This window comes from Heterocephalus glaber, unplaced genomic scaffold (genome assembly GCF_053883595.1).
Source record: "Heterocephalus glaber isolate CG9 unplaced genomic scaffold, H.glaber_assembly_v1.0 deba00001444, whole genome shotgun sequence".
NCBI lineage: Eukaryota > Metazoa > Chordata > Mammalia > Rodentia > Bathyergidae > Heterocephalus > Heterocephalus glaber.
The window spans coordinates 22,848,849-23,425,564 of record NW_028258297.1 but is presented as its reverse complement, the minus strand read 5'-3'; the positions used below and the strand labels follow the sequence as shown (position 1 = coordinate 23,425,564).

The 576,716-nt window shown below is 38.1% G+C and overlaps 10 protein-coding genes, 2 long non-coding RNA genes and 2 pseudogenes across 25 annotated transcripts; 4 read left to right on the top strand and 10 right to left on the bottom strand.

Annotated features, from left to right (window-relative positions):
* Positions 1-90,953: 90,953 nt before the first annotated feature.
* On the bottom strand, positions 90,954-138,877 carry LOC147827507 (uncharacterized). The gene is made up of 4 exons (XR_015452339.1): positions 138,799-138,877; positions 135,731-135,795; positions 94,210-94,287; positions 90,954-91,236 (listed from the first exon to the last, which is right to left on the bottom strand). It is a non-coding gene; the product is annotated as an uncharacterized LOC147827507 (long non-coding RNA).
* On the bottom strand, positions 113,232-113,301 carry LOC147827508 (U2 spliceosomal RNA; annotated as a pseudogene).
* Positions 138,878-139,025: 148 nt separating the features above from the next.
* Atf7ip (activating transcription factor 7 interacting protein) lies at positions 139,026-275,561 on the top strand. Of its 13 annotated transcripts, none has more exons than XM_087214064.1 (15): positions 139,026-139,213; positions 208,639-210,176; positions 213,737-213,820; positions 215,533-215,681; positions 217,247-217,384; positions 226,862-226,927; positions 233,849-233,922; positions 234,582-234,670; positions 237,583-238,221; positions 243,366-243,430; positions 252,251-252,329; positions 254,484-254,639; positions 257,210-257,392; positions 259,300-259,418; positions 270,950-275,561. In XM_087214064.1, exons 2-15 carry the CDS (start codon positions 208,646-208,648, stop codon positions 271,367-271,369), a joined length of 3,792 nt encoding a protein of 1,263 aa, XP_087070190.1. In that variant the 5' UTR covers positions 139,026-139,213; positions 208,639-208,645; the 3' UTR covers positions 271,370-275,561. The 13 variants fall into 13 exon arrangements, with proteins under 13 accessions (XP_087070190.1, XP_012927989.1, XP_087070193.1 ...); XM_013072535.3 differs by having other exon boundaries at positions 213,734-213,820; XM_087214065.1 differs by having other exon boundaries at positions 139,027-139,213; positions 213,734-213,820; positions 259,300-259,412.
* On the bottom strand, positions 273,053-336,479 carry Plbd1 (phospholipase B domain containing 1). The gene is made up of 11 exons (XM_004845836.4): positions 335,445-336,479; positions 320,061-320,280; positions 307,059-307,142; positions 305,599-305,737; positions 301,331-301,471; positions 300,751-300,895; positions 283,935-284,135; positions 283,693-283,833; positions 279,213-279,398; positions 278,477-278,583; positions 273,053-276,537 (listed from the first exon to the last, which is right to left on the bottom strand). The coding sequence occupies exons 1-11, from the start codon at positions 335,548-335,550 to the stop codon at positions 276,355-276,357; spliced, it is 1,653 nt and encodes a 550-aa protein (XP_004845893.1). The 5' UTR covers positions 335,551-336,479; the 3' UTR covers positions 273,053-276,354.
* Positions 336,480-338,595: 2,116 nt separating this feature from the next.
* LOC110349312 (uncharacterized) lies at positions 338,596-347,439 on the top strand. Its single transcript, XR_002395175.2, has 3 exons — positions 338,596-338,776; positions 342,710-342,792; positions 345,759-347,439. It is a non-coding gene; the product is annotated as an uncharacterized LOC110349312 (long non-coding RNA).
* Positions 347,440-385,141: 37,702 nt separating this feature from the next.
* On the bottom strand, positions 385,142-456,881 carry Gucy2c (guanylate cyclase 2C). The gene is made up of 27 exons (XM_004845835.3): positions 456,522-456,881; positions 446,866-446,978; positions 445,428-445,492; positions 441,923-442,138; positions 440,724-440,845; positions 439,015-439,105; positions 436,843-436,960; positions 434,145-434,280; positions 432,373-432,458; positions 431,896-432,007; positions 425,179-425,260; positions 422,264-422,369; positions 417,938-418,000; positions 417,271-417,342; positions 416,717-416,821; positions 407,295-407,381; positions 406,010-406,142; positions 403,135-403,272; positions 402,311-402,399; positions 400,817-400,908; positions 397,539-397,697; positions 395,554-395,746; positions 394,621-394,795; positions 391,437-391,535; positions 389,760-389,854; positions 387,330-387,406; positions 385,142-385,756 (listed from the first exon to the last, which is right to left on the bottom strand). The coding sequence occupies exons 1-27, from the start codon at positions 456,745-456,747 to the stop codon at positions 385,582-385,584; spliced, it is 3,225 nt and encodes a 1,074-aa protein (XP_004845892.2). The 5' UTR covers positions 456,748-456,881; the 3' UTR covers positions 385,142-385,581.
* Positions 456,882-492,822: 35,941 nt separating this feature from the next.
* Positions 492,823-493,502, bottom strand: H4c16 (H4 histone 16). Its single transcript, XM_021259151.2, has one exon. It carries the CDS (start codon positions 493,444-493,446, stop codon positions 493,135-493,137), a length of 312 nt encoding a protein of 103 aa, XP_021114810.1. The 5' UTR covers positions 493,447-493,502; the 3' UTR covers positions 492,823-493,134.
* A 2,558-nt stretch (positions 493,503-496,060) lies between these two features.
* H2aj (H2A.J histone) lies at positions 496,061-496,709 on the top strand. Its single transcript, XM_004845834.4, has one exon. It carries the CDS (start codon positions 496,195-496,197, stop codon positions 496,582-496,584), a length of 390 nt encoding a protein of 129 aa, XP_004845891.1. The 5' UTR covers positions 496,061-496,194; the 3' UTR covers positions 496,585-496,709.
* A 10,509-nt stretch (positions 496,710-507,218) lies between these two features.
* On the bottom strand, positions 507,219-522,921 carry Wbp11 (WW domain binding protein 11). Of its 2 annotated transcripts, none has more exons than XM_087214062.1 (12): positions 522,597-522,921; positions 520,343-520,447; positions 519,795-519,826; positions 518,854-518,947; positions 516,155-516,351; positions 514,732-514,865; positions 514,181-514,380; positions 513,324-513,515; positions 511,335-511,436; positions 510,646-510,936; positions 509,379-509,561; positions 507,219-508,222 (listed from the first exon to the last, which is right to left on the bottom strand). In XM_087214062.1, the coding sequence occupies exons 2-12, from the start codon at positions 520,404-520,406 to the stop codon at positions 507,789-507,791; spliced, it is 1,923 nt and encodes a 640-aa protein (XP_087070188.1). In that variant the 5' UTR covers positions 520,407-520,447; positions 522,597-522,921; the 3' UTR covers positions 507,219-507,788. The 2 variants fall into 2 exon arrangements, with proteins under 2 accessions (XP_087070188.1, XP_004845887.1); XM_004845830.4 differs by having other exon boundaries at positions 522,773-522,918.
* Positions 522,922-525,321: 2,400 nt separating this feature from the next.
* Positions 525,322-533,909, bottom strand: Smco3 (single-pass membrane protein with coiled-coil domains 3). The gene is made up of 2 exons (XM_004845831.3): positions 533,781-533,909; positions 525,322-526,212 (listed from the first exon to the last, which is right to left on the bottom strand). Exon 2 carries the CDS (start codon positions 526,194-526,196, stop codon positions 525,519-525,521), a length of 678 nt encoding a protein of 225 aa, XP_004845888.1. The 5' UTR covers positions 526,197-526,212; positions 533,781-533,909; the 3' UTR covers positions 525,322-525,518.
* A 4,595-nt stretch (positions 533,910-538,504) lies between these two features.
* LOC101703574 (dnaJ homolog subfamily C member 14-like) lies at positions 538,505-539,585 on the bottom strand. Its single transcript, XM_087214063.1, has one exon. The coding sequence runs from the start codon at positions 539,482-539,484 to the stop codon at positions 538,675-538,677; it is 810 nt and encodes a 269-aa protein (XP_087070189.1). The 5' UTR covers positions 539,485-539,585; the 3' UTR covers positions 538,505-538,674.
* A 332-nt stretch (positions 539,586-539,917) lies between these two features.
* Positions 539,918-540,784, bottom strand: LOC147827506 (dnaJ homolog subfamily C member 14 pseudogene; annotated as a pseudogene).
* A 2,712-nt stretch (positions 540,785-543,496) lies between these two features.
* CUNH12orf60 (chromosome unknown C12orf60 homolog) lies at positions 543,497-544,225 on the top strand. The gene is given in 3 exon segments (XM_004921088.1): positions 543,497-543,544; positions 543,546-543,606; positions 543,609-544,225. Coding segments are annotated over 3 exon segments (726 nt in total).
* A 5,477-nt stretch (positions 544,226-549,702) lies between these two features.
* Positions 549,703-564,453, bottom strand: Art4 (ADP-ribosyltransferase 4 (inactive) (Dombrock blood group)). Its single transcript, XM_004845829.3, has 3 exons — positions 563,919-564,453; positions 561,218-561,926; positions 549,703-550,452 (listed from the first exon to the last, which is right to left on the bottom strand). Exons 1-3 carry the CDS (start codon positions 564,216-564,218, stop codon positions 550,361-550,363), a joined length of 1,101 nt encoding a protein of 366 aa, XP_004845886.2. The 5' UTR covers positions 564,219-564,453; the 3' UTR covers positions 549,703-550,360.
* Positions 564,454-576,716: the final 12,263 nt, after the last annotated feature.

The window sequence follows — 576,716 nt, the reverse complement described above, 5'->3', positions numbered from 1 at the left end:
TGGCTGCCATCTGGAGAGCAACCAGAAAAAAGGTAGGGTCAGACTATCCATCCTTACCAATTTATCTACCTACCTTCCTTGGAAACTCACATCCATAACTCTAGCATGTGTTTCCAAAAGCACAAGCTATAAATGATTTCAGCTATAATAGTCATATTTAAAGAAGGAAGTATTACTAGCAAAATTAAAGCAATAATCAAGAGACCTGAACCACTGTTTTACAATTCTTTGAGAGAGTGAGGAAAAAGAGATCAAAGGACAAATTGGGAGTGGTTGGAGCACGTTTCAGCCTGCAGAAGAGATCACCTCTACAGATAGTCAGGTAACGGCCTGGGGCAAAAGAAAACATTGGTGCTATCTACCTAATAACCTAGGCAATCTTTCCTAGCAGAAAGACATGACTAATCCCGCCCCCTCCCCCCCCCCCCCCGTACTGGGGATCAAATTCAGGACCTTGCACTTGTGAGGCAGGCATGGCGCCACTCAGCTAAATCCCCAGCTGGACAAGGCTAATTTTTACTCAAAATCCACCCTAAAATTCCTATGTCTCTATATCTGCAACACACTTATGAAGCTTACAGGTTAAAACTTATACCTATCATCCAGCAACCACAATTTACATCTTAGTAAAGGCACATTTATTGTTTTTTTACACACACATGAAAGAAGAGAAAGGCTGACTAAAACCCCCTTTCCTACTCCTAGTTAGGATATGTAAGGCTAGCTAGCCAAGGAGTTCTAAAGTTAAATCCCAGTGAGTTGGAATGAAAAAAAAACTTGGGGGGACTCTTAATTTAGACCTTTCTCCTAGCAAAGATTTGTCAGGGTATCTAGTTATTGTTTTTGTCTGTTCCTGGCCCCATAAATGTATCAAGACATATCTGAAGAAAGGGGTCTACATTTTTGGCAGAGAGAAAAGTCCAGACCTGTAGCTCCACTCTCTCTCTCTCTTTTTTTGTACTAGGGATCAAACTCAGGACCTTATACATGTGAGGCAGGTGTGGGCGGCACTGAGCTAAATCCCCAGCTCCTGTAGCTCCACTCTTAATAGAGAAGAGAGGGCTTTAACAGTTTGTCTCAGGTCACTCTGAGACAGAGGATACCAGGAGATCACTGACAGAGTTACTTCTTACCTCACTGAAGAGTGCAGGTAGTGATGATAGATAAGTGGAGATTTTTCTTCCAGTTTTTCAGTGAGTCTGTTGGGACCCAGCTTCCACAAAGGAACCTTTGGGTATCTGACAGAGAATTTCCCTGCCCCTGACCCCTCAGTCATCCTCTCAGATTTTATTGGTTCCATGCAACCAGAAATTTGTCTTCAGAAAGGAATCCAGCTATCTGTCTAGCCAACATTCCCACTGGATTCAGTGAGACATTAACCAAAAGGTACTGAGGAAACTTGTCCTCTGTTTTAAGAGTGGCAGCTGCTTTAAAAGCATTTTAACTAGCTGGCAGAGTAACCACTGCTTGTTAGATTTCTATAAGGGATAAATTAAAGGCTAAGCTTTCTTTTAAAAACCCAAAAATCATTACATAGCATTCTGCAAGTTTAAATGGAGACGTTCTTAGTTGTTGGATAGAAGGAAAAGGTTAAAATAGTTCGAGATTCCTCCCTCTCTAATCTAATATGCCTCTGAAAAGGTAAAGTACAAGGTGACAGGAAAAGATTGGGAATGATATCAAAAAAAGGAAGTCTTTTTTTCTCATGCTGAAGGTGAGTTATTGAGACAACCTGCCCATGAATAATCACCCTCAGCCTGGAAAGGTGAGGGTGGAGAATCTCAAGAGCTAAGATTGCCACCTCACCAGCAAAAGATCAGACCAGAAAGGAAACTGAGGCAGAGTAGACTCTCCATTCCCTCCAGTGTGTAGAGGAGTGATTGGGCCAGACTGACCCAATGAAACTGTGAGACCAAAGCGACTCCATTTTGCTAAATTCCACTATTCCCCTAGTCACTCACAAATTAATGGTTAAAATGTGCTTGCTCTGGGACAAAAGATACAATCTGTACCGAAGCAAAGTTCCTGAGTTAATTACTCAGCCATCTGTTTGCCCAGGAAATGAATGTTCCAGGCCCACTATCCATAGAACAATCTGTAGATGTGCTGACCATCAATACGTGACAGTTGACCACTAACCTTTGTCCCCCTTTTCCCTGGTAAAACCTACATGTAGCCACCCCTCAACCCCTGATGTACCTAGCCAATCAGAAATGTACACTTCATGCTTGCTAATTGTCAACCAATCATGTAACTGCTAAGTGAAAAATCTCCAAACCTTGCTGTAACCTCTATAAAATCCCCGCTAATTTGAAATTCGGGGCTCTCAATCTCGACCCGCTGTGTCAGTGACAGTTGAGAGTCCCTGCTCGAGCTTGAATAAATGACCCTCGTGTGTTTACATCGGGATTGGCTTCCTGGTGGTCTTTGGGACTACGCAATCTGGGCACAACAAAACCAATCCCCCAAGTCTTAACAATGGCTGCCGATCTACTGTCTTCTACTGGCAGTTGGGATCCCATGATTTATTAATAAGAAGGTATATAAACTAGATTTCATAAAAAGATCCATTTTATAGCATTTCATAAATTCACATTTTAGTTAGTATCAAAGTCCATTAAGGGACACTCTCACATAACAGCCACAATAGTCAAACAAGTCAAACAGGTCAAGCAAGAAGCACCAATGAATTCAGCTTACTATTTGCTACATTTAAGTCCAAATGCAGCATATACAAAACAAGAATACAAGACCTTGCTTGCAAAAGTAAAATGTCCAAATGAAACATAATCTTCCCACGTTCTCAACTTCAGTTTACCATCATTTTAACAAAAAATGCATAAAAAATATAAGAATGACAATCTCTGATTACCTAAACAAGTCGTGATCAGGAATCCATGAGAAAAAAAAAAGCAAACTCTTACCTCCTTCCAATTATCTTGATGATACCTCCAAGAATGATATAGGACCTCCAAATGATATAGGGGAAATAATATGACTCCCAACCTGCTAGATGTCCAAAACAGTGAGTTTGTGCTCCCCAAAATCAAAGAATGAATTCTGAGGAACAACAGAGGTTAAGAGGAGGAAATTTATTGAGGGAGAGATAGCTTCTGAGAGGGAGGAGGGGACCTGAAAAGTGGGTTGCCAATGAGCCCACTTCTGAAAGGAAATTTTATACAGCAAAATCAAGAGGTGGGTACAACATGGGTCAAAATTATGACCAATCAGTAAGATTACAAGTATAGTCACTTAAATAATATTGATCCAATAGTAGCAAGCACACATAGATGGCATCATTAACCTTGGTTGATAATCTTTGGCCTTAGTCTTCTTTTTCTGGTACTGGGGATTGAATTCGGGACCTTATGCTTGGAATGCAGGCAGCAGAAGCACAGAGCTAAATCCCAGGCCCAGTCTTCTTAGTCAGTCAGTCTTTCTTGGTCTTAGTTTTAGTCTTAGTGGGTGAGAGAGGATGGCCCACCCCTAATTAGATAATGGTTTATTTATACAGGAAATCTCAAAAGGGTGGTACCACTAATCTCAAACTTCTGTTTACCCCCTAGGGAAATATGCAAATCTGGCCATTGTGACTTTAATCTTCAGATGCACCTCCAACCACAGTTTTGATGTGTTCTCATCTTCTGCATTGACTTCCTTGAGGCCTAGCCTTATCTGGCTACAATATTTCTACCTCTTAGCTGTCTATAATAATTGTATACAAAAGCCTGGACTATTATTGGCCTGTTCCAAGAGAATAGGAAGACTACACAAAGAGAGGAAACAGACATCAGAACATTGCAATGGTCCTCGATCTCATGCAGCTAATATTAAAACAGGCATACAGTGCTACTTTTCTCAAGATAAACCTCACAGCAATTTACATGCTTTGTATTAATACTAAAGAATAAGTAGGGGTATTACAGAGGTCATCAGATGTTCTGGTTTCTGTAAACAGAAAGAAAGATTTAGCAATTAACACCTTAATCTTCTAGGCGGGGCTTCTCTTTTAGGGAGGGGTAGGAGGGAAAAGGCAGGAGGAAGAGAACTCCAGAAGAGGTCTGATTATTGTATCACTGAGAAATGGGACAAGCCTGTAAAGGTTGATAAAAAGGGATATATGCCTTCAAACATATGGCTTAGTTACAAATTTTAATCATTTTACCATGGATTCTCTAAAACATATATAATTTGTTCAATAAATTAGCTTTTCCAGGATTAGTGGCCCATGCCTTCCAGCACTCAGGAGAATCACTGTGAGTTCAAGGCCAGCCTGGACTACATAATGAGTTCAGGGGCAGCCTGATGTGCATAGTGAGACCTTACTCAAAAGAACAACAATAATAATAATGTTTTACTAGTATAGTAAAATGGTTGTGTGAGACCTGAGTAACTCCATTTTAAAATTTGGCCCCATCTTAGAGTAAGGTGGCCTGGACATAAATTCTAGTTCCAAGAAAAACCACAAGATGTACTTTGGCCACCTGCCTGTGATAATGTTCGGCAGTCCCCTAGCAACTAGCCTGGCAACAGCTAATCAGTAGTTACCCCAATACCCCAGTATCCCAGATGTTCTTTTTGATGACTTGAGCAGCCGTTTGCAGTTCAGCGCGCAAGGCCCAACCAATTAGGTTTAAACTTTCAAAACTTGCTAAATGGGGAGTCATGCGGAAGATGCCCAATCAGCCCGCTGCAGACAGGCAGGTCTGTGCATGCCCTACCGGGATCCTGAGTCACACAGAAGACGCTGAATCACCCCGCTGCAGACAGGCAGGTCTGCCCACACCCTACCGAGGTCCCCAGTCATGCAGAATATGCCGAATCAACCCGTTGCACACAGGAAGGTCTGTGCACGCCCTACCGAGGTCCTGAGTCACGCGGAAGACTCCGAATCACCCCACTGCAGACAGGCAGGCACCTGATTCCACATTACCAAGGCGCAGAGGACACCAGACCACCAGACCAAGGTACTGAGTCCCATTGTTCCCGGCCCAGAGGTAGGGGCTTCTGAGCCATCGTCCCACTGCTCCTAGTCCAGAGGAAGGGGCTTCCCAGTCACCATCCCTCCTGCTGCTCCCAGCCCAGAGGAAAGGGCTTTTGGGCCACCTTCTGTACCGCTGCTCCTGGCCCAGAGGAAGGGGCTTCCAGGCCACCATCCCTCCCACTGCTCCCAGCCCAGAAGGAGGGACTTCTGAGCCACCATTCCACTGCTCCTGGTCCAGAGGAAGGGGTTTCCCAGCCACCATCCCTCCGGCTGCTCCCAGCCCACAGGAAAGGGCTTTTGGGTCATCATCCCTACCGTTGCTCCCGGCCCCTGGCCCACCTCACCCAGCTCAGAGGAGGTAATCCGTGCAGGCGCTAACAGCCCCCCGCCCCAGTCGAAATGAGAAAACACGTAAATAGGTCTCAAAACCAGACTCCCACATCACCTACAGCAACCCCAAAGGGAAATGAGATGGAACCCTCTGATACTCAACCACCTGGACCCACAGAACTGGCAACAAAAGGGGATCTGGAAAAAATGAAATCAGAAATAATTTCTCAGATAAGAGGATAAATTGTGCCCTTAGTGCAAGACATGATTAATAAATCTAGAGAGGAGCTGAGGAACATGATGGAATCCCAACATAAGAAACAAATGGAATCCATAAAACAAATGCAAATAGATTTCCAGGACATGAAAAACTGCATTGAAAGTCTACACAGCAGAATGAGCCAGTGTGAGGACAGAATTTCAGATATAGAAGAAAAAATTGCAATTAGTGACCAGGAAAAGAAAAATTGCTTCAAAATTATAAGGGAACATGAGAAATCAATCCAGCAGCTGCTAGATGATGCAAAAAAGAATAACATAAGACTGACTGGGCTCAATGAAGAAACAGGAGAGAGTGGAGATGACATAAAAAATCTCTTCACAGAAGTAATGGCAGAAAACTTCCCAAGCAGGGGAAAAGAGCTTGACATACAGATAACTGAGGCATATAGGATCCAAATAGCCTTGATCAAAAAAAATCTACACATAGGCATATAATTGTTAAGATTCCAGAAACACAACAGAAGAACAAAGTTCTCCAAGCAGTCAGAGAAAAGAAAGAAATCACATACAAAGGAAAGCCCATCAGAATCACAGCAGACTTCTCAACACAAACCATCAAGGCAAGAAGAGCTTGGAGTGACATATTCCAAGCCCTAAAAGAAAACAGCCTCCAACCCAGATTGATGTACCCTGCAAAACTAGCTTTCAAAATGGATGGAGAAATAAGATACTTTCATGACAAAGAGCACCTTAGGAACTTCATGAATACCAAACCAGCACTCCAAAGAATTTTACACAATAGCCTAGGAACAAACATTGAGGATCACAACCCCAGGAAGCAAAGCAGAATGAACCCATCTGGCATGACAAGAAATTAAATGTAAAGGGGGAGAATCCAACAACAAAAAAAGTCATGGTAATGACAAGTCAACACGTTTCAGTTATAACCATCAATGTTAATGGTCTCAATTCACCAATCAAAAGAAAGAGACTGGCAGAATGGGTCAAGAAGCAAAATCCAACAACATGCTGCATACAAGAAATGCACTTAATTCAAAATGAAACTCATAGACTGAAAGTTAAAGGGTGGAAAACAATACTGCATGTGACAGGAACCCGAAAAAAAGCAGGAGTAGCTATCCTCTTGGCAGATCAAGTAGAGTTCAAACCAACACTAATTAAGAGAGACAAAGAAGGACACTACATCCTTGTAAAGGGAATAATCCAAGAGGAAGAGATGACAATCATAAATATCTATGCACCAAACACTAGTGCACCCAATTATATAAAACAAATATGGACATGAAAAGTCATATATGCACTAATACAATTGTAGTGGGGCACCTCAACACCTCACTGTCACAAATAGATAGATCAACTAGACTAAAAATAAGTAATGAAATACTAGAACTCAATCAAACTCTTGAACAAATGAACTTAACAGATGTTTCCAGAGTCTTCCACCCCACAAAATCAGACTACACATTCTTTTCAGCTGCACATGGGTCATTCTCAAAAATAGACCACATACTCACACATCGAACATGCTTAACTAAGTGCAAAGGAATTGAAGTTATCCCCTGTATATTATCAGACCACAGTGTGATGAAATTGGAGATCCACAGCAAAAGAAACTCAAAAAATTTCATAAACACGTGGAAATTGAACAACACACTTCTGAATAACCAATGGGTCACAGAGGAAATTAAAGAAGAAATCAGACAGTTCCTTTAATTAAATGACAATGACAATACAACATATCCGAATCTATGGGACACAATGAAAGCAGCCTTACGAGGGAAATTCATAGCAGTGAATATGCATATTAGGAAAACAGAATGAGCCCAATTAAACAACCTCATGCTGAACCTCAAGCTTCTAGAAAAAGAAGAGCAAGACAACCCCAAAGCTCATACAAGGGAAGAAATTATAAAGATCAGAGGAGAAATCAATGCAATGGAGACTAAGAGAATGATATAAAAAATCAATGAAGCCAAGAGTTGGTTCTTTGGAAGAATCAACAAAATTGATAAACCTTTAGTCAACCTTGTCAGAAAAGGGAAAGAAAAGGCCCAAATCCATGCAATTAGGAATGAAAAGGGTGAAACTACAACAGACCCAGCAGAAATCCAGATGATCATCAATACCTACTTCCAGAACCTATACACCAATAAAATGGAAAACACAGAAGAAATGGACAGATTCCTAGATACATATGAATTACCAAAGTTGAATGAAGAAGACCTAAAAATTCTGAACAACCCAATATCAACCAATGAAATTGAAAACATAATTAAAAACTTATCAACTAAGAAAAGCCCAGGCCCTGATGGCTTCACTGCTGAATTCTACAAGACATTTAGAGAGGAACTGCTGCCACTACTGTTTAAACTCTTCAATGAAATTGAAAGGGAAGCAATACTCCCAAATTCATTCCTGGAAGTAAGCATCACCTTGATCCCCAAAGCAGAGAAAGACCCAACTGAAAAAGAGAACTATAGGCCAATCTCACTAATGAACATAGATGCAAAAATTCTTACTAAGATACTGGCAAACAGAATGCAGAAGATCATCAAGAAGATCATACACCCTGATCAAGTTGGATTCATCCCAGGGATGCAGGGATGGTTCAATATACGAAAATCAATTAATGTAATACACTATATCAATAGAGCCAAGGACAAAAATCATATGATTATCTCCATAGATGCAGAAAAAGCATTTGACAAAATCCAACATGCATTTATGATAAAAACCCTACAAAAAAATGGAATAGATGGTCTCTACCTCAAACTGATAAAAGCCATCTATGAAAAACCAACAGCCAAAATCATACTAAATGGTCAAAAACTGAAATCCTTCACACTCAAATCAGGAACAAGACAAGGATGTCCACTATCACCACTCTTGTTCAATATAGTTCTGGAAACATTAGCCACGGCAATTAGACAAGAGAAAGAAATAAAAGGAATAAAGATAGGTAATGAAGAAGTCAAATTGTCATTATTTGCAGATGACATGATACTCTATATAGAAGACCCCAAGAACTCCACCAAAAGTCTTCTAGACTTAATAAACAAATTCAGTCAAGTAGCTGGTTACAAGGTCAACACACAAAAATCAATAGCTTTCCTCTACACCAATGACAGACTCACTGAGAGAGAAATAGGGCAAATAATTCCTTTCACAATAGCATCCAAAAAACTGAAATACCTAGGAATCATCCTAACAAAAGAAATCAAAGACCTCTTCTCTGAAAACTATGGCACTCTGAAAAGAGAGATTGAAGATAATATCAGAAAATGGACAGACATCCCCTGCTCTTGGGTAGGAAGGATTAATAGAGTGAAAATGGCCATACTTCCAAAACTGCTATATAGATTTAATGCAATTCCAATTGAGATCCCAGCAGCATACTTCATAGACCTCGAGAAAACAATCCAAAAATTCCTTTGGAACAAGAAGAGACCCAGAATAGCAAAAGCAATTCTAGGTAACAGAGACATGGCAGGGGGTATCACAATCCCCAACCTGCAACTCTACTAACAAAGTTACTGTGATAAAAACAGCATGGTACTGGCAAAGAAACAGGCTTGAGGACCAGTGGAACAGATTAGAAGATGCAGAAACAACGCCAGACACACTCAGCCATCTCATCTTCGACAAAGGAGCCAAACATCCTCACTGGAGGAAAGATAGCCTCTTTAATAAATGGTGCTGGAAAAATTGGGCTTCAACTTGCCAAAGATTAAAACTAGACCTATATCTCTCACCATGCACTAAACTAAAATCAAAATGGATTAAAGATCTAAATATTAAAATAGAAACTCTGAACCAGTTGGAACAGAGGTTAGGTAGAACCCTTGAAGACATCGGTGTAGGAAAAGATTTTATAAATAAAACCTCAGTTGCCCGTGAACTAGCACAAACAATCAACAAGTGGGATCTCTTCTTATTAAAAAGCTTCTGCACAGCAAGGGAAACCACCAGCAGTGTGAAGAGACAACCCACAATGTGGGAAAAAATCTTCACCTGCTCTTCCTCAGACAAAGGTCTACTATCTCGAATCTATAAAGAACTTAAAAAGATCAGACCTCCCACATTTAAAGAACCAATCCAAAAGTGGGCATCTGAAATGAACAGACATTTCTCACACAAAGAAGTAGAAATAGCAAATAAATACATGAAAAAATGTTCAACGTCGCTGGTCATTCGAGAGATGCAAATGAAAACAACGCTGAGATTCCACTTCACTCCAGAAAGAATGGCTGCTATCATGAAATCAACCAATAACAAATGCTGGCGGGGCTGTGGGGAAAGAGGAACCCTGCTCCACTGCTGGTGGGAGTGTAGACTGGCGCAAGCACTGTGGAAATCAGTATGGAGATACCTCAAAGAACTAGGACTGGAAATCCCATTTGACCCCGCTATTCCACTGCTGGGGATCTTCCCCAAAGAATTAAAAGAATCATACCACAGTGATATATGTGCACCCATGTTCATAGCAGCACAGTTTGTAATAGCTAAAACTTGGAAACAGCCCAAATGTCCATCAACTGGAGACTGGATAAAGAAAATGTGGTTTTTTTATAAAATGGAGTACTACTCAGCCATAAAAAATGAGAAATTAGAGACATTTATAGCTAAGTGGATGCACACTGAGGCAATACTCTTAAGTGAAATAAATAGGACACAGATGTGTAAATACTGAATAGTTTCTCTAGTGTGAGAAACTGAAAGTGTAAATAAAGACTAAATGTATAATAGGTAATGTGAAATAGGAAGAAAAGGGGCAAAGGGGAAGGAAGTGGGAGGGCTAGGGGAAAGGATAGAAGGGAATGGGATTAATATGAGAAAATGGAAAAATAGGAACAAAATTTTTGTAAATAGGGAGGGCTGGAGGGGTTGAAGGGAGGGCTGGGCAAGGGTGAAAAACAAGAACCAAGAGAAACTATGTAAAGGTGCAAATTTCCAATGATGAATGTCATTATATTGTATACCTAAAATGTACCAATGATTAGAATGAATAATCAATAATGTAAAATAGTAAGAAAAGGTCCAAAGGGGTAGGGGTAGTGGGAGGGGCAGGGGAAAGGAAAGAAGGGAAAGGAAAAAATGATGAGAAATGGAAAAAATGGAAATAAAGTCTTTGTAAATAGGGAAGGGTGGAGGGCGTGAAGGGAGGGCTAGGAATCGGGAAAAAATAAGAACCAAGATGCATTATATAAAGGTACAATTCCCAATGAGAAATGTAATTGTGTTGTATACCTACAATGTACCAATAAAAGAATTTAATACAACCCCCCCCAAAAAAAAACCAAAAAAAACTTGCTAAATGCTAGCCAATTGTGTGATTTGCGTGTGATTTGAAACCCCGTGCCTTTTTGAAACCCCGCGCCTTGCTGTAACCTCTATAAAAACTCCTCGTGTTTTAGAGTCGCGGCTCTCAATCCTGACCCGCTGCTGAATAAACGACCCTCGTGTGTTTGCTTCGGAATCGGCTCCTTGGTGGTCTTTGGGGGACCTCGCGATCTGAGCACAAAGTTGTTGGTGCTCAAGATTGGTCAAAGATTAGTAAAATTCCTTTGGGGTTGACTATTGTGAAATATAATATTCTAGGGGTGTTTTGTTTTGTTTTTGAGACAGGGTCTTGCTATATAGTTCAGCCTGGCCTTGAACTCACTATGTAGCCCAGGCTGGCCTTGAACTCACAGCGATGTTCCTCCCTCAGCGTCCTGAGTGCTGGGATTACAGGCATGCACCACCATGCCCAGCTATTTTAAAATCAAGAAATTTTTTAAAACAAGGAATTTCAGAGCCATGTATTACATTCCTTTTAGAAGTTTTGATGAAAAAATGTAAACTTCTTTGATTGTTACAGTGCTTAATAGCATCCAGGAGATGGCAGCATTGCTAAGGTATACCTTAGAAATGAGACATTTGGAATATTTTTCACAATTATCACTGATAGTAAGCTTCCTAAGCAGAAATAACTTTTTGAAGCATGGGTAGCCCTAATATAACTCACGGAAATACAGAAGTACTAAATTATTGTCAAAAAATAATATGACTATATGAAAATTGTTATTCAAGAGTACATATACACCAGTATGTACCTGATAACATCCTTAAATCCAAAGCAGACATTTGTCTATAAATGTGCATAGTATTGTGTAGTGTCTACTAAAATTTGCATAAATCATAATGTTTTAAAATCTTCCCTTTTAGACATTCAAGACACAATCTATAGATTATACTCAAACGCAAAGTGAATGACGGAAAGAAAGTATTTATAAGTCACCTATAAAGGATCATGATTCAGATGCAGTGACTAATGAAAATGTGGGGACAGCACAGACATCTCATCACTTATTGTAACCGACAGTGCAAAATGGAATTTTAAAAGATAGATTTTGAGGGCAGGGGATTTAGCTCAGTGGTTCCACCACCTGCCTCGCCAGCACAAGGTCCCGAGTTCCATCTCTGGTACCAAAAAAAAGAGATAGATTTTGTTTGTTTGTTTTTTATGTTTTATTTTTTGAGGCAGGGTCTTACTATGTAGTCCAGGCTGGCCTTGAACTCACAGCAATCCTGCTGCCTCAGCCTCCCAATTGCTGAGATTACAGGTATGCACCACCATGCTTGGCTAAAATAGATTTTTTTAATTAGATTTTTTATTTTAGGGATAAATAACATCTCCAACATGTTCCCGCTGAGCACATAACGAACACTCCCTCCTCTCCTCAGCCCAAAAGCAGTGACATATGCAAATGCCAATCCTAGGATGCTGGAACCCAGTTTCCCTTCCACTTGAAAGAGGAGGATGAGCTGAAGTAATAAAGCAAGTGTGGAGATCTGCATTATCTCTCTGATCCCCCTCAGCTGTGTCCCATACTATAAAAGACCTTTGCCCATCTGCACACAGGAGATGGGGATTTGAGGCAAATGGGCCCCTCCATCTCTTCAGAACTAGTTTTGAATAATGGCAAACAAATGAACCTGTGAACAGGAACCTAGCAATATAGGTAGTACAACTGGGGTTGATTCACCCGAACCTGGGTAATGCCCCAGGGCCAATTCCCCCACCCTTTGTCCTAAGGCCTACTACGCAGAGACAGAGATAAGACAAAGACCCCTGGAATCACATTGCAAAATTCTTTGGTCCCACACCAAGACACATGCCAGATTCTCCAGTATGACCTACAGCAACCTTTCTTCACTTGGAGCTCACTGCAGGTTCATATATGTGCACTGCATCTCATACATCCAATTATTATAAAGTGAATTGTGGGAAAGCACATGCATGATTGATATAGTTGAAATGACTCACATCCTGTCAATCACACTGTCATTCATGTTCTGGAAGACTAAATGGGAGGTCCCAAGACCTGGTGCCACATTTTATTTTGTTTTATTTTATTTATTTATGTATTTTTGGTACCGGGGATCAAACTTGGGTCCTTCTGCTTGCAATGCAGGGGGCAGAACCACTGAGCTAAATCCCCGGCCCCTCGTGCCACATTTTAAATTCTTAACTCTAACACTTTCAATGCTCATGCCATTTTCCTTTCCACTAGCATGAGCCCGCTCACTCTCAGCATACTGTCATAGGATTAAAACATTGCTGTTTTTTCCTTACCCTCACATGCCACATCTGCTTCTTGTTCATGTGGACAAGGACCTAGAAACTCATGTGAGACCACAGCACCCACAGTAACGGCCAAGTGCCTGGTAACAGTTTTGCCATAGCCAGCCAGAAGATAAGTCCTGGCTCCTGAGAGCCATGCATTCCAGCAGGCACTTGGAAGATTGCTTGTGGCTAACTGTGCCCATGGTCAGGATTCCAGGGACATTTCAGCAGCTTCCAGGGACACTTTTATACCTGGGACTCTCCTTCCTTTCCTGTTCATGGCATCAGTTGCTTATAAGTATTTTTGTTGGTATTGGGACATTTGGGATGAGGTAAGGACCTTTGCCATTTGGGGCCTTTTGTACCTATTGCAGGTCATTTTATTATAGATGGCTAAGTTAGATACAAATATTATAGGCAGGCAGACAAGGCTGAGCCCTCAGAAATTCAGGACACAAGGTAAAAATCCACTATAACTGTGGCTACAGGCACATAAGCTGGAAGCCAGGCCTCAAAATAACAACAAGAGAACAGGTCCTACATACTTCCCCAAGAGATGAGATAAGTGATAGTGCCTGGTCTAATAAAGTGTAGCTAGGCATCTGTTGCCTCAGTGGGGGACTAAGACTCCCAGATCCATCACCTTCCTGAGAAGTTGTTTGCTCTTTCCATGTACTCTTGCTACATAACTTGGTTCCCCATTGAATCACTATTACCTAAGCAACTATACTTATAACCTTATTGGTTAATCATAGCTGTAACCCACATTGTACCCTCGTGGGGTTTTGCTCTATAAAACTTCCCCGTAAAGTGCAGTCCCTGGCTATCCATTCAGGTCCCCTCTTGCCTTCCAGGAGCTATCCTCTCAATAAATATTTACTACTCTTTTTTTTGGAACCGGGGATCGAACTCAGGTCCTTGCTCTTGCGAGGCAGGCGGTAGAACCACTGAGCTAAATCTCTGGCCCTATTTTCCTACTCTTAACCTCCATTGTTCCTAGAGTTTATTCTTCAATTTTAGAACACAGGAACTCGGCATTTCAGACATCTAACATGTCTACAGCTGTAATATTTACCTTATATCATTTGGAGGTCCTATTTCTTCTCTTATATGACTCCTGCTCTCCTACCTTACCCTCCCAGAGTGCTGGGGTTACAGGTGTGCACAACCACTAAACCACTTGTATCTCCAACATTTAAACTTGTAAAGTTTTAAAGATGGACATAAATACTGTCAATATTCCAGTCCAAGTATTGGGTAGGTACAGAAGGTAAAATACCTTTAAAAAGTCGGACATGGAAAACCTGTCAGGCTGACATGAGAACAGGCAAACTCAGTGCATTGGAATGTGATTGAATCATGCACAATAAATCAAGGTGCTATGTAACTGGGAGGCCCAGCTTGCCTAACTCCACCTGGGGTGTCCAGAAGACTTCTCCCAGGAAGGAAGACTGAGCAGAGACTTTAAGAGGTAAGGAGGCATCTGTGAGGACAAGCATAGACAGAAAGTCACCCTGTCTAGAAAGAGCAACAGGCAGAATGGAAGAGCAGACAAGAAACAGCACATTCTATCGCAGGGGTTAACCAGAGGCAATCTGACACCCCTACACACACACACACACACACACACACACACACACGGAGACTTTGCAGTGTCTGTCACAACTGGAGGAGTGATACTGGCAGGTAGCAGGTAGAGATCAGGGAAGCAGCTGATCACCCTGCAACACACAGTCCTCCTCCCACAACAAATAAATCATCTGACCCAAAATAATGCTACCATGAGAAAAGGCTCTAACCGAAAATTGCATCTCTGAGAATGACAGGATTACAGAGAGAGACAGAAAAGAGACAAGAGATGAAGCCACATAGATAAAGACAGGACAAAATTAGGGAAGCCTCATGAACCCAAAAATGGGGGGGTGGGTAGATTTTGTTTTAAATGTAAAAGAAAGGTGAATGTGATCAGATTTACACAGTACAAAAATCTCTGTGGCTGCAGGAAGAGAATGAATTGGAGATAGCTAGACTGAGAAATGACAAAGAAAATGGTGGTTTGATAATTTCACTTCTGTTGTCTTTATCAGGGAGACAATCTTCAGGTGAAAAAATAGAAATAAGATCCATAAAAGGAAACTGAAACCCGAGATTGATGGCAAGATTGTTAAGAGGAGAAATATGGGAGCTGCTCTAATGTGATTTCAAGATCTCTGGCAAAGATAAACTGAAATGCCACATCTACACCTCATCTCCTGAATCCCCCTCCTCCCCAATGGGCAGCATTGCAGCAACTCCCCCTTACCTGGCCTGGAGTCTCATCTGGCTCCATACCCTGGGTGCCATTCTTTGTGCAGTACAGGGGGGCGACGGGGGTAGGGGCTTATTGAACCCAAGGCCTTCATACTGAACTACATCCCCACCCCTTTCTTTTAATGTGTGTGTGTGTGTGTGTGTGTGTGTGTGTGTGTGAGACAGTCTTACTAAGTTCCCAAAACAAAACACAAACTTGTGATCCTCCTGCATTAGCCTCCCAAGTGCTGGGATCACTGCACCAGGCATTTTGGCCCCTGTTCTTTAGCTACCCTACTTGACTAGCAAGCAACCCAGATTTAACTTGTTCTTCCAGTTCTGTTTTATTTTTTCCTTTTTTTTTTCTTCTTTCTTTCTTTTTTCCTTCAGTTCTGTTTTGGAAAGTCTCATCAGTCTTTCATGCCAGGAAGAAGGTTGCAGATGTCTCACCCTTGGCCTGAAGCATGGAGACATTAAGTGCCTCAGAGTGCTGATTAGAGGACAGGAAAGGGTTTGACAAATTATGTTCTAGATTCTTCCATAGAGACAAGACATATCTTCTATCCAGGTTTGGCTCTCCTTCCTTCTTTCCTTCTTTTTCACCCATATCAGCACCTTCACCCCATACTCACACTTACCACAACTCATGTCAACAATCTAAAACATATCTGTCTTATTTTCTCCATGCTTATCTCCATGCCAGATACTGTGGCATACACATCAGGCTGAGGAAGGAGGATCTCAAGTTCAAGTCCCGTCTGGGCAACTGATGCAAGATCCTGTCTCAAAATTAAAAAAAAAAAAAGGGGACTAGGGATGTAACTTAGTGCTAAGACCCTGGGTTCAGCCCCAATACAGCAGAAGAGGAAGGGAGGGAGGGAGGGAGGGAGGGAAGGAACGAGGGAGGGAGGAAAATATTAAACAGAAACATAAAGATAAAGCAAGCCACAAAAGAGGACCTTGAATCTAGAGAGAAAAAAAGAAAGAGAGAAAGAAATATTCAGCACAGTTTGGTTTGTTTGGTTTTTTTCCATCCAATATACCTGTGCTCCACCATACAACTTAAGAATAAAGCAGGCTGGGATACAGCTCCATGGTAAAGGACTTTTCTAGCAAATATAGGGTGGGAGGGAGGGAAGGAGGGAAAGAAGGGGAGGAATGGAGCGAGGGAGGGAGGGACCATTATCAACATTAATGAAGCTCCCAACAAACTCCTCAGATCTCCTTTCCATTCTCTCTCTAAAGCCAACTATCTTCAAGTATGCACTTTGCCTTCCTCAAAATATTTTATATTTCTACTTCAAATGAGCATATCTAGACATTACATGATGTTGTCTTTTAAAATTTGATATAAATGGTTGTATGCGATATGAATTTTTTGCTACTTCCATTTTTGCTCCACTGTTTTTGAGGCATACCTGTGTTATACCTGTAGCTCCAAGTCCTTCATTTACAGCACAGTAGACTGCTTCTTTGTAAATACCACCACAGTAATATCTAATTGTTTACAAATTTTCACTGCTATAAAGAAGGTTGTAATGAACATTGTTACCAACACCTCCTTATACATATGTGAAAGAGGCTCTCTATAGTTTGGAAGGAGGAGTAGAGTTGTAAGTATTTTATTTGAGTCCTTAAGAAAAGAGTTTGAGGCAAGTGTTAAGGTGCTGACACTGTGTTTAGGAGGCACAAACCCAGAGCACCAAGCAAAGGAAATAGGGAATTGAGGCAAGGAAAGACATTAAGCAACGTAATGCATACATTATCATGTTAGCAACTGCCATCACAACAAACCGCAAAAGTGCATCACTTGGGAGATAGGCCCACACACCATGTGTTTTTTTCCAAGAATGTTTAAAGAAGGAAGCATACCAGAGCATGACCCATAGAAAGTATCTCCCTATCCTTTACCTCCTCTCTCTCCTCACACAGGTCAAGGTTCACCCACAAGAACATGTATTCTTTTCCTACACCTCCATTTCAGGGTTGCATCATTTGGCTTCTTGGAAGCCACTCAAGAAGCCAAATGCCACCACCTGTGTGTAACATTATATCCAAGTTTAGAACTAAAGAGACCATTCACTGTGATTAGGGCTTGAAAGTGTATGCTTTCAAAACAAACTCCAGCTAGCCCAAGGAGTTTAGCAAGATCACCAGCAAAGACAGCTATGTCAGTGCAAACTGGGAAGTAGACAGTACTCTTAGGAAGGAGGAAGTGGTCACGGGAATCTGAGGAACTGGTTTGACCCCAATTCAGTGTAGGTTTACCTGATGTTGCAAAATTACTCTCCAAAGTAGTTTTATTCCCACCGAGTTAGAATTCCAGTTGTTCCATATTCTTGTCAACACTTAGTATTATCACGTGTTTGCTTTTTGTCACTGTGACAAAATACTTGAGAAAATCAACTTAAAGGAGAGAAAATTTATTTTCACTCATAGTTTCAGAGCATTCAGTCCATGGTCTTCTGGCTCCATTGTGTCTAGGCCCACAGTGAGGCATATCATCACAGCAGAAGAGTATCAGGGAGCAAAGATGCTCACCTCATGGCAGTCAAAAGCAGAGAGAGAACCAGAGAAGAAGGGGCTGAGAACAACATACAGTCTCCAAGATCATGCCACCATGACCATTCATTTGCACCTCACGCCCAATACCACTGAATTATAAATCCATCAGTGAATTAATCTACTGGTGAAATAAGACTTTGAGTGATCCAATCACCTCTTTGCTCTCTATCAACTCTGAACATTGCTCAAATTAGTGATCAAATTTTCCATACATGAGCCTTTTGGGGAATATGTAAGATTCAAGTGATAACATTATTTGTCAGAAATTTAGCTACTATATAATGTTATTTCTTATTATTTTAATTTCCATTTATTATTAGTGAGACTGAATATCTTTTCTTTCAGTGAATTATCTGTTGCAATATTTTCCCAATTTTTCTTTAAGATTCTTTGACTTTGCATCCCACGCTCCTAGGGCAGATCAGGTTGTGGTTGTGGGGTCCTCATGAGGGCATTACTGCCCCTATTAAAGGAGACGGGAGATCTTGTTCTCTTTCTCTCCATACCATGTGAGGCTACAACAAGAAAGCAGGTGGCTGAAGTCCAGGTGGAGGGGCCTCACCAGAACCACTGTTGGCTTCGTGACCTCAGAACTCCTAGCCTTCAGAACTGTGAGACATAAATGTCTGTGTGTAAGCCAATCAGTGTATGCTATTTTGTTTTAGAAGACAGAGCTGCAGCAGCCTTCACATACCACATACTGACTAACTGAACACTAACCCTGGGATAAACAATAGTTTCTTCTCTGTGAGAGTCTGTCTGTACCTACTGCCATAATGACAAACTACTGCTAGAGTGATTCTCCTTTTATTACCCCCAAAATCAGTGGCTTAAAACAATGATCATTCACTTAATGAGCCTGCAGGTCAGAGATTGTCAGGCAGTTTCACTCACACATCTGCTCACCTGACTGTTCATTGAGGCACCTTGGCCACCAGATCATGTGTAGGCCACATGCTCCAGCTGCTAAGTCAGTCATTCTCTCAAAGCAACAGTTGAAGTGCAAGAGCAGGAGGACTTTTTCAACTTACCGTGGACTTCACATCTCATTAGTTAAAACAAGTCACATGGCCCAAGCTGGAGAAGAGAAGTTACCTGGCAAAGCAGCAAAGCACAGAGGAAGTAAGGAATTGAGACAATCAAGGGCATTTATCTGCTGAACTCCTCTCAGTCATCCTCACATCTCTTTCATTGAAAAAAACAAAACAAAACAAAAACAAAAGAACCAAACCAATCAGTCAGGACACTGGCTGGATTTTACTGTGGAGGTTTGGGGATCATTTTCTTAGGTCCCTTAAGAAATCCTGTGCAGCTCAGGACCCAGAAGGAAGCTCCCCTGCTGCCATCCCACACTCCTAGGGCAGAGAAGCTGAGCCACTCAGGCACCAGAAGCAGCCCCCCCCCCACTGTGGAAATGAGAAGACACATAAATAAGCCTCAAAAACAGACTTCTGGATCACCTACAGCAACCCCAAAGGGAAACGAGATGGAGCAACCTGATACTCAACCACCTGGACTCTCTGAACTGGCAACAAAAGAGGATCTGGGAAAAATGAACTCAGAAATAATCACTCAGATAACAGCAAAGATTGTGCTCATGGTGCAAGACATGATTAATAAATCTAGAGAGGGCACAGATTAAAAAAATAGAGGATCTGAGGAACATGATGGAATCCCAACATACAAAACAAATGGAATCCATAAAACAGATGCAAATAGATTTCCAGGAAATTAAAAACTCCATCAAAAGTCTGTGCAGCAGAATGAACCAATGTGAGGATAGAATTTCAGATATAGAAGATAAGATTGCAATTAGTGACCAGGAAAAGAAAAATTGCTTTAAAATTGTAAGGGAATATGATAAATCAATCCAGCAGCTGCTAGACCATGCAAAAAAGAATAACATAAGACTGACAGGAGTCAATGAAGAAAGAGAAGAGAGTACAGATGACATAAAAAAGCTGTTCACAGAAGTGATGGCAGAAAACTTCCCAAGCAGGGGGAAAGAACTTGACATTCAGATAAGTGAGGCATATAGGTCTCCAGCTAGCCTTGATCAAAAAAAACTACACATAGGCATACAATGGTTAGGATTCCAGAAATCCAACAGAAGAACAAAATTCTAAAAGCAGCGAGAGAAAAGAAACAAATCGCATACAAAGGAAAGCCCATCAGAATCACAGCAGACTTCTCAATGCAAACCCTCAAGGCAAGAAGAGCTTGGAGTGATGTATTTCAAGCCCTAAAGGAAAATAGCCTCCAACCCAGATTGATGTACCCTGCAAAACTCTCTTTCAAAATGGATGGAGAAATAAGATACTTTCATGATAAAGAGCACCTCAGGAACTTCATGAATACCAAACCAGCACTCCAAAAAATTTTAGACAATACCCTAGGAAAAGACAATGAGGATCACAACCCCAGGAAACCCAGCAGAATGAATTCATTGGGTGTGACCAATTAAATGCAAAGGGGGAGAATTCAACAAAAAGAAAATGTCATGACAAGGCTTTTAAAACTTTTAACTTCATCTCCCTAATGAGTGTATAAGTCAGTCTTGTTATTGTACTGATTAGTATTTTTCCTGATTCTAGAGTTGCACACCTTTCCTTGTGCTGTACTGCCTATTTATCATCTTCTTATGTCTACTTGTTCATTGGGTTGTCTATTAATGAGACATATGAGTTCTTTATATATTCTGGTCATAGGTTATATGCATTGTAAATGTGGTCTGTTTAAGGACTACTTTTCATTTGAATGATGTCATTTAAAGTTCTAAATTTTGATGGAATCTCATTTATCAATTTTTTTCTCTTATATATCATGTTTTTTGTATGCTAGGTAGTTCTTGCCTACCCTAAATTCATAAACATTTTCCCTTATAATTTCTTCTTAAAGTTTTACACTTTTAGGCTTTCATATTTAGGTTCATAGATCCCTTCCAGTTATCTTCATGTGTGGAAATAAAGGGTTGAGGTTAATTTTTTATATACGGATACCAGGTGTTCTAGTGCCGTTTGCTGAAAACACTATCTCTTCCTCGGCTCTTGAATTGAGTATATATTCTATAAAATGCTAATGTTAAATAATATTTCAAAACTCAGTGGACCATATATGTGTGGTTCTATTTCTAGATTCTCTGTTTTATTCAAATAATCTACATGTCTTTCCTTACACCAACACTGGCTTGATTACTGTAGCTTTAGAAAAAGTCTTAAAATTAAGTACTAAATGTCTTCCAACACTGTTTTTTGTCCTTTTTTTTTTTTCTAACTTTTCTAGGTCCTTTGAACTCCTACATAACTTTTAAATTTCAATATCCAATTCTTCATTTATAGCAAGTATACACAGACCTGAATTTTTATATATACCTTGTGTTTTCTAATCCTGCTAAATTCAAATACAAGTTCTAGGGGCTCCTAGAGATTTCTTAGTATTTTCTCTGTAGATGATCATCTCATCTACATATAAAGATTTTACTTCTACCTTGCCAATCCTATCATAATTGTGTCATTTTATTGCCAGATTATTTTGGTTGGGCCTAGATTTCAAAGTTGAATAGACAGATAAAGAGTAAGCATATCTGTCCTTTTTCCTCACCTTAAGGAGAAAGTATTGTATCTTCTCCATTCATATAAGGCATTCTCACTGGAAGTATGGAGTACATGTCTTTAATCTGTTGAGAAGGTTCTGTTCTATTTCTAGTCTCCTGATAGCTTTTACCATGAACAGCTGTAGAGTTTAGTCCAATACTTTTTCTCCAACTAGTGACAGGATCATATGGCTTTTTCCTTTCCTCTGTTAAAATGATGACTTTTTGGGGTGGATCTTCCAATGCTGAACCAACACTACCATCCCTATAACAAAACCACTTTCTACATCCTGCCAAATCTGACTTCTAATACTTTGTTTTGTTAAACAAATTTCTATCTATGTTCATACTTTTTTCTTCTATTCTCTTTATCCAGTTTTAGGATTAGCACAATGTTGATTTCCTAAAATGAGGGGAGAAGTGTTCCTTTTTTTTTCTCCTTTGTTTGATATAATTTATCAGTTAAAATGTATATGAGCCTGCTGTTGTCATATAGGTAGGTTTTCAAGCTAGGAATATACTTTTTTCAATAGGTGATATTCAAATTTTATATTTCCTCCAGAGTTAGTTTCATTAATTTGTCTTCCAAGGTACTTCTCAGAAGTTCTCAAATTTATTTTAAAAAAGATTTTTGTAATGTGCTTTCTATATCCCTTTAAATTCTGTAAAATCTGTGGTAATGTCTCCTAGATCTTGATATTGCAATTTAAAAAATGTGTAATTGATATTGTGTAACAGGAAGAAAAGGTCTAAAGGAGCAGCAGAAGTGGGAGGGATAGGGGACAGGAAAGAAGGAAAAAGAAAATGTATGATAAAAGGAAAAAAATGGAAACAAAGTCTTTGCAAATAGGGAAGGGTGGAGGGGGTAAAGGGAGGGCAGGGGAATGGAGAAAACAATAAGAACCAAGATACTCATGTAATGGTACAAGATCGCAATGATGAATGTAACTCTGTTTTATACCTAAAATGTACCAATAAACTTAATGGGAAAAAAAATGATTCTTTGACTTTTATATACTAATTTGTGGATGCTCTTTAAATCTCTAAATAGTAAAATATGGCTTTTTCATATGCATACTTTTTCTCTGCCTACAGATTATATTTTCATTTGCATATGGTATCTTGAAGAAGAGAAGTTAATATAAGTGTGTCAATTATTTCCTTTACTTGAGAGTTAGGGTTTTTTTGGTAATGGGGCTTGGACTTGGGTCCTTGCACTTGCAAGACTTGAGAGTTTTATTAGGAATGATTTACTGAGCCAGGCCTAGTGGCTTCAACCTATAATCTTACCACTCAGAAGTCTGAGGTAAGAAAATCACCTTGAATTCAAGCTCAATCTAAGATGCATAGTGAGTTCAAGACCAGCCTGACTAACATAGTGAGATCTTGTTTCAAAAAAAAGAAGAAAAGAAAAGGAAATGACTATGAGTGACTACTGAAATTTATCAGTTATCCCTTTAAAATCTGCTGAAACTTTTTAAAATTTGTTAATATTGGGCCGGGGATTTGGCTCGGTGATTTTGCCACCTGCTGCGCAAGCGCAAGGACCTGAGTTTGATCTCTGGTACAAAAAAAAAAAAAAAAAAAAAAAAAAAATTGTTAATATAGTTATACTGATAGTTTTCCTGATACTGAACTATCCTTGAATTCCTATAATAAATCCTAATTGATACTCAATTATTAATGACTAGATTATATTTATTAATATTTTACTTAATTTTTACACCTAAATTAATAAATGATCATGTTCCTTGGGGTTAAGTGTCTCTATTAGGTGTTTGTATTAAAATAATTTGGATTCAAAAAATAATTAGAGATTTCCACTTTTCTCCTGTTTCCTGTTGCCTGATGTCAACAGCCTTATTTAAAGAAAACTACTTAATGGGGGGGGGGACTACTTTCCTATAATTCTGTCCCTTTCCTGTGAATTTTGCCCCTCCCCCTTCATCTTCCTAAGCTCCAAAAAACAATGTCCAGGACACACTTTGAAGACTCCTCTTTGTGGTGGCACTAGTAAACACATCTCTCATTTTAGTAAGACAACATTCCTTCAAGAGTAATTTATGCAGTGATATATGGCTACATGTTCAACTCACTCTCAAAAAACAAAAACTTAACATGATTTGTAGCATTTGCCAGTAAGACATCATGGTGAATTTCAAGCTATCATCTTGTGCATCACTGAACAAGCACTTGGGAGGAAATGCCCACACTTGGCTCTTGGGAACCAGTGAGAGCTGGCTTCACTAAGCCACTTTATGAGGGTCCTTTGTCCACACTTGTTAAAGAGTTGTGCCAGATTGGGGAGGATTTAAAGTTCTAAAGAAGGGTGCACTTTACACTGAAGGTCATAGGAAGATGAGTGTTTCCCTGAGATTGCACCAAGGAGGGCTCTTTCCTGGGCCCTGACCTGCAGGGCCTTCCCTTTCCTCTCCCTCATGCTTTTCAGCACCTTTCTCAAATTTTTCCAAGTCCCCATTCAGTGCTTGAGTCTAGCCAAGGTGACAGTACCATCAGTCCATTTCTTTTCTTCAGGGCACTCTTCAACCTATTACCTTCATTTCTTCCCTTTCCTACCCTCCTCCAAGTCAGATTGCTCAGGTGTGATATGATGATGCATATTTTGGGGGTTCTATGGTTCTTGGCTCAAAAATCCTTCCATGAGGCAGACCAGAAAAACTAGAATTTTTCTTTCTCAATGCAAGCCAAAGAAACTCTAATCTTCCCCTGTCTTTGTCTTGGAGTTGGCCACAAAGAAATTCTTTGAACTACCCTTGTCTGATAGGTCATGCATAAGACTCTCCTAATTCCAGAAGAGTCCTGTCTCATATTCTAGAGGAAGGAATGCTACAAACAGAGGCCAAGAATGTCTGACAGGCCTTGTTGGGTTTCCCCACCTAGTTTATTAGCATTAGATTATGTCTTTTTTGTCTAATCACATTTTGCCACATCTGATGACAGTGCTAACTGTGGTGTGAAAGTAAAACAAAACACTTTATTTTCCTGACTGATACAGATATCCAGAGGAGTTCCTGAAATCAGGTCTATAGGATTACTCATGGCCACACTGTTACCATCTGGGGTCTGTCAGGCCCTCTTTTCCAGGTTCTTGATGTTCCCAACAAAGAAGTGGAAGTGAGCACTCCAGTTAGATTTCAATAGCAGAAGTGTATTGAAAAGTGAAAGTACACTCAGGGAGGCTGAGTAAGAGGTGCCAGCAAAAGAGGAAAATTGGGTACCAAGGCTGTCCAGGTGGTAGTTTCCAGTGATTTCTCATTTTGACACTCTCAGTTGGGGGCAAGGTGGGGAGGTCCTGGGGCCTATGACAAGTACGATGAACAGCTCTTTCTTATATAGCATCTGGAGTTCTGTGCATGTTACTTCTCATGATTCCTCACTGTTTAATTAGATTTATGAGATCAGTTCCTATGCATGAGGGCTTAACAGCCACTGGAGTCTACTTGAGGGGACTCTAGTGCTCAACTGCATCTGTGTACATCTGGGGACTTTTCTTGCTCTGGGTATCATGGTTTAGTCCTGGCTCTTCAGCATATATATATAATATACATATATATTTTATATATATATCACCCTATATATAATATACATATATATTATACATATATCACCCTATATATAGTATATATATCACACTTCAGCATATATATATTACACTATATATATTATATATATACCACACTTCAGCATGTATATATATATATATATATATATATATATATCACACTATGATGACATACTGGCCCTGGGATCATTGACAGTGAAAAAATAAATTGTGATTATAATACAAAACTACACAGCAATGAGAATATAAGTACATGCAATATTATACACTATTTTCACAAATATAATGTTGAGTGAAAAAAGCCATACACAGGAAAAAAATTCATATAAAGTTCCAAAACAGACCAAATTAATTCTACTGTTAGTATACAGGATGGTTGGTTACTTTGGGGGAACAGAGATTGGCAGAGGGGTAAGTGGAGCTTTAAGTATTAATGTCATATTTCCTGATGAAGGGTGGTCAGGAAAATATGGTCTCTTGTGAGAATTCATGAAGTAATTGCTTTATTTATTTATAATTTTTGAACTTTTTAAAATACAAATTACACTTTGAACATTTATTTTTTATTTTATTTTCTTTCATTTTTAGTGTTGAGAATCAAATCCATGCCCTTATGCAGGTTTAGCATGCACTCTACCACTAAGCTATACCCCAGTCCCCAAAAGTTTGTTTGTTTATGTTTATGGTACTGCGAATTAAACTCAGGGCCTTCACATTGGGCTACATCACCAGCTGGCTTTTTAGTTTTGTTTTTAATGGTAACAAGGTTTTATATTTATTAAAGGTAGGAAGAAGCAGGCTCTGCTGAGCAAGTGGGCCAAGTAAAAGTAGGAAAATAACTACACCCTACAGGACAAGAGCAGGCTACTGTGAGAGAACACAATAGCCAGTGTTTTAGTTTTTATTCAGAAAAGGCCTTGGCAGGTCACTAAGTTGCCCAAGTTGGGCTCGATCTTGGGCTCCTTCTGCCTCACCCTTGCAGAGTGTTGGAATCACAGCCATGAAGCATCACACCTGGCTAAAACATTGTTTTTAATGTAAAAGATTCCATCATTGTGTCCAGACTGCCTGAGCCTCTAGCTTACATTCCCAGAGGTAAACAGTACATTAACTGTATATTGTCCACCATCTCTATTTAAATTATTTACACTAAGTATTTTTAAAAATACTATGCCAAATTTTATATCTGGCCAGCAGAAGTTAACCATCTTGTTAGTCAGTGGAGACAGGGAAAGGAAATAGGAAAAAATAATTCCCAACATGATATTAGTTCCCTAAAATTTACTCAGCAATGCACCCCTTAAAGTGGTACATTTTGCACAAGACATTTTGCTCTTGATCACAGAGGGAAGAGAAAGGCAATGACTACACATAAATAAATTACAATTTTAGAATTTAATTTGCAACTAGGGAAAAGGAGACGTTACATGAGATGAACAGCTCACACCAAATGACAGGAAGTAGGGCATCCTACATCTTATAAACCTTTGCCAAATGTAGCCCTTCTCTACAACTTACAGTGTTCAGAACCATTTCACCTCTATCTCATTGCTTACCTCAATGACAACACAAGTGGTGAAAAAAATAGCTATATTCTAAAGCCTGGATTTTAATGAACATTGATGATACTGCCATGAACAGCAGGAAAATGGAAATATCATGCAATAGGGAATGGTTTTACAAAACAAAGAAAAAGAGCAGAAAATTTCTACAGAATCTGTAGCTAGAAGCTGGAACTGGGGTAAAAAATAGAACATTTATATATAAAATATATATATTATATATTATATATATTATATATATATACTTATACAAATGAGCACAGATTTTTCAGAAAAACAGAAATAATTATAATAGACATCTCTGAATACAGAAGATGTGTTCTAATTAATAAATAGTGCATTGTTTTTCCCTGTGTGAAGATTAGTGTTCTATTTAGGTGGGCACTTGTATGTTTATAGAATTCTATTTTTATGGCTGAAAACAGAGAACCATCTTAGAAAACAATCCTCTCAGAAGGCAGATCCTTTAGCGAGAAGTCCAACTTTGTACATCTTAATGTGGCAGCTAGTGCATGCCTCCTGTGAGAGTCCAATTTAGCATTTTCACTAGAGGAAGGTACTACAATGTATTTCTGTGCTTCAAATGTAATTACATGTTTCCTTTATTTTTCCAAGGATTAGGGGAAAAAACTCTGAATTTATAAACAATAGTGACACTGTCCTATAAAACAGTGGATCAGTATGGTTCAATATACACAGTAACTCATGATTAAATCATAGCCCATTGATATTAGAAGAAAATTTAAATATTGGAGAATAGTACTTGTTAGATTCTGCCTGCCATCATATATTCTGCATCTTCTTAATAATAACACATTAATGTTCTTTTGGAGAAACATCCCTATTGAGTTCTTGTGGTACAAGGAGGGATACTTCACCCTCATCCTAGGTCCAGAGTTGGGCACTTTACCCAGGATTGGACAATCAACATATCCAATTTTTCTGGATCTAGTGAGTGTTCCAAAGATATACATATTCCAGGCCAATAATTGAAGGCAACTGCAGAATTTTTTTGCTAGAGTCATTGAGAAAAAGTGGTATTAAATCATAAGAACATAAAGTTGTGAAGAGAAACCATATGAGGCTTGCTTGAACTTGAATCTAGCAGAGAAGTAAAGAGCCAGATAGACAGCTTGATGATCTCATTTTGGTCCTGCATCCAAATGCACTGAAAACAGTGTTATGATAGAGCAAATTGTGCCTCCTGAAACTCATATGCTAAAGCTGTAACTTCCAATGTATTTTAAAAAGACAGTTAAAGGTAAATGAGATCATAAAGGTGGACCCCTAATCCAATGACTGGTGTCCTAGAAGGACAAAGGACACTAGGATTACATGTGTAAAGAGAAAAGGCCATGTGAAGATACAGAAAGATGGCCATCTACAAGCCAAGAACAGAGCCCTCAGGAGAAACCGACCCTACTGATTCCTTGACCTTGAATTTCCAGCCTCTAGAATTATGAGAAATAAATCTCTGTTGTTTATGCCATCCAGTTGGTGGCTATTTTGTTATGTAAGCCTTAGTAGAGTAAGAAAAGTACTTTCCATGAACATTTCAGTCATAAGCATTAATGTATTACTTTTGCATAATATAATTTGGCTCTTCTATAATGCAGAAATAAATGTTGGATATGATATTGTTACTGGCTTTGGGGTTCCAAAGAGGCCCTTTCTAGGTTCTTGGTGTTCTGAACAAAGAATTGAGCAAGACACAAGAGGAAAAGTAGTAAGGATTAACATTTATTGAGAGTGGAAAAGAAAGAGGCTCTGCAGAGTGAGTGGACTGTGGAGAAGGTTCACAGCGGCTACAAGGATAATTGCGGGGATTTTGTTTATCTCCAGATATGCGACCCCCCCCCTCCCGCCCGTGAACAAGGCATTTGGGACAGCTGTCCTATCAGAAACTCATTTGGCCTGATGTCAGATCTAAACTGTCCTGTCAAAGGGTTGCTTGATTTTGTGCTAGATGTAAATGAAGAACTGAAGATAGCACTTTCTGATTGGTCCCAGTTCAGAGCTGCAGGGTCATTCTGGATTTTGTGTTCTGTACATGTGCCCTGATACAGGTCATGTCCACTGGCTCAACCAATATCCCCTGCCCTAATCTCCTATCTCAATATCAGGAATATGATATTAAAAATAACAGACACTAAAATGTGAATTTTAATATACCGGGAATTGAGCTCAGGACCTTGTGCTTGCCAGGCAGGTGCTGTGCCACTGAGCTACATTCCTGGCTCTACATTGTGGAGTTGACTATAATGTGAGGTCCAAAGTAGTAAGAATTTCTCCACTCCCCAACAGGAATAATTATCAACTCCTGCTCTTTTTTTTTTTTTTTTTTTTGAGACATGGTTTCACCATGTAGTTCAGGCTGGCTTGAACTCACTATGTAGCCCAGGATGGCCTCAAACTCTCAGAGATCCTCCTGCCTCAGCCTCCCATGTGCTAGGATTACAGGCAAGCACCATTATGCCTAGAGATCCCTGCTCCCCTCTCTCCCCCCTGGGGATTGTACCCAGGGCCTTGGCACTGAGTTATATCCCGGAGCTCTTTTAATTTTTTATTTGGAAACAATGCCCCACTAAGATGCTGAGTTCCCTGGGCTAGGCTCAAAGTTGTGCTTCTTCTGCCTCAGCTTCCCAAAGATTACAGGCATGCATCACTGCTCCCTCCATCCCCCACCCCCCGCTAATTCCTGCTTCTTGTTACAAAAATACCTCGTTAAATTGCTGCATATTTCATCCTAGAACTCATCACACATGAAACAAAACAAAGGGCAAAAGGTGTAACTCAGGTGGTAAAGCACATGCTTAGCATGCACATAGCCTTGGATTTAATCCCTAGAAAAAGGGGGAAAAATTCTTATGCTAGAACGTTTACTTTATTTTGTTTTTTCTGGCAAGGTCCAACAGGAAGTATGCAAACGTTGAAGCTGGTTTATTTAATAACAGAAAAGAGAAAAACAGGTTTACCAGTGATTCAAAAGGTCTAAGGGTCAGTCTTGGCTTTCTAGGATTATAACGCTCAAATTCTGTACCCCTAGCCACAGGGAATGCCAGCAAAGTCAGGATACTGATAACCACAGATGACTCCCAGTCACTTCCTGTTACTCATTCCCCCATAACAAAGGACAATTGTTCTAATTACAAAGAGCCAGTAACTCGAATGTAGTCAGAAAAAAAGTTGATTTACTCTGGCTCCCCACCTCTGAAGGGGCATGGGATCAACAAGCTACCAGGTGATGGGTGATCCAAGGTTTGGTTCAAAGAGAAGAAAAAAAAATTCTGATTTTGGTCACAATCTCAAGGGAAAAAAAAGTACTCATATAAGTGAGTTGTGTTGTCTTAAAAACCCTAGGCCGGAGGTCTGCGAACACGGCCCCGAGGTTGCCAGTCAGGCTGAAAACACCCAATCAGCCCACTTCAGACAGCCACCTGGTTCCACACTGCAAAGACGCAGAGGACACCAGACCACCAGACCACTGTACTGGAGCTAATCAAGTTCTAAACATTTAAAGAATTCCTGCCCAGAGGTAGGAGCTTCTGAGCCCCAACCCACTGCTCCTGGTCCAGAGGAAGGGGCTGCCTGGCTACCATTCCTCCCACCGTTCCCAGCCCAGAGGAAAGGGCTTTTGGGCTGCCACCTGTCCTGCCACTCCCGGCCCAGAGGTAGGGTCTTCTGAGCCGCCATCCCACTCCTCCTGGTCCAGAAGAACAGGCTTCTGGACCGCCAAACGTCCCCCTGCTCCCGGCCCAGAGGAAGGGGCTTTCGGGCCACCATCCCTACCACCGCTCCAGCCCCTGGCCCACCTCTCTCAGCTAAAAGGAGATGAGCCGCGCAGACACCAACAGCACCCACCCTGCTCCCCCAGTCAAAATGAGAAAACACGTAAATAAGTCTCAAAACCAGACTTCCAGATCACCTACAGCAACCTCAAAGGGAAATGAGATGGAACACTCTGATACTCAACCACCTGGACCCACTGAACTGGCAACAAAAGGGGATCTGGAAAAAAAGAAATCAGAAATAATTTCTCAGATAACAGGAGAAATTGTGCCCCTAGTGCAAGACATGATTAATAAATCTAGAGAGGAGCTCAGGAACATGATGGAATCCCAACATAGGAAACAAATGAAATCCATAAAAAAGATGCAAATAGATTTCTAGGACATTAAAAAACTCCATTGAAAGTCTACACAGCAGAATGAGCCAATGTGAGGACAGAATTTCAGATATAGAAGATAAGAATCCAATTAATGACCAGGAAAAGAAAAATTGTTTCAAAATTATAAGGGAACAGGAGAAATCAATCTAGCAGCTGTTAGACAATGCAAAGAAGAATAACATAAGACTGATTGGGCTCAATGAAGAAACAGGAGAGAGTGGAGATGACATAAAAAATCTCTTCACAGAAGTAATGGCAGAAAACTTCCCAAGCAGGGGAAAAGAGCTTGACATACAGATAAGTGAGGCATATAGGATCCAAATAGCCTTGATCAAAAAAAATCTACACATAGGCATATAATTGTTAAGATTCCAGAAACACAACAGAAGAACAAAGTTCTCCAAGCAGTCAGAGAAAAGAAACAAATCACACACAAAGGAAAGCCCATCAGAATCACAGCAGACTTCTCAACACAAACCATCAAGGCAAGAAGAGCTTGGAGTGACATATTCCAAGCCCTAAAAGAAAACAGCCTCCAACCCAGATTGATGTACCCTGCAAAACTATCTTTCAAAATGGATGGAGAAATAAGATACTTTCATGACAAAGAGCACCTTAGGAACTTCATGAATACCAAACCAGCACTCCAAAGAATTTTACACAATAGCCTAGGAACAGACATTGAGGATCACAACCCCAGGAAGCAAAGCAGAATGAACCCATCTGGCACGACAAGAAATTAAAATGCAAAGGGGGAGAACCTAAAAAAAGAAAAAGTCATGGCAATGGCAAGTCAATACATTTCAGTTATAATCATCGATATTAATGGTCTCAATTCACCGATCAAAAGAAACAGACTGGCAGAATGGGTCAAGAAGCAAAATCCAACAATATGTTGCATACAAGAAACACACTTAATTCAAAAGGAAACTCATAGACTGAAAGTTAAAGGGTGGAAAACAATACTCCATGCGATGGGAACCCAAAAAAAGCAGGAGTAACTATCCTCTTGGCAGATCAAGTAGATTTCAAACCAACACTGATTAAGAGAGACAAAAAAGGACACTACATCCTTGTAAAGGGAATAATCCAAGAGGAAGAGATGACAATCATAAATATCTATGCACCAAACACTAGTGCACCCAACTATATAAAACAAATACTAACAGACATGAAAAGTCATATAGGCATTAATACATTGTAGTGGGGGACCTCAACACCCCACTGTCACAAATAGATAGATCAACTAGACTAAAAATAAGTAATGAAATACTAGAACTCAATCGAACTCTTGAACAAATGAACTTAACAGATGTTTCCAGAGTCTTCCACCCCACAAAATCAGAATACACATTCTTCTTAGCTGCACATGGGTCATTCTCCAAAATAGACCATATACTCACACATACAACATGTTTAAGTAAGTGCAAAGGAATTGAAATTATCCCCTGTATATTATCAGACCACAGTGTGATGAAATTGGAGATCCACAGCAAAAGAAACTCAAAAAATTTCATAAACACGTGGAAATTGAACAACACACTTCTGAATAACCAATAGGTCACAAAGGAAATTAAAGAAGAAATCAGACAGTTCCTTCAATTAAATGACAATGACAATACAACATATCCGAATCTATGGGACACAATGAAAGCAGTCTTACGAGGGAAATTCATAGCAGTGAATATGCATATTAGGAAAACAGAACGAGCCCAATTAAACAACCTGATGCTGAACCTCAAGCTTCTAGAAAAAGAAGAGCAGGACAAACCCAAAGCTCATACAAGGGAGGAAAGTATAAAGATCAGAGGAGAAATCAATGCAATGGAGACTAAGAGAATGATACAAAAAATCAATGAAGCCATGAGTTGGTTCTTTGAAAGAATCAACAAAATTGACAAACCCTTAGGCAACCTTATCAGAAAAAAGAAAGAAAAGGCCCAAATCCATGCAATTAAGAATGAAAAGGGTGAAATGACAACAGACCCAGCAGAAATCCAGAGAATCATCAATGCCCACTTCAAGAACCTATATGCCAATAAGATGGACAACACAGGAGAAATGGACAGATTCCTAGATACATATGAATTACCAAAGTTGAATGAAGAAGACCTAAAAATTCTAAACAACCCAATATCAACCAATGAAATTGAAAATGTAATTAAAAACTTATCAACTAAGAAAAGCCTGGGCCCTGATGGCTTCACTGCTGAATTCTACAAGACATTTAGAGAGGAACTATTGCCACTACTCTTTAAACTCTTCAATAAAATTGAAAGGGAAGCAATACTCCTGAATTCATTCCTGGACGTAAGCATCACCTTGATCCCCAAAGCAGAGAAAGACCCAACCAAAAAGGAGAACTATAAGCCAATCTCACTAATGAACATAGATGCAAAAATCCTTACTAAGATACTGGCAAATAGAATGCAGAAGATCATCAAGAAGATCATACACCCTGATCAAGTGGAATTCATCCCAGGGTTGCAGGGATGGTTCAACATATGAAAATCAATCAATATAATACACTATATCAATAGAGCCAAGGACAAAAACCATATGATTATCTCCATAGATGCAGAAAAAGCATTTGACAAAATCCAACATGCATTTATGATAAAAACCCTACAAAAAAATGGAATAGATGGTCTCTACCTCAAACTGATAAAAGCCATCTATGAAAAACCAACAGCCAAAATCATACTAAATGGTCAAAAACTGAAATCCTTCACACTAAAATTAGGAACAAGACAAGGATGTCCACTATCACCACTCTTGTTCAATATAGTTTTGGAAACATTAGCCATGGCAATTAGACAAGAGAAAGAAATAAAAGGAATAAAGATAGGAAATGAAGAAGTCAAACTGTCATTATTTGCAGATGTCATGATACTCTATATAGAAGACCCCAAGAACTCCACCAAAAGTCTTCTAGACTTAATAAACAAATTCAGTCAAGTAGCTGGTTACAAGGTCAACACACAAAAATCAATAGCTTTCCTCTACACCAATGACAGACTCACTGAGAGAGAAATAGGGCAAACAGTTCCTTTCACAATAGCATTCAAAAAACTGAAATACCTAGGAATCAACCTAACGAAAGAAATCAAAGACCTCTTCTCTGAAAACTATGGCACTCTGAAAAGAGAGATTGAAGATGATACCAGTAAATGGACAGACATCCTCCTGGGTAGGAAGGATAAATATAGTGAAAATGGCCATACTTCCAAAACTGCTATACAGATTCAATGCAATTCCAATTGAGATCCTAGCACCATAATTCACGGACCTTGAGAGAACAATCCAAAAAGTCATTTGGAGCCAGAAGAGACCCAGAATAGCAAAAGCAATTCTAGGTAACAGAGACATGGCAGGGGGTATCACAATCCCCAACCTGCAACTCTACTACAAAGCTACTGTGATGAAAACAGCATGGTACTGGCAAAGAAACAGACCTGAGGACCAGTGGAACAGATTAGAAGATGCAGAAACAACGCCAGACACACTCAGCCATCTCATCTTTGACAAAGGAGCCAAACACCCTCACTGGAGGAAAGATAGCCTGTTTAAGAAATGATGCTGGAAAAACTGGGCTTCAACTTGCCAAAGATTAAAACTAGACCTGTATCTCTCACCATGCACTAAACTAAAATCAAAATGGATTAAAGATCTAAATATTAAAATAGAAACTCTGAACCAGTTGGAACAGAGGTTAGGTAGAACCCTTGAAGACATCGGTGTAGGAAAAGATTTTATGAACAAAACCTCAGTTGCCTATGAACTAGCACAAACAATCAACAAGTGGGATCTCTTCTTATTAAAAAGCTTCTGCACAGCAAGAGAAACCACCAGCAGTGTGAAGAGACAACCCACAATGTGGGAAAAAATCTTCACCTGCTCTTCCTCAGACAAAGGTCTACTATCTCGAATCTATAAAGAACTTAAAAAGATCAGACCTCCCACATTTAAAGACCCAGTCAAAAAATAGGCATCTGAAATGAACAGACATTTCTCACACAAAGAAGTAGAAATAGCAAATAAATACATGAAAAAATGTTCAACGTCGCTGGTCATTCGAGAGATGCAAATGAAAACAATGCTGAGATTCCACTTCACTCCAGAAAGAATGGCTGCTATCATGAAATCAACCAATAACAAATGCTGGCGGGGCTGTGGGGAAAGAGGAACCCTGCTCCACTGCTGCGGGGAATGTAGACTGGTGCAAGCACTGTGGAAATCAGTATAGAGATACCTCAAAGAACTAGGACTGGAAATCCCATTTGACCCTGCTATTCCACTGCTGGGGATCTTCCCCAAAGAATTAAAAGTATCATACCACAGTGATATATGTGCACCCATGTTCATAGCAGCACAGTTTGTAATAGCTAAAACTTGGAAACAGCCCAAGTGCCCATCAACTGGAGACTGGATAAAGAAAATGTGGTTTTTTTATAAAATGGAGTACTACTCAGCCATAAAAAATGAGAAATTAGAGACATTTATAGCTAAGTGGATGCACATTGAGGCAATACTCTTAAGTGAAATAAATAGGACACAGATGTGTAAATACCGAATAGTTTCTCTGGTGTGAGAAACTGAAAGTGTAAATAAGGACTAAAATGTATAATAGGTCATGTGAAATAGGAAGAAAAGGGGCAAAGGGGAAGGAAGTGGGAGGGCTAAGGGAAAGGATAGAAGGGAATGGGATTAATATGAGAAAATGGAAAAATAGGAACAAAATCTTTGTAAATAGGGAGGGCTGGAGGGGTTGAAGGGAGGGCTGGGCAAAGGTGAAAAACAAGAACCAAGAGAGACTATGTAAAGGTGCAAATTTCCAATGATGAATGTCATTATATTGTATACCTAAAATATACCAATGTTTAGAATGAATAATCGATAATGCAAAATAGGAATAAAAGGTCCAAAGGGGTAGGGGTAGTGGGAGGGGCAGGGGAAAGGAAAGAAGGGAAAGGAAAAATGATGAGAAATGGGAAAAATGGAAATAAAGTCTTTGTAAATAGGGAAGGGTGGAGGGGGTGAAGGGAGGGCAAGGAATGGGGAAAAAATAAGAACCAAGATGCATCATGTAAAGGTACAATTCCCAATGAGAAATGTAATTGTGTTGTATACCTACAAGGTACCAATAAAAGAATTTAAGAAAAACAAAAAAACAAAACACCCTAGACCTAGTAAACAAAGCCTTATTGTTACTGGGGATGATGGGGCTCTGGATGGTTCCTGGGTCCTTGTGCACAACAAACAAAGAATTGGACATCCACTCCATGGTAGGGAAAAAGAAACAGTTTTAGCCAGGAGACGGTGCTAGCACGAAAGGCAAATGGCATGAGTGCTGAAAGTTGCATTTAGGGATTCAAAATGGTGCACTAGGTTTTGGGTGCCTCCCGTTGGGTCTTCCAGAGCATGACTGACAATGTGATTAACAGGGTGCTGAGTCATCATGCACATTTTTTCTCATAATTCACTCTGTTGTAATTGGATGTACGAGACGCAGTCCATATGCATGAACCTTCAGGGAGCTCCAAACAAAGAAAGGTTACTGCCGGTCATCCTGCCAGGTCTGGCTCGTATCTGAACTAGTTTGGACTTTAAAAATTTTCCATACCAGGCTCAAGAGTCTTTGTTTTTCTTATCTCTGCCTCTGTATTGTAGGCCTTAGGACAAAGGTCAGGGGGCTGGCCCTGCCACCCTGCGCAGGTGCAGGTGAGTGGAGTGGTCCATCAGCCCTAATTATAACCTATATTACTATGATTATTCAGTATCCAAGGCAAAGAATGATTAAGTCCCCCAAATAGTCCAAAAGTAACTTGAATACTTAAGCAAAAAAAGAGAACTGTTCCCTAGTGACCAACTCAGATATGGCAAACAGGACAATGACAATAGAGAAGGGAAGACTTTTTAGACAGAAGGGCCCATGGTAATCAGACTAGTTGACCAAGGAACTCATTCCTGTCCTTCAGGGTGGTATATGTGCCATGGAGCAGCAGTCATTATATACCATCTTCCTTTCACTTACTTTGAAAATGGTAGTTTTAATTGTAGCAATCCTCTTTTTCTCACACAATTTTATCAAGAGATATGTTAGAATAGGCAATGCATTATTTAGCTATAAAATCCAGATTCATGAAGCAATACCTACAAGTCCAAACAAGAGGAATTCATGACACTTAGATATCCTGAACTTTGAGCTGAATAAGGTTTCTGAGTGGCAATTTGGGAGATCATAATCTGGGAAATCATAATCTGTTTTCTATTTGTATGAATAATGTATTAACTGGGAAAAGTAGGATATGCATAATGTTGAGAAGCCAGGTGGTTAACTGGTGTGAGCATGTATTTTTTTTTGCCTGTGGGAAATGCATTCCTCAAATCTACTCTTGGGACATAAACTGCAACTCCAAATGAGGCTCTCAAGTGTCCCAGCTCTACAGAGGGCACCTGACCTAAGTCTGGTGTATACTCTATCCTCCCAGTTGCAATCAATTCAAGTCTGGAAATATACCCCAACTGGACTTCTGCTGGAGCAACATGGAAAGTGACCTTTCCTGCTGCTGCACTGTGTAGCTATTAGAATGCATGCTTAGGGCCACACGGTGCCAGCACATGAAATAACCTGCTTCAGAATAAAGTCACAAGCAGGAAAGCAACGACAGAGCTGGAAGGAGACATTGATTCCTAGTGAATCCATCACAGCTGAAAACATCTAGCTGTGCTTGAAGCAATTTTACTCCTGAACTTTTTAGTCCTGTTAAACAACATATTCTCTGAGTCAGTTTGAGCTGTTTTTTATATTTGTAACTACTGAAGAGTTTTGATTAATACATCCCTTCAGATAAAGTTCTCACTCAAGGTAAGAAACCTTGTAAACATCTCCAACATAGGGACATGCAATGCTGCTTACGCATGTAAGTACTCAGATTCAGCATCTACATGCCCAAAATCAAGATGGTATTCTTAGCTGGGGCAAGTGGTACACACCTCTAATCCCAGCACTGGGGGAGGCTAAGGCAGGAGGATCACAAGTTCAAGTTCTGTCTGGGCTACTTAGTGAGAAAATAAAAAGGACCAGGGCCAGGGATTTAGCTCAGTGGCACCTTGCCTGCCTTGAAAGTGCAAGGTCCTAAGTAAAGGTCTAAAGGAGCAGGGGAAGTGGGAGGGGTAGGGGAAAGGAAAGAAGGGAAAAGAAAAAATATGAGAAAAGGAAAAAAATGGAAACTAAATCTTTGCAAATAGGGAAGGGTGGAGGGGGTGGAGGGCAGGGGAAGGGGGAAAAAAAAGAACCAAGATACTCATGTAATGGTACAAGATCCAAATGATGTATGTAAATGTATTTTATACCTAAAATGTACCAATAAACTTAATGGGGAAAAAAAAGAAAGTGCAAGGTCCTGAGCTTGATTCCCAGTACCAAAAAAAGAAAAGAAAAAGGACCAGGAGAGTTGAGGATGTAACTTAGAAGTACAGTACTCCTGTGTTTGATCCATAGTACAACACCAACAAAAGATGGAACACTCTAAGTTGAGAGTCAAGGGACTAGCTAAGGAGAGTTGAACACCTAAGGAAAACCATAAGGGGAAGATCTAGATGAAAACATTACGGATGAGTGGTCATTATTTCTGCCACTCATTATTGGTCTATGAATTTCCCAGGAGTCATGCATACCAACAGTTTCTGAGCTTCTGCAAAAATTGCAAACCCATATATGTTCCAATAAGGGTACTGATTGGTCAATCCTTGTGATAATTCTCAAGGATTCCTATAATTGTGCTAACAGGAAGTAAGCTTCAAGATAGCACCGACCTTGAAGAAAACTCCTTCTTTATACATCTTTCTTAGATGTACTCATAGAGGGCACAGGAGGCAGAACACGAAGTAGCTAGGTTTGAAGACCAAGAATAGCAAGAAACAGAAAATTCTTACTACTCATGTCCAGCAGAGTATGTTACATGCTTTAAATATGTAAACACTATGTGTCCTCCCACACCTTTGCTTACCATTTCTGACAGAATTTTTACTGTTAATATTCTATTTTTTGTTCTTCTTCATTGTATACAATATTTGATATCTTTTATTCCTCCCCCAGGGGATAGAACCCAGAGCCTTCACACTGTTCCACATACATAGCCCTTTTTTACATTTTTGAGACAGGGTCTTTACAAGTTACTAAACTGCCTAGACTGGTCTCAAATCTGCAGTCCTCCTGCCTCAGCTTCCCAGAGTGCTGAGATTACAATTTGCCCAGCTATACCTGCTATCTTGAGGAAAGTTAAACACATTTAGCTAAAGATTTTCAGACTAGATGAACTGGCCTAGACTCTTGCAGCTCACTCAGAAATCCTATTTTGTAGCTGTCTGTGCTAACTGCATACAGAGAACGACAAAAAGTGCTGGACACCAAGAGTGGTAACACCATAATCAAGAAACTAAATAATAACAAATGCTGGTGAGGATTGGGAGCCAGAGGTTCTACACTGTTGCTGAGAATGTAAAATAGTACAACTGTGGAAATCAGTACAGAGATTCCTCAAAAAACTAAAACTAGAAAAAAAAAACCTAGAAATTCCAGTTGATTCAGCCATTTCCCTTCTATTAAGTCTTCCCCAAAAAGTTAAAGGCATCATATTACAGTGATACACTTATACCTATATTTATAGCACCACAATTCATAATAGATAAATCTTGGAAGCAGCCTATGTATATCAATAGATGAATGGATAGAGAAAATGTGTTACTTACACATAATGGAGCACTACTCTGCCTTAAAGAAAGATAACCTTGAGTCATTTGTAGGAAAATGGATGCACCTTGAGACCACAATGTTAAGTGAAATAAATCAGACACTTGAGTTTAAATATTATATGGTTTCTCTATATGAGAAACCCAAATTATAAATAGAGAGCAAAATAAAAATAGGTAATAGAAAGTAGGGAAATAGATCTTTCTCAAATGGGAAGGGGATCAGGAGATGAAGGGAGGAAGAGGACGGGAAGGGAAAGGGGATCAGGAAAGGAATTAAGATATTTCGTACAGGTACCAACTGCCCACAAGGAACCTAAATATTACGTACTATAAACATGTACTGGTAAAAAAAAAAGTGGTAACAGCAGAAAGTTGTCAGCACTATTTGTTCCAGCCTATTCTTCTGTATTTTTCTCCTGGAAATAGCACTCCTCTGTGGAGAGTCCTCTCTCACTCCATGGGTTCCAGGTGAGACTGTCAATCATAGCTAGTGAGGTGCTGCTAGACTCAGACTACAACAAACAAGTCACCTTTTTTCCTGGAGTGTGACGGACCAGTGGTCACCAGTCGAAAGGTTCCTGAATGGGGGAAAGGAGGACTGAGAAAATAAGACAAAGAGACAGAGTCGGGAGGGCTCCCAAGACGGAGCAAGCAAGTTTATTTACACCTCGCTTTTATACACTCAGTGAGTTAGGTCATTAATCATGACCTTTATACAAAAAACACCTGCTTCCTTGTTTACTAGTTTTCTGAACATTCCCCGCCCTCAAGGGCTACTTTGTTTCTTGAGGTTACAGAACATTCATCTTGTTTCTAAGGCAACCTCTGAAGGTAAGCATCGGAGTTGGCAAGGGCACGGTTCCCCATAACTTAATCTCCTAACTATTTACAATGGAGGGTAAACTTAAAATGGAACTTTTTGGCTGACACCGCTCCCCACACTGGAGTAGTGCTTAGTCTGTGGGTAGATTCAAGACTCCCTGGGGTTGACAGATATTGTAAGATATCTCTCTGTCTCTGTCTCTCTCTCTCTCTCTCTCTCCTTTTTTTTTTTTTTACCCCAATACTGACAGTCAGACCTTCACAAAAATGCCAGGCAAGGGCTCTACCACTGAGCTATGTCCCCCAGACCCTCATTTCTACTTTTTAAATCAGTAAAATGTAGATCTTAGGTAGCACATAATGAGAAAGATCAAGTGCAATTACAGAAGGGCTAGTAAACCCAGGGAGTATATTGCAGCAAGAGATGAGAGAGATAGCAACTGAGAATGAGAAACAAAGAGAAAAAGACACACAGAGAGGAACAGAAAGAAAGTTGGGGGGGGGGGGGGGACAAGTACTCAAACCCTTGGATACATCTGTATCTGAAACAAACCCCATCCCTAGATTTCTGTAATAATCAGGCCTTGGTTGTGACAATCCTGTGTACAAACAACCTGAAAACTAAGTGCTTTACAAAACCAAACCCTTATTCATTCACAAATCTGCTCGCCAGCTGTTGGTCCGCAGGACTCTGCTACACTGGGCTCTCTGCCAAACTTTAGGTAATAGTTTGTGTGTTCCTTGCAGAGCCCATGCTGAAGAAGTCACAGATCCCTGAGACAAGCCATTCTTACCATAGAGGTCAGAAACGCAAGGGGTGACCAGCAAAATAGAAACCACTTTTTTCTATTTTTCTTCCTTTTTCGGTATGAGGGATTGAATTGAACTGAAATCCTTCACACTGAGCTACATCCCCGATCCTTCTTTTTTTTTTTTTTAATTTTGAGTCAGGGTCTCACAAAGTCACTAAATTGCTCAGGCTCAGCTCAAACTTTTGGTCCTCTGCCCCAGCCTCCCAGAGAGCTGGGATTACAGGTGTGTACCACCATACCCAGGGCAACCACTCTTAAAAGTGCCACATATAACTGGCACAGTAACATTTCCACCCACATTCCTCTGCTCAACCAGCCACGTCCCAAGTCAGTGGGTAGGAAAGTACACTCTGTCTCAGACAAGCCATACTAAGGATGGAGAGGGAAGAAACAATAGTAAACAAGTGATACTTTCTAACACAACTTTCTAGTAAGAAGAGTGATTTTTTTTTTTGCTTAAGCAATTTAAAATTAGTTTAATACTAGCTAATCAATGAACTAGTACAATCCACCCCCATGGTCACAATGATTGATCTAGCTAAGGCTAAAAGAACCAAGATTGTCAGCAAAACTCTTTGCTAAGATTTATAAAAGAAAGCAAGAGGGGAAGAACCCTATCTTTCTGGTCATGAAGCTATGAAGGTGTGATGGGTGGCTTCAGCCTCATCAAAAGCCTAATTATATAGATATTGTTGGAGACATGTCAAGAAATAGAGATTTTTAGGGCCGGGGATTTAGCTCAGTGGTTTCGCCGCCTGATGCACAGGCACAAGGACCCATGTTTAGTCCTCAGTGCCAAAAACAAAAAAAGAAAGAAATAGAGATTTTTTTAAAAAGAAAGTTTTAGCTGGGCACAGTGGCACAGGTCTATAATCCCAGAACTCTGGGAATCTGAGGCAGGAGGATCAAAAATTCAAGCCCAGTTGGGCAACTTAATGACTTAGCGAGACCCTGCCTGAAAATAAAAAGTTTTCAGTGAAAGAAAAGAAAGCTGTATGTGGCAGTGCATGCCTCTAATCTCAAAATTCTGGGAGGCTAAAGCAGGAAAATTTCAACTTTCAGCCAGTCTGGGCAACTCAGCGACTTAGTGAGAACTATCGGAAAGTTTAAAAAAGAGCTAGGGGTGTTTGTAGCTCAATGTGAAAGACCTGGGTTCAATCCCGAGCATGGGGGGGGGGGGGGAGTATCGCAGTTCATGACCATGGCATGGCACAAAGGATGAGCTATTACTCAGAGTCAATGTTCAATTCAAACTCCAAGAAGGCCCAGAGGGACTGCCCTTAACCAAGAACTCTCAGTGCAAGAGAGTCTTATAAAGACGGATCCAAACTGAAGCTTCTGTGGCTTTTTATTGATAGAACCAGGAAGCAAGGATAAGGGACAAAAGAAGGACATGGGTGCAAGAATTCATGTAGGGCAAAGGAAGACAGGAAAAGGACAGAGTAAGGTCAGAGTAAGGTCATGACTGGCTTTAGGGCCAATCTAAGTAATTAATCAGAGTGAGGAGAGGATGAAGGCCAGAGCAGTCATTCCTTTAGGCAATATGTTTTGATCCTACTTGAACTTGTGGCCCTATGGGCTATCTTTTAATCTCTAACCATGTTTTGACATGTTTAACCACGTTTTGGGTTTCAAAAGTCTCTGATCTCTGCATATCTATCTCATACAGACCTCTAGCCAATGCCTAGGGGGGAGGAAAGAAGGCAGGAAGAGGGTAAGGAAGACTGGCTGTTGTTTCGTCTTGGCCATCAAAATCTCCTATGTTGTTATATCACAGCCTATATGTGATGGCTAATCCTTTTTTTTTTTTTTTTTTTTTTTTGGTACCGGGGATTGAACCCCGGTCCTTGCTCTTGCACAGCAGGCGGCGAAACCACTGAGGTAAATCCCTGGCCCTGTGATGGCTAATCTTAATTGTCAACTTGGTTAGCTGAGAGACACCTAGGAGATTAGTCAAACACACTTGTGAGTGTGTTTGTGTGGGCCACAGAGTCATGAACTTGGGGACTATATCTGGTCCCTGACCCCTTCCCCTTTCCCTGTCACTATGCTTCTTGGTTCCCATGGGGTAGGCAGCTTCCTCCACCACGTCCTTCCACCATGATGTTTGTGCCTTGGAACAGCTGATGATGGACAGAAACCCCTGAAACTGTGAGCCAAAGTAAACCTTTTCTCCTTTTAATTGTATATATCAGGTATTTTGTCTCCACAATGAAAAGGTTACTGAAACACTAATACATGAAAACATATAGGGAAAGAAATTATGAGAAACACAGTTCAGCCCAGGTAGGTTGACATTATAAGTCCTTCTTACTCCTTCAATCCAAAGTGGCTTCAGCCTAGAACAATGTATTGATAACTTCCCAATGCCAATCTCAGTAATCTTTTCACAGCCAATACTGTCCTCAGCTTCTACCATATTGGATATACGGAACCATTCTTTCCCCTTTGTTTGTCTGGTTGGTTGGTTGGTTTTGTTCTTTTGGGTTTTTTTGGGGGGGAGGGGGGTTGTTTTTTTGAGACAGGGTCTCACTATGTAGTCCAGGCTGGCCTTGAACTTGTGGCAATCCTCCTGCCTCGGCCTCCTGAGTGCTAGGATTCCAGGCATGTGCCACCATGCCTGACTTGTTTTTTGAGACCTAGTCTTGGCAACTACTGCAGGCAACCTGGCCTCAAACTCATATGACTCCACATACAACCACACTCAGCTTTATCCTCACCTTCTTGAAATCATCTTTCTCCATTTTCTTTAATGAAAGTACTCTCCTGTCTCCTTCACCCCATCCCTGCTTCTTTCCTTTTGTCATATAAGATCTGGTTCCTTTTTGTTCCCATCCCTAAATGTAGATATTCACCCATATTCTGTTTTTCCACTCCGTCCTCTAAACTATTGTTCACCCTATTGTTTTGGCAAAGTTCTAAGCACTGGTGTCTGGTAGCCTGCAGAGACTGCCCCCTGGCTGGATATAATGAGTGGGGTTGAGGGTCCTGGTCTCAAACTAACCTGGATCCCAATCATAGTGGTACCACTTACTGCTTCATGGTCTTCGACAAATTATTTGAGTTTCAGTTTTGCCATTGGTAAAGTAAGATAGATACTGCCTGGCTGTACTGCCTGGAAGGCTGGGAGCACCCTCAGAACAGCATCACCACGTAACTTTTAGGTCCTTCATGTCCCTTCCCTTTAGTTCGCTGTTCCATCCCCCAAACTGGTGAATCATCAACAGACAATGTCACTTTCCCACCTAAAGGTATGTAAGTCTAGAGCGACCAGCCCATCCAACTTTGTTTTTTTAAATGAGGGATTGAACCCAGGACCTTTGCACTGAGCTACATTCCCCAGCCCTTTTAATTTTTTTTTTTTTTTTTTTTTTTTTTTTTGAGAATGGGTTCTCACTAAGTTGCTAAGTTGCCTGGACTGTGCAAAAACTTGCAATCTTCCTGTCTCGGCCTCCCAAGTGCTGGGATCACAGGCATGTACCACCATGCCTTTCTAAAATCTCCACTTTTTAAAAAGGACTCAGTCCAAAACTGCAGACCTAGAGGAATGCATTCCCACAGCATGCCATGGGCCCAAGTCACTTCATGATCAGGCTCACATGTCTCTCTGGCTTCATTTCCTCTGCTTGCCCCTTCATACTCCACACTCCACTCACATAGCTTCAAGTGTTTCCCAGTTACAACACTATTTCAGTCTCCTTGCCTTCAACACCCCATTCCTTCTACCAACATACTCTCTGCCACGGCATCATTAGGGGCCTCCAATGTGTAGTCCTAGCAACACTTCTGTAAATGCTCCCCCCGCCTTCCCTGCACCCCTCAGTTCCTTCCCTGAGATCATTGTTATTTGCAGTGCAACACACCAGTCTGCACTTATCTCAGTTACACTTTTTACACTCTCTCTCTTTGCAGACTACAAATCCCCAGAAAAGAACTGTTTCTCTGTGAGCACTCACACAAGTGGCCTAAGCCTCAGTTTCCCATCTGTTAAACTGTATATGATGATTATATTAACTGTATATGATGATGTATATGATTACATTATATAGCTGTATATGAGGTATGCTGTATATGATGATTATATTGTGTATAAAATGGATATGGTGACTATAGTATGTATATGATGTGTATGTATATACTGCGTAGGATGATATTATTATGTAGCTCATGCAAAAGCAAACAAAACCTGGCACGTTGCACACTGAACAAGGTGTGATCAAAATACATGGTGAATGTTTCAATTTTTAAAAACTAATACTGCTGGGTGTGGTGATGCACACCTGCAATTCCAGCACTTGGGAGGCTAAGGCAGGAGGATCATCACGAGTCCAAGACCAGCCTGGACTACATAGTGAGATCCTGTCTCAAAAAACAAAAAACAAGGGGCCGGGGATTTAGCTCAGTGGTTTTGCCGCCTGCCTTGCAAGCACAAGGACCCCAGTTCCATCCCCGGTACCAAAAAATAAAAATAAAAATAAAGTGACTGAACAAAAAACAAAGAACAAAACAAAAAAAATGACCTAATACAGGAAAGAACACTTTCTAAAGCAGTTCTGGAACTCCTTTTACAAAAGTGTCTAAATGAAGTTTGATCAAAATTCAGTGAATGTTGCTGCTGAGTCCCCTCCAGCAGAAAAGCAGGCGTGTAAAACATCACAATGTGTCCTCACCCACCTTATTCATCGCTCTGGCACCATGTGACTTCTGGCTCTTCCAAAAAGTCCAAATGACCATGAAAGGTAAATGCCTTGAATTGATTTAGTACATTAAGGCATCCAGGACAGTGCAACTAAAGACACAAAAGAAGACTTCCAGAACTGCTTCAGAGAGTGGCAGGAATGAGCATAAGTGTGTTCGAAGTGTGTGTGTGTGGAAGGAGTATTTTAGGAGGATTAATGGCAATGTCTTTTACTGTAATAAATTTTAAAAAATATAAACATTCAGTGTATTTTTTAAGCACACCTCATAGACATTCAATGTTTTGTTTTGTTTTATTTTGAGACAGGTTCTCACTATCAAAAATTCAACGTTTTTAAAAGGACATTTCAAATCAGCAACTTCCATAGCCAGGGAGAGTAGCACACAGCTATAATCCTAGGACTCAGGAGGCTGAGGCAGGAGGATTGAGAGTTCAAAGCCAGACTATGCTACATAGCAAGTCTCTGTGTAAAAAAATGACACAAACGAAAAAGAGAATTTCCACTATCTGAACCTAACCTGTTGTGTCAGTCAGTTCCTCATCACTGTGACCAGACATTTGAGAAGAACAACTTGAAGGAGGAGAGATTTGTTTTAGCTCACAGTTTCAGAGGTCTCAGTCCATGGTTGGCTGGCTCCATTGCCTCAGGCCTGTGGTGAGGCAGAAACATCATGGCAGCAGGGTGTTCCAGAGAAAGCTGCTCACCACATGACGGCCAGGAAGCAGAGAGAGGGAAGGAGCCAGAGGAAGGGGCAGGGACCAGACACACCCTTCAAAGGCACTTGACCTCCCACACACACATATTTCCATTAACTAGGCCCCACCTCACAGCCCACTCAGCTATGAACTCATCCATTAATCAGCTGATGCGGTTATCATCCTTGAGGCCCCATCACCTCTCCAGGCCCCAGCTCTGCACAATCCTGCACTGGGCATATCAAGCCCTCAATGCACCAGTCTTTGGGAGACCCTTCATATTTAAACCACAACATTTGCATCAAGCAGTCTAGGCAGAAGCTCCTCTTACTGCTCCCTTTATTTCTTCAAGGTCCATTTCATATAAAACTGCTAAGGGGAAGGCTTAAAAAAAAAAACCTCTTCTGTGATAATAAAATATAAATTTTTTTTAAGCTTATGTTCTGTTTACAGCCTAACACTCCATATGGTGACCTTTTAGAACCATGCTGTTCAAAGATCCTAATGCTACACTGCACTTCTACAACAGCAGACATGTATATGATGCTTCTCAGGATTTTTATTTTAAGCCAAACAAAGATAAAGCAAAACATCATGGTTTGTTTTGTGCTTTGTCACAGTACTTTTTCATGGCCAGGTCAAAATTCTTTGAGAGAAGATAGTAAGAAAGATAATATTTCATATGAGGTATGAAAATTATGTCTAACGTGGGTTAGCTAAATTGTGCAAAGGTATATATTGAGATAATGGCACAATGTGGACAGAAGTTGTTTTCATACTGGGAGAAACAAAGATTATTAGCTAACCACTGACAACCTAGCTTACTTCTCTTGTCTCCATGCTGGGTTGAATTTTTACTAGGTTGACACCCACAGTGGCCCTGCAGTCCTAATCCACAAAAGAGAGTTGAAACCAGGAACAAATATGGAAAGGATCATGGTGAAGAAAGAGGGACCAGAGACCTAGCTCTCAGTAGAACAACACTTGCCCCGCATGTGTGAGGCCCTAGGTTGAAGCCTCACTGAAGGAAAAGCAGAAGAAGAAAGAAAAGAGTAGGGGAAAAGCAAGTGAAAACTCAGTGCTAATTTTCCCCCATGCTACTTGGCAGTGGCAGACCCTTGCTCCCTCCCTTTGCATGCTGGGGCAGAGAAGCAGCCCCTGCACCTGGTCAAGTCTCTGGTACAGCAGCGCGTGCTGGTTAACTGCAAAAAACAAGTGGGGATAGAAGTGAGATTCAGAAAAGAAAATCTTCCCCATTATTTCAAAAATGGCAAAGAAAAAAAAAAACACTCAAGGAAGGAAATAGATGAACACACTAACAGAAAACCATCTCTCCCTCCCAGATTACTTGGCAGAGTTAGGATCCGGTCCTGTACAGCTACCAGAACACAGCATAAAATGCTTCAAGCTCTTTGGACTTCCATTTCCTCATCTGAAAAAACAAAGTTGTTTCTATATTTCTATGGTTTTGTACCAAGACCTCTTGAGGAATTAATGACCCTTTTTCAGGGAAATAAGAGAGGAAATAAAAAGAAACTAATATTTAACACTCATCTTGTGCCAGGTAAATGGCACAAGGGTTTTAAAAGCATGCACTCCAATAGCCTGGGTTTGTGACTGTCCTGCTACCTAGTAACTGCGTGACCTTGGGCAAGTTACCTAACTCTGTGTCCCTGTGTCCTCATCTGTGTATCAATGGTATTTTCCCTAAAGCGGAAGCATTAGGTGAGGATTAGGTATATAGACAATGTTTATACATGCAGAACAATAACTGGTACAAAGTAATTACTCTGTAAGTGCTATTACAAAGATTAACACAACTTGGTAAAACAGACATCTCGTTTTCAAAAATGAAAAAAACCAAAGCTTCAGAGTTTTGAGCTTTTCTGAACACCACATTCAGTCTTAATATCTTACACAGTTACAGAAGCAAAAGTCACACCATTTTGTAGGCAATTAGGTAAATTCTACCAGTTACACATGAGTCAATCAAAACCATCCCACGAATACATAAGAAAGCCTCATCTCCAAGTCCTTGGCCCCTGGCACAGCCTTTGGAACTGTAGTAGTAACTAATCTGCCTAGGTAAAGAAATGTCCCGAAGGGAACACTCTGGTGTGCTGTGCCCTCTCTGTATTCGAAGAGATGCAAATGCCTGCTTGAAATTCTAGACATTTAAATCTTCACAAGGACAAGTCTGTCTCTGGCCAGCAGGAGGCGACACTTTAGTAGAAGGCATTGGTAAGCCCTTTCTCTTAGCTGATCAGGAAAGTTTTAGTAAGGGTGGGAGAGGAAGCACCATGCAGACAGCTCCACATTCACAAATCCAAAACCCAGGTCAAATCCCATCTGAGCACAATCAATAATTACAGACCATGGGCCGGGGATATAGCTCAGTGGTTCCGTCACCTGCCTCACAAGCACAAGGTCCCAAGTTCCATCCCCGGTACCAAAAAAAAAAAATTACAGATAAAAAAACAGACTGCAGGAATTACTGAATTCGCATTTTTTAGGGGATAAAATACAAAAATCCATTATCCATTCCACTCATCAGATCTCAAATTTGGGGAAGAAGAACCCTAAAATAAACCAGTAGATACTGTGACAGAGAAAAAGAAAATAGGCTGAGTCCTCAAAGACCTACAAGGTACAAAAGGAGAATCGAAAAGTAGTGCAGTGGTCCAGAAAAATGGTATTTGAATTTAACTCATCTGCTCAACGAATACTTATTCCTTGGCTTTTTTTTTTTTTTTTTTTTTTTTGCCAGCTACCCTGTCAAGAGCTGGTTATACATTTTGATCAGACAGACATGGCCTTTGGGGAGTTAGAAAGCTAATGGGAGGAGACAGAGAATACACACAAAATAACTACATATAACCATACAGTGGTGTACTATAACAGATTAAAAGAGGGTGTATGTAAGACGACAGCGTAGAAGGCATCTACTACTTAAATTAAATCATATGTCCAGGAAGGCTTCTCAGAGGAGGTGACATATAAGACAAGGTCTGACCCCAGAGAAGGAGAGGCTGGGGGAAGGGGTGGCAGAGTTGAAACATGTGAAACAGAAAGCCTGAAGGTCCTGAAGTAAGATCTGATTTAACAATCAGAAAGCCGGCTGGGATTTTGACCTTCACTCCTGAATTCCTTTGCTACTCAATATTTTGGAAAACTCTATATAGCAAAGACTATGTGCTTTCATGCAAAATTATTTATGATTCTTAATCTCAAATCTCAAAAACAAACTCAACAGATGGATTCACCTCTTTCTAATACAGATTTCAAAGATTACCCTAAATCTACAAAGGAATCTTTCTCGGGGTACTGATTCACCAGACAAAGCAAAGTCCTCCCTCTTGCGTGTAAAAATAGCTTTCCTAGATCTATTGCTGTAATTGGCTTTTTTCCAAGACTTTATGCTTCACCGAAATTAAACACTTCAATGAGCATGTTTCACACTAGTTTTTAACGTATGAGAAAGGGCAATGTGTTTGTCTCAGTTTTAAGATTTAAGGGTGAATTTTAAATCGTTAAATTTATAGTTAATCCCACATAACATTACAAAACATCTCCTTTCGGTGCTACACATATAAGTAAAACAAATAAAATGCACGTGCAACACAGTAGGAAGAATAACACTTAGCAAAGCCACATGGTACTGTATTTGTGCTTCGACAGATCATTGAGACTGCTCCGAAGGCCTTCTCACATTTTGACGCGTTGCCTAATTTGGCCAGCAGAGGGCGACGAGTGAGTCGTCAGGAACCACATGTAGCCACACCCAGATCATGGTTGCTTATTATCCAAGTGCCTCTTCTCTGAATTTTCAAAAAAACTCCAAATGAGAAATTCTTGTCCCAAAAAAGGCTGAAATTATTTTATTGAGGGGTAAAAGTCACATAAACATAAAATTAACCATTTTAGGTGGACAATGAAGTGGCCCTTACCATATTTACCATGTTATGCAACTGCCCCCTCAGTCTAGCTCCTAAGAAATGCCTACATTTTATAGAAAGAGATCTTACAAAATCGCAGGCTGTCCTATCCTCCTTGCTCCGTCACATTCCCAGTTCTGTCTCCACCTGCATGATGTTAGCAGTGTCCCCACACATTCCCCAGCCAGTCCTCTTCACCACACAATTCCAAGAATCTGATCCAGGGTTAAAATTACATGTTCGAAAACCAGAAACATCTCAATTCTCTAGTTCTTCCTGTAGGCACTGCACAGTTGCAGTTGACAGCCAGGATGGGGGTCTGTTTTTAAAATTCCATACGTTATTATGTTTGTCATTTCTCAGCAAAGAAGTTAATGAATTAGTTTAAATTGTCACAAAACGGAAATGAACAATGTGCTCCATCAAAACTCTCTACTCTTTGATGAGAAAGTTAAGGGTATTTCTAGGTTAGCACGAGAGCCAAGATTTTAAGGGCACCATGTCAATTAGTAAGATAACTTTCAGCAGAACTAAACAGTTAATAAAAGCATAAGGTTTACAGCCTAAAGCCACTTTCTTAAAGAATTTAATCTACTTCATGGGGTCTTGGCCCAGGGAAGGGTAAAAAAATGCCAAACTGGTGAGGCGGGAGTGGGGGTGGGTTGCTGCTGGTAACTCGGAAATCAGGGGGAGGGAAACAGTGAATGAGGCCGGTTCCGCCCTAACAAAGAGGCAGAAACTGTGTCTCAACAGCCACCAAATCCAGTTCAGGGCGGTTTGAGCCAGTTCTGAGCTGGATTGAGAACAACAGCCTGGGCTGAGACTTCACAGGGGTGAAACAGAAAATATAAAATGGATTTCGCAGAAAGAACTGGATTCGTCCTGGACTTGCTGGAGCCTAAAGCTGTTTCATGGAGTAGCAAAGTCAGATGAAATACAAGGCCTGGAGCCGGAACCGTGCCCTGTTGCAGGAGGGAAAAGGACAGAGCATGGCCTTTGTGCCAGAATCCAGCCCGCATTTTCTCTCTCGCTGGTCCTAATTGTGGCTGGTGAGGGAAAGGGGCCTCAGGGTATCAGTTTTCAGAGAAAGCTGGCTGCGGCGTTGGGGGAGGGGAGGGGAGGGGGGAGGGGAGGGCTGCGTGTGGGTGGTGTAATGTGTGCGCCTGGGGGAGCGCGGGAGGGGCTGAAGGAGAGGAACCGCACTTCACACCCTGCAGTTCACACCGCCTCTGCACACCTTTGCTGCCTTATTGCACAACCTGAAACCACACTGCACAGAGGTGTCGGGGAGCGCCCTACATACAATCAGCCCTTGCACAACCTTGACCAGACCTCCCTCGGCCCTGTGCATTCACTGGCAGTACATGTGCTCGATACTGTCCACATGTTCTTAACATCTGTGTCCAAAACACGTCTATTCTCAACGAAGTGACGCAGCAGTATTGGGTGCCACTGGAATGGCGAGCCTGTCCTCCCCTCCCCTCCCCCAGGTGCCAGAACCCCACCGCCGCCGCCTATATGTCCCACCATGAAGGGCTTTTCTCCTACTCCGACAGTGGTCGCAGCTGTCTAGGGTGTGCACATCCTGCGGCCAAGTTAGGCCCAGTCTTCCAGGACCAGCTGCATCCCTACCCCCTACACAACCCCGAAAGCTTCCTAGCAGTTCTGGACACAGCCAGGGTTGCCCTGGGCGTTGTGGGGCGGGGATAGGGGCTCGAAAAAGAGAATGTTCTCTCCTGAGTGTCCAAAACGTCCAGAAGCTTCCAGACTCACCAGGTGAGTACCTCCCGATCCGAGTTTCTGAGGCTTGGAAGCCAGCCCTGGTGGGGGAAGAGGGGAGGCGCCGTGGTGTCACAAGTCTCACCCTCCACGACCGCGGGGTGTGGGTGTCAGCCTGGCGCGGGGGAGAGGAGCAGGTCAGGCTGAAAGATGTCAAAATGCCATTTGTTTGCCATAGATAATATGGATAGGCAGTCAGCACGACCCACTTTGCATTATTCATGTGCGACGTTCTATCGTACAGGAAACATTACTGGTATGTTCTATTTGAGGCTTATTACACAAATAACCAATTCATGAAGCACATATATATTAATCTCATTAACGCATTAGACTTGAGCTGCTACGCACAGCGCTAGGTTTGTGGTTATTTGGGGATTTTTTAAAAAGTAAACGGCAGTGTTTCTTCCCACTTGAAGACGTGGTGAGCTAGAGATAATAACAGCAGTAATCAATACTGAGCTCACTAGAAGCAAGATGCAGTACCACGTGTTTTGTATCTTACACGATTAGCACTCACGGTGAATCTGAGTTTCTTACTATCGCCCCCATTTTAAAGGTGAGGAAAATGAGATTTTGCTAACATACACCTATAATATAGCAGGCGAAGGCTGTGACTCCCAATCCTTGCTTTTCCAAAGTCACAAACCCTATTTCAGATCCTACTGCGTGCCGGCCTACATCGGGCTGCGGGGGCGGTGGGGGTCAGAGCCACAGGGAAGGAATTGGTTCCGCGCTGAGGCGGTTCCTGCCTTCAACAAGCTTTCGATCTAATGGCTTTTTTCTTTTTTTCTCTCCAAGGATAATTAAGCAATGTCTGGCAAGGGGTTGCTGTTTTTCCTCCTCTGGGCCTCAGAGGCCACGTGAGAGGGGCACTTTGGCATTTCCTTGCCTTCCCGGAGCTGCGGGGAGGAGCCCGTGAAGGCAGCTGAGCTGGGAACCGCGGACTGCGCGGGCTGCACGGGAAGGGGCGGGGCGGGCCTCCGGAGAGCGTCGCCACGGCAACCAGACCGCACTCGGGAACGAGGTCTCCAACCCGGAAAACAGCTCGAGGGAGCTTTCCCTGGATAATCCCCGCAGCCTGTCGGGGGAGGCACAAAGGGGATTCTTTGTCTGTAGAGAACTGGCTCCGTTTGAGGCCCAGAACAAAGGGAAACAGTTGTTGGATAGGACCTGCCTTTGTGTTGGGCTGGAATAAAATCAACAAAAGCACAGTTGCTTAGTTCTTTTCCACTGTTCCAGGAAAACAATCTGCTGTGTTCCTCAGGCTCCCTTCCCTCTTTTTTTTTTTGGATAATATTTCTTTTATATCCCCATTTTACAGATGGACCTGTAAAATTATAATCGAACACCAGAGTGACCTGAAGCTTGTGAAGGTGACCCCGTGTCTGGCTGTTTAGTGACACTTCTCCCAGATCGTGTGGAGAGCCCAGTGGGCCCGGCCCGGTCCTCCTGCGCTCTGCCCGCTGCCTCTCGCCCCTCCCCCGCACCGCATGGGCCGCGGCCACCGGAGGAGGAGGAATGCGGAAGGCACTCCAGCAGCGTCCACTCCAGCCAGTTTAGACCCTCCTGCGAAGCGGGCTGACAGGAGCTACCTGGCGACTGTGCTCCTCCAGGCTTAGTGATCTGATCTACAGCTGGACTGCGCCTTGCACTCGCACGGTTCTCCCTGCCTCAGATGAGCCAGGTTGTGACCCCTGTCAAGAGGAGCCCTGGGCCCCGATGGCCAGTCGCCACCCGCAAGACCAGGACCGACCAGGCACTGTAAGCTCAGTTGCAAAGGATGGTCCCTAAGTGTCCACACTTACGCTTAATGTAATTTTCTAGCAGTTTTGTGGACCAGAAAGGGTAAGGGGTCAACCACCTCGTGATAATGAAAGTGCTGCTTCCTGTGGAGGAGCTCAGTTCATCATAAAAGCCCCAAGATCAAAATAAAATTGACCTGCACCTCAACAATAGTACTTTTGTGCTGTGGAGAAGGGAGGGAAATGGGTCACATGCTACCAGGGGTAACTGTATAGATGCTGGAGGAGCTTCAGACAACACTTGCACTCCATCCCTAGACACTTTTATGCCCTAAAGTTACTTACTGATAGGAAGTGTCACCCCACCCAACCCCAAAGGAACAAGTTGAAAACCACTCCCAGAAAACCTTCATAAAGCGTTAATTGGATCGGCTGTTCCTAGTAAACGTCCTGAATTGTCTTTTCCAGTTACTTACGTTTCAAAGGATATTGCAAGATTGTCCTGCTTTAAGAAGTCAAAGCAATGGATCTGTTTTTTGTTTTTGGTCACGCTGGGGTTTGAACCCAGGGTTTCACACATGGTAGGTAAGTGCTCTACCACTGGCCAAATCCCGAGCCCACAACAGATTTTTATAGTGCATTTTGTTTTTATTTATTTATGTTTTTTGTACCGGGGATTGAACTTGGGTCCTTGCGCTTACACAGCAGGCGGCGAAACCACTGAGCTAAATCCCCGGCCCTACAGTGCATTTTAAAAGACTTGCCTTATTGAAAGTTCCTAGAAAACAGTGACTTAGAACCCTCCCTCCCAAAGTTATATTCAATATATATTAGTTATATTCAGAGTAATATTCAATTTTCATTCAACAGTCGTGAATACTTCAACAACCAGGCACCATGGTACTATTTACTATGCTAGATTTGTGAATTGAAAAAAATGCAAACAGCATGGAAACTACTTTCAAAGCACTTACAGACTCAGAAGGAAGATACACAGGAAATCACAGAAGGAAGATACAGAGTGAAATGACATGCTTTATAAAAACAGGCAGGAGGATGTACTGTTGGAGAACAGAGGGACCAAAAAAGCAAATGGAGCTTGGGTAGACCAGAGGCAGCCAGAGAGCTCCCCCGAGAGAGGTGGAAAATGAGATTAGTTAGCCAAAATTATATTAGAGCTGGAAATCAGAAAAACTGAGCTTTCCAGATTTATCAACAGGTCAGCTCTCAGGCAGTAACAAGATTGCAAATAATAATGCAAAGTAGGGAACCTCAAGACCTGAAGTTCTGGAACTCTTTAAGGAGTCTTTCAGGACCTGAAACAGAGTAGGCACCACAGTTAGAATTTATGTGTTTCTTTAGCCAGGAATTTGTCAAGTTTTGTATTAGAATAATAACCACTCCACAAGATGAATACTGAGAGAAAGTGAGCTCTTGATGTGTAGATTTCAACATTCAAAGCACTGTAAAATGTCAACATAATTATAAATTTAGGATTATTAGCAAAATCACATTGAGACCTACATAACAGCTGGAGTTAGACACATGGTGCTGAGTCAGTATTAATGTTTTCACTGAACAGACTAGTTTCCTGTCCACACATGCTAAGCTCTAGTACCAGCAGTTATGCTAGGGCCTGCCCTTGTGCCATGTACCCTAAATCCAACTTACTTAACTACTTCTGGTTTTAAAGGAAAAAAACAAGAGAAAGATATTCCTTAAGAGATATGGGAAAATGTAGGAAGTGGAATGTGGAAAGGCACTGTTACACTGTTAGTTTGGGGTCTCTGTGCAAACTTTTTGCTTTTCTCCTTGTGTTAGTCTGTTTTGTGTTGCTATGAATATCGGAGGCCAGGTAACTTCTAGAGAAGTTTATTTGGCTCATGATTCTGGCGGCTGTCGGGTCCAAACAGCATGAATCTAGTGACCTGGCAAGGGTACTTAAGTGGCATCATGACATGGTCCAAAATCAGGAAAGGAATCAGCCACAGGCAGGAGGAAGCAAGCATGTAGGGCAAACACCCTTTATAACCAACCAACCACTCTTGAGAACTAATTTACCCAAGCAAGACCTGCATTAGTACATTCATGAGGGTGGAGCTCATCAGGCACCATTGCAATGGTTAATCTTGAATGTTGACTTGATTGAATTGAGCAATACCTAGGAAATTAGTAAAGCACAATTCTGGATGTGTCTTTGAAGGTGTTTCCAGAAACAACAGGCATGTGAGACAGCAAGCCTGTAAGAGAGAGACTTCCCCTGAAAATAGGTGGCACCACCCAATAGGATGGGATGGAACAAAATTGGAAGGAAGAAGCCCACCAGCACATGCTATTTTCTCTCCCTCTCCTTTCTTCCTTTCCTCCCTTCCTCTCTCCTCTCTCCTGTCCCCTTGCTTTCTCTCTAGTTGCCAAGACCTAAGACAGCGTTCCTCCACTATGCTCTTCCACCAGGGGATGCCTTGTCTCAGACCTCAAAGCAATGGAGCCAACGCTCCATGGACTGAACACTGAAACTGTGAGCCAAAAATAATGTTTCCCACTTTAAGATGATTTTTCTGAAATATTTTGGCACAGTGATGGAAAGCTGACACACCCATGTCCCGAAAGTACTGCAACAACACAACCACACTGTGGACCAAGCTTCCAGCTCATGAACTTCAGAGCATATCCAAACCATAGCCCTCCTGATGGCTAGGTCATCATCAGTGATGTTCACCAAATATTTCTGGGTCTGCAGCTTTTGGTCATGACATTGTATTACCTTCCCTCTTCAAAATTAGGCATTTTTGGGCCGGGGACTTAGCTCAGTGGTTTCGCTGCCTGCTGTGCAAGCACAAGGACCAGAGTTCGATCCCCGGCACCAAAAATAAAAAATTAGGCATTTTCTTTGGTCAATAAAATGAGAGGTAGCTGGGTGTAGTGGCATGTGCCTATAATCCGAACACACTGAGGGGCTGAGACAGTACGTATAATTGCAAGTTTGAACCTACTCTGGAAAATTTAGTAACTGATACCCTATCTCAAAATAAAGCTCAGTGTGAAGGCCCTGGGTTCATTCTTCAGTACCAATCAATAAATAAATAAATAAATAAATAAGAGGTGATATGTGTCACTTCCAGGAAAAAGATTTAGGACTCAAGAAACAATTGGATGCTTTCCCACTCCACTATTATAGAAAGTAAATAAACAAGCATTCAGTTGACACTGCTTTCAGCTAGAATCTCCATGGCAAGGCAAATTGGACATTAGTATGAGAGAAACAGACTTTTCGTGAGCTAAGTCATTGAGAATTTGTAGATTTTTGTTATGCAGTATAACCTATGCTCTCTTGATTAAGTCACCTTTTAATATTCATTCCCTATCCTAATTCTTTCTTTGTGTGTTTGTGTTTGTTTTGAGTATTAGAGATTGACCCCAAGGCCTTCACACTGAGCTAATTCCTAGCTGTTTTGTATTTTTTTGAGACAGATTCTTACTAAGTCGCTCAATTGTCCATGCTGGGCTCAAACTTTCGATCATCTCAGACTGTTGGGATTACAGGCTTGTGCACCATGCCCGGCTCCCTGTGCTAATTTTTAGCAGATGCCACGTTCCCTACACAGTCCTCTGCTTCAGAAGAAGCAGACTCCATCTCCAGCCCCCGGGTGGATCTTGTTCAGCACAAATCAATTGTGGTAACACTATTCCCTTATTGCAATTGACTTAGTAATTGGAATATGATCCAAGTCTGCCTGACAAAGTGGGGCAGGGGTGGGGTTTGCCAGGAAGTCTCAGAATATTTGAGAGAAAGACAGAGACAGGAACACTTACTTTATTTTATGGAATGAAGAATTGCTCACTTCTATAATGGAAATAAAGCTATGCCTTTTCTCCTCTGAATGTTGTTATATATAGGTATTGCATTAATTATTTATTGCTAGGCAATGATTTAAAACAAATAATTTATGTAAGTTTTATCTTACACTTTCTTTGAGTCAGGATTTTTTTTGGTACCAGGGATCGAACTTGGGTCCTTGCACTTGCAAGGCAGGCGGCGGAACCACTGAGCTAAATCCCTGGCAAGTCAGGATCTTTTTTTGTATGTGTGTTAGGAATTGAACCTGAGGCCTCACACATGCTAGGCAAAACTCTACCACTGAACTACATCCCCAGCCCTTTTATATTTTTCATTTTGAGACGAGGTCTTGCTAAATTGCCCAGACTAGGGTCAGACTTGGGATCCTCCTGCCTCAGCCTCTCAGAGTGCTAGGATTCCAGACGTGCACACCATGTACAGCTTGAAAGATATGCCTCCAAGGTGGCTTACCCACATGGCTGTGGACACAACAGTTCATTGCAGGCTGGTGGCAGAGGACCTCAATCTCTTGCTGTGTAGGTCTCTGTGTAGGGTTACTGGTATGTCCTCATGATATTTTAGGCTTTTGCTAGAGAGTGAATAATCCAAGAGAAAAAACAAGAAGGAAACCACAATGCCCTTATGTCTAATTTTAGAGCAAGACACTAGGCTTTCTTGCACATTCTTTTCATTAAAAGTGAATCACTAAGAACAGCCCACATTTAAGGGGAGACAAATTGGGGAGGGAAGACTTAGAGAACTTGTGGACGTATTTTAAGGCACTACAGGAGGAAGTGCTGTGGCCATACTGATATAATGAGAGGGTCCAGCCTAAAGGTAAATTCTCACACTGAGAAAGCAGGGCAGATACAGAAAGAACATTAATGACATTATTGAGTCACTGATCTTACCATGCCTGGAACATACCCACCAATATTAGTTATTTGGGAAAAAGTACATTTCTTTCCTTACCATTTCAGCCTATTTGAGTTGGAATTTGCTGATATTTGTAGCCAACAGTGATAGTCTACATACCTAATTATAATATATATTGCAAATTTGCCTATAAATATATAAGTACAAATTATAATATATTCACTTCTAAATTATAAAAATTATGTATGTATAAAACTTCATTCAATTACATATGCATATATACATATAAGTATATAAAATTCCTTTCCATATGATAAAAGTTGGTGCAAGTTTTTCTTCAAATTATTATATAATCTCAAATTAATGTGATAATTTTTAGAAATCTCTTCAGTTATTTTGTAACAAGATCTTGCTATGGGGCTGCGGATTTAGTTCAGTGGTTCCATCACCTGCCTTGCCAGTGCAAGGTCCTGAGTTCGATCCCTGGTACCCCACCCCCTCCCAAAAAAAGATCTTGCTATGTAGTCTAGGCTGGCCTCGAACTCATGATGTAGTGCATACTGGCCTTGAGCTCTAAATGATCCTTCTGCCTCAGCCTCTCAAGTGCTGTGATTACAGATGTATACCACCCAGCCCAGCACTTCTCTTTTTTGTTTTCTTTTGTTACCTTTTTTTTGGTGGTGGTGTTACCATTTAATGCAGCTCTCACTGGCTAAATGGTAGGCCAATTTGAGCTATGATCTCATAGAACTGCAGAAAACTCTTCTGACATTTCAATTAAATTGATAGTCATCAAGGGATTTATACTAAGTTTTCAATTTGTCTTAATAACACAATTGTTATTCATGAGGCTAATTTCTCAATTTCTATTGAGCTAAAAGCAATTCTACTAAAAATGCTCTAGTTAGCTTTTACAATAGATTTTAGCCATGCGCAGTGGTTCATACCTGTAATCCTAGCTACTCAGGAAGCTGAGGCAGGAGGATTGAAATTTAGAGCTCAACCTGGGCAACTTAGTGAGATCTTGTTTCAGAACAAAAATTTTTAAAAGGCTAGGGATATAACCCAGACCAAAAACCCTGGGCTCAATCCCTAGTACAAAAAAAAAAACAACAAAAAAACCCAAAGCAAAAACTGGAAGATTGTCTCAAATTCGAGGCCAGCCTGGGCTACGTGATGAGTTCAGTTGACTATATTTTTTGTTTTGTTTTTTGTACGGGGGATTGAACTCAGGCCCTTGCACTTGCTGAGGCCGGCGGCAGACCCACGGAGCTAAATCCTGGGCCCATCATGAGCCCAAACTATATAGCAAGACTGTCCCCAAACAAGAAAGGAGAGACAGGGAGAGAGGGGGGAGAGGATATGTATGCATTAGCTCTCATTTTTATTAATAAAGTCAAACTTTTTTTTTTTTTTGTACTTGGGATCAAACTCAGGACCTTGTGCTTTCGAGGCCAGTGCGGTGCCACTGAGCTAAATCCCCAGCCCAATCTTATATCAAGGGATCAATGGGTATTCCATGACTTTTAATGAACTCATCACATTAAATAGGGCTGAAATTCATCAATGATCCATTTACACTTCTAATCCCTTGGCTTCACATTGTCCCCACAATCCCTTTTATCCTGATTTCCCCCTCCATTTGGGGAGTGTCTGCAGTGCTGGTAGAGAATACAGAATTCTAGCCACAGCTGCATTTATCCCTGATACTATTTGACTAATCCTAGTTTTCCTCCTTGTTTTGCTGAGAGACAGAATCCTATACAAAAATTGTAGTTCCCACAAGCAGTTGCTTGAGTATGAGCCAATGGGGCCGAAAGCAGAGGGAGGGTGACCCTAGCCCCAGAAGGCCAGATGAACCCTAGGCCTTTGATGATGATGGGGCACAACAGCACTGCATCAGAGGGCCCCTCTTCCACACTTGGGGTCAGGCAGGTCTACTCTCAGCAAGGCTGGGGATGTGGGATACTGAGAGCCAAAGCCCCAGTCCTGTAGTGACTGGCATGGACATAAACCAATCAGAAAGGACTCTGCTTACAGTCTTAGAGCAGGGTTATTAACCCTTTACTTGCTGGACTTTAGGAAAGTCTGGGAGGTGATGGGTAGGGAGCTGGATAGCAGGAGTGACAATGAGGAAGACAGGAGAGAAACTCATAGGTTTAGGGCAGTTGGTCTTTTTGCCAAAGAAGTATTTTTAAAACAAAAATAACTAGTGCTCCACATGAGAGCATAACGGTGCTTGAAACAAAAGTAAATTTATGTTTGAGCATAATAGATGTTAATTCATTTTCACAAACCTTTTTGCCACACCTGACTGCTTCTTGGATAAACCCTACACTATGTAAATTATTCTGGAGGATCTCCACAAGGGGCTGGGTCCTGGCCATGTGATTTTTATTTTGTTATTTATTTGTTAAAATTTATAAATAAAGAGTACTAAAATATCACACTCATTCTCTAGTAGCTCAAGGTCACAGAGCCCTTTCTTGGAATATATCTGCATAGCACTAGGGAGAAGGAATAGTCTATGTAAATCCATGCCAGAGGTTCTTTCTCTCAGGCAGATGTCTTCAGGAGTAAGAGAGAAATGTGTCCATTTGTCTTCCAAACAGAATAAAAGAATTATGCCCTGAGATTTCACTATGGGTAGAGTTTTAATTAGATTTCTCTATGACAATATCCAGTTGGAAAACCAAAAACTACTCTAGGTATTTCAACCAGAAGAGATTTAAGTAAAGGGATTAGTAATCAGGAAGTCTGAGGAAGGGCATGTTACTCCATGAGTAACACCCACTACTATCCCTAGGTTGGGGAGCAAATTCACGGAGCAGAGGTCAAGGATGTGCCCAGCTGAGGCTTTTGTTACCGCAGCCCTGTTATGCTTTGGGTCTGGATGTCCCCCCAAAGCCTGTGCAGTCATAGGTGGGTGAATCTAGAGTGTGTGATGCTGGGATTAAGGGCGTGTGATTCCTAAACCACTACACGGAGTGACTGGTTTGGCACTGCCCTAGTCCTGGCAGTCTGGATGAGATAAAAGGAGCAGAAAGACACCCTTAAACTCTCTTGTTGCTTTTGCTGGTTTTGCCACCATGAACTGTTGCCCCTCTGCCACCCTGCCTTGGAGCCAGCCAATTATGGACTGAAACCTCCATCAACTGTGAGCCAAATAAACCTCTTCCCCCTTTAACTTTGAGTGTCGGGTATTTTGTCTCAGCAATGAGAGAAAAGTAACTAGCACAAGCCCAGAAGCCTGCAAGGGCCGGCTGCCACCAAGCCATGGTGCCCCAGACCTGTCACTGCTACTGTTTCCTATTCTACCGCTGCTATTGCCATCTTGGCTTTTATTTCTGCTTCACGATCTTCATAGCTGCTGGAAACAGCTGCTGTTTCAACTGCCCAAAACTAAGAAGGAAGTCACATCTCCCCACCTCTTGGCCTTCAATCACCCTCTTCTGACAGAATCTGACTAAAAACAGCCATTAAATGTAGTTTACATAATCCAATCACCTTACAACACATAGCAGAGTATAGCAGTTTAAGGATGAAAGTTAAGAATAAATCAAATGAGCAATGTGAGCCTGGCATGGTGGCATGTGGCTATAACTCCGCACTCTGGAAGGCTGAGGGAGGAGGATCGCAAGTTTCACCACAGCCTGGGAAACTTAGCGACTTAGTGACACTGTCTGAAAATAAAAAATGTTTCACTGTTACTGGTTAAGGATATGTGTTTAGCTTTCTCTGGTAGGTCCTAAGTTGAAAATGAGAAAAAAAAATGAGGGAAGCTGTAAGTTACTAATCAAATCCTAGCTATGTTGGCTTTGTCACAGGGACAACTGTTATTGTTTGGTTTCCTGGACTATCTGTAGCAATAATAGTCTAACTTCCTAAAAGTTTTATATCAGGCTGCCTTCCTGGGATAGCTATTGTAGAAGAAATTATTAGTTTCCTGGACAGGTTGTTGCATGTTTTCGGAGAAAGGGGAGAATAACTTTTCTTTACCCTTTTATGTTCTGTATCTGGGGCCTGCAAATTAAACTGGCAAATGATAAATTAACAGGAGAAAAGTTCACAATTTTATTTGATGTTAATATTTTTACAGATGGAGGGGTTCATAGAGAAGCAGAAACTTCAAAAATGCTGTTAAACTCAGGGGCTTATTTTCTGTTTTTGAAAAGGCCGATAAATGATGGACATGTGACTAGACAAAAGAAAAGGAATTTTGGCTTCTAGGGGTGATTAATTGTTGAAAAGTGACTAGGAAATATATAGGAGAAACTAATGGAATATCCGGTTTGTATTAGTAATGTTTGTGCAGACTCATCTCACATCAACTTCCTGTTTCCAGTGGTAAGAGTGTTCTCTTTCCTGGTAGTAGAAAGGCACCTTTCTCATGGAAAATGTATGCTCTGCTTTTAGACAGAGAGGTTGGAGAGAGAACATTTGCTATTTCTCAGATACCTTCAGTTCAAAACAATCAGTAGAATGCAGCAGTATACGTTGGGGTAACACATCTGATCTCAATGGGTTCTGTTTTTACATATGATCTGGTCACTGTCCATTTGATGTAGACTTGAGATCATACTCCTCCCACAGATAGCTCTAGTAGGCCTGTTCCAGAATGAGGTAGTGGGAATTTACTTACTTTATGGTGATTAACGATTCTTTTGAGCGATATGAAGGCCAAATTAAATAATGAAAAGAGTAAAGCAAAAAAACTAAATTAATTTTCCCTAAGATATGGAAAAAGAAAAAATGGCCACTTTATGATCCTGCAAGGGGTATTTGAACTTCCCTGAGTTAATACCCGACATTTCATATGTGCGTCTCTAATAGGCAGAATTTCTTTTTTCTTTTTCTTGTAACTTCTTTTTTTTTTTTGTACCAGGGATCGAACTTGGGCCCTTGCATTTGCAAGGCAGGCGGCGGAACCACTGAGCTAAATCCCCAGCCCTCTTTTTCTTTTGATACAGGAAATCACTATGCATTCTAAACTGGCCTTGAATTCACTATGTAACCCCAGCTGGCCTTGAACTCACAGTGATCCTCCTGCCTCAGCCTCCCAAGTACTGGGATTACAGACAAGCACCACCATGTCTGGCAAATTTCAAACAATAAAATGGTGTTTAGCCAATTATTTGAGACAGAAGTACTTTCTCAATAACTGGACTGTCTTAGGGTAAATCATTTCAGAAGCAGATCTTAAGCAAAAGATGTGAATGTATGTATTTTGTGAGGCAATCCTAAGAAACATTCATTGATAGGGAGAAGGAAAGGAAAGCAGGGAAGTAAACGAAGCATAGATTAGTTACATTAATTAGCAAGTTACCACTGGGTGCAACTGAAGCTCAGTCATGATGAAAACCTCTGAGAGTTGTCACACCTGAAGGGGAAAGGAAGCTGGGGTACTTATCCTCTAACTCCTACCTGGCAGTAGTTCACCATTGCTCTCTGGAGCATTACCTCTTCATCACTCTGGATTTGCTCTGCCCTTGGGCTGAGAGAAAGCCCTCAGGTGAGTCATGTGCTAGCAGTAAGGACACTGTCTCACCCTCAGAAAGTCAGTGTTGTGGGCATGTGAGTATGGTTCTGATGGTATCTTCAACACAGACTTAATCCAGGGGAAATTAGAACCTTCTTCATATAGAAGAAAGAAGGGTCGTAGACATTTTAGAGGAAGAGTAAATAATTTTCAGGAGGGATGAATGGGCTGAAGGAATTGACAAGACTAGGACAAAATTTATCTGGGCTGTGGGTGGGGTCAACTCTTGTCTTCTTGACAGTTACTCCTTCTCTGTTAGGTAAGATAATGGGAAGGGGGCTTGAGACAACAGAACACCTCTGGGAGGAACTTCCTTTATTCAAATAAGGGAAGTTCAGAGAAAGCCTGTTCCTGTACTTCAGGGGAGAAAAATGGGTAGGAAACAGGAGCTAGGTGGAGAGGAGAGACATCTTGGTTAGGAGACTGCTTTTTTCTAAAGTCAAAGGACTCAGTATGTCAAAGGACCATGCTTTGGGCTATGTTTTTCTGAGCCCCAACAATAGGAATAGGAGCTTACACAACCAGGGGAGCAGTTAAGGAAGTAAAGATCCCAAAGAGGAAGAGGAAGTTGGAGAAATAGTCACTAAGCAGTTGTGAGCCCTGAGATGAGTGGACAAGTTGAAATTTGTAAGGAAATCTGAGAAGCCAACCATATCCACCACCTAAAGTAGGACTCCAAATGGGGGGCTCGCTGAGCACTTTAGGGGGAGCTATGTCTCTTAGAGAATCTCTTTGTCTGGCATCTGGCGGTGAGCCTGTTTTACTAGATATCCTGCTTCCAGAACTGGCTTGCCAACTAAATCTTACCAGGTTCTGGGTTGCTCACCTCTCCCTCTGGAGTTAGATTCCAGGTTCTTATCTTGAACAAAGAACTGAACAAAATGAGCAAAAAACAGTGGCCAAGTTTATTTCAGAAAGTCAAAGTGAAAAGTGAGGGAGAAAGTGGCTCTGCAGCATAGGCTTGGGTGAGTAAAAAGGAAAAAGCAAGATAAAAGAACACCCTGGAGAAAGCAGGGTAGTCTATCATGAGGAAAATCCATGATAGAAAGCTCTTCATGGCTTTGGTGTGTCCTTTATTCTGTGCAAATCTTGAGGAAATCTGTGAGAACTTCTACATCCGGGTTCTGAGAGGTGGTGCTGGGATTCCACCTTTCAGGCTAATGTCAAGTCTAGGCATCTTACTGAAAACCTGCTCATGGTTCTTGTGAGAAGTCCACATGCAAGGCACTGGGAACTGTTCTGTGCATGTGTCATGGGATCGTATAATTAACAGGTCGTGCCTACTTTCCCAGCCAGCTTTGCTACATCCTAATTTCCTAACTCACCTGAACTTGCTATTAACCAGCAGAGCTGGCACTTGGGAAGAAAAGGGGATTTAGCTCAGTGGTTCTGGCGCCTGCCTCACAAGTGCAAGGTCCCGAGTTCGATCCCCGGTACCAAAAAAAAAAAAGAAAAGAAAAGAAAAGAAAAGTCTGGTGAAGAACAAAAAAGAGCATATAAGCTGGACTTGCTGGGCACCTTAACATCTGCCTATCACCATGTGGCATTATGAAGATATGCAGAGGCAGGGCTATGTGATTCACTTCTGTTTTGTACATCATGAGCAAGCTCTTCATGTGGTCAACTCTAACCTGGAGATGTGTTGGGATGGGGATTCTGGGAAATATATTGCCCTGGTTAGCCATGTTGACAAAAGAATAATCCAACATACCTTTTTAGATACTGGCTTTTATTTATGGATTTACCTATTTTATTGTAGTATGGGGGACTGAACCCAGGGTCTTTGCACTGAGCTACATCTCCAGCCCTTTTTTATTTTTTATTTTGAGACAAAGTCTCAGTCACTAAATTGCCTGGGCTGAGCTCAAACTCATCATCCTCCTGCTTTGGCCTGCCAGAGCTCTGATTTTAGGCATGTGCCACCTCACTTGCTTATGATATTGGCTTTTAAAGTATGGTTTGTTTATTTTCGCTCATGTTATAGAAGGCTACAAGTATTTATTTCACAGTAATAGGGGCCCATATCTTTAAATACTTTTGCACTATCATCCTCAACAAGCATTGTCAAAGACGGCTAAAGAAACTCCAAAATAGTCATTCCAGGAAGCACAAAGGAGAAGAGTAAAGTAGGTTTGTCTGTTCCTTTTAAAACTATTTTCTGGAAAACTCACATAGCTGCAAGGGATGCTAGGAAATGTAGTTTTTATTTCAGGCAGTCTTATGCCAAGATAAACTTGAAAAAGAGAGAAAAAACAAGTCAGAAGACAAGTAGCAGTCTTTGCCACAGTTCTCTCATCCACATGTTCCTGCTTTTCACACAGAACCTTCACTGGGAGAGCGAACTCCAAAGTGTCATCTGGCTACTGCCCTAAGATCAGAATCCAGAATCTCTGGTTTCTTGTCCAGATACAGTGGAATATGGTCTAGAAATTCATAAACTAAAAGTTACTTGTTTTACTCCCTCACTCATACTCATATATAATGGTGAAACAGGATTAGGATTAAAGCTCTAGTTGTAAGCACAATGTAGTGGTCCATCCCTATAATCCCGGCATTCTGGGAGGATGAGGCAGAATTGCAGGTTCACTTCCAGCCTAGGCAACTTGGTGACTTAGGGAATCCATGCCTCAAAATAAAAAATTTTAAAAGGGCTGGGGATATAACTCAGTGTGAAGGTCCTGAGTTCAACCCCCAGTATCAAAAAACAAACAAAACACCACCAAAACCAAACAAACCTCCACTTTAGTTGGTAAAAGGAAGATAGAAAACACACAACTCTTATACTGGTCCACTGAAATCATCAAACCCTTCTGTGCAGGAGTTCATAGTCTTTCTGAAGGCCTAGGAATATACAGTATTTCTTTGATTAGCCTACAAGGCTGCCCTTGGTTCTTTTTGTGATAAATTATTTCATTTATTGTCCTTGTTAATGACTGAATTATGTACCACTTAAAAGTCATACTTTGAAGCCCCAACCTCTGATGTGACTATTTTTGGAAATGAGGCCTTGAAGGAAGTGATTAAGGTTAAATGAGGTGGGTCTGTAGTCCAATGATTAGTGTCTTTACGAGAAAATGAAGAGATATTAATCAGGGAAGTGAACATACAATGGAAGAGCCTTGTGAAGATACAGCAAGGTGTCTTTGAGAACAAAGGAGAAAGTCCTCAGGAAAAACCAAACCCACTAGGATTTTAAAATTGAACCTCCACCCTACAGAACTCCAAGCAAAAATGTTTCCATGACTGAAGCCATCCAATCAGTGGTATTTTGTTATGCAAAGCATGGAAGATGAATGATACATTTACTCAAGGCCCTATATTATCTATTTTAGAAGTTCCTTCTTGCAGCCTGCCTTGCAAGTGCAAGGTCCCAAGTTTGAGTCTGTACCCCCCCAAAAAAGAGGGCCGGGGATTTAGTTCAGTGGTGCCACAAAAAAAAAAAAAGAAGTTCCTTCTTGAGCAACAACCTCTATGACCCTATCTGAGATTGGTACTGGAGAATTAGGCATTTTTTTGAGAGGGGCATTGTTTCTTGAACGTATTTGCTATTTGTATGAGTTTGAGGATTACTTTAAGGGTTGTACAGATACAGATTTGTGTAGGCAATGTAATTATTTTAAATAGGAATCCCTTTTACTCCCCCTGCCTTCATTTTTAATTAATTCCTTCTCCTTGTAATCAGAACCCCTGCCCTTTTTTTAGCACCAGGGATTGAACCCAGGGCCTTCGCATTGAGCTACATCCCAGCTTTTTTTTACTTTTTGCTCTTTTTTTTCTTTTCTTTTCTTTTTAGACAGGGTCTCACAATGTAGTTCAGTCTTCCTTTTTTTTTTTTGTATTAAACTCTTTTATTGGTACATTGTAGGTATACAACACAATTACATTTCTCATTGGGAAAGAAATTTTTTTTTTTTTTTGGTACCAGGGATCGATCTCTGGTCCTTGCACTTGCGCAGCAGGCAGCGAAACCGCTGAGCTAAATCCCCAGCAGTTCAGTCTTCCTTTGAACTCACCATGTAGCCCAGGCTGTCTTGAACTCAAAGTGATCCTTCTCCCTCAGTCTCCCAAGTGCTGGGGTTATCAGAGTGTACCACCATGCCTGGCTCTTTTATATTTTGAGCCACTAAATTGCCCAGACTGGGCTCAAATTTCCAATCCTCTTGCCTCAATTTCCCAGAGAAGTGGGATTATAGGTATGCACCACCACACTCAGCTTGCAGCCAAGTTGTTTTTTTTTTTAATCTAAAAAGTTTTTTGTTTTTTTTTTTGGTACCAGGGAAAGAACTCGGGTCCTTGTGCTTGTGAGGCAGGCGCTGGAGCCACTGAGCTAAATCCTTGGCCCCTAAAAATAGTTTTTTGAAAAACAATTGAAAACTGGTCATTCACTTATTTGTTACATACAGCATTCTGTCTATCAATTTCTTTTAACTTAATGGAGGACACCTTGTTTTTCAGACATGGTCTTGCTTTGTAGTTCAGGCTGGCCCTGAACTCACTATGTAGCCCACACTGACCTTGAACTTATGGTGATCCTCCTGCCTCAGCATCCTCAGTTCTGGGATTATAGGTGTGCACTGCCATGCACAGCAAGGCTACCTTGAAGTCATTTAAAACAGACCTGAGTGGGAGAAAATTGCCCTTAATGTACTCTTTGCCATCAGATTAATGCTTCTGTATGATGAGGCACTGGTTTTATCTTGCCAATGTTACAAGTTTTCAGCCACTGATAATAAAATAGTTCAGTTTTAGGTACAAACACAGTTGGGCTTTCATCCCTGAAAAGATCCAAATTATCAGCTTCAACTGTAGGCCTCAAATAGCAGCTCTCTTGGTAAAGTTATAGTCCCTTCCATCTCTACTTCTTTACTGCCTTTGTTCACCTTGTAAGGGCTTTCTGAAAGTCATGAAGAAGCCAATACACACAAAAATCATTAATCTTTTCTGTCATTTTCCCTAAAGCTACAACCTCGATCAGCATGTAGTCTCCTTTTCAAGTTCAGGCAGGGAAACGTTTACCACCAAATTACCAGTCTTGTGATATTGAGTCTATACTACTGGCTGCCCAACTTCTAAACTCAGTAGCGTAGCATAGTCTTTGTTTCTGTTAGGTATAATATCACACTTTCAAGTTCTTAATCCTATTATTATAGACAGATAAATTAGATACAAATTATATGCAGTCAGAGAGGGGTTGGGTCCTCGAAGAAGTCAGTAGAAAATCAATCAATCAATCAATACATAAATAAATAAATAAATAAAACAAAGACATCAGAATTGTGTCTAGAGGCAAATCTGAAGAGAGCCAGACCTCAGGATAGAGAAGCAATAGCCAGGCCTGCAAGGCAAAGAGCAGCTTGAGATTGCACTGTAATTAGCACCACCTGGACCAGTGGGCCCAGCAAGGCGTCAGACACATAGGTGAGTGGCCAAGACATCTGGACCCACACACCCCTCCCTTTCCAAGAATTCTTTTGATGTTTCTGACAGGTCCCCCAAGTCGGACCCCCACCCAGGCAGACTCCCTACCCACATCCACGGGAGCACAGAGATAACAAGCCAGCAGCCGCCCTGCTGCTCTTACTACCGGCCTGTTTATCAGCCAGCCCCAGGCCCGTCACCCAGGGGACGCTAAAATGTCCCACCCTCTGTAGCCCTCCTTCCCTACCTAAAATGCCCTATATTAACCACAGGCACCCTCCCTCCTCTCAGTGTCAACAGCCTTCTCACCCTTGGCCCATCTGTACCCAAATGGCAATAAACTCATCGCATGTTGCTTAGACTTTGCCTGCCTTGGTGGTCTCAATCCTGCCTTGGTCTGACCTTACAGTTTCCATATAGCCTTGCTACATGACTTGTTTCCCTATTAGATTAATATTACCTTAGCAACTAAACTTGTAATCCTGTAGGTTGACTGTACTGTAGTTTGAACCAGATTGTACTCACATTGTGATTTTTTGGTATAAATTACCCTGACAAAGAGCTTCAGTGGCCATCCACTTGGGACCCCTCCTGGAAATCCAGGAGCCATTCTTCTCCTTATTTCCAATAAAATTCTCTTAACTTCCTTCTTTGGTTTGTGACTTCATTCCTTAATGTCGTGAGACTATGAAATCAGCACATTCAACATCTAATAAATTGGGAATTATATTTTTCTATATCACCATGTCCATTAGGAATCCATTCAAGGGCTCAGGGTGTGGCTCAATGGTAGAATGTATGCTTAGCATGCCCAAGGCCCAGAGTTCAATCCCCAGCACCATGCAAACACACACAATGTCAGCATAAAACACAGAAATCTAAAACAAGATATTTCAATAAGATGAATTTTTTCTTTTTTCATGTAAAGTTGGAAGTAAATAGAGCAGGGCCTGAAAGCAGCTCCACATCCTCAAGGACTCAGTCTTCTTCTATCTTATTGTTTTTCCATGCTCAAAAGCTCCTGACTCCTCTGCTGAAGTTTCTAGCTAGTTGTAGAGAGGTAGGAGATTAGGGCATGGCAGGCTGGGTAGAAGATAGGATGTGACCTGTCAGTTAAAAATATCCAAAGTAGAGGCTGAACAACAGGATATGATCTGTTGATCATGGCCAGGATGTTTAGGCAAAGCAATTTCTGACAGACTGTATCTGAAAGAATATAGAAGATGGGGCCGGGGATTTAGCTCAGTGGTTCCACCACCTGTCCCAAAAGTGCAAGGACCAAGTTCGATCCGCGGTACCAAAAAAAAGAATATAAAAGATGATCACCATTGACTCCACCACCACTGCAATTTTCCTGCTGTCCTGATTCTGCAGTGTCCCATCCTGCTTGCATCCTGCTTCTCTTTTTTTTCTTCTCTTTTCTTCACTCTTTCCTTTTCTTCTTTTACTTAAAATGAAAGTTTCATTTGTCTCTTTATCAAGTGTCCAGCCAGTTCTTTAGGTGAGACAGAAAGAGCCTGGAATCATCAGACACTGCACCATCCAGCAATAGTAAGAAGGAAGGTATGAAGATGATGCAACTTTCTTTCTTTCTTTTTTTTTTTTTGAGACAGGGTCTACCTGTGTAGTTCAGACTGGCCTTGAACTCTTTGTAGCCCAGGTTGGCCTCAAACTTGCAGCAATCCCCCTGCCTCAGGTTCTGAAATGCTGGTATTATAGATGCACACTACCAAGCCCAGGTGCAACCTTCTTTAAAGACTATATATATATATATATATTTTTTTTTTTTGGTGATACCGGAGATCAAACCCAGGGGTGCTCTACCTCTGAGCTATATCCCCATTCCTTTTGAAGTGCTACTTTTATTATGTGTATTTTGATCAATCAATTAAATAATTAGTTTGTTTATTTTATGAAACCAGAGACTGAACTCAGGGCTTTTGCACTGAGCTACATCCCTAGCCCTTTTTTATTTTGAGACAAGGTCTTGCTAAATTGTCAGACTGGGGCTTTGAATTTGTCATCCTCCTGCCTCAGTCTCATGACTCACTAGGACTACAGGCATGCCATATATATATATATATATATATATATATATATATATATATATATTTATATATATGATATATATGCTTTTGGTGGTGGTGGTGGTGGTGGTACTGGGAATCTAGGGGTCTTCTGCAGCATCCTCAATCTGTTTTTATTTTGAGACAGGGTGTCACTAAGTTGCTATGTTGCCCAGGCTGAGCTCAAACCTGTGATCCTCTTGCCTCAGCCTCTCAGAGCTCTGGGATTACAGGCCTGTGCACCACACCAGATATAAAGACAATTTTGGAGACATGCACACAATGCTATGAGTTAAAACTTTGCTTTATGGCCACACCTGAATGAAAGAGATGCTTTCAGCCAGTTTTGGGAATAGAGCTTAATTGCAGAGCTACTAGGAAGAAGAGGATTGGGAAAAAGAAAGAGAGAGAGAAGAAAGGAAGGAAGGAAGGGAGGGAGGGAGGGAGGGAGAGAGAGAGAGGAAACAGAAAAAATATTCTCTCTTCCTATGTTGCCCAGAAAAAGTGCTCAGTGATTTGAGTTGTGTCCTATTTCTGTGCCAGAAATTTAGTCACTCGGCACACCTACCTGCAAGTGTAACTAGAACATAAAGCATTTGTACTAGGGAGCCAAATGACCAACTACAAATTGAGGGCTTTACTATTAAGGGGAAGACAAAGACAGGTAATATTTGCTAACAAATAGTCTTGACTCTAGCAGATCAATAACATGGCAAGGAACCTATTATACTAACAACTCAATAAATGTTTATTATTTATGTCAAAATGTGGCCTAGGAAGACCCTACACAGTCAGTTCTTTGTTGATTCATTCTATCTGGAATAAACTTTTTTTAAAATAAACTTTGGTTTGTATTTTATTTTATTTTATTTTATTTTATTTTATTTATTTATTTATTAAACTTTGGTTTTTAAAGAACTGTTTGAAGTTTGTACCAAAGTTGAGCGGAAAGTACAGAGAGATCCTGTGTACTGCCTGCCTGTCCCCATAGCCTCCCCCACCTTCAATGGATAACTTTTTATATTTACCACATAGAAGTGAAACATAACCTCCTACTTCGTAATAGTCCTCCACTCTCATCACTAGCACAAAAAACTGAAAAACTCATCTGATTTTGGAGTATGAAGTGACTTCACTATGACTTAAAGCTTAGGTTATAAACTATAAAGGAATAGAAACAATGTTCCATACACTTTGGTAAGTTTATATTGTTAACATATTTCCTGAAAGTTAAACAATAAAAGAAGAGCACAGATCAGGGTGTATTTGTTTTATCCCAAGGCTCTGTGCAGTGTGAATAAGGACCATTGCTCCTCCATATCTGTGTGTCCCATGTCTGTGGGTTCAGCCACCCCTACATCAAAAATATAACAAGAAAATCTAAACGCTTATGTATTTTTTTCTTGTCATTGTTCCCTAAACAATAAAGTACAGTAACTATTTACATAGTTTATGTTGTATTAGGTACTGTGAGAAATGTATGATTTAAAATGTAAGGAGGATACACATAGGTTATGTGCAAATACTATGCTAATTTATTTACTTATTTTTGTTGTTGTTGGTTTTGTTTTTTGAGATAAGGTCTCACTATGTAGTTTAGACTGGCCTTGAACTCACCGTGTAGTCCAAGCTGGCCTCCATGCCATAGGATCCTCCTGTCTCAGCCTCCTGAGTGCTGGGACTATAGGTGTGTACCACCACACCCAGCATCCTTAACTTTTGGATACCAGTTTGATTTTTTTTTTTTTTGGTACCGGGGATCAAACTCAGGACCTTGCACTTGCCAGGCAGGCCACACTGGGCCACTGAGCTAAATCCCTGGCCACCAGTTTGAATTTTGGAGCCCAATTTTGCGTATCCTGGAACCAATTCCCTGAGGTTATCAAGGTACACTTGTATATTCTCTATGCTGATTTTTCTATTTGTGGAACAAATAAAAATTACTATTGCTTTAATAACACAAAGAACAGTGTGTTAAAGTTGATCAATTATTTGCTAATGTGATTCTTGACAGATTGAGGCAGGAGATTAGGATGTGGCCAACTGATTTAGCAAGTGAACAAGACTTGTCAATCATAGAGATCCTGGACACACACACACAAGTTTCTAAGCCCTGCACTGGGGCCAATCAGAAAGGGCTATCTTCAAATTTACTGGCATGAAATCCAGTAAGTTTTTGATGGGATAGCCCAGCTCTGAGGTCAGCCTGAAGAATGAGGGATACAAAAGACTTCTGCCATTAACTGAACTCTTGCAGTGGCCTGCTCTCATGCTGCAGAGCAGACTTCTTTTCCTACCTTTAATAACTGTAGAACTTTGTTACCTTTTTCATGTGTCTTGTCCAATTCTTCATTGAGGAAACCGAGGACCTGGAAAGAGTCTACAGAACCACTGAAACTGGTAACAGGATTAGTTCCAGGGATCAGACAAGTTGTATTTCAGGGGCCATGGGTAGGTAATCCTACTCCCTATTCCACCTTTGATTCCTCAGAAAAGAGATTAAGCCTTTTACTTCACAAAGATGTCAAAGAAAAACATAAAGCCTATAGACACCAAGCATTGAAAGCTCAGTGAAAAAGTGTTACTTGTCAAGTGCAAAGCACAATTAAGCACTCCAAGAAGTCTCGGGAATAAGACATGGGGGAGAGAAAAATAAATTCAAAATATAGTAAAATATATCTGTCTCCTGGTAGGAAATCTTCTACCCTCATCTCCTGCCTCAATCCATCAAGAATCACACTAGCAGCCAGGGATTTAGCTCAGTGGTTCTGTCGCCTGCCTCAAGAATCACACTAGCAAATAATTGGTCAACTTTAACATACTGTTCTTTGTGTTATGAAAGCAATAGTAATTTTTAGTTGAATTACAAAAGCTGAGTCTCTCAATTCGTGCCATTGGCTGCTAAGTTCTGGGTTTATCAAGTGTGTAGGCGCTGAGCTTTTTGGAAGTGGACACCTGTGCATTTTGTTCCCATCTCAGGATGATGGCACCCAGGTGCTTCCACTGAGTATGTGAGGACCCTCTTGGGATTACCATCACTCTTTTATTTGATATAAATCAGGGTTATTTTGTTTGGTTAAGTCTGAATCAGAGATAGCAGGTTAAATGTAGGTGTCTATTAGGTGAAGCTTTATCAAAAATACAAGACAAAGGGAATTAAGTGTGGGAATGGTAGAATAATATGAGTAAGTTTCAGTCAAGATATAAATAACTGGCTGCGTGTGCTGGTGCCTGCCTGTAATCCTAGCATTTCAAAGGCTGAGATAGGAAATCACAAATTCAAGGTAAAGGCCAGCTGGGCAGCTGGGCAACTTACTGGGACCCTGTCTCCCTATAGGAAAAAGAAAGAGAGAGAGAGAGAGAGAGAGAGAGAGAAAAGAAAAAAGAAAGAAAAGAAAAGAAAAGGTCTGGAAATGTAGCTACTGGTGGATTACTCTGCATTCAACTGCAAGTGCTGAAATATATATATATATGGAAAGAGAAGGAAAACAAATATCAACAGACTTTCTATATTATAAAATGAGTCAATAGCAATTGACCTCAATTTGTGAAAAATTTCTTATACTAAATTCTCATTACTGAACAAAATGTTCAAGTCAACATTTTTTTGGGGGGGGCGGTTAGGACAGGGTCTCATTGTGTAGTTCAAGCTGGCTGGCTTTGAATTCACTCTATAGCCCAAGGTCCCCTTGAATTCTTGGGAATCCTCCTGCCTCAGCCTTCTGAGTGCTGGGTTTACAAGCAAGTGCCACCATGCTCTGCTAGTTTTTCTTAATTTTAAACATTTTAAATTATTTCTCAAACTCAATTTTTAAAAATTGCAAATTTCCCTATAATCTTATTTCTTTAGGAGGCCAGGCCTTTACGTATAGACTTCTAATAACAAAATTTGGCACTCCATGGGTCTTTACGTGGAGACTTGAAAAGTTTGCCTTTCCAAATTTCACTTAAAACTGAGGTTCTTCCACTCTTTCCAAAAGGAGGTAACTAACTCACTGTAGATTATATTGGTCTCCTTTTGTACAACAGATTCTGCCTGGTCAAGGAAAAGTCCTATGAGTTCCAAAAGATGTAACTTGCCAAAGTACCCAAGAGATACTTATTGCTGCACCAGGATGTTATCCACCGGCCTTGGCCTTATTTGCATCTGAATGTGGAGTAAAAAGGCAGAATCAGGAAGACAACTGCACCTTTCCCCCCATGGAGACATAAAAATTGAGGGAAAGAATTCTAAAATTGTTTTCCACTTGTCATTTACTAAGCTGGAAACTAGGCTACCGTGAAAACATTACAGCTTCCCGTTTTTTCTGTCATAGGCTTTCATACTGACTCAGTTCTTGGTGGTGATTAACAACAGAACTGGAAGGAGGAAAAACCCCCCACTGTCATCGGTTTGTCTTTAGAACCTGAAAGAAAAGTAAGGAATGGGAACACAAGGGAAGAAAGACAATTTCTCCTTAACCCTCATTAGTGTTTAGTTGGAACAAACCCCTGTAACAAAAGACAGATTATCAAGAGAAAAAGAGTTTATTAATACACGCAGGGCATCTCAGGGAAACTTCAGTGAAAAGCAACTCAAAATGGCAGCTTGGAATTCGATTTAAAAGCATCTTCAACAAAGGACGAATTTGTAGAGAAATGATAGGACAGAAGGAAGCAGTTTGGGTTTCCAGGGCAGGAACTGTGGGAAGATAAATATGTGGGGGAAACTGATAGAGTAAGGTCTATTTGCCGATTCTGTTGCACTCTCTCTAGGCTGACAGGAGTCTGGAGTTGTTTCCAATCAAGGAGAATTTATATCCTGTCTTAGGGTGGAAAGCAAAAGAATAGAGAGAGCTCCCTGCCTCTTCTAAATGATAGAAATTTGTTTTCTTACAGTTCCCTATGGGTCACGTCAGAGCACTAATAAGTTGAGGCTTCTGTTTAAGATCCCATTAGGTAGAAACCCAAAGCTATCACCCAGACTATGAACAAACTTATCTGAGGCTCTGGTCTTCACCTTAGCTTCCTCGTTGTTGGCAGGGTTCAGTTCCTTATTGAATTAGTCCATTTTTGCTGTGTGACAAAATACTTGAGAGTTCGGAGGTTCAAGGTCTTGCATCTGGTGACGACCTTTCTGCTGGTAGAGTCTCAGGGCTGTGCGAGGTATCACATGGCAAGAGACAGGGAGTATGTGCCTACATCTGCTGCTACTTAATTGCCTTCAGCTCCAAAATAGTTTCTGTATCAGAAGTATATTTTGGTTTATATATTCTTATTTCTTTCAGCAAGACTGTGCTTTCACACCAGAAAAGAAAACTAAAAGCAGGTGTGTATTTAGTGACAACTGAAGGTGAGAAACAGCGTTCATTTTGCAAAGGAAGGAAGGAAGGAAAACAGAGGGCTGGCACTGAGACACTACACTTGACTGAGAAATGGGTTAAAGTCCACTGTGTTTACTCAACTAGTCATAACATTCTGAAGTGATTATCTATGGCCATCAGTCTTACATATATCTCCTCCTGTATGTCTAAGAATTCATGCAGCTGAAAATGGGGGAACCATATTCAGTGTTTGACCTTCTCTCTCAAGGTTTCCTGATACCAACAGCTCCTAGAACTTTTCCCTCATTTTTCAAGCCCTCTTTAGTAAGCTATATGTGGTTGGGTCCTTAGCAGCTTAATACAGCTAAAAATGAGGCCTTGAAAAATAGCATTGTGAAGCTGGACATGGTGGTGCAGGCCAGTAATCCCCACACTTGGGAGGCTGAGGCAAGAGGACCTTTGTGAGTTGGAGGTCAACCTGTGCTATGTAGGGAGTTCAAGGCCAGCCTGAACTACATAGTGAGACCTTGTCTCAAAAAAAAAAAAGAAAAAGAAATGGCATTGTGTTAGTCAGCTTTCTGCTGCTGTGACAAAATACCCGAGAAAATCATTTTAAAGGAGCAGATTTATTTTGGTTCACAGTTTCAGTCCCAGCTGGCTTCCTTGCTTTTAGGCCCATGGTAAGGCACAACATCATGGTGGAGAGCATATGGGGAAGCCCCTAATGGTTGCCCACAAGCTAAGGGAGAGAGCTCATTTTTGTAGCAGAGCCCCTCCTCCAAATTCAGTAAGTATGAATCCGTGAATGAACCAATCCATTCATGAGGTCAGACCCCTCATCATCCAATAATCATCTCCTGAAGGTCTCACCTCTGAACACTGCTACATGGGGGACCAATCCTTCAGGACATGAGAAGGGGGGTGGGCATTTATGATGCAAACCATAAGAGACACTATCAGATCACTTTTACCCATTCATGTTAATAGTAGCTTCCTGGGGCTATTAGGAGAAAGATTAGAAACCAAAAAAATGATACATACAGTCCATTTTCCACCTAGAATTTTGCAAATTCCTACTTTTTAAAGATGTTTTACAGGTATCTTTCATATATGTGGTTTTGTGTGTGTGTGTGTGTGTGTGTGTGTGTGTGTATGTATTAATACCACCGTTCACAAATGCTTCTTTTTGCAAACAATTTGGTTCACAATGTCTTAGTTGTGTCTTAGTTTTCTCATTGCTGAGACAAAATACCCACACCCAAAATTAAAGGAGGAAAGGTTTATTTGGCTCATAGTTTATAGAGATTTCAATCCATAAGTAGCTGGCTCCAAGGCAGGGTGGCATCGCAGACAGGCATCACAGAGGAGAAACAGTTCATGGTGGGCAGAAAGTAGCAAAGGAAGCAGTGGCCCTTACCTGGATCTTTCTGCCCATTTTATATTCTATCTAGGCTACCTAGATTATGGCAAGTACTTAAGCAATCAGTGGACTGATTTAGTAATCACTCATCCTTAATCCTAGCACCCTTCATCCTGTGTGAATTAATCACACACTCTAGATCCAGCCACCCCTAAAAAAGCCCCACCTATGACCACCTGAGGCTTTGGGGAGACATCTAAACACAAGCCATAACAACAAACAAAAGAGTTTAGCAAAATTTTGCTTCCATTCACAAGCTCTGCATCTGAAGATAAACACAACTACGGCCATCTTCCCCACACAAACACAAATGAGGCCATATTCCCCAAAATTGTACAACAAATTAAGTTCGTAAACCATAAATTGAGGTATCACTGTGTGTGTATGTGTGCGTGTGCGCAGGCGATGTTTATTGTATAGCTGGTCGTATGTTTTATAGAGACTACTATTCCTGAAATATGACTATGGGAAAGTCTCTAAGATTTGATAATGAATGCATTGGCATTCATTTATTAGATTACAAAATCTGCATCTTCTGATGATTTCTCACTGTAGGATAGGAAGAGTACTTGTTTTTAGTTTGTTTGTTATTTTTGACATTGTTGTAAATTATTAAACGGGATCACACATTTGTTCTTTAATTTACTAATTTTAAGCACTCAATTTCTCTAACCCCACTTCTTGTAGCATGCTTTGTGAAGATAACCTAGGAATAAGACAAGTTTCCAGTACTGTGGTGCTTTACAATTTGGTTAGGGAGATTGAATTGAAGGCATTTTATTATGCTTTGGTTGCTAGGGCTGATTCAGTCTCTGTAGCAGCAGTTCTTTCCTTCATTTCTCTTTGTACTATTCGTATCTTTCACAAAAGTAATTTTCTCAGATAGAATGTTATGATTTGGTTAAGTATCCCCTAAAGGCCTATGTGTTAAAAGCTTGGTCCCTGGCCTGTGGCACAGTGGGAAGTGGTAGAACCTTTAGGAAAATGGGCCTAGTAGAAAGAAACTAGGTGATTAGACTGTGCCTTAGCAGGGAATATAGGGACCCTGTCTCTTTCTCTCTTGTCTCTTTGCTTCTGAGCTGCCATGAGATGAGCAGCTTCCTCTGCCATGTGCGTGACTGGTAACCCATGATGTGCTACTGCCTTGCCATAGGCCCAAAAGCAAGAGACCAACTGACCATGGACTAAAACTCCCCAAACTGTGAACCAAATAGACCTTTTTTCCTTTAAATCGATTTTTTTTTCAAGCATGTTGTCACAATAACAAAAAGCTAACAAACAGACATTGAAGAAATAGTGTGCTCTATTTTTTATTTTTTGCAATACTGAGGATTGAACCCAGGGGCTCCTGTATGCCCGGAAACTACTCTACCACTGAAATTTGGGTTTTTGCTTTTTGGTGTTTTTTATTTGTTTTTGGTATTTTTCCTTCCTTTTCTTTTTCAGTCTTTGGTGCAACATGCAATTTAACACAACAAATGTAACTTTATGTGACTTTACCTCTTTTTTATTACTATATGTTTTATAATACGTAATGAATAAATTGTGGGGAACTGGTACATATATTGTTTGTTTACTGGTATGAGAGAAAAATTTAAGACATTATTAATAAATGAATGAGATTAGCTGGGCCTGGGGGTGCATGTCTGTAATCCCAGCACTTGGGAGGCATAGGCAGGAAGGTCATTGTGAACTTGAGACCATCCTGGGCTACATAGTGAGACCTCACCTCAAAATAAATAGACAATCAAATGAGATTACTGAATATACTTTCAATGTACTTCTATAACGCTGGGATTATCTGATTATGTAAGGATCTTCAATTTGTCTTTCACTAGACGTTTTATAATTCATTAGAGACTAAAATTCATATATAGACCTGTAATCCCAGCACTTGGGAGACTGAGGCAGGAGGATCACTGTGCGTTCAAGGCCAGCCTGGACTGCATAGCAAGACCCCATCTCAAAAAAAAAAGATAAATAAAATTCATATGTAGAAAAACGCAGCTATGCAAATAATTCTTGTCCATAGCCATACAAATGAATTCTGTCCAATGAAGGGAAATCCCTCCCTTTCTTCCAAAAGCCAGTTTTGCATCTATTTGGAAATATATTTCAACATTTGTAATTAATTAACATGTCTGTTGTTTGGAGTCTTTGAATCTGTTTGTTGTAACATCTTACTGGTTTTCTTATTTAACTAAAGAGTTAGTAAAACATCTCACAAATTGTATATTTGTATGAAAGTCATTAAAATTATTGTTTAACACTAGTAATAGAAATAATTACTAGGGTGTATTAGGATTCACTAGAAGAACACATATACATGATTATGCAATGGGTTTACTAGGTAGCCTTCCAATGGCCACCTGTATAATGAGAGATAGAAAAATGCAAAATAGCCATCCATGCACTGGAGAGCCAGGTGATCTAGTCAAAGGTCAAATGCCTGGGGCTCACTGCAGAGCCCAGTGAAAGTTCATGTCAGAAGCCAAAGGGTCTACTTTGAAAGACTGAAGAGTCTGTGCTGGAAGCCTGAAGGAACTGGAGAGAAATATCCAAAGGTGGCTGGGCATGGTGGCACACACCTATAATTCTAGCACTTAGGAGGCTGAGGCAGGAGGATTGCTGTGGGTTTGAGGCCAGCCTGGGCTATATAGTGAGTTCAAGGCCAGCCTGAACTACATAGGAAAACCCTGTCTCAAAAACCAAAATAAAACAAAACACCAAACTGAACAAAACAAAAAGCATCCAAAGGCAATGGTAAAGACTGGAGTTCTGAAGAAGAAAAAAGGGAAGACTTCTTTTTTCCCTTTTGATTCTGTCCAGGCACAAGCCTATTGATTATTGCCACTCACATACATGGTGAGTGTTCCCTCCTCAGTTTGAGCCCTAATATCAGTCACCCACGGTACCAGAGCTTTACTAATCTGCTAGGTTGTTCTTACTCAAGACAAGTTGACGCATCACAATTAATGACTACATAGGGCAGTTGGAAAATGTAATGAGAATACACAGACCCATTTCAAGGAAAACTAAAATAGGGTGCATCAAGCTTCATTAGATTTGGAATAGGACATTCTTTTTTTTTTTTTTTTTGGTACCGGGGAATTGAACTTGGGTCCTTGTGCTTGCACAGCAGGTGGCAGAACCACTGAGCTAAATCCCCGGCCCAGAATAGGACATTCTTTAGGAACACAAAGTGGTTATCTCATTATCTTTCCAAAGTCATGTGATTATTTTGTCACTGATTCATACTTTATGTCTACTTTGTCACTTATTTTGGGCTAGTATAACATAATTCCTTATTCTGGGTAATTTATAAACTGAAGAAACTTACTGCTTACAGTTCTGTATGCTGAGAAGTTTAAGATGGAGCCAATCCAGTGCCCAGTGAGGGCTCTCTTTTCATAGATGGCTCCTTCTGTGTGTCCTTATACGGCAGAATGGGTGAATACATTTTCTTGAGCCTTTTTTGAAAGGACACTAATCATCTCCTAAAGGCCTCACTTCTTAATACTATTGCTATGTTATCAGCTTCCTGTCACTCTGACAAAATATCTGAGGTGATTTTCTTAACATGAGCAAAAGTTTATTTTGGCTCACAGTTTCAGAGGTTTCAGTCCCTAGTCACTTGGCCCCATTGCCTTTGGACCTGTGTGAGACAGTGTGTCAAGAACAGCTGGTGATTAGGATTCAACATATTAAACTTTGAGAGTGAGAGACACAAACATTCATACTGTAACATGTTTCATTATCCTATCCTGTCTTTCACCAGATTGACGTTTTCTGCTTTGCCATGTATATGGGAAAATGGCCATCATAGCCCAAAAGTTATAGAGACTTCTCACATTTATTCATTCCACAAAAACCTACTGGGCATGGTGGTGCATGCTTATAATCCCAGCACTTTGGGAGGCTGATGCAGGAGAATCACAAAATCAAGACCACTCAGGGAAATTTAGTGGCTTAGCAAGACCCTGTCTAAAATTAAAAAGAGGGTGGGGCTAGGGAGGTAATTTAGTGTGAAGGTTCTGAGTTCAATTCCCAGTATTGAAAAAAATCCATTGGGTACTTATTACCAGATAGATACCTCTTGTTGCAGCATTATCAACCCACATACATGTTCTGTGAAGCAGACTCTTACTAGCTCACTTGGATCATGTATCCATTCTGATCAGCTATGCCTAGGGAATAAAACTCAAAACAGCCCACTCCTGTGGAAGAGAATTTCTGAGAAAATGCCTGGATAAAGCAAACAAGTGGACTACCATGTTTTCTCAGCCCATGAAGTATAAACTACTAACATAATACTGTTAGATATGTACTCTGTTTTAACCCCAACTGAGGTATACTCAAATACAATTCTGACACTAACCACCTGGAGATAACAGTATACTATAGTTTAAAGGCTCAGCTCTCCACAAGACTACCTTTACTTCAGATACTAGCCACAAATTTCAGAGGCTTCCTGGGCAATGCTATAGCTGGCCAACTTAGCTACAAATTTAGGGTTCTCCCAATCTCTTCAGGCTTGATAAATCACTGGAATAATTAAAAAAATAAAGCGGCATCCTTATGGCTGGGTTCTGGCTCAAAATCCCAACCATCTAATCCTCTAATCACAGGGTTGGGCCTTCTGGTGACCAGCCCCTTCCTGAGCCTCTCTAAGGACGCAGAATGAGTCACTCAATTAGCACAACAAACACACTCCTCACTCAGGAAGTTCAAAAGGATTTTCAGGCTCTGTGCCAGGACAGCAGACAAGATCAGATATATTCTTTATTATGGCAATTATACCATAATATATCTTCATGTGTTAAATGCCAGGAGTTCAGACATTCACTTCCTACTAGCTATTGCTGGCTGAGATAAATTGAGTTGGGTTGAGGGAAAAGGACAGAGAAAGCAATTCAGATGAGAGTTTTTTTGTTGTTTTAATATGATAACTTGCTAACAATAAAATAAATACAGTGTTTCTGTTTGGCTGAAATGAGTTTTTGTGTGGAAGATAAGATGCTAAGGTCACTAGGAGTTCAATGGCACCGCATCATGAATGCCAGAGTAGTAACTTTTGGAAACATATCTTCTTGATAGGAGGTTACCACGAGAGAGAGTGATATCAGTGGTATTTTATGAAGATAAGACTGATAGCAGTATGTAAACTGAATTAGAATAGGAAAATCAGACATGTTATTAAGGAATATCACTGAATTACTTTAGAATGTATAATTTTCAAAAGCATAACTTTCACACAAATCTACAACAAACATGCGTCAATTATTATTATTATTATTATTATTATTTTGGTACCGGGGATCGAACTCGGGACCTTCCACTTTCGAGGCAGGTGGCAGAACCACTGACCTAAATCCCCGGCCCAATGATTATTATTATTTAACTCAGTAGTGAAGTAAATTTAAAGAAGAATTACAGGAATAGGAGATATATAATAGGTCATTTGGAACTGTATAGAGAAATACAGTGATATGGTTTCAGATAAAACTTTGAAGGTATTTTTTTATACAGGTAAAAATCGTATCTCTCTCTGCACAAAATTTTTAATTTGATCTTCACCAAATCTAGGCCAATCAATAGTAAATATTAAGATATACAAGAGTAGAGCAGAGCGTGGTGGCACATGCCTGTAACCCCAGAACTCAGGAGGCTGAGGTAGGAGGATTGCTCGGAGTTTGAGGCCAGCCCGGATCACACAGTGAGTTCAAGACAGACTGTGTCTCAAAACACAAACAAAAAATCCCCCCAAAACATCCTCTAGAATATGAAATAATCCTTGTAAATATTTGTTAGACAACAGAGGGACATGCAGGGGTTTTTTGTTTTGTTTTTGAATTTGGATAATTTTCTTAACAGTTTCCCTTATAATCATAAAAGATTTTAGAGATTATTCTTAATTACATATATTTCTACATGCTGGACTCGTGGTATTTTGACCGATTTCATTTATGTGTAATGGTTCCATATATTAAGAATCATATAAGCTCACTATGGTGGCCCACACTGGTAACCCCAGCTATTTGGGAGGCTGAGGCAAGAATATTGCGAATTTCAGGCTAACATGAGCAAATTAGGGAGATCTTGTCTCAAACTAAATAAATAAATGTAAAAGACTGGGGATGTAGCTCCGTGGTAGAGCATTCGTAGGTTCAATCCCCAGTATTGTGTGTGTGTGTGGGTGGGTGGTGGATAAGAACCACATGTGCTGGGTACAGTGAGGTTGAGGCAGGGGGATCACAAGTTCAAGCCCAGCCTGGGTAACTTAGTGACTTAATAAGACCCTGTTTCAAAATTTAAAACTACAATTCAAAAAATAAAAATAAAAAGCTGTGTAGCAAACAAACAAGCAAAAGTGTCATATGTATTTCTTTGCATGCAAGACCCATAGACATCCCATAAAATGAGACTTTTCTCTAATATAACACTCCAATATGGCTGTCATAAAACAACTGATTTGTTTAATTGTATCCAAGAAAATGGAAGATATATTTTTACTGAATATATGCAAAATGTTATATTGATCTGAAAAATAGACTCAGCAGTAGTAGTTGTTCTTTTTTTTTGGTACAGTGGATCGAACTCAGGTCCTTGAGCTTGCGCAGCAGGCGGCGAAACCACTGAGCTAAATCCCCGGCCCTGTAGTAGTTGTTCTTGACAGATGATTAGTGAGGAAAAGACATCATTTAAAAATAAATCTTTCAGGGCTGGGGATTTGGCTTAATGGTTCCACCACCTGCCTTGCAAGCCTAAGGACCAGAGTTCAATCACCAGGACCAAAAAAAAAAAATTTTGAAGACTCAAGTTCGATCCCTGGTACCAAAAAACAAACAAACAAAAATATATGTTTCATTTCAATTTGCAAAAACACAGCCTCCTACATTCAGAGTTGGAGTACAATTACAATCTGAATAAAAATAGTTTCCTTATATACCAATTAGAAAATCAAACATTAGGAATAATACAAAAATATTCCTCATTTTAAAGATGGCCACCATAAGTTCAGTTCTACACTAATCTTGTTCCATAGGATCTCAGGTTGGTAGGCTACAAGAAAGTCATCTGCTTCTGATCTAAAAATGTGGAAATCACAATTTAGTTCCTGGGAACAGTGACATGAGGGGTAAGCAATGCCTCTAAGGACCCTATTACCATAAGTCCATTAATGAAGTCTTAATAACTGGAGTAGCTGGTACATTTCTTCTCTAAGGCTCTGAGGCTGTCTTTTTTTGAAGATCCAATTTTTACTTATAACATGAATCAGAGCACTTAGGCAAGCCTGAGAGGAAAGCCAAAGCTGTGAGCTGGTGATAAGACAGAATGGCCCTGATTAATTACTAATAATAAATCAGATCAGGGAATAAAATTCTGTACAGGTTAAAGTTTGTAACAATTTCATTAAATTTTTTTTTTGTACCAGAGATCGAACTTGGGACTTTGCACTTTCAAGGCAGGCTCTGGAACCACTAAGCTAAATCCCCATCCCTTCATTAAATATTGATTAATTTTTTCTTGGATATAAGAATCAATGAGAACATTGACAAATCTCCTTCAAAATAAAGTAAACACAGCATCTGAAACATAGTCATGTTAGTGATATTTTACCTGTTCAAAATTAAGCAAGGGAAAGTTATAATTCTATTTTGACTTGACAGCTCTTAAAACAGTGTTGAAATTATTACAAAATATGGAGCATACCATATTTCAGTTTTAGCTTTTTCTTTAGTATGGCAAAAGAACAAATCTTTGTCAAGAGAAAAAGGAAACTTATGACACTGTTAAAATATATGACATCTTGATTATTGTTTTTCTGAATTTAAATTCTGATTAGGAGAAGGAAAAATAAAAAATTAACAGAGATTTGGCCACTTGATTAAGACAGGATCATTTGTGCCTTAGGACATGAATGCAACTGAATTGCATCCAGCAGGTAAGTCCAGTTTGGCATGTTAGGAGGACAATTTCTATAACTGCAAAAGTATAATTTTATTTTTAAAAAGCTAAAAATGACCCAAACACATATTTATTTTGTCAATGAGGGAAATAGGATTGTAAAAGTGATTTAAAGAAGTACAGAATACTGATAACTTTCCTGTTGCTTGGAAAAAATACCCAACACCTACAATTTAAAGGAGCTTTAATTTGGTTCATGGTTTCAGAGGGTTAGTCCATGGTTGGCTGGAACATAGTGAAAGGACACCATGGAGCAAAGTTTCTCACTTCACAGCAGGTGGAAAGCAGAGCACAGATGAGGAGCCCACTTGAGAGACATATCCCCCAGTGACCTCCTCCAACTGGGGCCTACGTCCTAGCATCATAGTTATGAACATCAATGGATTAATCCACTGAATAGTGCCTCCGTGATCCAGTAATCTCTCCAAGACTCTCTCAATCCAGTCAGATTTATAATTAAGCTTAACTGCCACACAGAGCAACTGAAGGTTAAATAATAAACCATCAGAAAAGATATTGAAATAAATTTGTTAAGTTTTAGACAAAAGTGATTAATATCCTACTGGTCATTATGCTTTTCTATAAAAAATTTTTAAAATAAAATAATAAAAAATATATGATTTGCTAGATGACAATAAAAGATGCTTTGGAGAAAAATTTTTAAAAATCCTACTGGTCAATAGTACTATAATCTTTCTTTCCTTTTGCCTTGTCCTTTCTTTTTTTCCAGTGATGGGGATCAAGTCTAGGGCCTCATACATGCTTGGCAAATGCTCTACCATTGAGCGATATTTTCAGCTCTATACCACAATCTTTACTGTTATCTTTTCTACTGAATATTATTTGCAACTTGTCCAGAAAAAAATCTCCAAGATGATATGTAGTGTCAGTGTGTTAAATAATGGTAATTAAATAATCCTAAAAAGAGAGATAACCAATTAATAGGCTGAAACATATATATAATTTTTGTTTGTGTTCAGTTTTGTTTTTATGAGACAGGCTCTCACTATGCAATCCAGATTGGCTTTGAACTTGATATTTAGCCCAGGCTGGCCTCAAGCTTGTACTGATCCTCCTACCTCAGCCTCCAGGTGCTAGGATTACAGGGATGCACCTCCATGCCCGATTAACAGGCTGAAATACGACCTTGAAAGGGCACATAACCATCCTTTTGCCTTTGTTTCAAGTTCTGAGTAACTTTTCTTAATATGGAAAGAATCAGACTAAAATGTGAAAAAAATTAGTTCAAACTGATTTCTTCCCTAGTCTTTCATTTATTCCTTAGATCCTTCTGCTACATTTTTGCAGACTGCCTGGATTGCAAGCCAGGTAGCGTCCTGGCCCTGGCCCTGTCCTTTGATACTCTGAATTTATAGAACTTAGATTGAATTAGGACTCAGTATTTCTACCCAGAACTCCCAGGAATTCTTAAGCATGTGATATTGGGAACACATTTTGAGAACAGAGATTGAAAGCTAGTTCTCCATACCAACTGGTATAGAGGCAGAAACCAAAATGGAGTTATTGTTAACTATAGTATTGGGAGGACTTGGCATTGACTTGGTGTTGGGGTAACGATTAAATTAAGTCAATAAAATGGGTTTAGTGATCCAAGCATAACAGTTGTAGAGGATAAAAGCAGCAGATAATTAGACACAGTAATCCAAGTGGCCTTACTCTAGATATCAATGGTTTTAGCTTCCAAACAACAGGATTTGCAAGAAAAAACTGACAACCAGCTTACTAAAATGATGTTTAGTGTATATTTAAAAGGAAACACACATAACAAAGAGCAGTCTAAATAAGTTCTTAGCCATTTCTCTGACATAAATGAGTATATAAATGTAGAATAATTAGCTGGGCATGGTGGCACGTGGTTGTAATCCCAGTACTCTGAGGAGATGAGGCAGGAAGTCTACAAATTCAATCCCAGCTTGGGTAATTTAGTGACTTAGCAAGACCCTATCTCAAAAAAAAAAAAAAATTAAAAAAAATTAAAAAGGGATGGGGATATTACAGTGTGAAAGCCCTAGGTTTGGTCGCAAGTACTATTTGAAAAAAAAAAAAAAAAAAAGAGGGCTGGGGATTTAACTCAGTGGTTCTGTCACCTGCCTTGCAAGCCCAAGGTCCTGAGTTCGATTCCTGGTACCAAAAGAAAAAAAGAATATTTTAATGAATGGGAGATGGGAAACTCTATAGAATTAATATATATTTTTACAGTGAGGGAAGGCAGACAGCAAAATATTTTGTGAACTATTTGATCCTCACTGGGAACTACTTATTCTTAAATTCCTTAGTAACTAGAATGCCACTAAATCCACTAGTCAGACTAGGATCTTACACCTTTACAGGTTGAATCCAGGCTTTCCCTACCACTTCAGAAAAGGCTATAAAGATGCTCAAGATGTTTCTCAAAGAAATCATCCCCCAGTTTGGACTACCATAGTCCCTTCAGAGTGACAATGAGGCTTCTTTTGTCTCTCAAATAACAGAGGGGGTGGCAAAGTCTTTATCATCTAGGAGACCTCAGTCCTCTGGAAAGGTAAAAAGAGGCAACCAGATCCTAAAGCTAACTCTGGAAGAACTTTGCCAAGAAACTCCCGAGTCTTGGCTCCAATTATTGCCAATAACCTTCATGAGGATTTGAAACACCCCGTCCCCAAACCAGGCTAAATATGAGTCCATTTGAGATGCTCTATTTTCTGTCTTGTAATATGGTAGTGGATGCAGAGGCTACAAGACTCTTATGGTATCTTATTAATCTGGGCCAAGCACAAAAAGCTATCCAACTATAAGGGAATAAAGTCCTACTGGCTCCTGGCCCACCTAATGCTTATTAACACTTGGAAAAAAGGAACTCTGCAGACCAATTAAAACCAAAATGGAAAGGGCCTTTTTCAGTGATCCTTGCACACCCACTACAGTAAAGGTGGTAGAGATAGATAGCTGGATTCACCTTTCTATCAGGCCCACCCTAAGTGGTCTGAGGCAAAGGACTACCCCAAAGACAAAAGCTACTCCTGCGAACCTCTAGAAGATCTGAGGCTCCTCTTCAAAAGGTAAGACTCAAGCACTGCTCTGAGTAAGAAGATAAGTAATAAGTCATAAGTAGAGTCACCAATGACCCCTGATCCACCACAGCTTAAATGGGCACTTGTTTTGGATCTCTTGCTTTTAACTGCATCCATATTATTGTGGGTAATTCTGCTAGGGCTCCGACTCTCAGTCTCTTGGTAGTTTATTTAATATCCTTCTACACCATGCTTTCCTCTCCATGGGGAACATGGAAATAAAACTCCTTGGAACATTTCTCCCAAATAATAGCAAGGAAATAATAATGTCTCTATTTGTTGAATCTGTGATAGTTCACTTTTTAAAACAGACTAGGAAATATTCTGACCTGCTCTTTCTCATGTTTGGTTCCTATCTTCTCCAACTAATAATAAAATTTGTCTAGTCAAGGGTTCAAAAGACTCACCTTCAGATGATGATCCAGACTACAGACCATAACTCTCCTGACAAATTCACCAAGCTTTCTCTCATTGAATGAGTAACTCAACAATTTTTCACAAATAGGCAGTGATTCTTTTCTCATAGTCTTCTAATAGTTCATTGTGTATGGGGAGAGGTTGTTGGGACAGGGTCTTGCTGTGTAGTTCAGGCTGGCCTTGAACTCACTATGTAGCCCAGGCTGGCCTCAATCTTATGGTGATCTTCCTACCTCAGCCTCTGAAGTGCTGGCATTACAGGTGTATGCCACCACACCTGGCTTCTGATAGGTTTGCTCTACCCTAGCTGGTGAGACCCAATATCCCAAGGTAGTCAGAGAGCACATGATTCCCAGTAGGTAGGCCCTACCCCACCTTTCAGCAGGAAGCAGCTATAAGAAGAAAAATAGCTCCAATCACTCAGCATCCCATAAAGAATTATTTGGTTTAGCCAGGCATGGTGGCACATGCCTGTGATCCCAGCACTCGGGAGTCTGAGGCAGGAGGATCACCTCGAGTTGGAGGCCAGCTTGGTGAACATTTGAGTTCAGGGCCAGCCTGAACTACAAAGGGAGACCCTGCCTCAAAAAACAAAAATACGGGGCTAGGGATTTAGCTCAGTGGTTCTGCTTCCTGCCTCAAAAGCACAAGGTCCCGAGTTGAATCCCTGGTACAAAAAGACCCCCAAACAAACCAAAAAACCAAAACAACAACAAGAATTATTGGGATTATGTCCCTCAGTGGAAAATGAGATAGATCAGGACTGGGGCAAAACCAGCCAAACAACTGTGCATAATCTGTTAAAGTCATGAAGACCCAGGGAACATGTTCAGAACATAGGATCCAGGATAACTGCAGCTCCTGAGCGCAGTAGGTGGAACTGATTAGAAAAGTGCTATTTTCAATACTTCATTTACATTAAGGTGCAAAGCCAAGCAAGTTTCCCACAGGGCAGTTTAAATCTGGCTCCAGGCTAAGTGAGTTTTTGATAGAACAACAATCCCAATGCCTTATTTCCATGCAGAAGAAGCTAATCTAGATACAAAAAACAACATACCTTATCCTCATGGCTGCTGTGAGTCTATTTACTGGCCCACTCTCCCTCTGAAGAGCATATGTTATTTTCACCTTCAGTAAATGTGCATCCCCACTGAAAAAAACAAAAATAAGATTTTAGAAATGGGCCTGGTAGCAAACCCCTGTAAGCCCAGAATCTGGTTGGCTAAGGTAGCAGAATTGCTATGAGCTCGAGACCAGTCTGGTCTATACAGTGAGTTCAAGGCCAATGTGGACCACATAGTAAGACCCTGACTCAGAAAACAGAAAGCAAAAAAAGAATAGTGTCTTAGAGATCTCACATCCCAGTTGGAACTCTAAGATAAATTTGTTGCACAGTTGCTCCAATCAGATTCTGAACTCAACCTGAGATTTCACATAGTCCTTGTTTATTATTTGTTTTAAAATTTTTTTGTTTTTTGTTTTTTTGAGACAGGGTCTCAATATGCAGTTTAGGCTGGCCTTAAACTCACTATGTAGCCCGGGCTGACTTTGAACTCAAAGCAATCCAAAAAAAAAAAAAAAAAGCAGTCCTTCTGCCTCAGCCACCTGAGAGCTGGGATTACAGGCGTGCACCATCATGCCTGGCTACATAGTTCTTGTTTAAAACAGAATGGCTGACTTGTTGGGTAGTATGATCTACCTTGTGGTTTTTAATCATCCTTGGCTTGGTTCATGTTCAACAGGCCAATTAACAAAGCAGCAATGCGGCAGTGAAGGAGGTTATTATGATTTTATCACCCAGATTTCACTTCACCAAGGCTAACTTTCCACATTGCTCGAGTTTTAAATGGCAAGGCATTGTGATCAGTGAATCATAAGTACAATCATACTTTGAAATGAAACCATCTAGCCAGGTGTGTCACATGCCTCTAATTCCAGCATTTGGGAGGCTGAGGCAAGTGGATTGCTGCACATTTAAGACAAGCCTGGAGTTCATAGCTAGACCCTGTCTCAAAAACAAAACAAAACAACCCATCCATCAGATCATATGTCAACTTCATTGGGCTCTTCCTGCCATAGGGAGGACAAGGTTTGTCCTCACTTTAATTCCATGTGGTTGTGTATTCTCCTTCATGGTTATAGAGCTGTCATCTATAAGCTTAATAAAAGCATTATAAACCCCTCTGACATTCCATTGACCATTGACATTGTCTCAAACCATTCTTCATAGAAAAAGAAACAAGCCTAAAGCCCATAATATTTATCATTAGTATACTATCTTGTGCCCACAAGTAAGCCATGTGAGAATAGAAACTTAATTAAAAATTGAGCCAATGTATCAGATTTTTAAGATCATTTATAAAAGTTATAGTCTTGTCTTGCAGAATCTGATATACATTCTGAATCAGCGACCGGCAATGACCCTTTCTCTTCCAAACTAAATAAGATTTTAGGAAACTAGCCAGTGTATTTGAGAGTGGTACTTCTCATGACCACACCTAGTAATCTGCTTTCAGAATTATTTCTCCTGAACTTGTAACCATAGACTTTTAATCTCTAAATTCTCAGTTTCCAAGAGAAATCATATGTAGTAACAGAAATAAATTTGAAGTAGAAACTGCCACCTGGCTATTTGAGGCTCCTTATGCCATCAAAGCAAAAGGCAGAAAGGATATGATGACTTTAGTTATATTATGGACCTTGATTATGTAGGAGAAATGAAGAGTATAGCAAGAATCCAATGGAACTCCTAGGGCCACTGCCTTTACTATTATCTAATGATGTCAGAGTAACGGAGACCTGTAAGGGAAGTGTTGCCAATGAATTATCAACCACAGAATTAAAGGTTTAAGTCATTCCATGGGGGATGGGGTGAATAAGCCTAAGCGCCAGCAGAAGGCAAAGAGGAAAGTCTAGGTAAAGGGAAATGTAAATCATAAATCCTAAATACTAGCTACCACCTCATGATCAGCTATAGATATGAGGGCTTTAGCTATAGTATCTACTTCAAAATTATTATTATTGTTAATTTGGTTCCTTAACTAATTACAAAAGAAATTACTAATTGTCCTCTACCATCTCTTTCTGACCTTCCCTTATAACAGAACATCAAATTTTTACCTAGGGACATGACCACCCAAAATAAAGATTGATTTTCCATATCTCTCTTCAAACTAGATATGGCCATGTGATTAAGTTCTGACCAGTGAAATATTAGTACAAGTCTTATAATTTTGGGGGGCCAGTACCAGGGATCGAACTTGGGACCTTGTGCTTGTGAGGCAGGCGCTGGAACCACTGAGTTAAATCCCTCACCCCTACAAGTCTTATTTTTGAAAGTCCTTAAAGAGTAGGGGAAGTAGAAGAGAAACATGGCATTTTCACTTCCTTTTCTTTGCTGATTGACATAATATAATGTTTGTTGTATTATTTGAGAATATTCAATTCTTCCATACAAATAAGATAGGTTTTTTTGGGGGGGCTTGGGGTACTGGGGATTGAACTCAGGACCTTGCGCTTTCGAAGCAGGTGGCAGAACCACTGACCTAAATCCCTGACCCAAAGAAAATAGTTTTAACTCAAAACAAGTGGTAAACCTATATACCAGGTAAGGTAATAGCTCATAAGATAAAGATGAAACTCAAAGAATGTGTTAAATGTAGATAACATGTAAGCAAGCAGCTTATGAGACATGGGCAGGATGTATAAAAATGTGCTAATTATAGACTGTAAGTTAGTAATTTATAAGGCATGTTGAAGTTAGATGTAATAATCAGAGTACCTGATAGGACAATGTGTTAGCTTTCTGTTGCTGTGACAAAATACTAGAGATAATATGTAAGGAGGAAAGATTTATTTTGGCTTATGATTTCAGAAGTTTCAGTTCATGGTCACTTGGCTCTGTTGCTTTGGAACTGTACTGTGGTAGCATAGTACAGTAAAACCTTGGATTGTATCTTGTTCTGTGAGTATTCTACAAGATGAGCAAACATTTCTAATAAGTTTTATATTGATAAATGAGTATATATTGATAATATGAGTGGTAGGTGACACCTAATGTCACATGATCACAACTGAGACAATGCTCTCCCCCCTTCTCTCTCTCCCTCTCTCTATCTCTCACCTCTCATCTCTCTCTCTCTGGCTGCAGGATTGTGGGTGATCATCTCCCAACAGCAAGAGATTATGGAGGAGATCTTATCTGCAAAGAAGGAGAAAAAGGTGGAGGAATCCTTCACTTCAAATGAGATTCCATAGATATGTGAAATGTGAAAAGCAGTGCAAAATTTTGTAGAAAATCACTATCGTAATCAGGCTGTAGCCGTGAAAGCGATGAACCTGTTTAATGACAGTGCAATCTCACATCTCTGCAAGATCCTCAAAAGATGGCAAAAGCAAAGGCATGAAAAGACAAAAGATCCCACTGAGCCAATAAATAGCAGTGAGTCTACTAGTGATAGTGAAAGTCATACTACACGATAACCCTTCCTTCTCTTGTCTCCCTCATACCAGCCATGAAGGTTTTCAAAAGTAAGTGTAGATTAATTTGTTTAGTTTTCTTTATATTTTGTATTTTCTTTATTATTTTGTATTATATTACAGCATTGTAATCATTTTTATATGAACATTTTTGGTTGTATGTGCGTGGTCTCTCTAGAGGGAGACTGGAGACCCCGGAGAGCACCAACCTTTAAAGAAAGAAAAGGAGACAGCCTGGGGGATGAACAGTAATTTATTCTCCTGACACTGTTTGATAATCACAAAGGAAAGAGGTAAGGCTTTCATACATGTAGGAAAACAGCTTAGTTATTCTGGTTGTTGTCTTTTTGGTTTTAACATCTGGTGATAACAAGTGACTCTAAGTGACTCATAAAAGCTACAGGAGAATTTACAAGTCCCTTGTTTCCCTTCACCGATCCATACATCTAAGAGCGCACTGCAGCCCTCTTATTATCAGATGGTATCAAGAAAGCAGGGCGACTTCAGCAGAAGTCAAGCCCACCGGCCTACCGCAAACATCACAGATGTACATAGTGAACCGTATCTCTCTCACCACCCGTAGAGTCATTGGGTCACAGTTCTCTGATCCCAGACGATGGTTACTAGGAAAACCTGTTTTTCTCCCGTATAACTTTTACAACATCTCTTAAAGTTTCCTGGAGTTCTTTTAACAAACAGACTTGTGGAAATTCCCAGAAATGACTTCTTAATTTTCTCAGTTAACAAACTTCTTGTGATCATATTCTTACAACTAGATAACTAAATTCTACAATTTCCCACAGTTGTAGAATGAATCATCTGAGCTTCCATTATTTCTTATGGGGAAATTTGTTTGGTACACAAATGCTTCAGATTATAAGCCTGTTTCCATGATGAAATATGCTCACAAGCCAAGGTTTTACTGGATATCAAAGAAGGGAGCACATTAGGGACGAGCTGCTCACCTCATGGCAGCCAGGAAGCAAAGAAAGAGGGAGATAGGAAGGGATTAGGGACCCTGTACCCTTTGTGTGTCCAATGACCAAAGTTCTTTCCACTAGCCTCTACCACCCCCTCCCAATAGTTCCATGAGTTGTTGCCAAGCATTTAAAACATAGCATTTTGTGGGATATTTCAGATTGAACTATTATTAGACAAAGAATTGTATTTATATATGGAAAGATCAAATCACAAAGTAAGCTTAACCACAAGAGCCCTTTAAGTCTAAATCTTGAAATTAGAAATAGTCAGAAATCCAAAGCAAGAGAAGAATTGCTATCTTGAAAATATAGGAGGCCACAGCTGGGCATGGTAGCACATGCCTGTAATCCCAGCACTCTGGAGGCTGAGGAAGGAGGATTGTTTCAGAGTTCAAGGCCAATTTGGGCTACATACTGAGTTCAAGGCCAGTCTGAACTACACAGAGAGACCCTGTCTCAAAACAACAACAACACAAACAAAAACAAAAACAAACCAGAGGAGGCCATATGGCAGGGCAGGTGAGCACTCTTTAGAAGATGAGAGCAGTCCTTAGCTGACAGCCAGCAAGGAAATGGGACCTGAGTCCTGCAGTTTCAGGGAACTAAATTCAGCTAAGAATGAGCTTGGAAGTGGAGTGGAAGTGGATTTTTCCAGAGTTTCAGACAAGAACTCAGCCTAGTTGAACCTTGATTTCAGCTTGTGATACCATAAGCAGAGGACCTGCTCATGCAATGCCAGATCTGTAGCCTACATAATTATGACTAGTAAATAGGTATTGCTTTGTGCTGCTAAGAAAGATTGTGGTAATTTGTTATGCAATTATAGGCAACTAATATAGCTGCTTATTAGTGATACTCATCGTGGTTCCATTTTGGCCTTGCATGTGCTCTTAGAGAGCTGTTCAGCAAGCTAATTAGGGAGCTCTAATAGTAGCCAGGCATACTTGCCTTTGCCTCTTGTTAAGGGAGCAAATTTATTCTAAATACTTCCTATCTGCAAAGCTATCCTGAGGCCTATGATGAGGCCCAAGGATTTATACTAGTGATGAATCTTCATGAGTATTCTTACACCAATAATATTTGTAAACCACTATGATCAATAGTGTACTGTAGTTGGTGGTGTTCACATTTAGTATTTAGTCCCAAAATGAAAAAGCAAGGATTAAAACATGGACATAGTTCCCTGAAGAAACTAGAGGACTTGATATAAAATAGCTGGAGAGAAAAAAACAACTTTGAAAAGTATCCCTTTGGATTAGTAAAGTGTGGCTCCAAAACAAATTACCAAAACCTCGGTAGTTTAAAACCACATGTATCTATTTTCTCACAGTTCTGGAAACCAAAACTATAAAAATCACTGCGCTGGCAGGGCCATGCTCCCTTCAGAGGCAATGTGAGAACTGATTCCCTGTCACTTTAGTTTCTTCTGGGAGCTTCCTGGCATTTCTTAGTATCCTAAGAAAGGTGGCCACATCACTCCTACTGTTACAATGGCAATGAAATTTCAACATGAGTTTTAGAGGGGACATTTAAACCATGGCAAGTGTAAATGCATAAAACGGTTCCTTATGATTCCAAAAAATGATTTAATATCACATGAAAAACGGTCAATCTGTTTACAACATATTTAACAGTCATGAACAGTTATTCTATCCAGAAGTGACATGAAGAGGTATGGTAGGAGAGGGAAAATGTGCCCCCACATATATTCTCTCCCTAATCCCCAGAACCCACAAATACCCCCGATATGGCCACATCACTGTGATCTCCGCCTCTAGCTTCACATTCCTTTCTCCTCTGGAGAGGATGCTGTGTTCTCACATGGGGGAAGGCAGAATGGCAACAGAACTGAAGGCTGCGTGAAGCTTCTTTGCTAAGGGGTTTAGTCCCATTAATACAGGAGAAGTTCTTGTGACCTAATCATCTCTTCAAGGATTTACTTCCCAATGTATCACATTAGTAACATCTGGATTTGCAAAAGACACAGTGAAACCATAGCAATGTCATCTTACAAAATCATATCAGAAATCTATTGGGTTTCAATATGCTCTCCAGATTCAGTCTAGTTTTATACATGTAGTTCTTGTTAAAAATTCTCTTCCTACCACACTGTGATTATATTATAACAATAAAGAATAACTAACTTTTGCTGAGGATCTTCTCCACCTCTGGTTAGTGGATTGCGTATCTGATTCTCAGTAGATTGTAGGTCTTATGTTATTTACTATGCTCTGCTCCCATTGGGGCATTTCTTGGTAACATATGATAATCAGCACTAATTAATATTAACAAAACTGTTTTAATGCAGTGGGAAAGTGTATTTGAGTTTAGCATCATAGAATTCTAGAAAGGCAGATTACAGTGGGAAGCTCTGGATTAGCCCTTACTGCCTCACTAACTACTATACTTGGATTATAATATAACTAGATACATGCATGCCCAAAAAACTCATTTTGCAGAATTTTACACTAAAATTATTCACTTGAACATTATGTAACATTTTAATAAAAGCAGTCACAAAAATGATAATAATAATAGCACAGTTTTGAAAGATACGTTAAATTCCTAGTAAACACTATGGAAAGTAGTTTAAAAGTACTCAAAAAGGAAGTATGAAGGAAGAAGCTAAAAGGTAAGGTTTTAAAGACTGAAGGTATGGAGATGAGGGTAGTACTACTCTGCCACCAGAATTTGTAAGTGGAGAAACTAGTACAGACTTTGCATAAAATAAAATGATGCCAGAAACTCTGGCTCATTTTACTGCATTTATTTGGTGTATTTGCAAAAAGCCTGGGAAGAATTTCACATAAAGCACTTTCAGATAGAGTCTGTGGTCAAATACAGCTAAAGAAGAATTTGACATGTGTGAACATCTCACATTTTATGCTGTCCCTGCCAAGCACTGCATTCCATTAAGTCAGTATAGTCGGGGTTAGGATCAACTTCTACTCATGAAAATTGAGAGCTTACCCAGAGCAACTGCTTCCCTCAGCTCCACATACAAGTACTAATTGAAGTGAAATACTACAAATAGAAAATAATTTAAATAAAAGTACACTAAGATATACTGAGAAGTCATTTAAAAAACTTTCTTGCATTAAGCCTGCAGAACTTCATTCCATTTCCTTGAAACATAACATTTTAAGTATAGTCTACATAATTTCTCTTTTATGAAACTCTTTAGCTATCTCTTCATTTTGTTCTCAGAGTTCTTTTCCTTAAGTAATCTCTCATCCTATTTCTCTGTATCTATTAATAGAATATTCTTTTTTTACACAGTGATATACATTTGATACAGGTAAAGTTTAAGAAAATGAGTGCTCACATACATAAAACTTTATGTGTGTTATGGCCTAACTGTATTAAAATATCACATATTTTCTCATCATTTTAAACTTGAAGCCTGGAGGTGGTCTTAGTGTTAATGATTTCATGCCAGCTAAGAACTTTTCTTTATGTCATTTTACTTTCCTTCTCTCTAGATAAATGATATGAGATTACATTTGAAGGGATTATCTGCTAGCACCAATTCTTTAACTACAGTTGTCCTTTGGTGTGCTGGGGGATTGGTTCTAGGACCCACTGTGGACCCCCAAACCCAAGGATCCTCAAGTTCTATAAAACAGTGCAATGTTTGCATATAACCTACATACTTCCTCTTGTATACTTTAAATCACTGTGGATTGCTTTACCTAATCCAATGTAAATTCTATGTAAATAGTTGTTATACTATATTGCTGAGGGAATAATGACATGGAAAAAAACGTGTGCACATGTTCAGAATATTTTTTCCATATCTATGGCCATACCACCCTGAATGTGCCTAATCTTGTCTGATCTCAGAAGCTAAGCAGGGTCGGGCCTGGTTAGTACTTGGATGGGAGAATATTTTTCCCATTTTCTATTGGCAGTTAATTGAAAGTGCGGATGTGAAGCCTGTAGATAAACAGAGCTGACTATCTAGTTAGGTACAAGAAAAACAAAAATGTAATTACATGTGCTTGGAAAAATATTTTTATAAGAAAAAGTAAAAGATATGATCTTTAAATTGAAACAATTGTATCCTTTTTATCATAGCAAGACACTTTACTCTGATTTTTTTTTTTTTTTTTTTTTTGGTACCAGGCATCATACTCAGGACTTTGCGCTTTGTGAGGCAGGCACCAGAACCACTGAGCTAAATCCCCAGCAGCAAGACACTTTAAAAAGCTTTATAGAAATAAGTAAAAAATATCATTTACCAAAATTATAAGTACTGTTAATGTTGGTCAAGTAAGCCTCCACATAATTAGGCTACAATCACTGTATTATTTTCCCTTTTCTCTATTACTGGAATATTTGAAGAAAAGTTTTTAACCAAACTTCCAAGGAGATGTATACATATGATTTATATGAGAGATTTTTATATTTTTTTCAATAAGCATGGAATCTCTATTTAGACTCCAGTTGACATTGTAACTTGCTTCTTTATCTGAGTTTTTCTTTGAAGTTAATTGAATTTTCTCAGTTTTTATTTCATTTAACACACACACATAGAAACAGACACAACTACAAAAACATGTAAGTTCTGGAAAATAAAGTCAGAATACTCTGCGAGCAGGAAAATCAATGCTTGTATCAAGTTTCTTTTAGAAGAAGACCAAAGACTTTGGTTAAGAATTGCAAATGTTTTTCAAAAGCAATAGTTCCTTTATATTTGTGTTATTTTACTCATCACTGCGTTTATATATTTATTAAAGTGAGGTTTTAAGAAAGCACAATATTTATTGTCTTAACAATTTTTTTGTTTGTTTTTTGAGACAAGGTCTCGTTATATAACCCAACCTTAAGTGCTAAACTCACAGTGATCCTCCTGCCACAGCTCCCAAATGGTGACATTGCAGGTGTGTGCCACCACACTCAGCCAATTTTTAAGTATAAAGGTTAGCAGTGTTAAGTGTATTCATATTGTTGGGCAACAGATCTCTAGAATTTTTTTCACCTGGTAAAATAAACTTTGTACACATTGAACAATTGTTCATTTATCTCTCCTCCAGATCCTAGCAACTATTATCTACTTTCTGTTTCCCTGAACGTGGCCACTTAGATACCTCATATAAATGAAATCATACTGTATGTGTCTTCTTGGAACTAGGCTATTTCTCTTAGCACATTAGTCTTAAGGTTTATCTATATTGTGACATGTGATAGGATATTCATTTTTAAGGCCAAATAATATGTGTGTATATACCACATTTTCTCAATTCATTCATCCATTAATGGATATTTTGAGTTGCTTCCACCTTTGGCTATTGTGAAAAATGTTGTAATGAACATGAATGTACACAGATAGATCTTCAAGGTCCTGACTTCAATTTTTTGGAATATATGCCCAGAATGGGATTGCTAGCTCAACTAGTAATACCATTTCTTATTTTTTCAATGAATCTTCACAGTGTTTTGAACAGTGGCTGCATCGTTTTACATTCTACTAACAGTGCCTAATTGCTCCAGTTTCTCCAAATTCTGACCAACTCTTGCTATTTTTTTGATAGTGGTTGTCTCAGTTACTTTGTTGTTGTTGGGACAAAATACTCAACATCCACAGTTAAAAGAGGAAAGATTTATTTTAGTGTATGGTGTGTAGAGGTTTCAGTTAATAATCAGCTGGCTCAAGGCAGGGCAATATGGCAGAGGAGAAACAGTTCATGTTGTGGCAGGCAGGAAGCAGTGAGGCTTTTCTTTTTTCCCTTTTTAGTCTAGCCAGGCTGCAAAGCTATTGGCTGGTGACCACCCACACCCAGGGTGGATCTTCTCTCTTCTGTAAGTCCATCACCCATACCCAGAACAATGCTAACTCAATCATCGGACTAATATAGTATCACTCAGCCCGATCCTGTATCATACATCCATGATTCAATATCACATATCCATGATCCAGTCACTCCCAAAAACCCTACCTATGAGCACATGAGGCTTTGGGGGGATATCTAGACATAAACCATAATAGTAGTCATTGTAATGGGTGTGAAGTGATAGTTCATTATGGTTTTGATTGGCATTCCCTAATGACTAGTGATCTTGAGCATTTTTCAAATGCTTATTAGCTATTCATAATTTTATTTTAAAAATCAGTGAAACATGTGTAAGTCTAAAAGTGTATGTACCCCAAGTTTTTTTGTCCTCTATGCTCCTGTGAACTTGCTTGACAAGAATCTTCAAGAATACCCTATCTCATTCTCTGTGTTTGGGCAGCTGGTTGCTGGAGAAAAAGCATTTATTCAAGCAGATTATACTGTGCCACATGAATAGTTATCTGCTTCAGCTGTGTCTTTAACAAGTGTTCAACAATCCTACTGTATTTTTCTGGTTAGCTTCTTTCTCTATTAGTCAGATTTCCATTGAAGTGACAAAATATCTAAGAAAGTCAATGTAAAAGGGAGAAGCTTTATTCTGGGATCATAGTTTCAAAGGTTTTTTTAGTCCTAGTTGCTTGATCTTGTAGCTTTGGGCCTGTGGTAAGGTAGAACATCACAGCAGGTAGTACAGGGTAGAGCAAAGCTGCTCACCTCATGGTGGCCAGGAAGGAGAGATTAAAAGAGAGAGACAGAGACCAGAGGGCCAGCTGCAGCCGTAGCCAGGCCCCACCTAATAAAGGTTCCACCAGCTCCCAATAGTGCCATCAGCCAACATGTAAGACCTAAACCATAACAGTGTCCTCATCCTTCATTATTACCATGCTTCCATAATTTGAGGCTCTCATTAATGCCTTTTCAATAATAAAATACTTGGGGGAGCTGATAACATAACCAAACATATATAGTTGTAGGAAACATCCTGATTTTAGTAATATTAGATTTTTTAAAATTACCTCTAGTAGGCTGGGATGTAGCTCAGCGGCACAGTGCCTGCTGGGCAAGCACAAGGCCTGAGTTCAATTTCCAATATATAAAAAAAAATTACTTTAAGCTGGGCTTGGTGGCACAGGCCTGTAATCCAGCACTCTGAGAGGCAGAAGGACTGAAAGTTTGAGCACAGCCTGAACAACCTACTGAGACCTTGTCTCAAACAATTACAATTAAATTTAAAATGCCTCAGATTTGAAGAAACATATTCCTGTCCTTCTGCTATGTCTTCAAACTTAACACTCCACCACCTCCCTCTCTAAGCCAGCCGAAACTCTCATTTCCTACTCTGAGAGGCCCAAAGGAACCTACAATACCCCTGTCCATGGATATCACCATTTCCTGTGAGGAACCCTGGGTAATTGTGGATGTCATGCATGAGCCAATTCAATTATTTCATTCTGTTTTAACTTACTTCTCTGGAAAACTCTCCTCTACAGCCATAGTTCAGTTTGAGGGGGGCCCTAGTTGGAGATTCTTTATTCCTACTCTGACATGTTACTTTGCAGGCCAAATGTTTAACCATGGAGTTTTAAATTATCCCACAGTGTCCTGGTCCCTTGCTAGGAAGAGATTTACTAGCAAAGTTGGGGGCAATTTTCAAATTCTAGCAAAGGCCAAAACAGATTTTACCTGTCAGCACTATGCCAGGTCTCCCTGACCTAATTAGCCAACAGGTGGATCTTGCTGTATGGTGTAATGGAATACCTGACTTAAAGAAACCTTTCTTCCTCTACACATCAGAAAAGACAGGAATTGTTTTGGGTGTTGCCTTAGTTATTATTGTCATTGCTGAAACAAAATACCTCACAAAGGTAAAGGAGGACGGTTTATTTAGCTCAGAGTTTGTAAAGGTTGCAGTCTATAATCGGCTGGCTCCAAGGCAGGGTGGCATGGCAAAGGGGCATCGCAGAGAAGAAAAAGTTCATGATGGGCAGAAGGTAGCAAAGCAAAAGCAAGCAAGGGATAAGCACAGCTTTTTCTATCTCTTATATTTTATCCAGGCTACTTCGGGTGGGTAGCACTCATACCCTTAATCTTAGTCCCCTTGATCTTAGCACCATGAATCAATCCCAGCATCACACACTCTAGATCCAGTCATCTCTGAAAAGCCCCACCTATGACTAGATGAAACTTTGGGGGGATATCTAGACACAAGCCATAACATTCCACCCCTGGCCTCCCAAAGACTCATGTACATTTCTTTATGCAAAAGGCATTTAGTCTATCTCTAAATGTTGCCAAAGTCTTAACAGTTTTAGCACTGCTGAAAAGTCTAGTTTTTTCTGAGACTTAAAGCAAGCTCTTAGCTACAAGCCCCTGTATAAATGAAGAGAAAGGCAAACACTTCTAATATTCAATGGCACAAGATAGACATTTTTATTTTAAAAATTACAAACAGGAGGATAGCAAGGAATGGGAACAAAGCAAGACCAAAATCTATGACGGCAAACATTAAATCTCACAGTTTTACTTTTAGCATCTCTGGCAATCTGTGACAAGATGTGAACTCTAAAGAGCTTAGGTGGCTCCGCCCCTATGGTGCTGCTAGTGGTTGTAGCTCTCACAGCTTTTTTCTTGGGCCAGTTCTGCTCCCTCTTTGTAGTTTTCTTTAGATAATCTATATTTTTGGATTTTCTAAACTTTTGGAGTCTCTACTGCACCTTTGGCTCTACACTTGTAGTTTTACTTACTCCTCTCTCAGGAGCACACTGCCTGGCCTCCCAGGACTTCTTTTGAAATTGGAATGGAAGTCTTTTTGACCTCACAACTTTTGCATTTTGCTGGAACCTAAAACCAGTGCCATGTGGATGATGCCAAGGTCTATCACCAGCTGGAGCAGTAGCCAGGCTTTTTTTTTTTCCTTTTGGCTATAGGGGTTGAAGACCTGCATTGCTTAGCACTCTGAACTCAATCTTGAGGAACATATTTTTTAGGCTGTCACCATTCTGGAACATGGTGCTTTGGGATTCTCTTTACAAAGCAAATTTTTTCACCTTTGCAACTCTAAGGGTGCAGAGGGAAGAGTCTTGCTGGGTTTTGTGGTGTCTTTTGTTGTCTTTTTTTGAAATACTTGGCTTTTATTTACTAGTCTTTTCAGCGACCAATTTATCCTCTGTTCTATCTTTGCAGGCCACAACTTTACTGGAGTTTTCTTTCTGGCCAAACTCACAATGTTTTCAATCATTCTGGTAGGCTCTTTGCTCTTGATTCTCAACATGGATCTAGCTAAAAGCCCCCAACAGTAGCCATGCCACTGCCCCAACATTAGACTGCCTTGAAATTTCTTTTGCAAGATCAATTAGTCCATTGTCCTTAATCTCAGTCTCAGGCAAAGTCTCTGGACATGAGCAAAATGAGATAAACTTTCTGCCAAGGTATAATACACATCATCTGGAATCTACAGCCAATGCAGTCCTTCCCAGAACAAACCTCCCAACCCTGGTCTTTATCAGCAGGATTTTTTGGTTTTTTGAGCTCTGACCAGAATCTCCCATCAAGAACAGCCTAAGGTATTTTAGCTTTACTTTTCTTAGCCAGCATCCCTAAATTTTTAAAAACTCTTTTTCTTTTTATAAGCCAATTTAAAGGGTCTTAAGACACATGCTCAGGTATAGTCACAGCAATGACCCCACTCTCAGGGCAAGATGTCTTGACCCAAAGACCAGGACAAGAACTCTACCCAGTGGCATACTTTTCAAAAAAGTTAGATTGAGTGGCTGCTGGATGGCCACCCTGCCTGAGAGCAGTAGCAGCTACAGCTATGGAAACAGAGGAAGATTTTAGGACAGAAACTATAAGTCTTAACTCCCCATCAGGTCAGAATGATTCTTGAGACCAAAGGTTACTTGTGGCTAACAGGGAAATGGCTTGCCAAGTATCAGACCATTCTCTTAGACTTCCCTGAGGTTATTATGAAATGCGCACTACTCCTAATCCTATTTCTCTCATGCCTACAGGCTCAGAAGTTAGCCACTCTTGTGAACAAGTGACCTTATGCAAGCAGGCAGGACTTCAGTGACCTACCCCTCCATGACCCTGAAGAGATGTGGTTCACTGATGAAAGTAGCTTTGTCTAAGAAGGATATTAAAAGGCAAGTTATATAGTTGTCAGTTCACAACAGGCCATTGAGGCCAACTTCTCCCAGGGACCTTTGCTGAAAGAGAAGTGCTCATAATTCTTATTTGGGCATTAATATTAAGAAAAGGCAAAAAGCTAAATACACACACACACACACACACACACACACACACACACACACACACTCCAAATATGCTTTTCTGATACTACATGCTCATTCAGCAATCTGGATAGAAAGAGGCTTGCTAATAAGCAATCATCTATAAAACACAAGCAGGACATTACAGCACTGCATGTAAGAGTTATGCAAATAAAAGCAAAGTCATAAAAAAAAAAAACCACAAGCAGGAAATTCTACAACTCTTACAGGTAGTCTATCTTTCCAAGCAGGTCACTGTTGTTCATTGCAAGGGATTCAAGAGAAACATGGCTGAAGTCTCCTCATAGAAAAGCAAGAGCAGCCCTACAGTCCCTCAAGACTCTAGCCTTATTCCCAGTTCCTGAGGAATCATTCTGGTCTTTCCTCAAGAGACTCAGTGACAAACTATAAAAATCCTACATAGGAAATGGTCACTTGAATTTTTATAGGACTAAGAAGAAAGCTATTCCTTAGAACCTCTGGAAGACCCGAGGCTCTTCTTCAGAAAGTAAGACTCCAGAATTGCTCTGGGTACAGATAAGTAGAGACACTAATGGTCCAAATTCACCATAGCTTAAATAGGCACCTGTTTTGAGGCTCCTGTTTTTAATTTGATGTATTATGTGGGTAATCTTGCTAAGGCTATGACCCTCTGGCTCCCACTAATTCATCTAACCTTTCTCTTTGCCATACTGTCCTCCACAAGAAGTAGGGAAGTCTGATCTGTTCTTCTTATTTGGGCTCTACATTACCTTCATAATAGTAAAGTTACTTTTTTTCTCCAATTCGACAGATCAAAAGTCACTAATTCTTTTCTCATTGTCTTCTGACAGGTGTTTTTTTTTTTCTTCAACCCAGCCAGTGAGCCACAACACCCCAGGATAGTTGGAGAGCACATAATACCCAGTAGGTAGGGTCTATATCCCCTTCCAGCTTGAAAAAGCTACAGAAGACAGAGATCTCCATTCCCTCAGCCCTGCATAAAGAATTATTGGGTTATGTGTCTCTCAGGGGGAAATGAGGAAGGAGATTAGGGTGTGGCAAATCTGACTGGCAAGTAGGTGTGACCTGTTAATTACAAAATCCCAGAACACATGTGCATAGCAGTTCATAAAGCTCTGCATACAGACTTTTAATGAGAACTTGAGCAAATTTTCAATAGGAAGGCCTAGACCTGATGTCAGCCTGAAGAGGGGGTGATACAAAAAAAGACAGTACACAGTGAGTTTTTCCACTGTGTTCTCTCTTGCATGGTGACCCACCCTCATGCTGAAGGGTATATTTTTTTTCTACTTTTATTTTGCCCAAACTCACTCTGCAGAGCCTGTTTTATTCCTACCTTTAATAAAACTATGCTGCCATTTGTGCTTGTCTTGGCCAATTCTTTGCTCAGGACAGAAATAACCTAGAAACCACCTCCAGAAGCAGACTTCAGCACCCCAAAACCCAATAACACTGGCAGAGGAAATTTCAAAGCCGCCAAACGTTCAGGCTGTAGCTGGCTTGGGTCCTGTTGGGGCTTTTAGCCAAGTTTATCTTGAGAATTGAGAGCAAAAGCCACAGCTTAATGATTGGCCAAAAAGGAAGATCCAGTAAAACTGGAGCCTAGAAAGACAGAGTAGAGGACAGCTTTGTTGCTTAAAAGGTTAGCATTAAAAAAAAAATTAAGCACTTTGGATAAGATAAAATGAAGGATACCCTGAGGGTATGGGAGGAGTCCTTCACAGACTCAAAGATGGAAAAGTGAAAGACTGTGGAGGGCACTATTCTCCAGAATGGCAGTAGCTAGGGAACGGGAACTGATTCCCCAGGGTTCAGTTCATCATGCTCAGCCATCCAGGCACTCAAAGGCCTCTGCAACCACCAGCAAGATGCAAGTGGGCTGGGCTACTGCTCAAACTGGTGGCAGATCTTGACATAATGCACATGGTGTTGGTTTTATGTCTGCACAGAATGCAAAGGGTCACTGAGGCTTCCACTCAGATTTTAGAAGAAGGTTTGGGGGGCTAGGTATTGTATCTCCAAGACAGCAGTGTGTGCAGCTGTGTATGTGAAGCCAAAAGTGCAGTGGAAACCTTAGAAATTTGGAGAAGTCAGGAACATGGTGTTACCATGTGTATTGAGGTCATGGGTTCACAACATTGAGGAATGGAATAATAAATCAAAGGATGTTAGGAGAATTTTATTGAAAATAAGAAAAAGACTAGCTCCTGGATTTCAAGGAGGGGTCCAAATAGGTGGCTACATGGCCCTTTAATTCAGAGCTAACTATAGATAATCAGAGCATAGGAATTTCTCACCTGTTTAGTGGCCACCTATCACAGGTGACTTTGTGGATTTTAAATGACCAATTGGAACTCAGGGCCTCTCTAATCTAGTTTTTCAACATGTAGGGTTTAAAAGAAACTGGAATTTTAGAGAAACTGGTTATTTTGCATTTTAATTTCCTCAGAACCCAGGAGCTTAGTAGGGAGAGGTTGTAACTCCCTTTAGTAGGGAGTAGCTCCCCTTAGTAGGGAGGGGGCTGTACTCCATGTTGCCTGAGGAAGTTCATTCTTGTTCCAAAGTCCTATCTTACTGTCTATTCTTTTCTTAATAATTATCAATATGGTGGATCACCCAATTCTATCTCAGGCCCTCTCCTTGCTGGGTGCCTTAGCCTTAGGCTAATTAAATACAGTAAACTATTTTCTACAGTGGAATATCTCAAGAGAGCTGCAGGCAGTGAGCAAAGCTAGCTCAACAGAGGGACAATGAGAGCCAAAACCAATGAGAACTACAATCAGTCCTATAGGAGTGGGGCTACCCAAGACCTTTGGAGTTTAGATCTTGCCACAATGTGCCCAGGGTGCTGGACATGGAGTTACAGTATTTAATGTTTGCCCTGGAGGGTTTCAGTCTTGGTTTGGTCCAATTCCTTTCTATTTCTGATTTCTCCCTTTTACAATGGGAATATTTATCCTGTGCCATTGTATGTTGGAAGTGTTTAACTAGCTTTTGATTTGTCTAGCTTTATTTAAGGTTAAGAGTTTTCCTTAAGTCTAAGAGGAGACTTTTTTTTTCATTATGTCAAGGAAAATTTAATATTTTTGGAGATGCCAAAAATCTTTTATTTTCACTTTTTTTCTTGTCCCTTCCGTCCTTTCTCCATCCCCCTTTCCCCGTCCCCATTCCCATCTGAACATTTTCTTTCCATTTCCCAATATCTATTATACATTTTACTCTAAGAGGAGACTTTGAACTTGAACTTTTCAGCAGTGTTGAAACTATTAGGACTTTGGCAACTCTTAGAGATGGACATGAGTCTTTGGGTGCCAAGGGTGGAATATTATGGTTCATATCTATATCTATTATATGCTTCATATTCTTTATCCATTTTTCTATTGCAATTTTTATCATTCTCTTATTGATTACTAACAGTTTCTTGTGTACTCTACATACTGATTCCTTACTAGTTTTAATCATTGATAAATTGCTTATCAGCTCTGTACCTGTTAACTTTTTTATGGCATCATTTATTGATGAAGTTTGATATAAAACACTCAAATTTCCCCCTATAAAATGTATACTTTTAGGGTCTTAAGAATTTCCCCCTCCTCCATGTCATGAATTCATCAACATTTTCTTTAATTATCTTAACAGTTTTGTTTCATACATGTAACTAATTATTTTGATTTTATTTTTAAAGACACAGGTACTGATTCAAGTATTTTTCTTTGTATAATGAGTCATTTTCATAAAAGTAGTTTTTCAAATGGCTGATGCAACATTTATTATATATCAAGTTCTCTTTTATGGAAGCATTCTATGCATATTGGCATTATTTTGAGCTGTGTATCTATCAGTCTATTCTTGTGCTAGAATAGCACATCTTTTATTGCTGTAACTTTGAAGTATACTTAATATCTGAGGAAGCTGTCTCTATTCTCTGCCATTCTTGTTCAAAATTGACTTAGTTCTTCCTAAATATTGTTTATTTTCCTATATTTATTTTATAACTATTCAAATTTATTGTCATCTTGATTACTGTTTTTTCTATTATCACAGAAATATTTTTAAAATATCAAAATAGGAAGAATTAGTAAGAACAGAATAATGAACTCTCATGGATTTCATTATGAAATCTCAAAAATTATCAATACTTGGATATACTTAACTCACATATTGGTCTTTCCCTTTTTTTTTTTTTTTTTTTAGTCCACCAGGTCATTTTATTTATTTATTTATTTATTTATTCATTCATTCATTCATGTATGTATGTTTTTTGAGACAGAGTCTCACCATGTAGTTCAGGGTGGCCTGAACTCACTATGTAGTTTTTGTTTTATTTTGGAACCAGGGATTGAACTTGGGACGACCTTGCGCTTGCGAGGCAGGTGTTGGAACTACTGAGCTAAATCCCCAGCCCGATATAATTTCTTTACATGAACAAATTTAAATCATTATTCAAATTTTCTTGTGTAACTTTATTTACTTATTTATTTTTCTTGTGAACTTTAAAAAATGTTTTAGAGTTGGTTTGTTTAAAGTAGGATCCAAACAGAGTCCACATGTTTCTCTTGATTTATTATGTCTGTAATTTTTAAAAACCTATAAGCCCTTCTTTTTTCCCCTTCTTGTCATTTATTTGTTTAAAAAAGCAATTGGTTGGTTTGTCATGTAAAATTTCCCATATTATAGATTTTGTTATTTATAAACATTCTCCTATCTCTTGAATTTCCTTTAAATGTGTTTAATCTCCAAATTTTATTAGGTTGAGGTAAAGATGCCAGAACTCAATTATGAGGGCTCTACCCAAGAGCTGATCTAAACAATCACTTTCCAGAGGTTCCTATCTCTAAAAACAAGAGTCAGATTAAGTCACTACCCTCTTAATGTCATTAACATGACCTTGGGGATTAAACTCCTGGCCCAGTTGGGATGGAGGTGATGACAAGCCATGTGCCAAACCACAGCAGGTAGGGAGTGACAGTGAAAATCTTGTAATATCCAGAGAATTCAAGGAACAGTTTATGTTTGAGGTAAATTATACACTTTTATTTTACAATAAGACAAGAGTTTCAGATTTGCTGAACTTTTCTATAATAAATAGCTGATAGAATGCTTTCTGGTTAGACGTTTTAAAAGATTATACTTCATATATATTATATATATATATATACACACATGCACACACATAATATATATATGTATATATATATATTTGTTGTTCTTTTATGATGTTGGATCCTTGTGCATGATGCACTCTATTATCATGTTTCTCTATCATTGAGTTCTACTCTCAGGCCAGAAATTTAATTTAATCTGTCCTTTAGAGTAAGAAGAAATTTTAAAATATATATAAGATGTACGAGTATTTGGAAAGAAATGTGTTGTGGAAAGAATACATTGAAAATGAACTTTTGGCCATTTTCCCCCATTTTGTGTGATTTTACTGCCAAAGACAATGGTCATAATCTTTAAAATGCTCTTTTCTTCTTTCTGACTTTTTTCCTTTTTGTTTTTTGAGACAAGGTCTTGCTATGCAGTCCAAACTGGCCTTGAACTCATGACAATATTCCTTCCTGAGCTTTCTGGGTGCTGGGATTACAGGTGTGTACCTGGTCTAAATGCTCATTTTGTACACAAAAAATTCCAAGCATAATTACTTAGCCTATTTTAAATATTAAAAATAAGGAATTTCAATGGGTCTAGCATGTGTTAAAATAATAAAAATGTAACAATTTGAATTAGTTTGCATTAGCTTCTGATTAATACCTAGGAAAGGCAGAAATAAGTGGCCAAATCTGGCAGATGGTATTGAAAATAAGTATTATGAATTACTAAACAGCCAATAATGTGCTGCTTCTATTAGGATCAACATATCTTTGTAAAGTGTCCTCTTCAGCTATGACAGCTACTAAAACTACAAAAAACCTAAACTTCTAATTGCAATGTCTCTGTGTGTTAACATTCAGCATATAGGATCACAGCATTCACGCATGCGTGCACACACACACACACATACTTCATATAAAACTAAATACAGTACATGTACAGTATATATACAAACTTTTAAATGCTTTTGAACATATAAATATAATTTTACATAAGTATCAAAAGGCATAATAGATACTGTGAAATAGGAAGAAAAGAGGCAAAGGGGAAGGGGAAGTGGGAGGGGAAAGGAAAGAAGGGAATGGAATTAATATGAAAAAATGAAAAAGAGGGATGGAGGGGTTGAAGGGAGGGCAGGGGAATGGGGAAAAAATAAGAACCAAGATAGATTATGTAAAGGTACAAATTTCCAATTATGAATGTCATTATATTGTATACCTAAAATGTGCCAATAAAATTAATTTAAAAATTAGATAAACAAGCTTAAATATCATATGATTTCTCTTATATGAGAAACCAAAAACATAAAGTTCAAAACAAAAGACAGACAATAGGAAAAAAAAAGAGAGAAAAAAATACAATTTTATAAACTATTTGGAAATATGATGTCATTTTTATCTAGGCTTTTAAGAATATATTTTCTCCACAGGCTGGTGTATATCTCAGTGGTAAAATACTTGCCTGACATGAGTTAGGCTCTGAGTTCTATCCCTAGCACTGAACATATATATATATATATGCTTTTCCTCTGAATCTTAATAAATTGTTAACAGATTGCCTACAGTCAGCCTCTATAACTTCTTTAGCTTTGTTGTGCTGAAAATATTTAGATCATCCAGTAGCAATTTCTTTATTTTGTCACTTTTCTCTCTTACAATAGCTTTCTTCTTTATATCTACACACTTAATTGAAAAGGTCATGGGCTTTGAAAATGATAATCTCTTTGGTTGCAAAGAACAGAAAGGCATCTTAGTTTCTTCAAGCAGAGTGATTTCTTTTGAGGCCACCCACAGCTGGAAAAGCTGCTGTTGCTCTGAGGGCCAGGAATTTCTATTGCTTTCTCCTGTGCCACATTCTCTCCTTTCATTGTTTTTCTTTTTAGCCAGTGAATTAACTTTATTCTAGTCTTAACTCTTAATATGTTCTTTCATTTTACTGTGTACATCTTTTATGTATCTCCTACTGCTTTTTCATAACTTGTATATAGTCACTAGTAACTTTTTTCCTTCCAATTTTACTACTCACTATGGATAACTTAGGTATTTCTTAGTTTAAAACCAGAGCGACAAATATGCTTGGCTCATCTATTTGTTCTAGATCTTATCTAGAGCAGAATCATTGGTCATTCACATGGATTAAATTCCTATTGCTGGTCTAATATGTGTGAGTGTAGGGCTGGAATGTGGACATGGTCCCTATACAGCAGTCTTTCTAGCAGGAGAATGAATAAGGTAATATATTAATTTTTGTATAGAAGAAGTGGGCATTTGATTTAAAGTTACTAAACAAAAATAAATGAAAAAAATTTATAGCAGCTCATCCATTCATCAAATGCTATACTAACTACTATATTACAGGCATTCTTTGCACATATTGAAAAATTCAGGGACAGAAAAGATTTCACTTGAATCAAGTTGTTAAAATAATACCATAAGGGTTTGTTGTTATCCATTTTCAACTTTTTCTGTTTTTATTTCCAGGCACTAAAGATAGTCAAAAGTAACATTAATCATACATTCTACACTTGATCTTAGCCAAAAGGCCAAGAAGCAATATATTAATCATACACTTTATCAATTTGTTAATGCCATGGAGAGAAAATTATCTAGCAGATTCAAGAAAAGTTGGAGGGCTGAGATGAATGTCATGTCCATTGCAGAACCAATCAATATGACTGTGGATAGACAGGTCTCCTTCACGTGTTACAAATTAGGCCTAAAGTCAGGGTAGTGAGATTGGGCCAGTTTGAGTCACTCAGGCTAAGAAGAAGAATGAGTGGTACCCTTAAAAGAAACAGAGGTACTTGTGGTTGGACTATCTTCCATTTGTTTAATCTGGAGTTAATTTATTATTTCTCTCCCTGTACTTTGCTGTGCTCATTTTGGACAAAAAAGGATCTCATGTAACTTGGCAGCAAGAAGTGAACCTCCAGCATTACTCTCTGAAGGTCATTCTAATTAGACATGGTAACAGAGAGGTTGGTAAATTCCAGATTGTTCTTACTTTCCTTCACTTCATCTCTAGCTTGTCTTCCTCTCTGCCAAATCTGCTGACAAAAGTGACATAAGACTCACCAACTGACGCTTGGTTGTGGATCCAGCGAGATGACAACTAAATGGAGGTAGTTCCACTTGGTGTTTGAACTTGATCTTTCAGAGTAGTTAGCAACTACTCTGTTCCTCCAACTAGCCCTCCTGAATTGTTATTTTATTAGCTCAAATTGTAGGGTAAAAAGGTTTAAATCCAATAGCAAATCTCTTATTCCATAGGACTCATTAGGGTTTCTATTTTTTTCATCAAATCCCAACTGACCATTATTAAATAGGAAGTGGGTCCAGAGAAACAAAAACATGAGCATGGGACTTTAGAATCTTTTAATCTGCCTAAATTTAAAGTTAATTAATTAAATTAATTTAATCTGCCTAAATTTTAGTGACACTGTCACCAGTAGTTACATTGCATGAAGGGGCAAAATAGTTACTTAAAAATTATACCCCATGGAAAGCAAAAGAATAAAATCTGTCCCTTATCTGAAACCATATACACATAAAATGAACTCAAAATGGATTAATGACTTAAACATTAGACCTGAAGCTGTAAAATAACTAGAAGAAAATAGAGGGGAAACCCTTCACAACATTGTTCCTGATAATAAATTCATAGATAGGACACAATAAGTACAGGCAATGTTATGGCTTATATCTAGATGTCCCTCCAAAGCCTCATGTGCTCATAGGTGGGGCTTTTCAGAGGTGGCTGGACCTAGGGTATGTGATGCTGGGATTAAGGGTGTGTGGTCTTGGATTAGTCCACTAGTTGGTTTAGCATAGTTCTGGGTGTGGATAAGGAGAAGGTCTACCCTGGGTGTGGGTGGCATCATCCTATAGGCTTGTAGCTGGGATGGGATAAAAGTCCAGAAGGACTGCTGCTTGCTATTTTTCTGCATGCCTGACCCTGCCTTGGAGCCAGCTAACTATGAACTGAAACTTTTACAAACTGTGAGTTAAAAAACCTTTCCTCCTTTAACTTGTGGGTGTTAGGTAATGCATCTCAGTGATAAGAGAAATAATTAAGTCTGACAACAAAAACAAAAATAAATTAATTGGTCTACATTAAACTGAAAGGTTTCTGCACAGCAAAGGAAAGAGTGCACAGACTGTCTATAGAATGGAAGAAAATATTTGCAAACCATGCATCTGATAAAAAGTTAACATCCAAAATATATAGGGAAAAATATACCTACTCAACAATTCAGTAGCAAGAAAATAAATAAGCTGATTTTTCAAAATGCACAACGGACCTGAATAGACATTTCTCAAGAGAGGACCACAAATGAACAACTGGTGACTATCCATCTAATAACTGCAAATTAAAACAAAAATGAGGACCACCTTATACTGTTATTACGTTATTATGACCGTTATTTAAAAAAATTTATTTTACTTGGGAGTGGTGGGGCAAGCCAGTAATCCTAGCACTCAGGGAGGCTGAGTCAGGAGGATCACAAGTTTTAGCCCAGCCTGGGCAACTTAGTGACTTTGTTAATGACTTTATCTTAAAATAAAAATTGTTCTGGAGATAAAGCTCAGTGTGAAGGCCTTGAGTTAAGTCCTCAGTACCACTAAGAAAAAGAAAGAAAGAAAGGGAAGGGAAGGGAAGGGAAAGGAAGGGAAGGGAAGGGAAGGGAAGGGAAAGGAAGGGAAGAAAGAAAGAACAGAACAAGTGCCAGCCAGGATATGGGAAAGGGAACCCTTATGTATTGTAGTACAAATATAAATTAGTACACCCCTTTTTTGAAACAATATTGTGATATCTCAAAAACTGAAAAACAGAATTATCATATAATCTGGTAATCTCACTACTGTGTATAAATTCAAACAAAATGAAATCAATAAGTCAAAGAGACATGTGCACTTCTATGTTCACTGCAACATTATTTCCAATAGCCAAGAAAGCTGGCTGTAAACCCAATATTTGGGAGACTGAGGAGGAGGATCACCAACAGTTCAAGGACAGCATGGGTTACATAGTGAGTGGAAGACTAGCCTACACTACATAGTGAGAACCTACCTCAAAAATAAAACAAAGAAAAACAAAACAATAGCCAAGGTGTAGAATCTACCTACTGTCCATCCACAGATGAAAAGATAAGGAAAATTAGTATATACACACAACCAAATACTGACTCCTGGCATATGATGGTTTGACATGATTTTTCCACTCTGTGATGGTATGAAATTAATATATAGGTATTCAGTAGATGTCATACTTTAGATTTTGAACTTTGATCTTTTCCCAGGATAGCAATATGTGGTATGATGCGGTGTTGTGCTGATGGGCAGTGACAGGAATGTAAGTGTGAAGTTAAACAATCCATACACTGTAATAGGCATATCTAACCACTTGCCTTGGCCATTTGCCTTGGATGCATTACTATCCATCTGAGAAGATCATAAACTTTAAACATTAGGTAATCTTTTTTTTGGTACTGGGGATCGAACTCGGGACCTTGTGCTTGCAAGGCAGGCGGCAGAACCACTGAGCTAAATCCCCACCCCAACATTAGGTAATTTTTATTGACACTTTTCATGGTTCACTTGGAAGGTGCTCAAGCATTGAGGTCATGAGTGACAATGGAAAAGAGCTAACTCCACCTCCTGAGGGTGCCATACTCAATCAAATCAAAATCTTTGCTTAACTGGGCAAGATGGCACATACCTATAATCCCAGCACTGGGGAGGCTGAGGCTGGAGGATTACTGGGAGTTCAAGGCCCACCTAAACTACATAGTGAGACCTTGCTTCAAAAAACCAAAACCTGGGCAGGGGAGTTAGCTCAGTGGCACTGCACCTTCTTTGGAAGTGCAAGGTCCTGAGTTCGATCTCTGGTACAAAAAACAAAAACAAAAAAAACCCAAAACCCTTGATTATCTGATTTGACATGTGTTTGTGCAACTTGGTGAGGAAAACACAGAGATTATCACTGATAATAGGATTTCAAACTATCTACGTATGTGCCTGTAAAGAGGCACTTAGTGTTATTTATTACACATTTAACTTTTCTTATTTAATAATTGAACTTGGGCTAATAGTATTATTTTGTAAAATACTTTAATAAGTTAAAAGTTTTATTACTTATATATATCAACCATATTATATATTTTATATGTGGCTCAAGACAATTTCTCTTCACTCAGTGCAGCCCAGGCAAGCCAAAGGTTTGGATACATCACGCTTTACAGTGTACTAATTAATGTGTTGCTAAGTTATGATGTTTAGTGTATGTGTTAAATGTTTTTTATTTATATTTTCAATGTATGATGAGTTTATCCAGATAAAATCTCACTGTAAATTTTAAGCTGATGAGTCTCTATACTATTTAGACTTTAAAAAAAAAGGAAGTCCAGCCATTTTTGATGACATACATGAACCTAGACGACATTAAGGAAAATCAGTGAACCTAGAGGACATTCAATGATGTTGGGAGACTGCCCTACTGATTATGCCCAAAGCAGATTATAAGTGGTGCAGGCTGTAAAGAGTTAATCTTGCAACTGGCTTATTTTAAGAAGTGAGTCTGACCAAAGCCTACATGACTCATAGGAGCACTGCAGGTGGTGTACAGGTTAGCACAACCTCTCTGCCAACGGCCACAGCAGAGACCAGAGAGATGACCCATGAAGCTGTGGGGCTCAGTGTGAGGTAATGTAGCAGCTGAGGTTGGGGTGACTTGTACTCAAATTTCGTTTTCAAAGTTAAAACCTTCTTTACTAAAAAGACAAAGTTAATTATTAACCACAACCTGTATTTCGTCTGTTCTGTTCCTAATTCAAGAATGTTTGTCTCTTTATAAGTCTTGCCTGCATCAGCAAGGTATCCCTAGAAACTACATGTAGCCCTACATGTAGCCCCCTCACCCCAATTTAACAATAATTGTGTCACCAATAAATATCAATGGTTTTGGGTGACCAGGACATATGCTTGTTCAACCTTTGCTTATTCAAGCAATGGTCATCCTGGCTTCCCATATTTCTCCCTCTTTAATTATATCTCAGTGTTTTTCTTCTCACCATGCATTGTAGCACTGAGCAGGAGATTGGGATTCTTTGAAGAAATCTCTGATAAAGTGAAGTAAGCCAGGTTCAGGAAGACAAATATCACATGATCTCACTTTTATGTAAAAATCTAAAAAAATTAAACTCATGAAAGGAGAAAGCAGAATTTCACTTATCAGAATGGGGAAGAAAGACATAGGGAGATGTTTATCAAAGTATATGAAACTAAAATCAGGGAAGAGGAATGAGTTCAAAAGCTCTCTCATACAACACAAGTACTACAACTTATTTATTTATCTATTTTTTAGACAAGGTCTCACTAGGTAGTTCAGGTTGACCTTGAACTTACTATGTAGCCCAGGTTACCCTCAAACTCATGGCTATCCTCCTGCCTCAGTCTTCCAAGTGTTGTGATTGAGGTGTACCACCATGAGTGGCTTACATGACACATATTAATTTTTTTTCATCCCCTTTCCTTCCCTCCCAAAATCTCTTGATCCCTATTCCATTTGAAAAAGATTGACCTTCCTACTTCCCATTATCTGTCTTTTATTTTGCTCTAATTTATAATTTGAGTTTCTCATATAGATAAACCATGAGAAATTTAACCTTCTGTGTTTCATTTATTTCTCTTAACATTATGGTCTGAAGGTGCTTTGATTTGCATGCAAATGGCTCAAATTTATCTTTATTTATATATTTATTTTTGAGACACAGTCCCCCTGTATAGTTCAGAGTAGTCTTGAACTCGCTATGCAGCCCAGGCTACCCTTGAACTCATGGTGATTGCCCTGCCCTCAAACTCTCAAGTGCTGGGAGTGCACCACACACCTAGATAAGTTTCTTTAGGACTGAGTAGTATTCTGTCATGAGTAAATAACACATTTTAGAAATCATTCACTTGCTGATGAACATACAGGCCACTTCAAAATTTAGTTATCATGACTTGTGCTACTATAAACTTGGTTACGCATATATCACTGTAATATGATGTATTTAACTCTTTTGGGAAAATATTTAGAAAGGGAATAGCTGAGTCAAAGGGAATTTTAAGTTTTAGGGGTTTTTTAGGAATGTCCAAATCAGTTAGTTATATTAGTTAACATTCCCACTAAAAATGTAGAATAGTTCCGTTGCCATTTGCAGCCTCACCAGCATTTGTTACAATCTGATTTCTTGATGATGGCCATTTTTTATGGGGTAAGATGGAATATCCATATGGTTTTAATTTGTATTTTTCTAATGGCTAGCAATGTTGAGCATTTCTGCATGTATTTATTGGCCATTTGTAGTGCTTCTTCTGTGAAGAGTCTATTTAATTCAATTGCCCATTTTTTATTGGGTGTATTATTTTGGAGGGTTCTAATTTTTTGAATTCTTTAATATTAATCTTCTAAGAAATAGCTTGTAAATTTTTTTCTCATTCTGTACATTTTCTTTTCACTTTGTTTCTTTTGCTGTGCAGAAGCTTTTAAATTTGATAAAATCCCATGTGTTGATTCTTCATACTATAGCCCATGCAACTGGGTTTTCTTCAGAAAGTCCTTGCATATGCCCATGACATCAAGAGTTTTACCTATTTTAACTGCCAGCAGGTTAAGTGTTTCTGTTTTAACTCTTAAGTCATTGATGCATTTTCATTTTAGTTTAGTATATGGGAACAGATATGGGTCTGGATTCTATCTTCCTTATGGGCATAGCCAGTTTTCCCAATCCCATTTATGAAAGAGGCTATCTTTCCTCCAGTGTATGTTTTTGGTGCCTTTGTCAAAGATCAAATAGTTGAATGTGCTTGGGGTTATTTCTGTATCCTCTATTCTGTTCTATTGGTCCTCATGTCTGCTTTTGTTCCAATACCATGCTCTTTTATGTATGATAGTCTCCATGTCATTTAAATTTCAAGATGAGGATTATTTTTCTTGCTGCTTTGTTCTTGTTATCCAAGGTTAGTTTTGGTATTCTCGGTCTCTTTTGATTCCATATGATTATTAGAATTATTTTATCCAGTTTGTTAGAATGCTGCTGGAATTTAGATTGGCACTGCACTAAATATGAATATCAATTTTGTAAGTATGGCCATTTTGATATAGTAGTTCTGTCTACCCAAGAACAAGGACTATCTTTACATTTTCTGATATCCTCTTCAACTTCCCTTTTCAGAATGCTGTAGTTTTTGTCGTAGTTTGTTTTACTTACTTAGAACATTTCCTAAGTATTTAGCTTTCTGTGTGTTCCCTTGGGAATGGTATATTCTCCTAATTTCTTTCTCTGTGGGTTCATTATTAGTGTTCAGGAATAGTATTGATTTGTGTGTGTTGATTTTGTCTCCTGCTACATGATTTAATTTAGTTATTAATTCTAAGAGTCTTTTGGTGGATCTCTTGGATCTTCTAAGTAGAGAATCATATCATCTGCACATAATAATTTGACTTTTTCTTCTCCTATGCATATCCCTTTTATTTCTTTTTCTTGCCTAATTGCTTTTGCTACTGTTTTGATGATTGTGTTGAACAGGAGTGGTGTGATGGGACATCGTTTTCTCCTTCCTGATTTTAGAGGGAAAGCTAATAGGTTTGTCATAAATGGCTTTATGAGATTGAGATAAGGTCCTTCTATTCTATTGTTCTTAGTGATTTTACCATGAAAGGATGTTGGATTTTGTCAAAGGCTGTCTCTGTGTCTATTGAGATGATCATATGATTTTTGACTTTGATGATGTTTGTGTGATTATTACGTTTATTTTTTTTACATATGTTGAACCATCCTCGTATCTCTGAGATGGAGCCTACTTTAACTGGGATGGAGTCTTTATATCTGGGATGGAGTCATGATATTTGAACTTTTTTGCATTTTGTTTGATAGGATCTTGTTGAAAATTATTTCATCTATATTTATTAGACAGATTGGCATACACTTCTTTTTTTTTTTTTGGTACCGGAGATCAAACTCGGGTCCTTGTGCTTGTGAGGCAGGTGGCAGAACCACTGAGCTAAATCCCTGGCCTGACACATCTATTTTTTAAAATGTATCTCTCATTAATCGGTCATCAGAAATAGTCCTGTCTTCTAGTTCTGACACTCTGTCCTCATACTAGTTACTTGTACTATGGATATTTTCAATAGAATTTTTAATCTCCTGAACTTGTATTTGGGGATTTTATATAGATTATGATTCTTTTCTATGCTGAAAATTCATGTTTTGCCTCATTGGGTTTAACTCTGCTTGCTTATTAGTAGTGTCTTCTGTAGACTGAATGATCATTTTGTTTATTTTGCCCAATATTTGTTTCCTAGTATCATCTGTGAGCTTTTGAAATACTTTATTGATCTCTTTTCTTATCTCCCATGACATCATTTCAAACGATTTGGATGTGTGGCCTTTGGTTTCCATCTCTGTGATGTCTGGTGGATCAGCTTTGGGGCAGTTGGGAATTTTCGGAGGCATTTTGTAGACTTGTTTTCTCATGTTTCTATTTTTATTTTTGTTTTTGTTTTTGTTTTTGTGTTGAGGCTTGTGGGTTGGATGTAGAGGAAAGGTTTTTATTGTTCTAATATGGAGAACTCCGTAGTTAAATTCCACTTTTCAGTGTTGTCCTCTGGGCATGACTAACCTGTGCCCTCTGCCTTTGTCCTAGATTCCAATCTCCTTCTGTTTACTTGGGATGGGACATTTCAGTGTATTTTGTCCTGTTCCCAGTTCTCTAAGAATGGACAATAATATTGTTGACTCCAAGGCAATCTAGATATTGGCATTACAAGAAAATAATTAATAGCAATACTATTTCACTTTGACTACCATTATAAAACCAGCATCAATTTTAGTGTCAAACACAAATTGAGTACTAACAAACCCCAAACTCCAATAATATACCACCCTTAACCATAGAAAAGAGATCTGTAAGGTAGCATGAACACTAAGACAAGCCAAATATTGACCTACTGTTGACCTACAGTAAGTATGTGCTAAATGGAACAACCTCTACTAACAATACAACAGTATTCAACAGCAAATGCATAAAGTTAACTAGCTATCTAGAGATTCATAAAGCTTAGTAGTTATATTAGTAAAGGTTGGTCGGTGGAGACCAGAGAATGAAAAAAGGAAAATTTCAAAAATTAATCAATGGTATGTGGGAAATCAAGAAAAGTGAGCTGGGGCCAGTCCTATACAGGAGTAAAATGGAATTAATAGTGTTAGACAACAGTTGCAGAAAACAATGGACAAGAAGAAGAACTAGAAAAAATATAAAAAGGGTACAAAATACAGGAATAAAGGTGAACAAAAAAGAGAGAAAAGAAAGGCTGAAAACTTCTTAAACTCTCCAAACTCCCCAAAAAAGGAAATAAAAGATAACGAAAAAGAGGGGGGAAAAAAGTGAAAGGGGAAGTGAGAAAGAGAAAAAAAAGTAAAAGGGCAAAACTCCCCAAACTCCAAAAACATGTGATGAAAAAAAGATAAAAATAGGGCCGGGGATTTAGCTCAGTGGTTTCACTGCCTGATGCACAAGCGCAAGGACCTGAGTTCGATCTCCGGTACCAAAAACAAAACAAAAAACCCCCCATAAAAATAATTTTAAAAATAGCAAAACAGATTATGTTAATGCAAAAATTTCTGTGTGTATTTTCTTTTTGATACTGGGGATTGAACTCAGGACCTTGCACTTGCGAGGCAGGCAGCAGAACCACTGAGCTAAATCCGGCTCTCTGTGTTTTTCAATGAGTGGTTTCTTCTCAAAATCTGCAGTATTGGAATCCATAAGTCAGTCATGATTGTCTCTGCTTAGCTTTACGGTCTGAGTTTTTTTGTTGTTTTTTTTAATACCGGGGATCGAACTCAGGACCTTGTGCTTGCAAGGCAGGTGGCAGAATCACTGAGCTAAATCCCCGGCCGGGCCTGTGAGTTTTTGAGGTGTCTTCCCTGTCTGCACCAGAAGCTCCTCTGTCTGTTCACCCCAGACTGAGGTTACCATCCAAGGCAAGTACTGTTCTTACTCCTACTGCCAGATGGGAAACATGGTTAGTGCTCCAGTCTCTGTTGGATGTAGGCTGCAGGTTGGGGATTCAAGTGAACTGTTAGACTTAATGGCAACAGCCACAGGGTCTGGTTGCACCTTTCTCTCCCTGGGCATTGTCTCTCTCCAGGATCAAGTCAGTTGGTTTGTCCTTGGTTTTGTTGCCCCATGCCAATGGAATGCAAAATGGGGAGTCAGCTTGGAGTTGGTGGATGGTCTTTCCTTAATGTTGGGGTTGTGGGGGCAGACCAGCTGTATCTGTTACAGGCCAGCTTGTCTATGCTGGGGCAGGGGGTCATTGTCTTGTGCAGGCCTGCTTGTTCATGCCATGGGGGTGCTGCACATTCAGCTTGAGTCTCCTTGCTTGTGTCTGTATATACATATTTTAAAACGTCCTGTTATATACGACAATTTGTTTATTCATTTGAAAATTAATTTTTAACATTTAAAAATATTTTTATTAGATCATGTTTGCAGTACAGAATGATTACATTCATCATTGGGAGTTAGTACGTGTACATAATATGTCTTAATTCTTTTTCCTTCCCCTTCCCCCTCCTCTCCCAGCACTCTTTCTCTTGATCTCTTTCCTATTTGCAAAACAGCTATCTCCTTGTTTCGTATTATCTATCTTGTACCTTGCTCTGTTATTTATATTTTGGGTTTCTCATACAAGTTTATGTGCCTCATTTAATTCATTTAATATTACTGTCTCAAGATGCACCCATTGCCATACAAATGACTCAAATTTATCCGTCTTTGTGGCATTGTAGTACTCCACTGTGTATAAATGTCCCACTTTGTTTTTCCATTCATCTGTTGACGGATATATAGGCCACTTCCAAGATTTGGCTATTATGAGTTGTGCAGCTATAAACATGGGTATGTAGGGGATGTATGCCGGGGATTTAGCTCAGTGGTTCTGCTGCCTGCCTTGCAAGCCCAAGGTCCTGAGTTCGATCCCTGGTACCAAAAAAACCATGGGTATGTATATATCACTGCAATATGATGCCTTTAACTGTTTCAGAAAGACACCTAGAAGTAGAGTAGCTAAATGGAATTTCTATTTTTATTTTTTTGAGGAATCTCCTTACTGATTTCTATAGTGGTTGTACCAGTTTTCCTTTACCAATAAGGAGATTTACATTTACCAGATTTCCTTTTTCCCTGCAGTCTCCACCACATTTATTTTTACTCAATTTTTTGTTCATTTGTTTCTTGAAACAGGATTTTGCTGTATAGCTCATGTTGTCCTTGAACTCTCTATGTAGCCAAGGCTGTTCTTGAACTCATTTTGGAGCAGGGTGTATTCAAATTTGATGTGATCCTCCTGCCTTAGCTTCCTCTTCTGGGATTATAGGTGGGCACCACCATGTCTAGTTCTTGATTTCTTCATCATAGCTGTTCTTTCTGGAGTAAGAGATAATCTCAGGGCCGGGGATTTAGCTCAGTGATTTTGTCCCCTGCCTTGCAAGCACAAGGTCCCGAGTTCGATCCGTGGTCCAAAAAAAGAAAGTGATAATCTCAGTATTGTTTTAATTTGCATTTTTCCAATGGCCAGAGATGTTGACCATTTTTTCATATATTTATTGGCCAGCAATTTTTCTTGTGAGAAATGTCTATTCATTTCAGTTGCCCATTTTTTGATTGTCTTTTTTTTTGAAGTCTATTTTTTTTTAGTTCTTTTTATATTCTAGATATTAGTCTTCTGTCTAAGGAATATGTGGCAAACATTTTTCTCCCCATTTTGTAAGTTGTAACATTCTCTTTTGGTTGTTTCCTTTGTTATGCACACATTAAAAATCAATTAATTAATAATTCTGACCATGCACTCAGAAATTAAGTGTGTATAGAAATAGCTGTTGCTATAGCTTATTTTAGAGGATATATGAAAAAGGATAAAGTTGCTTGTTTCTACTTGTATTGTAGAACATGGAGAAATAAATTAAGGAGTTCATATCTTTAAGTTCATAGCCTCTAGATCCAGATGGCTTCTGGGACTTGGCTGAAATATACCTTTATTTCTTTTAACTGCATGGTGTCAATATTTTTGACCTACTCCAAGGTCTACCCATAGATAATTTACAAGGTATAATTGAATTAGTGACATCATGTGGACTCTTGTATTAATATCAGGGAACTGACTTAGAAAAGGGGTGACAGAATTGGGTAGAACATAGGCAAGATTCCAGGCTAAGGACTATGAACTCTCACCACCATCTTTTCCACTAAAAGTAGTCTTTTTTTTTTTTTTTTTTTTTTTTTTGAGACAGGTCTTGCTATGTAGTTCAGGCTGTCCTTGAACTCACTATGAAGTCCAGCCTGGCCTTGAACTCATGGTGATCCTTGTGGCTCAGCCTTCCAAGTGAAAACAGCCTTTTGTGTTCTGTCTGCATAAATTAGCCTTCTTTTGTCCCAAGCACCATTAATGAATGCTCTCTTCTGGCTAGTTACTTTGTAGGATCCAGTGATTCAGGATGTGTACTTGAAAGGTATCCCTTGGAAAGTACCACACAAATTTCACATAATCCCTCTTATCAGTAAGTGGGAAATACAATGCCTAATGTGACTCTTTGCATTTTAGTGGCTACATATACTATAATTGGTGTTTATCCAAAGGAAGAGCTATCTCAGCATCAGATCAGGCTGGTGCACAAAATGCTCTGCCACTTGGGCCAAGTAACACAGCATATTATTATGTGTGTATTATCCTTGGTATATATGGATACTGTAGAGAGGGTTTTGAAGCAAAGCTATGCTATCTACTGCAAATTACATATTTTTTTCACCATGCACTAAACTAAAATTGAAATGGATTACATTTGGTATTAAATATTAAAACAGAAACGCTGAACCGGCTGGAACAGAGGTTAGGTAGAACTCTTGAAGACATTGGTGTAGGAAAAGATTTTATGAACAAAACCTCATTTGCCCATGAACTAGCACAAACAATCAACAAGTGGGATCTCTTCTTATTAAAAAGCTTCTGCACAGCAAGAGAAACCACCAGCAGTGTGAAGAGACAACCCATAATGAGGAAAATATTTTCACCTGCTGATCCTCAGACAAAGGTCTACTATCTGGAATCTATAAAGAACTTAAAAAGATCAGACCTCCCAAATTTAAAGATCCAATCCAAAAATGGACATCTGAAATGAACAGACATTTCTCACACAAAGAAGTAGAAATAGCAAAGAAACAGATGAAAAAATGTTCAACATCACTGGTCATTCGAGAGATGCAAATGAAAACAATGCTGAGATTCTGCCTCACCCCAGAAAGAATGGCTGCTGTCATGAAATCAACCAATAACAAATGCTGGCAGGGCTTTGGGGAAAGAGGAACCCTGCTCCACTGCTGGTGGGAGTGTAGACTGGTGCAACCACTGTGGAAATCAGTATGGAGATACTTCAAAGAACTAGGACTGGAAGTCCCATTTGACCCCGCTATTCCCTTGCTGGGTATCTTCCCCAAAGAATTAAAAGAATCATACCACAGTGATATACGTGCACCCATGCTCATAGCAGCACAATTTTTGATAGCTAAAACTTGGAAGCAGCCCAATTCCCCATCAATTGGAGACTGGATAAAGAAAATGTGAGTTTTTAAAATAAAATGGAGTACTACTCAGTGATAAAAAATGAGAAATTAGAGACATTTATAGCTAAATGGATGCACATTGAGGCCATACTCTTAAGTGAAATAAATAGGACACACATGGGTATATACTGAATAGTTTCTCTAGTGTGAAAAACTGAAAGTGTAAATAAGAACTAAAAGGTATAACAGATAATGTGAAATAGGAAGAAAAGGGGCAAAGGGGAAGGGGAAGTGGGAGGGGGAGGGGAAAGGAAAGAAGGGAATGGAATTAATATGAGAAAATGAAAAAATGGAAACAAAATCTTTGTAAATAGGGAGGGATGGAGGGGTTGAAGGGAGGGCAGGGGAATGGGTAAAAAATAAGAACCAAGAGAGATTATGTAAAGGTGCAAATTTCCAATGATGAATATCATTATATTGTATAACTAAAATGTATCAATAAAATTGATTTTAAAAAAAAGAAATAGCTTCTCTCCTTTTTTCCCTAATGCTGATAATATGATCATTGGCCACCAAGTTATCCTGTGACCTAAGCTGCCAATCATGAACTGAGCACAGTATGATTTATCAAAGCATAAGTGCGCACAGTAACACTCTATCATTAATCTAGATTAGTCTTAAGAATTCCTGTAAGAAGAAGTAAATTTCATGACTGGCTTTAGCTCTTGCTCTGCCTTTTTTCTCTGCTTGTACCAAGAGAATTTTGCATTTTATGCCAGAATAACCTGAAATTAGATGGTTAAAGTACTACTACAGCCCCATTCTGAGTTGGACATCAAGAATATGAGTGAAGGGAATTCCTACCCATTGAGCAGAATTTCAAGTGACATATTTAGCTATACCCTGCATCTGGAGCAGAGAGTTGTCAGAAGCATGGATTTCTATAGATTCATGGGCATTTGATGACATTTGGCTAAATAGGAACATGGAAAGAATAGAATTAGAAGACAAGTGAAATCATGGCCTGGGGTACAGATATTGGATTAGACCTTTCTGAATGGGCACAGTGTATGGAGATATTTGTGTCCTATGTGAAGTCACCAAAGAGCAATTCAGCCAAGAAGAGTATTTTAATAAAATGGATAAAATAATGAGATAATAAGTTCTGTGAAGTGAGATGTCATCCCCAGACATCTCTAGTCTTGCCCAATGGACTTTTCTGCAAAATAGACATGTGGAAAGGAATGAAGGTTGTGCATGGACTTAGTAACATGGATTTTACTGACCAAAACTACTGCAATAAACCCAAATTACCAAGAGCAGAGATTAACAAATAAGCCCTCATTTACCATCATTCTGATTATGAGTTGATTATATTAGATCACTGCATTAGTCAAAGGGTATGTTCTCAATGGAACAGATTATTACTTTAGAAGAATATTTGCAGACTATTACTTTGGAAGTACATTTGCTTTCCCTGCCTGCCAGGCTTCTGCCCAAACTACTACAACCTATGGATTTACAAAATGCCTCAATTAAAACAGTCCAAAGAATATTGCTACCAACCAAAGAACTAGTTTCATAGTAAGCGAAGTGTGCTGATACAGTCATGCTCATAGAATTAACTGGTTTTACCACATTCCCCTTACCTGAAATACTGACCTGATGGAATGGCAGAATGACCTTTTGCTTTATATACTAATTTATCTTTTAAAAGCAATTAAAATATTTTTCCATTTATTGTCTTTGGGGAGGGGAGTTTGAGACAGGGTCTCTCTGTGTAGTTCAGGCTACTGTCCTTGAACTATGTAGCCCAGGCTGGCCTCAAACTTGAAGCGATCCACCATGCCTGGCTCCATTTATTGCATTTCTGACACTTCATGTCTTTCCATAGGTCCAAGTTTCTAGCCTATATAATATTCTCTATTCTTTAAGAACTGCTTTTTTTTAACCCCTCCCCCACCTGACTCCAGTTCTAAATTCTTACTCTTGGTTCCCTAAGATCTCAGATCAGGTCCTGAGACCTAACTCTTAACACATCGATCAATCTGGACAAATGTTCTCCCATCCACCTCGACTGGGAGACTGAGGGTCTCTAGTGCATTCCAGGTCTGGCTCCAAGACCCAAACACTGAACTCTCCTCGGTACCCTCTCTCTCCCTTCGCATCTTGGAGTCTGGTTCTTTTTGTTTCTCTAAGTATTTGGGACCTACAACACTATAGAGCTCTGAATTCACGCTGCTGGGAAGACCCAAATTGTTCTAATCTTCAGATTCCCTGACCTAAAAGTTCCTTCCGCTGCTTCTATCTCTTCTCCAAACACCCCATGTTGCAGCTTCAAACTCCTTCCATTTGATTACCTTGGCTCTTCTCCCATTCAGGACCTTGGCCGCAGGTCCTCAGACTCCAAACCATTTATCCTCACCTTTACTCTCCACTCCCTTCCAGACCCTGCCTCCTCGTGAAGAGCTTTTTAAAAAAGTATTTGTAGTAGAGTAGTAGAGTAATTCTCCGGGCAATAAATCCCCTCAGTTTTTATTTGTCTGAGAAAAGTATTTCTTTTTTATTTTAAAAGGATGCTTTTACTGGGTATTGCATTGGAGCGACTATTACTATTGTCGTCACTGCACCATTTCTGATGAGATATTTATTAAAATCCTAATCTTTTCCTACCGTCTGCTTTTTTTTTTTTTTTTTTTTCTCCTCTGAGTGCCTTTGAGATTTTTGTCTTTGGATTGCAGCTTTTTAAAAGTGGTATGTCGTAAGTTGTGGGATTTTGATAATCACCATGCTTGGTATTCTCTGAACTTCTTGGATCTGTGATTTAGTATCTGTCACACATTTTGGAAAGTTTTGGCCCAGTATTTATTGAGATCTTTATTCTGTCAGAATTATTTTTTGTATTTTCTGGGATTCAAATTATGTTGATGTTAGAACATTTGATGTTTCCTCATCTCTTTTTTTTTCCATTCATTCTTTTTTTCTCTTTGTATTTTATTTTGGGTAATTTATATTGACTTAACTTCAAGTTCAGTAATTCCTGCTTACTTGTGTTTAGAACACTGATAAACTCATCGAAGGGATTTTTTTCGACTCCGTCGTTTTTAAAATTTTGATCATATAAGTCTTCCTTTTACTCTGCCCCCAGGAAGAGTCTGGCTCTTCCAATTGTATTATAGTGTTATTTGTAGATTCAACTCTTTTTATCATGAAAATGGTGGGTAAGAAAGTGCTACATTCTGTAGTGTTCAGATTAACTCAGCTTTAGTCAGGCACTGTAAATTTAAAGTATTCAAAGATGATGTTCTTTTCCCCTTTTTCCCACAGATATACTACAAGGCTTAGCATATCTCTTGCTCCTTTTCCAGGAGTAAAACGTTCTTTTGTCCTACAGCTTTTCTTGTTTTTCCCACTGCAAATTAAGGCTTTTGATTTGCAGGGGAGACAGGAGAGATGTGTTTCACAGTGGCTGGCATTCCTTTTTTCTCCCCACCACTGTGAGGGAGTCATTCTCAGGATTTTCCTAATCTTCCTTGTGAGTGCAGGGTTGTATTCCTGGAGGATAAACCTGTAAGAGTGTAAAATCCCTTACATATGTGTGTTTTGGGGGAGTTTCTCATGGTTACTATGGCTCATATTTGGTCTTTAGCAATTTGGTAAATAATTACCAGCTGAATTTTCTACTGGTTATATGGCATCTAGACATATCTGCCCAAGGTAAGAAGTCATTAGCTTAGATGTTTTCTTCTGTCTTCAGATTTCAAATTTGTACCCTCCCAAAATAGTAAGGAAATAACCAGTTGAGAGTTTTGACAATTATTAGATTGTGAGTAGAAGAAGGAAGTTTTAAACACCATTTAAAATTATGTGACTAATTACAGAATCAAGGACCACGGTAAGGAATATTTCTTCCTTACTTTGATATACATTATTTTTTTCCACTTTTCACATTTAACTAATATCTAACATAAAACATAGTGTGAACTGGAATGAATAGACACTCCTCACAAAGAAATACAGCTGGCCAATAAATATATTCTCAGAGTAGCATGTGGCTACTTCACTAATCCTCATGGTACTTTACTTTTGAAGTTCCTCCTACAGTTTAATCAGGCCTGATTCCTACAACAAACCCCTTATCCTATAACACTTTTTAGTCATTCTTCCACCATGACTGAACACAGAATGGTATGCCTCTTTTATCAGAAAAAGGAATGACTGTGAACAGATCAAAGTAATTACTGTGAATTTATAAAATTTTCATTAGAAGGTATATAAACTGGTTGCCCCTTATATGTACATGGTTATTTTAAATCAAAAAACTGAGTATTCCTTAATTTAAATCACGGATAACAGTATCTACCATGTATTTTTTTTGAAAGCACCCAATATAGGGCCTAGCACATAGTATACTTGTTTTCTTTGTTCCTTCCCCTTTCTAAAACTACCAAATGTGCATTTTTAGTAGTATACAATATATAGACTACATTATATATATTTCCTTTATATTTCATATTATATAATATAAAATTCTGATATTATATGATATAATATATAGTATCCTTTGGCATCCCAAAGAACCTTGTTCTTTTTCTTTAATTAATTCCTTTCTTCCCCTACAAACAAATACAGGTCTTCCTTTTCTTAGAAAAAAGTATTAATTTAGGTCTTATAGATTAAGGCTTCCTGACTGATATGCCAAAGTACAATGACATGTTAAGATTCACTGATGTGCTATGTATAGGTTTCAGGTATGCAGATACACTGACTAGCTCAGCTATCAATGCAATCATCTGGGGTCTGGGGCAGCGGGGTCCCAAGTTATCTTTGTTCTCCCTAGGCCATCAGCAGCCTTTTCCATTTACTACTGTATTCCACACAAAAGCAATATTGTCAATTTTTAATTTGCATAATGATGGAAAATGCTATAATATTACAAAGAGGAACTAAGGAGATTGATTTTTATATTCAACTTTCCAAAGTGACTTTATTAAAACATATTCAATAAGAGCTATGTTGTGAAATTATATAGGCTGCTTTGATGCCATTTTGATATAGCTCTTTTACTGACACCATTTGTTGTGGCAGATATTTGGACTCTGCAATTTTATTGCAGATATTTTATATCCTATCCAGTTATTCTGCATTCTTCAGCTCAATACACAGCAGTTAAAAAGAGTATTGTTTGACATACACAAAAAAGGAAAGAACCATAAGGCTCTATTGTAAGATATTCGTCCAACCAAGGAGCATTTACTGTATACATTATCTTATTGAGGTATTATCATTTCACTAGTGCTGCAGAAGCTCTATAATTCTTGATAGATGAACATTTAATACTTCATTTTTATCCTTATTTATCATATCTATTATTTGTTCAAATTATTTATTGAAATTATTCATTTTCATTTTATTAAACAAATAGATATACATAGTTAAAAAATATAATAGTGCTAAAAGTCTTATAAAAAAATAGCAATCTTGTGTCCCCTCTCTGTCTATCCAAAAGCAATCATGGTACTGTTTTGCTTTTGTTTTTGAAGAACTGGCAATTGAGCCCAGGGCCTTCACACTGAGCTACATTCCTAGTCCTCTTTACCTATTTATTTATTTAGAGACAGGGTCTTGCTAAGTTGCTAAATTGACCAGGCTGGACTTGACCTTCAATCCTATCTCAGCCTCCCAAAGTGCTGGGATTACAGGCATACAACAACATGTCTAGCTTGCAAAAGTTTATTTGTGGATCTGATGTGTTATTTTTATGCCAGTAATATACTGTATCATATAGCTTTTGAAGTTATAGAATTAAAAAATGTGAGTCCTTCAATTTTGTTCTTTAACAAGATTGTTTTAACTTTCCAGAGTACACACTGAGATTGTATATGAATTTTCAGGTGAGTTTTTCTATTTCTTCAGTTTAATTCAATTGGGATTTTGGTAGAGATTTCTGTGAATATGCAGATCCTTTTGAGTAGCACTGCCAACTTTATAATATTAAGTCTTCTCATATATGAACAAGTGTTGACTTTTCATTTATTTATTAATTTATTTCACCAACATTTTGTAATTTTTAATGTATAAGTCTTCTATCTCTTAGGTTAAATTTATTCCTTAGTATTTTATTGTCTTTGATGCCCTTGTAAATCATTCTTCTTTAAGTAGTGTATTTTGTTCTTTTTTCCTCTGTGGGTAGAAAGAATAAACTTTCAATTTTATTCTCTTTATTCCACTTTGTTTATTGATATCTGATGAGCATATTGTCTATAACTATAGTTGTATCATTATTAAAAATAGTATAGGAAAAGCCAGGGGCAGTAGAGCATGCCTGTAGGAGGATCACTTGAGCCTAGGAATTGGGGGCCATCCTGGCTGACAGAGCAAGACTGTCTCAAAAAAAAAAAAAAAAAGTACAGCAAACTTAGGCAACTATTCAGTAGATCATAGTTCCTAGAATCCTCTCCTTCATAATGTTCAATTTTGATTAACTTCATTGCACTATATCAGTTTGAATTATTAATACAATTCTTTTTTTTTGGTACGAGGGATCGAACTCAGGACCTTGCAAGGCAGGTGGTGGAACCACTGAGCTAAATCCCCAGCCCAACAATACAATTCTTAAGGCATATTTAGATCTTTAAAAAAAGAAACAATATATTCATATACCACTGTTGACACTGTAAAAGGTCTATATGATAAATAAATTACTCTCTGAAAATATAAAATACTTTCACTAATCACCATCACATTGAAATTTATTTTTTCTTTTTGTTTTTTGGACTTTAGATGGAACCCAGGACTTTTGCATTGAGCTACATTGCCAGCCTTTTTTTGTTCTGAGACAAGAGACAAACTGTTGCTAAGCTGCCCAAGCTGGGCTTGAATTTGTGATCCTCCTGCCTTAGCCTCCCAAAGTGCAAGGATTATAGGTGTGGAGTACCATGCCTGGTTGAGATTTTCATAATTTCTAATATAATATTTAGATACAAATAGTATCTCTTAAATTCTTTTCAAATGTTCATGTTTTGTTTTGTTTTGTTTTGCTTTTTGAGACAGGGTCTTACTTTGTAGTTCAGGCTGACCCTGAACTCACTATGTAGCCCGGCTTAACTCCCAGCGATCCTCCTGCCTCTGCCTCCCAAGTGCTGGGATTACAGATGTGTGCTACCATGCTCGACCCTTTGTTTTGTTATTTTAAAAAAGAGGTGTCATGTGCACTGTTGTAATAATTGCCTATATGCTTTTGTGTGTCCAAACGATGTTTGTTAATCAATTAACTCACCAATATAAGGCTGTGTAGATTTAAACTGATTTGTTGTAATAAAGATTTGATGGGGTTACTGTTTCTCATTTCCTGTTTTGATTAGTGAAAAATTTTCAACTAAATAAAAAATTAAACAGGGCTGGAGGTACAGCTCTGTGCTAGAGAATTTACCTAGTATGTAAAAGGCCCTGGGTTCCATCCCCAGCCCTGCTCTTCCCCTGGAATTATTTAATTTCCTTTTCACAGATTTTATGTGGTTCATGATTGACAGAATTCTCACTTTCATTATTTCCCATTTTTGAAAAATTTAAGCCAGGCATGGTGGTGCATGACTGTACTGTCAGCACTCTGGAAGGGACCCTCTAACCCCCTGCATGTCCCTTCTCCCTTAAGGTACTTTTATTCTTTTCTTAGGTCTATATGTATTTGCTTTATTGCTCTCTCAAATCCAACTTGTACATTTTGTTAATAGTCAAAAGGATTAGGAAAAAATGCAATTGTTTTCAAAGCAGGAGGTAATAATTTTTAAAAATTATTAAAGCAAATTACCCTCAAAATACTCCCCTTTGACTCAAGCATACTTATTCCATTGTTCTTGCTACTTTTTTGTTGTTGTTACTATTTTGAGACGGGGTCTCACTATGTAGTCCAGACTGGTCTTGAACTCACTATGTAACCCATGTTGGCCTCATACTTTTTTTTTTTTTTTTGGTACCAGGGATCGGGATCGAACTCGGGTCCTTGCGCTTGCACAGCAGGCAGCGAAACCACTGAGCTAAATCCCCGGCCCTAAGCCTCATACTTTTTGAGTGCAGGGATTACAGGCATGTACCACCATGCTTGGCTTTTTTTTGAAACAGGGTCTTCCTATATAGTTTAGGCTGCTCTTGAACTCACCACATAGTCCAGGCTGGTATTGACCTCATGGCAATCCTCCTGCATCAGTCTTCTGAGTGCTGGGATTACAGGCATACATCACCAAGCTCTCCTTTCTTGTCACTTTCTGAAGCAGTTCTGGAAGTGCTGTTTCATAAGTGTCTTCAGTTGCACTGTCATTGCTGCCTCACTGTCCTGACTTCATTTAAAACATTTACCTTTCATGGTCATTTTGACTTTGGGACAAGCCAGAAGTCACATGGTCCTTGGTGAATACAATGGATGAGGACATACCATAATGTTTTTATAAACTTGCCTTTCTATTGGATGCCACTCTGCAGCAGTAGTCACTATATTTGTGTGATCACACCTTCTGAAGTCACTTAATGAAAGAGGACATCTAGAACTGTTTCAGAAAGTGGCAAGGACAATGGGATATGTTTGAAGTGGGGCATTGCTTTGAGGGAGATTGTTTTAGTTACTTTTCTCTCATTGCTGAGACAAAATACTAGACACCCAAAGTTAAAGGAGGAAAGGTTTATTTGGCTCACAGTTTGTAGAAGTTTCAGTCCATAATAGGCTGGCTCCAAGGCTGGGTGGCACATGGAAGAGGGGCAACAGTTCATGGTGGTAGAAGATAGCAAAACTATTATTATTATTATTATTATTTTGGTACCGGGGATCGAACTCAGGACCTTGTGCTTGCAAGGCAGGTGGTGGAACCACTGAGCTAAATCCCCAGTGCTGTAATACATTTTTAAAATTTAAACATTCACTGTATATTTGGATCACATATCAAGTACTGGATCATATTTAAATATTTTTAATCAGAAAAGAAATTTTGCATAAAGATATTAATTTAAATTATGTTTAAGTTTTTAAAAACTTATTTTCTTGTCAATTATTCAAAATATATCTTAATGGGAAAATGTAAAGTTGAATTAACCTTTTAAATCAATATTATTTAAATATAGCTGAATTTAAATGACTATATTTAAATAATTTAAATTTAAAGTTATATTTAAGTCTTATGAAATATTTTCATTAAAATAAAATTACATTTCTACAATTCATTATCATTTAGTTGCCAATTTGAAAACTGAATATTACATGTCTCATCAACATTTACACATTTGATATACAAATATGGGGAATAGAAATTATTTAATGTTTAAAAATTATGTCATTCTGCTGCTCAAATTTTTATATTCTCTGACCTATGTGCGTCGCATTCCACTAACCTTCACAGCATTCTGATAGTTGCCTTTTGTTTTGAGGACACAGAGCAGGAAACATGAAGCATTCCCTGGGGGAATTAGATAGGAGAATAATGTTAGGGGAGCAGATGTTTAAGGTCTCAATTCCCATTATGGTAAGGCTGAGCGATTCTGAGCAATAAAAGAATCCATATGTTCTTTTTTTTTTTTTTTTTGAGACAGGGTCTCACTTTGTAGTTCAGGCTGGCCTTGAACTCACTATGTAGCCCACGCTAGCTTCGAACTTGAAGTGATCCTCCTGCCTCTGCTTCCCGAGTGGTGGGATTACAGGTGTGTGCCACCATGCCCGGTTCCATTTGTTCTTTTAAATGTGTGTCTATTTAAGAATTGTATTGGAGTATGTTAATATTATATGAGGTTATCTATGTTTATAATATGTAGGGGCCCTCTAAAATGTCTATATTTATGGTATGGAAGGGACCAGGGCAGAGGTCCCACTTGCCCAGGTATAACTGCAATACTGAATTCTTCCTTTTCAGTGCTAATGAAATATTTTGTAATAGGAACCATTTCATCTGTGAATGTGACCTATTAATGTTGGAAGATAATAATAATGGCTTTTCTTTTCTCTGGTGATTTCCTATATTTGTTTTCTATTGCTAAGTAACACATTACTACAAGTTTAGTAACAAAGTAATCCTCCTCATAGTTTTTAAAAACTACTTTATGGCTTTTGTGGGTCAACAGAGTGGGCCTGATTTAGATAGATCCTTGGCTCAGGGTCTCACAAGGCTTCAATCAAGGTGTTGGCTGATGTCCCAGTCTGTTATGTGCTGCTGTAACAGAATACTCAAGACTGAGTAGTTAGTAAATAGATTTATTTTTTATGTAAGTCCTTGGAGGCTGGGAAGTCCAAGATTGAGGGGCTACCATTTGGTGATGTCCTTCTTGGTGTTGAACATTGTAGAAGATACCACATGGCTATAGCATGTCAGACAAGAGCAAGAGGGGGCTGAGCTCTGAACTCACTTTTATAACAAATCCACTCTTATTATAGTAAATCCAATGCTGAGACAATGGCATTAATCCATACATGAGTTGCATTTTCTTTTTCTTTTTTTTAATAATCTGCATTTTCATCTAACGTCTTGATAGGTAAAGCATCTGCTTCCAAGTTCATTTAGTTTGTTGACAGAATTTATTTTCTCATTACTGTTGACTACGGTCCTGGTGTTTTAGCTGGCTACTGGCTACAGCCTGTTCTCAGTTCTCAGAGGTTCCTTGAAGTCAATAGGCCACCTATTCAAACTCATGATGATCCTCCTGCCGCAGCCTCTCCAGTTGGGGGATCACAGGCATGCGCCACCACACCCAGAAGTAAATCATTAAATTGCTCAAGCTGAGCTCAAATTTATAATTCCTTCTGCCTCACCATTTCAGAATGTTGGGATTAACAAGTGTGGGCTACCATGTCTACCTAACATGGTTGCTCTCTTAATCAAGGCACCAAGTAAAATCTTGCTTCTCAAGGAAGGTCCAGTTCTTTTGTAAAGAGATTTTAGCTGATTAAGTCCAGTTTACCCAAGATAATCTCTTTTTTTGGTTAATTCAAAATTATTTAGGATTATAATTACATCCACAAAATCATTTTGCTATATTCTACTGGCTAGAAGCAAATCATAGGTTTTATTGAGCAACTATTTACAATTTATTAATAATTTATTATTATATGCCATGTTCTTTACTAAGTACTTTATGAAGTTTAACAATTAAGCAATGCAAATCTAATTCTATTATTTTCAGACTTAAAGTCGTCCCTCCACCCCTCTTCCGGGATCAAACTCAGGACCTTGCACTTGCAAGGCAGGTGCGGCCCCACTGAGCTAAATCCCTGGCCCCAGACTTAAAGTTTTTTGTATCTTCATTGCTGGCAAGACAAAGTCCAGCTCTTAGAGAAGAAATTCATTACATCAGTTCTCATTTCTTAGAGAACTCTTCTCTTAGAGATGACTCCAAGTCTGGATTGGGTGCTATCCCTTTATTTCAAGTCAGTTGGAAAGCCTAAATTATAAACAGACATATTAACCATCTTATGCAAACTTCTTACAAATATTTTGTTTACTTTTGTTTCTTTCACCAGGAGTACACGTATTTTTTATTATCATTATTTGTGTGTATGTTTGTGAGATAGGGTTTTCCTATGTTGCCCTTGTTTGTTGGCCTGCCTCAACTTCCCAAGTAGCTCAGATAATAGGGACACACTACCACTTTTGGCTTGAGATCATATATTTCTTTCTTCTGGTACCAGGGATCGAACTCGGGACCTTGCGCTTGCGAGGTAAGCAGTGGAGCTCATATATTTCTTGAAGGCATGTACCTAACATAGTTTTGGAACTCAGTGATTGCTTAAAAAAAAAAAAGTTGGAGGGCGGGTGGGGTGGTTGATCCCAGCACTTGGGATGCTGAGGCAAGAGGATTGCTGTGAGTTCAAGACCAGCCTGGGCTATATCGAGTTTAAAGCCAGCCTAAACTACACAGAGAGACCTTGTCTCCAAAAAAAAAAAAAAAAAAAGAATTGAACAAATAAATTTGACAGAAATTACATTAAAGGATTAAACTTTAGAACCTAATTTTTTTTGTCCCTTTTAGGTTTGCAAAACACATTTATATTTATTCTACCCTTTAGGTCTCTGAAGTGACTTGAACTACTGTTATTATCATCATTTTCGAGATGAGAAAACTGAGTAACAGTTATTCCAAGGAACAGGCAAGTAAGCGCACTAGTTGGACTTCAGCCTAGGTCTCCCAACCAATAATGGAGTGACTTCTCTACCACCTCCAAAGGACTTCAATCAAGAGTGACCTCACAAACCCATAAATGGAAGGGGTTGGATATAACTTCTGGGGCGTGCGCATGACTTAAAGTACTTCTGTGACAGAACACTCTAAAAAAAAAGATGTTTGTGAATTTAAAAACAAAGATGAATAAGTTAACATACTTCAGCCTTTTTTGAAAATCTCCGCTCTTTCACTCTCACCTATTTTCTTCTTTTCTCAAGCCTCACAGAAAACGCTCACGAAGTGCTACTCACTGATTGAGGAAGAGCCACGCAAAAAACACCTCAGAACGCAACCACACCGTGCAGCGCCAACGCCTCAGCCGGCTTTCTCTTTTCTATGGCAGGGGCGGGGCCAAAGTGCTTCATTCAAATAAAAGACTATGAGATTTGCATGGAGAATGGCTAGTCTGTACGCTCATTGGCTTAAAGGGCAGTGGGCGTGACACATACTACGCCCACGGGGCTCCGCCTACATAATTTGCATAACGGCCTCGCGCGTGCAAGGGAGAAGCGGGTTTGTTTTTGAATCTGCGGAGGCGGCGGCAGTGGCGGCGGCAGCACGGCAACTGAAGCGCGTTAGACTGAGGCGGCAGCGTTGGAGACGGCTGCGCAGGACGGCTCTGTAGGAAGGGACTTGGTTCCCCCTCCCTCCTCTCCCGCCCCAAAGGTATATGTGAATCCCAGGGGCTATTCTAACCACATTTTCTGAAATTATTATTGTATTTCTAAAGAGTCAAGACCGCATTATGGCGGCTGCGGGAGTTGTGTCTGCGCCTGCGCGGCTGCGGATCTGCGGGCGGGCGCTGCATGGGAGCACGTGATCTTGCGGGGTCGGGCTCTGGCTGCAGTTGTGCAGCTGGCGGGGCGGTGGCTGCGCAAGCGCAATATTCATTTTCAAGATCTAATGTTCTTGTTGGACGCCATTTGGGTTCTAGGTTTAATTTTCCTGTCTTGAGGGGTTTCGTTTTGTTACCCTCCACTTCTCATATTTTTCAGTGGAAAATGTTTATCTTGTACTCATGTAGCGACCTTAAACTCTTTATCTTTTTCTCTGATTCTCCGAGAAGTTGTAGACAATTTTCTGTAAAAGTTGCCACTTGTGGTTCTCGGTTATAATTTCACTTTTACAGTATAGCTGAATTCATGTTTATATTTAGGGAGGTAAAGGTCGGCACCTAGTGGTGTTTTCACGGGAAGTGCATTTGAGTTGCATGTTTGCAAATGCAATTTTAACCCTATTTTCACCAGTTTTGTCGTGTGTAATATTAGATATCTGGAATAATTACAGTATAGAAAAATTTTAGTTTTGGAAATATTGGGGGATAGTGGAAAAATAATAAGGTAGTTTAAAGTGGAAGCTCAATTTTCTTAAGTATTTTAAAAATATTTGATCCGTAGTCTACTTAGTTATAATTTTAATCAATGCTGAGTATTTGAATTTTTGTTTTCATGTCTTTGATTACTTGTCCATTATTGCTTTAGGTAATTATCGTTATTTCAAAAACAAAATCAGCCTATTTTCTTACCATTTTGTTTTGCAATGATAATGTAAGTTGTTGTATGTAATAGGTGTTTTTTTGACAATTCCCATTTACACTGAGGCCTTTATGAAGAAGTGGAATGAACCATCAATTAAAAAATTGTTGATTTTTTTAAAAAATGCAGACACTGTACTATATGTGTGTGTGTGATATACAATTGTTTGATTTAAAAAAATTGTAAGTGTACTCCTGGTTTTAGTTTAAGACAATTATGGTACTCATTATTTTAGTTAAAATAGTAGTGTCACTATATTTAAGCCTTACGTAACACACTTGGAGGAAGTTATGTAAGATTTGATATGATTCTTCCATTGTGCAGATTGTCTCGTACTGGCCTAAAAACTTGTAAAAGGTTTTATAACTTCATCAGTGGTTCATGTGTACAACAGTTGGTTGGTTAATAACTGAAGTTTGATAAGGTCTGTTGTAAAGTGAAGTGACTGTTGCTGTATAATTTTGCTTTGTTTGGGTTATCTTTTATTGTCTAAAACAAATACCAGTAGTATTAATTAGATGTGATTGAAAGGAATACTTTTGGTTGGTGCATTTTTAAATGGTGTCACAATGAGATACAGTGTAGTGATGGGAAAGATTCTTCTTTTTTAAGAGAGTCTTAATTTGTTCTGTTGTAATTTCTGGACTTCTCTTGTCTTCTACACAGAGTGAAAGTGGTTGTGCACTTTTGTCCCCTTTATGCTTCTGAAGTAGTTTAAAAAAACTATCATACCTTAGAATTCTCAAGCTATTTCAGCTGATTTAGAGTTTAAAATATGCTGTATTTTGTATATCTTTGTGTATGTACACAAAATAACATTGACCTTAGAGCAAGGTATGCTTTTCACTTCCAAAGGGGGAAAATACTTTGGTCTGTATATTTAAGCTTATGTTTTCATTTGAATATATAGATGATTGTGTCTTGGGTAGTATTCAAGGTCTTAAGTGCTACTTGAGTATAATTCATAATGTAAAAATCGATAGGACAATTTTGCTGTCATGAAGGTAAATATAACTGTATAATGACTTGATTCAACATCATTTAGTTATTTTTTAGTACTGTCAATAACAAGCATGTTTTGAAATTTTTTGAGAGTATGCTGCAATATTTTGACACATGCACTATATGTAAATAGTAAGACTAGCTTACTCAAGAATGAGCAAATTACTGAAATTCCTTAAAATTTTAAGAGTTCTTGTAATTTATACATAAAACTTAGTTTTCAAAAAAACCCTGGCATGAATAAGCCATAACACATTAAAACCTTCATGATTTGAATATAAGTGTGTATATATATATAAAACCATTTATTTATTTATTTTGATCTGTTTGTTTTGGGACGGATCTTACAGTGTAGTCCAGACTAGCCTCAAAATCAGTCCTCCTGTCTCAGCCTCCCAAGAGGTGAGATTACAATGTGCACCACCATACCTGGCTATTTAAATATTTTAAAACTTTTTCATTATAGAAAATGTTAAACATTATCCACATTTGGAAATGCTAAGTATTCTGGTGATTTTTGTGACTTTTTTATTGTTGGTTAATCTATAAATGCTTATTTATTGCTTAATTTTTCACTGGGGCCAGAATTTAATTTCTGCTTTTCCGCTCAATACTAGGATCAGACCCAGGCATACACACATGCTAAACACATATTGTACAACTGTGCCACAACCCTAGCCTCAATTGTTGCTCTTTAAGCTTTATGTTATATTGTGAATATATGTATTCCCATTTTGTTATTCCTTAAAAATGTTTTCAATGTTACTTTGCTGTGAAAATACCACAAATTATCAAGTATTTTTTTCAAAGATGTTTTTGAATGGCCGTATATTATTTCTTTATTATAAACAGTGCTATAGTGAACATCCTTCTACTTGATCACAATCTATAACTCAGGCTATTTCTTTGAAATTAGTGTTTCAAAGGGCTTAATTTACACATTGATTTCTCATACCACCATCACTTAGGTGGTTGAAAGGTACAGTAGCTCATTAACTTTTTGTTGAGTAATAAAGTTGATTTTTTCCAGTATTTTATATATATGTGTATTTTATTTCCTATCTTTTCTGCAGAGAAAATATTACGTGATGAACTAAATACTCCTTCATTTCATCAATTTTCTTCTAGAAATATATTTTTTCAGGAAGTTTTAATGAACTTAACTTTTATTTACATGGACATATAGATATATTTTCTTAGGGCTAAGAATGTATGTAGCTCAGTGGCACAGCACCTGCCTGGTAGGTGTGAGGCCCTGAGTTCAATCCCAGGTACAAAAAAAAAGATATATTTTCATCTATTGTGTATGAAGATGGGTTGTTAGCATTTATTTTTTCTAAGCATCTAATTTTCTTAGAATTTTATGCCACTGATCCATTTCTATCCATTTCTTATTGTTTTGGTTGCTTCTCTTGATCATAACTTAATGAGCTTGAGCAAACAATCGTTCATTCACTAGGGATATTTAACGTGGCATTTATTGGCCTTTAGAAGTTCATACTCATAAGCTTAAAGAGTTCCACAGATCTCCTGATATATGCAATTTTATGTGAGTGTGCGAAAGTGCATTTTTTTCTGGGGAAAAAGTTATATCTTTTATTAGCTTCTCAAAGCAATATATAACAGGTTAATACTATCTCAGGACCTTCTTATAGTAGTATTGCATTGTTTTATTTGCTGTAGGACTACATATAGAGTATATATGTTTGTAATGCTGTGTACTGTATAAATGCAGTACAACTCCTTTTCATAATTTTCTCAGCTAGTCTTGATTTGCAAATGTATATTAAATTAATTTACTTAATTTTTTTCTTAAAAAGCCAATTAATGGTTTTGCTTAAAATTGCACTGAATCTAAATTGGGGTGAATTTTTATTATACTCTTTTTCTGTATTCACAAATATGGTACACGTCCTTTTTACTCTTTAAATGTAATGTACTGTTTTTAAGAATACTGGGAAAATTTGTGAGACCTTTGACTCAGTAAGGTGTCATTTTACTGTTTTCCTGGTGCTGATAATGTTAATAAAAATGAGTTATGAAAGAATATAGGACAATATTTCGTTTTTTTAACTTTTAGGACATGTTGACATGAAGCTAATGCTGTTATAAAGGTAAACATTGAAAAAATAGGTTGCAAAATAAAGTATTTTACAAAATACGAAACAACAATCTTTTTAACATAGACATCTTTTTATGGAGAACTTTTGACAAATTATTTAATTTCTTTTTTGTCTAGGATGAAGCCTAATCTAATAAAAATAAAAATCATTTTGTTTGATAGCATAAATTTGAAATATTTATTTATTAAAGGCATTCCTTAATATAAATTCATTTTCCATTAAAGTTTCTTTTATGTTGGTTGAAATGATTATTCCTGATTAATAGTGATATATCTTAATTATAATTCTACTTTTTGTCTTTTTCAAAATGGAAATAGGTTAGTGAGTTGGAGACATTACTCATTGGTAGTATGCTTCATTTATGAAGCCCTGGGTTCAGTCTCAGGGGAGGGCTAAAAAAAGGGAAGGTTAAACAGAGAGAGATTATTGCTAAAATACAATTTTTATCAGACTGTTTAAACTTGAAGATTAATGGAAGCTTGAAGAAATCCAGGAAATAAAGACAGAATTTAGTAAAATTTTGGCTTTACAGATATCAAGTGTTAAGATATTGACTTCTCTTAAGCATTTTATCCTTTGTAATGAAAAATTCCTACTTTAGATGTTTTTGAAGCAAATCTGCTTACAAAAATTTGTATATTTTGCTTGTGTGACTTTTGACCATAGTAGAGAACTTTTCCAGATTTTGGTGAATTGTGATTATTTGGTTTCTCAAACCTATGACAGACAAGAAGCAGCAAATTAGGGATAAGAAAAGTGCTACTAGAGAAATGCATATAGGTAGATACGAATGAGAATGATGGCAGTCATTTTGATATTTAGGAGGATCATATTTCAAGTGTTTGAAGCAAGAGTTTATAAACTTAGTTATTAGGCTACGTAGGATTTGGTATTTTCAGAGCTGAATGTAGAATATTCACTGTAGCAATTAATGGTCTGAATGATTATGAACCATAGAGAATATTTAATCTTTGAGAAGGCAGGGTAGGGTATGGTTTAGTTTAGAGATATTTCTATTTTTTATTTTGAGGTCCATGGAAAATTCATACCTTGCAAACCTAGTTTTTCAAGGAAGTCACATGTAGAAAGAAGTTCAAGGCCTTTGAATTCCTAACAGTTGACATATCACAGATAAAAGTTAGGTGATTTTTTTTTTGGAACCTGGGATTGAATTTGGGATTGTGCTTGCGAGGCAGGCGGCGGAACCACTGAGCTAAATCCCCAGCCCATAGGTGATGTTTTAACGTTATTTAAATACTAAAGCACCCAAATATCATTCATTAACTTCAGGAAGCCAGTCCTTTTCTCTTCCCTAGGTTACTGAGAAATTACCTAACCATCAGTGGAGTTTCTCTTTTAATATACGTGACGTTTCATCATCTTAAGTTTTTGTGGTTCTTCTTTGGTTTTTGGTACCGGGGATTGAACTCGGGACCTTGCACTTGGGAGGCAGGCAGTGGAACCACTGAGCTAAATCTCTGGGCCTCATCATCTTAAGTTTTGTTAGCAAGCTGAAGACTGTTTAAAAATTACGTTGTAGTGCCTTTTTTAGATTATCCTGCATCCCACAGACTAGGAGTTTGTCCTGGGATTTAGTTTGTTCAAAATAGAGCAGTGAATTTCACCAAATTAAATTTGTTTATATAAGCTTCAAGTTGCATTGTGCAAACCATTTTGTATTGAAGACAGTGTGAGTGCCGAAAAACATTTTTATTTTTCAATGAATAAGTGGAACACGGCTATTAGTGTTAGCAGTACTTTGAAATATCTTCAGTTTTGAATTTTGATCGGTTGGCCTTTTGTCTTCAGGAGAATGACTTGTGTGGCTCTTTGGCCACCTCTCAAAAAAAAAAAGGTGGGGGGAGGTCTAAGAGTGCAAGTAGTATTTTCCTGAGTCTTTATAATTGGGCCTATATAAACATGAAAGTCTGCAAAATGAAGATGACTTATTCACTTTGCCATCGGAGATATTCATTCATCTATGCCTGCAGTTTTTCATTGCTCAGAATATAAGAAATGTTTTGTGTTTTGTGTCTAGTAACTGGAAATAGATCTAGACTCATTAGTTTGAGACAGAAGGCGCCTCTTTAATGGAGTGAGATAGTGTCATAATATTGTACCATACCATCCTTTAATGTTTGTGTATGTGCTATGTTGGAACACCTTTGTCTTATTGCATATCTAGGAATTATATGTCCACCACTGTGTGGCATTTTTTCCTTCCTTCCCTTCTTTCCTTCCTTTCTTCCTCCTTTCCTCTTCCTCCTTCTCCCCCCCTCCTCCCTTCCTCCTCTTCCCTTCTCTTCTCATTCCCTCTCCTCATTCTCCTCTCCCTCACCCCCGCCCCCTTCATTTTGAGACTGGGACTCACTGTAATTTAGGCTGGCCTTGAACTTGAACTCACTATGTAGCCCAGGCTGGCCTTAACTCAAGGCAATCCTCCTGTCTCAGCCCCACCCCACACACACACCCTGGGTGCTGGAATTACACCAGGCCTGACTTACATTTTAATAAGAAATTTCAGTTGTATCTCAGAGTAGTACTTTTCAAAACTGTTAAAACCATAAAAGGATCTCTCCTTGGGTCAGCAATTCTCAACATTAAAACTTCCAGTTTTTTTTCTTTTATTCATTGTTTATTGGCACATTTTAGGTATACATTATGATCACATTCATCATTGGGAATTCATACCTGTACATGGTATATCTTGATTCTTGTTTTTTTTTCCTCCTTTCCCCTTCCCTCCCTTCCACCCCTCCACCCAATGCCTTCCAGTTTGTAGAAGTATAATTATAGGTGGGAAGAGGTCTGTTTTGCTGACTAGTTTGAAGGAACAATAATGAGTAATTTAATTTGAGTGTTGCAACTCATTACCAAGTAAGATTTGGAATCTTAGAGAAGAGTTTATCTGTCCTGTTAGCCTTATTAGATGAATAACCCTAAGAAAAGGAGAAGGTCCACTTTTGAACTTTATTTTTATCTTTTAATGGTGGTAGATGTTGTTGTGGAGAATTGGATTAAAAGCCAACTTGCTATAAGAGACCCTGTTACTACTGTTTAAAAATGATGACTGTCTCTTGAAACATTTCACAGTAAGACTTTTTAGGGTTTATAGGTGTCTTTGCCTTAACATATGGCTTTCATCTCTAGGTCTAACATACCTACTGCACAGCTGCATTAGTTAGTGGCAAATTGGAAAGGGCAATAGGACTATACAGTCACTCTTTTGAAAGGATGATATGAAAGTGATAGTTTCCTTTTGACTCAGATTTTATGTATGATTATTTGGTCATTGGGATATATCTAGCTGGGAAAGAAGGCTGGGGAATGTAATGTTTAGCTGGATAATCAGCCATGCTCAGCTAAATGAGAAGATTTTATAAAAGAATGAGAAATGAGTATTAGTGAACTACTACTGGTAGCCTTTTCTGCTACATATGGATGCTGGATAAGTAGTCTATTAAAATAATTCATAATGTGATACTGGAAACTGATTCTCTGTTTTAAGAGTTCGATCTGTTACAGTATGCTATTTTATATTATGTGTATCCAAAGGTTTGGCTGGCCTGGGCCACATTGATGAAGAAGAAATAAATTGAGGCACATATAAAATATATGATATAGTTAATGTATATAAATAACAAAACTTCCTCTAGTTATTATTTAATATTTTGCAAAATTGCATAAGTCCAAATTTAATAATTAAGAGAATTTACATTTCTTTTTTGGGGGTGGGTACTGGAGATCGAACTCAGAACCTTGTGCTTGCGAGACAGGCACGGTGCCACTGAAATAAATCCCTGGCCCTACATTTCTGATTAATAGCAATAAATGCCTGTCTTCAAAGGCACACACGTCTGTGGGTAGGTGAACATACTATTATTGATAATCTCTGCCTTGTACTTATCAAATCACAAGCACGTGTAATGGTTGATACACAGTTAAAATTGAAACCTGTATATCAGGCTCAGGAGTATAGCAGGTTCAGGAGACAAGTTAGCCCTGCTGTGTGTCCTTCCCTAAACAGCATTCCATTTTTGCCTGTGTAGTCTGCACTGGAGTACCAGGCAGTCAAGTCATGAAAACTATAGCTAAAACTCCCACATAATAATGTTATAGGGCCTCATTGCCAGCTGTCCAGGGTTACATGTGGCCATGGGCCATGGTTGGACATGCTTCGTTTTTTTAGTACCGGGGATTGAACTTGAGATCTTGTGCTTGCAAAACCACTGAGCTAAATCCCCAGCCCTGGACATGCTTCTTTATTGGCCTTTGAAAGGCTGCTTTTGGAGCTTTGTGTTTGTGATTTGTGGCTGAAGTCCCATGTATTACAAATCTTTACCTTCTTTGATAGAGTTCTTCTCTCTGCCTGCCTTTATAAATATTAAATCATGATCAGTTGGTTTTGTAAGAATTTTTTTTTTTTGGGGGGTACTAGGGATTGAACCTAGGGTCTGTATGCTAAGCACACAGTCTGCTAATGTGCAATACCTCCATTCCAAGTATTGGAATTTTAAAATTTTAATACTCAGTGTAGCATTTAAAATTTTTTAAATTAATATGCTTGTAGTACATAATGTTTGCATTCTTTGTGTGGAGTTGGTTCTTGTACAAAACATATCTTCATTCCTTTTTTCATTTCCTTTCTCTCCTCTCTCCACCCTCCCTCATCTCTTGATCCCCTTCCCCTTTGAATATCTCCCCACTTCCTATTACCTGTCTTTTATTTTGCTCTTTATTTATATCTTGGGTTTCTCGTATAAGAGAAACCATGTGATATTTAAATTTGTGTCCAATGTATTTCACATAATATGGTTTTAAGGTCCTTCCATTTTCCTAGAAATTACTCCAGTTCTTCTTTATGGCAGAGTACTATTCCATTGTGTATAAATGCCACATTTTCTTTATCCATTCATCTGTTGATGGACATATAGACTGCTTCTAAGATTTAGCTATTATGGATTGTGTGCCTATAAGCATGGATATGCATGTATCTCTGTAATAGATGTTTTTAATTCTTTTGGGGAGATACCAAGATGAAAAGTAGCTGGGTTGAATGGAATTTCTAGTTTTAGTTTTTTGAGGAATTGCCACACTGATTTCCATAATGGTTGTATGCGTTCCCGACAACATTGTAGAAGGATTCCTTTTTCTCTACAGCCTTACCAGCATTTGATTTCTTGATAATGGCCATTCTTTCTGGGTAAGATGAAATCTCAGTTTTTTAATTTACATTTCTTTAAAGGGTAGCGATATTAAGCATTTCTTCATGTATTTATTAGTCATTTGTACTTCTGTGACCTGTCCATTTCACTTGCCCATTTTTTTTATTGGCTTTTTTTTTTTTTTTTTGGTTACTGAGGACTGAACTCAGAACCTTGAGCTTACCAGACAGGGGTGGTGCCACTGAGCTATATCACCGGCCCTGTTTTTATTGGATTTTTTATCTTGAGGAGTCTGATTTTGTGAGTTTTTATATATTCTAGATATTAGTTCTTTGAGGAAATAGTTGATAAAATTTTTCCCATTCTGTAGGTTGTCTTTTTCACTTTGTTGGTTGGTTCTTTTGCTGTGCAGAAGCCTTTTAATTGGGTATAATCACATTTGTTGATTCTTGGAACTATTTCCTGTGCAACTGGAGTTCTATTTAGAAAGTCGTTACCTTCGCCTATGACTTCAAAGTTTTACCTGTCTTGTCTTTCATCAGGTTAAATGTTTCTGTTTTAACATTTAGTTCTTTGATTCATTTCGCTTTTAGTTTACTACATAGCATGAGATAGTGGTCTAGAGTCAATCTTCTGAGTGTGGGTAGCCAGTTTTCCCAACACCATTTATTAAAGAGGCTATCTTTCCAGTAGTGTATGTTTTAGTTTTAGGCCCCTTTGTCAAAAATCAAATAATTCAGTGTTCTTGGTAGTGATTTTTGTGCCAGTACCATGCTGTTTCTATTACTATAGCTTTGTAAAAAATTTTAGGTCCAGGATCATGATAACTCTTGCTTTGCTCTTTTTACCTAGGGTTGTCTTTGCTATTCTGGGTCTGGTTCTATATGAATTTTAAGATTGTTTTTCACAGTTCTGTGAAGAATGCTGTTGGTATTTTGATTGAGATTGTATTTAATCTGTATATCAATTTTGTAATTATGGCCATTTTGACTATATTGGTTCTGCCTAGTCAGGCACAAGAGATATTTTTACATTTTTGATATTCTCTTCAATTTCCTTTTTTCAGAGTACTGTAGGTTTCATTGTAGAGTTCTTTCACTTTCTTAGTTAGGTTAATTCCTAAGTAATTTTTCTTGTTGTTAACATGATTGGTAATTTTTTCTTAATTTCTTTCTCAGTGGTTCATTGTTAGTGTACATGGTATTGATGTTTGAGTGCTGATTTTGTGTCCTACATTACTGATGTGAGTTATTAATTCTGAGTCTTTTGGTGGATATTTTTGGATCTTTTATGTAAGGATCATGTCATCTGCAAGTAACAATAATTTGACTTATTCCTTTCCTGTGTATATCCCTTTTATTTCTTTTTCTTGCCTAATTGCACTTAAGTGTTTGTTTCTTTGATTGTTTGTTTGAGACAGGGTCTCACTATGTAGTTCAAACTGGCCTTGAATATACTATGAAGCTAGGGCCAGGGATTTAGCTCAGTGGTTCCGTCGCTTCCCTAGCAAGCGCAAGGACCCAAGTTCGATCCCTGGTACCAAAAGAAACCCGAAACAAACAAAAATATACTATGAAGCTTAGGCTGTCTCAAACTCGCAGCAAAACTCCTGCCTCAGACTCTCAAGTGTTGGGACTACAGGCGTGCACGACCGTGCGTGCCTGGTGCATGAGATTAAGTTAAGATCCTTCTGTAACTGTTGTCTTCAGTGTTTTTGTCATGAAAGAATATTGGATTTTGTCATAGGCTTTCTCTACATCTATTGAGATGATAGGATTTTTGTCTTTGCTTATGTTTGTGTGATTATTACATTTATTGATTTACATATGTTGAGCCATTCTCGTATCTCTGGGATGGAGTCTACTTGGACATGTTTGATTTTTTTGTTATTGTTGTTACCGGGGATCGAACTGGGGCCCTTGCGCTTGCGAAGCAGGCGGTGGAACCACTGAGCTAAATCCCCGGCCCCAGTGTTTGATCTTTTTTGATGATTTGTTGCATTTTGTTTGCCAGTATCTTGTTGAGGTATCTGTATTCACTAAAGAGATTGGTCTATAGTTCTCATTTTTGTTTGGATTGTCTTGGAATCAGGGTAATGCTAGCTTTTAGGAATGACCTTGGTACTGCTTCTCTTTCAGTTTCATTAAAAAGCTGTGGAGTATTGGTATTCAGAACTATGTTAAAGATTCCCTGAAACTACAGAATTTAGCAGTAAACTCATCTGGACACAGGATTTTCTTATTTGGTAGGTTTCTTTTTTCTTTCTTTCTTTTTTTTGACAGGGTCTTGTCAAATTGCTAAATTTCTCAAACGACTTGAACTCTTAGTCCTCCTGCCTCAGCCTCCCCTAGTGTTGGCATTACATGCATGCAGCAGCCACGCTGCCTGTTGAAGTGTGACTTCAGGTTCCTTGAGATGGTGGGAAGTTCAGGTATAGAGCATAGTGACAATGGGAAACAAAACAGGACAGCTGGTTGGGGCTCTGTATTCAGCCCTTCCCCCACCTCATCCTGCAGCCTGGCTACTTACAGCTCTTTCTCCTCCAAGATCTCCACTCTGCTCAAAGGTGCTTGCTTCTTGAGGGGCTCCAAAGCTTTTTCCCCCGGGTGAAGACTGGAAGCTGGAAACCTCTTGGATTTCCAGGGACCGGGTGGGCGTCTCTGCTTCCATTGGCTTCCTGCTCCTAGTTCTAGTTGCCACGGAGGCTGTGGGTGAAACTGCAGTGAGGCACTTGATACTTTGGCGTCCTGGAAGTGCAACTCCTCCTCCAGCGAGAGGCACTGCTGGCAGCCTGTGTAGCGCTCTCATAGCCTAGCCAGATTCGAAGCAGCGCGTGTTCCAGCTGTAGAGGGTCCAGTTGAGGCACAGGGCCAGCCCCACAGGCTGGGGTTTCCATCCTGTGATGCAACTACCAGAGGTGCCCGCGCGCCCGTGTGCCCACTCTCAAGCTCCCACACCTGGATCGCAGGGCTACCTTGGGCCGCGCACTTCTGGTAGGTTTTTTAAATTACTGCTTCGATTGTATTGCCTGTTATTGGATTATTCAAGGCTTTTAAATCACCTTGCTTCAATTTTGGAAATTCATACGTATCTAGGAATCTATCCATTTCTTCTGAATTTTTAAATTTATTCACATACAGTTTTGCAGAGTAGTTACTAACAGTCTTTTTGATTTTTCCAGTGTCTTTTGTGAGCATGTTTTTCATGTTTTGTTTTTTCTTTTTGAAACAGGGTCTCCCTGTGTGGTTTAGGCTGCTCTTAAATTCACTACGTAGCACAGGCTGACCTAAGACTTATGTAGCGATCCTCTTGTCTCAGTGCCCCAAGTGCTAGGAGTACATGTATGCACCAACATACCCCGCTACCTTTTTCATTTCTAATTGCATTGATTGGGGTCTTTTCTCTCCTTTTTCTGGTTAGATTGGCTAAGAGTTTGTCAGTTTTTTTCGAAGAACTAGCTCTGATTCTTATTCTCTTTTTTTTTGGTCTCAATTTCATTGATTTCTGCTTTGATCTGTATAATAGTCTTCCTTGTACTAGCTTTGCATGTGGATTGTTCTTGTTTTTCTAGGGCTTTGAGATGCATCCTTAGGTTATTTATTGGAGCTCACTGTTTTTGTGATGTGGACATTCCCAGCTAAAAACTTCTCTCTTAAGACTTCTTTCACTGTGTTCTGTAAGTTCTGGTATGTTTTACTAGCATTATCGTTTAGAGTAGAAATTGTCTTATTTCTTCCTTGATTTTTTTTTTTCTGTACCTCTTTATTTCAGAATGTATTTTTTTTTTTTTTATAGTGGGTGGCATGGCTTAGTGGTCTAAGGAGCTGGATTAATAGTGTATTTTTTAGTTTTAATACATGTGCATAATTTCTGTGTTTTCTTTTGTGGTTGATTTCTAACTCCATTGTCTGATCTGATAATATGCGTGGTATAATTTAAATTCTTTTATATTTTTTTAAGCTTAATTTATTGGCTAGTATTTGATCTGTTTTGGAGAAAGTTCCATGTGCTTCTCAGAAGAATGTATATTCTGTTGTTGGATAAAACACTACAGATATCTATTAAGTCCATTATTTTGAAGGTTTGGTTCAACTCTGGTATTTCCTTGTTGGTTTTTTACATAGTTGATCTATTTGTGATAGGGTATTAAAGTCCTTACTATAATTATGCTTATGTTTATCTGGTTTTTTATGGCCAGTAGTACATGTTTTATGAAGTTGGATGTGCTGTTGTTTGGTGCATATATGTTAATAATTGTTACCTTTTCTTGTTGGATTGTTCCCTTAACCAATATGTAGTGATCTTCTTTGTGTCTCTTTTGATCAGTTTTGAAGTCCACTTTGTATGATTATAGGATAGCTACACCTGCTGTTTTTACAAGTTCCTATTAAATTGAATATTGATTGTTTTCTACACTTTGATTTTTAGACTGAGTTTTGTGTGTTTGTATTTGTGTTTCTGTGTTATCTGTGTTTCTTGTATACAGCATTCCTTTGGATTTTGTTTCTCAATCCATTCTGCTAGTCTGTGTCTTATGATAGGGAATTGAGACATTGAGAATTATTCCTGATAGCTATTGACTTATTCCTGCCATTGCCTTATTTTCCTTTATTTATCCCGTCTCTCACTTCTACTTAACTGTTTACTGTACCTTGTGCATTCGTTCTGCTAGACCTTTTGTCATTGGTAGTTTCATTGTCTTTCTCTAGGATATCCTTCAGAAGTTTTTGAATTGATGGGTTAGTGGGTATGAATTTCTTTAGGTGCTGTTTATCATGAAAATATCTTATTTCCCCATCAATTTTTACAATATTTTTCTAGGATATATCAGACTAGATTGGAAATTATTTTCTTTTGTGGCTTGTAACACATCACTCCAAGCTCTTCTGGCCTTTATTGTGTGTTTTTAAAAAAACAATTAATTTTATTATGCCCAGCACTCAAGAAGTGATCTCTTAGGTATGTTTGATTTTGGTTATTACATTGTTTTTTCTTTTTTTAATTTGCCACAGTGTCTTTATAATTTTTCTGATACCAGTGATAATTCTCAGCTTTCAATCTGTTTCTAGTGCATATACCTATGTTGGTTTTCCTTATAGTAATTATTGCATTTCAGGTTTTCAGGAGCATTGTCTTTAATATTTTTATTTTTTGGGGGGGGTACTAGGGATTGAACTCAGGACCTTGGACTTGCCAGGCAGGCATGGCACCACTGTGCTACATCCTTGACCCCTAAATATTGTGTTTTGAAGTCATCTGTAATTCTGTCAAGTTCACCTTTTAGGGTTTTTTGTTTTGTTTTTTGAGACAGGGTCTCACTATGTAGTTCAGGCTGGCCTCAAACTCATTATATACCCCAGGCTGGCCTTAAACTCATGGCGATCCTCCTGCCTCAGCCTCCCGAATAGTGGAATTACAAACATGTGCCACCATGCCCAGCTAGGGTTGACCTTTTTAAGTGATTTGTTGCTTTTCTCTAACAACTTTTAAGATTCTGTGGTTGTGTGTTGGACATCTGGGATTTTGACTATGGTTTTATTAATTTATTTTTTGTTCTTTGAGACAGGATCTTAATATGTAGTTCAGGCTGACCTTGAATTGACTATGTAGCCCAAGCTGCCCTGAAACTCGTGCCGATTTTCCTGCCTCAGCCTCCCAAGTGCTAGGATTACAGGCATGTGCCACCGTGCCAGCCGACTATGTTTTGAGATGTCTGATTGTGGCTATTTGGGGGGTTCTATGTATGCTAACTTTCTTTCTCTTACTTGGAAAAGTTTTCTGCTATTATTTCAGTCTGCAAGGTTTTTTTTTTATGCCATTTGTGCCGTATTCTGATTTTTCACTAATTTTAATTAATCTTAGATTAGTCTTTGTGCCATCTAGGAGTGCTTGGTTTCAGTTTTCATTTTATCTTTTTATTTTTAAGGTATCATTCACTAATTGATCAGTGACAAAAGCCCTGTCTTCTAGTTCTTGCAGTTTCTCAGTTTGTCCTTTCATTGGTCACTTCTGCTGCCCATACTTTTGATAGTTTTTAATCTCCTGAATTTCTGTTGGATCCCTTTTTTATGGACCCTCATTCTTTTCTATGCTGGTTATTTTTATATTGCCATCATTTCTTTAGCTCTGCTGACTTTTCATGGTTGTGTTTTATAGGCTGGCTGATAGTTTTGTTTATTTGGTCTATTTGGCCTAGTGTCTGTTTACTTACATCTTCTGTGAGCTTGCCAAATGCCTTATTGATCTGTTTTTCTTCCCCGATATCATTTTGAATAATTTGCGTGTATGGCTTTTGGTATCTTCTCCTTCAGTGGCTCATGGAGTTTTTGGGAGGCAGATTGGTGGTTTGTCTTCTCATGTTTCTAGTTTTTTGTTTGTTTTTATTTTGTGTGTGTGTTTTGAGGATTGTGGGTTGAATGTAGAGGAAAACTTTTTTCTAAGTATGGAGAACTCTTTTGTTAATGTCTGATTTTTGGTGGTGTCCTCTGAATGTGTCCAATTTGGCCTTTGCCCAGGGTCCAGTCTTCTCCATTTCTCCATTTATTTGAGATGGGAGGTTTCAGTGTATTTAGACCAGTTTTCAGTTTTCTAGCAATGAGCCACAATAATGTTAATGACCCCAAGGCAGTCCCAGTATTGGCATCACAGGAAAACCAATCAATAGCAACAGATAAGTCACCTTGGCTATATAAAATCAGCATCAATTATACTGTCAAATACAAATTTGAATATTCACACACCCTGGAGACCAAAAAAGTACCACACTTAAAAAAAGAGATCTATAATTATGGTATGAGCACTAAGGCAACTATTGACTTACCATTAACCCATAGTAAATATGCTTTAAATTTTAGGAGCACCTTTATCTCTGCTTATAATAGAAGAGTATTCAACAACATTATTGTAAAGTTAACTAGCTATCTAGAGATTTATGAAGCTTGGTAGTTAGATTCATAAAGGTAGAGGAGGTGGGAACCAGAGAATGAAAAAAGCAAAATTTGAGAAATTAATTAATGGAATATGAGAAGAGAAAAGTAAGATAGGGAGTCCTATTGAGAAGTAGAGGGAAATTAACAATGATAGAGAACAGTCACAGGTAAGAACAAATGAGAAAAAGAAGAAAAAAAGAGCAAAAACAGGAAATAAAAGAAAAATAAGAAAAAGGAATTGAAATGAAATGGAAAAAGAGAAAAGTAAAGCAAAGAAACTGAAGAGGAGAAAAAAAAGGGAGAACCCCCCTGAAAACCCAATGAAGGAAAGATAAAAATAATATAAAACAGGAAACTAGAAAGATTGATTCAGATATAAAATTCTTCTGCTTCTGGGCAAGTGGTTTCTTTCCATGATCTGCATTCTTGGGATTTAACCAGTGACACTTTTCTCCACCTACCTTAAGGGCCTATGGGTTTTTGAGATGTGCTCCTTGCACAGATGCCCCTCTGTTCCCAGATTGTGGCTACCCTTAATACCAGGGGAGATTCTTGATCCCATTTGTAGAGGGGGAACATGATCAGCCCTCTGGGCTCTGCTGGATGTAGGTTACGGGTGTTCCAGTGGGTGTTGGACTTAATGTCAGCAGTAGTGAGTGCTTGCTGCTTTCTTTCCCTGGGTATTCTTGTCCAGGATCAAGTTAGTTAGTCCTTGCCTCTGCTGTTTCCTGCCATGGGGAAGCAAAATGTAGAGCTAGCTACCTTGGAGTTGGCAGGTGGTTGTGCTCTTTGTGAGTACTGTGTTTCTGCGAGGACCTGCTTGCTTACACAAGACGGACAACTGCTCGTCTGGCATGGGTCTACTTTATGTAGTCCTGTTGATCTTTGAAGTTAACTTGTTTAATTTAAAAGGAAAGCCTGAGAATAAATTGAGTGACAGTTGCTAAAATGTGTATTTTAAAATTAAGTTTCTGTTTGCATTATTTTATTCAGATTATATTTCTTTGTAACTGTTTGTATAAAATACATGTTTTTGTGAAAGTAATGGCTTGTATTTGTAATCCCAGCTGCTGGAGAGGCTGAGGTAGGAGGATTGCAAGTTTGAGGTCAAGTTGGGCAACTTAGTGAGACCTTGTCTTAGCTCTTGTCTAGTGTGTATAAGCCTTGGTTCAGTACTGAAAAATGTGATTTAAAATTTTTTTTTGAAAAATGTGATTTATAAAAATGGCATTGATATGTACATGGGTCAAAAAAAAGTTATGGTTGTAAATTATATATAGGCAAAACTTTCCTGGTTAATGAGTAATAAATAAAACTAGCTTTCTTTGGAAAATGATAAGTCAGTAGATTTTTGTATAGGGCACAAAAAGTGGGACTCTGATGGGGGAGGAATAAAGGAAATCTTAGAGGAATTGTATTTTCAGGGATAAATTGGAAGGATATTACATGTAAAGGAAATAAAGAGCATGTTCCAAATCTCAGAGGTAGGAAAGAAGATAGTACATTTGTTAGAAGAACTCTAAATAGCTTTCACTGATACACATCCCTGTTTTTTATCATAAGAATCAATCTTCCTATGGTACCTATAGTATATGCCTTATAAAGTATGATACTGTCATATAGAAAGTTTTTTTAATTTTATTTTTTTAATCTCTTTTAAAAGCAATTATTCCTCTCTACTTTTAGATTTATAGTTATTTGTGTAGTGCTGTATCTGCCTCCTAGGGTTAGGAATAATATTTTATTGATTCATCTGACAAATGTTACATTTTAAAGATAAATTTATTTGAATTCAGTGTAAGACCACTATTGGTCTTTTCCATTGTGCCTACATTAATATTCTGCAAATACTGCTTATTGTGATCATAAAATTTCTTTGTTTTAGGTTGGAGTGCACAATAAAGAACTACAATATTCTAATGCCTTTCTTTCATGTAACTCATTATTCACAGATGTCAGAACTTCTAAAAAAAGTAATCAGATATGTAATGTACTTAAGTGGCAACCACTCCCTGGATAAAGTACTAAAAGATTTGAATGCCAGCTTACATGTAAAAATTATAATAGTAAATCAACTTTTGTAAAAAACCTGTATCTTGAGAAATAGAAGAAAATAAAGAACATAAAGGATCATTTTTGTCTTACCTAGGTTACTATAGTATGACTCTGAATAACATGTTTGCAAATTAATAAGGACTTGAGGAAAAGTTGGAAAGATGTATTTTGTGTCATAAGTTTTATAATTTTCCTTCCTCCACCAGATTTAAGTGATAGAAAAATTGTAAGAAAGCTGGTGAGAGGGCACACACCTGTAATCCCAGCATTTGGGAAGCCGAGGGCAGGAAGATTGCTGTGAGAGTTTGAGGCCAGCCTGGGCTACATAGTGAGTTCAAGGCCAGCGTGGACTACATGGTGGGACCCTGTATCAAAAAAAAAAAAAAAAAAAGGTTTGAAGAAAAGGCAAAGGATTTAGATAAAATAAGTTAGTGATACAGTGAATTGGAAGGAATGATGGTGTGCTCTTGCATTGGAATGTGGGTAATTAGTGTCTCCCAGTAATACTGTATTCCTTATCTTTAAAATGGGGTGTTGTTATGAGGGTTAAATAAGGTTACATATGTAACATGCTTAGCATTTGTGCTCGACACATTCTTCTCTAGCTTCAGTCAGTTGGTGGATCAGTTAGTCATTCATGAGTATTTATTAAGGGACAACTATTTACAGGGAGCCATGGATGCAGGCAGATTTATAGAAAATAATATTCTTGATTTCTAGAGTTGGAATTTAAAGACATTTAAAAAGTAATTTAGGAAAATAGATTTTATAGTACCCCCCCCCCCCGTAGTAAAGAATATAAGCATTTAGAACAGTATTTTATTTGCAGAATTTTGTGAAGGAGTCCAGTTTTAGGACTGACTCATTAAATAAAAAAGGAGACAAAGGAGTATTTAAATGGAAAAACACTCCACAGGATTACTAAAATCATTGTATTTGCAATAAACCTCTTCATGGTGAAAAAAACAGCTGTGTGGTCCCCCTCAACATACACATTGATAATACCTGAAAGATTTGTCATATTTTTTAAGCAGTCTTGGCTTCCAAAGTTAGGAATGAATTCATTTATTTTGAGCATTAGATCCACACAGGATTACCCCTTTCACCCTATTTAAAAGTTAGGGAGCAATATATTCCCTACCTCCATTCACTCCTGTAACTGAATTTGCTAAACTTGCTCAATCAAAATTGAGGCATGTCAGGCATAGTAGTAGCACTTGCCCTGCAATCCAGTCTATTTAGGAGGCTGAGGCAAGAGGATATGAAGGCTGAGCCCAGAAGTGTGAGGCAAGCCTAGTCAACATAGTGACCACCCCTTGTAAAAAAATGAAAATTGAACCAAAACAAAATACTGGGTTTTTTTCCATATTCTTTACTTGTGATGAAGATCCTCCCCTTAAGGTACAGATTTGGCTGTATAAGTTTTTTGAGTGATTTTTCTGATTCTGTATCTATATTTTGATGTTTGATTTGATCATTAAGTAATTTACATAGGTCTAAAATATGAGCTACAGAGTTAACTTCTTTCTGGCTATTTTAAAAAGTGTTATCATTTATCAGCTTACCTATATAACCAAGAACCAGGAACCAAGAACCATCTGATTTTATGTTAATACATTTTCATCAGCAGTACCTATAATGGTATAATATCATAATTTGTGTGATCCTAACATTTATTAATGTTCTTGACCTGTCAAGCTTCTCTTCAAAGCTTGGAATCCACTAGCTATAGAAGACTTCTTAAGTTGATTTCCTGTGAAGATTTAGTAAGCATTCTTCCACAACTGGGGTGGAGTCCTCATTCCTTGTCCTATCTCATTAAAAGAGATTTCTTTTTAAATGTCGCATTTCTTGTGTAGTCATGCTTACGAATTGGATTTATACAATTTTATATTCATAGGCGGGAAAGCAGATTTTTACTGAAACTATGTAAACTGATCCATAAAAAGTAAAAAATGAATTATGGTACTTTATATAATATTTGTACATTAATATGGTACATTTATACAGTAATATGGTACTTTATACAGTATTTAACCATTGTTCTAAGCAGTTGCTTCACAAGGCCAATTACTATATTCAGCATTTTTCTGTAGAACTATTCTATTTTTTTTTTTCTATTAAATTCTTTTATTGGTACCTTGTAGGTATACAACACAATTACATTTCTCATTGGGAATTGTACCTTTACATGATGCATCTTGGTTCTTATTTTTTCCCCATTCCTAGCCCTCCCTTCACCCCCTCCACCCTTCCCTATTTACAAAGACTTTATTTCCATTTTTTCCATTTCTCATCATTTTTCCTTTCCCTTCTTTCCTTGCCCCTGCCCCTCCCACTATCCCTACCCCTTTGGACCTTTTCTTCCTATTTTACATTATCGATTATTCATTCTAATCATTGGTACATTTTAGGTATACAATATAATGACATTCATCATTGGAAATTTGCACCTTTACATAGTCTCTCTTTGGTTCTTATTTTTCACCCCTGCCCAGCCCTCCCTTCAACCCCTCCAGTCCTCCCTATTTACAAAGATTTTGTTCCTATTTTTCCATTTTCTCATATTAATCCCATTCCCTTCTATCCTTTCCCCTAGCCCTCCCACTTCCTTCCCCTTTGCCCCTTTTCTTCCTATATCACATTACCTATTATACATTTAGTCCTTATTTACACTTTCAGTTTCTCACACCAGAGAAACTATTCGGAATTTATTCATGTGTGTCCTGTTTATTTCACTTAAGAGTATCACCTCAATGTGCATCCACTTAGCTATAAATGTCTCTAATTTCTCATTTTTTATGGCTGAGTAGTACTCCATTTTATAAAAAACCCACATTTTCTTGATCCAGTCTCCAGTTGATGGACATTTGGGCTGTTTCCAAGTTTTACCTATTACAAACTGTGCTGCTATGAACATGGGTGCACATATATCACTGTGGTATGATTCTTTTAATTCTTTGGGGAAGATCCCCAGCAGTGGAATAGCAGGGTCAAATGGGACTTCCAGTCCTAGTTTTGTGAGGTGTCTCCATACTGATTTCCACAGTGGTTACATCAGTCTACACTCCCCCCAGCAGTGGAGCAGGGTTCCTCTTTCCCTACAGCCCCGCCAGCATTTGTTAATGGTTGATTTCATGATAGCAGCCATTCTTTCTTGAGTGAAGTGGAATTTCAGCATTGTTTTCATTTGCATCTCTCGAATGACCAGTGATGTTGAACATTTTTTCATGTATTTATCTACTATTTCGACTTCTTTGTGTGAGAAATGTCTGTTCATTTCAGATGCCCATTTTTCAATTGGGTCTTTAAATGTGGGAGGTCTGATCTTTTCAAGTTCTTTATAGATTTGAGATAGTAGACCTTTGTCTGAGGAACAGCAGGTGAAGATTTTTTCCCACATTGTGGGTTGTCTCTTCACACTGCTGGTGGTTTCTCTTGCTGTGCAGAAGCCTTTTAATAAGAAGAGATCCCACTTGTTGATTGTTTGTGCTAGTTCATGGGCAACTGAGGTTTTGTTCATAAAATCTTTTCCTACACCAATGTCTTCAAGGGTTCTTCCTAACCTCTGTTCCAACTGGTTGAGAGTTTCTATTTTAATATTTAGATCTTTAATCCATTTTGATTTTAGTTTAGTGCATGGTGAGAGATACAGGTCTAGTTTTAATCTTTGGCAAGTTGAAACCCAGTTTTTCCAGCACCATTTCTTAAAGAGGCTATCTTTCCTCCAGTGAGAGTGTTTGGCTCCTTTGTCTAAGATAAGATGGCTGAGTGTGTCTGGCATTGTTTCTGCATCTTCTAATCTGTTCCACTGGTCCTCAAGTCTATTTCTTTGCCAGTACCATGCTATTTTTACCACAGTAACTTTGTTAGTAGAGTTGCAGGTTGGGGATTGTGATACCCCCTGCCATGTCTCTGTTACCTAGAATTGCTTTTGCTATTCTAGGTCTCTTTTTGTTCCAAATGAATTTTTGGATTGTTTTGTCAAGGTCTGTGAAGTATGCTGCTGGGATCTCAATTGGAATTGCATTAAATCTATATAGCAGTTTTGGAAGTATGGCCATTTTCACTATATTTATCCTTCCTACCCAGGAGGATGTCTGTCCATTTACTGGTATCATCTTCAATCTCTCTTTTCAGAGTGCCATAGTTTTCAGAGAAGAGGTCTTTGATTTCTTTCGTTAGGTTGATTCCTAGGTATTTCAGTGTTTTGAATGCTATTGTGAAAGGAACTGTTTGCCCTATTTCTCTCTCAGTGGGTCTGTCATTGGTGTAGAGGAAAGCTATTGATTTTTGTGTGTTGACCTTGTAACCAGCTACTTGACTGAATTTGGTTATTAAGTCTAGAAGACTTTTGGTGGAGTTTTTGGGGTCTTCTATATAGAGTATCATGTCATCTGCAAATAATGACAGTTTGACTTCTTCATTACCTATCTTTATTCCCTTTGTTTCTTTCTCTTGTCTAATTGCCATGGCTAATGTTTCCAGAACTATATTGAACAAGAGTGGTGATAATGGACATCCTTGTCTTGTTCCTGATTTGAGTGTGAAGGATTTCAGTTTTTGACCATTTAGTATGATATTGGCTGTTGGTTTTTCATAGATGGCTTCTATCAGTTTGAGGTAGAGACCATCTATTCCAATTTTTTGTAGGGTTTTTATCATAAATGCATGTTGGATTTTGTCAAATGCTTTTTCTGCATCTATGGAGATAATCATGGTTTTTGTCCTTGGCTCTATTGATACAGTGTATTACATTGATTGATTTTCATATATTGAACCATCCCTGCATCCCTGGGATGAATCCCACTTGGTCAGGGTGTATGATCTTCTTGATGATCTTCTGCATTCTATTTGCCATTATCTTATTAAGGATTTTTGCATCTATGTTCATTAGTGAGATTGGCCTATAGTTCTCCTTTTCAGTTGGGTCTTTCTCTGCTTTGGGGATCAAGGTGATGCTTGCTTCCAGGAATGAATTTGGGAGTATTGCTTCCCTTTCAATTTCATTGAAGAGTTTAAAGAGTAGTGGTAGTCGTTCCTCTCTATATGTCTTGTAGAATTCAGCAGTGAAACCATCAGGGCCCGGGCTTTTCTTAGTTGATAAGTTTTTAATTACATTTTCAACTTCATTGCTTGATATTGGGTTGTTCAGAATTTTTAGGTCTTCTTCATTCAACTTTGGTAATTCATACATATCTAGGAATCTGTCCATTTCTTCTGTATTGTCCATCTTATTGGCATATAGGTTCTGGAAGTAGGTATTGATGATCCTGTGGATTTCTGCTGGGTCTTTTGTAATTTCACCCTTTTCATTCTTAATTGCATGGATTTGAGCCTTTTCTTTCCTTTTTCTGACAAGGTTGGCTAAAGGTTTGTCAATTTTGTTGATTCTTTCAAAGAACCAACTCTTGGCTTCATTGATTTTTTTTGTATCATTCTCTTAGTCTCCATTGCATTGATTTCTCCTCTGATCTTTATAATTTCCTCCCTTGTATGAGCTTTGGGGTTGTCCTGCTCTTCTTTTTCTAGAAGCTTGAGGTTCAGCATCAGGTTGTTTAATTGTGCTCATTCTGTTTTCCTAATATGCATATTCACTGCTATGAATTTCCCCCATAAGACTGCTTTCATTGTGTCCCATAGATTCCAATATGTTGTATTGTCATTGTCATTTAATTGAAGGAACTGTCTGATTTCTTCTTTAATTTCCTCTGTGACCCATTGGTTATTCAGAAGTGTGTTGTTCAATTTCCACGTGTTTATCAAATTTTTCCAGTTTCTTTTGCTATGAATCTGCAATTTCATCGCACTATGGGCTGATAATATACAGGGGATAACTTCGATTCCTTTGCACTTACTTGAACATGTTCTATGTGTGAGTATGTGGTCTATTTTGGAGAATGACCCATGTGCAGCTTAGAAGAATGTGTATTCTGATTTTGTGGGGTGGAAGACTCTGTAAACATCTGTTAAGTTCATTTGTTCAAGAGTTCGATTGAGTTCTAGTATTTCATTATTTATTTTTAGTCTAGTTGATCTTTCTATTTGTGACAGTGGGGTGTTGAGGTCCCCCACTACAATTGTATTAGTGCATATATGACTTTTCATGTCTGTTAGTATTTGTTTTATATAGTTGGGTGCACTAGTGTTTGGTGCATAGATATTTATGATTGTCATCTCTTCCTCTTGGATTCTTCCCTTTACCAAGGATGTAGTGTCCTTCTTCGTCTCTCTTAATCAGTGTTGGTTTGAAATCTGCTTGGTCTGCAAAGAGGATAACTACTCCTGCCTTTTTTTGGGTTCCTGTCCCATGGAGTATTGTTTTCCACCCTTTAACTTTCAATCTGTGAGTTTCCTTTTGAATGAAGTGTGTTTCTTGTATGCAGCATATTGTTGGATTTTGCTTCTTGACCCATTCTGCCAGTCTATTTCTTTTGATTGGTGAGTTGAGACCATTAACATTGATGGTTATAACTGAAACGTATTGACTTGTCATTGCAATGACTCTTTCTTTTTGTTGGGTTCTCCCCCTTTACATTTAATTTCTTGTCGTGTCAGATGGGTTCATTCTGCTTTGCTTCCTGGGGTTGTGATCCTCAATGTCTGTTCCTAGGATATTGTGCAAAATTTTTTGGAGTGTTGGTTTGGTGTTCACGAAGTTCCTAAGGTGCTCTTTGTCATGAAAGTATCTTATTTCTCCATCCATTTTGAAAGATAGTTTTGCAGGATACATCAATCTGGGTTGGAGGCTGTTTTCTTTTAGGGCTTGGAATATGTCACTCCAAGTTCTTCTTGCCTTGATGGTTTGTGTTGAGAAGTCTGCTGTGATTCTGATGGGCTTTCCTTTGTGTGTGATTTGTTTCTTTTCTCTGACTGCTTGGAGAACTTTGTTCTTCTGTTGTGTTTCTGGAATCTTAACAATTATATGCCTATGTGTAGATTTTTTTTGATCAAGGCTATTTGGAGTCCTATATGCCTCACTTATCTGTATGTCAAGCTCTTTTCCCCTGCTTGGGAAGTTTTCTGCCATTATTTCTGTGAAGAGATTTTTTATGTCATCTCCACTCTCTCCTGTTTCTTCATTGAGCCCAATCAGTCTTATGTTATTCTTCTTTGCATCATCTAGCAGCTGCTAGATTGATTTCTCATGTTCCCTTATAATTTTGAAGCAGTTTTTCTTTTCCTTGTCACTAATTGCAATCTTGTTTTCTCTATCTGAAATTCTGTCCTCACATTGGCTCATTCTGCTGTGTAGACTTTCAATGGAGTTTTTCATCTCCTGGAAATCTATTTGCATCTGTTTTATGGATTTCATTTGTTTCCTATGTTGGGATTCCATCATGTTTCTGAGCTCCTCTCTAGATTTATGAATCATGTCTTGCACTAGGGGCACAATTTCTCCTGTTACCTGCAAAATTATTTCTGATTTCATTTTTTCCAGATCCCCTTTTGTTGCCAGTTCAGTGGGCCCAGGTGGTTGAGTATCTGAGTGTTCCATCTCATTTCCCTTTGGAGTTGCTGTAGGTGATCTGGAAGTCTGGTTTTGAGACTTATTTACGTGTTTTCTCATTTCGACTGCGGCGGGGGGCTGTTAGTGCCTGCACGGATTACCTCCTCTGAGCTGGTCGAGGTGGGACAGGGGCCGGGAGCAGCGGTAGGGATGGTGACCCAAAAGCCCTTTCCTGTGGGCTGGGAACAGCGGGAGGGTTGGTGGCCGGGAAGCTCCTTCCTCTGGACCAGGAGCAGTGGGATGGTGGCTCAGAAGCCCCTGACTCTGGGCCAGGAGCATTGGGAGGGATGGTGGCCCGGAAGCCCCTTTCTCTGGGCCAGGAGCAGCGGGACTCAGTACTTTGGTCTGGTGGTCTGGTGTCCTCTGCGTCTTTGTAGTGTGGAACCAGGTGGCTGCCTTTCTGCAGTGGGGTATATTCGGCGTCTTCCGCATGACTCAGGACCTCAGGACCTCAGGACCTCGGAAGCGTGTGGGCAGACCTGCCTGTGTGCAGTGGGGTGATTCGGCGTGTTCTATCTGACTCAGGACCTCAGTAGGGCGTCAGCCTAATGTCTTTCAACTTTCTCCTCTCTTACTATCTTATTGATAAAATATGGACAATAAGAGTTCAGGATCAACTAAGATAATGAATGAGCTAATTAATGTGAAAATTCTCTTAGGCAGTAACAGGCCATACATGCATTAGTTGCTGAAGGGTTGCTTGGGCCAAGGCGAGGGTAGCTTGTTTGCAGGTGGCACACTGTACCCGGAACTTTCCTGGCTACACTCTTTGACAACGGACTTTGCAGTAAACATAGAAGCTGTTGTAGTTTGCTACACAGTTCGTAGAGTTTTCAGTCCTTAATCAGGTGGCTCCATGGCAGAGTGGCATGTGGCAGAGCTGTAGAACTATTCTTTTTTTGGTGTTTTTTTGGTACCAGGGATCAAACTCAGGTCTTTGCCCTTGCACAGCAGGCGGCAAAACCACTGAGCTAAATCCCTGGCCCCTGTAGAACTATTCTTTTTAAAAAGTTCCTGTATTATTTTTATTAGTACATGTTTGCAGTACAGTACATAATGATTACATTCACTGTGGAAGTTGGTACATGTACATGACACATCTTAAGCCTTTTTTCATCCCATTTCCCACCTCTCTTATCCTCGTTTCTCCATCTCCTAGTACTTTTCCCTTTGGCAAAAAATCTATCTCCCTGTTTCCTGTTATCTGTCTTGTTTCACTCTTTATTTGTACTTTGGGTTTCTTGAATAAGAGAAACCATGTGATCTTTAAGCTTGTATATCTGATTGATTTCTCTTAACATTATGATCTCAGGGTGCATCTATTCTTGTATTTATTTATTTTTGGTGCCGAGGATTGAACTTGGGACCTTGTACTTGCAAGGCAGAAACACTGAGCTAAATCCCCAGCCCTGGGTACATCTATTCTTAAAATATTTCTGGTACTTTATTAACTTACTGCTTATATTAACATCTTTCAAAATAAAAGTTATGTGACCTTTAAAGAAAATATCTGGTGCCATGCTGGCGCATGCTTGTAATCCCAGGATTTAGGAGGCTGAGGCAAGAGGAGTGCTTTGAGTTCGAGGCTCTGCCTCAAAAAAATCTTTTATAGGCTCTTTTTTAGCCTGAATTTTCAGGGTATTGGATCAGTATGTTACTTAATTACTATTTATACAAAGAATATTTTAAATTTGTGGATGAGTGATAAAGAAGAAAGTGTTTTTCTTTTATGACCATTAAATATAAAATATTAACCACAATTAAATCAGTTCATTTAGTACTTTGGTGAATACTTGTTTTGCTAATCTTGGGTTACGTAAACTACTTACACAGAGTTGTCTGGTCTGCACTAAAAGAGTCATGAATATCCTGACCCATTCCCTTGATACAGTCATAACAGATGCTGATTCATGAGGGTTTTGCCAGCATCCATTATTAGTTATGATGATTTGGTATAATTTTCTTTTTTCTTTTTTTTTTTTCCCTTCCCTTCTGGGGACTTGCATATCCTAAGTAAGTACTCTTATCACTGAGATACATCCCAAGCCCTTTTGTTATAGTTCTTTAGTAAGGATATTTTGTTATTTATTTAGAAGGTTTCCCCTTTCCCCTGTAACAGCAAGGATCTTATTTCTTTTGTCTGCTTGGTCCAGGCTTGCTTATTTGTTCTCTGCATGTTGCATGCAAATATCATTCTTAAAATTTTATTCCAGTTGTAAAGAAGCATGGGAATTTCCTTCACCACTTGATAGGATCTTTTTTGCCTATATGCACTGTGTTTTTGTTGTTTTATTCTCTGTGGTGAGTGGACCATTCTGTGGTAGCTTTCTGAGAAAGACTATATGGAATATATATATATTTAAATACAATGTTTGTTTGAAATGTTTCTCTCTATATTTTTTTGCTTGATTGATAGTTGGGCTGGGTATAGAACATTAGCTTGAAATGATTTTCTTTTAGAATTTTAAAGGCTCCTTAAAAATCAAGGCACATTTTTTCTTTTATTATTTCTGCTGATAAAGCTATTATTATTATTTTATTTCTGCCCCTCAGTGGAAGCTTGTAGAATCTTAATAGTCTCCCATGTTCTAAATTTTCACTGTTGCAGGTCTTGGTCTGGATCTGTTTATTATTGTTTGCTGGCATTTGTAGGGCTCCTTTGTCTACAATAATCCTTTTTTTTTTCTTTTTTTGGTACCGGGGATTGAACTCGGGACCTTGGGTTTGCAAGGCAGGCAGTGTCACTACTGAACTAAATCCCCAGCCCCTCAGAGAAATTAGAGACATTTCTTTTTTTTTTGGTACTAGGGATCGAACTCAGGACCTTGTGCTTGTGAGGCAGGCCGTGGCACCACTGAGCTAAATCTCCTCCTTTGTCTGACAATTCCTGCTCATACATTTTGAGAATATTTCTTTTTCTTTTCTTCTCTTCTTCCCTTCATTTTCTTATATTTATATTTTTTTTGGTACTGGGGATCGAACTCAGGTCTTTGCGCTTGCAAGGCAGATAGCAGAACCCCAGAGCTAAATCCCCAGCCCTCATATTCTTATTTTGTGTGCAGTGCTGGGGATCATCAAACTGAGGGCCTTGTACGTGCTAAGTAGTTGGTCTACTACTGAGCCACACTCCCAGCCCTGGAAATTTTTCTGAAATGATCTCATTGATAATGTTTCTCCATTTTGTCATTCCAGTTTTCTTCTGCTTTCAACTTTGTCTTTTTGCTCATGTATATTTTTCAACTTTATCATCTAGTTCTGTTGTTTTTTATTTCTTTTATCATATTCTATCAATTTCTGGTTTTCATTTCTTGACTGTACAGTATTCTAGAACTCAAGTAGTTGTAGTAGTAGAGTCAAGGGTGCATTTTTCTGTTTATATATTTTTTGGTAGTTTTTTTCTTTTTTGTACAATCTGTTGCTTTATGTGTATTTTTTGGTGGTAGTTGTTTTGGTGTCTGCCTTTCATGTTGGAAACGTTTCTCAGTTGGCCTCTTTTTCCTTGGCTGACTACATAATGTGATGTGGAAGATTAAAAAGTTGATTGGGATATTTAAATTCACCAATTTTGAACTTTCTTATAGGATAATCTGGGTGGGTCATTTTTGGGAAACTGCGCAAGTTTTGTGCCTCATGGTGCTCAGATACCTCCAGAAAACAGTCAAATAGTCTCTCATTTTCCTACATGGAGAATAAAAGTCTGATTGGCAGTATTGTGGGAGATTTGTGGAAGAAGGATTAGAGATCTCTGCAGTCATTTACCTTTCTTTTTGTATGGTACTCATTTATGTTTTTGTTTTTTGGTACTGGGAATCGAACTCAGGACCTTGTGCTTCCGAGGCAGGCATGGTGGCACTGAGCTAAATCCCTGGCCCTCATTCATTTTTTTGCTGGGGGTTGAACCAGGGCTCACACATATTAAGCAAGTGCTCTACCACTAAACTATGTCCCTAGCCTTGGTGCTTCCATTTTTAATTACAAATCTTGGCTTCAAATTTTTGCTAGGTTTGGGCAGAGCAAGTATTCACTGAAATGTTCACTTATGTTCTACAGTTTTGAGATCAGAGATCATCTGTTCTCTATACATAATATCTCCTGTGCAGTACCTATAAAAACACTCTAAAAACTGGAAAATACGTATAAAAGGTATTTTTACAACCTCTGATTTTCTAGTGCAGAGACTTTTAGCCAACACTAAACTTAGTTAACTTCTTCCTAGTAGATAAGAATATGTAGAGATCCTAAAAATAAAGGTTCTTAGGGGTTAGAAATTTTTGTGGTAGAAAGAAAACACTGGCTGTGACTTTCAATTAAATGTGTATTGAGCAATGATAGTTACCTGCTGTGGAAGAGAATGAAAAATTAATTGTGAATTTTGTCCTTATAAAAGATTACTAATATAAAGTGATAAGTAATGAAATGTGGTGAGTACAATGGTGACATGAATAAAAGATTTTGTGAGAACAACTATACCTGGTTTGGGAGGTGAAAGAAGAGTAAGGAGAAGTTAGTTGTCAGTGTTAAAATAGTTTAGGTGGAGTCATAAATAGTATTTATCAGGTTCTGATAGTTTCTTTGGGACCGGAGTGAAAGGTTTGCCATTTAGTCGTACCAGATGTCTGAAGAATAGCCTACCATTTTCCTTTCCCAACTATTTCAGTCAGACAAGGAAACAATGACTGTCTGAACTGGGGGTAAAGGTCTGTGGGCTGGGTCTGAGTATAGTCTGGGTTTATGTTTCAGATTTCATCAATTTTGTGAAGTTACTCTCTGAACCATTTGTACTATCACAAATTGGTAATAAAACTTGCTGTTATGGCTGGTGTGCAAATTAATTGATAGTCTAGTGAAATAGACTTACCTGCCTCATCAGGTAGCTCTAAATATTTGTAAATCCCCTCCACAATAAACTTATACTCCAGTGGTGTAGTAGTTTTTATCTGTCCTTGTCTTTCCCAGTTCACCACTATTTTGTTTTTAATGGAGAGATTTTCCTTGAGCTACCCTCAGAATTTCAGTTATGTTTTTGAAGAATTATTATGGCTTGCATCAAGTATAATATTTTGTTTTCTGATATAATACAATTAGTTTGCCTCATGGAAAATGAATTAATGACCTTTTTAATGCTCAGAAATTAAAAGCATTACAGAAAAATTCAAACATTAAACAGAAGTAGAATAAAATATGAACTCTTGTACCCATCCTTCAATTTAAAGGTTTATCATCTCATGGGGTCAGTTTCCATTTAATTACTATATTTCTACCCATATCACCACAACACCCTTCATGAATTTTAATAAATGCTTACATTTAGTGATGGATAGAAATAACAAAAAATTGCTAAATTTTAGGAAGGTAGACCAAGGAAGAAGAAAACATGGATTCCAAAGCTGATGTGAATTGCAACCAAACAGGTTCTTTTCTGTGGCTTTTTTTGATGGCTTTTTACTACCATGAAGGGGATACTCTCAAACTTTTCTTGATAATATGTACACTTTCAGACTTGTTTTTTACCTTTTTGTCCTTCTTACTTTTTTTTTCCCCCAGAGGCGCCTACATTCTTTATTTGATTTTCACTAGCAGTCAAATGTTGCAGGTTGGGGGGATGTCCCTGGCAAGGCATGAAATGTAATGTGCTCTGGGACCACTGACTCACCTGGGGATGTATTTATGACCATCTGCATTATGATAGAGAAGAAATTTTTATATTTAGGATAAATTACTTACAGTAAGATTTGTTATCATCTTAGTTCTAGAGATATTGTCACGATTCAAAAATTTGATTGTAAACTTTAACCATTCTCCTAGAGTTGAGCTCTTTAAGGTTTAGATTCATTCTGTGGGTAAAATTTTAATTAGCATGATATGAATTGAAATTAATTTGATCAAATTATTATCAGGGTTTAAGTAACTTAATTTTCTAGAATTTATGAAATCAAAGTTGTCTTCATGATAAAAATAGTATAAAAGGTTAAAAAAAAGACCTTGAGCAGGGTTTGGCCTTTTTTTTTTTCCTTTCTGGACTGAAATGGAGGCTTGCTTTCAGGCGAATTCCCTGATGTTTGCTCTGTGTGATTTGGCTCTATCTCTGTAACTGCTAATATATGGCGTGGACTACAAATTGGGATCTGGATGTGCTCAAAGTCTGTATTGCAAGTCGGGATTCACAGGCATTATGTCACAAAACTGGCTTGCTGCCTTCTGTGTTCTTTTATTGTGTCCTGAGTAGCTGCATTGTTTGTTGCAGTATATGCATTAGCTGTTGTCTGTGTTCAGTTTCCTGCAGGCTGACAAAGTGGGAGGGGCTTTGTTTGATACATAGCTGAGTTTTCACTGTGTGAGTTCTTGAGTGCACATTGCAGCCATCTTAATTACACTTTTGTGCAACTGAGACTGTGCAGCTGTCTCAAAATGGCTGCTAGCCTAGTCTTTGTAGCTGCTTAGGCAGCAAGTATGCCAGTGAGACTTGTCACATGCATCAGGATCAGAGGTAAGAACCAATTACTTTTTATCTTTTAGTATTTTAATTAAAATATTTGAACATAACTGCTTTTATATAGGAAAGCAGACTTAGAGCTTGCTTGGTAAAAAAGTTGAAATGTTTGCTAGAACCTGCAATCCTATATTGTGGAAACAGTACACTGGATGGTGAGGTCAAAGGTTAAATTTCTGTAATTTCTCACCATTTTATGTTCTGTCATTGCCAGAACATTTGATCACCCTGATAGTGCTTTTCTAGCCCAAATTAACTTAATCTTCCTTTTGTGTTTAATATTTTTGTTTGATATTTATTTGTAGAAATTTAAACATTAAAGTATCTGAATAGATTTCTTTTAAAAGCCATAAATAAGCCATGTTTTATACAAAAAGTATGATTTCTCTTATGTTTTGTGGGGAATTTTGTGGTTTTCTAGAAAGAATGGTAGCACTCTGTATAACTTTTAGAAGAAATTTTAATGCTGTCTTGTCTTTTTTTCCTTTTGGGTTATTTGGGTTCCAATTTTTTCTCATCATACAGACTTCTGTATCCAACTGTCACATTTTTAATGATGCTTCATTTTTTTCTTCAAATCACTTAAACTGACATTCAGATTCAGATTTTGAATTTAGAAATAAGTCCATATCTAGGCCTGGATACCCCCCTTTTTTTAATATCCAGTGTATTCTGATGCCAGAAGAGCTGGACTAAATATTCAATTATTTTATTTAACTAAGTGGAATTATTATGTAAATTTAAAAGTAATATAACTCAATGATTTTGTAAATTTAGCTTCAAAATTTTCAAAAATCTTCCTTAGCATTATGAAGTAGTAACGTTTATTGAGATAGTACAAGTTCATGGTTACCCAGAAAGTTGGGAGAACAAAGTTCTTATTCACATAGTATTTCAGAAGGCAGAGCAGTGTTTTCTTTAAGCAATATTTAAATTGCAGTACTTATTAAATGTTTTTCTAAATGGTATAGTAAATACCTCTGATATTGTCATTAGGTAAAATATTATGACTATATCCCTGACCAATATGACATAGAACAGTAAGTTCTGAACATTGTGAATAGAGTGACTTTCTAGAAAGAGCAACTTTTTGTGTTAAATTTTTATGGAGAACCTCCTAAAAAGGGTATATGGTGTTTTACTGTTGTATAGTTACTTTATAGTGTAAATTTATAGCATTTATTTTTCATAAGTATATTTAATAAAATGAAAACAATTAGATTATGATTAAGAAAACCTTAAAATGAGGTCATATATAATTATGTTAGTGTATAGATTTATTTCATTTACTTAAGTAACTCCAACCTTTAAGGTACTGTAGAATTCAGTTTGAAAATTATTCTAAACTATATCTTCTTTATGTTCCTTTTTTATTTTGATGAGGGTAAACTATATGATTTGTAATTTATAAGATTTAGTAGTTTAAAATTGCTGCTTTGTTATAATCTTGTGTTTTTACTTGTTCTTAGATTTTTAAAAAAATAAAATAGTTTTTCCTTGCTTAATCTTATGGAACATGGAGAATTTTCATAATTTTAATATTAATTTATGTAAATCATCCCGAAGCATGTGAACTTGGCCTTGAAAGAGAAAAAAGAACAAAGAAAAAACACTAAGTGTGGGGGATTTTGTCCATCATTCCTTTCAATGAAGTTTTGTTCCATAGTGTGACATAGAGAAGTGAATGTGCTGTGACCTGAAATCAGTTTCTTTTTCATACTTTTCTTGTGAATAGCTCACTTTCTTACAGGCAGGAGTGGAGGGAGAAGAGATTCTAATTCTAGTATTTAAAGTATATATATTTAAAAATACATATATTTTGTGAGCTATTGATTTTGTTCAAAATTCTTTAATGTTAAGGAAAAACTTACTAGCAATTGTATTGATTTTCAGATTGGGATCAAGGGAAATTTTAGTGATATAATGCCTTTGCCTTCAGTTGTTAACTAAAATTTACATTCACCTTTTATTAGATTATTACTTGTACATGGGGAAACAATAAGCAGTCTGGATATTCCTTCATTGCTGTGTTGCATTTTTGCAACTGTAAACATAAACTAGACTAGAATTATTACTTTGGAGTTGGTAACAGTTTTCAAATTTTCTCTCCCAATTACAGGTTCCCTTATTCTGGGTAATAGAGGGCAATCTGGAAGTTGAAAAAAACTAGGCCTTGAATTCAGATCAGGGTTTTGTATTGTTACTTCTTTTTTTTTTTTTTTTTTTGCCCTCCTCATCTGTTTACTCTTTTCATAAACTGTTTTATTAGCATAAATCACTAAGGGAAATGTTGGAGTGATGGAAGTGGAGTAACTGAGGGTCTAAACCTGAATTTGCATAATGTTGTGGCCACCTTGTTCTGATGCTGACCAGCTCATTCCATTTTCTGATTCTTGTTTCCTCATCTATGAAATGGGGAAAAAAATTTTTTGCATGTGTATGCTGATAATTCACATAATGTTTCCTGATAGTACCATGAAGCATCCTACAAATATAGGTCATTCTAATTTTTCCAGTAATATTTAAATGCTTTTCATTTTATTACTTCTCAGTTGTCGTATACTTTGTCATGTGTGTCTAGATCAATAGAAAAAATACTGTAATTCCTCATAATTCATGCTCAGAAGCAAGAAATTCTAAGTAGCATAAGTATATCCACTTGGTAATGTTATATATTCATGTCAGTGGTAATGGGTGCTAATCAATTCCTATGTATAGGTAATTGCATGTATTTATTAGGTAAAGACTATAGAATGTTGGCCTTAATATAATTAGAGATATAGGAGAAATGTTCTGGTTCTAAATCTGGCTGATTTCCAAATACACTGTGAGAAAATAACTTCTCTAAATTGTTTGAATCAGGGGTTTTTTCTTTTCAGTACAAATGAGAGTCTTAAGATAGTGAAATTTCTTTCAGTGGCCACAGACCTGCAGCCACAAGACATATTTGTATCTTTTAGCCATTGCCCCATTTCTCTAGCTGTGTACATTTTAAAGTTGTCAGATTTCATACAAAAATCTAGATGTTTTACCTCTTGAAAAATAGAAGATTGGGTAATGGTAGGCCTGCATTTCTCCTTGAGAACAATAGTCTACATTGAATAATACATGCTGTCTCTTTCAGACAGGGCTTACTCTTGGCTCACATTTGGTCCTCTTCACTGATTTACATTACTTGCTGGTCCCTGTGGGCAGTTCCTTTAAAAAATCCCCATCCTACTTATTTAATGAAGTGTTAGCAGATTTAAATGTTTAAAACATAGCTTCTAATCCAGAACAAAGTAAACGTAAGTAAAATCTATCATATTTTGCTTGATAGGAGAGACTTAGCATATGTAAATTCAGTTTATTCCTGGAAGGAATGTCACCTTTGGTAACCTTTGACTCTATCTTAATTTCTTTCTTTTTTTTTTGGTATGGGGGTTTGAACTCGGGACCTTTAGCTTGTGAGGCAGGCACAGTGCCACGGAGCTAAATCCCTGGCCAGACTATCTTAATTTTCATATTAGAGTACCAAAGGGGGCTGATTGACATCAGGCAAAAAGAGATTCAAAGAGAAGAGATTTTTTAAATGTTCATTAGAAACATAAGTGCCTTGAGGTCTTTAATATGATAATCATTCTTCTGTAAATATTGCTATTTTGTTAAAGATAGCACTGCTTACCAACTAGATATTTTTAATAGTGAAGTGAAATTATATTTCAGGTATTCAATTTAAAGAACAGATGAATGAAATAACATTTTATAAAAGATTTTTGCTCAAATTGATTGAGCATGTTTTAGTATTTAAAATAATGAGGACACTTACTAAAGTTTTTTTAACTGTAGATATTTTCCAACAGAAATTTTTCTTAACTAGATAATGTAAGAGGACATTAAACTTATTGAGAATTCACATTTATTTAAATTTATTAATTTAACCATATCAGATTTTGATACATGAAAGACTACTTTGATAGATGAAAGATGATAGTTTATAATCTTAGTCTAACCTGAATTTGAATTCTGCCTTTTCCAGTGCAAAAGCCCGTGGGGGGGGGGGCTTGTAATGGGCGTTTGAACTCTGGACCTTCACACTGAGCTCTACCCCAAGCCCCCACCTCCCACCCTCTTTTTAAAAATTTAAGACAGGGCTTCGTTAAGTTGCTAAGGTACCCAGTCTGACTTCAAGCTTGTCCTTCTGTTCTTCGGTTAGCCAGAGTGCTGGGATTATTAAAAGCCAGCTTCTTAACGTATAACACCCTGACCTGAGGTTGGTAACTCCCAAGAAGTGTTAAAGGAATTCCTTTTTGGAAAATAGCTTTCAAATAAAACTTTAACGAGCGTTTGAAAAAGCGATTAACTTGCACAGGAAACACGGACACCCTTGCTCTACTATTACAGTTCCAAAAGAAAGAGTTGGGAGAAAGGATAACATTTATTCAAGTAAGTGATTGTTTAAAAAAACCATTTAAAAAATCCTTCAGGTAAGCTTTCACAAGTTTTCTTTGTTGGTGATTTGTAACATTTTGTTACTGGTCATTAATGTGTGAATATGGAAATAGACAAAACAGCTTTACATGACTGGTGAATGAACCTATCTGGCTGTACTGAAAGAGGGAGGCTAACACTAGAGAGCCATCTGAGGCTTTTGCATCTGCCTGAGGGTGTTTGCCTTTCCTTCTGAAGTAAGTCAGATTCAGCTACCATTAAAAGTATGTGAGTGGTTCTCTCCTTTGCTGGAAATAGAAGTACCATAGAGTGAATAGTGGAAAGCATTAGTATAGAAATCAGAAGAGATTATTGCTGCTCTTCTACTGCTATTAATTGTATAGTTTTGGGTAAATTAAGAAACCTTTTTGTGCCATTCCTTGAATGAAAGGTGGTTGGACTAGATAGAGTCAGAAAGTAACACCAGCTTTGCATTTAGACAGGGTGAATCGATACTCTTCCACTCAGTCATGGCTATATGAGAAATTTTTATGTAGTGACTTGAGTATGATATCTATTTATATAGTAAGTGCTCAGTAAATACCAGTATTATTTTTATGGGATGAGGCAAGTTACTTGTTTACAGAACTTTAGTTTTTCTTATTTTTAAAATGAGGATAATATCCATCATAGTCTCAATATTCCAATTTAAATGAGGATAACATACAGCACCTAGTGCGGTGTTTAGCACAAGATAAATGTGAAGCAAATAGTGGTTGCTTATTTCTCACAAGGTTCCCTTTAGACTTTTTTTTTCCATTTTATATCACTTTTGGGAAGAATGGAATTGGGAAGAAATCTAGACTACTGGGTACTTTAGAAAAGGGTCTTTCTTGGGGTGTTGGCAGTCCGGCTGATTTACAATAAAAATGCTAGCGAGCAAGGTGTTTAGAATCTCAAAGTGAAGACCTTAAAGAACCTAAAAGGGACAAAAGAAGAATTTTCACTTGTGCTGAGATTCCGTGGCAGAGTAGAAAAAAAGTGGATTATGAATTGATCAAGTGATTCAATAAATATAACAAATGCTTGTTACAAATCTGTTATTTGCCAGACACTGTTTTGAAGCTTGCTTGGTGTGTAAGATCTCTGCCCTCATGGAGTTTATATTTGTGGGAGGAGTAGAGAGACACAGGCAATGTGTGGTGGTATAATGAGAGATTATAAATAATGAGGGATTGTGAATGCCGGTGGGTAGCTGCATGAATATTATTAAAGTGTAGTCTGTGGTCAGTCCAAGAACTCTTTGTTCCTTGTCTTCCATGACATAAAAGCTGGAATTTTGAGTGTCCAGAAATTTTTATATCAGATAAACTAATTTTGTCAGTTGAATAAAAAAATAAAAATAATTGCGGCTCATACTTTGCTTTTTTATTTCATTTTTCATGTAATTCATTTTCATTGTATTTTATGAAAATATTGATCTCTGTTGGATGAGCTAGATTCACAACTTCCAGTTTTGGCATTTTTTGGTTTTTTTTGGTACTGGGGATCAAACTCAGGACCTTGTACTTGCAAGACATGCGGCAGCGCCACTGAGCTACATCCCCAGTCCAGTTTTGGCACTTTTAAAAAAAACTGTGATACTGGCAAATGAACCCAGGACCTTTGCACTGAGCTATGCACCTAACCCTTTTTATTTTTTGAGACAAGGTCTTGAGCTAACTTGCCCAGGCTGGAATTTAACTTTCCATCTTCCGGCCACAGCCTCATATGTTGAGCTTCTTTTCATTGATAATTTACTTTCAGGTGATTATTTGACTTTGAAAATAATACTTAAATGGTTGTTATTTATATAGTATTGTATTCTGGACTAAATGCTGGACTAAAGTATTTTACCTCCTTTGGTTTTTCAAGTGCTTTTATTCAAATTTGGATACACATACAAGTAAGAAGAGAGGAAGCATCTAAAATAATTAAAACCAGGAAGGAATACAATATCTGATAATTTTAAGGGCTCTTTCCCAACTCTGAGATTTTATAATCTATATATGATACTTAGAAATCTCTTTGACCTAAGACACTTTCTCCCAACAGTATTAATTGTATGATTTTCTATCATTGATTACCTAGGTAACATTTATGTTTATCTATGTATTAGAAATCTGACATATGATATGATAACAATTCTTCTTACTATTTAGAGCCTCATCTTTACTATGCAATAGGGGTTTCTTAAGTATGTTTTAAGATAGCTAAAAATAAGATTTAAAAAGTATAACTACTTTGGATAACCGTTGATTGTCATTTTAAGTATGTTGTCATTTTATTATGGTTTTAGATGTAGCACTAAACAAGTTTCTGTATTACTTGAAAGTGAAATTTAACATATCTATACTTTTTAATCAAATAAGTGGAAAAAATAGTGGAGATGGAGAAATATCTATTAGTAGGTAATAAAGTTAAAAAGAAGAAAAGAAAAAGAAAAATTTAAATAAATGAGCCATAGGTAATGACTCAACTCTTGCCCAGTCAGATCTGGCCAATAAAAACAGCATCAATGATGTAGTTTCAGAAGGAATGTGGCATTAACAAAATATGTTCTTGTGAAGATATTTATAATTTAACATGTCTGAGTTTTTACACTAAAAACAGGATTTAGTCATATTAATTAATGATAAATGTCTTTAGGGGTACCTAAAGATCCACTAGTCTTATTTGGTAAAGACCATATAGTTCTAAGAGCAAGTCTATTTAATGATATTTACTGTTTAATTCATTAGTTAATGATATTTGTGAAGTAGCTGTAGAGTAAAATGAGTATAGCTTTTAGGTAATGTGAATTATAATTTATAATTTAATGATTAGTAAAAATAGTAGCCATTGAATTTCATGTAATTAGTCTATGCCACAAGTAAGCTAAGGCTTTTTAATATCTCTGGGTGTTAAAATATTTCTTGTGTAGTGGGAGTAGGATTGCAATTATGTAAGAATTGTAAGTTAGTTTTCTTTTACTATCTGGATTTGAACTATATTAGTGAATAGATAGCTAGATATATTCTAGAACCAGTCAGTGCCTGTTGGGGGAACAAATGGGGAGGGTTTTCTCAGCAGTACTGCCCTATAGTTTGGTCTTGAAATGAGGACTGCTTTATGTAAATTGTTCTTACTGGCGCCAGCTAGCTGTAACTGCAGTCTGGCTGTACTAGGGTGGCAAATAATACGTGTCATGGATTTTCTGTTTGGAATGTATAAGAATTCAGCCTTTTGGACTGAAATAACTGAGTTGATGTATTAGAATAACAGTAGTAAGACCTGTACAGTTGACAGTGAACATGTGGAATAATGAGAAGGCATAAGCCTTTTAAGGTTTTAGATCTGCTTTCATGGATTTATGCTTGTTGATACTATTGGGTAATATGGGGGAGGTACTTAACTGCACACAGTTGCTGCAGACCCAATAGTTGACAGCATAGAAAGCAGTACAAAGAATTCTGATTCTAGGCATTTTCACTTGAAACAGTCATTTTGAAGATACACTTTGTGTATTCTGTGAGCTTCATTGACATATTGAATGACGTTTTTTGGCTTTTGTGGTTAATGGAATGTTTGCTGCACAAACTACACAACAGATGTGAACCACTGTTTGAAAGGAATTTTGATATGTAGCCAACCTACTATATTCCTGTTTTTTTATGAATATGAATCAAACAAGAAATTCAGTCTCCAGAAGGCTGACCTAGAAGTCTGCATTAGCTTTTAATGTTCATACAGATGAACTAAATAGCAGTGGTTTACAGAAGAGGAAGTCCTTTTCACAGTATCAAGCTTCCCACAGGTAAGATATTCAGGTCCTTTTTGTAACACCTCCTCACCCCCTCAGGCTTTATATCTTTCACAGTGGAAAAGGGTTTTTTGGGCTTGTTTTTAGTTCTTGTAATAACAAGATTAGTAGAGCATTTAATGTTAATATTCAAGAGATTTTGAGTGCCATATTTGGATTTGGTGTTTTAAGAGATGTCATTTTTCACCTTTTTACAATTTCCTCATATTTGAATTGAAATGAGTTAACAGTGGGCTTCATATATGAATATTACTCATGTACAATATGTTCATATTTCATAAAAATCAGTTTTAGATCTTTTTATTATAGTCTTTTACTATAATTTTACTTACACTGACACCATTTGGTACATGGAGACAGATGACATTTTGTAACCTTACTTAACTTTGAAGTTTTAGTTTAAATTTACCACTTTGAATTCACCATTACACATTAGATTGTTTATGGAGTACATTTGGCTCATTGACATACATTAGATAGTATATATTTATACAAATATACTGAAGTTTTCTAGTTCCACCCTTATCTGTTTCTTTTCCCTATATTTAAATTTTTCACACTTTTAACAAAGTAAATTAAGAGTCTACAATTAAAATGAATGTATTAATTAGAAATTCTGTTGAATCTTAATATTTTACTTCTTAAGCTGAATGAAGGGTGCACTGGCATTCTTTTTTGTGTGCCTAGAATACTGTAAACAGAAAAATAAAATCCCATTAAATTAAAACTATATAAAATAAATAATATCATAACTGTAAAGATATGAAGGTGTATGTTTATAAAGAAATGTAAATAGGAGTGTTCAATAATATCATTGTGGCCGGAGAGAAAATATAAAGATTTTCAGGGAATGGGCATATGTAGGACAAAGTGAAAAGTGATAGGTTAGTTAAGTGGGAGAAAGGGTTTATGTTAGGCAGATCTCTGCTCTTTGCTTTCCTCTCTAGGAATTAAACAACAGAGTTTTTGTGTTTTGCAACTTTTAAGCGTTAGTTTTAGCTTCTGGAAGGTAACTGGTCACTCATTTACTACGTGGTTGTGTACTTAAAAATTGGAAGCCTCCTCTGACAGACGGCACACTCATATTTCAGGGATATGAACTACTTTTTGACAGTTTTGCCTAGATTTTTAAATTATTTTAATCTATAGTCTTTTAAATATAATGATTTATATGTTTCTGTTGGTTTCATCTCAGTAAACAATTTCACTAGGATTGACAAAATAATTGGTAGTAGAAAGATATCAGTTCTGATTAATGTTTTTGAGGGCAGAAGGCCGTGATTTCTCTTGGTATGGAGGACATCATACATCTGAAAATGTTGATAAATTTTTTTCCAATTTCTGTAGAGCCATTTATTTGGGACAGTGTTGGGCAGGGTACATTGAGATGGACTGGTTTTTGTATAGAACAGATATTAGATCAAGGAGAAGAGTTTATTAAATGTTTTTAGAGTTGGTGGGGAGTTGTAGCAAAAAATGACAAGGGAAGTAAGGGGAGAGGAGTATTCTATGCATAGAAAAATTTAAGAGGAAACGTGTAAGACAAAAATAAAAATCAAGAAGATAAAAGTATAATCCTTTTTTGTTGTTGTTGTGGTATTGCGGATTAAATCCATGGCCTTCACACGGAACTGTCTCCCCCCCTTTTTTTCTTTGAAACAAAAGTCTTCTAAGTTGCTAAATTACCCAGGATGGGCTTGAACTTGGGATCCTCCTGCCTCAGCCTTCCTGTGTTGGGATTACAGATGTGCACTGCCATGCCTGGCTAAAGTGTATATTCTTTGATATTATTGAAGTTGAGTATAAGTGATCCAAAAACTGGGCATGAAAGTTTAAGTTTTTAGTTCCTAATGATTTTCTTAGGTAATAAAAATTTATTTAGTAACCAATGCAGAGTCATAAATCTTTGAAATGAAGTGAAACGGATAAGTTGTTCTAACAGTGCACTTTGAACAGAAATCTACTGTTTAATATTCCTGATATAGGTTTAGTTTCTGCTTTAGCATTTTTAACAACGAAAGAAAGCATCTTTGATTTCATAAGACAGTTCCTTCTTTTTGTTGGATCCTGACAAACTAACATTTTCTGAGACAAAAGTTACCTTTTGCCTTCCAGTCCCTTCTGCCCTACATGTCTGTCTGAAGTCATTTTTCCTTGTGTTTTCTAGGTAAATATCCTTCATTTTTCAAACTATTCCCAGTACAACATGTTGTTTCAGATCATTCTTTAGCATGATCATCCTTTTGTTTATTTTGAAGTTATTAAAGTCTCTATCTCTGATATTCAGAGCGAAACATAATACTTTTGAGAATATCCCCCCATTCTCCCTTGTATACTTCTATTCTGCAATTTAACTTTGTAATAACATTTTTTTGGCAGCTACTTTGCACTATTGAATTTGCATTTAAAATTCTTTAGCCTTTTCCTACATTTCATTGGTAATTTAATACTTGAATGTTTGAGCCAAGTAGATTTCCTTATATTTATGTCTTTTATAATTTCTAATATTACTTATTATGTTCCTCTGGATCTTCTTTGCTATATTTTTCCTATTTTAATAGATTTTTTTCAAAGAACTGGCTTTGGTTTCTTTGGTTGCTGGCTATTTTTTGAGTTCTCTCATAATTTTCTGCTTTATATTGTAAATTCCTTGCTTTGATATACCCTTTGACTTTTACTAGTGTTTTTGAGCTTCTGTTTTTGAAATTAACACTATATGCAATTGAGATTTTGTTTCATCTTAATATAATTTTTCATTTTAGTTGATTTTCCTGGATGGTATACTGTTGGTGCCTTGTTATTTTTCCAAGAAATCCACCTTGATTTTTGGATTTGTTTCTTCATCTTTTTTTTTTTTTTTTGTCTTGGTACCAGGAATTGAACTCGGGACCTTGTGCTTGTGAGGCAGGTGGCGGAACCACTGAGCTAAATCCCCAGCCCCGGATTTGTTTCTTGATCCAAGTTGTTTTTTTCAAATTTCTACAAAAATTTTCGTTTCATCCTATTGATGTATTTAACTTCATTAATTTACAGTCAAAGAATATGGCTTTTGTGGTTTATTTTCTTTTTGGTCTTTGAATTTATTACGATTTCTTTGTCTCCACATGAAAGGTCAATATTAATGTTTCTTTTGGATATGCACAATTGTGAAAAATTTATGTGTTGGGTATACAACTCTTTCTATTGTAGCATATTAATTGGAGGATACATTCATTATTTTTTTCTTTGTAGATTTCAGAAAAGGAGTATATATCTCTGTAGATTTATTATCTTCCTGACCTCTTTTAGAACTGATTTTGCTATATGTGATTAAAAGTGATATTATTTGAACACCTTAAAGAGAGATATTTTTAATGGCAGAACATGTCTTTTTTGTACCATTACTTGACTTTAACTGAACTTTTTTTTATACATAGAAAAACTTGTTATATATAGGTTTTATATGATTACCTACCTTTTTTTAGAGGTTAGCATTTGCATAATAATGGTATTTTCATCCCTTTTTCAGCTTTGCTGTGCTGCTTTATTATAATATATGTCTCTTGTTTATAGTACCTCCCTAATTTTTTGTGTACGTGTGTTTTAATTGGCTTGAAATCCAAGTAGTTTTTATTTGATTGATAGTTTTCTCCCCCTGTCCCATACATATTCTGCAACTCTGAAACCTGCTAGCTTCTCTTGTAGTTATCTGGGATTTTATTTCAGATTTATTTTAAAGATTATGAATCTTAAATTATTTCAGTCTACCCATGAGTTTACTTTTGTTTTGTTTTGGTAGCACAGCTGGTTCCCTTATTCGAGTTCCTTCTTAGTATCTTTTACTGTTTTATACCTGCAGTATATCTTCTTATAGTTGGTCTGTTTTCTTACTCTTTGCTTAGATATAGTAGACACAGTATCTATTTCTCCATCTTTGCGGAATACTAGTTTGGCTGGTAGTAGATCGAACTCCAGGATAAAAATAACTTTTCCTTTTAACTTTGAGGATACCGTTCTTCTAGTATTCAGTATTGCTGATGACAAGTCTGATGTCAGTTTAATTCATATTTCTTTGTAAATTTTTCTTTTACCCTAAGTTATTAGTATTCGTTTTCTGAAATTATCACTATATGTTTAGGTATCAAAATTTTTTATTTTGCTTTAGTTTAGTCTGTTTTGTTATTTAGTAGGTTTTAATGATTGGAAAACTTGTATAGTTTTTCAGCTCTGAATTCATTCTTTCTTTCTTTTCTGGTGTCCCCAATTCTCTTCAGTTAAAATTGATACTTCTGGATATATCCCCCTTATCTGAGCTTTAATTTTTTGTTTGTAAAATGTTACCAGAGAATATATGGTCTTGATTAAGTAGGTCATTTCAGCATTGTTTATGAAGCTTATTTTTCGAAAAGAGATTTCATATTGATTTCCTATTGCTATATCTGTATGTTCTTATTGATAAATAACATCTCATGCACACTTGAGAATTTTTTGATGTACTATTTTAAAGTGTATTGTGTTATTTCTGCTAATTAGCTTAATGTTTTAGTTTGTTGATTTGTTTTGTAAAATCTGGCACCTACTCTTGTTTTGCATTGGTAGGGATTGGGCCCCACAGACTAGTGCATGCTTGGCAAATGTTCTACCACAGAGTTACATTGCCAGCCCTTTTTTATCTTTTAATTTAGAGACAGGATTCTCCTAAATTGCTAAGCAGCCCGTTGTGGGTCAAATTGGTGATCTTCCTCATCCTCTCAGAGGGCTGAGATTAGGCATGCTGCACCACCACACCCAGCTTTATTTATTTTTTGTGGTTCTGGGCATTGAACCCAGGGTACAATTATGTACATCTCCAGCGGTCCCCCTGCTCCCCTTTTTAAACTTTTTTTATGTTGGGAAAAGATATTGCTAAGTTGCTCAGGCTGGCCTGGAAGTTGTGATCCTCCTGCCTCAGCCTCCTGAGTAGCTGGGATTACAGGTGTGCACTACCACTCCCAGTTTGATTATACTTTTTATATTTGAGCTTTTCTCTTTAACTTCGGGTACCTGCTGACAACTCAGGTGATTGTAGGGATGTGGAAGCATACCTTTTGCACATGGGACATAATGGTAATTTGTCTTTTGGACTTCCTTTATCTTCTGGGGCTCAGTGTCTGAATAAGTCACTGTTTTAACCGCAGTCATTAATGTCATTGCTGCCCTTTCTAAGTACTAACACAGAAGACAGAGAGTCAGAGAAGCCTTCTTAACTGATCACATATACACTACATGAATGTGTTTTCCACGTGAAGATTCAAACTGGTATATGAGATGTGTAGAAGTCTATATTTATGTTCCCATCTTTCCCCAAGTGAGCTACTTTTACTAGCTTGACTGATATCCTTACAGACTTCTAAAATATCACTTGCATGCCTACATACATGTTTAATTTGTGTGTTTAAAGAATGTAATAGCATAAAAATAGAAAACATTGCTTGCTTATATCAGACTTTCTGTTTATTTAATTTCCATAACGTTTCTGTTATAACAGACACTATTATAGTTTCAGTTTAATAGATGAGGATACTGAGGCAAGGAAAGGCTATGTATCTTGGACAGGTGACTTAACTAGGAAAGGATATTGCCAGTATTTAAAATACTATGTCCCACAACCAGTGTTTTCCTTATTAATACTAAAAGTTCTGCATTGCATTTTTTTACACTTAATAATATTTCTTAGAGAGCTTTTCATGCCTGTGAGAGATCTGTCACATTCTTTTAAACTCCTTATAGTGCTTTAGTGGGGAATCCAAGTATTTTTTGAAGATATTTTCTTACTTTGTTCTGCTATTACAGGGCAAGCAGTAGGCATCCTGATACGTTCCCTTTTTAAAATGTTAGTTTATCTTAGGATACGTGTCTCAAAGTATGTTTAGTGTGTCACAGTTATTTGACCCTCTTCTTAGAAATGGTTTTGACAGTTAATTGTTCCAGCAGTGTATGAGACTACTCACTTTTCTACATTAATGTTTGCCATAAATTGTTGCCAGTCAGTTGGATAAAAATGTATTTTTTGTTGTTGTTTTCTCTGATTATTATTGAAATTGAACATCTTGTACTTGTTTTAAATTGATGTTTATTTTTTCTTGTTTGTTCTTTTTATTTACTAATAGGTATTTTTTATTTTGGATACTAGTCCTGTATCACTATGCTTTTTTTCACAAGTGATTTTAAAAAACTATTGTTAAATATAACACTACATGTACTTTAAAATTTTTCTATTTTGTATCTAGTATGTTTGCTAGTGCACTTACATCTGAACTATTTTGATCCATTTTCAGCCAGTCATTTAAAAATCTCTCTTCCCACTTAATTTGTGATGGTTTCTCTGTCATATAGTACATTCTTTTATTGTTTATGTTTGTCTTTTGGATAATTACTCTATTGTACTATTTTTCTAACTGTGAGAGCAATTGTATTGATCACCTTTCCATTGCTGAGACAAAATACCTGACTTAACTTAAAGGAAAAGATAGTTTATTTTGGCTTACGGTTTGAGAGGTTTCAGTCCCTGATTAGCTGGCCCTAAGGAATAATCATCATGGCCGAAGGGTACAGAGGAGGAATGCTGCTCAACTCATTGCATCCAGAAAGAGCAGCAGAAAGGAAGGGACCAGGGACCAGATACAGTCCCCAGGGTCATGCTTTCATGACCCCTTCAGACACACTCAAAAATGTGCTTTACTGATGTAGGTGTGCCTCAAGCCAATACAGTTGACAATGAAGATTAACTGCTATAGTAATTATTACTTTGGATTTTTAATATTTTCTCCATATACATTCCCATATGTATTTTCCCCGTGTGTGTGTGTGTGTGTGTGTGTGTGTGTGTGTGTGTGTGTGTGAAATACTGATGATTGAACCCAGGAGTGCACTACCACTGAGCTAAACCCCAGTCCTTTATATTTCTAATGTTGAGATAGGGTCTTGCTCAGTTGACCAGATAGCTCTCAAAATTGTGATCTTTTTGCCTCAGCCTCCTAAGTAGCAGGGATTATAGGCGTGTGTGTGTGTGTATGTGTGTGTGTGTGTGTGTGTGTGTGTGTTGAAAAGAATGTCAGGTTTTCTCAAATGCTTATTCTGCATCTTTTGAAATAATGTGATTTCAATTCTTTCAATGTGGGGTATCACATTGAATCTCATATATTGAACCATCCTCACACTTCAGAGATAAATAATTTGGTCATGATACATGATTCTTTTAATGTGCTACTGAACAAGAAACGACTGAAATTTCTTGTTGTTTGGAAGTGATTTTTACGAGTTTAAGGGATGTTCTTTATGTTCTTGTTTATTTTTATTAGTTGTTATTTTTTATTTTCATTAGTGAATGAATGTTGAAACATAGTGGTTTTTTGATTTCTATTGAGAAATAAGTTAATTTTAGTAATCCTTTTGGATTTTTAATAAATTTCCTAACATGCCTATATTTTAAATTACTAGAGAAATTTTAAATTGAGAAATAGTGCATTCTGTATAAAAGTTATCTCATCTTTTAGTAGTTAAACAGGCAGTTAGAGATAAACATATTTGAGGAAAATGCAGTTTCATGTTTTATGGCTTTAAAGATCTGATTTTGTAGTAGTCAGTTCCCACAGACTGCTTGCTGCCTATTCTTTCCAAAGACTGTTTTTGCACAGTATTGAATTGATTTTCTGTTAATTGTGATGTGGCTGATCAAAAAAATTTTTGTTATCTGGAAAATAGCTTTAGAATATTTATCTTAAGAAAGACAAGATGTTAAAAATTTTGAAGATAAATATAAGTATTTGAAAATACTGAATTTGTGAACCTTGAAAAGAAATTCTTTGTACTTATTTCACTTATAACTGCAGGAACTTGGGTTTGTTTTTCTTCCCCCCTTCTTATTTTTTAATTTCTGGAGGCTCTAGGCTCAGTTTAACTATTTTCATGTGGCAGAGTGCCAGATTTCCAATAACCCTGAACTGAGCATGCTGCTGTTGCTTAGCAACTACTTGTGAAGTCTTGTGGCCATAACTGAATTATAAATAGTGTTATGAGCAGAAGTATGATTGAAATTGAGATCGGAAAGAAAGGCATACCCTTGTCTAGCAGAGTCACTTTTCAGCATGAAATTGGGAGTATAAACCCTATGAGGAATAATAATAGGGCCTCTGAAGAGGTCTTTCTTAATTAACATTTGAAAGTTTCTTTTATATTATTAGGATTAAACAGTCTGAAGTGAAGACTAGAGAACTAGTCATGGAAACTGGAGAATGACTAATTTTGATGGTCATATATATAGAATACCCATACATGTTATTTTACTGCCTGTATTTCTTTTCATGTATATATGTCTGTCTATCTTATATATAATATATATGGCTATATACAATGTTTTCTGTTAGAGTATTTTTTTTTTTTTACTTTTAATTACATCATTTCTTTACAGTGTCTTAAAAATCGTACTTCAGTAATGGTCCTGATGAATATTGGATACATGAACAAAGCCAATCTATCTTCATCATTGCTTTTAAAGAGCAGTACATTTTAGAGTAGGATTTATTAAAATGTTATTAGAGAATCAAAACTTGAAGGATCTTTTAGGGTTTTATTTTAATTTCCTTGTATTTCATATGCAAAATTTCAGACCTAAAGATGGTAAATGATTTGCCCAAGATCTCCACCCTTATCTCTTTTTTCTGTATTGCATCACTTTCTCTTGTTGATGCATATAGAGTAGCTTTTTTTCTTACATTCGTATTTCATAAGTTTACACAAAATTTAATTGCGTTCCATAATATATAATAAAAATACACAACTCTATTCAGTAATAAGCATAGCTCATGGGCAGATTTAGGTGGCAGCAGACCGCATCAGTTAATGTGTTTGAAGAGTGGATAGAGAATATTGGCTCATTGATAACGATAATTTAGAAGAGAAAGACTAAGAGTTTCTGAAATGTATTTTTTTAGGGAGGGAGAGGAGGAAGGGAACATAAAAAGAATTAAGTTGTGTTGTGTATGTAGCAACTTCCCATGATGAATGTAATTGTTATGAACTGCAAATATGTACTAGTAAACATTAAAAATCAAAGTATGGTATTTTATGGTCCATATCTATACTTTTTTTAAAGATTTTATAAAATAAAATTATGTGGTAATTCTTGGTTTTGGATTACAGGAGCTCTGTACTATTTTCTTTCTTTTCTTTTCTTTTCTTTTTTCTTTTTTTTTCAGTAGTACAAATCAGTGCTAAACCCAAGGATGCTCTGCCAATGAGTTACATTCCCAGTCCTTTTCTTTCTGCAGTACTGGGGATTGAATCAAGGCCTATCCACCCAGCTATATTCCAGCCCTTTTTCTCTTTTTTAAAGTTTTTGAGACAGGGTATCATTAAGTTGCTCCTTTCTTTGCTATTTACATAGTAGAGATACTGCTATCAAAAAACTTACATTTAAGGACCCGAGTTCAATCCTCAGTACCAGAAAAAAAAAAAAAAGGTTAACATTTTTTGAAAGATATAAGTGAATAAAGATGTAGAATTATAAATAGAATTGGCTAGAAAAGTTGGGGTAAAAATAATTTGCATCTATAGGGAGGGAAAATCAGGAATATTGCTTTGTTATTGAAGAGAAAAATAGTTGATACAAAGAGGAGTTGAATTTCTTCCACAATATGGGAGAGAAGCAAGGTTCTTCCTTTAGTTATGTTTGTTATTGAAGTGAGTACATGAGGCTGGGACCACCAAGCAATCTGGCTCTCAGCTGCCAGTTTAATTCCTGTGGGTTTTTAGCAGAGAGAGAAGCAGGAGAAAAGAGGTTATTGGTCCATAGTAGCTATCTGTACATATATAAACTTCTTCAGTACATTTTAATGTTGCTGAACTAATTGTTCTAAAGAGCTTTGATTGTTCAGTTTCCTGCAGGTTCTGATTGATATGTGTTTTGTGGCTACTTTGAATAATGTTCTGCAAACTTGATACTTGCTTGGCTTTCTTGAAATAAAACAGGCCAGTATAAGTAGAAATTTGGAAAAAAGTTTTACAAATGCTTTAAATGCCACTTAGGAAAATATGAAATACTGAGACTTGTATTTAGAGTGATATGTGACAATCTGGGTTTATCAAAGAATTTCTTACAGTTGTACTACACTATTAACAAAATTTGATCATAGGTGACATGTTCTCTCACTAATTATAACTAATAGGTTAATTCATATTGCTTTCATTTGTAATGAGAATAATAGATTATTTATTCAGATAAGTAAACAAATCTATACACATACAAGATTGAAGATATTTTAATTTTATTTTTTGCAGTCCTGGGAATCAAACCCAGAGCCCGAGGCATTCTAGGCAAGAGGTCTACCACTAAGCTACACCCCCAGCCCTAAGATATTTTAAAAACATAAATACAGTTACAGTTAAACTTGGGATATCCATCACATTTGAATTAACATTAAGAAAAATAAATTAAAAATGCCAGGCTACTTCTCATGTAAACTTGTTTAAAATGACAGTATTTATGGTTTTAAAACCTTAGCGTACCTTCATTTTAAAATCCAGCCATTGTTAAATGTTTAAAGAGTGTTAGCTAGTGGATTGCTTAATTTTTATCCATCCTTTAGTAGAAATTTTGTTACTTAAAACCATTCTGTGTTCTTATGTTTTAAAGGCATTGTTTACAGGATTTATTCATGATCAAAATAAGTCCGTCACGTAATAATTTTCATATAAAGTATTTAGATTTTCAGTGTCAAATGTGAGAATTTATTTTACATTTTAGGTAACAGTGCCAAAGAAAACATTTTTAAATTAATTTACCATTTCACCAAAAAATTCTTTGGGAATGGCGAGTGGAAGAGGTTTGGTCATTTCTTAAATAGCCCATAATCTAATTTTCCTCATTGTGACATTAGATTGCAAATTGTTATCTTTAGGAATTAAAATACACTCCAGAGTAAAATTGTCATATACAAAGAAAAATGCAAATTAGTATGCTGAACAGTTTTTTTTACCAATGAGATGTTCAAATAATTTCAGAAAAAAGTGATAGAATGCAGTGCTTTTCCAGTTGAGAATTTAGAGCTTCGAATTCATTAGAACTGTGATTCAAGTGCCTCATTCTGAAAAAAGATAAAACAAGTAGGTACATATTTATGAGCATGTATACATACATGTGCACCCAAATAAGTAAAATAATATTGACATGCATGTTACTTAGAAGTGGTCCATTTATTTGACTTATCATTTATTTTTCTTTAATTGGCATCTAATAAGAAAAGGTGTTAGATTAGTATTTTAAGTGGTAAAATGTATGACACCTATTTTTCTCCAAGAAAGTGAAATGTTTTAGCTGGTAGTTTTACTCTTGTGTTCATATCTATTCTAAGATTCATACTAGTATATTGTTTCTATATTTAGGCTGTTGCCAGGCAGCTTTAAACTTTCTCCTTTTATGGTTACCCAAGTTTTAGCTTCCTGATTGGTTATATGACCTTGCTTTCATTAGCCAACCACTGTGACTATGCAAATTGTATTTCAGTTTTTGTGAAAGAACTGATAAGATGGCTGCAAGAGGCTCCTTTTGGCATATGTTTATTATTTCAGAGAGGATTTTCATCATTATGTAATAATAAATGTAGATTTCTTTTAAAGGAGTGTTTTATTTTTGAAATAGGAAATCAAACTAAGCAAGCTTTGAAAGGCTGAAATGCCTCTTTAGTGTCAGATTTGATTGATTTTAATGATGTTATGTTTTACCTCTGTTAGGCAATGTATAAGTGAATATATTTTATTTTTTATATGAAACATGCCAGCATGTTAGTGTACTAGTTTGTCAAAATGTTCTAGATCACTAACTTTGCCTTCGAAAAGAATAGCTTTTCTCATTTAAGAATTATTTCAGTTATCCATTATATGTATGTAGCCCATCATTCTTTTACTCAATATTGAATATGCCCTGGGTTTCCAAAATTATGTAGTTTATTACTATAATAGCAGACTGTCTTATTTTGTGAAATTGCCTCAGAAGCACAACATGATGATACCACTATGTTTAAGATGTTTTTTGACATTAAAGCTTTGGATGCACAAACTTTAGTAGTTTTATAGAAGATACAGATGAGAAATACCAAAATATTTCATTAAAAATATATAAGTCTAGGTATTAGAGTTCATTTATAATGATTATTTTTAAATGGATCCCCCTAAAATACTGGCAAATACAGTAAATGAAGGCAAGACACATTATATGAATAAAGAAAATATTGATAAGATGTGACAGCCGTATGAAAGACATTTTTCGTATTGATTATGTGTAATCCTTTTTGGTATTTTTGTATGTATATATGTGTGTAGTTATGTTTGTTATGCATTGGTTGTACTGGGGATTGAGCCTGAGGGCTCAGGCATATTAGGGAAGCAGCATACCACTGAGCTACATCCCCAGCCCAAGGATTTTGGTTAGACCAGCCTGTAATAGAAGAGAATGTATTTGTTTCACTTAGACTTGCTGATAAAAGATAGTTAATTGTATTTTCCATGTGCAGGAGACTATTAATAATTCTACTTAAGAGTGTTCATCTGTATCATGCTTGGAAGGAACTTTTTCTATTTTGCTTATTTTGTTCTTTCATATTGTGTGTTATGCACATTACTGTCATCCTGCAAGATAAAGCATACTATAGAATTATGTTCCATTTTGGACAAGGAAAATGGTAACTGGCTTATCTAAGATGAGGACATAGAGAACAATGCTGGAGCTATTTTACTTATAGTCACTTTTATTACTGGTGTAATTACAGATGCACTTATTGACCTAGAAATGTGAATCCTCTAAGGTACGAATCAACATTCAGTTTTCTTAATACCCCCCCCCCCCGCCCCAAGTGTTACCAGTGTGACCCAGTAGAAGGTTAGGTTAAAAAACAAAACACCCCACTGTAGTTCTGCTATTTCTATTTCTTTGTTAAAAAATAAAAAGTTTATTGAGATGCTGTTCATCCATCATGCAAAACACCTGTTAAAGTATAGGTTTGAGTGGTTTATAGCATATTCAGAGTTGTGTAGTCATCACCACAATCAATGTTAAAGCAGTTTTACTATCCCACAGAGAAGTCCTGTACCATTTACTAGCTACCTCTTATTTCTTCCCAGAGCCTCTAGCCCTCAACAATCACTAAATCTTCCCATCTCTATAGATTTCTCTATTTTGAATAGTATCATATAAATGGAATCATTCAGTGTGTGACCTTTTGTGACTGGCTTCTTTCCTCCAGTGTATCTTCAAGGTTCACCCATGTTGTAGCATATATCAGTACTCATTTCCTTTTATGAATGAATAGTTCCATTGTATGGATATACTACAGTTTGTCTATTCATTATTTGCTGGATGTTTGGGTTTTAATTTTTTGGCTGAGTGATGTTACTGTGAACATTTGTAGACATGCTTTTGCATGGATATATATTTTTGCTTCTTTTAGGTGTGTTCCTAAGAGTAGAATTCTAAGTTGTATGGCAACTCTATGCTTAACATGTTCAGGAACTGCCTGCCTGTTTTCCAAAGCAGCTGCATTTTACAGTCTCACCAGCATTATATGAAGAGTCTAAATTCTCCACATCCTTGCCAGAACTCATTCTCTTTGATTATAATTATCCTCATGAGTGTGAAGGGTTCTCTCATTGTAATTTGGATTTACATGTCCCTGATGAGTATCTTTTCATATTTATTGCTTCTGGACTATTGTCTTTTTGGTTTTTTTGTAGAAATGTCTATTCAAGTATTTTGTCCATTTTTAAAGTAGGTTATTTCATTTTCTATTACTGAAATGTAAAAGTTTTTATATATTTTAGATTCCAGCCTCTTATCAGCTGTATCATTTATAAATTTTTTTCCCGTTGTCTAAATTGTCATTTCACTTTCTTGATGGTCTAGACTAGTGATGGTGAACCTTTTAGACCTTTCAGTCATGACAAACAGCCAGCAACGGCATGCATGCCATAGGTTTGCCACCACTGGAGACCTTTGCAGCACAAAACTAATTTTGATGAAGTTCAGTTAATCCCCCACCTTTTGGTTATTTGTTCTCTTTGGGTCATCTTAAAACATTTGCCTGTTCCAAAGTCAAGAAAACTTATCCTTGTGCTTTCTTCTAAGATTATAAATTTTTAGTTTTTAAGTTTAGATCTTTGATCCATTAAGAGATAACTTTTGTATACCATAAAAGATAGAGATCCAACTTCATTCTTTTCTTGGGGCTATCTAGTTGTCCAAGCAGTTTTGTTGAAAATAGTGTTCTTTCCCCATCAAATAGTCTGATAACCCTAACCTAAACTCAACGAACTGGAAATGTGAGGGATTAATGCTGTTCCATTAAATATCTGTCCTGTCTCTAATTGTACCACACTGGATCACTATAGCTTTGTTGTACTAAGTTTTGAAAATATGAAGTGTGAATTTTCCAGGTTTATTTTATTTATTTATTTATTTTCTGCAGTCCCGGGGATTGAACTCAGGACCTTGCTCTTGCAGGGCAGGCACGGTGCCACTGAGCTATATCCCCGGCCCCAGGTTTATTTTATATTTTGGATTGTTTTGGTTATGGTAGGTCCCTTGCATTTCCCTGGTGTTTTAGGATAAGCTTGTCAGTTACTTCACAGAAGATACACTGGGATCTTGAATCTGTAGCTCGGTTTTCAAAGACTGACATCTTAACAATATTAATCTTTTGATTAGTGAGCATGGGATATTTTCCCACTTAAGTCTTTAATTTCTTCAGTGATGTTTCTGTAGGTTTTATAGTATAAAGTTTTGTACTTCTCTTGCTAAATTTTTGATTTTTGAAGCTATTGGAAAAGGAGGTCAGTCACCCCTACCCCCACCCCCGCCACCCCAAACTAGTCTCGACCTTCTGGGCTGAACCTGAGGGCTCCTGAGTAGAGTAGCTGGGATATGCAGCTTGCCAGACTAGAACTGTTTTAATTTCATTTTCAGATTGTTTGTTGGAAGAGTATAGAAACACTAGATTTTTGTATATTGATCTTATATCCTGTAACCTTGTTGAGCTCATTTACAGTTATAATGATTTTTATTTAATTCTTCATTTTTATATATAAGATTCAGTCATCTGCAAATAGAGATCATTTTATTTATATTCAAGTTGAATGGCTTTTATTTTTTTGCTATTTTATTATCTTGGCTATAATCTCCAATTTAGTGCAAAATAAAAGCGATGAGAGCAAACATCTTTTCAGCATAACCAAACAATAATAAAAAAAATATGAAATTTGACCTAGAATGGACCCTTCCCAGTTAACTGATCTAACCTCTCCATTTTTGGGGTTGAGAAAATGTTTCTTGTTCCTGATATTAATGTGAAAGATTTCAGTCTTTTGCCATTATATATGATGTCAGTTGTAGGCTTTTCTTGGATGATGTTAGGTTGGGATCCTGTATGTCCCTCAAAAGGCTCGTTGTACTGAAGGCTTGGTTGGTGATGAGCGTTTGGAAAATGATAGACTCATGAGAGCTCTGAGTTAATCAGTGGATTAACCTAATGATGAGGTCATAATTTGATGACACTATTGGGTAATGATGGAAACTGGAGATGGGTCCTGGTTGAAGGGAGTGGATCATGGAGACATGACCTTGGAGGCTATATCTGGTTCCTGGCCACTTTTCTTTCCAGGTCTTCCTTTCTCTCTCTGCTTCCTGGCTGCCATGAAGTGAGCAACTTTCCTCCACCATGTCCTTTTGCCATGATATTCCTACTTTGGAGCCAGTTGACCTGAACTAAAACCTCTGAAATCATGAGCCAAAATAAATATAAAGGTGAACAGGATATATGGTGAATGTTTAAATTTTTTAAAAAAATACTATAGTAAAAGGTATATTGCCATTAGACCCCCCCCCCCTCAATACTCCCCCTCACTTTGAACACACTTATCCCATCAGTCCTGCCACTTTGTGAAGCAGTTCTGGAAGTCCTCTTTTGTGAATATCTTTAGGAGATATGCTCGAAATTACAGGTATCTTAGATACTTTCTTCATTGCTTGGACAAAATACCCAACACCCAGTGTTAAAGGAGGAAAAGTTTATTTCACCTCAGTTTGTGGAGGTTTCAGTCCATAGATGGATGGCTCCAAGTCAGTGCGGCATGGCAGAAGGGCATCACAGGCAAAAGGCAGCAGCAGCAATCTTGCCTCTCCCTTTTATCCCAGCCACGCCCAGGGTGGGCCTTCCCTTATCCACATCATTAATTCCAGTAGCACACCCTAACCCACCCACCTTGGAAACTCCCCATCTGTGAGCACATAAGACTTTGGGGGGACATCTAGATACAAGCCATAACAACAAGGAGTGCTGCTGTTGAGTGCTATCCAGTGGAGAAGCAGGTTCATGTAAACATCCACCTCATCCACGTGCTTCATTCACTGCATCTGACACGTGCAACTTGTGGCAGCTCTCTTCCCCATGGTCAAAATGACCATGAAAGGTAAATGTTTTGAATCAATTCAGGACATCCAGGAAGGCGTGAAAGCACAATTAAAGACATGAAAAAGCCTAAACAAGAACTTTAAAAGCTACTGTATGATGTGTAATCAAAATATAGAGTTGTTTAAATTTTTAAAGTTTATTACAATAAAATGCACATTGCCATTAATCTCCCTCAAAATACTCCCCTTTGACTCAAGCACATTTATTCTGTTCTTGGCACTTTCTGAAGCATTTCATGATTATCTTTGGTTATGCTGTTGTGGCTTCCTCCATGTCCTGAATCCATTTGAAATGTTTACCTTTCAAATAGTCACTTTGACTTTGGGGAAGAGCCACATCCGCTGAATGAGGAATATTATTATGTAATAATGGTTTTAGGAACCTGCCCTTCCATTGGCTGATGCTTGGCAGCGTCATTCAATGCATTTAAAAAATCATACCTCATGAAAGCTCTCATGAAAAGAGGATTCCAGAACTTTTTCAGAAAGTGGCAAGAATGATGGGATAGGTCTGCTCAAAGTAGGGGAGAATGTTTTGAGGAGGATTAATGGCAATTTATCTTTTATTGTGATACATTTAAAAAAAATTTAGGCACACAATTTTTGACCAGCCCTTGTATGATTATCACTCATCTCATTCTTGTCTTTTTTCCTCTGTCACAAGACCTAGTGGGTGGGTAGGAAATGCCCTCCTTCAGCATTTGTCCCAGAATGACAATGTTGTTTACTAGCCAATGAATTTTGGTGTTTACAGTGTTGTTTCTGCATTACTACCTAATAAAACTCAATGATTTAGGAAAATAAACTCTCGACTTTACTCCTGAGGTTGAATAAGAATTGTTTCTGGACGTTTGAAATATTTACATCTTTCAGCTTCCCATAAAGCATTTTGGGTATTTTAATTCACCCAAGCAAATGTGAAACATATATTTGGAAAAATGATTTCTTACAGTCCCAAGGAAATAACTACTCCTTATCTACCTGGTGATAGAGTTTGGTAAGTTAATGGGTAGCTGGTCAGCTTTCTAATGGGGTGTAATTTGATCAATGTATTCTAAAGTGGCATTTATTTTTGCATCAAATCTTTTAATTTGCCCATATAATGGAACGATCCCCAAAATACACTTGTAGAAATGATTTTAAGGTATCGTGCTTTTTTTTTTCAGGTAGTAGACTATCCTGCAATTTCTCAACACATAGCAGTGAATGCAACAAGAAGTTAGACTATTGTGACTATTATGGTTTTGATGTAACCATAATTTCAGCAGCAGGATTTGTTATTTTGTTTAAGGAATTGCTGGTAGAGACAAATATTTTCTTTGTTTATGGTTACTTTTTGAAATTTAGTTTGAGGGTATTCTATTACACATTGTAATGCCTGAGCTAATATCAATCAGTTAATGCTAAGCAGAGAGGTTGTTGGGTTAAATATTATGTTCACTCTATAATTTATTGAGTTGGTGACTAATCAATACATAAGAAACATCTTTCAGGGTTTTTTTTTAACTGAAATAAAAACAATTTTATTTCCAGTGCTGAATATCAGAATATTTGAGTTATATTTGGATCCCTGTTTTTTGTAATGAAGCAGATTTTTTAGTGCCAAAAAACTTCAGCATTAATGAGGATTTAATTTTTGATCCTACAACACATAAGATAAAGATGATGGAAGACATTTTGATACATGTCATGTCAGGCTTAATAGAGACCAGGGGGCTTGCCCGCATATTGTCCTTAAGGTCCCTCATTTCTCTTCCTCTCCTATCCCTTACTTTGTTGTGTTTTTTTGTTAAGATGTCATGAAGTCACTGACAGTGCTGTTAATGCCAGTAGAGAGAAGAATCATAGCCTAGTACAGTGGTGGCGAACCTGTGGCACACGTGTTTTTCTTTTAAGACCAAAGATGCTAATGTATGAATCGTGTTTTCTAAACTAAAACCTCAGTATTCAAGTTTTTTTTTTATTCTTAAGTTCTTTTATTGGTACATTTTAGGTATACAATATGTTTACATTTATCATTGGGTATTTCTACCTGTACATGATGTATCTTGATTCTTATTTTTTCCCCATTACCTGTGTGCCCTTCCCTATTTATACAGACATCATTTCCGTTTTTTTTTCTTTTCTCATAATTTTTCCTTTCCTTTCTTTCCTTTCCCCTTCCCCTCCCTTCACCCCTACCTCTTTGGACCTTTTTTCCTATTTCAAATGATCAGTTATTCATTTTAATCATTTTAACCCTTATTTACACTTTCAGTTTCTCACACTAGAGAAACTGTTTGGTATTTACACGTTTGTCCTGTTTATTTCACTTAAGAGTATGACCTCGATATGCATCCATTTAGCTATAAATGACTAGTTTTTCATTCTTTATGGCTGAGTAGTACTCCAGTTTAGAATTAAAAGAATCATACCACAGCGATATATGTCCACCCATGTTTATAGCGGCACAGTTTGTAATAGCTAAAGCTTGGAAACAGCCCAAGTGCCCATCAACTGGAGACTGGATAAAGAAGATGTGATGTTTTTTCTTCTTTTTTCAGTATTCAAGTTTAATTGCAGTGTTGGCACTTTGCGATAAATAAGTGAGTTTTGGGTTGCGTTTTGGGCACTTGTCTCTAAAAGGTTCACAGTCACTGGCCTGGTAGAATTGAAGACTTGTGAACTACAGGAAGCTCTGGATCCATAAGTAATAAATATTACCAGGTGCTTTGAGTGACTGGGAAACAAAGAACATGTGAACACAGTGAAAGTCATTGTGGAATTTTTAACAGAACTGGTGAAAGTAGTGATGTTTTACTAAAGCTGTAGCAAAAGAATGAATTTTAAATAAAAATAACAAGATATGTAGTATTTAAGATATTTAAAGGTCTGTATACTAAATATATGTGAGGTCAAAGTAGGTGAACCATGGAACTGTCAAGTTGAGTAGTCCAATTTATGGGCAGTAAACAGTATAGCAAATTACCATTTGTTGTAGAACAGATTGATTTTATTTTCAGTAGTATTGTAAATTTTCAAGCAAACTTTAGCAAAATAAAAGTGTTGAGTTCTTAACCAAGAATTGAAGTTCTTAAAGAATCCAACAGCAGTTGAATTTGTAAAAAGGAAGAATCATCAGTGATGATTTCTAGAGTTGTATTTCTAAAGAGGTTAGGAATCATCAGTGATTATTTTAAGAGTCATTATTAGTCAGGCCTATTGAGTCATGTTTAGCTAAGCCAGATAAACAAATTTGAGTAAAAATTATTTTCAGGATTCCATTCGAAAATTACGCTATTTTCACAGCATGAATATAATTGGAGTGCCTGTGTCAAAGATGGAAGTGTACATTCACTTAAATGGTTTTGCTTAATGTTTTCCAAGATTTTGCTTGAGTATTAGTTTTTAGTATACTTCATCAGACTACATTACTTTGAATAATGCAGTATTTTTGTGTGCATGCATTTTGACAGAATAACCTTGGTGTAGTACTTAGTTTTAAGGTTGTTTGGAAAGCCTTAGAACAGAACCTATTTTTATTTAAGTAAGAAAAAAACTTAAACCATAAACCTGGCGTTCAAACAAAGCTCCTTAATTTATAGAACTAATGTTTCATTTTCATTATTCACCTTTATTTTCACACTCTTAGATTCTTGGTAGAGCACTTGCCCTCATCTTCTTCCCTTGTTGCTGGGCAAGGTTTGTGGTGCCGATGTCTGATTGGTTTTAGACAAGAACAGCTTTGAGCCAATCAGACAGTGAATTTCAGTTCTTTCACAGGACTGAAGCATTGAAGCAGCTGTTGATTTATTTTTCCTGTGGGGAAAGTATATAAACTAAGAGTATGGCTGCAGCAAGCTCCCTCTTGGGTATGTTTGAAAAATTACCAAGTCCATCTGTAATCAAAGGGGGGTGGGGGATGCGGTTTGTTTAAAAAAAACTTGTTTACTAAGAAAATCTAATACACAGTGATTTTGAGAAAGTTTTTTCTATTTTTATTTTATAATATTGCGTTAAAAATTTGTAGGATGATGTAATATAATAAGTTTCCCTTCAATTTTACATGGATATGTACTTTATAATCCACACTTCTTTAATTTCTTCAGAAGGAAAGCTCATACCACCTTTTGTAATCTGGTATGAAAGGCAGTTAAGGAAAGGATGTAGTAATTATATTTACACCACTTAAAATAGACAAGAATGAGACATTTTAATCTCATTATATGAATTAAACTGAATCAGTTCAGTGCAGTAGACAACACAGCACTTTACCATGCTATTCACAGAAGTTCTTTGGGTTTAGAATACTGTTAATTTTTGGACTTTGAAATCTATAATACTAATGCTAGTTAAGTATGAAAATTATGTTAGTTACATCAATTTAGGGTTTGTCGGAATTTCTAGTTGTAAATATTTTATAAATTAAAAACTAGGGATTTTAAAAAATTACATTTGCATTTTGCAGATTGTAACTCATTGTTCTTAGGTATTGTCCATGTTTGACTCATTCCTCAGGAAATTTACATTTCTAGAAACATTCCTGGACATGTATTAAAGCAAGGTAAAAGCATAAAAGATGTAAATTATATTCATTTAATTTATTTGTGTTGTATAATTAGTGTATATCATATGGGTTAGAATTTTATGCAAACTATGTTCTAGATTACTTACTTCTGACAAAGAACCACATTGAAGTATTTCAGATCCAGGTCTCTAACTATGTTTCTCTGACCTTATTGTCCGCCTCCTGTTGCTGGGCAGGATTCAGAATGCTGGTATCTTATTGGCTGAGTTTGTGAGCAGCTCTTGAACAGCCACTTAAATTCTTGAGCTCTTTGAGCAGGCAGATTGTAGGCTAAAACAAAACAGCTTCCCATTGTTGTTTCATAGCTATGATTTTTTTTTTTTCCTAGAAGAGTGAAAGGAGTGGATGGAGGGGGATGAAGCAGAGAAGAAAATGTTTTCACTTTAAGAAGTGGCTCATTGGGCTTTCTTTAGAAATAATTTACCAAAAATTTGAAAAAAATTTACAAGCCAAACACATATTTGCAAGTAACACACCCTTCTCTGGTTATTCAAATATGAAGCCTTGTTGAAAAGATTTAATTAATGATAATATTTTCCCAAAGCTCTAGAATCTGACTATATAGAGTAGGGACTTGACAACATTTTTTTTAAACTCTCTTTCTCATGAAAAAGTACTAGCTCATCACATTTGCAGTTGCTTCTAAATATGGTGTATATTTTCTGTGAAATATGCTTTTTCTGTGAAAACAAGTTACAGCCATATGAAAGCTTCATGATTCTAGTATTGCCACCTTAAAAAATGGCATTTATTTTGCAGAAATTTTATGACTGGCATTTTAGATCTAGGTGACAGTATTTAAAATGATCTTCAGAAATGCCTTATTCTGGTAACATAGCCAGAGACTTGTTTTCAAGTAACATATTCTTCTCTAATGTGTATCTTTTTTAAATGGGCTTTGCTTATGCAAAATAGACTTCTGAAAGCAGACTGCTGATTGGTTTGCACAAATATGGCTTAACTAGTTTGAACTGGTTCCTCATGCCACTTCCTTATTATGTCAGTTTTTCATTATGCTTAGAACCCATAAAAGATTTGGTAAATGGCTGTAGTGTGCTCCCTTGTGGGTATGGGTGGTAGTTATTCTGTTACTCTTTTTTGCAGTGTTTTTATTATTACTGAACTCAATGATTTGTTGTTAAAACCAGCTTAGCTTGGATATTTATTTTTATTAAGTGTATTTTGTTATTGCAGTATTAAATGTGAGGTTTACAAGTTGGATATTCTAATATGTTAAATACCTAAAGTATTTAAGAGAAATTTGTCTAAGACTCATTTATGCCTAAAAACATTATCCTGAATATACACAGACAGTGATGATAGATAGCATTTATTGAGTGCTTACTACATTCTGAATGCTTAATGTTAATGTTAATTAATTAAATCTCATTTAATCTTTGCCCTAACCTCTGTAGCAGGTACTGGTATTATTTTCTTTTAACTTATTTATTTATTATTATTTACTTTTTAAAGGAACTAAAACTAAAAAATTGAAATATTATGGCCGGGGATTTAGCTCAGTGGTTCTGCCGCCTGCCTCGCAAGCACAAGATCCCAAGTTCAATCCCCGGTACCAAAAATAAAAAAAATTGAAATATTAGGTGACTTACTCAGTGTCACACAGTAAATGCCTGAAAGAACTGGAATTCAAATCTATGAATTTATGTAGCATTCATATTCTCGTGTTATGGAACTTTGTTTCAAGGAATACACTTTCAGTGCAACATTTGGTAACTGTTAACTATTCATATAACATCTGAGAAGTGTGGATATTTTGAGGTCAGAGTCTAAAATAATTTCAGTTCAGTATTTGAAAATATTTAAAGGTTAACTATTAATAATATAAATAAGTATTTTGTATGTTTGGAGTCACCAAGGAAAATGATTAGAAAATTTTCATTGTATTTCTTGGCAAAAAAATTTTTCAGTTAATGTGATTTTGGAATGGGGAAGGAAAAACTTTGAAGTTGACATTCTAGACTGTAATTAACCCTTAAAATAGTGTCCATGATAATTTTGCATTGAAGTTTCTGTTTAATTGAAAGGTAGTTTTTCTAAATAATTTTATTCAGTTCTATAATTTAAAAGACTAGGAAGACGAATAAATATGTTATAAGTTATTGACTTAAATTGAGAGAATGTAGGATCACAGTGTAGAAACTGACAAAGAGGTAGATTCTTAAGCTGTTTGACCGTTAGCAAATAGGCCAGGCTTGTTGTTTTATGCCTATCAGCCAAAGGCCACCGTAAACATACTTGCTATTGAATAAGTTGAATTTACTATTTATTGCAGGGAGAGAGGAATGCTCACTATAGAGAAACTATAAGATACATCAGTGAGGATATTAAAACAAAACCTAGTACAGGATTTGTTTATTATATGGTATAGATTGGGTTATTTGGAGAATTTAAGGGAATGGACCCTCATTCTGGATTGGGTGATAAGGAAGGATGAATCTTAATACATTTTATCTATATAGGTAAGTCACACAGTGGCAAGGAAGAGCTATAATTGATAAAGGAGTAGCTATCTCATTTAGGAATATAGAGATGTTTGCTATTTTTTGGATTGCATTGACCTTGTCTGAGTTGAATGTTTTGTGACATGGTGTTGTATGTCCTTTAGCAGCCTTGATAAAGAGTTTTTGCCACAGCACGTTCTGTTCAAGCACTGTAACTTTTTGTACTGCACTGTGTTCCTGCCCAATGTATCAAAATGTTTTGTTCAAGCAATATGTTTGAACTGTTTGTGCTGCAAAGCAGTGTAACTGTGCTGCAGGATGTTTGTTTTTAAGGTTTCAAGAATATTCCATTAACTCCTCTATCGGCCTCAATGAGCAAGCTTGGGTAGGTAGGCCCACTCCCCTACCCCAGAAGATCTCTAGTAAGGCTGCTTGCATTGAAATTTGGTGCTCAGACTTTGGAGTGCAAACTCCTCTGAGTCCACTGGGATGATAAAGGATCCCTCCATCTCTCCAAGTGCTGCTTGACTTCTTCACTGCAAAGACCTTCAGACAGCTGTAACACTGGGCTATAAGCTGAGCTGTCCCGTTTGCTGTAACAGTGTGGCTTTGCTACAAGCATCAGATTAGTTTTTTTTTTTTTAATTAAGTTGATCAGCACATTTTAGGTATAAATTATGATCACTTTCATTATTGGGAATTTGTACTTGTACATGGTATATCTTGGTTCTTAATTTTTCTCCCATTCCCCTTCCCTCCTTTCAACTCCTCTACCCGTCCACGACTCCTTATTTACAAAACTTTTGTTTCTATTTTTTCCTTCTTTTCTCATTTTTTCTTTCTCTTCTTTTCTTTGCCCCTCCCATGCCTATCAACTGGTGATTGGATAAAGAAGATACGGGGTTTTTTCCTAAAATGGAATACTATTCAGCCATAAAGATAAACTAGAGTCATTTATAGCTAAATGTACCTTGAGATTCTACTCTTAACTAAGTAGGGACACACATGTGTAAATGCTGAATTGTTTCTTTGGTGTGAGAAACTGAAAGCATAAATGAGGACTACAATGTATAATATTATGAAATAGGAAGATGTTGTTCAGAGAGGAAGCAGATCAGTTTTTAAAGACACTGAGGCCTATGAGCAGCATCATATCAGAAGCTGCTTTTCTCCCCATTTAGACCAGAACAAGTGTATCCTGCCATCATTCCAATGGGTAATGGTGATGGGAAGTGGGTAGTCAGTGTAAAAGCAGTATTCTTACCTTCTATACATCTTAGTTCTTAAAAGACTTTTGTTTTATTCCACTGTTGACTGGTGTGGCATTTTCTTTCTCCAGGAGCACCGGATTTGTCTTCTTTTACTTTCTTCATTGCATTGGCCATATGTTAACATAAAAATGGTGCTACAGACACCTTATCTTGGCCTAAGCTTATTTCAACATTAATGACAACTTTTCTGTGTAGATATACTTCATTAGATTTGAATTTGTTCTTAGTTTCTTGAAAATTTTAATTAAGAATCAGTGTTGAATTTTGTCAAATGGATATTCTGTATCTATTGAGAGGATTATTTTCTTCCATTCTGTTTAGTGGAGAATTAAATGTACACACATAAATGTATAAACGACAAATTTACTGTCTCACAATTTCTGCAGGCCAAAAGTCTAAAATTAAGGTATTGTTAGGGCCATGTTCCTTTTGAAGTTACTAAAGAATTTGTTCTAGATTTCTCTTCCAGCTTCTAGTATTTCTTGGCTTGTGGAAGCATAACTCCAACCTCCACATGGCATTCTCCTTGTGTGCATGTCTGTGTCCAAATTTTCCCCTTATCTATTTATATGCCTATCTCTCTTGATCGATCTAGTCATTTACTTACTTATTTTTTGAGACAGTGTTTTGGTATGTGTTTAAGGCTGGCCTTGAAGTCATTATGTAGCCCAGGTTGTCTTTCAACTCATGGTGATCCTCCTGCCGCAGCCTCACCAGTGCTAGGATTACAGTCATGCTCCATCCTGCTCAGCTAAGCTTTTCCCTTTTTAAAAGAATGCCAGCTGGGTGCAATTGCAAATGCTTGTAATCCCAGCATTTGGGAAGGTGAGGCAGGAGGATTATGAGTTCAAGCCAGTGTGGGCTTCATAGTGGGTTTGAGGCCAACCTGGGTGAGTGAGACCCTATCAAAAAAACAAACCAGGGCTGGGGATTTAGCTCAGTGGCTCCGTGCCTGCCTTGCAAGTACAAGGTCCTGAGTTCGATACCCGGTACCAGAAATAAAAAACAAAAAACAACCCCCCCCCACATACCAGTCATATTAGATTAGGGCCCACCCTAATACCTTTATTTTAACTTAATTACATCTGTTGTGATGAGGTCACATTATGAGGTACTGGAATTTAGAACTTATTTTGGGGGTTGAGTATTTGCATGATTCAATCAGTAATCTGGAATGAAACATTTGTTTAGATTAGGCAAACAGAATTCATCAGTTGGTTAGTTACCTTGGTGGGCATGAAATAAATCTCAAATGCTTCATGACTTGCTCATGATCAATATTGCTTTATTTCTGGACATGCGCAAGTAACACTGCATTTAAAAAAATTCATTTCGATTGATTATAATGTGTTAACTTTTAAATCAACACATTGCTAACTAACTCACATGAAAGATACCACAGTGTACTTATTCAATAGAATAATGGAATTATGAGGCATCAAAATATGAGATGCAACTCAAGAAGCTCTTAGAAATTTATAGCATTTTGTTCATGTATTACAAAAGAGGAAAGATTCAAAACTAATGATTAAACTTGAACCTCAAGGAAAAATATGGTAAATTAAACCCATTTAAGAAAGTGAGAGAAAAAAATAATAAATATTAGCAGAGAAACCAGTGAAACTGGAAAGTAGATGTAAAACAGAAATAGCAGCCAAGATAAAAATACATTCTTTTTTTTTGAGGCAGGATCTTACTCTGTAATTCAAGTTGGCCCTCAACTCACTATGTAATGTTATGCCAAGCGAGCCAGGAAAACACCAAACACAGGGACAAAGAGTTAAAACTAAAAGGAGTTTATTCACGCTTGTGGACTCCACTCTTTAGGACAAGTGAAGCCCGGAAGCAGGGGACAGTACAGGTTTATAGGTAACTCAAACAAAGAAGTTCAGGGAGAGGCCACTGTGTCCTTCAGCCAGCTGTGAAATATCTTTCACAACGCAGTTCTTTTTCATCCCACCTATCTTACCAAGATAGGGGCTTCTGTGGCTACAGGGTTCGGTGGTTACAGGGAGGCACCGTCTGTTCCCGGGGAGCGATAAAGCATGTTTACATAAGCAGAGCAAGCGACTATCTTGTGGGGAATTCCAACACTCTATAAGGGGAGGGGTATGGGGGGAGTTCATTTCTTAGGTTCACTTTGGTCTCACATGTAACGCGCTGGCTGGTCTCGAACTCGTGGCAATCCTCCTTCATCACCCTCCTGAGTGCTGGGATTACAGGCATGTGCCACTATGCCTGGCAAAAGTTCATTCTTTGAAAAATAGAATTGTCGAGGTATCTAGCAAAATTTACCAAGAGAACACATTATATGTTATATATATGTATATAATAGATGCATTTATTTTTTAACCTTTTTGTTTTGTTTGTTTTTTTGAGACACAATCTTGCTGTAAAGTTCAGGCTGGCTTTGAACTACTAGGTAGCCTAGGCTGACCTTGAACTCCTGAGTCCTCCTGCTTCAGCCTCCCGAGTGCTGGAATTACAGGCATGCACTTAGCAGCCATCGCTATTTCATCCCAAACCCTCCAACATTAAATAATCACTAATTTACTTTCTATTTCTATAGATTAACCTATTCTGGACATTATCGTACAAATGATATCATTCTGTGTGTGGTCTTTTATGACTAGCTTCTTTCCTCCCAAGGTTCATTTATGTTATATATCACTACTCTATTCCTTTTTATGGCTGAATAAGAGTCTAGTGTATGGATATACCACATTTTATTAGTCTGTTTATTGGTTACTGGATGTTTGTATTGTTTTCAATTTTGGCTATTATGAGTAATGTTATTGTGAGTGTTTGTGGTCATGTTTTTTGTTTGTTTTTTGCTGTGGTACCAGGGATCAAACTTGGGACCTTTCGCTTGCAAGGGAGGCGGCGGAACCACTGAGCTAATCCCTGGCCCTGGACATGTTTTTATATGCACATATTTTGTTTTGTTTTGTTTTGTTTTGTTTTGTTTTGAGTGGATTTCCAGAAGTGGAATTGCTGAGTCATATGGCAACTCTGTTTAATATATTGAGGAACTGCCTGTTTTCCAAAGCAACTTGCACCATTTTACAGAACACCAGCATGGTATGAAGATCCAATTGCTCTACATCCTTGGTGGCACTTACTTTTCACTTTGATTATATCTGTAATGTTAAATGTGAAGTGTTTTCTCATTGTGGTTTTAGTTTTCATTTTCCTAATGTTATGATACTGAGCATGCTTTCATGTTGCCTTTTCTGTAGAAATGTCTACTCCAGTCCTTTACTTCGTTTTAAATTGGATTATGTACTTGAGTTTTTAAGAATGATTGTGTTGTAAGCTTATTTTCTATGTGTATGTATATATAAACAGTTTTCATATATATTTTATGTATTCTAAATACAAGTCTCTTATCAGATATGTAATATGCAAATATTTTCTCCCACTGTGTGAGTTGTCTTCATTTTTTTAAAAAAAAATAAATTTATGTGTGCGTGTGTGTGTGTGTGTGTGTGTGTGTTTGTATGAGAGAGAGAGAGAGAGTGTGTTTCTGCAGCTTGAACCCAGGGCCTTGCACATGGTACGCAAGCACTCCAGGGCTGAGCTACCTTCGCAGGCCTTTATTCATGTATTTTGAGAGAGCATCTCCCTGAATCACCCAGGTTGGCCTTCAACTTGCCATCCTTGCTCTCAGGCTGGTTTAAAAAATTGACAAGTAATGTTTTCATTCTTTTGATGGTAATCTCTTATTAAAGCTGTGTTAATATACTAGGTCTGGTTATAAATATAATCCTCACTTGCATGTACCTTGATTCTTCTTTTGTGCCTCTTTTCTAGGTCCTTACTGTTTTTATTTTTGTTTTGTTTGTTTGTTTGTTTGTTTTTGGTACCAGGGATTGAACCTGGGACCTTGCACTTGCGAGGCAGGTGGCGGAACCACTGAGCTAAATCCCTGGCCCCACTGTTTTGATTCTTACATTTTAATTTTTCTTTCTTTTTTTCATTTACTCCTTTATGCTCTTCTTTTACTCTGGACTGAATCCTCTGAGAATGAAAACTGGTCATTTTTGCCTGGATTTTCATAGTAATTGTTTTTCTAATATGGATTATTCCCATTATTGTGTTCATATTATATAAATAATTAAATACACAAGAATTATTCAGTTCTTTTATGTCATTGTTTCAAATTGACATGATGTGCACTATGTGCTTCTCTTGTAAGAGCAAGTCTGTAATTAGGTGACTCCTATTTTAATTATTAAACTTTCTCTCTTTTGAAAGATTCAATATGGATAGTGTAGAAGAACCTCAGAAAAAAGTCTTTAAGGCTCGAAAAACAATGAGAGTGAGTGATCGGCAACAGCTTGAAGCCGTATACAAAGTCAAAGAAGAACTATTGAAAACTGATGTCAAGATTTTAAATGGCAGCCATGAAAATGGAGATTTGGACCCCACCTCACCTTTGGAAAATATAGATTATATTAAAGATAAGGAAATAAATGGTATTGAAGATACTTGTTTTGGTTCTGAAGAATGTAAAACGGAATGGAAAGAAAAGCCCTGTATCCTAAATGTTAGTGTAAAAAACAAGCAAGATGATGATTTAAATGAACCTTTGTCTCCTAATAAAATAATTTCTGAACCAGCCTTTAAACTGACCACTGAGCCAGCTTCTGGTGATCCAGCCTCTGGTGAGCTGACCACTGGAGATTCAGCCTCTGGTGACTCTACTTCTAGTGATCTCACCTCTGGAGATGCATCCTCTGGTGATCCTGCCTCTGGAGAATGTACCTCTGGTGATCCTGCCACTGGTGATTCTGCCCCTGTTGAACTGGTTTCTAGTGAACCTGTTTCTGAGGAACAAGTTCCTAGTGAAAGAGCTGATGAACCCTCTTCTGGTGATTGTGGCTCTGATAATCTATCCTCTGCTGATCCAGCTTCCGGCGATCCACCCTCTGATGATCCGGCCTGTAGTGAATTGGCCTCTGATGATCTGGCCTCTGGTGATCTGGCCTCTGGTGATCTGGCCTCTGATGATCTGGTCTCTGGTGGTCTGGCCTCTGGTGATCTGGCCTCTGATGATCTGGCCTCTGGTGAACTGACTTCTGAATCAGCCTTTGAGCCCACTTTTGAACCAAGTTCTGTACCAGTTTGTGAACCAGTTCTTGAAACTGACCGTACAGAACAAAGTAGCAATAAGGATAACGATTTTCTTGAAAAAAATGAGGATGATGAACATTCAGGGCAAATTGAGAATAAGGACACATTTGATGAGAAAAAGAAAGCTGATAGTAACATTGACAGCAATGAAGAAAGTCTAGAAACAGATGATACAATGATTTGTTCAGGTCTACCTCCTGAAAATGAAAAGAAGGGAGAAGATCCTATCACAGAGCTTGCTCTTGGAGAAGAGGCTATATCTAGCAGTATGGAAATAGACCAAGGTGAAAAGAATGAAGATGAAAATTCTTCAGACCTTGTGGAAACCATTAGTGAAAATGTTATACAAAGTGACAAAAATGAGACTGTCTTAGAAAATACAGATTCTATGGAGACAGATGAAATTATTCCTATTTTGGAAAAACTTGCACCTGCTGAGGATGAACTTACTTGCTTTTCTAAAACTTCTCTCCTTCCAATTGATGAGACCAGTCCAGATTTGGAAGAGAAAATGGAAGTTTCTTTTGGTTCACCATCTAAACAAGAAAGTAGCGAGAGTTTACCTAAAGAAGCCTTTTTGGTCCTTTCTGATGAAGAGGATATTTCTTGTGAAAAAGATGAGTCTGAAGTTATATCACAAAATGAGACATGCTCTCCAGGTTAGTAGGTTACTTAAATTTTAAAGAATTTTTTTTTATCAGCTTTAATGAACTGTTTGATAAATGTGTTCTGAAAAAATTTTAGGGTTTTTTGGGGGGTGGGGGTTAAGTTGCAGAAGGAATTGAGAATGTTGTGACTCTGTAGAAGGATGTCTTAACTGCGTTGATTCTTTTGAGGCAGGCGGTGGAACCACTGAGCTAAATCCCTGGCCCAACTGCGTTGATTCTTAATAGGTAGAATTCAGAGTTATAAAATAACCTCTCCTTGAGCAACATTTTGCTAAGTGCTAAGGGAGATAAGTAGAAAATACAGCCCTTGTGCATTAAGGTCTTTTAGTCTAGAAAAGATGAACTTGTATAACACTGTGATAATTTAAATCAATACATAATTGTTTGAAATTCCAGCAATATTTCTTTCTTGCCATTATGCAACAAAATTATTTTTCCAATAATCTTTACAATCAAATCTCATTTAAAAAATTTTGAGGGCCCTCTGGGGAGTGACACTACCATTGTTGGAAGCCAGAAATGTTGAACCCTGATTATCTATTCAGTAAAAGCTTTACCTATTTGTTTCTTCAGTCCTCTTGATTCTATCCAATCTACTGTCTTGCTCTCATCTCTTGGATGACCTCCGTCTTTTTCATGAGGTTCCTGTCACTTTTAGGTTAATTCTGAACTCCTTATATAAATATAAACAACATGATTTGATCAGCACCTTCCTCTCCCATCTCTTACATTGTTTTCTAGAGAAAAAGGAGAATGATATTCTAACTGCTTTCTTGGTCAAACCAAAGCATAATTACTGACACTTTCTTAGGTCCCCTTCAGATTAGCATGGATACCTTTCTACTCTTTATGACATGTTATTAGACTTAAAATCAGTAAGGAGGAGGGAATTGCTCCTATAAACAGAACGTCAACTACAAAACCTAGGTTGTTGAAAGTGAAAATAAAGAGGCAGGCCTAGTAGAAAAGGGGAAAAAAAATTTTCCCCCCAATATATCGTACTAGATTTTAGAGCTAAAGCTTTTTTTTCTTACTAAAAGATGGCTCTTCATTTCTAAAGAACATTGAGAGATAGACCAAGCCCTTTTTCGTTCTAGGGATTCGATGCAGGCAAAAATTAAATCAGTCTTTTTTTTTTTTGAGACAGTCTCATTATGTAGGTCAATTGGACTTGAACTCACCTTGAACTCATGGCAATCCTCCTGTCTCAGCCTCCTGTGTGCTGGGATTACAAGGGTGTGCCATGACACCCAGCTAAATCACAGACTTAAATAAAAGGCCATGAATACAGTAGGAGTGGTATTCGTGTTCTGGAAGTATAGAGAAAGATAACTATGAGAGCACAAGGTATATTCAGGGAAGCCTTTTTCAATATTTATATATCAGGGTTTTAATGAGTTTTATTCCTTGTATTGGCGGTGCCATCTCACCTAGTCAGATCACTCACCTAGTCAGATCAGAAACCTTGGAACAATATTTTCTATTAAGATCTTGAAGGAAATCTCATTGGCACTACCTTCAGAATAGATGTAGAATCCAATTCATAATTGCTGTTACCCCTGGTCTGAGATGCTATTATCAAGCTAAAGTGGTGACTGATTCACAGAAAGTGCTCAGTAAATATTTGTAGAGTAAATGCATAATTGATACTGTAAGAGAAGCATATCATATCATGAAGGACTATTGTTAACAGTATTGAAGTTTTATGAGGGAAGTAGGGACCTATTGAAGGATTTTAAGTGAGAAGAAAGATAGGAAATTTGTATTGTGGGAAGATAATAGGGAACAGTATTCAAGATGAACTTTACTCATTTATCCAGTAGGTATTTATACAGAATGTAGCAGTGGGGCAGGTCCTTAAAAAAAAGCATTATAAGTAAAAAAAAAAAAATTGTATCACAGCAAATTGCAGCTTGTGATTTAATGAATTTATGCATTTTATCTTTGTCAGAATTTTTTTTGTCAGAATTTTGATAGTAGAGCAAATTGCTGTATATCTTGTGGTTTCTTATTTAATATTATTTGTAAAAGATGACAAAACATTTTGTGCTTAATTGAAGCCGCCAAGGAGCCAGCTATTTTGGGCCAAAAATAGAAGTCTAAACCTTTAAGTGATTTGTTGTAGTCCTGTTATCCATCATGTAATGATTTAGTTAGGAGCTGGGTTAATTGACCAAAAGGCCATTTCTGATACCTCTGTGATTTTATTTTTTGTAATATAAACCCATGATTTTTTTTTAAGCAATATTTTTGGTAGCACTCTTTTTTTCATGTTTTATATGCCACTTATGAAAATTGCTTAACTTTCCTGAACATTATTTTTTTCATCTATATGATAGCAAAAATACAGTATAGGATTACCGTCATACTGAAGCTGTGTGGTAATATATGTCAAACACCAAACTCAGTTGTTGACACTGTTATCAAAATAGGTGTTATTTTTAAGTAAAGCGGTTATTATATTTAGGATAAGCTCTCCATTTCTCATGAGCTATCCTATAACTATTAAAATAACTTCATTTCACCTTCTAGACAAAATACTAGTTTTGAATTTAGCAGTAGTTTGTAATATTTTAGTAGTTGTCACAGCTACTTACTTTAGTTTTAATAATTGAATGTAAAGGAACCTGTGCTTTATAATACTGTTTTTGCACTTTACTTATTTATTTTTTTCCCCCATTAAGTTTATTGGTACATTTTAGGTATAAAATAGTTACATTCATCATTGGGATCTTGTACCATTACATGAGTATCTTGGTTCTTATATTTTTCCCCTTCCCCTGCCCTCCCTTCACCCCTTCACCCTTCCCTATTTGCAAAGACTTTGTTTCCATTTTCTTCCTTTTCTCATATTTTTTCTTTTCCCTTCTTTCCTATCCCCTACCCCTCCCACTTCCCCTGCTCCTTTAGATCTTTACTTCCTGTTACACAATATCAATTATACATTTTTTAAATTATAATCTTACGGTCTAGGAGACATTACCACAGATTTTACAGAATTTAAAAGGACATAGAAAGCATATTACAAAAATCTGTTTTGAAATAAATTTGACAACTTCTAAGAAGTGCCTTGGAAGACAAATTAATGAAACTAACTCTGGAGGAAATATAAAATTTGAATAGTATCTATTAAAGAAAGTATATTCCTAGCTTGAAAACACGTATATGACAACAACAGGCTCATATATATTTTAACTGATGAATTATATCAAACATTTAAAGCAGAAAAAAGAAGGAACACTTCTCCCCTCATTTTAGGAAATCAACATTGTTTCACATTTTATTAATCTTATTAATGATAGAAAATTACTATGAAGATTGCTTGTTTTAAAATCTGTAATATTACTTTTCAATATTGAGTTTACTATAAATTGCAGAACAGTTGAATGTGGCCTTGGTTCTTTAATTCTATCAGTTGATGCTCTGACATTTTGAGACTCTGGTTTTATTAAAGGTTATTTTGGTAACAGTATTTACCAAACCTGTAAATTAATGAGCTGTTGTGAATTCCAGTAGAAATAAAATTTCTTTTTTTATTTTTATTCCAGCAGAAGTAGAGAGGAATGAAAAGGACACCAAACCTGAAGAAGAGGAGCAAGTGATAGATGAAGAAGACAAAAGACCTTCTGAGAAAAGTATGCATGCACAAGCAAACTTGAAGTAGTTTGAAAAATAATTCATTGTTTCTAGTTTTAAGATCATTGAGTATCGATTTCCACCTATGAGGTGATTGTAAAAATTTGCAGTTTAAGCCACAATTAACTCATTTCCAAAGATAACTGACTCAAGTCCCTTGAATATATTGTATATATTTCAGTGATTTAAAAAATTTTTAAGTATTTTTTGTTGTCTCACAAAAATTGATTTAGGCTTAAAATTTAAGATAGCTGACTTGGGAAGAATTGTTTTAGATTTTTTTAATGAATGGGACTTAGAATTTTGTCTGGGCTGATATACATGAATGATAGTTATGTTTCAGTTACTTAAGGCTCTTCCCAAGAAGAGAAAGGATAGGACTGAGTGTTGTTAGGTTGATAGGAAGATCACTGGATTAGCTGTCCAGAAACCTGAGTTCTGTAATTCTGCCTGTCATCTTGCTCTCCAAGTATGACCGTAGGTAAGTTATTATAAGAGAGTTACAGATTAGAACTGGAATTTAAAAATTAGCCACAAACATATGATTATAGTCATATAAGGGAATTTGCTTTCAAAAGTATGGAGATTTTAGTGCTTGAAGTTTTTATATATTGAATAAAACCAGAAAAAATTTGCTTATGATCCTATGAATGTTAATATTATTTGAAATAGCAGTTTTGTAAGTGAAGATCTTTGAATGTTCACTTTTAACCAGTTGTATTTTTATAATGCCATTAATTACTTTCATATATTTGAAATTTTTTAGGATATGTTAAGAATTGTTACAATATTATTTTCTTTTTTTTTTTGGTACCAGGGATCGAACTCGGGTCCTTGTGCTTGCGCAGCAGGCAGTGAAACCACTGGGCAAATCTCCGGCCCAGTATTGTTATTTTCTTAAGGTTCATGATAAAGAATTTTTCCTATATTTACTGAGGAGGTGTAATTAATTCAGATTATGTGTAGTTGATAGAAATCTGTGACATGAGAATGATTATTGTATTTTGTTGGAAGATTCATTTGCACTATGAAATTTAGCAAAGGCAAAGAATATGAGATGATTTCTACATTCTGTAAGACACATTCTGTAAGTCGTTAGGCAGTCTCCCCTTCCCCCTCCCCTCCCTTCCCCTCCAGATATAGCTCAGTACTTCCTTGGTTTAGTCCTTACTACTGTCAAAAGACAAGAGAGCTCGCCCCCAGCCCACCTTTTTCCTTAAATTTTTAGACAGTGCCTTGCTACATTGGCCAGGCTGGCTTTGAACTTGGGCTCTTCCTGCCTCAGCCTCCTGAGAAATTGGGCTTGTAGATGTGCACCACTGCACCTGACCAATTTTCCATTTTAATATGAAAATTGCAAGGAAAGAATGTTCTGTATTTACAGTGTATGTTGTTTAGCCACTAAAAAGTTCTTATATGGGGCCAGGGATTGGCTCAGTGGTGCCGATGCCTGCACCGCCTGCCTCACAAGCTCAAGGTCCTGAGTTTGATCCCCGGCACCTCCCCAAATGTTCTTATTCAGCATACTGAAAATCATTTCAAATTTAGTACTAAAAGCTATGTACTTCTTTTTCTAGCCCCAAAAACAATAAAATAATTGGTTAAGAATGCTATTATGATAGATAAAACCAATATTTTGCTCAATATGGAGAATAGGGATGAAGGCCTTTAATGAAAACACCTGTCTAGTCATTGTGGTTTTTGTTTTCAGATGAATTTTCTGGAAGAAAACGTTCTAAATCAGAAGACATGGACAATGTACAGTCCAAACGTCGTCGTCGATATCTTGAAGAGGAATATGAGGCAGAATTTCAAGTAAAGATTACAGCCAAAGGAGACATTAACGAGAAGCTTCAAAAGGTGTTGGAAATAAGTTAAAAGCTATATTGAATAAAAAGTAACACTTCTTATTCTTCTAGGTTTTTGACATTAGAGTATCCTATGTTTTACTGACATACCCAGTTTATCACCAAAAGAGAACGTGAAGAAAGTATCTGAGCTTAAAAAAATCTGTAATTATCATTGATAATTAAACTTTAAAATTTCTTGTAATCTGTATTTGACCACATGATTTATTTTGGAGATAGTAATTGATTATCAAAATGGAAGGGAAGCATAATGATACATCTTTACTTTGTTTTGTAACAAAACCGAATCTTTTTTAGCTTTTTATTCTTTTCTTCCCATACTGAACTTTGTTTCATAGTGAAAAGCATCAGGGTTTTATATGTTAATATTTTAATCTTCATAATCTCATTTCATGGTGCAAGTCTACTTGTTCTAAAATCATTGTTATGTATTCATGGTTAGTATTAAAATTGGTAGGAGCAGGGCTTTAGAAGGACTAGCAACAGGGAGTATATTTTGGAAACCTTTTCATATGTCTGTTAGGATAGAGATAGAAATAAGTATTTAGTATCCAGAATGTGCACACACATCTCTATAGCAAGTGCCTTTTGTAGAAAGGCATGTGAAACTAGACTTGTTTTTTCAAGGTCATGTGTGTATATTGGTGAAATTGTATTATGAAGGTTCTTGTTTTGTTTTTTTATGACACTAGGGACTGAACCCAGAAGCTTTCCACTGAGCTATCCTTGGCTCTTTTAAAATTTTTCTATTTTGAGACAGGGTCTGACTAAATTGCTAAGTTTCCCAGGCTGGATTGGAACTTAGGATCCTCCTGCCTCAGCCTCTGAGTGCTGGCATTACAGGCATGTACGACCATGCTTGGACTATCATCAAGGTTCTTCCACCAAGATACAGTACAAATACCTACACTTTCTAGAAATAAGAGTGAAGCAATAAAAAACTGCCCTTAACCCCGCACATTTCCTTTTTTTTGGTATATAGAAATAATATAACTTCTTTAGTTTTAGACTTGTATAGATATATGAAAGAATTTTGAAAACTTTGATGTGCATTGTGAGTTTTCTTCTTTAGATCATTGTTAACCATTGTAATGGTTCTTGGATATATGCCAGTGTCCTTTATGTTGTGGGTCCACAATGAGATTTTGTTCACTTGGAAATTTTTACAGAGTGTGATAATTAGTAACATTCTTAGTGTATTTCCCCAAATTTCAGTCTATAACAGATTAGAAATTTTAAAAGCTGGTTCTTTAACCAGTTTCCTTTAAGTGGTTTGAATGTGATAAAACGGCATGGAAAGAAAACACTAAAACTTGAAATTCTTTTCTAATTTTCACCTTCTGGAAATTTTGTTTTTCATATATATTACCCTCTTGAGGTATATATTATATATACATGGAAGTCGGGAATTTCAGTAGATACTATTGATCTATGAATTTTATTTATTAAATTTGGCATGTTTTATTCATTAAATTAATGCGCTGCTATCAGTATTAGTACTTACTGATTTTTACTTGCTGAATTGCCCTTGCATAACCAAGGAACATGTATTTCTAGGTTATGCATTGGTTGCTGGAAGAAAAATTGTGTGCACTACAGTGTGCTGTCTTCGATAAGACTTTAGCAGAATTGAAAACACGAGTGGAAAAGATTGAATGTAACAAGAGGCATAAGACAGTTCTTACTGAACTACAGGTTTGTATGTTGACTTTGATCATATACCCATGTATCATTTTTACAACTTGTTTTTTTGGTTTTTATTTAAAGTTAATTATACTCATTTAAATTCTAAATACTAAAAGTAAAAGGAGTCTGTGTAGTTTCTTGGGGCTGCTGTAAAAATAGTACCATGAACAGGGTGATTGCATCAAAAGAAACATATTATCTCTTAGTTTCTTAGACTCAAAGTGTTAAGAATAAGGAGTTAGGAAGATTGGTTCTTTTGAGGGCTGATGGTATGAGGAGGAGTCTTTTCCATGCCTCTCTTACAGCTTCTGTTGGTTTGCTGACAGTCTTTGATGTCCCTTGCTGCCCCTTTCTTTGCTTTATGGAAGCATTACCTCAATCTCTTGTATTGTCCTCATGGGGCATTGTCTTTATATGTGAGCTTGTGTTCAAATTTCCCTCTTCTTAAGGACACCATTTGTATTAGGTGAATACCTTGAATAACTTCATCTAAACTAAGTTCTTTGTAATGACCCTGAGGTACTGGTTGCTCTGAGTTCCTTATATGAACTTGTAAGTGACATAGTTCAATAGATAATAAAAATCAAAAATTATCTAACTTGGTGCTTCTTAATTTTTTTTTTTCCATCAATGAAAGCTTGGCATCTAGCATGCCATAATTAGTACTAAATAACATTTTTAAGGGATGCTTTTTCTATTAATCTACTTATTCCATATCATTTAAAATATTGTTACTTTACTAATCCATATTTGTTAATAGTTACTGCTTTTCATTTTTATTAAACATAGCTATATATTAATCTATAGTACCAGAGCTTCTGGACAGCCAAAATGAGTACGTATATTCCAGAGCTTAAGAAAGTTTTTATCAGTTTATTCATTCTGTCATAAGTAAATGTAGTTTCCTATTAGGCTGTTGTAAATATGAGCATAGTTTCAAGAATTTTGAGTTGTAAACCACTTGCAGGACCTACTTTTTCCAAAGGAAGGATAAGTGTTTCTTTAATCAGTTTTTCACAATTAAAAAACAAATAGTCAAATCTAAGTAGAATCTACATGTAGTATGTCTTCCAGGCTAAAAGTTATTTTCTCTTTCATACTGTTACTTTTTTTGATGTGAAACTTTTTAGTAATAATGTTTTTGTAGTATAATTTTGTAATTGATCATTTAGGAAAACATTAGTCTTGATTCTCAACTTATGCAGGTCTTTCTGTAGTGATACTGTTATCTAATTATTAAGTTTCATTTTACTAGTACTAATGAAAATTTTGAATTAAAACTGAAGATGAGTGAAGATTGAAGAGAATAATTCATTATTTTTCAGTAGTCTTCTGCCTCTGGCTGTTTGTGTGTGGGCATGCATTTGAGAGTGTTTGAGACAGAAGCTCACTGTATAGTTCAGCCTCTCCTTGACCTGTGCAGCGCACCCATGCTGGCCTTGAACTTGCGGTGATCTTCCTGCCTCAGCCTTCTGAGTGCTGGGATATAAGCATGTGCCACCATGCCCAGCTTACTATTTAGTATTTTTAAAGCCAGAACTTTTGACTCTAGTTTTTAGTTAAGGTCTCATAACATTTAATGTTTATTTGTGCTTAGATGTTTCTTTGTAGCTTCTGACACTGAATCTTTCCAAAGCTAAACCTGTGATCCCCCAAAATAAATAACTCATTGGTCTTATTACGGACAGTTTTTGAGCCTTTGGAAAATTTTAGAAGGAGCATCTTCCCATTGTTCTTGTTGACAGTTCTTGAGTTCCTAGAAACTAATTCCTCTCACTCATTGTACACAAACAGTGAGTTGCCATTTTACAACTTTTTTATTTTCTGAAAGATCTATCTTTTGATTACTCTTTTTCCTGGACTTGGGTCCATCCACCTGTTGCTGGAAAGCCAGTGTTGGAAAGACAAGAGTTGATTGGAAGGAATTAGGTGGGGCTTTTTTGTTTTGATTTGTTTTCTAGATTAATTGATTGATTGATTGATTTATAGACATGGTCTTACTAAGTTGCCTAGGCTGGGCTCAAACTTGAGGTCTTCCTGCCTTAACCTCCCGAGTCCCGGGATTGTAGTGTGCATCACTTTGCCATATTGGAAATCACTTTTATTCAAGGGTTGTCCCTGAGAAGATGAAGGGGCAGTCATCCTCAAAGCTCCATTTTAGAGAACTCAGGACTTTTTTAGGGAGGGAAGAGAGGAATGGAATCAGAGGGCAGGAAGACTAATGCTGAATTGTACATTCAAGCTTCATAACCTGCTCTGTAATTTAGACTGGGTTTTTCCTCTTTTTTCTGCTGCAATATCCTCACTATAATAATCAACCCTAGTCTCCTGGACTAGTAGTCTCTGCTGTGTGTGTGTGTGGGGGGGTATATGTCTATTTTTTTGAATGAACATTTTTTCCCTGAAAGGTAGACATTATCCCACTTTTAACTGAAAGAATAGAATTAGCAAGTTCTTGGCCCCACATTTTGATGTTATCTGAAGACTATCAGATGTTCTGGGTTCTGTAAATCTAGAGAAAAGTTACTGACTAGTAAGTTTTCTCACTCATATCTTTTTAGTTCCTTTTCTCAGGAGAAGCTAACCTTGCAGTTAATCATTAAGAAACAAAAGGCATCTTTCCCCTGAGAACATGGCAAGGTGGCTAAAGGCAGTTTTAACCCATTAGCTTCAGTCAGAAGTATCATCTACAGCCAAGGTAATGGGAGATTAATAATATGTTGCTCTACTGTGTGACCTCCCAAATTAGTAATTTTAAAATTTAAGAGCAAAAGAAACTTGAGGGTTTACATAGGTTTTCCCTCAGTTGCACTCTCTTTCTGTTAGGTCATTGGTATTGAGGTCCTTGGTAATGGTACCAGCCTTTTATATGACCCTTCTGTACTAGTTTTTAAGGTCTTCCAAAATGTTTACTAATATTTCTGAAATACTGCTTCATTTTCTTCTGTGTCACTCATGTTCCTCATTTGTGTACCACTCAACCAAGTATTTGTGATTTTTTAAAGATTATAGTTTGCATCTTGTAGTTTTTGATTCATGTTTCTTTATACCTACCAGTTACTGTTCTACACAATATTAATGTTAATAGAATTTTTATATCAGTTTTTCAACTTCATATTTCTTCCCGTTTAGTCATCCATAATGATCTTCCCTTATCATGCTGTTTGATTAAATATTACCAAGTCCAATTTAGTTGCTTTTTCTGTTTTCCTAATATTTTCAGTTTTTGTAGAAATAAAATCCAAATAACAAAAGAACTTTTAAAATATACAATTCTTCAGCATTCAGTATATTCATAATTTGTACAATCTGAAAATGAAGCCTGTGCCCATTAAACAGGAACTTTTCATTTCCTGCACCCTTTAGCCCTTGGCAACCAATAATCTTTCTGTTTTTATTGATTTACTTATTTTATATATTTTATATGAATAGAATCATATAACATGTGACCTTTGTTTCTAGCCTCTAATGTAGTATGGTGTTTTTCGGGAGCATCCACATTGTAGTATCACTGCTTTGTGCCTTTTCATGACTGAATATTCCATTATATGGGTGTGTGTGTGTGTGTGTGTGTGTACACATTATAAACATACTACCTTTTGGTAATGCATTACTCTGTTAGTGGACATTTGAGTTGTTTCCACTTTGGCTATTGTGATGAGTGTTGCTATGAACATTTTCATACAATTACTTGAATATATGTTTTCAAATCTTTGGAACATATACCTAGATATGAAATTGTGGTTCATATATTAGTAATTTCTTTAACTATTAGAAGAACCACCCAGTTGTTTTCCAGAGCCAGTTGTTTTCTAATAGCAGTGTAAGAGTTGTTTTTCCACATTTTTTCAACACTTGTAACACTAATGCCTCAGTTCATGAATGCTCCTGTTTGCAAACAAAAACATTCAGCAAAATTTGCTTCTATTCACAAACTCTGCATCAGGTGACAAACACGACCATGGACATCTTTGTCACACAACCAAATGCAGCCATTCCCCACAATCATAAAACAAATTAAGTTCATAAACTGACAGACCACTATATTTTCTAGATTTTTTTCTTGTTAACATATCATATTGTGGTGATGTAATATGTCATTGTGGTTTTGATTTGCATTTCTCTAATGAGTAATAATGTGAATCATCTTTTCATGTGCTTCTTTTACAAATACTTGGTTAGAAAAATTTCAGTTTGTCTTTGAAGTCTGGCTCATTTTAATTTGTTTTAATTTTTTGTTTTTTATTTTAGTTTTTTACTCTTTTGTGGTTTACTCTTAAGAGCTCTTTATATATTCTGGATGTTAAACTTACCAGACATATGATTTGCATGTGTTTTCTGTCTGTTCTGTCAGTTGTCTTTTTAGTTTCTCTTTTTTATTTTTTATTTTTTTCCTTTGCGGTTCAGGGATTAAATCCCAAAGGCCTCTACATGTTAGGCAGGTATTCCACCATGGAGTTATCACTTCATCTTCTTTTTATGCTTTTTTACTGCATTTTATGCAGTATAGTTGCTTAGCTATCAGTAACATTATACTGATGATAAATTACCCATGACTCACTTAGCTCCTTTGGACATTATTCGAAACAGTCAATTTGTCTATTAAGTACGTTGCCCAAGTTTCCTTTTTACTCTTTTGCCTGCATGAATGGGCTTTACTTTCTTGTTTCTTTTTTGTTTTGTTAAGAACTGGATGTTTTAAATTTTTTTATTTTATTAGTACATGTTTGTAGCACATGGTGTTTACATTCATCTGGGGGAGTGGGTACATGTACATAGTACAGCTTGTTTCTTTTTTTAATTCCCTTCCCCTTCTCACCGACCTCCTTTTGTCTACCTCTAAGTCCCCTTTCCCTATTTTCATTCTTGTTGTTATCATTACTCTTAGTTCATGTGTATGACATAGAATGTTTACATCATTGAGGTTATTAAGTTCCATCAATAGCAGATCTTAATTCTACTTAATTCCTTCTTCACTCTTCCTCTTCCCTCCCCCTTGGTCTCCTCAACCCCTTCTGGTTTGTAAGAGATCTATCCCCTTCTTTCTTCCTATCCATCATTCATTAGTCTCGTTGTTTGTACTTTGCCTAACTCTAATGAGAGACACTGTACAGTATTTAAGTTGTGTGTCTGATTTATTTCTCTCAACATTTATATTTCCCAGATGCATCCATTTTCCAGCAAATGTGGGTTGAATTTATCCTTCTTTATAGCCAAGTAGTATTCCACTATGTATAGATACCACATTTCTTTATCCATTTCTCTGTTGATGGGTATATCAGCTACTTCCAGGATGTAACTATTATGAGTAACTCTGCTGTTAACATTGGTATACATATATCACTGTAGTATTATGTCTACCTCTTTTTTTTTTTTTGGTTGGTACTGGGGATCAAACTCAGGATGAAGATGGAGAAACAACCCCAGACACACTCAGCCACCTCATCTTTGACAAAGGAGCCAACCACCCTCACTGGAGGAAAGATAGCCTCTTTAATAAATGGTGCTGGAAAAATTGGGTTTCAATTTGTCAAAGATTAAAACTAGACCTATATCTCTCACCATGCACTAAACTAAAATCCAAATGGATTAAAGATCTAAATATTAAAACAGAAACGCTGAACCGGCTGGAAGAGAGGTTAGGCAGAACTCTTGAAGACATCGGTGTAGGAAAAGATTTTATGAACAAAACCTCAGTTGCCCATGAACTAGCACAAACAATCAACAAGTAGGATCTCTTCTTACTAAAAAGCTTCTGAACAGCAAGAGAAACAACCAACAGTGTGAAGAGACAACCTGCAATGTGAGAAAAAATTTTCACCTGCTGTTCCTCAGACAAAGGTATACTATCTAGAATCTATAAAGAACTTTAAAAAATCAGACCTCCCAAATTGAAAGACCCAATCCAAAAATGGGCATCTGAAATGAACAGACATTTCTCAGATGAAGAAGTAGAGATAGCAAATAAGCATGAAAAAGTGTTCAACATCACTGGTCATTCGAGAGATGTAAATGAAAACAACGCTGAGATTCCACCTCACTCCAGAAAGAATGGCTGCTATCATGAAATCAACCACTAACAAATGCTGCTGGGGCTGTGGGGAAAGAGAAACCCTGCTCCACTGCTGGTGGGAGTGCAAACTGGTGCAACCACTGTGGAAATCATTATGGAGATATCTCAAAGAACTAGGACTGGAAGTCCCATTTGACCCAGCTATTTCCCTGCTGGGAATCTTCCCCAAAGAATTAAAAGACTCATACCACAGTGATATATGTGCATCCATGTTCATAGCAGCACAGTTTGTAATAGCTAAAGCTTGGAAACAGCCCAAATGCCCATCAACTGGAGACTGGATAAAGAAGATGTGTTTTTTATATATATATATATACACACACACACACACACGTATATATATATATATATATATACATGTATATATAATGGAGTACTACTCAGCCATAAAAAATGAGAAATTAGAGACATTTATAGATAAATGGATGCACATTCAAGTGATAGTCTTAAGTGAAATAGATAGGACACATGTTTAAATACCAAATAGTTTCTCTGGTGTGAGAAACTGAAAATGTAAATAAGGACTAAAGAGTGCAATAGATGGTGTGAAATAAGAATAAAAGGGTCAAAGAGAAAGGGGAAGTTGGAAGGGGTAGGGGAAAGGAAAGAAGGGAATGGAATTAGCATGAGAAAATGAACAAATAGAAACAAAGCCTTTATAAATAGGGATGGAGGGGTTGAAGAAAGCAAAAGGGCAGGGGAATGGGGAAAAAGTAAGAACCAAGAGAGATTATCTAAAGATGCAAATTTCCAATGATGAATGTCATATTGTGTATCTAAAATGTACTAATAATATCAATTAAAAATAATAATTAAAAAAAAACAGCTACAAAGAAACAAGTGAGCCAAGCGTGATGCCATATGACTCTAATCTCAGCTATCTGGAGGCTGAGCCAAGAGGATTGCCTTGAGTTCCAACCGGGGCTACATAGTGAGTTCAAGGCTAGCCTGGATTACATAGCAATACCTTGTTTCAAAGAACAAAACACCTGTAGGCTATGATCAAAACAAAAATGCATGGGAAATTTATAATCTTAAATTCACTGTTAAAATACTGAAAAGGTAAAAATTCATTGTTTATCACCAGTGCTAGGACAAAATAACAATAAGAAACTAAACCTCAGAAAAGAATTAAATATAAATAAACTAGACAAATATTGGAGAAGGCAAGAAGTAAAAAGCCAGAGGAGAGTCTTTAAGAAAATGTTTTTAAACTATAGCCTTGTATCAATGAATCTATTTTATCTTAAAAAGAAAGTAGAAAACCTAGAACTTTGAGTAACTTTATTAAAATTGTAGTCAAAGATCTATTTTTGAAGAAATCATTGGGCCTAGAAAGCTTTGCTGGAACATTCTGACAAATCTTTAAAGAATAGATAATTCATATCTCTCTCATACAATAAACTATTACAGAGGCAGAGAAAAATGAGGCTTCATTTTATAAAGCACGCCCAAATGTGAAACTCCATAGGATAAAAAAATACATAGTAATTTTATTTCCTAGTATGTGTCTTGCTGTGTATCGCAGGCCAGCTTTGAACTCACTATTTAGCTTAGGTTGGCCTCAAACTCTCCATTTTCTGCTTCAGTCTGCTGAGTGGTGGGGTTATAGGCATATGCCATCATACCCTGCCTACCATTTCTCATTGTCATGATACAAATGCCTACATAATGCATAGAAGAGATTCTTTGGAGGAGCTCTTCCTTAGGCAGGCCTCGTGAGCACACTCAGAATTTATTTTAATCTTGAAAATGTGCTTAATGTAAAATGCCAGCAGCAAAAACAGAAAATTGAGTATCATCTGTGCCTTAGTAAAAGGCTGAAAGGAAATACTACCAAGTATACATATAGTGGTGTGATACTCTTTTCTCTCTGCCCCTTCTGCAACACTTATTTCTTTTGGATATGTATTTGTGCAAAAGAGTTAATCAGGCAATATAAGCAATACAGTAATTTCATGGACAAATTTTAATATTAACAAGGTAATTTCAAATTGTTAAGTGTTAACAGAATATGAAATTAAATGATTCAAAGACAATATATGAGCCTGCATCTATAGTACTATTGAAAGTAAATTAATTGGTGAAGCCTATCTGAAAAATGTTTAGACAAGAACTGTAAAAGTATCTTTTATCCAAGGAATCCTCCCTCTGTGTATGTACCCCGAAGAAATACTACACAAGAAAAATATCATAATTAATTGCAGTGTTATTTCACAATAGCGACATTGAGAAACATTCACCCTATCTGGAAAAAAAAAAGCTGTATATCAATGATTCAGTGTATTTCTCATATTTCAAAGTAGTTTTGGCAAGAGATCCTATGACTTTGTGTATGGCCACTGTATAATTCATGGTAAGAAAATTAAGTAAGGTTATAACCATTTAAAAAAAATAACACAAAATGGAGGATTACTTACTCTGAAATGTGCTGGTGTTGAGCAACTACCCAAAGTTTTGGGCATAAAAAAAGTAATCTAAGAGTGTTTTCATCTGGCCATTTAATTCAGGGGTCATTATAGTTTTGTGGGTTTTTTTGTATTAAATTCTTTTATTGGTACATTGTAGGTATATAACACAATTACGTTTCTCATTGGGAATTGTACCTTTACATAATGCATCTTGGTTCTTATTTTTCCCCCATTCCTAGCCCTCCCTTCACGCCCTCCACCCTTCCCTATTTACAAAGACTTTATTTCCATTTTTTCCATTTCTCATCATTTTTCCCTTCTTTCCTTTCCCCTGCCCCTCCCACTACCCCTGCCCCTCTGGACCTTTTCTTCCTATTTTGCATTATCGATTATTCATTCTAATCATTGGTACATTTTAGGTATACAATATAATGACATTCATCATTGGAAATTTGCACCTTTACATATTCTCTCCTGGTTCTTGTTTTTCACCCTTGCCCAGCCCTCCCTTCAACCCCTCCACTCCTCCCTATTTACAAAGATTTTGTTCCTATTTTTCCATTTTCTCATATTAATCCCATTCCCTTCTATCCTTTCCCCTAGCCCTCCCACTTCCTTCCCCTTTGCCCTTTTCTTCCTATTTCACATTACCTATTATACATTTAGTCCTTATTTACACTTTCAGTTTCTCACACCAGAGAAACTATTCGGTATTTACACATGTGTGTCCTATTTATTTCACTTAAGAGTATTGCCTCAATGTACATCCACTTAGCTATAAATGTCTCTAATTTCTCATTTTTTATGGCTGAGGTCATTATAGTTTTGATATGATTTTCTGTATTTTCCAAGTATGTATTTTATGACCACTTTGCCTTATATTCTTTGTTCTTCACTATCTTCTGAGGATCCTCTTTTTGTGAGTTTCTTGTTATATATGCATGTACTCTTTTTTAGTCCATACTGACACTTGATTTCTATTTCATTTTGGTTTTCTGTCAGGCCAAGATAGCCAGGTTAACCAAACGTTTTGGAGCAGCCAAAGAAGATCTTAAGAAAAGACAAGAAGTAAGAATTTTTATTCTTCTATAATTAATATCTATCTCTAAATGGTAATCTTAGGAAATGCTGATTTAGGATAAAATTGTTTCTTTATTTACAAGTGCCAAATTTATTTCATGCTATATATATTTCAACGTTTATGTTAATTGAGTTTAAGGCATTCTTGAAATTGTGTTTGGTATCATTAAAATTATGTTTTTAAGGGGCAACCTATTTCCCAGTCCCCCTTCTGACTCTCTTAGAAGCTTTCTTTCCCTCAGTAAATTTTTCCTACTCTTAAAAAAAAAATTATGTTTTTAAGATTTGTTGTAAGATTTTTCCTATGTTCTTTCCAGTGTCCTAGTCTCTATTTTAGTATGTATTCAACTGCTGCTAGTATTCATGTTATCCTCTTTTCTTCCCCATATAATCAGTCATATATTATGCTGTTATTATAACATATAGGTAAAGATTAGATTAAGTAATTTTGTTGCATTAAACACTTTGGTTTGTGTGTGTATGGGTTTTTTTAAAATACAGAATTAGGTCCAGACATGGTAGCATAACCTTTGTCCTTTATATTCTGGGGTTTTTTTGTTGTTTCTTTATTCTTTATTATTATTTCCGTTATTTTTTAATATAGCAATTGTATATTGGATTTCTCCACTCCTCCATATATATATGTGTGTGTATGTTCATTTCTTTTTAAATTCTGCTGGGGATTGGATACAGGACTTTTACACTGTGCTACATCCCCAGCCCTTTTAAAATCATTGATTGAGAGTAGGGTCTCCTTGAGTTGCTAAGTTGCCTGGGTTGGGGTTGAACTTGCAAGCCTCTTGCCCGTTTCCCAGAGTGGTGAGATTACAGGAATGTGCCACCACATGTAGCTTGAATTTCTTTTATTTGAACATCTTATGTTTCCTTTTCTTCCTCCCTTCCTTTCTGTTTTTTTTTTTTTGATAGCTATATTATCTCACAGTCTCAATAAAAATTCTAATCATTATTATTCCTAGATTTTTTTATTGATGCATTTTCATATCTTCTTTGCCTGGCTTTTAAAAGAAAATTTAATTTGAAGTAATTGTAGATACACAGGATGTCCTATGAACTTTTCACCAAGCAGTTTAGGGCCATACTACCCTGAATGTACCCAGTCTCGTCTGAAATTGTCACCAACCATTCCCAATGGTGAAACTGTATGTAGTGCACTATCAAAACCCAAAAAATTGGTACAATTCTACTAACTTATTTATTAGACCTTATCACTTACCACTTTTCCCAATTTGTATGTCCATTCCTTGTATATAAATGCTGTTTCTGTGCCTGTGTAATTTGATCCCATATATAGATTTATGTAAAGCCCATCACAGTAAAGATAAAAATTATTCTGTCACCGTAAAGGGAGTCATCATAAAGGGACTTTCATGCTACTCGTTTGTAGTTTTACCTTCAACTGATCTGTTTTTATCCTTTTCTCTTATTCTTGTTTTTTTACTTAAAGTGTTAGGCTTTGACCTCTTTCTTTTTTTTCTTGACCTCTTAGTGTAACTGACAGTTGGTTTTAATCTTTGTTGTATGTTGACTAATCTTACAAAACTTGATTTGTTCATTGTCTTAGCTACTTTTCTCCTTACTGAGATAAAATGCCCAAAACCCAAAGTTAAAGGAAGAAAAGTTTATTTTAGCTCACAGTTTGTAGATGTTTCAGTTCATAGTTGGCTGGCTCTGAGGCAGGGTGGCGTGGCAGAAGGGCATCACAGAAGACAAGCAGCAGCAGCAGCAGTAAGCAACAAGGAACAAGCCACGACCACAGCTCTTTCTGTCCCTTGTATTGTATGGAGGTTACTTACTCGTACAACAGGTAGCACTCACACCCTTAGTCCTGGCATCCCTCTGTGAATTCATCCCAGCATCGTGTCCTGGATTCCAATAGCATAAACCCTAGATCCAGTCATCTTCAAAAAGCTCCACATATGACAAAATGAGCAGGGACATTAGAAACAATCCATAACAGTCATATTCAAAGTTCTTTTTTATTTTAATGTTGTTTCATGTGTTCATGCTATTAACTCCACCTTGTTAGCTTTGTTTCTTTTTTGTAATGTAAAAAATGAACCATTTTATTTCTTATATTAGACTTGGGTGTAAATCTTTTAAGAATTATTTTCTATGCCTGAACCAAATAGTTGTCTTTGAATTCTTCCATTTGTCTTTTTTGGGTTTTTTTTTTTTTAGTACTGAGGATCGAACTTGGGACCTTGTGCTTGCGAGGCAGGCGGCGGCACCACTGACCTACATCCTTGGCTTCCATTTGTTAATTTTGCATAGCATGAATTTCTGCTTCCCATTCATTCTTGTTTCTAAATTAATATACTGCCTACCATGTACTTCTAATTTATTTTTTTGGTATCGGGGCTCGAACTCAGGACCCTGCGCTTGCAAGGCAGGCGGCGGCACCACTGATCTGCATCCTCGGCCTCCGTTTGTTAATTTTGCATAGCATGAATTTCTGCTTCCCATTCATTCTTGTTTCTAAATTAATATACTGCCTACCATTTACTTCAAATTTTTTTTTTTGGTATCGGGGATCAAACTCAGGACCCTGCGCTTGCAAGGCAGGTGGTGGGAACCACTGAGCTAAATCCCCAGCCCAATACTTTTAAGTTTTAATGCATGTCCAATTCTCAAAACTACTTTCTAGTTTTTCTTATTTAGTACAGAGAGATAGTGACTTTAAGGAAAATAAGCATAAAAATATTTTTTTCCCAAAGAGTATTTTTGGCAATCTAGATACAGTACTTTTAAAAGGAATAAATGCTGTATAATTTTTAAATATTGAAAATGAGTAATTTGATCAGTTATGGGTATGTGGTATTTGGAGAACAATGTTTAAAGTGTTTTTGAATCTTATTACAATTTGTGCCTGCTTCATTAGCTTGTGAGTAAAGCCATCTTTCTACCCATACTTATACTTTTCTTCCTTTACAGCCAGATTTTCTAAAAATTTCAAGAGTTTTATTTTTTTATCTCTTAACGTTTAGGTGATATATACACTGAATGCAGTTCCACTAGTTTTTTTTGTTGTGGTGATGGTGGTGGTGGTAGTACTGGCGATAGTATCCTCATACGATTTTTTTTCTTGGGTTTTCATTTATTGGGAAGTTTTTATCACTTACTAAATCTTACTAGTTACAGGTTTTTTCAAGTATTTTTGTCTTCATGATTCAACCTTGGTAGATATAGTGGTACAAATTAATTTCTTTTAGGTTATCCAGTTGGCTGGTATATAATTGTCTCTTACAGTCATTTCTGCTTCTGTGGCATCAGATTTAATGTCTCCTGTTTCATTTCAGATTTCAGTTAATTGAATAATCTTTTTGTATTAGTTAAAGGCTTGCCAATTTGTTGATTTTCTTTTTAAAATCTCATTCCTAGTTTCATTGATTTTTCCCCCCCCTTTGTTTCATTTATTTCTGCCATAATCTTTATTTCTTGCTGGTAACTTCAGGTTTTAGGTGGCTCTTCTAGTTTGTTGAGGTATAAAGTTAGGTGTTTTGTTTATTTGATATCTAGCTCTCCTCCTCCCTCCCCCTTCCTCTTCTGTTCTCCTTTCTTTTGTTTTTTTTTCTTTTTCTTTGTAGTGTTAGGGAGTTTACCCAGGGCATGTACTCTACCACTGGGCTCCATTTCCTAAAGTTAGGTTTCCATCCAAGATTATTCTTTTTTGTGTTTACTTTTATAAACTGTTCTCTTAATACTAGTTTCACTTTTATAAGTCCTGGCATACTGTGTTTTCATTTGTATTAAGGTATTTTCTGATTTCCCATTTAATTTTTTTCTTAGATGCATTGACTTTTCAAACAGTGTGTTAATTTCTTCTTCTGTATTTGTGTATTTTGTTTTTTTCTGCAGTTTGATTTTACATTTTATTCCATTGTGACTTGTTTTATTCCATTCCAGAAAAGATCTTGAGTTTTATTTTCCTTAATTTATTCATTTATTAAGACCTATTTTGTGAATTAACATGTGATCTGTTCATGAGACTGTTCCCTGTATGCCTTAAGAAGAATGTGTTTTCTGCTGCTGTTTGATAAAATACTCGGTTTATATCTATTGTGTTAGATTGATCTATTGTGTTAGATTGATCTATAATGTTAAGTCCTCTGTTTCCTTATTGATTTTCTAATTTTCATTACATTATTGAAAGTTGTATATCGAAGTCTCTTACTATTACTGTCTCTTTCAATTCTTTCAGTATTTGCTTCACATATTTGAGACCTGTGGTGGCAGGTGCAAATATTGTTTTGCCTCATAAATTGTTGTTTTTATGATTGCATAATGTCCTTCATTGTCTTTTTTGACAATTGTTGACTTAAAATGTTATGTAAGTATGGCCACCCTTACTCTCTTGTTAGTTGTGCAGAATGTTTCTCATCCTTTCATTTACAGTCTTTGTGTGTTTATATCTGAATTGAGTCTCTTAAGACAATGTAAGGTCAGATTCTGTTTTTTCATACTTTCATCCACTCTGTCTTTTGAATAAAGTATTTCATACATTTGCCTTTTAAGCAATTACTATTTGAGAGAGACTTAATAGTGCCATTTTGATTTTTTTTCTCAATGCTTTGTAACTGTGTTGTTCTCTTGCTCTTTTTTTTTATTTCGGTACCGGGATCGAACTCGGGTCCTTGCGCTTGTGCAGCAGGTGGCAAAACCACTGAGCTAAATCCCTGGCCCCTCTTGCTTTTTTGTTTTGGTATTTCAGTGATTTAAAAAAAAAATACATACATACATACACACACACACACACACACACACATATAAAAACACACACTAACATGCATTAACTCCTGAATATTTTCTGTGGATTATTTCTCTGGATACTGTGAGGATTACATAAAACACATAGTTAAAACTGTTTTAAAGTTCTATCAACTTAACTTCAGTCATATAAAAGAGCTCTAGTCTTGTCTTCTACTTTTCTTTTTTCTTTCTTTCTTTTTTTTTTTTTTTTGGTACGGGGGATCGAACTCAGGATCAGTCTGCATTCCAACCCAGGTGTCTGAGTTGGGTGAGATAAAAACCAGTGCTTTGAGCATCCTGTCAGAAAATTGGATCCAAGTTCCATTCTTTCCTTTTTGGTGGAGAAGGCTTGATTTTGCTGTGCTGTACTGGGAAGTTAATGGAGTGTGGTAGGCAAATGCATGCACTTTCCTACCTGTTCCATTGTGCCTCTTTTTGGTCTTGTTCTTGCCGAGGGTGCTGCAGCCCCTCATTTTTGGAAGTCTCACAAAGGCAGTCTGGTCCTTGCACTGTCAAGTCATCATCTCCACCAGAGAAGGAGTGTGTTCCACCTCCCATTTTGCCACACCACAGATGTCACCAAGCCATGTTCTAAGCAGTTGCTTTATTTATTCTCTATTCTTTTTTTCCCTGTTTTTTTCTCTTGTTATGATTTAGATCTAGATTGGCCCCTAAAAGGCACATATGTTCAGAGATTGGGCTTTTGGAAGGTGACTGGATCCTGGGAGATCTATAGCCGACTGACCTTTAGGAGGTGGGGCCTGCCTGGAAGAGGCAGGTTCCCAAGGGGCTTGACCTGGAAGGGTTTCTCTCCCTCTCTGGCTCCTCCCAGTGCTCACTGCTTCCTGGCTGCTGTGACATAAGCAGCTTTTCCTAGGCTATGCTCCTCTGCCCTGCATTCTGTTGCAGCCCACTGACCCTGGACTTAAAGCCATGAGCTAAAATAAACATATCCTCCTTTAAGTTGCACGTGTTGTGTCTCAGCAACGAGAAAGAGACATCCCCAAAGTGTTCATTTCTTTTATCGTAACCATTCTGAATATAACAATAACTACTCAAACACCTGCTTGAAGTTAGTCTTACCCCAAAGCCTTTAATTTTTAGTATTTTTCCATCGGTACTGCAATACTATTTTATGCTTTTTCTATTTATTTCACACGTGTTTGTCTTGACAAATATTTAAGTACCTTCAAAGCAGTTTATCTTAATTGTCTTTTGTTTCCCCTATACACATGCATTATCTAATACAACACTATACTGATAAGATGGTTTTATTTATTTGTTTGTTTTATTTAAAAAATTTTTTTTGAGACAGGGCCTTGCTATGTAGTTCAGACTGGCCTTGAACTCTGTAGCCTAGGCTGCCCTCGAACTCACAGAGATCCTCCTGCCTCAGCCTCCCCAGTGCTGACATTACAGGAGTGTACCACCACACTCAAGGTGGTTTTATTTTATAAGAAGTAGTGAAATGTATTTGTTATTGAGGAGACTAGTTAGTGGCATCTGCTTCATGTAATGCTCAGTACTTTACCTATCACCTCTGGCTTAACATGTATTATTTTTATACTCTTGAATGAACTTATTCTCATTTTGAGAAATAAATGATAGTATTATTAATGGTGGAAGTTTAAATAATGGTAATTAATAAGTAGATGTTAGAATTCCATTTCTGTATTCCTTGATTGGGGAGAGAGCTGAAATAAGTTGTTAATGCATCTAAGAATTCTGACATCATTTTCAGCAATTACTGAAATCATGTAATGGCAGGTAGAATTTTTAAAAACAAAATCTTAAAAATAACTTTAATAATTTTTGATTTGTGAGATTGGATACCACTTATATATTATTAAATTTCTGGTACTAATATGATGTTTGTTTTGTATAATCTCCACAAGAATACTGAATTATAGAAATTATTATATTCATTTTTCAGATGATAAGCAGTTGTCTTCAAAAGAGTAAATACTTAAGATAAACTGAAGAGTGGCAATGCCAGGATTTCAAATTCTTGTCTCAACTAGTAATATTATCTATGATATGGTTGAAGTAATAGATTACATATTGTGAAATCATTTATAGCTCTTTTTAAAAAATTTTCCACATACTGGCTTTTATTTTTATTTGGGTACTTCCCCTTCCCAGAATCCACCAAACCCACCTGTATCACCAGGAAAATCTGCAAGTGATATCATCAGCAATAATAATATGGCCTACAGGTAAGAATTATAGTCGATTTTTCTGGTTTTTAAATAATAGTAAGGTTATGATTTTCCTTATTTGGTAGAAAAGTCTTGTAATCATACATATTTATATAGAGATAACTTTTATACTGGGTTGAGAATATTTCCTTTTTCTGCTTTGTTGCATTGTTAATCTATGGATATTACTTCTGGTGATGTATTATAAGACTTTGGTCACTGCATAGTTCTTTAACCTCACATCATGAGTAGTATTCTTAAACAGTTGAGAAATGCTGTTGTAAGAAAGACTACTGTTGGGGCGGGAATTTAGCTCAGTGGTTCCACTGTGTACCCTGCAAGCGCAAGGACCAGAGTTTGATCCCCGCTACCAAAAAAAAAAAGGAGAAGAAAGACTACTGTCTGTGTATATTAGAACCTTCATTTGGTCTTCAGCTTAAGTGTTAGAATATAATATTAGAATATAAAAGAAAGACTGTTCCCTAATGCTATAGGCCCCAGCACTTAGATGTTTTTTTACCATCAGTGCCTTGTGTTTGCTTGGGGTTTAGGGTTATGAAACCTAAATCTAGCCACTGCTTTTCTACTATAGGCCAGTGCTTTTTCCATATAGCAGTAGTTGTTCCCTAGAATGCATACCAATTGATTATTTGTATGTATCTATGTATATTTCATAGAAATGCAAGCACAGTAAGGCAGATGTTGGAGTCCAAAAGAAATGTAGGTGAGAGTGCACCACCGTCTTTTCAAACTCCTGTGAATACAGGTAACATTTTTAACAGAAAAATTTTTTTCTTAGGTATTAAAGGCTTTGGTTCTTTTAACGTTCTTTTGAGTTTGAAATGGTCTAGAAAACTGGGCACATTGCTCTAGTACGAAATATAACTAAAAATTTGAGATCACAAGTGTATATTAAAATATAGATATTAAAATTCCTGATTATTTTTCAAACTTTTGGTCTCCAGATCCTTTTACAGTCTTAAAGCTTAAAAACCCCAGTGTGCTTTTATGAGTTGTAACAATTCATACTATCAGTTTAAGTTAAAAAATTTTTAAAAATTTTATTCATTTAAGATTGATAATAAACCTATAAAGTGTAACACAGACAACATTTTTATTTTTCACGATTAAAAATAGTGAAATACTGGCTTTCATTTTTATAAATCTCTGTTTTGCTTAAGATGTTAGGACACTTAAAGGTAGCTATAGGCTTACATCTATATCTACTTTCAGTTGCTTTTGAGGGGAGGCAGGAGAGACACAGGGTCTTGGTATATAGTTCAGTCTGGCCTCAGACTCATGATTCTCCTGCCTCAGCCTCCCAAGTGCTAGGATTACAGCTGCCACACCAAAGTTTGTTTCATTATATTAATTTGACTGAAGTATATGAACAAAATCCATCCTTATACAAATATGTAGATGGAAAATGGCTAACCCTTTTAGGTAACTGTGTATATTCTTTGGGTTCTTTTTTTGAGACAAGAGTCTCCCCAGTCTTCCCACATTAAATTCATTGTGTAACCCAGGCTGGCTTCGAATTCTTGGTGATCCTACTGCCTTCCAGATCCTGGGATTGAAGGCATGCGCTACCATGCCCAGCCTGGATGTTCATCTTTGATACTGTCAAGTAGTTTAAAATTAGTGCAAAGTAGAATCTGAAACCACACTAACGAAATTTTCTCATTGATTTTTCCAGGTCATTCTTTTAAGTAAAAATGGTTGTCCTTGAAAAAGACTGCTAATTTAGCTTACACAAGTACTTTTCCTTGTGTCAGTTATCCTGTTTTGGCTTGCAGCTGTATTTTGTTTTATATCACCTTTTTTTTAATACTACCTATTGATTCACACAGTAGAGTGGAATGCCTACTCAAGTATTGAGATACAATAAAATTAACAGTTTTTACTGCTTCATTATGGGTATTTTTAACTGTAATGGACATTATTTTTAACGAAAAGCATAGGGTGATGAAGATTGTGGTAACAGTATAGTACCACTCCACTACCTTAATTTTTTTGTACACCCATTCTCCACAGTTTCATTTTCCAGAATTTCAGTTACCTGTGGTATTCAAATATTAAATGGAAAATTTCAGGATAATTCATAACTTGTAGTATATTGGTAAAATTGTTTGACAAATTATTGTTAATCTTTTACTATGCCTAATTTATAAATTAAACTCATAGGTGTATATGTATAGTCGTGCACTGCATAATAGCATTTCAGTGAACTACATAGAAGACAGTTGTTTCGTATGATTATAATGGAGCTGAAAATGCTCACTTAGTAAAGTTGTAGCCATTGTAACAGTTCAACATGTTACTCATGAGTTTTATGTTGATATTGATGTAAACAAATCAGTGCTTCCAGTTTATAAAAGTATAGCACATAGAATTGTGTATAATACATAATACTTTATAATAAACAACTGTCACTAATTTATGTATTCACATAATTTTCATTGCAATTTAAAATATACTCATTATTTTTAAAGTTTGCTGTAAAATAGTTTGCTGTGTTATGCCAGCAGTAGCCTCATAAATCTCATATCTAAGAGATCGCATTGAATGATTGACTTACACCATTTAGGCTTGTCTAAGTGCATTCTGTGATTACACCACAATGAAATTGCTTAACTACACATTTCTTAGCGCATCCTTATTAAGCAACACCTGAGTGTATAGGAAAAGATGCAGTGTTTATAGAGTTCAGTACTGTTTGTGGGCTTCAGCATCCACTGAGAATCTTGGAAAGTATCTCCTACAGCTCAAGGAGGACTGTTGAAGTAATCCATCTGCAGTTCTCCTCACTGTTACTTTTGCTTTGTTCTTACAAATGTCCATACAATGAAAATAGTTTTGACATCGCAAACTCTCTGTAGGAGTCCAGGAAACCACAGGTGTTTGCCTGGACCACACTTTGGAATAGTATACGTGTGATTTTGGAAAGAATATAAATGAATGAAGAACATATGTCAAACCCATTTCAATGAGAATAAGCACAAGGATTAGAATCAAAATTTCTATAAATCTCTTACAAATAGCATTTTTATTTTCTCTTTGGTATGTGGCCTCTCATTTTTTAATCTGTCTCTATTTTCACTCATTATTATTTTCTGTATCATCTGATGTCAAAAGCGTATCAGTAGAGGGATCCCCAACTAGTTAGTTCCTTTCTTAGGGAATTCAGTAGAACTCAATCCACATACATAGATTTCACATGATCCCAGTGATAAACTATGCTGCTTAAGTGTATCTGCTACTCATTAATGGTCAAGACTCTTTCTAGAGTTCCTATTTATGTTTATATATTGCTCCCGTTATAAGCCACTATAATATTTTTAATGTTTCAAAAATATCTTCATTTTTTATTTGGTTAGATTTTAATGTTATTTGTTGTTCCAGTTATTCTGAAGTAATTATAGTAATTTTCAAAGACTGTTCTGATACTGAGATAGTTAGTAGTCCTCCCTATTGCTGTTAAATCATGTGCCATTTTGATAATATGCAGATGTATATATAAAAAATGTTTCTAAAAATTTAATTGTAAGAATTCCCAGAATTTAAACCTAGGAAAATTCTCATTATGTTACTGTATATAACAATGAATTTGCATGGGTCATTATTATAAGGCATAACTTATGGTAGCTATTTAAGACTTGTTTTTTTTCTTCCTTACAGTATCTTCAACCAATCTTGTCACTCCTCCAGCAGTTGTCACTAGTCAACCTAAATTGCAGAATCCAGCAACCTCAGGCTCTCAGACAGCAACACCAGTTCTTCCTGCACCCAATACCGCTACAGTAGTTGCAACTACTCAGGTGCCTACTGGAAATCCTCCACCTACAATTTCTTTACAACCTTTGCCAGTGATTTTGCATGTTCCTGTTGCAGTATCCTCCCAGCCTCAGCTCCTACAGAGCCATCCAGGGACTTTAGTAACCAATCAGCCATCTGGCAATGTTGAATTTATTTCTGTGCAAAGCACACCTACAGTGAGTGGTCTTACCAAAACTCCAGTATCTTTGCCATCCTTGCCAAATCCCTCTAAACCAAACAACGTTTCTTCTGTGCCCAGTCCTAGTATTCAAAGAAACTCTCCTGCCAGTGCTGCACCATTAGGAACAACACTTGCTGTACAAGCTGTTCCAACAGCACACTCTATTGTACAAGCCACAAGGACTTCTTTACCTGCAGTGGGTCCATCAGGACTCTATAGTCCATCAAATAATCGAGGTCCTATACAGATGAAAATTCCAATTTCTGCTTTTAGTACTTCATCTTCTGCAGAACAGAACAGCGCTACCACCCCAAGAATTGGTAAGTCATCATATTGGTTTAGTAACAGAAATGCCAGGTGTATTAGTGACTTTTAGATGATTCAACTTTTTTTTTTTTAAGTGGCTAGTATTATTGGGAAAACAGGGTAAATAGACTTTCCTTGAGATTATTTTTAGCGATTTTCTAGATACCTAAGAGAAGTGATGTTTTTAAATTAAAGTTTGAGAGAGGTGTTTTTTTTTATTGAGATATATTTGCACATCTTTTGTGGGATATATTATGATAATCTGATACATGTATGCAATGTATAATAATAAAATCAGGGGAATAAGCACTTTCATCTCTTCAAAGGTTAATTTTTTAAATTTTAATTTTTGTTGTACTGGGAATTCAACCCACGTCCTTAATACTGAGCTACATCCTCAGTCAATTTTTTTTTAAGAGACAGGATCTTACCTAGTGACCCAGGATAAGCACAAGCTTCTGCGCCTTCTGTCTTAACCTCCCAGAGTTCTGGGATTATAGGCATGTGCCATCACACATAGCTCAACGGGTGGTTAATTATATCTGAGTTGGGAACGGCCTACTCTTCTAGTCACATTGAAATATTTCAGATTGTTTTAACCAGTAGTTACTCTTCTGTGCTATAGAAAATCAAAATTTCTCCTATCTTACCGGTTTGGTGCCCCTTACCAAATTGTCCTGAATGTCCTTCCTCCCTTCTGTCTTCCCAGTCTGATAGGAGGATTATCATGAGTGAGAAATTTGCATTTTATCTTATCTTTTAGTTCTTTTCCTAATTTTGGTGAGTTTTTAATTTAGCTTTATAGCAGTACTATGAATTTTATTATACATTTGCTAGGGATATCTAAATAGAATAAGTACATTTTAAGTCTCTGATTGAAACAATATATGCTTGCCAGAGAATAATAAAAAACACATATTTTTCCTACCCATTTAGAGAAGTCTGTTGTACATTCATTGCTCATGTCTTCTAAATTGAAACAATTTAAAAATAGATTCTTCCACCTCTGATTTACTACAAAATGTCTGATTTCTTGTTTTCTGTTTTCCCCCCATAGGATATATGATTGTTTGTATTTTACTTAGAGGTAATGAAAAAAAGAGAACTTGATTATACCTGTATTTAAAATTGCAGAAGCTATGTCTTTCTTTCCTAGAAAGCACACATTTTGTATGCATTCTTTCACATTTATCCTTACTTCTTTTAGAAAGCCAAACATAAATGGGTAGTATCATGTATATAATGAAATTTCTACAGTAGTTTTCTTATTGATGTAGTAACCATGACATAAGAAACATTTTAACATACAAAATTCAAATTACCTTGTTTTCCCCTTCTTTTTCTGCACTGCTGGGAATAGAACCTAGGTCCTCATGCTAGGCAATAAGATTACTTTTCAAGTAGACATAGCACTCCTTATTTTTTATTTGTCATGTAGTAATTAGTGAGCTTACTCTGTGTTCTCTCATATAAAATAGTGATGGCATTTCACAGAATTGTCAAGAAACTGATGGTGGATCGAAGTTAATGTTGGGCTAAAGCTGAATATCACCCCCATGCAGTGAACATCTGGGATGAGTAAACTGACATTCTATATGAAAATGAAATGGCTATTAATTTTAATATAGTTTTTAATTTAAATGTTTGCATAGTACAGTAGCAGTGTTAGCGTTAGATGATTCCACAGTATTCCTTAGTCAGTGTTCCATGTTTGCAACACAAAAAGGGATTCCTACTTTTAACGGATTGGTAACAAGATATGGGGGGGGATTCTTCTATTTTTCTCCAATTTCTTTTTCTTTTAGTTTTAGTGTTCTTTAATATGTCAAATGATTTATGATGGGCATTGTTTTAATTTGATTTTATAATTTGTCCTCTTTATGAAGTTTTGAAGTGAAGTTCACAATGTTTTAAATTCCTGGTCTCCTGAATAAGATATAGTCCAAAATATAGTATTTTCCTACAATACCAGGGCCTAAAAAGAAAGAAAATTCAGGAGATTATGTTCTTTAATGTTATGAATGCCTGTCCAGTAACGACTTCTACAAATACCAGATTTATAATTTCATCTGTCTGTTCTCTGAAGATTTTATGAACATTTAACAGGACAAAAAAGAGTATATTCAAAAATTGCCTAGTTGTTTCACTCTTTCAGTAGTACTGTGTCATTCTTTTTCAAATCTATTTACAGTGTATGCTTAATAGTTTTCATAATGATTAATCTCAGTGTAGCATTCTACTTTCGAGATAATTTTTATATTTTAGCATGTGTATTTAACACATTCATATTTACATTAGATATACAGATCATTTCAAGTTCCATGTAACTCACAGCTAAAAATAAATTATTATATAGTAAATAAAATTAAATGACAATCTTGTATGTTTTCATAATGTTAGACTGAATTACAAGAATATATATTCATCGATCATGCCTAATTTCATGGGTGCCATAAATGACATTAAAATAGATATTTGGTTGTTTAGTCTTCTAAAAGCCTAAATTAACACCCAATGGCAAATTTTTGCTGAATGTGAAAGTTGAAGCTAAACTTTGTATCCCTATTGTGAGGTTATATAATTAAAGGTTATATAATTAAAAATTTTCCAAGCCTATACTTCCAGAGGTGTTATTTACTTAAAGAATATGGTATATAACTAGACTACATATATTTGTATATATTTTATTACAGTTCATTATATTAGGGAATCTAAGTCAGTATTTTCTGTATATAGTGAAATCAGTGTCCTCCTGGGGCTCTTTTGGATAGTTAGGGCTCAGATTATAGTTATTTTTTTCATTCATGAGCTGTTGAATTGCCTGTATTGTTCGAAGGTTCTGTGGCTACACAGAAATGAGTAGAGTAGTCCCTGTGCTTATTAAGCTTGCAATCAAATAGGGAACTTGTCCATTGAGTTAGTAATTGTAAATGTGATGCTATTAAGACTACTGTTTTCTCTGAGACGATATGCGAGGACATGGGAGGTCTGGAAAGATATGTAATAATGAGCAAAAAGTGGTGGAAAGGAGGTTTATGGTTCTTTGAGGAGAGGGAGTGTGACATTTATGAATACTGGCTGAAGTGTAGAAAATGGTTTGGGGGGGATAAGAGTGGAATTAGGGAGAATACTTAGATGTTTGCAGTGAACTAAATGAGAAGTGGTGGTGTAAAAATGTAAGTTATTCAGGAGATAGAATTGGCAGTGCTTGCTAATTTATTGACAAAACATTAAATCATGAGAGAAATGTTGAACTCAGATAACAGGTTTCTTAAGCACTTAAGTCTTAAGTGCTCATACCATTTACTAAGATAGACTTGAAGTGCTGATTTGGGGGAGAGTTATATAGAATTCATTTATAACTCAGATCTCATTAAACATCTCTTGTTTCAAGAGTATAAGAAAACAAGAATTTAAACAAAACTTATTCAGCTTTTACTTTCTTTGAGTGTCTCGAATGAAGATTTTGCCTTCCATTTCTGTTCATACAGCAATTATCCCAGACCTACTGAGGGAATACTACAGGTTTATACTCCTTCTGTAAAACATTTTTATGACTATGGTAAAAATGTGGTATTGGTGAAAAGTGACCTGTGTTACATGAAATAACCTTTGAAGGATAACAAGATAGAAATACACCCCAATTTACAGAAGGACTTGGAGTTACAATTTGTTTTCACACCCTGACCAATTTTGTTGATTGATTGATAAATTGATTTATAAGTTTTTACTTTTAGAAGTCATCTAAAGTAGATGTTATACTAGAAGAAAAGGAAAAAGATGTATTTAAACTGTAAAATATTACATTAAATCAAAGGAAAAGTTCTATAATAGAAGAGGGCATAATAATTGAAAATCTAAAATAAATATTACTACAGTTCTGTGAGTAATTAACTTATTGCCCTGAGACAAGTCAGAATCATGTTGGATAACAGAACAATTGTGTTTTGAAAATGTGTATGTGTGACATATTATTAAGCAGTCTAAATCTTGAGGAATTTTTGTATGAGAATATTACAACAGAAAATGAAAACAAAACTCATCTACTTTTCATGTACTTTTCAAGTTACCTTTTTTTGTTTGAAAATCACAGTGCGTTTCAAATCTAAATGAATATTTTTTAACATTGCATATAAAAAATTTGATGTTTTGATAATATTATTACTATGTTTTAGAGATAACACTCCAGTATGTAAGATCACTAGCTTGGAATTAGTTTTATGTTAAATGGTCTCGAGGAACTCCAAAGCCCAAAACGCATGCCCACTTGCATTATGTGATGTAATTTTAAGATACTTTTTTGAAAAAAATAATCAATATATTTTTTCTACAGAAAGAATTTAAATCAGAAAATTGTTAAAGGCTTTCTGTTTACTTCCTTTCCCTAGAATACCTCCTTTACCCCACTTGAGTTTTAAAATGTCAAATTATATATGTGGTATGGAAAGACAGTTTTATCTTTGTTTAAACAAAAATGGTTTCTTCTGTATGTGTTCCAAAGATTTACAAATGAGAAGAATGACCTATTTTGAAGAAGAAAATGTTATTTCCAGAAAGAAAAGATGGAATGTTTCAGCTAAAGTCTTGATAATGTAATTAGCTATACTATAAAAGAGGAAAAGTCATGTTTGATAAAATTTAATGCCTTTCCTCCCACACTTCTTTAAAAATCGGGACAGAAACATATATGATTTATTTTTTCATGCTGTTCTGGAATAACATTTTTTTTTTTACCACAAACTTGAAACAAATTAATTAAAAATGAATAAAGAAATAAAAAATAATCAGTAATTGAACTACCAAAAAATACAAATTTTTTTCAAAGGGGCACACTGTAGTATAGAAGAATTATGTTTTGTCTAGTCATTTTCCTCATGTTAGAGGACTAAAGTTAGGTATGTTTTAAATTACTTTCCTGCGTGTTCCTTAGGATAGAATTTAAATTTCTTGGGTCAATGAGTAGATGAAGTTTTTTTTCTTCTGTATTATATATTTGCCTTTCTGAAGGGTACTATAGCAGTGATGTATGAGAGAATCCATTTACATATGTTGACAGAATAATAGTTGGAATAAATTACCAGAATTATTGTATGTACAGCAGCCTAACCTTTTACATAATGTAGTTGGTTTTTAAAAATGCCTTTTTTTTCCTTCTCAGAAAACCAGACAAACAAACCAATAGATGCTTCTGTTAATAAGAAAGCAACTGATAGCACAGCACAGGTAATGATTTTCCCTTCTACTTCAAAATAAAATTCTGATTACAGCCCAAAGAACAAGACTTTCATCAGTAGTCTCTGATACAGTGAAAATTGTTTTCTTACAACTGTGCAAACATTTTCTCACAGCTTCTCTTTAATGCTTGACAAGAATTGAATTTCTTTGCCTATCATTTCTCTGAGATAATATTAGTTCATTATATCACTGACTGTTTGGATTGTATGACAGTTTATTTACCTTCATGTACTGTAAAGATTCACTCTACATCACATAAATTTTTTCCAGGCCCTTCTTTTTGAGAGTATCTCTCTGGCCTACCCCACTGCTGTTCCACTCCTCCTTGCCTACCTCCATCCCCCATCATTGTGTTAGTTTCCTCAAAGGTTAACTTCTGGGGAAGGAAGTTTTTATCTCTCTGATAGTTTATTAGCACTTAACCTGTCTTGGTACTTTTTCATTAAATCCTAACCTCCCAGTAGTAGAGCAACTGCTTTTTTCTTAACAGTGTTCTTCCTAATTCTTCTATATTGCTTTAGATGTGGTAGATTTATAACAAGTGAATTAGTATTTCTTTTAATTGTTTCAAGAAACTCAAGTATTATTTCTAGTCTTGAGTATAAGTATGTCAGGCACAAATAAATGACATTTAAAAACAAGGTCATAATAATTATTACCTTTTTCCTTTAAAATCCTGACTTTTTGGTCAAGGCTAGATGTATGCACTATGTTTATAGATCCATAAAAGCTTTTAAAATATTTTATCTTACAGACTTCAGCAGGCTTTGTGTACAGTATTAAAGATTAGAGTTGTGTAAAATTGTTTGAGGTATTTTTCTAGAAGACATGGTATAGAAAAGGATATATTGTGGGAGGGTTTTTTTGGGGTTTTTTTTTGATACGGGTGTTATTGCTGTGTTGCCCAAACTGGCCTTGAAATCTTGGGCTCAAATGACCTTCTGCTTCAGCCTGTTGAATAAATGGAACTGTGGACACATGCCAGTATACTCAGCAGATCCTTTATGCATTTGTTTTTTGTGTTGTTCTGCTGAGTGAAACCAATATTCAAGTGATTTGTAATTGACAGCTATATAGGAAGTCTAACTTTACAAAGTTAACTTGAAATTAAAGAATTTATGGGCCAGGGATTTAGCTCAGTGGTTCCGCCACCTGCCTCGCAAGCACAATGTCCTGAGTTCGATCTCTGGTACCAAAAAGAAAAAAAAAAATTTATAAACATCTTTATTTCCTTCCTGATATTTATATTCCTTTCTGATATTTTTGTTTTCTCTCTGTTTTCTTACGTTTTGCTTTTTACAAGAAAACGAATGTTATAATGCCTGTAGTTTATCATTTAATAAATAATAGTGGTTCTTACAGAGCTTTTCTCTCCAGAGACATGTAACTATTTAAATTTAAATTTAATTGAAAAAAATCACTGGTTAAAATAAACTTATTTTAACTTTAAAAGCCACCTTTGGCTAGTGACTTCATTATTGGACAACACAGTTGTAAAATAGTCTCATCATTGGAAAAAGTCCTATTAAAGTACAGTTTTGGAGTTTTTTGCTGAAATATGTAATATCTACTGTACTACACTGTACTGTTATATATAATATATATACTGTTAAGTAACTATAAAAGCTTGATATACTTTCATTTGAAGAAAAATTAAAACAGTACAAAAATCTAATGATACCTAACACCTTATTCCAGAAAATCGAAAACACCGTGTATCACTCCATACGCCACAGTTTCTAGAATCTAAAATATTTAGTTTGTATTGTATTACATAACATAAATACATACAAGTACTTTAGCAAAACAGCTAACCTGTTAAAATGAAATTTTGTCCAAATAGCAAAGTTTCAGCTTTGAATGCATGTCAGTTAAGGATATGAATAATAAATATAAGAAGAATTTTATTATATACTAAGAAATTAGGGGAAGTATATATGTGCTTCCTGTTACAGAGTCACACTTGCTGGCTGGATTTTTTATTTTTTTTGGTAAAAATACAGTTTCTGTATTTGTTGTAAATACCTTTATTAATGTATGACTATTAGATTTTTGAAGATGTATTAATTATTGTTAGCTTTTTACCTTATGTGCCTCTTAGCAGATAGAAACTCATGTGAAACAGATATTCTATAATTCTTGAGCTATTACTTTCTAAATAACCTTTGGTTAACTCCTTTTTTCTATGCCAAATCTACTTGTACTTCATAACATCTGAAGACTATTATAAACTAGAAGAAATCTGAATGGCTAGTATGGAAATTATTTTTACTCAGGCATACCTAATTACCAGATGAATACAATGGTACCTGATTACTTGAAGAGTACCAAATAAATTATTTTGGCTAGAAAGGGTAGCCAGTCACAGGACAACTAACAGGGATAATTTCTAACTTGCACATCAAGTGCCAAACAACCAGTGCCAGTACAGAATTTTCGTGTCAGAATGCATCAAGCACCAAATTCAAGGAGTTTCAAAGCAGTCCAGTACTGAAGTCATAGTATATATAGTCATTCATCCCTTGGTATCTGTGGGGGATTGGTTTCAGGTTGCCCACAGATACTAAAATCCATAAATGCACAAGTCCCTTATACAAAACAGCATGGTATATCTTTAGGCTACTTATAATACCTAATACAATGTAAGTAGTATTTAGACAGTAAGTTCTTCACCGAAGATTTCTCCAAAGTCCCCTAAATAAGTATTTATTAATGCATTTCCTACAGTGAATTACTATATATTCTATTCATACATATATTTGTATAGTATATTATCAGCATATTTTATAAAACTTTATTCCCTTATCTTGCTGGCGGTAGTTATAGTATAGTTTTTAGGGAATCAAGATCACATTCACATTTGCTAATTCACTAGAGGACTTATAAAACTCCTTAGCAGGTTATATTAATGGTTATGGTTTATCATAGCAAAAGCAATGTAGAGTGAGAGCAACAGGAAAAATATTTTGAGTGGAGTTTGGAGTCTTTTAAGTCCTCCTGTGTCTGGGATCACACAGAATTTGCCTTCTCTTTGGCTTACTAACTGCAGGGATTTTTGCAAAGGCCAGATTTTAAGGGCTGAGACTTTTGGCAGGGGTGGTCACATAGACACATTTTCTATATAACTTGGTTGTGGCATTGGAAATTAAAGATCAACAGTGAAACCCAGGTGTACATCATCAATCATGATATTAGTGCAAAGTAATCCTGATGTGACAGTGTGGTGCAGTCCACTAAAGTGTATCTAAGAAAATTGCTAATCATTAATTGACTTCCAGGGACCACATTTCTGATAATTGGCTAAGCCACTATGGTTATGGTTTCCTTTGGAAGAGGTGTGAAAGGAGTGCGCACCGTCTTTTGTATTAGTGCTTTTCAGATGCTGAAGTGTCCTATTCTGGTCTTTTAAATGTTCTTATTTCACTACAAAAAAACCTACAAAGCACTCTTTGCTGTTTTGAAATTTTGTAGTGTTCAAATGACGCTAGTTACTTTGGGAATAAAACACAGTTAACTTTTAAATTCTCAATGTTAAAAATTATTTGATACACCATATTTTTGATGGCTTCATAGTGAAGGCTTCAGTAATATGTATAAATCTAGATATAAAGATATGGTATCTTTGACTAGATAAGTATTCTCAGATGTAATGTGTTATAGGAAGAAATGATAAACATGGATATAGTAAATATATGTATCTCAGTTTCCACCTAAGTGACATAGAAATAATAAGTTCCATAGTCAGATATCATAATCATAGCTCTTGTCCTGTTACTTAAAGTGACCTTTGGCAGTTATTTCACACCTAAGATTTTTTATAAGCTATAAAATAGATGTAATGCTAAAATTTACCTCACAAGATTATTATAAAGGTTAGATGTTAATAAGTGTAAAAAGAGACTGTAAAAATCCAGTCTGCTAAGAATGTTAATTATCATGACAATCTTATAAATGCTCTTAATAATTCTGAAATAATTACCATTTATCCCCCTCCCCCCCCGCCCCTTGGGTGGTACTGGGGATTGAACCCAGGTTCTTTACACTGAGCTATGTTCTCAGCCCCTTTTATAATTCTCTAATTTTGTGACAGGGTCTCACTAAGTTGCCCAGGCTGAGGTCAAATTTGAATCCTTTTGCCTCAACCTCCTAGAGTGCTGGTATAACAGGCATGGGCCACAAGGCCTGCTCTACCAATTGTATTTCTATAAAGAAAATCTATCCAGGAAACTTACTGTAGTGTGTGATAATAGATGAGCTGTATCTGTCATGTTATTATGAATAAAAAGTAATTTATAATTTATTAGCTTACGTCGTTGATTATGTCTTTTTCTCATCCTATATGAGAATGTTATGATATAAATTTTTCTCTGGACACTGCTTTAGTTGCATTCTGCAAGTTTTTTCTTTTTTTTAATGTTTGCAATATATAATAAATACATTGGTACATGTACATATTTCATCATGATCCTTATCTTCTCCCCTTCCTCCTGTCTCCCCCATCTCCACAACATCTGTCTCCTTCTTTCCCATCACTTATTTTGCTCCTAAATTATATGTACTTTAGGTTTCTCATATAATACTAAGCATGTAATATTTAACCTTTTTTATCTGATTCATTTGACTTAGCCTTGTGGTCTCAGAGTATTTCCATTTTTCTAAAAATTACTCTGTTCTTTATACCACATTTTCTTTTTCCATTCATGTGTTGGATATGTAGAATGCTTCTAAGATGTAGTTATTATGACTTGTGCCACTGTAAATATGGATATGAATACATAACTGTAATATGTCTTTTCACTCCTTTAGGAAGATACATGGCAGAACTACAGCTAGATCAAATGGAATTTCTGTCTTTTGTTTTCTTAGGAAGCTTCATACTGATTTCCACAGTGGTTGCACTAGTTTACATTTCCACCAGTGTAGAAGGGTCCCTTTTTACCCACAGCCTCATGAGCATTTGTTGGTTTTTTTAGGTTTCTTTTTTGTTTATTTTGGGTTTTTTCGGGGTGATGTTGAGGTTGAGACAGGGTCTCACTATGTATGTTAGGCTGGCCTTGAACTCATTATGCAGCCCAGGCTGGCCTCAAACTCATGGTGGTCCTCCTGCTGTGGCCTCCCAAGTGTTGGGATTAATGTTTTTTTTAGTTCTTGATGATAGTTATTCTTTTTGAATTAAAATGGAATCTTAGTATTGATTTGTGTTTCTCTAATGACTGAAGATGCCAAATACTTTTCATGCACTCATTCACATTTATACTACCTCTTTTAAAAAGTATATTCTGTTGCCTATTTTTTGAATGAGTTTTTTATTTTGGGTAGGCCTAACTTTTTGAGTTCTTTGTATATTCTGTATATTAGCCCTGTCTGAGGAGTACCTGGCAAAATTGTTTTCTGTTCTGCAGGTTGTCTCCTTTGCTATGCAGAAGTTTTTTAATCATAACAAATATGATCCCTTTTGTTGACTGTCCGTGTTACTTCTTATGCAGTTGAATTTCTATTCAAAAAGTCCTTGCCTTTGCCTGTGCAAAACTTAAAGAGTTTTACTGCAAATTTTTATTTGTCCCATTTTCATGTAATTTAGTTCTTTGTTATTTCTTTTTGGGTCTTGGGTTGCTTATTATATGTTATTTAAAATTTGGAGATTTTGCAAGTATTGTTTTGTAATTAATTTCTCATTTGATGCTGTTGTGTTTAGGAAATTGTCCTCTGTATGATTTCATTACTTAAGTACCTTAGATCTTATTATAAAGCCCAAAATGTGTATCCTAGTGAATGTACCATTACACTTGAAAACATTGTCTTGGTGTTGAGTGTAGTATTCTGTAAATGTTAGGGTAATGTAGTTAATGGTGTCCTTTGAATCTTCTATATGTTTACTGGATAATGTCTTTTTTTTTTTTTCCTTTTTTGGGTACTGGGGATCGAACTCAGGACCTTGCAATTGCGAGGCAGGCAGCAGAACCACTGAGCTAAATCCCTGCCTGGATAATGTCCTTTTGGTCTAATGTTTTTTCTACTACTGAGAGTAGTGTATTACTCCCAATATAATGTGAATGTGTCTGGTTTTTCTTTTAATTTCATCAGTTTTACTTCATATGTTTTGATGCTCTATCGTGAGGTATATATGTTTTTCCATAATGTATAATCTATAATCTTGTTAACCCACCAACATCTTCCTGATACATTGACCCTTTTATCTTTAAAGGTTTTATCTTTTATCTCTTGTCTTTTTTTGTCTTCGTATTTTTTGTCTTTTGTCTCTTGTATTTTTTGTCTTTGGTAGTAACAGTCATAGCAGCCAGCCTTTCTCTTTTTTACTGTATGCATGTTAGCTTTTTTCAGTCTTTTACTGTTAACCTGTTTGTGTCTTTTTATTCAAAGTGAATCTTAACAGGCAAGAAAAATTCGATTTTTTGCTTTGTTATCCCATCTGATGATCTTTAATTTTTTTTTTCTTATTTGGTACCGGAAATAGAACTCGGGACCTTGAGCTTGCGAGGCAGGCATTAGAACCACTGAGCTAAATCCCCAGCCCTGATCTTCACATTTTGATAGTAGTTTTTAAGTCCTTTTACAGTTAATATATCTATTGATATGGTCTGCTATTTTGCTTTTTTAAAAAATTTGTTTCTGTGTGCCTTCTTTCTTGCTCTGTTTTCTGCCTGCTTTTTAGGTATTCTATTTTCATTCCTTTATTGGCTTTCTAGCTATGTGCTTTCTTTTTTTTTTTTCAAATGGGTTACTCTAGGGTTCATTTATTTCTATATTAGAGAGGAGTAGTCTAGCCCTGTTGGCCAGGCAGACCTTGAATTTGCTATCCTCTTGTTTCAGCTTCTCAGTTAGCTGACATTAGACACATACTTCTACTATGCCTGGTTCTGTTCCCAGGTTTATAATACATATCTGAATCTTAAAGTCATATTGTTATATTAGAGTTAATATTGAATTACTTAGATCACTGATAGGAACTTTTCAGTTTTATATCTACATTTACCGCCCCTCCCCCAATGCTCTTTCTTTATATGTTACCTTCTTCTTTCTTGATTTTTTGATATAAAGATAGATTTTTACTGAAATTTTTTTAAGCAAAAAATTTATTGGTATATTTTTGATATACATAATAATACTCATCATAGGGAATTTGTATCTGTACATGGTAAGTCTTTTTTTCCCATTCTCCCCTCCCTTCGACCCCTCATCCCCTCCTTATTTACAAAAGCTTTGTTTCCAGTTTTTCCTTCTATTCTTTTTTTTTCCTGATCCTTATTTCCTTTCCTCTTCTCTCCTCCTTTGTTCCTCTTCTCATTTGAATATTTTCTTCCTATGAAATCTTTCTTATTAAATGGAGCTTAGGTAGTTTTCACATTTATTCCTTTTTTCCTCTCTTTTTTAGACTGGAAAATTTCTGTTGATCTACCTTCAGTCTCCATGAGTTGTTTCTGTCTGCTGCAGTCTACTCCTTGTGTACTTGTTTTTTATTTTAATAACCATTCTTTTCCACCTTATTTTCTTTTTGCCTTTTAATTTCTACTTCTCTTTTGAGATTTCCTGTTTGTGAATGCATTAATACCACATTTTCTTTTAATTCTTTGAACACATTTTTAATAGCTATTTTTATGTCTGCTGAGTGCAACATCTGGCTGTGCTTGGAGTTAGCTTCTGTTGACTTTTATCCTAAATTGGATTCCACTTTATCAGTCTTTGCATGTTCACTTCTTTTTTTTTTTCTCAAAACAATGGATTTTGAAAACTGCACTTTCTTAATGATATGGTATGGTGAATGGATTCTTTTCCATTCATTGAGGCTTGTTAGCAATTTTAATTTTGAATTTTATTTTTGGAGTGTTTGTAAATTATTTTTGTGAAATCATCATACAAAGATTTGTAATTATAAGATTTAGCATTATTGTCTTGAGATTGGGCCTGTATTTTGTAGTCAAAGAGTTATTTTCTTTAGTTTCATTCACATAGTTTGAGTTTGGTAAATCAAAACCCTAATTATTTGGAGTTGATTCAGAGTATGTCAGTGTAAATGATGATTATCATTTATTAACCAGCTATGTGTCATGTGTAATGCTAAGCATTTCATATATATGTGTGGATTAATCCTCACAAAAGCTTCAACATCTATATTTTAGAAATTGAGGAAATTACCTTTAAACACAAAGCCTCAAAATTTAGTCTTTTTTGACTTCAGAATCCTTGTTCAGTGGATCTGTTGTCCGTCCTTCTCTTCTTTTGTCACTGTTCTGCAGTTTTAAAGGTGTGTTTTCGGGTTAGGGGGGTCTTGATTGATTTTGAACAGTAGGTTGACTTTGGTTAAAGTTGATGTACATTAATTGCATATCATGCCATACTACACCAGTTTTTTTAGGGAAAAAGATAAGACAGATTTAGATATTTTTGTAATCTAATTCTGTCTTTAAAGATTGCCTTTGAGGTTTTGGTGAATTACTAATTGATAATTTAGAAATAACATTTCAATTGCCAGGAAATGAATGATGCTTGTATTCAATCTCACAGCACTTAAAACATCTAGTCACTTCAGTAGCTCTATTAAAGTGCTGTGAATTTTTTAAAAGTCTAGAATTTCTTTCGAAAATATTTGAAAGTTGTATTTTTATGGGAGGAGTTTAACTCACGAATATCCTGGGGCATTTCCTCCACACACTGTTTCATCACATAAATCCATTTAGGGATCCACAGCGAACCAAGGTGCTCATTATTCATCTTTCTCTTCACTGTGAACACATTTTGCCTTTATACCTCCCAATTTCCTTTGTATAATGCAGTCATTTTGTTTTTCAGAGTGGAAAAGCCACTGGCAGTGATTCAGGTGGTGTCATTGATCTCACAATGGATGATGAAGAAAGTGGATCTTCACAAGGTACTTAAAAAGTAATGGTATTAAGGAATGCTTTGCTATCATTTTTTCCTCTTAATATACTACAGTCTTCTGTGAAGACAGATGTCTAGAGCATTATGTTTAGTGTATTTTTATCTTGTTTAAAATGAGGGTTTCTAAAATTAGAATTAAAAAGCAGAAATCAAATTTTGAAAAGAATATGAGCAAGGTATAGAGGAAAATAGCAGTTAGGAGACTAGTTAGTTGATGGAACAATTTCTGGTTTTGTATATGTTACTTCACTTGATCCTTGCAATAAACTTGTTATAGTTGAAGGAACTTGCTTTATTTAGAGAGGATGTGTCAGAATCATAAGAGACCTAGTAATCAAATCTAGGACTTCTGACTCAACATTAAAAGTTCTTTCTTTATATATGTGTGTGCGCACCTCCTGTAGATACTTCTAAATGTGTGTATATATATATTTTTTTGTATAAATTTAATTGTGGTTCTTTGAGTTATTTCTTTAGCATTTTGTAAATAAATATGAAAATAGCACACTGAAAATTCTCAGTATTCTGAAATATAGTATTTAGAAACTTACTGGATAAATATTAAACTATATTCCAGTTATTCTTCTATATTGTTAATAGATACTCTATTAAAAGTTCCATAGTTAAATATTCTTGGGAAATACTGAGCTAAATTTCAATGGTTTTTTTTTTCCTTAGAATTCTCTGAGCCTTTATTATATTACAGCATTTATAGTATAAGTCTGTAGTTATGTTCTGAATATAAAATGTGTCACAGAATTACTTACAAACTGTTCACATACTTATCTGTAAAACTCTGTAGTAGTAGTGATGCATTCAGAAAACCTAGCAGATGCTTAAGTAAGTTGTTAACCTTAAAGATACTGAACTTTAAGAGCTAAAGATGTTAAAAGTCACATTTTAGTTCGTTTTAGGAAAATTAATAGCTGTACAATTGATTATGTAATAAGGTATTTTTGTTTCATTTTGATTTTTTTTTTTTTTTGGTATGAAATACAGTTGGGAAATTTATGTCATCCATCAGTATTGAACTCATACCAGTATGATTATTCTTTTAAGAGTTTACATTACCTGTATTGCTTTCACTATTTTCTTATGTGCATATTTCACTATAATGAATCCCTAGGGAACAAAAATAAATACAGGTTTTTTTGGTTTTTTTTTTTTTTGGTACTGGGGATCAAACTCGGGTCCTTGCGCTTGCACAGCAGGCGACAAAACCACTGAGCTAAATCCCTGGCCCTAATACAGGTTATTTTTTGAGAAGACATAGAAGAGCTAATTCTCGATTAAAATGTAAAGTAAGCAAGCTTATTTGCATTGCTCTGGCTATTTGACTTTCTAGCATCCAAGTCTTCTGGGTGCTCTTGCCATTGTCCCATCTTTGAGTTCATCTCTAAATTCTCCCATTTTAAAGTACATTGTTCTTATCCAACACCAAAAGTATCATTTGCTAAAGCCTTAACTTTTATTTACATTTTGGTGTTGAATTTCATAGGACAGAAGTCTGTGAACATCATTTTAGATAGAAAGACTTTTGGCTCATATCATTTAATATGATGTGCTTTAAGGGATTTGTCTGAGGTTCAAACATTTATTGCATAGACTTTTGAAGACCTTTTTATTATACTAGACATTGTATGTGTATTTTATTTTAAAGACTAGATAATAATGGTGAAGTAGCCATTTGTGTTAGCAAACAAATCTATACAACACTGAATAGTTGAAATTCAAAATCTCAGTGAAAACTTACCAATTTATAGTACTTGTTTAGGAGGATGTCTCATACAAGTATGTAGATAAATAGATACATATTTAGGTAAGCAGTGTAACTAGTTTAGTTGACATGGTAGTATATTGATCCAAAAATAATTTCTTTAATTTTAAAAAAAGCTGAATTCTTGTAAATGTGAATTAGAATCTTTTAGAAGAAACAGTGAAAATATTTAAATAGCTTCTAGCTTGGTTTTCAAATCAGCAAAAATACATCTCTGATTAAATCAGAAAGACATTATTCTCATAAAGATAGGTAAATGTGATGCCTACATGGCGAGCAAAAATAAAATTCACCCATAAAGGAAAGACCTGTGTTTTGTAAAGTTTTTTGTATTATTAATCATAATACCTCACTTTTAATTAACAGACTCCAAAAAAGTCAGTCACACTCCTATATCAACCATGGGTTCTTCTCAGCCCATGTCTCGACCATTGCAACCCATACAACCAGCGCCACCTCTTCAGCCATCTGGAGTGCCAACAAGTGGACCATCTCAAACTACCATACACTTACTACCTACAGGTAAATTTTCTGAATTATTGACTAGGCTCTAGTTTTACCTGCAGAGGATTGTGACTGTGGAATTAAGTGGAAAGATTAGACAGAAAATGAAGAATAAATCTCATTATTACTTTGAAAACAGTATTTGTCTTTTTGAATGCAATATAACTTAGTTTGGCTGTCTTAAGTAGCAGCACTGTAGAGAATTATTATAAAGGAGGCTTAACCTCTGGGTCTTTGTCATCTGCCACTGTGAAGAGCAGAAATGAAGGAGTTTCTCTGGAAGAGCTGGTTAAAATGATGTGTTCTGTGTACAACCAAGACATTATAATTGATCAAACGAGTTATTTAAGTGAGTCTTATCTTTAATTTCCTTTGACTGGCCTGACACACAGTTATGAAGTAAACACTAATACTTTATTTGCTACATTTCAAGAAACTATAAATCAGACATTTTCAAGGTAAAGCCTGTATCACCAAAATTGTTTAGAAGCCAATCAAGACAATTTGTCTTCTTGCGTATTAGTCTGTTGTTTGGAAATGTATTGCAAAGTATGTATATTAAGCACTCTTCTAATTAAGGAAAACATTGAGTTAAAATGAGATTTACTCAATGAAAATTCTCCTTAGAATACCAAAATAACTTGTAGGAAAAAGGATATTTTGTAGTGATTTAGTAAACTATTTGTTAACTAGTCTTTCAATAATGAAATTGTTTTTGAGGCAATAAGTGCCTAACGGTTTGGCATAGGTTTGTTCAATTTCAGAATTCTAAATGATTATCCAGAATTTCCTGTCATTTAAACTATATTTTACTTTGTTGACATTGCCACTAAAAACAATGTGTTTATATGACTTTATTTCTGGCATAGAGGTTTTATATTGATTCTCATATTGAAGTACTACTAGTCTATCTAAATAGGCAGTTACTATTAAATTTAACCTTCAGAGCAGTGATACCTATTTCTTTACATTTATACAAAGTTATAATGACAGTTACCTAATTTAGGTATTTTAGACGGAAATGTCATGATGAAGTACACGAGCATAATGGAGAGAGAACTGTTACTTCTTTTTTTTTTTTTTTTTTTTTGGTACCAGGGATCAACTCTGGTCTTTGCACTTGCACAGCAGACAGCAGAACCACTGAACTAAATCCCTGGCTCCAAACTGTTCTTTCTTATATACTTTCTTCCCTTTTCTGAAGGCTCACATTGAAACTCACATATAAAGTCTGAAATGTCTTTAGTTGCATTTATTTTTTATTTTATTGTGCTAGAGATTGAACCTGAGGCCTAATACAAGCTAGGCAAGCGCTCTACCACTGCGCTACATCTCTAGGCTGCAAGATCTTTTTAGTAAAGAAACTTGAAAGGTGTGGTAGTATATACCTGAAATCCCACCACTCTGCAATCACAAGTTCAAACCCAGCCTTGGCTACTTAGTGAGGTACCCTGTTTCAAAATAAAAAATGAAAAAGGCTGGGGATGTAGCTTAATACTAAGGCCCTGGGTTCAATCCCCAGTACTGGAAAAAAACTATATAAAAATATTTATTAAATTTTCTATTATATAGTTACTATACAATCGTGTGATTCTAATTCAGAGAATTATGAACAAGAAAATGGTGACTCTTAACACTGTTATCGTCAGTCCTGGTAGCACTCACCTATAGTCCTATTTGGGCGGCTAAGGCCAGAGGGTCACTTAAGCATAGGAGTTTGAGAACAACCCAGGCAACAGAGCAAGACCCCATCTCTTACACCAAAAAGTCACATACTTCTCTCCTTTTTGAGACAGGTCTTGCTGTGTGTTTAAGGCTGGTCTCGAACTCACTATGTAGCCCAGGCTGTCCTCAAACTCAAGTAAATCCTCCTGCCTCAGCCTTCCAAAGTGGAATTACAGGCATGTGCTGTTACTTCCAGCAAAAAATTACATTATTATAGTTCCATTGTAAATAAATGTTTAGGACTCATTTAAAAAAAATAAATATTTTAACATTACGCAAAGTATGCTGTCTGTAATATAGATGCAAAGAATGTTGGAATAGGGGAGAGATAGACAAAAATGTGAATTATACTAGGGAGCCAGAGATGTAGGTTGATCTGGTGGGGGGGAGTGTGCAAAAATGTTAATTAAAATAGCCAGCCAGTTTCATAGCCTGTGGGAATAACAGTATAGTTTTAGATTTATACTTCCTTGAGAGAAGGCCCTGAGGGCCAGTAATTCTACTCTACTAAGAACAATGTGAAATTGAAGAGGGAAAAATTGCTCTTTTAAGTCATTCCTATAACAGTCATATTCTTAAATGTAGGTCCTTTTTAAAAAATGTTCACATGATTGTAATCTAGTCAAACTGAAGAGTGGGAAGGGAATTAGATAGGATTGAGGTATTCTTCTGAAGCTTGGATTTTAATACTGTTTATTTTGATTGGCTTTGTCATTCATCCTTGCAGGATTACAAAGGAGACTGTTATCTCTCTTTCCCTGTTTTAGTTAATTAGACTTTATGTAAGGTTAAGAATCATTTAATACTGTTCACTTAATATAGATTCTTCTGCATTCTCAATACATTTTTCTACTTTCCACTAGCTCCAACCACCGTGAATGTAACACACCGTCCAGTAACTCAGGTGACCACAAGACTTCCTGTACCAAGAGCTCCTACAAACCATCAGGTGGTTTATACAACTCTCCCAGCACCACCAGCTCAGGCCCCACTGCGAGGAACTGTTATGCAGGCTCCTGCTGTTCGCCAGGTCAATCCTCAAAATAGTAAGAGACTTTTTTTGCCTATAGTTCTGAGGTATATGTAGTTCCCTTCAGCATTTAGTTGAAGTAGCTTATATTAGTGTTAGATTTTGCAAAAAGTTCTTGTAATATATTAAGGCTTTTTTTCCCGGTACCAGGAATCGAACTCAGAACCTTGCGCTTGTGAAGCAGGCGCAGCACCACTGAGCTAAAAGTTTAATCTGTTGTACAGCATAGTTTTATTGCATAGGTTAATAACAGTGAATTGTGTACTTGAAAGTTGGTAATACATACATTAATTAACTTGATTTAGCCATTCCACAATTACACATTTCAGAACATAATGTTATATATACAGTATAGTGTTCTTTATTAAAAATAGTTTTTAAAAGTGGCCCCTAAAATCTTATTACTCATTCACTTTTCTCCCCTTAAGAAAGTTAATCAGAGAAAATTGGACATATGTGCTATATGTTTAACTTTATTTTTGGACTATGCTATCATAGTACCTTATTTGATACTGGTCTGTAATCTGTTAAGAGATGCTCTGTCTAATTAAAGTGGAAATAATCAGTTGTGGCTTAGCCCATATGATGGAAATCATGGTAAAGGATAGCTTCCAAAAGAAGAAAGTCTTAAAAGATAGAAAAGGTGGAAATGAAATGAAAATATTAGAGGAACCTTGTAGTTTCCTATATATATTATATATTAGTTGTATATGTGTATATATGCATATATATGGGCAACATGTTACATAAATGTTGTAAGATATGATATACTTATATATACTATATATACATTAGTAAAATATATACTATACATAGTAAAATAAAGACAAGTTTATATAAAAGCTGTATTTAAAGTTTAAAGAGAATTAATAAAGTGAACCACCCATGAACTGTCAGTATCTATAAGCCTACTAATGTAACCATTTCTACCATTCTTTTCTATTGGTCATTCTTTTCTTCAGTTTTATCACCAGTATGCATGTAACTAAAAAAAAGTACATATATATATGACTTATTTTTGAAAAATTTAATAGTGAGGACAAATCTAGCTAAGTAGCGAAACTGCAATAATATTATTAGATGATAGCTTCAGGAGAAAGTAAACTATGTCTCTGGATCATAATTTGGCTTAAGAAGACAGGTTGATAATGATTGTGAGTGAGTGCTGGGAAACTAGATTCACCATAATCAGGACATCTGGCAGAGCTATAGTTTGGGCCAGATGCTGAATGTATGGTTGAAACAGTTAATCACTCTAAATTTTCTACTTCTGTAACCTGGGGTATTTTATAACAGTTTTCTGTGGTGTGAAATGAGTATCTTCACCTGGCCAGCAGGGCATGGAGAGAAAGAGGAACCTCATTAATGTAAGACAAGGACAACTTTTTGAGCTTTCTGTCCTCTTTGAAAGTGTGAGCCAGGAAGGATCTTTACAAAGACAGCTTCCATGTGTTGTCTTTTGAGTCACACTGTTCCTTCTGGCTTGTTTGCCTTCTCCGTGTGTTGGGCAAGTGTTGTAGGACTTTTGTTTGTATTTCTGCTAGTAGGGATATGTATTTTTTTTCTGTATTTGATCTCTGTTCTTGTATTTCATGTTTTCCCTCTTTCTGCATTTTTTTCTTTCGCATCAGTGGCACACATTCTCCAGTGCTTATGTGAGAAAGGGTTCATGGGAATGTTAGAGTTTGGAGTTTTTTTTAAAGTATACTTTTAAGAAAACATACACACAGTATATTTGCATATATAGAGATTTCTTTATCCTCACACTTAAATGATAATTTGGCTGAGTGTAGACATCAAGGTCAGAAATATTTTTCCTTTTGAATTTTAAAAACATTGCTTCACTGACTTCAAGTGTTTAGTCAGTGTTCCACCAAATTTACAGTAGAATTCTGATGTCTATTCCTTAATTTTCCTTTGTAGGTGTTACTGTTCGAGTGCCTCAAACAACCACATATGTTGTAAACAATGGACTAACCCTGGGATCAGCAGGACCTCAGCTCACAGTGCATCACCGACCACCACAAGTGCATACTGTAAATGTTGGTGCTTAGCTTTACTAAGTTCTCAACTAGAAAACTGTCAAATAGTTTTTAAATTAATTTTATTGGTACACTTTGGATATACATAAAGATCACATTCATCATAGGGAATTTGTACCTATACATAATATATCTTAATTCTTCTTTCTTATCCCCATTCTCCTCTCTTCCCTTCAATCCTTCTTCCTCTCCTTATTTACAAAAGCTACATTTCTATTTTTTTCCTTCTGTTCTTTTTTTCCCTTCCCCCTTTCCCCTTCTCCTTCACTTGTTCTCTCTCCATTTGAACATTTTCTTCCTACTTCTCAATATTTGTTATCCATTTTGGTCCTTATTTGTGCTTTCAGTTTCTTATACAAGAGAAACAATCCAATATTTAAACATGTCTGTCCGATTTATTCCACTTAAAAGTACGTTCTCAAGGGTACATCCATTTACATAAAAATGTCTCAAGTCTATCTTTATGATAGAGTAGTATTCCATTGTGTATAAAAACCACATTTTCTTTATCCATTCATCTGATGATGGACATCTTGGCTGTTTCCAAGATTTAGCTATTGCAAATTGTGCTGCTATAAACATGAGTATGCATGTATTGCTGTGGTATGATGCTTTTAACTCTTTCGGGAAGATACCAAGAAGGGTACTAGCTGGGTCAAATGGAACCTCAAGTTTTAGTCTTTTGAGGAATCTCCAATACTGATACTCATATTGGTTGTACCAATTTACACTCCCACCAATAGTGGAGAAGGGTTCCTTTCCCCCTGCAGCCTTGTTAGGATTTGTTATTGGTTGATATCTTGATGATAGCCATTCTTTCTGGAGTGAGATGGAATCTCAGTGTTGTTTTAATTTCTATTTCTTGAATGACCAGTGATGTTGAACATTTTTTCATATATTTATTTTCTGTTTGTACTTTTTCACCTGAGAAATGTCCATTCATTTCAGATGCCCATTTTTGGATTGTGTCTTTAAATTGGGGGAGGGGATCTGATTATTTTGAGTTCTTTATATATTCTAGATATTATTCTTTTGTCTGAGGAATAGCTGGTGAAAGTTTTTCCCCATTCTGTGGGTTGTCTCTTCACTCTGTTGATGATTTCTTTTGTTGTGCAAAAGCTTTTTTAATATGATGAGATCCTAGTTGCTGATTCTTTGTAATATTTCCTGTGGGATTGTGGGTTTGTTCATAGTCTTTGCTTACACCTCTGTCTTCAAGAGTTCTACCTATTTTATCTTCCAATAGATAAAGTTTTCTGTTTTAATACTTAGATCTTTGATCCATTTTGATTTTAGTTTAGTGTGTGGTGAGAGATATGGGTCTAGGTTTAATCTTTGGCATGTGGAAAGCCAATTTTCCCAGCACTGTTTATTAAATTATTATTTTTCCAGTGAAGGTGTTTTTGGCTCCTTTGTCAAAGATAAGGTGGCTGAGAGTATTTGGAGTTATTTCTGCATCTTCTATTCTGTTTCTTTGATCCTCGTGTCTTTTTTTTTTTGAACACAGGATATCTTTCCATTTTCTGATATCCTCTTTGATCTCTTTTTAGAGTACTGTACTTTTTAATATAAAGATCTTTTACTTCCTTTGTTAGATTGATTCTAGTGTTTCATTTTTCTTGATGCTATTGTGAAAGGTTTTGTTTCCATAATTTCTTTCTCAGTGAGTTTGTTATTTGTGTACAGGAATGTTATTGTTTTTTGAGTATTGACTTTGTATCTTGCTATGCTCCTAAATTTGGTTTTTAAATCTAGGAGTCTTTTGGTGGAGTTTTTGGGGTGTTCTATGTAGAGTATCATGTCATCCGCCAAGAATGAAAAATTTAACTTCTTCCTTTCCTATCCTTTTTTTTAAATTTTATTTTTTTTTGGTACCGGGGATCAAACTCAGGTCCTCGCGCTTGCGCAGCAGGTGGCGAAACCACTGAGCTAAATCCCTGGGCCCTATCCTTATTTTTTTATTTCTTTCTCTTGTCTTATTGCTCTGGCTAATGTTTCCAGGACCATATTGAATAGGAGTGGTAATAGTGGGCATCCTTGTTTTGTTCTTGGTTTTAGAGTGAAAGCTTTCAGTTTTTGACCATTTAGTATGGTTTTCACTGTTGATTTGTTATAGATGGCTTTTATCAAATTGAGATAAAAACTTTCTATTCCAGTTTTCTGCAGTTTTTATTTTCAAAGAAATACTTCATTTTTATTATCTTTTAGGCATAGACAGATATGTTAATCCATTTCCACATACAATTCCTACAGTCACATATAGGGAGTAAATCTTCAACTGATAAAACCTGTCTCCTTTTGCCAAAGAGTTAAACTGGAGATACAAAACCTCAGAAGTTAAAGATTGTGAATTATCTTCCTTCCTGCTATCACTCTGCATATGCTTACCATTATGGAAGTAAGCTTTCCTCTTTATCTGGCATTGACTCAATGAGAATAATGTTGTCCCTTCTTTTCCTGGCAAAGTGTCTGCTCTTGGTCCCGAGCTCTGGATTTCTTTCTGGTTCTGACAACTGTTTTTGGACTTAGTTAACCATTGCAAATGGAAGCAAATCCGTAACTGTAGTATAACCCTGTCTCTCTGTCTCTTGTCCTCTTGCTTCTTTCTGTGAACGTATCTTAGGAGTAAAACTTTAAACCTCTGATCTCTCACACCAAAAGAAGAAAAGAAAGAAAGTTAATATGGAAGTAATCTCACTTTAGTGTTCATGGTTTATTGTGGAAAGCAGGTGTTTAAAAATTTTAGAATTTCTTTAACAAAATTTTTAAAAGAAAAGAAAAAAAAATCACAATATTTACAGAAATAACAGAATGGCTTAGCCATGCAAAACAAATAACTTTGGTTTTTCCCCTTTTACTTTGGTTTCAATATTGACCATGATTCAATTTTTTTCTGCCAAATAAAACTTCAATAAATCAAAGTTTAGAGGCAAAATAACATATTTTTCTTTTTTTCTCATAATATTTTATACAACATTGAATCTAATAGAATATTTTATGTATTTAATCCATACCAATGCACTACAGGAAACTTTCATTAAACTGAGCCATTATTGCCCAGACAATAAATGGTTTGCAAATGTACAATAACTTGTGTTTCTAAATAATGCAGAAGTGGCAAAACATTATTCCTAATCTCCATCTGGCATTAATCTTCAATTAATTTTTCATTGCCTTCATAAATTTTTATTCCATGAGTCTAAAAAACACCAGTTTTCCTCTCAGACAATATTGTTGTTTATCTGGAAATCTAATGTTCATTTTTTTCAGTTAGAGTTATGTAATTTCTGGGACAAAAATGGCTGTGTATTATTTTCCTAGAAACCAGGCACCTGCCTGAATGAGCAAAGTTTAAAAGTCTAGTCACAAGGAGCTATTGGCCCATATCCAGTCTACTTCAAAAAGTTTCCATTTATACTACCACCTTAAAAATTCCTCAAGCATAAAACATGTTTATAAAGTTACAAATTTGAATGTAACTAAAGATATATAGACATTTTATTATTACACTTTCATGTACTGCTTGATAAATTATGTACCAGTTAAAAACACTAAATTATCTCAAGATGCATTCAGTATCTGTAGCGCAGTTAAAAACACACATGAAAAAAATACATATTCTATATTCTGTGGAAAATAACAGTTTTGATAATGACCACTGTTAAAAATCTCCAATTCTAACTGATATCCTTTTTAAAAAAGGAAATAGGTATAATTTTAAGGTGGTGGATAACCCAAAGGATTTAACACCATTTTTTAATTATAGTAATTTACACTGCGATGTAGGGTTTTTATCATGGATGGGTGTTGGACTTTGTCAGATGCTTTTTCTGCATCTATTGAGATGATCATGTGATTTTTGTCCTTGATTCTGTTAATGTGATATATTAACATTTATTGAGTTGCATATATTGAACCATCCTTGCATCGCTGGTATGAAGCCTACTAGGTCATTATATATAATCTTCTTGATGATTTGCTGCATTCTGGTTGCCAGTATCTTATTGAGGATTTTTGCATCTATATTCGGTAAGGAGATTGGCCTGTAGTTCTCTTTTTTGGTTGGCTCCTTCTGGTTTTGGTTTCAGGATACAGCTTGCTTCCGGGAATGACTTTGAGTGTTGCTTCCCTTTCAATTTCATTAAAGTGTTTGAGTAGTAGTGGCCTTATGTCGTCTCTAAATTTCTTGTAGAATTCAACAGTGAACCCATCAGGACCTGAGTTTTTCTTTGTTGATAGTTTTAAAATTACTTCTATTTTGTTGACTGATATTGGGTTATTTAGAATTTTTATATCTCCCTGATTCAGCTTTGGTAATTCATATGAATCGATGAATCTGTCCATTTCTTCCGTTTTCTATCTTATTAAAGTACCGGTTCTCAAAGTAAGTATTGGTAACCTTCTGGATTTCTCCAGGATCTGTTGTGATTTCATTCACTCCTAATTGCATGGCTTTGAGTCTTTTATTTCCTTATTTTAAATAAAATTGGCTAAGATTTTTTTTTTTTTTTGGTTTTGTTTTGGCTTTTTTGTTTGTTTGTTTTGAGACAGGGTCTCACTATGTAGTTGAGGCTGGCCTTGAACTCACTATGTAGTCCCTGCTGGCCTGCTGTTCACAGTGATCCCCCTGCCTCAGCCTCCCAAGTGCTGAGATTATAGGCATGCATCAGTGCACTACACTTGACTTTGTCTATTTTACTTAATCTTTTGAGGAACTAACTCTTTAATTCATTGATTCTTTCTCTTGTTTTCTTAGTTCCATTTGCATTGATTTCTGTTCTGATCTTCATCCCTCATATGTGCTTTAGGTTGAACTTCCTCTTGTTTTTCTAGAAGATTGAAGTTCAACATTAGGTTATTTATTTGAGCTTGCTTTGTTTTTCTGATGTGGGAATGCACCGCTATAAATTTTTCTTGTAGGACTTCTTTCATTGCATCCCATACGTTCCAGTATGTTGTATTAGCATTATCATTTAATTGTTGAAACTGTCAAATTTCTTCTTTAATTTCATCCATGACCCATTGGTTATTCAGGAGGGTGTTACTTAATTTCCATGTGTTTATGCAGTGTTTGTGGTTTCTTTTGCCATTGATTTCCAGTTTTATTGCACTATGATACCATGCATGGGATAATTTCAGTTTTTTTGCATTTACTTAAACATGTTCTCTGGGCTAGTATGTGGTCTGTTTTGGAGGAAGTCACATGTGCAGCTGAGAAGAATGTGTTCTTTTGTGAATTGGAACACTGTAAATACCTACCTACCTACTACGTCCATTTGTTCATAGATTTGGTTCAGTACTGATATTTCTTTGTTGATTTTTTTGTCTAGTTGATCTGTTTGTGGCAGTGGGGTATTATAGTTCCCCATTACAGTTCTATTAGTGTTTATTTGATTTTTCATGTCCATTAATGTTTGTTTTATATAGTTGGGTGTGCTGCTGTTTGGTGCATATATATTTATGATTGTTATCACTTCCTCTTGGATTGTTCCCTTGACAAGTATGTAGTGACCTTCTTTGTCTCTTCTGATCAGTCTTGGCTTAAAATGTTCATTGTCTGCAAATAGAATAGCTACCTCTGGTTTTCCCTGGGTTCCTGTCACATGGAGTATTGTTTCCCATCCTTTGACTTTCAGTGTATGAATTTATTTTTGAGTTTAATATGTTTCTTGTATGCAGCATACTGTTGGATCTTGCTTCTTGGTCCATTCTCCCGGTCTCTTTTGCCCAGTGAATTGAGACCATTTACATTGATGATTACAACTGATATGTACTGACTTATTTTTTACTTGTTGATTCCCTTTCTTTGCCTTGGTACCTTACCTAGTGGATTCATTCTGTTGGGATTCATGGAATTGTTGTCTTTGTCTAGAATATCCTTCAGATCTTTTTGAAGTGCTCTTTTGGTGGTCATGAATTTCTTCAGGTGTTCTCTATCATGGAAGTATTTTATTTCTCCATTAATTTTGAAAGATAATTTTGGAGGATGCATCAATCAGGGTTGGAAGTTGTTCTTTTAGGGCTTGATATACTTCACTCCAAGCTCTGCTTGACTTCAGGGTTTGTGTTGAGAAGTCTGCTGTGATTCTGATGGGCTTTTCTTTATAGGTTATTTGTTTCTTTTCTCTAAAAGATTTTAATATTCTGTTCTTGTGTTGAATTTTCTGGAATCTTGAGTATTATATGCTTGATGTAGTTTTTTCCTGATCGTGGCTAATCAGAGTTCTATATGCCTCACTTCTGTCAGATTCCTTTTCCTTGCTTAGGAACTTTTCTGCCATTACTTCTGTGAATGGGTTTTTTATGTCCTTTGTGCTGTGGTATGATTTTTCATTGATTATCAATCTTGTTATTCTTCTTTGTATCATCTAGCAGCTATTGGATTGATTTTTTTATAATCACTATTTTTAAGAAGTGTTTCATTTGATGATTGCTAACTGCAAACCTGTCTTCTAGGTCTGATATTCTGTCCTCACATTGATCGATTCTGCTGGGTATACTTTCAATAGAAATTTTAATTTCCTAGAAGTCTGTTTGAATCTGTTTCATGGAATACAGTTCTTTCCTATGTTGGGCATTCATGGTTTCCATCACTTTCTTAAGTTCCTATATACTTTTTTTCTGTATCTACTGTAGATTCGCTAATTATGTCCTTCATTATGGTCATTATCTCTTTGGTTACCTGTGAAATTATTTCTGATTAGGTTTTTTTCTACAGCTTCATTTATCTACTTTGTTACTTTCACTACTACCATTTCAGAAAAGTCAGCTGGATGGCTTTCGATTTCTTCTACCTCAGAGTCCCTTAGAGTTGCCATGAGTGAGCTGGAGGTCTGGGGCTGCAACTTGCTTCTGTATCTTTTTTTTTTCCTATTTTTAAAAATTTATTTTCCACATTAATGGTTGTAAATTGCTTATGGCAGCTTTGTTACTAGTATCAAGACCTCCTTAGGATGTAACTACTTTTCAGAGATGTCTTCTAGATGTTCTGGCTTTGGCTTTTGAGTCTGTCCCACGATCCTGCCCCTTCAATTTCTTAGAGATGAGAACTGTTGCCTATTTGGCCTCACACCCAGTTCTTTGGTGCTGGACTATGATATTGTTTATGACCCCTAGACATTCTTGGTGTTAGTATATAGAACAACTGATCACAACAACTACTTGGGTGAAGTAGCAAAATCAGGAATAACAGCATCAGGTACAGTCTAGAAAATGTGGTAAGTTAATTTACCTCTTTAAATCATGCTTACAAGATTTTATAGTTATATAAAAAAATCTAAAACAACCCAGAAAATTGTATACAGCAAATATCCTCTCAGTAGAGCAATTTTACCCTCAGGGGAGAAAATGTAAAAGACTGAAGAGGAAAAAAAATAAAAAAATAATAGAAGAGAAAGAGATTAGAAAGAAGCAAGGCTGAAGAACAAAGGCAGAGTATCCAAGCTTTGGGAAACTGGTGAAGACAGGAGAGAAAAAAAGAAGGAAAAGACAAAAACAAGAACTAAATATAACCGAAATACTAAAAACAATATTCACACTCATGAAAAAACACATAATCAAGGGGAAAAAAGATTTCTTTGTGATTTTAAGTCTGTGCTTATCTTCTAGGGTCTACAGTTTTGTGGTAGTGTCCAATTCAGGGTGTGTCTCTGCTGTCTTTCCTAGAGAAAGGAGACAGACAGAGCCCTTATCTGACCTGGATGATCCCAGCAAGCCTGCAATAGGATTTGGGTGGGATGCCAATTCTGTTGCCTTTAGCTCCACAGAAGTTCAAGCTGATCCTGACCTGATTGTGGGGTTAGGGCCTGAGTTGTTCAGCCTGAGTTCTGAGTTCAATCAGCCCCTCCCTAAAACAGCATCTAGCCAAACTTCCTCTCCAGGAGACATTGGACTGAACTCACTCACCAGCCATTGTAGTTCACAGCATCCATTGCTCCCTTCGACTGGTGCTTTTTTCCATGGAGTACTCTGGAGTCATTGTGTGTGGAAGCCTTTGGTGTCACCTGCCTTCACTGTGTCTGTAGGTATGAGCCTCCTCTCTCATGCCAGGAGTCAAAGAGAAAGTGCAATTTTCCACCTCCTTTTTCTTCATTGAAGTCTGTCTCTTCACTTTCCCTGTGGGCTCCAATTCTTTCAGATACTTCCTGGGTCCCAGGGATGCACCTCCCTCCTCCTTTTCTTCAACAAGTTGTTATATTCCAATGTCTGCATTCTGAATCTGAGAGAGACTGACCTGCTGTTGCTTACTGCTCCACCATCTTCCTGGAAGTTCTGTCAAATATTTTTTTGTAGTTAACATTTTTCCTTAAAGTAGTAATATCAAAGGGTGATGATAGGCATTTCTGGTCTTTTGATAGAAATTTATTTTAGAAAATGAATATTATCATTATAAATAAATGTTCCTACAGCTGATGATCATTCAGTTTGTACTGTATACTGTGTACAAAAAATAGGTCTGTACCTGGGCAAATGATGTAAAAGAGGCCATTTGGCCATTTCTAACCAGTAGTTAAATTCATGAGTATTTTTTATTTTTCCATGTTCTAATGTTATTCTTTTCTTGGGTCTTAAAACCAGTTTTAGCTGCCATATTGTCATCAAGTTGTTTTAAATAGTCCACTGATAACAAATTCATTTATTAAGACAGAACAGAGAAAACGAAAAATTTCTCCTTATAATTTAGCCTGCAAAATGATGTCATTTTATTGTTACATGATTATGACAGTATTTATTATGGAATGTCTCGTAAAGGAAAATGCAGACAGTTCGATCCCCAGTACCAAAAAAAAAGGAAAATGCTGACTTATGACAGGGAAGGCAAGTAATCGAGGCTATTACTATCTTATAAAACATCTTTTAGTACTCATGATAATGGCTAGTATTTATTGAGTGTTTACTGTGTTTCAAGCATTGTTAATGTACTTGGTTCTCACACAGAGTTCTTTAGGACTACTGCCTGATGAACTTTTAAGATCTTTTTTTAAAATAGTTATGGCAGCTAAAGTTCAGAGAGATTGGATAATCAACATAAGGCCATACTTCACAAGAACCTAGGCATTCCAGCTTGAAAGCTTATGCTTTTAGCAATTACTATTTTTATTATTTCATTACAGTGAAATAAAGTAGTATTATTAATAGAGGACTTACTGTATAGTAGGTACTCTGAAGTACCCAGTGTCACAAAGATGTTAAGTGGTGATTCAGTGTTATTAACTGAAGCTGGTGTCGGAGCCAGAGTCATTTAAAGGTCATGTGGTCTGATTTTAGTGCTTCAACTCTGAATGTGTGGCAAATACACCATTACTGTTGGGTTTTGTTGTTGTTGTTGTTGTTGTTTGGTGCTTCAGATACGTTTTTATTCATTATTTTTTCAAAAACTATTATAGCAAAAACTTCTTATAGTATATTTCTAAAATTTTATAACCCATCAAGTCTATAAAAATTTATTTTTTAAAAAACAGAATTTTTTTTGAATAAACTATCTCACCAGAAAAAGTTTTCTTTTAATTTTTGTAATTAAAAACTTTTTAAATGAATATTTTCAAATGTATATAAAAGAACAGTATGATCATTACTACATATTCACAACCCAGTTTTAACATTTATCGGCAAATAAACAATCTTAACTTGTATTGCCACCTACCTTTTCTTACAACCCAAGCATATACTTGATTATATACTTCAGTTTTATACATCAAATTTGATGTCATACTGTTTTATGTATAAAACTGAAATAAGCTCCATTCAGTGGCAAAAACAAAACAAAAATTCATGTGACTTAACCAGAAGCAGATTCTGAATCATAAAAATTTAAGAGTTAGAAAAGATATTATAGTCCATTTAAGCAAAACTCTGATGTTATTTCCAGGGTTCATGGTTTCAGCCATTTTCTCTTAGATCTTGTTAACTATGTCTTTAAATATTATTTACTGAAGTGATTTAAATCATTTTAGGAAACAAAATACTTTGAGAAAGGAAATATAGTAATGTGGACAGTACAGTATTTCCATGCATGCACAGATCAAGTCTGACCTCCCTTTTTCTACACTCAGTATTCTCACACCCTTCCTATTCTCTAGTAATCACTAATCTATAACTTTTGTACATTTTAAAGCAGTTTTGCTTGTATTTTCAAAGAACCAGCTCTTTAGTTTGGTCTCTATCGTTTATTTTTGCTCTGGGTTTTTTTTTTCTTTCCTACTAATTTTGGGTTTAATTTGTTCTTGCTTTTTGAAGTCCCTGAGGAAGTTTTTTAAAATGCAAGCACTCACTACTATAAACTTATTTCTTAGTACTGGTTTTGCTATATCCCACAAGATTTGGTATGTTGTGTTTCCATTTTCATTTGTTTTGAGAGCTTTTTAAATTTCCCTTCTTGTCTTCCTTCATGGTCCTCTACTGTTCAGTCAGTAGTGTGTTGTTCAGTCTTCATGTATTTGTATAATTTCTAAAATTTCTTCAGTTGTTGACTTAGTTTTTTTTTCCATTATGATAAAAGATAGACCATATGATTTCAGTGTTTTTTGAATTTGTTAGCACTTGTTTTGTGGCCTAATATATGATTTAGTCCAGAGAAGGTTCCATGTGTTGATGTAAAAAATGTTTTGAAGGCATTGGATTGAATATTCTAACAGTATCTTCTAAGTCCATTTGATCTAGAGTATAGTTCAACTTTGATTTCTTTTTTTTCTGGATTATCTATTGATGAAAGTAGTCAAAATCCCCCCGTTTTGTTGGAGCTTGTCTATCCCATTAGGTCTGCTAGTTTGCTTTATAAAATTGAGTGTTCTGATTTCAAATGTGCATAGATTTATAATTGTTATATCTTCTAGTTGAACTGATCCCATGATCATTATGTAGTGACTTCTTTGCTTTTCATATAGTTTAAAGTCTATTTTGTCAGCTATAACTACAGCTACTCCTGCTCACCTCAGGTTTCCATTTGCTTCAAGTATTATTTTCCATCCTTGATTTTGAGTTTGTGTGTGTCTTTATTGGTAGAGTGGTGTCTCTTGCTTTTTCATCATTTGACCTACCTTTTTCATGCAGACTAACCAAGAACATAATACACGCTCAGCATTAAATGTATTTAATTATAAGAATATTCTGTCTATAATGCAAAACAGCTTTGAAATGAAAGTACAGTTGTATATTCCTCATTTCATGTGGTAGACTGACATTTTTTAATGCTATACTAAAATTCAAATATCTTCCTAGAAGTAGATTAACACTTCTTGTGTCCGTGGTATATCTCAAAATGCTGTTCCATCAGTAAAGGCTTTTATTTGCCAAGAAAATCTCAGTATTTTACATCTAGGAAGTTAGTAGGAATAGCCTCAGCACTGTTTTGGGCATGATTGTTTACAAATCACCACTTGGTAATTGTCAAATTTGGTATGGTATTTGGTATTTCCCAGAATTCTAAATGTAAAATGGTGTCTCTGTACGATCTCTAAGGTGTCTTAATTCTGGCATTCTAATATAGTCCTTTCTCTGATCACAATAAATAAAAATGGCTCTTCTTTTTTTAGGAGCCCCCACGCCCTGTGCACCCAGCACCCTTACCAGAAGCCCCCCAGCCACAGCGTCTGCCTCCAGAAGCTGCCAGCACATCTCTGCCTCAGAAGCCACACTTGAAGTTAGCACGAGTTCAGAGTCAGAATGGCATTGTACTGTCATGGAGTGTTCTGGAGGTGGATCGAAGCTGTGCTGCTGTTGATAGTTATCACCTCTATGCCTACCACGAGGAGCCCAGTGCCACCGTGCCCTCACAGTGGAAGAAGATTGGGGAAGTGAAGGCACTCCCCTTGCCCATGGCATGCACTCTTACCCAGTTTGTGTCTGGCAGCAAGTACTACTTTGCAGTGCGAGCCAAGGATATTTATGGACGTTTTGGACCTTTCTGTGATCCTCAGTCAACTGATGTGATCTCTTCTTCCCAGAGCAGTTAAACCTTGGAGCCTTTCTCTTCTCCTGTTTCAGAAGTTCCACTTTTTGGTCTTGTTTTTAATCTTGTGCATGATACCCAGTGTAAAATCCACATTGTGCAAGATTTCTTGGACTGATGTGTGTATACACTACATTTGTTTATAAGCAGAAGTAAAATAAACTCAGCCTATAAAGCAACAATCTTTCCTGGACAATTCAAGCTTCAGGGTTTTGAAATATAAATGTGTACCGTCTTTTAATTATGAGAGTCTGGGGAATATGTATAGGTGTTTGTATGGGTTGTTTGTTTGTTTTTTCCTATTTGTGTGTTTATTGCAATGGGATCTCCTATTTTCATTCTCAAATTTACCTCTCTTTCAGTATGAAGCGAGTAGATCAAAGAATCTGAGGTATGTAACTGGCATGATTCTGCTCATAAGGCTTCTGTAGAATCATAGTTAAGCGATATAAACTGAATCTAAACAAAACCCAAAGAAGTAAATGAAAAGCATACTGGCTAACTTAAAATAGATTAATTGGAACACAGGAAAGGATCTATTCATTTTTTTCTTTGATTTCTTCTCCTGGGTGGTTAGGTGAAAAACAATCTGCAGAACCCTTCCCCCATCCTTTCCTAATCTGGTTTTTACATTTATTTGTGCCTTAAAGATTAACTACAGAAATAAACATGGCCATATTTCCATTGTTGTTTACTCTTCCCTTTTAGCCTTTCCACCTCAATTTCTCTTTCATCTTCATCATATTTGGCACATATCCCTCAAGTAATTTTTAAACCAAGGCCTTTATATACTCCTCACCGCAAATCTCTGGTACCACTGCATTTGACTTGCCATTTTCATCTAAGTATGTAGATACTTTCAGTTTTGGTCATTACTTAACACTCCATAAAATGGACCAATTGGGACCAAGAGAAACCACACTGTGTGTGTAAGACAAGTTTCCATCAAACCTACTTTAGCGTCCATGTTGCACACTGCATTAGATTTCTAAAGCAATTCTAGTTTACAGTATCCATAATGTATTCTTTCAAAGGAAGAAAATACTAAAGATCACAAAATACATTGAGCTAATAAAAGGGGAAAGCTGGGTTTCCTTTTTATTCTCATGTTATCTTCTTGTTTTTTGGGGGGTTTTTTGGTACCGGGGATCGAACTCAGGACCATGTGCTTGCAAGGCAGGCAGCGGAACCACTGAGCTAAATCCCCGGCTCATGTTATCCTGTTTTTAATCTTTTATTTCAGTTTTGATTGTGCCAAGTTAAGCCTGATTTAGCCTTTATCTGCTTTGGATAGAATTTAAAGTATATCTGTTGGGGTCCTTTCATATAACAATTAAGTATAAAAATCTGTGTATCTCCATTCCTCTTCAAAGTAATAAATTTCAGTCATATTTTCAATATTGAATGCAAGCTATACTGGTTATCAGGTATGTATTTTCAGTGTAGATAGTTTAGGACAAGAGGGTGGTTTAAGTTTTAAAGATGAGTGTGGTTGGGAATATTGTGAAAGATATTCACAAAGTTAGTGAAATAACTTTTCAAGTTTCTTCCCTTGGTGTTTTGACTTTATATTTCTGCTTTCTCCAAATACATTATTTTTTCCTAGAATTACAGGAGGGAGCTATCCCTTTTATTAGTTTACAACTTTGATGGCTTATAATAGGAAGTATTCCAGTTGGTAAAGAAATTATCTTTAATTATCTTTTATTAGGTGTGAGGTTTGATTAATAATAGAAAATACCAACAGTTGCCAGAAGGTATAAACTCTCTAAGCCTTTCTTTTACTCTAAAAATGAGACTATAATGAGAATTAGTTTTTCATGAATGAAATTACCAACCATGTAGATACTGCCTATTCTAGGACAAATGATGATGGAAAGAACTTCCCAGTGTTATGATAATGAAAATTTCAACAGGAGAAAATTGACTTCAAGATCTGTATGTATGAACACCTGTCTATATCTGCATGTATACATGTTTTTACCTGAAGTGGTTGTAATGTTGATTATGTGATAAAGAACATTCTGGTCTACAGAGTAGAAAGCTCATATTCAGAATAGTTTATTAGCTGGTTTCTTGGTCATGTAGTAAAGATTTGCTTACTTGGTCCACAAAAGTTTCCCTTGTTGAACATTTTTATTAATATTCACTACACTAATCTTGTTTTTAAAAATTTAATTGCATTATATAATCAGATGAAGAAAGTCTAGTAGAATGAATATTTTGTATTATTTTAGCCTATATTGAGTGTTTTCTGTCAATAGGGGAAAAAAAAGGAACTCTAAAAATACATTTATTCCAGAAAATAATCACACAAAACTTTTTATTCCAGATGGTAGAAGGTACAAAGAGATTGTAATTATTTAAGAAAAAAAGTATATTATCGTTGGTCTTCTCAAATTAATCTGACATGGGTTTATGGGCAGTAGACATGTTGGATTTACTGAGAAGTGCTAGATTAGAATCTTGGGCTTTTTGGGGGGTTTAATGTTGATGAATGCTAGCTTTTTTGTTGAGTTTCTTTGGGAGAGAGAATGGAGGACTCAGACTTTTTAGTAGCATTTCACACTCCAGGGTTATCTTTTTTATTTATTTTTTTGGTAATTTCGTGGTATCTTTTTACAAAGTATTACCAATAAGCTCAATTGCCCCATTTTGGGAAAGAGTTTGCTAAATTTTTAGCCTGACAATACTTGTGTAGGTATTGCCTTATTGGAAATCATGGAAGCTTCTGATGCTTCAACCTGAAACAAAAGATGTTTATATGGCATTTAAAGGTAACAGTAACATCTGGCACTACTTTGCACTGTGTCAGAGTAACCTCTTTTTAAAATTTTGTTGTTGCTAGTAAATTTAAAATGGCATATAAAGGCGGTAACTGTTATCTTTATGAGGTAATTATATTGCTTTCTCTGGACTCACTTTTAAAATATGCAGAATGCTTTATCCGTTTAACACAGTATATGACTTTATGAGAGAAGTAGAGAGCTGCCTTGAAAAGTGCGTATTTATCTAGATAGCATTTGCCTCCCAGAGAAGTGTTCGTCTCCCCTATCCTCCTTGGCCAATACTAAATACCTTGAATAAAATGACCTAAATCAAGGAGCTTAGGCTCTTCCCTAGGTGCATCTCTGCAGAACCTTCTCTTACAGCACCGGATAAGTGTTGACTTAATTTTTGTTACTTGCTCTTAGGCTTTAAATATTCTCCAAATTATTATCCAGCAGATTATCCTTAATATTGCATGATATACCTTTATTTTTTTCCGTAAGTTTCTCAATACTGTATTAAGGTTAACAAAATAATGCCTGTGGTCTCTTCATCTCTTACTTTTATATACAGAACTGATATCTTAGCACGGTATGGTACTGCAGAGACCTTCCAAGTATTCTCCTGACTTTCCTTTTTGGACCATTTCAGTATCTGCAGTATATCATGATTATTTGTTATTGTTTTTATTGTTACTGACCTGTGATTGGCCTGTTTTACTCTAATTTTCACAAAAACTATGTCCTAGTTATTCAATTATTGCAAATAACTATCTAAAACCAATATATGATTCTGCCTTCCTTGTTTGTGGACAGATTTTTCATTTGCTTTTGGGTTTTTAGGTACACAGCAATTTTTATGAAAGGTTAGTATGGCAGACTTATCTAATTCCTGAAACTTCTCTCTTGGGTCCCCAAAAGAAGAAATATAATAGTACAAACACGTTTTGTATTCTCATCTTCAAATAATTTTATCACATTTAAATAAGCTTTTCTTTGTTTTTTTGTTTGTAGAGTCAATTAATTACTTATCATTTATGTGTAAATACTTTTTTTTCCCTTGTAAATAAGGTAATTGGGCAATCAAACAGCTTTGGGTATGTTGATTTTAGTATTTTATCAGCAGTTTCAAACTAAATATAAATATAAATTCTTTGTAGGAAACTTGCATCCTGATTTTTTTGTTTATTGCAGTTGAAAGTGTAAATAATAAGACAATTTAATGTCTGATATTAATTGGGCTGTAGCAAGTTGCCCTGTTTTTGTTAGGTTTTGAAGGTTTTTGTTTCCCTCTCTGCCTCCCTCCCTCCTTCCCTCTTTCCCTTCTTTCATGTACAGTAGAGTGGTATCTATGTAAGTGTTAACTGTAGTGGGGTTGGTCCAGTAAGCCTAAGATTTATACTTTGAAATAAATGAATGGGTTTTTAACATTCTGAGTACTCTGATTTATTCTGATTTTTCTCAACCATTATATTTTTTCTTTTTAAAATCTTCCACATTGCTTGGAATCATCCATTGTATAGTATTATATATTTTGGTTTATGTAACCTATTTGGCACTCCAACCATATATAATTCTCTAGTTTTGAAAGAAAAGTTGCTATGCAGAATTTCTGCGCCATTGGACATGGTGCTTTTAACTAATGGAAGACAACAGTAAGACTGATTATATTGTATGTCTAGGCTGTACCACAAAGACTCAACTGATGCTTTCCTGTTGATGACCAGAAAAATCACAAACTGCATTCTCTTAGAGGTTGCTTAGAAAGCACAGCTCCACAATCCCCTAGTGCTTTCTTATAAAGCATAGGTAGCCAGAGGAAGGAGAAAAACGACACAAAGAATACAGGTTCTTAGAGACCTTGAAGTAGTATTCATCTCCAATACCATTGGTGAGAACTCAGTGGCATGCAAAGCTACCTAAGAGATCCTGGGAGATTTAGTCTTTGTCTGCATTCATAAAAAGAATAATGGATTTGGGTAAATGAGAGAATGGTTCCTGGTATACCCCTCTGTATATTAGCTTGTATGCTGAAGCCTAGTATTGTTATGTATCATACATAATATTTGTCCTGCAGAAAAGATAGTGAATGCAGATAAAAATGAGGAAATGAAAGCGATAAACAACTTATTTTCTTAATTCTGATGGAAAAAAAATAGCTACAATATATAAATGTCTTGTATCTGCTTTACAGCCATTTGTATTCCTTTGTCTCCATCCTTCATTTTATATTAAGTTTCAAAATTGGTTTCATGGTAATAAAATCAAAGTCATAGACCTCTGGCATGCCTTGATGCAGAGTTTTGTTGAAACTGCTCCAGTGAAAAACAGGAAGACCACCTTGGACTGTGGGACCACTAATGGCATGGGCTGTGTACTTCGATGCCAGATAGATATCTGCCACCTGTAAAGAGAGAGGAGGGGTGCATTTTAGAAAACCATTTGGAAAACTCAATTAAGTGCATGATCTTTAATGTCCTGTTACCCCAGTATTTCACAGTATTAGCTTCCTATAAAACAAAATTTTCCTGCAAGCTTCCTCATGCCTTTCCATTATATGCTCTTCTGTATCCATTTGGCATTCAAATGTCCATTGACTATTAGAGATGTATTAACGTGTCACCAGCTGTGAGAGCTGTAGTCTGATAACTCATACAGAATTATGAATTCCAGCTCCAAAACTTACTTAAATATCACTTAACCCCTCTGTGATTCAGTTTTCTGGAATTGACAATGTGACATTGGAATTGCTATGAGAATTAAGGAAAGCAGTGCTTAGAGCAGTTCCTAGAATATAATCCTCCTCACAAAAGTTACCAGTGTGGTAACGAGTTTTAAAGTAGGAGGAGCTTGGTACCAAAAAGTGAGGTCCATGGTTCTCAAAAGCAACTTTAGAGAAGAAAGAAAATCTTTTAATCAAAATGGCTGTAAAGAGAGAAACTATATTTTTAACATATATCCTTCAACAGAATTTGATTTGACAGGTGAAGTTGGGTTCTCCCAGGCAAGGCAGCAGAGGTGTATTCTGGGTTGAATGTAGCATTTTTTTCAGGCACTTTGTTGAATGCAAATATGAAAAAGAAGGAAATACCAAAACATGTTTATGGGGCTTTATGAGTGCTGGGTTCTCTACAACCACTTTAAAAAAAATTAAATGCAACACTTTGAGCATCATTTAGAGTAAAACTTTGCCATCCTCACATAGCTGAAAGGTCATGCTCTAAAGCGTCTCCTAATTAGGTATTGGATTGATAGATAATAAAAGTGTAGGTGGTGCTGGCAGTGCTATCATTTTCTGAGCTAAAGTATAGTTTACTTTGTGGTCTGGGGATTTAGCCCAGTGCCACTGCGCCTGCCTTGGCAAGCGCAAGGTCCTGAGTCCGAGCCCCAGTTCCACAAAAAAGAATAAATAAAAAGAATAGTTTATTTTGTAAGTTTCTTTCAGAATTTAGGACATAAAAATCATAAGGCACGTGCCCAAGCCAAAAGTGCAAAAGGATGTGATAAAATGATTCTGCCAACCACTGGCTAACTTTGACACCCTAAATCCAGTGGGATGCAGGTAAATTTATCAACCAATTCTCTGATGAAAAAAGAGGCCCTGATTTGTAGTGTTTGCTGATTTCCATGGTGTAAATCCTCCCACTATGGCTGTTTTTAAGCTATCAGCACAATGTCAACTAACTTTCACAGTCCGTATGAGCCAACTTTAGCGCACCACAGCAAACCCATTGTTACACATGATAAGGAGACATATTATAGCACTTATCAGTTCTAATGTGAGAAACCTTAGTGCTTTGGGCGCCTGGTCCAATACTTGTTTCTACAGCTAAATTTGAAGCCATGATTACTTGAAATCACATGGTTCTCAGTAATGTCCTTTGAATTTTGGCAAAATTTATCATCACAGTCATAATACATTTACACATAAGTACTATTCTAGACATACATATAGATACTAAGGTTTATTATCCCTCGCTCTGTGAGGTCAGTACTATTTCCATCTACAGATGAGGAAATGGAAACATTACAAAAGTACAGGATTTACTAGTAAGTGGAAGATAGGAAAAGCTGATTTTTGAAATAGTTTGTAGTTAGGGACATCTTTGTTACTTATGCTAAGAAAATATCAGTAGCTGTTTTTTTCTTTTGTTTTGTTTTTACCTAATTGCTGATTGGAATTAAATTCAAAAGCCAGTAGCCTGGCATGGTAGGGCACACCTGTAATCCCAGCACTCCAGTGGCCGAGGCAGGAGTATCACGAGTTCAAGTGCAGCCTGGACTATGTAGTGAAACTCTGTCTTTAAAAAAAATGGAAAAGGAATCACTTAGTAGCATGTTACCTTTGTGTCATAACAGCCTCCAGGACTTGGGTTAGCTGAGTTCAGGTCCTCACGGCAGCAGATGGTACTGCAGGGATCACCCTTACTGTACCGGTCCTCCTTATAATCTAGGAAACAGTGATGGGGAAAAAGAATGAGTATTGGCTATTGTGAAATTTACTTAGCTGCAGTAAGATTTTGGAGTCTGTTAACAGCCTAGAAGAGTACACCCCTATGGTCCTCATCAGCCTAGCTTGCTTCCAGCTCGTATTAGGGAGGAGCAGCTAACTAAATCCTCTACCCAAAGCCCAGCCTATTTCAAGAACCTTGCACAGTGAAGAGTGGATGGAAAAGAGCAGGTAAATCTGCATCATTTTTTCCAATAGTATCAATTTGACTTTAATACTATTTATTAAAAATAAAGCATTTATGAATTTTTGGTTTTATAAATTGCTTTTGTTCTTGGGAGAAAACTTGTGTGGGTGTTGGGTGGGTGGGATGAGGACTGCATGGGTTATTCTCTATGTTTTACATGTAATATTTTCATTTTAAAAATCTTTATAAAGAGATTCTGTAAAATATAAAGGAAGTTAATGTGTTGAGTATAAGGTATGTATTGCATTAATTGAACACTAAATATTTAATTCAAATAACTTCTATAATTCCCTCTAGTACAGAGATTAACTTACATGGATTCTTTATCCATGGGGAAGAAAAGGAATTTTGAACAATGGTTCTTGAGAAATGTGCTACGTACTGTTGTATCGCATGATATATTTCATGGATGCCATATCAGTCACTTTTCCTTGGTCACGCCGGAAGATTTTGGCTCGTGGAGCTAAATCATAAGAGTAATCCAAACCCAGCTTCTGAACTAATAGCTGGTAGCCACTCCAATTGTAGACTTTTTCATGGAAAGGAACATTATAGGAAGGCCAGTATCCTGATTTGGAATGGAAGAGAAGAAAGAGATTGACAAGGAAGAAAACCAATGATGGAGCAAAAGAAACTATTAGTAATTTAGTTTGAAAATTGTCATGTGTGTAGTCACAAAATAAAACCTCACAGGAAATGAAGAAATGTGAATCCCAGCAGCCAAACTGATAGTTTCCAGAATTGGTTTACCTCTAAATTTGTTTTTGTTAGAGGAAGAAAAGCATTGGAATTCTTTGGTTTTCACCCCAAATTCTTACAGCAATCTATAAACCACAAAATAACTTTATTCTCTGAAGAGCAAAAAGTATAGCACAAAATGACCTGGGGAGCTCATCTAAGTGGATTTACTTACTGAATTGTCAAAAGATGGTTCATAAAGGGTAGGACATTATATACCAACCACAGGATGGTAGAACACCATGTTGAGAACTAGAAAACCTAAATTCTAGGTTCAGGATCAATAATTAAGTTTTAAGGAGTTGAGCTTGTTTTGATTTTATTTTTTGTTGACAGGATAGATGGGAAGGGAGACGCCCTAATGTGAAGATATTGGGATGATCTTTAATGTTCTAGCAGATTTTTAACTGCAAACATCTGTAAAGGCTCTGCTTCATCTAAAGCTTCAGAGTTTGCCAAGCCCACAGTCACTAACCACAAAACATGTGACACAAATCTAGTAAAAGCAGCATTTTAGTTTTTTTGTTTGGCTTGGGTTTTTGTTGTCATTGTGTATGTTTGTCTGTGAAATAGGGTCTTAGGCTGGCCTTGAACTCAGGATGTAGCCCAGGCCGGCCTCAAACTCATAGCAGTCCTTTGCCTCAGGCGTCTGAGTGCTGGGCGTGTGCCACCATGCCTGGCTCAAAAGCAGCATTTTAGGAACACTAGATTGTACTGGTCTGAGTTATTGCTGACAGAAACACCAGTCAAAATAGTGTGTGCATCACTCAGGGAGTAAATTCCTACCTTTATATTTCATTGGGCCTTGATTGGCTTTTTATTGTTGTATGGGATCTCCTTAGTTAGGAAATTATTGGGACAAAGGGAATGACACACTTTCAACTTTTCTAATTCTGGAATATAGAGCCAGCATCAGGGAGTACTAAAACTGCATAGTGAACGTATTGAGGTTGTATCGACTTGGAAGTTAAACCACCTGGATTTGAAGCCTGATTCTGCCATCATTAGGTATGTGACTTTTAACAAATTATCCCTCTGTGCCTCAGTACCTTCATCTTTAAGGTACAGTAAGATGCCTTATAAGTTACATAATCATTACCTTCTAAGGATTGTTGTGAGCATTAAATGAGTTCAAACAGGTGGACTATTTATGATAGTGTCTAGTACTTGGTAAACATTAAATAAATATTAACTATTTGTATGAGAACAGCTCAAAAGAACAAAACAATGGCTGCTTTACATGTTATATTTTCATGATTTACAAAAGCATTTAAAATATAGCAACTTTTTAATCTCACAACACGATGATATGTAACCATTACAGTCCCTCCTTATAAGGAAGAAACAGGTTCATACAGTTCAAATGCCTTCCTTAGCTTCCAAAACTTGAAAAAGCACTTCGAATTAAAAACACCAGAGCTTCTATCACTATATGACAGATGCTTATAAATGCTAGGTGATCTTGGGTGACTTTAAAATGTCTACATAACATGACTTACTTATTTGGGCACATCACATGTATTGTTCTAAATCTTTCCTCCTAGTGAAATGGTAAGAGTAATATTTATCTGGTAGTACGTTATAAAGATCAAACAAGAAAACACAAGTAAAAGGCCCAATAGAGTCAAGAATATGGAAGATAGTGAATTTAACTTTGTTTTTCCCTCCTCTGGCAAAATATACAACAGTACACACACACACACACACAAGGTATCAGCTCTTTTTAGTCTGAGGGAAATTTCATTGGCTAGAAATGGGATTGCAAAGAACCTAAATCCACCATTCTATCAGCAACAGTCCAAAGGAGAAATTCTGCTTCTAGCAAGCATCTCTTAAGGACACTATTATTATTAGGCTCTTAGCTACTTATCTATCAGCTCATCTACTGCAATAGTCTCCTAATTATTCTCCTTTTTTCCCTCCCTTCACTCTACTTTCTCTTGTCAAAAATTCTCATTTTTTAAAGAACAAAAACTAACCTCCAGAACAAGGTTTATTATGTTGACACTTTTTCTCGCTACTACCTATCTCCGTTGATTTGTGACTCAGTCACTTTTCTGGTTGCTAAGATAAAATACCCAACACCCAAAGTTAAAGGAGGAAAAGTTTATTTTAGCTCATGGTATGTAGAGTTTCAGTCCATAGTTGGCTGGCTCCAAGGCAGGATGGCATGGCAGAGGGGCATTGCAAAGGAGAAACAGTTCATGGCAGACAGAAGACAGGCAAAGCAGCAAGCAAGTGACCATCAGCAAAAGACAAGACCACAGCTTTTTCTGACCCTTACATCTTACCCAGGCCATCTGCACTTAGGGCAGGTAGCACTCACACCCTTAATCCTAGCATTGCATAGTGAATCCATCCCAGCATCATCCTTGACCCCAGAAGCACAACCCCCAGATCCACCCCTACCTATGACTGCATGAAGTCTGAAAAGCCCCATCTATGACTACATGAAGCTTTGGGGGCCATCTAGACACAAGCTGTAACAGTGACCCTCCTATAAAACTGTAAAGATCCACTTTCCCAGATCCAAAAATCCCTGTGGACCAAAGAGTTTCAGAATTTAGGGATTTTTATATTTTAATAATAGCAATGGAGTGCATACATTATAATATAATATGTACTCTGGGGGGAATCATACCTTTTAATCAAAGATTGATATTTTGGGACCCTAATGTGTGAATTGTATTATTTAAGAGGGAAGAAATAAAAGGTCTGAATTCATATGGGGCCATTTTTTGGCAATTTTTGCTGATAAGTGAGCTTAGGTCATATTTTGTGACCAAGTGATTTAGAACTAAAACTTTTGGTTTTACAGTTTGGGATGTTTGTCTTTTGACAGGGTCTTGATAATTTGCTCAGACTGGCCTCAAATTTTCAATTCTCCTGCCTCAGCCTCCCAAATAGCTGGGATCACAGGCATGTGCCACTACACCCAGCTTACAGTTTTGGGTTTTCAAAATTGTAGCAGACATCCCTGTCCAGTACTAGTGGGCTGAGTGGCACCTGCTTCTTGCTTTCCATAATTTGATTGTATTATTTTCTATCAGGAGTCAGACCAAAGCCCTGTGTGACTCAATTGGGCGTGTCAGACGGCAGACTGGGCCCCTCCCCCAATGGCTGACACCCAGGCCTAAGCCCTGATCTGTGAGTGGCAGGTTACATGCAGCTGAGGTCAGTGTGACCCCCAGTTAAAATCCTTTTCCCCAAATTATGGCTTCTCACTGACCCAATGGGTTGCTTGCTAATTGCACCCAGTCCCAGTACCAGTTTGTTCTATCCAAGCAAGATAAACAGCGTCTCCTCCCTTACAGCCCTGCCTGGCACCATCATGCCAGGTGTTTGGCAGTGTTTCACAGATGCCTTCAAAGCACACCCTGCTCCCTATTCCTTCCCATGTTTGTATTCAATAAACACTGGATGTGCTTGTGGGCCTTTGTCTTTGCTGCCACCAGCAGCACAGATCAGCCCTGAGACCCAGCTTTTTCTCTAAGCTTGTTTCCTGTCTTTATTCTTTAATTAGCTTTGTGTTGTGGCTCACAGCAGACCAGGATTCCCTGCAGGGGTCTCGGGTAATGTCCCCCCCACCCCCATTCCCTACACAAAATGACAAGTGATTATGGACCTATGCCATGACTGTCCTATTTTACAGATGAAGAAAGTGAGACCTGGAGAGGTTGAATAATTTCCCTGAGTTTTTTAAGGAACTGAGATTCAAATCCAGACACTGTGATTCCAGGGCTTCATATGTCTGAGCTGTTCTCTCATTCTTCAAATCTACCCTTTCTGATCCATCCTATTAACTACCAAGTTCCTGGCATGCAGGGGTGTCCTTGCTTTTCTGAGCCAGAATAGCATTACATAAATATTTGTTGAATTAAACTTAAAGCTCTGACCAAGAACTCAGGAAAGAGGGCAATAGTAGAGACATGAGAAATTAGTGTTCCGATTTGCATATGGTCTTTAAAGCTGACCCTGGTAATTCTTTCCCAGAGTAACTAGCGATGGCACCTGTGCTTTTCTCTCCACTGTGCCCTCCCCATCATCTATTCACACATCATCTACCCCTCAGCATGCATGCTCACATGCTCATCACACTTCCAGACATGGCACGAAGAAGGTACCTTTTCGTAGAACATCAGTTTGTTCAGAATATTCTATATAAGTAGGAATTTGCTCCACAACATACAGTGTGCCTTTGTCAAGACTCTTTTTCAGTTTCACCTTCTTCAAGTCCAGAACCATGTATTGATTATTATAGGTGCCTGAAATATTGGGAGACACAAAAACAGCATGGATGTGGCTCTACAGGTTAACAATTCAAACATATGCACTTTCCTACAAGGGATTCCACAGGACGACTTACCAGAGTTGTATTTTGAAAAGATCTCTGCCCAATTCTTGCCACCATCTGCCATCATATTGGCCACACGAACTCTTTGCCAAGCCAAGAGGGACTCAGGCATCACCAGCTTCAGTAGGGTTTTATTATATACACTGTTTGTGGTCTGCAGCAATATCAAGCCACTGCTAAGAATATAAAAGTCATCCAGGGACTCCAGAAACCCTACAGGAAACACAAATACACAAATCATACATACACATGGAATACTGAGCCATCATTATTAGCACAGAGCTTCACATACACACTGCATTTTCCAAAGTATTAGTTATTATCTTCTTTGATTTGCAGTAGCATCTCCTAGCTTCAGGTCATTTGTGTGGTAGCTCCCCAACTGTTGCTTTTAGAGGTGGCAGCAACCTCCACCCTGGATCCAACACTGAAATTTTGACTTTATGATTTGGGATTAAAGAATATATCAAGTCAGGAATGTCCCAAGTTTCTAAAACAATAAACAGAAAGAGACCCTAGTATTTTGCAGAACTTTTTAATTAAGGAAGGTATGAGCAGGGTTTATTGTTGGACAGTTAAGAATATGGATAGCTTCACTTTCTTTTCTTTCTACTGGTCTCAGTTGGACAAATTTTTTATAAGTCTACATGGTTTTTATAAATGGGAACCATCTCCATGTAAAAGAGTGGACATCGTTTTAAAACTAGGACCTTTTTCCTGGACCAAATGTTGGAAGCAAAAGAGGAAAATCAGTGGAGACATAGTCTTCTGTTAGGCCTGTTTTGTGGCTTATGCTGGGATGAATGTGGAGGAGATACATCTATAACAAGAAAAGAGGATGTACTGTCATTAGTAAGTAACAGTAATGGACAAATAGTTATAGAAATGACAGGAAAGGCCCCTGGTGAGAGAGAAGGCGCCACAGTGATAAATTCCTCTGGCGCATCCTCTTTAGGAAAGAGGCCCAAGGGAGCCAGCCAGCCCTTTCCATCGTGTGAGGATAAAGCAGATGGTGCTGTCCATTGGAAAGGGTCTTCACCAAGCACACAATGGATGGGCACCTTGGGTCTTGGTCTTCACAGCCTCCATAACTGTGAGTGGTAAATATTTATTATTTATAAATTACCCAGTTTAAGGTGTTATATCAGAATAGACTGAAATAGTCCCATACCTCTACCATATAACACTTTGATCATTTTGCCATATCTGAATACTATCTAAACTGTTTAATATTTTTCTTTACTTTTTAATCAGAAAGTAAAAGTTGTATATATTTATCATATACAGCATAATATGTTAATATATACATTATGAATGGCTAAATCAAGCTCTGTAACATATGTATTACAGTTAACATAAGTCTCTTTTCAAACTTGAAATATTTAGCCTTGCCATATACATCAGTGTGTAAGGAACCATGAATTTAATGTTTTTATTTTCTCCCCAAATAAAACACATTGAAACAAATACATTTCTACTAATGTACAAAAATATTTGTTCATGAACCACCGAATCATCTCACTAGCACTATGCATGCTATTGTCCACCTACTCTACAGCTGGAATGGAAAGGGGTCACCTTGAGCTAAAAATTTTGGACCATGGATTGGGAATGAGAAGGCCTACACCCCTACACTGCTCTATAAAATTTGGCAATTCTCATTCTGCTTCTCTATTCCTACTTTCTTTCTCTGGTAACCTGGGATTAAGCCATGTCATTACGCTTTAGCAATCTAAGTTTAATTTCTGGAAATCTCTGAGTACGAAAGTTATGCGATGAGAGGAGTGTCCATCTAACTTCAAGAGCTTCTCTATAAGGATAATGTTAGGCTCTGCAGAGGTCTGTGTTAACTACAGACAGTTGTAATCTCCAGGTGGTACAAGGCTTGCTGGCATCTTTGAATGAAATTTTAATGAGTAACATCTCTGGGAAGTCACAGCCTGGACACAGGCTATACAGTTCGATGAAGTGTAGGACAGTTTTCAACAACCACTTATTTCTTGGGCTGGTGCTCTTTTGCAGTGCTCAAACTGTACAACCACATTTGGTAGCCTTGAGCAAGTTTTCTGGTAGAAAATCCCCTTAGGGTAGAACGCTGCACTTCTGGCACAGTAAATTTGCTCACTCCTTACTGTAGCAGCCTCTCTGGACACAAGAGGGCAGGCATTCGTTAGCATGTGAAAGTAAATGACTAACACTAATGTTTAAGGAGTAGACTCTCATTTTAGAGCAAGATTTTTTATTAGACTGGAGGATGGAAAAAATATAAGTTGTTCAGAGTTATGGAACAAAAAACACTAATTTGTCTGCAAAAACTACATTTGAGACTAATTCTACATTTTAGAGTTTAAGAAAATAAAGAAAAGGCCTACAAAGGGAACAAAGACCTGACATATTACCCTATAAGAGAAGCAGAAGTTCCTTAACTATGTAAAAGCATGTTCTTGCTTTCGTCTTCCCTTAGCAGCTTTGGAAGGCAAACTATTTGAGATCAGGAGAAAGTGAAGCACTCCAGTGTTTTATGAAGGCTGGCATGCAAATCATTTGTCATGGTAATCTTTTTTGCTGAATTTAACTGAAAACTAAAAGGTAATCCTTTTAGTTAATGAAGCACGTTTTAAAACTCATAAAAGTAAAGAGTAACCACTATCCCCAGATACCATTTAGACTTATTGCTTACTACAACCCAGAAAAGTCTACCCCAATCACTCTATTAAGTACATTTATAACATGCCCGTCAGCATACTATAGGCATCAGCACCTCCAAAGCACAGAGGTGCGGTTCAAACATACCCCTTCCTTCTAGAACAGTGGACTCAGTGTTGACCAAAGACATAAATAACTACAGCACCTCCCTCTGATCTTTGGTTTTATTTCCTGAGTTTTGGTTACCTGTGGTCAACTGTAGTCTGAAAACATTGAGAAATTCAAAGAATAAGCAATTAGTAATTTTACAATGGTGTATTGTTATAATTTTAAAATTTGTATTAGTTACTAGTATCCTACTGTGCCTAATTTATAAATTAAGCTTAGTTGCAGTTATATTTGATAATAAAAAACTGAATGCATGTAGGGTTCAGTACTATGTATTTCTTCGGCATCCACTGGGGTTTGGGAATGTCCCCTGCATGGATAAGGGAGGATTACTGCTCCGTTCAGGGTCTGTTTCAGGGTCGTGATTGTGAAGGTAGCTGTGCTGCTTCTCTTCATCTCTCCTCTCTCCATATTCTCTGCAACGTGACTCTGCAGCATTTACCATCGAAAAGGTTTTAGTTCCATGCCTCAAATCCAGGCTGCATTTGGAACTTGCTGCAGCTATAGAATCTGCCGGTTCTGAGTGGAGGCCTCAAGAGACCTGCACAGGTCTGCTTACTGCCTGGTAAAGCAAGCTCACTCTAGCCTGACTGCTAAGATGTAAACCATGTGAGGAAGGACCATTCACCTCAGCCAACCCCACAGTGCTAGAGAGTTTGTCCAGCAGTGCTGCCTTCCAACCCACAGAAAAACTAGATGCATGAATACACTCACTCTGAGGTCCAGCAAGAACCACTTAGCTGACCTGTGGTCTCAAAATGAAGAACAATCACACACTGCATTCAGCCTGTTTTGGGTGTGATTTTTTTTTATGGAGCCATACCTAACTGATACAGTGATAGTAATTAAATTATACAATACATTTTGCTTTGAATTGCCTTGCTGCCTTTTGATTTTACCAGAGATGGATGTGATATTTTGGAAACTCTTACTTTCTTAAAAAAAAAAAAGTGATGACTTTACATCATACTCAGCCTTTCTGCTCAACTTACTCCCTCTGCTGAGGATGGGCAGTATCAGTTCTCAGAACTGTAGAAAGCACCACCCTGCCCTCAGCTGTCTGATTTCTTTAAGCCGGTCTGACAGTCACCAAACACCACATAGTGGTTCCTAGCGAAGACTCTGTATCACAATTCCCTGAGGAGCTTTTTCCAACAGCTCATGCTGGGCACGCATCCTCACCTCCCTCTGCTCCCCCCCCCAACCCCATCTCCATCACAACCCCTGCTCTGAGGTCATGTCTGCAACCAGAAAATACCCTGCTTACTCCTAGCCACCCCAGCATACAAAGTCCTACAGCCCTTTATTTGGCCTGCTCCACAGTGGCCTTGGCCTTCCCACCTTACCTCATGGCAATTAACTGCTTCCCTGCCTGAAAAGGTCCTAACTGATAAAAATCCATTTCTGCTTCTCCTTCCAGTGATTATTCTTCAATCAAGTAAATAATTACTGAGCACATTTCTACCTAGTCCTGAGTAGAAATGTGGTCAATGAAGGATTTGGCTGCTGCATGTTCAAGCCCTTACTGTGAAGCCAAACTATCCCATAGTGTCCACATAAAGGAATTAGTAATTCTCTTTAAGGTTTCATATACAAGCAAAATGTAAATATAAAGAAGGTAAGGTTGTATTTAATCAAAATTTGGAATTATCATCTACATCAAAATGAAATGTGTTTTTAGTCAAAAGTAAATTATCTTAATTTAAATTATATGATGTATTTCCTTTTTCCCTTTCTATATGCCCCAAAGCAGGTGAGCTCCATTAGGGAAGGTACTTTTTCTCTCTTGTTAACTGGTGTTTATTCAACACCAAGTAAGGGTTTGATCCACAGCAAGGGTTCAATAAATAATTCTGAAATCTAAGGGAAAAAAGAAGACAACAGTAACTAATGTTCATTGTGCATCTCCTATGTATGAGATACCTTGCTTAGAAGAGCAGATGCTATCGTTTGATCTTCACAAGAAGTGCTTAAATGAGCTATTCAAATTATTTAAAGCCAATAAACGTTGTGTCAGGAAAAAGTACGATTCTGAACACATGCCTTTTCCACTTTGCACAAACCTGAAGGATGTGCTGGGAATAAATACATAGTCACGCAAATGGTGACATTGCTTATTCAACACACATAATGAGATGAGTACATTTGAAACAATTAAGAACAGTGAATCAAGAGGAGTTGCATGTTTAGAAAGGGTGGAGTTGGGAGAACCACCTTATAACCAGTTAATCAAAAACGTATGAAAAGTAAGGTTGAGATTTCTGTAAGAACAGAGGGGAGGAAGCACCTTGAGCTAGGTGGTGAAAGATGATTAAGACAGATGTGACCTGGCAGAAGGCATCAGTGTCCTGGTTTGGTGAAAGGGGAGGTTAAAAACAAAACAAAACAGAAGTACTTAAGAAAACAAAGATTAAAAGCTACAAAATTTATAATCCTTTGGAATACATGCCCTAGTTCTACTATTACTTCTTTTCTTTCCATGGTTCTAGTTTTTAAAAGTTTTTTTAAAGTAGACATGGATTTTGATCTGTACTCAACTTGTGGAATGTTTGATTATATTTCACACTTATGACCAATGCCTTTATGATCAAAGAGATAAAATTAAATTAACAAAAGTATAGCGCATTAAAGATGTTCACAACATACATTTATCAAATAAACAATGTATAACTTTCTGAACGAATCACATTCTGGACTAGGAAGATGTGACTGCATCTTCCTGGGGTTTTAGCTTTATTTTCTTTATCTTTTATTCTTTCAAGGACATGAACTTCAAATAAGAAAAGTCTGAACGAAGTTTTTGCTACACAGACCATAAGGGCTGCCACAATTGCAAAGAATGAACTCTGGACCCCATATGCTAGAATCATCCAGGGTGCCTCTTACAAATGCCCCAGCCTTCAAATAAGGATGGATTATTTGGATGGCACTGTGGGATCTGAATTTTTAGCAAGCACCACAGGAAAATTTGAGCAACGTTTAAGTTGAAGAGATGTATACATGTGTGGGAGAAGTGACAGGATACCTGGGAACAATACAAAGTAGGAACACACATCCTTGTGGAAACACACCAGTGCATTCCAGAGAGCTCCACTTACAGATAATTAAGCTTGAAGCTTCAGCCTCATCAAGATCATCACTACTGTAATCCTCACTTAAAAACACTGGATAGGTTCCAGTTTTTATTCCCACGCAAGAGTTGCCATCCACCTGGCATGCCAAGAGGTCCTTTGAGTTCATGGCTCTTTTAGCTTGAGCCATTTAACTTAAACTGAACCATCTCTAAAAAAATCAGTGAAAACTTATACTAAAATATATTGCATTTGAACACTGTCTTCATCCAGAGGTGTGTGACCTATTTAACTTCCCTGAACTTGTTGCTTTCTTTGAGAATGAAAAGAAAATATCCCCTTGTTAGGGTTTTGTGACAGTTAAATGGCAATAATACTTTCCAAGGGTACCAAGTGTTACAGAGGCAGACACATGGTAGAGTATTACAAACACAATTAGAGATTTTTGGTTTTTTCCTTTGTAAAAACTGGAGCAGAAATTTATAGTAATTTATTTAAAACTTGCATGTCACCTAATTCCTAAGAAAACAGCTTCTAGCCATGTCATTTATCATCAGACTGGCTATAAAGGATTAGATTTAAGATATAACTCCTATGCTGGACACATGGGTTTCCATTGGAAATGCCTCGTTAACAACTCTGAAACATTTTGGACTCTTGTTTTAAATCAAACATATAAAAGAGAGAGCAGTAGAACAGAATACAGTGAAGTCACAGTAGAAGCCATGATCTCTTAGGCAGTCCCCTCCCTTCTTCTTCCTTCATTTTTCTTTCCTCCTTGTAGTTCACATCACAGTGAGTCACCCACAATCTGTCTGCCTATCTCTTTCCAGTCTGTTTCTCTTCCCTGTTATGCTTTGATATGGTTTATTCCCTAGAGGTTCATACTCTAGAATGTAGTGGTGTGGAAAGGTAGGTGGTACCTAGTTGGAGGTGATTGGCTGATTGGATCATGATTACTCATGTGTACTCTTAATGCTGGTCTTGTGAAGTAGGCTAGATCTCCCAGGAATGGATTATTTCCTACAGAGAAAGTTGTTATACAAAAGCAAGCCCGGCTCCTTTGGTTTCTTGCTTCTTCTCGCACCATAGGACCTTTCTCCTACACATGCTCCTGCCATGTGATGCATCTACCATGAGGCCCTCCCCAGAACCCCATCTTGGTGCTGTGGTCTTGCAACTCCAGAGGCCTCTTTTCTTTATAGAGCACCTAGTCTTTTGTACTGTGTTTTGGTACTTTGTTATAGCAATACAGAGTATAGCATTACTCCTTTCCTTCGTTTTCTCCTTTCCTCCTTCCTTTCTTCCACAAATATTTAGTTAATAATTACAATGTGCAAGACTCTGTTCTTTTTTTTTTTTTTTTTTTGGTTCCGGGGATTGAACTTGGGTCCTTGTGCTTGCGAGGCAGGCGGCAGAACCACTGAGCTAAATCCCTGGCCCTAGAACTCTGTTGTTGCCTTGGGGACACAAGCAATAAAATATGAAACATGGACTCAGAAAAAATTATGTACAGGGCTCCTGGGAAGTTCAAAAGAGAGATAACTTAGCCTGGAGGTTAGCATTATCTTCCAAATGGAGGCCTTGTAATACTTTTTTATTAATATTGAAAGCACTAGAGAATATGTATCAACAGACAATAAAAATGCTCATACCAGGGCTAAATATTCCAGTAATGGCAGCATGGTGAAATTGAATGATTTCCCCCACAAATAATAATTATTTTTAAAACTATATAAAGTTATTAAAATAATTATTTGAAGGTACAAGAAAATGATCAAAATCAGGAAGAAACTAAACACTGCTACAGCCCTGATTGAGAATGAGTATGAAGCTTCCATGCTTTAGTATACTCCTCACCCTTTGTTACAATGGAACTGGGGTCCTCAATATTCAAATGTTGAAGTCCTAAGCCCTAGAGCCTTATAATGAGCCTATGTTTGGAGATCAGGTTTATTAAAGAGATAATTAAGGTGAGCTGAGGTCATATGAGTAAACCTTAATCCGTTAAGAATACTATGGATAAGAAGAGTTAAGAAGTACTAGGGAAGTGCCCACAGTTAAAAGGTCAGGTAAGGATACGTGAGAAGGATAAGTGAGACGAGGCCATCTGCAAGTCAAAGAGAGGTCTCAGGAGAAACCAAACCAACACTGATTTTGGACTCCAGTCTCTAGAACCATGAGAAAATTAGTTTCTGATGTTTAAGCTACCCAATCTGGGGCATTTAGTTATAGCAGTAGTAGCCGTCTACTACATTCATGCCCCACACCCAGCTCTGGCTGTGGGAAACTGCAGCCATACGAACTTGAGATGGGAGATGTTAAAGTTCAGAGTTGGAGAACAGCTGGGAATTTGAAGGGGATATCTGGCAGCAAGAGACCTACAGAAGATCAGAGACCAAAATCTAAATACAAACTCTGCCCAATTCCTTGGGTGACTGCTGACTATCCATGAGTGTGGGAGATTCCAGGGAACTTAGAATAAAAACAGAAAGAAGTAAGAGATGTTTTCTTTTAAGACAGAAGTTTTCCTGATGAGAAGTGTGTTTGTTGCAACTTTGACTGAGGGTGTTCCCAACTCATACATAGGTTCATACTGCTTGACCTGTCTGAGACTCAGAGCTGAAGGGGCAAATGGAAATTTAGGGTAAACTTCTGAATCAAGGAGATCATAGAGTTAGCTGTAAAATATGAATGTAAACTTTACCAAAAGTCCTTGGCTGACTGCTAATGTAGATAAAGGGGCAGTTTTCAGGAGGCTAAGTTGAAGGGACAACTGGAAGTAAACAACAACGGCCATAGACATTGGTTGCTGCTCATAGCAAGTCAGACATATTTTGAAGTTTGAGTACAAGTGAGGCAATTCCCTACTATTAAAATAAGAATTAAAAAATCCAGAATTATTTTAATGTCCAAATTTCAATTAAAAAATTACTAGACAGTGAAAGAAACAGGAAGACATTGATACAAGAACAGGTTGAGGTGAGCACATAAGGGAGAAGAAAACCAGGTAAGGCAAGATACACCCACTGACTGACTTTTACCCCAAGACCTCCCACTAACCCACCTCTGCACCTGCTCTTGTGGTTAAAAAGTTGTTGCTCCTGTGGTCAAAGAGCCAGATAACAAAATCACTGTACCCCAAGCAGGGAAGGTTCTCAGATATGGACAGACAGGCCTCAGGTAGACTGCAGGGATAATTAAGCCCTCATGCATAGGGACTGCATCTCATGAATCTAATTAAACACAATGGCATCAGGGAAGAAAACATGTTCAGAACTCCAAATTTTATACCAAAGAGAGCTATCCATCACTCCCTACAAGGCCCAAGACTGCCCCATAGTGGGAGGAGCAAAATGAGAAACTAGAAAATCACACCACCCTGAAAATCTTGGGGCGTGCCTTTTCTCTCACTGGCACTGGCACTAAGCCTCCCTTCCTGTGTACTTTTGCTTTCAATAAACTTCTGCTTTTGCAATCTAACTCAAGGGCTAGCTTCCGATTCTTTGTTGGTGATGCAAAGAACCTGGAAAAGAGGGCCTGACAGACCCCCTGGATGGCATAGCATGACCCAGAAAAATCACCAGAAACTGTCGCTGAGTAGGCCTATGCATTAGATTCATCCAACACAGGAAGACTTGAAACCATTTTAAAAAGGGGAAATATGGTTATTAAGAGTTACCAGAGAGAAAATCTCAACAGAGAAATGGACACTAAAGAAAGAACAAACTGGATATATTAGATCTGAAAATTATAAGAACTGAAATGAAAAATTCATTGTATAGTTCAAAAGGAAATTTGAGATGGTAGAAGGAAGAAAGGATCAGTAAATGTAAAGATATATCAATGGAAATCATATGATCTGAAGAGTAGAGAAAAAGAGACTAAAGAAAAATGAACAAAGCCTGAAAGACCTGTGAGAAAATATTTAGCATTTGACAGATAAATAATTGGAGTTCCAGAAGGAGAACACAGAGTACAGGGGATAGAAAAAGTTTAACTGCAGAAAAATCCTTGAATTTGATGAAAAATATTAATTTATGAATCTTATAAAATCAGCAACCCCCAAAGTAGAATATGGACAAAGAAAATAAAAGTTATCAATCATGAAGCTAAATACCTCATATATATGACAAATGTGTTATATATAAGACATATTTATTTTAGTTGGTTTAGAAGAAAATATATGTTTAAATAAAATTATAGCATTATATTGGTAGGTTTATAATCTCTATCTATCTAATGTATCTAAGTTTGACAACAATAGCACAAAGAATAGGGGGAACAGTAAATAGGACTATTACTATTGCAAGACTGTATTTTTAGTAGACATAATAATTAACCTTATGTAAGTTGTGATAAGTTAAAGGTGCATATTACAATCCCAACAGCAAGCAACAACAAAACCAAACAAAAAAATGTAGCTAGAAAGCCAATTGAAGCATTAAAAGATAGACTTTTTTTTAGACCACGTGTCTTTAACACAAAAGGCAGGAAAATGGAAAAAGGGAAACGAATTTTTTTTAAAAACTAGCATAATGGCAGACTTAAGATTGTCAAGTATGATGATGATGAAGAAGAAGAAGAAAAAGAAGAGGAAGAGGAAGAAGGAGGAGGAGGAGGGTAACATGTGGGAAGTGGAATTTTACAAGCCATTTCATTAGTGGTAAAGAGATAGACATAGTAATTTAATATTTCATATTAAATTGTGCATTTTGGAAGCAAGTAGCCATAGAACACACACACTAACACATTTTCAAGTAGGGTGGGACAGTGGAATTTATGTGAATATTAGGTAAAGCTGTGAGATCAAACTATCCCAAGATGTTACCAGGGAGGTCAAATCATCTTGCTTCTGATCCAATTGTTTTCCTGAGATGTGAACATATGTGCCATTGACAAACAGTGAACACAAGGATCAACTGTTTCCAGATGGGGTGGGGTCAGAAAACTGGAACTTGGGTCTTTCCATCTGGCATTTCCTGTGTGCTCCAGGAAGTTTTATGTAGGAATGGGAATGCTTTGTTAATCAATTGATTTGGAACAGTTTTGTGGGCAGTTTTCTGACCGCCAAAACAGAGGACTGCTTAACTGCTCTCTAATTACTTTGAGTTAAGACCAGAACTTTGCTCCACATCAAACATATCTCAGAGTTGACATGTGACTTTAATTTTAGCAACTTAAATTTGTGCATTTATGTCAGAATGTTTAGCTGACAAGTTTGAAGGGTCTCAAATTGTATAATTAGCTTTGAGAAATAAGCTTATTACAATTCTGTATTTTTTAAAGCTGCAATCAACATCAAAATTACCTTAGGTAACTTTTTTTTTGGCACCAGGGATGGAATACCTTAGGTAACTTTTGATAACTTACATCTGTGGAGAAAACTAATAGTGGTTTTTAAAAATAGCACCTTGCCTGAACAGACTTTAAAAATTAATATATTAAAAAATATGTTTGAAAACTTACTTCATTATTTTATTGCATCACTAAAGCACTTGACATTAAAAAAGACCACCTATTTGCTGTGTACAAGACGAAACACAAAAACAAATAAGTTGAAAGTAAATAGAGAAAGTACAAGAAGCAAACAGTAAGCATAATAACCCCGAAGTGGCTATGTTAATAAGTGGTAAATACCAGACAATATAGTTTTTAAAACAAAGAGTACTAAAGAAAAAGGATATTTCATTTTTAATGATAAAAGTTTCAATATTTTTTAAAGGAATATATGATACTTATACAAATGCAGAATGACAGCTTCAAAATGCATGAAGCAAAACTTTTAGAAATAAAATGAAAAGTAGACAATTATAGCAGGAGTGTAAACATTCTTATTTCAGGAGCTGATAGAACAAGTAGACAGGAAATCATTAAGGACATAGAATATTTATACCACACTATTAATGAACTTGACCTGACTGATATTTACAGAATATGATAACCACAAATTCATTCTATCTGCAAATGGAATATTCACTAAGATGAACCCATGCTGGGCCATAAAATGGGCCCTTAAAGTTAAAAATTTTGGAATTATATAGAGTATGCTCTCTCACCACAACGGAATGGATTAGAAAATGAAATTAAATTAGAAAACTGTCAGAAAGACATCTGAAAAACCTCCAATTTTTTGGAAATTAAATAATACCCTTCAAAATAAGCAATGTATCAAAGAAATAATGTGAAAAAATCAACAATATTCTAAGTTGAATGAAAATAAAACATTAAAATTTGTCAGATAAAGTTTATAACTTTGCTTGTTGAAATAGAAAGCTCAAATCAATTGTCTAAGCTTCCACCTTAAGCTAACAAGTGCAAATTAAATGCAAAGTAAATACAAGAAAGAAAATAATAATGATAAAAACGAAAATCAATGAAGAAAGAAAATGGAAAAATAATAGGAAACAAATCATTGGAACCAAAATCTCTTCTTGGTAAATACGAATAAAATTAATAGAGTTCTAGCTGGAATGATCAAGAAAAACGGATAGAGAGATCCCAGTGAGAAGACTGCATGGACCAGAGCTGTGGGGCACGCAGATCCCAGCTAGGGCCCTGCCCTGAAAAGACCTGCACAGGTGCACAAGCAACAGCCAGAGGCCACCCAGAGTCCACTGGTGAGTGTGCACAGATCCCAGTGAGAAGCCTGTATGGACCAGAGCTGCACAGGAAAGCCCAGAGCCCAGTCAGGGTCCTGCCTACAGGCCCCAGCCAAAGGCCCACTTGGAAAAGAGCTACACAGGAAGGCAAGCAACACCCAGAGGCCCACCCAGATACCACTGATAAGTGGAAATGAGGAACAAGACAAGAGTCCACTATCACCACTCCTGTTCAATATAGTCTTGGAAACATTAGCCACAGCAATTAGACAAGAGAAAGAAATCAAAGGAATAAAGGTAGGAAATGAAGAAGTCAAATTGTCATTATTTGCAGATGACATGCTACTCTGTATAGAAGACCCCAAGAGCTCCACCAAAAGTCTTCTAGACTTAATAGCCAAATTCAGTCGAGTAGCTGGATACAAGGTAAACACTCAAAAATCAATAGCTTTCCTGTACACAAAGAACAGACTCACTGAGACAGGAACTGGAGAAACAACTCCTTTCACAACAGCATCCAAAAAAATGAAATACCTAGGAATCAACCTAATGAAAGAAATCAAAGACCTCTACTCTGACAACTATAGTGCTCCTAAAAAAGAGATTGAAGAGGATATCAGAAAATAAAAAGACATCCCTTGCTCCTGGGTAGGAAGAATGAATATAGTGAAAATGGCCATATTTCCAAAACTGCTATATAGATTCAATGCAATCCCAATTGAAATGCCAACAGCATACTTCACAGAACTTGAGAAAACAATCCAAAATTTCATTTGGAACAAGGAGAGAGCTAGAATAGCAAAAGCAATTCTAGGCAACAAAAACAAGGTAGGGGGTATACAATCCCCAACTTGAAAGTATACTACAAAGCTACTGTGATAAAAACAGCATGGTATTGGCAAAGAAATAGACCTGAGGATCAGTGGAACAGATTAGAAGGTGCAGAAACAACTCCAGACACAGCCACCGCATCTTCAACAAAGGAGCCAAACATTCTTACTGGAGGAAAGATAGCCTCTTTAATAAATGGTGCTGGAAGAATTGGGTTTCAACTTACCAAAGATTGAAACTAGACCTATATCTCTCACCATGTATGAACTAAAATCAAAATGGATTAAAGATCTAAATATTAAAACAGAAACACTAAACCACTGGAAGAGAGGTTAGGTAGAACTCTTGAAGACATTTGTGTAGGAAAAGATTTCAAAACCTCAGTTGCACGTGAACTAGCACAAAGAATCAACAAGTGGGATTTCTTCTTATTAAAAAACTTCTTCACAGCAAGAGAAACCACCAAGAGAGTGAAAAGACAACCCACAATGTGGGAAAAATTTTTTTTACTAGTTGTTCCTCAGACAAATGTCTATTATTTAGAATATATAAAGAACTTAAAGGGCCAGGGATTTAGCTCAGTGGTTCTGCCGCCTGCCTTGAAAGTGCAAGGTCCTGAGTTTGATCCCTGGTACCAAAAAAAAAAGAACTTAAAAAAATCAGACCTCCCAAATTTAAAGATCCAATCCAAAAATGAGCATCTGAAATGAACAGACATTTCTCAGGCAAAGAAGTAGAAATAGCAAATAAACATATGAAAACATGTTCAACATCACTGGTCATTCGAGAGATGCAAATGAAAACAACACTGGGATTCCACTTCACTCCAGAAAAAATGGCTGTTATCATGAAATCAACCAATAATAATGCTGGTGGGGCTAAGGGGAAAGAAGAACACTGCTCCACTGCTGGTGGGAGTGTAGACTGGTGCAACCACTGTGGAAATCAATATGGAGATACCTCAAAGAGCTAGGATTAGAGGTCCCATTTGACCTAGGTATGTCCCTACTGGATATCTTCCCCAAAGAATAAAAAGAATCATACTACAGCGATATGTGTGCACCCATGATCATAGTGGCACAGTTTGTAATAGCTAAAACTTGGAAACAGCCCAATTGCCTATCAGCTGGAGACTGGATAAAGAAAACGTGGGTTTTTTAATAAAATGGAGTACTACTCAGCCATAAAGAATGAGAAATTAGAGACATTATAGCTAAATGGATGCACATTGAGGTGGTACTCTTAAGTGAAATAAATAGGACTGACTTGTGTAAATACCAAATAGTTTCTCTGATGTGAGAAACTGAAAGTGTAAATAAGGATCAAAAGGCATAATAGATTTTGTGAAATAGGAAGAAAAGGTCCAAAGGGGAAGGGAAATTAGGAGGGATTGGGGAAAGGAAAGAAGGGAATGGAATTAATATGAGAAAATGAAAAATTGGAAACAATTGTAAATTGTAAAAGTGGAAATATTGTAAATAGGGAGGGGTGGAGGGGTTGAATGGAGAGCAGGGGAATGGGGAAAAATAAGAACCAAGATAGATTATGTAAAGGTACAAATTTCCAATGATGAATGTCATCATATTGTACACCTAAAATGTACCAATAAAATTAATTTTTAAAAAAGAAAAAAGGATAGAGACATCCTCTATCATGAATGATAAAGAAGACTTAATTATAGAGCCTAGAAACAATAAGAGATTAAGAAAAATTAAATAATTTCATGTTAAAAATAGAAAACATAACAGACTGATTGGACAAATTCCTAGAAAGACACAAATTTTCAAAACTGATTCAAGAATTAGGAAACTAGATCCTGTATTAATTATATTTCTAATTAAGAAGTTTCCAACAAATAAAACTCCATGTCCAGAAGGTTCACTGGTGATTTCTATTAAGCACTTAAGGGAGAAAATAAATTGGGTGCGGTGGTACATGCCTGTAGTCCCAGCTATACATGAGGCTGAGGCGGAAGGATCACAAATTTGAGGCCAGCTTGAGCAACTTAGTCTTTGTCTCAAAATAAAATAAAAAAGGGCTGGGTAAATAGCTCAGTAGTTGGCTTGCCTACCATGCCTACTATGAATAAGACCCTGAGTTCAATTCCCAGTACTACAGAGCAAAACAGAACAAAAATACAAGGTGAGTAGTGATACCAGTCCTATATAAATTCTTTTAGAAAATTTAAGAGGAAGAAATAATTCCATATTCAGGATATAAAGTTATACCAAAACTATCATAAGAAAAGAAAAAACTATAGACCAGTATCTCATATAAATGTAGATGAAAAATCCTTAACAAAATATTAGTAAATGGAATCACAAAAATAAATTAAAAAGAATAATATCGTGACAAAGTGAGGGTTAACAAAGGAATGCCAAACTAGTTTAATACATATTTGAAAATCAATCAGTGCAACTCACCATGTTAATAGAGAAAATTGTGTGGTCCTTTCAATAGATGTTGAGAAAGAATTTGGCAAAATGCAGAACCACTTATTGATAAAAATATTAAGCACAGGAGGACGAGAATGGGCCTTCCGTGACATATAAAGGGCATCTACAGGAAGCCTACAGCTAATACCATAATGAAAGCTGATTAAAGCTGAGACTGAACCCTTTTCTCTTAAGGTCAGGAGTAAGGCAATGATTCCCAGGCTGGCCACTTGAAGTCTACATCATCCTGAAAATCTTACCATTGCAATCAAAGAACAAAGTCATCAAAGCTTATTCAAAGAAAGGAAAGAAAAAAACTTCATTCAGACGTGACATTAGTGTATGCATAAAAAAATCCCAAGGAATGTGCAAAAAAGCTACTAGAATCAATAAATTAATTTAGCCAAGTCTCAAGAAATAAAAACACAAAAATCATCTTTCTATATCATGGTGGTTTTTAAATTTCCACAAATCCTTTGATATTATCTTCTTTAAAATACAGATCTTTTAATTATTTTTTCTTGAATGTGGGTTGATCATAATACATTGGAATACTCATAATATCTGTTACATTTTTGAGGCATATAGAGTATTCAGTAATATTATTATCGCACCTATACTGTACAGGCCCTCCTGACTATAGTAGAAGAATTCTAAGCCTACACATCATCCATTCACTTAGCAAAAATGTACAAAGTGCTATGTGGCACAATGTAGGTTAAGTGCTGTGAATATTACAATGCATAGGAGAAATGGAGCACAGCCCTCAGGAAAATACTGAGTACAAGATCTATCCTGCTCCTCTTTGCTTCTGCTACAGAGCCTGGGAAAGCATCTTGCAGCCTTTGTTGATGTGAATTTAGATGCATCCATTTACCTTTGCAGAGTGTCTTCTACGTGACAATACTATTACCCTAGTTGATGGCATTCTATGAAATAAAATTATGAGAACTATATTTCTCCAAAAGGCACTCTAAAAGCCAAAATGCACATGACCACAAGACATGTCTTCATACTTCACAGTTAACTCTGAATCACCAAGCTTTTATCTTGAAAAAGTACCCAGATAGTTTACCTGGGTAACTGCTGAAAGACAGGCGGCTACTGCTGGTGTCTTTATCTTTGATGTTGAAGTCCCAGTGTTTATATATCCTGAGCATAGCTGCGTATGTATACCAGCTTGAGTGAGCAAAATAGATGTTCTCAAATCCAGGAAGAACCTGTAGCCAGAATTACAGTAAATGACACAGAGGCCTAGGGATAGCTGACTACAATATTAAATGGAGGAAGCATTACATCAATTCAGGGTTTTTGCTATCTTTTTCATTGGAAAATATGGCCAAGGGGTCCAACATTAACCTTTAATGTACACAAAATAGACTCTGTTCTTCTGCCATCCATAATAGAAGATTCTGAAAGGTGAGAGTGGCAAGTGTGTGCCGCATAAGAGGAATGATAGATGAAACACAGGTGACACCATGTGCTTCCAGTTCCCTCTATTAAAGTTTGTTCCAGGTCTTCACTTCAACCATACAGGAACCCATGAGCTGACACACCCACAGCCAGGGGCGATGAGGTGTTGCCACACCTGGGTGACACATACAAAGACTCTGCTTGCACCAGGAAAAAGAGAGATGCTACTATGAGTGTCTTACCTTAATAAGAGCAGAGCAATGTCCCATGCCCCATCTCTTAAAGAACTTCATGCTGGTGTCTTTTGCGGAAGAGAAAGAGGGAATCAGATCCAGTAGGTCTCCAACCGCATTCAGGAACTGAATCTGAAACATGGTCATGGGCTGGGAAAGGACACAGACTGCACTAAGTGACACGGGTCATTTTCTAGCTTTTCTCTTGTTAAGCTTCCAGTAAATTTTTTTCCTGTGAAGCATTTTTACTGAAACAGATGTACTGGATTTTACTGTAACTTACAAAATAATTTGTATAGCTTTTTATCATTTAGAAGAGATGCCTCAGTACATTTTGATAACCACAGATTCTGGAAGTGGCTCCTTAGAGAATAAAGCAGATTTTTCTGCTTCTGCTCCTCTGCAGCAATTTTTCAACCTTGACACTACTGATATTTTGAGCCAGATAATTCTTTTTTGGGGGCGCTGTGCACTGTGAGGTGTTTAATAGCATCCTTGGCCTCTGCTACATAGAAATCAGTACCAAACTTCTAGTTTTTTTGTTTGGTTTGGTTTTTTTCTTTTGGTACCGAAGATTGAACTCGGATCCTTGCGCTTGCGCAGCAGGCGGTGAAACCACTAAGCTAAATCCCGGCCCCTAACCTTCTAGTTTTGACAACTAAAACTATTTCCTCCAGACACTGCTGGGGAAATCACCTTGGCAAGAAAGTTCTTCAGCAAAATACTCAACTAAGATGCTTCTGATTTTGATTGTGTGCATTAGCCCTGAAGCGACTGTCAGATGATACCTGAGTGTGAACTTTGTACTAACTGGAGAGCTCTGCTCTAGTAAGATGCAATCCACCAGTGTCCTAGGGCTGGGTGTCTATAAATTGATTTTTAGTAGAGCTAGTGGGAAGACAAATACAATGACATTCTAACCAAAAAACAACAAAAAAAGCAAAAAACCCTACCCAATAACTTACTTATATAAATATTCTCTTGGTTTTCGAGTAAGTAATACATTCATTATTCAAGATTTTAAAAATTATAGTAAGGCCTTTAGTGGGTAGTCTTCTCCTCCTCTTGCTCTCCATTTGCCTGTTACTTCTCCATTTTACCATTTTTTACTGGTTTCTTTTATATATCTCTAGAACTTTTGATATGCCATATAAATTTTTTAAGACAAATATCATTGTGAAGTTTTATGTGCACAGATTTCATGGACAAGAATGTCTCTAATCTGAGTGGAACTGCTAGGTTGTAGAATACATTTATCTTTAAATATTACATGTAAGGCCTATCTTTTTCCCAACGAAGTTGTAATAATTTACTCTCTTCCGCAGGTTTCCCTATTCTGCTGTGTAATAGGATCTCTTTGAGGATCTAATATGCATTTCCTTGAAATTAAAAATATCTTCATGTTCACGGGCCACTGTACATAAAATTCCTGTTACTATTTTTGTTCATTTTTCTGAGTATTTTCTATTTTTTAAATGTATTTGATAGTATTTTGTATGCATTTTAGACCTTAAAATACCTTGTTATTTGAATATATTGGAAATATCTTCACTAGGTTTGTAGTCTTTTCAAATATGCTATATTTTGGTAAAAAATAAATTCTTCATTGTCATTAACTGAATTTATTAAACTACTTTTTTCATGCTTAGTGTTTTTGTGTTTTAAGGCATTGTTTACGTTGTCACATTCTCCAAGAGAATGATCAATATTACTAGGTTCTTATTACTTTGAGGGTCTTTTCAGAGAACAAGACAGGAAAACACGTATTATTTTAAGGAAGCTAAAAATCTTTTCCTACTTATATTTCAAGTTTGAAAACCGCAGGATTTTTACTTCATTTTTTTTTCCCGTGTTGAAAATCATTTGGCATAATCACTTATTTGCTTTATTTTTCTATATCTATCCATCCATCCAAGTTTCTCTATCAAACTTCAAAATACCAATACCTACACTATTATTAAAGTAAGATTACTGCATACAGTTTAAGAGGTTTTGTTTGTTGGGATGGTTGGTGTTGATACTGCTGTTTGTTTTTTGGGTGGTGGGTCTTGTCCCTAGGGTCTCTCCCACTAAAGATGTTAGACAAGAACTTTTTCGGTGTTGCTGGAAATAACAGCTCTTTGTGGACAGGATACCATCAACTCATTCCACAGTTAGATATATTTGTTTTCAGTTTTTAGGGATTGCTTTTCTTTTTTTTTTGGTACCAGGGGATCGAACTCGGGACCTTGTGCTTGCTAGGCAGGTGCTGGAACCACTGAGCTAAATCCCGGGCCCATGGAATGGGATTAATATGAGAAAATGGAAAAATAGGAACAAAATCTTTGTAAATAGGGAGGAATGGAGGGGTTGAAGGGAGGGCTGGGCAAGGGTGAAAAATAAGAACCAAGAGAGACTATGTAAAGGTGCAAATTTCCAATGATGAATGTCATTATATTGTATACCTAAAATGTACCAATGATTAGAATGAATAATCGATAATGCAAAATAGTAAGAAAAGGTCCAAAGGGGTAGGGGTAGTGGGAGGGGCAGGAGAAAGGAAAGAAGGGAAAGGAAAAATGATGAGAAATGGAAAAAATGGAAATAAAGGCTTTGTAAATAGGGAAGGGTGGATGGCGTGAAGGGAGGACTAGGAATGGGGAAAAAATAAGAACCAAGATGCATTATGTAAAGGTACAATTCCCAATGAGAAATGTAATTGTGTTGTATACCTACAATGTACCAATAAAAGAATTTAATAAAAAAAAAAAATCCCGGGCCCAGGGATTGCTTTTCTTATTTGCAATTAAACTGTGTTTTTAAAAATTATCAGCAGCACTTACATGATTCTAAAACCTAGAAGGCAAGATGGATTTGGAGAAATTTTGCTTTCATTCCTCTTCTCTCCACTCTCTTTTCTTCCTTCTTTCATAGTTAACCATTTAGTTTTTTGTTGTTATTGTTTCTTCTTGAAAAGATAAGCAAATCTATCTATGCTTCTTTATTTCTCTTTCTTATGTAAAAGGTAGCACCCATATACACGGTTCTTTATCTTGCTTTTGGACACTTAATAAAAAACCCTACAGATCACTCCCTGACAGTATATGGAGATCTGCCCCAGTTCTGTTTATGGCTGTATCAGTCCTTTATGTATTTGGCTGCTTTGAGTCTTCTGTTATTATAAATTGCTTGTAATGAATAGGCTTGCACGTCTGCTAATTGTATTTCTGCCATGTACCTTTGTGGTAATACTAGAAGTAGAATTGCTGGGTCAAAATATAGGTGAGTACATGATTTTAGCACAAAGCACCAAAATTCTTGTTCTTAGTATCATTTTGCCAATATTTTAGGAGAGTGCCTTTTTTATTCCCATAGCCTTGCAAACAGGGTACACTTTCACACTCTGGAATTTTTGGCAAAAGGGAGAAAATATTTATTGGTATGATTTTAATTTGTATTTCTAATCTTATGAGTAAGGCTGAGATCATAGTATTCATAATTATGTGTATCATTTTCTATGAACTTTTTGCATATATGTATATATGTGTATATAGCATTTATATTACTCACGGGAGACAAAACACCTATAATTTTGGAAGTATATCAAATAATACCTTAGAAGCCTTGATGATTCAATAGACCCTCCCCCAAATTAGTGTGTGTGTGGATAGGTGTTTATGTTAATGTTGTGGAATGTGGGAAACAAAACTTGTACACTTAGACATTTTTCCTTAAGGAGCTAATAGCCCAAAACACTAAAATCTTTATCAGGTTAGTTAAAAAGCCAATGCATTCATACCAGGCTTTTAAACCTTGTCCTGAGCACAGTATTATGAAAGATTGAAAAAAACCCACAGAAACAGTTGTTTGTGTTTTGAACTTAAATTCTATCGTCCTAGTTTGATATTCTTCTAAACTGGAATGTCATTTCAAAAACAATTTTCAGTATTCTTGCCATATAAATTCTGTGCAGCTTCCTAGAAATCTTACTATGGTGGGGCCCCTTCCCACATGGCAGGCTGGAAACATTTTACAGTGTGGTGATATCAGCCTCTGTGTACACACGTGTAGTTCTGATGTAACTCTGAAACATAAATCATACCCAACCAGGCTGTAACATGTTAGTGTGTGTCCATATAAGGGAGATAGAGACACAAAAATTGTATAAAAGTGCGCAATGATGCCATGTTTGGTACTCAGTCTTTGGATATGAATCTGCTGAGTCAAGTACAACTAAAGCTACTTCCTTGAAAAAGGCCTCGGAGTCCCCTTTCTACATGAAAATCCTGCAGTATTACCTTTATCTTTTCTACTGTAGCCCTCTTTATGGCTCCCACATAAAGCCCATCCAGTTGTGCCATAACATAGCCAGTATGTCTCCAAAACGAGTCATTCTTGCGCTCTCTGATGTTTTTCCTAGTCCACTTCTCTTGCTTCCTGGAAGAGAAATGAGGTTGGTACTAGAGGTCTCAATAGCTGCTCACCCAAACCTAAATCAAACTAGGCATTTAGAGCTTATATACTCAGGGACTTGGTCTGGTGTGACTTAAATTCTAGATCTTAGCACATTTCAGTCACTCAAAGAATTTCAGGGCAAGCCTTAAGTGAGTTTTAATTTGTCTGTAGGACTATGCATATTCTTTTATAGCTTCTTCTGGGCTCTATCTAGAACCAAAGACAAGTGACATAGTAGCCTACCTGTGATACCAAGACCTAAGAAAATCAAACACAACCTGTTCATGTGCATATCATATAAAACCATAACATTTCTGTAAGTCAATAAAGTAGTTGATTAACTTTACTTTTGTGTATAGGCATGGTAATGTCAAACAGCAGGAAGAAAAAAGCCTCTTAATGACACAATGGGGTTTGTATCCTTCTAATTCTCTCACAGATCATGTTCATAGCTTATAGTTCATTCTATTTCAGTTGTTATTAATAACTGCTTCCATGTCTCAGTCCTAGCGTGCTTAATAAAAAAGTATGATTTTCTACAGTCCTTTCATTCTCTCTTCTCTCAGCTTTCTGCACTTTATAGGGGATGATTTGATATAACTTTATATACAGAAAGCTATTTCTGATTTTCTCAGGCTATCTCCAGAGCAATCTTAGAACAATACAACACCATGCTACACCTAGGCCACTGTTTTTAACTGATGCTTGGCAGGACTGTTAGCATTTCTGAAGAAGCTGCTTAGTGTGTGATTTGGAAGGTCAAACCAAGACACCTTCTGTTCCCAAATGAATCCCCTGTCATCATCCCACAAATTTAATATTTAAAATTTTAGTCTTGAGAAAACTTTCTTAAAATGGAAATATTCTCAAAGGACTTTAAGAATTATGACTGGACTGCAGATATTAGCTGATACCAGCTAGAATTACTCAACAACCCACTAAAAAGGGAGAAAAAAGGGATCTCCCTTTAAGAGGGAGAGAAAGGGATCTCTGTGAGAAGAGGAGGTCACCATGTGGAAGGGATCCAGAACTTCATTTTATCTGCTTCACTCCAGGGTGTCTTCTTCTAGCTGTGTTAGCAACTGATAATGTGATATTCAACTTGACCATTGAAGGAGTCAAAATTAGAGGACATATCTACAACCAATTGTCACACTATGATCAAAAAATGCTATACATGCAACTCTAGGGTCCTGCTAAACAGACAGAAAAAGAAATTGGCAAAGAAATAATTACTGCTTAAAATAACAGATTCAGGGCTCTGCAGCCTTAACAATGAGAAGAGGAAAGGTTTTATACATACTCCATAAAGTCTTGCACTTGATTTACGATAGAAGGTTTCTTGATCAGCTGGGGATAGAGGTTTGTGAAGTGGTCATTCATGTGTCTGAAATGATAAATGGAAATTGGTTGGGTTTTTTTGGGAAATTTTTACACTCCTGTTTTTCTTCTTGGATTTATCTACTGCAGTAACTTATTTAACATTTTGGCTAATAAATATGTCCCTGACTGCACATCTCTACTATATTTTAAGTAAATAAAATACACACTTAAAATTAAGAAATATTTTCAACACATAGAAAAGTATAGACTATAACAAACTCCCAAGCATCTACTAGTTAACTTTATTAAGTCTTTATATTTTGCCATATCTGCCACACATAAACACATAAAACAAAATGTGCACACTTTCCTGACACTAATTCCCCTCCTTTCTCCCCAGAACTGACTTCAATTTTGAATCTGACTTACTATTCCTATGTGTATGTGTGTGTGTGTTTTACAATAACTACATATTTAACCATAAATTATTTATTTATTATTTATCATGTTTCCAAACAAAATAGGAATAAGATCATGCTGATCTATTTCTATAACTTGTTTATTTCTTTTAACATTGAAGCAGGACTTACAAAAAAAAAGGAAAAACAAGTTTCCTCAAACTAAGAAAATTCCCCTTTAGACTTCCCCCTCTCTATGGCTGTTGGTCTTTGTACTTTTACAAATAAAATTAGTAACTTTGTCCCTGTAAATAAGGTTCCACAATCTCCTGTTCTCATAAGATCCTGTTTTTATCCGACCAAGGCCACCAAGATAGGCTGCTACAAAACTGTCACAAGCTTGACTAACTGCCTTTGTTCTCTTTCTGTCCACAAGGTTGTTTCATTAGGTAGATCAACCCCTCTCAACAGCATGTATAAAACTAGAGCTTTTCCTTTGTACTGGGCTTAGCCTTTGGACACGAGTTCACTGAGTCAATGTACACCTAATATATCCTCCTCTTTCACCTGGTCTCTCAGGTCTTATGAGTTACCACAACAGCATGATTTTTAAAGAAACATGTTACTATCTGCTGCTTAAATTCTTTTCAGTTCCTGATACTATTCCATGGTATGACTATATAGCAATTCATATATGCACTCCTATGATGAACATTTGACTGGTTTTTCATTGTTTACTATCATAAACTATTGTAACTAGTTTATTCCTTACATATATAAATATATACATGAAATTGGAAAATATTTTCAGCGTGAAGAAAAGCAAAAACTATACCAAACACCCAAGTAGACACCACCTAACTTTACTAAATTATAGATATAATATAAAACTTTATATATATAATATAAATATATAATACAAAACTTTATATATAATATAAAACTTCACATAATATATACTATAAAACTTTATATTATATATACAATTACTGGGGTTAACAATTTATATATAAATATATACAAATGTATTTTCTCTAGATACTGCCAATTGTTCTCCATAATGATACAATAAGTTCCCAACTTACAAACAAGTTCTGTTTTGGGAGGATATTTGTAAATAGGATTTAATCCAACAAATGAAGTCTTATATAATATACCTGTGAAAGTCTGCAACTAGAATGGTCATAAGTTGGGGACTTACTGCAGTAATAATTTACATTTCCAGACTTCATTTTCCACAGCTTTACCAACACACGATATTGTCAGACTTCATAGTTTTCAACAATTTGATGGATTTAAATAGTTTACCTATTTAATTTCTATTTCTCATAAGAATATTGAGAATTTGGGATTCTTTATTTTAAAAGGCCAAAGATTTATACAATCTGAAAAGAAACCAGAGTATAGGGATTCTTCATTTTAAAACTTAAATGATTAAAAATTTCTTACATGTTATCCAGTAAATATTTTAAATTGATTAAAATAATCCATTCATATTTATTGTGATTTTAATATTTTGGAATTTATTTCTATAATCTTTTCTATTTTCCATTTTCTATCCCTTTCTTTGTCCCCCTTTTATGTTTTCTTTGATTAGATATTTTTTCATCCTTTTTTCTTCCACTGATTTAGAAAGTATAGAATGATCATCATTTTTAAAAAGTATGTGTTTTCTTATGAAGTCTAAATGAATTTCATAATTCTCTTTTCCCCCGGACATAAAGCATATTTTGGTAAGCACTACCAATGGACATTCCCCATCATGCTATTGTTCGAAGACTTAGTTTTACCTCTTGAATTAAAAAAATTATTTTAATTTTTACAATAAAACTTTACTAATTTATTTGTTTCTTATATTGACTGTTTCTCTTTTGTATATTGACTATTCTAAAGTTTCCCTCCTGTTACTCTTCTGAAAGTATATCCTTTAAGAGTTTAATAGAAATCTATGGGTGGTAAATGGTTTTAACTGATATATATGAACATATCCCTATTTTGCCTTGCTTGGGCAAAATTAAATGCTTATATAATCCTAGTTAGATATTTTTTCTTGGTACTTTTAAAGTATTACCTTGATATTTTCTGGCTCTGTTGTTGGTGATGAGAAGTATGTTGTCTAGCTGAGATTCCTTTGAAGTTTGTGTCTTTTTTTAAAGATTCTCCTTATCCTCAATTTTCTGTAATTTCATTCACTACTGTAGCAATTAAATAGGCTGCGCCTTCCAGTAAAGAATTTGTGATTTTTTTTTTCAGTTTTGATGAATTATCAGCTACTACCCTATCCATCATTTCTTATCTGAAATTTCCTCTAGTCCCTCTTTCTGGGATTCCTAATGGTCCTATGTCAGAGTTTCAATCTAACCACTATATCTAATAACAACTCTTTTATTATCATTACCCTTTTGGCTTTTTAGTCTTTGCATTATATAAATCCTTCAATACTAACATTTGATACAGATTTTTTTGTCTGATTGAGGCCATTCTAGAGTTTGTCTATACGACAACAGGTAGTTTTTTGTTTTTTTCTGGTACTGGGGAATCAAACTCAGGACCTTGTGCATGTGAGGCAGGCACAGCACCACTCAGCTAGATCCCCAGCCCTCTAACAGGTAGTTTTTTAAAGTAATGTCTTCTGGTTTATTCCTTTCTTTTTCATACATATTCCCTCAAATTTTTCTTTCATTTATGACTTAAAGCAGTTTATGTAAATTAAAGACATTGTTAAACTATTCTATAAAATTAGGCTAGAGTGTATTCCTGATTTGATGCTTGATTTAGTTAACTGCTTCTCTTAGCATCCAATGAGAGAGAGAGAGAGAGAGAGAGGAGGGAGGAAGGGAATATTTTGGAACTCTGGTGTGCTGACATTTTCATTTACTTATTTATACATCTTTCTCTGTCTCCTTTCACCTTTCTCTAAGTGCTTTCACTGAGTCCTGAAGTTCTGACCTGTGGAATATTGCAGATACATCTATAAATGAGTCAGCATGGGGATGATTTTTTGTGGGGTATCCCCCCTTCCTTACCGACATGCTCATGGTTTCTTATAAATCTATAGATCTAAACTCTTATAATTTAGGATGTTGCCCTGGTTTGGATGAGTAGTCCACATGGTTTTCCCAGGGCAGCAGTATTGTGAGGTACTATAAACATTTTAAGGGTGGGGAGTCCTTTGAGAGGTCCTTAGTCCATTGTAGTTGTGCCCTTAAAAGGGATTGTGTGACCCCATCTTTATTTTCTTTTCCTTCTTTCCATTCTCCCATTCTTCCTGGCTCAAGATGTGACATCACTGTAACACATGCTCCTCTAGAATATGGCACCATTATGAATCCCCCCCCCCCGAGTGGTGCTGCTTAACCTTAGACTGGAGCCTCCAGAATAAGAACCAAAATAAAGTTATCTTTATGTCATAAGTAGCCTGTATCAGGTATTTCATTATAGTAATGCAAAGCTGACTGATACAGATGCACATCAACCGACATTATTGTGGTTTCCTATTCTATAAAGTTAAAAGAAATAAGGTCACTTATGCTCCCCAACCTTGACTCAGCCACTTAGAGCACTGGGACCCTCACCCCTCAGAGGGGCCACCCCTGCCTGCCTCAGACCCAGGGCCAGTACAGCCATACTGGATCACTTTGTTTTCTGTTCCATTTTTGGTCCAAGAGATGTCAGTCGTGCAGAGGTAGACAAATCCTGAAGCAGAGGAACACTAATCTTGCCTTGGGAGTGGCTGCTGAGTTTATTTATCTAAGAGTAGAAGGGCCGGGAATTTAGCTCAGGGGTTCTGCCGCCTGCTGTGCAAGCGCAAGGACCAGAGTTTGATCCCCAGTACAAAAAAAAAAAAAAAAAAAAAAAAAATCTAAGAGTAGAGAAAACAGATGGAAAACAGAAGGGTAAGAAGTGGAGGTCTCCAAACATCTTCCACCTTCAGGCTCTGAGAGACACAAGCCACTTGCAGCCTCTTCGTTCGAGGGTCTTCTTGATCCCTACATTTTTGTGTGGTGGAGTCATAGAGGGTAACACTGAAGGTTTCAGGTTTCACATTCTGATGTGCTTGCTCCACTCCTGGGACATATGACTGAAACCAAGATTCCTGACTTCTCCATCTTTCCACGTCTCATTGAACAAAGATGGCCCCTTGTGAAGATACTGGATTTATTTTAAGCTCCTGTGCGGTGCAAAGGCAGGAAGTGCCTTCCTAAGTTGGACAGGACTTGCTCACGTTTTTCATCCATCATACTCATTCATATATTGAGACTCATGAAGACACTTGTACACCCATCTTTTCCTGGATCTCTTGGCATTGTGTCAATACCATGTGTCGTTTACTGTCTCCTATTCTTTTCTGTATGTTTGACCACAGCACGGCTCTAGTATTTCCCATAGTGATTAACCCAGTCCTGTGTTGTCATGAGTGGGAAAATTCTGTGGCTAACCAACCTGCTTTCCAATCCTGAATCCTACTTACTAGGTTTGTGACTTTCAGCTTAATTTCTCTGTGCCCAAGTTCTCACGTTACTAATATGAAGATAATAATGACACACACCTCATAGTATTGTGGATTAAATAATCTAACATATGTAAGGCTCTTTAAGCAGTTTGACACACTGTAAATGCTACATAAATGCTGGCTGTCATCATCATCGTCATCCTCCTTTTCTTCCTCATCATCATATCATTATTTTGTGGCTCATGTTAAGATCAAGCTAATTACTACTTAATAGGCCATTAGATATTTTTGAGGGTGAGGCTATATATTAATTATCTCTGCCTTGCTCACAGCCTTAGCCTGGAAGCATTTTCAGCTTCTAACATCAAAACAGTAAGTTGAAGGTGGGCGAAGTGGCACAGGCCTATAATCCCAGCACTTAGGGAGGCTGAGGCAGGAGGATCCCAAGTTTGAGTCTCACCTGGGCAACTCAGTGAGACCTTTCCTCAGAAAAAGAAAAAAAGGGGGGTTGAGGATTAGTTTACTGTGAGAACAGCCCTGAATTCGATCTTTACTACACCACCACCCCCCAAAAAAGAGTAAGTTGGGATGGAGGAGTTTTTGTGGTTTTTGGATTGTTGGAGTACTGGGGAATTGAATTCAGGGCCTTTACACTGAGCTTTTCTCACCCTCCTCTCTCTTCTCTCTCTCTCTCTCTCTCTCTCTCTCTCTCTCTCTCTCTCTCTCTCTCTCTCTGTCTCTCTCCAGTCTTGTTAAATTGCCCAAGCTGGGTTTCAACTTGGAATCCTCCTCCTGCCTCAGCCTCCCAGAATGCTGGAATTATGAGCATGTGCCACCATGTCCAGCTCAGAAATTCTTGAGGCATTTCTTGGTGATAGCTCAAATGAAAAATAAACACATTTGGTTGCCTTTCTGTTCATGCCACTGTTTTGCTAGAACTTATAATTATCATAGTCTCAAGAAATGTTGTCTCAACAAAATAACTTATAGAGCCCCCTTTGAAGACTGTACTCAGAAACTAACTCTTCTCCTTGTCTACAGAGTCTGGCACAAAATACCAAATCAAGTGTTTGTGTCATTGAATTGACTTATTCAAACTGAGAAATTTGAGGAGGTGGTTTCAGCAGCTGGCTCAGCAACATAAGAGATCAGCCACTTTATTAAAAACTAGAGCGGATCCTGTCCCCATACCCTGATCACCCTTCTTTCCAAAAAGGTTTCATGTCTCATTTTATTAAAAATCAACCCATGATTACTCATCAACATTTACATCATCAGTGAGGCATCAGAAACTGAATTTGCAACTCTTCGAAAGCCAAGAAAAACAAAGGAGGAAGCTCAGTTTGGCCATGGCTGCTACCATACTACATTAAATGAAAAGACATTCCTCATCCTTCTGACTCATCCCTAACAGAAGTACAGCAACAACAGGATTTAATTAACCCTAATAAACATGTAATTAAGAAACTGCTGGGGGCACAACCCTGTGCCAGGTGTCCCGACTAAGATAGGGACCCTGCCCTTAAGGCACTAACAGATGGCACAGGGGAGAGGTGGAGCTCTGATCCAGTAGGAATGCAATCACCCCAAGCTTTATCAAGAAGACAGTCATTGAGATGGGTCTTGGAGGATTAGCCCTTTTCACCAGGTAGAGATAAGGGAGGCAGTACCTGGCTCTCAGGAATCCTGGTTCTAAGAGGAAGTAGGAAAGGGGATGTAGGAAAGGCTTGGGAAGAGAACCGTACCTAGTCTGTGGACATGTGGGGACAAAGAGGGCTCCCAGCTTGGCTGGAATGAGCCCATATGAGGGGGATGTTTGTTTCCATGGCAGCAGCAACTGTCCTGCAGTGAGCAGGAGAGAATGGTAGAAGAAGAGGGGGAAAGGAAGAAAGGCTCATCGAGGGCAAGACAAAGAGTGAAAACATCCACTGCCCATTTCCAGTTATGGCCCCAGCTGGCTCTGTTGCTGCTGTTGGGGACAATGAGATCATTTGCAGGGGCAGCCCTGGGCAGCTGGCCTTGAGAATCATGGTGAACTATAGAGGGCTGGACCCAGGACCCAACTGTCATCCGGTGAGTGTTGTAACTATTCAAGGAGGCAAAAATGATTGAATACGTCCAGGGAAATACTTCGGAGGATTTCAAGAGATTTTTTTTCACTTTTACACTTGATGTCTTAAATATTTCAGAAGTTGTAAGGAGCAAATGATAGCTTCCAATGTGGTGAAACCAATCTTTTTATCTGAGTATCTCAGTTGTTCATCCCACAGTGTCCATCCTCTCACACACCTGCTGTGAATACAAGGTGAAGGAGAACAGATGGAGTTATTATGGGAAGCTAGGTCAGATAGAAATTAATAGGCAGTCAGACAGGGCTAGGCCCTCCATGGAGTCACTGCAGAAGATGAGAACACATCACAGCTATGGCTGGAGGCCCATCTGTTGAAGGCCTGGCCTCGTGATAAAGATGCAATGACTAGGCCAACATGCCTGCCTGGGAGATAAACAATAACTTGAGACTGTGCTGTGACTGGTATCTCCTGGTCCAGTAAAGTCCAGATAGACATCAGTCACCTAGGTGAGTGACCAGAGCATCCAGACCCATCCCTTCCCCAAAATGCCTTTGTTCTTGCCATGCACCCTTGCTATGTGACTCATTTCCCTATTTGATCCCTGATATTAGCCAAGCAGCCATATTTGTAATCCTATAGGTTGGCTGTAGTCTGACCCATATTGTATCCACACTGTGACTCTGTTGACAAGGCTCTGTGGTGGCAACCCCCTTTGGGACCTCGTCTATCACCTCTCAATAAACTTTTCCTACTCTTAACCTCCTTTGTCCTTTGGAATTCATTCTTCTATTTCAGGAGACATGAACCCTGCACATCTGACACCTAGCAGGTTGGGAATTATATTTCTCCTCTATCACAATGACATTTTAAAAGTAGTGATGGGGAAAGAGTGGCAGTAAACTTATCACCATTCATGGCAACTGTGCAAGCTGAGAAAATGGGAAAAGAAGGTTCTTTTGGGCTCTAGTGTGAACTTACCTCCAGCCCGGTCTCAGACACACTTTCTCAGAGGTTGTGTCTTTGTGTGTGAGAACCTTTCTTGCAAAAGAGCCCCCATCAGTGTTATGTTTGAAGTTGATAAATGATGTTTTTGTATGAAGATGCCATAGCTTTTCAGATAACTTCCCATGTTTACCTCCTAGCTTAGGACTGGTATGCCTTCTCCATGCTGGTTTGTGGCTGTTGTTACAGCTTCCAGATGGTTGGCATTTAAGCCTTTTGCTTTGCTTCAGAGGGAGCTGAAATTTTTGCTTGAGAACAGTGTACAGCTGTGGTGCTTTGTTAGTTCTCGGGGATGACTTTGGTCTGGGGGTTGCAATCCTGTGAATCTTGCTGGCATCTCCTCTGTTGTCTGCCTGCTGGACCTCTTACCCTTGTGAGTCCAGTTTCTCTACTTCATTGGATACGTTCCTCTATTCAAAGTACCTCCTGGATGTTAGAATGTGTAATGTCTTCATCTCCTGGACCCTACAGGAGAGGGGGATGGAAAAAGACAGTCCCTCCCTTCCCTGAACATCACCAGGAGTTTGTTTTCAGCATACTTGGTTATTAGTGGGTCCTCCCCTAATCCTAGCATTGAGCTAGCCACAAAACAGGTCCTTTAAGTGCATGATGACTCCGAAATTCCCTTCCTTTGTTTGCATTTCAGTAATGCAATTAGAATGATGGCCTTTGAACAACTGCTTAAGGGATAGACTTCTCTAAAGACAATTTTGATTGTTTTTCTTCCTTTTTCTTTCTCTTTTCCCCTTCTTTCCTTCTTTTTATTCCTTCTTTCTTTTCTTCCTTCCTTCTTTCCTTCTGTTCTTACATCCTTCCATCCCCGTCCTTCCTTTTTATATTCTCCTTTGCTTTTTTCCTCATTCTTCTAATACATATATTAATAATATATATATATTATATATATAATAGTATATCTATCCCATCCACCCCTTCACTTTCTCATCTTCTTGCTCACCAACATCTCCTGTTAAGTGAGATATATCAAAGTCTCTGCAGAGCAGAGGTCTTCTGAGACCCTTGGGACCTCGTACCTGAGATACCCATCCTTGAGAAGGTGGGGAGAATCACCACAGTCACCAGTACTAGAGAGTGGTGCGCAGAGAGTTCATTTTCACATTGGAGAAGCCTCTCTGTTGAAGCTGAGACCAGTAACTACTGAAAGGGCTCCCCCACAAAGCCTTCCTTATCGCGGTGCATTGCCTGTGTCAAGGTGACTCACGCAGAGCATCTGTTCCTTGCTCATTGTAAATGCTACCCACTCCTGCCAGAGTGGCCTTTTTCCGTACTCTGTTCTGTTACCTTCTGTCTCAAAAGGCTTTATCACCCTTTCCACTCAGGCCACAGGTTCTTATTTATCAAGCCCTAGGCCCACAACTCACTTTTTCTTTTTTCTTTTTTAAATTTTATTGGTACATTTTCGGTATACAATATAATGGCATTCATCATTGGAAATTTGCACCTTTACATAATCTCTCTTGGTTCTTATTTTTTACCCCTTCCCCTGCCCTCCCTTCAACCCCTTCATCCCTCTCTATTTACAAAGACTTTGTTTCCATTTTTTCATTTCCTCATATTAATTCCATTCCCTTCTTTCCTTTCCCCTAGCCCTCCCACTTCCCCTTCCCCTTTGCCCCTTTTCTTCCTATTTCACATTATCTATTATGCCTTTTAGTCCTTATTTACACTTTCAGTTTCTCACACCAGAGAAACCATTCAGTATTTACACATATGTGTCCTATTTATATCACTTAAGAGTATGGCCTCAATGTGCATCCATTTAGCTATAACTGTCTCTGATTTCTCATTTTCTATGGCTGAGTAGTACTTCATTTTATTAAAAAACTGCATTTTCTTTATCCAGTCTCCAGTTGATGGGCATTTGGGTTGCTTCCAAGTTTTAGCTATTACAAATTGTGCTGCTATGAACATGGGTGCACATATATCACTATGGTATGATTCTTTTAATTCTTTGGGGAATACATCCAGCAAGGGAATAGCTGGGTCAAATGGGACTTCCAGTCCTAGTTCTCCGAGATATCTCCATACTGATTTCCACAGTGGTTGCACCAGTCTACACTCCCACCAGCAGTGGAGCAGGGTTCCTCTTTCCCCACAGTCCTGCCAGCATTTTTTATTGGTTGATTTCATGATAGCAGCCATTCTTTCTGGAGTGAAGTGGAATCTCAGCATTGTTTTCATCTGCATCTCTTGAATGATCAGTGATGTTGAACATTTTTTCATATGTTTATTTGCTATTTCTACTTTTTTGTTTGAGAAATGTCTGTTCATTTCAGATGTCCATTTTTGGATTGGGTCTTTAAATTTGGGAGGTCTGATTTTTTTAAGTTCTTTATAGATTCAAGATAGTAGACCTTTGTGTGAGGAACAGCAGATGAAAATTTTTTCCCACATTGTGGGTTGTCTCTTCACACTGTTGGTCATTTCTCTTGCTGTGCAGAAGCCTTTTAATAAGAAGAGATCCCACTTGTTGATTGTTTGTGCTAGTTCACGGGCAACTGAGGTTTTGTTCATAAAATCTTTTCCTACACCGATGTCTTCAAGGGTTCTACCTAACCTCTGTTCCAACTGGTTCAGAGTTTCTATTTTAATATTTAGATCTTTAATCCATTTTGATTTTAGTTTAGTGCATGGTGAGAGATATAGGTCTAGTTTTAATCTTTTGCAAGTTGAAACCCAATTTTTCCAGCACCATTTATTAAAGAGGCTATCTTTCCTCCAGTGAGGGTGTTTGGCCGCTTTGTCAATGATGAGGTGGCTGAGGGTGTCTGGAGTTGTTTCTGCATCTTCCAATCTGTTCCACTGGTCCTCAGGTCTGTTTCTTTGCCAATACCATGCTGTTTTTATCACAGTAGCTTTGTAGTATAGTTTCAAATTGGGAGTTGTGATACCCCCTGCCATGTCTCTGTTACCTAGAATTGCTTTTGCTATTCTGGGTCTCTTCTTGTTCCAAAGGAATTTTTGGATTGTTTTCTCGAGGTCTATGAAGTATGCTGCTGGGATCTCAATTGGAATTGCATTGAATCTATATAGCAGTTTTGGAAGTATGGCCATTTTCACTATATTAATCCTTCTTACCCAGGAGCAGGGGATGTCTTTCCATTTTCTGATATCATCTTCAATCTCTTCTTTCAGAGTGCTATAGTTTTCAGAGAAGAGGGCTTTGATTTCTTTCATTAGGTTGATTCCTAGGTATTTTGGGTTTTTGGATGCTATTGTGAAAGGAATTGTTTGCCCTATTTCTGTCTCAGTGACACAAATCACTTCTTTGCAAAGCCTCTGACTACTCTGGCCCCTGGGCTGCTCAAACTCTGGGACACTTGTGGAGTATTCTCTGCAGCACAGATCCCCTGAGAGGGTTCCAGGGTCCCTTCAGGATCCAGTGTTAAGCTGAGATCAGCAGCCAGGTCTCTTCCTCCCTCCTCATCCTCCACCCTTGGGCTGCTGGCCTTTGTCTAAACGGAAGGCTCTCAGATCCTCCAGCAGGGGCCACAGTTGGCAGCAGTGTTTAAGTCTTCATACAAAGCAAATAAACATGAAAATTGTTACTGAATAGTAGCTGTCCTTTTTTAAGAATAAAATTTAAGTAAATTTTACTGTAATGTAGAATTTTTAAGGTTGTTAATAAAAATGCTACCCTTTTCTACAGATTTTTTCTGAAAATGGATAAGGTTACTCAAGGATAAATGCTGTATTTGAAAAATGAAGGTAAAATGATAAAGCCATTCTCAGCATTGGCTGCTATGAGATGTTGACATGTATTTTTTCCCCTGAAAATAACAGTATCAGAACTGCCACCTTTGACAGGAGCCCTCACAAACCCCATGAGCTCTCTCAAGCGATGATACCAGGAAATAATCCAAGGAAGATTGTTGATCCTTAAAGAAGTCCCATTGATTAGAGCTGCTCCCTCAAAATCACATTTCCCTCGTGACCCACTGTATATGTCATTGGTGAGTTTAATCTAATTTCACACATATGTACACAATTTCCATGTGAATTATTTCTCCAAACTTGCAACACTAGTTAAATAACACAATCAGAATTCACTGGACACAGAAGTAAAGATTTTGAGGGGAGGATGAGAAGTTCAGGTTTTTACATATATAACATGGGTTTAAATATGCTTTTAACATCTTCAGTTATAGCATTTTATAACTCTGAATTGTACACTGTTAAAGGAACTTTTATGGTAGAGTAACAAAAATTGAGTATAAGAATAAAAACAGGAATTTGCAGTCTAAATAAAAAAGAACAGCCAGGGCCCAGTAACTAGTCATTCAACATTGGGTATAATTTTAGAAATAGATTAAAATCAACACCTCACTTACTAGTACTAGAGTGATGATAGTCCCAAATAAGGTTTGATTGAACTGCACTTAACAACTCGGCCACAGGGAATAAAAGAAATGGCCAAGTCCTAAGACACTTTTTATATCAAAGGAGGAGAGAGGCTTGATTACATGAGTTGCACCTCTTTTCCGCTTGAAGATCTTTCCTCTAAAATGCACATATCCTGACTGCATTATTAACTGTATGCTTGCTATTTTTATAAGACTCTGGAATCAAGAAACAATAGAACTGGAAGGAACATTTATAGTAGACTCATTAACATTTCAACTTAAAATATTTTTGCCCACTTGGAAGTATTGTTTCAAGATGGCTGAAAAGAAATTCTTTTACCCTATATTTTTAATCTTCCCCAAAGAGTCATTCCATCTCTCTCCTGCTTTCTGCCAAACAGCAAATGACTAGTCAGATGAAATAACTTCACTACCTTTTTTAATTAGTTCCATGGGAAGGGAAGATTTGAAAAAGGAAGAGCCATGGGCATTGAGGAGAGCCACAGCTGTGAGCTGTGTACCTCCAAGACAGGTATGATTATGAACACGAATGTAATTCTAATAACTTTTCTGCCACATGGAAAGGACTTGGCCAGTTTTCAGGCCAACACAAAATTCCAGGAAGACAAGAATACCCGGTGAACAAAGAAAAGCACAGAGGTTACCAGGCAATTGCTCCACAACTAGGGTACTTACAGGGCAGTGAGGTAACCCTCCAAAAAGCCAGCCACAAACATGATGATCTCATTGCTCAGGTTCTGAGTGCCATATCCAGCTTTAATCTCCAGGATGCCCCAGCCAGTGGTTTCCATAGAGTTATTGTAATAGCCATATGCATCCCCATCTTTGTCCAGGACATCTTTGACTTCTACTGTCTTTCTATCAGGTATCCAGTATACAGTTGCATAGTGAACTCCTGGAAGAAAAGGAATAATGATAGAAAGTCACTCACCTGATTTGCCAATGAATTTTTGTTTCTATGTAACCAACAATTCCAACACATTAATTTTTTTTTAAGTTTATTGGTATATTTTAGGTATAAAATACAGTTACATATATCACTGGGATCTTGTACCATTACATGAGTTATCTTGGTTCTTATTTTTTTCCCCTTCCCCTGCCCTCCCTTCACCCCCTCCACCCTTCCCCATTTGCAAAGACTTTGTTTCCATTTTTTTCCTTTTCTCATATTTTTTCTTACCCTTTCTTTCCTGTCCCCTACCCCCTCCTACTTCCCCTGCTCCTTTAGACCTTTACTTCCTATTACACAATATCAATTACACATTTTTAAAATTACAATATCAAGATCTAGGAGACATTATCACAGATTTTACAGAATTTAAAAGGACATAGAAAGCATATTACAAAAATGTTTTTGGAAATAAATTTGACAACTTCTAAGAAGTACCTTGGAAGACAAATTAATGAAACTAACTCTGGAGGAAATATAAAATTTGAATAGCACCTATTAAAGAAAGTAGATTCCTAGCTTGAAAACCTACCTATATGATAACATCAGGCTCATATACATTTTAACTGGTAAATTATATCAAACATTTAAAGCAGGAAAAAAAAAGGAACACTCCTTCCCTCATTTTAGGAAATCAACATTGTGCCAATCCTAAAACTGGATAAGGATAACAGAAGAAAAAAGTCTGGACATAGATAGAAATTTGTTTAACAAAACAAACTATTAGAAGTCAGATCTGGCAGTATGTAGAAAGTGATTTTATTATAGGGATGGCAGTGTTGGTTCAGCATTGGAAGATCCACCCCCAAAAGTCATCATTTTAACAGAGGAAAGGAAAAAGCCATATGATGCTCTCAGTAGTTGAAGAAAAAAATATTGGACTAAATTCTACTGCTGTTCATGGTAAAAGCTATCGGAGACTAAATGTAGAACAGAACCTTCTCAACAGATTAAAGACATGTACTCCATATTTCCAGTGAGAACGCCTTATATGAATGGAGAAGATACAATGCTTTCTCCTTAAGGTGGGGAACAAGGGCAGATATGCTTACTCTTTATCTGTCCATTAAACTTTGAAACCTAGGCCCAATCAAAATAGTCTGGCAATAAAATGACACAATTAGGGTAGGATTGGCAAGGTACAAGTAAAATCTTTATATGTAGATGAAATGATCATCTACAGAGAAAATACTAAGAAATCTCTAGGAGCCCCTAGAACTTGTATTTGAATTTAGCAGGATTAGAAAACATAAGGTATATATAAAAATTCAGGTCTTTGTATACTTGCTATAAATGAAGAACTGGATATTGAAATTTAAAAGTTATGTAGGAGTACAAAGGACCTAGAAAAGTAAAAAGAAAAAGAAAAAAAAACAGTCAACACATTAACTTTTGAAGATTTCCATTCTATTGGAATAGAGTTTGTCTTTGTTATAAGACAGGGACAACCAGAACCTTAGCAGAGGATGACTCCGAAGCACAAAGACCCCAGTCATAGATAGAGGAATAGTTTCAGCATCCCAGAGGTGGGATTAAGAGTTTCAAGCTTGAGGGGTGGGATTCTGGCAGAACCAGAGCTGGAGCTCATGTCCACCTCTCCATTCAACCAGCAATAGGGTTCTTAGTCCTCCCTAGTCACTAACTTTTCCATTCCCTTCAGGAGTCGGACCAAAGGCATTCTTAGGCTTCTTATCTTATGTTTCCTGCTTCATTCTGCTTACTTCTCCACACATGAAATTGTGTCATATTTTATAGAAAAGTTATAAGGTCTCATCTAAGGTCTCTTCAAGGTCTCCATCAGTCTGTAAATCACCCTCACAAGCCCTGTGCTTACACCATCTCTCCATTCTTGCGCACCTCAGTCCTCCTGCGGTGCATCCCTCCCCTCTCACCTCTTCCAGGAACCTTGTCCTCTCCTATGCCTTCCTGCTCCTGTCCCCGAAAGCTCACTCTCTGCAATGCCTCCATACCCTTCAGCAGAATTAACATGCTCACCATTTCGCATCACAGGGTATCAGACACTGTACTAAATGCTGGCAATAGAGTTCTCCATGCAATGGCCACCGTCCCAGCTGGGGGATCTGGAAGGAAATGTGCATTCACACAGTGCATTTCCTTATCTTCCTCATTCATTTCAGCCTGCTGCAGTTTCCTCTGCACCCCTCTCTGTCATCTGATCTGCCTGGGTCACAAATGAAATCCTTGGATCTTAATGTGACATGAACTTCTCAAAGCATTTGACCCTGGTGATTACTTATAGTTGTCCTATAGTATCTGTGAGATTGGTTTCAGGACATCCCATACATACCAACTATCCATAGATGCTCAAGTACCTTATAAAAAAATAGTGTAGTTTTTGCATATAAGCCACACACATCTCCTATATATTTTAAATCAGGAGTCCCCAGTGAACTGGGTCACACATCAGGAGGTAAGTGGTGAGTGAAGCTTCACTTGTATGTACAGCTGCTCCCTATCACACCCATTACTCCTTGAGCTCTACTTCCTGTCAGATCAGTAGTGACACTGTATTCTCATAAGAGCATGAACTCTACTGTGAACTGTGCATGTGAGGAATCTATGGTATCCACTTCTTACGAAGAATCTAATGCCTGACAATCTGAGGTGGAGCTGAGGTAATGATGCTAGCACTGGGGAGCAGATGCAAATAGCAGATGAACATTAGCGGACAGCTTTGACTGCACAAACACCATAATAAATCAGTTGCTTGCAGATTTATATCAAAAACCAATCAGTGAATAGCAACTGACAAGTAAGTTGTATCTGTTGGCAGGATTTATAGTGGACAAAGAGATAGGGGAGGGCATGTAAAAAGAGTTAAGATATGTACATGTACCAACTCCCCGTGATGAATGTAATTACTAGGTACTGCAAAAACACTAATAAAATTAAAAATAAAAAAGCACACAAAAAGGGATTTATAGTAGCAAGTGAGTTTATGTACTTCAGTTGGATGGCTGCATCTAGTGGCAGGCTTCGAGTCAGAATCTAACACTTATTTTAGTCCATGCATAGTCTCCCATCATTTTATTTACCATTTCCATCTGTGCCTCTTTCCTGAACTTCATGCTTGTCTCAGTCACAATTTTGATAAGCACAGAAGTTAACCCTTGCCAGACCAAGTAAAAAGCAAACGTCACCAGAGAGCATCTTTGAAAAGAAGGAATGAGACAGTAGAAGACTCTAAGTCTGCCAACGAAAAGAAAGCTGCATTTAAGAGAAAATACCAAGAGTCCTACTTAAATTACAGGTTCATTTCAACAGATGATTCACATTCTCCAAACCACTTTGTATAATATGTGGTAACTGGCTATCCAATGAGGCCCAGAACTTCAAAACTTCTTTCCACATGACATCCCAGAACCTTTCATGAAAAGACAAACCTTGGGAGTTTTTCAAAAGAAAATAAAGTGAACACAAAGAATATAAGCAATTATTGAAGGTCACCACTTCATCAAATATGTCTCTACTGAGAGCATCAGTCCTAGTCACTAACTGCACTTCTAAAGTTAAGAAGCCCTTTTCTATTGATGAAGAGATCCTGCCAGGCGCTAAGGACACTTATGAACTTTTAGGAGAAGCTGTGTTCCAAAGGTAGCATGTTCTTCTTCCAGTCAGCATTATAACTAGATGAATGAATGAAAGAGCAGATGATACTGAGGCACAATTGTTACAGAGGATTTAATGAGTCACCATGGCATAAAATCCAGGTTGAAGAATTTACCAATGCTGATAACAAGGCAACAATGCTTGTTTTTGTGTAATATATTTTTCAGGAGCCTATGCATGAGGGTATGTTATGTGCATTTTTGTTACCAACCAACACACTACTGTGGAATTATTCAAGTCTCTGAATGCTTACATATGTAAATATGAATTGGTCATTTTGTGTCAGTACAGGCACAGACAGAACAGCTGCCATGAATGGATGGATTACCATTCACTACTCAGATCAAAGAAGTCAGTTCTGAATTTATGAACTGTGTCATCCATGAAGAAGTGTTGACTAGCTGAAAAATGTTACCTAAACTTAACGTTTTGCAAAGTGTGATTAAAATTATCAACCACATTAAAGAACATGCCCTTAACTCACATATGTTCACATGGCTCTGTGCGAGGTGGATTCAAAGCACACATGTCTTCTCTTATACACAGAAGTGCGTAAGGCTTTCTAAAGGTAGACCACTGGTCAGAGTTTTTGAGCTCTGAGAGTCACTGCAGAAATTTCTTTTAGAAGACAATCACTACTGGCAGCATGGATTAGTGACTCTGAATAGATCACAAAACTTACTTATTCATGTGACATATCCAACCTGTTCGACAAGCTCAACTTGTCCCTTCAGAGGAGGATGACAATTGTATTCGAGTCAGCAGACAAAGTGGATGTAATTCAAAGCCAAACTAGAATTATGGGGACGATGAGTGAACATTGGAATTTTCAACATGTTTCAAACATCAGCAGAGATTTTGAAAGAGACTGATCCAATGTCTTCTTTTACTCAGCTGGTATGTGCTCACCTGTCTCAGCTTTCAAAAGAGTTTGAACATTACTTCCCAACCACAAAAGACCCCTGAACAGGGAAGATATAGATCCATGACCCATTTGTGAATAAGCCAGGTGAATCGACTTTGCCATGCTAGAGATCAGCTGAGATCACATATGATAACGGCATTAAAAGTATGTTTGAAGCAATTTCAAATCCCTATATGGTCTGGAGTCAAGGTGGAATATCATGAAATTGCTACAAAAGCACTGAAAAACCTGCTTCCATTTCCAACATCCTATCTTTGTGAAGCAGGGTTTTCTGCAGAGATAGGAACCAAAAGGAGATTTCGGGGTAGATGGGACATAAACAACATGCTTTAGGCATGACTGTCTCTCACCACCCCCAGATGCAACTGTCTAGTTGCGGGGAAACAAGCTCAAGGACTCCGCTGTACACAATCCAGATTAAAGAATCTAGTAGTGCTGGCAACAAGGCAACAGTGCTCTTTCTTGTGCAATATATTTTTCAGGATGATATGCTCAAGGATATGTTATGTGCACTTACGTTGCCAACCAACACACAGCTGCAGAACTTTTCAATGATTCTGCATTAGGTGAGGTGTATAGCTATTTCATCATACATTATAATTTAATAATGAGAGAAATAAAATGCACACTGAATGTAATGTGCGTGAATCATCCCAAAGCCACCTCCCCTTGCCACCCCATCCCCTGCCTGTGGAAAAAATGTCTTCCATGAAACCAGTCCCTGGTGTTAAAAAGGTGAGAGATCACTGCTTTGAATCATCTCTAGATTGCTTGTATCTAATATAAGCAATACAATGCAAGTACTACAGTGGTTATACTGTATGTTTAGGGTATAGAACAAAACAAAAATCTTACATGTACAGTACAGATGTAGTTACTTGGTTTGAGTATTTTGCATCCACAATTGATTCATCCTGGGATGTAGAACCCACAGACATGAGTGTGGTCGTGGAACAATTGTATCCTTAAAATTCTTTCCTTTCATAGGACCTGGGAAATTACTCATCCACAATACCCTACTCTCTTGCCTGCCTTTCCCCTCATTCTTTCCATGAATCGTTCTTTACGGTCCAGACCCCAGATAGCACATTTGATAACATAATTTGGAAGATTTCTGTAAGTACCAGAAATTAAAAACATCTAAAATACCACCCATATTCCCTCCCAACCATCTCCCTTATTCTTTTTATCTGTCTCCTTTCACCTGGAAACCTCATCTGCTTTGTTCTCCCTCTCCCCCTCTCTCCCATAACATGTGTTCAAACAAAACCTCCTCAATCTCTCTCTCAGCCTTTGCTTCTTTATTCTGCTAAGTCTGTGCTAGATTAGGATCACAAGCTGCCTTCGGGCCCTTTTCTAGTTTCTTCTGACTTTTAAGCCACTCTTCATTCTCTGCCAGGGTAACTCTTCTAAAATGCAGACTAATTTTGTTAGCTCGCCTACCAAAAATCTTCAGTGTCTTCCAATTCATATTAAAACAGCACCCTTTACCCTTTCTGTCCGCTGACCCTCTGGGTCTCCATATCATGGTTTCTATGTACCTATTCCACTCCATCACCACTATGCCATCCACTTTGTGATCCAGAAACTGTTCCATGCAGCTCTCCAACCTGCCAGGAGCTCAGCTAACACCTCTGTTTTTCATGTGCTATTTCTCCTGCCTGAGATTTTCTCTCTCACGAACCACCTAGCAATCACAAAATGGCTATCTAGGACTCGGGAAGTAGAGAAACAGCTGTTTCTCTACCATCTCAACGTACCATGTACATCTTCATCACACCTCTCCCGCTGTACTGTAACTTACATGTCTGCCCTGCTCCCAGAGACTGTGAATATCCTGAAGCCAGAGTTTTCTCCACACTTAGTGTAGTGCTTGGCACATAACAGGACCTCAGTAATGGTGAAAAGGAAGAAGACTGAGGAAGGAAAGGAGAGAGAGAGAGAGAGGAGATAAGAAATGGAGAAAGCAAACAGTATATAGTGCATTTTTTTCTCTGCCTGAGAAACCACTGCACATGTGTTCCAAGTAAAGAAAGGCATGGGCTGAGGATGTAGCTCAGTGGTTCCAGTGGCTGCCTCACAAGTGCAAGGTCCTGAGTTCGATCCCAGATACAAAAAAAAAAAAGAAAGCTTAAGTGGAAGCAAAACTTTGTCTATAAACTCCTTGTAACAAAAATTGTCTAACTGCTAATGAAGGCAGCAGCCGTTATTTGGCAGCTGTGGGCAGCTTCCATAGAAACTTCCCTTCTCCTTCCAAATACTGTAAATATTTTTTTCCCAGTTTTTTCTAAGCCCCATTGCCATAGCCTGAGCCCTTCCCCAGCTTTTCCCACACCCTCCTTCCACCTTCATCTCCAGAGAACTCTGTTGGGAGATCAAGAAGTCTCACCGAAAACTAAAAAGAAGCCATAAAGAGCTGAGGCAGGGGAGGGGGTCATAAACAGGAACTGTAGAAGAAAAAAGGAAGAAGAACAAGCCCCACCAGTTCTTCCCTTTCAGTTCCACCTACAAAAGATGATTGGTTTTTTTTGAGACAAGGTCTCGTTACATAGTTCAGGCTGGCCTTGAACTCACTATGTAGCCCAGGCTGGCCTCAGACTCTCGGCAATCCTCATGCTTCAGCCTCCCAAATGCTGGAGATTGTAGGCATATGCCATCACGCTGGGCACAAAACATAATTTTTAGCTTTGACTCTTTTTCCAACACTCTGGCATTTCTCATCTCAAGCACCCCATCTCTGCCTGCCTTCCTCTTTTTGCTGCATACCTTGGCTGGCTCTCACAACAGGCTGAGTATGCACACACTGAACTCTCAGAGGCCCTACCACAGAAATAGACCTCTGCAAATGTGTGCTTTCCTGACACTAGTGTACTGTAATGGACGAAGAGATTTTGACCCAGTCTTAACAGAGCTCAGTGACTACAAATTGACTGCTGATAGCTTAGCATATACTTTGAGAATTAAACCAAAATCTTAGTTTTTCACAGCATCCGTAAGATACGTCCTCCACTCCTGAATGTTCTTCCATATATCAACTTTCTGGTCTTCCCAGTGTCCACACTATTTTCTGATTTGCTTAAATCCTTTCATAGATGAAGCCAGGATACTTTTCTGTTTCTAAAAGCATCTCCATGTTGGAAGGCTTCATGTTGGATGGTGGGAAAATGAAATCATGAAAAGGGAGAGAAATATTTCATGATCTCCAGTCCTCATCTAGTTCTATACCGCTCTGTGAAGGCAGTGCCTGGGTCTGCTTAACACTCTATACCAGCAAGCACTGTGCTTGATAAATAAGGGCTCCTTGATGAGCCTAGTTTAACCATGTGTTCATTCAGTGAACAGCAGGCTTATCAGAAAATCCATTCGCAGAAGTTAGTCTAAAACTCACATGGTTTTGTCTGCAAGCTTGGATAAGGGGCTTACTGGATGTGTAGACTCTGTTGGGGCTTATTGCCCTGCCTATGGGGTAAGGGCCATGTGTTGATAATCTTTTTAGAGTCCCGAAAATGAAAAATCAGATTTAAATATTTTTAACAGCAACGTCCTCAAAAACAACTTGATAAATATTTGTTGAGTGAATAAGTGTTAATTTATCATAAAAAGTGTTTTTCTTCTATAGAAACAGAAGACTCCTAATTATTTTTCCATTGGTCTCTTTGTAAAAATCTAACCCCCCAAATTAAATTTCTTGTATTGGTCTGTGTACTTTAATATTTTCCCTAAGTTTGTAGTTTTTGGTTGAAAAAGAATTCCTAGCCCTATCCTGGAAAGAATTTGTTGAATAGTTATATTTGCCTTATGTCAGTCTCTCCCATACTTGGAACCTGATTTTTCTACCACCCTGTTTTATGAAAGTAAATAGTTTTCTGGGTTGAGGATGTAACTTAGTGGTAGAGCACTTGCCCAGCATTCATGAGACGCTGGGTTCCACCACAGCAATGAAGAAAAAGAAAAGAAAGAAAAGGGAGAGGGAGAGAGAGAGGGAGAGAGAGAAAAGAAATGTGGCATGGTGACACATCCCTAATCCCAGGACTCTGGGAAGCTGAGGCAGGAGGACAGCAAATTTGAGCCCACCGTGGGCAACTTAGTGACTTAGGATGACTGTCTCAGAATCAAAAAATAAAGAAAGGGGATGTAGCTTAGTGCAGACAAGGGCTCAATCCCCAGTGCTGAAGAAAAACAAAAAAGACTACAGCAGTCTCTGATTTCTGAATGAGTTCCATTCTAGGAGAATGTTCATAAACTGGTTTCATTTGTAAGTCCAACAAACTGAGACTTACACACCTTTGACACAAATATGCAATGTAAAGTTTTTCCTCTTACTTCTGGACACCCTGGGCTCTGACTGAGCACAGTACTACTTTACACTGTCACACTGTACAGTAAGTACACAGCAGCACAACAGTGACAATGTCTGGAAGACATGTGAGCTACTTCTGGGATTTGTTCATAACTTGATTGTAAGTCGGGGGCTTACTTGTAAGTGTTTTTCAACCCTAAGCAATACAGTGTTAGCCTAATACATTCAATAAGTTAGAGGGAGAAAAAGAAAAAGAAAGGAGACAACAGGCAGAATATATTGACAGAAAATAGAAAAACACAAACAAAATGTAATCTATTCAGATTGGGTTTAGTTACTAACTCACTGGTTCTGTTTTTTGTTTGTTTTGGTTTTTTGAGACAGAGTCTCACTATCAGGCTGGCTTGAACTCACTATATAACACAGGCTGGTCTCAAACTCACAAGAATTCTCCTGCCTCAGCCTCCCAAATGCTGGCATTACAAGCATGTGCCACCATGCCCAGCTCACTGATCCTGATCTTTGAGCTGTTTCCCTTCTCTGGTCCCCAAGTGAGGGATTTCTCTCTGGGCACCTCAGCATTCACTGCTCTTCCCTTCCTGAGAGGCCTCTTAGTATTGCTACCTGGTATTCAGATTTGCTTTGACTCTTCAAGAATTGACTGATTCATGAATTAAACAATCTCCAGGTAACAAAATTATAATAGGTGTTTCAGTGTGGCTCTCTCTGGAGATCAAAGCCTAATTCTCTTGCTGAAAGGGAGTGCTTTGGCAAGTGCTCCCAGGGAACAGGAGTGAGTGACTGCAAGAGGAAAGAGGGAGACAGGGTTGGCTCATCAAGGGCCTCCCCTGTGGACACTGGGGGCCGATCCCCTCGGTGGGCAGCAGGGGCTTCCCAAACTTCCATCCTGCTCCCGTCCCGCAGGGGTGAACTATCCCATCCCTCCCTCCTAGGACTGCATGCGCTCCAGCACTAAGTGATCGTGATTTCAGAGATGCTCTGAGGTACAAAGTGAGACATCTGTGCCGTGCAGCCCAGCAGAGGTGCCTCGGTTTACACTGCCTGGAGCTGAGATAAAACACAGGCACGAGGGTAGAAGGTGGGCTGCGTAATATGCCACACACGCTAGGTTAGTAGGAAGAGGTAGAGCTTTAGAAAACAGTTTCAAAGCAATACAACACCAACGCAGAAAACTGCTGGGCATTTGCTTAGACCTGGAAGGACCCCTTTCCCTTGACCCCTTGAAAGGTACCTATTATTCACGGCCAGCTGCAACCAGGGTTCTTGCCCAAAGTCCCAGCAACAGAATGTCAACCATGCCTCATTCTGACTTGGTACTCTGAGTTCAATCCTCATCTAGCTCACTTATTAATTAGATTATTTATGTGTATCTGGTCCCGCAAACTTGACTGCAAGCTCCTTGTGAATGAGAAGCGGCATCTTTAAGTCACTGGGTCCACTCCCTTGGGCCTGGCCTGATACTGTACTGATCATGTGGTCACTTGAATCCCAAACTTCCACCCTGGCTGGGAAGGTCACACCTGCTGATAAACATGTAGCAAGTTCATAGTATATTAATGCTTGATTTCTAATTATGGATTAAGACTTTGATAACTTTGGCCTCCCAATGATTCCAGAGAGAATAATGCTGGTCTGAATACCTTAGCACTACCTTATGCTGGAATGACTTCAGGAAGCTGATCTCATTCAAGGATTTGCCTGTTCTATTTTTTAATTTTTCAGTCAAGAGATTTCCATGATTTTCCCTAAAGAGATTGTAACATGACAGCGGTTGTCTGTGTGGACACAGAGTTTCAAGTTTTACACTAAAATTTCCTCACACTTTCACTACCTTTATTTCATATTTTACCACATTAGGCAAATTCCTGTTTTGCAGTAGTACAAAGAAGCTGCATAACAACACTATTAATAAATTCTCTGCTCACATTATAAAGGTAAATTTTCAAAAGATTGTGACATGTAACATAAAGGAGAAACTGCAACTCCATTAAAAAAAAAAGGCAAGGCTTAAGTACATACAAATCTTAAAATGTTGAGGAAAATAAATCATTTAGTTTAAAATTTTTTTGCTGTTGATTTGGAACAAGTGTTTGGTCTTTTGAGACAGGGTCTTGCTATGTGGTTCAGGTTTTGAACTCACCATGTAGTCTAGGCTGGTCTTGAACTCACAAGGATCCTCCTGCCTCAGCCTCCTGAGTGCTGGGATTATAGACCTGCACCACTATGTCTAGCAATCTCTGAGTATTTATCAATGACTGCAGCTGCTGCTGCTAACCTCCTTTCTTTTGCTACTTAAATAGTTAATGTAATTTGGAATCCAACCAAAACAAAAGATGGTAAGTGACTGTGTAAACTTAATGGCCAAAGAAGTAATGAAAAATTTTTTATGTTCTGCATTCCAGAACAGACTTTCCCCTAAAGAAAGATTTAGATCTTTGCTACTGGATTCATACTTCCGGAATGATCAGAAGACAAAGTTTACTTACAAAGATAAGTAGAAGGAGAGCACAAGCAAATGTTCACATTCACAGGGAGCAGAGACCTTTTTGTTTATTTGTTTGTTCGTTTATTCATTTTTTGTGGCACGGAGGATCGAACCCAGGGACTTGCACATGCTGGGCAGAGCTCTGCCACTGAGCTACACCTCCAGCCCACGCTGAGTTCTACTGGGTCTGAAACACTGCATAAAGAGGAGCTGCAGGAGGATGTAGGCTCCAAGAGAGAAGAGTTAGAAAATTCTAAAGCAGACGCAGTGATACAAATACATTTAAGAAAAAAATACTGTAATCAAGGTGACTTTAGTCAATCATAAGCAAGAAAAGTGACCTAAGACACTGTTCAGTTTTCTGAAACACTTGCTTATGTGCTGGTGTACACCCCGGGTCCCTCAAATGCTGAGCCATAGTTAAGGAGACACCTGCCTCTATAACAAGTCAGTATTTCAAAGAACAGACAGTTATCTGCAATTCCATTTACCTCATCAGGAGATCCAGAATGCCTTTCCAGAGAAAAGCAACTCTAACCCCTCAATTAGGTTGCAGCTACAGTATTTCAGCCACTGTTCCTCACAGCAATGTAGGAGATACATGCTATTATTATACTCAATTTTCAGATGAGGAAACTGAGGCAGAGAGATTAAATAACTGCCCAAAGGTCACACAGTAAGTGTTGGGATTCAGGATTCACACAGGCAGCTATGCCCTGACCTAGGGTGTTTGCTGTTTGTCAAATTCTTTTTTTTAATTCCTTCCTTCCCTCCCTCCCTCCTTTCTTTCCTTTCTTTCTGTTTCTCTCTCTCCTTTCTTTCTTTTATTGGTACTGGAGATTGAACCCAGGGGTAGCTCTGCACTGAGCTACCTCCCTGGCTCTTTTTATTTAGAAATGAAGTCTCACTAAGCCTCTAAATCCTCTGGGCTGGGCTGGAACTCGCAATCCTCCTGCCTCAGCCTCCCAGCCTCCCAGAGTGTTGGGACTACAAGCATGTACCACCACACCCAGCTAGCACACAAAATTTATGCTACCTCGCTCTAATACTATACTTTCTAGAATGAAGAGCTTCCATATAAAAACTGAACCTATTAAGGAACTGGGGAGCTCTGTCTCGAGTGAATTTAGAAATAAGAATGCCCTCGGAGTTAGTTGAAGGATCAGCTGAGATTGGCCACACCACCCCATTGGTTTGACAAGTGACTTTAGGAAAACCAGATGACTACCAAACCAGGAAACTCTCAAGGGAATGTGTTAGTCTCAAGGGCTGAGCCATGGACTCAGGCAGCCTCTCCAGGAACCCTGTGCAGCAGAGGGCCACCCCACTGGCAGAGTCAAGTATCCAGTGCCTGTTGGGATGAGAATCCTGATGTTACCTACCCCGTGTGGTTTGATTTCAGTGAGAATGTACCTAGAGCAGCCTACGCAAATATCCAAACTGCCTGACAGTTATTTTTTTGGTGAATAATTAACAATGAAGCCTGGTGAATAGATTTGGGTGTGTACCAAGATGAATCAGCTTCCTGATCAGATCTGGAGCACTGGGAAAACTGAACTTCTGGATTTAACCTCATTAAGATTGACGGTAGATTAGGAACCAGTTTTGTCAAGGATCGTGACACCTTAAAAGTCTTGAAGCAGCCAACACACCTCTTTCCCTAGTGATCTGACTTCACTATACACACTATGTAGAAAAATTATACAAGGAGGGCTGGGGGTGCCACTTAGTGGTCAAGGGCATGATTAGCATGCATGAGGCCCTGGGTTCTATCCTCAGTCTCACACACACACACACACACACACACACACACACACGTGCACACGCTACAAGTCTAAATAACATGGAGCTTTTCGTTCTGGAAATATAAAGGTCACATCTTACACGCCTGAAGTCTATAGTAGCTTGAAAGATATGGCTGACAATTATTTGCTAATTTCTGGAATTAAAAACTACAAAATGACCTTCAGATATTAAAAAGGTTATTTTTGCATACATAGGTGCACATTACAGGATGCAAACTTCATTCCAAGGGGATGAAAATGAAATCCCTTTGGAGTTATCAGGATCCTACTAAGATCAGAGTCCTCATCTGGACCACACAGAACATACGATATACAGGAAGTAGCAGAGCCCCTGTTCTCTGCTCTCAAGTTGTTGGCAGTCTACTGGGTGTTAGGACAAAGACCCAAAGGCTGCAGTGATAAAATAGATTAGTAAGAGCAGAACAAGAGAACCCGTCTGTATGCAACAGCCAGTGTGGTCACCACCAGGCATCCTCCCAAAAGCCTCTGGGACTGGTGGGCCAGGTGCTGTCGGGGTCACCTTGCACTCACTCTGGCCCGTCCACACTCTGCAGCTCCCAGACAGCCTCTTATTTGGACCACTCACTTTAAGATGCCTTCTTACAGGTGGTTCTTTAAACCACGCTCCCTCTTCCGGAAGGCAGGGTCTCCACCTCACTCCTGAATCATTTAGTCTCAACAGTCCAAAAGGACAGAAAAGGAGGACAGACTGCAGCTGGCACTCACACAGGAAGGTATTTTCTTCCTGAGACCCTCTATGGCCTCTCCCAGGGACTCTGAATTAGCAGTTTGCCTGGACTAAAAGACTCCATATTCCAGCTGAAGAAGATGTGAGCTAAACAAAGGGCCAGGAGCCTTCAGGGGCATCACTTCTGATCCGAGGCTGAGCAGACAAAAGATTAAGATCCACGAGCGACAACTAGGCAAGTTTCCAAAGCAGAGGCCTTGAAATCTGATGACTGCAGATGCTGGGCAGAAGGTGGTGTAATGAGAATCCACACACATTTGGGAAAGGGGCACCCTCCCGCACCCCGTCCTACTCTTGCACAAGGTTAGCATAGAAAAGGGATCATGAAATAAAACTAATTTTTACATTTGCAGTCTTTCGAGTCCCTATAGTTTGCAATCGTAGTCTTACTGGGAATGGAATTGACAAATCCAAGGTCTTTCTCTCTCTTTCCACAAAGGGTATATATTCTCTTTGATATTGTGGGAATAAAGCCTGTTTTACCAAGAGAGGAACAGTTAAGCAAATGTCTTCTGGTGTCTCAGCCATCTTCACTTGCTGTTCTATCTTTATGCAAAATACAGTACTGACTTCCTCCCAATCTTGTTTTGCTCATATGTAAAGCGGGGATTATAATCCTATTTGTGATCATACTGAGCATTACATGACTAAGCAGAAGCACAGTGTCTGGCATATACCACGCTGACAATACCAGGTTGCAAGCATTTTCTTAAAGCCAGAGTCACTGTCAGTTTTTGTTGTTCTCTCTCTCTCTCCCTCTCTCTCTCTTCCCTCCCTTTCTCTCTCTTTCTGGCAAAACTGGCAGGCCAGAATCATCACACCTCCTATGATCTGAATAAATATATTTAGATGTCCCCTGGCTGGAACTTTTAGAACAGCGTAGGCTCCGTGGACCAACTGGTGGAGTACACAACTCATCTGTGTGCCAAGAATTCTGGCCAAAACTTTTTAAATTGGAAGAAAGTTCTTAGACACACAGCCCGTGCCCTTCTCAAAGACCATCCCTGAGCTACCACGAGGCTGGAGCAAGCCTCGCCAGGCTCCCCGCAGAAGTCTCGGAGTCCACCCAGAAACACGACAGCCCTGGAAGCGAACTCGGCGGGGCGCGGAGTGCGGAGCGCGCCGCCGCCCGGTCCTCTCCGCGCGGCCCAGCCCGGCCCGTCTTGTCCCTCCCGCCCGCGTGCGGCTCTGCTCACCTGGTGGGCTGGGCGGCGGCGCGGAGGCCAGGTGCAGCAGCAGCGGCAGGAGCAGCAGCGGCAGCCTCGGCAGCGCGGGGCTCCGGCCGGGCCCGCACCAAGCCATGGCTCCGCGGTTCTCGGGCGCGCCAGGAGCTCTTCCCGGAGCGGCGCTGCGTGCGTCCCCGAGGTTGGCGCGTCCTTAACTTTCCGCTGTCACGAGCGCTGCCTCCTGGGGCTCTCGAGGGCCCGCAAGCCAGCGTGGCCTTGGGGAACACCTTCGTCCTGCTGGCCTTGGGCTGGGGAAAGGCGGGTCCTGTGGGCCTGACCGTCTAGCAGCCTGTGGGCCGGGCTGGGAAAGTTCCTGCGCCGCGCGCCGCTTTCCCTCTATCCCCGGCAGGTTTTGGTGGCCCAGGGCTCGCGGGCAGCCGTTCACAGCCGCAGCACCAGCCCCTGCCTCCCTGTCGGCCACTCCCGGGCAGTGAATGAGACGCCCAGACCGACAGCAGACAGCACACCTTTGCCTACGCGCAGCTCTGCTGCCTGGACATTTTGAAGACGAGCTCAGGGGTCCCACACCCTAGCTGTTTAACCCAGGTCCGTTCGCCACAGCTGGAGACTTTTGATCCTCGCTTCTCTCCACTGGCTGGGGCCACCCCTGGGGCATGACTCCCCCAGGGCGGAAACTAGGTAGCCCCAAGCCCCTGAAGGCTCTCCATTTCTGGTCAGGGTCAGTGGCATTGTGAAGTAGGTAAGACTATGCCTTGGGTGACTTTGTGAACTTGGCAAAGGGTGACCCAGGTGACATTGTGAAGCAGGCGAAGGGGCTCAGTGAGCGCTGAATGGGCCCATCTTTTGCTTCAGTACCAGGGGCACAAAGCCAAGCCGGGTAAGAGCCGCCCTGCCACAGGCAAGAGGGGACAAAGCCCTAATGTTTATAGTAAAAGAGCTATGCTTGAAGTGCAGTGGAGGCCGCCAGGAGCGGACAAGCACTACTCAGCCCCCGCTGCTCTCTCTCGGCCTTCCCTCTAGGCTTAGCTAAGGTGTCGGGGACATGAAAAGAGGGAAATACAAGTCGTGATAGAAAAATATACAAATGTTTAATTTTTAAAAAAAAAATATTACCTAAAAGATGCATTGCCATTAACGCCCCTCAAAATCCTGCCCCTTGCTTGGAACACACTTAGCCCATGGTTCTGCTTACTTTCTGAAGCAGTTCGGGAAGTCCTCTTTCCTACTGTCTTTAGTTGTGCTGAGGGGACCGCTTCAGTGGTGTGAGTCGATTAAGAGTATTTACCTGTCAGCATCGTGTTGATGTTGAGGAAGAGCCAGAAGTCACCCAGCGCCAGATCTGGTGAAGAAGGTGGGTGAGGACACACCCTAACGTTTTTACAAGCCTCCCTTCTGTTGGATGGCGCTTGTCTGGAGAGTTCACTGTATTTTCTTTTTGTCACACCTTGTAAAGACATTCATGAAAGAGGCAAAATGATGGGTAAGTGTGTTTGAAGTGAGGTAGAATATTTTGAAGGGGATTAATGGTGATATGTCTTTTACTGTACATTTCCTTAAAATTTAAACATTCCCCTTATAATTCCATCACACCCTGTACATCTGTAATTTTTAGAAATGGTATAGAAAAAGGTACATCACATCCCATGCAAATTACAAGACAGGAGTCACAATTTTGTTTGGTAACATTCATTTAATGAAGGAAGGAATTGAGCCCATTGTAACAATTGCACATGTTCCTTCAAGTTAGAAAATAGAAATGAAGGAAAATTACTAACACCTCAGTTGTGTCATCGGGAGGAGAGGACTGCATTAGGACACCCCAGGAAGTTGTGCCACTCGAGATATTTCAGTCACACTGCTTTGGGCCACCCTTCTTCACCTTACTAACTTTGCATCCATGGAGCCAGATGTGCTGATGAAATAATGCATATAAACATGACTGATGTGAACCAGGAGGCATTTGTCCATCCATTGGTCAATCACCAAATATTTGTTGACCACTATGTTCTGGGCATGTTTATATGTACCATATAGGGAAATGACAAAGTTGCTACCATCACAGATGCAGCACTCTAATAAGGAGAGCAAATTATTTATGTCAACAAATTAATTGGATCAGTTTCTCAACCTTGGCCCTATTGAAATTTTGGACCAGACAATTTCTTGTTGTGGGAGGGGTCACCCTGTATACTCTTTGGCCTTCATCTGCAGGATGCCAGTAGCACCCCTACCAATACTAGTTTTAACTACTATAAAAATATCTCCAGACATTGTTAAATGTTCCCCTAGGGTACAAAATTGCCCTTTCTTGAAAATTACTGGATTAGTTTATATACCTGCAAGAGAAAAGTGCAGCAAAAATCACTCATGAAACTGGGGATTTAGCTCAGTGGTTCCACCGCCTGCCTCGCAAGCGCAAGTTCCGGAGTTCGATCTCTGGTAGCAAAAAAAAAAAAAAAAAAAAAATCGCTCATGTTAAAGCTGAGGTTAGGAAGATCAAACATTGGCTGTGAAACAATCTCACCACTTCTGTAATGGATAGTGTCATTTGGGGTTCTCATCATCCATCACCCTATTTCTGGTAAAAGCTTTTCACAAATGTGGATTCCATTGGTGTAGAGTTTTTTGTGAGTAAGAGTGGAGATATGTTTCCACCAGGTGACACAATGCATAGTTTTAATGAATTAAAATTTAAAAGCACTATCTGTTTTTTTCTGAGCTCCTTTGAAAGAAATGGGCAAGAATAGGCATATAGTATTGGTTAGAGTAATTCAGCCTGTTTTTTTCAAGAAGTAATTGCACTCCTACATAGCACCAGGGGCTGGAGCAGTAGAAGGAAGGGGGGGGGGGGAGTCCCTTGTGTTACCCTATATTAGAGAAACAGTTGATAGAAATCTTGAATGTCACCTGGGCGGCATCACCAGGGAGGGGCTTGATCTCCTTACCCCAGTGGGCAAAGAAAATATTTCAATATATGTGCTAATTAGTTTCATTTATACTACTAGTTGATTTTAGTTGATTGAAAAGAAAGATTTGTGTTATTATCTGTTTCTTTTTTGTAAGAGTCTTTTTGGTTTGTGTCTTGTACTCTTCTGGGTAACTACTTTGAAGATAATGGTACTCAGTATCATAACTATTGTTATTCTCTTATTATTAGATTATGAAATTTTGTTTTCATTTTTTATGAAAAAGAAATTAAAGAAAAAAAGAACTCTAACCAGCCAAGATGCTGGCCCAAAGCAAGAGGAAGACAGAAAGGAGGTGGAGGAAATCATAAATATCACGTATTGCTGGATGATTGTAACAAGAATTTAGAGGCTTGGCCTGCAGATCCCTAACAGGTAAACTAAAGAAGTATAAAGCTTAATATTTCTGCCTTCACTGTATATGTCTCCCTTATAACCTTAATACTTTAGATCAAGCTAGGCATAGTGGCACACACCTATAATCCCAGCACTTGGGAGGAGAACTCCATAAATTCATTGAAATAATGCAATGAAAGTTTATTATACCAATCTCGAGTGTCAGAATTAAAGGAGTATAATACTTAGTAAGTATTATAGTAAGTATTATACTTATAGTATACTTATAGTATACTTATAGTAAGTATAGTATACTTATAGTAAGTATTATACTATTATATAGTAAGTATTATACTTACTTAATTAATAAGTAGCTTTCTTCCATGTAGAAATTTAGATGGTAGGTTTTTTATTAGTGCCTCAATCTTATTGCCTGTTATTGGATTATTCAGGGCTTTTGTAACTGCTTGGTTCAGTTTTGGTAATTTATATGTATCTAGGAATCTATCCATTTCTTCTGTATTCTCGAATGTATTGGAGTACAGGTTTTTTAAGTAGTTACAAATAATCTTCTAGATTTTCACTGTGTCTGCTGTGATTTTGCCTTTTGTTGTGTTTTTCTAATTGCATTGACAGGGTATCTTATCCCTCCTTTGGGTAAGATTGGATAAAGTTTTGTCTATCTTGTTTATTCTTTTGAAGAACTAGCTCTTTGATTCATTCATTCTTTGTAACTTTTTAGTCTCAATTTCATTAATTTCTGCTCTGATCTTTATAATTTCCTTCATTTAGCTTTGGGTTTGAATTGTTCTTATTCTTATAGGACCTTGATGTACATCATTAGGTTATTTATTTGGGCTCTCTGTTTTTCTGGTTTGGTCATTTATAGCTATAAACTTCTCTCCTAGGATTGCTTTCACTGTGTCCCACAGGTTCTGGTATGTTCTACTGACATTGTCGCTTGATTCTAGGAACTGCTTAACTTATTTCTTGATTTCTTCAATGATCCATTGATTATTAGAGTGTATGTTTAATCTCTATGTGTTTGCATAATTTCTGTGGTTTCTTTTGCCATTGATTTCTAGTTTCATTGGATTATGATCTGGTACTATGCACAGGATAATTGTGATTCTTTTGTGTTTATTTAAGCATGCTTTATGTGCTAGATACAGCCTCTATTAGAGAAAGTTCCATATACTGCTGAGAAGAATGTATATTCTGTTGCTGTTGAGTGAGGCACTATAAATATCTATTAAGTTATTAGACATTTTGGCATTGTTGGCTTCATTGTCCCTTTCTAGGATATCCTGGAAATTTTTTTATACTGCTGGTTTGATGGTCATGAATTTCTTAAGGTGCTCTTTGTCACGAAAGATCTAATTTCTGGAGCCTGGGATTTAGCTCAGGGGTGTTGCTGCCTGCCTTTCAAGCACAAGGGCCTGAGTTCAATCCCTGGTACCAAAAAAAAGACCTTATTTCTCCATCAATTTTGAAAAATAGTTTTGCATAATGTATTAGTCTGGGTTGAAAGTTTTGGTTTAGAGATTGAAACACTTGACTTTAAGCTCTCTCGGTCTTTAAGGTTTGTATTGAGAAATCTGGTATAATTGTAATAGGTTTACCTTTATAAATGATTTATTGCTTTTCTCTAATAGCCTTTTTTGTTTTTTCTTTAAAATTTTTTTTATCAGTACATCTTTGCAGTACATAATGATTACATTCATCATGAGGAGTTGGTACATGTACACAAAACATTTTAATTCTTTTCAAATCCCCTTCCCTTACGGCTCAGCTAGATTTTTCCTTAACCCCTCCCCCCATTTATTTCTTTCCTTATTGTCCAATGGCTTTTAAGAGTTTGCCTTGGACTTCTGGGATTGTGACTATGATATTTTGCAAAGAAGTTCTTTTCTGATCATGGTTATTTGGGGTTCCATATGCCTTGCTTATCTGTATATTAAGTTCTTTCCCCATATTTGGAAAGTTTTCTGCTATTATGTCTGCAAAAATGCTTTTTAAAATTCCATTTGTGCTGTCTTCTGATTTTCCACTAATTCTAATTAATCTTAGATAGCCTTCTTTGAATCATCTAGCAGCTATTGGATCCTTTTCCTTCAACTCATTATTTTTAAGGTATCTCTGAATGTATAATCATTTCTATCAGCCCTATCTTTTAGTTCTGACACTTACTTCTCACATTGGCCACTTCTGCTGCCCACACTTTTATTTAAATAGAACTTTTTATCTCCTGGATTTCTGTTTGGTACATTTTCATGGACTCTTATTCTTTGCTAAACTAGTCATTCATGTTTTGTATCTTTTTGTTAAAACTCAGCTAGCTTTTTATTAGTGTCTAATGTAAGATCACTTATCATTTTCTTTATTGAGCTGATTATCTGTTTAGTTATATCATCTTTGAGTTTGCTGAATACCTTATTGGTTTTTCTCTCTTCTTTTATTTTTTGTATAAAAATACAAATTTTGTATAATTCAGCCATTTGACTTTACTTTCTCTCCATTGATGTCATATGGCTCTGGAAGAGTTGGGAGTTTTTGGAGGCATTTTGTTGTCTTATTTTCTCATGTTTCTATAGTGTGTGAGTCTGTGTGTGTGTGTGTGTGTGTGTGTACACACACATGTGCATATACTGAGGGTTTAGAATCAATTATAGTGCAAAGACTTTGTTACTAGTATGGAGATTTCATTAGCTGGGGTCTGCTTTCCAGTTATGCGCTTTGGGCATGGCTAACTATGGACCTTTGCCTTTGTCTAAAGATCTGACCACCCCCATTACCCTGGGGACTTGAGGGTGCAATGTAATTGGCCCAATACTCAGTTAACCAGAAATTAAATGCAGCATTGTTGATGACACAAAGACAAATCAGACATTGACATACAGTAAAAACCAATTAACAGAACAATTAATCACTCTCACAATAACAATGAAATCAGTAACAATAATAGTCAGATAAACTGGTTATAACAACCAATAAAAGCTACCACTGTACCACATGTAACAAAAAAAGAGAGATCTTCAGTAATGACATAGCCACAAAGAAAAACCAAATATTGATCTACAGTAAATATCTACTAAATACAACAACTATTCCGTCATTAACAATAGAAAAGAATTCAACAATAGTAGCAAAGAGTCAACTAACTATCCCAAGATTAATAAAGCTTAATAATAATACTTATAAAAATGGAGAGTGTGGAGAAAAAGAATTGAAATTGGGAAAATTTTTAAAAATGAGAAGTAGGAGACAAAAATGAGATAAAGGATTCTATTAAGGAGTAAACCAAAATTAACAGTTAGATAAAAGTAAGAGACAAGAAAAAGAAGAAAAAACAGAACAAAAGAAAGAAAAATGAAGAAAGGAAAGAAAAAGAAAAGAAAGACCTCCAAACTCAAAAAGAAAGAAAAAGAAAGGAAAAAGAGAAATTATCCCCCCCAAATTCCTACACGGTGCTTTAAAAAAATTTGACTTTTTTATTGGTAATTTTAGATGTACATAATGATAACATTCATTATAGGGAATTTGTACCTGTACATGATACATCTTGCTTCTTAGTTTTTCTCATTCTCCTCCTCTCCCTCCAACTTCTCTTCCTCTCCCTATTCACAAAAGCTTTGTTTCCATTTTTTTCTTCTATTCTTTTTCCTCCATGTTTTTAAATGAGTGGTTTCTTTTCAGAATCTGCAGTACTTGGAATCCACTAGATATGGGGAAAGCTTAGTGAATCATTACTAACTTGTTATGGCTTGTGTTTAGATGTTCCCCCAAAGCCTCATCCTTTTCCAGATGTAGTTAAATCTAGATCCTGTGATTGACTCATGATGGGGTTAGGCCCAAGGGCACTAGGATTAAGGGCATGCACGTTATCCACCCTAAGTAGTCTGAAAAAGATAAAAGGGCAGAAAGACACTATTAAGAGCTCTCTCATTGCCTTGCCTTTCCTACCTTATGCAGGCCATGTTATTTCTCCTCTGCAATACCCACTTGGCATTCCTGTCTTGACGCCAGCCAATTATGGACTGAAACCTCTACAAACTGTAAGCTAAATAAACTCCTTTTCCCTTTAACTTTTGGTGCCAGATATTTTGTCTCAGCAATGAGAGAAAAGTAACTAACACATAACTCCTATTTGTTTCCACATTCACATTTTTGTGTGTGAATAGTCAGTTCTTTCCTGTGTTTCCTAATGGGTGTGATGGTCAAAGGTGTCTGCCTTAGGGCTGTATTCACTCCAGCTGCTCTCAGTTTCCGTGTCCTTTTGTGTGTCTCTAGTCATTGCTTTCTCCACCTAGCTTTACAGCCTGTGCATTTGTGAGGTGCCCCCTGGGCCAGAAGCCTCTCTGCTTGTACACCCCAGGTGGTGGCAACTGTCCAAGCCTAGCTGTGTCCCTGATAATGTTGGCAAATTAGGCAACAAACAGACCACTAAGTTCTGTGCTGGATGTAGGCAGTGGGGATTGGGGAAGGTGGTTAAGCAGTCTGCTGACTAGACTGAATGCCAGCACTTTCAGATTCAGCCCCTTCAGAAAACCACATGCAACTCTCTTGGCTTCTCACCATGTCCTGCCCAGTCTGAGTTTAAGCTTCTCTGGGAGTCTGTGTCTAGCCTGCACCCTCTCCATGACTGTCTCTTGTGGTCATCTCCAACCCAGTCACTGTGGCAGAGTGACCCCCAAAACCCTGAAGTGTAGTTTTCTCTAGTTCAGTCTTAACCCCTTCCCCAAATGACTCCCGATTAAATATTCTCAAGTGTGGTGGGCACTACACTGGATTTATTCTCCAACTCTAGCCTGTCACATAGAATGAATTATTTTCAGAGTAAAACCTCATGCTGTCTTTAAAGTTTATAGTAACTATAGGCTTTACTGCCAGCCTGGGTCCATTGTTTCTTCCTAGAGCTGTTTACCCCCTCCAGACTTACCTTTTGTTTTCAGAGACAGGTCCCCCTCCCTATTAGCCAGGATTAGTGTTCCGGACTGCTTCATTTTTTTTTTCTCTTCCTTGAGCCCAGTTTCTACAGCTTTCTTTGGTTTCTAGTTTTCTTATCAGTTCTCTCCTGATTACCAATGAAGATCTACTTTTCTTTTCTTTTTTCACCTAGTTGTTTTCAAAGGATCTCATTTCCAGGTCCCAGAGAGGCTATGTTTTGCTGATAGTCTTTACTCTGATCTTTCAATTCTCTTTATGTAGAAGTTTAGGAATTCATTGTCTTTTCATCTTGTTGCTCCACCATTCCCCAAGGCAGAGGCTTCCAAAGTTCCTTGGTTCATAAATGCCCTTTGAATCTTAATAATATATTTTCAAGGCTGCAGAGCAAAAGAAAAATACCTAATAGTTCTTTTTATTTTATTAAGTAGTGAGGGCCAAACAATTTAATAGTAGTTATTTGCTCAGTGTCCAACAGACAGAGCTGTTTTCCCAAGAAATATAAAGCATCCCAAAGAGCCCATTATAGTATATTCTACTATTACTACTTCCTATAAATATTTAATAGATCCTTTGATACCCATTGTGAATTTACTGTGATTGCCAAATTGTATGTAGGAACCATCTCCTGATGGCCGTGAAGTCTTTTCTTTCAGCCAAAGGGTACAGGGAAAGCACACCTGCTTCTCAATCACTTTTGCTTGCTGTCCATTGGCAAGAACTAGACATATTGCCATCCTGTATGCTAAGAACCTGGGAAATGCAGCTTCCAGCTGAGATGTGACCTCTTAGGATGGAAGCAAGGACATACAGTGGTAGGCAGCCAGTTGTTTCGGACACACTTGGTTAATTCTTCATCTTGACTTTGATCCTAGTGGGGCCTTGGCTCATCCTTGGACCCTTCTGAGCCCTATGAAATAGCAGTAGCAGCTTAAAGTTACCCTGATCTAGTATTTATTCATCAGTGAGCCTGTCTTGAAGTTCCTCTCCCTTAAGCACCTCTCCTCAGTCATTGCTACTGTACAACCCCAGTGCCATGTGTTCCACGTGGCTTCTTTTCAAGGATTGCAAGTGCACAGGCTACACTGTAGGAAGTTTAAACATCATCTCTTCTGTTCTGGTAATTCTAGATCTGCCTTGTGTTTGTATTACTAAGTATTTCCACGCCCTGCCCCACCCCTAGAGGCAGGATGGTGCTAGGCCCTTCACCTTGATCTTCTGTACAGTTTTTCTCTTATCAGCTCTTTGGACTTTTTACTTCTATGGAAAGGAATTAATTCAACATTAGCAAATATCTTTACTCCAATTTGTTGTTCTTCAATATACTGTGTGCCCTTTTATTTCACTCTTTTTGTTTTCCAAGCCAGATTTTTGAATATTTCAAAACATTTTTCACTGATAAATACATGGATCTTACATTTTAATGGCTCTTGAAGACTATTATCTTTCTATACAGGAGCTCAAAAAGCCAGAACAAATTTAGACTTTGGTTTTCTAATGTTTTTGTTTTCTTCTCCCTTGATCAATGAACTTCAAGCCTCTTGCATTGAATCTAGTGGTGGAAGATTTACTAGGTTAATTGATTTTCCCTTCCTTTCCTCTTCTATTCCTCCCTTAGATTGTATAGGTTGTGTTGTTAATTAAACACACCACTAGGTCCATGGTGTCAGAATATTGAGTCTGATTTGCTGCAGAACCAAGGAAAGGATGAACATTCCTCACAAATCCTGGGCTTGATCTTTCCGCTGTGGAGCTTGTCTTCACCACTGCAACAGCGTCTGTGTTTCTGCCTTCCACTGTCTTGCCCACTTGCCAGCCCTTTACGTGGCTGTCATCCACTGTCATTTTCAGCCTGCAGTGTCTTGTAAACTAAGTGCACAAAGTAGGAGCTGCCCTTGGTCAGTGGTGGCCCAGCTGCTGGTATAGTTTGGCTTTAGCACCATGGTGCTAGAGGTAAAATGTGAGTCAGGAATAGATGGACTTCAACAGGAGAGGCTGAGGTTAAGAAGGAGATTTTTGTACAGATATAATACTAATTAGGTAGTTTTAAAAATTTTTTTATTTTTATTTTTTGCAGAAGACAAAGTCAAGAACACTTTAACCTGATGGTAGGCACCTTCTTTCTCATCCTTACCTCCAAAGAGGCTGAAAAAGGTATTTCTGAATACTTTGGAACCAAGAGCATTTTCTGCATTGCTACTAAAGGATATAATTTTTACCTGGATGTTCTTTTTTCATAATTTCCCTAAACCTCTTCCTTCAATTCTTTCCTAAGTTGGGTGGCTACATCCTTGAGTAGCTGCCACCAACTTCTTCTGTTTCTTCTTTGCCCATTCTTACAGTTTTGGTATCTTCTCTTCATTCTACAAAAAGAAATACAAATGCAAAATAAAATCAATTAGCAAGACACAGTCCTTTCTTATGTTATTTAACCTTGACTGTAGATGCAAAATCTTCCGAAATTAAATGTTTACAGTTTCTTTTAGGTTATAAGAAAGGATTTAGGCCATTCGTTATAAGAAAGGATTATGGCATTGGCATAACAATGAATAAATAAGAAGTACCTAATAAATATTTGATGAATCTGGCTGCTGCTGATTAAATGAAGGCAATAAGAAGAAAAATTGGGGGCAGGGCCGGGGATTTAGCTCCGTGGTTTCTCTGCCTGCTGTGCAGGCGCAAGGACCTGAGTTCCATCCCCGGTACCAAAAAAAAAAAAAGAAAAGAAAAATTGGGGGCAGTTAATTGTTAGGAAGTGGCCAGAAATTAGCATTTAAACATAACCCAGAGTCAGATCTCCAGACTTTTCTTCTAAGAAATGTCCCATTTTGATTTAGTCGCGTGAACTGGACAAACACCTCCTGGACGTGGGGAACTAAATAACTGTGCACATCAAGTTTCTGTACAACTTTTGTCAGAGAAGGAAGTTCTTGGAGCACTGTCCGAGAAATCTGAATGCTCCTATTGTTGAGAAACACATGCTATCTGCTAGGCCTTTCAAGTTAAGATGAGTGCTAAGAAACGAGAACTAACGTGACAGAAGAAGTTTTTGAAGACGAGGGAGAGGATGCGCCACTCTGAAATCTTGGCTTTATAAAAAATTACCAATTTTGGCAATCAAACAAAAAGTTTAGAAAATATTTTTCCATCTTCCATAGAGTGTGAGAAAACATGACCTCTATTTACTAAGAGAGGAACATTTATAAAGAAAAACAGATTGAAAAGAAAAATGTGTGAGATGAAACGGGAGACAGATATAAGAAAAGGTTTGGTAAAAACCAAAAACTTTAGTGGTAGCATTAACATTTCCATTGGAGGCTAATAGTAAGAGGAGAAACAGACATTGTTTAAAATGAAGTAACTGGGGGGACAAATTGAAGAAATCTTCCAAAGATGAGTGGCAAAGACATAAAGATCAAAATGAAAAGGAAGGTAAAATGTAAAAGAAGGAAAGCCTTCAAAATTCAGTGTAAAAATGATCTGTGTTCTGGATCAAACTAATTATTATCAAAGAAATGCTATCAAGAAAACTTTCCAGAGCTGAAAACCAGCTCTTCCTCCAGCTGTGCTGTGCTGGGCGGTGTGCATATCACCTCTGTGGTCGTCTTGGCAAAAATACTTCATCTAAGTGAAGTTCTAAGGACAAAATCTGACTGGGCCAACTCATGGGTGTGTGAGAATCCCAAAATGTAAATAATCCAAAGAGCAAAATAAAAGGTAGCTGCTAGGAAACAGAGGGGTAGATTTGTGGAGATGGGAAGAGGATCTGAGGGTGGGGAGATGGGAGGGAAAAGAGAAGAAGGAGAAGTGAAAATGATTCAGGTGCAATATGCATATGTACCAGTTCCCCAAGATGAATGTAATTAGTATGTATCACAAATACTGTATGTGCTAATAAAAAGTAAAATTAAAAAGTGTCACTAGTTAATGGATACTCTTCTTCTCTGCAGTCCTCCTTGCTAAACCACATGTCTGGCATCCTCTTCTAAGGTAAAACAACCAAAAATAGAAGATCATTGGAATACACTTAGGCAAATAAGGACTATATACACAATGGCATACATTTTAAAATTTCTAGTGTGAGAAAATAGTTTTGTGGATGTGCAGGACATCCTAGCTTTTATAGAATGTGCCGGTGAAGTGTCAATGATGTCTTCAGCTTTCAAATGGTTTTGTAAAAATAAATATATACATCGCTAGACAAAAGGTAACTAAATATGACAAAAACCTAATCCTTTCAAAGAAGTTTTTCTTTTAAATTTAAGAGAGTAGCTTTTATATTTTATCAAGAAATTTTTTTAAAAAATTGAAATATAGTGGTTCCATTTCTTGACCATTGTGGGTAGTATTGTGATAAATAAGAGTGTGCAGTTATGTCTTTGATACACTGATCTCATTCATTGCCTTTGTATATGTACTCAGTAGTGGGACTGCTGGATCATATGGCATTTCTGTTTTTAGATCTTGAGAAACCTCCCTACTGTTTTGTTTTCTGTGGTGCTGGTGATTGAACCCAGGCCTACCATATGCTAGGCAAGCATCTATCACTCAGCCGTAATCCCAGCCTACTGTTTTTAAGGGGCTACTTTTATTTTTTCACTGGCCTTCTAGCTAGCTTTTCTCATGTCCAGAATTTTCCTTTCCATACAACCACTAATGTCTAAGGTTGAGGCATCTCTTCTCTGTCTCTCTGAGAAGCCAGCACATTCCTTCTCTTATTGCAGCTTCTTTCTAGCCAGCTCACCTGAAAGTCTTTTAAGAGCCTTCTCAGGGCCAGGGATTTAGCTCAGTGGTTCTGCTGCCTGCCTTGAAAGCGCAAGGTCCCAAGTTTGATCCCCAGTACCAAAAAAAAAGAGCCTTCTCTCAACAAAATGGATCTCTCTAAAGGAAATTGAGTCTCAGAAGTAAAGACAATAGGTTTGGAATTAGCATGTACATGAAGGAAAACACTGTTAACATTCTAGAGTAAAGGGAAATGGGGAATGTTATGTAACAGGATTAAAAACTCGGATCATCTTTGCCTTCTTGGCACTTTGCAATACCAGAAAGCAACTGAGTCCCATCTGCAGATTTTTTGAGGGAAAAGGTTGTGATCATGAAATTTTATACTCAGCTAATTTTAGTTTGTGTGTGAAGGTAAAATTTCAAAGATACAAAATTTAAGCTTCTAGGAATCATTTTTGTAAGAATTACATGGAGGTACTTCAACTGACAAATCCAAATTCAGACAAGAAGAATAGGGAAGTCATCACATGTCTTAGTTATTTTTCTCATTGCTGGGACAAAACACCCACACCCAAAGTTAAAGGAGGAAAGGTTTATTTAACTCACAGTTCGTAGAGGTTGCAGTCCATCATGGGCTGGCTCCAAGCCAGAGTGACCTGGCAGATAGACAACACAGAGGAGAAACAGTTCATGGTGGGCAGAAGGTAGCAAAGCAACAAGGGACAACCACAGCTCTTTCTATCCCTTTATTTTATCCAGGCTACTCAGGGAGGGTACCACTCACACCCTTAATCCTAGTGCCCTTGAGCCTAGTGTTGTACCATGAATCAATCCCAGCCTCACACACTCTAGATCCAGTCACCTCTGAAAAAGCCCTATCTCTGACTGCATAAGACTTTGGGAGGACATCTAAACCCAAGCCATGACATCAAGCAAAAATTTAAGGAGGACTCTTTCATCCAGTTTTTAAAATCCTAGATCTCAAATTCAGGACTGAAGTTGGTTCAGCATCCTCTGGTGGATTCCACAGCCAGGGGAAAAGAAAGGTTGCCCCTTGGTGCTTCCCTTAGCAGGACTTCATTTTTCCCTGTATCCTTTTTGCCCCATGATACAAAGTGCATTTCTCAGGCTTCAGACTCCACAGCATGGGACACATCACAGTTGGTGACCTTGGCTATGGTTGATGACCATGTAAAGCCAGGTGCTTTTCTGTGTATCACTTGCTGCCAAGTAACTTGGCTAGAACACTATATCAACAAGAATTACAAAACAAGCAAAGTTGCATAGAAACCATTTTCATTGCTAAATAAATCAAGCAATTATTTTGTACAATCTGACAATTCTTGTTGAATATTCAGTCATGTTTTGAAATATTGGCTATGAAAAACAATGGCTAAGGGATGCTATATAGCTGGCCCTCTGTATCTGTGGGCTGCGTATCTGGGGATTCAACCAATAGCAGATAAAAAATTAGAAAAACAGATTTGTATCTGTATTGAACATGTACAGACTTTTTTCTTATCTTTATTCCCTAAGCAATACAGTATAATATTTATTTACATAGCATTTATGTTGCACAGGATATTATAAGTAATTTAGAGATGATTTAGAGCACAGAGGAGAATGTGCATACATACAAATTCTACGTCATTTTACATAAGGGACTTGAGCATGTTATGGAAGACAACAGATTCAGGAACCAATCCCTATGGATACCAAGGGATGATCTTGTTAACAGTCATGAACCATATTTTCTTAGTATCCATCTTCAATGGAATGATACCAGACGCTTAGGTAGTATGAGATCTCTGGCTGAGCTAAAGTGGAGTCACGTTTGGACATATCTGATAAATGCATGAGTCCACAAGTATCCATCTGCCTATGTTGGTTTATACTGAGGAAGGAAGTGAGAAGAAAGTTTGTGTGTGGGCACTTGGGGTGAAGCAGAATGGGTGGAAGATGGAGGAAGGGATGTGAAAGAAAGTTTCGTGTCTTTCCCATATTTTGCCTGCCTTGTTAACTTGATTTGAGATCTTGAAGGAGAAAGAGGCTTCAGGCAAAGGAAGAGGCAGATTTCAAGAAGTTAGTGAGACATAGGACCATTAGAGCATTATTCTGATGCCAGATGCATCATGGGCCATGCATCCAGGAAGAGAAGCATACTTCCCATGTCAGTAAAACCCTAGAGGGGAGCACACTGTATTGACACCATGAAGGTAAAATGTGCACTGACCATGAAAACTCACCATAATGGTATGAGAAGAGTCCACACCTTAAATCTCATAATGGGATGGGCACACATTTGCAAGGTTAATGAAATGAAAATGGTGGCTGATGGGAGGATGGGAGTCAACTGCCAATTGTATCATAACCATATTTGTTTTACTGGAGTGAAAATAAGAATAATGAGTCTACATTATAATGAATGTCTCTGTATGCTGCAATTTATGGTCATTCCTTCCACACACGTCAATATTTTCTAAAAATATTCTGACAAGAATATGGTAGTCTTCTCGTTTAAAATTTTCAACTTTAATTCTAAAATATCCATAAGAAATTTCATTTTTTCATAAACAAAACAAAAATATTTGAGTGTCCTGATTGATTAAACACTCTTACTGCACCTTATGAGACTGTAACTAGAATCAAGAGTATTAAGCTGGTTAATGTACCATTTGAAAGAAAATCTACTTCAGATAAAAACTTTTCATTTTGAATGAACTTTTTTCCTCTCTTTTATGTGCTGGAGAATCAAACCCAGGGCCTCATGCATGCTGGACAAGCACTCTACCACCAAGCTATGCTCCAGCCCTTGAATGAACATTTTGATTAACAGTACATTCATGACATGCTTGTAGTTGTTGTTTTATTTTTCCTCCAAAGCCTCTCCATGGTCAAAAGTAACAGCTGGATATATGAGTCATCTAGAAAGCATTTTGTCAAAATATTCAGGGTTGCTTAATGACCCATTATCACACTTTTCAATCAGACTATCCAGACTGGGGTTTTAAAACCCTTCCTAGAAAATGTGTGCTGCCAGACAATGCATTGTTGAAAGCAATTATGCTTTTTGAGAAAGCTTCAGTTGAGCAGTTTAGCTTTCACAATCCTACTCCATGCCTTTCTATCTAGTTTTATTTCTCCAGGATAAACCACCTGCTGCTCTAACATGGATCTGTTTTCTGGTTCTTTGCTTTTAAAGAGATAATTTCTGCAGTTTACCCCCTTCCTCTCCCTATTCCAACCAAGTTATTATGGATGGCTCAGCTATAGCCCAAGTCAGATTTGTTAGGACTTTGGGGGACCTAGCTTTAAAAACTAGATCATTATGCTAGACTCTGTAAGGATCCCAGCTAGAAAGCTCATAGCCCACTATTACCTGGTAATGGGTTTCAGGTGAATACACAAATTACTACCAGGAGGCCCAGAAGAATGCTACAGCAGGGTTAGACCGGCTAGAGACCCAGGCAGGTCATGGAAGACACTAGTTGGATGTCTGTGAAGGGCTGAAATGGAGCCCTTCCCATGGTGGACTTGATGGTGTGTATCTTCAAGATGTGGGCCAGTGGAGGAAAATGTTTGTCCCCTTTCCCTCTCCAGCATAGCCTGAGCTGCAGGCTAAGGAGGAGGAGAGGGAAATGGCTGGGCTCCAGCCAGTGGTGCCAACTCACTGAGTCACTTCTATCCTCCTATCCCACTACATCAGCAGAAAACACAGAGCACACACTTCCCCTCTCTCCCTCCGGCATAATGCAGGCTGGAAAGGGCAAGGGACTGGCAGGAATTTGAGCCTTTGTTGATCCAAAAATTTGAACACAACCTTACTTTTCTCTCACTCTTTGATCAGCACCAGCACGAGGGTGGACCACACCGGGAGATCACCTTCCTTCCCACGCAGAGGCATAATAACTGTCCCTAGAGTTTTGAGAAAACATCCCAAGCTCCCCAGGTCCCATGGATCCTTCTCTACCCTCCAGCTCCCGCCTGTCCCTACCGACTAATATCAGGTACAGTTAAAGGATTTGAGTTTTCCAGGAGATGAAAGCCTGAGTGGGAGAGGAGATGGGACAAGAAAGGGATTTAGAGGAGAGAGGAGGAAAGGAAAAAGCAGTGGGCTCCTTCTTGGTTTAAGTTCATACATTCCACCACGTCCCAAAGATAACATCAGGTAGCAGCTGAGTGAGTGACCACTCAAATCTGCATGGCCGTAGGACACGGTCCCAGCCACCCATAAAGGGAAGTGTGGCCTCAGGTGGACTGAGATAATGCTCCCCAGTTTTGAGAGTGAGAGGTGTGGTGGAAAGGATTAAAAGAGCAGTTTAGAGGATCTCCTTTAATCTGGATTGTTTCAGACCCAAAGACCTGCATGATTTTAAGCAGGTTGCTTCCTTGGGTGTTTTCTGAAGGCTGGTGCTTGCCACTGTGCTCAGGATTAGGTTTCCCAGGCAGGTAGTGTGATAAACTTTGCTGAGACACTGAGTGGGTCTGATCTTATGTCTCCCTGATGAGCACATTTTAGTTCCATCTGGCCCGGAAGTGGGATATGTTGACCTGAGAGAGAACCTAACAAGGCTGCTGCTCACTGGGGGGTGTTCCTCTCAACACCTCTTCCCATTTCTGTTTAGAGGGACCCAGTGCCTCTCGTCTTCAGTATTTCCACGTGGGTGCTGATTTTTCTAGGCACTGGAGAGGCTCTCACTGCTGAAAAGGAAAGACCCAAAGCTGTCAATATTTGCAAAGACAGAAAATGAGGGGAAGAGAGAAAGACAAGTGAGAGAAGAGAATCAAAGAGCAGGGGAGAGAGAGAGGAGACATAGAAGAGAGTGAAATGGAAGAGAAGGTGAAGAGAGAGCACAGGGATGAGGGATGAGGGAAAGAGAAGTGAGAGAGAGAGAGAAAGAGGAGAAAGAAAAAACATGCTATGTGTTCTAGGGCAAGGGTTGGAGGAGTGGAGGAAAAAGCATAAAAAGCCCTCTTTCCAGAAGTCATAGTCCTGGGGCCTCTTTTTACCTCCTGTGTAGACTCATTGAGAGAAATGACACTGGACAGGGTCCTAGGAAGCTCCCAAAGCAGAGATGAAGAACCCAAGGACAGGTTTCAGGTTCAATGACTCCAGCCACGGAAAAAGAATTCTCAGGACATGTCAGTAAGAGGCATAAAGGGATGCATTAGGCAGAAATTTAAAAGTACACACTTGATCAAATGTAGTGCAATCTCAGGTGGGAGAGATGTCTCATAGTGTAGGGCTGCATGTATTTATGGGAGATTTGGGAGTTGAAAGCTGTATAATTTGTGAATCTTTGGAGAGGGGATTCAATTTACAGATGAAAGGTCACAGCTGTTTCTGAGGGAGAAGGGTGACAGTCACCACAGGTGACAGAGCTGCAGCCCATCCACAGGGTGAAACAGGTGGTCTGTTCACAGATGAAAGTAAAAAAAAAAATCCATTTGCAGGTAAAAGAAATTGCCTGGGCTTATTGTATCTTAGGAGTTAAAAAAAATTTTTTTTAAACTGGACTTGTGTTCTGAAGCTGGTTTTTATTTTTAAAATTATGATTTTCCTTGTCTCCTTTGTATCTATTTTTTTTCTATCCTACCTCAGTTCTAAAGCATGAATGATGGTTGCTCAATGGCTTCACCAAGGGGATGCCTTAAATCCCCACCACTCCTATAAGGAGATTCCACTAGGCCTTTCTGTACAAACAGTAAGCTAAGTTGCAGCAGGAAGCTTTTTCTCGATCTCCAGGACTTTTTCTCAATCTCAGTCCAGGACTCCAGGACTGAGTGGCTTCTCCACTCAGATTGTTTTACCAGCTTCAACTCATAGGAATTCTGGTGCCTTCAAAGGATGACAATGGAGTTTTGCCCTTTTATTCCCTATATTTCCCACAGAAAGCCCCTTTATGACACTAGGGTTTACTGGCTTTGGAGATCATTTATTTTTTTCCCTTCTCTCCTCCCTTCTTCTGATCAGTGAAGCATCATGTTTAAGGTATGTGGTTTCCAGGACCAAATCACATGGTTTTCAGTCTTCACTTTGCCACTAGCAAAGTGCTTTTGTTTCCTCATCTGTGTGATTGCAGTAAAGACAGCACTTAGTTCACAGGTGTCTTACAAGAGCCACGTGTTAAGCACGTGAGTAGAATGCTATCTGCTTAATGTTTTGCAAGGGCTGACTTGACCTTGTTTGAAAGTTGCAGCTAAAAACTCTCAATTCCCCTTTGCAGGTGGTTTGCTAAGCCCCTCCCTCTAGCTACTTCCCCTGTCAGGTTCAAGTTCTGGTTCAAACACCCTTAAGTTACAAACACCCTTGAGATACAATGTCTAACACTGGACTGCGAGAGACCATTCGGTAGCTAACACCCCTGGACAACATCTTCTTTCAGCCTGTGGCATTGTTAGTACCCAGCTCCCAGGAAACCACAAAACCCCAGCCTATGTGCCCTACATGAATTCACCCTCCAACTCCAACTTGCTCTTATGCTGATCTCAGACTTGACCCCTCTGTGCTGTGTTGCATAGTAGCTTTCAAAGTTCTGCCTCTCTTGTAGCCAGGTAATACTGTTAGGGCAGTGCCTAACTAATCAGTAGACTGATTTAGTAATCACCCACCTTTAATCCTAGCACCCTTAATCGTAGCATTGTACCATGAATCAATCACACACTCTGGATCCAGCCACCTCTGAAAAAGCCCCACCTATGACTGCATGAGGTTTTGGGGGACATCTAGTTACAAGCCACAGTAGTCAGAGACTGCACAGAAATGGGAGCAGACTCCTGCACCCTTATCTGCTATTCATAAGAAGTGTACTTTGTGTTTTCTTCTGATTTGTGTTTTCTTCTGGGACAATTGGCAGCTTAAACAGCTATTTTTGCTATGAACCATGACTCTTCCCTTGGGTCTACACATGCCCCATATTGATAACTAAAAGCAGAACAAAGCTTGCCCTTCCTTTTTATCCTTTGTTACTGTAAATCTTGGGTCAGATCTCTTCTTAGCACAGCATAGGGGTCTGTTGATCATTTAGGGAGTGTCTGTGTAGGATCTAGCCAGACAGGATCAATTTACCCTGAATTGACATGACCTTAGGTATGGTGGCCCACACTTGTAATCCTGGCACTTGCGAAGCTGAGACAGGAGGGTCACTTCAAGTTTCAGGCCAGCCTGGGCTAATGAGCTCAAGGCCAGTGTGAACTACACAAGAGACTGTCTGAAAAAACCAAAGCAAACAAGCAAAATACATGATCTCATTCACATTCAAGACTGAGGACACCAACATAAGACATTTACAGGAACAGTCAGCTAAACCCAGAAGTCTTCAGCCATTGCCCTAAACTTATGATCACCTGGATTCTCCAGGAAAGCAGAGCTTCCCATGACTGACTTCAACACAGAGGCAATCCTTTCCTGGGAATTAAACCATCCCTCACCCATACAGATTCCAGAACACCAGGCCTGAGATTATGATCAACTCCAGCCCACCAGCTAATCCTTCAAAGCTGGCCTTTCATCTTGTGAGTGGGCCAGATCGAGGTCCTACTTTAATCCTATCTGTGCCCCCTACAGCTACTTAATTTGGAGTCCTTTCCTATCTCCCTTCTAACTTTCCAATTGAAGCTTGTTTTCCTGCAAATTTGTCCTTTCATTTTAATTTCCATTTCTATTAATTGGTTCCTCATTAAGGGTCACAGATGCCCATAGGACACTTTTCCAATGAAAATATGTAATTTAGCATAAAGGTAGCCAGCTATATATCTCAGTAGCTGCACTGGGGACATACAGAAGTGATCTTTGTGTTCACATACTTGATATGACAAACACCAAGATGCATGCACATGTGTCAAAGTGTAAACAGGTGGATTTTAGCATGTTGTGGCATGTTATGAACCATGTTATATTTTTGTGTATTTATAATTTTTTATTAAATGTTTTCTTTTTCTTATAGAATTAGCCTAATTCAAGTCAACTATTGGAGAAGGTTCAAAGTGAGATGCAAAAATCCTTAATAAGATACTGGCAAATAGAATGCAGAAGATCATCAAGAAGATCATACACCCTGACCAAGTGGGATTCATCCCAGGGATGCAGGGATGGTTCAACATATGCAAATCAATCAATGTAATACACTATATCAATAGAGCCAAGGACAAAAACCATATGATTATTTCCATAGACGCAGAAAAAGCATTTGACAAAATCCAACAAGTATTTATGATAAAAAACTACAAAAAATTGGAAGACCGTCTCTACCTCAATCTGATAAAAGTCATCTATGAAAAACCAACAGCCAATATCATACTAAATGGTCAAAAACTGAAATCCTTCACACTCAAATCAGGAACAAGACAAGGATGTCCACTATCACCACTTTTGTTCAATACAGTCTTGGAAACATTAGCCACAGCAATTACACAAGAGAGAGAAAGAAAAGGAATAAAGATAGGAAATGAAGAAGTCAAATTGTCGTTATTTGCAGATGACATGATACTCTATATAGAAGACCCCAAGAACTCCACCAAAAGTCTTCTAGACTTAATAACCAAATTCAGTCAAGTAGCTGGATACAAGGTCAACACACAAAAATCAATAGCTTTCCTTTACACAAACAACAGACTCACTGAGAGAGAAATAGGCCAAACAATTCTTTTCACAATAGCATCCAAAAAACTGAAATACCTAGGAATCCTAACAAAGTAAATCAAAAACCTCTTCTCTGAAAACTATAGCACTCTGAAAAGAGAGATTGAAGAGGATATCAGAAAATGGAAAGACATCTCTTCCTCCTGGGTAGGAAGAATCAACATAGTGAAAATGGCCATACTTCCAAAACTGTTATATAGATTCAATGCAATCCCAATTGAAATCCCAGCACCATACTTCAAGGACCTTGAGAAAACAATCTGAAATTCATTTGGAATAAGAAGAGACCTAGAATAGCAAAAGCAGTTCTAGGCAACAGAGACATGGCACGGGGTATCACAATCTCCAACTTGAAACTATACTACAAAGCTACTGTGATTAAAACAGCATGGTACTGGCAAAGAAATGACCTGAGGATGAGTGGAACAGATTAGAAGATGCAGAAACAACGCCAGACACACTCAGCCATCTCATCTTCGACAAAGGAGCCAAACACCCTCACTGGAGGAAAGCCTCTTTAATAAATGGTGCTAGAAAAATTGGGTTTCAACTTGCCAAAGATTAAAAGTAGACCTATATCTCTCACCATGCACTCAACTAAAATCAAAATGGATTAAAGATCTAAATATTAAAATAGAAATGCTGAATCAGCTGGAACAGAGGTTAGGTAGAACTCTTGAAGACATTGGTGTAGGAAAAGATTTTATGAACAAAACCTCAGTTGCCTGTGAACTAGCACAAACAATCAACAAGTGGAATCTCTTCTTATTAAAAAGCTTCTGTACAGGAAGAGAAACCACTAGGAGTGTGAAGAGACAACCCACAATGTGGGAAAAAATCTTTACCTGCTGTTCCTCAGAAAAAGGGCTACTTATCTAGAATCTATAAAGAACTTAAAAAGATCAGACCTCCCAAATTTAAAGACCCAATCGAAAAATGGGCATCTGAAATGAACAGACAAAGAAGTAGAAATAGCAAATAAACATATGAAAAAATGTTCAACATCACTGGTCATTCAAGAGATGCAAATGAAAACAACACTGAGAGTCCACCTCACTCCAGAAAGAATGGCTGCTATCACGAAGTCAACCAATAACAAATGCTGGCAGGGCTGTGGGGAAAGAGGAACCCTGCTCCAGTGCTGGTGGGAGTGTAGCCTGGTGCAACCACTGTGGAAATCAGTATGGAGATATCTCAAAGAACTAGGACTGGAAGTCACATTTGACCCAGTTATTCCCCTGCTGGGTATCTTCCCCAAAGAATTAAAAGAACCATACCATAGTGATATATGTGCACTCATGTTCATAGCAGGACAATTTGTAATAGCTAAAACTTTGAAGCAGCCCAAATGCTCATCAACTGAAGACTGGATAAAAAAAATGCATTTTTTTTTTTATAAAATGAAGTACTACTCAGCCATAGAAAATGAGAAATCAGAGACATTTATAGCTAAATGGATGCACATTGAGGCCATACTCTTAAGTGAAATAAATAGGACACATATGTGTAAATACCGAATAGTTTCTCTAGTGTGAGAAACTGAAAGTGTAAATAAGGACTAAAAGGCATAATAGATAATGTGAAATAGGAGGAAAAGGGGCAAAGGGGAAGGGGAAATGGGAGGGGTAGGGGAAAGGAAAGAAGGGAATGGAATTAATATGAGAAAATGAAAAAATGGAAACAAAGTCTTTGTAAATAGGGAGGGATGAAGGGGTTGAAGGGAGGGCAGGCAAAGGGGGAATAAATAAGAACCAAGAGAGATTATGTAAAGGTGCAAATTTCCAATGATGAATGTCATTATATTGTATACCTAAAATGCACCAATAAAATAAAATTAAAAAAAAAATAACAAAGTAAGTCATCAGGTGACTGCTACCATTTTCTGTCCATCTCAGTTCTGTCCACCCTCATGGGGGTAACCAATGTTATTCACTTGTTTCTATTTCTTGGTTTCTCTTTTTCAAGAGATATGGAAAATACTTACTTAGAAGGGAAAAAGTATACACTCAAAAGTGAATGTGGGCATTCAGAGAATGAGACTCATTATTTTCTGGAGCTAGGAATATTTATAGTTTGGAGGGGTTGAAACCTTTGGAATTTGTGTATCTATACGAAGTTTGTCTTGGTTTACAGGAGAAAATGGTGGCTCACCATAGGCAGAAAGATATTAGTTTTCTGTTTCTTTTTCAAGAATATAATCTATTATCATTAACTATAGCCACCATGCTAATAGACCTCTTGAACTTACTTCCCCTAACTGTAATTACATACCCTTTGGCCACATACCATTTTATTTCCTTTTCACAAATAAACATGTATTTTATTTGTCCTCTTGTAACAGGCACTACAAAACGAAACTTTGAAAATTAGATTTTTTTTCCTTTAGGGACAAATAGCTTCTCCAAATTTCCTCAGGCCTAGGGCATAAACAGCTACTCTCACTTCTCCTTAGCCTAGATGAATGGCTAGAATACACAATGGCCCCCAGGAGATGGAAGTCCAATTTCATTGCTTTAGGTAAGGGAGGAAAGGTCTGGGTGAGGAAGGGGTGAAACAAGTCTGGACTTGTCTATGGCCTCATTGTATTTCCTCCCACACTGTTTCTTGGTATAAAGATCCTAACAGACTCTGTAAGATACCTGCTCACAGTGAGATAGTAATTTGAGACAAATAGGCTCCTGCATCTACACAGAGCTAGTTTTGCATAAAGTCTTCCCTCTTTTCTCCAAAATAAATGGCTTCCTTTGGTCATCAGCTGGGAGCAGATGAACCTGAACATATGAACCTAAGTGCCTGACAGCACTGTCTTACTGAAGGTGATCATATTACTTTTTCCTCTTAAAATATATTTATAGAAATTGATTTAGACTGTTATTTTTGTACCATTTTGTGGATTATCATAGTTTAGCACTCTCTAATACATGACCATTTAGGCAGCTTTCAGTGTTTTGCAATTACAAAACAATGCTGCAATGTGCCTATGTATTTTTTATTGTTGGAAGGGCATCTTTAATGTAAATTCCCAGAAAGGAGATTTCTGGGTAAAAATAAGTACATATATAATTTTATTATGCTAACTTGTTTGCAAAATTCCTCTCCAAAAATATTCTACCAGTTCATATATCCACTACCAAATGTGAAAGTGCCTACTTTCTCCATGCCTTGTCAATGGAATGTGTGCCAATCTGATAGGTAAAACACTGGACTCTCAGTACTGTTTTAGTTTATATTTCCCCAAGGGTGAGGTTGAACACCCCTTCATATATTTAAGAGTCATTTAAATATATTTTCATTAAGAATATGTTTTCCCATCTTTCTGTTATGTGTTTGGTCATTTGTTCTTGAAATTTAAGAGTTCTTTATACATTAGGGACATTAGGTCTTTATCTGTGATGTCAGGTTTGACTTAAGTGAGTCAAACAACCAGGACAAAGCAAACAGGTTGCTTTTAGCAAACAACAGCAGCTTCTCAGTAAATAGGGCAAATGGACTTAAAATGAAGTATACAACCCCCAGGCGAGAAGTCTGGTAATTGTATACACACCTGAGCAGACTGTCCTTGAGCATACAAGTCATAAATATTTAATCCAAGATTCCTTTGCCCCTTCAATATCTATATAAGCCTAATTCCTTTCCAGTTAGTTGCTGATCTCTCTCTCTCTCTCTCTCTCTCTCTCTCTCTCTCTCGGTATTAGCCCATCCACTCACGTATGAAATCGCTCCCAGCTAGCTGCCACTATTTCTTTCTCCCAATGTCAGCCCATCCACACACGGATGAATGTGATAAACTTGGCTTTTCCCAGCTAGCTGCTAGGATCTCCTGATTTTAGTCTCTGTTTACTGCAATAAACTTTCCTTTCAAAAGCCTATTTTTGACAAGTGGATTCTTTATGACATGCGACACATGTTGAAAACTTTTTTTTACAAATCTGCAGTTGTCTTTTGGCTTTGTGGGAACTATTTTTGTCAGGCAAAATTGTGTATTTATACATAATTTCATTTATAAATCTTTAATTTTCTTGCCTCTAAATTTTGATAATTTTGTAATTAAGTTAATCCTCCCTCCAGTTCCTTGTTATGAAGACAGCAAAGAATAAGACCCAGAAACACTAGTAGGAAATGAACTAGCTGTGATTTATTAGAAAGAACAAAGAAAAGCTCTCACTAGCCGAGAGGGATTCCAAGGGAGGGCACCACGGAGGCACCTGTGTCTAGGGGCATATATGCCGCCTTTGGCATGTGTGCAAAAATGAAGGTATGCAGTTGTCACTGTTGTAAGGCTTTCGTTTTCAGGAAAACAGATTTTATTAGTCCTTTGTGCTCCAGTGAGGCCTTTGTACCCTGCACCAATTTCTGGAGGCTTATCCACGTCTACTCAGGCCTTTGTCCTTATCTGCCTATTGTTCCTCTATCTCCTGGGGATTTTTATTGCCAAGCAAAATCCTGCATTTATACATAATTACATTTATAAATTTTTAATTTGATTGCCTTTAAATTTTGATAATTTCAAAGATTTCCTCTATACCAAGGCTAAAAAGGACTCTACTCATGTTTTATTCTAATACTTGCACGACTCCCTTCTTTGACATTTAGACTCCTGATGCAGTTGAAGGTTACTTTTATGTGTAACATGACTCAGGGTTAGAATTTATTCTTTTCCAAATGGCTAAGCAGTTGTCCACCATATTATTATAAAAGTCCATCATAGCCCCCAATGATTTGAGATGCCATCTTTAGCATACATTGGCTTCCATAGGTACTTGGATCTATTTTTCATCTGTTCTAGTCCATTTGTCTGTCTACCACACTTTTAATTTTACAGGCTTTATAATATATTTTAATATTTGGTAAAGCTTATCCTCTTTGTTTTTACTTGTTTGTTTTGGTGTTTTCCTGGACTCGCATATTTGTTTTTCTATTTGAACTTTAGTAAACTCCTGTTGAACTCCATAGAACCTTTGTTGGCATTTTATTGAACTAATTTAGGGAGATTAATATCTTAATGGTGCCAAGTCATATTATCCAAGAACACACTGCCTAAAAACACTTTTATTATAGCAAAAGCAAAAATTATTATAACATTAATTCATGAAACACCCATTTAACATGTCAAGTATTATGTTAATAATGGGAAATCTGATGGTGAGCAACATAGTTTTAGATTTTTGCATAACATAGATAAATAAAAACACATATGTGTCTTCATTAAAATTAAAATATACCATTAAAGTAACTAAGTCTTTTGGTCTGTTTGATGAAAGTTTGTTAGGCTTCTATTTTATGCTCACACTTTCCTGAACCAACCCCTTTGCACTGACAAAGCTTGTTTTGAAAATGACAGAGCTGGCCTCTGCTTTTCTAGAGCTCCAACAGCACCACTGGAAATCACATGGACTTACCGAGGGTATTCATAATGACATTACAATTCCCAGTTTAATGCAGCTGACAAAATGCCTTGGATGAACTGAGCTATATGCTTTGCCTGTGTCTCCACTCCACTAGCTGAACTCTAATAGAGAAAAACAGTCTGCAGAAAAGTATGGTGCCAATATGCATTCTTAGATCTCAGCCTCAAATAGACACTCAACCTTCTCTAGCCAAGCTATTATGTTTCTTTGATCACCTTCCTCAAAGACTGCTTCAGACTCTTTACTCTCTTCAAACTTCCCTTATCATCACTCTTGCTCTGAGCAGATGTCCTCTCCTCCTACTACCGAGAGAAAGTAGGAGTCATAGTGTGGGAATTCCCTCAACTTTCCCCAACTAACCTCATGTAAGTACCTGAATTTCCCTTTGAGATCTCCTTGCTCTAGTCTGCAACAAGGAAGGACATATTTTCCTTCTTTTCATTTAAGATCGATTCCTCTACCTGCTATCTGGCACTCTTATCTTCTTTCTCCTTTTTTCTCTAACTTCAATCTTATGCTATGAAGGGTCTATTCTTTCTTTTCTATCTTTGGTTTCTATCTCTACTTTTCCTTTTGTAAAACATGTTAATCTGCTAGACCTTAGCATTAAAATCTTTTTTACTTCTAGTGACAGCTATGTTTCTTTCCTCTCCTTCACAACTGCACAGTATAAACAGTATGGCCCTGGGCCAGGGATTTAGCTCAGTGATTCTGGTACCTGCCTCACAAGTGCAATGTCCTGAGTTCGATTCCCAGTACCAAAAATAATAATAATAATAAAAAAAAACAAACAGTATGGCCTTGTGTGACTTGTTTCAGAGTCACCTTATGTGACTCTGAAATTGGTTTATTTATTTGAAAATTTACCTCACAGCTAGGTTTTGAAATTTAAAAAGTCAAATGAAAATAAAGCCATGTGTCATGGTAGATGTCTAATGGTACCTCATTATTTTTGTGATTGTAATTATGTTGTCAAAGGGGCAGGCATACTCCACCAAATATAAAAGCATGCACATTCAAAATGCAAATAAATATGAAGTGATACAATCATCTTTCATCTCCAAGTTTGGCTAGTATTTCAGCCATGGTGTTTATTCATTCATTTCTTCATTCATTTATAAAGAAACTGTTGTGTGTACTCTGAGAGGCTGAGTCAGGAGGACCACAAGTTCAAGCCCAGTATGGTCACTGAGTCACTTAAGTCACTTAGTGACTTCGACCCTGTCTCAAAAAAAAAAAAAATTAAAAAGAGATGAGGATATATAGCTCAGTGAGAAATCTCTGAGTTTAATCTTCAACACTGCAAAAATAAAAATTAAAAACAAAACAACTATGTATCAGAAACTTTGCTATGCATTAGGGATGTAAGAAGAAAACAGAGTCTTTGCTGTCAGTGACCTCACAGCTTAGGATAGTCCAGGCATAAACAGGCAATTATAATGCAGTGTGGTTAAGTGCAGTGATTGACAGCACAGTGTATTTTGGGAGTTCAAAAGTGGAAGCATACAGCTTGGTGTGAGATGCATCAAAGAAACTGGAGCTGATTCTTAAAAAGAAGGTATTGGCCAAAGAAGAGGGAAGGGACACAAGGGAAAGCTTTTGAAGTTCCTCTATCCACATAGTTTAACTCAAAGGCACTGTGCTTTATTTAGTTCAAAAAATTATAGTCCTAAAAACTTACTGTATTTGAAACTCATTGACATATTTGAATGATATCTAAGGGACAAGATATTACATGATAATACGAGGATGAAGCAAAGCTTTCTTCAGTGGGGGTGGAACATAGCAGCGATTGCTACAGGCAGAGTGACACATACTCTAGTGGCTGGAAGCCCATAGAGGGTTGCTACCAATGAGGAAATTGCCTATGCAGTGTCAATATGGCCCAGGACTTTGATCCTCAGCCTTGATGATGCAGGAAGTTGATTGTCAGCTAATAAGAATGACTAATCTCTTTGGGACTTGTTCAATTTAAAAACAAGGAGATGACTATGTAAAAAAGTGTCAATGTATTCACTACAAAATTCATGTGAACCGAAAGTCTCATGTTGTCATGATTGGTACACAGTATTTGGTACATATAGGTTTAATAGTGCCTAGAGATCTGAAATCACAACAAAGGAATTAACAAGAGTGAGCAGCTATCTGGTTCAGACAAGAAGCTGAGCAACATGGACTCAACTTCCTGTTGTGATTCTCAAATCTCTATGTGATTTGAGAGGTTTCAAAATTCTTATTGTTGTGGTTATTGAAAGATGAGATCCGAAATCAAGGATAAGTGTTAGGGGGAGAGGCATCTAATGAGAAAATATTTTGATTGTTCGAGACAGGGTCTCTATGTAGTTCAGACTGACCTTGAACTCACTATGTAGCCCAGGCAGTGATCCTCCTGCCTCAGCCTCCTGAGTGCTAGGATTATAGGCATGCATCATCATGCCCAACTTTTGAGAAAACATTTTTTGAACAGATATAAATAATACAGATTGAGGGAGCCAAGGCTATGTTAATCATCTGGGGAAAGAAATTAATGTAACTGCCAAGACAAGCTGAGAAGTTAGACAGCTCTGAAATGTTGAGAGGCAAATTGTACCAATATAAATTCAAATTACTGTGTATATTATTAATTTATATAAAATAATTACATTTATATACAAAAGGAAAGAGATGGAAGCTCATATAACATACTGATAGTGTTTTTTCTTAAGGAGCAATGCATTCTTTATTTATCTTATTTTTCAGGGCTGGGGTTTGAACTCAGGGGCTTGTGCTGCATGCTAGGCAAGCACTCTACCACTAAGCTGTACCCCAGCCCTCCTTTTAAATTTTCTGTTTTGTGATTTCAAAGTTCATATAATAAACATGTGCTACTTGTGTAATAACAAAGGTGTGTTACTTATATAATAAAAAATATGAAAGTGGAAAAAATGAACATAAAAGGAAAAATATGTTTTTCATATTCATTAGAAAACTTGGCAATGTAGTTTGCATGATGTTGGACATGAACAAGTTAAGACTGTGGGACACAGCTGACAGGGGGATGGTGTAAGGACTGTAGGGAGGCCTGTGGTGCAGTACGAAAGAGAATTTATTTGCAGTTTGGACTAAAAATAAGAAGGGGCTATTTTATTTTGCTTAAATTCTTTTATTGGTACATTTTAGGTATACAATATGTTTACATTTATCATTGGTGCTTGCACCTGTACATGATGCATCTTGGTTCTTATTTTTTCCCCATTCCCTGTGCTCCCTTCACCCCCTCCACCCTTCCCTATTTACATAGACTTTGTTTCCATTTTTTCCTTTTCTCATAATTTTTCCTTTCCCTTCTTTCCTTTCCCCTTCCCTTCCCACTTCCCCTTCCACTTTGGACTTTTTCTTCCTATTTCAAATTATCAATTATTCATTTTAATCATTTTAATCCTTATTTACACTTTCAGTTTCTCACATTAGAGAAACTATTTGGTATTTACACGTGTGTCCTATTTATTTCACTTAAGAGTATAGCCTCGATAACCCTGCTCCACTGCTGGTGGGAGTGTAGACTGATGTAACCACTGTGGAAATCAGTATGGAGATACCTCAAAGAACTAGGACTGGAAGTCCCATTTGACCCCGCTATTCCACTGCTGGGGATCTTCCCCAAAGAATTAAAAGAATCATACCACAGTGATATATGTGCGCCCATGTTCATAGCAGCACAGTTTGTAATAGCTAAAACTTGGAAACAGCCCAAATGCCCATCAACTGGAGACTGGATCAAGAAGATGTGGTTTTTTAATAAAATGGAGTACTACTCAGCCATAAAAAATAAGAAATTAGAGACATTTATAGCTAAGTGGATGCACATTGAGGCGATACTCTTAAGTGAAATAAATAGGACATACATGAATAAATTCTGAATAGTTTCTCTGGTGTGAGAAATTGAAAGTGTAAATAAGGACTAAATGTATAATAGGTAATGTGAAATAGGAAGAAAGGGGGCAAAGGGGAAGGAAGTGGGATGGCTAGAGGAAAGGATAGAAAGTAATGGGATTAATATGAGAAAATGGAAAAATGGGAACAAAATCTTTGTAAATAGGGAGGAATGGAGAGGTTGAAGGGAGGGCTGAGCAAAGGTGAAAAATAAGAACCAAGAGAGACTATGTAAAGGTGCAAATTTCCAATGATGAATGTCATTATATTGTATACCTAAAATGTACCAATGATTAGAATGAATAATCGATAATGTAAAATAGGAAGAAAAGGTCCAAAGGGGTAGGGGTAGTGAGAGGGGCAGGGGAAAGGAAAGAAGGGAAAGGAAAAATGCTGAGAAATGGAAAAAATGGAAATAAAGTCTTTGCAAATAGGGAAGGGTGGAGGGGATGAAGGGAAGGCTAGGAATGGGGAAAAAATAAGAACCAAGATGCATTATGTAAAGGTACAATTCCCAATGAGAAGTAATTGTGTTGTATACCTACAATGTACCAATAAAAGAATTTAATAATTAAAAAAAAGAGTATGGCCTTGATATACATCCATTTAGCTATAAATGTCTCTAGTTTCTCATTCTTTATGGCCCAGTAGTACTCCATTTTATAAAAAAACCCACATCTTCTTTATCCAGTTTCCAGTTGATGGGCACTTGGGCTGTTTCCAAGCTTTAGCTATTACAAACTGTGTTGCTATGAAAATGGGTGCACCTGTATCACTGTGGTATGATTCTTTTAATTCTTCGGGGAAGATCCCCAGCAGGGGAATACCTGGGTCAAATGAGACCTCTAGTCTTAGTTCTTTGAGGTATCTCCATACTGATTTCCACAGTGGTTGCACCAGTCTACACTCCCAGCAACAATGGAGAAGGGTTCCCTTCTCCCCAGAACGGGCTATTTTAATAACAGTTTTAAATGCCCCTCCAGCACTAAATGCCACAGTCAACACTAAAAATATTTATCTCACATAAAGAATTCACACTGGAAAATTAGGTAACCCTCGTATGTCATAGGCCAGTGATGGCGAACTTTTTAGAGCTTCCAATGATAACAAACAGCCAGCTGTGGCACACTTGCCATAGGTTCACCACGTCTGTCCTAGACTATCAAGCAAATACAGTATCCTCAACTTACACAGGATTAACTGCATGTGGATCCTAATGCAATTAAATCAGCATCAATAACAAAAATATAAATCTTTCTTCAAGCATTTTAAAGTAAAATAGCCTACATGTTGAAATAACTCAAGATGATAGGCAAACTATATACTTAAAACTCAATGACCTGAAAATACTACTTCTCACAACTTGTGAGATGGAGCAATTCATTGTTCATGTTTGTTTCCCTCAGGGTAGTTGTAGGGAGGGTCTTCCAAATGTGACAGGCATTTTACAAAGGTCATACTTATGCATGAAATGGGGCCCAGTATCTATTACTTTGCTAAATTAAAAATGAATTTCCAAGGTGCAATTGCTGATATTAGCTTCAGATTTAGGTCAGAAGTTGTATGACAGTTGTGCGACATACAGCTTTCTTAGTGCTAAGAGTGGGATAAGTGAATCGTTTCCTATGATTCACTTCTAAGGAATTTAAAAGCTGACGTGGTTTAAATATTTTTTGGTTCTTTCAAAACTTGTGTTGAACTTCAATCAATAATGTAACAGTATTGAGAGGGATCCATTCTCTTGAATGGGTTAATGCTATTATAAAAGGGGTTTTTCTGAACTGTGAAAGGGGTTTCTTTTACTCTTCTGCCATGTGAAGAACAGCATTTTTCTGCTCCAGAGGATGTAGCATTCAGGATGCCATCCTGGAAGCAGAGACCCGACCATTACCAGACACCAAAATCTGCCAGCACCTTGATTTTGGTTTACTCAATCTCTGGGACTACATGAAATAATTATATTAATTATAATTAATTAATGATTAATTAATAATTCATTCTTCCAACTTCCTTTTAGTGTTGCTTGAGAAAATTGAGCTCTAATGTCCAAAGGCATCTTTTGTATGTGATGAGTTAACATCTCTCTTATTTATCTAAAGTAGAGTTAGTTATGTACCATTTTTGAGTAGAATTGCCTCATTAATTTGCCTCACTCTGTGGTTCAGATCAGGCACCCAAGTTCAAAAAGGCCATGAGACTCTAACAAGTCATGTTGGGAAAACTGGATATCCACATGTAGAAGACTGAAACTAGATCCTTATTTCTCACCCTGTACAAAAATCAATTTAAAATGGTTTGAATACCTAGCTTGAAGATCTGAAACTTTGAAACTGCTAAAAAAATAATAAAGAAAATGAAATTATCGGCTCAAGCAAAGACTTCCTGAATAGTACTCCAGTAGCACAGGAAGTAATATTAAGAATCAATAAATGAGACTGCATCAAATTAAAAAGTTTCTGCAAGCCAAAGGAAACAATGAACGGTGAAGAGACAACCTACAAAATGGGAGAACATCTTTCCTACCTACTTTTCTGATAGAGGATTAATATCTAGACTAGACCATATAAGGAATTAAAAAAAAACCTGTCACACCAAAAAACCCTGAATAACCCAATCAATAAATGATAAATGCATGTGTTGAACAGATATTTCACTTCTTTCTTTCTTTCTTTTTTTTTTTTGAGACAAGTCTCACTGTGTAGTTCTGGTTGGCCTTGAACTCACTATGTAGCCCAGGCTGGCCTTGAACTTGCAGTGGTCCTCCTGCCTCAGCCTCCCAAGTGCTGGGATTATAGGTGTGCACCACCATGCCCAGCTGAACAGATACTTCTCAAAAGAAGGATAGTTGTCATCAAAATTTTTTTGTAAAACCACTACCAACAGAGTAGAATGTAAATTAGTATAGCCACTATGGAAATTGGTATGGAGGTTCCTCAAAAAATTGAAGATAGGGGCTGAGGATTTAGCTCAGTGGTTTTGCCGCCTGCTGCGCAATTGCAAGGACCTGAGTTCTATCGCTGGTGGTGGTGATGGTGGTGAGGAAATTGAAGATAGATCTACCATTTGAACCTACAGTGCCACTCCTTGGTATTTTCTCAGAAGATTTAAAGTGCGCATACTACCAGGATATATGCATACTCACGTTAATTGTGGCACAATTACAACAGCTAAGCTATGGACACAGCTTAGGTGCCTGTCAACAGATGAATGGATAAAGAAAATGTGTTGTATAAACACAACAGAATATTGTTTAGCCATAAAGAAGAATGAAATCACATCGTTTGCAGGAAAATGGATGGAACTGAAGATGATTCTGTTAAGCAAAAATAAGCCAGCCTTAGAAAGTCAAATATTGCAAGTTTTCTCTCACATGTGGACTATAAAAAATAAAAAAGAGAGAAAAATTAGAGAAAGTACAAGGGAGACGATAAGAGAAGAATAAATGTGAAGGGGGTTAATGGATGTAAAAATACCATATACAAATATGCCAAAATGAAACTCACTACTGTGTACAAATATGCACAAATAAAAATTTAAAAATGAAAGGAATTTAAACAGCAAAATAAAATAGAATTAAAAAATGAAAACAAAGACCTAACCAAAAAAGGCCATGAAACACTGCCTTGGCAATGAGATAGATATTGCACAGGCTCTTCTGGGATCCATCCTTCAGCCCAGCTTCTGAGGAGCCTCATCTATGTGAAGAAACAGTTGGTCATGAAATCAAATGCAGATGTGTGAGAAGCCCAGCTCCTGGCCTGGAGGAGTATGTCCTCGAGAGATGCATCCTATGTTCAGACTTTTGTCCTTGGCCTGGGCCACTTTGTGTCCCCCACACTCCAAATCCTCTCCCTGGTTTGGAGCTAAGTGAAAATAACTCAGTAGATACTGCATGACACAATAGAGAATGGTCAATGGATTAAGGCTGAAATTGGAACAAGAAAAAAAGTTAGACACTAGTTGTTTCATTTTTCAAATAATGAAACAACAGCAATGACTGCTGATTGTTTGCCACTTAACAGTTCTTTCTAACCACCCTCAGTCTACCTGAGAATCTTTTTCAAAATTCAGATTCCTGAGTTTTCTATTGCCTTGGAATCTATAGCTAGGCTTAGGAATCTCAAAGAACTACTGATTTAAGTTGATTGGTTTGGCACATGGCAAAAGCTTTTACCCAATTCAAGTTGCATCTTAATTATGAGGACCCACTGTGGTTTCCTTTGAAGTACAGAAGACCTCTGCTATTTGAGGATTCAGTAATCATAGTTTAAAGGACCTGAAGGTCCTTGTGACATGTAGCCATTTGGGACTTCACTTAGGCACAAAGTTCAGACCCAACAGTCCCAGTGTCACAGTATGACTTTGTGATTGTCTTTGGAGGTACGCATTTTACAGGAGAAATTATCTGCTAAATTTACATTTATGATTTTAAGGAGTTACAAAGTCCTCAGGAAAAGTAGGAGTCATCCACATCTGAAGTGTCCGCCTTCAAAACATACCTGGGACCTGACCACCGTTATCACGGTAGGCTAAATCTCAACAGCTTTCACCTGGTTACTGTGAGCACCTCCTCAGAGGAGTCACACTTTCTCCTCTCGTCTCCCTGTTGTCTACGCAATACACACCAGTCAGAGTATCCTTAAAAGAAAAGAAAAAATATTACGTTGCTCTTCCTTTTAAGGCTTTTCAGGAGAGTCAGCATTTTCTCCAGTTTTACACTCTGGCCTATACATCTGTAGTAAATAATTAAAGGTTTCAATCTTTCATTTTTGACTTGTGGCTTTAATTGTGCCTTTCATCAGCTGTTTTTCAGCTCAGCAGTGCTTCTAACAAATCTCAGGCCAAATTCACCATAAGTCAAAGGATAGTTAAAAATCAAATCAATCAAGTCTCATTTCAACAAACATCTGTTAAGTGCCTACTGGACTCTAGGCCCTGTGCTAGGTTCAATAAGGCATAGAAATGGATGATCACAGTTCCTGTCTTTGAGAAGTTCATGGTCTGAAGGGGTCTAGAAGGTAAAAAGCTCATTTCTACATGGTGTGCTTTCTCTGTGATAGAGATAAGCACAAGTCCTTTTAGGGTCACAGAGGATGGGCCCTAAGCATAGGTGGGAAGTGGGAGGTCATAGAAATCCTGCAAGATGAGATGAGAGCTGAGATGAATCTCTAAACCTAAGTAAAGAAGATAGGAGAGATTCTGCAGGATAAGAGGAGTCACTGTCAATACCAGCAAAAGAATCATCAATCTATATGATTCACCTCCTATACATACAATGATATGTGTGATTCCCCTTGACTTATGATGGGTAAAGCTCATTGTAAAGTGGAAAAATCGAAACATCATAAACCACAGATGGTCTATAATGCCATTAGATGGATTTATTTTTTGTTTAGGCTTTCTCTCGTGCATGCACGCTCTCTGTCTCTCTCTCTCTTTCCTTTCCTTCCTCCCTCCTTTCCTTCAAACTACATGCCTTCTTTTATACATGGGCACTCACAGACTAGTTGGTGGCACGTGGTATGCACATATGAAAACAAACCTTCAACAGATGGTGGTCCAAGATAATAAGTTCCCCTGGAGGTCAGAGGAGGAAGACATCATTATTGGTCTGGAGAGGCCCTTGGAAGAAGTGGAATCTGATGAGTCCAAAAGAGAGACCATTCATGTTTAGTTAGGAGGGAGGAAGGAGGGAAGGCACAGGAACACACACAAACTGGCTCAAACCACTGGAGGTGCAAGAGGGGGATGTCCCACCTTGGTCCCCGGCTTGGCCAGTGTGCCCCAGTTCATCATCAGAGTGTACCTGCATTAGTTCCTCTCCAATGCTTTGTGATAACAATAGATTCCAAACAATGCCCTCCATAAGATTTAGGCATGGAATCAGGCAAATCAACAGCAGAGTAGAATCTTTGCAGTAACAAGCCGGGTTTGATAGCCTGGGCACTGTGGTCCTGACATTATGCTCTCTCAAAGAAATCCTTCCCTCTTTCCTTAGGCCCTGGCAAGCTGAAGATGACTTCTTACCAGTCAGCAAGCTATTAGAGCAGGGTTCTGAATTTTCACTACTTATTAGCTTAAAGATGACATTACTTTCCTTCCTCAGTTATTCTCCTTCTTTCCCAACTTGCCTCTTTGTTTATTCCCTTGAGAGAAAAAACTTCTATATCATATTGATGCTACCTTTCCAAGATGATTGTAATTCTAACATTTCTTTGCTAGGGTAAAAAAAAACAGTAGCAGCAACACCAACAAAAACTCCAATCAAACAAACAAGTTAATTTACGAACTGAGGGGTTTTGCTACAGGAAGATATCAGCGCTGCTCATGGATCTCAAGGACTGGAAACAGAGGCAGAATTTTTTTCCGTGGTACCAAGGATTGAACTCAGGACCTTGTGCTTGTGAGGCAGGTGCAGCACCACTGAGCCACATCCTTGCCCAAGATGCAGAGTTTTTGAGAAGTTGGATAATCAGGGACTAAAGATGAGCCCTGAGTTTCAGGGTGGTGTGCTCTCTCCTTTTTACTTTGTTCAGATACTTGTTTTATGCTTCTTGAGCTCTGTTGGTTGATTTTCCTCCCTTCCCTTCCATTTATACATGGAAAAAATTCAGTTCCAGCCTTAGCTGTAAGCGACCTGCATTTTCATCACTCAACTCTGATTGACTTGTGACTTGGTATCCCTTTTTCTGTCCCTGCTGGGATAGTTGGTTTACCTTATTCCAACCAGTGGTGGCAAAGGGAACAAGTTTTTTTAAAATATATATATTTATTGGTACATTTTAGGTATAAAATACATTTACATTTATCATTGGGTGTTTGTACCAGAACATGATGCATCTTATTTTTTTTTTTTACTCCCATTACCTGTGCACCCATCACCCCCTCCACCCTTCCCTATCTACACAGAGTTTGATTCCATTTTTTTCTCATAATTTTTTTCTTTCCCTTCTTCCCTTTCCCCTTTCCCTTCCACCATCCCCAAACCCTTGGACCTTTTCTTATTTCAAATTATCAATTATTCATTTTAATCATTTTCATCCTTATTTACACTTTCAATTTCTCACACTAGAGAAACTATTCAGTATTTACACATGTGTGTCCTATTTATTTCACTTAAGAGTATGGCCTCAATATGCATCCATTTAGCTATAAAGGTCTCTAGTTTCCCATTCTTTATGGCTGAGTAGTACTCCATTTTATAAAAAAACCACATCTTCTTTATCCAGTTTCCAGTCGATGGGCATTTGGGCTGTTTCCAAGCTTTAGCTATTACAAATCGTGCCTCTATAAATATAGGTGCATATATATCACTGTGGTATGATTCTTTTAATTCTTTGGGGAAGATTCCCAGTAGGGGAATAGCTGGGTCAACTGGGACCTGTAGTCCTAGTTCTTTGAGGTATCTCCATGCTGATTTCCACAGTGGTTGCACCAATCTACACTCCCACCAACAATGGAGAAGGGTTCCTTTCTCCCCACAGCCCCACCAGCATTTGTTATTGGTTGATTTCTTGATAGCAGCCATTCTTTGTGGGGTGAGGTGGAATCTCAGTGTTGTTTTCATCTGCATCTCTCAAATGACCAGTAATGTTGAACATTTTTTCATATATTTACTTGCTGTTTTTACTTCTTTGTCGGAGCAGATGCCCATTTTTGAATTGGGTCTTTGAATTTGGGGGGTCTGATTTTTTTCAGTTCTTTATATATTCTTGATAGTAGACCTTTGTCTGAGCTACAGCTGCTAAATATTTCTTCCCATATTGTAGGTTGTCTCTTAGCTCTGTTGGTAGTTTCTCTTGCAGTGCGGAATCTTTTTAATACGATGAGATTCCAGTTATTGATTTTTTGTGCTAGCTAAAGGGAACAAGTTTATAGCCAGGATGGCTATAAACCAAAGAGTGGGCTAGCTCCACCCTTTTGGCAGGGGTTAAGTGATATAAAACTTACAGAGAAGGTCTGAGAATTCAAAGGTTTTTATTACAGAATGTGAGGTAGATACTGAAAATTGATACTTTAAAAATCACTTTCTGATTTAGCTCCTCAAAAGCAGTAACACAATTTTCCAGACCTCTTTGCAGCTAGGATTCTGTACATTAAGGATCCCTAAGTCAAAAAGTGTGCATTCTAGGGATATGGTTTGCAAGCTCCTTATGAGAATCTAATGTAATAATAATAGAAATGAAGTGCACAATAAATGTAATGCATTTGAATCATCCTAAAACCATTCTCCCTCCCCTTGTTCATGGAAAAACTCTTCCACAAAATTAGTCCCTGGTGCCAAATAGGTTGGGACTGATGCTGTACATGATCTATCTTCTACCAGGCAGATTTTCTGGAAACTTTGGAGCAGTGTGAAGAGGTGGCCATGTTTGTAGGTGCTGGGTGCTGATCAGATCCCCAGAGACCTGTAGAGGGGATAATGAGGAATAAAAGAAAGAAAATAGTCAAGGTACAAGGGGACGGGGAGGAAACCTGCCTCTAGTGGACAGCCTTGACAGTCTCCATGGTGGACTCACTTTTATTAGCCAGCAAGAAGCACAGGGGAGGGTATAGTGTATTTTTCCAGGAACAGCAACTGGAGTAAGATTAGGGTAGTAAAATAGGGAACAAGTTTAGCATTTCAAAGGGAACAAGTTAAGGTCCTTCCCCATATGTGGATTCTGCATTTTCTATTGTCCTCGGCAGATGCTATCTTGCCTCAGGAGCTATGTATGGCTTTCCCACACAGACAGAAAGTCTGCAGCTTTTTGCATACTTCTCTGTTCCTGAGGCAAGTGTTGATGGCAGGACCTGTTGCCTGACCCTCCCTGATCTATACACATCATGGCTGGTCCTCAACAAGGAGGCATGGTGCTTTTGGCAGGCATGTGGCCAAGGCATCTGGTCTTTCCAGGGCAATTGTGGTACAGTTTCTGGCATACCATCCCTAATGGCATAGGTGCCAAGCAGTGGCCATGGTGGTGTTTTGCTGAAACTGTTTACTGTTACAATTAGATATTGTTTCTGGATTGTGCTGGCTTTGTGAGAATGAGCTTTTGGAAAATTTTATGGAAGATCATTGCTTCAACATCCTAGCATGTGATTTTATGGTTTCATTCTGAGATAAAATAGTATAGATAAAAAATATCATTCTGAGATAAATTTGAAATGGAAGAAGGAGGAGAAGGAGGAGAAGGAGGAAGAGAAGAAAATGAAGAAGCAGGAAAGAAAAGTTCCACTCATCACAGTTTGGGAAGCATGACTCTATTCTGTTATTCTGATCTTGTTCCACACTGAGTAGTCTAGAGCTGCAGAACACCCCTGTTTAAATCCCACTCTTACAGAACATTTGTGCTTTTATATGTCACACATGATGATTTATTCACAAAAAACACAGATCTGAAAGTGATAACTTATGTGTTTTGTAACAGTGTGAATTATAAGTCATGAATCTGTCCAAATGTTTGGATACATATAAGACAGGACTGTGTCCTTGGTTTCTTTGCCATGAACTCTATCTGCCCTGGATTTAATACATTAGATGATCTGATATTGGAATAATGTACACAGTGTCAAACTACAATTATTTAAAGGTGCAAGGTAAGGTGTATTTTAACTGGGACTTCAGTGTATGGTGTTTGTGTATATGTAAGCGCATTCATAGTCTATATCAGCACAGAAAAGAGCTTTGTAGCAAACATAAGGCAATGTGCTATTGCTACAAATTTAAATCTGTCCTCCAGAAGAATTCAAGACTGGAAATTCTGATATTTCCACAATGTTTAATTTATCTTTACTATGGCAGCAAGGACATTTTCAGAAGACATCATTCAACAGCTGGCCTGCCATGTGTGGTTGATAAAAATTCATAGGGCTCAGGCATAAAAAGCAATTCTCGCATCATTTTTTTGTTCTTTTTTCATTTATGAAATAGAGGCCAGATGATCACGGAAAAGATGCTGTCAAAAAGACAGGAATCCTTCATTCTGTGTAATAGGTAGGTTTCTAAAAAAAACTTTACATGAATTAGTTTTTCCTTTTATAATTGTCATTTTGCACACATAAGAAACATTTAATTGACAAGAAATTGTATTTGGAAAATTTTACAAAGTATAATCATCTCAATTAAATGGAAAATATATTTTGTTCATTCCTTAAAATAATCTAAGTAGTAAATCCACATGGTTAAAAATCAAAGTATAGTGAGTATTCATAATGAGAAGCAAGACACTGGACCTACATTCCTCTTCTCTTTGTCACATTTCTCTGGGGTTGTTCTTATTTCTGTTCTTGCTTATAGATCTTCCAAAGCATGCTGCCATGAGTTAAAAGTTAGCTTTTGCTCTTGTTTCTTGTTTTATCAACTTAGACATTATGTGACTGACTTCCTGCTATGAGAGATGAAAAGTCAGCTCCTTTACATAATCTCCATCTCCTTTATGAGAGCGAGCTATCCCTCCCTTGGTCAGCTCTATAACTTCAAATGTATTTCATTCTTACTCCTTCAATGTAAGATAGACTCTCCTAAAGCTAATCCTTTTAGGGTCCCACTCTGTCCTCAAAATTTGTTTCAGAACTGATTAAGTATTTGATAGAATGCTCTTCAGTGTCAGTTTGGCCAGTGTTTTCTCATGATTAGATTGAGGTTATGCACTTCAGGGAAGCATATTACACAGGTGTTAGGACCCTCTGGTGCATCATATCAGCAAAATGTCATTACTGGAGAAGTAAACTTTAATCATTTTATCAAGGTATTGTCTGAATGTTTCTTTGCTTTAAATTATTATATTGCCATTTGTAACAATAAATATTTGAGGGTAGGTGCTTTGCCACTATGCAAATATCTTGCTTCTTGTTATATTTGTACCCACTAGTTTTAACATTAACTAGTGGATCCTGCCTGTAGCAATAACTGCTGTAGTGTCTGAATAGTCATTTTCTATTTCCTTTCTATCTTTTTACATTTATTGGATTATCCTGTAAGGAAGAGTTATCTTTTCTCCATCATTTATTTATATATTTAATCATTCATATCAGTGTGGAATCATGAGTATTTATTTTATTCTTTGGACTATAATCCAATACTCTCATTGTTTGTTTATTTACTATTTTTTTTCCAGTTTTCACCATTGGGAATTCTTTTGTGTCAATTGCTGTGCTATTTTGATATGTTCCTTGATTTTTTAAAAAAGTCCTTCATTACTTTTTGGCAACATGAGCAGCTTTAGGACTGTCTTGTATTTTTCCTGTCACAGACTTGAGATGAAATAAATCAGTTTTCTAAGGAGTTCTGGTTCTTTTGAAGAATGGTATTTAGAAACCATAATCTGGTCAGTAGTTGTGTTCATTGTTATTTGGGGTGTCACTATCTTTAGATCCTCTGAGTGAGTTAGTAAATATACACATATTTATTCTCTCTCTCTCCCTTTCTCCTTCCCTCCCCACCTCAAATCAACATGGTTCATGTTACCTCTGATCACATTCAGTTAAGATTAATTCTACTATTCCCCCTTTGCTTATTTATAACTTATTTCTCTGACAGTGAGAAACTTGTTGCTCATACCTAAAATGTATTTACTTGGCAGCCCTTGTATACATTTAAAGTCATTTGTAGTCCATGTTCTTGTGAGAAGTTAATTTATCAGTTAAACTACAGTTTGTAACAGTTCTTTTAATAAGGCTTACAATATCCACTCAAAATTCTGTTTTCAAAAGTTATTTACATTTGCGTTTTTCTTCGCCACCCTCATATTTTGTGTAAGTGTTAAAATTCCTTTGGCACAGTATGCATTGCAGTATATATCCTTCCTGATAGTCTCTGAGATTCTTGGATTTGTGATTTGATGTCATTACATTTGGTAAATGTCAGCCATTATTTCTTTTAGTACTTCTGTGGTGTTCTTTTTGTCTTGTTAGATTCAGTTACATATAAATTCAGTTACATATATATTGTTAGATTCAGTTACATATAAATTCAGTTACATATATATTGTTAGATTCAGTTACATATATATTTGGTTACATATATATTGCCATCTGGTACTATCCCATGGCTTTCAGTAGTTCTGTTTTGTTTTGTTCATTTCCTTTTCTCTTTGGTTAGTTTGTACAATTTATTTGGTCTTATCTTCGTGTACATTGATTCTTTCATTACCTGTGCAGAGTCTATTGATGAATCTTATTAAGTACATCGTTCATATGTTAATATACTTTTTATTTATATTATTCTTTTTTTTTTTTTTTTTTGGTACCAGGAATCAAACTTCAGACCTTGCGTTTGTGAGGCAGGCAGTGGAACCACTGAGCTAAATCCCTGGCCCTATTTGTAGTATTCTTATTTGATTCCTTCCTATAGTTTTCAGTTCTATGCTAAAATTGCCAATCTGAATTTGCATGTTCTCCACTTTTCTCTTTACAGCTTTTAACATATTATAGTTGTGTAAAATTCCCCATCATGTAATTTCAACATCCATGTTATATTTACATTGGTTCTATCTTAAGGAGTGTAAGTAGGTCTTACTCTCTCACTAAACCTAGAATTTCTTTTCCTTTCTCTGAAAAAGGATGATTTCTTGCATTCTAGAGATGTACTGTTCAATAATTAGTAGTGACTAGTGATACATTATTATGGAGCACTTTTAATTAATATAGTTAGTTTAAAATTGAAATGTGCTGTGAAATATACACTGCCTTTAAAGACTTCCTATAAAAAAGAATGAAAATATACTAATGATTCTACATTGATTTCATACTGAAATGGTAATACTTTGACTATGTTGGTTTAATTAAATATATTATTAAAATAATTTAGTTGTTTACTTTTTTAAAGTGAATATTAGAACAATTAAGTTACCTGTGAAAAGATCTTAAAAAATAGCAAGACATACCATGTTCATGAATTGGAAGACTTAACATAACAAAGAAGTCAATTCTCTCCAAACTGACATATTGTAGCCGGAGATTTAGCTCAATGGTTTTGCCACCTGCTACGCAAGCGCAAGGACCCGAGTTTGATCCCCAGTACAAAAAAAAAAAATACCACAGACATATTATTGATGCAAATCACATCAGAACCCCAGGAATATTTATTGTAGCTATAGACAAGCTTATTCTAAAAATTTATATGGAAAGAAAAAGAAACTATAATAGCTGAAACAACTTTGCCAAAGAAGTAAAAAGTTGAAGGAAACATTCTACCTGATTTTAAGATATTATATGGCTACAGTAATAAATACTACATGGTTCTGGAAAAGAGATAGAACAGAGGTCAAAGACAAAAAATTGAGAACCCAGAAGTAGTCATCAATGTATGTCTGATTTTGACAAAGTTACAGAAACAATTCTGTGGAGTAGCTGGGCATTGGGAAAGGCCATATCTGGTTTTTCTTCTTTTCTTGGCTGGAGGGAAGAATACACTCTCTTTTTTTTTTTTTGTATTAAATTCTTTTATTGGTACATTGTAGGTATACAACACAATTACATTTCTCATTGGGAATTGTACCTTTATATAATGCATCTTGGTTCTTATTTTATCCCCATTCCTAGCCCTCCCTTCACACCCTCCACCCTTCCCTATTTACAAAGACTTTATTTCCATTTTTTTCCATTTCTCATCATTTTTTCCTTTCCCTTCTTTCCTTTCCCCTGCCCCTCCCACTACCCCTACCCCTTTGGACCTTTTCTTCCTGTTTTACATTATCGATTATTCATTCTAATCATTGGTACATTTTAGGTATACAATATAATGACATTCATCATTGGAAATTTGCACCTTTACATATTCTCTCTTGGTTCTTATTTTTCACCCTTGCCCAGCCCTCCCTTCAACCCCTCCAGTCCTCCCTATTTACAAAGATTTTGTTCCCATTTTTCCATTTTCTCATATTAATCCCATTCCTTTCTATCCTTTCCTCTAGCCGTCCCACTTCCTTCCCCTTTGCCCCTTTTCTTCCTATTTCACATTACCTATTATACATTTAGTCCTTATTTACACTTTCAGTTTCTCACACCAGAGAAACTATTTAGTATTTACACATGTGTGTCCTATTTATTTCACTTAAGAGTATTGCCTCAATGTGCATCCACTTAGCTATAAATGTCTCTAATTTCTCATTTTTTATGGCTGAGTAGTATTCCATTTTATAAAAAAACCCACATTTTCTTTATCCAGTCTCCAGTTGATGGGCATTTGGGCTGTTTCCAAGTTTTAGCTATTACAAACTGCACTGCTATGAACATGGGTGCACATATATCACTGTGGTATGATTCTTTTAATTCTTTGGGGAAGATCCCCAGCAGTGGAATAGTGAGGTCAAATGGGACTTCCAGTCCTAGTTCTTTGAGGTATCTCCATACTGATTTCCACAGTGGTTGCGCCAGTCTACACTCCCACCAGCAGTGGAGCAGGGTTCCTCTTTCCCCACAGCCCTGCCAGCATTTGTTATTGGTTGATTTCATGATAGCAGCCATTCTTTCTGGAGTGAAGTGGAATCTCAGCATTGTTTTCATTTGCATCTCTCGAATGACCAGTGATGTTGAACATTTTTTCATGTATTTATTTGCTGTTTCTACTTCTTTGTCTGAGAAATGTCTGTTCATTTCAGATGCCCATTTTTGGATTGGGTCTTTAAATTTGGGAGGTCTGATCTTTTTAAGTTCTTTATAGATTCGAGATAGTAGACCATTGTTTGAGGAAGAGCAGGTGAAGATTTTTTCCCACATTGTGGGTTGTCTCTTCACACTGCCGATGGTTTCTCTTGCTGTGCAGAAGCTTTTTAATAAGAAGAGATCCCACTTGTTGATTGTTTGTGCTAGTTCACGGGCAACTGAGGTTTTGTTCATAAAATCTTTTCCTACACCGATGTCTTCAAGGGTTCTACCTAACCTCTGTTCCAACTGGTTCAGAGTTTCTATTTTAATATTTAGATCTTTAATCCATTTTGATTTTAGTTGAGTGCATGGTGAGAGATATAGGTCTAGCTTTAATCTTTGGCCGGTTGAAACCCAATTTTTCCAGCACCATTTCTTAAAGAGGCTATCTTTCCTCCAGTGAGGGTGTTTGGCTCCTTTGTCGAAGATGAGATGGCTGAGTGTGTCTGGTGTTGTTTCTGCATCTTCCAATCTGTTCCACTGGTCCTCAGGTCTGTTTCTTTGCCAGTACCATGCTGTTTTTATCACAGTAGCTTTGTAGTAGAGTTGCAGGTTGGGGATTGTGATACCCCCTGCCATGTCTCTGTTACCTAGAATTGCTTTTGCTATTCTGGGTCTCTTCTTGCTCCAAATGAATTTTTGGATTGTTTTCTCAAGGTCTATGAAGTATGCTACTGGGATCTCAATTGGAATTGCATTAAATCTGTATAGCAGTTTTGGAAGTATGGCCATTTTCACTATATTAATCCTTCCTACCCAGGAGCAGGGGATGTCTGTCCATTTTCTGATATCATCTTCAATCTCTCTTTTCAGAGTGCCATAGTTTTCAGAGAAGAGGTTTTGAACTCTTTTATTAGGTTGATTCCTAGGTATTTCAGTTTTTTGGATGCTATTGTGAAAGGAATTATTTGCCCTATTTCTCTCTCAGTGAGTCTGTCATTGGTGTAGAGGAAAGCTATTGATTTTTGTGTGTTGACCTTATAACCAGCTACTTTACTGAATTTGGTTATTAAGTCTAGAAGACTTTTGGTGGAGTTCTTGGGGTCTTCTATATAGAGTATCATGTCATCTGCAAATAATGACAATTTGATTTCTTCATTACCTATCTTTATTCCTTTTATTTCTTTCTCTTGTCTAATTGCCATGGCTAATGTTTCCAGAACTATATTGAACAAGAGTGGTGATAGTGGACATCCTTGTCTTGTTCCTGATTTGAGTGTGAAGGATTTCAGTTTTTGACCATTTAGTATGATATTGGCTGTTGGTTTTTCATAGATGGCTTCTATAAGTTTGAGGTAGAGATCATCTATTCCAATTTTTTATAGGGTTTTTATCATAAATGCATGTTGGAATTTGTCAAATGCTTTATCTGCGTCTATGGAAATAATCATATGGTTTTTGTCCTTGGCTCTATTGATATAGTGTATTACATTAATTGATTTTCGCATATTGAACCATCCCTGTATTGCTGGGATGAATCCCACTTGATCAGGGTGTATGATCTTCTTGATGATCTTCTGCATTCTGTTTGCCATTATCTTATTAAGGATTTTTGCATCTATGTTCATTAGTGAGATTGGCCTATAGTTCTCTTTTTCAGTTGGGTCTTTCTCTGCTTTGGGGATCAAGGTGATGCTTGCTTCCAGGAATGAATTTGGGAGTATTGCTTCCCTTTCAATTTCACTGAAGAGTTTAAACAGTAGTGGCAGCAGTTCCTCTCTAAATGTCTTGTAGAATTCAGCAGTGAAGCCATCAGGGCCCGGGCTTTTCTTAGTTGATAAGTTTTTAATTACATTTTCAATTTCATTGGTTGATATTGGGTTGTTCAGAATTTTTAGGTCTTCTTCATTCAACTTTGGTAATTCATATGTGTCTAAGAATCTGTCCATTTCTTCTGTGTTGTCCATCTTATTGGCATATAGGTTCTGGAAGTAGGTATTGATGATCCTCTGGATTTCTGCTGGGTCTGTTGTAGTTTCACCCTTTTCATTCCTAATTGCATGGATTTGGGCCTTTTCTTTCTTTTTTCTGACAAGGTTGGCTAAAGGTTTGTCAATTTTGTTGATTCTTTCAAAGAACCAACTCTCGGCTTCATTGATTTTTTTGTATTGTTCTCTTAGTCTCCATTGCATTGATTTCTCCTCTGATCTTTATAATTTCCTCCCTGGTATGAGCTTTGGGGTTGTCCTGCTCTTCTTTTTCTAGAAGCTTGAGGTTCAGCATCAGGTTGTTTAATTGGGCTCGTTCTGTTTTCCTAATATGCGAGAATACACTCTCTTGTAATGCTGTTCTGACAACCTTGGGGGACCTAAACATTCTGCCTTCCTTTTTCCACATCCACATTTTTTGAACATTTCCTTGGTTGTTTCTTGCATTATAGGTATAGCTATACTTAGAGGGGAAAATCAGGGAGAAATCAATGTATATCATCTTGCCTGGACTAGAAATCCTTTGTGTTAATATTTCATCTTCTTGTAAATGTATCACTTTTTTAAAATGAAAAGATAAGAGATGGTTCACACTATATTCATTGGACTTCACAGAGTGGCTCCCTGAATGATTAAGATAACTCAGAGCTGAGCTCTTTAAAAATACAGTGTCTCTGTTGCTATGGTGACTACTACCTTCTCCTCCCTCCTTCCTTTGCTTTATGCTGGCATCTCATTTCAATAAAATCTTATGTTATAGAATCAAAAATTATGTTAGCATAGTTTCTCTTGTCTTTGCATTTATGAGGCTTTAAAAATATTTACAAGGTCATTTTCTGCTTCTTTGTCCACTAGAGTTGGTCACCTCAAACAGACCTCTGGCTAAGCCTTTCGGGATAGTTATAGTAACTTTGAAGAAAACCTCTTTTTTGCTTGAGGTCTGAGGAAGTGAGAGCTCGTTCAAGTTTCTTCTTTTATTTTGTTCCAGGTGTCAACATTTTAACATGTATACATTATATTCTGAAGATGGAAAGGGGGTCGGGACAGGGCATGATGGGAGGGGAGGGAGGTGAAAGGGGAAGTGAAGACCAAGATGTCATATGTATATGTACCAATTACTCATGATGAATGTATTTATCATATATTGCAAACATATACTAATAAAACAAATTTTAAAATGAATAAAAATTTGTGCATTTTTGAGGCCTCTTTAAAGATGGAGTTTTCTACGATTTGTTATTTTCATTACTTTAAAGTATTATAAGAAAAAATAGGACAAAAGTCCTTTTTCTCATTTTGAGTTATGATTCACTTTTTGATACTGATATCTGGTACTAAACATATAAAACATACATCTAATTAATGCAGTTGCATTATTATTTTAATATTTTAAATCAGATCTTGTGTGTTTTTAAGAGTATACAACCAAATGTATGAAAATTGATTCTACCACTGTGTGTCTTCCTCTTGAGTGTAGTTTTTGCTTTTGCAAAGTATTTATTTTGTACTTCTTTCAGATAGAGTTCATGGGTGGTTAACTTTCTGAACTCTTACATGTGAGAAGAGAATTCTTAGTTTATACGCATAGTACTTCAGAACTGCGAAGCCATTGATCAGTTCTGTTTCTACAGGCAGTATTGTTAGTGAGACATCTAATGCCAGTCTAATTCTTGGTGCTTTGTTTCACCATATATCTTTGTGTGTGGGTCTGTTTTATTTTTATATTCACCACTAGGTGATATAGATTTTTAAAATTCTGAACATTTCCCTCTATTGTCTATTCCTTCTCTTTGCAATTTATATTTTTTTCCTCCTGGAATTCCAGTTGTTCAATAAAGATTTACCCTATATATCTTGTAACTTTTACATACACACAGTCATCTGTCACATTATGAACAGGCTACATTCTGAGAAAATCAGGTGCTTGGAGACAGATTGAACACTTATCTGGGGCCCATTCTCAGAGGACTCCCATTACTTGTAGTGCTTCTTCCATATTGCTAAGTGGACAAGCCAAAGCAACACTTCTGTTTGAAGGTTAAGAAGTCCCTTCACGTGCAGGAGTGACATGACCTTCCAGGTTCTAACCCCTGAGCAATGGTGCTAGCTTTGCCATCCTTCAAAGTGGGGACATTTGATCAGCTTTTTAGCAAACACAAAATGATGTTTGGTGAATTCCAGGAAAATGGACAGGAAAGAGGAAACACATCCCCAGACTCAGAAAACTTTTAACTTTTATTCTTAATTAATATACAGTTATTTTCTACAAAATGTATGAGTTAAGTATGGTTTAATAGAGACAAAGTATTTAAAATATAATTGGGACAATTAAAAAAATCCTTAAGTGTTTATGGAATGAAAAAGAGCAAATAAACAAAAGAAAAACAAAATAAATGAAATAAAAACAAAATCTCAAGTCCTAGATGGTATATTAGTTCCTCCTCTTTTCCAGGTGGCAGCTCCTTGGAATGACAGTTGGGATAAGATTCTAGAGTAAGAGTTATTTCTCTGAGAACACACACGTGATTCATGAAAGAAAGTCCATGTCCCCGACAAGGCCAATTATTTTTCTGTGTCAGTGAGGTCACAGGACACTTGAGGTTGCAATCTAAGTGCAGGGATTTAATTTGTGCAAGTCCTTACATCACTTGTAGTCTAAAAATAGGTGTTATCCTGGTCTGTTGTGTTCAGTTGCAAGTATTCCAGCGAGCCTTTCTTATAGCTGGCTATCTGTGTTGGTTTACGTCTTTTTATGCCTGCAGCTTGCCTTTTCTGCAAAGAGCTGGTAATCATGTCTGAAAATTCAGCTTGCAAACGCTGTTGATTTTCCCTGGAAAGAAGGTGGGGAGAGAAAAATGGGACTTCTCAGCAATTCACACAGAATAGCCTTTAGCTCCAGAATCATCAGTTCAGTTCCCCATTACTCATTTAAATGTATAACCTGTGTGAGGAAGTCCAAAGAATACAAAATGACCCTTGCCTTTGATGAGCTTAAAGAACTGTTGTCCCTGCAACATGTGGTTGTAGAATAAGCAGAATGTATTGCAGGCAAGAAGTTAGACTTAAAGTGAAGCAGTTTAGTGATACAATTTGGAGGATCGAGGTTTCCATGTATGCCACAGAGGAAGGGGAAAGAAGCCAGAGAATGCTAGGCTCCTCAGACACAAGCCTGAGAACTCATTGTTCCCACACATACCTAGGATTAAAAATATTTTGGAAGGAGAGCTCAGGATGGTGGAGGGTTTCAAGAGTTTAGAATAGACCCAGGGCACTCCTAGTAGGTTTCCTTGCCCTAGGAAAGATCTGGATTCTCTTGCCATGTCTAACAGCTTGTCATCTGTCTGGTTTGGCATCTAGCCCTCTGCAAGATAGGGTTTTTCTACTTTGGCAAAAACCATGGCAACAGCCACAATACTGATTGCCACATCTACCAACATGGAACTGAACAACTTCATTCGTGTTAAGAGATCTGAAACCTGTTAATTAGACCTGAAACTTTGTCTTCTTCATCTCAGGGAGAATGCAGATTCCATGTTAAGATCCAGAATCGTGAACTTGGGGCAAGGGGGAGGTCCTATTTTCATGAGATGGCTCAACAGAAAAAGGTGGACTGGAGTGAAAATGGAGATCTTTTGCTTCCAGCATGCATCAAGGGAGGCCTAAACTGCCTTCTGTTCTCCTGAGCAGCTCTGGAACACAATACTGGTTTTGATGTACTTCATGGTGAGAGCATTTAGTCAGTTTTTCAGCAAACACAGAATGATGGCTGATGCATTCTGGAAAAATGGGCAAAAGTAGCTCAATGTTTAACTTTTATTCTTGCCTAAAATATAGCACATATTCTGCAAAAATTCTGAGTTTAGTATATTTTAGTGGATGTAAGGTATTTAAAACATAACTGGGACAACTGAAAAAGTCCTCTGATATGTACAGAAAGGAAAAGAGCCAGGAAACAAAACACAATAAATGAAGTATGAATAAAATCTTAATTAAGTTCAAGATGGTATATTCCTTCTTCCCTTTTCTAGGAGGAAGTTCCCTGAAACAGCTGTTGGGAAAAGACCCCGGTGTAAATGGTAGGTGTGTCACTGAAAACACACTTGTATCCATTGCAAGTGTGTGATTCCCACTTGTGAAAGTCTAAATACCAGACAGGGCAGTCAAAGCTCTGGAGTTTTTCTGTCACTGAGGTCTCAGGATACTGCAGGCTTTTAAGACGCTCACTTGTAGCAGTGGGTGAAGGGAGGATTCTAAATCTCTCGTGTGTGTAGTCCCTTGCCTCATATTCAGCACGCCATCACCACTTACGAGGCACTTGGCAATTTACTTGGCAGCAGGTCACACAGCTTACCCACTGCGGCCTCCAACTCCACTCTCCCTCCCTTCCCCACCCAGATGCTTACACAGTTGGTGGGGTAGGCAGGTTGTACTCTTGGTCCTTCATTCCAGTCAGCCAGTAGGTTGTCTCTGTCCCTCTCCCCTGGGAGACAAAAGAGGTCGTTCCCATGGAGGCCAGCAAGATGCTGCCTCTCTGCATCACCCACTATTCCTACAGCAGTGTGTTTCCAGAGGTCCTTCACCTCCCCATTTCACATTGGTGCCCATATTTAAGCACAGCTCCCATGCTTTTACGATTTGTGCTATCTCTAGACAAATTTTTATCTCCCAAACCATTTTTAAAATAAATCTCTCACCAGGCAGCCTTTTATGAAAGTAGAGATTTCTTTTTCCTCCAAAGATACTTCAAAATATCACCATAGCAACATTTTAAGAATTCTAACTTTAAGAGGAAGAACACTCACCTGTAATTCTGCACCACCAATAAATCTAAACAGCTTTCATTGTCTACATTTTCTTTTAGCCCCTTTTGCAACACAGTTTTGCCACAAAACTTTGGCCACAGTTGTGGCACCTTGAGTGTATAGATTATAACATATATGCACCGTGATAAGCATTCCTTGAATGACAGTAGTTTTGAGGCAGGAGATAACAGTATGGGAGACATCTTGGTCCTACTCTCACAACACACAGGGTGGCTTCTGGCTTCTGGAGACCCCAAGAGCATCCTGCTCTCACTATATTTCCTTAACACCTTGACATGAGAAATACGATTCTGAGATATATGATTCTACCCTCACCACATTTCCTTAATATTCTGATAAGAGTCTAAAACATATGCCCCTGCCCTTATCACACTTCCTTGGTCTCCGGCATGAGCCTGAGGAGCATGAGCTCCGACTGCTTCAGAGTAACTGAGGGTAACCCCATGGTCATTATAGCATTGCTAGCAGTAAAGTGTTGATGTCCTCCCTCCCCACTGGGCTTTGGTAGCCATGCTGTTTCCATCTAGCCCTGTAGAAATTCACAAACTCCCCCTCCCAATGTGAGGTGGAGATGCTCAATGAATCGGACACAGTCTAGTTAGTAAACATCCCTGCCCACTACCCAAATCTGAGAAAAATAAAAGAGATGGAAATCCTGGAACTCATCTCAGTTGCCATCTCTGGCTCTGCTGACCCTGTTTTGAGAGTGTACTTTTATTACTGACAGTTGCCACCTCTGAGCTCTGCCTTCTTAGGGCTCTGCCTTCTTAGAACTCTGCCAAATGTATTTTAACCTCAACCTAAAATAGTCAGGGTCACTCAGAGCCAAATTTGCTCTTGGGTTTTCTCATGGACCTGCTCCATTTCGTGGAGTGTAATTTCCTTTAATAAATCTCTGCTTTTCTTACTACTTTTGCGTGTCCTGCTCAATGCTTTGCTCAATATACCAAGGTCTTGGATATTGGGTGAGATTGAGACCAACTGTCTGATAACATTTGGCTCATTTGGGGCTATGAAATGAATATAAAGTTACTGGAAACTCTGTTTTGGCTAAAGCTTATATTTGAAAATGAGATTTAAAAAAATAGTTTGCTGGCTATGTTTGCACTGCAATAATTGACAAACCAATTCTATTTAGGGGGAAATGCTCTGGTGTAGAAAATGTATTTATGGAAGATTCAAAAAGTGAATGTAACATTAGGATACTTTTACATAAAAGGAAGCTTTTCCAAATTGCAACCAAAGTGTAAAGGCCAGAGCATTATGGCTACTGGAAACAGAATCTTCCAGGAGACAGCTGGCTTCAGACCAATTGTGAAAAGATTGTGCTAACTTTCTAAGAGCAGCCTGAGACCCAACTGCAGGTGACTGGTAGCTTTGAAGGGCAGCTACTTTAAATGTGGGGAATAGCACAGAGAACCCGAAGCAGTGATTCTCATCTTTAATGTGATCACAAACACTTAGAATACTTATTAAAACTCGAGATTTGTAATCTGCATCCACAAGGAGTCTCAGTAGGGCCGACACCTACATTTTAACAAGCACACAATAATGCCACATCAGGAGTATGGGGCTACACTTTGCAAACTGATCCAGAGCTTCAGAGTAATAAAAGCAATGGACAAGAGAGATCTCAGAGAGCAGCATCTTTCAGGGAGAGCAGAGAATGTGGAGACTGTGGTTTTTACTTAAATAAGCCGTGCACCAGACTGAGATTTGGGTTTGGAGGAGAAACTGGGGACAAATGTGGAATCTCTGTGGAAGAAATGTTGGCAGCGTTTTACAGCACATTGCACATAGTAAAAACTTCTAAAGGGATTTTTGTAGTAAAAGCAAGTTCAGAGTTTACATGCTTCAGTGGATGTTTTTCCTATGGGAATGGTGGATGATCAACATGGGGGGAATGAAAAAGAACTTCTCATCTTTGTGCTTTTCAATTTTCCTGGTCAAGTCTTATGGGAGGGGCCATCTTAGAGCTTTTTCTGGGCCTTGCCTGTCTGGATTCCTCACCTTCAGGTATGTTTCTCCTCTCACTTCATACAGGAACTGGCACTGAGTTCTCTTCAGGATGGCTATTGTGGAGCTGCTCATGTGAATCCTCAAGGCTGCAAATGCAAAACAAACAAACGAAACTCTCCTCTATTGAGAGCTGCGATATGGCTATATTTGCTTCCCCTCCAGTCAATACATAAACAACACATGAAGCAAGGGTCCTAAGCAAGGAAAAACAAATATGGCTATTTTAGTGATGGAACCCTTAAAAATAACATCTGCAAGATTAGAAGTGTTATCACATGTGGGAAGGAAGAGGCTCTGGTTCTGGCACTGCTTTTCAGGGTGGGGAGTGATGGGTCTCCCAGGGTTTTGTCCACTGACTCTCACTCCAGCTTGCAGTGGTAGCCTCTGGGGGTTCAGTTTTGGATTGAGTTTGTAGTGTCAAGCTTGGGAGCTGAAATTTTTTTTTAGGCTCCCATGTAAAGGTTCCTGTAAATAGTTCACATGCTAGGGATAAGTCCTGGTAAATAGCTGGAATTGACTCTGGGGTCTTGATTTTTCTCAAGTTTTCCTCCTTTGGAATGCTGTAATCCTTCCAAAAAACAAGAGGTGAGGGCATTCCCTTTCATTGGTCCATGCTGTACACTACCTTTCTCACCACCCTGCCCAAAAGCCATATAACAAATAATAACAGTAGTAATTGGGAATAATGGGAACCCCAAAGTTTACACCTACAATGTGCCAGAAAATGACTAAATGCTCAACATAACATCCCAGTTCCTTCCAGCAACCCTCCCAGCCAAGTTGGTATCTCATCTTTAATTTCTATCTTTGTCTTTCTGAGACTTAAAAGATCAGGTAACTTTCTCCTCAACTTATGCAGACACTGCAATTTGAACTCAAGTCTGTCTGACTCCCACCTTATTCTTTTCTTTGTCCCATGATTTTCCAGTATGTACTAATATCAGATTGTGAAAAGACTACCAAAATAGCATCCTGCCTCCTGTGTTTTTGTCAGATCTTACCTTATCTACCGATACTCTTTTCCTCTCTATTCTATACTTCTAAAACTATCACTATCATCAATACTTACTGAATATCTTCAGGCAGCACACTGTACTTCTCCCTTGCTAGACAAATGCAATATGTGCTTTTGCATATATTGTCTACCTAGATTTTTTCTTTACTAAAATGAATTCCTAAGAAAAACAAATGAAAGGGAAATAGTCATTGAACCAGGGTGTATGGTCTATATCTAGCCCAGTAAATGTTTTTCTAAACTTACATATACTAAATCTCATGAGTATTCCTGGCAGGGCATGCCTGAATTCACTGCAGATGAAACAAAAATATAGAGTCTAAAATTGAACAAAAAAAGGAAGAACAAAATAGCTATTAGTAAACAACAACCAAGAAAGCACAGATAGCCAGGACTAGGTTGAGATGGGCTCAGTCTTTGGCCAGATCAGCCTCAATGTGCCCAATCTCAGATCTTATCTATTCGCAGAAGCTAAGCAGGGTTTGGGCCTGGTTAGTACTTGGATGGGAGACATGGGCTCATGTTCAGTCGGTGTGAGGGATCTTTTGCCACTCACGGGTGCTATGCCTCTCCTTACTGCACAACTGATCCTATGGTTGCCCTCTGCTGAAAGACAGAACTGTGGTCCTTGAAGAAAAACAATCTTTTCTTACGGAGGCCGGTGGATTCCATCCTGGAGGCTGTGTTGACAGTGTCTCCAAATAGGCAATAACGAGGCATCTTGATTCCCACGACTCCGGCAGCACAGGGACCTGGAATAAAGGACAGAAAGCTGGAGGTGCATATGCCACAGTCACCATGTTGGATGCTTCATGTCATGGAGAAATAGTGGAGCCCATGAAATGGGAGCCACAACATTTGCTTTAATGGATGCATCCAATCAAGGAAGCATTATTCTTCACAGCATGCTTTCAGAACGCATTTTGCCCCAGCAAAGAAGAGTTACATAAGTATTGAACAAGAAAGCACCCAGATCACAAAAATGGGATTATTTTGAATAGAAGGCTCTCAGAAAGGGTGAAAGAGATTTCACTGCCTGCTTATTTTGACAAATCACATAACCCCGACTCTGGGCTGCTGGAGGGCACCACAGATCTGAAGGTTCAGTGGCCCGAGTTTGGTTTATTTTTATTTTAAGATGGCATTTGTGGGATTTGTAGTGTGATGATGATGGAAGACCCAGAAGAAGAGGACTTGCAATAATCTTTGTTAAGCACTTCATGGGCCAGGTGCATGCCACTGGTTGGGAGACACCTATGGCACAAGGAGATTCTAACAAGCAGAACAAAAGCTGAGACAAGACGGTGCACTCTTACATATTAGATGGGAAAGAAGGGTTGTTCAATTGGGTACTTGAATGGGATGACTGAATATAAGGAGTTAAAGATTTCAGAAGTTGAAGATTAACTCACAAACTGCAAAATTGGATTTGGGCAAGAGTGATTACTAATCTTCTAGTTGGTGTAGTTGTTTTTGATATGTATGAGTCACTTTATAGATTTATCGTACCACTACTCTGTTTATTAACATTAAAAAAACCTTCAAAATACTGGCTCTTCCCTTGAGTTCCGAACACTTCACTGTCAGGTTTGATGCAAAACAAAAGTAGACAAACAAACAAACAAACCCAAGAAAACCTAGAGAAGGGAAGGTTCAGTATAGGCAGCATCTTGATCAAACCTCAGAGCTCCCCCACCACACCAGGCTGCGCATTGGTAGTGATGCATCTGTCTACAAGTGACTCTTTCAAAAACAGAGTGAAAGGCTGGGAAGGGACAGCAGTACAAAAATCCCCACAGAGGGCTGGGGATTTAGCTCAGTGGTTTCACCGCCTGCTGAGCAAGCGCAAGGACCAGAGTTCAATCCCCGCTACCAAAAAAAAAAACACCCAAAAATCCCCACAGAGACTATGTTTTATCCTCAATCATCAATACTTTGCAGTCATGGACTTGTTTAGCCTGACAACCCCTCTCCTTCATTGCATGTGCTTAAGAGCTACTTGCATGCCAGCCTAGTTTGGCAGAGCCCTGGTTTAGCATGGACACTGAGCAGGTCACAGGGGAAAGGGACTGGACAGAGACCCAGGGCTCCATGCTCCCTGACTTGGTTCAGCCAGTCCTGCTGCTCACCCTTTCTCCAGGCCTGACAATTTATGATGGGTCGGAAAAGAGGTAGTATGTTTCTCCCTAGCAGATGCCCAGGAAGTTATCTAACGTATATATGGAAACATCCATGACATTTGGCAATGGACATGATTGGGGAAGGCCACAGCTATTTCCTGGCTGTCCAAGATATAGCAGCAGTTTTTAACTCTTATTCACTGTCACTTTGAGAATTTCATCAATTCATTACTCAATCAACAAATAGTTACTGTCAGGCTCTGCGCTCAAAACTATAGACAGAGGCTGACTGACTTTAGCAAATGTAGTTGTGCTCTTGCCACAAGACTGGGGGATCTTTTGGGTTTCCTGTATTTGGGGTATTCTGTAAGAGTTAGAGAGTAGAAAAAAGAGCAATAAGAAATTGTAGAGAAAAGTGATTTTTTTTCATGTTTTCTTTTTGTTACTGGGAGTGGCACTCAGGGCCTTTACACTGAGTTACATCCCGAGTTCCCCTCCCTTTTTCAGTTTTAATATTGAGAGAAGGTCTCATTAAGTCTCTCAAGTTACCCAGGCAGGGCTTGAACTTGCAAACCCCCTGCCTCAGCCTTCCAGAGTGCTGGAATTACATGTCTGGTCCACTATGCCTGATTAGGAGATGTGATTTAACACAAGGAAAAACTGCCTACCAAAGGCCCCTGGGGTTATTTTAGAAGCAACTATATTATTAATTATCCTGGAATCTATGAAAATTTTTTTGCCTTGCCAAGAATTAGTGAAGATGACTTTTGAATTGCCTTTTGAATTCCTTTCCAACTATGATTTCTATAATACCTTAACTCATCAAATCTCTAGGTTCAGTGCTGTTAACTAAATTTGGTGGGGTTGCCTCCTACCTTGATACTCTATGTTACTAAATTGCAACCTAACTTGGTACCTAAACCAACTGAAAGCCTAATTTAGAAGTATACTGTTGTAACAAATAGATGAATCTCATCCAATCACAGAAGCCAAGCTTCAGCCAATCACAAGCTGCCAACTGATCAAAGTACACCCATGTATGATGAACATGGCATTGTAAACAATCCGGTGGCCTCTTGATTTCATGTCTGTTTTCCATCTATATGTACTGCCTATCTACACTACCAACTGAAGCATCCTGGGCCTCTTCTAGTTCTAAGGACAATGGTTTGTGAATTATTCTTTGCTCAAATTCTATGAAGTTTAATTTGTCTAAAGCGTTTCTATTAACAAGGTTATGAAACTGTCACGGTCTTTGAAGTGACCTTTGTACCTTCTGTACCACTGCAGTGCAGAAGGTATGAATAAGTATTATAGCAATCTGACCAGTTACTTTTTCTCATGGGTAGTCTAGGCCACTATACTATACTATTTTAATGAAAAATACACAGAAGTTGGGAGACAGGAGAGGGAGGGACTGGGGAGAACACGGTGAAGTATGATGATGTCAATGGGGAGTCACAAGCTTGTTTTCATATGTGGTTGGTATTCATCCATCCAAGAGTGAAAAGTGCAGCCAAAGGTGTATTCCTAGTGCTCTTGGGGAACTAGGTCTAAATACGTCAGGATATGTAACAGTGCCCTACGATTGGCACACACAACTGAAGAGTAAACCTCATGGGGAAATCAACCACCTTGGAAGCCCTTCTATCCTTTCTGACTTAGTTGGTGCAAGAGGAACAAATGGTTCTGCTTGATAAGATTCGTCTCTCCATACCAGAGTGGACTCCAATGCGTATCCATACTGGGAGGCCAGGAAGATGTTCCAGTTCAAAAGTTCCTATGAAGCTGAGGATATCCAAGGCCATCTTGGAAATGTCTATTGCATGGCGATTGCCATTTCTCATAGGCAAACCACTAGCCACCACGTAGGCATCTCCAATGGTTTCTACCTGTGGAAATACCCTTCTTCAGTATCTCTCATCCTTTGAAAGGCACAGAAACTAAACAGAAGCACTTAATACCACATGTCAAATGCAAGAGATCTGTTGGGAGCTTGGTATGAACATAGTTTATACATTTTTCTGGGGCCAGTTCAAGACTAGTTCTATGCTGATATCTTCAGAGTTTTATAGTCTAGTTAAATGGATGATAAAATAGTTATAAAGAATTTTAACTATGAAAGTATTCCATAATTATATACATTACACACATGGGATGATAATTCTATAAATGTTTAATCTGATTACTTTTTTGTAATTTTAGGAATACTCTCAATTACTCTAAAGTTAATCTTTAGTCATCTGTATTATTTTCTATATATTATTTGATAAAAAATAACCATAGGTTCATCTAAGACAGAAGACAGATTCCATTTATTATAATGTTAGTGTATTCACTGCTTCTTTTGCAATTACCCTAAATACTGTCTATTTTGTAGAGATGATTGGAGAGTATGCCACTTCCTCAAAACTTAGTGATCCAAATTCACTCCTACTGAAATTTCTTTCTTTTTATGCTGCTTCTTAAAGTTAGTGGCTATTGTGACATTTGACCCATCCAATTCTTCTACTTCCCTTTCCGTTTTAGGTCAGACTCAGCTGTAATTAAATAAATGTTCAATTAGGACAAGAGTAACAGGGGCAACCAGCAGAGTCTCTGATGACCTTGGACTTGACAACTGTTTCAGCCCAGGAGGTGAAGCAGTTACCTTGTAGACGTCATGGCGATCGACAATCTGGTCAAAACTCTTATAGAGGTCATTAAGCATGTCCACCACTTCCATGGGGGTGCTGTATTTGCAGATTGTAGTGAAACCTACAATGTCACTGAAGTAGATTGTCACTTCCTCATATAGTTCTGGCTCTACAATACCTTTTTCCTTCAGAGACTGTACCACTAGCCTAGATGAGAAAGGAAGGAAAAAAGAATGCCTTCAACTTCAGTAAATTTCTCTTGTTTTACATAAATGTTTCAGATAGTAATAACTGTCCACCAGGTGTTCAAGAATTTTTTTAAGATAAGGTTTCACTAAGTTGCCCAGGCTTGCAATTGTTCTGCCTCAGCCTCACAGTCGCTGGAATTACATGTGTGTGTCACCACGCCTGGTAGGAGTTCAAGAATTCAGTATTTCCAATGAATGCCAGTGAGTCTCTAGGAAGCAAAGATCGATTACAAACACTGTATACCTACGCACACATATAATACATGTATTTGACCTCAGATAAATATGAGCAGGTTCAACATTAACTTCATATTTCATTAACTCTAATGCCATACATAACTGTAACACATAAATGTACTTGTCCATTTGTGATCTCTCTATTGATTTTCAAATTCTTAAAGTGTAGCTCTGTATCCAGAAGCAGAGGAGAGTGTGTCATTAATATAAGAGTTTGACTCACCAGAGCTATCAGATATGGCTTTCTCATCAAAGTTGATAGTTTTACTTCCCTGGAATATTAACCTGGTTTGTTTAATACCACTATGAAGGAACAATGCAGCTAAATTAATTTTGGCGTCTTCTAAACCAGAATTTATTTGAATTGTATTGAACAGGATTCAGGTCTTTTAAAGAGCAAAGCCAACCACCGCATAGCGAAGTCAAAACTGGTAAAAGTGTAGAAGCCAAAGAGAAGCAACTTAGAGTGATATAAGACTTGCTGATATGAGGCTATGAGGAGCGGGATGTGGGGAGGAGGTTAAGAGTGAATCTTTCAGAAATGAGCCCACCCTTCTCTGTGGATCCAGTTGCCTTGCCACCGAGAAAGGGCCATTCAGGACCACTTGTGAACAGCTTGACTACAGAACCACTAGAATCAGAACCTGGAAGCTGAGGTTACTGAGAAATTCTATAAATTCTACAGATGAGAAAGCTAAGGCTTATAAAGGAAATATGAACTTCGTAGCTCCCAAAGTTCACTAAAGACAGAGCTGGTACTAGAACTCAGTAACATCCTGGTCCTTCATTAATTTAATTAAATTTAATTTTTTCCTTTTTTATTTTTTGCAAAGCACTGTGGAAGTCACAGAGGTATAAGGATTATATTGGATTTTCATCTTCACATTTTAATTCCCTTCCTAACACTCCTCAGTTATTATTTGGATATCAGCACTTAGAAAACTTGAAACTGGGAAGTTTGATTTTCTCTCTGTCATGGCCATAACACTGCCTCATAAAGTAGAAGTCAAGGGGAGATCGTAGAAGCCACTGGGGCAGGGCATCAGAGCACACCTCCCCACCACTTCTACCAGAGACAGCTCCACTTCCTGAACTTGTTGAAAAATGGAAAGCCAAGACATTTATCTGCAGTGCTTGAAAGTATCTTCTAGTTCACATATTCCACAGGCACTTTTAATTTCCATTTTGAGATTGTAAAAAGACAGACAGCAGTTGCCTAAAGTGACAGACAATAAAGGTGGCAAAGAGGCATTGGAGCTCCAATTGTCTAAAAGAAATAACCTCTTTCTTCTTGCTATTCAGAGTACAAATCAAAGCAAGACCTAGCAAAGAACATGCATTTTAAAATCCAATAATCTGGTGAATATTCCAAAGGAAACAATTCTAAATAGATAAAAACAAAACAAAAAGAACAACAACAATCCTCGGCAGATACACTGAGGGTTTCAGCCTTAAACCACGTATCCTAGCTGTGGAATTGTGGGAAACTACATCTGAGGGAAGACTTGCCTTACCTTGGCAGCAACATAAAGTTGAGTCGGTCAGCTCTATCCCTCTCCGCCTTGTACAACTGTGTCCTTTCCTCTACCAGATGTTCCAGGTTTCGGGAATACAGCTGTAAACGTCGGATCAAGGTATCCATGTACGATTCATTTTTTTGGTCATGAAACAGGCTGTAGGAAGTAATAGATGAAGAGCTCTTACACATTATCAAGCAAATTGAACCCTCAGTACAACAATGGACACGCATGACCTTGTATTATGTCCTCAAGCAGGGAATTGAGCAAATAAGTTAAAAGGACCCACAAACATAAAAACATTTAACCTTAGGAGAAAGAATGAAATAGAAATAAAATTTTAAAAAAAGAGAAAAATAAGTGTTAGAAGGATGATAATCAACACAGACGAAGGAACTGCATACAGTAGAACCTTCCCGGATAGTGATCTGGTAAAATGTGTCACTAGGTTTAATAATGCTTATTACCTATCTTCTCATCAACTCAACTTCTAAGAATTATCCAAAAGAGGCTGGGCATGGTGGTGCACACCTGTGATCCTAGCACTCGGGAGGCTGAGGCAGGAGGATCGCCGCAAGTTCGAGGCCAGCCTGGGTTACATAGTGAGTTCAAAGTCAGCCTGAACTATATAATAACTATATCCTGGGCTGGGGATTTAGCTCAGTGGTTCTGCCACCTGCCTCCCAAGCGCAAGTTGGGAGTTCAATCCCTGGTACCAAAAAAAAAACCAACAACAACAAAAAAACCAATATCCTGTTTCACAAAACAAAACAAAATAAAAAGCCCAAACAAACAAAAAATTATCCAAAGAAAGCAACCACAAATGTGTTTAAAGTTAGCTACAAAGAAAGCCACAATATTGTTTATAAGAGCAGACTTTTGAAAATAGCATCAATGTGTAACAAAAACACAGTTTAAATATTATGTAGAATGAATTTCATGCATCATAAAATATAAACTAGAACAGTTAAATACATGAAAAGTATTAAGTGAAAAAAGTTGATAAGAATAGCAAAAACTATAATCTCAAATTTATGTATTTATTTACGTATTTATTTTTGTGGTACTTGGGGTTGAATTCAGGGGCCTGAGGATGCTAGGTAAACATTCTACTACTGAGCTATATCTCCAGGCCTTTTAAAGCTTTTGTTTTGAGATAGCCTCTCACCAAGTTTCTGAGACTGGCTGCACACTTGTGACCCTCCTGCCTCTCTTCACAAGCAGTTGGAATTAAAGGTGTAAACCTTTACACACCTAATTCAAATTTTAGTTTTTCAAAACTAGCAATCATGTGCTGGAAAACAGGTATTTTTACTTGCCTAGTTGCTTATTCATATTTTATAACATTTTAATAACATACAGTTTGCAATAAAAACCTTTGTAAAATAGCCTGGAAACAAGAAAAGACCAAGAAGAGCAACACCGAGCCCCATATTATCTCCTCAGGACAGAGAGCCAGGGTCCCAACGCAAAACATTGAACTTTGGATTATTCTGTTAGACCAAGGAGGCACAGATGAGACAGGTGCTGGCTTCAGGCAACACTGTGACATCTGATAAGCCTGGCGCAGAGCAGGCAACAAGACATAGTGAGTTCTCAGTGTGGTGTGTACCACAGATCATGTTCATAAGCTATGAAGTTGCAATGGGAGGTGCTGAGTAAATCAGGGCCATTTCAGTATGACAGTAATAGTTACAACGACAGCATTTACAGTTATAAGTTACCACTCTGCTCTTAGGAGGAGATGGCTTACATCACAATCCCCAGGGCGAGGAGGGATGTTTGTTTAAAATCCAATACATTTCTGAGTACTGCCCAAGACCTGTGTGAGTGCAAATTGCTAGGCTTGAGATTAAGAAACAGAATTTATTCTAGCATGTTTCCAGGTGATTGGTGCTTGACCCCACCAGGAAAGGCCAGCTGGGTAGAGTGGGGAGGTATGAGGGGCGAAGATGGATTATTCTACTGCGTGATGCATTGATTCAGTTAAAAGTCTTCCCAGCCCGGATTGCATATCTTAATCACGTGGACTGCATATCTTAATCCTGCTGCCACCTCTACCCCAGCTGAATTTCATCAGACTCCTAGAGGCTGGGACCCAAGCTTCTGCATTTCGCAATCCTCATGTGATTCCACCCTGCAGCCAGACTAAAGATCGAAGCTCGGTTTATCTTCATGAGTTTACATTTCACCTGTCACTGTGCAGTCTCATCTGATCTTAGTAACAGGTCTGTGGAGGAGTGAAAAGGGAAGGGAATTAAATCCTTTATTCTTCCAGTTCTGTCTGCACAACAGATACCTTAGTTCTACCAACCAATGACTGTTCTCATGAACTTCCTGCTACCTCATTTCCAGCCCCAGGATTTTAGCCTCTTTAAGTATCTGAATCTTTTGATGTAACAAGAACCAAGAAAGTAGGAGCTGGAGGAAATGTAGAAACCATATTGTTCAATCCAATTTCACTAATGAGAAAATCGACACCCTACAAGGGTAAGTGTTTTGCCATACATCCTAGAGCAGGCTATTACCAGATTCTAGTGTGGAAATTGAGTTTCCTAACTCCTAGTTTAGTGTTCTTTCTCATCTGTAGTGTATTAACTGAAAACACAGACCATCTAGAATTCAGTCTTTCTGGATACAGTGGACCCTTGACTTATGAACTCTATTGATTCCCAAGAGCTGGATATAACTAAGTCAATACAGCTGAGATCTGGATGTTTACCTGGGTACACGCTTTAGATAATGAGAGGTAGATGAATCTTCCATTAACCTAATTAACTCAAGGTGTTTGTATGTCAGGTAGGTCATATTGAGGGTCCATTGTAATTGTATGCTTCTTTTTTTGTTTCACCCTGAATTATACTCTGATTCATGACACAAATCTTAAGTATCTAGGGTTAAAGCTGGTGATTTTTAGAGTCTTAAGAATTACTGAGGGGTTTTGTAGATTTTTCAGGACCCATGTTAGACATCTAAATCATAATTACCTCTGGAAGCACTGGCAAACTAGATTTTGTAACAGAAAAATTTATGATGGATCAGAATTTATTTTTCAACCAGACGAGGTTTGACCCTGAGTATTTAACTTTCCAAGTGATTACACCTGTAAGAAAATGGTCAGCTTTCTTGTTCCTTCCTATTAGTTTTGATGTGACAGGTGTTGGTTGTAGTCTACAATTTTTCTTTGGAAAAAGGCACACTCATTCTTTGGTGCCACTGTCAACTACCATTGAAAAATTCAAATTCACGAAGAAAAGTAAAAAGGTAAGCAGTACCCAAATATCTTAGCCAGTGTGTTCTCAATTTTCTTGAAATCCGGTCTCTTTTCAGGATCTTCCTCCCAACAGTTTTTTACAAGTAGATATACCTGGAAGAAGGAAGGGCCAATTAGTTCAGGGATGGTAACTCAGCCACGATAGACTCAGATCCTATTGTTTGGGGTAATGAAGCCAGGAGATACTCTAGAAATATCCCCAACTCTGACAATGAGGCTAAATCTCCAGTTCCTTATGCTCTCTCTCTTAGACATCACCACTTACACTATTTTATCCAGCCATCCCCTTGGATGATATTGATGAAAAAATGTGATACCAGCTTGGTTAAGGCAGGATTAGTGGGAGAGACGAAAATGCTTTACAGATGTGCACAAGGGTCATGTTGGGGAGGTCAAAAAATAATAGGGCTTGGTGAATATGAAACAAATGACTGTAAATGAGAATAAAAGCTCAATTGTCAGCTGTTCTCTACCACAGCCAGTGGTAGAATTGCTGGGGAGTGTATGTGAAATTTATGACATCTGGGGCCTTCCCCAAGAGATTCTGATTTAATTGTCTTGTGAAATGGCCTTAGCAGGGGTTTCAGATTTAGCAATTAAAAATACAGGACAGCCAGTTAAATGTGAATTTCAGATAAACAAGGAATAATTCATTAGTACAAGTACATCCCAAATTTTGCATGGGCAAAGGGCAATAGTATATATATTTTAAATTTTCTGTGTGGTTGCAATGAGCAGGTGCAGTGGAAGAGTGACAGAGAAAACAGGCGTCGGGTAAGCGAGAGAACTGGGGAACCTCATCTCTTCTGCTAACCGCATTTGCAGCATTTGTTTGATAAAAAAGGAAGTTGAAAACCACTAGTTTTATTTTTTGGGGGTACCAGGCTCGAACTCAGGTCCTTGAGCTTGCACAGCAGGCGGCAAAACCGCTGAGCTAAATCCCTGGCCCAAAACTACTTGTTTTAAATAAAGTCTGTTCTTCATTATGGCTGAAAACAGGCTTGTCAGTGGCACAATATGCGATCTCTGTCCATGGACTTTGTTGGACAATTCCCCTGAAGGGATTCCAGACTGGTAGCATAGCGTGAGCTCACTACAAGGTGATTCCCTTGCTATGCTGAGTGAGGGGCTGATCGCCCTTGAGGTGAGGCAGTTAATGCTGGGTGGGCCCTGCACCTGGGTGGGTGCAGGCACTCATATGTGTCCTAGTAGGAAGAGGGTAGAGGAGAATAGTCCAGGAGAAGAGATTGTATCCAACAGGCAGAGTTTGGAGTGTGTGGCCACAAGCCAACAAATGTCAGCGGCCACCGGAATCTCTCGGAGGAGTCCAAGAATGAACTATTCCCTTGCAGCCTCTGGACAAGCATGATTTTGGCAATAACTTGACTCCAGACTTTCAGCCTCCAGCAAGTATATTGTTGTTGCTTCCACCCACACCTTCATGGTAAACTGCTAGAGTGGACGAAGGAAAGGAACACAGCAAGCACGTACTCACCTCCAGCTCCTTTTCCTCTGCTGTTTCCAGGAATAGGTCTGGGCGGAAGGGTTTCAATTCATCATAGTTTTCCACTCTGAAAATCTTCTCTGATTAGATAGAATAATTGAATTACAAGAGAGAATGCAGCATGAAGACGCTTCAGTGGAATCTGTGTTGGTTCACTTCCTGGCAGGTCTTCATCACGGTGAGCGTGTTTCAGAGCAGAGAACAGCTCTCCATGGATGTTGAATGAATGAGCAGAGTCTTATCCCGCTCATACCCAGGAAGTTCCTTAAGGTTAGGTTCTGATACCTTAATGCTTAACTCAGACACTACCGTCTTCAGGAGGCTTCCTCTGCCCTATACTCTGGCGCCTTCTCCACACCCCTTAGTCATCCTTCTACCCAAGACATAACAAATGCTCAATAAACAAGGACTGGATGGATGGAATAATGCTTTTTCCTCTGAAAGAATGTGGTTAAAAAAACTACAGTTCTTTTCGTAAGAACTAAAAATATGTGTGTTGTGAAGTAGTGATCTACTTCAGATATTAAGCAGACATAGTCTCTTATTGAAATCAGAAGAAAAAGGGGAAATTGTAGGAGAACATTTCTTAACAGTAACACTGCTAACAGCGACATCCGGCAGCATGCATTGCCTTGTGCTTTTTGGAGCACTCTAAGGCTTAATCCTCCCAACGTCTTTGTGAAATGTGTGGCACAGGTGAGAACTTGTTACTTTTGGGGATGAGGGCCCTGAGATGCCGTTGCCAGGAAACCAGGGGCTTGGTGAGTGCAGGTTGGCTGGTTCCCAGCACAGACAAACAAAGGGTACGGACTTACCCTTCTGGTCCCGGCAGCTCAAGGTGTAGAAAGTTTCCCTCCGCAGCACGATCTCCTGAGCGATGATCCCGAAGCTGTACACGTCTCCTTTCTGAGAGCTTTTGGCCTGGCGCAGGTGCTCGGGTGCGGTCCACAGGTCTGCGCATTTGGACAGTGAGATGCCCAAAGGGAGCAGGTGAGCGGCCTGCGGGCCTCTGGCCTGGTTTTCCTAAGTCTCTACACTGTCTTCCCTGAATGCTGGTGGCCTAGGATTGAAATGATCCCAAACTTTTGAGGAACTGATGCTAATTCTAGGGATAGGAAGGAGAACACATACTTACCTTTTAAGCTAGAAAACTGCAGAATTTGAGTAAGGTCATATGGCAATATGTTCTCTCAAACTGCTAGGAGGGCAGCCCTCAAGGTCTGTCAGGAAGAGGGCCTGGTACATAGTTAAGTGTTCAGTGAATATATGTTGAGTGAATGCAGAATACAAGAGGCTGAGGAATTTACTAGCTGATGAGACATATAGAATGAAAATATGAAAGGTTTCTTAAACAAGTAAGTATAAACATATTAAAATATATTTGAAATATGTATTTTATAATTTATTACTTATATACTTTTCTTTTTTTTGCAGTGCTAGGGATGGAACCCAGGGATTTTACATCAAGCTACATCTCTAGCTCTTTTTGTTTTATTTTGAGGGGACAGATAGCAAGATAAGTGTTATGGCTTGTGTCTAGATGTCCCCCCCAAAGCCTCATAAGGTCATGAGTGGGGCTTTTTCAGAGGTGACTGGATCTAGAGTGTGTGATGCTGGGATTGATTCACGGTGCAATGGTAGGCTCAAGGGCACTAGGATTAAGGGTGTGAGCACCACCTACCCTAAATGGCCTGGATAACATATAATGGATAGAAAGACACTGTTAAGGTCCCTTGTTGCTATCTTCTGCATGCAATAAAGTGTTTCTCCTTTGTGATGCCTCTCTGCCATGTGCCACCCTGCCTTGGAGCCAGCCAGCTATGGACTAAAACCTCTACAAACTGTGAGCCAAATACACATTTCCCCTTTAACTTTGAATGTCAGGTATTTTGATACAGCAATGAAAAAAGTAACTAAGACAAAGCATATGTTACCTTTTTCAATTCCTGTCTTGTGATTTGGGATCCATGTACCATTGATCCTAAAGATCTGGAGTTGTTGAAAAGGAATCTACTTATGCCAAAACCTTGGGTAAATGACATCATAGATGGTACAATTGAGTGATGTTCAGGAAGACAGGAGTTGACCTGCAGTCCCTCTGATTGCATCATGGGGAGTCATCTGAGGAAAGGGCTTTTTCCATTGCATGGTGAGCCCAGCTTGGCACACAGTAGGTCTTCAACAAGAGCTTATTGGACTGAGTCTACTATCGTCTTATACTTGACTGGAAGTAACGACGGAAGTGTAATTTTTCTTTTATTAGAAGAAATTAAAGATTGGAAGTAGAATTAGTGTAGTTTTGGGAATTAGTAGTATTTCAGGACAATATGGATTTCTGAGGCTGTTTAACCATGAGTTATAGTAAAGAAAGGATAAATGTTCAACATGAAAAGCCCCTTTACTTTTTAAATCACATTACTTTATACGGTGTTATCCTTTTTTAACCCTCACCAGAATCATGAAAGGGATAAATAAGTTTACTGAGAAGAGTGTTGTCATGTCTTACTACCACAGATGAGTGAACACCATCTGGAATAGGAAAAGCTTTATATTCTAGTTTCGTGGACAAAACTCTTAGCCTTTTCCAGTCTCAATTCTACAATGGAAGAAGGTTTAGCTGGATGATTTCTAAGGTCTCTTCCTGCCCTAACTTGTACTTTTTCACCTTCTTTTGTCTCCACAAGCCAATAGTTCTTCATGGTTCCTCACTGGTATTGAAGGAGGCACAGCTGAATATCGAGGACAATGGTCCTTAGTCAACATTGAAGTTTTTTTCCATTTAATTTCTTTTTAAAATCAGTATATTCACATGTGCTTGTGGTACATAATAATTACACTCATCTTGCTGAATTGGTACATGTACATATACATATTGCATCTTGATCCTTTTTATTCCTCCTTGCCTTCCCCATCCTCCTGTCTTCCCCTCCATTCCTAGGTTGCCTTGCCATCTCCACAAAGTCTATATCCCCTTTTCCTATCATTTATCCTTTATTTTGCCCTTTAAATTTTTTGTACTTTGGGTTTCTCATATAAGACACACTTTATGATATTTAATGTGTCTGATTTATTTAACTGAACATTATGATCTCAAGGTGTAACCATTTTTTCCGCGAATGACTCAGATTTATCCTTCTGTAAGGAAGGATACTACTCCACTGTGTGTAATACCACATTTTCTTTATCCATCTGTTGATGGCCTGCAGGCCACTTCCAGGATTTAGCTATTATGAGTTGTGCTGCGATGAACATGGATATGCATGGAGCACTGTAGAATGATGACTGTAACTCTTTTGGGAAGATACCTAGAAGGGGAATAGCTGGGTGTAATGGAATTTCTAGTTTTAGTTTTTGAGGAGTGTCCATAGTGGTTGTACTAGTTTACATTCCCACCAGCAATGTAGGATTCCTTTTCCCCTACAGTCTTGCCAGCATTTGTTGTCTGTTACTAATGATAGCCATTCTTTGTGAAGTACAAAAGAATCTCAGTGGGGGACATTTGTTTAACTCAAGAAGTGCTCTACCAAGTGTTCCTTGCTGGAGAATGAACTAGAATCTTGCTTCCTGTGGCTTCAAATTGTTGTTTTCTGATCTGTATCATTTTATGAGCTTGCTATATGGCCTTGAGAACAATTTATAAAACAAAACAAAACAAGTGGGAAGTTAATAAAAAGTCCATGCATTACAGACCTTTTTTGGGAGGCAAAATGGAGTTACAGCCGAAATCAGTGATCTTCACCACCATTCTGCTGTCTACGACACAGTTGGTGGATTTCAGACGACCATGGACTTCTATCTTACTGGAGTGCAGATACGACATCCCCTGAAATTTTTCAGATGTCAGGAAAACAAAAAGGTGGGACACACTTTGGCTGCTTGATTATTTTAAAGACGTGATATTCTGAAGCCATTTCAGCTTACTGATAGTCACATTATATGATTTTAAATTTAGTGTCATGAATTTTACTTTAAAAATATTGCTAGAGGGCCGGGGATTTAGCTCAGTGGTTTTACCGCCTGCTGCGCAAGCACAAGGACCCGAGTTCAATCCCTGGTACCAAAAAAAAAAAAATTTGCTAGAGCCCTTACATTTGCCTATACCCTGTGAAGTATATTTAGATAGCATAGTAGAAAAGCAACTGTGTAAAAGCTCTGGTTAAGTAGTTGTATGAGGCGCAGGGTTTTTGCTTAAGAGTTTCTGCGTGCCATATACTCGCTGTGTGACCCTGCATTTGCCTCTGTCCTCTGGCAGTTTATTTTAATATATGAATAATAAGTCATTGCCTTTCTGAAAAGAGTTCTGGGCTAGATGGTTTCCTAAAATTGAATGGGTTTCATGCTAGTTTGAAATAGAAATATTTTATTAATTCTGTTTTGAAAGAGGAAGTTGTTTTTTGGGTAGTGTGGCCAGTGATATCACAACGGGAACAGGTTTCAGCCTGAATCACAGAAGTGAAAAGTGTGGGCAAACAGGTTACTAATTTTTTTTAACTGATTTGAGATTGTATAAAACAGCTCACTCTCAGGACTGACTCATATTCCTTCTTGAATGAGGCCTTTGCTACTGGTGCCTGCTTCCTTCTTCATGAATGTCTGAGGATAATCATGTCCAAATTTATTATTGCTTTGTGCAAGATTATTGCCCATGCCTCATATATTCTCTTATAAAGTTGAGGATTCATTTGTCTTCTCTGCAGTTTTATATTATTTTGATTTTTAGTAAATCTATGAAAGTGTGTGCCCCACACCCAGAATACAAAAAAATAATACTATAACCAATATACATTGAACACTGACTTGTACCAAGTCTTGTTAGTAAGCCACCTGCATTATTTGAAAAAATCCTTACATATACAGAGCTACTGTTATAGTTTTTCAGATGAATAAACCAGTGTATGGTGAGGTTGAATTATTTGCTAGATGTTTTCTTTAATTTTTGGTAATGATTTTTTGTGCTCACAGGTCTCTCTCTTACCTTAGCAATGTCATACAAGACAGAGATCTTAAACTCCCAATCCATGAATGTGCCATCAGGGTAGGAAATTGTGTCATTTAAGACTTCCTGAGTAGGAGAAAAAGAGGAACAAGGAGGGCTGTTGTGAGGAAGGATCATGTGGAGAGACGTTTATGAACCAAATAATGATCTAATCTTGAGGCCTGAGGGTCAGGGACAAACGGGAGCTCCATGGTTCTAGTTTTCATGAACACATACAGTTATACATTGCTGTGTTAATAAACTGGCTCTCTGAAAACAGCCCAGACCTAAGTACCCTCTGATCCCATGGTCTTATGCTCCCGCCCTGGGTGATTTCAAGCACCAAGTGTTTAAAACTAACTGAAAATTCCTGAATACTTGACAATCAGCTCTGAGGAAGTACCCAAGGAGTATCTCTTATCTGAAATGCTTAGGACCAGAAAGGTTTGATAGTTCAGGTGTTTCCGGTTTGTGGGATAGTTGGAGATACATGATGAGATATCTTAGGGATGGGACCCAAGTCTAAACATGAATTCACTTATGTTTCAGGTACACATACCTGGAAGGAAAATTTTATGCAATATGTTTAGTGTACTTGCAATTTCACTGCAACCCATTACATGAGGTCAGTTGTGGAATTTTCTACTGGTGGTATCGTGGTAGTGTTCAAAAACTTTTAGATTTTGGAGCATTTTGGATTTTCAGGTTAGAGATGTTCAACTTGTACCAGCTCGTTCCCATATGCCATTGATTTCTATCTGAGAATTTGACTTTAAACTCGGTTAAGATTTATTTGATATTTTAGGGAATTTTTATAGTGTTCCCTTTCCTCTGGTACTGGGGATTGACCCCAGGACCTTCACACTGAATTGTATCCCTGTTGGGAGCAATGCTACATAATTCTAGGGATAAATCATTTGGTTAGCCTAGTTCTCTTGCCTACAGCCCAGCTACAGAATAACTCCAGTTTGGCCTCCGGTCACAACTGAGACTTCAGTGATCCAGTGATGCTGTGATTCTCCAGGACAAGAAACGTCCTGGGAGAACAAACATCTGCTCCATTCCTCATTGTTCTTGGACTGATTAACATCTTGTTTGCCGGAGATGTACAGAACTCTCTGCAAGCCTTCCGTTACACCTTGTTTATCCCAATATGAACTATTGAACTCTCTGCAAGTCATTTGTTACATTTGTTTCTCCCGATGTACTGAATAAAAGGTGTGGTAAGCTGAGGTTTTTGTCTTTGCTGCCCAGAGCAGCACTGATCAGACCCAAAGCTCAGCTTCTTCTCAGTCTCATTTTTCTACCTTTCCTGTAATTCGCCGTGTGCTGCCGTGGCTCGCAGGAGACCAGGACTAACTGCAGAGGTTCTGGTAACGTCCCCTTCCCCTGTCCCCTACATATCCCTAGCCCTTTTTATTTTTTGAGACAGTCTTGCTAAGTTGCCTAGGCTGGTCTTGAACTTAAGATCCTCCTGACTCAGTCTCCCAAATAGCTGGGATTTTAGGCGTGTGCCACCATGCCTGGCTAAGTGTTCTTTTAAGGCTTTTTGTATTTCATGTTAACAGCATTTCACTACCTGGCATAAGGAAGGATAAAGTCGAGTCATTTATCAGAAAATGAATGCTCTGGGGGCCATAATATTAAGTGAAATAAATCAGATGCTCAAGCTTAAATATCGCATGGTTTCTGTCATATAAGAAACCCATAGTATACATAAAGAGCAAAATACAAGATAGATAATAGGATACAGGGAGATAGATCTTTAGCGAAAGGGGAGGGGACCAGGAGATAGAAGGATGGGGGAGAAAGGGGGCAGGAGATAAAAAAGGACTAAGATGTGTTATACACAAGTGTCAACTCCCCATGATGAATGTAATCATTACTTACTGAAACATGTGCCAATAAAAAGTAAAAGTTAAAAAAGAGATTTTTTTTAGTTGTATTTTCTAATATTGTGATATATAATCTTTTCCACTTACTTTGTATGTAGCCATCATACTAAACGCTTGTTACTTTTTTCATTTGAACCTTTTGCATTTTTGAGATATATAATCATGTAATCTTTAAATAAAAACTATCAATTGCTTTACAGTTATTACATATCTTACTTCTGTTTTATGCCTGAGAGCTTTGGTCAGAACTGTGGAATGTTAACTAATAGTAGTATGGAAGGTGGGGATGTGGAATTCTTGATTAATAAGGAGGGGGGTAGTCTTTATGATGGATCGTCATCATCACTTTAAGAAAGTATTGTTTTATTCTTTACTAATAGTCATTTTTAGGGAGGAGCCTCTGAAGATTTCTGAAGCTAAGCCTGAGGGTTCTCTGATCTATCATGACTTAATCACTTTTTTCGACCTTGGGAACAGGTGATGAGTAGTCACCCTGTGCTCCCTTTTCAGACCTAGCTTTCCAGCCCCATTTCACTGCCTTGGTGGCCACATCTTAAACAGTATCTTCAACTCTCTGCCTTCCCTTCATAGCATCTGGCACATTTTATATATTTGTTTATTGTCTTTTCTTTCTTTGAAAAATGTAAACTCTGTGATAATTTTGTTACTGGTATATCTGTAATAGTACAATGTCTAGCATGTAATAGATGTTTAATAGGTATTTGCTGCATGAATCAATCAGTAGTTCCCAAACAAGGTTAGGCAAGGTCATTGTATACCATTGTCCCTCAGTATGCATCAGGACCTGATTTCCATGACCTCCAGGTATATCAAAGTATGCATACCCCGGGCCGGGGATTTAGCTCAGTGGTTTCACCACCTGCTGCGCAAGCGCAAGGACCCAAGTTCGAAACCCCGGTACCAAAAAAAAAAAAAAAAAGATGGTTCAAAATATGCATATCCTAACGTCCCTTATGTGAAATGGCTTAGTATTTGCAGATGGCCTGTGCACATCCTCCTGTATGCTTTATATCATCTTTGGAAGACTTACAATACCTAATACAATACAGATGCTATGTAAATAGTTGTCACCCTGTGTTGTTTAGGGAATAATGGCAAGGAAAAACTCTGGACATGCTAAGTACAGACACAGTTTTCTTCCTAAACTTTTTCAGTTCCAATTTGATTGAACTCACGGGTGTGGAACTCATCTATATGGAAAGCTGGCTGTGAGTGTTAAACAGGAAGTGTGCTGTCATTAATCTGTCTGTAGACAGACTTGCTCATTTGTTTCCCCACAAAAGTAGGTTTTGATGGGACTTGCCCCTGCTGAAGTTGAAGGGGAATTCACAGGGAAGGGTCTGGGAAATAGGCTTTGGCACCGCCCTTGCATGGAGATTGATAATGCCAAGGTGTGGCTTCCTGGAAAAGCTTCTGTAGTTAGCTACCCCTTATCATGCGACAATGCCAGAAAGGGCCCAGCACCACTCTGATCTTTGAAGATTCCTACCTTAGGGAAGAGAGTCAAACACACTGCGTGTATGGATCTAAATGTTGCCAGGAAACTGAGTTTTAGGGATTGAGAGGCCACCCTGAAACTCTGACAAGGCTCTGCTAATTGGTATTCTAAAATTTCTGTTATCATTAAGTGAATCAGAGCATAGGAAATATTTCTAACTTTGAAAGACCTGAAGTAGTTATTATCAGAGATGTATATTTATTTTGTTTATCAGCATCAATTAAAATGATCAGGGCCGGGGATTTAGCTCAGTGGCACCATGCCTGCCTTGCAAGCCCAGGGTCCTGAGTTCCATCCCTGGTACCAAAAAAAGAGATCAATTTAAGTATCCATTAAATAATGATCACATGGTTTTTCTTTTACAACATTTTGATAGGGTGCATTATAAAAGTATCTTCATCATTCGTAGAACTAATCATATCCAATTGTTTGTGTCATGCTTTTTTTTTTTTGATTCTGTACATTATTTTATTTTTTGTTTTGTTTTGCTTTTGGTTTGGTTTTTTTTTCTTGGTGCAGGGATTGAGCTCAGGATCTTGTGCTTGCAAGGCAGGCACAGCGCCACTCAGCTAAATCCTCAGCCCACTGTACATTATTTTAATACAAAAAAAGGACAGTGCTATATACAAATATACATATCTGAAATGTAACATTTAAATATAAAATGTAAGAATGTAGTAAAGTGACTTGGTAAGTTTTCTTCAGTGAGACTGAGTAGACAAATACAGACATATATGACTCTGGAGACATAATGAGCGAGGAAGTACACATTTTCTAAGCCATGATTAGAAAATTCCTCTGAAAATGGATGAGGGTATTACAGGTATCAAAGAGGACACTGCTGGTAAACCAGGAGTCTTGCCTGCACTGTACAGTGTAAGAGACACAATCAGACCTATCAGAAACTGTAGTTAAAGATCCGAACTGTGGGTAATACAGCTTTTTAGGCCTCTGTCAGTGATTATATATTTGACATATAAACAACCTTAAATGTAAAATAGTTCAGTATGATTGCATTTGTTGCACAATGACAATCTGATGTGTACCAGTCTGATAAATACTTTCAATCGGAAGGATCTAGCTAGAAAGAAATGAAGAATCCTAAAAAGAAATTATTAGTGCCAGGTCAATTTGTGGTAAAAGGTCCATGAAAAAAATGTGGGTAAGAAACACTAGCCAGTACATACCTACCTATGTTTAAGAGCAATTCTTAAAAGAAAATCGTGTACAAATAATAGTTGTCTTAGCAAAAAAGAAAGTCCAAAATTAAAACTAATTGCACAAATGCAAATTAGCTGAATTTAGAATAACGATATCAAAGCCAGCCTCCGCACGTGCACCTTAACGTGATAAACTGCACCTAGGGCCTGTGTAGCTCAGTGGTAGAGGTCATGCTTGGGGTGCCCAAGACTCTGGGTTCAAAACTCAGCACCACAGGGCCAGGGATTTAGCTCAGTGGCTCCGCGCCTGCCTCAAAAGTGCAAGGTCCCAAGTTTGATCCTGGTACCAGAAAAAAAAATACTACTTGTCTACTACAGATCAAATGATAAAGAAATAAATATATTACATCCTATCCTATCCTAACATAGAATTACTATATTTTTATAAGAGTTGGTTAAACGAAGCCCTGTCTAGGCATTTGGGTTGTAATCTAAATGATGACAGATCCTATTTTCAACTCCCAGAATGAGCGAAGAGGCTTGTGTGCCCACGTCAATTCTCTTGGCGAAGTGGGTACCGCTCTCTCCGAGGCCAGCCTGCAGTCTGCCGCCTCCTCAGCACCGGGTCAGAGGCCTGCCTGGCCGCACTCTCCTGGTGTGGCTTCCATCTGTGTCACAGAGCTTCTCTCAGGTTGAGCATCACAGCCGGAAAAGATTTCTCGGTGGATCCTCCGGAGTAGATAACAGGCTGCATCTTTAGAACTTGAGAAAATCCATCAGCTCGTTCAATCAACACAGGCAAAGGCTGACATTCTCTTGCACAGCAGATTCAAAAGTCCACTGCCGATCTCGCAGCGCGGCCCCCGCGGATCTCCCCTGGCAACACGTCTCCAGGGTTTTGCAGGAAGCGGCCACAGTTCTAGAATTTCCGTCCCAGCCCGCTTTGAGGTACAGCGCACCGAGGCCTGGGTGGCTGTCGCTGTGAGGGGCAATGACAACTGGCTCAGGGGCCCCGCCACTTTCCCGTTTGAACTGAAGGCGGGGACTCTGGGAATGGAAGGCGCTTATGGAAGTTTTTGACATAAAGTCAATTTTGTCTCTTTTTCCTTCCCTTCATTTCCAGTCTGCTTCCTTAAAATGAGTTTCTCATAGGTAGCAAATAAACAGATTTAAAAAAAAACTCATTCAGGCACTCTGTAATTTTGACTGAAGAATTTAATCCATTTACACTTAAATTGTTGATCTACAAGGCCTTACTAATGCCTCTTTGCTTTCTGTTTGCTCCCTTGTGCCTTTCATCCTCTCTTGCTGTCTTTCTTTGTGATGTTATGGTTTCTGTAGTGGTATCCTTTGATTCCTTTCTATTTATGTACTTAATATGGATTTTTGCTTTGTTGTTCTCATGATTCTTATATAAAACACCTTGTAGTCATAACAATCTATGCTCAGGGCTGGGGATTTAGCTCAGTGGTTTCGCTGCCTGCTGCACATGTGCAAGGACCCAAGTTCGATCCCTGGTACCAAAAAAAAAAAAAAAATTTATGCTCAGAGCTTGCTATCAGTTGCATAAAACTGTATATACTTCTCCCCCATCTATTTGTCATTGTCATCATAACTTGCATCCATAATCATTAACACAATTTGTTGCTCTAATTTCTTTAATACTTTTTGTCTTTTAATGCTAAAATTAAAAGTGAATATACACCACCACTACGGCTGAGTGTGGTAGCACACACCTGTAATCCCAGCACTCAAGAGGCTAAAGTAGAAGGATCGCCATGAATGAGTTCAAGGCCAGCCTGGGCTACACAGTGAGTTCAGGGCCATCTGTACTACAAAGGGAGACCCTACCTCAAAAACACAAAAACCCCCCAAAACAAACAAACAAACAAACAAAGAACAGCCTGAACTACACAGCAAGACCCTGACTCAAACAAAAGTAAAAACAAAAAAACCCCACTATTACAGTATAAGACTATTCTGAATTTGACTATGAACCTTTACCAGTGAGTTTTATGCCTTCTTTATGGTTTCATGTTGCTAATCAGGGTTCTTTCATTTCAGCTTGAACTCCCTTTAGCATTTCCTATAAAGCAGGCTTTGTGGTGCTGAGCTGCTTCAGCACTTGTTCTTTCAGGAGTGTCTCTCTCCAGTTTTGAAGGACAGATTTGTCAGGTATAGTACTCACAGGTGGTAATTCTTTCCTCTCAGTGCTTTGAGCGTATCAACCCACTCTTTCCAGGCCTGCAAGGTTTCTGCTCAGAAATCCACTCCCAACAGTTGTCTAATGGCACCTGTTATAATTCACTACGTTGCTCTCGCTGCCTTCAAAATTGTTTGACTTTTCACAATTTGATTATAACTTAAGCGAAGACCTCTTTGTGTTCAACTATTTGGAGTTCTTTGAGCATTAGGGATCTGGCTGTTTATTTTTCTCTTCAGATTTGAGCTTTGTGTCGTTAGTTCTTTAAGCTTTCTTTCCTTTTTTTTCTCTGCTTCTTCTGGAACTCCCGAAATTGTTGATAGCGTCCCATAAATTCCACAAACTTTATTTTTTCATTCTTTTGTCTGTACACTAAAAATGGTCAGGTTGGCTAGTATTATGTTACAGGTACCATACATTTTAAACGTGTTTGGTGCATCCTGTACAGTGGAATACAATGCAGCAAAGATAGGGATGAATCTTAAGAACTGATAACAGTCATTTTTGTTAAGTGAAAAATGCAAGGATGCTCAACAGTGAAAAATCTGGTATGCTCAACATCTGGATCAAGAAACAGAACCTGGAGCCAGGTGTGGTGGTGCATACCTGTAATCCCAGCACCTAGGAGGTAGAGGCAGAGGCAGGGGGATTGCAAGTTTGAGGCCAGCCTGGGACACACATAGAGTTCCAGACCACTACAATATGAGGCCCTGCCTGAAACCTGCTCTGCCCTGAAGTTCTCTATTGCTCTCCCTCCCAGGCACTAGTTTCCCACCACACCTTAACCAGGACTTTCATGACTAGTCTTGCCTGCTTGTGCACATTATATGAACAGAATCACACAACATACACTCTTTGGGTCTGGAATCTCATAGTGTATGAGGTTCACCCGTTTCATGTAGTTACAGATGGCTTATTCTCAGTGCTGATAGTCTATTTATTCATTCATCTTTCTGTTGGTACTTAGGTTGCTCCCACTTTGGACACTCAGGCAAATATCTGTTTTTTCCCAGTTGGAACTATGGATGAAGTAAGACAACAGATGGGAAGTTGCAGGAAAGGCTGAGTGGGTGACGCTGCACAAAGATCTGGTGGTGAGGGACTGTCTGAGGTAACACCTCCCAGATAGAGGCAACAGTAGCAGCGAAAAGGCCCTGAAGTGGTGTTGCCTGGTGTGGCCATGTGATGCACTTCCACCAATCGGTGCACAGACTGCACTTTGCCTGTGTCATGCTTTTGTATACAGTTGGCTTAGCATTACCAAAATTTTATTTGTGTTTTTCCATGCATATTCACAATAATCCTTTAGTCAGATTATAATATCAATCTTATACTAGCCTTGTTAAATGCTAAATGAGTCTGGAGAATGTTTATGTTTTCATTTAACTTTAGAACAGTATTTATATACATCATGAGAATTACTCATTGAAGTTTAGAAGAAGTAAACTGAGTCATAGTCTCTGTATGGAGATAGTAATTTCTTCTGTTGTTATTGGTGTGATACTGGAAAATAATGTGAACTATGTTTGGTTTTGACATCCCTGGTTCCTGGCAAAGAGCTCCTAAAACCTTTGTAATTTTCTGATAGGTATATGGAGAGCACTTTTCTCATGCATGGTTGCTATTCATGATAACCTTTAAACACATTTAAATTTATGCTAAGGAGGTGGTTCTTGGGGTTCTTCCTAGTTTAAGAACAGGGAGTGGTAGCAAAGAGGACCCGATTCACAATGAGAGGAGAGTGACTTCAGGCCCTCCTCTCCTTCTTCACATCCAGGGAGGGGGAAAACAAGAGTCTCACCCCATCTGGCAACTCCTGAGTTATCTTCAGTCCCTCCCAAGGGAGAGTGGAGCAGGAATTTAGACAGCAGCAGAAAAACCAGGACTTATGGGCAAGTTTTCTAATGTGTATTTGGTGCCATGATAACAACCATCAAGTGCTCTTTTCATACAAAAGGAAGTGTTGAACAAAATCAAATGTATTTGAAAGGAGTCATTCACTTTTTCACTTCTGTTCTCAGCCTCCCTCCCAATCTGCACTCCTTTTCTTAATATTTTTGGCATGTTCGCAGAGATGTAGGTCTGACTGATAAAATCTAAGAAATCTAGTTTGAAAAGCTTATAGGCCCAACAGCTTCTCCTGAAATCTCTACAATTTTATTTCACTGAGTAATTTTTTAAAAAAAGTTTGCTATTGTGGTTTGGATCGAAAATGTCACCCAGAGGGAAGCTGATAGGCTTTGGGAAAGTGGTGGGATGAAGGGGGCCCCAACTTTATCAATGAATCAACTCATCGATGCAGTCATTGCTGACAGGCCACCTTACGGAGCATGACCTTGGAGACTATGCCTTGTCCTCAGGCCCTTCCCCTCAGCCTCTCGTTTTCTCTCTGTTTCCTGGATGTCAGGAGGAGGGCAGCTCTCCTCCGCCCTGCCCTTCTGCGGCAGTGTTGTGTTTTACCACAGGCCCAGAAACAATGGAGTCTGCCAAACATGGCTGCGATCCTGAGCCAAAATATTCCTCTCCACATTTTAAATTGTTATCCTCAGGTATTTTATCCCAGCAGTGAAATCTGACTAGCACATCTGCTGACTTCTAGAACACGGTTAACACTTAGGACATTAGGAATGACCTCGGTTTCTTACCCGGAGGGAGCCCCTCTCGCAGTACTCTACCACCCCGAAGATCCTGGTATCAAGCTTCACGGTGCCATAGAACTTGGTCAGATTGTAGTAGTCACTTTGAAGCAGCTAGGAGAATATGTTTGTGTAAATAAAGAAATCAGTCAGAAAAGGGTCTCAAAATAAAAATTAATATGCCAATAAAACATGATTTGTTTGAGATCTGTGGGAAGATATATTGCACTTAGTAAATTGAATGTCAGTACCATTTCTTACTACACTATATCTTATCCAACATCTTTCCCTTTGTCAGCAAGTGACTTGGCTGCAAACTCAACTGCTGTCAAATAACATCAGGGCTATATACTAAGACACATTGGCAGATTTCCAAAATGTTTTACAACACCAGACCTCACTCCAACATCTTGGGGTAGAGTTTTCTACAGGAAGCAATTTCTTTGGCTGAGGGCTTCTTTGTCAACATTCACAGTAACTAACCTAACTCCACGGAGAAGGCCAATGTTTAGGGAAAATGAAATGAAGCTAATTCTCAAAAGTTTGAAGTGAAAGACACATACCTTGTTCAATTCTATCTTCTGTTTCTCAGTGAAATTGCCATCACAGTGCTTGAGATCTTTGAGAATCACTCGCTGCAAAGATCAATTGAATTAAGGAGATGTTGTTGCATATAATTCCTCATATGTATAGTATAATGATTTGGTTGCATTTCTATTAGACTGTAAGCTTTCTGGAGCAGTGATGGTATTTGGTTGATGTTTATATTTCAGGTGCCCAGCATGTAGGATACAGTAGGTCAGGGTTTGAGTGCTTCTTGTACAATGACCAGGGAAAATATAAAGAAGGAAGGAAAGAGGGAAAAAGAAAGGAAGGATGGAAGGAAGGCACAAAATCCCCACAGGGGATTCTCAAGAAGGACCCAAAATATAATACTAGGGTCACCTTGAGTGCTCTGAATTTCTTTCATATTTTCTTGCCTTCCTATAATCCACCCCACCAGAATATTCAGTTTGTCCTTCCATTTCCCCAGAATTATGAATTTTGCAGAAACTCCTTGAAGTAGAGCCCTGACCACCCCTATGAAGCTCAGGAAATATCCCCTTGGGGAAAGTGGGCACCACCACCATTGTGCTGCCAAAGTCAGGGGCCAGAGCAATGATGCATCAGTGAGGAGGCCCAGAATGTACCCAAATGAGAGTTCAGAGAAGAGGGGGAGATTGTAATCACCTTTTGGTCATATTTGCACTGTCGTAATCTTTGGATTGTATCTCGTCTCTTGTCATCATCAATCTGGCACAAGAAAACACTAATTATTCCAGAACTTCACGATTGTCTCATCCACTGGCAATCAAAGGCTGAGAGGGTCTTCCAGTGGAGCTGTGTCCGCTGTCTGCTCACTGGCTTGCTGGGCAGCTCCCAGATGTGCTTGCAATTGACTTGTCTTTCCCTCCTGCTACTCACCTTCTCACCCCAATAACATCCTCTTTCCAGGTATCCATCACCCTTGGCCTTATTCTGGGGTTCCCTCCTTTCCTCCTGTAGCCCTACTTCATCCAGGGGTTTTCTTTGCTTCCCTCTCCTCCTAGTTCCCTCCTACAGAGAATCCTTGCCTACAGCTACAGACAGATGCTCTCAGAAGTGGATGCTGGAGAAAGATGATATGCATTTGAGTTGCAAATTCATGGCTAAAAGATCAAATAGCAATGCAAATGAGATGACAAGGTGTTTAGGGTGGTAGGTCCCAGAAGCTCTGGGTTCAGCCCAATGTTGTCAGATCATCTCATTTGTCAAAGAAAAACTGGGAATGTGGGGTTTCATACACTATTTCATGAGTTTCATGTTGGCAGTGGATTTTTAAAACTGTTAAATATTGAACACACACACACACACACACACACACACAAGCTAGATATGGATCTTTGCCAGCCAGTTAATGACTCTTGATCTAAAGACAGAGTAAAGGTTGGGAACTAGTGTATCCTTCAATATGATTCTCATAAAAGTCTGTGTTAAAATTTACAAGTCCATCTTAAAATGTGAGTGAAACAAATCCTATCTAATTTCAAGTATATTGCCTGCCTGGCACAACGCAGATTAATAAATGTTGATATCTGCTAAGGCCTGGATACACGCAGGCATAAATTCCTTAAATGAACAAAGTTTTTAAGTTGCCATTCAAGGAAAGCCCCTAGAATCCACTGAAGGATGGTTTGGAACTGGCTTTTCAAAAGTGGACATGAATGGGCCAGGAGACATGAACTTTCAGACCTAGGTCCATGACCTGTTTGTTACTCACCAAAGTGGAGACATCTTTCTTTCTCCATCCTCCCTTGCTAACAATGTCTGGAAGGCACCCTCCCCTCATCCCCCATTATCATGAGGACCAGGTGAGCTGTAACAGCAGGGGGCTCCACATGTCTCCAAGGACTAATACAGCTGCTGATCCATAGCTTACACCAGGAGGAAGCCCCTAACACTCGAGGAAGAATTCTCACAAATGCTGTACTCATGACCCAATACAACACTGCAGTGCCTAGCCCACTCCAGTAGTACCATAAAATCTAGTCTCATACTTTTGTTGATTGGCCAGTCTTATCTCCTTCATCAGACCAGTGTCCCCTTTAGCTATTCTCCTCCTTAAGATGAAGCCCTGTTCCCATTTTCTTCTTAATTAAAGCTTTTCACCTGCTAATTAACACTTCAATTTTAATTTCCATCATCACTGTGTCCTGTATCAATCCTAGAGACAGGAACGTCCACTCCTGAAAATCTCCTTGCCTTTTCCTAATATTAAACCAGAGAAGCCCAGTGTGGTAGCACACACCTGTAACCCCAGCACTCTGGGAGGCTGAGTCAGGAGGATTGCAAGTTTGAATCGAACCTGAACAGGTTAGTAACTTAGCAAGACCCTGTCTGAAAATAAAAAGTAAGAAAGGGCTGGGGATGTAGCTCATGTGAAGGCCCTGAGTTCAATCCCCAGTACTTTACCTCCCCCAAAACTGCTAACAAAAAAACCCCACACATTATTTTGGTTTAGATCTAACATGCCCCCCTAAGTTCTTACAGGTGTGGGAGGTGATTGGATCATGTGGGTACTATACTCATTGGTGGACTCATCCATTGATGAGTTTAGAAGCTGAATGTGCTATTAAGAGGTGGGGCCTGGTTGGAGGCAGGTCATGACCCAGAAGTGTGTATTCTTGTCCCTGCTTCCTCCTCTCTTGTTCCTGGCTGCCAAGGGTCAAAAACCTTTTCCTCTGCTACCCTCCTCGACCATCCTCTTCCTCTTGCCTTAGAGCCAGCTGACTATGGACTGAAACTGTGAACCAAAATAAATCTCCTCCTCCTTTAAATTGTGAGTAATTGATATTCTGTTCCATCTATAGGACAATGACTAGCATGGGCGTGTGCGCACACCACACACACACACACACACACGCACACACACACACACACACACACAAAGAGAAGCAGGCCATTGGCCTGAAGCTGTTTCTATATTTTGAGTTCCCACATAGCAAATGGAATCTAACTTACATTAATGTATCCACATGAGCAGAAACCTAATTGAGGAGTATGGTTTTGTAACAAATAGCTGGGTTTCAGCCAATCACGAGCATCCAACTGATCAGGCCGTGCTCAGATAAGACAAATACCTCACTGTAACCAATGGAGTTATTTCTGTACTTAACTCTATGTGTAACCTGTAAAAACTCACTGCCCACACTGACGTCCTCTCTGAGCCTCTTTTGCTTTTGCGTGTTGCCCAATGCATAAATCACTTTTTGCTTAAATAAACTATAAAATTTCATCTGTCTAAAATCTTTCTTTTAACACTAGACATTTCCAGTTAGATATTTAGGCCAGTGAATTTTCTCTTTGAATATGTAATAGTCTATAGTGATTTACACCTTACTGAAAGTTAATACAAGATAAATTTCATCCTGACACTGGCTGGACAGAGATTGGTCCTTGTGAACAGAAGGTTTAAGTGTGAGGCTCAGAATGCAGCAGGAGGGTCACTTTGGAGCACGAAACATTCCTGGAGAAAGGAAGAGCTCATCCATGTACAGCTGTGAAGGGGTCTGAACCATTAGAGGGCAACTTATGGGACTTGGGTTGACAGAGAGGCTCCAAAGATAAACCAGGCCATTGCTGCAGTTTCTCTTTTGCTGATTTTGGGTGGCATGGGGTAGCATATCAAAGCATACCACCTATCAGCTTAGCCCTGTGCTCAGAGTCCCCATGTTCCATCTTGTGGAGGGAGAAGGGATCCACTCTTCTGAATATGCTTTGGTATAAAAACTCTGACAACTATACGATGTATAGGAGGTGTTGGGGTCTTAGGCTTTATAGTTAGACTCAGTTCACATTGAAGCTGTATTTCTGGAATTCCAGCCTGTTACCCCAAGAGCTCAGGGAAAGTGAGTTGATGCACATAACACTTAATAAGTGCTCAGTAAGCCTTAGCTGTTACCGTTTGTAGTGATCTCACTCGATAGCCACATATGACCCTGCACTGTTTCTTTGTCCTTCAGTTTCTCATCGGCAAAGATATGACAACAAAGCTTCACTTACTGCTTCTTTGTGAGGAGCAGTGAGTCAATGAAGTCCAGTATTGACCACAGTAAAGAGGGTGATTTATAATATTGGCTACTGATCTTATTTCTTGGATGATGGGGGTGTTATGGCTGGAATATAAAGGGTTCCCCCAAAGACTTGTGTGTCAAGAGCTTGACCTCCAATGGAGCAATGTTCAGAGGTGAGGACTAAAGAAGTGAGTGGATCATGAGGGCTTCAAGTCCTTCTGTGGATTAATCCACTGAAGACAGGATAATTTGTTGGGACTATTGGCAGGTAATGGATTCAGGAGGAGGCGCCTAGTTGAAGGAAATGGATCATGGGGGCATGACCTTGGGATCTACAATTGGTCCCCAGTTCCTTCCTTTCTGGCTTTTTCCCTTTCTCTCTGTTTCATGGCACCCATGAGGTAAACTTCATCACACCCTTCTGCGTGCCATGCTTCTGCCACACCACACATGTAAAACAATAGCACTCTATGGACTGGCACCTCCAAAACTGAGCCACAATAAACCTTTTCTCCCTTAAGTTGCTTTTGTCAAGTATTTTGTCACAGGGATGGAAAACTGACCATCACAGGGAGAATGTGGAAGCTTCTTTCTTTAGCAGTGAGCAAGATAAGTGATAGCTCTTTAGTTTGAATAGATTGGTATTCAAGGTTTAGGGAAATTCACAAGTACTAGCCATTTCTACACCCCTTCCTGGACAAATTCCCAGTGAGTACCTTTCTCTTGCAGGTCAGACTCAAAGAAGGGTATCACACCATATCTCACCCTGGACTGAAGTGTTAATTGGATAATTGACTGGCATTTAAGACAATGGAGAATCAAGAGAACGACAAGAAGCTGATAAGTAGTAAACATCTAAGTCTTGGATTCTAAAAAAGCTTGGCACATTTCCTACCATGCTACCAAAGTCTTGTCAAATACATGGAAAACTATATCATTCTTCAACTGGTGAGGTAGGCCTTACCTTCAGGCTAACATGGTTAGTCTCATTGGTCTCCAGAGGAAAGATATTTTCAGGAGGAATGTGGGACCATTTCTTCTGACGAAGTTCATTGTCTTTTTTATATTTTCTGTGAAAGGAACAGAACCAGTCAGTAGGTTTTTATTAGTGTCTGTGCCATTTAACTCCTGAATGCTAAGAGAAACTTTGAACCTTGGTATTCTCAAGTAGACATGTGGCAAGGAAGGCTAGCTCAGGGGTACGGCTCCATGTTCTCCATACTGGTAAGCGTTGACCACTAATAGACCATAAGGATTTCTGACAGGCTTTTTGTTCTTTCTTTTCATGTCACTTTTGCAGGTCCTTCCTTAAGTCAGTCTTTCATTAAAATAAAAGATCTGAACTGATGACATGAAAAGGGTAAGAAAAAAAATAGAGGAAAAATATCACACTGATAACCTCGAGGGGCAAAAAAATTGTTAATTTTTAAACCACCAGTGAATGCACCCATTCCTATGCATCTGTGCTTTTAGAAAATATTTAGAGAAAATAGAAAAATATTGAGAAAAAGTAATATTTACCCTAACATACAAAATGCTACAGTTTTTATTTGAATCGTTTTCTTCAGATGGTACAGATAAAGGATGCTTGGGTTCTAGGGGAGGCACACTTTGAATTTCAAAGATACCCCCAAATTGCTTCTCAAAGCAATGGTAGCATTTATCTTGAGAATTGCTGTTTCCCATATTCTTAAAAACATCTGCTACTGTTAAACAATTTTTAACTTTTCTGATATGTGCGAAGTGTTTCATATTGCTGATAATTTTATAGAATAGACTCAGAGAATTGTTTATAATTTTGCTCATTCTTCTTTTCTTTCTTTTTTCTTTTTTTGATTTTTTGAGACAGGGTCTTGCTATGCAGTTCTGGCTGGCCTTTAACTCACTATGTAGCCCACGCTGGCCTAAAACCTGAAGTAATCCTTGTGCCTTTGCCTCCTGAGTGCTGAGATCACAGGCATGCACCACCACACCTGGCTCATTTTTCTTACTGTGTAATTTTTCTTTTATTTATCTTCATTGTCTTACATGCATTCTTTATATATTCTGAAAAAACAAATCATTTGTCCTTTTGTGTTGTAAATACCTTCTTCTAGATTATTGCTTCTTTTATCTTTGCTATATGGAAATTTTTTATTTTATTATGACCACGTTTCTTTTTGTCTTGTATGACTTTTCGTTTTTATCTCGATTGAGAAGTACTTTTTAAACTTGAAATCATACAGCTCTTTCCTATTAATTTCTTGTAAATTTTGAGGTCTGATTTTCAGATGTAGATCTTTAACATTTAAAACTCTCATAGAATGGACTGTATTTTGTACATTGTTTTGGGTAGGGTTTTAATTTTATTCTTTACATGTGGAAAGGCTACTGTCCCAACATCATTTCCTAACTGATTCATAACATCATCTTTATCATGCCCCCAATTCCCATACTTACTTGAGTCTGGTTCTGGAATCAATTTTCTTTTCCATTGAACTATTTGTCTTTCCTGGAGTTTGCCTTTGCTTTTTGGTCATTTGACAAACTCCAACTTACCTTCTCTAGGTCACTCATAATGTCTGTCTTAATATTTCCTGACCAGAAATGATAACTCATTTACAGTTCCTTCTAACTCTGAGTATTCCTCTATTAATTATGTATAAAGTAGCATATGATTGACTAGTTATGACCCAAAGACCTACAGGCAAGGAAGATGAATATCAGACCACTGAAGGCTGCCATCTTTGTGCCCCCCGAAACCCTTGGGGCTCAACAGAGCCAACTGTCACTCATATTGAATTAGGGGATTCATAGATCACTCACTATTTTCTTGCATGTGTTGTTGTAATGGAAAATTACATGCATAACACGGGTTTGCCTGGTTTTCCTGTAGAGACTCTGGCCATTAGAAAGCCCTATCTGTTTCTCATGCTTAATCACCTTTGTCTTGTGATTTGTTCCTATCTTAAGATGATGTCCATATGGATTTGGTTTCAGTTCTGCTTACTCTTGTATAATGGTCACACCGTAGATCATAGCTTGTGTGTGTGTGTGTGCGCGCGCGCGTGCGCTTTGAACCCAGGGCCTTGCACTGAGCTACATCCCCACCTCTTTTTTTAATGTTCTGTTTTGAGATGGGGGTCTTACTAGGTTACTAAGTTGCCTGGGATGAGCTGAAATTGTGATCCTCCTACCTCAGCTTCCCAGGGTGCAGGGGTTACAGGCATGCACTACCACACCTGGGTGTATTCTGTATTTAACATACACAGATTAGGAGGTAGTGTCATATTCAACAAATATTTCTTAGTACACACTGTTACTAGTTGAGTTAATGTGGAAAACCCAAGTCAAGTAGAAAAAGCATGGAACTGATGGTCAGAAAGCCTGAGTTCTGGTCCAACTTACTATCTAGTGGTATGATTCTGAATTTCTCTCTCCCTGTGCTAAGACAGATTGGCAACAGATGATTTCTAGAGCCTCTGCCAGCCTAAGTATTATGTAGTAGAATGATTTTTAAATCTTCCACAATATACCAATAAGACAATGAAAATAACTAATTTCAGTTATATAATGCTTATTATGCGTCAGTCTCTATACACGTCCCATTTCTAATCTTCATGGCAGCTCAGAGGAAGAAATTGAAGCTAATAACCTGTTTATGTTGCTAAGCAACATGCTTAGAGCACACAATTGGTAAGTTACACTACTGGGATTTGAGTCCCAGTCTCTGACTCCAGAGCTCTAATCGATCCACTCAGCATTTGATTCAGAATGCCTTCAGGATCTTAGGTCTGTCTAGAGGCATCTGTGTAAGCATGCGTGATCCACAGAAGTCAGGCCTCTCCTCACCCTCCTCCCTCTCCGAACGAGGAGCCCAGTGGGAAGGGGTGGAGGTACCTCAGCACCAGGAGAGCGATGAGCAAGAGCAGCACCAGCACCCCGGCCAGGGCGAAGACGGCTATCATCAGGATTTGGGGGCCTGTGGCAGGGAAAATGGTTGACACCACATTAGCAAGATCTTTGAGATGAGGACAAAAGTGCTCCGAAGATTTTAGTTGCATAATATAATTTGTGGAAGGGCAAAGGGAGACAGACTCCTTTTGAAAAATATGTAACTTTTATTAACTGCTTCATGGGTAATAGATGTCCCAAGCCCCCAGTCTCTGAAGGAAGCCATCTGGCATTTGCTTGGGGAAAAGGATTTGATTTCAGTTTTCCTTGTAGCCTATGGGTCTCTTATTTCTACCAGGAACCACCAAATATTGCAAGAACATAAAGTGATTTTCAGCACACAAATACTTTGCTGGTGGAAGTTTACCTGGTGACATTGAAACCAGTGTACCTAAAGGTTCCACAGAGGAGGAAAGAGACAACTATTTTGAAATATAGAACATAAATCGGAAGCAAAGTAAGTCAATGTAGAATATTAGACGACACTGTGGCATGTTGGTTCTTTCCAAGTTCTCTAGGATACTGGACAAAGTCAACAAAGACTATAATGTTATTAGAACACTGGTTGAGCAGATGGAATAAGAAGAGAGACTCACAGAGAAGAGTAAGTGGAAACCAAGCAAAATTTTGGAATCAGCCCGGAGTGGGAGATAATCTGTAATGTGTTGGTGTCTCAGCTCTTGAATTTTCCCTGAAGAACATTCCTTGGTCTGCAATGAGGTCCCAGAGTGGGGCTCATCAGAAAGTAGTAGTTCTTTAGCACGCTCTTTAGTGAGTGGATAACAAGCACAGTACACTCTAAAGAAAGCTAACTTTTGTTAGTAAGGATAGTATGCTAGGGAGAGTTCCAAGCAGGCACAACCAGAGTGTCAGCTGCCAGTGATGAAAACATAGCTCAAGAAGGGAGGGCAGATAGTAACTAGAGAAGCAACTGTTCAAGGTTGGGGATTGGTTTCTCTTGTTTTCCTAGAATTTGAGGAGTGGTCAGGGTCTGTGACTGATGGGCTTCTTCTAATCAATGATTGTCTCTATCCTCGCATAGGGAGGGGGAGGCTTTGAACTTGTTGGTGGGTATGGTGGCCAAAGCCCATTGGGAAAGGTCAAAACTGTAATGTAAATGTATGTAAATGAGCTTCATTGGGTCAAGCAAGGCAACATAAGTCAGTGTGGAGTTAGAGCCACCCTAAGTGTAACCGTGTGAGCCCTGCAGTGGTGAGACTGGGTAGGGTAGGGGGAAACTTGAAGGGGACTTGATGTGCTTTTCTCAGGAAGTTGGGGGACCTCAAACTAAGGAGCGTAGGCCACTGTCTTTTTAACAGAATTCCTTCCGTGGGCTCAGCTGCCAGTGTCCATATCCAGCTCATCCCCAGCTAACTGCCTACCCTATCAGACCCTACCCAAGGGACCACTGCAGTAGAGTCCAGGAATGCAAAGGTGCACGTCCAGGTTGAGAAGGCCAGCAAGAGGAACAAGGTTGTAGTATTGTACGCGGAAGTCATGACTCACAGACACCATGTGAGCCACATGGATTCCTGTTGGGTTAGGAAGATGTGGGCTCGAAATGTAATGGAATTAATCCCAAGCAATAGATAAAATGTATAAGAAACTGGAAAATAATAGAAATATGGTGAAGAAGACATGTTTCTTCTTAGAGCAAAGGGGGGGGGAGAGAACTAATACCTAATCAGAACCTCTATAAAAAAATGTTCAAGAAAGACATAGTCCAAAATTGAAACAAAATAAGATGTAGACTGATTTAGAGGCTTGAGTATTTAAAAAAATATATATATTTTTTCTTTTGTGTAGTACAAAAGGGAGATACTGATGTCCTACAAAAAGAAATATTATCCTGGCATATACTCTTTAGCTTTGTATAAATAATATTTAGGTCATGATATTGATGAAAGTGTTTACTGGTTTTCAACTTCTAAAATCAACTTAAAGGTAAAGTAGAAAGGACTATACTATGTTTACCAAAGAAATATTACTAACTCTTATAAATCATAGAAAAATATAGGAGAGTTTGGGAGGTAGAAAGGGGGTAGAAGAAAGGACCTGGGCCCTAATCATTTCATTTTACAAAGTCGGGGAGGAAGATGCTTTGTATACAGTTGATAGAACAACAGTAGAAGCCCATGCATACCAATTAAAATGATAAATATACTGGCAAAAAGACAAAGCTATTGCAAAGAAAGAAAGAGGGCTGGTGAAGATGAACTAAGCCTTCATTTATCAGTACAAAAAATACAACATCAAAAGCTTAGGAATGAAGAGTATAATCATATTATTTGGAGATATGCAAAAAACTAAAGCCAAAGTGACTGAAAGACCAGTGAAGCACACGGAAAGACCAGTTATACCTGTTTTCTATTATGAGCATCTCTACTATTGGATTTGAAAATCACATGTGTGGATTTTCCTTTGCTAAAAATGTGATGAGCGAAGGTGCTGCTGAAGAGGAGGTACCAAGATCTCTATTAAAGCAGCACCCCAGCCTCACCCCCAGTTTTCTTATCATGAAGCCATGACGTAGACTGGAAGGTCATGGTCCAGGTCTATTCCTTCATGCCTGTTCCTTTAGCCGGATACCTGGTAAAGAATCAACTTGAAGGGGCTGAATGAAAAAATAATTCAATAAAAGCTGGGTCCCGCTCATCTTACTGAGAACAACAAGGAAAAATGCTCAAACATTAAAACACACATAAACTCATGTTAAAAAAATGCAACCTCATATGGGATTAGACTTATGGCACATGTCACGTGTACTTAAATTATTTTCTTTGGTTGAACTATGTTCTTCTAATGAATTAACCCTCCAATGCAGTAGAGGGTTTCACGTGGGGTAAATATCGCAGGGCTGTCTATAACGGGTCCATTGAAGACTTTATATTTTGCTACCACATGACTTTGGCTTTGATTACTTGTTTTGTGCTAAGAAAAAAATTAAATAATGAAAATGTGAGCTGTGGATTTCTCTTCTCATTTGGGAAAAAACAAATTCATACCTTGGAATTTGAGTTGTTTTATGCGTACATTTGTCTTTGGTGAATTCTGTCTATCACTATGATCACCACCTCTGTCACTACCACTACTGTTACCTCTCTCAGCACCATTGCACTCCCAACCCCACATGAAAAGCAAGAGTGAGTGCAAGAAATGTAAATTCCACAGAGCAGATGGCTGCACTCACAGCTTACTAAAACTGCACATTCCCCGAACTAGTGCATAGTTGGAGGGCGTGTGGGGGACTCTTCAACCCATTTCAATCCCTATCTGCCTTCTACAGTATGAACATCCTCACTGAATTAGACACTATGTGTCATTTACACATATTATTTAAATGTATCACATACTTTTTAAATACAACAGTTTTAAATTCAACATACTTTCTAGTTTTGCTTAAGCAAGTCACTGTATCTCAGTTCTCAGGTTAAGCTTCTGCTGCCTTCTGGTGGCTACTCTAGTTATTGTATTGTATTCAGATTTCCACAGTGAATACAGAATGACATTATTAGGTCGTACGACACAGTTGGAAGGAACTCATTAAATCTCCTAATTTGATAGAGGAAGAAACTTCCACTTAAAAAAAGAAATAAATCAACCAAAACTTACACAGCATAAATGAGTTCCGGAGTCTAGAAATACATTGTTAATAATTAAAATGTTTTATGCAAAAAAAGGTATGGTATTGTTAGGAAATGAGTCGAAAGATAGATTAGCAAATTAAAATATATTCTTTTAAGATCATGATACACAGTGTATTTACCATTGTTATTCTCTAATAATTTTTTTATGAAAATTTTTTTATAGAATGGCTTTTATGTTTTGTTTATTAATATCTACTTGTATCACATTAAAATAAAAAATTTAAAAATCAAAAAAAGGAAAAATATTCATAGTTATCTCTTGTTGTCATTCATTCACTCAGTTGTTCCAAGGTGCCGTGTCTGGGTATGGGGATAAAGGCATTATTATTAGACATTCGGGGTATGGGGATCCTACACTTGTAAAGTATATGGCATAAAAAGATGTGAAATGGATCAGTGTGACATAAGTACTCTGCTTGATGTCGAGTAAGGTAAAAACAAGATTAATAACCTCGGATGATAAGAAAAAAGCTTAGAAAATGTGCAATTCAAGTTCAACCTTGAAGATGAGTGGATATTTACCAGTTATGCGAAGGAATAATAAATTATAATCAAAAGGTGTAGCATGAGGAAGGACACAAGGGCCTAAAGTTGTACAACCCTTGAAAGTAGGAGGAAGCTGAGAGAGAGGAGAAGGGATGTGGGGTGAGATGAGAGAGAAGGCTGGAGAAGTCGCAGGATGGCGAATGGCAGGTGCTGTCTTAGGTCCTCGGGACCTCACTGTAGAGCAGAGCTCTCCCTAAGAGCTGCCAGGGCACAGTGATAGGCTCGGTCTGTGGTTTCGCTTTGGTGGCCCTGTGCGGTGGCTTGGAGGTAGAAGACTGAGGCAGGAAAGAGACAGCGAGGGCCTAGATGAGGACACAAACCAAATCTGCATAGTCTATATTTTTGTGTCCCAGGCCATTAGGACCATGTCTGGAATTAAGTGAGTCTTTTTTCAATGAATGAAAAGGCTGCACTGGTCTAATATCCAGATAGAATGCACGGTTACTTAGTCGGCAGTTGCATACACAGATAAGAGGTCAGGCATGCACACCTCATTTGTGTGCTATTTGAAAGAGTGAGGAGCTTTGCTTACAAAGTGTAAATTAGTGTTATTACTAAAAGTAATAACAGTTAAGTAATTTGAAAAGCTCTGGCTGAGGTTTCTACTTAATGGACGATAAAGTGACATAGCCTAGCCCAGGATAATACAATGTCTCTATAGTACTTAATATGAATTATTTCATGTGATTTCTTTTAAGTAAATAATGAGAGATCACAAAAATTGCATTTTGACAAGTTTCACATTTTACAGATCACAGACCTTCTATTCAATAACCAAATACTTAAAAACTTAAACTAAAGACATTAAAAATACATAATATCACTGAGTCCTATCATTAGGAGAAAGAAAAAACAATTAACTCAAAAAGTTATAAAAGGAAAAGTTGAGAACTTCAGCAGTCCATGAGGAAAGAGATACATTTCAAAAGTCAAGTTTGATTTAAAATTTGGAAACTTGAAGATTCTTCCAGGATAATAAAGAAATCTTGTCAAAGAAAAATCAATTTAAAAAGTAGTGACAAAGTCTGAAGTCAGCTCCAGATTGCTTATTGCTTAAAAAATGCAATTCATACCCTTACTCCTCCCTTTTTGCTTTAATCATCTGCTAATGCCTTTCGAATAAAATCATTTTGGACCAAAAATGATTCCTAGAGTAAAAATGAACTAGAAACAGTTTCGGCTTTGGCATAACCAAACCAATTGAACCAGAAATGTTTTCTTTAAGGCAGATCAAATTTTCCAAGTTTCTAGCTAAAAAGTGGGGATGGAGTAGAAATATTTCTAGCTCATGCTTTTTAATACTTTTAAAAAATGATAAATGAATATAATCATTGTGGAAAATTTTGACGACTCAGAAAAATGTAAAAAAGCAAACAAAGCACAACAAAATAACAAAGATGAATTTTCCAGGGCTCTATTATTACCACTGTTAAAATTTTAGGGTGTTTCTTTCTAGTCTTATTTCTATACCTTGTTTTACAAAGTTAGAATTCAGTAAATAAAAAGCTATATTTTTCTATTACTCTTACTACTATCATGTGAAATTCTTTGTAAATAATTATTTTCAACTGGTTGCCTGATATTCCACATTTGAATAAATCATGATTTTCTAAAAATGTTATTAATTAATGGTGTTTCTACTTTTTTATCTTTGAGCATAAATGTTTGCTCAAACTTAACATTTTTTTTCTTCAAATAGATTAATAACATGGAACGATTAGTCATTGTGCTGAGCCCTGGCTAAGCCAATCAGCGACAGACTGTCCTGAGACCAGTGGCGCAGGAGATGCCCGAGCAGCCGGACGCCTGATGTCTCTGCGATGTACCTACATTGCCTCCCGTGGGGGAGAGGCCTGGCCACGTTAGGGCTTTTCCTGACACGGTAGAACCTCATTGCATGTGGGGGTAATCACCACCGTAACCCAAATACATGTCCTGTGAAGCAATGGTGGGAACTGTAGAGGCCATAACCACTGCCCACCTTTAGCCTAGTACAGCAAGTTCTCTGCTGAAATATTCATCCTTTGGCCTTACTGTAGTGAAATGTAATAGATTAAAAATACTGGTCTCGGGACTGGGGATTTGGCTTGGTGGTTCCGCCGCCTGCCTCGCAAGTGCAAGGTCTTGAGTTCAATCCCTGGTACCAAAAAAAAAAAAAAAGAAAAAAGAAATACTGGTCTCTGTTCATTTTTGCCAGTTATCAAACCTGGTTTTCTATGGGATAACTTATGTCAAAAGGTAGGATATATTTTAAAGATAGATTTAGCTAAATGAGAATAGGGATCTTTTCAGTGTTTATTTCAACTATACTGTAATTAATTGTGTAAGTAAATAAAATCCACATTTACACACTTGGGAAATTTAGTTGAGACAAATAAAACAAAAATCAACATATGCTAATTTCATAACATATACTTTTTCTATCAGAAAAACAATTTCTAGGACAGAAAATTCACGAGCAATAGCTTACCCCGGCCAGGAATATCATTAGGAAGTTTATGGTTCTTCCAGATGAATGTGGGGCTTGTGTCCATTGAGGTAGTTTGATTTATGTGGGTATCATAAGTCAAAAGGACCTTGTACTGTGTGGGGAAACAAAAAAGAAGATGAACAGGGAATAAAAAACGTTCTAGAATAATTTCTGATGAGAGCCATTGATCTGCTTACATTTACAGTAACACTTCTCAGGGGAACAAGGTAATTGTTAACCAGCTGGGACATAGTTAGGGTCTGCCTACTGGTTCAGGGCATGAACACATACTTAAGAATTTTATATTTCTTTAGAATTGTGCACTTTACCATTAACTCCAGCCCAACACACATGCTTCGGCTCTACAGAGAACTAGTTCAAGCCTTTCATTTTACCAGTGTTACAATAGAGGACATAAAAAAAGTCCCTTGTCACCCAGTCACATCCCCCACACTCCCAGTCAGCTGTGTGACCTACTTTCTTGGTATCCACAGAGGTGTACAGAAGCACCATAACATTGTCAATATCCCCACAGCCATCCAGCGTCACAGGACCTGTGGAACCTAAGGGAAAACCAGGGAGAATTAGAGGCCACTGTGGACTTCTTACCTAAAACCAATTGGATCCTGACAGAGAGTATGAAATGGGTTTGCATTGCTCTATTTCAAATTTACTGAAAAATTGACCTTAATCTTTTTATGAGAGGGCACCTGAGTTGGTTCTTTTTTTTTCCTTTTTTTTTTGGTACCAGGAATCGAACACAGGAGCTTGTGCTTGCCAGGCAGGTGTGGCACTACTGAGCTACATCCTCAGCCCTCTGAACTGGTTCTTGAGTCTGAGATTTCTGAAGGATTTTGTTTTTAACTGGAGATGTTTTTATTTAGAAGAAGGAAAAAAGTTTTCATTGCATTTAGGAAGACACTAAATATAATCAGTTAATAAATTCCTTATGTACTAGTGATAAATTTTTATCAAGATCACTTAATAAATTAGTAGTATAGGCCATTGTACAGTCTAACTTAGATAATAAAGAGACTGAAATCCCTTTGGTATCATTTATTGGCTGAAGACACAGAAAAAAATTACTTAAGTTCTGTTTCAATTTTTAATTTATAAAATAATAGCAGTATAGGATGAATGTATGAAATGGCTGTTTATTAAAAAATGACCAGATCAGTAATTTCACTTGGTTCAATATAATAATTAGCATTTACTTCATGCTCATTATACATCAGGCTCTGTGTTAAGCGCTTTATATGTAATTGTTATTTTATTCTCCTTGGAATTCCATGATGGAGAAACTGTTATTACCTCTATTTTATTGATGAGAAATTATTTAATGAATTCAGAGACATTAAGTAAGCTACTCAGGGTTGTAGAGCTGGTAGGTGGGTAATTTAGGACTCAGATAAGTATGCCTTAGCTTGAAGAGTGTATTAGTAGCCATTAGGATGCTTGACTATGATCATGGACACGAGGAAAATAAGAATGCACACAAAATGCCTGGCAGAGGTTGGGGTGCAGGGGAGGATCAATAAATGATCATCTCTCCCCCTCTGCTTCTTCGGAGGAGGGGTAACAGTCTCTTCCTATCATTGTCATACAGCCCTTGGACCTAATGCTAGGCATTTTCTGTTCTCTGAAGCCAACAGAAGACTCATTCTGCAATAAGACAAAGTTCTTCCAGACTAATATTTTAAGGCAAGCTAGAAAAGGCAATTGTTTAAGAGGAAATTTCATAATCTCTGAATGACATCCAAGTATGAAAGATGAGCATTTCAGTAATGGCTGCTGGCCAAGGGAATGTCAAATCCAGCAGTTACCAGAGGCATGACTTGAGTTGATGGTATTGTCATGAAGGATTTTGGTCGTTAGAGGCTTAACACTCTCGGGTCCTTGGAGGATACAAGGGGAAATGTAAAGGAACCAAAATCAAACTCAAATATCTTTCTCCTTATTCATCTCCAAGCATAGCCAAAATACCCTGCTAAGAGATTGCTCATAAGTGCAGAGCCTGAGCTACATGCTTGTTCTGTGATACCCAAAGATTCTGAAAGGCTGTAGCATAAATTGGGTCCAGATATCTGTAATGGCACCCTCAGAGTTTATACAATGATGTTTGCCTCCAACTGAGTTCAAAGATCTTTAGCCATCCAATCACTAAACCCTCTTTGTTTCCAAAGCCCATCACAAAGCCCATATATATATTTTTTTATCTCTGCTGTTGTTTGCTCCTAGGAGACCAGTACCTTCGAAAGTGAGGTTCCTGAAAGCATGAGCAAATTTGGAAGTGGTAATAATTTCTCCATTTTCAAGAAATGTCTTCAGCACGTGGCCAAACAGCAAGGTTCCATCCAGGTAAGCAAGAGCAAAGTCGGTTCTTCCCTGAAGGAGAAAGGGAAACTGTCAAATGGGTCTAAAATAGAGATTCTGGTTCTGATATTGCAGCAAAATATTCTCGGGTCAGCAGGTACCTGAAAGATAAAAGGATTTTAAGGGAATCGAAAGGGTGGTAGTAAAGGAGCCTTCTGGAAAATCATTCCTTGGGCCAGTGCTCTTTGTCAGCCTGTGTCATTTATGGATGGGACCCATGAAGCAAGAACACCACCATTAGAGGACTTCCTTCCCAGGAAGACAAAATATATGACGGTAGTGAGGAGAGTCAACAGAAAGCTTTGACACAGAACTAATATTTGCTTGTAGTTTAATGTTTTCATTGAAGTACAAAAGAGAAATCCAGGGCCGGGGGATTTAGCTCAGTGGTTCTGCCGCCTGCCTCGCAAGTACAATCCCTGGCACCAAAAAGAAACAAAGGAGAAATCCAAAAGACCACACACCAAACAACTCCTGTGGTTCAGTATCCTGAGTGGAGTATAAGAGTTTTACTTGGCTGATATCACTGAATTTGCAGAAAAGACAGCTCTGCCTGGATATTACTTCAGCCCTAAATGCCTGCCCTGTGGGGAGCACTGGAGAGGGTCAAGGCCTCTCTGCTTCTGCGGCTGCTGCAGGGTGAGCTGCCAGGATGGCCTCCAAATCAAAGCTCTTACCTCAGCCAGACCAGATGTGTTTTGTATGCTTTTTCCAGAGCTAAGAAGCAGTGTGAATTCCATGCACCTAGAATTAAATTTACTCGAAAATATGAAAAGGAAAAAACAGACTTTTATTGGTTTCATTTTCTATTGCTGAAAACATTTCATGAGATGAAAAGAATTCAGATAAGATGCACCTTGGAAGAGGTTATTGACCCTCATTTTGGCAGGGTGGTAAATTGGAGGGCTGTGCTACTATGGAGGTATCTAACTCTCCTGACACCTGTCTCTTCCTCGCCCTTGATTTGTCATCGCAAAGTTGTTCAGGGCCCGCAGGTCTGTGTCCCACATTCCCTGCAAGCTGCTGTCCACTGACGTCTCTGAGAACAGAAAATAGTCCTCAAATTTAATCACATTACAGTTCAGTAGTGCTTGTCAGAGACCTGCCTTATAATAAGGGGGCCGTGATTGAATGTCTTTTGCTGGGACAAATACTATACCAGCTGGGATACTGAGATAACAGAAAGAAGCTAGTATTCTCCTAGAAAAAGTTAATTATAATGGACTACAATGTCTTAAACTAGGAATACATTTCTCTAAAATTGTAGTTTAGTACTAGTGACAGGAGGAAACTGCTTTAGGGTATAGGGAACTTTATTTTATACTGTTTAACTTCTACCTCTCCTAAGTGTAATACTGACCCTCTAGCAGGACTTCTTCCTGTGTGGCCACTGTTCTTCTTGTTATGGCTTGTATCTAGATGTCCCCACAAAGCCTCATGTGCCCATAGGTGAGGCTTTTGGGTGGTGATAGGATCATGGGGTTTATACTGAAATGTGTGTTGGGACGAGGTGGGTCGCTGGGGGCGTGGCCTGAGAACAACTCTTTCCCCACCCTCCTTCCTTGATTGGTCTTTGCTGCCAGCTGCCCTGCCATGAGCTGTTTTTCCTCTGCCATTCCACCATCCCGGAGCCAGGCCACTCTAAGCTGAACCCTCTACAAGCTGTGAGCCAAAATAAACTTTTCTTCCTTTAAGCTGTGGGTGTTGGGTATTGTGTCCCATTGACAAGAAAAGTAGGATGCTTCTGATGATGCAAAAGTATGGCCTGTTGACATTGGTCCAGAGCTCAGGTGCCCAATCTTTTGGCTTGACTGGGTTGCACTGGGTGAAGGGAAATTGTCTTGGGCCACATATGAAATAAATAATATAGTTAATGTATATAAGTAACAAAACTTCCGTTTTTGTATATTTTAACTTACTAAATTATTTTGTGAAATAACACAAGCCCAAGTAAAAAATTAAGAAAACTCACATGTCTGCTTAGTAACAATAAATGCCCATCCTCACAGGCACACACACGTGTACATGAGTTGAAATATTATTATCAGTCATCACTGCATTTTACTAGCCAAGTTGCATAAGCACTAGTTACACACAAGCACATAAACTCTGATACACGCGGGTTTCAATTCAACTGTGTGGGAGCACAGGAAGCAGAGTTAGCTCCACACCATGTCCTCTTGCATTGAGGCCCATTCTCACCTACAAAGTCTGAGCTCAAGCACCGCACAATCGAGTCATGGAAAGTATCTCAAATCATCTTGTAATAAAGTTTATGGTCTTGTGGAGTCATATTGCTAGCTGTCCTGGGCCGCAGGTTGGACATACCTGGTCTAGAATCCAGAAGTAATCTGTACATACTAAGAGTTTTGGTAGGGATCCTGATACTGCATCATGCTATACATGTAGTTGTACATTTGTTGTGTGAACTGGAAGAAGTAAAAATTATTGCAAATTTAAGAACTCAGGCCCCAGTGAATAACTATCTTCCCCCATGTATTGTGTACACACACATGCACACATGCACATACCCACACACATACACATGAGTGCATGCACACACACATAGCTTACCTGTGAAAACCTTTTAGAGAGAGAACTATTTATGGTGGAATTTCCAGGAGGCAGTGTCAGAACAAGGACATTTTTCATATAATCGGGGGCTATGACATTGTCTTCAAAGTAGTAGTTACTATTAAAAAAAAAAAGCACATGTTCCTTATAAAAATAAGTTCCTCTCAAAATAGCAATGCATCTTCTGCAATTCACACAAACTGAAATATCGGCCTTGGAAATGTTTTAAAACTTTTCTTCAGTAATCTGCAAAACTTTCTACTTTCCCCAGATAGGATTATTTTCTTCTATACTTGCTAAGTTGCATAAGAAAACTTAGGCATCTGTGGTTAGCATACAAAAATGGAAAGGAAGAATCAGAAATAGATACTGTCTTGAGAAAGAATTCTTGGACTCTAGCCATGAAAGCTAATTGCTCTTAAGGCTTATTGACCCCAGGTTTATAAAAGAAAGCTTTCTTTTTTCTTAAAAGCTCCTGACAATTTAAAGATAGTGGAGTATAGTAGAGAGAAATTTTATCATTAAACTTGAATGGTAAAACACAAGCATACAAAGAGAAAGCGCTTTCTGTAACACTATAACCTTGTTGACATATTGGGGCATTAGCTCATCGATCCATGTACCATTAGGTCCTAGACAGTGCTTGGTACATTGTAGCCTGTCAGTGCTGTCTGAGACTGCGCTAATAATCATGTTTCCTATGCTTCCTATTAATTTCAGTGTTTTAATATGCAAAAGTTCTAACGTGATTGAATTGGGTGACCATCATTTAATGTTTAAATACATCTACTATGTGCTAAGGACCGTGTTGGCTCTTTTGCTAATATTATCTTATCTAATCCTAAAAACACCCCTAAAGAGAACATTTTAATTTTCATTTTACAAATGAGGAGATTTAATCTCAAAATGCTAAGAAATACTGAAGAGTCAGAAGAACCACATGTATCAGAATTACAATTTGAATACAAGTTATGTCTAGTTTTAAATGTCATGGTGTTCCCATAACTTAGCCAGCCATCCTTTGGGATTTGTCACAAAGGTAAACTAACACTTTCACAATTGACTGAGTATCTGTGAAAGTAAAATTATACCAAGTTGTTTACACTGAGAACTTTTCAGAGAGCAAAGCAGGTGCAGAAATCAATGTAATGGTAGCATAAAAAGTTGATAACTTTGCCCTCTTCTCTGCATTTCTGCAGCTAAAAGGCTAAGTTGATTATTTATCTTCATGAACACCTAGCTATCCAACATCAAGGTGTGTAACATCTAGCTGAAGTTTTTATGCTTCATTTCTCTTCATACTGTGTAAAGTATGTGTCGTATGGGTGATACGGTGAGGCAAATATGGGGACCAGCTGCAGCAGTGATAACCTTTGGTCTGAATGCAGGCAAGTAATGATTAATGATTCAGTCAGATAAGGATAGTCATATGGCCCAGTGCATGGGACAAGGGGCAAACACACACACACACACACACACACACTAGTGTTACATTGATACATGCTCCTTTGGGGTTAGTCTGACTCAAATATTACATTAGTACGGTATTTTAGTGGGGTCTCCAACCATATCAGCAGGAGAGTTTTTTTTAAAAAAAGGCTGTGATAAAAGGTTGCTTCTACTCTCCAGAATTTTCTCTCTTTAATCCAAGAGAAGGACAGAGGAAAAGATCACTACTGTGTGACTATGTCACCAATGACAAAGAATTACTGCAAAAATCAGAACCATATAACCGCAACTGACTCTTACCAAAGGTGGCTGAAGGACCAAAGGCCATTAAGAACCAAAGGGGAAAAAATGAAGACCATACTCCCAGGCATAATGCTAAGTTATTCATGGCTTTATCACTTTCTTCACAGAGATCTTAAAGTCAGGCTAGTGATCAGGATCCTATTTGATCGAGTAGGCTTTGTAGATGGATAGTCATGTGAGTTTTATGAACCTTTAATAAAGCTTTTGTATTTAGATGAAGGTGTAAAGGGAACATATCTCTTCTAGGATCATGACTGATTAAATGAGAATGAGGGTGAAATGAGAAGGAATGAAACTTTAGCTCATATGTTGTCATCTACTGAATTGCATAAGAGGCCATTTGCAAAGCAAGAGAAAAAAAAGTGTGTGTGTCTTCAGGAAGTCCTTGGAGCACTTCCTTTCTCAAAGAATTATACCTACTTGAATAGATCCACCAGGATAATGACGATGTCTTCAGCCCCTGTCAAGTCAAGGGATTCCAGGGTCTGGGGTGTACCACACATAACAATCACTGGAGTGGAGAAAGCCAGACAAGAGGAGAAACATGACAGTTCACGTAACATAAATAGGGAGGAACCAGTTTGCTCAATTTGAACCCAATATGTCTGTGTTACTTCAAAAAACATAAATACTAGAGCTGGACACAGTGACACACACCTGTAATGCCAGCTACTTAGGAAGCTGAGGCAGGAGGATGCAAGTTCAAAGCCAGCCTGGGCAACTTAACAAGACCTCATCTCAAAATAAAAAATAAGGATTGGGAATGTAGTTCAGTGGTAAAATGCTTGCCTAGCGTGCCTGAGGCCCTGGGTTCAATCCCCAGTACTGCAAAAGAAAAAAGGAAAAAGATTCACACCAGTTCTCCAAACCAACTTCTCATTTCATAACAGTTATAGAGTTGGACTAGAACTGCATGGACTCTTCAAAAATCATCCAGTTCATTTATTTAATCTTATATGTAAGATAGCTGAAGCCAAGATGTCAAAGGATTCAAGAACCAGTTGACGACAGAAATAGAGCTTGAGTAGGACTCAAGTTTATGAGTCTTGGACAAGATTTATTCCACTACACTGGGCTGGTGTGATTACAAAAGTGAAGTACACCTTGCCATTTGTAAAAGCGGTTGAAAAAGATAGTAAAAGTGAAGGTGAGAAGAATTTATAAAGTCTTCCTCAGCAACTTTGCTTGGGTTTTGCCTGTAGCTTTTTAACACAGAACTCTGTCTTAGAAATTTTAGTGACAAGATCCAGTCTGAAACTCTACCCCTAATTGTAGCTGGCTATTTCCTGAATGCACAGTTTTATGCCTAAGGGGAATTGGGCACTGCATTAGATCCTTTCATATGCTGTGCTGTCCACTTGAATTGTCTTTAGAGAGATGAGTAATTAATTTTATACTTCTTTTTCTCCCAGATCTTGCTTAATGTTTTGCAACTGGTAGGTTCTTACTACACCAAATGCCTAAGCATGTCAGGAGATGATTATGTGAGTGATGTCAGGAGATTTGTCTCGCAAGCATCTTCCCTTGTAGGAAATTCCCACAAAATTGATTTGTTTGTCCCTGATATACTCCTATTTATAAAGAGAATTCTGTAAAGTGTGATAAATAACCTAACAACTGAAAGAGAATAAGTTTATCCCATTAGATTTTCACACTTTGCCTACATCTCATTGGGCAGATGACAGATATACAAAAAGATTATGAAAGTGAGATAATCTTTGATGCTTTGTAAATTTTGCCTGTGCCATATATCAATAGATTTATCCTCTTGGTCTCCAGGGACCTCAGAGTTCAGAATGTGTGAGAATTAGTCACAAATCCAGTAATATGTTGGACTGAAGGGGATCTAAAAACAGTGTATTGGTGGTGGGCCATGATATCATTTGGGTCAGCATCATCATCTACTTTCATTATGTTGATATGTCTACTTAACACTACTTTGGCGTTTTTCTCCCAGAGGATAAAGTTTTAGTCAATAAAGCTGCATGTAATTACAGGCCTCTCAAATACATAAAATATATACAAGTCACAAGAAAGCTGTGGATGGGTACACTTGTCAAGATGACTCTGAAGGACTTGGTACTCATGGGGAGGAAACCGGCAAAATGACTAGCTTCTTGTTGTCCTACCATTGCTTCTCCTGTTACGGCTCTTTAAGATATTTTGAAGCTCATCCGTTCCTCTCACAGTATCTTTGAAGCTGAGTACTTGAGAAAAATAGGAAACTCCAGCCTCCAGAGCATTGATGTACCTGGAACAGAAAGAAGAGGATCGAGAAAGCAGTTTTGATTTCTCACAGATTTCCTTGCCTTTAGTATGTGCAGCTCTGTCCTGTGTCTTATCTCCAATTCACTTCTGCTGTTAATGTAATAGACTGTATATGCTCTGGTGTCACTGGCTTGGGTTGTGGGCATCTAATTTTATGAAAGCATGAGGAAAGTTTTAGGGATTCTTTGTGTGTGTATATACAGTTGGAAGACGCTGGATGTGTCCCTTCTACTGACTTCTTGTGACTTATAGAAAGGAGCTTCTATTCTGCACTATCAATCAAAAACCTTTGAACCTACAGCTCAGAAATTTATAGTTGAAAAGAATAATTTCTGTTTCTATGAGGATTGGGTCTTTGTGTGTTCTAAGTTCACTCAGAGTTTTTAGGGTGAAGTCTCAGAGTTGATCCTGTAGCTTCCCAGCATGCATTGCTGGTGGTAGCCTTGCTTAGCCTTCTTTAGGCTCAGGTGGAGAGAGATGGCAGAACTTAGCAGCCTCCTGGAAACACAGGCAGTAACCCAGGCAAAAGACCCCCTCTGCCACTCGTGCTGCAGTTGAGTGAACCGTGCAATTTTCTTTTGACAACTGGACCCATTATTCCTGTTCTCCCTTGTCCCTTGTTCCCAAGAAAAAGTGTGAAAGAAGTTATTCCTAAGTACTGTACTTTTGGGTGTAGACAAAATGCCCATTCTCTCACATTAGAGCTTATACAGCAGTGTGAAAGCATTAATTTCTGGTTTTCATTTCCATTATCTATAAAGGAAGATCATGGTACTTGTTTTCTTTACTTCAAAGGATTTATTATGGGAAATAAAATTAATATGCATGTACTTTCCAAACCAGAAAGAGTTTTGTGAATGCAATCTATGCTGATTATCTTTAGGATACTTGAGTCACTTCACCCCTTTTGATTTTCTTTGTGTGCAAGGTAGGCTCGTGTCCATTCTAGTCCTGCTACTGATGGAAGATATGTACATCTGATTGTAAAGGGGGGTTCCTCCCTGACTCTATAGCTTCTCTCCAGGGAAAATGCCAGCAGAATGTTAATGATCCTGCTTACCAGAAACAGTACTCAGATTCTGTACCATTCTTGAAAACATATGAAGTGTTCCAGGAAAACGTTTTGAATGGCAGGTTATTGACCCTCCAAAAGTCAACCAAGAAGTACAGCAACTTGCGAGCTGGTGACATCATCCTTGTTAAGGTTTCTTTATAGTCACATGACAATCCAAAACTTCCAGCTGAAATCATGGGGAAGTTCAATTCTGTGTCCAGGCTATGCCAAGAGGTGAGAAAGAAAACAGTATCCAGATTAATTTAAGTAGCACAGATAAGATCCCTCTTTTCACCTGATTCAGCATGTGTGTATTACTAGTAGGAACGAAATAGGGCATTGAAGCAGTTTTCTCTTATACAGGTATACTTCTCACACAGGTGAATTTACAAACAAAATTTATTGACTATATGCTACATTCCAAGCACATAGGTTTCTGGACATGTGTATTTGTTACTTTGATTTATTCCATCAGAATAGGCTTTGGAGAATAGGATGTAGAAATAGAGTTGGGGCCACCATGGCCAGCACATTTATTGAGCCAGAAAAGTTCTCTCTACACCTTTCCCTCCACAGCCTGTCTTCTTTGCAGCTCTGGTATGCTCCACCTTTAAGATGGACATCAGCTGAGGATTTGAGAGATTTCCTTCTGAAGCTCAGGGACCTTCTTGTAGTTCCTTAAAAATATCAAACTTAATTCTTCAATCAGGGGCTCAGTCTAGACAGAGGCCAGGAATGAGGTTTCCCTGTATCTTTGCCTGGTTGACTTCTACTCATCCCTCTGGTCCTAGTTTAAATATCTCTTTATCAGAAAATTCTTGAATACCTAAGGCCAGGGAGTTATTTGGGTATCAGTTGAGTGCCTCTCTCCTTCACTAGACTTCGAGTTTCTTTTTCTTTTTTTGTACCTGGGATCGAACTCAGGACCTTGTGCTTTCAAGCCAGGTGCAGTACCACTGAGCTAAATCCCTGGCCCAGACTTCAAGTTCCTTGAAGGCAGGGACACTGTCTGGCTTGTTCACCTGTCAGTCTGGCTCACAGGTGAGTGCTCACCAAGTAGTTAACCAAGGAAGGAAAGCAACATCCTTTTCCATCTTTCCATCATTAATGCTCCATTGGTTTCCTGCTTGCATCTCAAACTCATTATGTTCATAATCTAATTTAAATTAAATTTGTTCCTCAAAACTGCTCTGTATGTTGATTTTTCAATGTACTACTTTTCATTCCTCAACACCCAATCAGTTACCAAATACTGTTGATTTTACAATATCTTTAAGGCTGTCCTCCCCTCCCTTGCCCTTTGCTTTTTCTTAACTCAGGTCCTCTTTCATTTCCTCGAAGACTTTCCTGCCATCGGTCTCTGCTGTGTCTGTCTTATATGCTGCTTCAGACTTGAGCTTTTCATCTCCCCGGCATGCTCAAAACCTTAGTGGTTTCTGATTAAACACAACTTCCTGCATCTGGATTGTGTTACATAAGCTTTCAAATCCGGTTCTACTTAATTTTTCTAGTCTTTATTATTCTTCTATCCATGTCCTGAATTCGAGTTAATATAGGCCTTGATATATGTGCACCCATGTTCTTAGTGGCACAGTTTGCAATAGCTAAAGCTTGGAAGCAGCCCAAGTGCCAATCAACTGGAAACTGGATAAAGAAGATGTGGTTTTTTAATAAAATGGAGTACTACTCAGCCATGAAGAATGAAAAACTAGAGGCATTTATGGCTAAGTGGATGCATATAGAGGCCATACTCTTAAGTGAAGTAAATAGGACACACATGTAAATACTGAATAGTTTCCCTAGTGTGAGAAACTGAGAGTGTAAACAAGGGTTAAAGTGATTAAAATGAATAATTGATGACTTGAAATAGGAAAAAAGGTCCAAAGATGAAGGGGTGAAGGGAGGGGAAGGGGAAAGGAAAGAAGGGAAAGGAAAAACTATGAGAAAAGAAAAAAAATGGAAACAAAGTCTATGTAAATAGGAAAGGGTGGAAGGGGTGAAGGGCGCACAGGTAATGGGGAAAAAATAAGAACCAAAATACATCATGTACAGGTACAAGCACCCAATGATAAATGTAAATGAATTTTATACCTAAAATGTACCAATAAAAGAACTTACAAAAAAAAAAAAATAGGCCTTGACAAATTGTCGTCGCTTCCCTGGTCTTTGCTTTTACAAATAATTCTTCCTCTGCCTGACTGGGAAGCCTATCCACTCATCTTTGCCATTAAAATTTTAACCAGTTTTCAACAGAAGACTCATAAAACATTTCCTTTATAAAGTCTTCCTGCTCTTGAAGCTTAATGCCCTTAACCTGTGGTGACCATTTCCTTCTATGCATCCTGCATCTTCTTGTTTGCTCTTCCCGGGTGGAACCTGTCTCCTTATGCCTTAGATTGGTCATGGGGTCCCTGTCACATTCTCTACAGTATTTGAGCAGGCAGGGCTGTGCTTTATTTAATTTTCTTTTTGCTGATGAAACTAAAATGCTTCTTTGGACACAGAAACTCGTATGTGATAAATCAATTTCTCTGCTCCTCTTCTCCTTCTTAGCAATATTAGTAAGAGGTCAGATGAGAAAACAGTTAGGAATGACTGCGGGGAAGAGTAAGATTCTGCATTTGGGGGTGGAAGATGGGCTCAGAACATGCTTCGGGGGTGTCTGCCGTATGTGGTGGACCTGAGCCTCTGGATGTGCAATGCTGCTGGGTGCGAGGCGTCACAGGCTGCTTGCAGTAGATGCTTTGGAGGGCTAATGTTTACCCTATAAAACCGATCCTAAAGGGTCCTTTAGGGTAGTGTTCTCTGTGTAGAAATAAGGTGGTCCTTGATGCAGGAGAAGATGATAAAAGAGAAAGGCAGGTGAGAGGGATTTTAATCTAGACGATGTGAACAGGAAGAACGAAGCATTTGTGGAGATGTAAATTACACTGAGTGAAATGAATGGCAGAGATGGAGGCGATTTTCCTAAAACCAGAGAAATATTTTCATTTTATAATATATTGGAGGCTTTTTCCTAAAATGATTAGGACACAAAAACTGGAATATGTTATGTATATCATTCCCAGATAAGTCTACAAATTAAAGACCTTGTTAATTTCCCTACTTTAAGCAAATTAAGGATAAAACAGAGCCCCACTGATACACCCAGGTGTGTTGCTTAGCTTAGTCTTCTCTGCCGGTACTGTGGGTTTTTCCTTTACTAAAGTCCTCCTTATTCCGTAGTCACTGACGTCTCTGCTTTCAGCCAAGACTATGACCTTCCACTCATGGTGTGTGGCCTCTCATGCTCGTAGTGAACGCTACTGTCATTCACCCCACACGGAGCAATGGTAGACATATCTGGGGAAGGGAGTGGTGATTTTAGAGAGGTAGCAAAACCTGAGAGTCCCAGGGCCCCTCGTTGTGTTGCCTTGACTACATTGTTGTTTGTCAAGTCATTTAAATTGTAAAGTCTTCTCCTGACTTTAATGCACAGTGCTATCAAAACAACAGCAAACCAACTACTTACTACATCTGGTAGGTGGCGTATGTACATGAGGGCCCCATGAGGGCACAGCCCATCTGCTTTTCTCTCTAGGAGAAAAAGAAAAACACCGAAGTCTGAAACTAAACAAATTACTCAGTGGGCAGAAAAGAAGTGGCAAGGGGAAGTCTCCCCACAGGAAATGGGCCCCCAAAAGGGTACATGCAGAATAGAAAGGAGCTGTGTGACGCCTTGGGCTGGGTCCGGGTCAACTTAGGGATAATGAGATCTGAGGGAGAGGAGAGGAAAGGTATTCTACAAAGATAGCCTGGGTTCCTTACCCAGGGGAGGATGGGCAGAGGATTGGCAGGCTGTAACTTCAGCAGATTCTGTGAGACAGATTGCACAGAGGTAGATTTGAGGGTGGAAGGAGAAGTCAAGCCTCAGTTTTAAGGGGCGCTACAAAGTAGGGCTCAAGTGATTAGAACACAGTGCAATCAACCGGGTGATTGTTGATCTTATTCTCTAAGGGAGTCTGGACTTGTGAGGTGGAGTTTGTCAAATCACCCTTGCCCACTCCTTACCCTACCAAGACTGAGAATCACTAGTGCACACAGGCTGTCTTCCTGACATGGGGTGACCTATCTTGTCAATGTGTGGTTACTGATTACAGTTCTAGAACCATGGCTCTATCCCCAGTGCTCTGGTTCTTGGACATCCTTTTCCTAGACTCTTGTAGTATTGGTTGACTTGCATGCCTGGTTATCTCAAGAGACCTTGTAGTATGCAAGCTCCTTAAAGCTCTGGTGAGGGTTTGGAATTGATGATTAAGAGGAGGAACTAGGCAAGAATCTCCCTCTTCCCTTTTCTACCCTTTGATGTTACAGTTACTATTATTAGCGTTATGTTTCACATTCCAAGCTTAGGCAATTAACCTGTGGCTTCAGCTTGGTTATGACTTGAAACAGATTTCTAGTGTAGGTGGTCTTGTGCATGTGCACATGTGTGCATGCATAGGTGCATGTAGTGCTGGGGACTGAACTAGGGCCTTGGGCATACAGAGGATTCGTGCTACCATAAGCTACATTTCCAGCCCCTAGGTATGGGGTCTTGAAATATGTTTTAAAATATGGGTTCTTGGGTATTTTTTGAGGGACACAAAAGCAAACCAGTTAATACCAACATTTAAAATATTTTTAAAGTTTTAAAATCAATATAAAATAAAATAATTCTTCTCAAGTTATAAGGTCACTGGTATCCAAGGTACCAGTGAAAATGTATGGTTGGTGAATCACTAAGTTTCTTCCTACTTTCCTGGACCCTTGAAGGGCACTTGTCACTTGGGAGATGTACCCTGTCTTCATATCATGCAGCTGCTGGCTAGAGATGGAGAAGGAGATGCTTCCTGGACAGGTACTAGCTTCACCTGGGACAGTCCAGGGTCAGGGAAGTGTGAGCTACCTCTACACAGGGAAATACTTACAGTGATGGCCCTGAGCAGATCCAGACCTTCACAGGTGCTGCTCCGACAGTCACCTGACTTATAAATCAGACCCTCCGAGTAGATAAAGGTAGCATTCACAGTGACATTTACTCCTGTTGTCCGGAAGTAAGGAGAAATAGAAAGCTAGTGTTATTTTTCTATCGTTTAGACCAGCTGTGAAATTTATCTCTTGCCCAATGATTCAGGAAATAATTGATATCCATCTTCAGGCCTAGGAATATTCGAAATCTGAATCCTTCTTTTACTCCCAGTCACTTCTTTCCTCTGTCTCTATGTCTTTCTGATTTTTTTCTTCTCAGTGTTTTTGAGATCTAGTTAACCTACCATAAAAATCATCCACTTTGGGCCGGAGATTTAGCTCAGTGGTTTCGCCACCTGCTGCGCAAGTGCAAGGACCCGAGTTCGATCCCTGGTACCAAAAAAAAATCCCAACAAACAAAAATCATCCACTTTAAGAGTATGATTCAGTAATTTTTAGATATAGAATTGTGTAACCATCACTTTAGTCCAGTTGAAGAACATTTCGTTATGCTTGCTGCTGTCTTCGTCTTCTTTTCAGTCTCAGACTCAGCAGTTTCCCACATGAGTATGGAAAGAGTTAAGAAAGCAAAGACCCAGGTACAGTGATACCCTGTTCATCCATGTTCCCAAGGTGCTGGTTGTTTGCTGCTAGTTAATACGGCTGTATAGTTTTCCTTAGTCTTTTATTTATTTTTTATTTTTTGGTGGTACTTAGGACCTTAGGTACTTGAACCCAGGACCTTCACACTGAGGCTTACTTTTTTGATGCGTATCACACAGAAGTGCGCTATTTCTGACAGAGTGGTCATGGAAGTCCCTAAGGGAAGCCAGCACCTGCATGATGTGAGAAAGTGAGCAATGCAGACATATGGTTTCCTGTTAGAAGGTAGAACAAGGACGACAGTCCTGGGTGGGATCATTCCTGGTATGTTTCAGGAATAGCAAGGAGGCTCATGTAGTTTTGACAGAGTTAGCGAGGGGTAGCATGAACAGGAGGTGAGTTAGACAGGAAGGGCATATCATGCATGGCCTTGTAGCCCTACTACGAAATTTCAATTTATTGTGAGATAAGGTTGGATATCTTTAGAAGATTTTGAGTTGAAGAACGATATTGTTTGACCACCGTTTAAAAGTAATTTCTTTGGACCGGTGGAGGGCAAGAATAGAAGCAGAGAGACAGGTTAGAGGGCTATTTATAACCTAGGTTAGCTCAGATTAAAGTAGAGGTAGCAAAAGTAGAGAAAAATGATTGCATTTTGTCCATATTTTGAAGGTAGTGCCAATGAGAAATTGCTGATGGATGAGATAAAAAAGTATGAGCAAAAGGGATTTCAGGATAATGTCAATATTTTTGGCATGAGCAAGTGGATGAAGGGAATGCTACCAACCGAGGTAGGAAAGAATGTGGGGGGATCAAGTTTCTCACTTGTGTGATGATGACAGAGGAGTCAGGAGTTCAGGTGGATATGCAGGGTGTGAGATATTGTTAGACTTCCAATAGGAATGACAAATAAGGAGCTGAATATACCAGTCAGGAATAATTATTAGTGTTGTAACACTTATCAAGGAAAAGCTGTCACATCTGTGTCTCATGTTGATGATTTTAGCACAAAAAGAGTGTCTTCATTTTCTAAAAAACAGAGCCAAGACCAAAGCTTCAATTGGGTTCTTATCCCAGAGTCTCATATTTAGCAAATGATGGGATCTGGTATTGAAACCATAAATGTTCTATTTAAAAGTGTTATGGTTTATAGCTAAAATGGCCTCAAAAGTTTCATGTGTGTGTAAGGTGATTGAATCATGGGGGTCCTAGACTTTTTGGTGGATGCACCCATTGATGAATTCGGGAGCTGAAGTGCAGTAGGAGGTGGGCCTGTTTGGAAGCAGGTCACTGAGGTGCAACCTGGAAGCGTATTTCCTTGTTCCTGGCTCTTCCTTTCTGTCTCTGCTTCCAGGCTACCCTGCGTCAAGCATCTGTTCCTCTGCCATTCCTCTCTGCTATCCCATCCTGCTGTGGAGGCAGCCAAACATGGACTGAAACCATGAGCCAAAACAAACCTCTCTTTCTGTCAGGAGTGTCAGGTGTCATGTCTCAGCAATAGGAAAGTGACTAGCACACAAACCTTTTGTGCACTTTTGATATTTCAGGGCCAGACTCATGCATGAGGGAACAATTTTTTACTAGCTTAATGATCCATCAAAATGTTAACAAAATTTGACAATGGGTAAGACTATTTTATTCCAGCTAATTTTGCTGTATGACAGTGTTCTTCTCATAAGTATTCAGGATACGGAGAAAGTAGTGTGTGGGGTGAACACATGGATACCATCAGGAAGTCCCCTAGTGGGTCTTGGTGACCATGGTCGGATTTCTTAGGTGAAACGAATGTGGCTAATAGTCGATTATCTATTTTTCATAAAGAAGGTGTTGCCTAAGATTCCACCTCACCCCAGAAAGAATGGCGGCTATCAAGAAATCAACCAATAACAAATGCTGGCGGGGCTGTGGAGAGAAAGGAACCCTTCTCCACTGCTGGTGGGAGTGCAGACTGGTGCAACCACTGTGGAAATCGGTATGGAGATACCTCAAAGAACTAGGAGTAGAGGTCCCATTTGACCCAGCTATTCCCCTGCTGGGTATCTTCCCAAAAGAATTAAAAGAATCTTACCACAGCGATATACGTCCACCCATGTTTTTTGTTTTTTGTTTTTTTTGGTACCGGGGATCGAACTTGGGTCCTTGTGCTTGCGCAGCAAGGTACGAAACCACTGAGCTAAATCCCTGGCGCTGTGCACCCATGTTTATAGCGGCACAGTTTGTAATAGCGAAAGCTTGGAAACAGCCCAAGTGCCCATCAACTGGAAACTGGATAAAGAAGGTGTGTGTGTTTTTTTTTTTAATAAAATGGAGTACTACTCAGCCATAAAGAATGAAAAACTAGAGTCATTTATAGCTAAATGGATGCCTATCAAGGCCATCCTCGTAAGTGAAATAAATAGGACACACATGTGTAAATACCGAATAATTTCTCTAGTGTGAGAAACTGAAAGTGTAAATAAGGATTAAAATGATTAAAATGAATAATTGATAATTTGAAATAGGAAAAAAGGTCCAAAGATGTAGGGGTGAAGGGAGGGGAAGGGGAAAGGAAAGAAGGGAAAGGAAAATTGTGAGGAAAGAAAAAAAAATGGAAATGATGTCTATGTAAATAGGGACTGGTGGAGGAGGTGAAGGGCGCACAGGGAATGGGGAAAAAATAAGAATCAAGATACATCGTGTATAGGTACAAGCACCCAATGATAAATGTAAATGAATTTTATACCTAAAATGTACCAATAAAAGAACTTAAGAGAAAAAAAGAAGAAGAAGGTGTTGCTTGGCTGTTTCCTTCTCAGTAGACAAGTGTTATGGCTGGGTCTGGTTGTCTTCCTAAAGCCTCATGTGGTCATAGGTGGGGCTTTTCGGAGGTGGCTGGACCTAGAATGTGTGAGGCTGGGATCAAGGATGTGATGCTGGGATTCATTCATGGTGCGATGCTAGGATTAAGGCTCCCTCACCCTGGGAGTGAGTGCTACCCACCTTAAGGGTGGATACCCTGGATGAGATATAAGGGACAGAAAGGCGCTCGCTGCTTGTTGCTTGCTGCTTGGTGCCTTCTGCTTCCCTGTTCTTCAGTGCCCCTCTGCCAGGCCACCCTGCCCTGGAGCCAGCCAATTATGAAATGAAACCCTACAAACTGTGAGCTAAATAAACCTTTCCTCCTTTAACTTTAGGTGTCTGATATTTTGTCTCAGCAAGGAGAAAAGCAACTAAGACATCAGGGAAGGAAATTACATAGCACTGCAAAATCTACACAAAAATCTCTTCTTTGTCTGAGAAGAAACAAAAATCCCCTTTGCTTTAAATGTTTCTTCTCAAAGATAAAGGAAAAAATATGGTCATTAGTTCCCTGAAAGAGATGAAAGTTTTAATTGGATTTCACTCTGGTTCACAAATCTCTCTTTTTAGCAAGGGATACAAGGACTCAAAATATGTTTTTCTTTAAAGTATTTCCTTGATGATAGGAGTGGCTAGTCTTATTGACCAGAACACCACTCCTCGTGATAGGTTCTTTTCTCCGTGGTCTCACTCAAGGCCACAGTGAATCATACCTTCTGACCTGAGATCTTTGCATAATGAAGGACTTTGACCTTTAGATGAAGGCAAAAGCATTGACTACAGTGCCACTGGGTATTACTAGGCACCACAGTTTGAAAAACAATAATCAAGTAGCAGAACGATTTGACCATTCTGTGTTTTTATCTTTACACTGTTTCTTACATTATGGTCTTCTTCCAGTCATATATATAAAACCATTGAGAGAGGAGGCCACCCCTCCATATGGAAATGGTCAACTGTGGGTTAACTGTGTTATTAGATAGCTATGGGTTAACTAGGTAACTATACTCTTTGTAGAATGTACCAGAATAGCCATGACATTTTCTGTAATCTGTCACTAGAGGAGCATAATGGACTTAGAAAGTCCTGCCAGAACTCTTCCCCCCTCCACACACACGCCAGCTGCTCTGCTTTGTGTACATCCTGCTTGCTATATTTCCAGGGAAACTCTAATGAAAGTAAGCCTCATAGATATAAAAAGAGGTATACAAAGCAGAACAAACTTCTATTCAGCGCTCTTGAAACTGACAGGAGTCACTCGCTGAGCTGCCGGCATCAAAAGCCATTTTTTTGCTTTCTATCTTTGTGTTAAGAGTGCCCTGTCCGGGGTCCTCACAGTTTCCTGCCTCAGTCATGACACATGTCTGATTCCAAAGCAGAGATATCCTTAATTTTGCCAATCCTGGAAACAGCCTGGAAACCTCAGTCACTAGTCTGACATAATGAGTGAATTTCTGTGTGTTCTTGCACAAGCTATTTTAATTCCTTTGACTTGGTTTTCTCACATATAAAACTGAGTCAAAAATAGGTTGCTCCAGTCTACTAGTTTTTAATAATTCCTTTAATGACAAAACATTTCAACAACAAAGTTGTTCTTCTAAAGATCCAAATAAGAATGTTTTTAAAGGTATAGACTGGTTTCATTGGAGAACAGAAGCATCTTTGTACTCATAAAGCCACTTCAGAGATGTGTCTATCAACTAAGGGGCATAATTTCCCCCACCTTTTGTTGTTGTTGTTGTTGTTGTTGTTAATTCAAGAACTTTTACTTTGTGATGTTTTGCTCAGTAAGAGGATCCAAACGAGAGGTCTCCTAAATTCTAAAGTGAAGAGGAGAGGTCAATGTAATCAGGCTAGTCAGAGAAAGTCTGCGATGAGGTGAGGCAGGTGATGGGCTTAATAGCAACTAGAGTGCAGACATGAGGCAGCCACAGTGCTGAGCACTTTATAACCTTTATTCTATTTAATTCGTACCATAGGGAGAATATAGGGAATTTAGAGTCACGAGAACAATATAATGAGGCTGGGGTGGACTCTGGGTTGGAAGAGTACATGTGGGGAAGAGTAGAAAACAGGGCAAGAGCGTCTTGGAAAGCAGCAAGAGGAGCAGAACGGGAGAGTGAGGCTGGTGCTCAGGTGCAAGATAGCACCTGGGCTTCTGGAAGATGGCGGCGCTCATTCTTGTTAATGTTAAGTCAGCTCTTCCCTCTGGGTCTCAAGAACCTATGAGGGGTGTTTCCTCCTACCCTCACGAGGTACACTGACTCTGACCTGTGCACAGGGCTTGGGAGGAGAGGAACCGTGGTGTGTCACGAGTGTGACATCGGACATGTGACCACCACAGCAGCCCCAGTCCCTCTCCATTTACTGATAGAAAGAGCTGGAGATCTCTTTATCACTACACTTTATGCCTGGCACTGGGAAATGGTTTCTTTCCCTTCCCAGCCTCCCTCCCTCCCTCCCTCCCTTCCTTCCTTCCTTCCTTCCCTCCCTCCTTCCTTCCTTCCTTCCTTTTCTTTTGAAATGAGGATTGAACCCAGGGCCTCGTATATGCTAGGCAAGCACTCCAGCACGGAGATACATGCCTAGTCCATTTTATTTTGGGACAAGATCTTGCTATATTGCCCCAGCTGGCCTCAAACTCACGATTCTCTTACCTCAGCCTCCAGACTAGCCAAGATTATAGGTGTCTGCTACCGTCCCTGGCATAGGCTACAAATTTTTATGCACATCATTTTACTTAATCCTCCTCTGAATCTCACGAGATAATTAATAGTCATCCTAATTTAAAAACAGAAATGGAGACCCAGAAAGATGAACTTGCTTAATGTTACATAGCCAGTAAGTAGTGGAGCTGGGATGGGAATACAGGGCAATCTGATTCTAGAATTTAATATCCTATAGTAAGCACGCTAGCTCTCAAACTGTGAGCCATGGAGGGATCCTAAATCCTTTCACAGGATCTGTGAGGGCAAAGCTATTTTCATAATTATACGAAGATGCTCTTTGATTTTGCATTCTTTCATGAGCATACAGTTTCCCAGGGGCTACATGACTTACATATATTATGGTAACAGACAGAATAGAGACACCAATATGAGAATATATGTCTTCTATATATGGACATTAAAGACATTTACAAAAATATAAAGCAATACCAGTTTTGTTTTGGGTTGAGAAATACAGAGTTCCTTTAATAAAAAATGTTAGTGGTTGTGCGGCACTGTGCGAGGCTGAGGCAGGAGGATTGCAAATTTGAGCCCAGCCTGGGCAACTTAGTGAGACCCTGTCTTAAAATTTAAACTTAGAGAAAGTGAAAGGGGCTGAGATGTAGCTCAGTAGCTCAGTGTGAAGGCTCTGGGTTCAACAGCCAGTACCACCATGTATCTTATAGACAAGTGAAGTATTTATTTGCTATTTTTAGTGAATTCATTGACAAATGTTTAGAAAAACTTCTCAGTTTTAATGGCCAATCCAATAAATATCAATACATGTAACAACATGACAAAATTCTTCAAGGCCCTCAATAATTTATATGAATGTAAAGAGGTATTGAGACCGAAACATTTTAAACCCACACCTGCAGAACACATTGTAATATGCTACCCCTGCGTATTTTAGGGTTATGTGTACTTTAAATAAATATTAGTTGAGAAGGATATTTTCTCTTTGTCCCCTCAGATCCCAAGTGATTTCTCAAAAAGAAACTTGAACATGTTTTCAGACCACACTGTGACTTCAAATACATTTCAACTTCCAAATAAGCAGTTCCCTCAAATTCTGCTTCCACCTGTATCCTGCACCCTCTGCCAGGGAAGATGTGTGGCAAGCTGAAGAATCAGGTGACCTCAGAACTCTCTCTACCCTAGGAGGCCTGAGAGTGGGGTTGGGCCGATGCAACACTGCAATGTAGGTGTGGGGAGCGGGACTGAGAGGACCCGATAAGCGCAGGACAGCCCGTGCAGGACATCGTCCATGCATTTCGGTGTGTAGCATGCATCTTCGAGGAGGGAATATCCTAGGTTAAAGGAATCTCTTTTTTCCACATTGTATTCCATCAAATTCTGTCTGTTCTTCATGAGCCACAAGGTTTTCCTAAGTCTAGCAAAAAACAGTGATCACTTCTTTTGGGATATCATCCATGGCCTTGTCTTCTTAATTTTCTTCAATTTAGCCCTCAGATATGTTATTTTTTTCCAAATAACAATGTTCAACATATTTAAAACATGAACTACCTTTTTCTCCAAACTCTTTTTCTCTTGTGTTTACTATGCATGAACATCTACTGAACAAAATGCATTATCAAATGCAAAAATCTGGCCATCACTGTTTATTCTTCCTATCTCTATAGAACTCTCTACCTATTTAATCCATTCAACAACCTCATCAACTTCACCACCAATAACTCTATCTATAAATTAGTGAAATTTAGAAATGATAACTCAGCCAATGTCACTCAACTAGTAAATAAAGGAGCAAGAATTCAAATTCAGGTTATATGAATTTAGAGACCAAGCCTTTAACCAAAGCCCTGCACTAAATACTTATTGTATATGCCAGGCAATGTGTTCCTTCAGTAGTAGCAGACAGTGTAGCAACAGAAGCAGTAATAACAACAACAACAATACAAACAACTGCCATCTATTGAGCATTCATTATGTTTCAGTCAGTGAGGTCATTTTGATTTTCTCATTGAATTCATACTCTATCTATACAAGGTAACAACCATTTACCATGATTTTACAGGTGAAAAAACTGAGGTTTAGGAAACTTGCTTGAAGGCATACATAGTAAATAGGAAAACAAACCAAGATCTTTCAGATTCCAGATCTCTGCTTCTAATGATAATGTCTCCACTCTCTTGTAAAGAAAAACTTAGTCCATGCTGGGTAAAGCTCGCACAGTGGCAGAATCAGACAAGTGGACCTGCATCTCATTTCAACCAGACTATGTAAATGAACTTAGCAACATTATTAACTTGTGCTGTGAAGCCAGTGCCAACCATGCCACCCCCCCCAAGAGCTGTGGTGAGTGAAGAGGTAATGTAATTAAAGTACCTAGTACTTACCTACCACATCTCAGGTACTCAACCAGGGCTCATGGAAACTGAAGGACCAAACTCATGTAGAGTCACAGAGAGAGAAAACTTTGGGGCAGACTCCTCAACCTAGTTCCTCAGACTTCAAATCCAGTGTTCTTTCCTCTATACTATGTTGCCTTGGTACATAATGGGATTTTATTAAATGACCTCCTAATTCCATTGTAGTGGTAGATCAAATCCATTCATTTACATCTGAATTTAGTTCAAACAGACTAGGAGAGGTACAGTATATACCCAGAAGTAAGTTATTATACATATCTGAGCTGTTGCTCTTATTTCTACCATTATTAAATGGAAAAAATTAAGACATATCATCCTTATAACCACAAATAACCATTAATATGTATTAAATACTCGTTGACTCAGTAATTCTACTTCTGGCAATCTAGTTTCAGGGAATGAAGAAAATTATATACCAGAAAATGCATATTATAGTATTTTCAAGGCAATTACAAGAAATTAAAAAGAATGCAATCGTCTACCATAGAGAATTTTTAGGTAATTTGGGTAGCATCTCTTTTAAGGAATGTTGTGTACAATTCACAGGATAATATGAAGAGTACATAGGTATAGGAAAGTCAGTTGTGGAATAAGTAATGTAAAGTGAACCTGAAGAATGTAGAATTGTTTCTCTGCCATGCGATCATAACCATGTTCTCAAAAACAAGAAACTAAGAAGAAGCATGTGAAAAGAGACTGGAAATATCTAGAAATTATCATGGACAATTTGTTTTCTCTCTTACTTATTTTATGTAAAATTATACAATTGATTTTTATAATTAAAAGATATAGTGGGTGACTGCAACAATGAATTTGATTGCAAATTTATCATACAAATCTTTGTGCCACCGTAGGAGATGTAAAGAGCCATCCGAGAGCAGAGCAGGGTGGATTTCGAGTGAATAAACCAAGGGGGTCAAAGCCTTCTCCCTTAGGAGCCACTGCCTTGAAATACAAAGGAGTTTCAGATGGCCCCTGGGGATAGTTGATCAGGCAAAGTACACAAGGTCTTTTCTCAGCAACATTTGACCCCAGAGATTGTGACAGAGGAAGACTCTATTATACTATTCTTACCAGCTTTCTGCAGATGCTCCCTCACAATCTCCAATCCCAAATTCACTGCTGCTTTCAAGTCATCCAGGGCTTCTCCGAAGGCAGAGTTGTTCATCATCAGGACGCTGATTTCGTAGCTGCCACTGTGGCACTTCTGACTCATCTGGGAGGCCCAGTATGCCAGCAGGGGCTGGAAGAGCTGGAGGAGCAAAGCCCACAGAGCCAGGCCCAGCAGTGGCGACTTCATGACCTTGCTCACCTTGGAACCATACTCCCTGTGCTCTTGCTTGTTCTGGCTTCCAGTGACACAGAAACTCCAGCCAGATAGTCTCTAGCTGAGTTGTTGGTTCTCCTCTTCCTTACGCTCCTTTCTGGTCATGCCCCCCCCCCCCCGGTCACATGGGTCTGGAACCCAACCTGCTCGCCTGCCAGCAATTAGCAGCTGCATTATGGTAGGAGATAAACCAAAGTTCACTTTGGGTGTTTGTGTACAGAGCAATAAATGTGGACATCGCCTGTAACTCATCCAATAAAAATATATCAATTTGAGATACATCACTGAGAAGAGGGAAAAGAGGAAGAGGACAGTCTGTTTTATTTAACAAGCTTTGTGAAATGGAAAATAAAGGTCAAAGGGCTTATGCTTTATACAGATATGATGGACTATTAGTACTTGGGGTTTTAGCCACACATCAAAATAGAATTCTCAACTAGCAAGTGTTGTGTCTCAGTCATTCAATCAATAATAGCTCTTCACCGAGACTTGACTATGTATTGGGCACTGGAGATACAGTGATATAGATACATAAAGGTCCTCAGGGAACACACATTTTAGTGGGGAAGACAAACATTGTACAAATAAGTATAAATAACTAAACTCAACAATGAAAACATAAAGTGCTATGGGAGCACATAGCAGATTAATAAAATTTATTCTAGAAGGTCAAGGAAACTCCCCTGAGATGTACCCTTTAGATGAATCCCTGAAGGACAAACAAGTGTTAGCTGAATTGAGAGAAAGAGAGAGCACATGAGGCAGGGTGAAGACCCCGTGGGAGGAGGGAGCACATCAGGTGGGAGGACCTGAAGGGTGCAGCGTGGTCAGAGTGCAGGGAGTTGGGAGTCAAGTGGTAATGCGAGTGCCAGAGAGTAAGTGAGGGCAAGCCGTGGAGCTTCCCATAAGCTCTTAAGAATTTTAGCCAGGTGTGGTGGTGCATATCTGTTATCCCAGAACAGTGGGAGGCCAAATCAGGAGGATTGCAAGTTCAAGATCAGCCTGTGCAGTTTAGAGACTTAGGAAAACCCTGTCTGAAGTTAAAACCTTTTGAGAAAGGGCTGAACATACAGCCCAGCGAGAAGGGCCTAGTTCGATGCCGCAGTACTGCAAAATCTTTAAGAAACAGCTCTTAAAGATTTGAGACTGTATCTCAAGTCAAGAAAGGGACTTGATGAGATAAATTTTGAAAAGACCACTTAGGGCCCACTATGGAAGGAATGCTCTGGAAAGAGACAGGTGTGGGAGCAAGAGGGGCTGTTTCTGTGGTACAAGTGAGAGTTGAAGGAGGCTCGTGGCCCTGGAGATGGGTTCCAGAGATATCCACAAAAGAGAATGGATGGACTTGGTATTTGATTGTATTTGGTGCATTAGGGAAAGGGACGAATCAAGGGCGACCCCTGATGTGCTCAGCTGGGTAGACAATAAAGCGCTTTGCTGAGCTCAAGAATTCTGGAAGGGGTGCAAGTTTAAAAGAGAAGATCATTGCTTTTGTCTTTGGACATTTCATTTTAAGGTGTCAGTGCAAGTGTGAGAATAGCCCCTCTGGAGTTTTGAGACGAGAACCTGGATTTTAATGGAAGTTGAGAAATAAAGCCAGATGACTAGGGACACACTCTTCTTCTAACATCCTTGGATACCAGAACTCCAGTTTCTCAGCCTTTGGACTCCAGGACTTACAGGGGCAACTCCCATTGTTCTTAATCCTTCAGCCCCAGGCAGAGACTTACACCGATAGCTGTCCTGTTTCTTAGGGTTTCAGACGTGGACTGAGCTGTGCTGCATCCAGCTTTCCACCAGCTGTCGGGAGTCAATTCCCCTAAAAAGTCCCTCCTCAAATGTATATTCTATTATTTTTTTTAACTGTGGAGAACTCTAATACTGTCCTTATAATCATAAAGAATTTTATATTATCTCAGTGGATGACAAAATATTATTTGACAAGTTAAAAAATCTATTCATAAATTGTGAAACATACAAAATCTTTAAGCATGGGTTCATTTCGAGCTCCATCTCTTACTAAAAGTGAGCATTAGACAAATTATTAACCACATTGATGATAACATCTGTTACTCGATTTTGCCTACTTTAAATCGTGAAAGTTAGTTATTTAAAAAGTTAGAGGCATAGTGTGTGATTGGTCAAATAATGTCATTGTTTGGAACATTGATTTGATGACCACTCATGGCAAAATTTATATTTTACCTTAAAATTGTAAAAACTAAGAGTGCTAAGTAGCACTACTGCTCTCATAGAAGTAATCTTAATTGCAAATTCAGTCTCAACAAACAAAATACATGAATTATTGATACATTCGGCTAATTGAAATGGAAGTGAGCCACCAAAATTTTTTTTCTGTAAAGTCTGTACTGTAGCCATTCATTAGGTCACTTAAAGTGACCTTTCAGGGATTTCTGAATCTCAGCTGGGAGTTGCATGCCCTACTGCAGGGCCTACAAGCAGGATGGACTTCCTGACGACAGACTCTGGATGATGGTGGGAATTCTGCCTCTGGACAGGATAGGGATTGCTTGGAAAGAAAGACCTCAGCTCTCTTGGCTTAGCTAATGGGGTCTAGTGGTCAGGCCAAGTAAAAGAAGAAATGCATTTGGGGCCATAACAAATTAAGCATCAATGGATGGGGTTAGTAAAAGTGAATGGTATAGTATTCACAGTTCTAATCATTTCAAAGTATGCAGGAATCTGAAGAATAGGCTTGTGCTAGAAATCTACTCAACCACTGAAAATAACCGGAAGTTATGTTTCTCTTAGAGAAGTGGAGGGGAGAGACAGGGTAGAAGTTGGGTTGTCTAAATGTTGATAAGAGTGAGCTGATGTAGAAGAAGATCTGAAGGCATGGGCAAGGAGAGACAATTGAAAATGGCTCAAGAGAGTGGGAGGCAACAGAATTTTCAATGTGGTAGAAAAGTACAGTGGGATGCTTAATGTCTGTGTGTATTGCTAGATGTGTGGGCTGAAAGATGAATTTATGTTGTGTTGGTGGTTAAAACTTACTTTCTGAGGCAGGAGGCAACTCAGTTTTTGAGAGTGAAAGAAGAACTGGGGTAGACACAGGTTTGAAGAGAGAGAGGAGGAACTTAAAAAGTTCCTGTGGGGAATGACAGAAGGGGTTATGAGACATGCAGAAGGCTGTTTGGTAATAGTGAGCAGTAAGGTTATAGACTCAATTTATAGTGGCCTCACTCAACCTAGTTTTATGATTTTTCTCCAGGAAGGTTCAGATGCTCAAGAGCAGGTACAGGAAAGTGAATGCTTGGGCTTATTCAGGTCTGGAGATTTTCCAGGTGGAAACAATGAAAGGATAAATGGATTTAAAAGTTGGAAAGGTTAAAAGTGAATGAAGAGATGGACTATGAATTCTAAACTCAATAAAGAAGGAAGTGCATGCAGGAAGAAGTGAGGAAAAAGGATGAAAATGAAATTTGAAGGAATGGGAGATCCAAAGAGGTACAGGTACAGACCAAAAAACAAACATATTTGGAAGGTAGTATTGGAGTTAGAGGGTACATCTTCTGCAGTACCGATTTGAGCAGCTGAGGGTGGCTGAGAGTTGTGGGAGGAGAAAATGTCTTTGAGTAAAGAACTCAAGGAACTCAAAGTCCAGTTTTCAGGACAGATCATGGATATTGCAATCAACTAGATTAGTAGCAGGACCTTGCAGAGGAAATGAAATCCACACATGAGTAGGTGAAAGAGAACAATCAGGATTTCAGTAATGGATAGTGGGTTGCAAAAAAGGGACAGAGAAAGTTATGGCTCCATGATACATGCCTCAAAGAACAGAGGTTATTTTTTAAATAAATATTTTAAAGTAGGTCATGCATATAAAATCACATGCCTGATGGTGAGTACGTGTGGACTAAAATAATAATAAAATGAAGACTCATGTTTCCATATTATAGCCTGAGATATAAAGCATTACAAGGACTTGGGCCAGGGATTTAGCTCAGTGGTTCCACAGCCAGTCTCAAAAGCACAAGGTCCTGAGTTCGATCTCCGGTACAAAACAACAACATAAAACTACAAGGACTTTTGCATTCTGTGACTCATCCTTAAGACTTCATTTCTTCTTCCATTCAGCATAGCTAATGGTGTGGGGTGTAGTTCTTGAAGTGAGGAACATCAGGGAATATGTTGGTCATGCATGGGTGTTCCATGGGGCACAGTTGAGTATTTGGACAAAGGACAGGAGGCAGGGAGATTGGGGGAGGGGAAACAAGAAGGGGAGAAGAGAATGCTGCTGAACACTCGGCATCAAGGGCGGAGGCTTTGGGGAAGGGCGGATGCAGAAAAGGGCACACTCAATCCTGGGTCTCCTACAGGGAGAATGTAGACAGGATTCACGGGATTCATTTTTGATCCAGAAGAAAGTTGTGGTTATTTTATGGGGCAGGGAGGTTTGTGCTGGGTGACGGGTACTGGTTGGGAATGGGTGATTCTTGGAGAATTTTAGTGGATATCAGGAAGAATGAAACACCAGGCTACAAAGAGGCACATGCTCTTCACAAGGATGGTTTGTCTTTGCTGTGGGTGGTGACATATGGTGAACACTGGTGGCCAACCTTTGACTCCAATATTGTTTTGTAATTGATAATTTGTTGAGCTTCTCACTTTCTGTGGCAGGAGAAGAAATGGAAGTAGTAGATTGTTTTCATTTTTTCATTTAGTCCAGAAGTTACAAGGATGAAAGCCATATCTGGGGGGTTGATGGCATAAACTGCCACATGATTTTGATTCAAATACAAAGAGAGAAGAGAAAATTTTTTAAAAATTAAAAATATGAAATGAGGAAGTAGATATAGTTCTGGGAATCTTTTGATTATAGCATGTTGCCAGGAAAAAAGTTTCAAATGTTAAGAACCAAGATAACAGTCCTTCCTGTACCCAAAATTATGTCCTTAAGTCATAAAACTATAATGTATGTTGTAACTTAAGGGAGACAGGCTCTGCTGTAAGTTACAAGGTCAAAATCAAATCATGGAACATCTGACTGGGCAGCTTCGAGAGGCTTTCTTTGCTACTGTCTGACTGTTAATGTCTGCCAAAATTTATGTTGAAATCGTGAAGGTAGTAAGACGTGGGGCCTCTGGGAGGTGATTAAATCACAGAGGTGGAGTCTAACGAGTGGGATTAGTGCCCTGATAAAAGATGTCCCAGGGAGGCCTCTTCATTCCACCATCTCAGGATGCGTCAAAAAGACCTATGAGCCAGAAAGCAGCCCTTCCCAGACAATCAGTCAGCTAGCGCTTTGATTTGGGGCATTCCAGTCTAGTGACTTGTAAGAAATCCATTTCTGTTGTTGATAAGCCACCCAGTTCACAGCACTTCGTTACAGCAGCCCAAATGGACTGACACTTCACTACAGCATAAAATCCTCTAAGGATAGAAGAAAAGAAAGGAAATTACTCCATACTTCCTACTAGAATACAGTTGTGAAGGTATAAATTTGTTTATTTGTGCTATAACAATGTCGAGAATTGTTTTCAATGCCGAGAACAATCGGTTCTTAATAAATATCTGTTGTATGAGTATAAAGCAAGATATTTTTCTTTAAGAAAAATATTAATAGACTGCATACAAACTTTCTGAGTTAGGCATACATGAGTATAATTTTTCTATAATAAAATGAGAAAAATTTAAAGGTTCTGGGGGCAAGTCAGGTTGGAAGGAGGTGAAGAGGGGTCAGCAAAACAGAAAAAGGCATTAAGGGAACCAGTGGAATAGCAGGAGGCTGGGAGCTGGCTAGAAATGGCAAGTGGAAAGGACCTAGGGATGTAGAGTTGGTAACTTAAGAATGGTGATGTTTAAAATAAATATGAGGTTGCTAGTATTTTTCTTAAAGAAAAATGTCTTGCTTTACTCATACAACAGATATTTGAGAGCTGATTGTTCTTGGCATTGAAAACAATTCTCAACATTGTTATAGCACAAATAAACAAATTTATACCTTCATAACTGTATTCTAGTAGGAATTTCAGATGAATAAAACTGGTTAGCTTTCTCCAAACCTCCAAATCTGTGCCCTATACCACATGCCTAGTTGTGGGTATTGTGGAAAGAAGCTCAAATCTGTGTCTCAATTAATGGAATACAAAGAGAAATAGGAAGCCACATGATCTGTAGCACCAGCAGTTGTAAGACAGGAGAGCTCATGGTAACTCAAGACTTGAAGGATTTGATCAAACATTGGGATGGATTTGTGGACTTTCTTCAAGTGTGGAATGAGAGGTGAAGCAGTCGCATTTAGAACACAAGGCAGGCTGACCCCACTGAGAATAGAGACACCAGAGCACTGCGTAGTCTAGTGTTCTCTGTCCAGTCTAGCACAATGCCTGGGATGACACTTCTGTCACTTTTCCTGGGTGCACTTGTTTCCGGGATTCTCCCCTCCCCACTCCAAGAAAAACTGTGTAATCCACGAGCAGTGTCTTTTCCCTCTCCTTCCAGGCCCATTTTGTACATTGTTCTTGTGTGCCCAGGAAGGGCAGGAGCAGCAGATTGTTATATTTGCCAGCAGGAGCTGAGAAATCTGCTGTTTCCTATTGATTCCTGCATTGGTTCTTCTGCCCGGGCGACAGTCTTTACATACTATGGAAAGTCTGTGTTCATGACAATAGCCATATCTCAGCTGTAATAGAGCTCTCTGTATCTTGAAAATAGCTTTATCTTTTTCCTCTTCCCTCAAACACAACAGAAGGAGACAGGGGTATGTACTTCCTAGGCTGCCAGAGCTTGATTAATTGAGCTGGTATTTCAACATTTCCTGTACTTTTCTATATACAAGGCACGTGTTACTCTTGTTTTGGCTCCCTGGAGTGGTTGAAGGATTATGTTCGTAGGGTTATATATGTTGATAGCTTGGGAAAGAGGGAAAGAAGATGGTAATTAGTTCCTTGAAGTGTAAACTGAGGAATTGACACTTTTGTTTATTGGTATGTCCTTAGCAGATGGTTGAGAGGGCTGGGAAAGCATGTAAGGAACACAGTGATGTACCTGACATAATGAGGTGCTTCTCTGAGTTCTAGTAGGCAATATAATATTCTTTTTTTTTTTTTTTGGTACCAGGGATCAAACTCAGGACCTTGCACTTGCAAGGCAGGCAATGGAACCACTGAGCTAAATCCCCAGCCCAGAAGGCAATATAATATTCTACACACACACACACACACACACACAACTTGGCGCTGGAATCAAATCTAATCGTAGTTCTTTGTTAAACATGTGAATTTGGGAGATCACCTAAATTGCCAACTTTTAGCTTTCTTATATCTAAAATGAATCTAGTTTCTATTTTTGCACATTCATAGCTTAAACCTAAGCTGTGATCCTTGTTGGAGTTTGGACATGGATAAGTGTGCCAGGTGATTGGTTGGATTCACTTAAACAATATCTACTTACCTGAGGTTGAAGAGCCACCCTGGAGTTACTCATTCCTAGGGAGATAGCCAAGCACTGAGCCATACAGCTTCACTGTTGTGTCACTCAAATCCCTCTCTAGTCCAGCCTGTAGATGTGTGCCTTAGTCCAAAGGAGAAAAAGGCCTGGATTAAAAAACTGAAAGAACAACTTGAAAAGCACTTGATGGAATATTAAATTGTAGACACCCTTGCTTAGGGGCCCCTCTAACAGGTTCCATCGCTGTAGGAGAGGATGTTATTCCCTACTTGGTCAAAGAACACATCCCAATTTGACTGTTTGAGGTTCCTGAGGAACTGGTAGAGCTGGGGCAGCATTCAGTGGCTGACTGCAGTATACAATCTTGCGGCACCTGCTGGAGACCCTCGTGCTCACTGGGCCCATAGCTGTATCCAGCACGGGTAGGCTTACTGGACAATAGTCAAGATTGTGGGCAATGTCTAGAAATACTCACAGGGCAACAAGGGGAAATAAATTACTACTTTACTGAACATTGTAAATCCTGGTGTGTGGAATTGTGGTTTAATTTTTTTAAGTTTTTTGGACTCGGGGCCTCATGCATGCAAAGCAAGTGCTCTACCACTGATCTATCTACACCCCAGCCCTGGGTTAACTAAATTACACAGTGGTACAAAGTTCCGGGAACCTAGTAGGTACTCAACAAATCTTATTGCTATTCTTTGAGGCTCTTCTTTAAACAGTGAATCCATTGTTCTTTCCTTTGTGCTTCTTTGTATATTAAAGGTATTTCTTTTATAATTTTAATCAAAAATGTATTTAATTAAAATTAGTTGAATTGAAAATTTTAAGTATATGCTAGCTTTATTATATTGCGAATGAATGCTAATGGAAGAGCTTTTAGTTGGATTCTAGCAATGATGAAATGGCTGTATGTGAGGAAAAAATTACCCCTTAGACAAACATTTGGAATCAGCCACAGGAACAAAAGTTTAAACTTTATTTATTTGGATATACTTCTTTATTTCTAAAATACTATAAAGTAAGCGAGCAGGACATATCTGAAAGAAAGAGCAGACGTTTTGGAATTCAGAGTGATACATATTTCTTTAAACACTGCAAGTGAGGTTAGAAAAATGTAATTTCTTTAATGCTTAAAAACTAGCAAAATTATTGGAAGGATGAAGAATGTCTGATGAAATCAAATTAGGTTTAAGGTGGTGAGAAGAAAAAGGGGGAGAAAATTCTTTTAAATTCTTCAAGATTCAAAAACCAGTTGCCCAAAGAAATCATATTAAGTATATTAAATTAATCCGTATTCTGCATATATTATTTTTGTTAAAATTTGAAGAGTTGCACAGGTTTGCAGTTGGAATAATAATTTATCAGTTCTGATTGTGCAGTTATCTATTTGGATTTTGGAGCTGAGACCTTTCCCCCCACGTCTAGCATCTTCACAAACTTTCTAAATTCTTAAAGACTGAGGTAGAGCGGCTCTGAGCAGTACAGATGGAAAACAGACAGAAAGAGGCCAAACCCACTTGCACCTGGCACCTACAACATCCCTCCAAAATACAAGGAGACAAGTTAAGGTGTTTGTCAGAGAGGCAGAAGCTAAGAGTCCGCAAAACAAAATGCAAAGCTGTAAATTTAACAGGAGAAAAATGCATTTATATTGAAGATGTGAATGTGAGAATTCCTGCCAAAAAAATATAAGAAAGAAAGCTTCAAGGGTAGATTGAAACATTAACATAGAATTAGCAGAAATGATGACAGATATGCAGGAGATTTGGTTTTCATCATGAGAAAAGGGGGAAGTCAGGTCATGATGTTTCTGACATCGATTTCCCCATGTATTCTGCAGCATGATTGCCACTCGGAGGGTATGAGATACTGCAAAGGGGCTCTTTCTGCATGACCTCCCGAGAGACTTATAAAATGGTCATGTGTGTGTGCTCCTGCAAGAAGGATGGTGAAGAATAATAAAAGAGGCTTGCAACTTTTTTGTTTTGTTTGAGAAAGTGTCTCGTTATGTAGTTTAGGCTGCTGTCAAAATCATGGTCCTCCTGCCTTAGCCTCATGAATGCTGGATTATGGGCATGAGCCACCACACCCAGTAAGATTTGCAATTTATTTATTTATTAAGCTTATTAGTACATAATAGGTATACATATTATCACATTCATCATAGGGAATTTGTACCCATACATGATATATCTTGATTCTTATTTTTTCCCATTCCCCTACCCTCCCTTCCACCCCTCTTCCCTTTCTTATTTACAAAAGCTTTGTTTCCATTTTTCCTTCTTTTTTCATTTTCTTTTCCTTTACCTTCCTTCCTTTCCCCACTTCCCTCCCTAGTTCCCCTACTCATTTGAACATTTTTTTCCTATTTGACAACATCTGTTACACATTTTGGTCCTCATTTACTCTTTCAGTTTCTCACACCAGAGAAACAATGTGGTATTTACACGTCTGATTTATTTCACTTAGGAGTATGGTCTCAAGGTGCATCCATTTAGCTTTTAATGTCTCAAGTTTACCTTTTTTTATGGCTGAGTGCAACTTCATTGCATAAAAAAGCCGTATCTTCCACAATTTAATGGTTTAAGTTTAACTTTTAAAAAGGAAAGATGACAACAATTGAGACACAAGTTTGAAATTCTCCCTGTCCCAGTTGAAGTGCTCCTGGAAATGTTACATCCAGAAAAAAGAAATAATTCCAATCAGAGCCTATAAATAGCCCAGAGCAGAAGATGGGAGAGGAGGAGAGTGTTTGAGACACGAGATGGAAGCTCAGGAAAGTTTGAGAGAGGAAAGAGAAAATGTTATGGTCCGATCAAAGGACAGTTTTACTTCACCACACAAATTACATCTCCTCTGCTTGGTACTTGCTTAATAAGTGTCTGCATTTGAGGCAAGACAGCAAACAAGATATGCATACTTAAAATAGAAATTACTGAACTCGAAGATAAGAACTTGGAAAATCACGAAAAGGCCAGTGAAGTGAATGTGAGGGAAAGTTCAAATGCCATAAAAACCAACACCTGCAATTTATTGAACACCTACTGGGAACTTGATAAGAGCTTGGAAAATCATGGGAAAAAAAACTCAATAAAGTAAAACCAAGAGGAAGTTCGGTGACAAAAGAATTAATTGTCCCTTACTGAGCACCTAGTGGGAACTTACCACTGGAACTGACCTCCTCACCTATGTTACTATGTTTAATCTTCCTAGCTGTATTTCAGAGGTTTTTATTATCTCCATTTCTATGGAGGATGGAAGCCCTTTGGGTCCCAGATCATATGAGTGGTAAATGGTGGAGCCAGAATTTGGATCAATTCTGCCTCATTCTGGAATCAACAGTCTTTCTACTCAGAGCTGATGAACTGAAATTAGGGCTGGGACTGGCTAGGATGGCGTGGAGTTCCTAAGGGGGCAAAATATTGGACCAATCTGCTAACAAAGAATGATGACATTTGGGAGGGAATTAGAAAATATGACACATAAATGTATAAAAGAAGTGTACAAGGACAGTAGACATAGAAGAAAGCAAAACAGGTGAACAGAATATGGCAAAAACTTCAGAATTGTTACATTTATCCAGGATGTGATTATGTGCCACATGAAGCATCTTTAGTTAGCTTTCACAAAAAAAGTAAAAAATAATAAAAATGCTGGATGCAGTGCTGCATACCTGTAATCCCAGCTGCTTGGGAGGGTGTGGCAGGAGGTTTGCAAGTTTGAGCCCACCTTGAACAATTTAACGACTTAATGAGACCCTGTCTCAAAATAAATAAAAGGCCTAGGATGTAGCTCAACACTACTTGAGTTCCACTCCTAATGCCAATCGATCAATCAATCAATCAGTCAATCAATAATCAAATACCACTGGATTGCACCAGGAGCTGTATGCAGTCCAGGCCTATCCAACCTGTGACCCACCATTTTTTTTTGTCTTCTACTTTTAAAAATATTATAATAGGAGAAGCTTTGTTACTTATACACATTAACTATATTATATACTTCTTATGTGGCCCAAGATAACTCATTTTCACTCAAAACTATGAGTAAAAAACAAAACCAAATGACAGGTACACTTTCTTCCTGGGAGATCTCATATTTATGTGGTGAATGAATTTAAATTTACATCATGAGTCCTTATGATTAAAATATCCAATATCTCTTGACATCTCTACTGGGATGTGGAACAGACGTCTCAAACCCAGGAGGTTTCAAACAGAGTTCTGGGTTGCATCCCCCAGACCTTGTTCCTTTTCTGGTTTTCACCATCCTGGCACATGGATCCTTGATCCACCCTATTGCTCTTTTGAAATTCCAGGAGTGCTGCTTAATTTTTCACCCTCCCATTATACCCAGTAATCGGGCAACTCTGCTGCCATATTTCTAAAAGATGCTCATTTCTTATTTCTCTGCTGTTCCCACCCTAGTCCACACCCAGGTTACTGTCAGAGCCTCTGAAGTAGTCCTCCTGCACCAGCTTCTGTCCTCTTACTATGCATTTCCAATAAAACAGCCAACAAATAAAAAAAACTAAATCAGATTATGTACTACCCTTTCCTAAAACTCCTAGTGTCTTACTATTTATTTAATATGGTAATAAGGACACAGTATTTTTTTCTATTATTATTTTTTATTAGCACATGTTTGCAGTACATAATGATCACTTCCTTTTGGGGAGTTGGTATGTGTACACAACACATCTTAATTTTTATTTCATCTCCCTTTCCCTGACGTCCTCCCATCTTTCTCCATCGCTTGATCCTCTTCCCATTTGCAAAAGATCTACCTCTCTATTTCCTACTACCTGTCTTTTATTTTGCTTGTTCTTTATATTTTGGGTTTCTCATATAAAAGAAACTATGCGTGTCTGATTTATTTTACTTAATATTATGGTTTCAAGGTGCACCCATTTTCCTATAATTGACTCAAGTTTATCCTTCTTTTTTTAGCATATGTGCTGCCGAAGCAAGCACAAGTTTATCCTTCTTATGGTAGAGTAGTACTCCAATGTGTATAATTACCACATTTTCTTCATCAGATCATCTGTTGATGAAAATACAAGGTTTTTCTAAGATTTAGCTATTATGAGCTATCCTGCTATAAACATGGGTATGCATGTATCACTGTAATATGATGTCTTTAACTCTTTCAGGAAAATACCTACAAGGGGGATAAATGGGTCGAAAGGAATTTCCAGTTTTAGTTTTTTGAGAAACCTCCATACTGATTTCCATAATAGTTTTACTATTCCCATCAAAAATGTAGAAGAGTTCTGTCTTAGTTGTTTTTTTCTCATTGTTGAAAAAAAATACCCAACACCCAAAGTTAGAAGGGGAAAGGTTTATTTAGCTCCTAGTTTGTAGAGGTTTCAGTCTATAATCAGCTGGCTCCAAGGCAGGACAGCATGGCAGACAGGCCTTGTAGAGGAGAAAGAGTTCACGGTGAGCAGAAGGAAGCAAAAGCAACAAGGGACCTTAACGGTCTTTTTGTCCCTTTTATCTGATCTAGGCTATTTAGGTTGGGAGGCACTCACACCCTTAATCTTAGTGCCCTTGAATTCAGCATTGCACCTTGAATCCATTCTAGCCTCACACACTCTAGATCCAGCCAACTCTGAAAAAGCCTCACTTATGACCACAATGAGGCTTTGCAGGAACATCTAAACACAAATTGGAACATCCTGCCCTTGGCCCCCTAAAGACCCATGCACATGCCTCTATGAAAAAAGCATTTAGTCTATCTCTCAGTGTTATGCAAGTCTTAACAGCCTTAACATTGTTGAAAAGTCTAATTGTAAAGTCTCTTCTGATATTGAAAGCAAACTCTTAGCTTCAAGTCCCTGTATAAATGAAAACAAAGTTAAACACTTTTAACATTTAACGGCACATGATAGACATTTTTATTTTAAAAGTTATAAATGGGGGATGGCAGGGAATGGGAACAAAGCAAGACCAAAATCCAGCGAGGCAAACATTAAATCTTATAGTTTTACTTTTAGCATCTCTAGCAATCTGTGACAAGTTGTGAACTCTAAAGGGTTTGGATGGCTCTGCCCCTTGACACTGCTGGTGGTTGTAGCTCCCATGGCTTCTCTCTGGGGCTGGCTCTGCTATCTCTTTGTTGTTTTGCTTAGATGATCGACATTTTTGATTTTTTAAAACTTCTGGTGTCTCTACTGCACCTTTGGCTTCACACTCACAGCTTTACATGCCGCCCTCTCAGGGCCACGCTGCCTGGCCTCCCAGGCCTTCTTCTGAAATCTGGGTGGAAGCCTTCCTGACCCACAACTCTTGCATTTTGCATGTGCCTGAAACTAGTACCATGTGGATGATGTCAAGGTCTGCCACCAGCTGGAGCTGTAACCAGGCTTTTTTTCCTCTTGGCCATAGGGGTAGAGTGTCCATGAACTAAATCTTAAGCAACAAAATTTTTAGGCTGCCACCCTGCTGGAACATGATGCTCTGGGGTTCTTTTTTTTTTTTTTTTTTTTTTAAGCAAAAGGTTTTACTTTTATAACTTTGGGGTTGTAAAGAGTGGAGTCCTACTGGTACATCACTACAATGGAGCAGACAAACCAGAAATAATCCTACACAAATATGTCTAATAGATTTTCAATGAGGACATGAAAAATGCAATGAAGGAGAGATAGTTTTTTCAACAAATGGCACTTCAAAAGAACATTCATAGACAAAATATTAAATTAACAAATTATGAAACTCTCACTCTTTATATAAGAATATACTCAAGATGTACAAGGTCAATTGATGGTTATAATATTATACTGTAGTTTTGCAAGCTATTATCATTGAGTAAACTGGGGAAAGGGCACCTGGGATCTTTCTATATTACTAATACAGAAAAATAGGATGAAGTAGTCTAACTTATTTCAAGATTTAAGCCAGTCATGGTGGCATACACCTGTAATCCTAGCACTTAGGAGGCTGAGGCAGGAGAATCATTGGGAGTTTGAGGCCAGCCTGGGCTACATAATGAGTGCAAGGCCAGCCCAAACTACACGGTGTGACCCTGTCTCAAAAAACAACCCAAAATACATTTTTTGTTCAGGTACAGTAGTAACCATTTGTTAAAGGCAGAAGAATAGATGTTAATCTTCAGTTATCAATATAAATCTTCAAATGTTCATGTTAATCTTTAATTATTTTAAAAGTCTAATGTAAAAAATAAGAACTTTTTTTAAGTGTTCCAGATTAGTAGTGCCCCTGGGTACCTACAAAACCAAATACAAAATAATCCCTGCTTAACCCAGTTTACATTTAAGCCTCAAAAAAGTCAAAGAGATAAAGTTTCAAAAAAATGAGGTTCCAGTTTTAAGAAGTCAGTAACCAAAAAGAAAATAAGCCACATAAACAAATGTCAGGAGAAACAAATAACAGAATCAGATCACAGAGTTTGCAGATCTTGGACTTAGCAGCTCCAGAACATAAAATAAGTGAATTTATTATGTTTTTTTAATTAAAAAGAGGTTTGATGAGACAATGAAGAAAAATTAAGCTATCAAAACTGGTTGGGCAGGTTGCTTTTAAAAAGACAAAACTTACAGAAATTAAAAATGCAGTTCCTAAATTTAAACGTTTGATGGAATGATTAAGCTTCATATTTGGCATAGCTTTAAAAACAAGAATTGTAGAACTGGTAGACAGATCTGGAGAAATTATATGGAATGCAGTTAGATGGTAAAAATAAAATAATGTGTGAGAGAGAAACCAAGAAATATGAAGGATAAAGTGAAAAACTGTACTTCTGTCTAACAGAAGCTTCAAAAGAAGAGAGATCATGAGAACGAGGCCTGTGAGGAGTTAGTAGTTGCCATTCTCCAGAGTGATGAAAGAAATCAAACCTCCTCAGGATTATCAGTGAATGCCAAGCAGAATGAAAAAAAAAATAAATGTCCTCATTTTAGAAACGTTATGATAAAAATGCCCAAAAGACAACAAGAAGACTTCAAAGCTAGAAACAAAAGACAGAAATTGTGAGTACACAAATGACTTCTGTACAAGAAGGTACTTGGGTGTTCTTTAAAGTGGGTGATCACAGGAAGTTTGTCCTGGGAGCTGAGATATGATTATGGTAAGGACACCAAGGGGCAGGCAGAGGAACAGCAGGTGCAAACACCTGCTCTGCAAGAGGTAGAGTGTTCTGAGCCAGGCAGAGAGACAGGAGATGAGACCTGAAATATGGCAAGATCTTGGGCATGTCAAGCACGGGCTCACAAAATGCGGTTCATAGACCCTTTGGGTGAAATCCCACAGGACATTTAGAGGGGTCAAAAGAAGTGTGTCGAAGTGTGTCAAAAAGTGTGTCATAAGAATACAAAATGTTCACATGCCTGTAATCCCAGTACACTGGGAGACTGAAGCCAGAGGATCACAAGTTTCAGCCCAGCCTGAGCAACTTAGGGATTTCACTTACTACATTTCTTTTCTATGATTGAGTTGTACACTGCATTAGTTACTTTTTAAATAGAAACTACTTTTTACTTTGAAAGACAAATTATGATTACTTTGAAAGACTGAGTGTTCGGCAGACATTTTCTCAAAAATAAAGCAAGTGAGCCTGTCATTTTAAGGAACACAGTTGACAATATTTGTTACCAATGATGAAATTTGAGCTTCACAAGTAAAAATTAAAATGCTGGAAAACTTGAATCTACCACCATGAGCTTGATATTATCCTGATACTTTAATAACAAATGAAACATTTTAACCTTGTCTAATGAAAAGTGTCAACATTTGAAAGGTCTGAATAATTTAGGGAAAAATATGGCCAATTCATGATGTTAATAATTATCATATGTGTAATAGCTAACCAAAGTACAAGATAGACCAACAGTTTTTAATACATCAGAGTATGGAAGTTTTTTTTATATGATTCTCAATTTCAAATTGCAGCAAAATATTAAGACCCTACCATTTGTCAAGAGCAGGTATAGTATCAAAGAATACCTGCATTCCTGGAAAGACTATGAAAATTCTCCTCCCCCTTTTCAGCTACAAAGCTGTGTGAGTCCAGGTTTTCCCCATGTAGTGCAACCAAAACAAATTCCAAAGAATAGAATGTAGAAGTAGACATAAGAATCTAATTATCTTCTAAAGAGATGTCAAGGGGGGGCAGGGATTTAGCCGCTTGCTGCACAAGCGCAAGGACCCAAGTTCAATCCCCGGTACCAAAAACAAACCAGATGTCAAAGACGTTTGCAAAAATTTGAAACAATAAAGTTGTTCTTCCCATCAATTTTTTTTGTTAGATATATACCTATTTCATCTTTGTTTTGTTTTTTAAGACGGGGCTCTGCTATGTAGTCCAGGCTGGTCTTGAACTCATTATGTAGCCCAAACTAGCATTGAACTTGCAGCAATCCTGCCTCAGCCTTCCACTTTACCTCCTAAATACTGGGATTACATGTGTGCATCACCACACCTGACTCTAATTCATTTCTTGAGTGAGCATAAGTGATATTGTATTTTTACCTTTGGTGTCCACATGCCCATTATTAATTTTTAATGTAGGTCTTGAATCATCTGACCTTATGGAACTCATATATTATTTCTAGGATATTTAAAAATGAATTCCGTAAGATTTTGTATATAAACAATCCTGTTATCTGTAACATTGAGATAATTTAATATCTCACTTTGTGATATGCATAACTTTTATTTCTTATTGTGCGGATAAGAACTTCCAGCACTATGTTGATGTAACAAGTGAAAGCAGATAATCTTGCTCGGATTTCAATCTTGGAAGGTAAGGGTCAGCCTTTTACTAGATGTAGTTCTTTAGTAGATGATAATTGTAAGTTGAGAATTTTCCCTGTTATCCATTATTTTATGAAAATTTTTATCATTAATGGATGTTGATTGTAGTCAAATGCTTTCTCTGCATTAACTGATACAGGAATGTGATAGTTTTTCTGTTATGCGATAAATTATATTAACTGATTTTCAAATATTGAGCCATCCTTTCATCTCTAGAATACATACCACTTGGTAGATTTTTATAATTTGATATATATGTCTCTGAATTCTATTTGCTAATCTTTTACATACTAAGGATTTTTTCCATCTAAATTCATCAGATGTATTGGTATGTAGTCTATCTGTTAGTCTCTCTCCTCTTTCCTGCTTCCCTCCCTCCTTTCCTACCTTCCTTCCTTCCTTCCTTCCTTCCTTCCTTGTACTGTCTTTGGTGTGGTATCAGGATAATACTAGATTTATAAAATGAATCATGGAATGTTTCCTCATCTTCTATTTCATGGAAGAGAGTGTGTAGAACTGAAATTAATCCTTTAACATTTGTTAGAATTCTTGAGTGAAATCGTCTGGACCTGAAGAGATTTCTTTAGGGGAAATTTTTTTAAATTATGAAGTCAATTTTCTTACCAGTTATTGGTCATCAACATATATTTCATTTTGAGCGAGTAGCAGTAGTTTGTACTGAGGAATCGGTCTATTTCATCTGAAACATCAAATTTCTGTATATAGAGTTGGTTCCTTTATTTCATCTTTTTTTTTTTTTTTTTTTTGAGGCAGGGTCTTCCTATGTAATTCAGGATGGCCTCAAACTCACTATGTAGCCCAGACTAGCCTCAAACTCATAGCAATCCTTCTGCCTCAGCCTCCAGAGTACTGAGATGGTAGGCGTGCACCACCATGCCTGGCCAGGCTGGATTTTTTTAACTTCCTTTTTTAATTGCTTCCTGGAATGTCTTCTGGTGGAGGTACAAGTTTAGCTTCTCCACCTGGTCTCTGTAGCCATCAAGCTGGGTGTTCCTGATTCTCACGTGCAAGGGTGGGAATTCTAGCTGCTCGGAAGGTCTTCACTGATGACTCCTTGGATGGGAGGAACTGGAGAACTGGTTACTGTGCTCCGTGTGGCCTCTCCTGACACCATGGTGAGAGTAGGTTTTCATGGCTTCATTATTAATTATTACTGGATGGCTGCAAAAGTCCTGATTCTCCAGCAGAGCTCCTTTGTCATCACCCCAGGGGGTAGTGGTAGGGAAGTCTGATTACTGTCTCTTGAGGGTGGAAGCTCAGGCTCTTATGTGGTCTCCACTGACACCCTGGTGGAAGGTGGGAAACTCATGGCCCATCAGTGAGGATGAAATTTCTGGCTCCCTATGTGGCCTTCTCTGATACTACCCTGGAGTGGGGAATGTCAGGTGCCTTTTACAACTAGGCAAGCGTGGGATTTGAGCTCCTCACTCAGCCTTTGCTGCTGGTGCTGCTGCTGGTGGGGCTAGGTCCCCTCACCCCCATGGTATTTGGCTATAGTAGAGCTGAAGATTTGTTTTGTTAAGCTGCCCCTTTCTGGCCCCTGAATAGAGGGGCAGGCCTTTGCTGGGGATTGTTTTGTCTGTGCTTGTTAGTGTTTCCAGAGGGCTAGCTTCTTCAGTTCCAACTGTTGGATGTAAGAGGCAGAAAGAAAACCCAGGGAACTTAGCACCACTATTATTTATTTGATTCCAAGTCCCCTCATTGGTCTGGATTTTTCTCTCCACCTTTCAGTCTTTTTATGTTTGTTTTCTATCTAGTGTCCAAGCCTTTTGGTGTATTCAGCAGGAGGAATAGGGAAAAGTGCACCTCCATTTCTCTAGAAGTGGAGGTATACCATTGAATTCCATCATTTTCTTCCTTCCTGGGAAGCTTGGATTCCAGATTCCTAACTCATAGTGTGCTTGGGGAGGTCAGATAATTTTTATATGACATTCAATTAATTGAGAAAGAAACAGTTAATATTGGAACTAGCATCCAATTTTGTGAAGGAAAAGGGCCATTCATGGCCAGTGCAAAGCTGTCCTGTGAGAACAAAGGTTAAAGAGAAGAAAGTGTAGGGGATTATGTCCAATACTGCTTATGCCCAAAGCAGGCTGTAAGCAGTGCAGGCTGTAAAGAGTTAACCCCTCAATTGGCTTTTTTTTGAGAAGCAAGCAAGTTTGGCCAAAGCCTATGTGCCAAGGTCTGAGAAACTCAGGCCCTAATTTCATTCCCACAGTTAAAACCTTCTAACTAGAAGGACAAGTTCTAATTACAACCATATATTTTGTCTATTCTGTTCCTAATTCGAGAATGCTTTGGCTTGTCCTTCACAAGCCTTGTTTGCATTAGTATCCATAGTAACTGCATAATTGCACGTCCTTGTACATAGTTCCCCTTTTGCATGTAGTTTGCCTTTACCCCAATTGATTGCCAATGAAAATCAGTGGCTTGGACTGACCAGTGCCTTTGCTAGATGAGCAGCATTGGCCATCTTGGCTCCCCAGTTTCTCTGTCTTGTTAGTTCTGTCTTTTGGTTTTTTTCTCAGCCTTGCACCATAGCACTGAGCAGATCAGAACCTACTGGAGGGGTCTCTGATAGAAAGGGAGGTAATGAGGAAAATATGCAAAGAACATTTATCTGTATGCCTTCTCTGCAATAAACAGAGAAGTACATGAATTGTGAATATGTAATAAGTCTCTTATTTTGCCAAAAATTGTATTATCTAGTTTAACAACTCAGAAAGCATTTGGACATGTTAAATGAATTTTGTATGAATAGTGTAATTACTATAAGGTAAAAGGAATGATATGACAACTTCAGACACAGGTATTTAAGATACTTTAAGTATCTCCAAGATGAAATTAAGCTAAGTAATGCAAATTTTTATTTTATAGCAAAGTATTGTATAGGGATTAAAATTTTTTATTAATATTATAATAATATTAGTTTGATGGCAACTCTCATTTCTTTACTTTTATTAAATATGATGCGTTACAATGAAAAATAAAATCCTTTTTACTTGTGCAGCAATTTATTCTGTATTAAATATTTTCATGAGCTAACCTCTAACAGAAATCTTTTTATTAACTATCAGTTTTTTAAGAAATTAATTTTATTGGTACATTTTAGGTATGCAATAAAATGACATTCATCATTGCAAATTTGCATCTTTACATAGTCTCTCTTGGTTCTTATTTTTTCCCCCTTCCCCTGCCCTCCCTTCAACCCCTCCATCCTTCCCTATTTACAAAGATTTTGTTTCCATTTTTTCATTTTCTCATATTAATTCCATTCCTTTCTTTCCTTTCCCCTACCCCTCCCACTTCCCCTTCCTCTTTCCCCTTTTCTTCCTATTTCACATTATCTATTCTACCTTTTAGTCTTTATTTACACTTTCAGTTTCTCACACTACAGAAACTATTTGGTATTTACATGTGTGTGTCCTGTATATTTCACTTAAGAGTATCGCCTAGGGCCGAGGATTTAGCTCAGTGGTTCCGCCGCCTGCCTTGTAAGCTCAAGGTCCTGAGTTTGATCCCCAGCACCAACCCCCCATCCCCTAAAAAGGAGTATCGCCTCAATGTGCATCTATTTAGCTCTAAAGATCTCTAATTTCTCATTTTTTATGACTGAATAGTACTCCATTTTATTAAAAAACCACATTTTCCTTGTCCAGTCTCCAGTTGATGGGCAATTGTGCTGCTTCCAAATTTTAGCTATTACAAATTGTGCTGCTATGAACATGGGTGCAAATATATCACTGTGGTATGATTCTTTTAATTCTTTGGGAAGATCCCCAGCAGGGAAATAGTGGGGTCAAATGGGAGATCCAGTCCTAGTTCTTTGAGGTATCTCCATACTGATTTCCACAGTGCTTGCACCAGTCTACACTCCCACCAGCAGTGGAGCAGGGTTCCTCTTTCCCCACAGCCCCAGCAGCATTTGTTAGTGGTTGATTTCATGACAGCAGCCATTCTTTCTGGAGTGAGGTGGAATCTCAGCCTTGTTTTCATTTGCATCTCTCAAATGACCAGTGATGTTGAACACTTTTTCATATGTTTATTTGCTATTTCTACTTCTTTGTCTGAGAAATATCTGTTCATTTCAGATGCCCATTTTTGGATTGGGTCTTTAAATGTGGGAGGTCTGATTTTTTTCAGTTCTTTATAGATTCTAGGTAGTAGACCTTTGACTGAGGAGCAGCAGGTGAAAATTTTTTGGTTTCTCTTGCTGTGCAGCTTTTTAATAAGAAGAGATCCCACTTGTTGATTGTTTGTGCTAGTTCACAGGCAACTGAGGTTTTGTTCATAAAATCTTTTCCTACACCAGTGTCTTCAAAGTTCTACCTAACCTCTGATACAGCCAGTTCAGTGTTTCTATTTTAATATTTAGATCTTTAATCCATTTTGATTTTAGTTTAGTGCATGGTGAGAGATATAGGTCTAGTTTTAGCCTTTGGCAAGTTGAAACCCAATTTTTCCAGCACCATTTATTCAAGAGGCTATCTTTCCTCCAGTGAGGGTGTTTGGCTTCTTTATCAAAGATGAGATGGCTGAGTGTGTCTGGCGTTGTTTCTGCATCTTCTAATCTGTTCCACTCATCCTCAGGTCATTTCTTTGCCAGTACCATGCTGTTTTAATCACAGTAGCTTTGTAGTGTAGTTTCAAGTTGGAGATTGTGATACCCCGTGCCATGTCTCTGTTGCCTAGAATTGCTTTTGCTATTCTAGGTCTCTTCTTGTTCCAAATAAATTTTGGATTGTTTTCTCAAGGTCCGTGAAGTATGGTGCTGGGATTTCAATTGGGATTGCATTGAATCTATATAACAGTTTTGGAAATATGGCCATTTTCACTACGTTGATTCTTCCTACCCAGGAGCAAGAGATGTCTTTCCATTTTCTGATATCCTCTTCAATCTCTCTTTTCAGAGTGCTATAGTTTTCAGAGAAGAGGTTTTTGATTTACTTTGTTAGGATTCCTAGGTATTTCAGTTTTTTGGATGCTATTGTGAAAAGAATTGTTTGGCCTATTTCTCTCTCAGTGAGTCTGTTGTTTGTGTAAAGGAAAGCTATTGATTTTTGTGTGTTGACCTTGTATCCAGCTACTTGACTGAATTTGGTTATTAAGTCTAGAAGACTTTTGGTGGAGTTCTTGGGGTCTTCTATATAGAGTATCATGTCATCTGCAAATAACGACAATTTGACTTCTTCATTTCCTATCTTTATTCCTTTTCTTTCTCTCTCTTGTGTAATTGCTGTGGCTAATGTTTCCAAGACTGTATTGAACAAAAGTGGTGATAGTGGACATCCTTGTCTTGTTCCTGATTTGAGTGTGAAGGATTTCAGTTTTTGACCATTTAGTATGATATTGGCTGTTGGTTTTTCATAGATGACTTTTATCAGATTGAGGTAGAGACGGTCTTCCAATTTTTTGTAGTTTTTTATCATAAATACTTGTTGGATTTTGTCAAATGCTTTTTCTCCGTCTATGGAGATGATCATATGGTTTTTGTCCTTGGCTCTATTGATATAGTGTATTACATTGATTGATTTGCATATGTTGAACCATCCCTGCATCCCTGGGATGAATCCCACTTGGTCAGGGTGTATGATCTTCTTGATGATCTTCTGCATTCTATTTGCCAGTATCTTATTAAGGATTTGTGCAACTATGTTCATTAGTGAGATTGGCCTATAGTTTCCTTTTTTGTTTGGGTCTTTCTCTGCTTTGGTGATCAAGGTGATGTTTGCTTCCAGGAATGAATTTGGGATTTTATTGAAGAGTTTGAACAGTAGTGGCAGTAGTTCCTCTCTAAATGTCTTGTAGAATTCAGCAGTGAAGCCATCAGGGCCCAGGCTTTTCTTAATTGGAAAGTTTTAAATTATGTTTTCAATTTCATTGATTGATATTGGGTTGTTTTGAAGTTTTAGGTCTTCTTCATTCAACTTTGGTAATTCATACTTATCTAGGAATCTGTCCATTTCTTCTGTGTTTTCCATCTTATTGGCATGTAGGTTCTCGAAGTAGGTATTGATGATCCTTTGGATTTCTGCTGGGTCCATTGTAATTTCATCCTTTTCATATCTAACTGCATGGATTTGAGCCTTTTCTTTCCTTTTTCTGGTAAGGTTGGCTAAAGGTTTGTCAATTTTGTTTATTCTTTCATAGAACCAACTCTTGTCTTCATTGATTTTTTTTGTATTTTTCTCTTAGCCTTAACTGTATTGATTTCTGCTCTGATCCTTATAATTTCCTCCCTTGTATGAGCTTTGGGTTTGTCCTGCTCTTCTTTTTCAGAAGCTTGAAGTTCAGCATCAGGTTGTTTAATTGGGCTCGCTCTCTTTTCCTAATGAGTATTCACTGCTATCAATTTCCCTTGTAAGGCTGCTTTCATTGTGTCCCATAGATTCTGGTATGTTTTATTGTCATTGTCATTTAATTGAAGGAACTGTCTGATTTCTTCTTTAATTTCCTCTGTGACCCATTGGTTATTCAGAAGTGTGTTCAATTTTCATGTGTTTATGAAGTTTTTGTGGTTTCTTTTGCTACTGAGCTCCAACTTCATTGCACTATGGTCTGATAATATACAGGGGATAACTTCAATTCCTTTGTGCTTACCTAGATATGTTCAATGAGTGAGTATGTGGTCTATTTTGGAGAATGACCATGCGCAGCTGAAAAGAATGATTTTGTGGGGTGGAACACTATAAACATCTGTTAAATTCATTTGTTCAAGAGTTTGATTGAGTTTTTGTATTTTGTTTTTTTTGTCTAGTTGTGATCCATCTATTTGTGACAATGGGGTATTGAGGTCCCCCACTACTATTGTATTAGTGCTTATTTGATTTTTCATGTCTGTTAATATTTGTTTTATATAGTTGGGTGCACTAGTGTTTGGTACATATATATTTATGATTGTCATCTCTTCTTCTTGGATTGTTCCCTATATAAGGATATAGTGTCCTTTTTTGTCTCTCTTAATCAGTGTTGGTTTGAAATCCAGTTGATCTGCAAAGAGGATAGCTCCTCCTGCTTTTTTTTCAGGTTCCTATCACATGGAGTATTGTTTTCTACCCTTGAACTTTCAGTCTATGAGTTGATTTTTTAATTGTGTTTCTTGTATGCAGCATATTGTTGGATCTTGCTTCTTGACCCATTCTGCCAGTCTATTTCTTTTGATTAGTGAATTGAGACCATTAATGTTGATGGTTATAACTGATACTTATTAACTTATCATTGTTATGACTTTTTCTTTTTGCTGGATTCTCCCGTTTTATGTTTAATTTTTTTTGTGCCTGATGGATTCATTCACTGGGCTTCCTGGGGTTGTGATCCTCATTGTCTTTTCCTAGGATATTGTCTAAAATTTTTAGGAGTGCTATTTTGGTATTCATGAAGTTCCTAAGGTGCTCTTTGTCATGAAAGTATCTTATTTCTTCATCAATTTTGAAAGATAAGTTTGCAGGGTACATCAATCTGCCTTGGAGGCTGTTTTCTTTTTAGGCTTAAAATATGTCACTCCAAGCTTTTCTTGACTTAAGGGTTTGTGTTGAGAAGTCTGCTGTGATTCTGATGGGCTTCCTTTGTATGTGATTTGTTTCTTTTGTCTAACTGCTTGTAGAATTTTGTTCTGTTGGGTTTCTGGAATCTTAACTATTTTATTCCTATGTGTAGATTTTTTTTTTGATCAAGCCTAGTTGGACTCCTATAGGCCTCACTTATCTGTATGTCAAGTTCTTTTCTCCTGCTTGGGAAGTTTTCTGCCATCACTTCTGTGAACAGTGTTTTAATGTCATCTGCACTCTCTCCTGTTTCTTCATTGACTGCAATCAGTCTTATGTTATTCTTCCTTGCATCATCTAGCAGCTGCTGGATTGATTTCTCATGGTCCCTTACTATTTTAAAGAAATTTTTCTTTTCCTGGTTACTAATTGCAATCTTATCTTCTATATCTGAAATTCTGTCCTCTCATTGGCTGATTTGCTGCATAGACTTTCAACAGAGTTTTTAATCTCCTGAAAATCTGTTTGGATCTGTTTTATGGATTCCATTTGTTTCCTATGTTGGGATTCCATCATGTTCCTCAGCTCCTCTATTTTTTTTACCTGTGTTCTCTCTAGATTTATTAATCATGTCTTCCACTGTGGGCACAATCTCTCCTGTTATCAGACAAATTATTTCTGACTTCATTTTTTCCAGATCCTCTTTTGTTGTTAGTTCAGGGAGTCCAGGTGGTTGAGTATCATATTGTTTCATCACGTTTCCCTTTGGGGTTGCTTTAGGTGATCTGGAAGTCTGGTTTTGAAACTTGTTTACATGTCTTCTCATTTCCACGGGGGTGGGGGGTTGGGGGGATGTTCTGCTTGTGCCCTCATGGCTCACCTCAATGCTGGGGGCAGCTCTGTTCCTTGGCACTGGGGGGCAGTGTCTATCAGTTTTGATGTATACAAAGCTAGGTTTATCCTTGCTTGACTGAGTTACAGTGGACCCCTGAGCGCTGATGAACCTGACATCCAAACAGCTTGGTTAATAACCAGAATTTGTTTTAATTTTAGTTTTAGTTTTATGAACTATATCTTGAGTTACAACCTGAATGCTGGCCACTTGTGTTTCCAAATGGTCTCAGATACAGATTTGACCCTTAAAGAGTTCTGGAAGGAACATTACAACATCATTTACTGTGTGGGGTTAATTGAGAAATCCTGGGCCAAGGTCCCTCTAAGGACAGAGATCTGCCTGGAAGAAAGTGTGGCCTAAAATTATACAGGAGAGAGTTTTTGAAGGTAATTGACCAACTTGAGTTACAACCAGCCCTCAGGAACAAACTGAGTTTGTAAGTCAAGGGTCCACTGTATTTTGACAGTAATGATCATAATAAAATGATAAGTTGAGGATGATAGCACAACATATAAACACTATCTGGAGGTGAGGTGTCCTTTGAGGGTCATAGAAAACCTCGTTTCAAAATATACCCTTAAATATTTCTTTGAGTGAAATACCAAATTCCACTTATTTTTTTTACAGTGCAATTCTTAGGAGGATTAGCCACTAATTATCACAGAAATCTTCATTCCAATTAGATTTTTAAATTTTTTACTAGTCCATGATTGCAGTACATAATGTTCACATTTCTTGTGTGGAGTTGGTACAGATATGAATCTGAATTCCTGTTTTATCCCCTTCCCCTCCCTCCCTTCCCCTTCCTCCTTCTCTTGATCCCCTTTCTAACAGAGGAAGATCTACCTCTCAATTAGATTTTAAAATTAATCAAGGATCCCAAAGAAAGGGACACAAGACAAGCAAGTGAGGGTAGGGGCTGGAGAAGACACCTGGTTTCTTTCTGTGGCCTCTGCTCTATGCCATGAGCAGTTTCTCCTCGACACTGAGCAAGGGTGTGAGGAGGGACCAGCCCCTCCCACACCACTCCTTCCACTTTGTGCTGATAGAAAGAGAAAGCTACAGGGGAGGAGGTACTAACAGTAAAAACCATAGACCACACAAGATAAAGAATGCTGGGAAGACTCCCAGCTGCTGGGAGAAGGAGGCATTTGGTCAGAATTTTTAAAGCAGTCATTTAAATTTGAATTTTTTTATTGCTAAAGACATCTATAATGACCAAAAGGCCCATCTGTGCATTTTCCTGGCATAACCACAGTTTGTTGTGCTAGCTGCTGTGAACAGGAGTTTCTCAGGAGGCTTGGCCTCTCTCCAGGAGGTGGCTCCTGATGGGCTGCCCTGGTGTGGGGATACCACCTCATTTGTAATGATTAGTGTAGCGGTGACAGTGATGGTCAAAGTAATATAAGGGGAGGTCTCTTGAGACTTCTGGAAAAGGTTTCTTTCATCTTAAAAAATTGAGTTATAAAGAAAGAAATGGTCTCTTTCTGCCTCTGGCTGTAACTTTGATGAGATGCTTGGACCAGCAGCAGGCATCTCACCATAAGCCTAAGATGAAGCCAGCATGCATGATGTCATAAGCCACTCAGTTCATCAACCCAACATCTCTTTACTTTTTCTTTAGTTTCCTACATTGATAAAAATTGTATATATTTATCATGTATGTGTAATATGATGTTTCAAAATATAGTTCAAAACAGAGCTAATTAATACATTTATGTACCATTTTTTTGTTTTCTGAGAACAACTGAAATCTACTCTCCTAGTGATCTTTAAGAATAAATACATTGTGGGCTGGGGATTTAGCTCAGTGGCACCATGTCTGCCTCGCAAGCTCAAGGTCCTGAGTTCAATCTCTGGTACCAAAAAAAGAGAATACACTGTTATTTTCCTCCTCAAACTTTAGTAACCACCACTCTATTCTCTGATTACATGAGTTCAACCTCTTTGATTTTCACATGCATGTAAGTGAGAACACTTAGTGTTTGCTTTTGTGTCCAGTTTATTTCACTTAACATAATGTTCTCTAAATTCATCCAGCCTGTTGCTAGATTTCCTTCTTTTTCAGGGCTGAATAGTATTCTGTTGTATATGCAATTGTATACACAGACCATATTTTCTTTATCTGTTTATATGTTGATGGATAAACTTAGCTTTTAGATAATCTATTATGTGGAAAGTATGTGATGTTTTTATTGATGTTAGTACAGTAACCGCTAATGTATCTCTCAGCTGCACCTAAATTAGCTATAAAGTTTTGAATGACAGCCTTGTTTGTTGACTAAAATCATAGTAGATTTACTCAAAAAGAGGAGGAAACAAGGCATACAGAGAACTTCACATTAAATATCAAAATAAGAAAGAAATGGGCATTTTGAAAGCAATTCTTGTAATTTCCCATTTTAATTATTTTGGATAAAAATTTCCTCAAATCTTATGAAAAAGAAAAAACATGTTACATTAAAATCTGGAATGTATACTTAGGGTTCAGTGTGCCAGCTTTCTTAGTCTCCAACAAGAGTTACAGCTGCATATAGGTTTCTGTGGGGTGCATAACAGTCTGCTATGATTGTGATTGAACTATAATTGGCTACATATGATGAGCCCAGTCTACTGTTGACCAGGACCACCCTCCCACTCCGAATGAAGTCACCTCCTGAGGATGCTCTAGGCTCTGTGTGGGGATCTGGAGTCACTGAAGGTGTGAGATTGTGAGGCCCTGAGAAATGTGATTGTTTCAGGGTTGAAAGACAAAAAGTGCAGTGTGGAGTGAAGGATCAATAGCAGACTATGCGAGCACATATTAGGAGATAAGCAGGTATGGTGAACACACAGGCAGAAAGAATGATGTCAAATAACATTTCGGATACAAACTACATTCTCACATAAGTTAAAATCATTAGCTGAGTTAAGGGCAAACTATCACTTTCAAAATAAGCTACAGAAAATACCTCCTGTCTTTTCATATAAAGCCAAATTACACCACATAGATAACACTGTAATAATCATCAGTTGGTTTGGAGACAGAAATAAGGAAGAGTGGTGCCGCCACCTGCCTCATAAGCGCAAGGTCCTGAGTTCAATCCCTGGTACCAAAAAAAAAAGAGAATGAAATTGAAGATATTTCTATTGAAAAAAGTATACTAACTCAATAGACTTCCTTCCTCAGTGGTTCCCTGAGAAAAAGCAGCCTCCTCAGAATGGGATTCCCAAGGGCTCGCAGAACCTTCTCCTGCTGGCCTATGACCAAAGTCTTACACTAAGAAAATACCAGAAATCTTCATCCATTCATGGCCACAGCCAGATTTTCGTTACTTAATTTTCTCCACAGGTGAAAGCTTTTGTTTCTCCAGGACACAAGGAAGAAATGGTTGTAAGTCTAAGAGAAACCACAATTCTTGTCATTAGGAAAGTTCTAAGTGGTTATTTTGACCTGAGGTACATGTCTATGCTGGATGTCAGTGTTAGCTGATATGTACGTGTATTTTCAATTTATTCACTAAACTCAATGAAAATATTTCCAGCCCATCTGTCAGGAATATGGCTCAATTCAGAAGAGTCTCCTAAAATATAGTTATTGGTTGGGTTTTTCTAGTAGGCCCTGGAACTGTCATACTGTGACTGAGCCAATCCCACATGTCCCTAGTCCTTCTCACCTTAACTGCCATCTGTAAAGCTTTGTTGAGAAAGACCTAGTTAATGATCAAATAATTAGCAACTTCTTGTACTTTTAATCCTATTATTTTCCAGAATGCATAACTATTTCTCACTTGGTCTTTAAAAGTTTAACGTATTTTTAAGCTTCCCTGAAAAAGTCAATAACTGATATTACAGTTTTTATACATTTTATATTCTTTATTTTTTACACATCACCTTCCTGTCATTGATAAAAATCTAGAGAGAAAGAATGCTTTAGTTAGCTTTATGGTTTCTGTTACTAGCACAGCCTTTTAAAGTGTTTGATAAAATTTTAGGGACAATTACCATCTATATTAATGAAATAAAACATATAAGAACTGATTTGAAATGCAACCTGAATAAATTTATTTCTATTAGTACTCTAAAATGTGCTTTGGTAAAAACTTCTAAGTGTCCAAGTTTTCTGTTTTTGTTTAAGATGAATCTCAAGTGCAAAGCCTGTGTCTCTGTGAGATTCCTCTGTCCTTGTTAACAGGGAGGCTCCACCCAGAATCCCATCTCCATGGTGCTCCTTATGACTGCAGTCCTTTGGCTGATAATGACAGCCACTTACACTGGCTCTGTGGATCCAGCCTGCCAAGGGTCAATCTCTCATCATGTTTAGGCACAAGAACCACTATCAAAATCGGTTTAGAAGACCCGATCATTGCTTTCGTAGGGCATCACAAGGGACTCAGTCCTATACTGGGTAACTGGTTTTGACTTAGATAAAACTGGACTTGAGTGGGAAAAAAATGAATGAAATAAATTATACTGAAAGTCCAGAACTGTAGAACACAACTAACAAATGACTGTAGCTACTATGTATGCTTATGACATCAAATTTTGAAACTCTGGAAATTGCCAGAGTTGAATCATAAGAGATATTTAGGATGATTAGTTTGCAGGGGAGAAGACTGAGGCTTGAACTCATACATTATCCAAATAGGCTTAGTGTTGCTTTCAGCGTGAGTACAGGAAGTCAGTATGGCAGAATTGGAAGAATTGTGCTTATACACAGATTTGCAAATTTAACTTGTCACAATGAAAAAACATTTTAAATAATGAGAGCTATCTGATAATGATACATGATTCCTTAAAATTAAACATTCTTTTAATATATAACCCAGCAATGGGTTATCTCTCCTGCTGCTAAATTCCATTTTCTCCTTAGTAGATCTGTACTACAAAAATGTACTACTAACTATATGAGTCTTCACAGAAAAAGTTTGTCAATCTCTGACATCAAATATTATTTTTATATTGTAGCTTTGTTGTTGGATATGCACTCTGATTCTAGATTACGCATAAACATATCACTGACCTAGTTGCTTTTAAGAGATTGATAAGTTCTAATACTTTTTTCTATGCATTTGTGTTTATTTGAATATTTTTTCAAGGGAGTAAGAATTATATTAGTATCTATTAAATCATATTTGATACCATATTTATTATTTTAAATTGATGGAAATAAATTATTTTTATTTTTTAAAATATATGTACAGCTGGCTGTGGTGGCACATGCCAGTAATCCCAGCACTCAGGGGACTGAGGCAGGAGGATCACATGAGTCTGAGGCAAGCCTGGGTCACATAATGAGTTCAAGGCCAGCCTGAGATACATAGCAAGACTCTGTCTCAAAAAAAAAAAAAAAAGTACATAGTTTTACATTTAAGATGAAGGAATAATACTGATACAGAATATACTGGAGAGGCTAAAACAACTAGAAAATAGAGAATAAAATATATTGGAAGAAAATATAACACAGATTTCATTATGAATGACAATTACATTTTGCTGTGACAGAGAAAAACCAAATTATCTGTTATGTCTAAAAAATGAAAGATAGGCTGGGGATTTAGCTCAGTGGTTCCGCCGCCTGCCTCGCAAGCTCAAGGATCTGAGTTTGATCCCTGGTACCAAATAAATAAATAAATAAATAAATAATAAATAAAATAAAAAATGAAAGATAATAAAGTGGTTGATATTGAGAGGCATTTCAGAAAATGCAGTAAATTTGATGATATTTTCTTTCTAAATTCATAAAAGAATTAGTAAAAATCAGTGAAAACCAGATTTAAGATTTTAAAAATAAGTTTTAAAAATTCTGAGCTTTAAAGTTTAGCCTATTATAAAATAGCTTACATTTTGTCTGCACACACATACACACACAAAGGTAATTTTTAGAAGGAGAGATATGGAATTAAATTATCACTTCCATTATGAAAATTGTTAGAAAATTATGAAAATTTCCAATGATGAATGTCATTATATTCTATACCTAAAATGTGCCAATAAAATTTTTAAAAAAAGAAAATTATGAACAAAGGACTTTAGAAAGATACTTCACAGAAAGTAAAAGATATTCAATGAAGCCACTGAACGATTGTCCATAGGCTAAAAGATCTTTCTGCCACATCAAAGATCAATTAATTCAAACTTTGAAGGCTTGTAAGGACTTTTTCTTAGCTCTTTAGATAAGTCACAACTTAAAAGTCATTGCCAAATTGTCATTTTAGCATTTATTGTCTCAAAGGACATCCAAATTCAACAAGAAATTTAGTCAATACATTGCTGAAAAAATGGAACTTGTGGCATAGATATTTTTAAAATTTTAGGTCTAAAGATTTTATTTCTCTCACACTAGAGAGTGTTCTAGCTATGTTAATCAAAAGTCCAGTTTAACTGGAATTTTAAAACAAGAAACATGATTCTCTTTCTGCTTTTTTATCTATGACATGACTGAAATTATCTATGTCCAGTTTTCTGAGCAAACTATGAAAATTGTCATAAAAGCAGTGAAAATCCTTCAGTGCAGACAGTATGAATCATGGAAATAGTTTTGAAACTGCTGAAAGAATTAGAAGATGGTGAATTCAATAATTGTGCGTCTTTGCCAATGCTGGGTGAGTTGAGGAAGAGTTGCAAAAAGATTTATTTTACTATTAACTCCAGTTCAAAATTAAAACTTTGGATGATAAAAAAATCAATTATAATAATTATACATATTATTTAGCATGAGCCAATATAATGAAGCTATTAATTGTGATTTGCAACATTATTTAAATTGGTTATAGAAACTACAAGAAAAATCTGAAGAGTGCTTTGTTCATATTGGTAAAATTAAGAGTTGATTTTCCACTGACACAAAACTCTTGAATTCAGTGTTGGTAATACTGAGTTAACAAAACAGTGACTTTGAATCTGATTTGCATTTCCTTCAAGTTAAATCAATTACTATTATTATTTCTGCATTAGAGAGGATTGAACCCATGTGAGCCACTTTCCAAGCCCTTTTAGTATTTTTATTTTGAGACAAAAGCCTTACTAAGTTTTCCAGACTGCTCTTAAACTTGAGATCCATCTGCTTCAGCCTCCTGAGTAGCTGGAATTATAGGCATATGCCACCACACCTGCCAAATTAATTTTTTTTTTTTTTCATACTGAGGATCGAACTCGGGACCTTGCACTTGTGAGGCAGGTGACAGAACCACTGAGCTAAATCCCTGGCCCTAAATTAATTCTTAAAAAAAAATAAAGAACAAGTTTTTTCAATATAGATGCATATAGTCAAAAGATTTTTTTTGGTACTTGATTTAAGTATGTTTGGAACAATTTAGATATATAAAACTATTTTTGAATTGCAGATTTTATGAAATCTAAGTAGATCAAATAGAATGAAAGGCTTTGTCTCAAAATAAAAATACTAATGAAATTAGCCTTAATTGAGATGTGTTGTAATTGTAAAATACACACCTGATTTGAAAAACAGTGCAGAAAACAAATGTATAATACAAGTACCACAATAACTGTTCTGTTGTTTAGGTGTTGAAATGTAATATTTTAGACATACTAGGTTAGATAAAACATATTATTAAAATTAATTTCACCTATTTCTTTTTAACAGTTTCTAGAAAGTTTTAAATTACATGTGTTGTACACCTAATAGCATTTTATTTCTATTGAGAAATTCTGTTCTACATTAGTTTATGGCTGGCTCCATGTGAAACATTAAGTATTATAAAAGATATTTGATTAATCTGATTTAACAATTGGTTACTTTGAAAATACCACTTTCTTCTTTTACAAAGAGGAACTAATTAAGAAATAAAGCTAACAAGTTTCAACAACGGCTCTTCCGTTTACTAGCTTTATATCCTTTGCCAATTTTATTAACATCTTCAGGATAAAAGGGGAAAATAAGTTTATTTGTAGAATTCTTATAGGGACCAAACATAGTAAAGCAGGTAATATACTTAGCATAGTGCTAAGCACATAGTTATCCCTAAAGTTGTGGTTAATGATTACAATTATAAGTACATGAGAAGCCAAACTAAGAAGTGATCAAAAGAATAAAGAGGAGGCAGGCTGAAGATTTAGCTCAGCGGCACAGCACCTGCCTGGCAAGCTCAAGGTCCTGAGTTTGAGCCCTGGTACCAAAAAAAAAAAAGAAGAAAGAGGAGGCACTGTATTGTAAGCACATTTAAAATGGAGATTAAATGTAATAGTATGACAGAAGAAGAAATAAAGATAGAGTAATTCTCAAGTTTCTACCTTTCAGGGAATGAAGGTGGAAGATTAAATCTATGGGGAAAATTATGAATTCAATTTTGAGAGTGTCAAACATTAGGTGACTAGACATTTAAGAGAAGATATCAGGAGGAAAATCCAGGTTTGGAGCTAAGACCATCAGGCTGAACTGTCAACACAGAATTAGAATTGGCAGGTAAGAGAGGGGAAATAGAACTATTATGAGGTGTGAAAGAAATTCAGAGTAAATATAAGGCAGCTAAACCAGGTGTAGTGGTACACTCCGGTAATCCCAGCACTGGATGTTATGATTTATATCTGTATGCCACCACTAAACCCTATGCATATGTAAATAGGGCTTTTGGGAGGGGCCTGGATCATGGGTTATATTGGATTAGTCCACTGATTGATTTAGCATAGTTCTAGGTATGGATGGTGGACTTACTGAAGAGGGAAGACTCACCCTGGGTGTGGGTGACATCAACCAACAGGCTCATAGCCTGGAGGGAATAAAAAGGAAAAGGAAGAAGGCTTCCTGATTCCTGCCTACCATGCCATGGACTGTTTCTCCTCTGCTATGCCCATCTATCATGCCACACTTCCTTGGAGCCAGCCAACCAGGGACTGAAATCTTTACAAACTGTGAGCTAAAATAAACCTTTCTTACTTTAACTTGTGGGTGTTAGGTATTTTGTCGCAGTAATGAGAAAGTAACTGAGACAGAGGCTGAGGCAGGAGGATCATGAATTTGAGGCCAGCCTGGTCTATGCAGGGAGACACCGTCTCAAAAACAAATCAACACAAACTCCCAAAGACAGCTAGTTGAGGAAGGAAATCTGGGTATACTAACACCTAAAAGGAGAAAGAGAAAGCTGGAGGGACTGAATCAGAACAGCCTAAGAGGAAAAATAGAAAAGCAATAATGAAAACCAAGAAAGGATGAATTTCTCAGGAGGTCCCAAAATTTGTGAAAGAGGGAAGGGTAGAGGGGTGAAGGGCACACAGGTAATGGGGAAAAAATAAGAACCAAGATGCATCATGTACAGGTACAACCACCCAATGATAAATGTAAACGTATTGTATGCCTAAAATGTACCAATAAAAGAATTTAAAAGAAAAAAAAAAGATCTGATAATTTTAAGGGGGGGGGCCCTAAGGAATTGAAGTTAACTGATATCTGAGGGACAAAAAAAAATTGAGTTAATAAGAGTTATTCACATTGATAAACGGGACAGCCTATAAAGAAGGTACTGCAATCCTGAAGTTTAGATACTAACATGCAAACAAATTATATAAAATATGAGGATAAATAGACAGAAATAAAAATAGTGGGAGACAACGATATACTGTAAGATGCAACATACAGTGAGTGGAAAAAAAACCGATATGGTTTTCATTTTAAAAATACAATTAACAATACTCAATATAGCTATAAATTGATGTAATATGTTTAAGGTTTCTGTACTTCTCTTTTCAAAGTCCAAGGGATATTTTAAAATGCTGGTCACTAGTCCCTGGTTTCCCGCCTCCCCCAGTCTTTTCGTAGACAGCCCGGTTCCCGCCTCGCTCCGTGCTGGGTCCCTCTCCAGCCCCTTCCTTGCCCCGCTGTGCTCGAGGTCTGTCGGGGATCCCGGGTAGGATCACGCCACTTCACAGACTTCCCGGCAACGTCTTCACTGACTCTCAGAACCAACCGGTCACCCGCTCCCCTCCAGGGCCCGCGGGAGGCGCTCAGCAGGGCTTACATTCGGAGGCGGGGTCGTTTTCCTCCTGCAATGGGTTCGCTACCTCCCTAAAGGGCCTGTTCGGCGGGACGAGGGCCAGGGGCCACAGTGCTGCACACTCCTGCAGCTAAGGAACTTGAGGGCCGCTGCGGTCGCACATTCGATCACCGCTGCCGAGGGCCAACTTCTGCAGCTGGTGCACTGGAACTGTATGGGCCGCAGCTTTCGGCTCAGCACCAGCGCTCTATCCAGCTTTAGCAGAGAAAACCCGCTGAAAGCCTTCAGCAAGATACACAGAGGTTGCACTGGCGCCGGTGTCCTATTGGATACCTTGCCCGCCCCTGCGCCTATCAGGCGACCCCGGCCACGAAGGACCGCCTATCTAACGCAGGACGCCTTGACCCAATGGGAAGCCGTAAGTGGGCTCACCTAATTTGCGTATGAATTAATATAAACAGAAGCGGCAGGCTCTGCTCCTTAGAAGCAGCTGCAGACGTTTGTGGAAGGATGGCTCTTCCTGAGTAGGCTGCAGGAAGCCTGGTGCCCGTTGTCTGCATACACATAGAAATACTCTGTGCACTTCCTAAACCAAACTCTCGGCTCTGGGGTGTCCTCGCGGAGGCCTAACGCTTTCCTTGCCCCATTTTCTATAATCGCCTAACTCGGAGCAGTTGCTCCGCCGCAAAGCTCTCCACTCCCCGGTGTCAGAACACAGTACCGAAAGCACTACAGCAGCAAGCCTACACCTGGAATTGTGTTTACAGCTCTTCCTGAACTCATTGGGGGCCCTGAAAAGGGCCTTTGGGAGTGGAGTGTGGGGGATGCTGGGCGCCGGCTCAGCCGCCGAAGCCGTAGAGGGTGCGGCCCTGGCGCTTCAGCGCATACACCACGTCCATGGCAGTGACGGTCTTGCGCTTGGCGTGCTCGGTGTAGGTCACTGCGTCACGGATCACGTTCTCCAGGAACACTTTGAGCACTCCCCGGGTCTCCTCGTAAATGAGCCCAGAAATGCGCTTGACGCCCCCGCGGCGGGCGAGACGCCGAATCGCGGGCTTCGTAATGCCCTGGATATTGTCCCGCAAGACCTTCCGGTGGCGCTTGGCGCCTCCTTTGCCAAGCCCCTTCCCTCCTTTACCGCGTCCAGACATTCTCTCTCTTCCACTCGAACAAAAACTAGAAAGAAAACGAGTGGGGCGAGGAACAGCGGACCAGAACCTATATACTCTTGTTGCGGACCTGTTTGAAAACCAGAAGAAAGTGGGCGGAGCTCTAGGCTCCACCTCTGGAGACTTTCCTCGCGTTGCCTAGTACTACGCAAAAGAAGGCCGGTTTTTGTTTTGTGCTTCTTTTGAAAAAAGTTACAAAAAAAATTTTTTACCGTAAATTTGAAGAGGGACTTACAGTAGTATATTTGAAAGTTTAAACAATATGAGATGATAGAATTTATATGGCCCTTTCTCACCTCTGAAGTAGAAAGTACTGTGCTGTCATTCTCACCCTTTCTGTGACTCTTTGCCTCTCAGCGCAGACTAATTATGGTTTTGTTTTCCCACAAATGGAACACGTACTCCTATCATAGCATGTGTGAAATAACTGAAAATCAGTAAAAACATTTTATAGCTCATTAGGTCTTAGGTCAAAGTAATTACCCTACAGATTCTCACGTGTGGATCTTTTAAAATAATTGTTGGGTAGAGAGGAAATATTTTAATATTTTTCCCGTTTTTGTGGCCCTTACTGAAAATTCTTTCAAAAACTTTCGTCTTCCCTCTCCCCACTTCACCCCTCTTTTTCCCTTTCAGCTGCTTCTGTGAAATTTGCAGAATTTCCTGCCTCCTCTGCCTCCAGTCCTAGAATTTCATTCTGCATTTGCTTTTCAACCCTGTAACTGTTTCTATACTTACGGAGTTGAATTAGTGTAAATTTCTTACGTTGCTCAAATCTGAGAGTCTTATGTCTTTCACTTAAACATTCAAAGTTCTTGTAAAACAATAGATGCTAGAATCGTGGCTTTAAATACAGATTATACTGCAAACCTTCAATTCCTTTCTCTTAAATGGTTCCTTCAAAGAAAACGAAAGTTTTAATGAGCTGTCACAGTGCTTGTAGACAGGAATCTCCATCTCCGGGTGAGGTTTTATTGCCTTAAAAGGAAACAGTATATAGGAGATAATTCATTAATTAAGTACTTTCTCAGGTACTTAATTAGTATTTTGAAAAATGAATATTTTAGTAAATTGAGCCTTTCCTCCTAGTCTTGAATATAAGCCTATCTAGCAGAAAAGCTTTATGGTAAAATTTTATTATATTTCTAAATGCTTGTAATTTATATTTGTTTCAATTCTTGCTCATCTCTATAACTCAAAAAGCCTGCCCCCTCCCTCTCTCCCTCCCTTCTTCTTTTCTTTTATTAAGACTCCTAAGAACACTGGTTAGGAGAAAATCCTAAATCAAATTTTACTACGTGTTTGAAAATCCTTGACTAAGTTAGAATCCCCTTACTTACAAGAATGAAGCAAACAGAAAATGTCCAACGTGGGCCAGGGATTTAGCTCAATGGCTCTACTGCCTACCTTGCAAACACAAGAACCCGAGTTCAGTGCCTGGTACCAAAAAAAGAAAAAGAAAAAAGTCCAACATCATAGTTTTTTAAACTCTTCTAAGAAATTCTTGTGATACAGGCAAAAATTTAAGCTTTTTTGCAGAACTTATTCCAGGAACATTTTGTTAAAATTTGCATCAGGTTTGTATGCCCATTTATTCAGTATATCTAAGAGCTATTAGATGCTTACTAACATGCTCAAGCTTCAAAACACTGAGATAGGTATAGAAGTTAAACAGTTTACTGAAGGTCAGCTGATTCGTAGTAAAGCCAGGATTTGGAAGCGATACAGTAGTCTGCCTCCAGGGTGACTATTTCAACCATGACAATATACTGTTTCTCATTTCCAAAGACATTGACCCTACAGTAGGTTAATCACTGTGGTGGGCAGTAAGGACACACACATAAATACATGCAACTGATGATACCAAATTTTTATTAAGACGAGAGGTGAAATTTGTTTCACTTTTAAATTGATACTAAAACCACACAAAACATCGTTAAATGGGAAAGTTTAATATTACTGGCACAGCAGTGTAGCTGTAATAAGGGAAAATGTTAGGGAAATGAAAGTACCTCAATGAATTAGTAGAAAGTAATATCTAATTAAAACACATTTTATTTTGTTTCAGATGCTAAGATAAGTTGCTGCCATGCTGCCTCTGGGCTCACGTACAAGGTGATGCTCAGGGTCTTCAATGGCCTTGCTAGAAACGTGAGCCGTGGGGCTGTGATGTCCAGGGAACAAGCCAAGGCCAAGACTTCCAGCTTCAGCGACTCAGCGTGCCTGCGGCCTCTCTCAAGGAATCCAGCAGCTCTTTTCCAACCCATAACCTCAGACAAGAAATGGTACATTTCGGCTAAGCGAGCTTGTGCCTCCATTAGTACAGAAAGTATTCCTGTCGGGTCTATCATTCGTTACCCAGCCTTAGAAGAGAATTTCCTTAAATCTTGTTTCTTTTCCAAGGAGCTAGTTCCAACGTTGTAACCTCAGTTTCCATTAAATTCATTCCGGCCCTGGGTACTGTAATTCATTTGGGCGGCTATGTAAATAAGGGCTAGAAATCTGCGCCCTTGATTGGGCAGAATGGAGGAGGCGGGTGCTCTGTTAGCCCTCTCATTGGGAGGTGCACCTGCCTGTCATTTCCAAGGATGTTGCTGCGCCCAACTGGACGGCGCTGCCTAGCGGCCGCAGAAGAGTTTGAAGGAGCAGTTCCGGTGTGGTCCGCCGCTTTCCCGTACTGCGGGGCTCGCTGCTGTTTCATCTTGCTGGAGTTTTAGGCGAGGAGTAAACATGTCCGGTCGTGGAAAGCAGGGGGGCAAAGTGCGGGCAAAGGCTAAGTCCCGCTCCTCCCGCGCGGGCCTGCAGTTCCCGGTGGGGCGCGTGCACCGGCTGCTGCGCAAGGGCAACTACGCGGAGCGTGTGGGCGCAGGCGCCCCGGTGTACCTGGCGGCCGTGCTCGAGTACCTGACGGCCGAGATCCTGGAGCTGGCGGGCAACGCGGCGCGCGACAACAAGAAGACGCGCATCATCCCGCGCCACCTGCAGCTGGCCATCCGCAACGACGAGGAGCTGAACAAGCTGCTGGGCAAAGTCACCATCGCGCAGGGCGGCGTGCTGCCCAACATCCAGGCCGTGCTGCTGCCCAAGAAGACGGAGAGCCAGAAGGTGAAGAGCAAGTGAGCCGTCGCCGACCCCGGGGAGCCGGCCCTTCCAGCTGCTGCCCCGCGCCGGGTGCCAGGGCGGCCCTGCGAGCCAGCGGGGAGCCCGCGGAGTCCGGAGCCAATAAAGTCGGTGAAAATGCTGTAGTTGAGAGAGCCGTGTGGTGGCGGGACCTACCGGATGAGCGGGGTCGGGGTCGGGCACGGGGACGGGGACGGGGACGGGGACGGGACGGAAACCTCTGGAGCCGGAGCCGGAGCCGGAGCCGGAGCTGTCGGCCAGCCGCGCCGCTCTGCGTTGATTTGATCCTCACGCAGGTCCGCCTTGAGCCGTTAGGGGTACATGCGGGACACCCGGAGGGTTCCGGTGGCCTGGAGATGGGCAGGGCTGGGCTTCGGAGAGGCTGGGTACATGCGGTGAGGCGCGGCCTACTCTGGACTTAACTTTTACTAAACTTTTCAGGGCCTCTGCTCTCCTGTCCCGTTTGTGGGCGGTCGGGACAAACAAAGTTCTAGAAAGAGAACCTTGGGGCCGAACTTGTTTGGGGCAGGAAGTTGGGTTTCTGGCCATATCTTTCCAAAGGTGGAGTGGGATAACTGTCCCTGAAGGGTGGCCTCGATGACCGTAATTAAGAGATTCTTAGCCTAAAAGCTATTGTGTTTTCATGTCCGTATCAGATATCTCCATCTAGCACACATATGTTCATATTTTCTTAAAATGAAGGAAACGTGCGGTAATTTATGTAACACAGAAGCATGAATCATTAGGGTGGAAATATCCTGACAGTGGATTCTTTAGTCATGAGTTACATATGCTTGAGAGTTTTAAAATGGTTTTCTCAAATTTTAGCGTAATAATGGTCTTGTCGCCATCATATTATAGGGATTTGGCTTGACTTTGCTTTATAACAAAACACTTGCTTTTAGGGGCTACTTTTATCCAACAAATACATTTTTAAAAAAGAATCCCTCACGTTTTCCCAGCAGTCTGAAGTAATGACTCCTGTCCCACTTATGCTTATAGGAGTTGTGTTAAGTAACAGCACAATATTGTTTTAGTAAAGATGTGAGGAAGGGCAGGTCACATGATTTAAGTGCACAAACACATTTCGGGGACTCAACACTTACAAGTTCAACACTGGTAATCCTGTTCTCTCTTGGTTGACCCTTCCATTTCATCCTCCTCAGCAAACCATCCTGATCAAGGCCCACCCAAAAGATCCCAGTTTAAATTTCACATCTTTGGATTCAACTTTCTTGTGTGTGTGTGTGTGTGTGTTACTGGGGATCGAATCCTGGTCCTTGCACATTCGAGGCAGGCAGCGGAACTGCTAAGCTAAATCCCCGGCCCTGGATTCAAATTTCCCATGAGTCAGAGTTGAAACCCTTCTGGAAAAACAAAAATAAAATGGTACATCTTCATCCTTAGCTGTGGCTGGCCCATTTTCCCACATGGATTTTATTTCCTCCTCAATGTTTACTGAGCATCTATGCTATGCTGTGTCCTAAGTGATGAGGATGCAGCTGTGAGGCCAACTAGAATTCCACTCTCTTGGAACATAGGATTTGTTTGGTGTTTTTTTTTCTTGCTTTCAGAAGACATGATAAGGAACAGATAAATAATGCATATCAGCTTTTGTTCAAGCTTACACTCTGTGGATGTTGGGATTACATCTCCCCTATGGTCATCTTGGAAGTGTACAAAGTCAGCCACGCACAGGTTTTTGAGGAGGCAGGTTTTTGCATTCTAATGTCTGAGAATAGACCCTGAGAGTACCATGGTAGCTCCGGGTGTCCAGTTATGATGTGAGTGCCTGCCTCTTATTCAGAAGGTTTCCTCATATGTAGTAATACCTGTTTTGAGGACTATGGTAGTTCACTTTTATGTGCCACATATTAGGGACCCAATTGAAAGATTTACCATTGCCTACAAGGATATGGTTTTACCTAAAGGTAAGTATACTAACAGGATTTTAAAAAAATATTCAGTTGTTAGCATTACTTCTCAGTAACACCACGTGGGTGTGGTGGAAACACACACACACACACACACACACACATATATTTATATACACACATACAGGCAGCCCTCTGTGGATTCAGCCGACAGAGTGGAAAATATGTGGGAAAAGTTACAGTTGTCCTGAACCTGTTGTAATCATTCCCTAACTAATACAGAGTAACAACTAAATAGTGGTTACATGAAATTAGTTCTAAAATGTTTTTCTTAAATTTTCTTTTCATAATCATCTTGTCTTATATTTTTTGGGATTGACTTTGCTTTATAACAAAACAAAACTCTTGCTTTTAGGGGCTACTTTATTCAACAAATAAATTTTTTTTTTTTTAATCTTATGTGTTTTCCCATAGCCTGAAGTAATGATCTTTTTCCAATGATCCTGATGTGTTACATAGTGGGAAAAGGATTGCTTTAGTAATGCAATAAGTAATCTGTAGATGATTTAAAGTATACAGGAGGATTTGTTAATGGGACTTGATCTACAGATTTTGGAATCTAAAGGAGGTTCTTTGATTGGAAACCAGTTCAGAGGTATTAGATACTGAAGGACAAATGTGTGTGTATATATGTATACATGCCATATATATATATATTGTGTGCATGTGTGTGCATGGAAATGATATACTGTACATCTCAAGTGTCGGTTTTGACGTGAGTCGAATTTCCTGAAGGTATGGTGCATCAGAGAGAGATAACTACCAAAATGATGAAAAGTAAGAATAAAGGCCATCAACAATATAGGGAACAAACAGTATACAATATAGGGAAGAAACCTTTCTGCCTTTTCCCGGTATTCACAGCAGCCCATTTAACCACGTTACCCAAAAAGCAGACAGGATACAGGATCGTAACAGCCCCATCTCCACCCGACCTCCCCTACCATTGCTCCAGGCATTCTTAGGCTCAAATATTCCTGTCTCAAAGTTCAGTGAGCTTCTTCACCTAATTTCTCATTTTGAGATTCTTTTTTTTTAACCTGAATAATTTATTGACAGTTAAAAAGAAGGCATACCTCCTGCAAAATCAGTTCAGCCTGTGGTCCTTGATGAATGAGCAGTTGTTCTTGAGGTAAATTTTAAAAGCATTACTTTTTCAAGCATGAGACCCTACAGAAGAAGCCTTAGGACAGAAATGAACTGATTTCAGGTTTTTAGTAGATTACACTGCATAGCTTTACTTGCACACACTTTCCTCGGGGATAAGCATGTTCAGCGTAGCAGGGTGTGAGTTGGCCAGGATTTGTTTGATCTCTGTTTTTCCTGCAGAGCCAGTTTTGAGTTGAGTGTCACTGAGAACGGGTCTGTTTAGTTTTATTGGTCTGGAATCAAAAGGTTTGGTCCACCCCACCATTGGTGACTGGCATACTGAATGCACATGCTTCACAAATCACTTTTCAGTGGTGGAAAAGTCATAAAGCACGGTTTAAGAACTCAGGCTCTCTGGAAGGAGACTTAGGTGCTAACCTGCTTTTTATAGTTTTCTGATTTTGGAAACCTTACTCAGTCCCTTTAAACCTTAGTTTCATCTATAAAATGGGCATAATAATAGTTTACCTCAGTGGGATTTGGGGAGGATTCATTGAGATAATGTGAATGATGACTCTAAGTTGCCTGTAGAAAACTGCTCAGTAAATAGTACCTTATTTTTTTAGTACCGGGGATCAAACTGAGGTCCTTGTGCCTGCACAGCAGGTGGCAAAACTACTGAGCTAAATCCCCAGCCCTAGCTATTCTTAATTCTGTGTGAAACTGGATTATCTAGTTGAATGTAAGTTTTTGCATACAAGTTTTAATTTTAAAGAAGTCTTGGAAATTGGTAACTTATTAACTCACAAAGCCAATGTAGACATTTTAGAATGTTTAAAATATAGGAAATTTGACAATAACAAACCAGTATTTTTTGGGTTTTTTGGTACCGGGGATCGAACTTGGGACCTTGCGCTTGCAGGACAGGTGATGGAACCACTGAACTAAATTCCCAGTCCTACAAACCAGTTTTTAAAAACTAAATGTTTACTTCCTAAAAGAGGGAAATGGAGAACAAAAGGAACAACAATAATGACAAAACCCAAAAACAAAAAATTCAACTAGTTCAGGAATATATAAAATTATCATTGTAAAGCTTTATTTCACTTTCTCCCTGAGGAAAGAAAGTAGCAAATCAGATTTTCACACCTACATACATGAACGAGAATAACAGCACCTTTAACCTTTGGATTCTTAACAATTTTATCAAGCCATGCAATAAAAAGCTTTAACCTCAGCAAAATTACCTTCTTTTTAGACAAATGGCAAGCAATCTGCTTGTGAAGATTTATTCGGTTTCTGCTTTAAAGTACCCCTCAAATGCACACTTTCCTGTCAAAAGCCCAAATGGCCACTGCAATTCCACAATGTCCATGATGAAATTGTGCTTATTAGAGACAAGTGTACAACATAGCATTGGAGTGAGAACACAAAAGGGGAAGAGAAGCTATTTTGAATTTTGAAGAGCAATAGACACGCAATGGCCTGAAAAGACACACTATTTATTTATTTAAAAACCGGCTCTCTCTGGCCTTGAACTCATGGTGATCCCCCCACCCCACCCTGCCTCTGCCTCCCAAGTCCTGGGATTACAGGTGTTCACCGCCATGCTGGGTGCTAGACACACAACTTCTAATCCCCATAGCTGGGTGGAGAGCTCATGGCTCCAGGCAGACAACACCATGTAGGCCACTTCTTGGGGGCACAAAGACAAGACTGAGGAAAATGTCACCAAGTTGGAAATGGGGCCCAAAGCAGCATTTTCCCTAAAGTCACTAGACTGGAGACCTCCTAGACGCCTCGTCCCTTGAAGGCAGCTCACAAATGGATTTATAAGATCTATCTCTATCTCTTTCCCTCTAGACTTTCCTTCCTACAGATACCTCTAAATATTTGCAGTAGAGGCAGGGAATAGAAGACTAAAAATGACTTTTACCAAAGAATACAAATTTGATTAGATAATTTAAAAATCCCAAGAGATCTTCTTTGAAGGAAAAACAATGAACTCAACACTGAAGCCCTTTAACCAGTATGAGAACTCGATTCAGCATGAATTTACCTAACAGCCATGAGTAGGTGTGCCTCAAAGATATAAAATCACTGGGGGTTTTATTCTTAGGGAGAGTCCCGGTCCAAAGAACGAGCAGTTTAGCTGAACCTGACAACCAGGATTATACTTGTAGTTGAACAAGTTGGTTTATTGCTCTTTGAAGCAAGGAGAAATGCACACTATGGAGAAATGTGGGGTGTCTGACCCAGTAAGAGGATGATAGGATTTATTATAGGAGGTGAGTCTGTTAGTTGATTGGGGGTTTTGCTCAAGATTGCTGTCTCGAAGTGGGTGTAGTGAATGTTGCAAGGGTATAATTGGAAAATACACTAATGCATGCCAGGATAGGAATCTTTGGTGATTTTTTTGTGGTTTGGACCATGCTTGTGTTTTATGTTTGTGTTCAGACATGGTTATAGAGTGGTCTCGCTTTTGTTTTAATTTTTTTTTTATGGTCTCTCAGTGGCCTTGTCTGTGAGATTATGTTCAACAGAGCCTAGTGTGACTGTGTCAGGCCAACTCCCATTTGCTGCAAGCACTAGCTGACAGTCCTCTCATGTGACACACAGGAAAGGGGCTGCTCAGTAGTGGAATTAGAAAAAGATATCAAAGCAGATGTTGGCAATGTCCAAGCACCATGCAAAAGATTGAGTATTTTAGTCCCACATTTAACTTTAAACATCCAAATCCTCTAGTAATATCCCTATTTTATGTTCATCAAAGAATTGTCCATCTCAAATTTATCTTTCTGCCTATGCTTTCATAGAGGGTAAGAACGTTCTGGTTTCCATGTATTCCTAATACTAAATCATGCTTTACATTTATTATGTTTATATATACTTATGTATAATTTCTTTGTATTCAAATTTGTATGTTAAATCGATGATCTTACTTCCCTCCCTCCTTCCAGTATCCTGCAATAGTGCCCAGCCCAAATGAAAGACAAAGGACAAGCAAGCCATCGATGGAATCTCTACCATTGCATAAGGTGGGATGGGCCCGTCCCTCCATGCACAAAGAAAGGACCCGAAGGACAGAACCTTGTTGTAGTTTGTCCTCCTATATGTCCTCTGAGAACTTTGTGCACTCCTAGGCAGGGCTTTTGGAAGGTGACTGGATCATAGAGGCCAACAGCTGGCTTCTTGTTAGGAGTGGGCCTGGTTGGAAGAGGCAGGTCACTGGAGGCTGACCTGGAAGTGTGTGTCTGCCTCCTCTGGCTTCTCTTCTCCCTCTGCTTCCTGCCTGCCAGGATGTGAGTGTGGGAGACCGCAGCATTGATTGTGCCCAAAGCAGGCTGTAAGCAGTGCGGGCTGTAAAGAGTTAACCCCTCAATTGGCTTTTTTTTGAGAAACGAGTCCAGCCAAAGCCTATGTGCCAAGGTGAGAGTAACTCGCACTCAAATTCTATTCCCACAACTAAAACCTTTTTAACCATATATTTTGTCTATTCTGTTCCTAATTTGAAAATGCTTCGTGTTGTCTTTTATGAGCCTTGCTTACATTAATTTCCATAGAAACCACACAACTCTGCATCCTCGCAGGTAGTACTTTCTGTCTCAGTTCTGTCTTTTAGTTTATTTCCTCAGGCCTGTGTCATACACTGGGCAGGAGCCTGGAGCCTACTGCAGAGGTTTCCAGTAATGTTTCAGGAGTTCCTAGGACTTGAGCAATTTTCCCTTGCTATGTTGCTCCTCTGCCATGCCATCCTGCCTTAGAGCCAGTTAATCATGGACTGAAACTTGAGCTATAATAAACTCTCCTTTAAATTGTGGGTGTGAAGTATTGTGTCTCAGCGATGACGAAGAGACTGAGAGCACCCCTTAATTCTCCAAATATAGTGGGAGCAGCTAACCTTTGCCATGGAGGAACAGTATCACAGAACATTTCATGACATGACAAAGGTTACCTCCTACAGGTTAGATTTAAAATGCTTCCCAAAATGTCATGTTTGGAAGTGGGGCCTGATCAGAAGTGGCAGGTGGTTGCAAGTGTGATTTACAATTGTGTGTTCTGGTGCCAGGCTCCTCCCTTCTTTCTCTGCTTCTCGGATCTGGTGACCTGAGCAACTTTTCCTCTGCTAAGCCCCTCTGCCATGCTTTTTCTTCCATGGAGCTTTCAGACCATGGACTGAAACCTTGGACCCAAAATAAACTCTTCTCCTTTTAGTTGCAGGTATTGTGTATTTTGTCTCAGTGATGGGAAAGCTCACTAATACATCCCCGCACAAAATCCTTGATACACAGTGTTCTGTGAGAGCAAATAGGACTGATGGAATCCCTGTTCCTGAAACTTTCACAAGAGTAGACATGGAATGAAGTCTACAAAATACACAATTCTTGCCAGTTCAGCCATCTTTTCTATACCAGTGCTGTATATCACTCATCAGCCATAAAAATCCCCTGTGTTCCACCAGCAGGAAATAAGAGCACAGAAAACCCACTCCACAGCCCTTATTTCCTTCAGCCCCTTGACTGAAACTAGCCTGTGTTTAATCTAATTGCAAGGAAGGCTGAAAGTACCGAGGAGTCGATGAAACATTTTGTGGAGTATCATTGTCTATCAGTTTTTGGAACAGTTTTTGCTTACTTCCTAGTTTAGTTTTATTCTATCGAGCCAACTTCTAACATGAAGCCTGGCAGTCTCCTATATTTTTAAAAGACAACTTGGAGCCCGTGATTCTTTTTTTTTTTTTTTTTTAAGAAAAATGACCTAAAGTTTATATCATTAGCTAGTACACATATGCCAGCAATACCTAACTCCCTACCAGAACGTGCTTGAGAAGGGTTTGTTTTTTGCCAAATGAATCTGTGCTAGGAATTTTATAAGTAGGTTGTGATGGTGAAGGTAAAGAGCAGCGAATTTTTCTGTTCATGCGTGCTGGTTATGAATTTATTACCTCCGAAATTCCAACTCAGTACCTGCTCTGAGATATTAGGTGAGCTTTCTTCAGGCTTTTCTCCATTACAGCAACTATGACATGCAGTTTCTCAGTGAAGGGACATCGCAGGGTCAGGGGTCTTTTCATGAGGATGCCTGCAGCTCAGGTTTTAGGCTACAAAAGCAGTAGAGCTGGCAGAGCCCAGAATATTTACCATCTGGTCCTTTGGAGAAAGTTTGCTGATCCTTGTTCTAGTTCACTAAATGAATCAAAACTGAAAAATAAAAAGCTTCCCATGCCACAAAGCATCTTTGCAAAAACTGATGTTCTACTGGCTTTCTTCATAAATGTATTTATTCTTATGCTATTCTTTACCTTTTCATGTTAACTCTTTTTTAAATGAACACATTGTATAAAACAAAAAATGCTAGAGTATACATGTGGATTTAAAAATACCCCTGCTAAGGGGCTGGGGACTTAGCTCTGGTTCTGCTGCCTGCTTTGCAAGTGCAGAGTCCTGAGTTGAATCCCTGGTACCAAAATAATAATAATAATAATAATAATAATAATAATAATAATATAAAAAATACCCCTGCTCTTGATCTGGGTTATTTTGCACTAGTCTTAGGTGCAGTTGTTGGATCTGTGCTTGGCCTGTTTTAACTCCTCTTATTTCATGGATTACCACCCTCATTCTCTACCTCTCCCTTTACTAGTTATTACCCCTCAGCAAAACCAGCACGGAGAAGCAAACCTCGACCCACCTGATCCAGTCATTTGCTGTTTTCTCTCTTCACAGCTAAACTGCAAGACGCTGGAAGGGAGCTGAAGTAGGCAGTTGTTTTGGCGTCACAGGTCCTGCTCTTTTATTAAAAGCTCTTTGTTTCTGAGGATGTAATCCCCCTACCCCTGGCCCATTCTTGCCTTCCTAAACCAAGGACCTAAATGTGTAGGATTCATGTGCAGCTCTGCTTGGTGACAGCTTTGAGCCCCAGATGTCCTGATAAGATCCGCCTTCCAAAGTAATCCCCGATGCTCGATGTTCTCAGGTTTCAGCCTTCCTAATTTGAGTTAGGGTTAAAGCACAAGGTGGGCAGTTCCAAGTGGGATGGTGACTGTGGTATCGAAAGGTCTGAATAATTATTTGAATGCTATAAAAAAAATCTAAAAATATTTTAAAATAACTTCCCATATATAATAAACAGCACAAAACAGAATACACATGTTGAGATTTGAAAGTAAAGAGAAGCTAGATAACATCTAGGGCTTTATGTTGATTCTATGCCATGGCAAACTTATTGTGATCCTTAATGCAGCTAGGCAAAGTCTAAAATGAATTTCAAAGTGATTTTAAGGAGAAATTGATGTGTAACAAAGCAAAGCTCTGATAAAACAGTAGCAAGTCCACCCACAGACAGAGAATTGTACCTAGCTTATTATTTCAGGCGTGATCTAATCACAGTGAAACATTTTTGAAACCATGACATAAATTATGACCACAAATGTTTACCCAGAATCAGAACTGCTGATTCCCCCCTTTCAGATTCAGTTGACATTGTAAATATATTGATTATACCATTAAATTCTCTTTTAAAAACTAGCAATATTAGGAAATAATTTATGATAAACTATTCTATAACATAAATCTCTCCCAGATAGAAATTTCAAGGAAATACATTAAAAACATAGCAGATACTGTAGTTGTTTACGCTAAAACTATAATATTGATTTGATGCTGACATAATTTTGTTCAGTCTTTGCATCTAAATCGATTGACCTGCTGTCCTTATGAATTACACACACAAAACCAGAACGAAAGGCAAACACAAAACATGAAATAGTCTTAGTACTTTGCCAGGATTTGCTTTAATCTAAAAGAATGACTTCCTAGACAAGGCAGACACACAAGATGTCAAAGTAAAAGCCTAGACATCCATCAGAGTAATTTATTATGAGAAGATTAAAGTCTCCTCCCTCCCCCCTTTTAATCATTACCCTGCCTTTTAGGGTATCAGCCGTTTTGACGGTATGGAATTCACATGAACGGCAACTAAGGTACAGTGGAAGTAAAGTGTGCATAGCCTAAGCACATGATTAGGCTAGTATTTGTTTCTAAAATCATACTTAGCCACTAGAAAATTCAAAAGGAACTTGTTAAGTTTCAACACACTCAAGTGTAAATAAAATGGAGATACTTGTGAATACCAACTCCCAGGATTATTAGGTAGATGAAGTATGTTACTAAAGAACTTTGAAATTTATCAATGGTAGATATGTTTAAGCATTAGTATTTTAATATAAGAGCACATAAAAACCTCATTGATTAAAAAAATTAACTTTTTCTGATTCTGTAATAGTCTAGGAATGGTTTAAAATGGCCTCGGTCATTCAGCAAGTATCAGTCACAAAGCTCTGGGCAAATAAGTCATCTTTGAGGATAAGACTTCTATGCAATAAAAAGCCGAGTCAAGCTATTTGTAACACCTTTCAATTTCCCTAAAGCCAGTATGATAATCTCAAAGGCAAAGATTTTTCTGTTCTCTATTCCTTAAAATCTGAAACTCAGTTTTTACCATGTTTTCAGTAAAATCATTCTGTAGCGGAGATGGCAGTTCCTTAAAACTCTAAGTCTTAAATCCTTGCTTCTTTTTTGCCCATAAAACAAGGTATCATTAACACAAACAGTCGTTGGGGTAGTACATTTATTTATTTTTTTCCATGAAACAAAATTTAGGTCAGTGGGAAATAATTTTAATCAAAGAATTGTACATTTTCTCCCCACATATCCTACTCTGAATTAGGAAATGACATTGCAGTCCATTTCACTACGAGTAAAATATTACAAAATATTTACATGAAAATATTAAAAATAACTCAAACACAAAAAGATGAAATAAACTGGTTTTTTGAGAAATCTCTATTCCAGGGCCCACGGCACACAAGAGAGTCAAAACAAGTAAAAGATGTGCCGGGTCACAAATTCCCAAAAAATTGGAGGGGAAGAAATGGGATGCAAATGGCAGTGTGGAGAGAATGGATATTAGCAGCACGGCTTCGGTACCCAGACTTCTGGATGAAATACCCTCTCTCACGTGCAGGAAACTCCAAACAAGGCTGGACTCTAGGGTACCCCTTGAGCTGAAATCAGAAAATACCCTGACAGTGAAGCAGCTCTTTCACCTAAGCTTTAGTGCGAGTGTCCTGCTCCGTGAACCGCTGCTGTGAACAGAAGCCTGTTTCGGCCCCGGAAGCAGTCACAGCAACCCTTCCATCTCCTTCATGAAAGCTTCATAAACATCATCCTTAGTTTGTACTGAGACAGGAACAGAAGGACCAGATTTGGGGGCTGCTTTGGCAAGAGGCACAGCAGAATCATCCTCTGACTTTCTTTGGGGGGCAGCAGCGGCCCCTTTATTCTCCCGACGTACCCTCAGTGCAGTGGGCACAAATCGAGTAATCTCTGCCTTGGGGTTAGTGATTTGTGGCTTGGCGCTGATGGTCGCTGTGGCTTTCTTCTCGATGGTGGCTGCACTCGTGTCATCCGCCTTGGGTCGCTGAATCAAGTTGGGGGGGGCACTCAACACGCCTGGGTTCGGCAAGGGAGCTGGGGGGAAGAGCCCAGGTGGGGCAGGTCCCAGTGGAGGCACCAAAGGCGGGCGCATCATGCCAGGACGGGGCGGGGGGATACCTAAATGAAAAGGCAAAGACCCAGGGTGAACACAATGACTAATGCCGTTTCACTTCTATTAAACTGCGGTTAAAGCGCTATTAAACCACCATGCTTAAATGTAGGTAGGGAAGTTTAAAAAAATGGTAACATTTTACAGAAAAAAGCTGAACTCATGCCATACTCTTTAATACTTGGGAATATATTTTGATAGTAAAGGAATGCAACATTCCCCTTCACTCTGTATCCCTATACTATATAAAGTAAAATCACCAACTGGTTTCAAATACTGCTTTAAATTTGACATCTCAGAATACAACTCTCACTGTATAGTGCAGATGGCATTAAAGTCAAAGTCAGGGGTTCATCCCCATCCCTAATTTACTTATTTCCATGCCACTACCACTGCAAGATGAGTTAACTCAGTGGGCAGGAAATAAACGTTTAACACTGGTCAGTAAATGAACATGAAATGAAAAAACAATCGCCAACACATAATTACTGGAAAACAATTCATGTACTATCAATGGTTCAGACACACACTCATCATATATCAGGGCCTGCAGTTCTCTGAATATAAAACACTATATGCTGTTGATTAGAGACTTGTAATTAATTATTCTGTGTACCACTAAGAAAGAGAAAGCCTAAGCTGGGGCACTAAACCTCCTGTGACTTTTCCCCCTGTGGCACTGAGCCCAAGGGCCTTCCCACTGAGTTAATTTCCCACTTCTTTTAACATTTTTTATTTCAAGATGGGGCCTCACTAAGTCATTTGGCTGGGCATAAACTTGGATCATCCTGCCTCAGCCTTCCAGAGAGCTGGGATTACAGGTGTGCACTCATGCCCAGCGGTAATTTTAAACCTTAGGCTGAAACTCATGCAGATGCACAAAACAGCTTCATATTTACAACTGTACTTGTAAAAGGAAAAAAACCTCTAATATAAAATCCAACCCAATGTGGTCTATGGCTGTGAAGCTCTGCAAGTGACAGGCGGAAACAAATGAAATATCTACTTCAAGAACTCTGCATCAGTTTAGGCCAAAAGCAATTAAAATCCATCACTGATCATTAAGACTTCCTTTGCATTCAAGATACTGAGATGTGACAATGCCTCAGAGCATATGAAGAACACAGTGGCCTAGGTTTTTGTTATGGAAACTGAAAGCGTCACCTGGAGGTGCAGGGGGAGGTAGCCTTGGTGGGGGGCCCCGGGGAGGAGGGCCAGGGGGGAGCCCTGGAGGAGGACCAGGGGGAGGGCCAGGGGGTCGGCCTGGTGGTGGTCCTGGAGGTAAAAGTCGTGGCAAAGGCCCTCGGAGTCCTGGCATTCCAGGTGGTCTCAGGAATGGAGGAGCCCCTAAAAAGAGAAAAATGATAAATAAATGTGACACAAATACACATGAAGTAACAATCGTGGTATAAATGGTTTGACTTAGAAGTTTAATAACTCAAAATTAGATAACTTCATTAACTCATTAAAATATGTGGAGATAGAATTTATTCAACAAATATCAAAGCATCAGTAAGAGGGTATTGGATTAATTATGGACCATTTCTTTTTACTACCCAGCACTGACAAAAAAAAGCATATTCAATCACATCTCTGCTGGGCTGGAAATACACAAGCATGACAAAACTCTTAAATAGTTCAAGAATAAGCTGCAAATGGAGTAAGTCAGGTTGCTTTAAAGATTCCCTGAATGTCATTAAGATACAGTCAAAGATCAGTGAGAATTACATACAATTGGTAATTTTGCTTTGCACCAATCAATAAAGGGTTATCTCACTTGAAGCCAATTTAATTGGATGATTCTAAGAAGAAGGACTAAAATTATAAAAAGCCAAGAAATTCCCTTGGTTGTATGAAATTATAAATAAGGTCTTTCTACTTTTTAAGTTGAACACTTGATAAACAGACTGATTACCTTTGCCTTTATTAAGAGAACCATAATTTACAAAACCATCAGGATTATCTTGACACTCAATAGCTCTTAAACTAAGAACATCATTAGATAGTACTAACTGTGCCCTAGTCTTACCTGCTCTCAATTTAGAACTGGGTCAACTTGTCATATTAAAAAGTAACACTGGGGCCGGGGATTTAGCTCAGTGGTTTTGCCGCCTGCTGCGCAAGTGCAATGACCTGAGTTCGATCCCCGGTACCAAAAAAAAAAGTAACACCAAAGAAAGTACAGTTACATGTTCAAATTTCTGACTGCTGTAGCCAGAAATAAGAACCTTGAAAAAACAAGGCCCTGTCAAGAGTGCAGCTTTGAACAATGCTTTAGAAATGAACAAGTGTCATATATCTTTTGCGCATTCTTGCTATCTTTAGAGGATTCCATTAGGAGGAAACAAGAGAGCCTTACTACTAATAATGTACATTTTCTGGAAAGAGTTCATTAACGTTAAATATGTATTCACATCCTATAAGCGCTTACCTGGAGGTGGCCCAGGAGGGAGGCTTGTAGGTGGTCCAGGAGGCCGCAAAGGTGGAGCAGGGGGTGGTCCCAGAGGAGGCGGGCCTGGCATAGGCGGCGCTTGAATCTGAGGAGGAACAGACTGTGGGGGCACCTGCTGCTGGGAAGAAGCAGTAGCTGTGCCATCAGAATGAAGATCTTCCTTATGCTGTTTCTGTGATTGCTTCTCTACTTCAGAATCATCAGAATCATCATCATCGTCATCCTCTGAAAATTCCTCTACTTCCCGTCCCTCCTCGGGGATTTCCTGACCTGAAAGAAAATTTTAAAATGGGTAAACAGAGTTGATTCATTTTTTACATCCTAGAGCAGTGCAAAGACTGCAGATACAAGTTAAGCACATTCTTAAAAATTAACAACCAAATAGTCTTCCTCAATAAAGCACTTCGATGTGGAAGAATCAAACAGTATTCTGTGCAACCGTGTTTGTGTAGCAGTGGACCGATCCCAGGCTTCAGAGCAAGACAGACCTACACTTAAATGTACGCCCAACAACTCACTAACTGCAGAACTTGGGGCAGCCTATCCAATGGTTCCAAACCTAAATTTTTATAAACACAGACTTACTACTTATTTCAGGGTTCTGAGATAGTAAATGGAAGATTGTACGCAAAAGCAACCAAAAAGTGACGCGCTATTCCTTGCCTTACCCGCCATTCGAAGCATCATGGCTTGAAGAGGAGTCAGCTCCTTCATGTTCTTCTTTTTCTTTCTTGATTTTCCAGGCATATCTGCAAACCGCACACTCAGACCTAAGGGGTTGGGAGGGTAGGAGTAGAGTAAATACGGATCAATAAATTCAGTTGATGTTTACTATGTAACTCAAAAGTATTATATAGTTCCAACCCATTACTGGACAGAACTGCAGAAATGGCTATATTAAAGATGTAAACTGGCAGTAAATACATGTTACAGTGATTTAAGATACATAAATCTTAAAAGTTTAAACAATGCTATTTATATCTTTATGTCAATAAAATTGAACCCTCAGATAAAAATCAATTCTATATAAAAAATATTCATTGCAAAAAAAAGAGAAAAATATTCATTGCATAAAACATACAAAACAGAAAGGATATAATCACAAAATATACAGAACTGAAATATAGTTAAAAGATTTACTTCCTTAAAAGATACAAGGAAATTCTGCTATATATTAAGCTACAAAAATTTTCTGAATGGGCCGAGAATTTAGCTCAGTGGTTTCGCCGCCTGCTGTGCAAGCGCAAGGACCTGAGTTTGATCCCTGGTACCAAAAAAAAAAAAAAAAAAAAAAATTTTCTGAAAAGAGACATAGGAAAGGATGGAAGGCTAGCTATCTCACGAAGTTAGAAAAATCCTAACACCTCTACTAACCTACAGGTCAACATAAAATATAAACAAACTGAAGCCAACAGTATTAAAAAAAAAATGTCATAAGCATGCAGGGTTGTTCCCACATATACAAGATGGTTTCACAAAGAAAAGCTAGCAAGGTAATTCACTACAATAACTTGAAAAGAAAAAAACCACATCCAGCAGATGCTTACAAAATATGATAAAAAAAAAAAAAAGAAAACAACAACAACAGGAAAACTGGGAACAGAAAGAGACTTTTTAACCTGCCAAAGGCTACCCACTAGGCATTACTGCACCTCATGTATAGTATCAGGAGCATTTTTAGTTGGTAAACATTGAAAGAAGATGGTTATTCTATGCAGGCAGGACTTTATAGTTTGGTTAGCCTGTATCCTTAGTGCCTAGAAAAAAGCCTGGCATATAGTAAAACCTCAATGAATATTAGCTGAAAGAATATCAAGGCAAAGTTGGGCCAGACATTTTCAGAGTATGTGTCCTGATGAGTGTACAAAGAAAAACAGTTGGCAGAAAAAAGAAAAAAGGGAAGAGACCAAAGTCCCAGAGAAAGCAGAGCGGCTGTGACTCTGAGTTTACTTTCTCGTATGAGTTCCTACCTAAGAGTCTCCTATACTCTTCTAGTACCATTTCTAACACTCTAGCTTTTTGGTTTGCAGTCACGACTAAGAAATAGTAGAAGAAATGTCTATCATCACTGTAAATACTGTTAGCATTATATATCCTAACACTACATATAAACACTGTATGCCAACTGTAGGCTACAAAAACAATCCCCAAAGAAGCCCCAATACCAGTGATGCTTGACAGAATCAGTGTGCACTCTACATGGCCCAGGACATACTACATTGCATACAATTTTTCAAACAATAAATAATATACACCATAGATAAAATGTAGTTCATGATTCCACTTACAGATGTACCTGAGTTATAATTATAATCCTGGTTCATGTTTAGATACCATGAATATAGATAATTCAAGGAGCAAAAAAAGACATTTAAAAAAGTGTATTCAGGAAAAACCCAAAAGGTTATAGTCCCCTTTCTGTCCTATAGCACATCCATGACAGTGTAGCTTTACGGTGTTAAACTACATACACTGTTTACTCCTTACATTTACTGAATACTATGTGTCAGAAATTTTCAAAATAATGAGACATACAGGTGAATACAACTGTGATACCTCCCGTCAGAGCTCACATTACTTTCGCTCACTGCTAAATTGGGCACTTTGGCCGTGCACTCTTCGCTGGCCAGCACCATGGGCTGTCCATCTGGCCGTACCTGACTTCTTCTCTTCAGTGTTGTCTCGCTCGCTGTCATCGCGGTGCACAAACTCATCCCCCTCACTTTCTCCTTCCGTCCTGTCCGAGTCACTGTCATCGGTGCTGTCATCGTGCTTGTCTTGATCCATGTCCTCAGGGTAGCCGTCATCTTCACTGGTGCTGGAAACATCATCATCATGACCACGTTGCACTAGAGGGGCAGAGCACGGAATGAGTAACACGATGAAGCACTCCACTGCATGGTCGCCAGAAATATGGAAACTACGCTCATTACATAACTCAGAATATTCATCTGTGCACGTAAAAAATCAGTATATAATTGCAGCTATGAGTTTGGTTATTTTTACTAGGTAATATTTCTAAATATTCCTTTTGATAATGTAAGCTTTAAAAAAATTCAAATGTGAAACAATAAATGATCACATACAGTGAAATGAGTCTGATGACAATAATACTGAAAGAGGACAGGCATCCTAATATTAAGGGGTTGGCAGTTAATGCTGTGACATCGCTAAGAAAAGCCTGGTTAATGCAGGCCAGGCATGATGGTGCATGGCTGCAATCCCAGCATTTGGGATGCTGAGGCAGGAGGATCGCGAGTTCAAGGCCAGTTTGGGCTACACAGCAACTCTAAGAGAAAAGAATAATGTAAAACAAACACTTCTATACATGCTTATGTATGATTCTTGTACTTGGGTAGATTCTATGATTTATCCATCAGTATACGCATTACATATACATAGTGTTCTCATTTATTTCCTAGGTTCTGAGGGTTATGAACAACATGTTAAATAGGGCCAACATGAGAAATGACAGTGCAAAGGTCCTAACAAGAAAGAAACATTCACGCCTTACCAAGATCAGGACTATACAACATGTCCTCATCCCGCCTACGAGGAGGAAGATCTAGAGCAAAGCCCACTTTACGGCCGTACATCTGCAAGACTTGGGGTGGAGGTGGGCCAGGGGGAGGACCAGGAGGTTTCCTGCCGGGGGGCAAACGTGGAACACCATGTCCAAGAAGAGGAAGGATGGAAACTGCTCGAGTTGGTGGTCTGTTAAAAAAAAAAGGGCAATAGTGACCACATAAGAGGAGTGAAGGGGTCCAAGAGAAGAAGCCCAAAGCAGGAGTGAGGGGAAGAAATAAGAATTAAGATCTGCTATGTGCCAACTCCCCACGATGAATGTCATAATTGTAAAGTACGGTGAACAGTAGTAATAAAATGTAAAAATTGAAAAAATACAGTACTTATTTCTCCTTCTAAATTTCCAAGGGATTTCTTCACATTTAGTCAAGTGTCACATTGCTTATATCCACATCGCCTTTTATTTCTCACTGTACCAATTTTGGCACGTTGTATCCAAGGTGCTTTTAATGAATGCTGATCATGATACTGCTTCCTTACCCATAGGCTGAGGTTTTCTTAAGAATGGAGGGCGGCTGGGCACCAGGAAGTGGAATGTCCTGGATTAAGATGTTGGAAGGAGCATGCGGCATATCTGGCAAAGGAATACTCTCTACTTCCACATGCTGAGCGTTCTGAAACAGGGAGAAACTTCAATAGCATGTTAAGAAGTAATCCACAAACTCTACACCAAAAATGACATGTCAGCTGTTTCATAACCTGAATTTGCTTTCCAACAAACATCATGAAAAAACAAGAACTGAAAGGATCTTTATTTCTTCCAAAGAACCAAAGTCTAGATGTTTTGTTCTTGATCCTTTCATAGATAGGACTCTACAGCTGATTCCTTTTGGATATGATTTGAAGTAGCTGTTTAGAGAAGTCTGCTTTTTTTTTGAGACAAGGTCTTGCTTTATAGCTCAGGCTGGCCTTGATATTACAGCAATTCTCCTGCTTCAGCCTCCTTAGTGCTCGGATTACAGGTGACCACGCCTGGCAGAAATCTAACTGTTAAAGGCAGTAACAAAGCTATGCTATTTAATATTCTGGATGATAATATATAAGCTAACAAATGTATATATCCAGCAGTAGAACTTAGACTCTAAAATTAGTCTGCCTTTGTTGAATCTGTGCCCTGTATTATCTGTATGCCATTAAGCAAGTTATCTTATGTTTTCTTATCTGTAAAATGGGACCCACAATACATACTTTACATTTTATCTTTATCCATTTTTATTTTAAAGTAAAATTTACAATGAAATGTGTAATTTCAATGAGTCTTGACAAAGGCACACACACATATATACCTTATTCCCCTTCCCAATCAATCCCTAACACTATCTATCCCAAGGCAACTACTTTTAATAATTTTTTCCCTCTCTAGTTTTGCCTGTTCTAGCATTTCATATAAATGGAATTACTATGAAAGAAGCACAGCATGTTTCTGAGATATATATAGATATATATATATATATATTCCTTAAATATTTTAATCCTGTTTCATCATTAGATCATTTTTTGTTTGCTGAATAGTATTCTATTGTATAAATATACTATAGTTTGATTATTCATTATCCAGTAATAGACACCTAGACTATCAGGTTTTGGCTATTTACTGTGTTGGTGGATATATTAATTTTTCTTGTGTAAGATTTGCTGGCTTACATGGTGAGAATGTTGTCTTATAAGAAACTGCCATGAACAAGAGCTTTACAACAATGAATTTTCCCATTAACTTTTTTTTTTTTTTGAGACAGGTTCTCACTATGTAGTTCAGACTGGCCTCAAACTCAGTGATCCACCTGCCTCAGCATCCTGAGTGCTGGGATTACAGATGTGTGCCATCATGCCCAGCTCCCATTAACTTTTAAGAGCAAATCTTACATAAAACATTTTATCTATCTTTCATGAGAAACTTGATTACCTTGACAGCATCAAAATATTGGCTAAGTTGAGCCCTTTTCTGTTCATATTCTACTTCTAGCTTTCTCAATTCTTTATAAATATCTGGATTCTCTTTTTCATAAAGTCGTAGGATACGTTCAAAGGTTTCACGAAGCTTTTTACGTTTGTCTTTGAGTACTTTCTCATTTAACTGTGGTTGTTGCACTGGGTTAAACTCTGGGAGAAAAAAATAGATTACAGAGTTATAAGCAAACGGTTACATCATTTAGACATTCAGAGACTAGTTTATTAAAAACTTCTTAGATAAACACTGGTCCTGTCATTTAATTCTGCAGTCTTAGGCACTGCACTTGAATGTTCTAAAGTGTCCTCACCTGAAAAATGGGGACACCAATTATTTTGTAACAAAGTTCTGATGATACAATGAAATTGCAAACAGAATATGCAGTGATGTTTGGTTGATCATGTCTATTACTTTTATGATGGACCTATGTTCCTTAACTAGCTATCATTTAACCCCTTCTCCCCTTAACTGATCTTGTGTCAATATGAGCCTTAATGTCAGTTCCTTTGCCCCAAGAGGGACTAGCACAAGACTTCCAGCTCTGCCTGGTCAATCATATCTCCCCATCTTTCTGTTTAGTAATGATATAAGGAGATCGACTAGCACATGATCCAAACTGGGACCAGACCTTTCTCCTGGAGATAGTAAGCAGGATAAAGCAAGCCTAGAGCTGTCTGTGGCTCTCTCTCCCAACCACAAATTCTGCAGATGTCCCACTTTCCACCCTGAGGATTTCATCGGCATTATCCTGAATGAAGCAAACAAAGTAGACTAGACAGACCAACAGTTCTGACAATGGGATTTCAATGGGGTTTCAAAGGTGGTCGGCTTCAAGTGGGACTTGCTTAATCATAGCAGCCAATGTCTACTTTGTCTTCTCCCTTTTCCCTTTTCTTAAAGAGTAACAAGTTGAACTACCTTCTTCCCTAAATCCTATTAACTATGAACCTTGGTGATTTATTCAAATCTACAAAGTGTATTCTTATATTATTCCTAGTGTGATTAATAAAAGTGCTGAATGTGTGAGTTTTAATCCCAGTTTTGCCTTTATATAGCAGTATGATTTTGAAATAGTAACTGCTGTGTCAGTTTCCTCACCTATAAAACAGAGACACTTTACCCTAAAAAGTTATTGAGGGTAAGATAATATGTATAAAAACCTGAAGCAACCTCAGTTATTATTATTACCTCCTTTTAAAACAACAAAGAACAATTTTAGACCATTTAACATGGGTTCTGTGACACTGGAGGGAAAATAATTGTCTTTAGTGATATTTAAACCAGACACAACAAGTGAAATCCATTATAGCTAAGCTGGGAGAGATGTGAGGTCTTGGCCCAGAGCTCCTGACCAAGCTACTTCATGGACTCTCAAAAGTTATTTCGGGAACTTTGTAGTACCACAGTCCCAGGTGACAGGATGTTCTGAACCCCAATTAATTCATCACTGAGGAATTCTGCCATCTTTTTCACCTCCTATCCTTTTTTTGGACATACCACTGAATCTGTGGGGTATCTCTGTAAACAATGTTGTATGTAAAGATCACTTTAAAACACAACACAACTGGAAAAAAGGTAGGATACAGGAGGAAGAACGTAGAATTGACAAAAATTTGACAGCTGATAAGCATATGGGAGTTAACTAGACTCCTTTTTTGCATGTTTGAAAACTTCTGTTTTAGAGTAAAAACAAACTAGGTTCAATTCCCAGGACTGCAAAATAAAGAAATGAGTACGAAAACTTCTATTCTAAAGAAAGACAAATAACTCTGTATGTTCTTATAGGAAAAGAAAGGGTATCTGTGTGTGCACATAACATTTCCAGTGGCTATTCTGGTCCCCCACTTAGGATGGCTCCACTTAAGATTTTTTCTACTTTGCAATGACATGAAAGCTGTAAGCATTCAATAGAAACTTCTCAAGTACACATACAATTGTTCTGTTTTTCACTTTCAGTACAGAATTCAGTAAAGTACATGCTATACACAACACTAATATAAAATAAATAGGCTTTGAATTTAATGATTTTGCCTAATTGAAGGTTGACCTAAGTGTTCTGAGCACATTTAAGGAGGCCAGGCTAAGCAATCATGTTCATTAGGTTCGATGCATTAAAAACTTAATTTATGTTATTTTCAATTTACCAGTGATTTAATGGAATGTGACCCCATCATAAGTCAAGGAATACCTGTGTGAGATGATTTCTTTTACATTCTTACCAAATGGCCAAATATCTTTTTGGATCGTCTCATTGAAAAAATAAAAAATTGCCTTATATTCACAGTGGTCTAATACTTAAGATTTACATGGTAGCTGCCAACATTAGAAAAACAATTATTTCATAAATCAAATTTGTCTTCTCTTAGGAAAAAAAAAAAAAAGGGCTGGCCAGACTGGACTTTTATTAATTCACAAGTTACCTCCAGCTAAATGACTTTTCTCCTACTCTAGGATACGGGATCTCCAGTTTGTAAAAGCCCCCATCTCTCCATTCCATTTTAGTGTCCCCTTCCTGTCACTGAAACTAACTGGGTGTCAAATGCCATCCTGCTTTGTTTTCCTTAGGCCATGCTGCCTCACTTAGCATGTGCCTGCCTCTGTGCACATCGGATCTCTGTAGCTGCTATAAAATTAGGCCTTTTAACAAGATTTACCCATTTCATCCAATTTCTCCATGTCCCGGATAATCTGTTTGGGATCTTTCATCTTCAAAACTGCAGCTCGAACCATCATGCGCTGTTTTTTGTTCTTAGCAAAGTGAAAGAAGAGCAGATGTTAAGAAGTTGGATGTCTGTGAGTTATTTCAATACGCTTCAAGAACTGACCTAAACTGTATTGTGAATTTCCCTTTGGTTTCTGATCATTTGTTGTTGGCTTTTTTTTTGTTTTTTTGTACCAGGGATCAAACTTGGGACCTTTTGCTTTCAAGGCGGCACCACTGAGCTAAATCCCCGGCCCTCCAATTATTTGTTTTAACCAGTAGAAACAGAGGCATGAAATTTTTTTGCTCTCAAAAATAAATTTAGTCAAAAAGAAGTCCTTTCTTGGGCAAGTATTTCTTTTAAAGTTGGGGTTAAAAAATTCTATATTGATTGGAGTAGGGAAAAGTTCTGCAAAATGGAATGCTAAACAATAAAACAAGAACACCCCATTGAAAATGATTAAAAATCTGGGTTTCCTCAATGTGTTAATGAATGATAGTAAAAGATCATTCCTTTCTTATTCAAGTACCTTGCCACAAACTAACCTGGAAGACAGGATACAGAAACTATCCAGCAATGATTTCCACTCACTAATTCAGTAGTTTTTGACAAGTTATGTCTTGATAAGTATCAAAAAGTAATTATTTTCACAAGTATTATTTTTTTTTAACTCTTTGGGAAAGATAAACAATGTCATTAAAACCCATTAGAATCTACCTGCAAAGTTACTTCAGTTCATTTTTTAAATAGCAAATTCTATGGTTTTGATGAAGAAGCATAAATCATCTATTTTGGCAAATAAATGAAAATGTTATTTTGAACTGCACTAATTCCAAAAACTAACATGTGCCAAGTAACTCTTAAAGCTACACAGGATTCTTCTGATAGCGTACCTTCTTTAATTCTCTCTTCCGGGCTTCCTTTCCTTAAAGGGAAAGAGGGACAGATGATACAACTTTAAACAATGTAACATTACCATTTTTTCCCTTTTAATCCAGATAATTCTTTATTGTGTAAGACTATCCTATGCACTGTAGGATATTCAGTAGCACCCTTTGTTTCTACCCACTAGATGATGATAGTGCCCTTCTAATCACAACCAAAAATGTTAAGGCATTTTTAAGTTTCTTTAGAAAGTAAATCTTAAGGAAAAAAATACCATAAAGAGCTTGCAAAATAATGAGTACATTCAAAATTCCAAATGTAAAAAGAAAGCCTTAAGCCAATTCTACTTTGCAAGTCACTTAAATCTCAAAAATGAAATAAGTATTAATTTATTTACATGTTTAAAGTTTTAATTTTGTGCTATCACAACTCCAGATAACTTTACACTATTTACTCCTCCTATGACTGCTGATGTAGTAATTAAGCCACTAAATAGTCCCTAATATCTGCAATTTTTAACACTCCTCTATTCACCAATCCACTACTGGACACTTACGAGCTTGGTCGGTAGGGTTCATAAATTTTCCACTCTTGGTGGATGATGTCGATCTCCGCCCCATATTGGCAATCTATAATGGTTTATTCTTAAAAAAAAACAACCCTGCAAAAACAAAGAAATAGCTTATTTCTTCTATTTTCATTAGAGTTCCTAGCAATCCCTGGAAAGAAACATCCTTTTATTAATTTTGTGAGACCTTGTTCTTTCCTTAGGTTTTGCCTTTAGTATCCAAGAAAAATGGCCTCAACTTTCCTGACCACAAAGAAAATTATTCTTTAGAAAGGTTAGGGGTATGAAGGTGACTTTATTATTCATCAGTTTAACATTTTCCTCATGAATCACAGCACTGATTGTCTATTGAAGAAAAAAATCATCTAGAAAATGTTTTAGCAATATGGCATAAACCATGAATATGAAAAGTCCTTTGTCTACATCCTCCTTTTATTTACATGTGGGGAGAAAGAAGAAAAAAGAAAATGGGAGAAATGGATTTGGGATCAAAGACAAAAATGTTCCCCTTGCCTCTCTTGGCATGCATGTTGTACATTTCCAACACTTTTTATAGTAAAAAGTCATGAATTCAACCATATTTAACTCAGATTTAGTTCTAATTCAGATATAATTCTTGACTCTCAAGAGCTTAAAGCATTAATTGAAAAATGCAAATATTAAAGATTAGTATATTGAGAGAATGCCCCCAAAACCTCAATATTAAGATACCTGTTTTTCTTAGTAGTATGTACTTGATTCCAGATTTGTATTTTTTAAGGTAATTGACAAAACGATAACTATGTTCAATGAGAAATATTTTTAAAAGTAAAAACTTTTTACTTTCTCTTTTACTCCGAGTGAAGCTTTTTTGAAACAGTCTTTCCAATAATAAAGGCAGACACATTTGTTTCTTTTAAAAAGTGGACACTTTTTTTTTGGCTATTAGATTACCAGTTTATTTTAAAAGGATACAATTCAGGAACAGCCAAGGGAAGAGATGCACTGGACAACTAATAGGAAGGGGAAGGGAGCTGCTATGCCCTTAGGTCCAGGCCGCTGCCAGCATTTCCTGAAGTTCACCAAACCCTATCCCTTCGGGGTTTCACGAGGCTTCAATAGGCCTGACTGAATAAACCATCAATCCCCAGCCCCTCTCTCCTTTCCCGTGGGAGTGGGACTGAAAGTTCCAACTCTCTAAATCACATGGTCAATTGACAACAAGCCCCCCTAGTCCATTGGGACTTTCCAGAAGTCACCTCAGGAACTCAGGTGTGGCTGAAATGGGGTTGTTATGAATAACAAAAGAAACTTCTTTATCACCATTAGGAAATACAAGGATTTTTAGGGATTTAGGAAATTACAGGGGTTAAAAGTGGACACTTTTAAAGGGCAGGAAAGGGAAAAAGAGAAAATCATAAGGTGAATTTTCTGGTAGACCCTACAATTATACCTTCCCTTCATCCTTTCAGAGAGTTTTGTCAGACAAGTTTGTTACAGTTAATGCTGGGGGCGGGGGGGGGGTACTGGAAATCGAACCCAGGGCTTTCACACTGAGCTGCGTCTCTTTATCTACAGATTTTTTAATTCTGAGACGGAGTGTAACCGGATCACTAAATTGCCCAGCCTGGGCTCAAACTTCTTATTCTCCTGCGTCAGATTTCCAGAGGGCTGGGATTACAGGAGCGTGCCACCACAACCGGCTCAGTTAATGCTTCTACAATCAAGCATTCAAGCGTCCTGATTTCTGCTAGATGTTTCAGAGCTGTTCCATTAGCAATTTATCCTGTCAAGTATATCTTTTTCGGAAAAACTAGGGGCAGGGAGAGCAGAACGTAGCGAAGGGGGAGAACCAGCAAAATATTACAAATACATGCTCCTGTATCTTTCACTGCCTCTATTTTTTGTGTTTCATTTCTCAAGTATTCTCATATTCCGAACCTCTTCTCCCAAAACAAAAGAGACACGAATTAAAGATAATTTTTACAGAAGACTATGGAGAATACTTCAGTCCACAAAAACTACTTTTCTGTCTAAAAGCAGAGGCGATCGGGAAATCAGGCCAAAAATCGCGAGGAATTAAATAGCCAAAGAGGTTTCAATGGGACGGGGTGCAGGTCCACGAAGGGAGGCAAGAGCAGCAGCAACTGCCGAAACCATAGCGACGGTTGATACTGACTCGAGGTACGAGACTTCAGACTTAAGGCAGCGGTCAATATGCACGGGAGGCGGTGCTAGTCGTCCCACGAACTCAGCCACGTACCGCTGGACTCCGCGCCACGCCGGGCCCAGGAATCCTCCAGTCCGCGACTCGGAAGACCCGAACCCCGGAGAGGGACAGCGGGGCAAAGGGGCCTGATATCCTCGGGGTAAACGCGCGGGCCCCAGAAAAGGATGGGAGAAATGGAGCCGTGGAGTAAAGCAATCTCATACACTCACACTTCTGCTGGGCTCCCAGAACTGTTAGATGCGGGGAGGGGACGATTCCCGGACTCCTTTACCCCGGAGGGGCCTTCACCTCTCCTTCTCGGTCAAACGCCTACCCTCCGCCATCTTGAAACCTCGCGCCCCTCCGCCATCCTTACGTCACTTCCTATCCCTGGACCTAAGATCTCTTAGCGTATCTCAGTCCTGGAACCATAGAGAATATCCAGGAACTCTAGGACCAGAGTCGCTTCCGCTCTAATACAATACCCAATTGATTGATTTTAGGCTAAGAGCCCGCCTCCCACGTCAATTGACACGTATTTAGTCTAATAGAAATAAGGAAAAGGAAGCCGTTATGCGATTGGTTGGCTGCCTTGCCGCTCAAGCTGCAGGCCTTCTGACCTAATTTCCGGAAGCTGCTTCTATTGAGCCTCTCAATACCGGTTCTTTCAAAAATAGGGAAGTGTTTTTGGCTTCCGTCACTTGGTGTTGTGTTCATTGTTGGATTTTTTACTTCTCCTATGATGTAACCGAATGAAAAATGTTTCCATTTCAGTTTGAAAATGAATTCTCGAATAACACTTGACACTGAGTTTAATGTGCTTTGCAAGCATCAGGTCATCCCACGTGGGTGTCTAGGCGTCTGGAAATTGAGTAGTGGCTTAGAAATGCAGAGCATTTGTATACTTGAACAAATAAACCAGTGTCCGTTTTAGACCCCCAGATTGCTCATATACGGGATTAGTCTTTGAAGAGGAAACGTGAGAATACATACTCAATTTCAAATTTAGGAGTAGCGAGGTTGATAAATATTGGCTTTCTTTCTGACTGGACTTGTCACCAGCCAAACATCTTTTATGATGTCACTATACATAACAGGATTATTCACCAATTTTTAGGGGTTGACCATTCCATACTTTCCTTGAGACTCCCATCTCTTCTCCTTAAAGGTAAGTATATTTTTTTAAAAAATCTGCTCTTAAAGGGCATGCTTGGTCTTTTCTTATCTTAATCTAAACATCTCTCCTAGAGAAGTTAGATATAGGCAAATTCTTACTATCAAATATAAATATCTCCAAATATTGGCAGAGATGCATATTAGCTTTTAGCCAAATATTTAAATATGCCCTTAACAATGTAAGTTGGATTCATACATAAACTAAACTTTGTCTTAGTAAATTCTTGATTTGATGTTAGACTGAATTTGAGTCTCAGCAATGACAGAATCTTGTAGGTCACAGCTTAAAAGCCAGATCATAAAAAAGAAGATTTAATTTTGAAATTCAGCTAAATTATGATATTTTGCAGCTAATTTATAAAAACAATGGTAGCAAAGAAAATGAACATTTGAAAATTTAGTCTTTCATTTGCCTAATTACAAATTTCATTTGGATATTTAAAAATTGTGAGATATGCTGAATATTTTTTATTTCAAGACCTTTTTGTAGTTGAATATAAGAATAAACTGTAACAAACACATTCTTGAACCAACAGTTTAATAATTTTGGAAGTACAGTGTAGATCCTAAATCATTCTCAATGAGAATTACTAGTTGATGAAGGATTTAGAAAACAAATGCTTGCATCTACAGAAAATCAGCTGAATCAGGAGGCCTCCATAGCCTCTGGAATTTTTCTGACACTAGGTAGTAAAATGGGCTGCCTGGTACTTTATGTGGCAGAAACAGCTGCCTCGTTTCTGCTAGTATTGAAAATGAAATTATATTATTTTTTCCCCAGAAAAATCTTAATATATTCAACTTTTCTTTGACTAACTCTTCAGCATCCTAAATGCATATTATGCATGTGTAGCTGAGTTTTAGCTTTTTGTTTTTTAATGTTCCAGAATATTCAGTCACTCACTAGTGATACTTAGTTATCACAGTTGATCAGCATTGATTGCTATTTTAGAAACTTTCATCATTTTAATGTTATTTTTGATCCTTCCAACTTACACTGAGTAGTTAGTAAAGTTTACAGATTTATTGTCTCCTTTCATCATTGTAGCTTATTACACCCTGTTTTTCAGTCTCTCAGTTTACAGATTAAATTGGATTTAACCTAGCAGTTAATAATATGGTAGTATGAATTTCTATTTCACTCAGACTCTCCAGATTTGTGCCTAGCAAGAAGTTGCTAAGAATCCCTCTCTCTGTCTCTCTCTCTCTGTCTCTGTCCCCCCCCCCATCTCCCTCTTCCCTCCATCCCTCCCTTTGAGACAGGGTCTCCCTATGTAGTTTCAGGCTGTCCTTGAACTCACTATGTAGCTATACAGGCTGGCCTCAAACACTTGGTGATCCTCCTGCCTCAGCCTCCTCAGTGCAGGGATTACAGATGTACATCACCATGCCTGGCAAGAATATTTCTTTAGAACTAAGTGTTGTTAGAAGCTGATGATAGAAATGAAAATCTCTACATTTGATTTACGTTTTAAGGATTATAACAGGAATTTAGAAGTAATCCCTACACCCCCTGCTGTATAATAGCATTTACCCTAATGTAGATTTGTAGAAGAGAGTTAGAAAGCATTCTGGGATATAATCTTTTATCTGGAAGGCTTTAGCACCAACAGATCCAGGTATTCATTGTTAATACACAACTCAAGAGTCATCTAGTTTTAGCATCTCCAGTTTCTTTTCTAAATTGTTTACCCTATTTATGTCCATATTGGAAGCATGTGGAAAAGGAACCTAGTCAAAAAAGCAAACACTGTTATTTAGAAGGAAGCAGAACATTCCATTGACAAGTAAAACGACTGTTCATTTCATTTGGTATTCCACTGTATTGGTGACCTCAATGATGGCATTATTATATTTTTCTGAGGCTGACTTGAACTCCACCAGATGCTTCTCATAGCTTTTGATGGCTGTTTGAAGCTGTGTTTTCTCCACTGCTCCCAGGATAGCACGGAAGATCATATCTATGCCAAGGCCAAGAACAGCAACTCCAATACTACCAAGGAGAGAAGTGCCAATTTGAGCTAACACAGTGACCAACTTGTTAATTATGCCAGTTGTGATGTTCGAGCCTACGAGTTTAACAGCCACAGCACTGGCTGCGGAGGTGGCTTCTCCCAGGATGACTGAAATAACCTTTTGTACTATTGCAATTTTCTCTGTTTCCCGTTCCTTAATATCTTGAAGTTTTCTATAAAGGGTTGGCTCTAGTTTATCTTTTAGTGCTTCATCAACCTTTTGCAGTTCCTTTTGGATTTTTGTCACAGCATAGATGATGATATCACAGTTTTCTTTTATGGTACCATCTCTTTTCATTTCAATGGAGGCCAGCCTGCAGCCCAAGTGCACGTTCAAGACATCTATGAGCTTATTGGTGGCCTGGAAGCTGTCAGATAAGCAGTCAAGGAGCTGCTGGTGAAGACGGGTTACTTCCTGCCGCCTCCGTGGGTTCTCTGGGTAGAGGAAGTCACTCTGAGCCATATTTCAATTATGATCTCTGAAAAATAAAATAATAAATCTTCACTTAAAGCCTTGAAAAATATCCACTATCTTTGTGAATCTGATCAGGAAATCTTACTTCACATGGTACAAAATAGCAATATGTTTTCTAAAGAATTCCCAAGAAAACTTCACAGATTTTTAAAAGGAATTATTTTTATAAAACTTGGATTAGTGTAGGGAAAGTGTGGGCAACAGAATACAACCCATTGGTGCATAAATTAAGGCATTAGATTTTGTGATAGGGGGATTAATAAACATGATTATTTCCAGGTAATGTCTAACGACTTACATGCAACAGAGCCTAATTAGAAATGGTTAGCACTTGATTACTCATGCTCCTTAATTTCCCCAACCCCTAGTCCTCACATTTAATACATCTTTAGATTGATTTCTCTAATATTTGGAGTTAAATTAAAAGTCAGGGCTAGAAGAATATTAAAATTTCTGAGTAAGGTTACTGCTACACATTTTGTGTTAAATATTTGATTATTTTAATTAAAAATGTTCAAATCACTTTATAGGCAAATTGTTTTCTAAACCTCAGAGATATCCAAAGGCAACACAAAAATACAAAACTAAATCTTTAAAAATATTCCTCATGATAAGAATATATATCAAGACAATTAGATTTTCATTTGAAGAAAAGCTGGGCATTGCATGAGACAGTGCAGTTATGAATCTGGGATTCTCCATTTGCAAAGCTTGTAAATTAGTTACCTGTATTGTACTTGGCTATTGACTGTTTGTAAGGTAAGCTAGAATTAGGGCCAGAAAGAAGGTAATGCCATCTTTTTTTTTTTGAGACAAGGTCTCCCTATGTAGTTCAGGCTGGCCTTGAACTCTCTATGTAGCCCAGGCTGGCCCTGAATTCACAGCAGTCCTGCTCAGCCTCTTGAGTACTGGCATGACAGCGTGCACTGTCATGCCTGGCAATAAGGTCATCTTATAAAGATATTAAAAAATACACAGCGAAAAACACCATAGGATAAATAACACCTGACTAGAGACTTCTTGGGTTTGTATTTGACTTCTTGTACTTTGGCTCACAGTACTATTAGGAGAAAAAAGGAACAAGTGTATTCTTTTGAGGTTTGGCTGAACAGTCTAAGTTTAAGCCCAAGAAGAGAAATAAGTCACTTAATATGCAAATATGCAATCTTTGAATAGGCTTCCTGTGTGGCTTGTAGTTTTATTTTTCTGTTAAACCTGTATGAAAAATGAAAAAAAAAACCATGGAGTCTTCTGTCTGTGAGGGATCTGAAATATTCTCTCTTTGAGTAATCAACATCCTGATTAATTTGGGACCTATCTATTCTAGCACATGGTTCTTAGACTTTCATGTCTAAGAACATCTTTCATGTCTAACATCTTTAAGTGGGGCATGGTGACACACACCTGTCATCCCAGCACTTGGGAGTCTTAAGGCAGGAAGATCATTGAGAGTTTGAGGCCAGCCTGGGCTACATACTAGTGAGTTCAAAGCCAGGGAGACCTTGTCTCAAAAATCCAAAACAAATAAACAAACTAACAAAACCAACCCAGAAATGACACAGACACAAAAACCCTAACCTCCAGGTCTTAAAGATGTAATTTGGAATTTGAAAGGAGAAATGGTTTCTAAAATGGATTAGAAATGCACAGTAAATAGCCATTTATTTGTACATTCAGAAAAATGTACTGGAACTCCCTGATAGAATGAACTACCATGGACACAAATTCACTTTATCCTCTCTTCGGATATAGCATGTGTACACACACATATGCACAAACACACAATAGATACAAATTTCCACAAAACAATATGTGGAAAAATTTCTAATTCTATTCCATTTTTAAAAATTGCTTGTCAAGGATCTACTCAGTATTCCCCAAACTTTCCAATGGATTGCAAATTGCAATCTGATAAGCACAAATTTGGATTTTGAGTCCTTTTTTTTCTTCCAGAAATTTTCGTTAAACTCTCTTTCTCCATTTTTTCCTCATTTTCAGATATTATGAAATAAAACTCGTTTCTGACTTTGAATCCAGAAGGCAGTCAACTGCATCCTTATTCAGTTACTTAGGCGAGAACTATTTTTCTTACCCTGAGAAATTGGAAAGTTTCTCTAGCATCTATGATTATATGAAGGCATAGCTTTCTGAAAAGGTGTATGCTTCTCTGTACCTCCAGAGAAATGGAAATATGAAACACCCTCCAGGACAGGAGACTAGTACTTCCGCACGGTCAGTTTGTTTTCAATTAAGTGAATATTGTATCACAATTTCACAGATTAATTGTTAAATATATCTGAAAGACTTAACAGGCAAGACTACATCATGTTCAGGAACAGTAATGATAAGAACCCCATCCCCCATATTAAGACATCATGAAATAGTAATGTAGATGTGCAAGGGCAAGTGGATTCATAAAACAAAGTAGTCCTCAAAGCAGACCCTTCCATCTCTTAAATAAATGCCGAATCTCATAAATGGTTGATATAATGGGCTAATCTTTGGAGTTAAAAGTTAACAGAAATTATTAGGGTAAAACATGTAAAAAATTTAATGATAAAATAGATAGAAGAAAGTGAATAATTTCCAGATGTCTTCATGGGGGAGGATTTCCTAAACCTAAAGCCAATGGAGAGAAATCTCATGCAAAAATTTGCCCAACAAAGATGATCATGTAAAAAGAACCGAAGACAAACTGGGGAAAGGCAATAAAAATGTAAAAAACAATTTTAAAGGTTTTTATTGTTAAAAGCAGTATGATATAATAGCTAAATGCGCAGTGAACGCTGAACAGATAATAAAAGAAGAAATAGTAGCTAGTATTATTATTAATGTTTTTTTTTGGTACTGGGGATCGAATTCGGGACCTTGCACTTGTGAGGCAGGCAGCAGAACTACTGAGCTAAATCCCTGGCCCTTGTAGCTAATAAATTGATGGCAAAGATTTGGTCTTAACAGAAATAAGACATGGTACATTTTCAACTACAAAAGCACCTTTTTAAAAAACACTTTTAAATACCCTAGCACTTGCAGTCTAGGATCTAGACATCAATCTGTGATTTTGTTCCAGTAACAAGTTGGAATTAGAGATATCATGATGTGTTCAGAATAATTTTTCCTTTTAATGAGAAAGAACTTTTCCTTGAGTTAGGCTTCTGTCTTAGTTACTCTTCTCTCATCACTGAGACAAAATACCTGACACCCAACCTTAAAGGGGGAACGGTTTATTTAGCTCACAGTTTGTAGAGGTTTCAGTTCATAGCTTCTGGCTCCAAGGCAAAGTGGCACATGGCAGAGGAGTGTTGCAGAGGAGAAACAGTTCATTGCATATAGAAGATAGCAAAAGCAAGCAAGCGAGGGACCTTAACAGTGTCTTTCTGCTGCTTTTATCTTGTCCAGACTGCTTAGAGCAAGGCAGCACTCACGCCCTTCATCCTAGTGCCCTTGAGCCTAGCATTGCACCGTGAATCCATTCCAGCATCACACACTCTAGATCCAGCCACCTCTGAAAAAGCCCCACCCATGACCATATGAGGCTTTGGGGGGACATCTAAACACAAGCCATAACACTTATCTTGCTAGTTCTTTTTTTTTCCCCTTGGGGTAGGAACTAGAGAGAGTTAGGAAAATAGATCTGCAAGCCTGCCACCAAATCTGCTCAGGCAGATCTGGGCTCCAATACTGAATACAATTCAAGATTATTTCCACTAAGAAGTGCTAGAGAATTAGGAAGAGGAGAAGTGGAGATTGAAGGTGAAACCATTGAATTATGTTTTGGACATGTGAACTTGGAAGAGCAGGTGTTAAATAACACTTTTAGAAATCCATTGTTTTGGAATAAGCACGTGTATTAGGCTCCAAGAAACAGAAAAAAAAAAAACCTGAAAGAATCTCAAAATAGTCACTAAGACATGAAACTCTTTGTCATCAAACCAAAACTAAGGTGCGATCTGACTTTCCGAGAGAGCAAGAGAGAGAAAAATCTCATTTTTCCGAACAGGCGAGTTTCTTAAAAAGAAAGTAACTTTAAAATGACCTGTTTTATGTTCTGTTTCTGCTTTTTTAAGTCTTTTTCTATTAGTAAAACCAACTACCTCTGCTCAGCTCATCGAAACACTTATTCTAGGGCCAGGGATTTAGCTCAGTGGTTAAGCTGCCTGCCTTGCAAGTGTAAGGACCCAAGTTTGATCCCCGATACCAAAAAACCCAAACAAACCTGCTTATTCTGTTTTATAGAATGAGATCTTGCCTTATTAGAGGATTACAAATAAAGCCAATTAAGATCTTTAAACTAAATTGTCATAATTTGAGTTTTGGCACACTTTGTTTAATAGGTAGTAATTTACTACATGCAAGGTAGTACACTCGGCTCGGTAAAGTACGTAAACAATAAAACACACGATGCCTGCTTTCTTGGAATGTCTAATCTTATTAGGAAATTAAGATAGATTTATAAGTATAATGTCCAGTTGAAAATTATTTGTCTTACAAAGTTATAAGAACTGTTGGTATTTGGTTTTGTAAATTCAGATTTTATTTATTTATTTATTTATTTTTATTTATTTTTTGGTACTGGGGATTGAACTCAGGACCTCACACTTGCCAGGCAGGTGCTGTGCCACTAACACCATGGCCAGAGGGAGACAGTCTGGTCATCTAGGGAAGGTTATTCATACTCCTTCAAATCAATTTCCTTAAATATGTGCTTGATAATTAAGGAGGGATTAGATTCCACATGGAGAGCCATAGTTGGCAGTGTGCAATATTTCTATTATTGCCCTTAATAATTTAATTCTGAATCACAAATTAGTTACTGCATCCAGCAAAACAAATGACCTGAAATTGGAATCACTCTTCTTAAATTTCATGATTGCTACTCAGGGTGAACTTCAACTGATGTCTTACTAATGATATATAACACTGTGCCCGAGAGGCATTCTAGGCCATGTGCTAGCCCCCATTTTATTACATTTTCAGTGATGACCTAGTCACTTTTAAAGACCACGGCATTACCAAGGAGCTCAGCAGTGTATTTAATGCAGCTGTCATTAACAACATCTTTGCATGGAAAATTTGAACTTTTATATAATTTAAATTATTCCATAATGGTTCATCTAATCAGAGAAAAAAATTCCTTCAGGGGAGTTACTATCCACTTTGATGCAGTGTGTGCTGTTATTTGAATATTTTACTGTAGTGCTCCATGGAATAGAGTCTTGGAGCAGGCTGATGAGGGAGCAATAGTTAGCCAGCAGGAGGAGCTCTGGAATTCCTGCTTCACTTAAGCCTTTGCTAAAGTAATTGTGCTTTCTAGTTCTCACTTTTGGTCTTAGATGGGTAAAATTTTTTTTGTTCTTTTTTTTTGGTACTGGGGATTGAACTCAGGTCCTTGCGCTTGTGGGGCAGGTGGCAGAACCACTGAGCTAAATCCCCAGCCCAGATGGGTAAAATTTTTGATGACAAAGTTTTGTTGCTAAAACAAAGGTTTTACTTGTTATTTAATAAAAATTAAAAGGGAAAATCTGAAAGTGTTAATAGAAACAAAGATAAGCTTAAAAAGGATGCTAGTTGGACCTAACCTTGTCAATTCTGTTGAACTAGGAAGTAAACATTCATAATTAAAGAAGATATAAAAACTGCTAGAAATATATGTATGATTATGTCTAAAAGTTAAGATTTATTTAGTGATGTTATATAATTGATTTTGTTTTTCACATTACAAAATGTGTATTGATTTCATATTTCAGATAAAACTTTTCAGGATACGTCTGTGAATAACAGTGGTGCATTGTCTTCCAAGTGCTATAGGAATTTAAAGAGACAGAATATTTGAGGTGGTTACAGGAAGCTTCATGGAGAATGTGACATGGGATTTGTGTTCTGAAAGATGGTAGAATTACAACACGGAGAAATAAAAAATGAAATGTTTGTAAAACAAAGTATTTTTCAGTGTAAGATTATTGTCACAAATATACAGACTTCCTAAAATAGAGGAGGAAAAGAACCCATAAACTTACTATTTTAATTATTTTTGGTTTTAGTTATGCTTTTCTAAAATTTGCATGTGTAAATATTTTAACAAGGTAGTAGTAGTGTAAATAAAATTCTTTCAAATACCATATTGCTAGTTTTATAAACATTTTATTTGTTATGTAAACTATTCCATATATTTACCATCATTGAATAAATCCCTAATTGTTTCACTATCACAAAAAGTTCTAATGAGAACTTTAAATAACTAGTTGATTATTTTCTTCCTATATCACCTGAATTATTTTCTCAGGCTAAATAGCTAAAAGAATTATATAATTAATGTTTTATTACTTTTGTTATGTGTTGCAAGTCAAAAATAAATTTTTACAGCAGAATACTGGGTCTCCTTCAAAGTCAAAGATGGTCCTATTGAAATATTGTTGATTTGGGAGAATGTAAGGTTAAATTTCAAAAAGGGGTGTTCTTGCATTTTTAGAGCTATACACTGAGCATGTTAAAGATGAAATGTTTTGATGTCTAAGATTTGCTTCCAAATAATCTGGAAGGAATAGTAGGGAAGGATTATAGAGAAAATAAGATTGGCCTTGTTTTAATACATTTTAAAACTGGCTAATGGGCATATGGGAATTTATTATATCAGTGCCTCTACTTTTAGATATATTTGAATTTTTCCTATAATAACCATTAAAAAAAGAAAAACAAACAAATAAAATCATGGCCCTGTCTAAGTCTGATGGTTAGCCATTAGTGCTCTCTGAGGTTTTACATTCCTCTCTATTCTCCTGTTCCTCATTGTCCTCAAATCATGCAAAGTTTGCTTTTTTGGGAGTGTGGAAATAGGGTATAGTTTTAACTGGAATCCTTGCAGGAGAAAACAACAGCTACTGTCTGGTTCTGAGCCTTATATAACTCAAACCTAAACCATAGGCTTTAATTTTTAAAAAGTTAATTGTTATGTGATTCTGATCTAATTCTCAACCAGAAAATAATACTACTTGTGACTGGAAAGCAGAACATCAAGGTTATTTATCAACATTTATCAAATGTTCAGTTATGAACATTTATGCTATGTACCTTGAAGCATCTAGGGAGAAAAAAGAAATATTCTTTACCCTCAAGAAGATATTGAAGATATTTGTAGACACACAGCAAATACCTAGTATATTTAACTATGATTTAACTTATGTATGAGGATAAGCTTGTAAGTGTAACAGTCCACATTCAGTTTTCCACAGATATTCAGTGCCTCTATTAATGTTAATGACATAGATGGAGATGTCACCAACCATATAAACAACACACATTCACACAAATGTCATTTCATCCTTCAACTTTTCTAAATTCTGGGCTTTTCTTCCCCTGCGTCTTGGTTTTAGAAGTTGTTAATTTTCTCCCTTCCTTGGTGTCTTCAAAGAAATAATTGCACACACACAAAAAACCTCCATGGTATTCTATTATAATAAAGCTGTTATTTTATTTATGGCTAAGAGTCAAGACTGACATGTTATCCCCAAATCCCTTTTATGTTGCCAATAAAAGTATCATATCAGTGCTAATAGAAATGCCCACGTCACTTACCTTGCCGTGTTTCTGAGTTTGTGGTTCCAGCAGTTGTTTAGGGGCATTGTTGAAGTGCTTTTTCATCTGGTTTCATCTGGGAGTTTCTAGTGGAATGTGATGACTAAAAGGCTCTGCCAGTCTCTGCTGGGTCCCTCTGCCTGTCTGGTTCGTGGGCTACTTCTGCATAGCTTGGTCCTCAGATTTCTTCTATTTCTTAGATTAGTATAAACTTAGTGTATGTTAAGTAGTATAATTGGAAAGACTAATAAAGTGATAAAGCTTATTTTTTAAACTTCTGTTATTTAATAGGCTTTCCATTGTTGAAAGATGCTTCCTTGGTGAACTAATTCAATGCAGAAGGGAAGATGGCTTTTCAGTTGTGGCTCTGAGATTTTAGGATTCCATTGTGTTGACAGTTTCACATATTAGCTTTCCATTAGCATCTACACATTTGTACCTTTACCTATTGCTGGTTGCTTTGTTTAGATTCTCAAAAGATATAAGCCCAGGTAAAGCCAAATGTATCTGAATTTTTTTTTTTTTTAATTTCTGGTCTTCTTCCCAGTAGGAGTTCTACTCTTGATCATTAGCTCTCTTTTTATCTTGGTGAATTCTATTGACAGTATAAAAAATTTAAAGACCAACCACATTTCTTCCCTTTAAAGCTTAGAGTCATTCATGCTCTTTTTTCTGGTTTTGGTCCTAATCTCCATTGGTTTCTCTATAGCAAAAATACCTCAAAATCAAGGCAATCACTGAGCCCCAGTACAACTTAGTGCAAAGACTGCAAGCTTTAGATTCAGATGGTCCTGGCTTCGTGTACCAAAAGTCCTATTTACTAGTCATGTAACTCTGGGAAAGTCACTTACCTCTTTTAAATTTTTCAACATGGATGAATTCATAACCTGTGAATTATAAGGGTTAAATGGGATAATGTATATAAAGCACTTGGCAAAGTGGCTGATATATGGCAAAAACTTACTAAATGGTAGCAGTTTTCATATTAATAGGAATATCTTCTAGTTGTGTGGGAGAATAGCGAGCAGGCAGAGGACACAGAACCGATGTGCCAGGCAAGAGATATGTAAGATCTGAAGGTGCTGTCCTGTGGTCTTAAAGAATGGCTATGTGAGGGCATACTTTTTACTTTGGTTTCAGTGGATCTTTTGTCCTTGATATATTCTAGGGATCCATCATGTAATGTGTTTGGGAGAAGGAAAGAATTATGTGTGGCTGGTGTACCTGAGCTAGGTATGGATGATAAGTGGGATTTTAGCAGGTGTGGTGGTATGGGATATGGAGGAAATGATGCAGCTAGAGGAAGCACTGAGCAAAGGAATCAAACAAAATATTATAGAGCATTTTCAGGGAGCAAAATCAATCCACTATCCTGGTTGTATGTATGGCAGCAGTTAAGGGAAAGTAAGTAGTGGAAAATTGAAAGCCACGTGCAGATAGACTTCAATGCCATACTAGGAAGTTGTATTTTATTCTCTAAGCAATATTGAACCACTGAAGGTTTTTGTTCTTTTTGTTTTTGTTTTGGTACCTGGGATTGAACTCAGGACCTTGCACTTGCCAGCAGGTGCTGTGCCACTGAGCTACATCCCCAGCCCAGGTTTTTATTATTATTATTATTATTATTATTATTATTATTATTGGATAATATATGGAAATTTAGATTTCAAGAAAATCACTTTATATAAACTAGGTTAGTAGATATAGAAAATAAAACATGCATCTTTAATCCCAAAGCCCACAGTAGCTAGGCAAGATTTCTGTCGCTTGCCCTCTCTTGAAAGAGTTGTATTTTGTTACTGAAGAGAATATTGTTGAGGGGTACTGTTTTATTCACTTGTACCTAAGGTAGTGTTTTTTTCTCTTCTATTTCCATCTTTCCAAATATTTACTTACTAGTCAGCCACCCTCTTCTACCACCACATAGCAGTCAAACTGGAGTTACGTTAATTGGAGCATGAACAGTAACAACATGAAAGAGGCCGGCACACTGTGCTATGTACTAGCCACCTTAGAGAAAAACTAGAAGCAGTATTGACAGAGTCCCCTGGGTAGTCAATTTGAACTTCTTCAATCTTCCTTGACTACAGTAAATAAAGGCACCAAATCAAGTCAAGACTGAACTATAAGTGAGTCAAATTTTCCTAGTCCATGTCTTGGAGACAAGGTGGTGCCAAGGAATCAAGAAAGCTAATTGGTGAGTTTGATTGATGGGGTGAAGGTGGTGGTGGCTGAATAAAAGGTTAGTGATATCTCCAAACTGACAGGCTTGTAGTTTCTCTCTTGATAGAGTCTGTTACTAAACATGCTCCCCTTTTTTCTGAAGTTCATCCTTTGTTTTCCTCAAAAACTCTACACGAAAACAATAAATAACCTGACTTCATCCCAGAGTAACCTGCCTGGTACAGTAATAACAGCAGCATTTCTGAGTCCTGCACTAAACAAATAAATCTAAAAAAATAACCTTTTGACAAATAACCTCTTTTATCCCTTCTCATCCCAGCCAGACTTTCTGGCTGGGTGGTGCACATGCATTATCTCTACTGCGTTTTTTCCCATTAATTTTTAAAATATTTGTAATCTAGCTATTGTACATATCCCTTCTTCTTGCAAAATTGCTACATAGCAGTACAATGGCAGTGTAATCACTGATCTAATAAATGGTGTAAGGTGTTTGTCATATTTGTAGCATTTGAACTCATTGACCAATTCTTCCTTTTTATTCTTTTAGAAATGTATAATTCTGTTGATTCCCTTGTCTTTTCAAACATTCCTTTAATTTCAATATGGATGCTTCCTCTCTCACATGTCCTTAAATATTGGCATCCTTTTATAAGTTTTTCAACACTGATGAATTCATAACCTGTGAATTTCATGTTTATCTTTTATTTTTTTATTATTTTATTTTATTTAATTTATTTTTTTTGACTTTACACTTCCAAAAGAAGTGAGTATATAAAGGTAGAACTGATAAATTAATCTTCAGAAACTGGAGAATGAAAGCAAAGAGGACTATGAACAGTCATACAGGCTAAAACAGCTTTAGCTGTCATTTGTCATTAACAATTAAATACAGACTTGTTTATAATCTTCAGTTAAAGGTGCTGTCTGATTATCTCAACCCCAAAAAGCTGACAATATACCTGGAATATTCTCAGATATCTAAGAACCACATGCAATAAAACTGATAGTTTAAAATAGATCGCTGGAAAGGCATGAATGTGTATAGGAAAGGCCAATCTCACTGGCCCTATTTTTCTCTCTCCCAGCTACCTCCTGGCCAGCTTCTACACCAAGTATGATGCTGCCCACTTCCTCTTCAACACTGCCTCACTGTTTAGTGTACTGCTGCCCAAGTTATCCCAATTCCATGGGGCTTGTCTCTTTGGCATCAACAAATATTGAGGGATAGGGCTAAGGAAAACTCCATAGGGATGGAGAAGGCACTGGAACAAAGGACCGAAAGAAACATCTTTCCCTTCTCCAAACTGTCTTCTGTTTCTTGAAAGCCTGAAAACTACACTTTTCCCAAACTCGGGAAGAGAAGAGGTTGGAAAATGGGACCCTTGGGTCCAGCCCTGGTAAGAGGAAGATTTTTTGAGTCAGGAAAGGCAAATGAGGTTAAAAGCCAAAATACTCTATAACAAGAAGCCATATTTGGGCAATTTGGCGATTATTTCCCGTATTTTTCATCTCTTTGATTTTCCTGCTCTGTTTTGCTATGTATTTTTCTTATAAAAAAGATAATTTTTTTTCAGCTATGGTGGCAATTTGATCAGCAAGAAGGATAGAGAAGCCAGGTGAGGTGGTACACACCTGTAATCCCAGCACTCTAGGAGGGTGAGGCAGTGGGACTGCAAATTCAAGGATCCTTAGTGAGACCCTGTCTCAAAATTGAAAATGGCTAGAGATATATGTCAGTTAAAAGGCTCTGGATCCAATCCCCAGTGCTGGGGGAAAAGTAGGGAGATGTGCTCATAATGCTGGGGAAGAAAGATGGAATACTAGCTTACTATTCAAAACTTCAAGCAATTTTTTATCCTTTGGCTCAGTAGTAGGTGCCCTTCACTTTCAGGAAACAGTAGGGAAGGATTGTCAAATGAGAATAAGGGCCCAAGCTATATGGGCAAAAAAGACAGGGATGATACAGGTTGCCAGTTATATATTTATAGAAAGATAATCCCCTGGCTTTAAATAGATATGTACATACAAATATGAGCAAACTTAAAAAAATACAAACCCTTGGATAACAAGGGGGCTTGTGAGAACTCCCTTGTCATTATCCCTTACCCAAGGACAGAGGGCATGAGTCTGCTTTTTAAAAGTTATTAATTTTGGCCATTCTTGCAACAATAAGCCTGCAATTGGGTGATTTACCCACAAGGTAAAAGTCAGAAAAAAATTCAAAGTTTCCACTTTCTGAACCTATGGATCTCCAAAATTAGGGCTGCATGCTTCCTTGTTCTGTCTTTTAACTAGTTTATCAGGGTAATGGAGACTCCCTCCTAAAATGGACCCAGAAATAAGATAAACTCATAGTTTAAAAGGGCGAGGGACCATCTGCTCTAAAGGCAAATGACATGACAAAGGCATACCAACCCCAGAGAAATACTCCCCACCCCTCAAAGAGATATATTGTCTAGCCCAGGTCCAGGCCCTAGGTTCTTTGCTCTAGCCATCCCTATTTCTTTGGTATTGTCAGAAGACAAGATTCAGTTCCTGGGTGCTGGGGAAGAGGGACAGTGGTTTAGGGGCTTCCTAAAGTACTAGTGAACAATTTAAGCTTAAAATTTTCCCTTTGTAAAATTTTTAAAAATAAATCAAACTCCATTCTGTGCTGTACACAGCCCTTTTGACTCCCTGACATTGATTTGAGGAGAGCAGAGAAGGGGAGTCAATGTCGGAAGGGCCTCCTCACTTTCTTCCGTCTCTTTGGTTTGGCTTCTCCCTTGGGTACTGTGCTGTTGGGCTTGGAGGCTGCAGTGGCCCCAGAGCCAGGCCGAGGAGCCCCAAAGAAGCTCCCCTTGGACATCTGGCCTGGGGGTACTTGAAAGATTCGGCTCAAGAAATCCTGAAGGTCAGCAGGAGGGGCATCTGAGGGGGCTCTCTCCTGACCACTGGTGCCTGGGATCTGAGAGCCAAATGAGATGTGATAGGGAATTCTGTGGGTATCTGGAGAGATTCCCACACGTTGACATCCAGCCCACTCTGTGATGTCATAGACTTTTCCATCCATCAGTGCAAAGTAAGTGATCTTGAGCCCCAACATGCTTGACTCTGCCCAAAAGTCTACTTCCTCAGCAGGATGCAGCCTGTTACACTCGGCACAGTATCTGGCACTCTTAGGTTCCCAGTCCATTTCAAACCTCCTATGCTTTCCTTGGCATCGACTATACATCATAGTGTTCATTGCTTCCTTGAGGCCATCTTGCAGCTTGGACAGAAACTCATTCACTGACTGGCTCAGCTCATTCTCTGCCGTTCGTTTCATCTCATATTCTTTCCACTTTTCAGGGTTGCTGACAATGTCCCAAGCTGCCCTTAAAACCTTGAAGGCCTCCTCAGCCCGGGGATGATGATTTTTATCAGGATGAACCATCACTGCCAGCTGCCTATGGGCCTTCTTTAGTTCAGTATCTGATGCTGTGGCTTCAACCCCCAGCACATGGAAAGGGTTTAGCTCATCCTCAGGAACTCCAGCCATGGTCAAGAGTCGAGCCACTTCCTCTTCAGGCTGGCAGTACCGCCCACTAGCTACAGGTGCATTCCCTTGGCTATTAGTCCTCTGCTTGAACCAGGGCTACTCTAGCCAACTCCTCTAAACTATTCTTACCAGCTGCTGCCATGGCCTACTATCTCTCAGCAGAGTGAAGCAACGCTGCAAGGTGGGAGAATCCAGCCATGAAAACAGCCTGATGGCCTTATCCTTCCAGCCTAACCGGTCACCCAGGCCCACCAGAAACTGCCAGCCCAACTGGAGACAGCCCAAAAGGAGGGCCAGACCCTGGAGCAGCAAAGCAGCAAAGCCTAAGAAAACAGGTGAACAGCCCTGCCCCATAGTAAAACCCCTGGTTTAGAAATTGGAACACTACCGGGGCTCAGCCCCCCAGCTGTCCTGCCCAGGCTCCCACCCAAACTCAACAAAGTTCCAAATCACTGGCTTTCAGCTGCCTGCATGCATAGATGAGATGGCCACAAGTTTCCACGTACTCTCCCACCAACACCAGCAGTTCAATCAACCACCAGAAGCCTGCCTGTGGAAGCTGACATAGTTCTTCTGCTCCCCACAACCCCAGGCCTCTGCGCTTATCTGTCTGACTTTGTTTCCAGCCCAGCCGATGTCGGCCAGGGGCCCTGGGATCTCGGTGTCCACTCTCCCGATTATCCTCCTTGGTCAGAAAGCGGTGCCGCTGTCTCCGGGATGTTTTTTTTTTCCCGCTGGACACCCGTGAAAATTCACTTGGAAATTTAAGAGGTTCCTCATCGTCATATTCCTCTTCCAATTCTTCATCTTCCCCCAAGGTTGGAGACCTACAATAGTGGCAAAAATTGCTAGAAGAGCCACCTCCTCCCTCAGAGTAAGGCCCTTATGGGATTCCAGGGTTTCCCTGGTAGCTACGAGCAGATGGAATGGAAAGCAAAGAAGGGTTTCTATCCTCATGGTACCCAGCCTTACTCTTTGAGAGCTCCTGGTCCACTCCTGACTCTTCTTCTGAAGATACCTCACTCTGATCAGGGTCCTCTCCTTCCCTAGGTGGTCCTGGACCCCTTGGGGAGCCATGGCTTGGCTCCGACCAGGGGGCGGGATTTGGGGGCTGTGTGTACTTAGGACCAGAGTGTTCTGTGAAGCAGCGGGCACCATTAGGAGCCGTCCCTGCTGAGTCCCTGAGTCCTGAGAAAGCAAATATTTCAGGATCCGCGGTGAGTCCTAAAGTCCTGAGGGAGGCACCACCGCTGTGGTGGGCTCCACACAACCTTCTTTCTCCCGGGTGCTTCTGGGCCATGACCCGGGGGCTTCCGGAGGGTTTTAGGTCACAGCCGTCATGGGACGTTCTGGTGCCGAAGAGCGGCGGTAACTCCTCCCCCTCCAGCAGCTGGGCCTTGGGGCCAGGGGGAGCTAGGAGAGCAGCCCCCCCCCCCACGCTCCCGCCTCCCGCTCCCGCTCCAGCTCTGCTTCCTCCTCATATTTATCTCTTTTAACTTTATATGTTCCCCCTCAGTGATTTTATTCAGTCTCATGGTTCTATTATCATTTATTGATGTACCCCATGAAGATACTTGTTTTTCAATAATTTTTCCTGCACTGTAAGTACATATTGCCATTTAGACAGCTCTATGTGGATGCTTTTAGTGCCTCAAAAAGTTATGAACAAAATGTACCTCATTATTTTGAGCTGCCAATCCACTCTTCCATTATGTCTTAATTTTTCCAAGCCAACTTTTCCTACACAATTGTATAAATTATTACAGAGAGATTTCTTTTGCACTTTTCTCAGATTTTCCTTATGGTAACACCATGAAACTCTACAATATTGACATTGATCTAAGCCACTGATGCGTGTGTGTGTGTGTGTGTGTGTGTGTGTGTGTGTGTGTGTGTGTGTGTCTGCTTGGGTATCTGATTTATTTCACTTAATACTATGGTCTTCAGGTGCATCCATTTTCCTACAAATGACTCACTTATTCTTCTTTATGACAGAACACTACTGTATTGTGTATAAATACCACATTTTCTTTAACCATTCATCTGTTCCTAGGCCTATAGGCTGCTTCCAGAGATGTTGAACAGTTTTTCATTTACAGTATTTATTGACCATTTGTACTACTTCTGAGAAGTGTCTATTCATTTTAGTTGCTCACTTTTTGACTGTGTCTTTTATTTTGGGAGGTCTAGTTTTGTTGAGTTGTTTATATATTCTGGATACTAGACCTCTGTTCAAGGAATAGATGGCAAAATTTTTTTCCCATTCTGAAGATTGTCTCTTTACTCTGTTGGTTGTGTCTTTTACTATGCAGAAGCTTTTAAATTTGATATGATTTCATTTGTTGATTCTTGGTGTTCTTTCCTGTGCAACTGGAGTTCTGTTCAGAAAGTCCTCGCCTTTTGTCTATTTTGATTTTAGTTTAGTAAATGGTGAGATATATTGGTCTCAATTCAATCTTCTGCATGGGGATAGCCAGTTTTCCCAGCACCATTTATCAAAAGGAGTATCTTCTTTTTCTCCAGTTGGTGTTTGGTTTTTGATTCTTTTGTCAAAGATCAGAAGCTGAATGTGCCTTTCTGCACCCTCTATTCTGTTCCATCAATCCACATGTCTGTTTTTGTGTCAGTTCATGCTGTTTTCTTTTTTTAATCACTATAGCTTTGTAATACAACTTGAAATTAAGGATTGTGATGCTTCCTGCCTTGCTCTTGTCTCCTGGGATTGCTTTTGCTATTGTCTCTTCAGGTTCTATATGAATTTTAGGATTTTTTCCTCTAGTTCTGTGAGGAATGCTGTTGATATTTTGATTGGGATTGTGTTAAATCTTTGTATACAGATTCTGAAGGGATATTATTTTGTAGCTTTCTTATATTTTATACCATGGTGGCTTCATAAAATGAGTCGAAAAGTATTTTCTTGTACTTTCTGTAAGATATTGTGTAGAATTATTTTAAATTCTTTTATTAATGTCTGCTTAATTTACCAGTGAATCCATGTGGGCCTTGACCTTTCTTTTTTTTGGAAGGTATTTAACTGCAGATCCATTTATAGATGGTATTTAACTATAATTTCTTTGAAATAATTTTATTCAGGTTTCAAATAATTGATCCATTCCATTTGGGTTGTTGAATTTATGTGCATAGAATTGTTCATGGTTCCCTCATTATCCTCCTAAAATAGAAGCTTAAATTATTCATTTTAGATCTTCTTTTCTACTATAAGTAATCTGTGAATTTCCTAAATACTACTTTAGTGTTATCTTACAGATTTTGTTATATTTTCATTGAGTTCAAAATACTTTCTCATTTCTTTTGAAGGTTCTTTTTGACCTATGGATTATTTAGTAGCACGTTATCAAATTTACTAATATTTTGGATTATTTCATGCATTTTTCTATATTGATCTCTGTGTTATATTAAGAGTACATTTGTTGTGTAATACACACATCAAAATAGATCCTGGAATCTTGATTGAGATTGGGTTGGATTTAAAAATCAATTTGAAAAGTAATGATATTTTACCAACATTGAGTTTTTCATTCCACTAACAATGTTTATCTTTCTATTTATTTAGGCCTTTTTAAACTTTTCTGAGCAACATTTTGTTAAGTTATAAGTGTATAGATCTTTCATACCTATTATCAGTTTTATCTCTAAGTAGTCAATATTTTTAGTGATATTGTAAATGTCATTTTAATTTGTTTTTTATATTTTGTTGCTGTAGAGTAATGTCATATCGTATATTCAGGATCTAACAAACAATATTTAGTATGTTTGTTGTATAAATTCAGTGATGTTACTCTCTTCTGCACTTTTAATTATTTTTGTTATTATTTTTATTAAAGCACAGGACCATTTCTGCTTTAAAGTTTGCATAACTTCCCTGCCCTTGACAGAAATTATCTTGATGTTTACATTATACTTTCAGTCTCCTCATGTTTGCCAAATTCACTTTTAGTTTTTATTTGGATTTTGCTTTGCTTTATAGTGTTGAAACTTCTCTGTTGAAGAAATGTCTTTGGAGTTGGAAAAGAATAAAGACAGACTGATTCAAGCTGCAAAAAACATTCTTCTTTCATGTACAAGATCTTATTTCTTTCACAAATAAATTTATTGATTTAATTGTAATATGAACACTCAGATCCTCTTGATGGCTGTGAAAGAAGATAATAACATTAAGAATTTCTTTGAACAAATGCTCAAAAATTGTAAGGAAATGAAGTCAGTAGTGGATGCAAAGCACGACAAAATGCAGACATAGCCTTTATGTTCCAAGGTTGCAACAGTCATGTGCTCTGTGGCTGAGAAATGTATCAATGTAGAGTTACCTCATTCAGCTAAGGGACTGTTCAGCGATATCCAGACACCAGTCATTGTTTCTGGGCTGAGAAGTAGTAACATCTTTGAGAGTTTAGAATCTTTACTTTCACTCTTGATGACATTCCCCGTCATGAATCTTCGATTAAGTGACTTCTATAGAGAAGACACCAAAGAGCAATCAGATGCCACCACATCTGGGAAAACCATGAGTCCAGATCTTTCCAAAACCACTACAAAGGACACCTTGAAAAAGTTACAGGATGCATTAAAAACCGAGAACACCAGCAATCCCAGAGAGTCAGCAGCAGATCATTTGGAACAAATTCTCAAGGTTATGGAACCAACCTTATATATCCTTCAAAAAGCCATAAAAACTGTGGAAACGGATATTTCCAAGTCTAAGAAAGTCATTGACAAATAGGAGTGCAATAGAAGACATGTTTATTTCTGTCAGGAAATTAATTCAAATTCTGTGATTTTTTTTTTTTAATAGTACTTTCTAAGATCCTATTATATCAGCCTTGTGGAATGTTAGAACATAAGTGAAGAGGGCCAGGGATTTAGCTCAAAGGTTTCACCGCCTGCCTCGCAAGCACAAGGACCCAAGTTTGATCCCCAGTACCAAAAATAAATAAATAAATAAGTGCAGAGAATAGTCACTTAGGAAAGGATTTACATATAATTCTGCTTTATTAAAATAAAAAGGAATAATCAAAGAAGGCCTGCTTAACAAGGCAGTCATTAAGAAGACTATATTGGTATTTTATTTGTATATGTTTGTGATACATAATTATATTTATTTTGAGAAATTGGTACATATACACATCACATCTTACTCATTTTTACCTCCACTTCCATTCCTGACCCTCCTCCTCCATCCCCAGGTCCCCTTTCTATCTCCACAAAATCTGTCTTCCTGATTCCTTTTATTTTGCTCTCAAATTATATTTTGGGTTTCTTACATAAAAGAAATCAAGTGATATTTCATCTTCTGTGTCTGCTTTATTTCACTTAACATTATGGTCTTAAGATGCATGCTTTTTCCTACAAATGACTCAAATTTATCCAGAAAATATATTGTTGAAAAAAAATCAACTGTAACATTATAGTTGAGGCTATTTGTAAATATTATATCTCATTTTAAAACATGATTAAAACAGCTAAACTAATTTCCAGTTTTAGCAAGCTGATTTCCAGCTACTAAAGTGTGAAATCCAGATAAATGTTAGTATTATTATTAGATAATAATAATCATAGTCACCTCTAGTACAGATGACTGTTCAGTCCTAAGGAACATAATATAACCTATATTTTGGTCACATATCAATTTCTATAAAGTTCATTGCCTTGACTGTCATAAAAATATTCTTGATATCATTTATCCAGGATTATACAAAAGCAATAAATGAGCACTAATATAATTTTCTTGCTTATATGAATAAGATCAGAACAGACACTTTATTCTTATTTGTCTTCTACAGAGATATTTGTATTAGGAGATATTACGAATTGAAAAATGGAGGTATTCCAACCTTTTACAAAGAAAGTACCATAGCATTTGTAGAATTTCTGCGATGTGCTTGTATTTGAGGAGAAGAGTTAGGAAAGTCTATCTGCCAGGAAGTATTTGGCCTTCTTGCATTGGGAGTACATACTCTCAAGATGTCCCTGAATGTCACTGAGGCACATGATACGTAATAGGAACTTTGCTGAGAATAAGAAAAGTGATAGAATAACTCCAAGACAAGGCTATCATTACCATTTAATCATTATTATTGTTATTACTTTGCAGCACTGGAGACTGAACACAGGGCCTTCACTCTAAGCTGGATCCCTAATCCACTCACCTCCTTCTTCATTTTTTGAGGCAGAGTTTTACTAAGTTGTTAAGGTGCCCAGGCTGGGCTTGAACTTGTGATCCTCCTGCCTCAGCCTCCCAGAATGCTGGGATTACAGGCTTGGGCCACCATGACAGCCTATCATTGTCAATTTAAATAAGGAATTATTCCCTCACCTTCAGACAAACAGGTCTTCAGAATGTCCTTTGGGAAGGGTCTAGTGGATTTTGACCATTCGCAGAGCTTAGAGGTTCTGAAAAGGGGCTAAATTTCAATACATCAGCTGCGCTTTCACTCAGTACAAATGCTGAAGTCTTGCCCATTTGCAAAAGTTATCTATTGACTGTTACTAATAATTTAGAGGAAGATCTTGAGTGGATTCTCCGATATTTAATATGGGAGAAAGGAGATAGGTCTTTCACTATGCTTACTTTTTCTGTCCTTTGTGTGTTTAGGATTTCACCCTTCTCTCGGTCTTTAGGGTTGTGCTCCAGAATGTTAGGATCACTGGAGAGATTGACATACAGACAAATGGGGCACAGACCAGAAAGAGGCTTGGGGTAGAGTCTTTCTGTGAAATGATGAGAATGACCAGTGGTAATTGAAGGGAAATCCTTGGATGTCAATGAGAATGGCAGCTTGGGTGGCCCCTTGATGTTAGGGGCCCATGGTCCCCATTCCCATAAGAACAGGTGTGCTCAGGGGCTGGTGGCATCACACTTTCCCACCACTGGCCACCACCAGCCACCCACTCTGTTGTGTTTCCATCTGCTGCTGATCCCAGCTTATGGAGATATTAGGGGAAAGTTCCACTCTGCTCAAATGCATTGTTCTCATTTTATGCTCCTCTTAAATACTTTGGTTTTGGATTCCTCTTATTTTCTTTAAAGTCCTTCAGGTTTTGAAGAACAAAGTGGAGAAGACTCACTTATCTCAGTGTTATGCCTAGTTTTATTCTCTGAAGCCATGAGCACTGTATGACTTAACTCAGTGAAGTGTAAGTGGAAAGGAAAGGGTGAACTGTCATAAAGCAAAATATGATCATTTATGAAAGAAAAATAAAGAACCAAAGGAAGGAAAGAAGTCCTGTGATATTTTAATACCTTTTCACCATACTTCTTAGTTGCCATTGTTTTCTGTATCTTAGTGTCTCTGAAAGCACTTAGTTCAGTAATTGTTTGTTGAGTTTTACCAAGTCAAGAACTGAATGGTTTATGGATTCAGATTATTAGACTACTCAATTGAAGAATCCTGATTCCCCAAGCAAATTAGATGACATCGAAAGTCTCTTTCACTTTTTTAATGTGTATAAAGTAAATCCTTAGGGTTTTCAAGTAGGCATGTTAAAGAGAATACTGAATAGTATAAGATAAAAATAATGTATTAAATGATTCCAGAATATTTTGATAAACACAAAAGAAGAGGCACATGTATTACTTTAATAAAATTAATATGGAGCTAATTACTATGCACCTTATTATGAAGTCTTCTTTAACAATCCATGTGAATTTACACACAGCTAAGCACCTACTCTATCTTCAGAAGACATCCCAGCCTGCAGTTATGATGAAATTTTTAATTTGGTCTCCTATAGTTTCAGAAAAATTTTTTCCAATATCAGGAATTGAACTCAGGACCTTGCGCTTACCAGGCAAGTGAGACAATGCTGAGCTACATCCCTAGTCCAGTTTTAGAAAATTTTAACATAATCTTTGACTCAATTTAAATCAATGGTCCGCTGTACAGATTATGCTCAAAACTGTGGCCTACAGGGAGAAACTGGGGGAATGTGAATTATGTGCATTTATCCTTAATCAAACTTATAAATCTATATAGTTTCAAAATAATAATTTCTGTCTCCAGAGATTTGGTCTGTAAAGCAGCATGAAGAAGAGCTAAGGTATTATTTAAAAAACTTGGTTATTCCTTTAAGCATCTCAATCACGTAAGTCAACAATGTTCTCAAATGTTGGAGCACAGCACAATATATATAGGAGTAATTAAAACAGATTGCTTACTTACTTTTTCCATAAATTCAAGGTTTAGCACTAGAGTTTACATTTCTACCAAATGCTCAAGCGGTGTTGATGCTTGCATGTGCTGGAAGCACACTTTGAATTGCCAATTTAGAAGAATTATCTTACTCAGAAAACTATGATTTCTTATGGAGATCAAAAGCTGTAGGCTGTCTTTTTATCTTTCCTCTGTAGCTCACACTTCTTCACTTTCTGCCTGACCTTGTGACTTCCTGACCCTATACATATGTGAATTATTCCTGCCTCTCCTCTCTATTTACCTCTTTTCCACACAGGTGAAACCTGTCTCTTAAAAAGTCTCATTTCCAATAGAAAACTTCAGCCACAGGCCAGAGAAATCTCATTTTTCTCTACACTCAAAACATATATGGTTTGTACTTGTTTTTGGCACTAAGCACCTGCCTTATACTCTTTCTCATCATTTCTCTTTTTCCTGTCATGCGTTGCTCCCACTAAACATCTCAAGGCCTTGCTCAGATGCTGCTTTCCAGTAAAGCCTTGCTGGCTTCTCCTTTTGCCTCAATTAGAAGGAATCTCTCTCTTGAACAGAAAACATGATTTCCCTCTTTCTTTGATATCTCCTTTGTGACTTGTATTCTTAATTTCTCCCAGAAGACTGTACATTCATGAGAGCTCTGACCTAAGGTATTCAACTTTTAATCCCTCGGTACTTTATACATTACATAGCTTATTCAATGCATTTATGTAATGCAGGAAAGAAACATATGGAAATTGTTGGGTGGCTTTTCCTAACATTTCATTTCACTACTGTCCACCAAGTTTCATTCCCAAGCTACCCCCAGGACTCTACCAGGCACCCATGAACTTGCCAAAGACCTGTGCAATGATTTTCTGCTTGTGAAAATTCTGTACTTGCTTTATTGGGCATAGGGGCCAATGCATAGGTGCACTTGGTCCTGTCGGTCTGGAAATCCCAATTTAAGGAATGATAGTATGTAGATTTCTGAACTCCCTGACCGATGCCAGATGATTTATATTGCTAGTTATCCATTTAGTTTCTCTGCTCATAGCATGGGCCTTTCAGAAAGTCCTCTGAGGGATAAGATGAGCTGGTTTTCACTTTTGCTGCTTGTTTATTTGTTTGTTTGAGACAGGGTCTTGGTATGTAGCTGGCCTTGAACTCAACCATGTAGTCCAACCTGGCCGCCAACTCAAATGTATGGCGATCCTCCTATTTTAGCCTTCTGAGTGCTGGTATTACAGGTGTGCACCACCACGCCCAGCTTTTTGCTGCTGCTTGAATAATTTTCTCCCGAGGAGAACCTGTTTCATACTGTCAGAATTCAAAGTTATATTGTAGCTGTTCTCACCTTTACTCCATTTACCCCAGTCATAGGGCCTTTGGACAGCAAGTAAAATAATTTCTGAGGTCTCCACATAAACTGTCTACTACTTGGGGAAGAACTGGAGAACATTTTTAGGTGTCAATATTATAATTCATACTTTGCATCACATACTTTGGGCATAATGGAGCTCATATATCTTTTATTTGCTTGGCAATCAGATTTTTATTGCATGTGCTCTCCTTTACCTCCACATGCACCCACATGTTTTCTTAATATAATTAAATTTTCTATGAAGTCTTAAATTTCCATCCAGTCTTCTATAAATTAACATCTGTTTAAACTTTTAACTTTTTTGATATCTTAGGAACAGGCATGTTAACACCTTGTTACTGGCAGTGAATGAGATTTCATTGACTGTTTTTATTAACTTTCCTTTTTATTTCTGAGGTTTCCATGTTTCTTTTCATCTGATACTAGTTTGACCTTCGAGGCTGGTAAAAATTTTTGAAGAAAATTCATACCATTATTAGGTCTCTGGGGCTTAAAGCTTTTCTATCTGATGAATTTATCCTTTGCTTTCTAACTTGATCTTTTCTGATTTGTTCCTGTTTAGGATCACTAAGTAAACAAAAAATCCCACAACAACAACAACAACAAAAAGGGAAGTCTATTCATCTGAACTCCTTCAATTGCTTGAGATAGAAAATCAAATTCAAATTATGTTGAGAAGAAAATATTTTATTGATTTGTGTAATGAAGAAGCTTAGGTTATTTGGGTTTAGAACAGTTGGATCCAGAGGCTCATACATTGTCAGTGAGTCTCAATTTCTTCTCATCCTCAGCTCTTCCTTGTGTTAGCTCCTTTTTCAGGGAGGTAGGGCCTCCTGTCCTGGTGATAAGATGGCTGCTAGCAAACTATCAGCCCATACCCTGCTTTTGTTAAACTCTGCTGAAAAGAAAGGATCATACCCTACTCCCAAAATTAATTAAAAAAAAAAAAGCATCATGATGCTACGTCATAGGTTACCACTGGGCCATATTCTTTTTTTAGCCTAAATCTTTGTGTGCATGGAGCAGAAAGAACTATAGTGAGTGGCTCAGGACTGAGTTACAGGCAAATTCTAGGCATTGAGCAGAGCTAGCTCTTCATCAAATGACAGCTGGGTTGGGTGGCTTCCCCAGGGTACTGTGGGGGCCCTGATTGGCAAGGAGGTACTGTGAAGGCAAAACAGAACCAACAAAGAAGAACCTATGCATTGCTCTCAGCAGAAGTATGAGTAAATCGTCTTTCTTGGCAAATAAATTCTCATTTCTATCAAAAAGGCAGTAACAAGTTTTCATTTTGTTTTTATTTTAAATAAGCCACAGAATTATTCTACACTCTGCTTTTGGAAGAGATGATAACGGTGGCCAAGAAGTAGAGAGATGCAATAACTATAGGAGTAGGGATGCATTTCTCGCTCGAAGCTGTAAAAAAAAAAATGAACAAAACAACAATTAGACATGTTTTAGGCAGTTGAGATTAAAAAAAAAACTAGTTCATTTGTCATTTAATTCACTAATTTAAGATAAAATTCCCATGAAAAATGTTTGAAGTGGGCTACTTTTAAGAGAGTATTCTTGGGGCCAGGATTTAGCTCAGTGGTGCTGCCACCTGCCTCTTAGGTACGAGGTCCTGAGTTCAATCCCGGGTACAAAAAAGAAAAAAAAAGTAAGAGTATTCTCATACTTTATTAGCTCAAATGAATTTAATTTGTTTATTTTGCAGATGATGAAACGGGCACCAAGAGATTTAGAGGTTTACTTTAGGTTATCCAGCCAGTTGGTGGTAGAGATCGGATTTTCCATCTTCATCTTCAGAAGCTTCATCTGCATCTTTTTTTTCCCATTAAGTTCATTGGTACATTTCAGGTATACAATACAGTTACATTCATCACTGGGATCTTGTACCTGTACATGATGTACCTTGGTTCTTATTTTTTCCCCATTTCCCTGCACTCCTTTTACCCCCTCCACCCTTCCCTATTTACATAGACTTTGTTTCCATTTTTTCCTTTGCCCCTCCCCTCACACTACCCCTACTCCTTTAGACCTTTTCTTCCTATTTCACATTCTCTATTATATTTTTTAGTCCTTATTTACACTTTCAGTTTCTCACACCAGAGAAACTATTCGGTATTTACACATGTGTGTCCTGTTTATTTCACTTAAGAGTATGGCCTCAGTGCGCATCCACTTAGCTATAATTGTCTCTAGTTTCTTGTTCCATCTGCATCTTAATTATCATCATCTTCCTCACCGTTATCCCAGCCCATTTTTATTTTGTATTTTGAGATGGGTTCTTGCTTCAGCTGCCTTGGTGGCACTCGAACTTGTGACCCTCTTGCCCTAGCCCTGCAGAGTGCTGGGATTACAGGCTTAGATTGGAGGTATGCAAGAAGTATTCACACAGTTTCGCTTGAGGTGTATATGTCTGTGTATGTACTGCTTAGACATGCACACCATTTGCAGGAAGTTTACGAAAGTTTAGAGCCAGGTATGGCAGATGGAAGCAAAACTGTATAAACCAAAGTTATTGTTAGGAATAAATACTACTTAGGAAAACAATGGGAGAGGGGATAAAATGAGATGAGAGATGGAGGGCTTCCAACAGGTCTTAATAGAGAGTAAAATCTCCTCAGCCACGCTTCACTGATTGCTCTGGGAAGAAAAGCTGTTTGAGGCAGAAAGAGATTCAACTCTCCTTGCTTCAGTATCTGTCCATATTGTTTATAAGGTGACCTACTTAGGGGAAACTGTATTTCTATTTGTTTCACAAGTGTATGTGTTTTTTTTTAGTTTCATGGAAATTCTAATTGGAAAAAATTCTCTCTCTTTCTCTCTCTCTCTCTCTGAACCTACGTCTGTCTGTCTATCTCAGCAGTAATGTTTAGCTCTAATTTTTGCCAATAATAGTAGGCAAAGAAAATTAATAGTATATATTCATCTTTTTAAACTTTTGCCAAAGTTTGTGTTAACCTGAAACTCCACAGACACTCAGGAATAATTAATACCACTTCGGCAGGTCGATAATTAGAAGGGTGCTCACACATTTTTGGTTTTGTTTTCTCTTCACTGAGGTTAACGATCACAAGGATGCCCAGCCCAATGCTTTCCCATATTCCCATGGACAAGATATTAAGTAATTCTAAACAATACTGCCTAACAGTACAGCGCTGTAACAGAAAGATTATGGTTTTTGAAAGTGATTAGCTTCTGTGCTGAAGCCTGTTTGACCTTGGAAATATTAATTACTTTCATTAAGCCTCAATTTTGTCAACTGTAAAATGAGAGTATCTTAAGGATTTTGGAAATACTATTATCACTACTCCCAATACTATTAATATTTCCACTATCACCACCACTTGTAAAACTTGCATAGAGTTTACTTATGTATTATATACAATACATTGACCGAAGTAATCCTCCTTATTTCTAATTTGTAGATCAGGAAAGTAAGGCAAGGAGGGCTTAACTGTTTCTGAGAGACTGTACAGTAACCAGTAGAGCCAGTATTTAACCTAGAAAATCCAATTCAAGAGATCACATGTTGAAGTTCCTAGAACTTAAATCCTCAGCTCTCATTCTATCAACCACATTTACCATAGTTTCTGACCTCCTTCTCCTTGATACTTGATTGTGCTCCTGGGACACTAATTCTATTGGGTTTCTTCTTTCTCACCAGCCATTACTTCTTAGGCTTCTTTTGTTATTTTTTTCATCCTGTCCTTTTAAACTGGAATGTGCTCCACGCTTTATCTACAAATTTCTGTGGAGAGCTCAGCCAGTATCATTGTTTTATATACCACCTTTATCCCATTAACTCCAAATACGTATCTCCAGCCTGGGTCACAACCCTGAGTTCTAGACCCATATAAAGTGGACCTTTGCGTTACAACCAGCCTGACATACGAACAACTTGGGTTATGACCGGAATTTTAGTTTTAGCTTAAGAACAAAGTCTTAAGTTATGACCCGAATGCCAGCCTCTTGTGCTTCCAGATGGTCTCAGATACAGATTTAATGCTTAAAGAGTTCTGGAAGGGACATTACAACATCCTTTCCTGTGTGGGGTTAATTGAGAAATCCTGGGCCAATGTATCTCTAAGTTCCCCGAGATCTGCCTGTATACAGGAAAGAGACTTTGAAGGCTCGGCAGAGGAGCCTGAGCCTTCAATTGACCAGCCCAAGTTTCAACCAGCCTGTGTGAACGAATTGAGTTTGTAAGTCAAGGGTCCACTGTATCCAGCTGTCAGTTTGACATCTTAACTTGGATGGCTATTTCACATCTCAGATATAACATGTCAAACCCTTGCTCCTTATGCCCAAATCTACTCTACCACAGGCTTCTTCATCTTAGTTAATTTCAACTCTATCCTTTTAGTTACCCAAGCCAAAACCAGAATTGTCCTTCACTCTTCTTTTTTATCTCACTCTTTGTGTCCAGTGTCAGAAATCTTCCTGCTCTGATGTTCACAGTGTACCTGTTAATGTGGTCAAATACTACCTTCTCCACTGCTCCCAATGCCATTTTTCATCTGGAGGATTGAAATAGCCTCCTGACTAGTTTCTTCCTTACAACCTTGCCTCATGACAGTACATTTTCAACTGAACTGTTAGGGTAGTTCTATTAAAATGTAAGTTAAATCTTCTGTGGGTACTGCCCCAAATCGTTCAGTGGTTTCCCATCTCACTAAGAGGAAAAGATTACAAGTGCCTTCAAGGTCCAATATTATTCCCATCTTCACTTCCTATTTCTCCCTCAGTCATTTCCATACACTGGTTTCCTTGCTGTTGCTCCTGACTCAGGACCTTTGCACTTGATGTTTCCTCTTCCTGGAATGCTCTTTCCTCAAATACTCACACGGATAGCTCTCTCATCACCTTTCAGTCTTTTCTCAAATATTGTGTTCTCTGTGAAGCTTTTCTTGATCACTCAATTTAATATTGTGATCTTAAGGAATTCTCTATCACTTTGCTCTGCTTTTTTTTCTCTATAGGACCTATCACCTACTAATGTGTTACATCATTCATTTATTTATTTTGTGTATGGTCCATCTCATCACATTACAGAATGTAAGTTCCCTGATGGTGGGCATTGTCACCTATTTTATTCCCTACATCTAAAATAGTACCTAGCACATAGTAAGGGCTGAATAAATATTCATTGAATGAATGAATTATGGCCACTGTAATGATGATTCTCAAATAAGACACAAACATACAGGCATTGGTGTCTTGTAATCATACTCCCCTTCAAAAATCAATAAGCCTTGATAGGGTTTGGATACGTGTTCCCTGAAGGCCATGTGTTAAAGGCTTAGTCACTAATCTGTGGTCACTTGATGCATGCTCTTGAGGGGGATTTTGGGACCCGAACTACTTTATTTGTTTCTCTTTCACTTCCTCGTGGCCATGAGGTGAGCAGCTTCCTTCTACCACCTTCTACCTCCATGCTCCCCACCATGGCATGCTGCCTTATCACAAACCCAAAAGCAACTGACCATGGACTGAAACCTCTGAAACAATGAACCGAAGTAATCTTTCCCCTTATAAGTTGTTTATCTCAGGTATTCTGTTATAGTAATAGAAAGCTAACATAGGCTTCCTTCACAATAATTAGGATGTTAAATTATCGTATTTTAATTCTATTCTTTAGGTCAAAGTAACATTTCTTTCCTACCTTTCTTGACATTTTTTTCTGTACCTATCTTAAGGTTATTATTTCTGCCTCATATTATTATTTTTATATGGATAATATTTTTAGAAGAATAAATGAAAACCACCTGTGACTAAATTAATTACAACCTTAAAAAATTCTTTTAAGTATGTCTCACATTATTTTTACTTTTGTATTTAGCTTTCTCCTAGACTATCTATTCAAAGCTTTTTGTTCTCTCTTTATCCTGTTGCAGTGTTTTTCAAGTTGTGGTTGTGATCCATTAATGAGCCATGACATTAGATTAGAAGGTTACAGCTATTAATGTTTAATTATGAAATAAAAATGGTTCTAACAGAAATTGCAAACATTCTGCTGCATGTACGAAAGGATAACTGTTGACATTACATGCGAATGTGTGTTTGTATATTTATGTGTTTGTGAACCAAGTTATAAAGAGTCGTAGTCAATAGGCTTGAAACTAATAGTCACTTCTTAGTGACATTTGTAGGACAAATGAATCTCGTGAAACCAGTTTGTAGAGAAAATTGTCCTGGAATTCTCATTAGAACACATGGGAAAGGAACCTACCTACTTCCATCATTTTAAAACTCTATGAATAATTTTACGCAAACCACTTTACCTTTTTTGAATCTGTGTTCACATCTGTATAGTAGGGTAACAACCCAATTTGTAGGGTGGTTGCAAGAATTAAATAGGTAATATGTATGAAAACATTTTGTAAACTAAGTCACTATACAAATATCATTTTATTGGTGTATACGAATGTAATTTTGTCATTTCTGCCTTAGGGCATAGAGTCTGGGAGAAATACATCATTATTATAACTCATTTCATGAAGGATAAATCTGAATTATATCAGACTGTCAAAAAATAAATATTCAAGCTCTTGAAAAAAAGCAGAAAGGGTAAAGTTGACATGTAGTATATCTAGTTTATTATTTGAGGCAAATGCTATTTATAGCTACTGTCTGTCAAAATGCAGAGTGCTTTGTGTTAATCTTGTAGATTATTATCTAGCGAAAAGTAGACACTCAAAAATAGCAAGCATTGTCTCTGCTGTCTTGCTTTATTCTGTTCTCACTGTCAGTCTCACTGAGGCACACATTTGTGCCATCAAACCATTCTCTCTTTCGCATGTGGATGCTACTTCCTTGGGCTTTCTTGGTGGCGTTTGAGAGAGTGGATAGATGCCAGCTGCTGTCACAACATTCCCACAAAGCAAGCACTGCTTCTGCTTTATACATGGAGGAAGAGGCTCAGAGGTGAAGTCATTTACATAGCAAGGCCACCCAGCTGCTAACATATGCCTGGGCCTTTCTGGCTGGAAAGCTATTCGTGTTTTACTATGCCCTGTGGGCTCTCAGATCTATTCAATTATTTGTTCTCTCATCCATTCATCTGAGACTGGCAGTGCACTATAAGGCCAAATAGAGAAAAGTAATTTTAGATGATTGAAGCCCGGAATAAAAGAAAACAGGAAAAAAATAGGAAGTTAACCAATTAATCATAAGGGTTAATAGTAGTTAAAAAGTTTTGAGTACTATCATATATCTGTTATGTGCTGTTCTAAGAGCTTTTACATACATTAGTTCATTTCTTCCTCACCAGAATGTTATAAGGAAGGTTTAATAAAATATCTGTTTTATACATAAAAAAACCCGAAGCACAGAAAGATTAAGCCATGGGTAAGTACCCGTCTTATCACTATTTGTTTCTGGAAAAGTTTACATGTAAAATGAGGCTACTACAAACAATTGGCTATATTTTTCCAGAAACATGTTAAGAATTTTGATTATGTGAAAGATTTTACCAAATAAATCCCTCTTCTTTGTGAATCCAATGATACAGAACAGAGAATGTATTTATGTTGCTGCAGATTTTTGGCACAGATTATGTTGCTGAGAGAAGAAGTATTCAAGGGCAAATAGCTAATTAACATTCTGTTAACGTATTTTGAATCTTTTCAATAAGCATGAAGACATGTTTCTATAGTAACCAGCAGAGGTCATGTGAGGGGTGATAGAAGAATCAGGGGGAAAAGCTGCTAGTTTAGAATGACTTAAATAATGCTTTTTCTGTAGATGTACTGTCCTTAGTGTGTTATGCTACCATTCCGACCTCTTGACTCTCTGAAGGCAACAGATTCCTTGGAACTCTTTGGACTTGGCTTGCAAGTCAAGGAGGCCAATTTTAACATAAATTAAAAAAACTAGGGAAGCTATGCTCTTTATGGTACTCTCTTCTTTGGGGGAATTATAGCACCCTGGTTCATTAATTTTACACATTCTCATGTCTTTCAGAGGGAGCAGGAATGGATTCCCTGGGCTTATAGCGACTTTTTGGAATATACAAGAGCATGTGGCTTTTATTAATTAGGAACAAAGGAAAGGAGGGAGAGAGGATCAGAGCGAGAGAGAGAGAGGGAAAGAGAGAGAGAGAGAGAGAGAGAGGGAGGTCTCCTGAGAGGGCTTGAGTTCATGAGGAATTGGTTATCAGTCCTCCAGAATAGCATGTGTGAATTCCCTAGGCTGGGGTTAGTGTGAGAAATGAAGAGGCCAAGAGCAACTATCCCGAAAACCAGGTCTGGGGGGTCTCCTGACCTCACTCCCTCCAAGTGAAGGACCCTCAGATGTGACAGACACACCACCTCCCTCCTCCTGTCAGTCATATATAGATCAGTCCAATACTTCTCCAGGAAGTGTGGGGTAAGTAGAATACTACTTATTAAGCAACAGAAATAATTTAAGGATCATTAAAAATGGTCCTTAGCTTACGATTGAAGAAAAAAAAAAGCACTGCAGTGACTGAAAACTCTCTTTAAAAAAATCAGTAGAGATAAGTGGATGTTGATTGTATCCAATCCAAAACTATATAAGTTTTTTTGGTCTTCATTTAAAGTGACTGTGCTAGCAACCATGCAATGGCAGATGAGGGTCAGGCAGGTAAGATCAAAGGAAAGGAAGAACCAGACTTCTCTGTAAACTTTCTCAAGAGTCCAGGCAAGGGAAAGAAGGCACCACTATAGCTGTAGCTTATTCCTCTCCCACTGTCATCCTCCCAGATTGGTTCATAGCTGTGGTGGTTGGGAAAATGAGTCAATTCCAGCTTTGGCTGCTGATCATGTAATGCCTCTGACATGTCTCTCTTTAATTTATAAAGAAAATATCACATTGTATACCAATGGCATTTCATTCTGCCATTGAGAAGCTCTCTTCCTAAGGCTACACAGGTTTCTAATTGATGAATTTCTTTAGTTATGGTTACACTGCAAGTGACGACATTACAAATCAGTCACTTTGCAACAACAGGTCCTCACTCTTGTTGAGGGGTGACATTTTCTATAGTATTTTTCTTCTTTAGATCTTTAAACATTGGAAGTTGCATTAAATGGTCATATGACCCAAGATCAAGGTCACCCAGAGATGTGAAAGAGAATTCTTCATTCATTGACCATTATTCACCCACTCATTCAACAAACACGATTGAACATCTCTCTGTGCCTGTAGCCCTAATTTACTATTTATTATTATGTGCTATAAAATATATAGATGGCTTATAATTTTATTTTATTTTTAAAAAAGCCCCATGAGGTTCTGCTATGATGTGCATCATGTAGATGAAGAAACAGAATTTAAGCAACTTGACAAAGAACTAATATGTAGTAATATGTAGTACACATTGGATATGAATCCAGCTGGGGTCAATCTGGGGTCAAACTGCCTGGATTCCATGTTTACTCCTTAAATACTAAGATAGTCAAGGTCCTGTTCACAAAGAGCTTACAGGAAATACAAGAATACTGATTCTCTCAGTGTGATTTGTAATGTCAAATATCTACTCAAGACCAACCAAACTTCCAGAATCCAGTAATATATGTGGCTATCCCAGCTAAGCCTTAACTCAAAACTCAGTCAAAGTTGTATTTGCATTATTTCATCACTGGAAAGCCCAGGTCATTAGTTTGTGGGGATGAGGGGTTCTTGAAGCTTTTTTTTGAGTAGAGTGGCAGAACACAGGCACAGTTTCTATTAAATACCACTCTCCCTCAGTTTAATACTCACTCATTAACATAAATGATCTATGGTTTTTTCACTGAATGTATTTTACTACTGTCATTATCTTAGTGGAAAAGTTATATGTCTCCAAATCATGATGAGAAAGAATGAAGTAATAGGCAGGTTTAGTTTTAAAGTACCCTAGAACCTGACTGTGAATGTTTTTATTTTTTACCAACATTTCTTTATTTTCTTCATATTCTATTTCATTTTTCATCTTCTACAAACATTATTCTCCTGGGTCTGTGGGGAGGATACTCATTCCAATAGTCTGGTTGCCATGCTACCAGGGTGAGAAGGAAGGAAATAAAAGTATCTGTAGGTTACCTAGACCTCAAAATGGATGCCAGTGTGAAGATCTTTGCCACACTACGACCCTAAGATGTTGAGAGATGCTCAGCTTGAATTATAAACAGAAATAATGATGGCAAAGAGACAGACTTAGGCATATTTCAAAAGTAGATTCAGCTCAACTGCAGTTAACTATGAATATCAATGATTTCCTTTCTGGAGAAAGACATTCTTCCTCTTGGATAAGGAAAGCTCTAGAATAGCCCCTCAGTGAAACAACTAGGTAGCGACAATATAAAAAGATAAAACGGAATCAGCTCCTTTCCTTTTTAAGAAAGAGTTTAACAGGTTTTTTTTTTGTATTGTGATATCTATAATTTCTCCTGGTTCAGATCACTTTTCACAAAATCCTCAGAGCTCTTTCTAAGATATGGTTTAGTTGATGTAACTTTATTTAAAGGCACCTAATGACATCTTATTACCAATAGCATGAAGTTCAAAAGTCTTTTGCCTGGCCTTGTACAATCAGGCCCCATATAACTCTCCTCCCTGTATAAATCCCCTATTCCCTTTCTATTGCTACCCCCTTCTTACATCCTATACATTTTACACTCTGGCCACCCAGAAATTCTGAGTTCTTGGAGAGACAAGGGTGTTTGAAACCCCTGTGATTTAGTGTGTGGTGTTCTTTGCTTGAAATGATGTTTCTCTCTTTTACTGAAAACTTCCATTCCCATTGCACGTCCCACATGGTCCTTTACTGGAAGGCTTTCTTTATTTTACCCAGAGAGAATGAATAGCTAGCTTCCTGCACAGAACAACCATGACTCATTGCCCAGACATCTGGTATACCACTTTGAACTTCCAAGCTTATATACCTGTTCATGTTCTCAGGTCTTGTTAGACTAAAATTACTTCCAGGACACGGATTTTGCTTTATTCGTTCTGTATTATTAGGGTCTCCTATCACATAAAAGAATGGTTAATAAACAGAAAATAAATAAATAAATATGACTTCCTTTTTTACTTTTAGAACCCCTTATGCAAGTAACAACTATGACAAAAAGCAAAACAAAGCAAAAGTGAGTTTGAAAGAGAAGATAAGAGATGCAATATTTTACGTGCTATCTTTTCTGTCTAAAGTTTCCCACATAACACAGTAACCACCCCTTATGCACAGTTTTGCCTTCTGAAATTTGTGATCCACAATCAATTATGATCTGAGTTTATTTTATTGTATTTTTTAAAATTTGAGACAGGATCTTGCTAAATTGCCCAGATTGGCTTTGAACTCACAATCCTCCCGCCTCCCCTTCCTGGGCAATACGTGTGTCACCATGCCCAGCACTCTGAAAATTTTAAGAGGAATTTTCCAGAAAGAAATAATTTAAAATATTTTAATTGCACATCATTCTAAGTAGCATGATGAAATTTCACACCATCCTGCTTTCTTGCACCTGGGATGTGATCATCCCTTTTCAGCACTTCCACATTCCACACGCTCCCTGCCCATCAGACCCTTTGTGGCCATCCTTGCTATCAGACAAACTGTCATAGCACTGCAGTGCTTGTGTTCAGATGACCTTTACGTAGTAGCCCAAGGCTGCAACACAATGTCTCCACTGTTTGTTTCACTTCATCTCAGGAAGGCATTGTGTCATCTCACACAGTCACACATGAAAGATGAGTGTAGTACACTGAGGTATGATGAGAGAGCACATATTCATGTAACTTTTATTACTGTATTTTGTTGTAATTGTCGTGTTTTATTAATAGTTATTATTAATTTCTTACTGTACCTAGTTTAAAAATTAAATTTTATCATGGATATGGATATATAGGAAAATGCAGTACATGTGTAGGATTTGGTACTATTGGTGTTTTCAACTCATTTCCAGAGGTTTTGGGACATACCCTGCATGGATAATAGAATACTGTAGTACCATTTCAGGAAATAATTTTTCCAGAGTTAGTTGAAGAAAAAGAAGATATGAGAAACGAATAAATAAAGTTCCTTTTTCTCTAATCTGTCAGTTCTACTATTACCAGTGCACAATTCCCATGTTTTTGCCTTCGTCCAAGCCCACACAGGAAAAATAACTTTTATAAGAGAGTAGTGATCTGTGATTCTGATAAAAATGGATCCAAATTGGACCAAAATTACCTTTTAGCAGCTGGCAGTTGTATATGCTCAGGTTCCCGGTCGACTGCAATTGCAACCAGTTTCCATTTGGGTGGTAGCTTGTATTTACAACTTCAAACAGCTCATAGGGAGGGATCAGGACTTCCTTCTGGAGGGAGAAGTCTTGCACAGGTGCACCTAGGCAGCTAAATATGGTAAATAGTGTTTTTCTCCCCAACTTTTGTGCCTCTTCTCTTAGGAGGGAGGTGGAAATGAACTGGCCAAATCGAACAGTGTCACCTACGTTGGCTACAAAGTGGATGTCCTTCATGCCATGGTGTACCTCATAACACAGAGTGTGACTCTTCGTGCTGAGTTGTGTCCTCAGCAGCTGGATTGCTGAGGTCAGGTAGTAGTGTAGATATTTGAAATGGAATGAACGTTTGTACTGCTGTGGAGACCTGGCAGCACTGGCCATGGCAGTGGCAAAGTCGGAGCGCACCTGGCTATTTGATGTGTAAACCAAGAGAGCCACAGCATGTGTATCTGTCATGTTCTTGGGGAGAGCTTTTTCTCGACTCAGCCAGGTTAAGTGGGCTTTTTGCCACACCCTGAAGTAATGTTTATGGGCATCTATTTCCTCTGTGAAATAATCTCCTTGACTTAGCTCCTCCATAACCTGTTTGCTACAGCCTTGGTATTGATCATCGAAGGAGTCTGGTGCCAAATCAAAGTCGACTTTAATTGTAACCTATAAGTAAGAAAAGAAAAATCTTGATTTTAATTATTCAAATCAGATGGTAAATGTGGTAGCAGATTTTCTACATTCTGTGGAACCAAGTCTTTCTCTCAAAATCAATATTTGTCGACATTTTACTCACAATCATTTCTACATCAGTGACCTGTGCTACAGATTGAATTTAGTTTGATAAATAACTGAAAGCTGAAAAAATTCATGTTCCCAGGGAGGAAGTAAACTTTTTTGTGTCATAGTGTTTTTGCATGCTGTGTACTATGAAGAAAAAATGAATAACCTTATAGTTTAATTATACATTCTGTTTCTTCTACTACCACTTTGTATTCTCTCAGGGATGTTATTGTGAATATCTCTTTCGTCAATGACTAAAACACATATTAAATCTTTGAACTCAATTGGATAAAAGCATTAAAGCGATGAGTAGTATCTAGTTCTCCAAGAGGGACTCCAGTAAATCACAATGCTCATGTCTACCCAGATTCTGAAAAAGATGAAGGGTGGAATATCACTCTTCATTACTCTTTAGGTCTGCTGGTAACTAGGCGTTACTCACTTTGCAAGAACACATTGCAAGGTGAGGCAGGCACACTCACTCAGTGGCAAGAAGTTATGGACCCCAGATAAGGTCTTGCCATAGAGGACCAGAGAATTCATTCCCTTTGCCACAGGCTGACTCCCAGGAGGAGAGCAGAGTCCAACTCAGCATGCTCAGTAATTCTTCCTAGTGTTACCAACAAAGTAGTTTGTCCATGTCCAGAGGAAGAGGGGGAAGGAAAGTTTGGACAGTGATCAAGAATGTGCCTAGGAAAGTCCCTTTTCTTGGGAAAAGACAAACTTTAGAAAAAAAATGGGAAGCCAATTGAATATTACATTTTGGCATCTAGTCTGTGGGAAACTGAAGTTAGAGGTTTCCTGGGTGTCATCAGTTCATCATTTAAAACTATTTGAAAATTCAAATAGGGGTTTCTTGATAAAAATGATGCCATTCTAAGAAATGGTTCTCCTTAAAAGGCAAGATTCTCTCCAATGTGAAAGATATTGTGACTGGAACTCAAAAACCATACATTTGGTACTTTTAATATATGATTTATGGTGACATATCATCTGGTTTTGTGTTAACCACAGTTTTTTTAGACTGGTTAAATGATCTTGACCAGTAATTCATAACAGCACATTTAAAAGTAGGTCTCAGAATCTATTTAAACCTAACCAAACCAAACCAAACCAAAAAATCCCATTTTTGTCAAATCTATAGGGAACTTCAAAACTTTGTTAAAATATTCCTAGATCTCAAATATGTACTGTTATGTCTTAACATTAGCTTATTTTCAATACATAGACTTTTCAGTTAAAATACTTATAAATGGAGTTAGTCCATCTGATACAGTTTAAAGTCAAACAGACTTTATTTTACATTATATGTCTTGCAGAAGGAGTATTTCTAATTATTATGAAGAATCAAGAAAATAATCCATTATTTTCCACAATGCTAAATTGATAAATTATAAAGAATTTTAAAGTTTTGGTAGTTGTCTGATAAGTGTTAACATCCTTCCCTAACATTATTTGCCAAAATGTTTGAATGATGGGCTGGGGATTTAGCTCAGTGGCACCATGCCTGCATCGCAAACACAAGGTCCTGAGTTCCATCTCTGGTACCGGAAAAAAAAAATGTTTGAATGAAATTAGATCCCTAGTAACCTACGGTTTGGGTCAGTGATCAGTGATGGCGAACCTTTTAGAGACCAAGTGTCCAAACTGCAACCCCAAACCCACTTATTTATTGCAAAGTGCCAACACTGCAATTAAACCTGAAGACTGCAGTTTTAGTTTAGAAAAAAACAACTCATATATTAACATTTTTGTCTTAAACGAAAAACAAATAACATGAATAGGTTCACCACCACTGGTTTGCACCATTTGGAAGCTGTCACCAGGTGAACGTCCTATCAAAGCAAGGGTCAGGGCTCCTCAATTGCACCCTACCTCAGCGTGCCCCGTGGGTGTCTGCAGGCCACAGAGCAGCAGCAGGAGTGCCAGCTGTCCAACTTGGAGCCTCATCCTCATCACAGGACTGGCAGTAGCTGGGAGAAGAATCCACTTGCATCTGCTGATCCATGGATAATTTTTGTTTGTGTTCAAAGTGCATCTTTTCCCTTGAAGCTTCATCCTGAAATGAGCCCTCAGACTTCTCCTTCCGTGGTTTCTTTGAGTGAGTCTCAGTGAGAACCTTCTTTGTGCCTGTCCGTGCTGAGACTTCTGTTGATGACTAGCAACTAAGAGCATTCCAGAAGGCAGAAATCAGCTCTGGGCTTCTTTATCAAGTAGAAATTTCTGGGAGATAGCTGGATGCATGCACCAGATAAGAGTTTACAAAGTGAACCATGTTAGTTTCCAATTAGAAAAAAAAAAGAGCCCTTAATCTATTCTGTATGCAGGGGAATGCCAAAGGCCTGTTCAGGGTCAGGCTCTGCAGTTCAGCTTTGACGTTTCCAGAAAGTCAGGAAAAGGCATGTTCTCTACTGTGTTGGGGCCAAGGGACATTATCTTGAGCCCCAGGCTTGTGTTATGAGTTATAAGATTGGCTACTGCAGGGCGACTGGGACGATGCCATCACAAGGTGGGCCTGCCTCAGCTCATTTGGTGCTGCTGATAGGCTCTGCCCTGGAATGTGCTGCTACAAAGCAATATGCCTTTTGGTGCTATGGGCAAAAAGAAGTCTCATTTTGCTGCTTTCCATGGCACATTTGAAACTCTCCACTTCAGAGATTGTAGCTGGTTCAAAGCTTGCCTCAGTTTTTCTTTGGAAACATCAGGTCCTGTATCTATTCTATTTCTGTCCACAGTACATCCTAATGATTGTCAGAAAACTGCCTACATATAGCGGACATAAATCCAAAGTAGGACTCAGTGTGCCAAGTTATTCTAGCACAAGTGTTCTATTAAACACTCTCTTTTAGGCACCTCCCTGTCAGTATGAATCATCTTCCTCTCTCTGCAACCCTTGGATAATAGGGTTTTGTTTTGGAAATATTTCCCATTTATACTTCCCGATTCACTACCTAACTGTTAAGAGAAACTAAATGCTGTTCTTAAAAGTTCTTTTACTGATTTTTTCCAGTACCTTACATTTTTTTGTTTAAATTTTCTAATGATTGCAATAGTTTTGCCTTATTAGCAAAACTTCAGGATCTCTGAGAAAACATAAGGGAGAAAACAAGATTACTTACAACCCATCGATGGGGGAAAGCCATCATTTAGATTTAAATTTTGGTTTTGCATACACATACATTTCAGAACCCAAACATATAATATGTAGTTTTATACTGCTTTTTTTCTCCTAACATTTCAATGTAAGAATGTTCCCATGTTTTTTCATACTTATTGGAACATAATTTCTTTTCTTTTTCTTTTTTTTGTCTTTTTGAGACAAGGTTTCGCTATGCAGTTCAGGCTGACCTTGAACTCACAGCTATCCTCCTGCCTCAGCCTCCTGAGGAACATAATTTTCTTGTGGTAGCAAGTAGAGTATCATGGACTGTACTCTCTAAGAAGTAGATTGATTAGTGATGGGAACATGGACTCTTAAGAAAGCTATTTTGGCTCAATCCCTGGCTCTTCCACTTCCTTAATAATTGACCTAGGGTAAGCTACTTAACATCTCTGTTCTTCAGTTTCCTCATGTGTTAAATGACATCAGAGACTGTACTTACCTCATTGAAGTGGTGATGTGCTTCTAACCTTTAGAACAGCAACTGGAACCTAGAGATTGTTTGATAAATGAAAACGATTCACATTACTTCTGCCCAAGTTTATTTAATAACCATCTTATACTTAGCTTGTTTGCACCTTCATACTATAATACTTAACAATATGTGAATATGTTTTGAACATAAATCTTTGTGTGTTTCCCATAATTTTTAAGACACAGTTCTAAAGGTGTGATCATGGACCAATGGAATGCATACTTGTGGATTTAATAAAGACCAACAGCAGTGCATTAGCCTTTTAAGACTAAAAATTATTAATATCTCTCACTATCAGCTGTTACTTTGGGATATAAGTATCATGGTCTGAATATCTGGATTATGGGTCTTGTTCTATTTATAATACTGGGTGAATTAACTTAAAAATGAGTAATTTGTGTTGAGCTGCAGTTTCCTAAACCTTATAGGGTTGGAGAAATTAAATAAGGTAGTGATTTTCTTTTACTGTTTCAGCATCCTTTTTTATATTTTCTCAATTTACCAGATGACCCTGAAGAGACATTTTAACCTTCCCTTTACAGACGAGGTTACTGAGGGCCTTGTGAAACTAACCAGCTTCTCAGCAATCATATACACTTTTCTCTCCCTTACAGCCCGCCAGCACCAAAAACTCTAAAGGAGTGTGCCATTTCATTACTGTCTGTAAAGTTTAAAAATTTCTTAACGTGACCATCACTTCCAGGGTAAGGCCACTAGAAGGCAGCAGGAACTTTTGTAACCTTTGAATGTCACTCCTTTGGAGAAAGCCGAAGGGGGAAGGAATAGGGAAAAGTTTGATTATCTAGTGTGTATGAAAATGAAAAAACTGTTTTCTGATTTTAGCAATCAGATTTTAGCAATGTTTAGCATCATGAAAAATAGCATTTGAAGAACAAAAAACGCATAGAAAATTCATTACAGAAACAGTGGAGTTTTTATAACATTTTTTAGGTAGCTGTTTAAGAAGTTTTGGTAATTTTTGACTTATTTTCTGGATTACCTTCTAGGCATTGTAGACCAGTTTTTTGAAGCTACCTTCTGAGGTTCTGAGCACGGGGTGAAGTAGTTATTAGAGGGCCTTGCCAAGGAAGGAAATGTATCTTTTGCCATTAGCCTGCAGGTTTGGCAGTGGCTTTTAGTAGTTCTTGTTGAGATCTTATACTCTTTTGGATCAGTGTCAACATAATAGGACTATGACAGTGCCTTGTTAGTCACAGAACAGCATTGATAGATGCCTTACAATTTGGTTCTTATTTTTGTCACCTTCCCCAGCCCTCCCTTCACCCCCTCCACCCTTCCCTATTTGCAAAGATTTTGTTTCCATTTTTTTCCTCTTCTTATATTTTTTCTTTTCCCTTTTTTCCTTTCCCCTACCCCTCCCACTTCCCCTGCTCCTTTAGACCTTTACTTCCTATTACACAATATCAATTATACATTTTTAAAATTACAATATCAAGATCTAGGAGACATTACCACAGATTTTACAGAATTTAAAAGGATATAGAAAGCATATTACAAAAATCTGTTTTGAAATAAATTTGACAACTTCTAAGAAGTGCCTTGGAAGACAAATTAATGAAACTAACTCTGGAGGAAATATAAAATTTGAATAGCCCCTATTAAAGAAAGTATATTCCTATCTTGAAAACCTACCTATATGACAACAGGCTCATACACATTTTAACTGATAAATTATATCAAACATTTAAAGCAGAAAAAAAGGAACACTTCTCCCCTTATTTTAGGAAATCAACATTGTGCTAATCCTAAAACTAGATAAAGATAATAGAAGAAAAAAGTATGAACACAGATAGAAATTTGTTTAACAAAACAAACTATTAGAAGTCAGATCTGGCAGTATGTAGAAAGTGGTTTTATTATAGGGATGGCAGTGTTGGTTCAGCATTGGAAGATCCACCCCCAAAAGTCATCATTTTAACAGAGGAAAGGAAAAAGCCATATGATCCTGTCAGTAGTTGGAGAAAAAGTATTGGACTAAATTCTACAGCTGTTCATAGTAAAAGCTATCAGGAGACTAGAAGTAGAACAGAACCTTCTCAACAGATTAAAGACATGTACTCCATACTTCCAGTGAGAACACCTTATATCAATACAATGCTTTCTCCCTAAGGTGGAGAACAAGGGCAGATATGCCTACTCCTCATCTGTTCCTTAAACTTTGAAACATAGGCCCATACCAAAATAGTCTGGAAATAAGAAGAAACAACAGCATAGGATTGGCAAGGTAGAAGTAAAATCTTTATATGTAGATGGAATGGTCATCTATAGAGAAAATACTAAGAAATCTCTAGGAGCCCCTAGAACTTGTATTTGAATTCAGCAGGATTAGAAAACACAAGGTATATATAAAAATTCAGGTTTATGTATACTTGCTATAAATGAAGAACTGGATATTGAAACTTAAAAGTTATGTAGGAGTACAAAGGACCTAGAAAAGTAAAAAGAAAAAATAATCAATGTTGGAAGACATTTAGTAACTAATTTTAAGACTTCCTCTAAAGCTACAGTAATCGAGGCAGTGTTGGTGTAAGGAAAAATACATAGATCATTGCAATAAAACAGAGAATCTAGAAATAGAGCCACACATATATGGTCCACTGAGTTTTGAAAGATTATTTAACATTAACATTTTATAGAATGTAAACTCAATTCAAGAGCAGAGGAAAAGATAGTGTTTTCAGCAAATGGCACTAGAACACCTGGTATTCATATATAAAAAATTAACCTCAACCCTTTATTTCCATACATAAAAATAAGTTGAAGGATCTATGAACCTAAATATGAAAGACTAAAACTATAAAACTTTAAGAAGAAATTATAAGGGAAAATGTTTATGAATTTAGGGTAGGCAAGAATTTCCTAGGGTATAAAAACTGCGATGTATAAAAGAAAAAAAAATTGATAAATGAGATTCCACCAAAATGTAGAACTTTAAATGACATCATTAAGAAAATGAAAAGTAGTCCTTAAACAGACCATATTTATAATGCATATAACCTATGACCAGAATATATAAAGAACTTACAGCTCATTAATGGACAACCCAATGAACAAGTAGACATAAGAAGATGATAAATAGCTAGTACAGCACAAGGAAAGGTGTGCAACGCTAGAATCAGAAAAATACTAATCAGTACAATAACAGGATTGAATTATACACTCATTAGGGAGATGAAGTTAAAAGTTTTAAAAGAACAGATGTCAGCTTAGGTGTGAACCAGTTAGAACTTTCGAATACTGCTAATGTGAATGTAAAATGATAAAACCATTTTGGAAAACAATATCGAAATTTCTTGTATTACTGTTAAGAACCAACAGTTCTGTTCTTAAGTTTTTACTTAAGAGGAATGAAAACACATGTTCACAATAGATTTGTACATACAAGTTGACTATCCCTTATCTGAAATTCTTGGGCCTAGAAGTGTTTCAGATTTTGGTTTGAAATCCACTTGATCTGCAAAGAGGATAGCTACTTCTGCTTTTTTTTTTTTTCAGGTTCCTGTCACATGGAGTTTTGTTTTCCATCCTTTAACTTTCAGTCTATGAGCTTTCTTTTTGAATTAAGTGTGTTTCTTGTATTCAGCATATTGTTGGATCTTGCTTCTTGACCCATTCTGCCAGTCTATTTCTTTTGATTGGTGAATTGAGATCATTAACATTGATGGTCATAACTGATACATATTGACTTATCCTGTCATGACGTTTTCTTTTTGTTGGATTCTCCCCTTTTACATTTAATTTCTTGTTGCACCGGGTGGATTTATTCTGCTGGCCTTCTGGGGTTGTGATCCTTGTTGTCTTTTCCTAGGATATTGTCTAAAATTTTTAGTATATGTGCTGCCGAAGTGAGCACTATTGTCTAAAATTTTTTGGAGTGTTGGTTTGGTACTCATGAAGTTCCTAAGGTGCTGTTTGTTGTGAAAGTGTCTTATTTCTCAGTCAATTTTGAAAGATAGTTTTGCAGAGCACATCAATCTGGGTAGGAGGCTGTTTTCTTTTAGGGCTTGAAATACATCACTCCAAGATCTTCTTGCCTTGAGGGTTTGCATTGAGAAGTCTGCTGTGATTCTGATGGGTTTTCCTTTGTATACAATTTGTTTCTTTTCTCTGACTGCTTGTAGAACTTTGTTCTTCTGTTGGGTTTCTGGAATCTTAAGAATTATATGCCTATGTGTAGGTTTTTTTTGATCAAGGCTAGTTGGAGTCCTATATGCCTCACTTATCTGTATGTCAAGTTCTTTCCCCCTGCTTGGGAAGTTTCTGCCATCACTTCTGTGAACAGTTTTTTTTTATGTCATCTGCACTCTCTCCTGTTTCTTCGTTGACTCCAATGAGTCTTATGTTGTTCTTCTTTGCATTGTCTAGTAGCTGCTGGATTGATTTTTCATGGTCCCTCACAATTTTAAAGCAGTTTCTCTTTTCCTGTTCACTAATTGCAATCTTATCTTCTATATCTGAAATTCTGTCCTCACATTGGCTTTTCCTGCTGTGTAGACTTTCAAAGGAGGTTTTAATCTCCTGGGAATCTGTTTGCATCTGTTTTATGGATTCCATTTGTTTCTTATGTTGGGATTCCATCATCTTCCTGAGCTTCTCTCTAGATTTATTAATTATGTCTTGCACTATGAGCACAATCTCTGCTGTTATCTGAGAAATTATTTCCGATTTCATTTTTTCCAGATCCTCTTTTGTTGTCAATTCAGAGAGTCCATCTCTGAATTGGTTGAGTATCAGAGTGTTCCATCTCGTTTCCCTTTGGGGTTACTGTAGGTGATCTGGAAGTCTGGTTTTGAGACTTGTTTACATGTCTTCTCATTTCGATGGGGGTTGGGGAGTGCTACTGGTGCCCACGCGGCTCACCTCCTGTGTGCTGGCAGGGGTCAATGCCTTACAATTTGGTAATCAGAACAGTTTTGAATTATGTGCACTTAAACTTGTCAGTCTTTGTTTATTCTCAACAAGTTATGAAGTGTGCAAAGCTCCTTTATTTTATGTATTTTTATAAACATGAATCTCCCCTTCAACATTGTTGACAGAACAACTTATGCTGCATGTACCACACATACAATTTTTGACATTCAATAAGTGTTTGTTGAATGAATGAATGGATGAATGAATGTTTCCAAATTTCAATAACTGGACATTACCTGAGGAAGTGTATTCATTCTGGGGTAGATAGGACAGAATTCCTCTTGGCTCATAAGAGGTCCCAAAGCCCAAATTTATAGGCAGACATTTTTCCAAGGACCCTGGACATAATGGGCAGCAGAAGATCCAATGTAACTTTGGGATCATTTCATTGCTTCAGTGGAGCAAACTGATTGAGAATTCCTGATGAAGGAGTAACTGTTTGTCATGATCTATTTTTTGATGTGGTAACTGAACACTATAGCATTGAATAATTTATAAAGAATACAGATTTACGTAGTTCATAGTTCTAGAAACTGGAAAGTCCTGCAGTATGTGGTGGGGTCTGCTGAGGACTTTCTTGCTACATTATAATGTGGCAGAGGGCATTATGTGGTGAGATGCAGCAAGCCTGACTTTGGCCTCTTGTCCTTTTCTTATACAACCACCAATGCTATCACAGTGGTCCCAGACCCATCATCTCATTTCATCCCAGCTACCTTCCAAAGACCCCCACCTTCAAATTCACTAATACCACTAATATATAAGTATGGGCATTAATTTTCTAACATTAGTTTTTGGAAGACACATTCAAGCTACAGCACCATTTATTTGTGTAGTTTTAAATTCCATATTTCCTAAGTATGAGCTCTGGGTCTAACTCTGGGGATTCAACAATAATGAACCAGATAGGATTCCAGCTCCTGAGCTTAGATCTCAGCAGTTTTGAAGGTCAGCTCAGAGATATTAGGAGTACAATGTTTAGGAGGAGATGCTGGTAAAATCTCCATTTCCCAAACAAATACAAAAAGAAAATACTGGTCAGATTAGTTAGCTAAAGAATGGAGATTAGAATTAAGGCATAGTCCTAAAACTGTGGAAGATGAAAGTTTTAAAACTTTCAATAGGCCTGAGAGTGTTGGAGGTTCCTTATAATTCTCGGAAGGGACTGTGATCCTAGATAAATCAGAGACCATGTTCCAGGATGGAGAAAACAGCAACTGAGGACCCAGCATCCAACAGTAGGGCCTGGCCTGGATCCCTCTGAGGCTCTCATGTGAGAGTGTGTAAGAGGCAATCTGAACACAGGGCATGACTAAGGCTTCTGAAGATGGAATGAATGAGTGTTCCCAGCCAGGATAAAGCAAGATGGCCAAAACATGGGTGATGGAAGAGCAGCATTATCATATGAACATTCTTGCAGCTCATGCCAGTGAGGTTAAATCTTTATGTTCTGATTTTCAAAAGTGTGTGTGTGTTTGCACATGCATATGTGTGTGTATGTTATGTGTATGATGGTTGTTATAGTCAGGGGTTGCAAGGGGATAGGTTTAATGTAGGACACATAATTTAATGGATTAATTTATAATATTCACCCCAAAATTCAAATGCGGAGGAGTGCATGAGATCTGTCCACATACTAGAGACCAGAAGAATCCAGTAGAGGTCCTGGATCCCACAGCAATGCCCTGCACAAGTCCAGCTGAAGGCCTAGAGCCCAAGGCAATGTCCTCCATGAATCCAGCCTGAGGTCTAGAGCCTATGGCAATGTCTCATGCAAGTCCATATTGAGGATCTGCACTGGGAAGGCCCAAAGCCCAGTGATGGAAGCCAGAAAACCTGTGCTGGTGGGGTGAAGGCTCTGTGCCACCAGGCTGGGGGATCTGCATTGGAGCAAGGAAGTGATGCTTAAGGTGAAGATCAGGGCTCCCCTGATGAGAAAAGCAGCCATCCTGGGGAGTACCAGAGGTCCTCCTCAAAGAGAACACCCAAGTTAGCGTTGGGAAAACCAGCCTCAGCAAGCCTTCCCAGGAAAATCAACAGCCTACAATTTTCCCCTCCAGTTCTCTTTTTATGTCATTGGCAACAATCCTCAGGTATGTCTTCCTCACCCAGAACCACACTGAGCATTCCAAGTTGACCACTAGTTAATCCACTACAGTGGTATACAGGTGGTATTTTGGAGGCAAGTAGTGCCTCACAATCAAGACAATCACAGGCAAGTAGTACTTTCTATTGTACCAGGTTCCTGCATTTTTAGCATTTTTAGCATTTTTAGCACTTTGCTGTTTGTTTTGCTTGAAGTTTTGGTTGTTTTTCACATGCATTGAGCTTGTGAAGTAGATTAAGGCTTCTCATTAGCAATAGCAATTCTCTGAGTTCCGTGGATTAGTGGTTGTATATTCTGTTACACACTTTATTTGAAATTAAGATATCTCTATTTTGGTGTAAATGTTTCATATTCAATAATCCTTTATAGATTTCTATTTTGATCATTAAGGGGAAACGAACTGGAAGCCCATCCTTTTTTTTTTTTAGCCAAGTTTATATCACACCTTGTGCAGTCAGTCCCTTCCTTTTAATTCTCCATGGAGTGTCTCTGCTATTCTAGGCAGAATAGTCGAATTCAGTAGGTTGAGTCTTACTTTCTTCCTAATGAACCACAGTCAATGAATGCTTTGTGTGGCTCAGTAGTCTGCCCCTTGAAGCTTTCTTTTAACCCATTACTCTGCTGAAGAAAATAGCTCTTATCCATCTCCTAGATCCCTGGAATCACAAACTATTCCTGAGAAACATAACTAACTTCTAGTATCTTCAGTCCTGGCTGTGTCTTGAACAATCTGTAGCTTCTCTTCACTAATAAAACTTGATGGCCTTCTTCCTCCACTCAGGTATTGCTTCTGCAGCTGTTTCTGAGAGGTGGGGAGAAGGAGCCATCTTTCCTGGAGGGAGTGGAGATAAGGAATAAAGAAGGGTTCTAAGCTCATGTTGTGGCTGTTTTCCTCTCAGGTTCTGAGTATCTGAAGTCAAATCTATTCCAGTAATTTAAAGATTAATTTTCTTTCAAAAACTCTCATTTGCTTGAGATATTAATATTCTATTCACAAACACAATATTGGTTTTTATCTCTATATACTTCACAACCCTTCCTGGCCTTGTGTTAGCAGAGTTTTTGCTTGGCCCTTGCTCCTGAGACATCCTACAATTCTTCTTACCTTGACTAACAATAAGCATAACAGACATAAATCAGATTTTCTAATTACCACATTTTTTGTCCAGTTACCAAAGGGAAAATGTTTCCATCCACATTCTCCCCCAAATGATAACATGTTAAATAACAAGGATGGCATTGGTTTCACTTGGTTCCAACTCATTCACTGTCATTAATCCCTAGTCTGTGGAGCCCACCTCCCTACCCTGCTCTTTCCTGAAGTTTAAGGGTGCTGTCTGTTCTCTCAATTTTCCCTTCCCGGACTCATATTCTGACACAGTCATTCCTCTGAGGATACAGAGGTCAGTCTTTCTGTTCCTGGCTGTCTTCTGCTCTCTGAATTCCAATGAGGCAGTAACCCTTGCAAAATGTGGCCCAGGACACTGCACATGTGTCCCACCTGTGGTACCAAAGGCTTCCTTTGTTTTGATGCTCTCCTTCCATGGATGTAACCTAAGGTGAAACAGCTTTATTGGATAATTATGTCATTCTTTGACTTACTGAATTACCACCTATTAGAAATCATGTTATTCCTGATGAACTTCTGTTATGAAATGAGATCTCAGCAATCCTATGCACCTGTAAATTTGAAGTAGATTTATCAAGACCAATTTTAGAACCTTACATTTATGTGTATTAAGCCTCTTTATTCTAGCCTGTCAAAGATTTCATGAATTCTATTATGAAGTATATTAGCAGTAACTCTTGGTTTTATTTCACACAAAAAATGGGAGCACTATTTTGTATCTTCGTTCAAAACATTTATTAAAATATCAAAACCAGCACAGAATAAAGTAGGGATTCTGAGACATGACAATAGGAACGTCCTTTAAGTTGGAAAGGATACATTTTTGAAGTTCTCTTTAGTTGTGCATTAAACAACTCTTCCACCAGATTTGAACATATATAAATCTGCTGACATCTTAACTATGGGTCACAAAACTTGTCAGTTTAATTCAGAAGTTATTTTCAGCTTAGCATACATAATATTACTTAAAAATATTTGAATGCCTTCAGGTTAATCATGCATGCTTCACTCAATTGTAATTAATATATTTTACTCTTAAACTAGATTAATAAACTATGTTCTCTACCCAGACTCCTTAAGGCATTAGAGTTTGCCAGTCCTTTATTAATCATTCCATTTAGGATTCAGAAACCTTAAGAGCATATCATTTCCATGCTAAAAATGAGAAAAAAGTCAGAGAGTCTATAAGATCATACACTGTATGATCATACTGTATGATCTTTAATCTATGAAAGAGCCAAGGTCATAAGACAATCAGATGAACAGAATTTCAAATGGTAACAGGCATTTGGAGGACAGATGAGACACCTGAATTGCTTCATCTTTGTTGAAGCAGAGGATGAAGAGGCAGCTACCATAAACGTGGGTAAAAAGTAAGCAGCCAACATTTAATTTAACAAATTCTTAAAGGCCAAGCAAGGGCTAATGAGATGGTTTAGAATATTCTGGAGACACAGGTCCAAAGAGAATAGACATTCATTCTCAATCTCTTTTCAGTGAGTATCCATCAAAAAGACTGAGGACAGGACAAGAAAATAGAGAGATGGTGGGGCAAGGACAGCATGATCTGGTTCAGGAGCCTGCAATGAGACGTAACAGAGTAGGGCCGGGGATTTAGCTCAGTGGTTTCACCACCTGCTGCGCAAGCACAAGGACCTGAGTTTGATCCCCAGTACCTCAAAAAACCAAAACCAAAACCAAAAAAAGAAACATTATAGAGTTCTGGTACCACTGAGGAAGATCCCTCAGGAATATGAACTGGAGTTTGGCAGAGAGATCAGCAAGGAAGACAGAGGAATCAGAGGACCCTTGAAGAAACCCATTTCCAAGGCCAACTCACAAATCTTTCTTAAGTTTGAGGCTGTAGCAGGAGAACCCAAAACCTCTCTCTCTACACCAGAAGTCTAGCGGCAAATATCAAGCAGGCATCATCAGACAGCTGCTGAGAAAGGATCCTACTGTGGAGATGATCCTTGCCTCTGTAGTGCGGGCAATACAGGGCCTGCTGAGAGCTGAGAGAATAGAAACACAAACAGCACTTGGCACCTCAGATCCTGTGCTAGGCACAAGGCGGCAGCAGCTAACAGCTGGAGGAGTTTGAAGTTGTGCTGCCAGAGTGCTAGAACAAAACTAACCCTAACCCAGCTCAACTGCTAACCAGAGTGACTCAGCCCCCAACAGTAACTGCCCTATGGTTTGTGCACTAATTACTTGAGTCTTTACTGTTTTTCTACACACAACATCAAGCATCCAATCAAAAACCATCACACACACAACACGCATCAATCCATTGTCAAGAGATAGAGCAATTCACAGAACCACACTTAGAGCAATGTAGACGCTGGAGCTATCAGATATAGACACATGTCCACCCCATGGTTTCCATATTCTCTGGCTTTTTATGATCTGTGTTTGTTTAATTTTCTCTTGGTTCTTTCCAAAACTTTCCTTGGTTCTAAAACTGCTAAAATTGCCTTCTGATTCCTGTTGTTTTTCCTTATGGATATTGCCGCTATCATTGTGGATCACATTATATACTAATTATGGTTCCATCATTTTAATATACTTATTTTCTTCTAGAATTTGACAAATTTTATGGTTAAAACTTAGGTTCTATGAAGCTGGGTAGAGAGAATAACTTTTGTTTTAGATGAGCCTTTTGAGCTTCCCAGGTGGTCTCAAGAGATCTCTAAATTCTGCATACATTTGGTAGCTAATTACATTAGGCGTTAATTATATCTTTAAGTACATTCACACTGGAAGAAATTGGTAGTCTGTTTAGGGTTTACTGTGTTGGTCTTGTTAGCTCAATGGATTTCTGTTTAGTTTGTTATTGTTATTCTTTGACATCTTTTTTTCACTTGCAAATA

What these genes read in the sequence shown, in the direction of transcription:
- Atf7ip (XM_013072533.3), top strand. An exon ending in CAGTTCTTACTGAACTACAG is followed by an intron (nt 217,385 to 226,861) that starts GTTTGTATGTTG and finishes GTTTTCTGTCAG; the next exon opens with GCCAAGATAGCCAGGTTAAC. An exon ending in CACAAGTGCATACTGTAAAT is followed by an intron (nt 259,419 to 270,949) that starts GTTGGTGCTTAG and finishes TTCTTTTTTTAG; the next exon opens with GAGCCCCCACGCCCTGTGCA.
- Plbd1 (XM_004845836.4), bottom strand. Translation starts at nt 335,550, where the DNA reads ATGGCTTGGTGCGGGCCCGGCCGGAGCCCCGCGCTGCCGAGGCTGCCG. An exon ending in GCCGCCGCCCAGCCCACCAG is followed by an intron (nt 320,281 to 335,444) that starts GTGAGCAGAGCC and finishes CTTTTCTTCCAG; the next exon opens with GAGTTCACTATGCAACTGTA. An exon ending in AACTGATGTTCTACGAAAAG is followed by an intron (nt 279,399 to 283,692) that starts GTACCTTCTTCG and finishes ATTCCAAATCAG; the next exon opens with GATACTGGCCTTCCTATAAT.
- Gucy2c (XM_004845835.3), bottom strand. Translation starts at nt 456,747, where the DNA reads ATGAAGTCGCCACTGCTGGGCCTGGCTCTGTGGGCTTTGCTCCTCCAG. An exon ending in ATCGCCATGACGTCTACAAG is followed by an intron (nt 394,796 to 395,553) that starts GTAACTGCTTCA and finishes GTATTTCCACAG; the next exon opens with GTAGAAACCATTGGAGATGC. An exon ending in ACGCATTGGAGTCCACTCTG is followed by an intron (nt 391,536 to 394,620) that starts GTATGGAGAGAC and finishes CCTTTATTCCAG; the next exon opens with GTCCCTGTGCTGCCGGAGTC.
- H4c16 (XM_021259151.2), bottom strand. Translation starts at nt 493,446, where the DNA reads ATGTCTGGACGCGGTAAAGGAGGGAAGGGGCTTGGCAAAGGAGGCGCC.
- H2aj (XM_004845834.4), top strand. Translation starts at nt 496,195, where the DNA reads ATGTCCGGTCGTGGAAAGCAGGGGGGCAAAGTGCGGGCAAAGGCTAAG.
- Wbp11 (XM_087214062.1), bottom strand. Translation starts at nt 520,406, where the DNA reads ATGGGGCGGAGATCGACATCATCCACCAAGAGTGGAAAATTTATGAAC. An exon ending in GGAGAAATTGGATGAAATGG is followed by an intron (nt 516,352 to 518,853) that starts GTAAATCTTGTT and finishes TTTTTCTCCCAG; the next exon opens with AGTTTAACCCAGTGCAACAA. An exon ending in AAGAAAACCTCAGCCTATGG is followed by an intron (nt 514,381 to 514,731) that starts GTAAGGAAGCAG and finishes TTTTTTTAACAG; the next exon opens with ACCACCAACTCGAGCAGTTT.
- Smco3 (XM_004845831.3), bottom strand. Translation starts at nt 526,196, where the DNA reads ATGGCTCAGAGTGACTTCCTCTACCCAGAGAACCCACGGAGGCGGCAG.
- LOC101703574 (XM_087214063.1), bottom strand. Translation starts at nt 539,484, where the DNA reads ATGGCTGGAGTTCCTGAGGATGAGCTAAACCCTTTCCATGTGCTGGGG.
- Art4 (XM_004845829.3), bottom strand. Translation starts at nt 564,218, where the DNA reads ATGCTCTTAGTTGCTAGTCATCAACAGAAGTCTCAGCACGGACAGGCA. An exon ending in CACCCACGGGGCACGCTGAG is followed by an intron (nt 561,927 to 563,918) that starts GTAGGGTGCAAT and finishes TCTTACTTATAG; the next exon opens with GTTACAATTAAAGTCGACTT. An exon ending in CAACTGCCAGCTGCTAAAAG is followed by an intron (nt 550,453 to 561,217) that starts GTAATTTTGGTC and finishes TTTTTTTTACAG; the next exon opens with CTTCGAGCGAGAAATGCATC.